The sequence below is a fragment of the Pseudorca crassidens genome, chromosome 5 (genome assembly GCF_039906515.1).
Source record: "Pseudorca crassidens isolate mPseCra1 chromosome 5, mPseCra1.hap1, whole genome shotgun sequence".
Classification (NCBI taxonomy): Eukaryota; Metazoa; Chordata; class Mammalia; order Artiodactyla; family Delphinidae; genus Pseudorca; species Pseudorca crassidens.
The window spans coordinates 21015435-21550144 of NC_090300.1; the positions used below are offsets into that span (position 1 = coordinate 21015435).

Here is a 534710-nt window from a genome sequence, read left to right on the forward strand (position 1 = left end):
ATGTCTGGTTCCTAGGAAGGCAGAATGGCCCAATCTCCATGCACTCCATTGGCTGAGGTTGACATTGGCCAGACTGTGGAAGTCTTCTTTGGCCAAGGTTATTGGGATCTTCAGAAGTGAAGTCTGGTTGGTCTTCCTATTATTTTTGTTGTTGTTGTTTGCCTTTGGGAGGAAGGTCTAGCTGAGGGGGGTCCTACTTGGTGCACAGTCTGGCATGCTGACGCTCAGTGCACTCATAATGGTATTAGAAGTGGGGTCCTAGAATCAGGTGCATGTGGAACCACCACAGCATCTGGGTCCTGGGACGTAGGTGCAGTTGCTGTAACTGCAGCACTGGTGTCTAGGGTGTGGCGATGCACAGATATCCCATGGAACTAATAATACCTGGGTCTCAGGGGCTCACTGCTGTGACTCCAGCTGACAGGTGGTGGAGAGAGGCAGGAGAGCAGCAGTGGCACAGGTCCTGAGATGAAAAGGTGCAGCAGTGACTCAGGCCCAGCAGATAGGGTGTGATAGTAGCACAGCTTAGGGATGGTGGGTCAGGGTCTCAACTCTGGCCCCTGGGGGCAGTCACAGGATGCAGTCACAGCAGCAGCATGACTCTGCTGGTGGTCTATTAATGCCATGTGTTGGGACCTGGGGAACTGGGCTCAGAGCAGTGGAAGCACAGCCCTGGCAATGACTGGTCGGAGATGTGAGCTGGGGTCTGGGCAGTGGGGTTCAGGGCAGTGGCAGCACAGTCTCAGCACTCATGGTCAGGGATATGACCTTCATCTAGGGGCAGGGATCAGGGCAGCAGCAGTCTAGTCATAGCATTGCTGGGTCAGAGCCATGACCTAGAAGAACCCAGGAGGTAGCATGTAGGGCAGCAACAGATCAGTCTCAGAAATGATGGTTCAGAGTCTTGACCTAGGATAGGGGGATGGGCCTCAGGGCAGTATCAGTGCCTCTGGAATTGGCTATTCAGAGCTGCAACCTGGAACTCAGTGAGTGGGACTAAGGGGGAGGCAACACCATCAGATAATGACAGCCAAAGAGAGACTTCGGGCCCTGGGGGCATGGCTCAGGGCAGGGGAGGTTGGTAATGGTGGGACAAAACCCTAACCTGGGGTCAGGGGTGGGGGCACAGAGCAGTGGCAGCTCCACCCCTGTATATGGTAAGGTGCTATGGTACCTTAACCATGAGAGCAGAGCACAGCAGCAACTGGGGCCCCTGAGGGCAAGTCTCACCTCAGCAACAGCTCCAGCCTCTGGGAGTGGAAGCACAGGGGGACACTCCTGGCTGTTCTGTTATCTAGGATCAGCATCCATGATGACTGTGGGAGACCTCTGTAGCAAAACCTGCAAACATCCACAGTGGTGAAGCTTGCTGGGGTTCTCCCACTCTCCTTCTCTCCACGTGGTGAAATTCCTCTGAGGGGATTCCTCCTAGTGTCCAGCAGCTCCAGACTGGGGCATGGAGTAATGCAGGCAAAACACTTCCTGTACTTTTTTATGTGGCCATCCTTAATTTTTGAGCTCTGCAGGGTTTTTGTTGCTACTTCTTTATAGTCTAAAATTCTCCCTGAGCTGTTTTCTTCAGTTTTTAGTTGTTTATTCATTCTTGTTCTTTTGTGAGTGAGATAAGTGTTGACACCTTCTAGCCCTCCATCCTGCTGACGTTCAGACACTATCTCTTCAAATATTACATTTGCTTTATTCTCTCTCTGGAACTTCTGGAATTAATTATGTTAGACCTTCTCATTCCCAACTCCATGTCACAGATTCTCTTTTCTGTTTCTTTCCATCTTTATGCTGCATTCTGTATAATTTCTTCCAATCTCCCAGTATACTAATTCTTTGTGTCCAATCTAGTCACTGAATTCTTAATTTTTATTATATATTCATTTCCAGAAATTCTATTTGGATCAATTTCAAATCTATGTCACTTTGTATTGCTTGTTGTTCCTGCAAATATCTTTAAGTTTGCATTTTATTGCTTTAAAGATAATAATCAATAATAATTGTAATTTGTTTATTGTCTGTGACTGTTTTTTTTAACATCTGAAGCTCCTGTGGGTCTGCTGCTATTGATTCTGCTTGGTTTTTTTGTTTTTGTCTCGGGAAAAGGATATTATTTTATTACTACTTTCCCAATTAAACATGTAGAATTATATTTTAGACTTTTAAAATATTAATCTGAAGATATATTTTTATGTTGTAAAATAATGTCAAGACTAAATAAAGAGAAATAATACATAGTAATATCTGGAAAGGAAACAGTTTAAACCTCATAACATCTATATGTTTCAATTCTGTAAACAAGAATTTTATTATGAATTCAGTTTAGTAAAATATTTCCAAATAAGTATTCCATAGTTGAACTACATTGTAGACAATGAATTCTAGCTTATAGATACCACAGCAGACAAAAAAAAAAAAGCATATTTGAATAGTATATTTAGGTAATAAAAGGTACTACAGCAAAGCAATTGCCTTATTAGCTGTGTATTCACATCCACTGTGCCTAATTCCTGGTCTTAATCTGATTCTTGAAATAATGTTACAACTTGGAAGGAAGCTGAGAGGTTATCTAGTTCAACCTGTCACTCAGTGACTCTTTGACAATGGTAACTTGAATTTCCAGTATCTTCTTAATAGTGATATTTTCAGTGCAAGTAGATTCACTGCCTGGAAATGTGTCCAGTCTGCTTTTTAAGAATTCCAATTAATGCGTTCATTTTATTGGATCAAAAGTGGCCTCTCCCTGACTTCCTTCCAGAAGTCATATATCTACTTGAATCACAAAGAATACATTTTATCTGTCTTCCATTTATGATCCCTTTAAATAGCTAGGGCAGCTGTTTACATAAGCTGTTCTGCTTGTTTTCACTCCTGCTATGTTAGTTACTTCCTACTGAGCCTGATAATCTTTGTATATTGTTCATTGTCCTTGAACATTTATTTAAGGATTATTTTGGGGCTTAAGAGAAAGTTTATTTCTCCAGAGAGGATTTGACTTTGCTTTGAAACTATCAGTTGGGACCCCTTATTTCATGTTCAGGGCTTGAAATTCATTCCTTTGTAATATCTCAGGCTGCAAGGGCATGTGAGGGCTCTTCTACTCTGATACTCTGAGTGATGCTGGAGTCCCAGCTTATTTTGGAGAGAGTCTGCAGTTAGATTCCCATTTCAATCAGACATGGGCATTTAATTTCTATTACTCTCACTGAAGAGGCTTTCAAAATGAAAGTTCAAATTTGCTAAAGTCACAAAAGCCTTCAGGAGGAAAGCAGCTCCCCGGTTTCCTTATCTCTCTAAGGTCCTGTTTTCCTTTCAGTTTTTGGTTGGTACTTCCTTCCTGTATTGTCAGCTCTTCATGTTTTTTAAGAAGGATTGTTTCCAATAATTTATTTGAGCTTGGTAGCTCTTTTCAGTAAGAGGGTTGGTCCAAATAACCAAGCCTGCCAATACTGGAAACTGAAGTCTTCTCATTTCAAGTCTCAAAATTTAAAGCAATTCGAAAGGTAATGATAATATATAATAACTTTATAATATCGCTATTAAAATGGAGAATTGGGGCATTACATAAAACTAGGTTGAAATAAATACGCTGTGCTCTGGCTTTTTCTCTACTAAGGTTTAGCTGAAAACAGGAGGTAGGGGGACTTCCCTGGTGGTCCAGTGGTTAAGACTCCGCGCTTCCACTGTTCGATCCCTGGTTGGGGAACTAAGATCCCACATCCCACATGCCACACAGCATGGGGAAAAAAAAAAAAAAAAGATGTGGGTGTAGCAAAATCTATAGAGACTGCTTTTGTTTATTTGTTTTTTAGTAGAGTTGAGGTCCTGTGAATACCATGCCAGAATATCAGGCAAAGAGTGACTGAAATACATGTTATCCGTAGATTCTTCTCCCTACCCACCTTCCCTTATACCTGAATCCATGCCTTTCTCTAAACTCCTAGATAATTCATATTTTTAGATAAAGAAGGGTTTACTTACAGAATGTTAAATTTTCTCCTGAGTTCATTTTTGTTGAAAACAAAAAACCTTCTGGCCAAGTCATCAATTCTACATACTCACACAATGAAAAAAGAAAAAAAAACTGACAAAACTTGTTGTTTGATACTTTACAGATAAAAAAAATTCCTGAACTTTTGGCTCCATGAGACATGGCTGTGGAGTGTCATAAGTGTCATATGAACACTTAGACAAGGCAAACAGCCACACGTGCAGGCATGTGGCTGGATACATGGGGTGCAGAGGAGAACCTGTTAAAGAATTTCCCATTATCTTAGCAGTGTGTGGATTCATCACTCTATACAGATCTAATCTGGGACTCTGATTTAAAGTAGAGAAGAACTAAAGAGAAATATGTTGAGGAATAAATGCTGAGCTGTTGTTATCATTTTTTGTGTAACTTTACTGGCAAGAGCAAAAGGGCTCTTTGGCTAATTTTTCCCCAAAATAATGTTAAAATTATATTTAAAAATATATGTGAAAAGTTCAAGGAAACAGAAGTTTGTGAACCTGTACTTTTCAGACTTTTTTACCTACACAAACACTCAATGTTCCTATGAGGGCTTGGTTGACCGTTGCTGAGACACAGATCTATTGATTATCATTTTGTGTTTATTCTTCTAAAATTCCATCTATCTACCTGCATTCTACACAGTTTGATCAAACCAATAACTCAACATTTCTTAAAGGGGTCTGCGGACGTATTGTTGTGACATTCTTAGATTTCAAACTTGAGGAATATTCCATTTCCTGATGATTGGTTGACAGTAGTTGCTTGTACCATTATTGTGTACCATTCTTTAAAATGCCTTCTGCATACCAAGCATTATACAAAGTGCATTATTTTCAATATCTCTAATCCTGGAATGTAGGTATTATGATGATCCCTATTTTACAGATGAAAAAAAAGATCAGAGAAGCTAATAACTTGTTTCAGCTCATAAATGAGCTGGAATTCAAATCCTAGTCTACATAACAGAAGTGCAGAAGACAGGAAGCTTGAGGCAAAGTTAAAAAGAAAAGAAAAGGCAAAAATGCCTCAAACTGCCTCATAGTTCATCTCCATGGCTGTAATCAGCCCTTGCACTTCTGGACAGGGATCTTTTTATTTTGCTATTAGCAGGCGTGTGATCAGATCAGCTTTTGCTACTATGGTGGTAGATTGTATTCTTGTTCAAAATATCCATTCCCCCTTTTAAGGTGCCCCTCTCCATGGGAAGATTATACATCTGTGCTTCCTTGAAATCAGCTTGGCCACATGACTTGTCTTGAGCAGTGATATATGAACAACAGTGACAGAACATTTAAGAGGCAACTCAAGATCTGCTTTGATGTTTTTAATCACTGTCATGAGTCTGGCAACAACCATGACAGGGGCTGCTGCTTAAGGCTGAGTACCAGGGTACAGACGATAGGGAGTATACCTGCAAACATGTGATGGACAACTAATGTTGGTGAGAGAGAATTCTTTGTTGAAACCACAAAGACTTTGAGTCACTTATTATCATTGCTTTTGCTTTTTTGAGTCTTGATTTCTTCATCTGTTAAGTGGTATGAGAATACCCATTTGTAGATATTGTGAACATTGGGAGAATTATTTAAGAAAATGGAGTTAAAGAACTAGACACATTGACATATGCAATACCTGGTAGTTATTATTCCCCACTCTAGAGTTGAATACTGTATTTTTCTAAACAAGTAATCAGGTATATCTGAGCTTTCTTATTTCTGGGATAGATTGCCCCCTAACAAAATGAAGACATCATCCCCATGTAAAATTTGGTAGCAAAAAAATTTCTTTGCAAGTCAAAATAATAAGAGCAAAATACGCTAGTTCATTCCCCAAATATTAATAACTATATGCCATGTATCAGGCACTGTGTTGAGTACTTAGGCGATACACATGCATACACACACACACACACACACACACACAGATTCAGGTTTTTTCCCTAAAGGGCAGATAATCTAGTGAATTTATTAAACTTTGGTAGTGAGTTAAAGCTTTACAGATGGAGGGATAAACTAGGAGTTGGGATTACATGTCTTATTTTAATACAGGTATATTACCTTCTAGAAGAATAAGTCAAACCATCAAGGTAGTGTGCCTAAACAGATACCTGATTGGGTCTGCTACAATGGATAAACAATTTATTAGTGCTTAATAACAGCACTAACATTAAATAATATTTTTAAATAACCATTTTCAAAAAGATGATCTAGTTCACATTTTACTTACAGTACACATGTCATCCATTCAAAATAAGGTTAAACTTCAGTCCAGTCCAAATCTAAGGACACCAAGTTCCTCACCATTAAATTAGGAATTGATTATAACTTGCTGTTATATATAACATGGCAGTGAGCACATTTATCAGGCCTTTAGAAGTACATTTCTTTGCCTGCAGGTTTCATGTTTTATTTGTTGGTTTTCACAGCTCAGTCACGTGACAAAGTGCATTTCCGTCCCATCAGAAGCCATAGACTTGGAGTGAATGAGGTACTCGAACTGTGTGAGCTGAACCACTTGGGTGCAATGTGCAGAGGTAAGAGCATCACCAGGTGAGACTTGGTAGCCCAGGTATAGCATCCCATCTCTATGGCTCTCAAGGGACCAAAAATTATTAAAATAAAAACATTAATTAGGCATTTACTATGAACACAACACCCTGGTTTGTAGAGAGCTTATACAGAGTACCACAGATATTGAAAGCACATTGTCTGACCTCACAGATCTCAGCCAAGTTCAATAGCAAAAACTATATTGTAATCCTTGATTGTTATTACTGAGAATTGGGTGAGAAGAAGTGAAATCAGTTCTCTGGATCCTTGGAAATATTTACTGTGTATAGCCACATTTTTTTTTTTTGTTTTGTTGTTTTGTTTTGTTTTGTTTTTGCGGTACGTGGGCCTCTCACTGTTGTGACCTCTCCCGTTGCGGAGCACAGGCTCCAGACGCGCAGGCTCAGCGGCCATGGCTCACGGGCCCAGCCGCTCCGCGGCATGTGGGATCTTCCCAGACTGGGGCACGAACCCGTGTCCCCTGCATTGGCAGGTTGGACTCTCAACCACTGCTCCATCAGGGAAGCCCACCACATGTTTTTTTATGGCAGAAAACAATACAGTTCCCTGCCAGTGGCAAACTGACATCATTTAATTAAGTATTCTAAATGTATGCTTTCACTCAATTCTCTGTCAGCATTACCTTTTAGTAAAAGATCTACTGCGAGCACTGGCAAGGTTTTTTTAAGTCAAATAAAATGAAAGAATTGTTTTGGGTATAATGCTCTTGCTGCCAGACTCTCTCAACAAGATTAATAATTCAAGTGAAATACATCGCCAAAGGAACTGTATGCTTTCTCTCATTTGAACAAATGTTTAACTAATTATCTGCAGATGTGCTGAAAAGCCTGTACAAAAGTAAAATGTATCACTTGCTACCACTTTCAATGTAAATGCATCCTGTGGTTCCCTTCTGCATATTAAGGAATTTTAAAAGTAAACATTTGAGTGAAACATCTTTCCAAATAAAACCTTACTAAAAACAAATACAATGTGAGCAAGGTGTCCATTTTAGTAGCCCATTGCTGAACCAATATTAGCCTCTATTGAGGGAAACTGAGCTGTTGGAATTGAAATAATCAGGATGTTCAGGTCTAAGTAGACTCTCTGAAAATACACAAAGCATTTGGTCCATTGTGGGGAAAAATTCCACCTCATTTCCCCCTGCCATGACCTGCTTATTCCATTTATGAACCGACTACCTGCTTTTTAGTTCATTTCCCATCAAAACCTAAAATGTGTCTGAATTTAAAATTTTGATGCTTACTCTTACAGCTTCATGTCCTAAACATTGCGTAGCTCATAGTACTTGACTTGAGAACTGCTGATGAGCTATGTGGCCTTCCAGTAATAGCTACCATGCATACAAGCCAACAAGGAATTTGTCCTGTCTTTCAGGGTCAAGGATGGCTTCTATAAGGGCCATATATTCAAAGTATTACATAAGTTCTTTACTATTATGTCATCATAGAGATTTTGACACATGCATCATACTAAAACTTAATCATAGGCCAATACTGGCCAGTGGTATTGTAGATGTAAGCAAATATAGTAATACTCCATCAACTCTCAACACAAAGAACCTTTAAGCTCAGAAGTACAAGATGAAACTGTGGTCCTACTCAGCCTAGTGTAGATGTGGCAGGAAGTGGGAATATATAAATATACACATACATACATGTACACACACAATAAAAAGTGTCTAGAAACAGTTCATCAATTTCCAGAAAATTATATTATTTGGTGGTTAAGTAACCAATTTGTGAGCAATCCACAACCCTTGGCTTGTGTCCCCCTTCTTTTCTGGCTGGATGCCTTTTGGCCATTTCACTCCTCGGGAATATTTCCAGCTATGAGTAGTCAGGGGGAATAAAAATGGTGAATATCAAATTAGTCATTTGGCCTGCTTGTCATTAGCTCTTAGGAAGGTTTGATGGAGAAAACAATGAAAATTAGATTTGTGGGCTGTCAGCCTCAATAATTTCTTCATTTTTACCTCTGATTTTTCATGGATAATGTAGAATTGGTATTACTGCTCAAATGTCACAATTTCCAAGCTTGGCTTGTTTTTAATTAAGTCATGAATATTCATCAATATTCATAGTAGATCATATTCTTAGTCATTAGTCACAGATTTCATTCCCAAGGTCCCTGTTTAGTTTTTACATAATTCTATTTGTGTAAATGACCTTCTGTGTTATACAAGAATATATTTAGGATTTGGTACTTTGAGCACAGAAATTTTTCCATTTCAATCATAACTTCTAAATTGCAGAGATAGCAATTTTAGAGTAACCTGTACTAAATCTGTTATGCTCGGAGAATAAGTTTCACTTAAAAGAAAGAAGAAGAAGTTATGTATGTCTTAAATTGTGATGCAAAGTATGATGTCATTTCTATTTTCCAAGTAAACTTCAGCATATGCATTGGTGTTTTTCCTTCATGTGATAGTGAGTAGCCAGACCGGGAGAATGTTCTTCCTCACCATGCGTACACTGAGTGTGCTCTCAAATAATTGTTTCTATGCTTCTCAAAAACCCCAATATTGAATTACAAAAGTACTAAGCCCTTCCCAGAAAGCTGCTGAGAAACATGAGGAATATTTTACCCTGAAATGTGGTTGTGATTTAATGGTACTGCATTAAAGAAAATACAGTTGTTAGACAAACCCTGCTAATTATCTAGTTTTGCCAGCAAATACTGGCACATGTGTTTTACAGAGGTGTAATATAATTCATTACCATTAAGAGGCACAAAAGTTGTCATTAATGTAAGCTGTGCTTTGGGCAGAATCTGTGAGCAAAACGTAAACTTTCCAGTATTTCTAATATTAAAGGATAATTATCTTGTGAGTACAATCAAATGTAGTTATAATCAAAAGTTGATTATTAAGTACTGAACCAAAGTAAAAAGAATTGTATTTCTGAATTATATTTGTTATTTGCTCATAAAATCATTCCTAATTTTCCATAAACAAAAGCCATCACTAAACAATACAGAGGGGGGGAAAAGTGCAAGTTTTGGGTTACTTGAATTAGTAAGACTGCCTTTATGATTATTTTTTGTGCAGTTAGTGGGTTTGTTGTTGTTGTTTTTGTTGTTTTGGCTGTGCGGCATGTGGGATCTTAGTTCCCCAACCAGGGATGGAACCCGTGGCCTCTGCATTGGAAGTGCAGAGTCTTAACCACTGGACCACCAGGGAAGTCCAGTAGTTAGTGTTTTAATAGGAATTTGAAGACTTCTCATTCAAGATTTGCCTAAGCTTTTTGTACATATCCACTTCCCCTCCACCCACCCATCTTCCTCCCTAACTAGATAGAAAATTCTAGGTAAATCATTATTTCTTCTTCCTCTTTTTTCTTTATTTCATAGAAAACAGCATTTTAGAGTTAAAGTCAAACTAGTGTTTACATCAGCCAAAATATACTTTTGAGAACCTGGAATTCTGTATCTTTTTCCAAGGAATAAAACTTTATAAGGTACTTTGGAGAAGGTGAGTTTATAGTTGTGGTAAATTAAAGCTACTCAATTAGAAAATTCTCAGTGTTTTTCTCTTTTTTTTCATGAAGCATTTATTAAACATGAGTAATAACTTAGGCTCAGAGCTACAATATAAGTTCTGGGTTTTGTCTCTCTTCTTTGTAATGCTCCCTTAGGCGTACTATGCTCTAGTCCTCTATTGCTGTGTAACAAATTACCTCCCAAAATGTAGTGGCTTAAAACAACACGCATTTATCATCTCAGAGTTTCTGTGAATCAGCAGTTTGGAAGCCATGTAGCTGGGAGACTCTGACTCAGTGTCCCCCACCGGGTTGCAATGAAGATGCTGGACGGAGCTGCATCATCTTAAGGGAAGCAGGATCTGACTGGGGTTGGAGGACTTGCTCCCAAATTCATTCTATGGCTGTTCACAAGAGATTTTAGTTGCCAGACACTGCAGTTCCCCACGATGTGAGTCGCTGCAAAGTGTTACTTTTTTTTTTACTTTTTGTTAGTTTCTGCTTTATAACAAAGTGAATCAGTTATACATATACATATGTTCCCATATCTCTTCCCTCTTGCGTCTCCCTCCCTCCCACCCTCCCTATCCCACCCCTCCAGGCAGTCACAAAGCACCAAGCTGATCTCCCTGTGCTATGGGGCGGCTTCCCACTAGCTATCTATTTTACATTTGGTAGTATCTATAAGTCCATGCCTCTCTCTCGCTTTGTCACAGCTTACCCTTCCCCCTCCCCATATCCTCAAGTCCATTCTCTAGTAGGTCTGTGTCTTTATTCCTGTCTTACCCCTAGGTTCTTCATGACATTATTTTTTCTTAAATTACATATATGTGTGTTAGCATACGGTATTTGTATTTCACTTTCTGACTTACTTCACTCTGTATGACAGACTCTAGGTCTACCCACCTCATTACAAATAGCTCAATTTCATTTTTTTACTGACTGAGTAATATTGCATTGTATATATGTGCCACATCTTCTTTATCCATTCATCCGATGATGGAAACTTAGGTTGTTTCCATCTCTGGGCTATGGTAAATAGAGCTGCAATGAACATTTTGGTACATGACTCTTTTTGAATTATGGTTTTCTCAGGGTATATGCCCAGTTGTGGGATTGCTGGGTCATATGGTAGTCCTATTTGTAGTTTCTTAAGGAACCTCCATACTGTTCTCCATAGTGGCTGTTCCAATTCACATTCCCACCAGCAGTGCAAGAGTGCTCCCTGTTCTCCACACCCTCTCCAGCATTTATTGTTTCTAGATTTTTTGATGATGGCCATTCTGACTGGTCTGAGATGATATCTCATTGTAGTTTTGATTTGTAATTCTCTAATGATTAAAGAAGTTGAGCATTCGTTCATGTGTTTGTTGGCACTCTGTATATCTTCTTTGGAGAAATGTCTATTTAGGTCTTCTGCCCATTTTTGGATTGGGTTGTTTGTTATTTTCTTATTGAGCTGCATGAGCTGCTTATAAATTTTGGAAATTAATCCTTTGTCGTTGCTTCATTTGCAAATATTTTCTTCCATTCTGAGGGTTGTCTTTTGGTCTTGTTTATGGTTTCCTTTGCTGTGCAAAAGCTTTGAAGTTTCATTAGGTCCCATTTGTTTATTTTTGTTTTTATTTCCATTTCTCTAGGAGGTGGGTCAAAAAGGACCTTGCTGTGCTTTATGTCATAGAGTGTTCTGCCTATGTTTTCCTCTAAGAGTTTGATAGTTACTGGCCTTTTATATTTAGGTCTTTAATCCATTTTGAGCTTATTTTTGTGTATGGTGTTAAGGAGTGATCTAATCTCATACTTTTACATGCACCTGTCCAGTTTTCCCAGCACCACTTATTGAAGAGGCTGTCCTTTCTCCACTGTACATGCCTGCATACTTTATCAAAGATAAGGTGGCCATATGTGCGTGGGTTGATCTCTGGGCTTTCTATCCTGTTCCATTGATCTATCTTTCTGTTTTTGTGCCAGTACCATACTGTCTTGATTACTGTAGCTTTGTAGTATAGTCTGAAGTCAGGGAGCCTGATTCCTCCAGGTACGTTTTTCGTTCTCAAGATTGCTTTGGCTTTTCGGGGTGTTTTGTGTTTCCATACAAATTGTGAAATTTTTTGTTCTAGTTCTGTGAAAAATACCGGTGGTAGTTTGATAGGGATTGCATTGAATCTGTAGATTGCTTTGGGTAGTAGAGTCATTTTCACAATGTTGATTCTTCCAATCCAAGAACATGGTATATCTCTCCATCTATTTGTATCATCTTTAATTTCTTTCATCAGTGTCTTATAATTTTCTGCATACAGGTCTTTTGTCTCCTTAGGTAGGTTTATTCCTAGATATTTTATTCTTTTTGTTGCAGTGGTAAATGGGAGTGTTTTCTTGATTTCACTTTCAGATTTTTCATCCTTAGTGTATAGGAATGCCAGAGATTTCTGTGCATTAATTTTGTATCCTGCTACTTTGCCAAATTCATTGATTAGCTCTAGTAGTTTTCTGGTAGCATCTTTAGGATTCTCTATGTATAGTATCATGTCATCTGCAAACAGTGACAGCTTTACTTCTTCTTTTCTGATTTGGATTCCTTTTATTTCCTTTTCTTCTCTGATGGCTGTGGCTAAAACTTCCAAAACTATGTTGAATAAGAGTGGTGAGAGTGCGCAACCTTGTCTTGTTCCTGATCTTAGTGTTAATGCTTTCAGTTTTTCACCATTGAGGATGATGTTTGCTGTGGGCTTGTCATATATGGCCTTTATTATGTTAAAGAAAGTTCCCTCTATGCCTACTTTCTGCAGGGTTTTTATCATAAATGGGTGTTGAATTTTGTCAAAAGCTTTCTCTGCATCTATTGAGATGATCATATGGTTTTTCTCCTTCAATTTGTTAATATGGTGTATCACGTTGATTGATTTGCATATATTGAAGAATCCTTGCATACCTGAAATAAACCCCACTTGATCATGGTGTATGATCCGTTTAATGTGCTGTTGGATTCTGTTTGCTAGTATTTTGTTGAGGATCTTTGCATCTATGTTCATCAGTGATATTGGCCTGTAGTTTTCTTTCTTTGTGACATCCTTGTCTGCTTTTGGTATCAGGGTGACGGTGGCCTTGTAGAATGAGTTGGGGAGTGTTCCTCCCTCTGCTATATTTTGGAAGAGTCTGAGAAGGATAGGTGATAGCTCTTCTCTAAATGTTTGATAGAATTTGCCTGTGAAGCCATCTGGTCCTGGGCTTTTGCTTGTTGGAAGATTTTTAATCACAGTTTCAATTTCAGTGCTTGTGATTGGTCTGTTCATATTTTCTATTTCTTCCTGATTCAGTCTTGGCAGGTTGTGCCTTTCTAAGAATGTGTCCATTTCTTCCAGGTTGTCCATTTTATTGCCATAGAGTTGCTTGTAGTAATCTCTCATGATCTTTTGTATTTCTGCATTGTCAGTTGTTACTTCTTTTTTCTCATTTCTAATTCTATTGATTTGAGTCTTCTCCAATTTTTTCTTGATGAGTCTGGCTAATGGTTTATCAATTTTGTTTATCCTTTCAAAGAACCACCTTTTAGTTTTATTGATCTTTGCTATCGTTTCCTTCATTTCTTTTTCATTTATTTCTGATCTGATTTTTATGATTTCTTTCCTTCTGCTAACTTTGGGGTTTTTTTGTTCTTCTTTCTCTAATTGCTTTAGGTGCAAGGTTAGGTTGTTTATTCGAGATGTTTCCTGTTTCTTAAGGTAGGATTGTATTGCTATAAACTTCCCTCTTAGAACTGCTTTTGCTGCATCCCATAGATTTTGAGTCGTCGTGTCTCAATTGTCATTTATTTCTAGGTATGTTTTTATTTCCTCTTTGATTTCTTCAGTGATCACTTTGTTATTAAGTAGTGTATTGTTTAGCCTCCATGGGTTTGTATTTTTTACAGATCTTTTCCTGTAATTGATATCGAGTCTCATAGCGTTGTGGTCGGAAAAGATACTTCATACAATTTCAATTTTCTTAAATTTACCAAGGCTTGATTTGTGACCCAAGATATGATCTTCCTGGAGAATGTTCCATGAGCACTTGAGAAAAATGTGTATTCTGTTGTTTTTGGATGGAATGTCCCATAAATATCAATTGAGTCCATCTCGTATAATGTATCATTTAAAGCTTGTGTTTCCTTATTTATTTTCATTTTGGATGATCTGTCCATGGGTGAAAGTGGGGTGTTAAAGTCCCCTACTATGAATGTGTTACTGTCGATTTCCCCTTTTATGGCTGTCAGTATTTGCCTTATGTATTGAGGTGCTCCTATGTTGGGTGCATAAATATTTACAATTGTTATATCTTCTTCTTGGGTTGATCCCTTGATCATTATGTAGTGTCCTTCTTTGTCTCTTCTAATAGTCTTTGTTTTAAAGTCTATTTTGTCTGATATGAGAATTGCTACTCCAGCTTTTCTTTTGGTTTCCATTTGCATGAAATACCTTTTTCCATCCCCTTACTTTCAGTCTGTATGTGTCTCTAGGTCTGAAGTGCGTCTCTTGTAGACAGCAAATATATGCATCTTGTTTTTGTATCCATTCAGCCAATCTGTGTCTTTTGGTGGGAGCATTTAGTCCATTTACATTTAAGGTAATTATCGAGATGTGTGTTTCCATTCCCATTTTCTTAATTGTTTTGGGTTCGTTATTGTAGGTCTTTTCCTTCTTTTGTGTTTTTTGCCTAGAGAAGTTCCTTTAGCATTTGTTGTAGAGCTGGTTTGGTGGTGCTGAACTCTCTCAGCTTTTGCTTGTCGTTGAAGGTTTTAATTTCTCCATCAAATCTGAATGAGATCCTTGCTGGCTAGAGTAATCTTGGTTGCAGGTTTTTCTCCTTCAACACTTTCAATATGTCCTGCCACTTCCTTCTGGCTTGCAGAGTTTCTGCTGAAAGATCAGCTGTTAACCTTATGGGGATTCCCTTGTGTGTTATTGGTTGTTTTTCCCTTGCTGCTTTTAATATGTTTTCTTTGTACTTAATTTTTGACAGTTTGATTAATATGTGTCTTGGCATATTTCTCCTTGTATTTATCCTGTATGGGACTCTCTGTGCTTCCTGGACTTGATTAACTATTTCCTTTCCCATATTAGGTTTTCAACTATAATCTCTTCAAATATTTTCTCAGTCCCTTTCTTTTTCTCTTCTTCTTCTGGAACCCCTATAATTCAAATTTTGGTGCATTTAATGTTGTCCCAGAGGTCTCTGAGACTGTCCTCAGTTCTTTTCATTCTTTTTTCTTTATTCTGCTCTGCAGTAGTTATTTCCACTATTTTATCTTCCAGGTCACTTATCCGTTCTTCTGCCTCAGTTATTCTGCTATTGATCCCATCTAGAGTATTTTTCATTTCATTTATTGTATTGTTCATCATTGTTTGTTTCATCTTTACTTCTTCTAGGTCCTTGTTAACTGATTCTTGCATTTTGTCTATTCTATTTCCAAGATTTTGTATCATCTTTACTATCATTATTCTGAATTCTTTTTCAGGTAGACTGCCTATTTCCTCTTCATTTGTTAGGTCTGGTCGGTTTTTATCTTGCTCCTTCATCTGCTGTGTGTTTTTCTGTCTTTTCATTTTGCTTATCTTACTGTGTTTGGGGTCTCCTTTTTGCAGGCTGAAGGTTCATAGTTCCTCTTGTTTTTTGTGTCTGTCCCCAGTGGCTAAGGTTGGTTCAGTGGGTTGTGTAGGCTTCCTGGTGGAGGGTACTAGTGCGTGTGTTCTGGTGGATGAGGCTGGATCTTGTCTTTCTGGTGGGCAGGTCCACGTCTGGTGTTTTGGGGTGTCTGTAGATTTATTATGATTTTGGGCAGCCTCTCTGCTAATGGGTGGCGTTGTGTTCCTGTCTTGCTAGTTGTTTGGCATAGGATGTCCAGCACTGTAGCTTGCTGGTCGTTGAGTGAAGCTGGGTGCTGGCGTTGAGATGGAGATCTCTGGGAGATTTTCACTGTTTGATATTATGTGGAGCTGGGAGGCCTCTTGTGGACCAGTGCCCTGAAGTTGGCTCTCCCACCTCAGAGGCACAGCACTGACTCCTGGCTGCAGCACCAAGAGCCTTTCATCCACAAGGCTCCTTAATTTGGGATGATTCGTTGTCTATTCATGTATTCCACAGATGCAGGGTACATCAAGTTGATTGTGGAGCTTTAATCCACTGCTTCTGAGGCTGCTGGGAGAGATTTCCCTTTCTCTTCTTTGTTCTCACAGTTCCCAGGGGCTCAGCTTTGGATTTGGCCCCGCCTGTGCGTGTAGGTCTCCGGAGGGCGTCTCTTCTTTGCTCAGACAGGACGGGGTTAAAGGAGCCGCTGATTCGGAGGCTCTGGCTCACTCAGGCCGGGGGGTAGGGAGGGTCACGGAGTGTGGGGCGGGCCTGCGGCGCCAGAGGCCGGTGTGACGTTGCTAGCCTGAGGCGCGCCGTGCGTTCTCCCGGGGGAGTTGTCCCTGGATCCCGGGACCCTGGCACTGGCGGGCTGCACAGGCTCCCCGGAAGGGGGTGTGGATAGTGACCTGTGTTCGCACACAGGCTTCTTGGTGGCGGCAGCAGCGGCCTTAGCATCTCATGTCTGTCTCTGGGGTCCGCACTTTTAGCCGCGGCTCGCTCCCGTCTCTGGAGCTCTCTTAAGCAGCGCTGTTAATCCCCTCTCCTCGTGCACCAGGAAACAAAGAGGGAAGAAAAAGTCTCTTGCCTCTTCGGCAGGTCCAGACTTTTCCCCGGACTCCCTCCCAGCTAGCCGCGGTGCACTAACGCCCTGCAGGCTGTATTCACGCCGCCAACCTCAGTCCTCTCCCGGCGCTCCGACAGAAGCCGGAGCCTCAGCTCCCAGCCCCGCCCGCCCCGGCGGGCGAGGAGACAAGCCTCTCGGCTGGTGAGTGCTGGTCGGCCCGATCCTCTGGGCTGGAATCTCTCCGCTTTGTCCACCGCACCCTGTTGCTGCGCTGTCCTCCGCGGCTCCCAAGCTCCCCCACTCAGCCACCCGAAGTCTCCGCCCGCGAAGGGGCTTCCTAGTGTGTGGACACTTTTCCTCCTTCACAGCTCCCTCCCACTGGTGCAGGTCCCGTCCCTATCCTTTTGTCTCTGTTTAGTTTTTTCTTTTGCCCTAACCAGGTACGTGGGGGGTTCCTTGCCTTTTGCGAGGTCTGAGGTCTTCTGCCAGCATTCAGTAGGTGCTCCGTAGGAGTTGTTCCACGCGTAGATGTATTTCTGGTGTATCTGTGGGGAGGAAGGTGATCTCCGCGTCTTACTCTTCCGCCATATTCCCGGAAGTCCAATGCCAGAGATTTCTGTGCATTAATTTTGTATCCTGCTACTTTACCAAATTCATTGATTAGCTCTAGTAGTTTTCTGGTAGCATCTTTAGGATTCTCTATGTATAGTGTCATGTCATCTCCAAAGAGTGACGGCTTTACTTCTTCTTTTCCGATTTGGATTCCTTTTATTTCCTTTTCTTGTCTGATTGCCGTGGCTAACACTTCCAAAATTATGTTGAATAAGAGTGGTGAGAGTGGGCAACCTTGTCTTGTTCCTGATCTTAGTGGAAATGCTTTCAGTTTTTTACCATTGAGGATGATGTTGGCTGTGGGTTTGTCATATATGGCCTTTATTATGTTGAGGAAAGTTCCCTCTATGCCTACTTTCTGCAGGGTTTTTATCATAAATCGGTGTTGAATTTTGTCAAAAGCTTTCTCTGCATCTATTGAGATGATCATGTGGTTTTTCTCCTTCAGTTTGTTAATATGGTTTATCACACTGATTGATTTGCGTATATTGAAGAATCCTTGCATTCCTAGAATAAACCCCACTTGATCATGGTGTATGATCCGTTTAATGTGCTGTTGGATTCTGTTTGCTAGTATTTTGTTGAGGATTTATGCATCTATGTTCATCAGTGATATTGGCCTGTAGTTTTCTTTCTTTGTGACATGCTTGTCTGGTTTTGGTATCAAGGTGACGGTGGCCTCGTAGAATGAGTTTGGGAGTGTTCCTCCCTCTGCTGTATTTTGGAGGAGTTTGAGAAGGATAGGTGTTAGCTCTTCTCTAAATGTTTGATAGAATTCGCCTGTGAAGCCATCTGGTCCTGGGCTTTTACTTGTTGGAAAACTTTTAATCACAGTTTCAATTTCAGTGCTTGTGATTGGTCTGTTCATTTTTTTATTTCTTCCTGATTCAGTCTTGGCAAGCTGTGCATTTCTCAGAATTTGTCCATTTCTTCCAGGTTGTCCATTTTATTGGCACAGAGTTGCTTGTAGTAATCTCTCATGATCTTTTGTATTTCTGCATTGTCAGTTGTTACTTCTTTTTTCTCATTTCTAATTCTATTGATTTGAGTCTTCTCCAATTTTTTCTTGATGAGTCTGGCTAATGGCTTATCAATTTTGTTTATCTTCTCAAAGAACCAGCCTTTAGTTTTATTGACCTTTGCTATCATTTCCTTCATTTCTTTTTCATTTATTTCTGATCTGATTTTTATGATTTCTTTCCTTCTGCTAACTCTGGTGTTTTTTTGTTCTTCTTTCTCTAATTGCTTTAGGTGCAAGGTTAGGTTGTTTATTTGAGTTGTTTCCTGTTTCCTAAGGTGGGCTTGTATTGCTATAAACTTCCCTCTTAGAACTGCTTTTGCTGCATCCCATAGATTTTGGGTCGTCATGTCTCCATTGTCATTTGTTTCTAGGTATTTTTTGATTTCCTCTTTGATTTCTTCAGTGATCACTTCGTTATTAAGTAGTGTATTGTTTAGCCTCCAAGGGTTTGTATTTTTTACAGATCTTTTCCTCTAATTGATATCTAATCTCATAGCTTTGTGGTTGGAAAAGTTACTTGAAACAATTTCAATTTTCTTAAACTTACCAAGGCTTGACTTGTGACCCAAGATATGATCTATCCTGGAGAATGTTCCATTAGCACTTGAGAAAAATGTGTATTCTGTTTTTTTTGAATGGAATGTTCTAAAAATATCAGTTAAGTCCATCTTGTTTAATGTATCATTTAAAGCTTGTGTTTCCTTATTTATTTTCATTTTGGATTATCTGTCCATTGGTGAAAGTGGGGTGTTAAAGTCCCCTACTATGAATGTGTTACTGTCGATTTCCCTTTTTATGCCTGTTAGTTTTTACCTTATGTATTGAGGTGCTCCTATGTTGGGTGCATAAATATTTACAATTGTTATATCTTCTTCTTGGGTTGATCCCTTGATCATTATGTAGTGTCCTTCTTTGTCTCTTCTAATTGTCTTTATTTTAAAGTCTATTTTGTCTGATATGAGAATTGCTACTCCAGCTTTCTTTTGGTTTCCATTTGCATGGAATATCTTTTTCCATCCCCTTACTTTCAGTCTGTATGTGTCTCTAGGTCTGAAGTGGGTCTTTTGTAGACACCATATATATGGGTCTTGTTTTTGTATCCATTCAACCAATCTGTGTCTTTTGGTGGGAGCATTTAGTCCATTTACATTTAAGGTAATTATCGGGATGTATGTTCCTATTCCCATTTTCTTAATTGTTTTCAGTTCGTTATTGTAGGTCTTTTCCTTCTCTTGTGTTTCTTGCCTAGAGAAGTTCCTTTAGCATTTGTTGTAAAGCTGGTTTGGTGGTATTGAACTCTGTGAGCTTTTGCTTGTCTGTTTTTAATTTCTCCATCAAATCTGGATGAGATCCTTGCTGGCTAGAGTAATCTTGGTTGCAGGTTTTTCTCCTTCATCACTTTAAATATGTCCTGCCAGTCCCTTCTGGCTTGCAGAGTTTCTGCTGAAAGATCAGCTGTTAACCTCATGGGGATTCCCTTGTGTGTTATTGGTTGTTTTTCCCTTGCTGCTTTTAATATGTTTTCTCTGTATTTAATTTTTGACAGTTTGATTCATACGTGTCTTGGCATATTTCTCCTTGGATTTGTCCTGTATGGGACTCTCTGTGCATCCTGGACTTGATTAACTATTTCCTTTCCCATATTAGGGAAGTTTTCAACTATAATCTCTTCAAATATTTTCTCAGTCCCTTTCTTTTTCTCTTCTTCTTCTGGGACCCCTATAATTCGAATGTTGGTGCATTTAATGTTGTCCCAGAGGTCTCTGAGACTGTCCTCAGTTCTTTTCATTCTTTTTTCTTTATTCTGCTCTGCAGTATTTTCCATTTTATCTTCCAGGTCACTTATCCGTTCTTCTGCCTCAGTTATTCTGCTATTGATCCCATCTAGAGTATTTTTCATTTCATTTATTGTGTTGTTCATCAGTTCTTATTTCATCTTACTTCTTCGAGGTCCTTGTTAAATGTTTCTTGCATTTTGTCTATTCTGTTTCCAAGATTTTGGATCATCTTTACTATCATTATTCTGAATTCTTTTTCAGGTAGACTGCCTATTTCCTCTTCATTTGTTAGGTCTGGTCGGTTTTTATCTTGCTCCGTCATGTGCTGTGTGTTTTTTGTCTTCTCATTTTGCTTATCTTACTGTGTTTGGGGTCTCCTTTTTGCAGGCTGCAGGTTCGTAGTTCCCGTTGTTTTTTATGTCTGTCCCCAGTGGCTAAGTTTGGTTCAGTGGGTTGTTTAGGCTTCCTGGTGACGGGGACTATTGCCTGTGTTCTGGTGGAGGAGGCTGGATCTTGTCTTTCTGGTGGGCAGGTCCATGTCTGGTGGTGTGTTTTGGGGTGTCTGTGGACTTATCATAATTTTAGGCAGCCTCTGCTAATGGGTGGGGTTGTGTTCCTGTCTTGCTAGTTGCTTGGCATAGGATGTCCAGCATGTAGCTTGCTGGTCGTTGAGTGAAGCTGGGTGCTGGTGTTGAGATGGAGATCTCTGGGAGATTTTTGCCGTTTGATATTATGTGGAGCTGGGAGGTCTCTTGTAGACCAGTGTCCTGAAGTTGGCTCTCCCACCTCAGAGGCACAGCACTGATTGCTGGCTGCAGCACCAAGAGCCTTTTATCCACACAGCTCAGAATAAAAGGGAGAAAAAGTAGAAGGAAAGAAAGAGGATAAAAGAAAATAAAGTTATTAAAATAAAAAATAATTATTAAGAAAAAAAATTTTTTTAAAGAAAAAACAAAAAACGGATGGATAGAACCCTAGGACAAATGGTGAAAGCAAAGCTATACAGACAAAATATCACACAGAAGCGTACACATACACACTCACAAAAAGAGGAAAAGGGGAAAAATTCATAAGTCTTGCTCTCAAAGTCCACCTCCTCAATTTGGGATGATCCGTTGTCTATTCATGTATTCCACAGATGCAGGGTACATCAAGTTGATTGTGGAGCTTTAATCCGCTGCTTCTGAGGCTGCTGGGAGCGATTTCCCTTTCTCTTCTTTGTTCGCACAGCTCCCGGGGCTCGGCTTTGGATTTGGCCATGCCTCTGCGTGTAGGTCGCCAGAGGGCGTCTCTTCTTCGCTCAGACAGGACGGGGTTGAAGGAGCCGCTGATTCGGGGACTCTGGCTCACTCAGGCCAGGGGTGGGAGGGGCAAGGATGCGGGGCGAGCCTGCGGTGGCAGAAGCCGGCGTGACGTTGCACCAGCCTGAAGCGTGCCGTGCGTTCTTCCGGGGAAGTTGTCCTTGGATCCCAGGACCCTGGCAGTGGTGGGCTGCACAGGCTTCCCGGAAGGGGGGTGTGGACAGTGACCTGTGCTCACACACAGGCTTCTTAGTGGCGGCAGCAGCAGCCTTAGTGTCTCATGCAAGTCTTTGGGGTCCGCGCTGTTAGCCGCGGCTCGTGCCCGTCTCTGGAGCTCTTTTTTTTTTTTTGGAGCTCCTTTAAGCAGTGCTCTTAATCCCCTCTCCTCGCGCACCAGGAAACAAAGAGGGAAGAAAAAGTCTCTTGCTTCTTCGGCAGGTCCAGGCTTTTCCCCTGACTCCCTCCCTGCTAGCCGTGGTGAACTAACCCCCTGCAAGCTGTTTTCACGCTGCCAACCCCAGTCCTCTCCCTGGGATCCGACCGAAGCCCAAGCCTCAGGTCCCAGCCCCGCCCACCCCAGCGGGTGAACAGACAAGCCTCTTGGGCTGGTGAGCGCTCTTCGGCCCTGATCCTCTGTGTGGGAATCTCTCCGCTTTGTCTGCGCACTCCTGTTGCTGTGCTCTTCTCCGCGGCCCCGAAGCTTTCCCCCTCCGCCACCCACAGTCTCCGCCCGTGAAGGGGCTTCCTAGTGTGTGGAAACCTTTCCTCCTTCACAGCTCCGTCCCACCGGTACAGGTCCCGTCCCTATTCTTTGGTCTCTGTTTTTTCTTTTTTCTTTTGCCCTACCGAGGTACGTGGAGGAGTTTCTTGCGTTTTGGGAGGTCTGAGGTCTTCTGCCAGCATTCAGTAGGTGTTCTGTAGGAGTTGTTCCACGTGTAGATGTATTTCTGGTGTATCTGTGGGGAGGAAGGTGATCTCCGCATCTTACCCTTCCGCCATCTTCCCGGAACCCTATCGCAAAATGTTACTTGAATGTCCTTCTGATGTGGCAGATGGCCTCCCAGAGAGGGAATCAAGGATATCCCACTTCTTTTTTTTTGTTGTCTCTTTTCCTTTTCTAGTTCAGCCAACAGGTGAACCCCAGACAGTGAGTTGCACTGCCATACCAAAAGGGATGGCACAGACACCTAAAGCCCTTTGAGAGAATATGTCCCTCTAGTCAGAGCATCCATGCAAGGGACTCCTGTGGTAAGATGATTGTGGGGGGGCATCCTGTTAGTTTGTTTTTCCTTCTAATTCACTGCTTTTCCCTGATGGCAGCCCAAATCTCATAGAATTATATGACAGTGGGAGGAGCCTAAAGCTGTGGGAGAAAGTCTTTTTCTTTTCAGAGAAATGGGGCCTAGAAAGTGAAGGAAAATCCATGAGAAGAGAGAGCTAGAGAAACAGGTCCCATAATTCTGTGTATGAACTGATACAAGTCCCTGACTTAACCCTATGAGTTGGTTACATGAGTGGAACAGACACAAAAGAAGCATAGCAAATGTTTTGAGAACTCTTGTTGTCGCATAAACTGCACCACGTCCCAGACTAACCCCTGAGTGAAAGACCCAAACATTGCAACAAAGAGTTTAAAAAACTGAATTCACATTGGAACCAACACCCACAGAAAGTGATGAAGAACTTGCAGTCAAACCTACATGGCTAGATTTTCTGTTAATCAAAACAATCAACATTCTCCTGAGGATTTTAATGGGGCTTAGAATCTCACATTTACAGTGTGCATAACAACATTCAAAATTATTTGACATAAAAAGTTTACAAACAGAATATATGACCAATTCTCAATGGAAAAAACAGTCAACAGACACAAACTCTGAGATTCCTCAAATGTTGGAAGTATCAGATAGACTTTAAAGTACCATGAGGTAAATCTGTACACTCTTGAAGTAAATGGAAATATAAAACTTATAGACATAGAGATAGAAATAGAATAAATATTTGAAAAATCTTAACTGAAAATATGACACTGAAATAAAAACTTCCATGGATATCTTAAATGGCAGAAAGGAGATGACAAAAGAAAAGGTCACTGGACTTGAAAAATAGTAAAATAAAAATTATCCACTCTGGGGAACATAGAGAAAAAAGATTGAAAAAAATTTACAGAGTTTTAGGGACTTGTGGGAGAATGACAGAATGTCTAAAATTTGTGTCATTGGAGTCCTGGAAGAGAGAAAACATGAATTGGTGTAGGAAAAGAATAGCTGAAAACTTCCCAAGTTTGGTAAAAGACATAAATTTTCAGATTGAAGAAACTCACCAAATTCTAAACATAATAAACTTAAAACAATGCTCAGAAATATCTTAATAAAACTGCTGAAGACTGAAGAGAAAATATCATGAAAGCGGCCAAAGAAAAACAACACATTACTTGTAAGGGAACAAGATTTCTCAATCAGAAAGCATGGAAGCTAGATGACAGTAGGAAAACATCACTAAATTGTTGGAAAAAGACTGTCAACAGTTTTACATCAACTTCTATACCAAGAGAAAATACTCAAGAATAAAGACATTCTAGAGGAAGGAAAACTAAGAATTATTTTCCAACAGATTTTCTCTAAAAGAAATACTACAGAAAGTTCCTCAAGCTGAAGGAAAATGGTAAAAGAAGAAACTTGGAACTTCAAGAATGAAAGAAAAACAGAAATGATAAATATCAGGGTAAATAAAGTAGACTATATTTTCTCCTCTTTTTTTAATATGAATGACAAAAGCAAAAGCTATAATGTTTGCTGGTGGGGTTTTCAGTGTATGTAGATGAAAACGTATAGCAACTATAACATAAGGAGTAGAAAGTAGAGACATAAATGATTGTGATGCTTTTCCATTTTATTTGAAATTGAAAAATTATAACTTTAAGAAGGCTGTAAGGGGTAAGATATATATATATATATACGTTATATAACATATATATGCTATAATCCCTAGATAGGCTACTAAAAACATAATGGAAAAGATAGATAAAAATCCAATAGATAAATTTAAATGGAAGTAAAAAGTAAAGTAATCCAACAGGAGGCATGAAAGTAGAAAGAGAAACAAAAAACAAAGGAGAAAAACAGAAAGCAAACAATAAAATGGTGAATCTAATTATACCAATAATCACATTAAATGTAAATAAACATACTAAGTGAAAAACAAAATTGTCAGGTTGGCTATATTTAATGTATTTACTTTAAATTTAATGATACAGGTAAGTTAAAAGCATGGAAATGATATACCATGCAATCACTAATCAAAAGAAATCTGTGGTGGCTATATTAATACCAGACAAAGATTTCAGGGCAAAGAAAATTACCAGAGGTAGAGTGGAACATTAGATAGTGTTAAAAGGGTCAATTCACCAAGAAGACATAACAGTTCTAAATTTGCACATACCTACCACCAAGGTAGTGGTGGGCAGAATTCCAGGATGACCCTCCCTGGCATCCCCAATCTGGTGTACACAACTGTATAATCCCTTCCTTCAAAGTATGGGCAGGACCTGCAACTACATTATGATATCACTCGTGGAATTACGTTATACTGCCTGGCAAAGATGAACGGATTTGGCAGATGTAATTAGGGTTCCCAAGTCAGTTTTTTTTGTTGTTTTTTGTTTTTTGCGGTACGGGGGCCTCGCACTGTTGTGGCCTCTCCCGTTGCAGAGCACAGGCTCCAGACGCGCAGGCTCAGCAGCCATGGCTCACAGGCCCAGCCACTCCGCGACGTGAGGGAATCTTCCCAGACCAGGGCACGAACTCGTGTCCCCTGCATCAGCCAGCGGACTCCCAACCACTGCACCACCAGGGAAGCCCCCCAAGTCAGTTTTGACTTTAAGTTAATCAAAGGAAGATTTTCCTTTGTGGGTCTAATTTAGTCAGGAAAAACTTGTTAAAGGGGTAATTGGTCTCTTCATGAAGAAAGAAATTTGCGTGCTGGCTTTGAAAGAGGTATGCTACCGTATTACAAGAGGATCTGTGAAAGTGCTACATGGAAGGAACTGTAGGAGCTTCTAGAAGTTGAGAGTAATGCCCAGTCAGTTGCCAGCATGAAAACTGGGACCTCAGATATACAAAATTGAGGAATTAAATTATGCCAATAACCTAAGTGACCTTGGAAGAGGACCTTGAGTCTCAGGTGCCAACAATGACTTGGCTAACATGTTGATTTCAGCCTTATGGGACCATGAACAGAAGACACACCTAAACTGTGCCTGGACTCCTGACCCACAGAAACAGGGAAACAATAAATGAGTGTTATTTTAAGCTGTTAATTTTGTGGTAATTTGTTGCATAACAATAGAAAACTAATACAAGAGCTTCCAAATACACAAATGAAAAGCTTATAGAACTGGAAGGAGGAAGAGCAAATCCAAAATTACTGTGGGAGATTTCAATACTCCTTTCTCAATAAACAATAAAAAGAAGACAGAATATCAGCAAGGACATAGAGGACCTGAATACCATCAACCAAATGAAACTAAGTTACATTTATAGAAGAATACTCCTCCCAACAATAGCAGAATATACATTCTTTTCAATTGCACATGAAACATTTACAAAAAAATATTCTGGACCATAAAAACCAATCTTAATACACTTAAAAGACTTGTAATCAAACAAAATATGTTCCATGACCATAACGGAATTAAACTAGAAATCAAAAAGAGTTATCTTAAAAATCCCCAAATATTTGAAAATGAACAACACTTATAAATAACTCATGGATCAAAGGGGTTCTCAAGGCAAATTATAAAATAGGTTTAACAAAATGAAAATACAACTTATTAAAATTTCTGGGATATAGCTAAAGCAGTGTTTACAGGTAAATTTCTAGCAGTAAAGGCTTATACTAGACAAAAAGTCTCAAATCAATAACCTAAGCTTTTAAGTAACTAGAAAATGAAGAGCAAATTAAGCCCAAAGTAAGTAGAAAGAAGGAAGTAATAAAGAGCAGAAATCAATAAAATGCAATACAGGAAGATAATACAGAAAACTGGTGAAACCAAAAGCTAGTTCTTTGAAAAGATCAATACAACTGATAAAACTTTACCCAAACTGACCAAGAAAAAAAAGAAATTACAAAAATCTAAAATGTAAGAGACATCACTGCAGGTTTATAGACATTTAAAAAGCAATGAGAAAATACTATGAACAATCTTTGCCCATAAATTTAATAATTTAGATGAAATGGACAAATTCCTTAAGGTAAAAATATTATCCATTCTATCCAACCTCTTCCAGAAAATAGAATAGAAGGATAAACTTCCTGACTCATTTTATGAAACCAGCATAACCCTGATACCAGAATCAAAGACAACAAAAAAAAGCTCCAAATCAATATACCACATGAATATTGACACAAAAATTCTGAAACCAATATGAGTTAGTTAAATACAGCAATAATTATAAAATGATAAAGCATCATGACCAATTCAGATTTACGAAGTGAATGAAAATCTGGTTCAACATTTGAAAATCGACTCTAACTGACTGAAAAAGAAAACGCACAAGATTATATCAATAAATACAGAAAATGCATTTGACAAAGTTCAACAGTCATTCATGATAAAAAAAAAACAACCTCTCAGCAAACTAGGAATAGAAAAACTTTCCTAACATGATAAAGGGCAGCTATCAAAAAAAAAGAAGGAAAAAGAAATCCTGCAGCTGACTTCATATTTAATCATGAAAGACTGAATTCTGTATAAGATCTGGAACAAGCAAGGATGCCTACTCTCTCCCTTCCTCTTCAATATTGAATTATAAGCCTAAACCAGTGGAGTAATGCAAAAGAAAAAATATAATAAGATGCCTACAGATAGGAAAAGAAAATATCTTTAATCACAAATGACATGTATGTCTATATAGAAAAATCCCAAGAAATCTACAAAAATCTCAGGCATCATTTCGTTTCATGCGTGCATATTTCACAGTATCTCTGAGATACTCTTTTTAAAAAACTCCGCTTTTCTTTAAAAAAATAAGACAGTATTAAGAAAATGAAAAGTCAAGCTTTTTATTTGTAAAATACATATCTTTCCAAAAGCTTATATCCAGCATATATAAAGTAGTCCCAAGACTTGAGAATAAGAAAACAACTCAATTTTTTTAATGGACAAAATACCGAATGGATGTTTCATCGGAAGATATATATGGAAGGCAAATAAGCACATTAAAGATGCTCAACCTCATTAGTAATTAGGGAAATGCAAAATAAAACAATGAGATTTCACTACTTAATAAGATTTCATTTATTAGAATAGCTAAATTCAAGAAAATAACACTACAAGTGCTAATGAAGAGGCAGAGCAACTAGAACTCTCAGATTTGCTGCTGAGAATGCAAAATGGTACAGCCACGTTGGAGAACATTTTAGAAGTTTCTTATAAAGTTAAAAACATAGTTATCATAAGATCCAGCTATGGAACTCCTAGTATTCATCCAAGAAAAATTAAAAAATTTGTTTTCACAAAAACCTGTTTATAGCAGCTTTATTCAAAATTTACAGAAATAAAAACAACAAAAATATGCTTCAACTGGAGAATAACTAAGCTCATCACACAATGGTTCATTATTCAACAATAAGAGGAACAAACTCTTGATGTAATCAACAGCATGGATAAATCTTGAATTCATTGTGCTGAGTGAAAGAAGCCAAACTAGAGTATCATTTAATTTGAATTGACTTTTTTGTAGTGTTAGGTAGAGGTTAAATTTTATACTTTTTTCTAAGCAGTTGTCCTAGCCAGTTTATTGAAAAGTCTATCAATGGCACATATGTCATAATTCAAGTTTCCATATTGCTTGAGTCTGTTACGGGAACCCTGTTAATTTCTACTAATTGTTCCTGAACAATACTGCACTGTCCTACTTAATATTTACTATCTTTCTATTTATCTATATTTTATTTAATATAGCTGAATTGTTTCATACGTCTCTCTAAAGTTTTATACATCTTTGTTAAAATTGTTCTTACATATATATTTCATGCATTACTTTTTAAAAATTACATTTTTAATGTTTAATTACATAAAGCAAACATATTTTCATATGTTAATTTTGTGTCTAGCAAACTTGCTAGATAATTTATTAATACTAATAATTTATTTGGAATCTCTTTGAATTTTTGAGGTAGACAATTTTATTACCAGAGATTAATGAAGGTTTTGTTTTCTCTCTTGCAAACCCTACCCCCCCACACACATATATACACATATATACAAATATATATAAATTTGCTTTGCTGCACTAGCTAGAGATTGAACAAAAGTGAGGATAATGAATGTGATTGTTTTGTTCCTGATTTTAAAGTGATGGTTTCAACACTTCAGAAGTTCTGAAGTAATGGGATTTACTTCAACACCACCAAGTAAGATGTTTGCTATAGTTTTTTATAGAATTCTTTATCGAGGTAAAGAAGTTTCCTTTTATTCCTAGTTTGCTAATTTGTTGGTTTTTTTGAGTCATGACTGATTGTTGAATGTTTTCAAACATTTTTTTGCTCCTGTATTGAGATGATTGGATTGCTTTTCTCCTTTAATACATTAATATTTTAGTGTGATTATTGACTTAATTTTCTAATGTTAAATTCAAATTGAATTTGTAGGATAAATCCAACTCAATCCTGATGTATCAACTTTTAATTTTATACATAACTTGATCCTGGTATTTATTTAATTTTGCATCATTTTTCATGAGAGATAATTTTCTTATACTATTCTTGTTGAGTTTGATGTCAAAGTTACATTAATTTTATAAAATAGTGGAATTTTTTCTCTCTTTTTCTATACTCTGTAATAATTTATTTATAGTTGGAACGTCTTTTCCTGGTGAAACCATCATGGTCTGATGTTTTCTTTGTGAGAAGATTGTTACAGTCAATTGTATTTTTTAAATTGTTACATTATTTAGGCTTTCTATTTTAATTTGACTCCATTTTGATGAAGTATATATTTTCTCTATATAACTTTATATGTATAGTAGATTTCTATCTGTATTTGCAACATATAAAATTATTAATGTCAAGACATTCGGCAACTACTATTTTTTTGTTTTAAAATTTCATTTTAACTTTTATGTAAAAAAATTGACTTTTTATGTTATACAGTTTTATATTTTGACAAATAGAGTTGTGTAACCACCACCACAATCTAGCTGCAGAACAGTTCTACTACCCCTCAAAATTCCTTTATGCTGCCCCATTGCAGTCAACTCCTCCCCCAGCCCTTACCACAAGCAACCACTACTCTGTTCTTCATCACTACATTTTTGCCTTTTCCAGAATGTCATAAAAATTAAATCATACATGACTTTGACTTTGGCTTCTTTTACTGAGCATTTGAGATTCACCCATGTTGTTGTGTGTGTCAATAGTTCATTCCTTTGTATTACCGAGGAGTCTTCCACTGTATGGATGTTCCATGGTTTATCCACCCACCAGTTGAAGGATTTTTGTTTCTAGTTTATTTTTTACACAATTCAGATTCTTGTTTTTAGCTTTTTATTTTTTATATCATTTTAGGATTAGAGAGTTGCAAAGATACTACAGAGAGTTCTCATATCCTTTACTCAGCTTTTCCTATATAACTATGGGACACCCATCAACACTAAGAATTGATCAATAATACTATAAATTAAACTACAGACATTATTCAGATTTTCTGTTAATGGCATTTTTCTGTTCCAAGTTCCCATCCAGGATACCAGGTTTCCTTTAGTGATCACGTCTCCTTAATCTTCTCTAATCTGTGGTCGTTTCTCAGTCTTTCCGTGTCTCTCGTGACCTAAGCACTTTTGAAGAGTACTCATCAGATATTTTGCAGAATGTCCGTCAGTTTGGATTTGTCTGGTGTTTTCTCATTATTAGACTGAAGTAATGGATCTTTGAGAAGAACATCACAGAAGGAAAGGACCTTTCATTGTATCATATCAGGGAGTACATGCTATCAACGTGGCATCACTGGTGATGTTAACATTGATCATTTGATTATGGTAGTGTCTGCAGGTTTCTCCACTGTAAAGTTATTAATTTTCTCTTTCTATTCTCTGTTCATTAGAAGTGAGTCCTTAAATCCAGCCTACACTCAAGGGGAGAGGGATTAATTTCACCTCATGGAAACAGGAAAATCAAGGAATTTATGGAAAATATGATAAAACCACTAGAGTAATTAAAAAATATTTTCAGGAAAGTTACTGGAGGCTATGCAAATATCCTGTTCCTCTTTAAAATTTTCATCCACTAATTTTAGAATTCGTCAATGGAATTTGTCTGTGGCCATTATTACCATGGTATTCTAATGGGGATTTTCTTTCATTTTCTTTCATTCTTTCTACATTTATTAATTGAATTTCTTCTCTAAGAAAGGTTTGTCCCCTCTCCAACATTTATTGATATTAGCATGAATTCATGGACATTCATTTTATTCTTTGGGTTATAATATAATGCTGTAATTATTTATTTTGTTGCTCAAATTGTTCCAACTCTGACCATTAAGTGTTGTGTCGCTTTGACTCCTAAGTCCTTTTGACATGCCTCCATTTTTTAAAAGTACTTTCTTACTTTCTGACACAAGATCATTCAGATTAATTTTCCTGTTCAAGCCCTGAAATCAGCCATTTCTCCAAGGAGCTTTGGTTCTTTTTATTGGAAAGTGGTATTTAGAACCTAAGATCTGAGCACTTTTGCTGGTGTGTCACTTCTTTTAGGCCCTGTCAATGAACATAAAAAATTATACATTCTGTTATCTCATTAATATAAAGTTCAAAAGCAAGAAAAATTATTCATAGAGTAGAAATTGTTATTGGTTACCTTTGAAGAACAGAGAAAGTGTAATAGCAGACAATATGAGGAAGACTTCTGGGATGCTGGTAATGTTCTTGGTTTGGATGGCAGTATCATAGAGACTTTCACTTCATTGAGTTGTACACTTACAAATTTTTGCTATTTTGTTTTTCATTTCTTAATATAAAAGTTTGTATATATTTTTAAATGTATATGAGATGCATTTACACTCCCAGCAGAATAGCTAAAGTTTAAAATGGGGAAAATAAGCCTGAAAGTAAAAGACTAAGAATACCAAATCCTGAGGAGGATATGAAGCATCAGGAACCCTCACACACTGCTGGAGGGAATGTAAATCAGTACAACAGCATTGTTTGGCATTATCTACTAAAGTTGAACATATGCAAACCCTATAACCCAGCACTTACACCTGAGAATAAATAGGAAGAAAAGAAGGAAGAAAGCAAGAAAGATGTGTACATATGAACAGTGCTGTTCATAGCAGCATTGTTTATGATGACCTAAAGTTGGAAACAACCCAAATGCCCCCTCCATAGTACAATGGATAAATAAATTATGGTCTAGCCATGCAATAGAATAATATTCTGTAATGAAAATGAACAAACTGTAGTTAATCACAGCAACATGGATAAAGCTTACAATATAATACTAAGGAGGAAAAAAACGTACAACAGGTAAGTGTGAATTATTTAAAGTTCAAAACAGGCATAAATAAACTATGGTTGTAGAAATCAGTGTAGTGGTTACATTTAGGGGGGATGGAAAAAGTTGTAAGAAGAATAAGAGGACATTTATAGGATGTTAGCCATCTTTCTTGAATTAGATGGCAGTTACAAATATTAGCTTTTTTGATAATCCATTGAATAGCACACATCGGTCTGTACATGTATTCATTGCCGGGGGCTGCTACATAAATTTATTCTTACAGTTCTACAGGTTAAAAATCTGAAATCAACATGCTGGCAGGTCTTCACTTCCTCCAGAGACTAGAACGGAATCCATTCTTTGTCTCTTCCAGGTGCTGGTGGCTGCCAGCACTCCTTGACTTAAGGCTACATCAGTCCAATCTCTGCCTTCATCTTCACATCACCTTCTCCTCTGTATGTTCTAACCTTTCTCTGCCTCTCTCTTATAAAGATGCTTGTGATGGCATTTAAGGCGCGCCTGTATGATCCAGTATAGTCTCATCTCAGAATCCATAAAATTTAATCATATATGCAAAGACACTTTTTCCAAATAAGATGACTTTCAGAGGTTCTAGGTATTTGGATGTGGACATATCCTTAGGAAGCATTAGCAGGTTACCCCAGTGTACTTTTCAGTTTGTGTGTCCTATTTTAATTAAAATTTTAAGGTAAAATAATGAAAGATACTTAGTGAACTAGAAATAAAGGAGAATGTTTTTTCTTCCAGTTTTATTGAGATATAATTGACATACAGCACTATATAAATTTAAGGTGTATGTCATAATGGTTTTGCTTATATATATCATGAAATAATTACCACAATAAATTTAGTGAATATCCATCATCTCATATAGATACAACATTAAAGAGATAGAAAAATATACAAATCTGGTCTCTTTTTCTATGAGTGCTTTTGTTTGTTTGGTTCATTGGTTGGTTTTGAAGTATAATTGACCTACAACAGAATACTAGTTCCTGCTATACAACATAGTGATTTGATATTTCTATACATTTTGAAATGACCACCACAATCAGTCTAGTATGATCTATCACCATACAAAAAGATGTTACCTAATTATTGACTATAATCCTCACACTGTACATTTCATAGCCATGACCCATTTACTTTGCTACTGGAAGTCTGTACTTAATCTGTCTCATCCCCCACCCCTTTGGCAACCACCTGTTTGTTCTCTGTACCTGTGACTTTGTTTCTCTTTTGTTATGTTTGTTCATTTATTTTTTTTTTTGGATTCCACATGTAAGTGAAATCATACAGTATTTGTCTTTCTCTGTCTGACTTATTTCACTTATCGTAATAATCTCTAGGTCCATCCATGTTGTTGCAAATGGCAAGATTTCATTCTTTTTTATGGCTGAGTACTATTCCATTCTGTATATATATATATATATATATATATATATATATATATATATATATATATATATATACCATTTCTCTATCAATTCATCTATTGTTGGCTACTTATGTTGAGTCCATATCTTGGCTATTGTAAATAATGCCACAATGAACATAGGGTGCCTATATCTTTTCTAATTAGTGTTTTCATTTTCTTCAGATAAATACTCAGGACTAGAATTGATGGATCATATGGAAGTTCTATTTTTAATTTTTTGAAGAATCTCCATACTGTTTTCCATAGTGGTTGTACCAATTTACATCTCCACCAACAGTGCACGAGAGTTCCCTTTTCTCCATATCCTTGCCAATATTTATTAGTTTCATGTTTTTCTGATAATAGACATTTTGACAGGTATAGGGTGATATCTCATTGTGTTTTTCATTTGCATTTTCCTGTAGTGATGTTGAGCACCTTTTCATGTGCCTGTTAGCCATCTGTATCTTTTCCTTATAAAAATGTCTATTCAGATCCTCTGCCCATTTTTAAATTGGATTGCTTGGTTCTCTGATGTTGAGTTATATGAGTTATTTGTATATTTTGGATATTAACCCTTTACTGGATATATTGTATGCAAATATCTTCTCCCATTCAGTAGGTGGCCTTTTCATTTTGTTGATAGTTTCCTTCACTGTGAAAAAGCTTTCTGGTTTGATGTGGTCTCTTTATTTTTGCATTTTTCCCTTGCTTGAGGAGACATATCCACAAAATATTACTAAGACCAATGTCAAAGAACACACTACTTATGTTTTCTTCTAGAAGTTTTATGATTTGAGGTTTTACATTTAAGTTTTTAATCCATTTTGAATTTACTTTTGTGCATGGTGTGAGAAGGTAGTCCAGTTTTATTCTTTTGCATGTAACTATCCAGTTTTCCCAACACCATTTATTGAAGAGGCTGTCTTTTCTCCATTGTATATCTTGCCTCCTTTGTCATAGATTAATTGCCCATATAAATGTAGGTTTATTTCTGGGATCTATATTCTGTTCCATTGTTGTATGTGTCTGTTTTTGTGCTAGTACCATACTGTTTTGATTACTGTAGCTTTGTAGCATAGTTTGAAATCAGGGAGCATGATACCTCCAGCTTTGTTCTTCTTTCTTAAGGTTGCTTTGGCTATTTGGGGTCTTTTGTGTTTCCATACAAATTATAGAATTATTTGTCATAGGTCTGTGAAAAATACCATTGGTATTTTGATGGGATTGCATTGAATCTGTAGATTGCCTTGAGTATAATAGTCATTTTAACAATATTAGTTATTCCAATTCATGAGCACAGTATATCCTTCCATCTGTTCGTGTCATCAATTTCATTCATCAGTGTCTTATAGTTTTCTGAATACAGGTCTTTTACCTCCTTAGATTTACTCCTAGGTGTTTTATTCCTTTTGATGTGATTGTAAATGAGGTTGTTTCCTTAATTCTCTTTCTGATATAGCATTGTTAGTGTATAGAAATACAACATACTTCTGTATATTAACTTTTTATTCCACAACTTTACTGAATTCATTAATGAATTCTAATAGTTTTTTGGTGGCATCTTTAGGATTTTCTGTGTATAGTACGATGTCATCTGCAAACAGTGGTGGTTTTACTTCTTCCTTCCAATTTGGATTCCTTTTATTTATCTTTTTCTTGTCTGATTGCTGTGGCTAGGACTTCCAATACTATGTTGAGTAAAAGTGGCAAAACTGGACATCCTTGTCTGTTCCTGATCTTAGAGGAAAAGCTTTCAGTATGATGAGTATGGGGGTAGCTATAGGCTTGTCATATATGGCCTTAATTATATTGAGGTATATTCCCTCTATACCCACTTTGTTGAAAGTTTTTGACATAAATGGCTGTTTAATTTTGTCAAAAGTTTTTTATGCATCTATTGAGATGATCATATGGTTTTTATTCTTAATTTTGTAAATGTGGTATATCACATTGATTGAACTGCAGATATTGAAACAGCCTTGCATTCCTGGGATAAATTCCACTTGATCATGGTATATGATCCTTTTAATGTATTGTTGAATTTGGTGTGCTAATATTTTGTTGAGGATTTTTACTTATATGTTCATGAGTGACATTGCCCTGTAATTGTGTGTGTGTGTGATATCTTTGTCTGGTTCTGGCATAAGGTGATGCTGTCCTCGTAGAATGAGTTCAGAAGCTTTCTATTCTCTGCAATTTTTTGGAATAGTTTGAGAAGGATATATGTTAACTCTTCTCTAAAAGTTTGGTAAAACGCACCTGTGTAGCCATCAGATCCTAGACTTTTGTTTTGGGGGATTTAAAAAATATTACTGATTCAGTTTCATTACTGGTAATTGAGATGTTCATATTTTATATCTCTTCCTGGATTGGTCTTGGGATATTGTACATTTATAGGAATTTGTCCATTTCTTCTTGGTTGTCATTTTTATTGATGTGTGATTGTTCATAGTAACATTTTATGATCCTCTGTTTTTCTGTGGTGTTGGTTATAACTTCTTTTCCATTTCTGATTTTGTTTTGGGCCCTCTTTTTGTCTTGATGCGTCCGGCTAAAGTTTTATCAATATTGTTTATCTTTTCAGAGGACCAGCTCTTAGTTTCATTCTTTCATTTTCCTTTTCTTTTTTTTTTTTTTTTTTTTTGTGGTACATGGGCCTCTCACTGTTGTGGCCTCTCCTGTTGCGGAGCATGGGCTCCGGATGCGCAGGCTCAGTGGCCATGGCTCATGGGCCCAGCAACTCCATGGCATGTGGGATCTTCCTGGACCGGGGCACGAACCTGTGTCCCCTGCCTCGGCAGGCAGACTCTCAACAACTAAGCCACCAGGGAAGCCCCCTCCTTTGCTTTTTGTGTAGTAAAATTGTCTCTATTTTATTTATTTCTTCTCTGTTCTTTATTATTTCTTTCTAGTAACTTTCAGTTTGTTTGTTATTCTTTTTCTAGTTCCTTTAGATATAGGGTTAGGTTGTTTATTTGAAATTTTTCTTGTTTCCTGTGGTAGGCTTCTATTGCTCTAAACTTCCCTCTTAGAACTGCTTTTGTGCATCCCATAGACTTTGAATTGTGTTTTTTTTTCATTTGTCTCCAGATGTTTTTTGATTTCTTCAGTGATCCATAGTTGTTTAATAGCATATTGTGTAGCCTCCACATGTTTGTGTGTTTTGCAGTTTTTTTCTTGTAGTTGACTTCTAGTCTCATAGCCTTGTGGTCAGAAAAAAAGTTTGATATGATTTCAATCTTCTTAAATTTACTGAGACTTGTCTTGTGACCTAGCATGAGATCTATCCTGGAGAATTTTCCATGTGAACCTGAAAGGAATATGTATTCTGCTGCTTTTGGATGGAATGCTCTATATATATTAAGTACATTCGATCTGATGTGTCATTTAAAGCCCATGTTTCCTTATTGATTTTCTGTCTGGATTATCTGTCCATTGATGTAAGTGGAGTGTTGATGTCCCCTACTATTATTGTGTTGTTGTGAATTTCTCTCCTTGTGTCTGTTAATAATTACTTTATGTATTTAGGTGCTCCTGTGTTGGGTGCATATGTTTACAATTGTTATATCTTCTTCTTGGTTGCTCCCTTGAACATTATGTAATGTCCTTCTTTGTCTTTTGTTATAGTCTTCTTTTAAATTTGATTTTGTCTGATATAAATATTGTGTACCCAAGCATTCTTTTCATTTCTATTTGCATGGAATAACTTTTTCCATTCTCTCACTTTCAGTCTGTGTACGTCTTTAGATCTGAAATGAGTCTCTTGTAGGCAACATAAATATGAGTCTTGTTTTTGTGTCCATTCAGCCACTCTATGTCTTTTGATTGGAGCATTTAGTTCATTTATATTTAAAGTAATTATTGATAAGTATTATTGCCATTTGGTTAATTGTTTTGGAGTTGTTTTTACAGTTCTTTTTTGTTCTTTTCTTCTTCTTTTGCTCCCTTGTGATTTGATAGCCATCTTTACATTATGTTTAGATTCTTTCTCTTTTTTGTATGTTGTATATATTATAGATTTTTGGCTTGTGGTTACCATGAGGTTTATATATAGCAATCTATATGTATACATGATTATTTCAAGCTGCTTATCCCTTAAGTTCAAACATATTTTAACAACCCTGCATTTTTACTCCCCCCAACCAGCGTTTACTATTTTTAACCTCATATTTTGTATGTTTTTGTTTTGTTTCTCCCTTAACTACTTATTGTGGATACAGACGATTTTACTACTTTTTTCTTTTAACCTTCCTACTAGCTTTATAGTGGTTGATTTACTTCCTTTACTGTATATTTGCCTTTACCAATGAGATTTTTCCTTTTATAAGTTTTATATTCCTAGTTGTGGCCTTTTCTTTTCTACTTAGAAAAGTCCCTTTAACATTTCTTGTAAAGCTGGATTCATGATGCTGAACTCTTTTAGCTTTTGGTTGTCTGTAGAACTTTTGATCTCTCCTTCAAATCTGAAGGAAAGCCTTGCCAGGTAGATTATTCTTAGTTGTAGGTTTTCCTCTTTCATCACTGTAAATATATCATGCCATTCCCTTCTGACCCGCAGAGTTTCTGCTGACAAGTCAGCTGATTGCCTTATGGGCGTTCCTTTGTATGTAACTTGTTGCTTTTCCCTTGCTGCTTTTAATGTTCTCTCTTTATCTGTAATTTTTGCCATCTTAATTACAATGTGCTTGGCATGGTCCTCTTTAGCTTGACCCTGTTTGTTACTCTCTGTGCTGCTTGGACCAGAATGTCTGTTTCCTTGCCCAGAATAGGGAAGCTTTCTGCTAGTATGTCTTCAAATAATTTCTCTGCCCCTTTATCTCTCTCTTCTATAATACAAATGATAGTATGTTTGATGTAATTTCAGAGGTCTCTTTTCTTTTTACATTAATCCTCTACATATGGATGAGTTCCATCCTGAGAGCACATTTGTAAGTCCAATTTGTAAGCCCAACAAAGTTAGCCTAGGCACCCAATTAACACAGTCATATATATAATACTGTACTGTAATAGGTTTATAATAGTTTTCACACAAATAATACATAAAAAACAAACACAAAAAAGAAAGGAAACATTTTTAATCTTACAGTACAGTACCATGAAAAGTACAGTAGTACCAGCTACATCACCACTGCTTTTACACTTGCTTCCGGACATCCTGGCCTTGAAATAAAGATACTATACTACTGTATTCTATACAGTACTGTACAGTAAAGTACACAAAAGCACAACCACTTGTAGAGGATGCACGCAGGTGACAATGTATGCCAGGCATGTGAAATAACTTACATGATTGAACATGCAAATGCATGTTTGCCTCTTTGAAAGTTTGCAACTTGAAGCTTCATACGTAGGGGACTTACTGTATTCTTTTTTTCTTTTTTCTGTTCAGTTTCAGTGATTTCCACTGAAATTCTGTTCTTTAGTTTGCTTACCCATTCCTCTTTGTCATCTAAACTACTGTTGATTCCTTCTAGTGTGTTTTTAATTTCAGTTATTATATTCTTCAGCTCTGCTTGTCCTTTATGTTTTCTAACTCTTTGTACAATTCTCCCTGTGTTCACTCATTCTTCTCCTGAGGCCTTTGAGCATCTTTATGATTATTACCTTGAACTCTTTGTTGGGTAGATTTCTTATCTCTACTTCACTTAGTTCTTCTTCTAAGGTTTTATCTTAGAAGATAGAAACATAACATTATAGATAGATAAAGCTAGAAACATATTCTTCGTTAGAAACATATTCTTCTATTTATTCATTTTGCCTAATTCACTGTTTTTATTTCTATGTAGTTGGTAGGTTGGTTACATTTTCTAGTTTGGGAGAACTCTCCTTTTGTAGGAGACATCTTATGTGTCACAGCGGTGTACTCCCCTCTAGTCACCAGAACTGTATGTTCTAGGGGTACCCCCTTGGTGGGCTGCATGGGTCTTTCTGTTATAGGTGGCTGACTACTGTGGGAAGTCCAGTTGGCATGGCTGCCCCCCGTCTGGTTGGTTGTCAGACCCTGCCTTGTGTGGAAGCTACTGGCCGCTGGTGGGTGGAGCTCTGTCACAGAGCAGCTGGTTCAGAGCCCCTGAGGGCCCAGGGTTGGTGCTGGCTCACTGGTTGGCAGAGCCAGGTCCTAGGGTTTGTGTTTGTGGATCCAGGGGTCCTGCATCTTCTATCTGCCTGCTGATGGGCAGGGCAGGTTCCTGACATGGCTGGCTGCAGGGTCAGAGGGTGTCCCAAAGCTGGTGTAGACTGGCTGGTGAGTGGGGCTGGATCCTGGAGTGGCTGGCTGATGATCCTAAGTTGTCTCAAAGCTGGTGTCAGCCTGATAGTGGGTGAGGTTAGGTCCTGGGTATAGTACTGGTCCTCTGGTGGGTGGAGCTTGGTCCTGGGGTCTTTGGTGTTTGGGCCCAGGGGTCTGGAGCTGGTGTTTATCCACTGGTGGGTGGGCCTGGGGACCCTCTGGGTGGCTCAGGGTTGGGTGGAGCCAGGTCCCAGTGTCTCTAGCTGCTGGGCCCTAGGGGTCTCGGAGATTGTGCCTGTCCTCTGGTGGATGAGGCTTGTCCCAGTACTAGTGTCAGCCCAGTAGTGGATGGAGCTGTGTCCCAGGGTTTCTGGCTGCAGGACCCTGGGGATACTGAGGCTAGTGCTGGCCCACTATTGCGTGGAGCTGACTTCTGTGGTATTTGGATACAGGCCCCTGGTGCTCCAGAGTTGGCTTTGGCCAACTAGTTAGCGGGGTCAAGTCCCAGGTGGTCCCTGGGCTAGTGCCAGTTCACTAGTGAATGGAGCTGTATCTTGTGGTCTCTGGCTACAGGGCCCTGGAGGTCCTGTAGCTGGTTTGGCCTGCTGGTGAGCAGGCTGGTTCCTGACATGACTGGCTGCAAGGCCTAGGGTATCCCGAAGCTGGTGTCAGCCTGCTGGTGGGTAGGGTCAGATCCTCAGGCAATGGCTGAGGCCCAAGGTGTCCCAGAGCTGATGTTTGCCCACTGTTGGGTGATGTTGCCCACTGTTGGGTGGGACCAGGGCCCCGGTGGTCCTGGGGCCAGTGCTGGTGCGTTGTTGGGCACGGCTGGGTCCTGGGCCCTCTGTAGATGGGTCACATCCTGGTGGCAGCTAGGGGCTCAGGGAGTCCTAGTGCAGCTGGCCTGCTGGTGGGTGGGGCTGTGTCCCTGCCCAGCTAGCTGCTGACCTTAGGCAACCAAGTACTTGTTCTGACACCAGGTGGGGTCAGGTCCCGGTGCTAATAAGCTCAAGGGAAAACTCCAAAATGGCACTTGCAAGCACCATTGCCTTCATGGTAGAATGGGCTCCTCACAATGGCTGCTGTCAGCAGCCATGTCCACCAAAGTGAGCTCCAGTTGCCTCCTGCCTCTCTGGGAGACTCTCCAAGATGAGCAAATGGGTCTAACTCAGGCTTCTTTCAAACTATTGCTTCTTCCCTGGGTTTCAGAGTGAGGGAGATTTTGTGTGTGCCCTTTAAGACTGGAGTTTCTGTTTCTTACAGCCCTCTGGCTCTCCCCAAAATAAGCCCTGCTGGCCTTCAAAGCCAAATGTTCTGGTGCTTATCTTCCCAGGGCAGGAAACCCCAAAGTGGGGAGACCAGTGTGGGGCTTGGACCCCTCATTCCTTGAGGAGCACCTCTGCAATTATAATTATCCTCCCATTTGTGCATCCACCCACCTGGAGGTATGAGTTTTGACTATACTGCCTCTCTGCAGTCTTCCTACCCATCTTGTTATTGTTTCTTCTTTACATCTTTAATTGTAGAAGATCTTTTCTGCTAGTGTTTAGGTCTTTCTCATCAATAATTGCTCTGTAAATAGTTGTAATTTTGCTGTGCCTATGGAAGGAGGTGAGCTCAGGGTCTTCCTACCCTACCATCTTGGCTACTTCCCTGAATAGGTATTATTTTTAAAAACCAAAGCAACAATAAACATATGGCCACCTTCACACATGGCCATTTATGTATGTACTCCTCTATAGGTAACTGTGATAAAGGTGATGATTGACCATTTATCTTGTTCTCTTCATTAGATTATTAACTCCTCAAAGCAAAGACTGTGCTTCTTCATGATGTAACTCTTTCTGTAGAGTGCATGGTGCATCGTGCATCGCTGATGCAGGTAATGATGGCATTGAAGAGGAGGATTCAAGTTACATTCCATATAATAATTTATAGGTAAATGGACCTCTTTCCAAACTCTGAAGTCACTCCATAGATGTGTTTTCTGTATTCCCTGACATTGTTAAATTAAAAAAAAAATTTTTTTAATTTTATTTATTTTATTTTTGGCTGCATTGGGTCTCGTTGCCGTATGCGGGCTTTTCTTGAGTTGTGGAGAGGGGGGGCTACTCTTTGTTGCAGTGCACGGGCTTCTCATTGTGGTGGCTTCTCTTGTTGTGGAGCACAGACTCTAGGCACGCAGGCTTTGGTAGTTGTGGCACACGGACTCAGTAGTTGTGGCTCATGGGCTCTAGAGTGCAGGCTCAGTAGATGTGGTACACGGGCTTAGTTGCTCTGTGGCATGTGGGATCTTCCCTGACTAGGGCTCGAACCAGTGTCCCCTGCATTGGCAGGCGGATTCTTAACCATTGTGCTTCCCTGGTGGCGCAGTGGTTGAGAGTCCGCCTGCTGATGCAGGGGACACGGGTTCGTGCCCCGGTCCGGGAGGATCCCACATGCCGCGGAGCGGCTGGGCCCGTGAGCCATGGCCGCTGAGCCTACGTGTCCGGAGCCTGTGCTCCACAACGGGAGAGGCCACGGCAGTGAGAGGCCCGCGTACTGCAAAAAACAAAACAAACAAAAAACCCCAAAAACTCTTGGTCCTAACAAGGAAAGGTCTGTTCTATGCTTTTACTTTAGCAGAGGACATGTTTAAACACTGTGCTAACTGGTGAACTGTTCTGTGTTAGCCAGGAGTTTCTTATACTATATTATATCTATTAAGTGGAGGTTTTAACTTTAAATAGTGAGTAGTAAGTAGACAACTCAGTTATATTCCTTTGAGGGACAGGGCTAAAACTATAAAAGAGTAGAAAATAAAAATTAATTAAGACATTTAAACTTTGTTTTCACATTAACCAGACAGAACAACTGGTTTAAATATATGCAGGAGCCACCCAGTTTCTAGCTATTTTCCCCATCAAGACTTGCAGTGAATCTATCCAAGCTTATGAGTGACCAACATCCTACTTTGCTTCCAGCATTGTATTTAATTTTTATATAGGAAAAGAAAAGTTCATCTATGTGAACTCTTTCAGCTTCAGCTCTTTCAACTCTTAGAACTGCTGCAACTAGGATTTCTTTGTTCTGGAGTACATGATGTGGAAATGTCTTGCTGCTCTATATTTGCAGACATGACTTTACTAACTTAAATCAGATTTAGCACAAAAATAAGACATATTAAATTGTAAAGAGTATTTGCCTGAGAGCTCAGGTGTTAGGAGATTATAGCAAATTAAATACCGCTTTTTGAATATTTGATTAGTCTTTCCCTTGATATTTTTGGTTTAGGCTAATGTTTCCTGAGTGTATATCAATTTAATTTAATATGAAAGGGCTTTATTTTATGTCATCCAAAGCTGACTCTATGACTTCATTCTATTACTTAAACTTTTCCTCCCATATCACAGTCTTCTGAAGTCCCTAAGGATGGGCCTTGGCTGTCCTTTTATTTTTTAGGATTTGTCCTTCTTTTCAAATGCAAAATGGTTTCTTCTTATGGGGCACTGGAATTTGATTAAGTTTTCTTGTAATGGTCAGAAGTAAATTCTCCCTTTCCTAAATATAGAATTCCAAGAAGAAAAGGGGCATTTACTTGTGAACTGCAGAGTTTTAAATTATCTGTTTAGTTAGGCCTCATTTAAGCACTAGGTCAAAATCTTGACAATGCTGGCATATGTCACTGCTGTATTCTGGCAATATTATCACAGAACCTTGCATGAAGAAACTCCAAATTACAAAAGAGTTATGAGCCATCCAGAAAGTGACTTTTGACTGCTGAAGAGAAATCTCTTAAAGCATGTTTGGCCATTCAATCCTAGATTTCCTAGACTTTGAAGTGAAAGAAAACCCTCAAACCCTTCCCTTTTGTATTTGATATGTTAGATCACATGTGACACTGAATGCCGGTGTTCAGATCACGTCTCCACCACAAAGGACCCAGTGGGAATGCTTAGCTCTAAAGCAGAAGTAGGCAAACTATGGTCAGATCCAGTCTCCTGCCTTTTTTTGTATGGTGTGCAAGTTAGGAATTCTTTTTTTATAGTTGTAAATGATCGAAACAAAATCAAAATAATAATATTCTGATATATTATTTCTTTTACATCTTTATTAGAGTATAATTGCTTTACAATGGTGTGTTAGTTTCTGCTTTATAACAAAGTGAATCAGTTATATATATACATATGTTCCCATACCTCTTCCCTCTTGCGTCTCCCTCCCTCCCACCCTCCCTATCCCACCCCTCCAGCGGTCACATAGCACCGAGCTGATCTCCCTGTGCTATGCAGCTGCTTCCCACTAGCTATCTACCTTACGTTTGGTAGTGTATATATGTCCATGCCTCTCTCGCGCTTTGGCACAGCTTACCCTTCCGGTTCCCCACAGCCTCAAGTCCATTCTCTAGTAGGTCTGTGTCTTTATTCCTGTCTTACCCCTAGGTTCTTCATGACATTTATTCTTTTTTTTGTTAAACTCCATATATATGTGTTTCTCTTTCTGACTTACTACACTCTGTATGACAGACTCTAGGTCTATCCACCTCATTACAAATAGCTCAATTTCGTTTCTTTTTATGGCTCAGTAATATTCCATTGTATATATGTGCCACATCTTTATCCATTCATCCGACGATGGACATTTAGGTTGTTTCCATCTCTGGGCTATTGTAAATAGAGCTGCAATGAACATTTTGGTACATGACTCTTTTTGAATTTTGGTTTTCTCAGGGTATATGCCCAGTAGTGGGATTGCTGGGTCATATGGTAGTTCTATTTGTAGTTTTTTAACGAACCTCCATACTGTTCTCCATAGTGGCTGTACCAATTCACATTCCCACCAGCAGGGCAAGAGTGTTCCCTTTTCTGCACACCCTCTCCAGCATTTATTGTTTCTAGATTTTTTGATGATGGCCATTCTGACTGGTGTGAGGTGATAGCTCATTATAGTTTTGATTTGCAATTCTCTAATGATTAATGAAGCTGAGCATTCTTTCATGTGTTTGCTGACAGTCTATATCTTCTTTGGAGAAATGTCTATTTAGGTCTTCTGCCCATTTTTGGATTGGGTTCTTTGTTTTTTGTTATGGAGCTGCATGAGCTGCTTATAAATTTTGGAGATTCATCCTTTGTCAGTTGCTTCATTTGCAAATATTTTCTCCCATTCTGAGGGTTGTCTTCTGGTCTTGTTTATGGTTTCCTTTGCTGTGCAAAAGCTTTGAAGTTTCACTAGGTCCCATTTGTTTACTTTTGTTTTTATTTCCATTTCTCTAGGAGGTGGGTCAAAAAGGATCTTGTTGTGATTTATGTCATAGAATGTTCTGCCTATTTTTTCCTCTAAGAGTTTGATAGTTTCTGGCTTTACATTTAGGTCTTTAACCCATTTTGAGCTTCTTTTTGTGTATGGTGTTAGGGAGTGATCCAATCTCATACTTTTACATGTACCTGTCCAGTTTACACAGCGCCACTTACTGAAGAGGCTGTCCTTTCTCCACTGTACATTCCTGCCTCCTTTATCAAAGATTAGGTGACCATATGTGCCTGGGTTTATCTCTGGGCTCTCTATCCTGTTCCATTGATCTATCTTTCTGTTTTTGTGCCAGTACCATACTGTCTTAATTACTGTAGCTTTGTAGTGTAGTCTGAAGTCAGGGAGCCTGATTCCTCCAGGTCCGTTTTTCGTTCTCAAGATTGCTTTGGCTTTTCGGGGTGTTTTGTGTTTCCATACAAATTGTGAAATTTTTTTTCTAGTTCTGTGAAAAATACCAGTGGTAGTTTGATAGGGATTGCATTGAATCTGTAGATTGCTTTGGGTAGTAGAGTCATTTTCACAATGTTGATTCTTCCAATCCAAGAACATGGTATATCTCTCCATCTATTTGTATCATCTTTAATTTCTTTCATCAGTGTCTTATAATATTCTACATACAGGTCTTTTTTCTCCTTAGGTAGGTTCATTCCTAGATATTGTATTCTTTTTGTTGCCATGGTAAATGGGAGTGTTTTCTTGATTTCACTTTCAGATTTTTCATCATTAGTGTATAGGAATGCCAGAGATTTCTGTGCATTAATTTTGTATCCTGCTACTTTGCCAAATTCATTGATTAGCTCTAGTAGTTTTCTGGTAGCATCTTTAGGATTCTCTATGTATAGTATCATGTCATCTGCAAACAGTGACAGCTTTACTTCTTCTTTTCCGGTTTGGATTCCTTTTATTTCCTTTTCTTCTCTGATTGCTGTGGCTAAAACTTCCAAAATTGTGTTGAATAAGAGTGGTGAGAGTGGGCAACCTTGTCTTGTTCTTGATCTTAGTGTTAATGCTTTCAGTTTTTCACCATTGAGGACGATGTTGGCTGTGGGTTTGTCATATATGGCCTTTATTATGTTGAGGAAAGTTCCCTCTATGCCTACTTTCTGCAGGGTTTTTATCATAAATCGGTGTTGAATTTTGTCGAAAGCTTTCTCTGCATCTATTGAGATGATCATATGGTTTTTCTCCTTCACTTTGTTAATATGGTTTATCACATTGATTGATTTGCATATACTGAAGAATCCTTGCATTCCTGGAATAAACCCCACTTGATCATGGTGTATGATCCTTTTACTGTGCTGTTGGATTCTGTCTGCTAGTATTTTGTTGAGGATTTTTGCATCTATGTTCATCAGTGATATTGGCCTGTAGTTTTCTTTCTTTGTGACATCCTTGCCTGGTTTTGGCATCAGGGTGATGGTGGCCTTGTAGAATGAGTTTGGGAGTGCTCCTCCCTCCGCTATATTTTGGAAGAGTTTGAGAAGGATAGGTGTTAGCTCTTCTCTAAATGTTTGATAGAATTCGCCTGTGAAGCCATCTGGTCCTGGGCTTTTGTTTGTTGGAAGATTTTTTTTTTTTTTTTTTTTTTTTTTTGCGTTATGTGGGCCTCTCACTGTCGTGGCCTCTCTCGTTGCGGAGCACAGGCTCCGGATTTGCTGGCCCAGCGGCCATGGCTCACGGGCCCAGCTGCTCCGCGGCATGTGGGATCTTCCCGGACCGGGGCACGAACCCGTGTCCCCTGCATCGGCAGGTGGACTCTCAACCACTGCGCCACCAGGGAAGCCCTTGTTGGAAGATTTTTAATCACAGTTTCAATTTCAGTGCTTGTGATTGGTCTGTTCATATTTTCTATTTCTTCCTGATTCAGTCTTGGCAGGTGGTGCATTTCTAAGAATTTGTCCATTTCTTCTAGGTTGTCCATTTTATCGGCACAGAGTTGCTTGTAGTAATCTCTCATGATCTTTTGTATTTCTGCATTGTGAGTTGTTACTTCTCCTTTTTCATTTCTAATTCTATTGATTTGAGTCTTCTCCCTTTTTTTTCTTGATGAGTCTGGCTAATGGTTTATCAATTTTGTTTATCTTCTAAAAGAATCAGCTTTTAGTTTTATTGATCTTTGCTATTGTTTCCTTCATTTCTTTTTCATTTATTTCTGATCTGATGTTTATGATTTCTTTCCTTCAGCTAACTCTGTGGTTTTTTTGTTCTTCTTTCTCTAAGTGTTTTAGGTGCAAGTTTAGGTTGTTTATTCGAGATGTTTCCTATTTCTTAAGGTAGGATTGTACTGCTATAAACTTCCCTCTCAGAACTGCTCTTGCTGCATCCCGTTGGTTTTGGGTCATCGTGTCTCCATTGTCATTTGTTTCTAGGTATGTTTTTATTTCCTCTTTGATTTCTTCAGTGATCACTTCATTATTAAGTAGTGTATTGTTTAGCCTCCATGTGTTTGTATTTTTTACAGATCTTTTCCTGTAATTGATATCTAGTCTCATAGCATTGTGGTCGGAAAAGATACTTGATAGAATTTTAGTTTTCTGAAATTTACCAAGGCTTGATTTGTGACCCAAGATATGATCTATCCTGGAGAATGTTCCATGAGCACTTGAGAAAAATGTGTATTCTGTTGTTTTTGGATGGAACGTCCTATGAATATCAATTAAGTCCATCTTGTTTAATGTATCATTTAAAGCTTGTGTTTCTTTATTTATTTTCATTTTGGATTATCTGTCCATTGGTGAAAGTGGGATGTTAAAGTCCCCTACTATGAATGTTTTACTCTTTTATGTAAAAAGTTCCCCTTTTATGGCTGTTAGTATTTGCCTTATGTATTGAGATGCTTCTATGTTGGGTGCATAAATATTTACTATTGTTATATCTTCTTCTTGGATTGATCCCTTGATCATTATGTAGTGTCCTTCTTTGTCTCTTGTAATAGTCTTTATTTTAAAGTCTATTTTGTCTGATATGAGCATTGCTACTCCAGCTTTCTTTTGGTTTCCATTTACATGGAATATCTTTTTCCATCCCCTTACTTTCAGTCTGTATGTGTCTCTAGGTCTGAAGTGGGTCTCTTGTAGACACCATATATATGGGTCTTGTTTTTGTATCCATTCAGCCAATCTGTGTCTTTTGGTTGGAGCATTTAGTCCATTTACATTTAAGGTAATTATCGAGATGTATGTTCCTATTCCCATTTTCTTAATTGTTTTGGGTTCATTATTGTAGGTCTTTTCCTTCTCTTGTGTTTCTTGCCTAGAGATGTACTTTTAGCATTTGTTGTAAAGCTGGTTTGGTGGTGCTGAACTCTCTCAGCTTTTGCTTGTCATTAAAGGTTTTAATTTCTCCATCAAATCTGAATGAGATCCTTGCTGGCTAGGGTAATCTTGGTTGCAGGTTTTTCTCCTTCATCACTTTAAATATGTCCTGCCATTCCCTTCTGGCTTGCAGAGTTTCTGCTGAAAGATCAGCTGTTAACCTTATGGGAATTCCCTTGTGTGTTATTGGTTGTTTTTCCCTTGCTGCTTTTAATATGCTTTCTTTGTATTTAATTTTTGACAGTTTGATTAATATGTGTTTTGGCATATTTCTCCTTGGATTTATCCTGTATGGGACTCTCTGTGCATCCTGGACTTGATTAACTATTTCCTTTCCCATATTAGGGAAGTTTTCAACTATAATCTCTTCAAATATTTTCTCAATCCCTTTCTTTTTCTCTTCTTCTTTTGGGATCCCTATAATTCGAATGTTGGTGCATTTAATGTTGTCCCAGAAGTCTCTGAGACTGTCCTCAGTTCTTTTCATTCTTCTTTCTTTATTCTGCTCTGCAGTAGTTATTTCCACTATTTTATCTTCCAGGTCACTTATCCGTTCTTCTGCCTCAGTTATTCTGCTATTGATCCCTTCTAGAGTATTTTTAATTTCATTTATTGTGTTGTTCATCATTGTTTGTTTCATCTTTAGTTCTTCTAGGTCCTTGTTAAATGTTTCTTGCATTTTGTTTGTTCTATTTCCAAGATTTTGTATCATCTTTACTATCATTATTCTGAATTCTTTTTCAGGTAGACTGCCTATTTCCTCTTCATTTGTTAGGTCTGGTGGGTGTTTATCTTGGTCCTTCATCTGCTGTGTGTTTTTCTGTCTTCTCATTTTGCTTATCTTACTGTGTTTGGGGTCTCCTTTTTGCAGGCTTCACGTTCATAGTTCCCGTTATTTTTGTTGTCTGCCCCCAGTGGGTGAGGTTGGTTCAGTGGCCTGTGTAGGCTTCCTGGTGGAGGGGACTGATGCCTGTGTTCTGGTGGGTGGGGCTGTATCTTGTCCTTCTGGTGTGCAGGGCCCTGTCCAGTGCTGTGTTTTGGAGTGTCTGTGAGCTTAGCATGACTTTAGGCTGCCTCTCTGCTAATGGGTGGGGTTGTGTTCCTGTCTCGCTAGTTGTTTGGCATAGGATGTCGAGCACTGTAGCTTGCTGGTCGTTGAGTGAAGCTGGGTGCTGGTGTTGAGATGGAGATGTCTGGGAGATTTTCGCCGTTTGATATTATGTGGAGCTGTGAGGTCTCTTGTGGACCAGTGTCCTGAAGTTGGCTCTCCCACCTCAGAGGCACAGCACTGACTGCTCGCTGCAGCACCAAGAGCCTTTCATGCACACAGCTCAGAAGAAAAGAGAGAAAGTTGAAAGAAAGAATTAGTAGAAGAAGAAAGAGAAAGAACAAAAGCAAGAAAGAAAGGAGGGAGGGAGGCAGGGAGGGAGGAAGGAAGGAGGGAAGGAAGGAAAAAAAGAAAGAAAATAAAGTAAAATAAAGTAAGATAAAATATAATAAACTTATTAAAATAAAAAATAATTATTAAGAAAAAAAATTAAAATCAAAACAACAACAACAAAAAAGGATGGATAGAACCCTAGGACAAATGGTGGAAGCAAAGCTATACAGACAAAATCTCACACAGAAGCATACACATACACACTCACAAAAAGAGGAAAAGGGGAAAAAATAATATATCTTGCTTCCAAAGTCCACCTCCTCAATTTGGGATGATTCGTTGTCTATTCAGGTATTCCACAGATGGAGGGTACATCAAGTTGATTGTGGAGCTTTAATCCGCTGCTCCTGAGGCTGCTGGGAGAGATTTCCCTTTCTCTTCTTTGTTCTCACAGCTCCCGGGGCTCAGCTTTGGATTTGGCCCCGCCTCTGCGTGTAGGTCGCCGGAGGGCGTCTGTTCTTCGCTCAGACAGGACGGGGTTAAAGGAGCTGCTGATTCGGGGGCTCTGGCTCACTCAGGCTGGGGGGAGGGAGGGCCACGGAGTGCGGGGCGGGCCTGCGGCGGCCGAGGGCAGCATGATGTTGCGCCAGCCTGAGCCGCGCCATGCGTTCTCCCGGGGGAGCTGTCCCTGGATCCCGGGACCCTGGCAGTGGCAGGCTGCACAGGCTCCCCGGAAGGGGGGTGTGGATAGTGACCTGTGCTCGCACACAGGCTTCCTAGAGGCGGCAGCAGCAGCCTTAGCGTCTCATGCGCGTCTCTGGGGTCCGTGCTTTTAGCCGCAGCTCACGCCCGTCTCTGGCGCTCCTTTAAGCAGTGCTCTTAATCCCCTCTCCTTGCACACCAGGAAACAAAGAGGTAAGAAAAAGTCTCTTGCCTCTTCGGCAGGTCCAGACTTTTCCCTGACTCCGTTCCGGCTTGGCGTGGCGCACTATCCCCTTCAGGCTGTGTTCACGCCGCCAACCCCAGTCCTCTCCTTGGGATCTGACCGAAGCCCGAGCGTCAGGTCCCAGCCCCGCCCGCCCTGGCCGGTGAGCAGACAAGCCTCTCGGGCTGGTGAGTGTCGGTCGGCCCTGACCCTCTGTGCGGGAATCTCTCCGCTTTGCCATCCGCACCCCTGTGGCTGCGCTCTCCCCCTCCGCCACCCGCAGTCTCCGCCCGCGAAGGGGCTCCTAGTGTGTGGAAACCTTTCCTCCTTCACAGCTCCCTCCCAGTGGTGCAGGTCCCATCCCTATTTTTTGAACTCTGCTTTTTCTTTTTTCTTTTGCCCTACCCAGGTATGTGGGGACTTTCTTGCCTTTTGGGAGGTCTGAGGTCTTTTGCCAGCGTTCAGTAGGTGTTCTGTAGGAGTTGTTCCACATGTAGATGTATTTCTGGTGTATTTCAGTTATCTGTGGGCTTCTTCAGGTCGTCCAGGTAACCATTCCTCATACTATATAAGTCAATTGCAGGGGAACTGTACATCTCCAAACTCCGGAACTCCGCACTCCGGAGGTGCCCCTTTCCACGTGCTGCCTCTCCCCTTCTGCACAGGTCCTAAGCCAATATATTATTATATATATTAAAATTATATGAAATTTAAATTTCAGTGGTTATAAATAAAATTTTATTGGAACACAGCCATGCTCATTCATTTATATATTGTCTGTGGTTGCTTTCACTACAATGATAGGATTGAGTAGTTGTGATAGAAATCCTATAACCCATAAAACCTAACATATTCACTACTTGCCCTTTGCAGATAAAGTTTTCTGACCCTGCTCTAAAACCATAGACTTTCCTCTGCATTGTTCCATGGCTGTTCTCAGAGTGTGTTAATTACAACCTCTATTAGGAGAAGTGAAAAAACAGAGTAATTTCTCTGTGATGATTGTGGTCTTTGGAATCTTTATTGAATCTTTCCACATAACTCTTTGTTCTTTCATAATGTCCTAACATGTCTCTAGCTTATTCCAAGAGAATGTCTAATATATTTTACAACTATGTTCAGTGACTTAAAATAACAATGAAGAATAAAACGGAAAACTTCTATTTTTTTGTGATTATGATATATGTAAAACAAATCCTAATATTCTAAGACACTGCACTGCTAAGAAACTCCACTTATCCTATCTATGTTTAATGCTGTAAAGTACTTGAAAATGCAGCCGTGTGTGTGTGTGTGTGTGTGTGTGTGTGTGTGTGTATACACACGCATATGGCTTTATTACTTTTCCCTATCATCAAAGAGACTGGATCTGGAAAATATTGCATTTGTTATCTGTGAAGAAAGGGCAAGTTTCTAATAAAACAGAATTAAGTCAAGGACTCAAACTGAGCTAAGAGAACAGTAGAAGGGAGAGATAAGAATGTAAGTAGTGTAATTTACAAAATAGCCAGGACATGGAACCAACCTAAATGTCCATCGACAGATGAATGGATAGAGAAGATGTGGCACATATATACAATGGAATATTACTCAGCCATAAAAAGAAACGAAACTGAGTTATTTGGAGTGAGGTGGATGGACCTAGAGTCTGTCATACAGAGTGAAGTAAGTCAGAAAGAGAAAAACAAATACCGTATGCTAACACATATATATGGAATCTAAAAAAAAAATGGTCATGAAGAACCTAGTTGCAGGGCAGGAATAAAGATGTAGACATAGAGAATGGACTTGAGGACACAGGGTGAGAGGGGGAAGCTGGGGTGAAGTGAGAGTAGCATCGACATATATACACTACGGAATGTAAAATGACTAGTGGGAAGCAGCAGCATGGCACAGGGAGATAAAAGCTCGGTGTTTTGTGATGACCTAGAGGGGTGGGATAGGGAGGGTGGGAGGGAAACAGACGCAAGAGGGAGGGGATATGGGGACATATGTATGCATATGGCTGATTGACTTTGGTGTACAATAGAAACTAACACAGTATTGTGAAGCAATTATACTCCAATAAAGTTCTATTTAAAGAAAAAAACCAAGAATGTAAGTAGTGTAGTTGTTGGCTTAAAAAAAATAATTTTTCAAGGCATCATCTGACAAGGATGTGATTCTCTAGAACTCACCCCTTCCAAAATTCCTACCATGTGTGTCAGGACAACAAAAGGATCCCTACTCCAAAACTCAGAATACCTCAGTGTTATGGAAAGCTTCATACAGTGGCCAACAGCTTAACCAGACATTGTGTATGATCTACCCCTAATTATAGTTTTGGATTCCTCACTCCTCGTTCCAGTGGCTGACCTCAGAAACCACCTCGAAGTTGTTCCTCCTCGAAAATCAACTTCTAGGGTTGTTAGTGTGGTTGACTATAGTGCCCTTGAGTTTTCCCTATGTACCAGCTCACACTCTGTTTGCTCTTAGAAAATGCTCATGAAATTCTACCAACATTGTACGACTACCACATTGTACCATCCCCTTTTCACGCATAGGACATTCACCTTCGGACAACCTCTGAGATTTCATCTCATAGATCTGAGAATCCTTAGATGTATCTCCTGCCCGTGCTTAAGAAATCATGACGAATTCCGTACATATCCACCAATGATGGCCTTTGATACAGCACCTGTTAGAAAAGCAACATGTAGCGTTTACAGGGACCAGTGTACAGTGTTACAGTCAGCAAGGGTGCCCTCTAGACATCTCGCAGTCTTGACAGCTGTGGATGCTTGGTTATTATAGGGCTGCTTCTGCCTTGATCTTTTCTCAGGTCTGCATCTATGTGGACTTCTCACTTTTATCTGCTTCCGCCCTATTTTTCCCAGGATCCTTGGAAGTCATTGACGAGAAACGTTAAGATTCATGCATCATTTCTCTTTTATTTCTCCTTGATTCCCCAAATACATTTTTAACAATTCTGGTTCCTACATGCCTCTTCTACCTAACATCTTTCTTTACTCTCCCAACCACCAACTTAGCTTGTCATTTTGAGGCTGTACTGTTACAATTGCCTCCTAAGTAGTTTGTCTATTTCCTATAATCTGGAGCCTATGAACCCATAGGAGAACTATGCATCGGCTTCAAAATGGCTCTAAATCTTCCAAAGTTGTACCTATACATAGCATTCTGAATGACTGAAGGATTAAGAGTGTGGAATATTAATTGTTCATTGAAAAATAAGTGCCTTAGGGTCTGCAGCTTGACTTCCGTGGGCTGAGATGCAATTCTATTGGATCAGGGCTGATACTGACTGATTTTGATACCCTTTTTCTGCACTATTTCTCTTCATGGCACTTATCACTTGCGCCAGTAGGCTGTAACTTCAAAAACAAAAAAAAGTGGCCAGGATTTTAGGTCTACTTCACTGCTGTTGTATTCACTAAGCAGGTGACTTGATTGTTTGGTTAATCAATTAATAAGAAAATTGTGGGGCTGGGAGCTAGTAATGATCGGTCCTGATGAATAGATATGTAACGATTTTAGCATTTGTTTATCGTTGATATGCATATGAATGAGTTTCAAAATACATGAGGTCAGCAGTTCACTTGGTGGCCTAATGGTTAGGATTCCAGACTTTCACTGCCATGGCCTGGGGTTCAATCCCTGGTCGGGGAACTGAGATCTTGCGAGCCACAGGGAGTGGCCAAAAAACAACAAAAACGAAACCTGAGTTGTTATGATTGTCAGGTGATGTATGATGTAAAATCTTAGACTGGATTTATCGGTGTTTATTGCTCTGACTTAGGAGTGAAATGAACACCAAAAAGGGTAACGAGCCATGTCAATGACAGAGATGGGGGAGATGTAAATTCCCAGGTGTGATGTAAAGGGTAAAAAAGATGTGTGTGTGTATATATATATATATATATATATATTTTTTTTTTTTTTTTTTTTTTTTTTTTGCGGTACGCAGGCCTCTCACTGTTGTGGCCTCTCCCGTTGCGGAGCACAGGCTCCGGACGCGCAGGCTCAGCGGCCATGGCTCACGGGCCCAGCCGCTCCACGGCATGTGGGATCTTCCCGGACCGGGGCACGAACCCGCGTCCCCTGCATCGGCAGGCGGACTCTCAACCACTGCGCCACCAGGGAAGCCCAAAAAGATGTATATTTATTGTCATGTTTACTAGAAAAAAAATATCAAACCTGTGAATTTACTGATATTGTTTAGGGAAAGACTTAGAAAAAAGAAGGGAGGAGTGATTTAAAGAAAAATATTAGGTAAACTATAGTGAGAGGTAATTAAAATGGCAAACCGTCCTGAAGGCGTAGGTGAAACACAGTTTATAGTCCAGGAAGCACAGGGTTAGGAGTTCAGGTTAACTCCAGATGTGAGTTTGGCAATTCATATACATAGTCAACCTCAGCTTCTCCTATAAAATAGAATTATTATCATTGAGTTTTACTTATTTCTTGTAAACATTAAATGAAGCCATATTCAAACATGAAAGTGATTTGTACACTGTAAGAATCTATAGAAACAAATTGCATTATTAAGTATGGTTAGAAAGGAGACTGGTCAAACTTTAATCCTTGATATGCTGTGGAGCCTCCAAATTTTACAACAGTGTAAATGTAAACAGAAGTGGAGGAGGCTGGGAAAGGTAGGGCTTAAGAACAGGGGCCTTAGAGGTTTAAAATTAACTCAGTATTGTATTCTGGCTCTTAATTATTTCAGAGTATCACCTGAAAAATGGGTATAATTTTAGTGCCTACCTCATAAGGATATGTCCGAGAATTAAGCAACACATATAACGCTTCTGGCACATATATGCTCTGACTACAATACAGTGATTATTATTACTATTATTATTATTAAATAGGGAAAGTTGAACTAGAATTAGTCCCAACATGCCTTTCGAGTTTCTAATAATTCTGGCAGATTAAATAAAAAGTGGAAAATACAGAGAGAACTCTGACACAAAGCAGTTCTAGAAATATCTCTCATTAAAACCCTTAAAACAAGCAAACATTCCTAACAGGAGTTCTTTTTGAAACTGACAGCAAAAAAAATGACCCCATGTAACCATCCTGGGGAAAAAAAAGGAGCATAACATGCTACGGTCATCTTTCTGTGATTCATCCTAGCAAGGGTCTGGGAGTCCAGACCTTGGTTAGAAATTGACAAGAGTATGAAGCCATGAGGTTGATCACCAAGGAGCTTTGGAAGAAAAACTGTGGATGTGAAGAATCCACAAATATGCCGTGTTTCCCAAGCAAGCTTCTAAGTCTAGAGATCCCATGTGAATTTTTAACTAAAAGAACCATGTCAGCTCTGCAGAACTAAAGACGTGTTCTCATCACACATACTTCTAGAGTTACTTCTGGGTCCCTGATTCTAGAATTCGACCATGGTCACTGACCCACTTATTACTAACTATAAATCACTTGAATGTTTAGCTACTGGATATGGGACATTCCTGATGTTTGGCTGAGCGAGGCAGCTGCAGCTTTGTGGCGAAACATTCAGGCTGGAGAGCCAGGTGCCTGGGTTTGAATCAACTTCGGTTTCTCTGCTTACAAGCTGGCAATGACCTGTGGTGAGTCACTTACCTTTATGTGCCTAACCTGTAAAATGAAAATGACACAAACATTTTCCTTTTAGGTTTTTTGGTGTTTTGGGTGAGGTTTAAATGAGTCAATATTCGTAAAATGCTTAGAGTAGTATTGCCACAGGGTAAACCCCATTGTCATTATAAGAAGTTATTTCCTTAAACCAGCAATCCTCAAAATTTGCTGCATGGGAATCATCTGGAAGACTTGTTAACACGCAGACGCCAGGCCTCATCCCTGCAGTTTCTGATTCTGTGGGTCTGGGATGGAGCCTGAGAATTTGTGTTTTTTAACAAGGTCCAGTGTAATGCCGACGCTGCTGAGCCCAGAACCACAGCCTGAGAATCACTGCTCAAAAACGTTCACATCAAACTTTCATCAAAAGTTTAAACGCAGTGTAACTAAAGTGAAAAGGGTCATTTTAGTTATACTAAGTGTTTATGAGTCAAGATATTGGGGGCCCTGTCTCCAGTGCAGGCACTCTTAAATGAGGTCTGAGTTGCTAGGGGCGATTCTGGAGGCTATCTTCATGGATGGCGGGGGTGGAGGTGAGAGAGGGGGATGCAACTCAAACAGAAAAAATAAGAAAAAAAAAAGTATTTAAACCCAGTGCTCTGGTAATCCCGGAGAGATTTCTCCAGTTGGGTCAAACAGAAAATTCAAACTGCAGGTATCATAGGTTATCATGGCTACCTCTCAGCCTTCAGACAGAACTTTGATGAACCTCAGAACTGAGAACAGCTCGTGGTGATTCAAGCAAGTCCTTAAACCAAAAGATTTACCCATCACCTGTCAACAGGTGGAGGAGGTAAACGTGGGAGTAAAGGCCCCGCGGCTGAAACTGACCTGCCCACCAGCCAGAACGCGCCTGAGAAATACAGGGAATCGGAGAAAGAGGAGGAAATAAGACAGAAGGCGAGCAGACATCCGCGCGTTCTGCAAAATGAAGAGGAGTCTAGTGGTCGTTTATAATCCGCGTGCGATGGAGCCTCGGCGCAGTCCCCAGACACATAAATCAACGTCGCCCCGCCTCGCCTTCCCTCCCTCAGCTCTGGGCGGTCCCTGCGCCCCGGGCAGCTGAGCCCAGCACACGCCGGCGGCGGGAGCCCATTGGTCACCTGCGCTGAGAGGTGAGCGGCTCTGGCAGTCCTTCCCGGGGAAGGGGACAGGACCCATGCCCGGGCCAGGGGCAGCGGAGAGGGGGCTTGGCGTGGGAATGCAGCTAGTCCTGGGGCCCGAGCCAGGGCAGGGCCAACAGAGCACGCGCCGAAGAGGGGGAAGGATTACAGCAAAAATGAGAAGGTCGCTTCTTCGGTGACTGATGCCAAGCAAAAGACAAACTCTGAGCAAAGATTCACCAGTAGGTGGAGACCCTTATTGTGGGCACTTCTGACAGATTTGCCCAAAAAGGATAAGGGAGGAGAAGCTCCTGGGACTTGGGGGCAAAAGGGAGTGATATTAATACATATATTTAAATGACAACTTCAGGGGGAATTTACGCACACCGTTGAGGGAGGAGAAAGGACATTTTAAAACCTCCACTTTGCTTTCTGTTTCCGTAGCAACAGTTATAAAGGCACGCTGCTGATTCATGTGAGCTCCGGTTATCTAGCTGCGGCTCGGGGGGTGCCTCCAGGTCTCTCTCCAGAGTAATACCCCTGAGCTGCAAGCCAGAAAGACCAAGCCACTGGCTTCACTTTGGAGCAGAGAATTTTTCCTTACTCAGGTTTGGATATGATCTTCCATTTCTTGGGAAGATTTTCAGTCTCTGCCTATGTCAGGAGAGGATTTAGGACCAGGACAGAAGAGCTCAGGTATTGTCAATTTCTATCTATTTCATTATACACATTTTCAGGTTTAAGTTTGTGGGAATCCACTATCCACGTGTTCTTTTAGACTTTTGATTCTCTTTTCAGTAACTCTCAAGTGGGCATACCCGTAACTTCTATTTTTCTAGCTGGATGAGAGAACTACCTGCATCCTATTGTTTCTTTCTTTGCTTACCTAATGATAAGAAGGTGGAAATGCTGTCTCCAATCATACGACATTTATTTAAAATGTTTGTAACCAGATGGTTACAATGACAAAATTTGTCATGTGATTAATCCTATAGTAAATTTTAATTTGGCTATATTCTAATAATTCCATTATCTTTCTATCTATATGGAGATACAAGCGATTCAGCATTCATGTTATTTTAAATGTGGTTTATAGCTAAAGGATGGTTGCTGGTAGAATCTAAAAGAAACCATTCTATGAAGGTCACTTTTCTTAGAGAAGCATAATAAAGATGTTATTACAATCTTTGTATATTCTGAATTTCAGGCAAAAACTAGGTTTGGATCCTTGGGCTTCACCCCCATGTGGGTAACAGATACCATTTTTCCAACAAGCTGAGCATATTTCTTCCCTGGTTATGCTCCCCCACCCCCATGGCAGACGTGAGGACGAGGAGAAGGGACCAAGAAAAGAGGCAGAGGGATGTTCTAAGTAGAGCAAAAGCAGACAGCATAATGCCTGCGAGGGGTCAGTGTGGCGCAGGTGCAAGGCTCAAGCCCTCTCAGCCGGTCAGTTACAATTACTTACGGTCATCGTTTGGCAGTGACATGTACAATGTGTCTTTTTTGTCAAGGACTTGAGGACATGTTAGAAAGAGATTTATTCGTCCTTTCAGTGGATTATTACGGCTCTTAAAAATGTTTTTGAAGAAGGTTTGATAAAATGATAAAACAAACATATGTTCAATGATAAAAATGTGTTATGAAATTTCATTTGATCATATATATGCAGTAACATCCAACCCAATATGTAAAAGGCTGGAAGGAGTACGGCAAAATGTCATTGATTATATCTGGGTGGTGGGAAGTATGAGTGATTTTATTTTCTTTTTTCTTCTTATTTACAGCTTCTAAATTTTCTGTTGCACATGTATTAGTTTTATAATCAGTTTTTTTAAAGTCTAAAAAACTAAAGCATAAACAGGAAACTAAGCCTTATGTACTTCAGTTGTCACAATATCTCCATTATGGTTTCCACTTTCCTTTTCTAATGAATCTCTAAGTAATAGGGATTGCCGCTTTTCGTTAAGAAGTGAAAAGCTGTAAAGGAATTTCACAACCATAAATATCCTGCTTGATCACAAGGATCTATATGAGGCCAGCATACACTATGGCTTTGTGAAGAGTAAGCTTTACCATAAAAGTTGTGAATGAAATTGGCCCCTTACGACCTTTTAGGAAGGTCTCCCAGATTACCAGTTACTGTGTGTGGTCTACTGGAACTTTGCTCAAACCATATTTATAACTCCGAGGTATGATGTTTTTTCAGGATGAAGGTGAAAAGCAGGGGAAGCACCAGCTTACTGGTCTCCTTCGCTGCAGTCTGCCTGGTGGTCTTCCCCGGGGGCAGGGCCTGTCCTCGCCGCTGTGCCTGTTACGTGCCTACAGAGGTGCACTGCACGTTTCGGTACCTGACCTCCATCCCACACAGCATCCCGCCCAACGTGGAACGTATCAATCTAGGGTGCGCAGGGGCCCTTGTCTTTTTTCCTTCTCAAGGAGGGATTGATGACACTGCTGATTTGTCCTCAAAACACTTGTGACTTTGGGAGATTAACCACAATTCTTTTAACAATATTTCTCTTCTGAAATGAATACATGAGGATCTTAAGCTTGCTGGGGCAATAAAAAATTTTTTTCTGTTAAACTTTTACTAAGAGAAAGTTCTTCTAGAACCCATAGTCCCTCATGGTAGGCTGAGAGGCCCATGATTATAGAAAAGCTGCATTCTGGCTACATTTTTGCTGGATAATAATATAGCTCTTGTTAAGAATTAGTGTTATGATATATCAGTAAGAGGTAACAGGACAACTGGAAGCGTCCTCTTACACATAAAAGATATATATGAAAACTCAACTAGATCTTTTTTTAAGGCCCTTGGATTTTTTCTCCATAGAAACCGACTTATTTAAAAGGCTTTAAAAATGTGTAAATTAAATCTGCTAAAAGGCAACTGTATTTTAAAAGTTGATGAAAAACTGTGTGTGTGAATGCACATACAAGCAGACTTAACATCATTTATTGGACATTAGTGGGCGCCTACTGTGGGCCAAACACAATGATGGTACCAGGGATACAATGATGAACAAGATATATTATTCATTTCTAGAAACCATAGTTAAAGGGAGAAGACAGTTGTATAATTAGTACAATTTAATAAGAACTATAATAGAGCATACAAAGTGCCTTGGGACACAATCACTAACACTGTGTCCTGGCATTGAGCTAAGCACTCTTCATGTACGCATTCATTTAATCCTCATAACCCGTTTGAAGTAGGTTCTATTATTTGCATTTTATAGACAAGGAAACTGAGGCACAGAAAGGTTACTGATTTAACCCAGGGTCAGCCCTACTCCCAGGTACCTGAGTTTATACTCATACCCAAAACATTTGGCTTCAGAGCCCAGGTTTCTTAACCATTACTTCATAATGATGAATTACACCTGGGAGAACAAGGGGGCCATGTTATTAGAGAATGGGCTGGGTCTTAACAGTGTTCACAAATAGGGCTAGAGTCAAAGGCATTCCAGCATGCAGGAACAGCATATGTACAAAGGTTTGAAAATGAGAAGGGATGTGGCATTTTCCAGGAATCTGAGTAGGATAATTGTAACTGAGACTGCAAGGGCTGGGTTGGAGGGGCTGACCTTCTGTGGCGTCTGATGAATTTCAACAATATTTCAAGCATTGGATTATCTCCTTAGAGCACAAGAAATAAAAAGGGGGCGGGGAGTGAAATTCAGTTCTATGTGTGTGTTTGTTGGGTTTTGCTTTGACATTTGAACTTTAGTTGACTTAGCTTATGCCTAGAATGATGTTTTTATTTCAGGTACAACAGTTTGGTGAGATTGACAGAAACGGATTTTTCTGGCCTAAACAAGTTGGAGTTACTAATGCTACACAGCAATGGCATTCACACAATCCCTCCTAAGACCTTCTCAGATTTGCAGGCCTTGCAGGTGAGACTGATGTGGGGAAGGGGCAGGTTAATGCGGTGAGATGTGCCTCCAAAAGCTACCTGTTCCTAGAGAACCCCCCAAATCGACACTCTGTAAATTAGATGTAGACATAAAGGGAAAAGGTCAAATAACTGATTTCTTTTTAAAGGCAACTGTATGTGGAAATTAGAATAAGAAAATTCTGATTTTCTCATACCTCAGGCTCATAGAAAGAAAAAAATTATCAATGCCCAAGGATTACTAAACCTTTAAAATTTAATCCTAAAAGGCCACTTCTAGTCATGTTCATCTGGGAATTGAATAGTTTCTAAAAATAATTGCAGTCTTTACATAGAAGTTAGCTTCACTTTACTTATGCACTGCCTTATTCAAAAACTTTTTTACAGTTACGGGGACTTCCAAGAATGCATCGAATATTGTAAGAATTACCACCCCAGTAGGAAAGAAAGCAAAAGGTAGAAGAAATCTTAGGAACAAGAACAAAGGGAATGCGGGGAACTGCAGGCATAAAGATCAGTATCTCTGCTGTAAGTAGGACTTGAGGCTTTTGAGAAGCTAACTCAATTTTTCAGTAAATTAAAAAATAAAACTACTGTTCAGGAAAAGTACAACCACATCTGATTTTAAATTACAAAATAAAAATGTTTCCCAAAGCTCCTCATAGAAGAGATACAGTGCAATAAAATAAAGTCAGTTCTATCCTTAGAAAAGATAAAATGCCAGTGGGCAGTGTGAGCCTTTTTACATCACACTAAGCCTCTGTAAAACCATAGATTTAAGTCTAGGTATGTGATTCTGTTGGTTTGGCTTAATCAGGCTTTATTTGGAATATATATCTTCAGAGGATTAGATGGAATACATTTCATTCATGGAATTCACACGTATTTGTTTTCTTGACCAGGTTTTCCATAGATATTGATGAACATTGAGTTTGATAATATTTGGGGCAAAGCCGTTCCATGTTGTCAATTTCAATTTTCTTTGCTTATTAGGGAACTTGGCATTCCAGAAAAACATTCTCAACAGAGATGACAGATTAGGTCAAGTTAGGATAATATGATGATAAATCATTGTTTTTGCTAGCATTTCTTTTTCTTTTCTTTTTGGGAGAAGGAGCGTGTTCACTTGGTAACTGGAGAAGGAATTGGAGAATACCCACACACTACTGAAATATTGAAAAACTTTTAATTTCAATTCAAAATCAATTCAAAATCATATTACTCATAATAGCTAAAAAATAAAAAGCACCCAAATGTCCATTGACTCATAAATGGATAAACAAAATATATTACATGTATACAGTGGAATACAACTCAGTAATAAGAAGGCATGAAGGACCGATATGTGCTACAACAGGGGTGGGTCTTGGAAATATTATGCTAATTGGAAAAAGCCAGACACAAAAGACCACATATTGTATCATCCATTATTTAAAATGTTGACAATAGGCAAATCCACAGAAACAAAGTAAATTAGTGGTTTTCTAGGGCTAGGAGGAGGGGGAGAATGCCTGCTAATGGGTATCAGTTTTTATTTTGGGGTGATGAAAATGTTCTAAAATTAGATAGCGGAGATGGCTGCACAACCTTGTGAGTATACTAAAAGCCACTGAACTGTACGGTTTAAAAAGGTGGATCTGGGGGACTTCCCTGGCGGTCCAGTGGTTAAGACTTGACCTTGCAATGCAGGGGGTGGTGCGGGTTTGATCCCTGGTCAGGGAGCTAAGAGCCCACATGCCTTGTGGCCAAAAAACCAAGACAAAAAACAGAAGCAATATTGTAACAAATTCAATGAAGACTTTAAAAATGGTCCACATAAAAAAAATCCTTTAAAAAAATAAAAAGGTGGATTTTTATGGCATGTGAATTATATCTCAGTAAAGCCATTTTATTTATTTATTTTTAAATTTATTTATTTATTTATTTTTGGCTGCGTTGGGTCTTTGTTGCAGTGCACAGGCTTCTCATCGTGGTGGCTTCTCTTACTGCGGAGCATGGGCTCTAGGTGCATGGGCTTCAGTAGTTGTGGCTCGTGGGCTCTAGAGCGCAGGCTCTGTGGTTGTGGCTCACGGGCTTAGTTGCTCCACAGCATGTGGGATCTTCCCGGACCAGGAATCGAACCCATGTCCCCTGCATTGGCAGGCGGATTCTTAACCACTGTGCCACCGGGGAAGTCCAAAGGCGTTTTAAATGTGAAAGATAAAATCATATTTCTTATGAAAAATTCAGGTTCAAGAAATCTTAAGTTTACTTGAAATGTCAAGATACTTTTGTATATGGTTGAAAATTTCCATAATACGTTTTTTAAAAAGTATACCATATACAAAAATAGAATAATATAATGATCCCCAATGCAGCATCACCCAGCTTCAGTAGTTATCAACACATAACAGATCTTGTTTCACCTGTACCTCCACCCACTACTTTTCTACTTCATTGCACTGTTTTGAAACAAATCTGAGATATCGTAATGTTTCATCTATAAGTACTTCAATACATATGTCAAAGTTATGGAATCTTTTAAAATGAACCATAATATCAGTATTATACCTTAAAATTATAGCAGTAATTCCTCAATATCATAAACTGTTCATGAATATTCTAATTACCCTGATGTTCTCATACTTGATTTGCAACTGGTTTGTTTGAATTAGGATCCAAACAAGGTACACACACTGCATTGGATTAATCTCAACGTATGTTTTACTATGGATATGATTTTCCTTTTTGTGATAATTCCTTTGACAAAATAAGTGTGTTCTTTTTACTCTTAGGTCTTAAAAATGAGCTATAACAAAGTTCGAAAACTTCAGAAGGACACTTTCTATGGTCTCAGGAGCTTGACACGGTTGCATATGGACCACAACAATATCGAGTTTATAAACCCAGAGGTTTTTTATGGACTCACCTCTCTCCGACTGGTGCACTTGGAAGGGAACCAGCTCACTAAGCTTCATCCAGATACATTTGTCTCCTTGTGCTACCTCCGGATATTTAAAACATCTTTCATTAAGTACCTATACTTGTCTGATAACTTTCTGAGCTCCATCCCTCAAGAGATGGTCACCTATATGCCTGATCTGGAAAGCCTTTATCTTCATGGGAATCCCTGGACCTGTGATTGTCATTTGAAATGGTTGTCTGACTGGATACGGGAGAAGCCAGGTACCTGGACTGTTTCTTTCTTTTTTTTTCTTTATTGGAGTATAATTGCTTTACAATGGTATGTTAGTTTCTGTTTTATAACAAAATGAATCAGTTATACATATACATATGTTCCCATATCTCTTTCCTCTTGCGTCTCCCTCCCTCCCACCCTCCCTATCCCACCCCTCTAGGTGGTCACAAAGCACTGAGCTAATCTCCCTGTGCTATGCGGCTGCTTCCCACTAGCTATCTATTTTACGTTTGGTAGTGTATATATGTCCATGCCACTCTCTCACTTTGCCATAGCTTACCCTTCCCCCTCCCCATATCCTCAAGTCCGTTCTCTAGTAGGTCTGTGTCTTTATTCCTGTCTTACCCCTAGGTTCTTCATGACATTTTTTTTTCTTAAATTCCATATATATGTGTTAGCATACGGTATTTGTCTTTCTCTTTCTGACTTACTTCACTCTGTATGACAGACTCTAGGTCTATCCACCTCATTACAAATAGCTTCGTTTCTTTTTATGGCTGAGTAATATTCCATTGTATATATGTGCCACATCTTCTTTATCCATTCATCTGATGATGGACACTTAGGTTGTTTCCATCTGTGGGCTATTGTAAATAGAGCTGCAATGAACATTTTGGTACATGACTCTTTTTGAATTATGGTTTTCTCAGGGTATATGCCCAGTAGTGGGATTGCTGGGTCATATGGTAGTTCTATTTGTAGTTTTTTAAGGAACCTCCATACTGTTCTCCGCAGTGGCTGTATCAATTTACATTCCCACCAACAGTGCAAGAGTGTTCCCTTTTCTCCACACCCTCTCCAGCATTTATTGTTTCTAGATTTTTTGATGATGGCCATTCTGACTGGTGTGAGATGGTATCTAATCTGCCTGGAGGTGTTTCCCCAGTAAGTAGGGAGTGCCAAGGTAATTTAGCTGGAAAGAAAATGAAAGCTCAATAATAATTCAATGAGAATGAACTCTCTTAATTCATTAATGAATAATCTTTCATTAATTCAGGCCAACTATCCAATCATCACTCTTGGCTTTTAGCAAGATTGGGAAATAAGAATGTATTGTGTGTTACTCTCTTCCCTACTTACCACAAGGCATAAAAGCCCTTCCCTCTTCTTATCTTCCCTTCAGTCATTCGATCAATACATATGTTTTGGAGTTCTATTCAAGGCCCTGTGCTCAGTGATGCAACTACCAAGAGCACTGTCTCTGCTCTAACTACACTGCTGGTGGGATACAGATAAGCAGACAATCAGAGTGTAAAACATGCTTTGATGGGGAAAGTAGAATTTACCAAGAAGAGGGCAAGATCCATTCAGTCCCTTAGTTATTGTAAACTTATTATGTACAAGAGGCCAGAGACAACATAGGGATCCCAAAGTGAACAGAACTGATGAAGGTCCCTGCCTTCATGGAGCTTACATTCTTGTTGGGGAAAATGGACAGACAACTAATTGCACTATCGTTAAAATCTGATGAATCATTTCAGTTAATCAGGTCCTTAGGTAGTGACTGAAAGGAGTCCATTGATTTTGGCATCAAAGGGGTGGCTGGTTACTTTGGAAAGATCGATGAGAGCTGGATTGCTGTGCAGGGGGGAGGGGGAGGCAGGGCCACAGTTGACTCTGGAGAGGTTTGGCTTGAGGTGAGGGAGGAATGGTGGCCGCCAGCTGGAAATGTGCCATCGTTCAGGACTCCGAGCATCAGAGAGACCTGAGCATGTTTAAGGTGAGACGAGATTGTTGAGCAGGAGAAGGCAGCAACATTGCAGAAGGAGCAGATCATCAATGGAGCAAGTCCCCCGAGATGACTGGAGGGCAAGAGACCCAGCCATAGGGGAGGGATTTTCCGTAGGAGGTAGGAGGGAAAGGACTAGATTGGCACAGAGGCGAGTTCCTGGGTGTAGTGGAAGAGAGTAAGAAAGTTCTTATCTGATGGCTTTTCCTCCTTCGTGACGTTGTAGGAGAGGTGACTGAGGAGGGTGCTAGGAAGGGGTCAAGGTCGGAAGCTTGAGAAAAGTGGGAAAATTTGAAGTGGCTGTGGTAAAATATATATATATAGTGTGTGTGTATATATATAGTGTGTATATATAGATACACAATCGTATGTATATATGTATGTATATATATGTAGTCAGTCAATATAATTAGTCAAAAAGTGAACTACTTTAGGCCAGTAGACACCACCTTTGCTCTTCAAGAGTTTGCAGTCTTGTAGGTAAGTATGATGAACACATAAAAAGATAATAAGGCTATGGGTGAAAAACATCAAAATGTTTATATTGAAGATTTAGTTCTATAGGAGCCAGAGTCAGTAAGTTACTTCTGCCTTGACTAAAATGGAGGAAAACTGTGCTGGGGCACAAAAGATATACCGAAAGGACAGGAAGGAATAATAGGGAGCGAGCAGAAAGGCAACATATACTCAGTTTGTGTTTGACATTGTGCTCGATGCTTTCTATTTAATCCTCACAAGAATCCTCAATTTACAGATGAAGAAACTGAGGCTTAGAAAAGCTGGGTATCTTGAGCTAGTCATTTAGACTGTTTTATGCATCAGTTTTCTCACCTGTAACATAGGGATGATAATAATTGGAAAAAATAATTAAAATAATACATATAAAGTGCTTAGCACAACATATGACACAAAGTAAGCACTCAACACACGTGAAGTATTATCATGATTTTCATGGCCACCCAGCTCACACAGCTAGAAAGCAGAAAAGTAGAAACTGAAAAGTCCAGACCTTTTTCTATAATGTATTTGGGATGGAGAAACTGCTTTGTACATAAAACTAGATAGGATAAGTCTCATGAAGAGGGCAGTGAACAGCCCAATTTGCCAGGCATGGAGTCAGTAGAGACTGGCAAGGTATTCTGGTTTTTTTAAATTGAAGTAGAGTTGATTTGAATTGTTGTGTTAGTTTCTGGTGTACAGCAAAGTGATTCAGATTTTATATATATATATATCCTTTTTCATATTCTTTTCTATTAGAGTTTATTACAAGATATTGAATATTATTCCCTGTGCTATACGGTAGGACATTGTTGTTTATTTTATATGTAGTATTGTATCTGTTAATCCCAAACACCTAATTTATATACCCCCTTTCCCCTTTGGTAACCATAAGTTTTCTAAGTCTGTGGGTCTGCTTCTGTTTTGTAAATAAGTTCATTTGTGTCATATTTTAGATTATCCACATATAAGTGATATCATATGGTATTTGTCTTTCTCTGAGTTACTTTGCTTAGTATGATCTCTAGGTCCATCCATGTTGTTGCAAATGGCATTATTTCATTCTTATGGCTGAATAATATTCCATTGTGTATATATATTTACCACATCTTCTTTATCCATTCATCTGTCAACGGACATGTCTTGGCTATTGTAAGAAGTGCTGCTATGAACATTGGGATGCACATACCTTTTTGAATTAAGAGTTTTCTCCAGATATATGCTCAGGAGTGGGATTGCTGTATCATATGGTAACTGTTTTAAGTTTTTTTAAGGAATCTCCAGTTTGTTTTCCATACTGGCTGCACCAATTACAACAGTGTAGGAGGGTTCCCTTTTCTCTTCACCCTCTCTAGCATTTATTATTTATAGATGGTTTTGAACCCAACTGTGGGGAGTGCTGAATGCCAGACTAAATTTTTAAATTTTATCCTATCGACAAAAGGGAGATTTTACAGTGGAAGATTTGAACGCAGGGTTTCCCAATGAAATGCTTTTTAGGGATGGCCAATCTGTGAGCAGTGGAGAGGATGGACCTGGGGAAGGGGGTGAAGTGGGAACCCAACTAGGAAGTGCTCATGGTGTTTCATGTCTGGGGAATGAGAAATTGAATTATGAGGTGACCACACCTGAAAGTAGCTTCACAGATACCTAACAGGCAGTAGGGACTGAGCGGGGTTTTCCCAATACTTTCTAATGCTATGGAGAAATAAAGGAGAATGGGGAATGAGAAAGAACTGCTGGATTTTCATGCAGTTGCTAGCTGGACTACAGGGAGAGAATGGTGAGCAAATGGGGAAACTCATCTGAGAAAGGTAGAAGTGAAAGAAGAAATAAGATTTTGCCCATAGGGAGAAGTGATTCTGTGCTCAGTTCCTACAAAGTGTTAAACCTACTTGCCATTTTGCTAGTTACATGCTCTGGTAGTAAAATCAGGCTAATATATATGGTTAGCAGCTAACATTTCATCAGGTGGAGTATGCCACTGACTGTTAGATATCCAGTTATTTTACATACTAAAGAATTTTTTAAATGACCTAACAGAGCCCGGGAATTGCCAAACTAGAGCCCACAGGCCAATTCCAGCCCTGTACAAGCTTTCGTAAGTAGAGTTTTATTGGAACACAGTCATGCCCAGTTCTTTACATATCATCTACGGCTGCCTTGGTGCTATGGCGGCATAGTCGAGCCATTTTGTCAGAGACCTCTGGTCCGCAAAACATAAAATCTTCGCTGTCTGGCCCTTTACATAAAAAGTTTGCTGACCCTGGCCTAGAGAACAAAGCCCAAGCTCGTTGGCCCATCATGCCAGGTCTTCCCAGCACGCTCCTTGCTGGGTCTCAGCCTCATCTCCTTCCTTCCAGCTCTCATCCCAGACACACCGCACACTGTTTTACCACCTCATACCTGCTCCTTCCCTGTCTGGAGCACTTTTCTGCCTGATGGGCTCCCAGCCACAAACTGCTCAGCACTCATCCCTACTAGGAAGGGGTGTTGCCTTTCCTATGTCCCTTAGAAAGTGCTTAGAACATAGTACTCAGTTTTTGTTAAGATTTTATCAATTAAATAGCCATTTGGCTGGTGAATACAAATGAGTCCACCAGCCACCTATGGTCTTTTTTTAAATTGGGCTATAGTTGTTTTACAATGTTGTGTTAGTTTCAAGTGTACAGCAAAGTGATTCAGTTATATGTATACATATACCTATTCTTTTTCAAATGCTTTTCCCATTTAGGTTATTACAGAATATTCAGCATAGTTCCCTGTGCTACACAGTAGGTCCTTGTTGGTTATGTAGTTTATGTACAGTAGTATGTATATGTCAATCCCAATCTCCCAATTTATCTCTCCACCCCACCTTTCAGCTTTGGTAACCATAAGTTTGTTTTCTATGTCTGTGAATCTGTTTCTGTTTTGTAAATAAGTTCATTTGTATCATTTTTTAAGATTCTGCATATAAATGATAACATGATGTTTGTCTTTCTCTGTCTGACTTACTTCACTTAGTATTATACTCTCCATGTACATCCATCTTGCTGCAAATGGCATTATTTCATTCTTTTCAATGGCTGAGTAATATTGCACTGTATATATGTACCACATATTCTTTATCCATTCATCTGTCAGTGGATATTTAGGTTGCTTCCATGTCTTGCCTATTGTAATGAACATTGGGATGCATGTATCCTTTCTAACCATAGTTTTCTCTGGATATATGCCCGGGAGTGGGATTGCTGGATCATATGGTAGCTCTATTTTTAGTTTTTTAAGGAACCTCCATACTGTTTTCCATAGTGACTACCAATTTATATTCCCACCAACAATGTAGGAGTGTTCCCTTTTCTCCACACCCTCTCCGGCATTTATTGTTTGTAGACTTTTTGATGATGGCCATTCTGACTAGTGTGAGGTAGTTTTGTAGTTTCAAGTGTACAGCACTCTCATTGTAGTTTTGATTTGCATTTCTCTAATAATTAGCGATATTGAGCATCTTTTCACGTGCCTCTTGGCCATCTATATGTCTTCTTTGGGGAAATGTCTATTTAGGTCTTCTGCCCATTTTTTGTTTTATTGGGTTTGTTTTTTTGATATTGAGCTACATGAGCTGTTTGTAAATTTTGTAAAGATTAACCCCTTATCAGTCTCATCATTTGCAAATATTTTCTCTCATTCTGTGGGTTGTTTTTTTGTTTATGGTTTCCTTTGCTGTGCAAAAGCTTTTGAGTGTAATTAGGCCCCATTTTTACATTTTTGTTTTTATTTTCATTACTCTAGGAGATGGATCCAAAAAGATATTGCTGCGATTTATGTCAAAGAGTGTTCTGCCTATGTTTTCCTCTATTGAGTGTTATAGTACCCAGTCTTATGTTTAGGTCTTTAATCCACTTCATTTTTGTGTATGGTGTTAGAGAGTGTTCTAATTTCATTCTTTTACATGTACTTGTCCAGTTTTTCCAGAACCATTTATTGAAGAGACTGTCTTTTCTCCATTGTATAGTCTTGCCTCCTTTGTCATAGATTAATTGACCACAGGTGCATGGGTTTATTTCTGGGCTTTCTATCCTGTTCCATTGATGTATATTTTTATGTTCTGTGTCAGTACCATACTGTTTTGATGACTGTGGCTTTGCAGTGTAGTCTGAAGTCAGGGATCCTAGTTCCTCCAGCTGTTTTTCTTCCTCAAGATTGCTTTGGCTATTTGGAGTCTTTTGTGTCTCCATACAAACTTTAAACTTTTTTTGTTCTAGTTCTGTGAAAAATGCCATTGGTAATTTAATAGGGATTGTAATTTAATAGGGATTGCATTGAATCCATAGATTGGCTTGGGTAGTATAGTCATTTTGACAATACAGTAAGTCCCCTACATACGAACTTTCAAGTTGTAAACTTTCAAAGATTCGAACGTGCATTGAAGGCCTGATGGAATTGGAGGACCAGAGAAAGGATGAAGAGAGACAAGAGGAAGAAGAAGGAACTGAAGAACCAAAGAGATTCACAGTGCAGGAGATGGCAAGGGGATTTTATTTATTTGAGGAGGCACTGTTAGTTTTTGAGACACAGGATCTGAATGTAGAATGGTACACGAAGGTTGCAGCAGCCATTCAGGATGTAATCCAGTGCTACCGTTATCATCTATGATGAGAAAAAAAGAGCTACTACCCAGACATCACTGGATCGTTTTTTTCAATAGGGTAGATAGAATTGAATCCAGCAAGGAACCAGAACCTGTGCCATCAATGTCAAGCATGAGTGAAATTGCAGCTTGCCCTCTATACTATTGCTGATGATCCTTCAGCTCTCCCGTCTCCCACCTTCTCTTCCTCCTCCAGTCAGTAACTCTTCTTGCCTATTCACTCAATGCCAGCCCCTGTATGCCAGCTGTTGTACTATACTATTGTGCTTTTCAAGGTACTGTACTGTAAGGTTAAAAATGTTTTATTTTTTGTGTTTGTTTTTTATGTATTATTTGTGTGAAAAGTATTATAAACCTATTACAGTACAGTACTATATAGATAATTGTGTCAGTTGGGTACCTAGACTAACTTCGTTGGACTTACAAACTGGATTTATGAACACGCTCTTGGAATGGAACTCATTCGTGTGTAGGGGAACTACTGTATTGATTCTTCCAATCCAAGAACACGGTGTACTTTTCCAACTGTTTGTGCCATCTTCCATTTGTTTCATCAGCATCTTATAGTTTTTGGAGTACGGTTCTTTTGCCTCCTTAGGTAGGTTTATCCCTAGGTATTTTATTCTTCTTGATGCGATCGTAAATCGGATTGTTTCTTTAATTTTTCTTTCTGATTTTTCATTGTTAGTGTATAGAAGTGCAACAGGTTTCTGAGTATTAATTTTGTATCCTGCAACTTTACTGAATTCATTGATGAGCTCTAGTGTTTTCTGGTATCACCTTTAGGATTTTCTATGTATAGTATCAAGTCATCAGCACACAGTGACAGTTTTAACTTTTCCAATTTGAATTCCTTTTATTTATTTTTCTTCTCTGATTGCCGCGGCTAGGACTTCCAAAACTATGTTGAATAAAAGTGGCGAGAGTGGACATCCTTGTCTTGTTCCTGATCTTAGAGAAAATGCTTTCAGCTTTTCACCATTGAGTATGATGTTGGCTGTAGGTCTGTTATATATGGCCTTTATTATGTTGAGGTATGTTCCCTCTATGCCCACTTTCTAAAGAGTTCTCCCCCATAAATCAGTGTTCAATTTTGTCAAAAGCTTTTTCTGAATCTATTGAGATGATCATATGGTTTTTATTCTTCAATTTGTTAATGTGATGTATCACACTGATTGATTTGCAGATATTTAAAAAAATCCTTGCATCCCTGGGATATATCCCAGTTGATCGTGGTGTATGATCCTTTTAATGTATTGTAGGATTCAGTTTGCTAATATTTTGTTGAGGATTTTTCCATCTATGCTCATCAATGATACTGGTCTGTAATTTTCTTTCTTTTCTTTTTTTTTTGTGGTATCCTTGTATGATTCAGGGTGATGGGGGCCTCATAGAATGAGTTTGGGAGTTCCGATCCTATGTGATTTTTTGGAAGAGTTTGAAAAGGATAGGTGTTAACTCTTCTCTAAATGTTAGATAGAATTTGCCTGTGAAGCCATCTGGTCATGGACTTCTGTTTGTTGGGAATTTTAAAATTACAGTTTCAATTTTAGTACTTGTGATTGGTCTGTTCATATTTTCTATTTCTTCCTGGTCAGTCTTGGGAGATTGTATCCTTCTAAGAATTTGTCCATTTCTTCTATGTTGTCCATTTTATTGGCATATAGTTGCTTGTATTGATAGTAGTCTGTTAGGAGCCTTTGCATTTCTGTGGTGTCCATTGTAACTTCTCGCTTTTCATTTCTAATTTTATTAATTTGAGTCCTCTCCCTTTTTTTCTTGATGAGTCTGGCTAAAGGTTTATCAATTTTGTCTATCTTTTCAAAGAACTGAATTTGTTCCATTGATCTTTTCTATTTTCTTCATCTCTATTTCATTTATTTCTGCTCTGATCTTTTTTATTTAAAATTTACTAGTGTTGGGTTTTTTTTTGAATTTTATTTTTTTTTATACAGCAGGTTCTTATTAGTCATCCATTTTATACACATCAGTGTATACATGTCAATCCCAATCTCCCAATTCATCACACCACCACCACCCACCCCTTTCCCCCCTTGGTGTCTATACGTTTGTTCTCTACATCTCTGTCTCAATTTCTGCCCTGCAAACTGGTTCATCTGTACTATTTTTCTAGGTTCCACATATATGTGTTAATGTACGATATTTGTTTTTCTCTTTCTGACTTACTTCACTCTGTATGACAGTCTCTAGGTCCATCCACGTCTGTACAAATGACCCAATTTCATTCCTTTTTATGGCTGAGTAATATTCCATTGTATATATGTACCACATCTTCTTTATCCATTCATCTGTCGATGGGCATTTAGGTTGCTTTCATGACCTGGCTATTGTAAATAGTGCTGGAATGAACATTGGGGTGCATGTGTCTTTTTGAATTATGGTTTTCTCTGGGTATATGCCCAGTAGTGGGATTGCTGGGTCATATGGTAATTATATTTTTAGTTTTTTAAGGAATCTCCATACTGTTCTCCATAATGGCTGTATCAGTTTACATTCCCACCAACAGTGCAAGAGGGTTCCCTTTTCTCCACACCCTCTCCAGCATTTGCTGTTTGTAGATTTTCTGATGACGCCCATTCTAACTGGTGTGAGGTGATAGTCCAGCCATGGCTAGGACTTCCAAAACTACATTGAATAATAGTTGTGAGAGTGGACATCCTTGTCTTGTTCCTGATCTTAGAGGAAATGCTTTCAGTTTTTCACCATTGAGAATGATGTTTGCTGTGCGTTTGTCGTATATGGCCTTTATTATGTTGAGGTAGGACCCTCTATGCCCACTTTCTGGAGAGTTTTTTTTTATCATAAATGGGTGTTGAATTTTGTCAAAAGATTTTTCTGCATCTTTTGAGATGATCATACGGTTTTTATTCTTCAGTTTGTTAATATGGTGTATCACATCGATTGATTTGCATATATTGAAGAATCCTTGCATCCCTGGGATGAATCCCACTTGATCATGGTGTATGATCCTTTTAATGTGTTGTTGGATTCTGTTTGCTAGTATTTTGTTAAGGATTTTTGCATCTATATTCATCATTGATTTTGGTCTGTAATTTACTTTTTTTGTAGTATCTTTATCTGGTTTTGGTATTAGGGTGATGGTGGCCTCATAGAATGAATTTGGGAGTGTTCCTTCCTCTGCAATTTTTTGGAAGAGTTTGAGAAGGATGGGTGTTAGCTCTTCTCTAAATGTTTGATAGAATTCACCTGTGAAGCCATCTGGTCCTGACCTTTTGTTTGTTGGGAGATTTTTAATCACAGTTTCAACTTCATTACTTGTGCTTGGTCTGTTCATATTTTCTATTTCTTCCTGGTTCAGTCTTGGAAGGTAATATGTTTCTAAGAATTTGTCCATTTCTTCCAGGTTGTCCATTTTATTGGCATAGAGTTGCTTGTAGTAGTCTCTTAGGATGCTTTGTATTTCTGCAGTGTCTGTTGTAACTTTTCCTTTTTCATTTCTAATTTTATTGATTTCAGTCCTCTCTCTCTTGATGAGTCTGGTTAATGGTTTATCAATTTTGTTTATCTTCTCAAAGAACCAGCTTTTAGTTTTACTGATCTTTGCTTTTGTATTCTTTGTTTCCATTTCATTTATTTCTGCTCTGATTTTTATGATTTCTTTCCTTCTGCTAACTATGGCTTGTGTTTGTTCTTCTTTTTCTAGTTCCTTTAGGTTTAAGGTTAGATTGTTTGAGATTTTTCTTGTTTCTTGAGGTAGGCTTGTATAGCTATAAACTTCCCTCTTAGAACTGCTTTTGCTGCATCCCATAGGTTTTGGATAGTTGTGTTTTCATTGTCATTTGTCTCTAGGTACTTTTTGATTTCCTCTTTGATTTCTTCAGTGATCTCTTGGTTATTTAGTAACATATTGTTAGGTTCCATGTGTTTGTGTTTTTTATGTTTTTTTTCCCCTGAAATTGATTTCTAATCTTATAGCGTTGTGGTCAGAAAAGATGCTTGATATGATTTCAGTTTTCTTAAATTAACTGAGGCTAGACTTGTGACCCAAGATATGATCTGTCCTGGAGAATGTTCCATGCGCACTTGAGAGGAAAGTGTAATCTGCTGTTTTTGGATGGAATGTCTTATCAATTAAATCTGTCTCATCTATTGTGACATTTAAAGCTGTGTTTCTTTATTAATTTTCTATTTGGATAATCTGTTGATTGGTGTAAGTGAGGTGTTAAAGTCCCCCACTATTATTGTTTTACTGTTGATTTCCTCTTTTAGAGCTGTTAGCAATTGCCTTATGTATTGAGGTGCTCCTGTGTTGGGTGCATATATATTTATAATTGTTATATCTTCTTCTTGGATTGATCCCTTGATCATTATGTACTGTCCTTCCTTGTCTCTTGTAACATTCTTTATTTTAAAGTCTGTGTTATCTGATATGAGTATTGCTACTCCAGCTTTCTTTTGATTTCCATTTTCATGGAATATCTTTTTCCATTCCCTCACTTTCAGTCTGTATGTGTCCCTAGGTATGAAGTGGGTCTCTTGTAGACAGCATATATATGGGTCTTGTTTTTGTATCCATTCAGCAAGCCTGTGTCTTTTGGTTGGAGCATTTAATCCATTCACCTTTAAGGTAATTAGTGATATGTATGTTCCTATTACCATTTTCTTAATTGTTTTGGGTTTGTTTTTGTAGGTTCTTTTCTTCTCTTGTGTTTCCCACTTAGAGAAGTTCCTTTAGCATTTGTTGTAGAGCTGGTTTGGTGGTGCTGAATTCCCTTAGCTTTTGCTTGTCTGTAAAGCTTTTGATTTCTCCATCGAATCTCAATGAGATCATTGCTGGGTAGAGTAATCTTGGCTGTAGGTACTTCTCTTTCATCACTTTAAGTATATCATGCCACTCCCTTCTGGCTTGTAGAGTTTCTGCTGAAAAACCAGCTGTTAACCTTATGGGAGTTCCCTTGTATATTATTTGTCATTTTTCCCTTGCTGCTTTCAGTAATTTTTCTTTGTCTTTAATTTTTGCCAAATTGATTACTATGTTTCTTGGCCTGTTTCTCCTTGGGTTTATCCTGTATGGGACTCTCTGCACTTCCTGGACTTGGGTGGCTATTTCCTATGTTAGGGAAGTTTTCGACTATAATCTCTTCAAATATTTTCTCAGGTCCTTTCTCTCTCTCTCCTCCTTCTGGGACCCCTATAATGTGAATGTTGTTGCATTTAATGTTGTCCCGGGGTCTCTTAGGCTGTCTTCATTTCTTTTCATTCTTTTTTCTTTATTCTGTTTCGTGGCAGTGATTTTCACCATTCTGTCTTCCAGGTCACTTATCCGTTCTTCTGCCTCAGTTATTCTGCTATTGATTCCTTCTAGTGTTTTTTTCATTTCAGTTACTGTATTGTTCATCTCTGTTTGTTTGTTCTTTAATTCTTCTAGACCTTTGTTAAACATTTCTTGCATCTTCTCGATCTTTGCCTCTGTTCTTTATCCGAGGTCCTGGATCATCTTCACTATCATTCTGAATTCTTTTTCTGGAAGGTGGCCTATCTCCACTTCATTTAGTTGTTTTTCTGGGGTTTTATTTTGTTCTCTGGTACATAGCCCTCTGCCTTTTCATCTTGTCTGTCTTTCTGTGAATGTGGTTTTTTCCCACAGGCTGCAGGATTGTAGTTCTTCTTGCTTCTGCTGTCTGCCCTCTCTGCTCTGCTCTTTATGATTTCTTTCCTTCTACTAACTTTGGGTTTTGTTTGTTCTTCTTTCTCTAGTTGCTTTAGGTGTAAGGTTAGGTTTTTTATTTGGGATTTTTCTTGTTTCCTAAGATTGTATTGCTATAAACGTCCCTCTTAGAACTGCTTTTTCTGCATCCTATAGATTTTGGATCGTTGTACTTTTGTTTTCATTTGTCTCTAGGTATTTCTGATTTCCTCTTTGATTTCTTCAGTGATCCATTGGTTGTTTAGTAGCATATTGTTCAGCCTCCAGCTGTTTGTGTTTTTTACAGTTTTTTCTTGTCATCAATCTGTAATCTCATAGTGTTGTAGGTGGAAAAGATACTTGATACTGTTTCAATTTTCTTAAATGTACCAAGGCTTGCTTTGTGGCCCAGCACGTGATCAGTCCTGGAGAATGTTCCGTGTGCACTTGAGTGGAATGTGTATACTGCCGTTTTTGGATGGAATGCTCTGTAAATATCAGTTAAGTCCATTTGGTCTAATGTGTCATTTAAGGCCTGTGTTTCCTTACTGATTCTGTCTGAATGATCTGTCCATTGATGAAAGTGGGGTGTTAAATTCCCCCACTATTATTATGTTATATATATTCATTCATTATATATAATTAGCCAAACCCATTAGTGCTAACATTTCTTGGTCGTGTCTAAACAATCAAGTGTTCTCCTTTGACTGAGATGCCTTAATGATCATTCTGTGAGACTCATGAATCAGTCACATCAACTTCTGCTTTGACCTTTTTTCCATCTATTCTAAGAGACCGACAGTTTCTCATACCTTCAGTTGCCTCACTTGGCAGTCCTTTTGCACATATCTCAGTAGTTAAATGTAACACAGCTTCATCTATTTTTGGGTATCCTCCATTCTTAGGTTCCAAAAAGCTCTAGGTGTTGCTTTTCTATGAAATATGGGTTTGTGGCCATTTCTCTGACTAACACTTATTTCACAAATATTAAAGTTATGTCCTGCTTCTGTTTCCAGGCCTTTCTATACGCATAATAACTTCTTATTGTAATGCAAAGCATATTGTTATCTTAATAGAAACATTTTAAGTGGCAAACAATATATGTAATACCAACAGTGCATGTAACTCAATTGAAGAGAAAACAATATATGTAAATATCAACAGCTGTAATAGTATTTGTGTGTGTGCAAGCAGTGGTAGCTATATCAAGACTGCCAGCTGGTCAGCCGCTACTGTAAAGCACCTTCAGTTGTAAGACACATCTCAATTTATAAGCTAAAATGTGGAAGAAATGTGGTCTTAGAATTAGGCTGCCCTTCCTTACTTCCTGTAATCTTTCCTGACCGTCCCTTTGCCAGGGTTGGGACACACAGATCAACAAGTAATGGGCTTACAGTCTTGTGGGAAGACAGACAACTAGACAAGTCTTTCTACTAGTGGGCAATAAGGGCTATGATAGGAGAAGTGGAAGGTACCAGGAGAACGAAAAGAAGAGAGCCCACCCAGAAGTAGCACTCTTCTGGCTGGGTAATGAAGGAGGTAAGTAGTTAGGCAGTGATGGAAGAGGGCCTGTCAGACGGCAAGTGTACTGGAAGGTAGGAGGAACAACATATGCCTGAGCTTGATCAGGCATGGCAGAGTTGAGGAATGGAAAGTGTTTCTGTGTGAATAGAACTGAGTGTGGTGGAGAGAATGTAAATGACATGATCAGATTTGCAACTGAGGTAAAATACCTGATGTCCAGGGCTGAGCAATAATCAAACCAAGATGGGATCATAATTCTGTGATGAGGTTTAATTAAGCCAGAAGTCTCCCATGTTTTTTTGCTATAGCAGGGTTTGAGCCCAGGGTACTGGGAAGTAGGTAAAAGGTCACAGCTGTTGGTAAGTGGGTGGTTGAGAAGAGCCTCTTATGAGTGCTCAAAGAGGTTTGCAGGCTTGCCAGCTACCTCCTCTGTGTAAGTTGGGACTTTAAATTTTGCTGAAGAATGCTGAGTAGCCAGATATATGTGGCATTGCCTGTAACATTGAAGTACACACTGAAGGGTTTGGAGTCATTGGTCAAAGAGATTTTCTCAAGCCTTTGAGAGGAATCATGCACACATGGGAAGGTGATTTGACCCTGTCTGGCCACTCTGTCACGTGATATCTTCTAAGAAGTACAATGCTTCTTTTAAATGCTGTGTCTAATGCATGATATGGAACAGCATGGAAGTCCCTGGCTGTATTTTGTAGGAGGTAAAACTCCATACCTCTTATCAAGTATTGCAGTGACCAGCCATTTTAAATAGGCTCACCAGAGCTGTATTTTTAAATGACCACGTACGTGATATCTGAATACCTGAAAGAAGAGATTTCTATGATTCGCAAAGGCTTAGGGTGGTCTAAGAGCTATAAGATTTTTCAGGCTTCTGACTTCACCAAAGTGTCAGTCCTTTAATGGGCTGCTCCGTTGCTTGGGCACAATGTTCCTCTTTCCCCATTAAACTTGATCTTCCTCCATTGAGTCTACCTCAGTTACCAAAGTCATACTGTGTCTTCCTTCACTCTTCTTAATCACCCTCTCTGTTCAACCACATCCTCACCTCTTATTGATTGGTTCTACCGACTTCATTATCTCCTGCAACCATCTTTCTGTCTCCATTCCTACTGTGGCCAAGCTAGACCACACCAAGTTACCTTGTAATTCACTCATTGTTCTTTTTGGTAATGGACAGAAACTTGGGTTCTTAATGATATCCAAGGGCTCATAAATGGTAATTTATCAAACAGGTTATCATTTAAAAGACAGTGAAGGTCTCTGAGTCTTAAAACATTAAAATGGGGAAACAGAACTAAATAATACACAAGTTAATAAAAAGCGACAAACATAAGCATAGCATTTTGTTTCCCTAGATAAGGAAACTATTTATTCAACTAATATTTATGGAGTACCAAATATATATATCAGGTACTTTATAGGCATGGGAAATATAGCAGTGAACAAGACAGACAAAATCCTTGTGCCTATAGATATGATATTGTGGCAGGGTATATAGACAATTTGTTTTCAGAAATCAATCCAAAGACAAAAAAAAAAAAAAAGGACGAGACACTAAAATTTCTAAATTGTTGTTTTAAATTCTAGCAAAAGCTACTTATTCAAAATGTTTAAATGTTAATTCATAAAGAAGCCACAACTGGCAATAATTCAATTGTCATTTTTTCTAGATATAATAAAATGCAAAAGAGACAGAAGTCCCTCCAGTCCTCAGCAATGTCCACGTTGCATGAACCCCAGGACCGCTAAAGGCAGGCCCTTAGTTATGGTCCCAGCTGCAGCTTTCCTGTGTGCCAAGCCAACCATTGACCCCTCCCTGAAATTGAAGAGCCTGACTATTCTGGAAGATAGTGTTTCTGTGTCCATCTCTCCCCAAGATTTCATGGCACCCTTCGGCTCCCTGACTTTGAATATGACAGACCAGTCTGGAAATGAAGCTAACATGATCTGCAGTATCCAAAAGCCCTCAACAACGTCATCCACTGCATTCACTGCAGAAAATGACTATATCATGCTAAACGCATCATTTTCAACATCTCTGGTGTGTAACATAGATTACAGTCACATTCAGCCAGTGTGGAAAGTGCTGGCTTTGTACAGTGACTCTCCTCTGATCCTAGAAAGGAGCCACTTGCTCACTGAAACACCACAACTCTGCTACAAATATAAACAGGTGGTACTGAAGCCTGAAGACATCTTTACCAACGTTGCGGCTGATCTCAGAGCAGATCCCTCTTGGTTGATGCAAGACCAAATTTCCTTGCAGCTAAACAGAACTGCCACCACACTCAGTACACTGCAGATCCAGTACTCCAGCGATGCCCAAGTCACTTTACCAAGGGCAGAGAAGAAGCCAGAGAAACACAAATGGACCATGATTTCCAGGGATAACAATACTAAGCGGGAACGCACTGTTTTGGTCGGTGGGACCATTGACCTAGATTGCCCCAGCCAAGGAGACCCTCCCCCACAACTGGAGTGGCTTCTAGCTGATGGAAGTAAAGTGAGAGCCCCTTACGTTAGTGAGGATGGACGAATCCTGATAGACAAAAGTGGAAAACTGGAACTCCAGATGGCTGATAGTTTTGACACAGGCATATACCACTGCATAAGCACCAATTACGATGACGCAGATATTCTCACCTATAGGATTACGGTGGTAGAGCCCTACATAGAAGCTTATCAGGAAAATGGAGCTCGTCATATAGTTTCCATTGGTGAAACACTTGACCTTCCATGCCATTCTACGGGTATCCCAGATGCCTCTGTCAGCTGGGTTCTTCCAGGAAACACTGTGCTCTATCAGTCCTCAAGAGATAAGCAAATTCTTAACAATGGCACATTAAGAATATTACAGGCGACTCAAAAAGACCAGGGTCATTATCGTTGTGTAGCAGCCAACCCATCAGGGATCGATTTGTTAATTAACAAAGTTTCAGTCAAAATAAAAGGGCAACAGCCAGTGGAGCATAATGTAGAAACAGATGGATCTGGGTTTGATGAGCCCAATGCCATTGCTCAGCGTAAGGACCCACCAGCTGCACAGCTCCCCACATCTGCTCCAGTGAGGGCTGAGGCTGGAAAACAAGTCTCAATCACAAGTAAGAATCCTAAGCATGGGGTGCTAATAGCCCAGCGGCGTGGAGATGCAACCAACCGACGTTTCGGAGAGCACAGGAGGCAGTTCCCTCCCTCTGCCCGGAGAATTGACCCACAACACTGGGCAGCACTACTGGAGAAAGCTAAAAAGAACATTGTGCCTGAGAAGCGAGAAAATACCATAACAAAGCCACCTCTACCAGTCACCCAACTCCTGGAAATACCTGGTGAGGAAGTAGACTCATCAGGCATGCTCCCTCCAGATGAGGAATTTATGGTCCTGGTGACTAAAGCTCCCAGTGTTCTGGCAAGGACAGTGACTGCTGAGTCCAGAAAATCATCTGATAGCCCTGTGACAAGTATAACTGCTGGCACCCAAGTCTCCCCAATTGTGAGTCCACAGATACTACTGCCTGAAAAACCAAGAGGTTTCAAACCATCTACTACTATTAAAACTAAAGCCATGTCAAAGAATATGAACATAACCACATCAAGCAAAATGCAAGGCACAACCAACCGAAATTTATCTACTATCTTTCCTCTACTACCTGAAGCAAGTCAATTTCAGGATACTGATGACATGGAGAGAAAAAGAGAGCATTTGCAAAGTGCATCCCCAGTAACAGTGGGGGCTACTACAATCAAAGATGTCCGTATCAAAATTCTGGGCAGTGCTAACAGTAAAGCTGATGTATTTTTAGGATCAGTAAATGCCACAAAGAGTCATCAGATGTCTGTAATAGGAGTCAGCGAACCCTGGAGCCATCATTCCCATTCTCACGTTACTCAAAAACCTAACACCTCTGAGCTCCCTTCAGACCCATACACTGGTGCTCATTCTCAGTTACACATTCCTAGAAATAGTACAATTAACACTCCACTGTCCAGGCACTTTGGAAGACGGAGGAAAATCTGGAGCAGGGGGCGAACTCCAATTTTCCGACAGCATGGATACAACTTTGTGGGGCCAACACGCAGAGGTTCTTCTGTAGAAAGAACCACTGCATTTTTAGCCACAGAGCACAATGTGGAGTGCCCATCCTGTTCTCCCAGAGAAAGACTCACCACTGCTGCAGCAGCATTGCCTTTTCCAAGGACTTCCCCCATCACCCTCCCTGAAGCTAAAATTGCCAGAGTCATAGCAGAAGAATCTACAACTCTAGTCCACAATCCATCATTACTATTTGAGAAAAAACCAAATGTAGATGTTGAGAAAACAACACAGACAATAAAATATTTCAGTGCTGAAAGTACCCAAGCGACTCCAACTTGTGCAGTTATGACTCATGCAACAGATATTAGTTACCCAAGCATGTCTAAAGCCAGTGAAGCTAAAAGAGATTCAGTGATCGTATCGCCACTTCCAGGTCCCACCATCAAGCCACCTATGCCTACTACTATAGCCATTACAAGACTTTCAAGAAGGAAAGTTCCCTGGCATCATATCTTTGTAAATAACCATATCCAAAAAGAAAAGCTAAAGAATCAGCAAAAATTTGGTTCACAAAAAAGCACAGACTTGGTTCTTCCTAAAATATCTCCTGCTTTACCCACAGATAAAGTTTCCCCCTTCCATTTCACAACACTCTCAGCAAGTGTGATGCAAATGCCATCCGTAACATCAGCTACAACTCACCACAGTACCACTAGAACACACAGTCGTATAAGTCTCCCAACAGTGAAGGAGCTGCCCTTCCCACCTGTTTACCCTACATCTCCTAGTAGCTCAAGCAAAGAATCAAGTACAGATTTCGTATCACTGCAAACAGCCATGCTGACAACTACTCCTACTGCCCCTGCATCTATCATTATCAACAAAGCCCAAATAGCCAGACCCAGGGCACGAAAAGTACAAAGAATAAAGGAGCCTCAAAAGAATAGGAATGACCCAAATAACTCTCCCAGCCAGATTTCTGGCTTCATTACACCCACCACTGTGACACTTCCTGTTCTAACAGCAGCTGAAACTTCAACCAAACCCAGTGTGTCTGCTCTCACTCATTCTCTTCTAGAAAACATAAAAGAAATTTCAAGCACAGCTGGTCTTCATCCAAGAACCTTTCATCTGACAGATGTGCTTGAAGAACCACCCCAGAAGAGTAGTCAGACTTTGAAGAGAACAGCTGCTTCTGAAACCACCTTGTCCAGCAAACGACACCGGAGTACCACCACTAGGAATAAAATCCTTAGACGCTCAACTGTGCCACCCTTCCTGAGCGCCAGTGCCACTCCAATGCCAATTCCCACCTCCCCTCCCTTGAGTAACCAAAATGCAGTTGCTGACAATATGGCAACTCCCATTTTCAGGACGATGACAAGTACAATGGTGAAGTCACATGAATCCTCAAAGCACAATGCTCATCCACAGCAATTAGCAGTAACATCTCCCCAAACTCACCCAAATGCCAAGTTCACAATTGGAATCACCCACTTTATCTACTCCAATCTGTTACGTTCTACTTCTATGCCAGCACTAATAACAGCTAAATCACAGAATTCTAAGTTGACTCCCTCTCCCTGGTCAGAAAACCATTTTTGGCACAAGTCACACCCAGAAATGGCTGAAAAGGTCAAAAAGCCAGTAGTGAGCATATTGCCCACTCCAGATCTGCCAGAGGACACCACTCATGCTTCAAATTGGGATATACAGAAGAATGCAAAGAAAAGTAGCTTCGATAAGACACCAATTCAAAAAATAACAACTTCCAAATTCCTTCCCTTTGATTCTTTATCTAGGAATATATTGGAAAGGCCCAGAATAGTTGGAGGAAGAGCGGCAAGTTTTACTGTTCCAGCTAACTCAGATGCCTTTCTTCCTTGTGAAGCTGTTGGGAATCCCATGCCCACTATCCACTGGACCAGAGTCTCATCAGGTATTTGAAACTGTTTCTTTACGCTTCATCTTCTTTAGTTACAAAACAAGGAAAACACTGTGTTATGTTTTGGGGTTATGTAGCCAAATAATCAACATCAACCTCAGATTTCTCCAAGACTGAAACAATTAATATCCTTATTTGATATATGCATGGCTTTTTGCTCATTAGAAGGTTTTAAAACATATGTTAAGACCATTTTTTTGAAATGCTTTGAAAGCAGATCCAAAGAAATTGTGAGTGGTCACTGTGTTGAAGCATCTGGCTTTTACATTAAAATTAGTTTTATTTTAAAAAAAAAATCCAGAAATAACTTTACTAACCTGAAGACTAGGTGTCTTAATTTTAAATATATTTTTTTCCCAGTAGCCTAATAAAAAGATAGCGTTCCTCTTGAGACTTCCATGTGAGCAATTTATGTTTATTACCTAAACTTTGATGACCTATGGCTATAAATTTCTTTCTTCTTATCAGGACTTGATTTGTCTAAAAGGAAACAGAATAGCAGGTTCCAGGTGCTCCCCAATGGCACCCTGTCCATACAGAGGGTGGACCTTCAGGACCGTGGACAGTACCTGTGCTCAGCATCCAATCCATTTGGCACAGACCGCCTTCATGTCACCTTGTCCGTGGTTTCCTATCCCCCCAGGATCCTGGAGAGACATACTAAGGAGATCACAGTCCATTCCGGAAGCACAGTGGAACTGAAGTGCAGAGCTGAAGGCAGGCCCAGCCCTACAATTTCCTGGATTCTTGCAAACCAAACAGTGGTCTCTGAATCATCCGAGGGGAACAGGCAGGCCCTGGTGACATCTGACGGGACGCTGGTCATCCACAATCTCAGCGTTTATGACAGGGGCTTTTACAAATGCGTGGCCAGCAACCCAGCGGGCCAGGACGCACTGCTGGTTAAAATACAAGTTATTGCGGCGCCACCTGTTATTCTAGAACAAAAGAGGCAAGTTATTGCAGGGACTTGGGGTGAAAGTTTGAAACTGCCCTGTACTGCCAAAGGAACTCCTCAGCCCGGTGTTCACTGGGTCCTCTCTGATGGCAGCGAAGTGAAACCATTACAGTTCGTCAATTCCAAGTTCTTATCTTCAAATGGAACTCTGTTTATAAGAAACATAGCCTCTTCAGACCGGGGCACTTATGAATGCATTGCTACCAGCTCCACTGGCTCAGAGAGAAGGGTGGTAATTCTTACAGTGGAAGAACGAGAGACGATCCCCAGGATAGAATTTGCATCCCAGAAATGGACGGAGGTGAATCTGGGGGACAAACTACTACTGAACTGCTCAGCCACTGGGGAGCCGAAACCGAAAATAATCTGGAGGCTACCATCCAAGGCTGTCGTCGACCAGCGGCACAGGTAAACCATACCTTTCTGTTGAGATTATCTTATTTAGCCGTACAACTTCGGAAGTGGTCAAAGGGGTAGAGCGAGAGTAGCAGCAGTGTTAGAGAGCACACAGACTCTACACAGAAAAGTAACTCGCTCTAAAGAAAACCTAATCATTTTGAGACTAATACAAAATAATACAAATTATATAAAAACCAAGTTTCTTACATGCCATACTCTAAGGGCCAGCTTCTTCCTGAGTTTATATAGTTAAAAAGGATAAAAAATCTCATTTGCTTCCATACTTGTGACAGTTTTAAAATGGTACCTGTGTAAATGTATTTATAATTTTTCTATCCAAAAATAAGAGGGAATGTTGTAAAGCAATCAAGTTCTGGAGAGATGCACTTCATTATTTCACTCTTCAGAATCTCCTAGTAAAGCATTTTCAATTTTAGTGCAATCTATACTTAATTTATGCTACCCTAAAACTGCAAAGCACTTTATGAAAGTCACAACATTAAGGCCTTCACAAAGTGAAATGTATTCAGGACCTCCAATCACTCTGACGGTGTCGGACACATATGTACACATACACACTTTCTCTAATATCTCCTGTTACAGGCATATTAATAGTGATTTTTAACTGTTTTCTATACAGATTAAATCTCTTTGAAGAATAAGTTTGAGTATTAATTTTTGCCATTTACATGACTTCATACAATGATGTTTCATAATATGACAGAAAAGATGGGGATGAACATTTCCCTTTTATATGTTTGTTTGTTTATTTATTTTTAATACATCCTTATTGGAGTATAACTGCTTCACAATACTGTGTTAGTTTCTGTTGCACAACAAGGCGAATGAGCCACATGCATACACATGTCCCCTCCCTCTTGAGCCTCCCTCCCACCCTCCCTATCCCACCCCTCTAGGCATCACAAAGCACCCAGCCGATCGCCCTGTGCTATGCTGCTGCTTCCCACCAGCCAACTATTTTAGGTTCGGTAGTGAATATATGTTAATGTTGCTCTCACTTCGCCCCAGCTTCACGCTCCCACCCCATGTCCTCAAGTCCACTTTCTATGTCTGTCTCTTTATTCTTGCCCTGCAACTAGGTTCATCAGTACCATTTTTTTTTTATTCCATATATATGTGTTAGCATACGGTATTTGTTTTTCTCCTCCTGACTTACTTCACTCTGTATGACAGACTCTAGGTCCATCCACCTCACTCCAAATAACTCAGTTTTGTTTCTTTTTATGGCTGAGTAATATTCCATTGTATATATTTGTCACATCTTCTTTATCCATTCATCTGTCGATAGACATTGAGGTTGGTTCCATGTCCTGGCTATTGTAAATAGTGCTGCAATGAACATTGTGGTACTGTCTCTTTTTGAATTATGGTTTTCTCAGGGTATATGCCCAGTAGTGGGATTGCTGGGTCGTATGGTAGTTCTATTTTTAGTTTTTTAAGGAACCTCCATACTGTTTTCCATAGTGGTTTTATCAATTTATATTCCCACCAACAGCACAGGAGGGTCCCCTTTTCACCACACCCTTTCCAGCATTTCTTGTTTGTACATTTTTTTGATGACGGCCATTCTGACTGGTGTGAGGTGATACCTCCTTGTAGTTTTGATTTGCATTTCTCTAATAATTAGTGATGTTGAGCATCTTTTCACGTGCCTCTTGGCCATCTGTATGTCTTCCTTGGTGAAATGTCTATTTAGGTCTTCTGCCCATTTTTTAACTGGATTTTTTTGATATTGAGCTCCATGAGCTGTTTGTGTATTTTGGAGATTAAGTCTTTGTTTATTGTTTCATTTGCAAATATTTTCTCCCATTCTCAGGGTTGTCTTTTTGTCTTGTTTATGGTTTCCTTTGCTGTGCAAAAGCTTTTAAGTTTAATTAAGTCCCATTTGTTTATTTTTGTTATTTCTGTTACTCTAGCAGGTGGGTCAAAAAAGATCTTGCCATGGTTTATGTCAAAGAGTGTTTTTCCTGTTTTCCTCTAAGAGTTTTATAGTGTCTGGTCTTACATTTAAGTCTTTAATCCATTTGGGGTTTATTTTTGTGTATGGTGTTAGGTAGTATTCTAATTTCATTCTTTTACATGTAGCTGTCCACTTTCCCCGGAACCATGTATCAAAGAGGCTGTCTTTTCTCCATTGTATATTCTTGCCTCCTTTGTCATAGATTAGGGGTCTATAGGTGCGTGGGTTTACCTCTGGACTTTCTATCCTGTTCCATTGACCTATATTTATGTTTTTGTGCTAGCACCATACTGTCTTGATTACCGTAGCTTTTTGGTATAGTTTGAAGTCAGGGAGCCTGATTCCTCCCACTCCGTTTTTCTTTCTAAAGATTGCTTTGGCTATTCAGGGTCTTTTGTATTTCCATACAAATTGTAAATTTTTTTGTTCTAATTCTGTGAAGAATGCCATTGGTAGTTTGATAGGGGTTGCACTGCATCTGTAGATTGCTTTGGGTAGTATACTCATTTTCACAATATCAATTCTTCCAATCCAAGAACGTGGTATATTTCTCCATCTGTTTATATCGTCTTTGATTTCTTTCATCAGTGTTTTACAGTTTTCTGAGTACAAGTCTTTTGCCTCCTTAGGCAGGTTTATTCCTAGGTATTTTATCCTTTGTGTTGCAGTGGTAAATGGGAGTGTTTGCTGAATTTCTCTTTCTGATTTTTCGTTGTTGTTGTATAGGAATGCCAGAGATTTCTGTGCATTAATTTTGTACCCTGTTACTTTTACCAAATTCATTGATTAGCTCTGGTAGTTTTCTGGTGGCATCTTTAGGATTTTCTATGTATAGTATCATGTCATCAGAAAACAGTGACAGATTTACTTCTTTTCCGATTTGGATTCCTTTTATTTCTTTTTCTTCTCTGATCGCTGCGGCCAGGACTTCCAAAACTATGTTGAATAAGAGTGGCGAGAGTGGACATCCTTGTTTTGTTCCTGATCCTAGTGGAAATGCTTTCAGTTTTTCACTGTTGAGTATGATGCTTGCTGTGGGTTTGTCATAAATGGCCTTTATTATGTTGAGGTAGTTTCCCTCTATGCCCATTTTCCGGAGAGTTTTTATGATAAATGGGTCTTGAATTTTGTCAAAAGCTTTTTCTGCATCTATTAAGATGATCATATGGTTTTTATCCCTTAATTGGTTAATGTGGTGTATCACATTGATTAATTTGCATATATTGAAGAATCCTTGCATCCCTGGGATAAATCCCACTTGATCATGGGGTATGATCCTTTTAATGTGCTGTTGGATTCTGTTTGCTAGCATTTTGTTCAGGATTTTTGCACCTATGTTCATCAGTGATATTGGCCTGTAGTCTTCTTTTTTTGTGATATCTTTTTCTGATTTTGGTGTCAAGGTGATGGTGGCTTTGTAGAATGAATTTGCGAGTGTTTCTCCCTCTGCAATTTTTTGGAAGAGTTTGCGAAGGATCGGTGTTAGCTCTTCTCTAAATGTTTGATAGAATTGGCCTGTGAAGGCAACTGGTCCTGGACTTTTGTTTGTTGGAAGATTTGAAATTACAGTTTCAATTTCATTACTTGTGATAGGTCTGTTTATAGTTTCTAATTCTTCCTGGTTCAGTCTTGGAAAATTGTACCTTTCCAAGAATTTGTCCATTTCTTCGTGGTTGTCCATTTTATTGGTATATCGTTGTTTGTAGTAGTCACTTATAATGCTTTGTATTTCTGCAGTGTCAGTTGTGATTTCTCCTTTTTTCATTTCTAATTCTATTGATTTGAGTTTTCTCCCTTTTTTTCTTGATGAGTCTGGCTAAAGGTTTATCAATTTTGTTTATCTTCTCAAAGAACCAGCTTTTAGTTTTACTGATCTTTGCTTTTGTATTCTTTGTTTCCATTTCATTTATTTCTGCTCTGATCTTTATGATTTCTTTCCTTCTGCTAACTCTGGGTTTTGTTTGTTCTTCTTTCTGTAGTTCCTTTAGGCGTAAGGTTAGATTTAGTTGAGATTTTTCTTGTTTCTTGAGGTAGGCTTGTATAGCTATAAACTTCTCTCTTAAAACTGCTTTTGCTGCACCCCATAGGTTTTGGATTGTGTTTTCCTTGTCATTTGTCTCTAGGTATTTTTTAATTTCCTCTTTGATTTCTTCAGTGATCTCTTGGTTACTTAGTAACGTATTGTTTAGCCTCCATGTGTTTGTGTTTTTTATGTTTTTTTCCTGTAATTGATTTCCAATCTCATAGCATTGTGGTCAGAAAAGATGCTTGATACGATTTCAATTTTCTTAAATTTTCCAAGGCTTGATATGTGACCCAAGATGTGATCTGTCCTGGAGAATGTTCCACGTGCACTTGAGAAGAAAGTGTATTCTGCCACTTTTGGGTGGAATGTTCTATAAATATCAATTAGACCTATCTGGTCTCTTGTGTCATTTTTTTTTCTTTCCAGTACGTGGGCCTCTCACCGCTGTGGCCTCTTCCGCTGTGGAGCACAGGCTCCAGAAGCACAGGCCCAGCGGCCACAGCCCACGGGCCCAGCCACTCTGCGGCATGCGGGATCCTCCTGGACCGGCGCACGAACCCGCGTCCGCTGCATTGGCAGGCGGACTCTCAACCACTGCACCACCAGGGGAGCCCTCTTGTGTCATTTAAAGCTTGTGTTTCCTTATTTATTTTCTGTTTGGATGATCTGTCCATTGGTGTAAATGGGGTGTTAAAGTTCCCTACTATTATTGTGTTACTGTCGATTTCCCCTTTTATGGCTGTTAGCATTTTCCTTATGTATTGAGGTGCTCCTATGTTGGGTGCATAAACATTTATAATTGTTATATCTTCTTCTTGGAGTTATCCTTTGATCATTATGTAGTGTCCCTCCTTATCTCTTGTAACAGTCTTTATTTTAAAGTCTATTTTATCTGATACAAGTATTGCTGCTCCAGCTTTCTTTTGATTTCCATTTGCATGGAATATCTTATTCCATCCCTTCACTTTCAGTCTGTACATGTCCCTGAAGTGGTCTGACTTGTGTCTCTTATAGACAGCATATAGGTGGGTCTTGTTTTTGTATCCATTCAGCCAGTTTGTGTCTTTTGGTTGGGGCATTTAATCCATTTACATTCAAGGTTATTATTGATATATATGTTCCTATTACCATTTGCTTAATTGTTTTGGGTTTGTTTTTGTGGGTCTTTTTCTTGTCTTGTGTCTCCTGCTTAAAGAAGTTTCTATAGCATTTGTTGTAAAGCTGGTTTGGTGGTGCTGAATTCTCTTAGCTGTTGCTTGTCTGAAAAGCTTTTGAGTTCTCCATCGAATCTGAATGAGATCCTTGCTGGGTAGAGTAATCTTGGTTGTAGGTTTTTCTTTCATCACTTTAAGTACGTCCTGCTACTCCCTTCTGGCCTGCAGAGTTTCCACTGAAAAATCAGCTGATAACCTTATAGGGATTCCTTTGTATGTTATGTTTGGTTTTTCCCTTGCTGTTTTCAATATTTTTTCTTTTAATTTTTGTTAGTTTGATTAATATGTGTCTTGGTGTGTTTTTCCTAGGGTTTATCCTGTATGGGATTCTCTGTGCTTCCTGGACTTGGGTGACTATTTCCTTTCCCATGTTAGGGAAGTTTTCAACTATAATCTCTTCAAGTGTTTTCTCAGACTCTTTCTTTTCCTCTTCTTCTTCTGGGACCCCCTATAATGAGAATGTTGGTGCATTTTGTGTTGTCCCAGAAGTCTCTGAGATTGTCTTCAATTCTTTTCATTCTTTTTTTCTTTATTCTGCTCCTCAGCTATTATTTCCACTATTTTGTTTTCCAGCTCACTTATTCGTTCTTCTGCTTCAGTTATTCTGTTATTGATTCCTTCTAGTGTATTTTTCGTTTCAGTTATTACATTGTTCACCTCTGTTTATTTGTTCTTTAGTTCTTCTAGATCTTTGTTAAACATTTCTTGTATTTTCTCAATCTGTGCCTCCATTCTATTTCTGAGATTCTGGATCATCTTTACTATCATTACTCTGAATTCTTTTTCAGGTAGATTGCCTATTTCCTCTTCATTTATTTGGTCTTGTAGGTTTTTGCCTTGCTCCTTCATCTGTGACATATTTTTTTGCCATCTCATTTTTTTTTTTTTATGAGTGGGATTGTATTCCTCTCTTACTGGTTGTTTGGCCTGAGGCTTCCAACACTGGGCTTTGTAGGCTACTGTGTAGAGCTGGGTCTTGGTGCTGAGATGAAGAACTCTGTAGGAACTCACTCCACTGAATATTCCCTGGGGTCTGAGGTTCTCTGTTAGTCCAGTGGTTCGGACTCACAGCTCCCACTGCAGGAGCTTTGGCCCACTCCTAGGCTCGTGAACCAAGATCCTGTAAGCCACCTGGGGTGGCAAAAAAAAGAAAAATACCCCACAATAACAAAGTAAAAAATTAGACTAGGAAACTAACAGATATGTTAGGAATATAAAAATAAAAATATAGATCTATCAACAACCAGAAGGTACACCAGTACCACAATAGTGAAAAAGAGGAGGAGGGGAAAAAAAAAAAAGGCTGGAAATAGGCCTTGGCTGTGGAGGGCAGGGTCTAAGCAAGGGTGAGGTTTGGGTGGTGGGTGGGGCCAATGGTCAGGACCATGACAGGGCTGGAAAAGGCCTTGGGGGCTCTTGGAGGGGGTGGGACTTAGGCTCAAGGAACAGAAGGGGCCCAGGCATGCCCCACACCCCTGCTCTCAGAGGGCAGGGGACCTCACCTGGGAGCCCAGCAGGCCTTCTGGGCTCAAACGCCCTCTGCTCCTCTCCCACTCCTCCCAGAGGGACCCTCCCGCCTGCCTCTCCTGATCTCCCCAGCCTCAGGGTCACTGATCCTGTCTGGCCTCCACTTCACCTCCCCCTCTTAGTCCCCCTATGTCCTACCGGTTCACTTTGGGGTTCCTCCCGTCTCCTTGGGTGTCAGAGTCCCCTACCAGGGGCCAGTTGGTACCATAGTTGTGGGGAAACGCTAACTCTGCATCTTCCCATGCTGCCATCTTGACTCTGCCTCCATGTTTATTAATAGAAAATATCCATGCAAGAGAAATTATACATGAGTTTATGCTTAAAAGAATAGATTTTTTTCTAGTGTCAAACTATAAGTTGGTAACGGATATAGTTAAGGAAGTTAATTTGTGATCTTTAACTCCAAAGTAAATGTTAATTTTCAAATAAGTCATGAAAATTACCTAAATTTTAAATTGAAATTTAGATTTAAAATTTAAAAATGCTGGGTTACGAAATGTAAACTTCACAACTCACATGTTTATGCTTGTTATCTACTATATGTATACCCATTTGTAGCATCAAATATTTTCAGTAGTTTACCAGTTTTTGTATATAATAATATTGGTATGTCTGTTTAATCACCCTGCAGCACATGAGGGTGAGTCTCATTTACCCAGAGACTGCTCATTATTCTGCGTAATTCTGAATACAATTTTACTACCCATGCAGAAACCAATGCAAGAAGTGTAGAAGGCATTATACTTGTGATGGGAATAACAGATAAATTTCTAATTTTAGGTTGTAAAAACAATGTCTAAAATGTTTACTGGGCATTAGGTCAATTTTTAAGAATGGAAGAGGTGTGAAAAAATGTAAGGGAATGTCTTAAAAAGGTAATCCAAAGGAATGTCTAAAACACATTAAGCATCTTAGAATAAATCTCGACCAATAAATCTCGCCCTAGGTAGTCCAACAAATCTTTCAGAGTTTGATAGCAAAGATATTAGGTAGGCTGTTTATATTTTGTTTTGGGAAAGCACTTACAAAACACAGAAAGATTGTTCATATTTTGGAAGAGGCAACAGAGGGTGTAAGATCAGAGATGCTATCACAGGCCCACTAGAGGTACTGTCATTCTTTTCTTTCATAATGAACTACAACTTGTTTGCTAACTGAACACTTCAGTGATTATTCTGCAACTAACCCACTCAGAAAGGCAAGAATACTCTTTACTTAGATGCTTTAGATGTCAAGAGAAATTAAAAGGGCACTTCTGCTGGAAAAAAAAAAAAAGTCCTTCCTGTTGCCACTTCTTGGCTCTGTAAGTCTGAATTTATTTTAGATTCTAAAAATTAAAATTTTCATCATAACTATGCTCATCCAAGTCTATTCCACCATCAACAAAATAAGCAAAACGTTTTACTTTTTTAAAGCCTAGTTGTCAGGTGAACGTTGCCTTTTCTGAATTTTTTTTTTAACCATCTCAGACTTAACAGCACCACTGGTCTACCTCCATGACTTTAAATATGACTTACGTGACCTATGTTTCAGGACAGAATTGTGTTTCCTCTTCTTTGGAACCTTGCTTCTCATGACCTGGGGGCTTGTTACAAGAACAGAAACTCAGGCCCCATCCCAGATGGGCAGAATCAGAATCTGCATTTTAAAAAGATCCCCAGGTGAATCACATGCGCAATAAGGTCCAAGAAACACTGCTCTAAAAGACTGCAGATGCTTGCCTGTGCATTAATTTTCATAAAGAATTCCCTTTCTTTTACTCAGGGAAAACTTCCACTTTCAAAAGTAAATTTTCCCTTAAAAATATCAGTTTATAAAAGGAAACAGTTACAGTTCTCTTTTTATATATTACAACTTCCAGATGCATCAGATTTGGGAGTGAGGAAAGGTCATTTTGAGTCATTGGTTTTCAAAGGGTTGTCCTCCTACCAAGAGCGTTAGCATCGCCTGAGAACTTGAGTCCGATTCTGTGTTTTGACATGCAATCTGTGTCCTTAAAAGCTGTCCAGATGATTACAGCGCACACTCAAATTTGAGACTGTTTCGCAAACTTTAATGTTCATAAAGTCACCCGGGAAGTTTGTCAAACACTGGGTTCCCGGATCCCTGGCTAGATCTATTGGATCAGAATCTCTGAACAGTGAAACCAGGAAATATGCATCTTAAATTAGACCCCATGTAATTCCAATGCAGGTAATGAGGGAACTGCATTAAATACAAAGATTTAGAGCAGTGGTTCTTAGACTTTGCTGCACATGAGAGTCATTTGGAAAACTGAGTCCTGAGGCCAAGGTCACATTCCACACCAATTAAGTCAGAAATTCTGGAGGTGGGACCCAGGCAACAGCACTATTTTATACAAATGATTTTAATGTGCACCCGAGTTTGAGAAACAGAGCTCTTAGAAAGCATTAGGAAAGAATGATAGCAGGTGGCAGTGTAGCATGGTGAAAAGGGCAAGTTACTACGTCTGTCTAAGTATCTTTTTTTTTTTTTTGGCTGTATAGTGGGGAACTACCTAAAGATTAAAAAATGAATGCAAAGACCCTTGTAGTTTCCATTCCTTTTTCTAAGTGCATCCATTATGATGACCTTCCTTTGGTTTATATTCAAGACAAGTTCTTTCCAGGCTTGAGGGAAAAAAAAAAAAAAAAGAATATCAGCACTTGTAAGTTGTCCTACAACAAATACTCTTCCTACTTATGGTATGTTTTCTTGAAGGTAAAAAATGACTTGAGGCTGTTTGACTGGCTTAGCAGTTATGCTATGAAAGGCCATCCACGCTTTTCTCTCTCGTTTCTCCCACCTGCTTAGCTCATGTTGCCAAAGAACTTGGAAGAAAAACTTGTACGGAGATTTCCACCTATGGGTGTTTTTGATTGCGTTTTTAGCAGTTACTCAGTTTCCACTGGTCTTTTTGAAAAACTAGATTTGGTTTTACCAGGAAAGATCTGCCACCTGATGGTTCAGTGTGGTAATAGCAGGCTGTGTAGTGGCTTCAGAGAGAAAAATGGTCTTCACGGAGTTCAACATAATGCAGAGAGAGACCAGAGTCACGGTACAGCTGCCTGCAGAGACGGATGCTTTAGTAAGCTTCTAATGTGTCTTACCTTGGCATTTTCTCTCTTTATAAAAAAAAGTAAAACTCATTTTCTAACCAAATAACTGATTACTAATATCTCTTTAAAAAGGAAAACCTGGTATCTTTTCTGAGCAAGTAAATTTGTATGAAAGTTGTTCTTTACTGACGTATATCACAAAATGATCATTTGATGTGTAAAGTGGTCAAGACCGTCATGGGTCTAGGAAACTGGTATTTCTAATATTCTCGTCACCATGAAAATTCTTGTTAATTGAAATGCAGAGGAGATTCATTTGAAGTCCATCTAAGACATAGTGCTTGTCTGCACTAAATCATATCTGTGCAGCTAATTTCATCTTTCAGAATAGCTTAAAAGACAGTGATTTTAATTCCATTGCAACAGTTTAAGAAAATGTCCATAAAGCTAATCCTGTGTAAGTAAGTCAGTCTTCCACCCCTTGTTAGTACCTGCATACTCAATCCGTCTCTTCTTTCCTCAGAATGGGCAGCCGCATCCAAGTCTACCCAAATGGATCCCTGTTTATTGGATCAGTGACAGAAAAAGACGGTGGAGACTACTTGTGTGTGGCGAGAAACAAGATGGGGGACGATCTGACCCTGATGCACGTCAGCCTAAGACGGAAACCTGCCAAAATTGACCACAAGCAACATTTTAAAAGGCAGGTTTTTCACGGGAAAGACTTCCAAGTCGATTGCATGGCTTCCGGCTCACCAGTGCCCGAGATATCCTGGAGTCTGCCTGATGGGACGATGATAAATAACGCCATGCAGGCCGACGACAGTGGCCACGGCACCAGGAGGTTCACCCTCTTCGACAATGGAACCTTATACTTCAACAGAGTCGGGACGGCAGAGGAAGGAGATTACACTTGCCATGCCCAGAACACTCTAGGGAAGGATGAAATGAAAGTCCACCTAACAGTCATAACAGCCGCCCCACGGATCCGGCAGGGTTACAAGACCAACGCGAGAGTCAAGGCTGGAGACACAGCTGTGCTTGACTGTGAGGTCACTGGGGAACCCAAGCCAAAAGTATTTTGGTTGCTGCCTTCCAACGACATGGTTTCATTCTCTAAGGACAGGTACGCATTTCATGCCAACGGGTCTTTGTCTATCAACAGAGTGAAACTGCTCGATTCCGGAGAGTACGTATGTGTGGCACGAAATCCCAGTGGGGATGACACCAAAATGTACAAACTGGACGTTGTCTCCAAACCTCCATTAATCAATGGTCTGTATGCAGATAAAAGCACCATTAAAGCCACGGCGGTGAGGCATTCCAAAAAACACTTCGACTGCAGAGCCGCAGGGACGCCGTCTCCTCACATCATGTGGATCATGCCAGACAATATTTTCCTCACAGTTCCGTACTACGGAAGCAGAATCACAGTCTATAAAAATGGAACCCTGGAAATCAGGAATGTGAGGCTTTCAGATGCAGCCAATTTTACCTGTGTGGCTCGGAATGAAGGAGGAGAGAGTGTGCTGGTGGTACAGTTAGAAGTCCTGGAAATGCTGAGAAGACCGACATTCAGAAATCCACATAATGAAAAAACCATTGCCCAGCTTGGAAAGTCCACAGCATTGAATTGCTCTGTTGATGGAAACCCACCACCTGAAATAATCTGGATTTTACCAAATGGCACACAATTTCCCAATGGACAAAACAATTCTCAGTATCTAATAGCAAGTAACGGCTCTTTTATCATTTCTAAAATGACCCGGGACGATACAGGAAAATATCGGTGTGCAGCAAGAAATAAAGTTGGCTATATTGAGAAATTAATTGTATTAGAAATTGGCCAAAAGCCAGTGATTGTCACTTATGCGCGAGGAACAGTTTACAGTATCAGTGGAGACACTCTATCGTTGCACTGTGTCTCTGATGGAAGCCCTAAGCCACGTATCAAATGGACTGTGCCAAGTGGTTACGTAATAGACGGGCCTCAGATCAGTGGAAAATACATACTGCATGAAAACGGCACCTTGGTCATCAAAGAGGCAACAGCTTACGACAGAGGAAGCTACGTTTGTAAGGCTCAAAACAGTATTGGCCATGCACTGATTACTGTTCCAGTAATGGTTGTGGCCTACCCTCCCCGAATTACAAATCGCCTACCCAGGAACGTCCTCGCAAGGACAGGCGTGGCTGTTCAGCTCCGCTGTGTGGCCCTGGGAGTCCCCAAGCCAGAAATCACATGGGAGATGCCTGACCACTCCCTGTTCTCAGGGGCACACGAAGGGAGGACACGTGGAATTCAACGTTTTCACCCACAAGGTACCCTAGTCATTCAGAATCCTCAAACCTCAGATTCTGGGATATACAGATGCACAGCAAAGAATCCACTTGGAAGTGATTACGCAACAACTTACATCCAAGTAATCTGACAGAAAATAAAACTACCTGAACAAAGTCAACATCTGGACAGAATTTACTTTTTGGAAGAAGTTTAATCAAAGGCAGCCATAGGCATGTAAATGAATTTGAATACACTTACAATATTAAATTTATAATAGACATGCAAAAAAAAGGACTTGTAAATAAATGCATTATGAACTGATACTGATTTTTTTTATAATGGATCTCAAAACAAACTTTTAACTTAAGGCACTTTTATTTTGCCAACAAATAACAATGAACATTAAGAGAAAACGATCGACCATAAAATAACAAGTGGATAATGTACCTGAATTCTTCATTAAAGAATGGACTTTTTTCCTTTCATTACCATTTGCCTAGTGTCCACCTTCTATTAATCAATGTTACAAGCATGGCGCTGAGGACAGACACAATGGAAAAGATGATTAAATTTGCGGTCGATGTAAATTTGCCATCCTGATGTATAAATACTGTGGTCAGTTTATAAATATTTTACTAAAACCCACAGAAAATAAGCGCTGAACTGTTTTATGATTCACCATTTTGTGCACTGAAAATTTTCACTGATGGGGAATAGAAAAAAAAGTTTTAATAACTGCATTTAAAAATAAATGCAGGCTGAATTTCCACTTGTAAGAAAGCAACTTAACACCTGCACATCATAAAACGTGAAAAGGGGGTTGATTACATCTATCCCAAATAAAACCATTAAAAAGTTTTTAAAATACACAAACTTCTTTATAACTTCAAAATCTAGCTCAGGCACCCCTGGTTTGGAACTGTTTGTTTATAAGGAAAAATTTTCTTAGGAGGAATCATTGCTCTATGAGCGTCTATTCTATAAGGTAATAATCCTTCGTGACAGGGAAATGTTTGGGAAAATCTAGACCGAATACATATAATGGAGTTTCACTGTAGTTAAAATTTGATCAACCCTATACAAAATGTTGCTTTTTGTAATTCACTGAATTTATTTATATTACATGCTTAATTCAACCTGAATTAATTTAAGGGACAATATGATTCAGCTTTTCTAACTCTAGAGGCTAGGATTTTCCAGTGTAATTTCTCCAGCATCTATTCAAATACTTGCTTATTATTTAAGAAGACTTATAGGAGACTTAATAAATGAAAAAGAAGAAAATGCCATAGGTCTTGCTCAGATAGCTCAGCACACAAAACCGAGAACTACATTTTTCCCTGTCAATCAGTTGAGATGGGGGTGGGGGGGGGACTCACTTCATTTTGTTTTCATCACACCAACTTTCAGCTTGCCCCACCTAAAGAGGTGACCTGATTCCTACGTTCTTTGATGTTGGTATCCTGTGGCCATAAGCGGTCAAGGGCTACTCGTTCTAACAGTGATCTCATTCTACTTCCGGACCAAGAGGAATTAAAAAAAAGAGGACAAATGTAACCCTACTAGGAAGAAGCCTACTATGTAAACAGGCATATCTAAGGGCTTCTTATGTCCAACTCCATTCTATTTCAAAGTCTTTAAGGGGAACTGGGGTCTCCATCTTATCCTAAGATAATTTCCTCTTTGTCTCACCAAGCAAATTACCAGGTTCTGCCGAAGGACAGGGCTTTCCTTTGTGATCATTTCAAGACAAATCAATGCATATTCTAAAAAAGAAAAAGAAAACTCTCAGGAGAGAGGATTAAATGGGAGGAAATATGATAAGAATAGATTGAAAATTCCAGTTTCTCTCTGTATAGGACACAGGGGAAAACCAGTTCTAGGTTTTTCCTCAACTCTCTGTAGAATCGTCGAATTATAGGGCCTTACCATATCTTAGCTTTCCCACCGGAAAAAAAAAGGAGACGACAGCAACAAAAAGCTATGTCCCACAGCTTTCAAGTGCAAAATGATTAATAATTTCACTAACTTCTGCAAAATATAAAGTGCATACAAATGCTATGCAATTATAACACTCATTCTTGAAACAGTCTTACTTCTGTTTGCAATACTGAGCTACAAATATATATGGTTCAAACTGAAAAGTGGCATTTTAAACACCCGTAATTCTTGAGAAGAAGTAAAACAACAATCAGGACAGAACATGACTGGTACACACTAGGCATGACATTCACATTTCAGTTGTTTTGCCAAGGCAGTCATTATATGACAGATTACTTTGAAGAAAAAATAACTTCATGAGCTCTAAGTATGACTCTCAAGAGGGAAAAAAACCAAAAACCAAAAGAAAAACCCTGATATACAAAACCAGCTGAAATGTCAAGATTCATCTTCTGAAAGCAGATAGAACATGTTAATTTAGTGAAAAGAATGGTCTTTAATGTTTTGGCAAAGTCTTTTCCAGCCCAGAGTAAACATGAAATGAGCGGGCTGGAGCGAAATCGTTTCACAGTGTACAAAGCAGTTCACATGGATGCTGCCACAGCAAAGTAAGCGGACACGTATTTGAGGTCATTTGCATGAGTCAAATTTTGCAATGAGTAACTCACCTGGGAAGATATAAATTATTTATATAATGATTTGCAAAGGAAATGATCTACTAAAGTTGTACCAGCTACATTTAAAAAAAGTACTTCTACATGGTTTGCTCATTATAGACGAATCTATTCACAGTATGCTCGACTATGTTACATGTAAATTCACATGGCAAAAGAAAGTGAATTAACACAGAACATGGGAAAATATCCCCCACATGTGTTAAAATGCCCTGCAATTTTCACATTCAAAATTTTATGCATCTAAATCTAAAAAAATATTATATGGAATACTCTTAAGTTACACAAACTGATAATAATTTACTGTATTTTTCACTCTAATAGGAGCAAATTACCACATACTTGAACAAAGTTAAAATAGTTACTATTTCTTTATAATAAATTTGATGTATAATTTACTTTACTTGTGCTTTTTGCACCAATTTATAAATACAGTATATGCAATACACAACCAAGACAGACACCAACATTAATAGTTAAATTCAAAATAGCAAATACTTACCATACAAAATAAACAGCAAATACATCTCTTAGGAAAACCAGAGCCCCCCTCGACTTGGGGGCCAGATTCTCTGGAAACCATGTCAAGTTTGAGCACTGTGGAATCTCAGGCCAGCTGCGAGATTTTTTTCTCAAGTTGGCATAAGGTTCAGGAGAACCAAAACTGGACAGAGTCATTTTTGCCAAATCTGGCAAATAATTGGAACAATTCCACTGTGGTTCGTTCCGGCCTTTAGAATTTACATGTTGTACCTTCACAAAGACTCTGGTCAATGATCTCGCCACTGAAAACAAATTTAGTAGTACAGCTACTTCTAACAGGCTTCCACGTACCTTAGGGTGGCTCTCACAGAAGCCTTGGTTTAAGTTCTTGGTCTAAGAAGTTTAAGTACTAAGCAACAATCTGTTTCAGCACCTTTTGACCACAACAAAAGCAAAGAAAAATCCTACATAAATAAGAACAAAGTTCATAAAGTGCTTAAGAAATTACAAACATTTCAAATTAGAGCGATGCAAATAAATGTCCATTTTGCCACCAAAGGTGAATGCAGAATAAATGGGTCGCTTTCCTGTCAAGATCTGACATGCCTTTCAAATCAGTAGTTTGGTCCGGCACAGTGTGCAAAAAAAAAACCCAAAACAAAAAAAAAACCCCAAAAACCAAACTTCATCATTAATGAGTACATAAATATTTAAAATCCACCATAATCCATTCTTTCTATAACTACGAGATTCAATAAAAGCACCAATTTCAAAAGGTCTGCTACCAAACTCTTCCTGGCGTAGGCCCACATGATCCACATTTTTAAACCTACTTTCTAATTGAATGAAACAAACCCAAACCACACCTTTTCCTTTACATTTTGTTTAAACGCCTTTGTATGAAATGTAGCGTAAAATATAGGAAAACGCCAAAGAAATGAAAGAACAAAGGGACATTTCTAAAGGTGACTAATGCATTAAATGTGATTTTCTATTTTTCAGTGCAAACAAAAAACTTCATGTCTTTGTCCTCTTCCAGACTCAGAAGTGGGAAGGATGCCCGTAGGGCGTCACTCCTTGCTGTGGCTGGTTACCTAATGAGAAAAAGAAAATCCAATAAAATTGCAGACGCAAAATTATGCCACAGATCGGTGGCACGCTCTTGTCACTGTTCCTCTATTCCTGAGGCTGGCACTGAAAGCAGACTGACTGGTCAGGAAGTATAACACTAGCCCAGACACCTGTGCGGCCAAGGTCTTAATACCACTGCTCGATTCATTCTGCAGAGGGGCCACCTCTACATCAGAGTCCCACAACGGCCAGCAAGAGGTCTTGGGAAGGTCATTGGCCCGTCAAAAGTCTGTATCCCTGAGCTAACAAACATCTCAATACTAACAGAAAAAAGGACTGTAAGTATCATAAAACATGAAAAGATCTGGAAACTTCATAAAAGCACATCAGAGATTCTACTTTAACACTGATGTTATAATAGGTGAGAGGGAAGTAGCTTGAAAGGGGCAATTTTCTGCAAATGGCCATGGATAGATACATCAGAGAGAACCGTGCAAGAGTGTATGCATGGGAGAGAGAGGCTGTGTGTGTGACGCGAGGGTGTGCCTGTGCACGTGTGTCTATGTGCACACCTGGACAAATAAAGAACAGTGAGTAGGTTCAAAACAATGACACAGGCTTAGAAATAGCTACTGCCTGCACAACTCTGGTGGGACTATTCAAATCCAAAGGCCCCATTCACACGGATTATGGCAGAAATGCAGCCGGCTGGAGCTGTGCAGTGGGCAGCTCAGCTTAGTTGCCCTTATTCAACAAAGGAGGCCGGCATCACTGCTCATGTCAGGCATCAGACTATATGTTGTGGTTAAGAGGTGGGCTCTGGAAGGAGACAGTCTGAGTTTTAGTCCCAGCTGCTAGCCGAGTAACCTTGGGCAAACGGGAAAATGTCCCTGTTCTTAGTTGTTTCCTCATCTGTAACACGGGAAGAGCAATAATACCTCGGCCCACGAGGTGGTTTAGGAAATCAAGTGAATACATGTAAAGTCATGGGTCCAAGAAAGTGCTCCAGAAATGCTGGCCAAAAATTCACTGGTCCAAGAAAGTGCTCCAGAAATGATGGCAACCCCCGCCCCCCGCAAAAAAAAACAACAACAAAAAAACCTGCATTCTGTGAGCCCTTGGAAATAGGAACCAAGAGTATGCTCCCCAGATAGGCGCTACTCCATAAAAATCGTAGGTACATACCTCCAATCACTAGAAAAAAAAATTAAAATATAACATGTTGTCTCTACCTTAAAATTATATTCTCTCTTTAGCCATGCAAAAATATGAACTCTGGGGACTTCCCTGGTGGCACAGTGGTTAAGAATCCGCCTGCCAGTGCAGGGAACACGGGTTTGAGCCCCGGTCCGGGAAGATCCCACATGCCGCGGAGCAACTAAGCCCGTGCGCCACAACTACTGAAGCCTGCGCGCCTAGAGCCCGTGCACCACAACGAAGAGTAGCCCCCGCTCGCCGCAGCTAGAGAAGCCCCGCGTGCAGCAGTGAAGGCCCAGTGCAGCCAAATATAAAAAAATTAAAAATGTGAACTCTGAAGCTGATGAAACACAGTGAAATTTTAACCACACGTGTGTTTAACAGACCACACCGACTGAACAGTTCTTGGAAAAGACTGACGTGACTTAACTGAGGGAAATATTTTTAAAGGAAAACAACAACAAGGACAACAACAACAGACCTTGGTTATGCCCTCGGAGAGACACAGGGCATAAGAGAGGTGTTCCCTCTGCCCAGGAAAACACACGGACAGCAGCAGGCAGGAGATTAAGACTAGAGCCAAGCTGCCCCTCCCTCTCAGTCATAAACTGACCCTGTTCCCTACCATCTTCCACCAGAGCCACACCACTGCCTTCAGAACTCGCTGCTCATCGCTCTGTACCTCAGAAGCACAGAATCGAGAAATTGCTAGTCTCCCTGCTTGCTGTATGGACGAAACACTGCGTGACCCAGATAACGGTGACAGAGTCGGCAGCAGAATTCAGGTCTCCTGACTTCCAGGCCAATATTCTCTGCATCACAGGGGCCTCGCTCCCACTTCTAAAAGAGTTTGCCCACCCCGTGACTCCAGCGCAGGGCGACTGGATTCATGGGAGCAGGCTGCTGGCACTGGGATGAGGTCCGATGAAATGGGCTGTCGGCATGCGCTCTAGAAAGGTAGCACGCCAGCACGGCAGCAAGATGAACTGGGGAGAAACACTGTCCTGCGATGCCGCCTGCCACGTTCCAGGTCTGGATTTCTCTTAGCCGCTATCAGGAAGGGCAGGGTGGTGCCGTGGTAAGAGCAGCCACGGCCCTAGTGACCAGGGGACAGGTCTGGTGCTGGCCTCTCCATATCCGAGTCTTGGGGGCAGGGGGGCACCTATCCCGTCCCATCGTACACTGGAGGGTATCAGCCGAGTTGCTCTCTGGGCCATCTAGCTTTATCAGAAAAGCACCTGCCGTCCCACCGGGCCCCCAGCTGGAAAGAAATATTCCCAGATTCGAAGAGAAGCAACAGGAAAACATCCTCGCTGAACTCAAGGAAAAGACTGGGGCTTTCCCGGAAAAGAAGCATTCAGACCAACACCAACAAAATGAGAACGGCCTGGACTTAAAATGAACACGAGAACAGCACCAAGGAAGACAGTTTTTGAGGAGCTGCCACCTGTGTTTTGCTCACTGGCTTGTTTTTCACGTCCTGGGGGCCATCTGTTCCTGACGGAGGGTACTTACTGGAAAGCTGCTTCTGGAGCTGCCGCACCAGAGCGGCCGTCTGCTGCTGTTGCTGGGTCTGCTGCAAGCCTTGCCTGGGAAACTGTAATCCAGAGAAAGGAGGGAACTCAGCGCTCAGCACAGACGGGAGCAGAAGGTCTGCAGCGCGCTTTGAAGCCCTGCGCAGGACCACGCCCAGTGCGCCGACACTGATCTTCAGCCAACCCTGGTCGACACCTGGGCGTAACCTGAAAGTGCCCCATCCATTCCAGAACCCATCTCCGGGGGGTGACCTAGCCTTTGCTGAGAAAGCCCTGACGAAGGAGCCCAGCCGCGCCCAGTGGTTCACACATTCTTGTTACCTCAGCCTTCACCAGCTGGCTAGTTAGTATCGCCATGTTACAAACCATTTGCATCAGCAAACTGAAAGCTGTCTGGTGGGAGGATTGGGCCAAGCACCACAGGCCTGGCCCTGGGCGAATGGAGACAAGAGCGTGGTGAGCAGCGCAGGGGCCTGGACTCATCTGGGACTGTGCCCTCCTGCCTGATGGAGGATGAAGGTCGGGCGGGGGCGAGCCCAGGGAGGCAGCAAGGACCACACGTTAAGGCGGTGCTGCCTTCCAGGGTCGTACACGTGCCGGCATAATATGAGGGCCCAAGGGCCCTGGTTCTAGCCATTAAGTTGATACAGGAAATCGAGGTGGTTACTCCAAAGAGCGGAAAAAGAACCTATTTGGCGGAAACAAAATTACCTTTGATTAAAATCATTCATGGTGCTGATTCACCTTTTCCTTGACCTTCAAATTGCAGACTGTCACTCTGTTCTTCCTTTTCGTTTTTCCTTTCTGTCCCTCCCCACCTTCTTTCCCCCTGGCTTATCACTGTCGTAGCAAAGGATGTGTTCTGATGCAAGGGTATCTTAATCAGATACACATCGGAATGAATTAACTTACCTCCATAGGCCCATCCCCTACCCACCTGGGTATGGAGTGCCGGCCCCCTGGCCTCCTGGCCTCTAGTGAGGGCAGGGGCACTCCCAAGATTGCAGGACAGGAGCAGAGTGAAGTCGGGAGGGAGCAGAATAAAGTTTTGGGTTTGTTTTTTTTTTGCCAATTTCCTTCCTACTGGGTCTGCGCTGGTGGAACGCATCTCACCCTGGGATGGCCATGGTGCCTGTCAGCGGCCCTCTCTGTTTCTTTCCTTCTTGCCCCTCTGGGACCTGGGGGTAGTAACTGCTTCCAGCCCCGGCTGTTTCGTCCTCCTTAGTGTCCTTTAACCCTGCCCATACCTCTATAAATAGTCTTTTAAAAACTCAATTACCCAATATGAGTGCAATATCTATTTCCTACTCAGAGCTTGCCAATATGGTTGAAAATAGCCCAGGACCGTAGTTAGGGTTGCCAGATTTAGCAAATGAAAATACAGAGTGTCCTTAAATGTGAATTTCAGATAAACGATAAATAATTTTTTGGTTCTAAGTGTGTCCCAAATACTGCGTAGGACAAACACTGCATCTGGTGTAGGTATGTCCCGTGCAATATTTGGTACATAATTCTACTAAAGAGTTAATCGTTGTTCACCTGCACCTCAAACTAATTGTGAGTCCTGTATTTTATTTGGCAATCCTAAATTAGAAGGCATTGCCGGGTTAATTCTTTTAAAACCGAGTATTTGGCATGACCACTGGCTCTCAACTATTTATCTCCCATTAGACTATGGGTGACTGCGGACAGACTTGGGCTTATTCCCTTATGTAGCCCTAGTATCCAGCTTTCCAGGCACATAGTAGGTGCTCAATAAAAATGAAAAGAATCACAAATTCTAAAGTGCCTTCAATTTCCAAATAACAAGGAATGTACACTGCCACCAAAGTTACTATTTTCCCTGATACAAAGCAGGAAAATAGCACTTTTCTTTTTTTTTTCCTATTGCCCAACTCAAGAGGAAAAAAGAAAACAAAAACTCATCTTTCATTGATGTGGAAATGTTAGTAAAATAAGAAGAGCTTTCTTTCCTATTCAGGGGTTTCCACACTTATTTGGAAATATCACCCTATTTTTTTTTAACATCTTTATTGTAGTATAATTGCTTTACAATGGTGTGTTAGTGTCTGCTTTATAACAAAGTTAATCAGCTATACATATACATATATCCCCATATCTCCTCCCTCTTGCGTCTCCCTCCCACCCCTCTAGGCGGTCACAAAGCACCGAGCTGATCTCCCTGTGCTATGCGGCTACTTCCCACTAGCTATATCTATTTTACATTTGGTAGTGAATATATAAGTCCATGCCACTCTCTCACTTCGTCTGAGCTTACCCTTCCCCCTCCCCACGTCCTCAAGTCCATTCTCTACATCTGTCTCTTTATTCCTGTCCTGCCCCTAGGTTCTTCATACCCATTTTTTTTCTTTTTTTTAGATTCCATATATATGTGTGTTAGCATACAGTATTTGTTTTTCTCTTTCTGACTTACTTCACTCTGTATGACAGACTCTGGGTCCATCCACCTCATTACAAATAGCTCAGTTTTGTTTCTTTTTATGGCTGAGTAATATTCCATTGTATATATCTTTATGTATATATCTATATATATATCTTTATGTATATATCTATATATATATCTTTATCGATTCATCCTATGACGGACGCTTAGGTTGTTTCCATCTCCGGGCTATTGTAAATAGAGCTGCAGTGAACATTTTGGTACATGACTCTTTTTGAATTATGGTTTTCTCAGGGTATATGCCCAGTAGTGGGATTGCTGGGTCATATGGTAGTTCAATTTGTAGTTTTTTAAGGAACCTCCATACTTTTCTCCATAGCGGCTGAACCAATTCACATTCCCACCAGCAGGGCAAGAGTGTTCCCTTTTCTCCACACACTCTCCAGCATTTATTGTTTCTAGATTTTTTGATGATGGCCATTCTGACTGGTGTGAGGTGATAGCTCATTATAGTTTTGATTTGCATTTCTCTAATGATTAGTGATGTCGAGCATTCTTTCATGGGTTTGTTGGCAGTCTGTATGGAAATATCACCTTACTTATTTAACAAAACCTAATACGGTGCTAGGTACTAGGCAATGTTCTAGACATTATAGGTATACATTAGCCCATTTAATCCTGACGTGGTAAGACCCATCCTAAGTCTCTCATCTGAAGTCCTTGGGGCAGATGTGTTTTGGAATTCAGTGCCTATCTGACTTAACTATGAAACATTCATAATACACAGACTAATCAAGGTCTACAAAGTACTCCATAATCAAATATACTAATTTCTGCAGGAAAATACACAAATAGTCCGATCAGGTAAAACAAATGAAGAGAGCTTCAAGTACATTCAGGTGAGCTTTTCCTACCAAAGGAATTCAGGTCAGGTTTGCCTGTTCAGTGAAATTTCAAAGAAAATTTCCATTTTTAGAGGTGTCTGAATTTCGGAAATAAATATAAGGGATCGTGAACCTTTACTGCTGTTATTCTCACTTTCTGATGAAGAAACTGAGGCTCTGAGGGCTTCTGTCACTTGCCCATGATCCCTGTTTTAAGTACTGGGGCTGGAATTCAGACAGCTTTCTGGAGTCAGAGCTCAATAACCATGATCCAGTGCTATCCTTAGTTAGAACTTTTAGCTTCCAAATATTAATTTATTTGAAAATAATCAGATTTTCTAAATGGTTGGCTGCAAAGGCATCTAATCTTATCAGCTGATTAAAGGTACACAGTACATAAATATTTAACATTTATTTATTCAACAAATACTTAGCTGCCTTCTTTATGTTCATTTAAAGTCTGCTTCAAACAGAGTAATTTATAGAACAGGACACTGTAGTGATCTTGTCAGATTCCTTATTTTGAGGAGTCAAGGTGGTAGCTAGGTGTCCGGGGAAGCTTGTGTGTGTGTGTGATGGGGGGTGGCGAGGGGAGTGATGGGTGGTCTGCTGGATGGCCTTAAGACATAGTGTGCCTGGGGGACCCCAAGAGTCTACTGGGGTATCTGCAAGGTCAAAACCATTTTCACAGTAATATTAAGGCAGTATTTACTTTTTTCACTTTCATTCTCTCGGTTGTATACAATGCAGTTTTCCAGCTGCTACACAGTGTGTGACGTTGCAACAAACTGAATGTCTTCTATTAACTCAGATGTCAAAGAAAGCTTCGAAAATGTAAAACAATGTCATTCTTCTAAGTTTTCATTTTGATAAATAGGCCTACTTTTCATAAAAATTTTATTTCTGGTAATATGTAATGAGTGGCTAAGGAATCATAAAGCCACCAGGGGAAATGTTAAGAGTCATCCTCCTAGGGTCCTCCAAGGCTGCTCCAGCACATTTGCCCCTGAATTAGAATTTCTGGGGCAAATGTGCTGGGAACCTGTATTTTTAAATGGTTCCCCCCCCACTGGTCTGATGCTTGGCTAGATTCTGGAATCATCCCTGTTGTTGCAGTTGAAACTTTTAATTTACCAAAACAGGTCAATAAATAGGTCAACTGAGGTTTACTAGAGGCCCGAAAAAACACAATCTGTGTATACTGAACCTTCGCCGCGTAAGTGTGATAAATGAAGAGGGAACGAGTTTTCTGGACCCCCTCCATATAGGAGATGGTCCCAGTTTCTCTTACCCCTGCACCTTTGCAGATGTTAATCCCTCCTCCTAGAATACTGTTCCTTCCCCTTAATCCTACCCTACCCACTCCTAAAAATCTTACTCCTTCAAAGATCAGCTTAAGCACTCAGTGACTCCCTCAGGCATCTGAAGAGTGAATCACTGCACCCTCAGCACTGTGTAGATGCCTTTCTTGTGAACTATGGCATAACAGGACAATTGCCTCTCTCTCTCTAGGGTTCTGTGTTTTGAGCTTCTCGGAGGCAGGAGCTGTCCCGGGCTTCAGCTGCAAGCACAAAACACAGAGCTCAGTAACGTCAGTCACACACCAGCCAAGGTGGCACAGTCGCTCTCCAGCCAACCATTCTCTGCTGAACTGAAAAAGTAATTTAAAAATGTATTTGATGTATTTTGACCAGTCCCTGTTGTGACAACACATTTATTCAAGAACACTTAACTTTTCTACTCAATCATTACTAAGGTAAAAATGCATCACTAACGGATAATTTCTATTTAAATAAATGTCACTGAATCTTTTTTGTCTCCGAATAGCTGACTTACGGGGGCTCATCCGTTTCAGCAGCAGAAGCAGACGCTGACTAATCATGACCAGCAGCAGCAGGGCTGATTCAGTTAGTGATGGACGTTTAGCTGCCTCAGAGCCCCTGTAGACATCTCACCCTCTGAACTGTGTTTTCCTTTGCATATGGATAATGGGTGGGGTTTTCTTCCTTCACTGCCGTGACATCCAACAAACGAGTTATCCAAATCCAGGTACTTTTCCGGATTCCAGGGACACCAAAGTGAGTAAACACAGTCCTTGCCTCCTGCCGCTGTGTCCTGACACCTGTGACTGCACCATCAGTAAGCAAAGGAACAAAGTACCAAGGCAACGTTTAGTTTAAACCCGCACTGCCGACTGACAGGATCCACAGACAGATCCGCCTTCCTCTGATGGACAGAACACAAATCTTCATCCATATCGGCTTTAGCACAATAGACTGTAGCACTGCCCAGGCCCCTCCACTGGGGGCCTGGACAGAAGGACACGTGCTCCGGAGGGCACACTCAGAGGGGACCAGCAGCTGGTGCATTTCAGAGTATTTAGTATGCATTCATTTGCAAGTTAACTAGCAACTTCAACTGAGCCTTTTTTGATCTGCACATGGTATTTAGTGGGGGGAAAAAAAAAATTGAAAGTATCTGGCCTGTTACCACAAATCTCCCAAGAACGTCTTCCCCAACCTCCTTCCATAAATACTATGTCTCTTTTCTCTTCAAAAAAGAAAAAAAAAAATTCCAAATTCATGCAAAGGAAGGCAACCTGGCTCGATAAAGTTCTATGGACCGAATTTCTTCCATTTGCAAAGGAGAATAAGATTTTCTGGCTAATTCTGAATTCCAGAGGCATCCTGAAAAATTTCTCAATTTCTCTGACTGGAACATATGAATTCCTTGAGGAAGATTATATGACAATTCTACCCCACCTTTGACTAAAAGTTAATGCAATTATTTAAGTAACTACTGCTGCTAATTATGCAAATTTTTAAAAGTATATGTTCAATATAATATGATACTGACACAAGGATCAGTCAATTTAAAGAGCCAACTTTCTAAAGCTTTCTGTTAGCATGTTTTCCAGGTCACCCAACTAGGGCACCCTAAGTTTACGATGAAAAGATATGACAGAGCAGGATGGTGTAAACATTATTTTCTTAAAAGCTGGAAGCAGCTTTAAAGAAAAAATCGTGGCCTGCTAACATAGTTGAGTCAATTTAATCATAACAACTCATGAGCTTTAAAAGTATTTTTCAAGTCAAGAACCATAATTTAGACCAAAGCTAAAGCTAGAGATGTCAAATATAATTCTCCAGCAAGGGCACCCATTCTCTTTCCAGATGCTCTTCCTTCACAGAAGATAAGTGACTTAAGTAAGCAAATGACAACTCCAGATTTAATTTGGAAGCACGGGCTTTTCTTACACTTCCTTTTTCTTCACAGAAAAGTTCTGTTTTCTTGATGACCCTTTCTGAAAAAGCACTAGCTTCTGTTCTAAGTTAGTTTTGTCACTTAGGATCACACTTTTCATAGCAGTGACCAACCTGCCTATAGGGGTGTTGATGACCACTGTCCCACAAGGCCCAGCTGCTGTTGTCAACAAGGAAACAGACTGACAAGGGACTAGTCAAAAAGCAGTGAATCAACTGCAAATGGCTTTCGAGGTCCCCTGCATTCAACCTCCTCCTCCAAAGCTTCCCAAACTTCTCATATTTCTCTTGACCTCTGTTACGTGTTAAATTATGTCCCCCCCTCAAAAAAAAAAAAAAAGATATGTTGGTGTCCTAACTGTCAGTACCTCAGAAAGTGACTTTATTTGGAGATAGTCTGTACAGAGATAGTCAACTTAAAGTGAGGTCACTAGGGTGAGACCTGATGACTGGTGTGCTCATAAAAAAAGGGAAATTTGGACACAAACACATATACAGCGAGAATGTCAGGAGAGGATGATAGGAAAGATCCGGTGGTGTGTCTACGAGCTGAGGAGTGCCAGAGATTGCCAGTAGACCACCAGAAGCTAGGGGAGAGGTATGGCTCAGGGCTCTCAGAAGAAAGCAGCTCTGCTGACACCCAGATCTTGGACTTCCAGCCTCCACAACTGTGAGACCATACATTTCTGATTGTTTAAGCCACACACTTTGTGGGACCTCGTTACGGCAGCCCTGGCAAACAAATACAACCTCACTAATGCTTCTACTACTTTCCATCTGACAGCTTCCGATGATTCTAAGCCATCTGGTGGCAGGAAGCAAGCCTGGCATGTCATCGCTGTGCTCCATGACCTTGGGCAGAGGGCCAGCCTCCACTGTACATACTGAGTAAGCACTTGTCAACTTGTGGATGTCGCCAGATAGCAGGAGGGCAAGTCATGAGGAAGGTGGTGGCTGTGTTAGCACCATCCCTCCTCCCTTGAGACTTCAAGAAGGGCAGCTGTGAATGAATCAGAACTGGCATCTCTTCAACAGCTGGCTCACCACTCCAGTCTCCAGCAAAGAAACAAACAGAGAAGGAAGAACACTGGCCAGTAACAAAAACTGGATCTGCTGGAGATGTTTATAATAAATATATTTATAACATCTATAATAAATCTTAGAACTAATAAGAAAAGGAACGGTACCTAATGATAAAAAGAAATATAATATTTTTGTTAATATTGCTGAGGCTCTGTGGTATTGCTCTTCTGAAGATATACAATTAGAACTTTTTTCTTATACTTCTATTTTCTTTTATTGTGAGAAGACAGAAAAAAAAAGAGCAACAGAATACATATCAAAATATCCCCAGCAGCACTATTTTTGCAACTGGAAACAATCTAAATGTTCAACAGTAGGTGGTGTGGTTAAACAAGTAATGGCAGAGCAAAAGAGAATGGACTGACTTCACAGCTGTTCAAAATTACAAACATGTGGACTAAAAGGATATATAAATAAGTATGCTGTAATAAAAGTATGCACAAAAAAGAATTATGATAATACAAAAATCCAAGATCACTGACCATCCCTATAACTTCTAATTCTGAAATTACCTGAAATCTATTACTCTAAGTGATAAATTAGCCCATCTTAAGACTTACGGCATACAACATGCCTGCCTTTGTACAAATAGCTGCTGCCTAGATTATAATATATTGCTCTAATACAATCCTACCTTAAGAAACAGGAAACATCTCGAATAAACAACCTAACCTTGCACCTAAAGCAATTAGAGAAAGAAGAACAAAAAATCCCCAAAGTTAGCAGAAGAAAAGAAATCATAAAAATCAGATCAGAAATAAATGAAAAAGAAATGAAGGAAACGATAGCAAAGATCAATAAAACTAAAAGGTGGTTCTTTGAGAAGATAAACAAAATTGATAAACCATTAGCCAGACTCATAAAGACAAAAAGGGAGAAGACTCAAATTAATAGAATTAGAAATGAAAAAGGAGAAGTAACAACTGACACTGCAGAAATACAAAGGATCATGAGAGATTACTACGAGCAACTCTATGCCAATAAAATGGACAATCTGGAAGAAATGGACAAATTCTTAGAAATGCACAACCTGCCAAGACTGAATCAGGAAGAAATAGAAAATATGAACAGACCAATCACAAGCACTGAAATTGAAACTGTGATTAAAAGTTTTCCAACAAACAAAAGCCCAGGACCAGATGGCTTCACAGGCGAATTCTATCAAACATTTAGAGAAGAGGTAACACCTATCCTTCTCAAACTCTTCCAAAATATAGCAGAGGGAGGAACATTCCCAAACTCATTCTACGAGGCCACCATCACCCTGATACCAAAACCAGACAAGGATGTCACAAAGAAAGAAAACTACAGGCCAATATCACTGATGAACATAGATGCAAAAATCCTCAACAAAACACTAGCAAACAGAATCCAACAGCACATTAAACGGATCATACACCATGATCAAGTGGGGTTTATTCCAGGAATGCAAGGATTCTTCAATATACGCAAATCTATCAATGTGATAAACCATATTAACAAACTGAAGGAGAAAAACCATATGATCATCTCAACAGATGCAGAGAAAGCTTTCGACAAAATTCAACACCCATTTATGATAAAAACTCTGCAGAAAGTAGGCATAGAGGGAAGTTTCCTCAACATAATAAAGGCCATATATGACAAACCCACAGCCAACATCGTCCTCAATGGTAAAAAGCTGAAAGCATTTCCACTAAGATCAGGAACAAGACAAGGTTGCCCACTCTCACCACTCTTATTCAACATAATTTTGGAAGTTTTAGCCACAGCCATCAGAGAAGAAAAGGAAATAAAAGGAATCCAAATCGGAAAAGAAGAACTAAAGCCGTCACTCTCTGCAGATGACATGATACTATACATAGAGAATCCTAAAGGTGCTACCAGAAAACTACCAGAGCTAATCAATGAATTTGGTAAAGTAGCAGGATACAAAACTCATGCACAGAAATCTCTGGCATTCCTATACACTAATGATGAAAAATCTGAAAGTGAAATCAAGAAAACACTCCCATTTACCATTGCAACAAAAAGAATAAAATATCTAGCAATAAACCTACCTAAGGAGACAAAAGACCTCTATGCAGAAAATTATAAGACACTGATGAAAGAAATTAAAGAAGATACAAATAGATGGAGAGATATACCATGTTCTTGGATTGGAAGAATCAAGATTGTGAAAATGACTCTATTACCCAAAGCAATCTACAGATTCAATGCAATCCCTATCAAACTACCACTGGCATTTTTCACAGAAATAGAACAAAATATTTCACAATTTGTATGGAAACACAAAAGACCCCGAATAGCCAAAGCAATCTTGAGAATGAAAAACGGAGCTGGAGGAATCAGGCTCCCTGACTTCAGACTATACTACAAAGCTACAGTAATCAAGACAGTATGGTACTGGCACAAAAACAGAAAGATAGATCACTGGAACAGGATAGAAAGCCCAGAGAAAAACCCACGCATATATGGTCACCTTATCTCTGATAAAGGAGGCAGGAATGTACAGTGGAGAAAGGACAGCCTCTTCAATAAGTGGTGCTGGGAAAACTGGACAGGTACATGTCAAAGTATGAGATTAGATCACTCCCTAACACCATACACAAAAATAAGCTCAAAATGGATTAAAGACCAAAATGGATTAAAGACCTAAATGTAAGGCCAGAAACTCTTATCAAACTCTTAGAGGAAAACATAGGCAGGACACTCTATGACATAAATCACAGCAAGATCCTTTTTAACCCACCTCCTAGAGAAATGGAAATAAAAACAAAAATAAACAAATGGGACCTAATGAAACTTCAAAGCTTTTGTACAGCAAAGGAAACCATAAACAAGACCAAAAGACAACCCTCAGAATGGGAGAAAATATTTGCAAATGAAGCAACTGACAAAGGATTAATCTCCAAAATTTATAAGCAGCTCATGCAGCTTAATAACAAAAAACAAACAACCCAATCCAAAAATGGGCAGAAGACCTAAATAGTCATTTCTCCAAATAAGATATACAGACTGCCAACAAACTCATGAAAGAATGCTCAACATCACTAATCATTAGAGAAATACAAATTAAAACTACAATGAGATATCATCTCACACCAGTCAGAATGGCCATCATCAAAAAATCTAGAAACAATAAATGCTGGAGAGGGTGTGGAGAAAAGGGAACCCTCTTGCACTGTTGGTGGGAATGTAAATTGATACAGCCACTGTGGAGAACAGTATGGAGGTTCCTTAAAAAACTACAAATTGAACTACCATATGACCCAGCAATCCCACTACTGGGCATATATCCTGAGAAAACCATAATTCAAAAAGAGTCATGTAACACGATGTTCATTGCAGCTTTATTTACAACAGCCAGGACATGGAAGCAACCTAAGTGTCCATTATCGGATAAATGGATAATGAAGATGTGGCACATATACACAATGGAATATTACTCAGCCATAAAAAGAAACGAAATTGAGCTATTGTAATGAGGTGGACAGACCCAGAGTCTGTCATACAGAGTGAAGTAAGTCAGAAAGAGAGAGACAAATACCGTATGCTAACACATACATTTGGAATTTAAGGAAAAAAAAATGTCATGGAGAACCTAGGGGTAAGACAGGAATAAAGACACAGACCTACTAGAGAACGGACTTGAGGATATGGGGAGGGGGAAGGGTAAGCTATGGCAAAGTGAGAGAGAGGCATGGACATATATACACTACCAAACGTAAGGTAGATAGCTAGTGGGAAGCAGCCACATAGCACAGGGAGATCAGCTCGGTGCTTTGTGACCGCCTGGAGGGGAGGGATAAGGAGGGTGGGAGGGAGGGAGACGGAAGAGGGAAGAGATATGGGAACATGTGTATATATATAACTGATACATTTTGTTGTAAAGCAGAAACTAACACACCATTGTAAAGCAATTATACTCCAATAAAGATGTTAAAAAATTAAAAAAATATATACATATGCTCTAAATATCAAAATAAGACACTATGCTTCTCAAGGCAGCTTTTTAAAAATTTCTGCTTAAAAGAAATTAAAAAGCCATAAAAAGCCTAGTGTGCATTTTACTATCCATGACGATTACCGTGGATGAAGGTCTTTGTTTCTCTGGAACTACTTTCCTATGAATACACTGGGAAACAATCGTGAGCCTGACCTCACTGACCCACTCAGCCCCTGGGATGGAAGTGTCTTAAGCCAATGAGGGAAATACAACCTAGTGCATTAAAACATGTCAATACTGTCTTAGAAGTCAAAACTGAATGTGCGATATATGCTCGCTACACACCAAAAATTATGAAATATTTATGACACTATTAGGAGAGTAGAAAGGTACTAAATTCTGCTGTATGAGACATGCTTAATTCCAGTGGAGCACGGGGACAGGGTCTCCCCTCAGTTCTGCATAAGCTGATCCTCTGCTTCCAATCATAACAAAGAAGCCTGAAGGCGACTTCTACCCTAGTCCTGTAAATTTAACTTCGTGACGGAATCAAATGTTAATTTTTTTATCCTACCCAAAATAACGATTACATTTCATGATAAGGAAGAATTTCCTTAAAAATGAAGATCAAAATGGCCAAGGCAGAGGCTTATAAAATATCCTCAAGGTGTCCTATTCCAGTCCTTTTTGGGCATTCTCAGCCCTTTACCACCTAACTCTACTCTATCCCTGCTAATATACTATAGCCCGGGCCATACTGTTCCTTCTTTACTACAAACTGAAAAACCATCTATCTTTCAAATCCTGTCCTGGAAAGAGTCTACGTCAGTATTTTCCAAAGTGTGAGACACATGCAGTAACACAGCTCGTCTTAGGGGTGGTACTCACTCAACTCATGTTGCTGAGCTCCCTGCAGAGTCAGTATTTATTTTTACAGATATTTCCAATGTGTGACAAGGGATGTGACCACTACCGCTGAGAGTAGTGATCAAATGCTTCTTTTTAGAAAACATTTGTTTAAGGAAATAGGAAAAGAGGCAACTTAAACACAAGTAGCAGGTAAGTAATAAAGAAGGGATATGGCACTAGCAGAAGTAAGAAGTACTGAGGCTTGGACCACGTTGACTGGCGCTATGCATATAACATTTCGAAATTTGACTTACAAAGCTGCAGAAGCAAATGATAAGATTACATGAAAATTTCATGAAATTATATGAAATGAATTACATGAAAATTCTTGCAGCAAATGCTAACTGGCTAGACTCGGAGTTTCTTTTACATCAGTAAAGTAATATGTTAGAAAGTACTCTCATGCTCCTTTGGGATTATAGTGAAAACTCAAAGCCAAGTTAAGATAATCTTCTAAACATATCCATACTAAGTTATCATTCTAACACTGTTTAGAATAAAACTTGGTTTCTCAATATAAATATTTAGTCCACGGAACGGAAAAGTCCGAAGAAATTTAAAGAGGAAAAATTACATAACCTACTGAACCCCAAATATTTATTTATACCTTCTAGGAAAACAAATATACTGACTACAACAGTAACACAACCCTACTCTGATGAAGTGCTGTGGAGAAACGGCTAGGGTATATTTAGGCTTTTTCAGTTCTTAACAATCTCACGGGACATGAAACATGCAATCTGCCTTTAAAGAACACCAAAAAAAACCCAAAAAACAAAAGGGAAGAAGGAAGAAGAAACCCGCATGTTTGGTTTCAGAACACCAGGCCTTACCAGAGGCTGCTGGGGCTGCATGGTTTGGAGACCGAGGGTCTGACCCTGGGGCTGCGAGGACTGCTGAGGCTGCTGCATCTGGAAAGAAAGAAGAAGAATTATACATGTGAAAATAGGAGGTTGACGTCGTCATTCCAGTTCCCTCCCCCCATATGCCTTTGATCCAATCAGTCTGCTCCAACAAGGATGACGCACACCTGCCTCCTCCGTCTTTGTCTTCCCAAATATATCGTTCCTCCTTCAAGGGCAAGACCTAAATCTCCTCCGTGTGCTTCCAGACTACTGCAACCCCAGGGATCTCTTCTTTGCTAGTCACAGTGTTCACAGTCTAAACCACCCTACACTGTCCAGGGACATGCTTTGTACTCACTGTCTTAATTCATTTCATGCCATTTGCCCTTCCACATATTTCATTCCACCTTACGCTCTCAAGTGAGACAAGGACTGCTCGCTAGTTATCTTTTCGTTCCCTATGGTACCCAGAGGAACTCATGAATTTAGATTTTTTTTTTTAAAGGAAGATGTAGATGTGAGAAGTTCTGGCCTAAATTACCAGCATAAAATCATAAATTGTGTCCGTGAACGCTGGCTCAAATACATGGCTCTTGGAAAACACTTGCAAGTCACAAAAGAAACACAGACTAGACGTCCACCAGGGGGAACATCACAGAGGAGAGGAAAATATTAACAGGTGGTTTGTCTCAATGACCTTTAAAGTCTCCTCCACCCTAACGCTTCATCTCGAGGATGACAGCACCAGACTGCTTTTCAGCCTCTGCATTTTTCCAACTTGGTTTGCATACTGTCCCTCAAATTCTTTGTCTTCTTTAGGGCAAGGTAATCAATAGTTATTGCCAGAAGGCATTTTTCATTAAGTGACAAGGGTCATGGATTTGGAATCCTAGCTGAGGTGTGGGCAGGCCACTGCCAACATGGACCAGAAACACAGCGACTGCAATAGGAAGCCAATTCTCCATTGGGCTCTCTGTGAACCCTTTCAGGAAAAGTCACCCCAACTTTGTAATTATTAATCTGTTCCTTTATGGAGGTAGTCAGTCACCAAAAAAGGAATAAGTATAATTCGGATGCAGAAGCAAATCATTTTTCCTTATCTCCCAGGAATGTGTTGGTAATGCAAAAATTATCAGAAGGACACACCATGTTAATTGGGATAAAAAGTACACATTAACCAATAAGGAAGGTTTTCAAAATTTGTAGCTTGAAAACAATGCTAGTGTAAGAAAGGAAGTGGTAAATAAAAAAATAATGTAATAACTTTCCTCGGTGATCTGGAAATGAGAAATTTTAAAACAGAGAGAAATATAAATATCAGTCCTAAAAAGCTCTGAAACATATACTTAGCACTTGGGAAAAAAATTACTTTAAGAAAATATCACTATGAGTATTAACAGTCATAATAATGGTAATATTACCAAATGGCTGCTTCACTTGCATTTTCATATTTAATTTTCACTACACATTTAAGAGGTGGGCACTATAATTAGTTCCATCTTATTCATGACAAAATTAAGGACTAGAGGGTTTTTGACCACGCTGGAGATTTTATATATGCAATGTGTGGGATTGGCCATCTATAGGCCACACTCCCTCCCAAACCAATTACCATATGTTGTTCAATTTTGTGATACAGTTCTTTCCACATTTTAACAGGCAAAAACTGGGATGCAATTCATGGCATCTTATAACTGTGAAGCCCAGTTTTGTTGAAGATTTGTGGTGGCTTTGGTCTGTCGAAGTGTTGGCACTGCCAACTAGAATTTTTTGGGTCACACTGAATTCAGACCTCAAACCCACTTGAGCTAACGGTTCAAATATTTTCTTCCCACCACCAGTGTCAAGGTTGAGACATGCAAGTTCCTTTGCTGTCCCTTTCTGCATGACAGGTTTATTTCTCATTGACCTCATACAAAGAGTATGGCCCTTGGGCACCCCAGTTCTACTAGAGTTCCCATTCTCAGTGCTGCTTTCTTTTCCTTTCTTAGAAATACACAAAAGGACAGTGCATCTCAAGTTGGACTGTTGATGAGATTAGAGTCCACTGTACAGACTCATCAGGCAGTTTCCAACCCAACAACACAGGATAAGCTTGCTAATAATAAAGGCAAATGGAACAGATAAACCTAACAGCCTATATTCCCTAAACAAGGGAGGGAGAAGCGGAATGTGTTAAGGGGAGGAGCCCTTTATCTAGGAGACTCAAATATTTATGACAAATAAGTGAAGGACAGCTCTCTGGATTCTACCAGAGACAGGATGAAATATCCCTTTGAAGTACCCTACCTACATAACTCCAACTTCACAGCCCAATCAGACTAGAGGTGTTAAACAGAAAATTTTTTGGATTACAGACCCCTCTAGAAATCTGAACAAAAACTCTGGACGGCTTGACTGTTTCCAAAAAATACACATGTAAGAAATTTTGAACTCAAATTGCATGGCCTCTAGTCAAACAGTGACTGGGGAAGCTGAGGCTTACACTCTTAAGATAAAGGCATCCAGCTACCCTCCCGAACCTTTGTGAAAGGGCAAGGATGGTCTGCAAAATGTACTCTTCTGTCCACGACCTGGCAGATGCACAGAGAAAGGAAGACCCCTGCCGAACTGGAACTAAATTACCCCAGTTAGGTCCCAGCAATTAAAGTCTGAAGTGTCTGTTATTTCTTATGACCGCTGAGGACCCCACACACATTGCACTCACTCCCAGCTCCATACCTGGAGGAGCCTCTGCTGCTGTCGCACCTGTGGCTGTCTGGGCCTCACTGGGTCCTGAGACAGGGACACCGAGGGAAGGTTTGGATGCACGGAAGTCAGCACCGCATCCAGTCCTCCACCCACCAGAGGGCTCTGCTGAAGCGACTGATGATTCAGTCTGGTCAAGAATAAAGAACTTGTTTTCAGGCCCAAGCATACTGTCAAATGTTTATCATCAGTGCCACTGGCACACTGCACACACTCACAAAGAAACCATCATGTTCAGTAATCACTGTGTACAATTCAAATGCAATAAAGACCAGTGGTTAAGGTAACCTAGATTCCCAGGGACACATGGTATCATAGGTATTCAGACAGCAAATGGCACAGGTGGGATTTAAACCCAGAACTTCGGGGCTCTGAAGTTCAAGTTCTTAGGCAACATGCTATGCTGCCACTTATTAGACAAATAATAAACATGGTGCATGTTTTCCAAATTCATTTATTTTCCCAAATGTGTTACCAACGACCCTGCCAACTTTCCAAACAGTGATTACTAGAGTTGACCTGCAATCTTTGATGGTAACACACGGGAGTCCAGCTGCCGTCCACTGTAGTGCAGCAATCTGCATGAAACTGAGTTTTCCTAGACCCACGCCATCCAACAGAACTTCCTACGGTGACCGAAACGCCTCCACCTGTGCTGTCCAATGAGATAGCCACTGGCCACCAGGACCAGCTGTATCATTTCTGGGTCTCAGTGCAAAACAAGAATGCAGGGCTCTCTGATCAAAAATCAGTAAGAATTTCAAGCGGGTGACAATAGAGCATTACAATCAACCATGCGGGTCTTCTAAACACAGCGCCCTATGGGACTGCGCAGGTCACACACCTTCGAAGCTGGCCCTGCTGGCCACATGTGGTTCATGAACACTTGACATGTGACTAGCGTGACAGAGAACTGAGGAGCTTTAACTTAACTTTAATTAGTCTAAATTTAAATAGCCCACGTGGCTGGCAGCTGCTATAATGGACAGTGCGGTTATACGCTATGTACTACATCGACAAGATCCAATTAAAGCAAAAACGGAGTAAGAGTCTTTTCATGATCCGGTTTTGCCAGCCATTCCTGAGGTGGAAAAGGTAGAAACTAAGATATGTGACAAAAGTGTTATGGGCACCGTGCACAACGAGTATTGCAGATCAACATATTCTAGTAAGGCACTGCTAAGGATAATCAACAATTTTTAATCTTAGATATTTATTGCCAAAAAACCTTTTTAAAAGAGGAGGAAAAAAAGAACATTGGAGCTAACATGGTGGTATCATTGAAAAATATTACACAAATACTATGGGAGATGTGAGTCAAACAATAAGGGACTTGAAAGGAATAAACGAGATGGGGCACTGCTTCTTTTGAACCACAATCTGGATGCTGCTGAAGATGAGATGACGATGAAAATTATATGCAAATAGGCAAGCTCATAGGAACAATTATGAAGCACCATGTCCTAGAAGAAGCACGGTAAAGGCGAGAATTTGAGTGTCCACCACTGCCATCATTATTTCCACATGCATCACCTCTGAGAGCCACTCAGGGGCTGCAGGTACGGCGACGCCTGCTGCTGAACGTAGCCACTCGGCGGCTGCTGCTGCATCTGTCTGAGTCTTTCCATTAGCGCCGGGTTGGAATGCGCAGCCGGATAGGTTCTGGAATTATAGGTAGGAGACAGGACCACGCTGCCAGCCTGCTGCTGAGGGGTCTGCTGCAAAGGCATCTGCGTTCCGTACATCGTATAGCCCTGGGGCATGGTCTGCAGGCAGGCACAAGGAAGGAAGTCAATGTTTTGATTTGCCCCCAGCTTTCCTATCGCTAAGATATCGAGGGCAAAAACAAAGCCAGGAGGAGCCCCCTGAAATTCGCCGTTCTCAAAGACTCTTTTTAACTCAAAATACGAGGAAGAGCACTCTGGAGGCAGAGAGAGGAGCCCGAAAGTTATACAATGAACTGTTTGTATAATGATTCACCAGAAATTTCAATTAAAGAGCAAAAGGAATCCTCACTTGGTTAAGAGATCAGTTTTAAGCTCAGTTGCTTATTTTGAGGAAAGGAAGGGCAGGTTTCTGCACAGAAATAATCAGGCAAGCATCTCTGCCTTTAGTGCACAGATGGCATCAATGTTCAACAGATCCCAAGCATCATTAATGTTGTTTCCAAAATTAACCAGAAGAGTTACTCATGCTCAATGTAGATTAAAATCATGGAGTACACTTTCCTTGTATGTAACTACACTTCCTCGGATTTAATGAATATCTCTGTAATGACCAACCAGTTAACAAGAACAACAACAACAAAAACAATCAATTACCTTAACCAGAGAATAAGGGTGTCATTGGTGACTATTCAATAATCTCTAGTTCTGGTTGGACTGCAGCCTGTTTCAGCACTCTACCAATAATCGTTAATATATGAGTGGCTGATTCTCCAAATCTTGACACCCAATGTAAATGAAAAGCTTCAGGTTCTGCTGCGTCACTATCTACAATTTACAGAACACAGTGCTGATTAAAATAGAAGAGGACTGCTCTTCAGGTCCTCAAAGTACCACATTTTAAGGTAGTTGAATGGCTCTGACTTGGAAGACAGAGTGAGGGACGATGACCTTCCTGCAGGCAGCGTGCAGGGATACAGGCTGTGTGGCTCGGTGCCTGTGAAGGCCAACCTTGGCCCTCCTTTCAGCTGCGGACACAGTATGAACCGCTGGCCTAACTAGAGGCCTTGCCAACATCCCTGGCCTCCTGATTATCCCTCCCTGAGAGGGATAGAGTACAAGGATATGGAAGCAGAAATGACAAAACTATTAGAAAAAATAGCTCAAGATTTGCATCATATTAAGGCAAATCTATCATTTGCTGAATAACTGCTGTGTATCTATCTGGTGCTTTGCTAGTTCCATAGGTTGTCTTAAATCCCCACAATGTTCATCTCTATTTTACAGAGAAGGAAACCAAGACTCAGAGTAACTCGCACAATGTTACACAGCTTGTAGGTTGTCAGGAATTTTGTCAAGGTCTGATGCCAAGGCCAATTATCTTCTTATTCTACCATGATTCCTCTTCGAAGCTATCTTTGAATATCATAAATTCAATCATGAATTACATCATTATACATTATAACATAAGTACCCTGGCTGGGACTGTTCATCATTTCAATATCTACCATCATCATTAATAGAAAGGTATGAACTGATATTTCTGATTCAAGAATTTCCTAAAATGTTTCATGCTCTTTAATCAATCCTGAGACTTGTTTAATAATCACTGGTAAAGCTTTGTTTTTGAAATGTCAATTATAATCTATAAGCAGAAGTGACTAAGTTCTATACCCCATGAGGGAATTGATACCCTACTTACCTAGTTCCCCCCTTCAAATAAAGAGCATTAAAAATCCCAGCAGCACCTACAAAGCAAACATGGGTACCTGTGCTTGCTGCAGACCTGGATACTGGGGGAGCTGAGGGGAGGGCCGTGCTTGAGCAGCAAAGAGAGCAGCCTGGTCCCCCGGCTGGCCCTGGAAGACAAAGCCAAGGCGGCTCTTCATCATAACAGCAAGGGCATGATCCGAGCTCCTGGTTAATTACCCCCAAAACCCCTGACACCATGCCCTATGTGAGAACAACACTTGCAGATTCCAACCTGCATTGAATACTATTTCTCATCAATTTCCTATTAACAGTAGAGATTGCTGCACTTATTATTTCTTCCAAAGACGACTACAGATGTCCCCAGTGATCACACATACATAAACACAAGCCCAAATAATCAATGGTCTGCTCATCAGAGAGGCTCTGAGTCAGCTTTCCTGTACACTCCAGGGTACAAATGTCCCTCTAGAGTAAAAGGCATGAGTCTCTAAGTGTGAAATCTGAAACCACAGAGTTGCCTCATCCTGTGCCCATAAGTAAGAGAACACGTGGTACACGCAGATGGCATATACTACCTTCATGACTTTTTAATGATGTTTCTTCAGAGGGACCTAAAAATTGCCTATTTAGCCATGTATGCAAGGGATGAATTTGGGATCTCTTATGACTCTAATAATCAATGAAAATGTATAATAAGTTAATATCAAATACAGTTCTAACCAACTACAATGTAAAATAAAACCAATTAACATCTGTTCACCAGTCTTAATTTAATACATGTTTTGGCCTGAGGAAAAATAAATATGTTCCTAAGAGCAGCTGTATGTATTTTACATTTTGGCGGCAGAACCTATTTCATGGAAGCTTGCGGTATTAATCACAGAAGGAGGCCAAGCTTCCGACCACCCCTTGGTTTTTTCAGGACTTACTAATGACAAAGAAATGGGGTTTATTCTAGGATATTTCACCACTGTTTTATATCACAGATGTCCTCATTTTTTTTAAGTGCTAAAATACAGTTATATTAAAAACGAATTTTAATGTTCTGGGAAAGTAGTGCAGCTATTTCTGGCAGGGAGAAAGGTATAAACATTTAGCTTAAGAGGGAGAACACCAACAATTATTAAGCATCTATTATGTGCCAGGGACTGGGCTTCTTGTTCTTATTCCCATTCTCTCACAGGAACTCTGCAGGGAGGGGACATCATCCCCAATTTCTTCAGGTAGGAAAAGCCAGGCTCAAAGAGCCTAGGTAGCTTAGCGAACTCACCCAGCTAGACCTGGCTAAGCCATGAGCGCTCAGGTAAGTCTGCCTCCAAAGCCTAGGGTTTCTTCCATTATGATGAGATGCCTCCATATGTGATATCAAGGATGGAAATATTTAAAATTTCATTTAGTGCTTATTCTTAAGGGACATAGAGCCTTGTAAACTCACCCCAATAAGAAACCAAAAGGAGACTCTTTATTAAGACTTGTTAATGAGATTTTGAAATGAAACGTATACATCAGACGGTGAAGCCTTTTCTCTGATCCCCACATAAAATCACTCGAGGGCAGTTAAGAAACTTCGGCCTCTCCGAAGGTGGCTCTCCACCCATACGCGGACCAAACACAAACTTCTGGGAGCATCTGCCATGGTATCTACATGTAACAGCTTCAACAAGAATCTAACTTTCCAGTGTAGGGTACCATGAAGATACTCTGAGCCTTTAGCTGATTAATCTAAGTGCAATTATATCCCTATTTGCTTAAGTCTAAGAAAAAGAGCCCAAACTCCCTCTAGGAGAGCTCATGCCACGGGAGTGTGGCTATCTGGAGCCTACAAGTATTGCCCCAAAGTATCCAAATGGCCCTTGATCCTCCAAACACTAAGCCAGGGAGTCATTAAATCAACCAGATCTTTACATGCCGCTCCTCGACTTGGTGCTCCCCAACAGCATTGTCCAAGGTCCCTGAAACATATACTGCTGTGCCTCTTGGTGGGGATAAATATATGTATATTATCATTTTTACAGAAGAAAAGAAAAATGAATTATTTCTGTGAGTTAGAATCTTGAGATCCCTAAGTAGTCTAAAACACCCAGGCCCTTTTTTGCCTTGGAGGGAAACAAGATGCGATGTGCCTGTGACAGAGGCATGCGGATACATAAAACAGATGTTTTTTAACTCTTTACTCTTCCTTTGCTTGTTGAAGAACCTTAGGAAACAAACTATGACTTATATGTAGTGGTGGATCTGAGTTACTGGGCAACACTCTTTTTTTTTTGTTTTTGTTTTTTGTTTTTTGTTTTTTGCGGTACGCGGGCCTCTCACTGTTGTGGCCTCTCCCGTTGCGGAGTACAGGCTCTGGACGCGCAGGTTCAGTGACCATGGCTCACGGGCCCAGCCGCTCCGTGGCATGTGGGATCTTCCCGGACTGGGGCACGAACCCATGTCCCCTGCATCAGCAGGCGGACTCTCAGCCACTAGCGCCACCAGGGAAGCCCAACACTCTTTTATTGACAAAGAACAGTTGAGATTTTGGAAATTTAAGAAATACGAATTAAAAAACATCTACATTTTTAAAAATCACAAAATTAACATTCAAGGAAAAACACTATAACTTTGAAAAAAAAGCAAGAAGAAAGGGGTGAAAAATTTCAAATCAGTTTTACACTCTAAAATTCATGTACTCTTCAGTGAACCCTCTTTAGTCTAAAGGTAAACTATTTATTTGTAAATAGACTATATTCCCTCCCATCCCCATTCCCCCCCCCCCAACTCGCTACTTAAGTACAGTAGGTAAGGGTTCTAACATTCGATACCCTCCCTGAGGAAATCACAAACACCTCACGTTGGCCAGCAGCGCTCGCCAAGGGCTTTTATCGTCATATTTGCCCTCAATGAAAGATACCCATCTCTTCTCCCAAACGGAAATGACCTCCTCCTGCTCTCTGGTTTTCCCAGAATAATGACAGGAACAAATTATTTCAATTTGTAGAAATAGTTCAATCTGTTGAGTAAGGAATGAATGACCAAGAAGTTCTTTAGTAACTTGAAAGATTTTACAGATGCTAAACGAGGACCATAATGCGGGAATAGGTAAGAAAACTAAATATAGTAAGAGTCTTAAAATGTTAGTAGGGATGGTTTTGCTGCATTCAGGAAGGGACTATATAAGGTATCATCTGAACTGGGACAGGCCAGGAGAATGGGGGCAAAGTGAGACCATGCCTGGCAAATTGTGACTTACGGTCACCTGCGTCGTACATAACCTACTTATCTGTTATTTTCTGAAAACTATCTAAGTTTTATTTGACTTTTTTTTTTTTTAAATCAGTTCCTAGCACTGTGTCTGGCATATAGTAAGTGCTCTATAAATATCTATTGAGGAAACCTAAGATCTAAGATTTAACTTAGTTTATCTGTGAAACAAGAGTTCCAGAGGTAAACTGAGATTTATATTTCAGGATAAATTAGTTTACCAAGTGCTTTCCAATTGCCCCATATTTTTAAGTACCATCTTTCGTTTTGAAAACTCACTTTTTAATTTAATTTTTAGCACCTGTCATTCTAATGATTTCTTCTTTCTGCCTTCATTAATACCTGGAGAGTAGCTCAATTGCCCCTCTTGATTTATTCTGCTTAACTGCAACAATCAGAGGCAACATTAAGTTCACACTTTTGTGGTTGTAAAGGAGGCTGGTTTCTGAGGGAATATCTGTGTCTAGCCAGGGGCCACATTGTGCTCCGGCTCCAGCTCCCCTGGCTCAGGTACCCAACGTACACGTGCTAAGAGAGTGAGCCACAGTTAACTGGGAAATTCTGATAGCTACATGAACCCATCTCTGCATTGCTACCCAGGGTAAATTCCTACATGTGGTCTCTCTCGTCTGTTTTTATACATTTTGCTTTAGGCTTGCCTCTGGGTAAGAAACAGAAATCTATTGTATTTTCTAAAATTTCCACTTCCTAAAAACTTTTAAAAAAGCTGTGCTGTTCAATACTGACTCATCTTGCTGGTCTTCATAAGAACAATTCTCTCTCTTACTGCTTTATTTTTAATTAGACAAGAGAAGCATCTGAGCTCAGAGAGATGTAGACTCAAAACCTCTTGCATAATTTGAAATGAATACATCCAGTAAGTTAAAAAAATTTTTGATAAATCATCCTCAAAGATAATTTTCAATCTTCTGGGTCTTGTTCTCTTCATTAGTTCACTCTCTCAGTCAACTGAGAAAATGTGAGGGTCTCTTTCTAAAGGAGAATTGGTTATAGCTCCAATTAGCAGACAGTTACAATCAGCAGCATTTCAGAATCAGGGATCTTCTATCCACTCAATTCACTAGTAATGAGTTTTTTTCAAATCCTTATTTAGTAACTTTCCAATAGTGTTTAAGGGTTGCAAGTAGAGAGACAAGTTGTGCCTGAAAAACCACAGCCAGATGTTGTGACTCTGTTTCTGAAAATGCTGATTTAGGAATAATAATAAAAGTCACCCAACGAAAACCAGTGGGTAATGTTTCACGAGTCAACTAGCAAAAAGGGTTTTACTTGTGATGACTGGTTTGGAAGGTACTGGGTAATGGTGCCCAAGGTTAAACAACAAGTGGCGTGAACCCCAAGTTTTGGTCGTCACATTATACGGGTGTATTTTGATTGCAGGCAATAGATACACAGAAAATTCTATCATTAAAAGAGGTCCTGTTGACCAGTTATGCTTAATTCTTTTATAAAGCTTCCCATCAAATATAACTTGGTTGGCAATCGATTAACAGTAACATTAACTGCTGGAACCACCTGATTCATTTTGAAATAAACACATGTCATACAATAATGAACTTTTACAATATATTCTGTTAACATGCCCATAAAGGAGGAATATAACATATTGATTGATTGAGTATACATACACATTCATTAAATTCCTGATATTGGAGAATATTAAAGAAAAATAAGAATGGTGAAAAGGACAGCAAAGATATATATACACATTTCCATTTATTTGAATGAATATATAGATCATATAACCTTTTGACTTTAAATATCTGATGAACAAAATATTGTGTCTATTTTTTTAAAAAGTAAAATCAATGGTAGATGCAAATTGTATTCTGTTCAAATTACATTATCATCTGAACAATAAATGCCCTACAGCAAACATAAGCTACCTGAAAGATATTTTTAAATTTGATCGTTTAATTCAAGTTTTTTTAAAAACAAAAACCTTGCCTGCTCTCTGTACAAGTGTCAAGAAAAATTGATAGAAAAATTGACTGCTTTCAGAAAAGTCTCCAAACTTTCCTTTGTTGAAAGAACTATTAAAGAAATTGCCTATATGACAGTATTTCATAACTGAGATATTTTCAAAGCTTGTATATGCCATTAAGGATATTTTCACCAATGTATAGAAAATGTTACCCATTAAATTGGCAGTAAAACGAGTTGACTTACATTCACATCTGAGATGTGTGCTCTTTTTTATTCTAATGCTTCTTGGGTTTATGTTGTGGGTTGGCTAGCTGATACAGAAACCTATAAGTAATTTAATGCAAAACATGCATTCTTCGCTAGCCCAGGCAAAGCAGTAGAGATGAAGTCTTATGACATGCATGCACAAGACCTATGCTCAAAAAAAACACCTTCTCCATACCGGAAAGAAAATAGAGATGATGCGTTCTGTTGAGAATTTAGGAAGAACCAGTGAGTGGGATGTGATGAGAAGGGCATGTTTCATAACGACAGTTTTCATTATCTTGCATTGGCCTGTGAGTCAGCATGCCATGCGTTCCTCTACTAATGAGGTGAGTTATCGCAGAGAGAAGCGAGAGCTCGGGAACAGATGGGTTCAGAACTGGGACTGAGATGAAGGTACACGAACTGGCCTATGTTCCCAAGCCCAGGCCACGAACGTCCACTGGTTTCGATACCATACACGTATATGATGAAAATCATGAGGCAATCAAAGGGGACAACTTTCAGAAATAAATTCTGTTAAAGTGAACATGGTCAATGCATTCATGATTCTGTGTTACAGTCTCAAACATAAACCAAGTGAGTAACAGTGAAATGAAGACTATAATAATTACCAGCTAGAGGGGAATAACCTGCTTCTCATTCTGATGTTCAAAGAATAATGCTATAAAAGTTTACTTAAAGAAAAAAAAAAAAAAAAAGAAAGTAAAAGGAATGACAGACAGCAGGGGTGTTACCATTATGTTGTCAAAGTCTTCCAGAAGGGAGACAGCAGAGTTACAGAAGTCCTACAGAAAGGGGACAGCAAGAAAACGGCAGACAATACAGATAAGATTGTTTAGCCTAATGATGTGGGTAGCCAAAATACATAAGAATTAGTTCATTTTAAAACAATGTTTCAGGGAGTCAAGACTTAAAAAACCCAGGCCCTAAGAGTTCATATTAATTTATATGCCAAACAATATCACCATAGGCTGGGACACAGATAAATAATACGGCAATAGTCATATAATGGAATAGCACATCCTGGAGGTTGAACAGGGACATACAAGAAGTAGGGGGGCTATCAGACCCAGATAACTTCCCGAAGCTAAGGGATGCTCGCACCTCGGTGTAAGCAAAAGAGCGCCCAAGTCCTTCTCAGCCCAGAGCCGGGGGAGAAGCGCTCAGGACATTTGGGTCACATGAAACACACAAGACATTAAGTGAACAAGTCATATATTATTGGAGGATGTCATTAGATAGCTCCATCCCCAGTAAATGCAAATGAAAACAGAGCATCAGTTTAACCACACATTCAATCAAGCAACATAGACAACAAATATTCATAGTGCCACTAGTGTTTACATGCTAATAGGGAGTCTAATTTAGAAAAAGGGAACCATATGCTGGGGAAAAATATTCCTGTTTCTCAGGTCAATGATCCCCTTGCTTAATCATCTTTATGAATGAATTCTAAGTGACACTTAGTCTGAGACATTAAAATTTTTCTGTTCACTGAATTTCAGAAATAGAGATGAGGCAAAAAATTCATAACCCTAATGGAAAAAAAGAAAAGTCTTTTACTATACTAAGAACGAGAAATCATAGGAGGAATTTCCCAACAAATAATATCTGTTCTCACCATTTTAGGGGTAGGTACATAATTCATTGCATCTATTCATTTGTCTTTATATCCAACTACCACCTTTGTATTAGTGGTTCATTCTCTCAGCCCTCTACCCCTATCTTCTCCCCGTTCATAAACATCAAGCTGTGTACACCATCTACGAGATCACGACAGTTGCACAATCATAATGTCAGCAAACGACATGGGTGCCTTCCTTATCCTTCAAGTAAATAGCGAAATACCAGATATTAAGTAATAAGCAGAGCATCTACTTTCCTGGACATGGTTTCCACCCAAGGAACAAAATGACAGGGTTTAGGACATATTTACTAGCTCAGTGTTTTTTGTCCTCCTAAGTTCATTTTGTCACTGAGATGTATGAAAGTTGTACTTCTCTGAGTCAATGCATTAAAGATTCTTGTCAAAACTCAAGATTTGTTTCAACAAGTCTATTTTGTACACCTTTACCAACTAAGAACCAAATTAGTTTGAAAATATGCTCAAATTATAGAATCAGGAAAATTACAGAAGGGAAAACTTAAATTGCTGGTAAAGTTATAAAACATGCCTAAACTCACAGGTAATAAGAAAATGCAAGTTAAAATGATGTAACGCAACACGATTTTGCCTGCTCTGAATGAGGAAATTAAGGTCTGACAATATCAAGGCTTAGTGGAGGATGTGGAGGAAAGAAAACGCTCATTTATAACCGACAGGAAGCACCACCACTTTGGAAATTAAATCCACATTTCCACTTCCACGTACGTACCCTACAACTCAGCACGTGCAGAAGACACGGACAAAAATGTCTACCGTAGCACGGTTAACAGTAACAAACAATTGGAAATAACTGAAATGATCATCAACAGAATGGATAAATGTTAATACTCATAATGGACGAGTATCCAACCAGGACAAGCAAATACATAAAACCAAGTATAACAAGGTAGATATAATTAAAAATCAGTCAAAACAAAAAAGTTACAAAACAGTACAAAAATACCTGTGTGAGACTATCATAATGTAAAGTTTCAAATCTGAAAGTAATACTATATAATGTTTATGTCCATGGATGCAAAAATATGTAGTAAAAATATAAAAGACATTCATAAGAAAGAAAAACATGAAATTCACGGTAGTGATTACCTCTTTTTCTTTATGAGACAAGGGGCCCCATCCACGTCTGTAAAGTTTTATGTAATAAAAGAATGATCTAGAGCAAATGTGGCCGAACATTATTATTTAATAAAGCTAGGTGGTAAGTACATTAGTGTTTGCTATATTATTGTCTCTTCTTGTACGTTTGAAAAACACTGCTAAAAAGAGTGAGTAGGAGGTAAAGAGCAAAAGGAAGGAAACAGATATTCCAAGGTGATACCATATCCAGAAGGTAGATCAATTACCAGACCAAAAAGGATGGCTGCTCAACTGAAATGAGCTTCGTCAATCCAAGAGGCATGCTTTCAGGATGTTACAGAGACACTTTTGCCAAGGAGCTGACAACTCTGGAAGGCTCTGACTCAGTCAGTGTTCTTTCATTAAATTACTTAATTCCTTTATTTGGATACACAGTGACGGCACCTGCTCCATGGTTAGATAACCAAGTGTTCTTACCAGTAACCACCAGCTATAACTGAGCACATCATTTATATCTGTCAGAAATCTTCCTCTTTAATATAATGAAAATCCTTATGATTCATTATCTGTAGCCAACAATCAATTGCTTTCTTCCAAATGTGTCTCAATCAAATTAAGCTAAACGTACCTTTTATCTTTCACTGGTCTCTCAGAATAAACTGTCTAGCAGTGATTATTACAAAGAACACAAGACGATTTTGTGTGTTGAAAGGGAGAAGTCAGGATAAAGTGATATCATAAATCAAGGCACAAAATTAAGTTCTCTTCCTGTATCAAAACTTAAGATTCCCTTCAAAAGCCCCTTCTCTAGAATACTGATAAGGTGGCGGGGGGGGGGGGGGGGGCGGGGAAGGGGAAGAAATTACCTTGTGTCAGAAGAAAAATATTAGATATAAGAAAAAGGTGACTGAAAAACAATTTAAGCAGCATTTGGCATTATTATAACCAACATTCTATATTTTATGATAGGTCTCATGGGATATGTGGAAAATAAAATATTACAGTGATATTTTTATAACAGTGAAATTGGAATCAGTCCCTCTAAAGTTTGTATCACAGAATTTAGATGGTAAAAACATACTGCTCTAAGAAACCAAAATGGCTATTAGGAAAACTAAACAATCTTCAACATTCCTTTTTCTTGGTCTCTTCTACTGGTGGCCACCTAACACCAATCATATATAGGGACAATTAATGTAATTATACAAGTAAAGCACATACTATAAGCCAGCCACCGTTCCAAGGGCTGTTACAGACGTTAAATCATTAATTTCACAAGAACCCTGTGGAGTAAATGTTGCATTAGCTCCATTTTATAGACGAGCCTCTGAGGCACAGAAAGGTGACAAAATCACTATACTGGGTCCCATTTAAGTAAGGGACACTGAGTAAGGAATGGAGGGGGGGAGAATTTCTACTTCCTTGGATGAAGACTACAACTGAGAAAAATGACAAGTTTCCTCACCTAACATCTTTGTGCATGTTAATATGCACTAAAGCTGTAAGAAAATACACCTGATTATAATAACAGTCACTACATCAAATAACTTGGTTAACAATACCCAACAATATCCATGCTATTTAGCACCTGTTTTCTAGACACTATTGGTACATTCCTAAGGAAGTGTAAGACGGTTCATAACAGAAAATTTCATGACCAACTGAAGCTGGTATTCAGTCTCTGTAGCAGAATCAGAATTATTCTATAATGGTTCTCTAGTTTTCACTGTGCACCATCTAAGGCTAGATCTTCCTACACACATCAACTCTGTCCATTACATGTAAAGAGGCTAAGGGGACTCTGCAAGGTCTGAGATGTATCCAGAATTCAGGAATTTGTGCCCTCTCTGCCCCATCTAGGTTTTCAAAACAACCATAGCAGAGGTTGCTGTTGGGAGAAGTTTCTGGAAGCACTCAGAGGAAGAGGTACGAGATGAGTCTGTGGATAAAAATCAGGTTGCTAAGGATCAAGGCTACTAAGAAACTCCAGCGTTCTGGAAATAGCTGCTCAAAACATGAATTCATTCAATAAACATCTCATAGATTTCTATCCTCTGCTCAGTAGGTGGAAAGATGATACAAAGTATTGTAAGACCCAATGCCTGACCTAAGAAGAGGGGGCCAGCCGGGGGTCACCGTACAACCAGCCTGAGAAGCTAGAGTCACATCCAAGGCTTGGAGCAACCGGTCAGTCTTTAAAAGCAGCTGCTACAATTCCAAGATAAGTTTTGAAGGTTAAGTAATTTGAAATTCTCCAACATGTTTGTTACATTTAAGAAAATGGATTCTGTAATTAGAAAATTTGTAGGATAAGGAGGAAAATGATACCTATTTCATCTTCTCTATAAGAAGCCAAAAACTGAAAGAAAAAAAAAACCCCACAAGTTTGTATGTAGCTAGAGAGAATCACATTCTGTGTATGCGTTTAATCCGAGAAAATGCTATTGCCAAAATCTGAATCAACATTTCTTACTATGAAGGATATGGGTCAGTGCTTACTAGAAAAACAACGAATTGCATCCAGAATCATATATGAAAACACTGTTATCAATATCCCTTATATTCCATGTAATTCTGCCTTTATTCTAGATTTTTAAAGATTACCATGAGGAGAATTTTTTTGTGCCACGATACCATAGTTAGCTAGATTCTAGGTATACTAATCCATGATCTACTGGGAGAGAGGAAAGGGGCTAACGTTTCCCTCAGAACCTCCTCGGTGCAGGCACTCTAGCAGATGCTACATACAAGTCTCATCTACTCTATGGAGGACCACTCCATCCTGTGACTGCACCCCGTATGCATTTCTCTTCCTTTACAGAATTCTATTTTTCTCAATTATCCAACACTTCAAGAATGGTGAGGGAGAAAAAAACATGTCTGCTTCTGAAAGCCCTTCAGAAACTCCAAAGCAAGTTTCAACAGTTAAAGAAAGAACATGGGGGAGAAGGAGAGGTGACTGTTATACAGGCACACCTTGGAGGTACTGCGGATTTGGTTCCAGGCCACCGCAATAAAGCGAATGCCTCGATAAAGAGAGTCACTTGAAGTTTTTGGTTTCCCAGTGCATATAAAGGCTATGTTTAAATTATACTGTAGTCTAGTAAGTGTGCAATAGTATGATGTCTTTTAAAAAGTACATTTTAATTTAAAAAAATACTTCATTGCTAAAAAATGCTAACCATCATCTGATCCTCCAGTGAGTCATAGTAATAACGTCAAAGATCACTGATCACAGATCACCATAACAAATATAATAACAAAAAAGTCTGAAATATTGCAAGTACTACCAAAATGTAACACAGAGACACAAAGTCAGCAAATACTGTTGGAAAAACAGTGCCGAGACTTGCTCAATGCAGGGTTACCACAACCCTTCAGTTTGCAAGAAGTGTAATATCTGTGGAGTGCCACAAAGCGAAAGCACAGTAAAACAAGGTATGCCAGTACAATCACTGTTACGAAGCTGAGCTTTTATTACTTGAAGAAAGAACTCCTGACTTCTCAAAAGGAAAAAAAAAAAAAAAAAAAGCAAGATAAAAGGAAAGAAAAGAAAAATCCAACATGTGACAGAGTTGCTACAAAAGAATCAGTTAAAAAAAAGAAGGCATTATCAGTTAATTCGTATTGGTACCAGCAGTACAACCCTAGATGGTATGAAAGAATAGAGTCAGGTATTTTTGAGTGTTGTGAGTAATGGGGTCCTACAGTGACGTTTTAGGTCGTAAGTCTACCTTCTCCAAACATGCAAGGATATTTCTGAATACGTGAAGATTATTCTATTGAATCCCCTTTAAAAAATTTTTTTTTTGCTTTAGGGGAAATAGCTTGTCATGGCTTGTGTCAGGAAGTGAACTTCTGAGGACAGGTGTTTCACCTATAAATGACACAGTGAGCTCCTGCCCAATTAGAGACATTCAAAACTGAATCCAGCAGTAATAGATTGAAAGTGGGCTATTAATAAGTCAAATTCTACCTTGTGATAAAAAGGTAGATAGGAAAAAATAAACATTTCTTATTGGAAGGTAAATTTTACTTAGGCTTAAATTACTTTAAAAGCGAACTGAATTCATTCTAGTAGAATAATTATTCGACTTCCAGTAAACTTTTTCTTGATAAGGATTTGAAACAGTGATGTAACTTATTTTCATTCATCCCCAAGAAGAGCTAAAATCCCACTGAGGTTTTAAATGACTCCAAACATGCTGCTTATTTAGAGAAAAATCAAGGCTTCTTAGGGATTTTAATCAAATCTTCATCACTTCTGTGTAAGAAGTAACTTAGGCCCGTGTTTCCTGACACCCAGGGAGTTTGAGTGATCAAAAATCTCTGAGAGCTCAGGGGGAGACAAGCATGTAGTGACTGTTGTTTGTATTCTCATGTGGTTCAAACTACATTCCCCTCTCCTGTCCTTCTTATAACACAGGTTAGAACAAATAATAAATTAAAAAAAGGAAAAGAACCATTTTTAAGACGGCATAACTAGCCCTACCACTCCCATCCCCCAAATCACTAAGTGGACTTCATGCAGAAATGCCACAAGTTGTACAATGGAGACGCGTCTAGAAAGTTACTCAGAACACAAAGAATATTTTTAAAAGCGTTAGAATTCCTTGCTAATTTGAAAATCTGTGGTTGTTCTTAGAGCAGGAGACACCTGTAGACTGGCTACTTCCTTTGAGGATCATAAAGTACCTCACTCAAGGGTTGCTGTGAGATCTAAGACAAGCAACACATTAAAGTTCTCAAAAAAGTAAGTGCTCTCATCGTGTTAGCGGCTACCGTCAGCATCACCCTAGTGCAATTGTTCTAAGAAAAACCGGAAAACACAAAAAGTGTACAGAAACTGGAAGAAAAAGTCACATTCTCACCTCCCTCTTTTCACTTTAACATATTTGTACAGATTGGTGGGTTATTTATGAGTCTATACTAAGTTTCGTGTGACTTCCACCAATGTTAAACAATCACTATCATTTTAAAATTTATAGAAGATGGGGTTATAGGGCATAAAAATAGAAATAATATAAATCAAGAGTTAAAGATATCCATATGCTGACTGTCACTTGTAGTGTATGTATTCTTTGCCTACTGTAGATCTTGTGAAGTATATACTAAAAACAGAGTCTGTGCAGTACAGGGCACTGTAGGAGAAAACCTAGGAAACATCAGGGCTTCAGAGCTACAACCTCAAAGTAATACATCAAATAATAATACGTGAAAGTAGAGCTAAAAGGAGTACGGAATATGGTGATAACGATAATAGGGAATGAGTGCTCAGAGAAGGTCACTTCAAGGATGAAAGTCCTGCAGCTTCCAAGTGACTAGAAAATCATTAGCTCTCCTTTTTGTTTTGAGGCATACTTTGAATGAACCTAAGACATTTCAAGTCCTTATCTGATCCATGATAATAGTAAAATACAAGGGGGGGAGAAGCATGTATCAACCTGTACGAGGGAGATCCACGTGCACTCGCTCGCACAGGTAAACAGGCGTGCATGTGCAGCAAGAATCTGTCACATCCCCACTCTCATCCCTAGTTAGAGGAACTAATGAAACGTGGAGGAGGACACTGCTGATCGGGACAAACCTGTTGGAAAGGTCGCGTCTGGGCTTGCCTGAGAAGCCGCTGTTGCTGCTGCTGCTGCAGAAGCTTCATCTGTATCAACTGCTGCTGCGACGTGATGGCGTGAAGGGAGGGCGGCTGCATCACGGCCCCCGAGCGCCGCTGCAGCATGTTGGACAGAGCTTGCTTGGTATTGGTGGGGACAAAGGAGCCCGCGGGGTCCAACCTGGAGCCACCTACAAAAGCAACCGGAAGCAAGGGCTTTCTGCGCATGTTAATGCAATAGGTCTTCCTTACTTTATTAAAACACAGAAGTCTCACCCCCCGAGCCTCACCTGAGGAGCTCAGTGGGAAGTAGGGCACTGCCCCACCCTCTACAAATATCAAAGATCCCTAAGGGTTGCATAAATTCCAAACGATGGGGAAGGTGACGTCTAGTGAATGATAATATCTGAATGACTTCACAGAGGGCCCACTTTGGTTGGTAAAGTGAAACGCCCCGAGATGCAGAGTCACTGGCACAATTTCAGAATCATGTGGGTTCTAAATTATGCGAGGCGCCCCGGGGACACGTCACTTGCACAAAATGTATTGCCTTCGTGGGGTATTTTATCAAGTGTGCTAAGCCAGGCATAGAGACCCTTTTGTAACTTTAAACCCTTTTGAAGTTCATGGTATTTAAGTTTCTTTACCACAGCAAAATAAAAATGCCTGTTTTTCGGTAGAGAAGCATGACAAAACTTTAAAAACCTGAAATGCTCGGAAGCTTCAAATACCATGATTCTAAAGACAAAACACATTGTTTTTGAAGGGTAGACGTCAAATAAACAAGAAACATTAATTATAGCTTAAAAAAACAAATGGAAACCTTAACATATTTGCATATATAATCTGCCAAATGCCTTTAAGAGGAAAAAAAATTTCAACATTTACTGGCTTCAAGTAGGTGCCAATCCTTCACTCACCAGATAGTTTATATTCTTGAATGTATGTGAATAAGAAAACTTCTACATAAATACCTTACAAATGTTATATTTTTTCTTTAAACCAACTTGTATGATGGAAACAAACATTTCAACACTGATCACTGAAAAAGCCCACATTCTTTTAAAGACTCAGCGTCACAATCAGCAATATGATTTATGAAGTCATTCAGCAGCATTTGAAGAACATTTGGAAAAAAAGTGGGAGGTCAATTTGAGTAACATGACAAGGTAACTTTTGTTGAAGAATTGGAAATATACTAATACAACTTTATTGACTCATTTTATAATTAAGAGACATTCTTTTTAAAGATTAGGCTATGATCTACTTCTAATTTCCCTCATTTTTCTATAATCTCATACCTCTGAGTCAGCTAAAGAAATAAGATATAATAAATACACTGACGCCCTCTGTATAGTCTCACCGAATTAATTTCCTCCCCATCTCTCACCAAATGCTCTTTATTATTCACATGCATTTCCTTATAACTTTACCATCTTGGAGTGTATACATGAGAGAGAGAGAGATTGCTAAAGATGTGTGTGTGTGTGTGTGTGTGTGTGTGTGTGTGTGTGTGTGTGTGTGTGTGTGTGTTGGGGGGGAAGGGCACTGTTTTGCATTTTTAAGAATGCATGAATGCAAGCAGATGGTACATACTCTTCCTCAACTCCATAGGATTTAAAACTTTATGAAAATCTATTAATTCACACATGTAAAATCCTCATAATTAATTGTTTTCTTCAATTCTTTTTCTTACATGTCATGATACCTAAGACTTACCTAATACCTAAAGTTCCTCAACTTATAAACACCTTTTACAGTATTCTAGGGGGAAAAGGGTACGTGCCTTTTAAAATACTTAGCCTTCAATTTATAGACAGTCCTTGTGTTTGATTTCAATATCTAAAAAGTTTAAAAATGCTTAAATTCACAAGGACTTTGGAATTAAAGAGAGAAAGTCAAAAGAGAGGATGAGCCCTTATTATTTTCCACATTTACCACTGCCTAGTCTGTTCTTTCTTTTGTCGTCTACATCCTATTCACTCAATAACCTATTTTTAAGACCCCACTACAAGCCAGACGCTGCTCTAAGTTCTGGGCATACTATAGTGAGCCATGAGAAAAAATACCTGCCCTCATGGAGCTTACATTCTGGAGAAGGCAGATAATAAACCAGGAAGTAAGTAAAATATAGACAGAGTCTATAAACAAGTGCCGGTGCTAGAAAGAAACTGAAGGAAGTGGAGGGGAACAGAGGGGCCAGGGAAAGGGTGTGGTTTACAGTTTAAAACAGGGTGGTCAGTGCAGGCCTCAACCCAAAGGAAGCAGGCAGTGAGCATGCAGATATCTGAGGGAGCCCACTCCAGGCAGGGGCCAGCATGTGCAAAAGCCCTGAGGTAGGATATGTTAAGATCACTCACTGAACCTGTCTGTTGTGTCAGGCTATCTTCTAAATGCTGTATTTTTAAAAACTCACTGTAAATTATATATGTGTGTTTGTCTGTGTATGTAATATAAAACTTATTTCATCCTTCAAAGAAAGAATGAGCATTTTCATCCATTCTGCTTACTGCAATACCCTAACAACTAAAACTGTATCTGGCACACGATGAACGAAGCTCAGTACATGTTGTTGAATGGATAATTGAATCACCCACACTGTGAGGGTATATGTTAGCACGTCCACTTTACAGATGTTCAGACTGAGGCACAGAGAAGCTAAGACATGGTGGAGATGATACAGTAAGAGGGTGGTAGAGCCAGAGTTGAAGCAGAACTGTAACTCCCAGACCAGCTCTCTTAACCACAGATTCAGAGGGCAAAATATGGATTCTCCCCTACCGTAAGCCAAGAATCAAAATGTCATCCTCCAATTACAATAAAAATCACAATATAATACAGAACACAGTAAGGAAAAATTATTATTTGTTAGAATGTCACATCCTAACAAAATGCAGGTTGAGATCTCAAAATAAACTGTTTCACAGAAACAGGCAAACTTTCATTTAGAAAGAAAAAATTAAATTCATTTCTAATTAAGAGACTTCTTTATTCAGAAAAATCTTTATTCTAGATATAAAATCTACTTGGGCTTGAATCAAAGCAATACTAACATTTACTGTGAATACGGTAGGATTTCTTACTGATATCTATTTGCTGCACCAAACTTCTGAGATCCTTCGTGGTATAAACAATTTAAAAGTTATAACATGAGGAAACAATAAAAGACACTAAAATAGTGTCTAATAATTCAAAATGCTGATAAGAATTATATCTGATAAAAGCACACGCAAATTTCACAACACAAAACTTTATCAACTTTTTATCTTATAGCTGAGATGTGCATCAGGGGCTAATCTCCTTCTGACATTGGATGAAAATTCCAAAAGCGACACATGAACTAGTCACTGAAACTGAAATCTTAGAAGAAGGAAAAAACACCTTGAGTGGAGGGAAATTCCAGACATGTCCACTGAGCGCTCACTTCTGGAAATGTGCAAGTTGTGTGGAGGTTTCAGTTTAAAAGCAAAGAGAATCCCAAGCTATTTCTCACCTCGGAGTCCCCTGGCTACGCTCCATCTTCACATACCTGGAGTGAGAGCTTGGCTCTGAAGGAAAAGGCCGGGCTGCTGGGGCTGACCCATGAGGTTGTAGCCCCACAAGGTGGACTGTGGGTGATGCATCATCTGGGAGGAGACGGGTGAGTAGTTGGGAGGCACTCGGTACATGTTGCTCTGTGGATACTCCTTCAACACGGGGTTAAAGAAAAAAACAGTTACTTAACTCCACACGCCACAAAGATAATTAACGCAAATTCCTCCTATCACATTACTTGAGAGAGCTCCTATCCCAGCAGTCGGCATATTCTCTGCAAAACACTCATTTAAATTAAAACTCTCCCTTGACTTAAAATGTACATGGCTACAGCAGGGGAAGTTGGAAAAGGATCTCTTCTGCACTCTGTGTTTAAAATACTAAAAGCACATTTGGAACACCACCCACGGCCGAGAAAGTGTCTTTAGGGGCTGAATCTCCCGCTCACTGCATCTTACAAGGCTTTCCTGATACCTTGTACCTGGATGAGAATTAGCCAGAAAGGCCCACAGTACTTCAGAACCAGTCTCCAGCCTAGACAGTGTCTTAGTTCCAACTTTCAGTACAGCACTCTGAAGAAGGAGATTCCCCTTCCATCTTGTCCCCTTCCGCCCCTCACCACACTTCTTGCCCAGGGCTTTCTCTTCCTTGGAGCAACTGCAAAGCCTCTAAGGATCACACCTGAATGCCTCAATTCCTCCTTCTCCAGCCCTGAAGGATGAAAGGAAAACTAAAGGCTCAGTTCCCTGCAATATACCCGATTGAAAAGAGGCAGCTTCAGGAAAAGTATGGGAGAAAGGGACATGACCAGGATGCACCTGGGGAATGAGATGAGTCTGAGGTCTTTTAAAGCATCTGAAAGGAACAGAAATGCATCCATGTGGATAGACAGGCTAGGAGACCCAGACTTGGGGGAGTGGCAGTCTGAACCTTATTAAAACAGTCTGGACCTTTTTCAAAACAAAAGGATATTGGTAGGAAGGCTACACGAGAAGAGGGCACTGACATTCAAGTGGCACCCAAAAGCAATGGTGGTCATTTCTAGAATAATATTAATCACCAAGCTATCAGCTAGGAAAAAATGTTTTGGTTTTGACATAGGTGAACAATACCAATAATTAGTCATGATGACTGAACGACAACTTGTGAATATTTCTTCCACTGGACAACAAGAACACTCTCGAATTTTATAGAAAAATGTCACAAGTTCCCTCTCAAATATTTTCCGGTGAGTTTAAATGGAAAGCTATTTTACATGTTAATTCTATAAAATTATTTCTAAGTTACCATCTCATAGATTTCTCTTTTTTTCAGAAAAGGTTGCTCTAGGTAGGGAAGGCTAACAGGGAAACAAGAGGTAAAACTGTTTCAAATTATGTTTATTTTACTTCTTATAAAGTCTGAAAATATGGTAAAAAGTAGAATATAGAGGACAGTAAGATGGAAATGGTAAACTAGGAAATCTCAGAATCATCCTATTAGATAGATCAGATGGGGTTTTATCTAGGGAAAACAAAGAGTTTTCTATGTTAATTTACTACAGATATCAACTGCCCAAAATACAAAAAATATTTTAGACACCTCATAATAAAAATATGTACGAGGATGAGATTTTGTAGGTCAAAAAATTCAAGTTTCAAATTTGAGAAATTGTGAGACAGTGAAATATTCATATTATTCACAATTGAAGCCTAAAATTAAACAAAGTTATGAAAAGTAGAGGAGGTTCTGTTGATGACATCTGAGCCGTCAGGACAGCTTACAAATAGGCTTATACTGCGCCTAGGAATGTTTCTTAGGGATATAATTCAGGAACTAGTAAATCTGCTAGGAGACGCTAACGTGCCCAAGACCTCTCTCTACTTCCCGTACTCACATCAACTCTCGAGCTGGATTTCGTCTTGCGCTTCCTTCCCTTTGTCTTCTTCTCTTCATCTGTTGTGGTTTTTCCTTGATCTGACAGCTCAGCTGATTTCCTCTCCGGTTCCTGAGAAATGGGAGATGTAGGCCCTTCCTCTTCCTCCTCAGGGGGCAGGGGCAGCGGCTCGAGGTAGTAACTTCGGGGCTTGGGCATGGGGTGTGTGTGATACAGGAGGAGGTGATGCTGTTCCTCGTACTTGATGACCTTCCGGTCCACTCGGACAGTCCCAAACCAGGCCCAGGACAGAGGAGCTGGGTTCTTCTGACCCTCAAACAAATCCCACGGGGACACCTTCTGCTTCGTGGAGACCTGGAGACCCTGTGGTGAAATAATGCGCTATGACCACATGCTCAGATCTTTGCCTGATTCGGAGGCCAGGCTTGCTTGGGACATGGATTCAGAGAACATTCTGCCTCGTGGGGGCCTTAGAGAACTCTAGCACAAGGCAGATGGGCTAAGTGATGAGTCCAGGCTGACACTAGATCACTGAGAGCGGCGGCTACAATCCAGACCTTTAACTCCAGTTCTACGGTCCTTTATACGACACTGTTCAGGCTGTGACACCAGACAGTACAGTAGATTTTACTGTAAATGGCATTTTTTTCCATTTAGTTTTTTTTTTTTCGCCAAAAAAAAAAAAAATTTTAAAAAAACACTGCAAAGTTGATCTTACTATACTGAACTGTAAACCTTTGGAATCTATTGCTTTTAAGATAAAACAAAACTTAGGAGTCAAGTTATAGTCAACCTCTAATTGGGTTGGACTTGATGCAATACAGGCACCTTTCAGGTACTTACTTGGGCAGTCTCTGAATAGTTAAGTAATATTATTACAGAATTAACTTGCACCAACAGGTACAAATAAAGACCTTCAATTCAAGCTTATCTCTACTGAGTGTAGAAGAAGAAATGTTATTCTGTTTCTGAAAATAAAAGTTTCTTATTTTTAACATTAATTGGCACTGTCCCTTGGTCCTTTCCCTGGCATACCAATCTGAAAAAATTTTTCTTCCAAGTGACCCTGAAAATAACTGCTCAAGTTACTTTCAATAACTTATGAATGCTCCCGTTGCAAAGCTACACACACTCTTCCACGGTGGCTTCATCCAAAACCAAGGCTCACTTACCATCTGTATTTTGACTGTTTCCTAATATCTGTCTTGACATTAGACCTCTTTCCTGGGTGCCAAGACCATGTATCCAAATGTGTCACCACTGGAGAGCCCACCAGCACTGTGAACTCAACCTGCCCCTGACTCTAGCCTTGCCTCTCTCCACAACCGTGTGGGTACCAGCACTCAGGGCGCTCTGATTTACTGCAGCGCTGCATCTTGCCTACAAGCGACAGTCTCTCATGCCTTTGCGCAAACACTTCCCTGTGCCTGTACCACACTCTGCCTTAACTCCTGGGCTGACTCTTAATCCTCCAAAATGATTCAAGCGTCAATTTTCCTAAGGATCCTGTTCTGACTACCTACCCCACATCTGAATGTGTTGGCCCCTTGTCAGCTTCCCCTAGCACTCCGTACCAGGACACACAAATCTCACCACACCGTAATCATCTACTTCCTCTTAAGGGTAGGAACTCTGTCTTTCATCCCTGTGATCTCAGAAATCTGTGGCCGCTCAGTGTTCATTGAAAGAGTAACTGACCACTCTTCTCATATTTTAGAGAACCACGTTTAATATCTTATATATATATCAAGTGTTCATTAAATATTGTTCAGTTGATAAGGAAATAAAGTGCCCTCACTTTAAAAAAAATCTGTTTACTCAAAACAGTCACTACATGAAGACTTTACCAATAAAAACTTTCTCATCTATTAAACGTATTCTGTTTCCAATTCTGCAGTAAAATCAAACCCCATCTTTGCTTTTTTTTTTACATTAAGGTTTTACTTACTTTTCCCTTGGTGGGCTTCAGAAATTCACTTAAATTCAGGAACAGTTTTAAATGAAGATCTTCAAAGATCATTATCTGTATGATAATGCCAATAACCGTTGCATTTAAATGACAAGGATATGTTTTAAAAAATCAAGAAACAATAAAGTTAAGATGTTTTACATGCCCTATAGGAAGACAAGAAAATGCATTTTGTCTTTGTAAGTTCATGCATTTTTATATATAAGAAACAAACATTTACTCTTGCCTGTTTTTTGTCTATAGAGTCGAATCCAGCAATTTTGTTTCCTTTTGTGTCAATCAAGGAGCCCATAGGTTCACAAGTGATGACATCACATGTCTGTTTTGGCAAAGGTAGCAACTGTCGAACTTTGTCAATACTTTCTGACCGCTTGTCTCCCAGCTCTTTCTAAAAAAAAAAGGGAGAGAGAAGTAAGACAGAAATTACAATAAAGGCAAAAGTTAACAAGAAGGAAGTTCCATTTCCTTTTTTATAGCTGGAATGTTCTTTAACCTTGAAGACGGTCTATGGGGCAGCTTTCATTGAGAGTGGTGAGGATGTTTCATTTCTTCTATTTAAGTAGAAAATAGAACACATATAAGGACACCCTTGTTACACAACACACATCAGAGTGCTGAAATGACAAAAATCCAGAGTAGCATTTGCAACCAGAAGGCAGGAGCTGCAGCACGGAACACATTCCCCAATCCAGGGTCAGACCTCAAGGTAACCATCGGTTATTTTATTAGTAAGGTCATCGGGTATGTTAATTTTTTTCCCTGCATTGTTTGTTTGCACTTTATTTCAAAGACTGTGTTAGTGGCTGGTCAAATGAATCGAATTTAGAAATATCAATGCAAATGTTTATTTTTCAACTGCATGCTGCCAGTCGAAGGCCAAATTATCCTAAATCTAACGTTGGCATTTTGGTTATACATTTGATAAGGGATTTCTAAAGTTCCTTAAGAAATTAAATGTTTTATGAATATAATTATTTTAAGAAAAATCTCCAAGTTATATATACTTATAACTTTTGGGTACTGGGAAGCTGAGGTAAAGCAAATAGCAAAATAATCACATTACATTAAGTTGAATGCAATAAATAGTATCTAATTTAAGGAGTGACAAGATAACATGCACTAAATAACAAATCCATAAACAATGAGAACCCACAATATAAGCAGGTCACAAACTTACTTTCAGTTTCTTTACTAAGTTCATGTATGCGCGTTTGTTCTCTTCAGATCCCCCTGGGGATGCATTTGATAGGTCAGAGGCCAATGTTCCATTGATTAAAACACCCAGCATGTCAAGAACTGTTGTGAATAATTCACTAGGAGGAGAAAGAAAGCATTTGCACCTTAAAGCAAAACCAAGACACTCTTAAATAACTGAGCATTTTTATTTAAGGCACAGAATTATTAGTGGTACCGAAGAATATACGATGTGATAGAATTTGTAGTCAGTATATCAAAGCCTTCACTACACACGCATGCAGCAAAATCAGTGTGAAATGAATAAGAACATACTTGTTAGTGTGCATGTCGACGGTTCCAGAAGTAATGATCTGAAGGAGAAGAAGGGCCCAATCTGTCGTCCACTGGGTGCTTCTCTGCACTGTGTCAAACATTCCTCCCACCTTGCACATAAAAAATACAATGAAAAAATATGCACGGTGTTACAGAGAAAATACCACCCTCACCACTTTATGCAACCAAATTTTGATTGGTTTAAAAATTTTTTTAAAAGGTGCTCTAGTTTATGGATTATCTTGTCTTCTCTCTCACCTAGCTATATATTTGCTACTCTTTTTGGTTCCATTAGAACAGGAACTGGTCATTCCAAAAAAAAAAAAAAAGAAAGGGGTACTCTAGTGTAGACATGTCATCAACATGAATTACATACTAGTATAATTAGCTTTCTTTTGTCCCTAAATTTCATGATATCCAGTTTCATGACGTAATTTTCATCTAATTAAAGCTGAATAGATCAAAACCGCGGGACTCAATTATCTACAACTTTGTGTTGTCAGTTACTATTGAATCTAAGCCTGTTGTCACAATAACACTTGGAAATACCCAGTAACAGAGAAGTAAAGACAAGCGCCCAGGGCTGCTTGTTCACGCGCGGGAATTAATAGCAAATATCAGGCAAGCCATCTTCCAGAGTAGCTTTTATCTGGGCTGTACACTGAGAAAAGGAAAAGTCAGAGGATTGTGCAGTGGGCAAGGAATTTTAAACTTCTATAAAACCTCCCTGTGGGGATTTGTCTTTATGACCAATTTGATGGAAAGTTTGATAAAATTTTGCCTTAAAGGACGTTTTAATACAGTTTTTAAGCAAGTACGGTAAAAGCTAACACATCTCAAATTAGTTCTCTAAGACCTACTCTTGGCACAAATGGAAAAGAGAGAGAGATTCACTGCGGGTGAGGCGCAGAGGGCAACCCAATGCCTAAAATACCTACTGCTGTCCAGAAGCCAGACCAGACAGGAAGGACAGTGGCCAGGACGACAGAAGGTTTGAGAGACAAGGAAGTAGTAGAGAGAGCAAGCAGCAGGCCTCACCTTGGAATGGAAACTGTGGCCACAGCAGGAGTGGAAAGCTGGAGCTATTTTCACATTTAGATAAGTGTAATGAAGGGAGAACACTAGAAGCGTCTCTTACCAAATTCAGGCGGAGCTGCAATGCCTCGTGCATCATCTGTCGTGCTTTTATGTCATCTTGGTACCGTTCTTCTCTCCAATTACTTAAAATCTAAATCAGAAGATGAATGAAAACAACCCCCAAAACTTGTTTTCCCTGTTAAATTTGATTTTTCTCATATTTAAAGTTAAATTGAGCTTTTTTACTGACAGTCAAAAACAACTTCTTAGTTTAATAAATTAAAAACCAAGGGGAAAATAAAATTTTGCTTTCCTCCCCTTCCTCCACGCAGACAGAAATCTGACTATTTCTTTGTTTGGTATCTAATTACATACCCTGTTAAGAAAAATCTTATCTAATTACAGATCCTGTTACTAAGTCTTAGAAAATGCTGTAGAGGGTCATCAAGTTAAGCATTAACAAAAATAAAGATTATTTTTAAAATGCATCATTAAACTGGTCTTATAAAGATAAGTATAAAGACAGATAGAATTACATTTTATATCAGTCTTGTCCTGTATTTCTAGGGACATGCTGTGAATCCTAGCAAAAGTATTATTCTGATGTTTCATTGAAGGCTTGCTAGTTTATAAACTTGTCTTCCTTGATAAAGATATTGTAACCTATTTTGAAAAATATGACCTATTGGACATCAGTGGCATATCAATTTATTAAGTAACTGCTTCCTCACTGATTCAGACAAATGTTGGGAAGGGAAGGGTTGCTTAGCGAAGGCAAACCACAAGTGGGGAACACCCAGAATCAGATATAAGCAAAAAAATCCCAAACAAACCCATACTGCCATGCTCTGAAATAGGGCACCAAATGAGAATCATCTCAAAAGAGCTGAAATGAGTCGTATGCAGAAGTAACTGAGCCCAAGAGATGACTTGTAAGTACACCTCATGGTAAAAGGAGAGCACTTCCCAAATATCATCAAAAGATACGGATGAACCTTCCCCAAGGCAGGTGAAGGGTACAAGGCAGTTAACAAAACACACACGCTGTCATGGAGCTGACATTCTGATAGCGGGACAAATAAAAATAAGTGGAACAAGTGGTATGAAACCAGGGCAAGGGGATAGAGAATGACTGTGGTCCTACTTTTAGAGAGTGATTGGCGGGGGGATGTGGGGGGAGGACTAAGGAGGTGACATCTGAGCAGAGACCTGAGGAAGTGAGGGACCGGCCATGTTAATAACTTCCAGGGAAGGGGAGAAAACACGCAACGGCTCTGCAATCAGAATTTGCTTGGCAAGTTCAAAGAACAGTAACATGGTCTCTGTGTACAGAGTGGAGTGAGCGAGGCCATGCCGGGCAGGAAACAAGGTAGAGGTGGGAGCCAGTGCCCAGTCGTGGAGGGCCATGTAAGCCTAGACCCGGAAGTTTTATTCTAGGTATAGTAAGAAACACTGCAGCATTTTGGGCACTGGAAAAATATGTGGTTTACACTTAAAAAGGATCACTCTGGCTGCTGTCTAGAGAATAAGTCTCACATATCCAAAAGGGAGCAGATGACGAGAGGACCAAATGAGTTAAGTGTCTTGCTCATGTTCATCTAGTACCGTACCAGAAGACACGGTGTCACAGAATCACAGCCCCACGGGAGGTCTCCATCAGATGCTACCGCAGGATAAAACATCCCATATAACCAAGTCTACCCGCTCTGCTCCACTCTATACTTTCTAATTCCACTTTGATCACTCAGTTTCCTTGCGGTACACAGAATATAAGTGCTCTGAATAGTGACCAGGAGAACTGTGATTGGTGGAAAGGCAAAGTCCAAAGTCTTTGTAAGTGAACCAAAATGCCTTCTGATTTATAAATGAGTATCTTGTGCACTTGGCCAGCATCAGTCTGGCTCTCGCAGTAAAACTGAGTTTCTGAACCTACATAGCTCAAGCTGAGACCCTGCCTGCTACATGGAAGCCCAGCAGAGGAAGTGGAGAGAGGTCCCTTTTGTCGTACTGCCATGTCCCCTGCGACACAGATTGCTCCAGGACCTCTCCCATGAGGCAGGGTCAGGAGAGGAGCAGATATGACAAAATTATGTGCAATCTGCAAAACGTTACTTTTATAGTCTACAGACATTCACCCAACACGTAATTAATATTATACTATCGTTAATCTCATGGTGACTAGAATGCCAGGTAGGAGAACGGGGCATGGACGGTGTTTTCCTGCTTCTAATCAAAACATGTTGTGCCCTTATTTTAAGGGCAGTATTTGAGTTTAAGCTCAGTATTTGAAAGGAAAACAAATGAATGCCATTAGGAAAATACCTGCCTGGCTCCATATTCTACTGTACTTTACCTGGTTAACTTGATTCTGCAGAGAGGTTAGGAGGCCTTCTCGTTGTTCATCTTGTCCCTTAAGGCAGGTAAGGACCAGGGAGAGGAATGGTTGTTGACTCAAAAGAGACATACTACAAAGGAAGTAATAACAGCAGATCTAGTTAGAAAGAAAGGATTACTTCATGTGCCACATTGATGTCTTGCCCTCGGGTTACTGGCTCTTATTTATTTTACTGTTACAAAAGGGAGGGGAGTAGTAAATAGCCAGGATTACTTGAAAAGTTAAATCATATCTCTAACTAATATGGTTAAAAGTCACTGCAATACTTCTAAATAATTTAATATGTTCTCTTGCCCTCGAAAGAATTCGCAAACTAGCATTTATTCGTACTGCATACGAGTGTGCTGGGGGGTGCAGGGAGAAGAGAAGGAGTAGTTTCCATCAGTAAACTGAATTTAAAGGTACACATCAGGAGGAATATCACTTTATACACAGAATAAAATGAAGAAATTGTAAACTTCTCTTTCACAACATTCGTATTTTAGGGTCCAGGAAACAGGCCTATACGATTGTTCTGCCTGCTTTGTTTTTCAGCACATTTCTCAAGACCAAACAGCTGGGTATGGGTAGAGCTAAGTAAGATGCGCACTGAGGTCTGAGGACTCCAAAACCAGAATGCTTGCTAGTGAGCTAGGGCACAGCTCTGCCACATCCCCCAGGCTTGACTTGTAAAGTGGTTTTAAGACGTCTGATAAAAAACCCATTTTAAATTGTCATTTTAGTACCATTTCTTCCATGACCAGGAACAACTGACAAAGCATACTGACAAACTAACTCTGCCACACCGGAAAGGAAAATTTCTTAAGATGAGATCGAGGTCAAAATATTTCAATCTGCTTCATCTTACACCGGCAGAGCTGAGAGAGGCTCACTTGGGAAGAGGCCAGCTTCAGACTCTGACACACCATCTCTGCTCCCCGTGGGAAGTGTGGCAATGCACATGCCATCACCCATTAGCAAATCGACTTTGAGAATTAAAACTGAGTCATCTGGTTGACTAATAAATACTGGCAAAGATGACAAAACAACCCAACAGCATACACGCAAAGCGAGGTCAACACCAAAAGGTATCAATACTTCAGTTAAGAAAGGAGAGCGCAGACTCAGAGGCCAGACCACCTGGGTTTCAACCCCAGCTTTACACCTCCTTAGCGGTGTGTCTTTGAGAAATTTACTTCACCTTTCAGTGCCTCTGTTTCTTCATCTTTTAAAAAGGATATGATGAGAGCACCTATCACATATGATTGCTGTGAGATGTTCACGTATGTGTATAATGAGTTTTATACAGAGGCTGGCATTTCATATGGGCTCAGTAAATGGCAGCTACTAAAAAATAATACTGATTAGGGGGCAAGAAACCTGTATGTTCATGTTTTTCAATGTTAGGAATTTCCTTTTACTCCCGGGGCACTAAATTCATCACGGTTTCACATCAGAGTGTGCTCATGTTCCTTCTCAGTAACATGGTCAGTTTTCCAATAAAATTACTTGAAACCTTTTCTAGGGCATAAAATTTTAAAAACATTCAACTTGGAGGCTTATAAGTTAATATCTAGTCTAGAACAAGAGTCCTAAATGTTAAAAAGATTAGTAACTATTTCAGGGTCCAGCATGACAGAATCATAAATTATTCTATGAAATTGAAGCATAAGTACCTAAATAACAAGAAAAACAACAACAACAAAAGAACTGTTGAATACAGGGACCAAGTGGATATCCAGATTTGATTCAGCAGGTCTGAAGTCAGTATTTTTAATAGTGTAGCAGTGATTGGGGTACACAGGCAGAATTGAGAGCTAGTGTACTACATATTATAATCTGGGATCTTTGAGGAACAGGGATTTGCCTAACAGAATGTTCTCAGTTCCATATAAAGATGAAATTTCAATGGACTCTGAGTACAATGAGCCTGTGCATCTGTAGAATATTGGATTTTCTCGACTGCCCTTTAAATTCTCACATAGAAACACATCTTCCAGACGTACCTTTTCTGTTTTTGTCTGTCTCTTTCCTTTTTTGAAGAAGAACCCAAGTGCTGTCCCTTCTCCAGCTCCTCCCCAGCAGCTTTCAACACTCTTCCCTGCACAGAAGTCGGCAGCCTAGCAATTAGGGGGGCTACCAGCCACACGCCCCTGCGTTCAGAGGAACTAAAATCAGAAAAAGATGTTATACCCAAAGAGGCATCCTTTTTCTCTGCTCTCACGGTTCTAACAGAAACTCCAGAGCATCACTTTCATGCGCAGGACACAGATGATTCTAACATTCCCCCTTTTGCTCCCACACTCTCTTTCCTCTTGCCCAATACCAGACAGTTGCACACGCTCTTCAGCCATGCTTATGGAAAGCAATAAAAGGTGGGGTTCTGAGGGGATACGATAACTAAACTTTTTTTTAATTCTAGAAAAGTGTTTTTCTATGATTCTGGCTTTCTGAGCAGTAACAGTCCTTTTGTCTAACAAGCGATATACTTTTCTGTCATGGTTAAAATATGAAATGTTCCGATTATGTTTAAGTCTGTAAATAACCAATTTTTAAAGGTTCAAAATTCACTAGTTATACTTTACACCTAAATGATGAAATACAGGTCTATCTGCCTTTTGTGATTATCATTTGAGCAAAACTGCCGATTAATAAAGATGGCAGAAAGAGTGTTTATTAGGAATAAACATATTAGGAATACCACGGAATAGAGCAGCCTCAGGGCACACTAGAGAAATTCTTCTGTCCTGAATGTCATCTGTGGTTCCAAGGAGTCGGGGTCTGCTCAACCTAATATTTAGAACACTAAGATATCACCCACCCCAGCAGCATGGCCCTTTAACATATTAAATAATGATAATGGACACTTACAAGTAATTGTTTTCTTCACAATCCTGCAGCTTTATGAAAAAAATAACTGCATTATGAGAATAAAATGTACGGTTACGTGTGAAAAATTAATGATAGCCTCATAAAACTACAGAAAAAAATACCTTAGAAATGTCTTTATTCCATTCTGTCTTGTGCTACTCGTATCGGTACTTCCAATCCCGTTTGGGTTGAAGAGGCCCATACCCGAATTAGAAGAGTTATTGTTCAGGTCGGCCGACTGCTGGAATACCTCTATTGTTGCCTTGGCAATATTGTCCAGTAGGTTGTTCATTTCAGCCACCGAACCAGAGCCCTGGAGTTAGACGTGAGAAAACCAGCACACGTGTGTTTTACTTTATCCTCAAACACCAACGTGGTTTTGCTTTTCATAAAATTTTGTACACATACACGCTTTCAATATACACTCACAGGGTCCTTCAAGCACTGTTTGATCATTAACTGAAGTTCCAGCCAGGACTGCCTCAGGGTCCACTGCTCAAGATTCTGGGGAAAATGGAGTGAACACATTAGAATATTGAACGTGTTTTAAAACGTAATAATTCCTTGCACTATTCTCTTTCTCAAGAAACAGAGGAATGATCATACACAATAAAGGGATTTATATGAATCAGAAGGCTTCCAAGTCTATTACATATGCTCATTATAAACACAAAGAAATAAATAGGAACTTTAAAATAATGTGCCTTACTCTGCTAGGCACTGTAAATGAATAAGACAAACATTTCTTCTCCCAAAATCTATCTAACCAACCACCTAAAAAAATGATATCGATATTTTTTTAATAATATACTTAAGACAGTCCCTCTACAAAGCTTGTTTCTCACGTAAACACAGTACTGACTTAACACATCAATATTTATATAATGGTTATACACAGTTTGCAGTATCTGTACTACCCAGCAATAAAGTGTGGCAATTACACGAAACAGAAAATTGGGGGAATAAAAATCCCAATTTTTCAAATCCCAAAAATAGAATTAATTGAAGTTAAGAATTACTTAGCAATGACAAAAAAAAAAAAAAAAAAGAGGCACAGTAACTCTTGCTATAAACACAAAGAATGTGTCAAATAACAAAACCACAATCTTTATACTATTATCACTCACCTGAAGAATGCGTTTAATGTGCTGTCTTTGTAGGTTGTCCCCCTCTGTACATTCTTTAATGCCATGAGGATAACAGATCAGCTGCAATAATTTCTGTGCTTGCATATTTGAGAGCACAGGGTCCAAAATAAGTTCTTTGTCTGTGCATAATCTTTCAGGTTCTTTTAAGCAATGCTCTCCTACCCATTCCTAAAAATAATGCAGCAGTTATATTGACAGGCAGAGACTTTCATCAATATGTATACGTAATATGTACTAAACTCATGGTGCACAACAGAAAGCGGACAGGAATCTTCCAATTTAAAAAATATTAGATGGAAAAAGTGGGAGGGAAAAGGCTTACAAGCAAATTTTCTAGTATTTTGACTCCTTAAAAATACAAAGTAGAATCTTGGTTATAGAAAATTTTTAAAAAGGAATGCAAAAAAAGAAATAGGCAAAAAATACAGCAGGGGCAGAAAAAGCTAAATAAAGAAAATACTGGTATGTGTTTTCAGTCAGAGAATGAGGCCTTGCTCTAAGTAATGTTTTGTAATCATTTTTTTTAACTTCCTATATAACAGTAGTGATTCTATATTATAATATGTATTCTTCATTTTTATGGAATGCACTATAATATATTCCACTGAATAGATAGGACATAGTATAACATTGAGAAAATTGTCTTCCTTTTTTGATATCATTATGAATAATGTTACCACTGTAAATAAATATTTGTGCACATGTATTCTCTGTACGATTATTTTCTTAGGATAATTTCATGGAAGTGCAATTGCTGGGTCAAGGGGGATAGCAAACATTTAAGGCTATTGATGCATATGGCTAATGGACCTCTGGGGAGTTTCCACCAAATTAAAATTCTTTTAAACAGCTTTTCTTCATCATTTTTTCAAAGGCAAGTTCTTGTACTAGATGGGGTAAGAAATCATCAGAAGTACTAGAGCCAAACTTGAACCCAGATATGTTTCTGAGGAAACCTGTTTCTTAACCACCTCATCAGTGGCTCAAGGCTGGCTGTCCATTAAAATCACCTGGGGAGTTTGTTAAACTTCCAAACCCAGGCCCCATATCAGAGCAATGAAATCAATCTCAGGTAATGCTACCCAGGCATCAGCAATTTGTTAAGCATCAAAATATTTTTTAAACTCTCCAGGTGACTCCAATGTGTACCCACACTTAGAAACCAACGCACAGCTCGGTACCCTCTCAACATCTATATGACTAATAGCTAACTTTTACCATGGTTACAGTATACCTTAAGGAAAACATGACCCTGTCAACATTATATCTATAGCAAAGTGAAAAAGAGTATATATGGTAGGCCTTTTTATAGAAGGAAGGAGAATTTAATGCAAAATGGAAAGAAAAACCAGAAATAATGAAATTGATCACCTAGGGCAGGGAGGAACCCAGGGTAGGAAAGATGAGGGAGGGAGATGTACATCTCTCTGAATACACACTATTGCTCCTTGACCTTTGGAAGTATGTTACTCTAAAGACAGAGCTAGGGTAGAAAAAGAAATCTAAACTGAACACAAACAAAACCAAATGAAATCAACTCTATTTCAAGTGAATAACATATCCACACTGAAAGAGAAAGGTCAAATAACTTTTTAACATAATACTGTAAACGCTTAGGGAAAAAAGAGCTACAAACAAATCCTCAGCTCCTTTTAGTAGGCTGGTTTTTCACAGTGGTATAGTGGTAGTAATTCTGAACCTACTTCAGGTGTTTTGTAGAATTCAACCAATGAGTAAATGGTTGATGTTATTGGTAGCCAGGGTTCTTACTGTGGAAGAAGGCGGTATTAATATGGAATGAGGGAATGCAAACAAAAATTTGTGCAGTTTGATTGGAATTGGAGGTATCGGTATAAACTCATGATTATACACACACACATTTATGTACATGGATGTTCTTTTCCCCCTAGATCTGTCTGCTGAAAGGGCCTAGAAGCAATGAACACACATTGTGCATAGCAACAAGCACACGTAGTGCTCGGATCTTGGTTTCTAAATACCGTCCTCTACTAAATGGAACCAGGGTTCCATGAAGGAATGAGTAATTCCAGGTCTGGGGCAGGGAAGTATAAGATAGGCCAGAAAGTAAGAAAATACTTGTTATTTAAAAAAAAAAAAAGAGAGAGAGACGTGTCAAAATAACACAAGAGTCAGCATGAAAAGATTGATTCACACTGGACAAATGTGGGATAATTTGAACATGAAAATAACTGAGGACAGTATATTATAACATATATGAAAAAAAATGAATGAGTGGAAGGAAGGGAGGGAGGGAGGAAAAGGGTAGGCTCTTCCTAGAGTAGAAAGCAAACTGATAAATGTGGAGGGAGTGGAAGAGTTGGGAAAAGCCATTTTGCAACCATTGTAGTAAAGACTGGTGTGGACAAGAATCAGAATGGATGCTATATGTGAGGTGGGGAAGAATGATGAGGAACAGAAAACTCGCACTGTCTCAGAGTGTCTCCCCAAAACTGTTTATTAATTGCAAGGGAAAAAATAATAACTATACAATAGAAAAATCAGAAAACCATACAATGGAGACAACTTGATCAAAATTAACGTCTCCGGTGAGGTGCAAATGAACCTCATGTGCCTTCAGATGTGATTACCTGAGAGGAAAGAACATAACATACTTCTACAGTATCCTGGCCAGCAAAGCATAATCTGAAGCTAATCTACAGGAAACTTCAGACAAAGCCAATACTGGGACAACTGACAAAACTGGAATGTGGCCTATAGGTGAGAAAAAATTACCATGCCAATGCTACATCTCCTTACTTTTGATAACTGTAGTTTGGTTATGTTAATAAATGCTGTAATATTAAAAAGTAAAGAAGAATAATGCATGCCATCTACTCTCAAATGGCTCAGTAAAAAGAAAAACATTAAAAAGTATATGAGGCCACATTCACACACACATAGAATTAGGAAGCAAATGTGGCAGAATGTAAAAAATGACTGAATCCGTATAAAGGGCATACTAGAGTTCTTTATAATTATTACAACTTTTCAGCAAATTTGAAATTGTTTCAAAATAAAGTTAGCAGGAAAAAGAGGACCACATATGTACAAGTTTCCTACAATATTGGGCATTTCTCTCCAAAGAACAGTTACATACTCAAAGTTAAAGGCCAATTAAATCTGAAGAATACCTGTTGACAGATAGTCCTCAGTACATATCTAGCATATTCTCTTAAATTGGCAGTTTCTATGGAAATGCTTTTCCCACAGGATTTTGAATTTTGTGAGGCAGTCCAGATATCATCAGCATTTCCATCACGTCGTAAACCCCTCATGGTGAAGTCGTCATTCTTTAAAGAGCTGACATTGTTACTGCCAATTTTGGCATCTCCTAAATAACAGAATCACAAAAGCAAAATCACAGACGTTCAAAATATTGCCAAATATTTGGGAAATAAATGAGGCAAGCATTCAGGGATTTAAAATATATGAATGGGATCATCATTGCATAGTCAGTTGTTCAGCAATAGAGAGAAGGGATTGAGAGAGTAAATGCTAGAACCCTGAGAAGTTTCATCAGACATGGGAAAAAAACCAACCAAACAAACAAAACAAAACACGTTCAAGACTCATTCTTTATTTCGTTTACAGAATTAAGTATGCTTTCACCAAACTTGGAAAGGCCATTATGAATCACACTTAATCATCACAGAACATTGATTTCACCAATATTTCAAGCATGAACGGTATTCAAATTCATTTGACTTATAGACAAGGAAAAAATGGGTTACTCACCCTTCTAGATGTCCCTTTTCCATTTCTTCTCTTACAATGACTTATTTTCTATCCATAGGTCAAGAGAAAAGTTTTGCCTTAGCCCACCTTACTAGCAACTTCTTGACAAGAGAGATTTATTTCCCTGGGAATGGAAAAGGGCAATGCATACTAAGGAAGCCCTGGAAAACAGGGCATTCATTGAATAACCCATGTCTTTCACTTTCCTCTCTGTAAACATCCAAATTAGAAAACCTCACCTGATCAACCTCTAATACACTCAATAAAACGAAGCTCAGGAAAGTGTTTTCCTCATTACAAGGTTCTGGGGCCGGGGAGGGGAACTGAGCAGAATGGTTGAATAGCTGGAAATAAGAAATCTTCTCTAGCCATGAAAGACGAGTAATTGTCATATTTTAAAAGTGAGAAATTAATATAATTTGGTGATAAAGATTGCCAAATGACAACAGAGCCTCCAAACTCTTGCCTGTTTACCCACAGGATCGTAAGCGTTGAACAGGAAAAATTCCTGGAACCAACAAATGAGTTTAGATGAGGCCCTCACGGCTTCACTGTAAGTGAAACCAAGGCCGGGTCAGTGCAAAAAGCCTTTTAAAACCCACAGGTCAACCAAGAAAAAGTTTTGACTCTGCTAAAAAAAATTTCAGAAAATCAGAATTGCTTAGTGAATATTTGCTTATAAAATCATAAGAGGAGGGGAGGAATAAATAATACATTTCAACTCATCAATATCTTATTACGTATTATACATTTCTCATTCAAATACTCATACAAAAAAGTACCAAGTTCACTCCACTCACAGACGTTTGTTTAATTCAACAGAGCTCTTCAGGAGCTGAAACAAAGACCAAATTCTACATGTACCAACATTTAGCATGTTTTTTCCAACCTTAGGTGTATAAACAACTATTTCCGCACCTTGAGGTAAACTACTACAGAAATTAGAAAACAAATTCTATAAAACAACCCTATCTCCCTAACTCGGAATAGATCCTAGTGGATAGGACTTGAGAGAACATTGAGAACGACATGGTGAGGTAGATAAAACTGCAAAAACAAAACAAAGAAACAAACACCTCTGCCAGTCCTAGTCTAGGAGATCCTCATTCAGTTTAGATGTTAGGATGACAGAGAAGGTCTGGAAGGCTGTGCCAGAACCTTCTGTAATGGTAGAGACAATAGAACAAACACAGTGTTCAGGGACTGCATGGTCCAAGGGTCTGCTGACATTCAACTAGCCTGATCCTGACTTCTCAGACCTGAAGAACTCTCCATGGCTTAGGAAGCTGTAAAATCTATCAAGAACTGGGGCCAATTAAAAAGGTCAAGGAAAGGCAATCAAAGAAAATAAACAGGTGATTATGCACTGAGATTAAAATATGGTTATCTGGATAGTTAAAGAGGTTGGCAAATCGTACTTGGGATTAGACTAGTCCTGCAGATCAAGGGGATAATGTCTAGATGGGATGCGTCTTGGTTTCTGCCATTAAAATGTCTATCACTTATGCATTCACACTTCCAACATTAGTGTACGAAAAACCTACTCTTTAGTTTCTCTCATGGGCATTAGAGATACCACAGCAAAAATGTGAGTCCCTGACTTCATGGTACGTACATATATTTATTAAATAGAACTGACCAGCCAGCTTTCCTTTCAAACGTAGTCAGAGTAGAGCAATATGACTGACATGAGCATTTAATGTTGGCTGTACAATATTACAAGCTCAGAGGAGAGGGTGTGGCCTCCCGTGTGGCTCTACCTTTCCCTTTCTACTACAAAACCCACGGGCACTGCAAGAGGAGTGTGTGTGTGTGTGTGTGTGTGTGTGTGTGTGTGTGTGTGTGTGTGTGTTGAGGCGAACTTTTAGTAGTTTGTTTTATGAAAACCCTGTTATGCTTCCTCATCATCACCGAATAACACTTCTCAAGCAGGAGTATAAAGGGACAGGGTATATTCTAAAACATGTTTAAGACTCATCTAAAACAATTCCTATCCACTCAGTAAATTTAGTTCCAGTCAAAGGACGCTCCCTTGGAACGTTAGAGACAACTTTTGTTTAGTCAAGAACATAAGAGGGTGCCCAAAGTTGAAATTAGGCAGTGTGAATTCAAGACTTCCTAATCTTTCAAATCCTAAATGATTTATAGGATAAAAATGTCTTAAGGTATTGCACTGTAAATGAAAAGACAATACTACTACTCCTGGAGAATATATATCAATAAAGATATAAGGATGTCTTGGACGTTACAAAGTAAATGAAAACAAAAGTGTGATATCCAATATTGATTTATCAATAGTATCAATATCATTGCAATTATCACCTCATTCATGAAAAAACTAAGGCAGATGACATAAACTTGTCTAGGGTCACAGTGGAAGCAGAATAACTAAGATTAAAACCCAGATTTTCTGGTTGTTCTAGTCCTAGAATATAATATGAAATTTAAACCTTTAGATAGATTACCAAATCAACTGTGTCCATCACAAAGTGTGACTTCTGCCAACAAATGAAGTCAAAACAACCCTGTGGGTCTAAGGATCTACAGTACATCAGAATGAAACATCCTGCAGTTAAAATGCCACAAAAAAAGTATTATATTTAAATTCCCCCAAAATTGTAGATAAGGGACAGACTCCTCCGAGGCCAACTGAACGTGAACTTGGAAAATGCCAACTAATTTTTCCAGGAGAACAAACAAACAAAAATATGTTTCTAATAATATTAATTAGAGTTAAACCTGAACACAAATTATTTTGTCTCAGTTTCTGGTGATTAACCAAGCTGAGTGCCAGGATAGTCTTACCAAGCATCATAATTGCTTTCAAGACAGCAAACACCGCTCCCACTTCAATGCTGTTGTGAGCAGCGGCTAAGAGGTGTCTATCACAGGACGATCTTATTCCGGGGAAAGGTTTGCCTAGGAGGAAAACAACAAACCTTTAATAGTCTCATCACCATCATTAACCATCTTTTGTAACCATTTACAGTCAGCAGAGCCTTTCATTGTCAGACTGTGGGCACTTAATTGCTATTAGCTAGCTTTAATTGATGCTTCAGGGATTCACTAAGAAACACTGACAGTATTCCTTACTTAACCTTTTCTTTTTAAATATTAAGACAATGGTGTTGCTCTTTAGAGAGATGTATCCAAAAAATCAGGAGGACTTTTATCCACTTCTGCTGTCTCACACACACACACGCGCGCGCGCGCGCGTGCGGAAATGATCTTTAGGAACAGAATGCAGTAACACCCCTAGAATTCTTACCTTATGCCTTTCACCTTAGTAAAAGAATACATGCATCACCATTGCCCTAAGCTGCTACGGTGTGTTTCATTAGCAACACACACAGTATGTTGGAGGATCATGCTGCCCACCAGCTTGGCCTGGCTAAGGAGAAGAGGTGTTTTTATTGTTTATTAACTCTTGATGTGAGTTCCTCAATACATCCTGATATTACCTCCATGAAAGGTGCTGACAGCCCTCTCAATGGCCATACCCCATGCCTTCATCACCTCAAAGCAAGCCCACCAAAATCAGGAAGGAAACTACAGAATGGACAGCCTACTTGGTCAATTTAAGCATATGCCTTCCAAATGAAAGCGTCATCAGAGGTATTTCAGCTGTCAGCTCACCGGTTGCTTGAGGTAATAGGCAGGCCTGGGGAGCTCGGAAGAGATGAAGTAGGAGTCGGCATGTCATTCTCGCCCCAGGCTCTGCGTCTGCATCGCCACAAGCTAGGAGAGAGGGATTTTAAAAGCAAGTTTTCTAACATATTCAAGAACACGTCTTCCACATTTCTATTCTGCTAAATTTTCTGGAATAATCTAAATAAATGCTCCTTACAGTAAAAAGTAAGACACTTCTATACTTTTCAGAGAAACCGGAATCCTTCCTTAAAAACAAGTACTGAAAGTGTCGTTTCCAACCTCTTCCGTTGGGATCCATGTGACTTTGTTTGGAATAACTGTTATAAAGTCTACCATCTCTACCCTGATGCCATATCACTGCCCAGTGCAGGTTCCCTTAAATTCTACTTTGTCACTGCCTTTTAATAGTTAGAAACCACTGCACCAAGACAACAATGAAATAACGAGCGCCGTTCTTGCATGCAGCCTTACCTGCGGCTAGGAGAGAGGGAAGAGCGACGTGCTGCACGACGTCCTCCAGGGAGAAACACTGTCGTGCTATCAGAATAGCAATGAAAGTAGCTAATGAATCATGGAATGAAAGGTCACTCACCTTCAAGAAAAACATTGACACGTTTTAATACCTAACACCCTTTTAAGTAACATCTAAGATTACTATCTAAGAGAATGTAGGCAATACGAATAAGATCTCAAATCCCAAATTGAACCGGTAGAGTGAAATGATTTATAATTATTACCCTCTAGGCCTCCTTCTACTTTAGAAGACAAAGAATGAGGTCTACCCACACGCCCAATGCTTTAAGAAGATACTAAGCTTTAGCTTGAGTACATGTAACTGAAAAACAAAACAATAAAACAGCAAAATCAAGAAATCCCTAAAAGATGCAGCATAAATAAGCCTTTTTAGCAGAATGCAGTATAATCTAGTGTTGCAGGGTAAGACCATTAGGAAGCAACAGAAAACAAGGAGGTTCCCCTAATTGAAAAACAAGCCTTATTAATGTTTTAGAGTCCCTTTTGGGAATAACCAATAACGATTCTGTAATATAATTAAATCAGTTTTAAAAACAACTTTGAAAATTCTCACCCGACTCCTAAATTTAAAGAAGAAAGAGTGAAGGTGAGTGAGACAGAGAATGAAAGAGGAGAAAGGGGAGGAAAATTAATTCATTCAGGGTGGAAACCTCTACCCTTTACAGATCTCACAAGACTTTGACAGAAAATAATAAGAAAAACAGCTGTAACAGCAGCCTCCACATTAAGTTGTCCTATATGCCAGTGACTATGGTTAGAGACTTACAAAGATCACCTCATTTAAGGGCACCCCACTGTGAGGTTCATACTATTATTAATTCCAACTTTACAAATGAGGGAACAAGCAGAGGTAAAGTGAAACAAAAAACAACCGAGACATTAAGGAACTACGTTAAAGATAAAAATTTGGGTCTTTTTCTGTCTGGAAGAGCAGGTCACAGATATGAGTTTTACATCTTAGGTGCCCACAGAATGGAGCAGGATTATCCACCTGGTCTTCAGATACCAGAACTAGGAAATAAACCTTCAACGGGGAGTCAGTTTTTAAAATGTATAAAGTTCTTCTATACATGAGATATACTAATATGCAACACAAATTACTGCAAGAAGTGATGGAAGTGATAGGCAGAAATAAAGAATCCAGATGGATTTTTAAGAAATTCACACACCATGGATGCAACATGCTCTCTGAGGATATCCGTGATCCATAAAGGATATCTCTTCATAAGCTTCCTAACACCACTACTAAGAAAGACTGGACACCCCTCTGAATCTGAGCCTGGATGTCCTGATCCCACACAACAGAACCTATACTCTCAGATGTTTTTTTTTTCATTCTAAGAAAACAAACTGGTGGTCTTCAGAATGTAAACTGCTTTAGTTAAATTATGTCCTATGCCATGAGGAACCCAAGGCACTTGGTAAAAACTATGAACAAACCACTCTGAGGAGACTATACAGAAGAAATCTCAGCTAACAACAAGGAAACTCTTGGCATCTCCACTCTAGATTAGGCTATTTTATTTTGATTTTTTTCCCTTTATTTATTGTTGGCAACCACATTCTGGTTTATTGCTTTCAGGGAGAGAAAGACAAAATAATTTACAATATTTCAGTTAATAGTTGAGTCAACTAAAAAAAATTACTAGCTAAATATTTAACTGCATAGTTGAGTTTTTAAATGAAAAAGAAAACTTACATCTACAGTGCAAAGTACATCATTAAACCCCCAGACGTGGTTTGAAGAACAACAAAGAGCCTTCAGGACTCCCAGCCATTCTGAACTGAGAACAGTGCAGCAGGCCGTCAGCTCGGAGGAGAAATTGGCTATGTCATTAATCCTAGAAAGAAGAAAAAGAATATAGAAGAAAGTAACAAAAGAGAAATACTCACATACGATAAACTTAATGAACACATAATTTCAATATCATCAAACATGGCGTTCATTTCTTAGATTCAAGGATATAATAAAAATCCACTTGTCAAATAACCTAGTAGAACCTGGAGCAGAAGGGAAAGAAAATGTCTCCAAATGGTTTCTATTGGCTTGGCCAAAAAGTTCATTCAGTTAATGAATACATTGTTCAATAAAGTTCTGGGAGAAAACGAAAAATGTATCTTTTATCTTTACTTAAAACCGAACGAACGTTTCGAGCAAGCCAATATTTAATGCTGTTGAGCAACAAACAATAACCAGTATAGATGTCAATTAACATATTTTTAGTTCTGTGAACAAATCTGACCTGTAAATTCACATTTGTAAGGGCATCAAAGAAATTAAAAGGTCAGTCTAAATCCAGTGTTTTCAAAATCTGTCTTTTTCATTTGTATTTTTGTTATGCTTTTGAAAACATACCAGATAACTTACAGATTATATCTAGAGCATCTCACACCAGATCAATAAACCAGGTTAAGAAAATCATGGAATAGAGAAGTAAATGCAGGAATACAATAAGATTTTAAAACAAACAAACAAAAGCCAAATGTCTGCTTAGGCAATTATTAAAGCCCTTAATTTCAAAGGAGCAGCCATGCAACAACTGTGTGGTTAATCGTGAATCCCAGCTCACCTTCCAGCATCCTGATGGCCCATACATACATTCATGAGTGTGTTGCAGACGAAGCTGTAGCGATTGGCCGCATTGTCACTAAGGATCTTGCCCAGCATTGAGTAGTTGATGCTACGGGCTGAGGGATTCTCAATAAAATCCATCATGAAGTCTGGATCCCATCGCAAGTTAGAATTTGCAGGAATCACATTATTATATATGGTTTGCTTTACTTTTGAACAGGCACTACTGAGGTTACAAGAAGAAGAGTTAAAAGACAAAACAAAACTAAAATAACTAGAAAGGTATTTCATTTAAGGACAGATTAAATGGCAGCTGTAATGTATTCCTAGAGAAGGTTCGCATTATGGGTTCTTCCTAATAATCGGCACCGGACACAGTGCTTGGAATATGCTAGTTCAATAGTTACTGAATGGGTGGAAGAACAAAACAAGAATAAGACATCTGGGTACTAATCTTGATTATTTCCTAAGTCTTTTCTACATTTTACATGCTTTAAAAAAGAATCTACTATGGCTTCCAACAACTGTCTCTGAACAGTGGTTGGAAAGTGCTATTACTTAAGAATAATAAAAATGGATTGGATTACACATCAGGAACAACTTGGTGTTTTAGTCCTAATCATTCATCCTGTAAAGCGATTCCTCTCGGTACAAAGTATACGGGGGGTTCATGTGCCATGGCTACTCTGGGCACCACGGCACAGCTGAGAAAGAGAGGCTCACTCCCTGCCTTCAAGGAGCTTAAATTCTAGTAGGGGGATATGGGGAATACATACATTCTATGAGAGTACAGAAACTATTATATTGTTCCTAAAACTTTATCACACTGTACTTCTCAGCAGTATCTAGAGTTTTTTAAGAGGCTGGTCTACCACATTCAGAGTTACATCTGAAGAAAATGCAGAATATTATAAATTTATAAAGGGAATTAGAAAGCATCCCCTCTAACCCTGCTCTGCAGATGAGGCTGAGGGATGACCTGATTTCAAAGCTCAGATTCCATGTACACTTTGCTATTCTAGCCCAGTTGCTGTGGATAACAAATCCATAAGCCGCAATTCACCTTCTCTATTCAAGAGCTCTTTTAAGCAGCAAAGACTCTTTTCCTTTTAGATTAAGTTTTGGCTGCAAATTTATTTGTGATCAAGGCGACACACGTCTTAGTCTTATGCGCCTACATAAACAGTAGCCAGGAATGATTTCCTCAAAAATGAAAAGACATATAGATTCTTCACCCTAAGCTGTTAACATTGACAACTGCTTTAAGAAAATTGAGATTGTTCCGTTCAGTGTTTACCAAAAAGTGACTTTAGACATCCTCCTTCAGAATCACCTCTGGGGCATCTGTTAAAAATAAAAGACTCCTGGGCCTCACTGCAGGTGTACTGAATCTGTATGCTTAAAAAGCAGTCCCAGGACTTCCCCGGTGGCACAGTGGTTGAGAGTCCGCCTGCCGATGTAGGGGACATGGGTTCGTGCCCCGGTCCGGGAAGATCCCACATGCCGCGGAGCGGCTGGGCCCGTGAGCCATGGCCGCTGAGCCTGCGTGTCCGGAGCCTGTGCTCCGCAACGGGAGAGGCCGCAACAGTGAGAGGTCCGCGTACCGCAAAAAAAAAAAAAAAAAAAAAAAAAAAGCAGTCCCAGGTAAAACTAAGTACCAAATATGCGTGGAAGCACTGGGCCAAGAGAGAGGACTGAAGCCACCCACTAAGTGGCAGCAAGTACAATCTTCTACACCCTTTTTCTTCGCCTACAACTTATATAAAAACTTGTCAGGGGTTGCTGAAGGATACAAGTTTGCAATCTGAAGTCACAGCCTATTCAAAATGACAGAATTATACAGTCCCCAGTGTTTTTAAGAATCTCCCTTTTCCCTGTCTTAACCCTGCCAGGCTGCATATATTCTCACTTGGCAATAGTTCTTAATTTGTTTCATTTTCCCACTAAAAATGAAACAAAAACAAATTTTGCTCTCTGCCGGTTCCCTCCCTAATACCACGTCCCTGGTTTCCTCTACCACCCAATACTCGGAGTCTTTAAGGAAACAGAGTTCTGCAAATAGCAAAGCAGCATCTCTTGTTATTCAACTTTCCATTTAATTCTAACAATCTACCCCTGTCTGTCTTTGGAAACCAGAAGAATTCTGCTTTTCTTTCCTAATTTTTATAAAAGTCAGCCTCACTTTTCGATTAGTATAGAGACTTCTCTCAAGTTGATGCCCTCCTACCTCCTCTGGCAGTTCTTCTGAACTCTGTGGTTCATGGTGAAGTCTCGTGTCCCTTCATTTCTAGGCTTCATATTTCACTTATTACACTCTTTCCAGATGAGCTCTAGGTTTTAGTGAAATGTTAGCTGCCATCTAGGTCACTCTCAAATTCTTAGCACTCTCTGTTGCAGGCGTATATGGAGTTTAAAAAACCCCAAACCAAAACCAAACAAACAAAAACTCAACATTTTCCTTCTGAAACTTGCATGTATAAGAAAAAACTGATAGAGTAATGAAAGCAACACCACCTTGAGGCCAAAATGACTTATGTTCAAATCCAGGCTTTATCATTTATTAACTTATAATGAGGAACAGTCATTTGTTGATAGGAAAAATCATTTCTACTTCCTGGGGTTGTTGGGAGGATTAAAGATCTTGATGGAAATAACCCGCCATAGTGCCTGGCACAAAGCAGCAGCTCAGACGTGACTAATCAGAAGCAGACGTGACTAATGCTCTACTTCCTCCAAATATGATTCTTACACAACTTTATAGATGATGTTTCTGATCTAATCATTAAAACTGGTCTATTAGTATACAAACAGAAGTCTCTGCATATCTAGCTTTTGTTTGACCATTTTTCGTAATCCCAAGCTACAAGTAATGCCTGACTTGAAGGTTTCCTGAGAGAAACGCAGTTCTCTTCCATGGCTTAGTCCAGGAAATTTTAGACGGGTAACCCCTTGTGAAGCCCCATGGTGCTGATGCTAAGTAGCCCCTCAGTTCATGGCTGGTCTCCTGAATCTCCACACAGCCAGTGCGCGTTACTTGAATTAACTCATTTAACATGCTTCACCACGCCGCAGGAGCATTAGAGGTCAAATACACCCAACTGTGGCTTCCTTGGGAAATTCACACGGCTGTCGCAAGAACCGAATCTTGTATGAGAAAGCTCTTTGAAAACTGTAAACTGAAACTGAAAGCGCTCTGTAAAGTAATAGAAGAATACGGGGTGGGGGGGGGGCCTTCCCTGGTGGCACAGTGGTTGGGGGTCCGCCTGCCGATGCGGGGGGCGCAGGTTTGTGCCCCGGTCCGGGAGGATCCCGCGTGCCACGGAGCGGCTGGGCCCATGAGCCATGGCCGCTGAGCCTGCGCGGCCGGAGCCTGTGCTCCGCAACAGGAGAGGCCACGACAGTGAGAGGCTCGCGTACCGCAAAAAAAAAAAAAAAAAAAATATGGGGTATTATTATTACAACATTTCTGTGGAAAGATGGTTCCTAAGACCCACTCAGACATTCCATAAGGGATTATTTTGAAACCTAATTCATTTCATAAAGAACATACTTTCACATTTTTCCCTATCAATACCATTAAAAATATCATGGTTTTTGATTTGCTATATATCATTCTTTAAGCAGATTTTTTTTTTTTGGCAGTGCCTACTATGAGCCAGACACTCTTCAAGGTGCTGGGATAGAGCAATGAAGAAACTAGAGAAAGTTTCTGCTCTCCTGAAGCTTACATTCTAGAAAGGAGCCAGACCATAAATAAATACATAATGTATGAAATGGGGAGGGGCAAAGTGCTAAGGTTCAGAGAATGACGGAGACCGGGGGGAGGGGCTATTTCCAGTGCGGTGGTCAGGGAGATAGAGCCCCAAACGAACTGTGTGAGGGAGCATCACGAGAGAGGTGACAGCAAGTGCAAAGGCCCCAAGGTGGGAGCGTGCTTAGAGTGTTGGGAGACCAATACGGACGTCCATGTGATTAGAATGGACAGAGAGAAAGTGGTGGAAGACAGGACTGGATCCAGTAGATCCTAAAGGCTAGGTAAGGACTTTGAATTCTATTCTGAGTAGATATGAGAAGCCACTGGAAAACTTCAAGTTATTCTTGGTTCAAAAGGATAACTTCTGAAGACATGTTGAGAATACACTTAAGAGAGTCAAGGGTGCAAGCAGAAAAACGAGTTAGAAGGACACTACGATGGTCCAACCAAGAGAGGAGCACGGTGGTAGTTGCCAACCAATGAAGAGTGGTCAGATTCTAGATGTACCTGGGAGGCAGAGTTCATAGGATTTACGAACAAGCTGGATGCAAGATACAACGGAGCAAAGGAAACTGTAACTGACTATTCTTTCCTTGCCTGCTTCCAGATTCCAAATTTATTCTGCCAGCTATTACTGCCCCCTTCCCTCCCCCAACTTACAGTTAATCATCTAAATTTCCTCCAACACCATTACGGAAGTACAGACTCTCCAGCACCTGTCTACCTGTCGCGGGTACAAGTGCTAAGGTGCAGAGAATGACAGGGAGTCAGAGATGCTCTGCGAAGTAGGAAGTTCAAGGAATCAGAGAAGCAAACGCAGGGAGAAAGTAGGTATGCAAACAGTGGGGAGACAATGTTCCAAGAGAGGTAACAGCAACTGCAAAACACAGAACGTTTTCTCTTATATCAAAACTGCATTCAGAGCTAAACATGCATAGTGATTTGGAATAGGAGGTTAGAGCTACAATGAAAGATAATTCAATAGGAAATCTGGCAGATATAATTAGGATTAACTTTCATTATTCAAACAGATGACAATTCGGTACACAAACAAATACAGGCACAATCCTATTCCTATTCTTTTGACTTTCTTCTACCCACCTGAAGAGGTCTCCGAATTTACTTCTGAGGTGGCTACATGACACATAGAGATCATAGAGGTAGGCTAAGATGCATCTTTCTGGGGAAGAACATTCTGAGGGGTTCACCACATGCTTTACCACACCACACAATCTGAGGAGAAAAATATAGGAAGAAATGAGACACTTTGCTAATATACGTGTTAGCGCTTGGATCTTTTAGAGTGAGAATGTGTCCATGTATTACTCAAGGTAAAAAAAGATACCAGATTGTTAACAGTAATCATTATACCAAGTAAATAACTGCATAAAATCAGTTTTCTAGTATGATATTGAAACACTGAATATTTTTTTAAAACTTCAGAAATGCCATTAACATTAAGAAATGAAAGAAATTCCTCCGTACAGAAGATATGTAGGGAGGAATCCACCAATAAAGCTGCTGTGACTAGGACACAAAAGTTGTAGGAGAGAATCTCTCATCAGTAAGAAGACTGACAAATTCTGGAAGTTTGCAAAGGGCGCCATGTCCACTATGTAAAAGGGCAATCTCTTCATATCAGTAAGTCTGGGAAATCTATTTTCAAGACCGTGAGCTGGTTCTGGCATGAACTTGAAGAATTCATGGTTTGAGGTCACATTCTCTTTGTTTTTCCAAACTAGAAACAAATTTATTTTAGTTTATCTTAATAAGAATTTAAGACCCCTTCTTTTTAGTGACATTCTCCGTAAGACTTGTGGTTCAGAAATACCACTATTACTCCAATTCCCCAGATCAGAAAGATGGCCTTTTGGGCCACAATTCATACAGAACAAAAGTTCATACGACACAGAAGTAAACACTAGCGGTCCATCCACCTATCTATGAGTCTGATTCCACTGTCATCCTGCATTCTGTTACAGGGCTCGGTACTACTACGACAGTGTCACAGATGACTCAGATTATTAAAGCTGAAAAGGGCTTTAGAAATCATCTGATTCACCTTCCTCATTTCACAAAGAGGGCTCTGAGGCTCAGAAAGGTGATGTATCTTGCCCACAAGGCAAAGAGCTACTTCACAGCAGATCCAAAAGGAGAACTTAGGTCTCCAGAACCCCAGTCTGGAGCCCTCTCCACTGTTTAGGGGACGGGAGGGAGGCTAGCATGTCAAGGCTGAGAAGGACCCTGGAGTCACAAACATCAGAGGTGGGACCTAGGAAACTATGCAAAGAAATAGCCACGTAGCATCCCAAGCCCTGTGAACTGACATCAGCAGAGGCAGGCAACTGATAAAGGCTGTCAATTATAGCAAAACTGTCCCACAGTAAAGGAGAAAAGTAGATGATTCAATCAGCTGTTACCTATATAAACCAAAAAATTCCAGGTATACCCTGAAAAGCAAAGAATTATTTTGTGATTAAAATAAACAAACATTTATTGAAAGTTTGCTAGGCATTTACTGTATCGCAGTAAATATTGAGTGTTTGTTTCCTCAATAATTTTGTCACTTACTCGAGGTAAGAAAAACATTTTACATTGAGATCCAATATGCTTATTCATATAAGTGCAAAAAAAAAAAGAAAAAGAAAAAAACCCCAAATAATAGTTTTGGGGAAAATACTTATCCTTACTCTACATGATAAAGAACAAATATAATAAACTGAATATCAAATATGATTTTATGAACATTTAATAGAACACAAATTTAAAATGTCAAAATAAATGATAATGAAATAAATTCCAAAATAACAAACAAACAAACAAAATACTCGTGAAAACCTATTATATTCATTTCGTGACCAACTAGAGATGGTTCCATACACGGTTTTAAAAAGTATGGTATAAATCAAACAGCATGAATGAGCTCCTAGTTAGAAAGACTTTTAGCAATCTGGGAGATTTATTAGCTATCTGATGTTGGGTACATCACTTCACCTACCACTCCATTTAACAGGCCCGAGTTTCCATTTCTTGACTTATAAAATGGTACTAATCATTCAACCCTACAGGGTAGTGGAGGGCTATAAAATAGTTCTATATTTCCTGGGTTCTAAGATGGTCATTTCCTTACATTTAAAAATATCAGGGATGTTTCAGATGTCACTTAGTAATAATCTAAGTGTACATTATCTGTGGCTATGCTCTCATACGAAGAGAAAGCTTACGGTCCACAAAAGCTAAAATATTTACTATCTGGCTCTATACAGAAAAAAGTTTGCTAACTTCTGATCTCAGAGAAGAAAATTGAAGAAAGAACCAAGAATAGGAGAGACAAGGTAGAAGGAAAGATTAGGAAAATATTAACTGAGGTGCCTTCAAGTGGTAAGATAATATTTGTTAGGTGAGGAAGCGTGTAAGTAGAGAAGAGGCCCAGAAATAATAAACTTAAATCAAGCTCAATGTTAGCAAAAGTTTAAGGGCATAAATGCTACTTAAGGCTAAAAGCGGAAGTCAAGAATGTATTTCTCTATGGCCCAGCAATCCCACTACTGGGCATATACCCTGAGAAAACCATAATTCAAAAAGAGACATGTACCACAATGTTCACTGCAGCTCTATTTACAAGAGCCAGGACATGGAAGCAACCTGAGTGTCCATCGACAGATGAATGGATAAAGAAGATGTGGCACATATATACAATGGAATATTAGCCATAAAAAGAAACGAAACTGAGTTATTTGTAGTGAGGTGGATGGACCCAGAGTCTGTCATACAGAGTGAAGTAAGTCAGAAAGAGAAAAACAAATACCGTATGCTAACACATATATATGGAATCTAAAAAAAAAAAAAAAAAAAAAGGTTCTGATGAACCTAGGGGCAGGACAGGAATAAAGATGCAGATGTAGAGAATGGACTAGAGGACACAGGGAGGGGGAAGGGTAAGCTGGGACGAAGTGAGAGAGTGGCATGGACATATATACACTACCAAATGTAAAATAGACAGCTAGTGGGAAGCAGCTGCATCACACTGGGAGATCAGCTCGGTGCTGTGTGACCACCTAGAGGGGTGGGATAGGGAGGGTGGGAGGGAGATGCAAGAGGGAGGGGATATGGGGATACATGTATACGTACAGCTGATGCACTTTGTTATACAGCAGAAACTAACTCAACATTGTAAAGCAATTATACTCCAATAAAGATGTTAAAAAATTTTTTTTAATAAAAAGAAGAAGAATGTATTTCTCCCCCAAGATTACAAAGTAAAAATGTTTCATCTTAGGAACTGCAGTTAAAGAAAAGCACATATAATTAAGAGACAGCCTCTTTTACAAACTGAATGTAACAATAATTGGATTTAATTTGGTTATGGTTATTGATTTACATGTTTATTACAGAAACATCTTTGAGACCATAAAGAATATTATAAAAAAATATTCAAATTAAAAAAAATAAATCTATGTGTGTAGAATTAACGTGGAAGCTCTTCCTCTTCTCCTAAAAAGCTGCTGTTAAATGGATGACACTCTAGAATAGAGTACATGTTGATTACATGCGCTAGATTACCAAAAAAAGGCACTGTGAACCCCATGTTTCTTTTGAGCCCAGGAGGGTTGCTTTTCTTTTAAGTATATAAAGCTCTGGAGAAAGGAGTCTGCAGTGGACAAAAAGGAGCTCAGAATAGGTTTTCTGACAGCTCATTATACTTCTCTGGTGCCAGTAGCCTCGGCCTCATTTAATGGGGGTGATGTAATTACTTCGCCCAACTCCCTAACAGTAGTAGAGAAAACCTCAGCCTACAATTCACACAAACCGAAAAAAGACTAAGAATCAAAAAAGTCATTTATTCTAGATTAACCCTTGTCAAAAATTTCCTTTAATTTATAAAAGAAATAAAATTGAAAAGGTAAATCTATAAGATGATGTATGTGCAAAGCTTATTTGGCGTTGGATTCTCCAAACAGAAACTGAAATGACATAAGCGAAGAAGCAGTCACTTATTCACCATCCATAATAAGGATGCTGGGTAGCAGAAATGACAGCAACTAGGGGGAGCGAAGTAGCCACCAGGCAGGCAGGCGGACTTTTCATGCTTTTATCTCCTTTCCGATAAACGTTTCCTGGCACAAGCATTCTTTAACTGTGTTATACCTTTCTATGAAACAAACAGTACTATTTTTGTCTTAAAACCACTATCCTATTTCATCACAAATTACACATTCTAGGGTATACCAACCCTTCAAACACCTGGGCCGTCTGATCGGGATTCAGGATCAGACAACTGTGGTATCTCCTGAGAACGGCCACAATGCAGACACACAGTCCCGTTGTGTAACTTCCTGCCAGGCTGGAGGATTTCAGGAGCAGTTCGGCTTCCACAACACTCAGTTCATTCAGGAGCTACAATGGGAGAAAAGATCGAAGAAAAATGTAGCTGCCAAAACAAATAGGAAAGACGTTTATTTTTACAAACCACGGATATATTGAGTCATTCTAAAGCTACTTGATCTCCTTCCTTGTCCCGCCCCAGGAACATGCACATAAACAACGACAGTCTCAGCACCCCAATGAATTAACTGGTTTTTATTTTTAATACTTTATCAAATTATAGAGTTTTCCTTCTGTCTGGGCATCACGGTCAATGCAATCGAGAGGTACCCAATACTGAAACAGTTATCAAAATTTTACGGTGGTCCAAAGTTCTGGACTGGATAATTTCAGAGAAGAACATCCCCACCTCTGACTTTTTGTCCACTTGCCCCTCCTTTTCAGTAAATGGAAGTTATTTATCATCATTTTCTTATTATTAACAAAGCTAACACCTCCAATAGAATAAGTAAAAGAAACCAAGTTTTATGTCTACTCACTAGTGACATAACAAATGAACTCAAGTATGTGTATAAGAAAAATAGTGGAACAAATTAATAATGTTTCATATTTTTTGCTCTTCCCTAAAATATACTTTACTATAAATAGCAAACAAACTTTCACCTTTCCCTAAGCAAAAAACAAAAGACAAACAAGAAATACCCTCAAAGCTCTCACGTTTTAAAGTGACTATTACTATATTTTAGCACAAATTATAATTATTTAGTTGAAAATTATGAACACAGATGCCATTAAAATGCTAGTTGAAAATGCTAGCTGAGTACTGTTGACTCAGAATGTTTCAACTATTCAAAAATGCACTGGGTGGCTCATTTTAAACTGTACAATGCCTAGTAGGTTTGCCTTCTGCAAAAAGAGAGAAGCAGGATCCCTTTGACACCTGTATTGCAAAGTCAATGAGGCCATTGATATTCAGTGCTGGCTCCATGAGATCAAAGATGAGCTGAATATGGTGAGCCAATGGGAGATGGTACGATGTTCCTGATGCAAAGCTTGTGATTTGTTCCAGCACATTGTTAGAGATCTGTGCCAAAAAAAAAAAAAAGTGAAAGTAATCATAAGACCGACAGTCCAAATAACTTTTATTTATTAAATTACTTCAATTGTGTAGGTAAGAAACGTGAATTTATACGTGATTCTATTTAGAAGTTGAAACATACTTCTACAGAAGACAAAACCATGTACAAATGCAATAATATCCTTAAAACAACTATAATTTGAAGAAATAAGCTGAGTTGTCATTCAGATCTACACCCAACTCTCCTAAAGGCAGAACAACAATAAATGCTAATTAATTTCCAGATGACATCTATTTGACTATCAATGGATTTGTAAAACAAAAGAGATTTGGTTTCTTCTCAATGGCATAGTAATTTTTCTTCAGTCATCAACAGATTTCTCCCTTATCGATAGCAATGTAGGACTAAAATGTAATAAGTACTACATTATAGCTTATTTTATATAGTGTTGATTATTATCATATGGTAAAAATATTTCCATGATAAAAATTAATTCCTCTGAAGAAGGCAACCTGACACTTAAAACTGAACTGCTTGATAGTTTAAGACGCTTCCAAATATGTTTAAAAAATGTATTTATAATTTTTTAAATTATATTAAAGTATAGCCAAAAACATATATTGCATGAAAAAGATTTTTAAGGAAATATCCCAAATGCATAATAAAACAGCTTTAATGGCTACCTGAGATGTCACTTGATGTTGATCAAAATATGAAAGGAGTTGAAGTTTTGTGAACACAGTCTCCAGTGTTGGAAATGCCTCCTGTTTGCTCTTCCTGGCTTTCTGTCCTTCATCTCCAACTAAATAAACACACAGTAGGTACATTATTTTCCATTTAATTGAAGCTCTTGACTTTAATGGATACTTTTTATTGAAGTATAACATACGAATGGAAAATTGTACAAACTTACTGAATTTCTACAAAATAAATTTATGTAATGAAACTCAAATCACAAAATCACGTACCAAAGCTCCAGAAGCCCCCTCAGGTTCCCTCCAGTCACTTCTCCCTCCTCAGAGAACCAAGATCCTGACCTCTGATGGCTTGGATTAGTACTGCTCACTTTGGAACTTTATACAAATGGAATCGTATGATACGTACTTTTTACATCTGGCATCTTTCACTCAAAATTATGCTTCTGAGATTGATTCATGCTGTTGAGGTAATTTTATTTTTTTTCTAAAAATTAACAATTCTTGGGACTTCCCTGGTGGCGCAGTGGTTAAGAATCCGCCTGCCAATGCAGGGGACGCAGGTTCGATCCCTGGTCCAGGAAGATCCCACATGCCACGGAGCAACTAAGCCCGTGCACCACAACTACTGAGCTCAAAGAGTAGCCCCACTTGGCGCAACTAGAGAAAGCCCACGCACAGCAACGAAGACCCAACGCAGCCATACGTACATAAAATTATAAAAAAAAAAAACCAAAGAACAATTCTCACTTATGTACTATATCTAAACTTTTGGCTATTAATGAGAAGTCCCTCTATAAACGTTTCTTACCCACTGACTTTTAAAATACGATATCAACAATGAATGGGGGAAAAAAAATCACCGAGGCTCACATTGATATAATAGGAAAAACTTCACTGGCATTTTCTTAGGAGATTCCCAAACAGTTTAGTATGTAAAAAAGGAAATTTACACAATTCCTAACTTTTTTAGGGATAGAAAGGAATTAAATGTCTCCACCTTAATGGAAAAGCGCTACCTTTACCAATTTAGTATAAAGAAGTTTGAAGAAAATATCAATAAGAAATACTATAAACATTGCTTATTCCAGAGGGACTCTTGCTCTTAACAGCTCTAAGGATAAGATCCAGAAATAATTAGGTCCTATTTTAAAATATTTTTAATATATGTATTTACGAACACAAATCTAAAAACAAAAAGGAAATGTTGGATTATACGATCTCCACGAAAGATCAGATCATTTCCAACACTATGATTCTAAGCAGTCAAAGGCTACTGAGAAAAAAGCCCTCTTACTCACATCATCTTATTTGGGAAAGTTTAATTTGGGGAACAGAGCTCACTTTACTGATTTTTCTATTAAAGATTCAAGAAGGATTTCACTAAACTCAAAAGGCTTTGCTAATGGCAAATGGAATGGATTTAGAAAATAACAAGAAAGGAGACTTCTCTTTCAACAATAAGCAATTGTGGTTTATAGATAGGCAAAAGACAAGCAAAAAACCCAGGCTGTTGTTTCCTAAGACAAACAAACTTAGAATTAAAAGGTGCTGAGTAACATAAGGTACAAGATTGTGTGTCACTTTTGTCAAATATCACCAAATGTAACACAAATAATAAGAAAGGAGTTCATGAAACCTACTTGTTTTTCAGCATCTATTCTCAAAGGTACAAGTGGCATTTTGCCTTCAATACAGCTGTTTGCATGTCATGAGCATGTGTAAAATATCCAAGTTTTGAATTTTTCATTTACTAACATCATTAGTCCAAGGCTGAAAACTTACACCAATAGTCTTGGGTACCATGAGCTTTGGAAGTGAAGATAATATATTTATTCAGTCCTGCCTGGGACCAAAACCAAGTCTGTTACCAAGAAAAGTAACAGACTGGAGGACGTGGACCCAGCACAAGAACTCACAAATATCTCTTTTTTTGGTTTGTCTATATTAATAGGCTCTGTTTACTTACACATAGCTAACTTCTCAAGACCTCTTATAAAAAAAGATGCAATTGACTCTTGGCAATTTACATTCACTTTGAGAGAAAAATTTAAGAAATTAGTGGTGGTTCTCAAAGGAATATTTTAATGACATTTACACAGATAACAGTATAGTCATAATTCATAGATTTTCATCTGTTTTATGTCAATTTGCTTTCATAATATATATTATTGCTCTCTTGTTGCTTAATTTTGATTTTCCTTTTTTTCTTTTTTTTTTTTAAATCTCTAATCCTGGAAGTTCTGACTTTTATTGGTATGGTAAAACTTCATTAATGTTTTGAAAATTTACACCCAAAGGTGACTAGTCAATGTAAATGTAAAATGAGATTTGAACATGTTCAACTGGAAATGTCATTTCCGCTTTAGATTATAAATCTCCCCCCGCCCCCAGGCAAGGTCCGGTTGCTCTGAGAGCACTCCTAATGAGTTCCTCAAAATCATGTTTTTATGTGTAGCCAGAAATCAAATACATGCTAAGACAACTTCTGTTTTCCTGCCTCACCAGCCTCTTTATCAGAAGGCAGCTCACCACATCCCAAATTAACAAACGTATTTCTGGTTGAGGAGTTTTATCTAAAACGTGGGAAAGACAAAAATCCCCACAGAAGATGACCCTCTCCTCAGGGGTACATCTAGTACTGTACCGGATGCCTCAAAAATTAGCGTGGAACAACAATGATTTTCTCCTGGTGAGTTCACGAGCAAGAACTGCCTATTTAAGAGACTGGTACAAAGATAGGACAGACAATAGTCTAGCATTTTAAAAAACTTCATAAAGGAAGGAAGTAGACTCAGCAGAAAAGGATACCGTGTTGCTTCCTTCCCCGTCCCACCCCTCTCAGCGTCCCCAAACCAAACATTCCACAGGACCTGAAAAGACTCTCTAAAAGTAATTTAGGCAAAAGCCCATATTACTGACCCTTCTAAAGGACACAGTGTCCATCCCATTCCCAAATATACAAAAAGTAGCTTCAAATATACTTTGCTAGCTAGTTGCAGGGCTTTGGGATTCAGCCCATTTCCTCTTTTCTCTAACAGAGAAAACAGCAAAACAACAGATCAACAGTTTTTTTAGAGCAGTTCTTTACCCCTCCCCAATCTCAATAATGACAACAGTGTTTCATTTCCCTTCCACAACCTCATGGCGCCTGTGTAGCACTAACTCTTTAAGAGGCCACAGAAGTGAGTTAGGGAATGTGATGCAAATAACACGAAGGTAGCCTTCCCACTGTGTTCTAAGACATCAGGCACCCAAAACACACATTCAGACTAAAAACACTTCGCCCTGCCCTCGTACCTTGTTTCTGCACCTGCACCCTTACTGATGGAGAGGAAAGAGAGCTATTTGCAATAGTTATATCTGTCCTTTTCTGTGGGAAAGATCTAGTGTGGGCAAGCTCTAGTAATTCATCCAGTTAAAGTCCTAAAGACTGGTCCCCTGTGGAGAGGTTCGTAAAACAGTATTTATTTTGTACTGAACAAGACAGCAGGGTTCCTAGAGGTGGTTTATGCCCTGTGTAGGAAGCGTGCTGTTCGCACAGGGAAAATCCAAACTTTTTTTCCCCATTATATTATTTAAGTAACAGAGAGATAAATACCAGTGGTGGTAGTGGAGTATACATAATGATAGCATACTTTAAATCGTATGACTGTCTAATAAAATAAAGAAACTTTGAAGAGTAATTAGGCAAACGTGACGTGGATAATTACAAAGTTCCAATTATGTTATATGGTGACATAATACAAAGGCATAACTTCACTGTAAGAGCTATGTAAAAAGCTTGGTGACAGAGCATCCCAAGTAAAGGCATTATGGAGTAAAGACCCAGTTTTCTTTTTACTTGAAATCGTTTGGAGACGTGGGTAGCCTCCCCTACCTACTGCAATTATTCTTCTGAATAACGTAAGAAAAGATCGGCCACTACTATGCCATGATTTTTAATCATCATGTAAATATGAGTACCCAGAGCCAACTATAAGCTTGAAAAAGGATGGAACTGGGGGAATGGACCTCTTCCAGCCTAAGCGTTTTCCAACTCATTCTTCAATACTTTATGTATGACTGCTGTGGAAAATTTGGGAAATACGAAAAGAAGAGGAGCAAATGAAATCACCTCTATCTATCTAGAGAAGGTGCTATTTTCATGCAAGCATTACTATAAATGGGACCAAGGCCTTAAAATTTCAATGTGCTTATTCATATTTCAACGTGACAGTCATTCGGGGGAGGAAACCCTCTGCTGACAGTGCCATGTACGACTGTGATAAAGACCGTGCTGAGGGGAAGACAAACGACAGCACAATGGGGGCAAACGCATTAGGGCTCTTTACCCCCGGTCTCTGTGGTGCTCTTCTTATTTAGGATTTTCAAAATATCTTTGGTAATTTTCTTCAACTGATGCCTCGCTTCTTCACGCTCTTTGCCCACTCCATAAAGAAGGATTGTGCGCTGGTTATACTCATGACTTGAAGATTCATCCTGAAAAACAGAAAATGCATTCTGAAACCCCTGTTTAAAGGATGGGGTTCGTGGACATGATATGCGCTGACCACAGCAGCTCCATGCTGGCTCGTGCGGTGGTGGCATCCCGCCCACCTTTCAATTCACCTCAACCTCCACTGGCAACACCCTTGTTTTTCCAGTTTGGAACTTGCTAAAGTTAAAAAAAAAAAAAAAGTGCCAACTGACCTGAAGTCTTAATAGAAGCAGTTGATGTGGGCGTACCTTACAGAGTAAGTTTTGACTCTTGATTGTTTAAAATTTAACATGGTATTAATTTCACATCCTATTACATACTATCTAGTTTAAATTTTTCCTTATGGAAAATGTTATTTCTTAGCAAGCTCAGTTTTCTACATGCATTAAACATCATTAAACATTTTATATTTAGAAAAAAGAGGATCCTCAAGTACTTTTATTACAAAAAAAATTCCATTTACTTCCAATATGACTGTGTAAGACACATGTGTATTTCTTTCCAAATGGAAAACGACAGACAGCATGGGTCTCATTAGGTGTGAGGAAAATAGCTGGAAATGCAAACACGTTCTGACACTACCTTCCTCTTCTGGACCACCTTCCCACACCTGCCCCACAGACACAGTGAATTCAAGCACTATTTTTCTCACAAGGGAAAGGAAATTACTTAGTCACACCATCACAAAAACAAACACACCGCTAAACACATTCTTTAGCCAGAGTTAAAGAGTCCAGGATGTATCCTCTCTTATGCCTGGTTTTGAATTTTTCTATCTAAATTTCTCTCTTGGATCCTATACTCTTCCATTTTCTTAGTGAAATTCCTAGCTCTACGTTTCAGTTCATCTCCTTTTCTTACCATTTGTACATGTTTGCCCATGCGAGGTACTTACTCTCCCTAACAGTATCTATCCCTAAGGAGCTCACGTGCGAAAAGTTTTGTTCCAGGGAAAACAAACTGCACTGTGTGCACGTAAATTAGTAATGGCTGCAAAACAGAGCAAAGTCCTTGTGACCTGGAGAACGACAATGTTCAATTTGGAGTACTCCACGTGTGTACTCTGCACAAAGTAGCATTTTGCTTCTTTAGCCTTGAAGTAAGAGCCTGTTTCTTCTCAGTTTCTGTCACTGTTCTCTCAGTCTCTTTTTGTCATGCTGTCTTTCTCTCTCCTGCCCGCATTCAAAGCACCACTTCTTGCACCGGTTCCTTTTTTTAATAACATTCTATCAGAAATATACATTTGCATACTCTGCCAATCTATCTTGCTACCAAGTCCCCCGATAATTAATATTTCAGGTTGTTCAAACCGAGTAAGTCTTTTCCAGAAGCTGTTATTTAATAACTTGATTTTCAAAATCTCCTCCGAAGTTTCAAAAGGCAGACCTAACCACAGGACAAAGTTGACATAGGCAGTGATTGCTATATCTCAGTGACCTGAGCTACTTTGTCAATCTCCAATTTTTGTTGTCATCACACAGTATTACTGATATACTTCCTGGTGGGGTGTGTACATATAGGCAAGCCCTATAAAGGGGACAGAAGGGCGATGAGGAAACTGCACAAAACTCAGATGTCAGTCATGTGCCCTGTCATGTCATGTGACATGTGATTGTTTTCAGTTAAGGCACCTGTCAAGTGGTTCTAATGTAAACCTGTTGGGTGAGGGGTGATGGAAAGATGTTAGCAACAGCTGTTTATAGAGTACCTACCTACAGCAAGACAAGATGCTAAGAACTCTGAGAAAATGCAAGGATGAATGTTCCCTGATTTAAGGAGTACAGCTTCAGTATCATAGAGATAGCACCTGCAGCGTTCGAACCCCAAACAGGGATGGTGACGGAAGGTATCCTGGAAAGACCCATGTGTTCTATGAACACGGGGTACTGTGGCTTCATATTGGCCCAATAACAACCCGAGCTCAGGGTAAGAGAGAGCTGTGCCTGCGTCCAGGGTGTGTCACCTGCCAACGCCATGGCCCAAGATAATGAGCCTTTTTGAGCCTCAGATTCTTCCTCTGAAAAACAGTTAACACTACATACCTTATAAGGTTTTGGTGAGAGTGGGGATCTGTCTGTAAAATGCTTAGTGGCATATCAGACACAGCACCCCCTGCTGTCCATTGATACTACTGCACCTCCACGCCTGCCCTGCAGGCACCCCACAGCCACGCTGTGCTGCATTGCTCAACATTTCCCGAAGGTGCCGGGCACTTCCTTCCTTTGCTGGTCTCCTCCCGCCACCTGAAATACTCTCAACAGCCTCAAGTGCACGTGTGGAAATGCTATGCATGATGACAGCGTCAGGTCCCTCCCTCTGTCAACTCACTTTAGCGAAAGCCCTCACTGCAGAGGGAGGCGTGCGGACAAGCGACTTTGGAGCATTTATCGCTGTGTAATTCACCTATTTTCTAGGTATCTGTTTAATGTCTGTCTTCCTCACTAGACCATTCACATTTATATTTTCCTTAATGGCACTGACTAGGCACTTAATATTTGTTGAATGCATGAAATAATGAGTAAACAAGTGGATTAATGAAGAAACATGTGACTAAAAGAATAGGGCAGGGATGAAGAAAAAAAAAAAACTAGTTTAGTAGGAAACTTAACCTGATAACTAAGTGTTTAAAAAAACTGAAGAGGAAAAATGAAAGGCAGAGAGAAGTTTAGACCAAAAAAGTCTGTAGGGTGTAAACTAGGTCTTAGTGGTGGGAATAAAAAATAAGAAGCAAAATCAAGAGGTATCTGAGGAAGTTAGGAAAGGATCAGGCATCTGAGTGAATGTGCATCTCACTGGATTTCAAGACGGACTCACTAGATACAATTTGTTGGGGTCCGGGCGGGGACGGGGAAGGAGTAGGTTATAAGGGGGGAGCTCATAAATTCACCGTTAGGTGAGAGGAATTCAAGGGGTAGGTGGAAATGTATTACAAATGTCTAGTAGGTGGTTTGACGGCAGGTCTAATGCAGAAGTGACAGCTTACGGATAAGAGCACTATGTAACTGGAAGGCATTCAAAACCTCCATGTTCTCTTTGGGCAGGGGTTGGGAGGGAAAACAGCTGCAATAGTGAAGGGGATAAATAAACCATCAAATGATGGACACACACTCTCCATAGTTAATAAATAAGCAGACAAGTCAAGGTCACAAAAGCGAGGGAAGGGACAGTTAGCAACAGGGGTCATCAACAGTGTTGAATACAGTTAAGAAATCACAATGGGGCTTCCCTGGTGGCGCAGTGGTTGAGAGTCCGCCTGCCGATGCAGGGGACACGGGTTCGTGTCCCGGTCCGGGAAGATCCCACATGCCGCGGAGCGGCTGGGCCCGTGAGCCATGGCCGCTGAGCCTGCACGTCCGGAGCCTGTGCTCCGCAACGGGAGAGGCCACAACAGTGAGAGGCTCGTGTACCGCAAAAACAAAAAACAAAAAAACCCAAACAAACAAAAAAAGAAAACCACATGTGTGAACCTCAAAAGAGAAGTTTCTCTAGAGTGGTAGGGGCAGAAGGTAGGAAACAGGAGGTTTAAGTAAGAGCAGATGGTGAAATGGTGAAGGTGTGGGAAGTAAACCACACTTACTAGTAGTTGGGTATAAAGAACAATGGCTTGAGAGAAAAGTGATCATTGTATTAGGATAACCAATGACAAACTGGTTTCAAAGCTATGCTTCAAATGAGTCTCCATAAAGGAAATCCGGACTGGAGGGCAGATAACTGACAAAGGAGATGGGTAACAGTGACCTCTTGTCTGGATTAACTTCAAAAGACCAGGACATCTTTCCACTTAACCACAGACAAAAAAGAAAATTGGTGAAAATACAGGGAAATCTGGAGGTGAAGAAGTGAGGAACTTGAAGATGCTTGTATTAGTTCATTGGCTCTGTTATGTTCAGGGAATTGGGCCAGAAGCAAAGCAAAGCCATGAGGTGAGAGTAAGGGGATGGAATTAAAAAGCAAGAGAAGCCTGCAGTTAGCTGGGCGGGGTGGTGGGGGGAACCACCGGTCAACCTCCATATGGGGCATGACGACTGTGTTTCTGACAGTTAACATTTTTCAGGGAAACCGTGAGAGCCGTTACTCGTCTTCAAAGAGGAAAGGCAAACACGTTTTTCAAAGCAACTCTTTTTCAATAGCCTACAAGATTGGTTTACATCAATTTTTTGTGCATGTAGAAAATGCACAAGTCTTTAAATAGCAACTTATACATGAGAATAAGGTCAATCTCAGAAAATGGACCAAATGTATCCAAAGGTATCAATGAGTTCTCCTCTTTAAACTAGGTATTAAAACACCCTCAAGTTGCATAGTTGTAAAGATCAGTACCAAAGAATTATTCTCTTGTTGATACCCTGAAGGACACGTTTGTGGGGTGGAGAAAGAATCCATAGGAGAGTCCGTGGAAGTCTAGCTAACACCTTTCACGCTAGCCCCCTGCTGTCCTTGGGTTAAACAGGTCACCCCCCCCCCCGAGTTCTGAACATCTCATCCTCCAGATCAATCACTTTCTTTCTTCAGATAATATCTCACACTCACACTTAATCGATCTTTTAAAAACTTAGGAGGATGCACATCCAAAAACTCTGGAAGGATTGTTGTACCACAGAAATTAAAAGATGTCTCTTGAGCCAGATGTCCTGAAAAGGGAAAACTTGGAGTTAACTGAAGGCTGATATTAGTCATCTTCATTTCTTTAAAATGAGTGATTAGAAATGTTGCCAAAACGTGTGTGTGTGTTCACAAGGATGCCATAATGGTGGTGAGATTATCAGAGCCATGTACTCTCCTTTCCCCTCCAATCATTATTTCTTTCAGCTGAAGCTTTCAATGTACCACGTTATTCTGTTTAGAATAAAATAAATTCAAATCAGTGTTACAGCAGTAATAAGCCTTGGGCTGGTGGGGGGCGGGGGGAGATGGGCGTGCACACTGTGGAGAGGCTGTGTGAAAGGAACAAGGAGATCAGTAGCTTCTCAGTATAAATACACCTGGTCTGGAGTAACTCTTTCTAATTCAAGAAAATTGGAGACTCCTTTACTTAGATTTGTGAAGGAAAGCTTTGTTCAAAAATAGCTTATAGTCCCCAGTGTGGCCAAAATGAGGCCTTTATCCAACGAACTCAGAGCATCCTAGGAGCGTAACGGCCGTCAAGCAGTTTAACGGTATATACTAGTCCTCTACTTTCAAGCGGAACACTCAAGACAAGGCTGACAAATAACTGCATCACCAGAGGTAGTATTCTTTTCTTGCTAAATACCACAATGCCCAAGACTCCTTGCTTTTGGAATTTATCTTATATCTAACCTGAATTTGTACGCGCTAACAGGTAAAGCCAAGCTAGATGACGTATGAAGTGCCTTAGAATGCATGTGCTCCATCCAAATCTTCACTAATGTCAAAATGACTGCATCTCAAAACTGTAAGATGTTGGAACTAAAACAGCCTAAGAGCTCATCCAGTGGCTTAATTACCTCTCCATCCTTCTGTCCCAACCCGGTTTCACAAGGACCACAGGGTCCTTCCATTTCAGGGCATGGCCCTCTCTGTTCACAGTAATCCTATTTGAAGCAAATACATATTTTCAGATAAACAGACTTGATAAAATAAAGAAACCAATTAAACCACTTGCATGTAAAAATTCTAGGGTATATAGAATTACTTCACTTTTCCAGTCATCCTCCACTGAGTAAATACTATTAGAGAAGGTTTACAGATAGGTGTGGTTGTGAGTTAAAATCAGAGGAAAGAGAAAGTTAATTTAGATCAAGAACTGGAGCCTTTCATTTACCCCTCAAATCCCTAGTCATAGCCCTTTAGGAATCTGGAAATATAAATTCTCCATAAAGTAGCATGAATTAGTGTTCCTTTAGCATGGCATATTAATTTGCTGAAAATAGTCATGATTTTTCTTTTTTTTTTCCCAAAAGCCTTGTTTCATCCAAAGGTCTTAGAAACACTTCACAAACTTCCTTTAAAGTTGACAATCTGGTGTGAAGGCAAGCATGACTCCTATCTTCTTAAAAGTGTAGCCATTCCATTCATGGCATTGACCTCTTACCGTTGGGCCTCAATGTAGGGGTGGGGCATGTAGGGAGGGGTTGTGGAGACAGTGAGATGGGGAAGATTTTTGTACACAGTGGTCACAGATGCAGGCTCTGGAATCAGACAGTATGAGTTGAACAGGATCTCTAACTTCGCTGCTCTGCTCCTTAGTTTCCATCATCCAGAGAATAGAAACAAGATGATTATCTACTTCACAGAACAGTTGAGATCATAAAATGTTAGTTAATTCGTGACAACATAAGAAATCAAAAGTTGGCTGTTACTATTCTGAAGTGTATGTAGCATAAAAGGTTTTTCAGAAAGTATGCTGTCTCTCTAAACCAACAAATAAGTTAATCTTCTAAAAGTACAGCATCAAAGTGACACCTCTAGATGACCAACAGATGGGGATCATCACGTGACTGACATTTCCAACTGAAATTACCCAAATTCATAGCTTGATTTCAAATCCATAATGCCAACAAAATTCTCAGGTAGTTTAAGTCAGTGGTCTTCAACCTTGAGTGTGTATGAGCACCACTTGGAAGGCTCATGTGAAACCACAGGTGAGGGGTGCATTCCTGAGTTTCTGATCCACTGGGGCTAGGTTGGTGCCCAAGAAAGTGCATTTCTCCTGATTCCCCAGGTGACGCTGAGCTGCTGTTCTGTACTTTGAAAACCATCCTTGAAGATTATCTAACCTACACAGAGACAGACACACTCAAAACTCAGAAGAAAGAAATAACCAAAACATATGTTCACAGCAAAGACACCTACCCAAGTGGATCTGCTGGTAACAGAAGGACACTACAGTTTGAAATATCGTACGAGTGTGTACACATGCGTGAGTGCCCAAAATATTTACATAAAGGTAGTAGTGATTCCACAGTCCCTTCATTTAATGATATATTTCCCCAAAAAAACAAAAGCAAAGTCAAAAGAAAAGTAATAATAATTTGTTTATATTTAAATTCTACTCGAGAAAAGCATGAAAGACACTATATAATAAGCCTGGCAATGGATACAACTGTTTCGCTTTCTTAATGTAATTTTAGAATCTTAAAATTTATAATGGGGGGAAACTGTGTCGCCTACAAAGAGTTGCTCAAACACAGATTTAAAATACTGACATTATTAACCAGGAAAAAAACAAAGAGCAAGAAACCTAACATCCCTAACAAGCACACATTAAGAGTTAAAATGTGATTACTTGTTAAAAGGCAATATATCACCCAGTGTTGAGCACATGTGTTTCCAGGTAAATGAACATCTGAGAAAGCAAGTTTGCAACCTTCTCCAGGAAGCAGACGTTGACAGGCTTGATCTCCACTTGGATTTATCATTTTCATGGGAAATAACCCAAAGAACTCACAAAGCATCAACTCTATGGCAGGTTTCAGTAAAAAGCCACAAGATTTTAAATTGCTTTTTAAAAGATGACTTCTCACCCACGCTGCCCCATATTTCCCAAGGAAATAAAAGCAGAAGTCCTAAAAGCAGCCAGACAGAAACACAGCGTCTGCATAGCTTTGAGTCCACGGTGTCTGAAGGTAATTTCTGATTGTGAAGTCCTCTTCCTCTCTCCCTCTATTTCTCTCCAGAACACTCCAGACCTTACTGATGAAAGCTCAGAAGACTGTCTATCATAAAGAGTGTAAACAGCTAAACTAAGACATTAAAAGGAAAATAACCAGATGCCACTCTGCAGGTTTTATTAACTACCACATACTGGATACATTCAAATCCTTCAGAATCAACAGAGTAACCAGGTAACTTTATCTCTAGAAGTATTTGACAAGTATATGTATTTGCACTATGATGTGTGTGTGTTTTTTCAAGTTTTCTTAAAGTTGGAAAACTTTAATAGCAATATCATTGCAGGTACTTATATGGAATATAAATTAAAATACAAGCTGCATTAACGATGTTAGAGATAACCATTAACTTCTTCACTAAAAAAAAAAAAAATTTACACAGAACATGGAAATAAAATTCAAATGGTCTTACTTATTTTACCTTGAGTGTAAAATGAAATTTAATATAGATAGAGGGAGCCGAAATTCTCAATACCAAGAATACTTATTAAATAAGTTACAGTCTACGCCAAATGAGCATTCCCAAAGTAGAATTTCCAAAACCATCAGGGCATAAACAAAGGCAAGTAGCAGTAGCAAGGAAGGTTAAATCAGTGATCTTGTGTCAAATACTAGGGTTTATTTAGGTTTGTTTGTTTGTTTGATTTTTTAAGTTAAACAGGTGAGGAGGTATTGAAAATTGAAGCCATATTGTGACATGAATCTTCACTTGTTCTACTTTCAGTAATTAAAGGATGGAAAAAAGAATTCCACTGACATTTGGGGGAACTTAGCGCTGCCTTTGCTATATTTAAATCTTTTAAATGGAAGGATTTTTTTTAATTTAGATATTTGTACTTTAACATTACCATGTCATATTTAGGAATAACACTTTACACAGAATCAATTCCATTTGTTTTTGATGAATTAAAATTTTACAAATTTCATTTTAAATTTCAAAACTTAGATGCCAAATAATGTATTCAAGTCAAGTGTTAATTTCCTTTATAGCTGCCTGTTGTGGTATAACAACCTATGGAACCAGACAAGGACATGATTTTGGTATTTTATTTTAATCATATACACTCTATAAATCTAGAAAGTATGCCCAGGCTGTTTTGAGGAATGCCATCTGATGACTACATACAGAAGCCATTTCCTTATTTTTTTAGCATTTAAAAATTTGCACTGAATGATATTCAAGAAAACATATGTAAAACCTTAAAATTTACTGAGCAAAGTTGGAAAAGAGATTCACATGGGTTAAAATATTTGGAGCTAAAGAATAGTCTCTATGAGGCTGATTTTCGAACGGATGACTGAGCAATAGAGAAGCAGAAATACCTTCCAATTATAAAAGAAAAAAAATGTTTTCTGCTTTTTATTTATTTAACAACAATTTTTCCACAAGTGATGTTATACCAATTTCTTTTCACTTTTTACTTTTAAAATTCTACTCAGCAATTATCGGTCATTTCTCCTTAGAACCCTTTGAAGGTACTAGAGGAAAATGAAGTCCAGGAACAAGGATGGTGTAGGAAAAGTGACTGTGAATAGAAACAAAAAAGTTAGAAGGCGTGGAAATGAAGCTGCAGAAGAACAAAGCACAGCCCGAGTATTTCTCTTCTAGTTTTTATGTATGTGCACTTTTGCCTAAGATCAATAAATGTCCTATAAGAGGCAAAAATTCAAAAAACAAGAAACACAAAGTAGCCACACCTTCACACAATGTTCTTCAGGCTATTTTATTTTGCTACAGATAAAATATTTGTCACCATGAAATATTTTGAGATTTAATTTTCTGTGTTCTTCCTGTCCCAGTGAGGCTCAGACACCTCAATTTTTCTGTTCTTACTAACTCCGACCCAGTGAGGACCAGACACCTCAATTTTTCTGTGTTCTTACTAACTCCAACCCAGTGAGGCTCAGACACCTCAATTTTTGTCCAAAAATGTTACCCCCCGAGAAGAGAGTGAAATCAAATATCTGGGACTGAAAATAATCACGCCTTCTGTCCCCCTCTAGGTAGCCAAGGAGAAACACAAGCCATGGACAACCTCACCACTGCGGCTGGGAATGGCAGCCTGTGCACCCGAGATTACAAAATCACCCAGGTCCTCTTCCCGCTCTTCTATACCGTGCTGTTTTTCGTTGGACTCATCACAAACAGCCTGGCAATGAGGATTTTCTTTCAAATCCACAGTAAATCCAACTTTATTATTTTCCTTAAGAACACAGTCATTTCTGATCTTCTCATGATTCTGACTTTTCCATTCAAAATCCTCAGCGATGCCAAACTGGGAACAGGACCGCTGAGAGCCTTCGTGTGCCAAGTGACCTCCGTTGTATTTTATTTCACGATGTATATCAGTATCTCATTCCTAGGACTGATAACTATCGATCGCTACCAGAAGACCACCAGGCCATTTAAAACATCCAACCCCAACAATCTCCTGGGGGCTAAGATTCTCTCTGTCGTCATCTGGGCATTCATGTTCTTACTCTCCTTGCCTAACATGATTCTGACCAACAGGAGGCCCAGTGACAAGAATGTGAAGAAATGCTCATTCCTGAAATCAGAGTTTGGTCTGGTCTGGCATGAAATAGTCAATTACATCTGTCAAGTCATTTTCTGGATTAATTTTCTAATTGTCATTGTATGCTACACGCTCATTACAAAAGAACTGTACAAGTCATACGTGAGAACAAGGGGCGTCGGCAAAGTCCCCAAGAAAAAGGTAAACATCAAAGTTTTCATTATCATTGCTGTATTTTTTATTTGTTTCGTTCCTTTCCATTTTGCCCGAATTCCCTACACCCTGAGTCAAACCCGGGATGTCTTTGACTGCTCTGCTGAGAATACTCTGTTCTACGTCAAAGAGAGCACTCTCTGGTTAACTTCCTTAAACGCGTGCCTGGATCCATTCATCTACTTTTTCCTTTGCAAATCCTTCAAAAATTCCTTGATGAGTATGCTGAGATGCTCCAATTCTGCATCCCATAAAAACAGGAAAAAAGGACAGGATGGTGGTGACCCAAGTGAAGAGACCCCAATGTAAACAAACTGAGGTAGTACTTCAGTCTATTAGTGTTTGGAACTCCAAACAGGCAAGCACTATGTGAAAATATTAATACTGACTAAGAAGTAGCTGAGTTAGTCATGATGACTCTTGAAACAAGTAACAGAAGGTGACAAAAGCAATTTTCTTTTACTTGTCCGGTACTGAAAGCAATCTTAAAATGCAGAAAAGTAACTGAACATGTAGCTGTGTAGCAAAACAAACTGCACCCAGTCACCATGCCACATGCAAAACTACACAGAAGTCAGACATGTAGAGTTTTGGCAAAATGGGTAAACATATAATAACATTTACGGTAATTTTTAAAATATATTACTGATCACAATGCTATTATCAACTTATTGTAATCAACTAAGAATGATAGATCTGATAAAATCTTCTGACCAAATATTATACTTATATACTTATATATGTATATATACTTAAACGTACTTACATATGTATATATATCCCGGTCCCTTAACCAAATGCTGACCTATTGTGATACTCATAAGTAACTGGGACATGCAAAGAACAGTAACTACTAACTTTTAATTATAAGTAAAAACTTAAGGGATTTAAACTAATTGAAATGGTAATTGATGAGACTAAATTTTTTTTCATTAAGTAGAGGTTTTAAAACTACCTTCTCAAGAAAAAGAGCAAAAATAGGAAAGCTATTAAAATAGTTGCCTTATGACATTCTAATACCAAAAACTTATGAATATATCCTTAACACCAGAGAAACCAGTTTGCTACTACTTTGACAACTTCAGTAAATACAATACCATCATCGATACTTATCCTTATTAACTAGCTTCTAGAAACTGCCTGCGAGTTGGGTTAATGAACACTTCCCTTATGAGAAAAACAAGTTAAACATGATTATGCAGTTGAACAGTGTAACTATTAGCAGGAAAGTGATGAAAATGTCTGGAATTACCTGTTTGTGTAGACAATAAAAAAAATTACATTAAACTCTAAAACATACTTTGTGGGAATTTCTTTGTTCAAAGACACTAGATACTATGACTCATCTTTCATATACGCCTACATCAAACCCCTTTAAGAAAAGACAGCTGCCAACACAATCCGTTTTATTACACACTGTTGGGCAAAATCTCTTCTGAAGGTGACGTCTCGCATCCATTAGTTCATATGTAAATGAAAAAATAGGTCAAACTTATAATGTAGTCTGATTCCCCACAAGCCATATTATTTTTTATTATAAAAAAAGTACATAACACACTTGGAAGTGGACACGATTCATCTCAATTATTTAGGCTCCTCAGAGGTGATTCCCAAATACAAGGCATAGAAACCGATATCTAAATATAATGTGAGAAGAAATAAAAATGGTGAGTTGTAGGAAAAGGAAGTTCACTGAACTCCAATAATAATCTATTTTATTCTGCTGAGTTAAATTTCAGTACATAGTTGAACTCATTTAACTCCCTAGATGGTAGCTATTCTCCAGCGGCCACATTTCCTTCTCTGGCACTTCTGCAAGCAAGCACTGGATGTCAGTGGAGATGCATATTCGACCTGCGGCTGGGGCAAAGGCAGTAGCCATTTCTGCCAGGTAAACCAATGCAATTCACTCTCATGTCACATGAGTAAGCACATTCTGTAAGAATACCAGGATATTTGAGCTGGAAGAGAAACTAAGGATCAACTAACCGGACCATCTTACTTTGTATATGGGAAAAGTGAAGGGCAGGTTTACTCCTCAATCCAGTCAAGTCAGGGGTAGAGAGTGGATGAAAGCTGGCCACCTCACGGTGCCAGGATCACATGAGGTGTCGGGAAACTACAGGATGGGCAGAGATTTCCTGAACAATCTTTCATTTTGGATTAAACTCATTCACTGAGATGACAATTTCCACAAGAGAAAGAAAAAAAAAAGCAAAACAGAAAAGCTAATGGTATTACAGTACTTTTGTGGAAAAGAAATGGTAAAATGTTTGGAATTATCTATGTTTTTATATATAACATGAAACATTTACATTAAACTCTAAATCACACTTTGTTGATACTTCTATATCAAACATCAAACTGATCCCATTCAAGACAGACTGAGAGATCAGTATTTATGGAGCACTCATTATACACAGAAAATGTCACTATCTCTAGCTTTAATAACTTTAATATACACAATACATGTCACATTTCACAATAACTTCAAGAGACAGAAAGAGAGAGAGAGAGAGAGAGAGAGAGAGAGAGAGAGAGAGAGGGAGGGAGGGACGGAGAGAGGGAGATGCCAAATTTTGTAGACTCAGGTTCAGAAGATGAGACAAACAAAGTGTAGTCTTGCCCATGGCCTTAGTGGCTAACAAGTCCTAAGGATGCTGGTTATTGAAAGTTTCTCTCAGTGGTTTCTTATATAAACAGTCATAGGCAGCCGTGACAAACTCTAGCCTACAAGCCAAATCTAGCCTAGCACCTGTTTTGTACAGCCTGTGACTTAAGAATGGTTTTTACATTTTCATATGTTTTCAGGAGGAAGAATAAAACTTTACGTTGCATTAAAGTATGAAATTCAAGTTTTTGTGTCCATAAGGTTTTATTAGCACACAGGCCACACCCACTCAGGTTTTATCTATGGCTGGTTTCCTGCTACAACAACAGGGTTGAATAGTTGTGACAGGCTGCAGGGGTCACAAAACCTAAATATTTACTAACTGGCTATTTAGAAGATTGACAACCCCTGGACTAGAACTCTAAAAACAGGGAGAAAAGCCCTATGTAGAGAAAGAACCCCCTCTTCATGCCTCTCGATGTTTCAGCAGTTTTGCACTGAAAACACCTACAGGTTCCTACGGCTGACCTAGATGATACGGTAACACCCAAAGTGGGAACTGGGATTACAATGAGGCTGGTGGGAACTAAATATATGCAAGTATACTTGCAAGCTGATAAGTAAAGAGAAACAGCCTGACTTTTTTTTAGAAAATGGGAAAAGGGCAAGAAAAAAATCAATTTCCAGGAGAAATACAAATAGGCAATGAAAATATGAAAAGATATATACCCTCACTAATAAATAAATTTATATTTACATGACACGGCTTTTTTCACCTGTAAGTTTAGAACTGATTTAAAAGATTTTTAGTAATAGTGCTGGATAATCCTACTTGGTGAGACTATAAATGGGTACAGTCTTTCTGGAAAGCTTTTTGAAAATATTCAACATTGCAATGCACAGCTTTTGACCCAGTAATCCCACTTCTAGGAAACTTCCTATAAATATATGTTGGAACAAAATACAAAAATACATGGAGAGGTATTTGCTCTACAGCATGTTTTCAACAGAGGAAAAATGGGGAAAAAAGAAAATCTAAACGTCCATCAGTAACAGCTTAACTAAACTATGGTACCTTTATATAGTGTAACTTTTTTAAAAAAAAACTTGTTAGCAAATCTTCATGTACTAACATGGAACGAAACAAAGAGCTAATATGTCAATACATAAATATATACATATATATTTGCACACACACTGGTAGGTATATGTAAAGGGAATTAACTTTCACTTTCTACTACATATGTCTATATTTGAATTCTTTACACTGGTTTTCCTTTTATAATAAAATTATGAAACTGGATATTAATATATGTGTTTCAGATAGTAGTGTGAATTTATTGCCTGTTTCCAGTTCTATGTAGAGATTTTCTAACATTAAATTTATTCATACACAGATCACTACAGTTAATGTTAAACTGCATAATTTATTTTAGATTATTACCACCTTGGGCTAATTCATTGTGGGATTTTAAACACTTTCATATAATCTGAGAAAGTACCGTGGTATCCTTTGATGGGAAGTAAAAGGCTCTTCTATGAGTACAGGAGTTCCCACTTTGCCTTTCATTCCAAATGAAAGCAAATACTTCCACATCTTTTCAATTGTCATTTATATGGTAGTGGTTACATCAACATGAACATTATACTGTTGACTCTGATCCAAAAGACAATCCCTAAGGAGACAGCAAATGCAAAAAGTAGTTTATTCCCATTTGGCAGGCTTCTAATTTCTATGACTTTTCCTTACATATTTGATTCTCTCCTGATCCTACTGCTATGAACCAATTTACGTTTTCAACCTGGCACCTCACTTTGAGACTAAGAGTTTCACAAGTCCCTGAAACTTTATAGTGGATTCTATCTCCTCACTCATCAATCAGTAATACGCAGCTCAAAAACTCCAGAATTTGGTAAACAATTCCACATTCACCCTGTCTCTGGCTTCTGGCAGACAGGAGAGAGAGAGGCTGGTTCCAAGCGGGGGCTCTGAAACCAGACCATGAGGGTTTACAGTGGGCTTTGGTTGCAGGACTTTGGGCAAACTGCTTAACGTCTGCACCTCCATTTTCTCATCTGTAAAATGGGACGGATCTCTGAGACTGCTGTAAGAATTAAATAAGACCAGATAATCCCTTATAAAGTCTAGCTTGTGTGATTTAATTGGTTTTGACTAAATTCCCTTTGAGCTTGATAGGATTTTAAATGTTTAGTTTAGGAGCTTGCCAAATCGGAATAATTTCTAGGACCCTTCATCCGTTATCTTCTGTGATTCACTCCTGTCTTTTGTGCACTATCCCCACAGGTGCACACAGTATTCCATTTTTCTTTTAATTTCGTTTAACAAGAAACTTACTAACACGTACCATTTGACGGACATTATTCAAAGCACCTGACAAATGTTCACTCACTTTATCCCCTCAACAACCCTATAAAGCAAATACTATTACTTATTTTCATTGTGAAGAGGGGGCACTGGTTTCACAGAGAGCATAAGTCACTTGACCAAAGTCACAAGTAAAGGTGGAATAAGGAAATGAACCCAGGCCCTCTGGCTCCTGAGGCGGTGCTCCTGTCCCATCACAGCCTCTAAGGTACGGCATCAAGGGTGAAGGACCCTCCCTCAGGGGGCACCAGCACCACTGCGAACTAAGAGACTGTTGGCTAATACGTTTGAAGCACGTGGACATAAAGGAGTGAGTGATTTGTTGGATACTTACTACAGTCAAACATTGTGAAACCTACTACATTTAAGAGAAGATACTTCTGTAACTCTAGAAATGCCACCGTAAATCAGTTCCTCCTCTTAGGTTTCCCACATTTCGGTTTGAAATTTGACCAAAAAGTGATTTCCAGTTTTCATATTATGAAACTATCTTGTACAGCATTTCCCTTGTTTAAATTGAAACTATTCTGAACCTGCATCTAAATAATGGATTTGGAGCCATTAGGAAATTTATACTTAATTGACATAGATCTAATCCCTCTACTTAAATTTTTTTAAGTTTGCTTTTATTCTCTACTGAAGCAAATAAAAGGATATATGTTTAAATTATGTTCCGTTACATTAATAAAATCCAGAATCTGTATTTCCCAAGGATCAATTTATTTGAATCAAACACCAATTTTTCAGACTGTGCCACCACACTGGGTAGTTCCAACCAGAATTATCAGGCATCCTATTCCCTCATAAAAATGTCTGGTGGGATATGTAATTTTATTCTCAGAATTCCAAGCTAAGTCACCCAAAATGCTCGATCAAGCCAACGCGACGGTCTGGTCAAATTCTGTGGTAAAACTCATAGCAAGAAATATGAAGTGAAACTCACCATGGAGAACTCTACATTCCCTCATAGGATCTTCTGATTTCCTCTTTCCCTTTATCTATCTGGGGAGCAAACATTTCTTCACAGACAACAGCTTTCTCTATACAAAAGCAGCAATCACATACTTCCAAAAGTTTTACAGAACTTGACCCAATGTTGACTGATGAAATTCCTGAAGTTTTCAGCACTTGGCATACAATCACAAATAAAGAAGAGACTTCCAAAAATGGCTTTCTAATAAGTGAAACAGTATATCTCCATTTAAATCTGCAATTCGCTCACCAGAGCAGTGAGTGGCTAACATTTTTTTCATGCTTCATATAGAGTCAGCACTATTCTAGGCACTCATCTCAGCCTCTCAACACTGAGGTATGTACTATTATTAAACCCATTATACAGATGGGGAAAATGAGGCACAGAGCTACTAAATCATTTGTCTATAATCTACTACCCAATAATTGGTGAATCTGGAATTCTAACCCCCCAAAATTTGGGTCTTATAGCCCTTAACTCTTAGACGATACATCCTCTTATCTCTCAGAGATCGAAAGACCAAAAGACTAAGATACATGTCTACAGAAATAATCAGGTCATACCTAATGAACACACATTTCTGAAAAAAGCAGGCTACAAGGATGCAGATGACGGTGCTGTCTGATTTTAGAGTCAACTCTCATTCTCCTACAATTTGGGGCTGTTTTCTGTACATTTCTCCCTATTATTATATACAAAAGGCACTAAAAATTCCATTGAACATGTAGAGAAGATAAACTGCAGGGAAGTTATTATATGAGAAAATATAAAAACAACTGCAACTAAACTGACTTACTCAAACCAGAGTAGATTAACAGTATGTAAGTTTAAAATGAGAGAGCTTCCTTATTAGAAAATCCCCCAAAGGTTTGCATGTGAAGAGGTTCTAATGGATCACACTGCACACGTGAAAATGAGGAAGGAAACTGGGTATAAGAAAGCAGAAGGACATTTGCTTCACATGGCCTTCATGGGCTGAACTAATGACTGCCTCGATCGGAAGACACTGAGCTGAGCATCCTCCCAAACAAAGGTGAATTTCAGCTGTTATTATGAGTGGCTTGCTTATAAATGATGGCATAGGTTCAAGGGGAAAAAAAATGCTTTAAGGTTAACATTCTACAAACCTTAGATTATGAGCCTAGGAAATTACATAATGTACAGCAATCTGACATGAGTAACTTTACCTCTTAGCCAGCTTTGTTTTACTGCCATGCCAAAAGCCGAACTTGTGAATGGGGTAGAACCAGTTATTTGGATTTCATCAGGGTGTGAAAGTAATGGTACTGTTACAAGTACCAAAAATGTACTATGTGCTTTAAAAATTCTGGCCAGAAACAACATGGGACTTCTCAAATGATCTATTAAATGGGATGAAGACATGTAAGGTGCTAACATGCTGCAAACCTAAAGTCTGCTTTTAACAAGTAGTGTTTTGAAATCATGAAATGCTTCTTGTTTTACTGTGTGTGTATGTTTATGTGTAACAGCTGACATTGGAAAGCATGAACGACACAGTGATGAAGGGCTTCAACGGGTCTGAGAGGTGCCCCAGGGACATGCAGGCAGCGCACCTGGTGTTCCCAGCCATCTACACTGTCGTTTTCTTCCTGGGCACCCTGCTGAACACTTTGGCCCTGTGGGTGTTCATTCACATCCCCAGCTCCTCCACCTTCATTGTCTACCTCAAAAATACTCTGGTGGCCGACTTGATCATGACGCTCATGCTTCCGTTTAAAATCCTCTCAGACGCGCACCTCGGACCCTGGCAGCTCAGAGCCTTTGTGTGTCGTTTCTCTGCCGTCGTCTTTTATGAGACCATGTATGTGGGCATCACACTGCTGGGGCTCATAGCCTTTGACAGGTTCCTCAAGATCATCAGACCTTTTGGAAAATTCTTCGTACAAAAACCTGCTTTTGCAAAAGTGGTCTCAACCCTCATCTGGCTCTTTTTGTTCCTCCTCTCCCTGCCAAATATGATCTTAAGCAACAAGGAAGCAACACCGTCATCTGTGAAAAAGTGTGCCTCCTTAAAGGGTCCTCTTGGGCTGAAATGGCATGAAGTGGTGAACTACATTTCCCAGTCCATTTTCTGGACTGTTTTTGTCCTAATGCTTCTATGCTATATGGTGATTGCAAAAAAGGTATACAATTCTTATAGAAAGTCCAAGAGGAAGGGCAGCAAAAACAGCAAAAGGCTTGAAGGTAAAGTATTTGTTGTCGTGGCTGTCTTCTTTGTGTGTTTCGCTCCATTTCATTTCGTCAGAGTCCCATATACTCACAGTCAAACCAACCGTAAGACTGACTGTCGATTGCAAAATCAACTGTTTCTAGCTAAAGAAACCACCCTTTTTTTGGCAGCAACTAACATTTGCATGGATCCCTTAATATATATATTCTTATGTAAAAAATTCACAGAGAGGCTACCATGTATGAAAGGGAGAAAGATTGCAGCATCCACCCAGGAAAATCCTACGAGTCAGTCAGACAATATAACCCTAAGCTGATAACTTTATCATGGTTAACGATTGACTGACAAGACTTCAAAAGACAATTTACTTGGAAATCAAATGTAAGCAGTGAAAGAAAAGATGGCTTCGAGCAAATGCTTTCTTACATTTTACTATCCTCGCGTACAGAAAGGATTATATAAATTTTAATTCCACGTAGATCTATTCATAAGCCGAAATGAAGTATCCGTAAGAGAATGCAACGGGAAGCAAACAGCCACTAGAAGTCACCTTTTCAAGAGTGTTCACTTACACTTTGGAAAAGATTTATCGTGGGGAAATGTATATTCCTAAAAATACATATCTTCTAATTATGAAAAATACATTCCTCCACTCTAAAACACCTCACATTCTTCTGCACATGTAATTCAAACAATGCTACTGCTTTTGTATCCCACCTGCTGATTTAAAAAGAAAAAAACCCGAAAAACCCACCTTGTGAGTCCTTTGGTGAAAACTGTGGCTAGAGGTTGAAAGGGATGCTAGATGTAAAGCGTCTGGGGAATAGGTCAGAAAGCCCAGATACCTGGTGAAGGCGCTTCTTCTTAGAGTTACAAACAGCCTCTTCCCCAGTACGCAGCTACACCATAGGAGGCACGAGCAGCATTACTAAGCCACATAAAACATTGTACTGTAACACTTCGCTTCCATCCTGAGTGTGTACAAATTCAAGGGCAAGAATACTGTATTCTGATTCTTTGGAATCGCCCCTCTGCCCAGCAAATACTCTAACGGTGGTTGAATATTCCACCTACTCAGCAAAGCCTTCCTGGGCCAGCACCTCCATGCTCCTTCCTCATGTCTCTGGGTGAAAATAATTACCTCTTCCACTGCTTGGGTGTGTTAGGGCCCTCAATGCCGAGTTCCTTTTACTAGCTTGCTGTATTCTTTTTTTTTTTTTTAATAGATTTATTTATTTATCTTTGACTGCACTGGGTCTTCGTTGCTGTGAGCGGGCTTTCTCTAGTTACGGCGAGTGGAGGCTACTCTTCGTTGTGGTGCGGGGGCTTCTCACTGCGGTGGCGTCTCGTTGCGGAGCATGGGCTCTAGGCACGCGGGCTTCAGTAGTTGTGGCACGCGGGCTTCAGTAGTCGTGGCTCACGGGCTCAGTAGTTGTGGCCCGCGGGCTCTAGAGCGCAGGCTCAGTAGTTGTGGCGCGTGGGCTTAGTTGCTCCACGGCATGTGGGATCTTCCCAGACCAGGGCTCGAATCCGTGTCCCCTGCATTGGCAGGCAGATTCTTATCTACTGTGCCACCAGGGAAGTCCCTAGCTTGCTGTATTCTTGACTGCAACCTCCAAAGATGGTTAGGATTTTTTAAGAAAGACAACATATTTTGAAGACAGAAAATATGTCATGTTTTTTTGGTATCTCCCACAGTACTTCCCACAGAGGATAAATTACAAATGTCTTAAATAGAATATGTCATCGTCATGCCATTCTTGGTACACATATAGATAGAACTGCTGACCCACGATCAGTAACATCTATACTGGGAAATTTTTAGAGGATGGTGACCTACTTGTACTTATTTACCTCCATATGTTTTCCTGAATCCCTCTGTCGTTCAAAAAAGAGCTGCTAAAGTATGTTTATCTGGAATTGTAGATGCTGATTTGCACCTTCTAGATAAAATGTACAAAGGAGTAGTCATGCTCTGTAGAAGTGCCACTAGTTCCAATACAACCATCAGACTGTGAACTCCAGGCCTCTTTCCATGGCCTCAAAGGCCCTGAAGGCCCTGGATCTTGTCCACCTTTCTGGCCTTTTTTCCTAAGCATTCTTCCATCCTTGGAAATTCATACTCTTGTGTAAGTTTATAATTATCAGAAAATGCCATGCTCCTTTTTTGCCCCCATGTCATTGCACTTGCAAATTTCCCTCTGACTCACCAAGAAAACTCTTATCCATCCGTGGAACCCTAAGTTGCCATCACTTAAACCATGAAATCTCATCTGGCTAAATTCCCACCACCACCTCAAATCCAATCACTCCATCATCTGTGTGTTGTCACACCTCAGTTATTATAATGATCACACTGCTTTGTAACTACTGGCTCATACATGTATCAACTCTTTTCATACCTTATGTGTACTTTTGAGAACAGAAATTGTGTCTCATTGTGCAATCAATAAATATTTGATAAAATGCCAAACTGGCTTTATTTTTACATACTAGAGAAGCAAAAGGGAAGCCAATTTTCACTGATGTTTTTCTTATCAAATGATAATATAAACTTCTTGAAAGCTCAAGCTCTTTTTAGTTGGTCTCCTATACATGTACACAGGGGCCTGGGAAGTGTGGGTGTTCTTGGGTTCACTAGTGAATGACCGGGAAGGAAGCAGGATTATTAAACAGTACACGTATAGCTTGGGGGCTAACGTCTATCATCATTTCAGTTTTAAAGCTATTGACAAAATGCTTTAGCTATGTATTGTCGGTTTTGGTTAAGTAAAATTTGTAACTGTAGCATATTACCATCACCAAAACTCTTAGAAAGTACTTTGACATCTGATTTTCATTTGCTAAAATAAAAGAATTAAGTCATGATAACTATTAGAGATGTCACTAAATCCATGTTACCTTTACTGAGTACATTATACAATCATGAGCAGACTCTAATAATGTATAAGTAACTGCATCTAAGCCACATTTCAAACTATGCTTGGGAATATGACCCATGTATTTCAGCTCTAATAATACTTTCAAAATACACTGAATGGATATAGATAATGAATATAATTTTGGGGAAAGATCTTTCAAGATAAAATTTCAATAGGAAATGTGTCCACCACAAATGCAAATATTTCATTAAATTATAATAATATTACAGTCAAAAGCAGAGTTCCTGACGTGTAAAATGAAATAATCTACCAAGAACTTAGAGAAGAGTCAGCTTAAAATCACATTCACAGAATGAAGAACAACTATTTGAGGAGAGCTTCCCAGACTAGCAATCACAAATACTAAAATCTAGAATACTTACAGAATGGGGAACTATACCATAGCCATTAATGAGACATAGAAGCGAGGGAAAAGTGGAAAAAAACATTAGTAGCTTTGGTAAAGTCTGTAAGCTCAGAGCACAATTAAGGGCTTCTGTCAAAAGCTAAACTGTCATCATTTTGACTGGATAAGGCCTTCCAAATACCCCTGATGCAGGAGAAGTGGGAGAGGATATTGTCCCATGCAGAATTAGTCTTCAGAAACCAAGAGAAATTACTGTAAAAGGGGAAGGAATTCTGCCCATTTTTTGATTGGGTTGTTTGCTGTGATGGTATTAAGCTGCATGAGTTGTTTGTAAATTTTGGAGACTAATCCCTTGTCAGTCACATCATTTGCAAATATTTTCTCCCAATCTGTGGGTTGTCTTTTCATTTTGTTTATGGTTTCCTTCGTTGTGCAAAAGCTTTTGAGTTTAATTAGGTCCCATTTGTTATTTTTATTTCCATTACTCTGGGAGACAAATCAAAAAACATTGCTGTGATTTATGTCAGAGAGTGCTCTGCCTAGGTTTTCCTCTAAGAGTTTTATAGTGTCCAGTCTCACATTTAGGTCTTTAATCCTCTTTGAGTTTATTTTTGTGTATGGTATTAGAGAATATTCTAGTTTCATTCTGTTACATGTAGCTGTCCAGTTTTCCCAGCACCATTTATTGAAGAGACTGTCTTTCCCCCATTGTATAGTCTTGCCTCCCTTGTCATAGATTAATTGACCACAGGTGCATGGGTTTATTTCTGGGCTTTCTATCCTGTTCCATTGATGTATTTTTTATGTTCTGTGCCAGTACCATTACTGTTTTTATGACTGTAGCTTTGTAGAATAGTCTGAAGTCAGGGAGCCTGATTCCTCCAGCTCCTTTTTTCTTTCTCAAGATTCCTTTGGCTATTTGGGGTCTTTTGTGTTTCCATACAAACTGTGAAATTTTTTGTTCTAGTTCTGTGAAAAATGCCATTGGTAATTTGATAGGGATTGCACTGAATCTGTAGATTGCCTTGGGTAGTACAGTTATTTTGACAATATTGATTCTTCCAATCCAAGAACATGGTATATGTCTGTGTGGTCTGTGATTTGTTTCATCAGTGTCTTATAATTTTCAGAGTACAGGTCTTTTGTCTCTTTAGGTAGGTTTATTCCTAGGTATTTTATTCTTTTTGATGAGATCATAAATGGGATCGTTTCTTGAATTTCTCTCTCTGATCATTCACTGTTAGTGTAGAGAAATGCAACGTATAAATAGACATTTCTCCAAAGAAGACATACAGATGGCCAAGAGGCACATGACAAGGTGTTCAACATCGCTGTTAGAGAAATGCAAATCAAAACTACAATAAGATATCACCTCACACCAGTCAAAATAGCTACCAACAAAAAATCCACAAATAATAAATGTTGAAGAGGGTGTGAAGAGAAGGGAACCCTCCTACACTGTTGGTGGGAATGTACATTGGTACAACCACTATGGAGAACAGTATGAGGGTTCCTTAAAAACCTAAAAGTAGAGCTGCCATATGATCCTGCAATCCCACTCCTGGGCATATATCCAGACAAAAACATGGTCTGAAAGGATACATGCACCCCAATGTTCACTGCAGCACTGTTTACAATAGCCAAGACATGGAAGCAACCTAAATGTCCATCGACAGATGACTGGATAAAGAAGATGTGATACATATATACAATGGAATATTACTCAGCCATTAAAAAGAATGAAATAATGCCATTTGCAGCAACATGGATGGACCCTAAAGATTGTCACACTGAGTGAAGTCAGACAGGGAAAGAGAAATAGTGTATGATATCACTTATATGCAGAATCTAAAAAGAAATGATACAAATGAACTTATTTACAAAACAGAAACAGACTCACACAGTTAGAGAACTAACTTATGGTTACCAGGGGTGATGGGTGGGTTGGGGGAGGGATAGACTGGGAGTTTGGGATTGACATGTACACACTGCTATATTTAAAATGGGGAACTCAATATTATGTAACAAGCTAAACGGGAAAAGAATTTGAAAAAGGATAGATACATGTATATGTATAACTGAATCACTTTGCTGTACACCTGAAACTATCACAACATTGTTAATCAACTATACTCCAATATAAAATGAAAAGTTAAAAAAATAAAATAATGAAAAAAAAGGCGGAGGCTGGGGAGGAAGAGGCAGAGAAGCAGTGTGAATTCCCAACTCAAAGAAGTTAGATGGCTGATAAAGCGATCATGACATCAGAATATAAATTATTCAGTCTTATTAATCTCATCACTTCATATATTCCATATGCATTTGAAAGCAGCTCGTTCCATAACTTTCTAAAATCTTCTTTCTAAAAATGCCTGACCATCAACCCAGGTAAACTGTACTCTTCCAGTAAGTTAATAGATCAAAGCTCACATAGATTAGATCTTAACAGAACAAAAGCCCCACAGCAGAGGAACTCGCACCCAGCTGTGTTTAATAGCTAAGGGAGTACACACTGAAAAGACAGCAGCCCTTACAAATCAACTGAAGTGCCTGGAAACACAACTCCACTTTTTAAATTTTACATGGAAACCAAATGTAGGTAATATGAATATAGGACACACGTGTTAAATCAGTAGTTTTCAAACTTTAGCAGGTACCAGAGCCAGCTAGAAGGATTCTTAAAACACAGATTGCAAGGCCCACCTCCAGAGTTTCTGATTCAGTAGGTCTGGGGTGAAGCCTGGGAATAAGTTTCCAGGAGATAAGGATGCTACCGATTTGGGCCACATGTTAAGAACCCCTGTGCTAAAAGTTCCTTGAGGTTCATACATCCGTAAGGACTGATTCACAGCACAGCACTGCACTCCTGGACGTGAGTGCCCAAGGGTGAGATCTGTCAACAGGAGACAAACAACATTGTTACAAAGAGAGCAGGACAGATATAAGGTGACAGGCAGTGGCAGGAACTACAGCTACCTGGAAAGTTCACATCCCACTTAGGGGGGCATCTACTACTCAGTGCCAGCTGTTGGCACGGGAGGGAACTGGGGCCCAGGGTTGCCAGTGGGTAGCCACAGCAGCAGTAAAACCAGCATCAGCAACGACAAAAACAGCACACATTACTTACTATTTACTAGGTACCAGGCAAGCATGCCAAGAGCTTTAAATATACTGGTCCGTTTAATAATCCCTGGGAGCCTATCAGGTGCTATTGTTATTTCCATTTTAGAGATAAAGAAGTTGAGAAACAGAGAAGTTAAGCAACTGGCATGGGGTCACACGACTTATAAGTAGCAGGGCTAGGACTCTTAATTCAGACTCTGGCTTCTGAGCTCATATTCTTTTTTTCTTTTTCTTTTTTTTTTTTTTTTGCGGTACGCGGGCCTCTCGCTGTTGTGGCCTCTCCCGTTGCGGAGCACAGGCTCCGGACGCGCAGGCTCAGCGGCCATGGCTCACGGGCCCAGCCGCTCCGCGGCATGTGGGATCTTCCCGGACCGGGGCACGAACCCGCGTCCCCTGCATCGGCAGGCAGACTCTCAACCACTGTGCCACCAGGGAAGCCCCTCTGAGCTCATGTTCTTAACCACTATATTGACAATCGCAGATCTTCTAATGTTTTCAAGAGAAATCATAAATCCAGTCCACTCCACCATATTTCCTGTTATTTTCAAAGCTTCCGTAGTCACCCCTCACACTCCCTGAATCCCACAAAACAGTACCTTCACGTGTGGACCCTAGTGGTCCGCATGCTGCCAGCTAATCATCCTTGACCTAGAAGCTGACAAGCACCTCCCAGGACCTTACACTCCTTTACTGAATGCTTGCTATGTGCCACGCACCATGTTACGTATGCACCTTACAAGGGTTATCACCTTTCTACTTCTCACTATTACCCCAGGAGACAGATACTACAGGGCTCCCTGTTGGGGAGAAAAAAAAGAAAAGAAAACGGAGGCACCAAGTGAACAGATACCTTGACCCTGGTGCCCACGACCCCACCAGCAAGCAGAGGCAGAGCTGGGACAGACACCCCGGAAGGTGGCCGCAAGACCACACCTCAGTGGCTCTGCTGCACTGCCTCTCTGACAGTCGGGACAAACCTAATTCCTCAAGGGGTGACACCTCAAGCCCCAGCTGTGAGAATGGTGAAGAGGGGGGCTCCTGAAAAGGGAGGTCTCAACACAGGAAAAGTTTCAACAGCTCAGGGGTATGAACAGACCAACCATGGACCTTCTGAGCCCTCTGGGGGCCCCTCTGGTTCTTAAGAGGAGTAACAGCCCAAAGAGTGGGTTGACTCGCTCATTTAGCCCATCACTCCTTCATCGTGTGCTTCGTGCAGGGCCCTTGGCCTCCGTGGAAGCCGCACACACACCATAATGAATCCAAACGTGGTTCGTGGAATAAGAGACATAATTAGCTCACCCAAGAAGCTCGGAGGAAAAGGCCGCTATTGCCAAATGGAGAAACTGAGCAAGGGCTCACAGGAGATGGAAGTGTGAACTGGACCCCGGGGGAAAAACAGAGGCTTCGGAAGGGAACCCCGCGGTGCTCTGAGCAGTTTGGAGGAAGGCTCAGGTGAGGGTGGGCGCTGTGCTACGGCCGAGCGAGAGGGGCCAGGAGGGCCTGAGGCTGCAGCACGTGTGTGGGGAAGACAAGCCTGGGAAGGGAACTGGGACCTCGGTGCACAGCACTTCCGGGTTGCTGGGGTGTTCGGAGCTCTCCGTGAGCCACTGAAGGTGGCTGAAGTGAAGACTACTGTTCTCTATGCCGTGCTTTAGCAAAAGCAACTTGCCGGCAATAGGCAGTTCTGAATTAACGGAGCCACTGAGGCCAAGAGAGCAGTTAAAGAAGTCTTCCATCTATGCAGGCGAGAGCCAAGGGGAAAGAAATCTGACATGGAACTTAGAGACATTTTCAAAAAGAGACAAAGGTCTTGAGTCCAAGATCACTGGAGAGTATGGGTTTACATGTAAAACGTATGTGATTGATACGCAAAATGTATTCTCAATGGGGTCCATAATCCCCATCACACCCCCTCCCAATCAAGATTCATTGCTTTGAAGAAACTTAGCTTGGGTGATGTCCTTGATCGTGACGGGCGTGTTGAATGTGAAGTCCTAGTGAGAGAGCTGGGTCAAGGAGTCCAGCCAGTAGGGGCAAAATATGGATCCAGGGCTCTGAAGACAGGGCTAGATCAGAAGCCAAGGGAATCATCTTTTCTAAGAAAGGGAGAGAACAAGGAATGAGCTAAGCACCTCAGAAGCCATGCTGCACCAGTCTCGTGACAGACGAGATAGAAAGAGAGGAGCGATGCCTGGGATTGTGGGGGCGGGGATTGCCGACAAGGAGCACCAAGACGTTCCTTGGGAAACTGAGGAACAAGAGAAGTTCGAGGAGGAAATGAGAGTCAGCAGAATCCCACAGTCTGGGAAGGTCAAATGTGACAAATCTACAACTGTGAGGTCAGTGGTCACTCTAAGAAGGAGGTGGCGTAGAGCCCCAGTCTGCAATAGGAAGGGCGGGACGACAAGCTACTCTTGTGAACTCAGTTCACAGGAGTTCCAAGGAGGAAATAAGAACAGCTGTTATATTAGCTCGGCCTTTTCCAAGGGTTTCTAAGAATAGGTGGAGTAGTAGCTCCTTGCCATGCTTCCTATGCAGTACAGTGTGAAGATGCTCCATGTGAAATGGCCCACAGAGCAGAGGCGCAAATCACATGGTGAGTGTCACCACACAACCAAGAGAACCAGCTTCAGTCAGAAAATGGGTGTGCCCTGGGCTTCCCTGGTGGCGCAGTGGTTGAGAGTCCGCCTGCCGATGCAGGGGATGCGGGTTCGTGCCCCGGTCCGGGAAGATCCCACATGCCGCGGAGCGGCTGGGCCCGTGAGCCATGGCCGCTGAGCCTGCGCATCCGGAGCCTGTGCTCCGCAATGGGAGAGGCCACAACAGTGAGAGGCCCGCGTACCGCAAAAAACAAAAAACAAACAAAAAAAAAAAAGGGTGTGCCAACACCCATGTGTCAGATAATCAAAATATTATGAACTTAACCTTGACTTTCTAGTTGCAGAATGTTTTAAAATTTTTAATCATTCCAACTTTATATTCATAAAAACACCCCCATTCGTATTCATTTACTTACTCTCCCTCTGATCAAAAAAAAAAAAAAAGCTACTGTTCACTAAGTACCAACCAAGTTTCAAACACTGTAGGAATTATCCTATAGTGTATTATCTCATTTAAACTTTACAATCTTACAAGGTAGCCATTTTTCAGAAGAAGAAATTGAAGCTCAGATATAATAATGATTTGCCCAAAGTAAGAAAGCACCTAAGTGGAGAGGCTGAAATCCACACTGGAAACTATGTGACACCAGTTACTGAGCTCTTATCAAGGCTGACACCGCCCCTCACAAGAAGATTTCCAAAGTGAGGAACTGGCCGGGTATAGAAGAGAGTATCAGTATGAGGGCGGAGGTCAGATGCAGGCACGTCTCCAGAGTCAGTCGCCAAACCATCCCTCCCCTTTAACTGACCATTACACATGAAGTTCTCATACCAGAAAAAGGTAACTGCTTTATTGAAAGCAAACCTAATAGATACAAATCATTTCAAATGACAGATTAAACACAGTAATTCAAGCACAGAGACCTAAAGATACCAATCTCAGCCAGGAAACATTAAAGGGTTTGTAATAATTATACTCAGCACGAATTCTCAGCAACTGGATGGTGAGCCACAGTTAGAGCGATTTTTGTGTACAGAGAGGTGGAACAGGAAGATCTGGAGAGGATTTTACTGCAGCCCTTGTTGTATGTTCTGGCTACATGCAAAGGACATGGGCATCCCAGACAGATCATTTGAGCTATGTGTCAATTAGATCCCTGCTCATTTTTGTCTTGTAATGATGAGTTCATGTACTGTGAAAGACTAAGAGGTCCTTCGTGTGTGCATTTTCCTTTCAGAAAAAATGGATACATCAGAGATTACAGAGACAGAGAAAATTAGACTGCAGTACCAATTCTCTGCCTAGCAGCGTTGGAGGAAGCAACACTGTGCCCAGGTCCAGGCCAATGCAGCGAAGCCAAATAAAGGGAGGAGAGAGCAGGCGGTCATATGCAAGGCAGAAATGACTAGAAGACCAAGGTAAGCCTTAGCAATGCATTTGCCAGTGCCTCACACTAAAAAGGGGGGAGGTAGGAATAGGGTTAAAAAAGTTTATTCTGGGATTTAGGAAGACGTATCAACACCATTACCTATTTTCATTCCTTTAAAGGGATGAAACATTAGAAACCTTCTCTCCTTGAGTGCTTCTGTCTCTTTAAGAATATATTTTGAAAGATTATAGAAATTCTCATCTAAAATTCTGTGATTAAACCAGAACCTTAGTTTTACAGAAAACTGAAGCCGGGAAAAGTTGAATGAGTTTGTCCAGTATCCCAGAGAAAAAGTGAGTTTGGATCCACGAACCAGGTCTCTGTCCAAAACAAGAGTATAGATATCCCCATTTGATTTCAAAGTTCCAAACCCCAAGGTAGACTTCAGGGTAATATATTCAAACTGCCTCAGAAACATTTGAAAGCATCTCCTTACTAAGTGACCCACAGGATGGACCTAGCGAATACAGAGCAAACCAATTTTCAAAAGCCAAGGAGATTTAAAAAAAAAAAAAAGCAGAAAGATTTAGAATAAAAGAGTAAACTAGAAAAACACAACGTGTGACCACTGATTAGTTCTGCCTCAAAAAATTGTAAAGAATGTTACTGGGAAAAAGCAAAATTCAGACTGAATATTGTGAGTAGGCAGGAGAAAATCCCTTTTTTTGTTGGTTTTTTGGGGGCTGTGCTGTGTGGTTTGCAGGATCTTACTTCCCCTACCAGGTACTGAACCCACGCCCTGGGCAGCGAAAACACAGAGTCCTAACCGCTGGACCACCAGGGAATTTCCAGGTAGGAGAATATCCTTGTTTTTAGGAAATACATGCTGAAGCAGTTAGGGGTGGGACATCTGTCACAATGACTGCAACTTCAAACAGGTCTCCCCACAAATATGTGTGTTGAGGGGGAGGGTGGGGGAGGGCGTGAAAAATGTCAATGGGAAAATTTAGATGAAATCTGCTTGAACTATAATCAACTTGTCTGTAGGTTTAACATCTTTAAAAGTAACATTATTATAGAAGGACAAAAATCACCTGTAATAAAAAATGAAACACAAAAATTTTTTTAAACATTGTGGTGGTAGAGAAACACAAACACATAGCCTAGGACATCGTCCTATATTCAAAATAAATTTGGGGTTTGTAATAGCTAAACAATATTATTAAAATAGCTTCCTTGCATTTAATAGGATCTTCCATTGAAGCAGCAAGATAATTACTGTTATAAAGTCTCCTGTGGCTTTTATGAAATGTGAGACTTGTTATAAAAATCGGCAGAAAAAAAATTATGCAGGTTAAACTTTTGGTGATTTGAACAATAATAAAGCTATGGGCTGGTTCTTAGCTGCTCTTTTCATCAAAGCATTACACTCTTCTCTGACTAAACCTGTACTACTTCCCTTTTTGAAGGTTATGTAAGACCAGCTTTAACAAGTCCCAACTTGAGATCGGCATAACGTGCTTTAAGACAAATGCATAAAGGGTGCCTCATGTTAACTTTCTCACTACAAGACTTTGTATGGCCAGCCGAAGAGGATTTTAAATACACAATCCCACTGTGACTAAGGCCAGGAAAAGGCTAGTCCATGCCCAGCCCAGCCCACCCTCAGGAAGAGACAAGGAGGGCCACCTACCGCACTGACACCAGCTCCTTCCCTCCCCCTTGTGGAAATCTTAATACAAAACCAACACATACAAAGTCAAGGTGTGTAACCCTGAATTATCAAAACATTTCCCTTCAAATTCAAAACAGAATAGTATATGAAAAATATTATCAGCAGCGATGTAACAAAGGAAAGGTATTTTCTTTAACATTAAAAAACAAACAAACAAAAAAACCGTATTAAGTTAGTTGACAAGTAATAGGATGAAGTTAACCCAGGTCACAAATGTATTAAAATTTAAGGTAGATAACAGAACTGCCTTTATTCCCTCAACAGGAGCTCGTGAAATATTTGTCCACACAAGCTCCTCCACGTGAATTCACGCCCACCACTGGAACTGTGGGGCGATAATCCTCAGAACTTGCAGAGAAGGTCTTTGCCCAACATACTTTCAAGGAGGCTGAACGGATGTGCTCCTTTGAATTGATGCTTTTAAGGCCGGCAGTTGGTCATTCTGGCAGAGTTCCCGTTTTGAGCAGTACATCATTTACTGTTTATGGATCATAGTGACAAACGGCAAGAAGTGCAACCCCCAAAAAACAAGTCTCTCATCTCAGGCCTGCATGGCATAACTTCCCCCCCCCATCAAGATGCAGGGAACGGGCTTTACATGTTCAAAGTGAAATCCCTGGAGAAGTAGTACGAAATGGCACAAAGCGGAGTTCAACCTGAACGAAGGATGGTTTAGCCACTATTAAGTTGGCTAATTTTTGTTCAGAGACTTTCCCTAGGGCTAGCTACTCATCCACAACATACTTAATCCATCCTAAATAGAATGGAACGGAAAACCATTCAATTTTAGAAACAATTTTAAAAACCATTCAATTTTTAAAACAATTCAATTTTAAATTCAACCATTTAATTTTGTTTGTTTAGGAAAAGGCAACAGAAGAAACAAACTTTTGATATTCAACTACTGGTATTTAAATTAAATACATTTGTTCTTCTGCATAAACACAGGAAAAAAACCCAACTAGTACATACACATTATTTCCTTAAGGCATAAGTAAACACTAAGTAATACCTATTATTTACTAGCTTCAAAAAATGTTCCACCTTAATTATTTTCATTTATCTTTCTCTTCAACCATGATAGTAACAAGTTTTGATTTCATTTGGTGATATTTTCTTCATTTCTTTTACTTGCTTGAATGTTGCATTCAAGAAAATCTTGGAGTCTCTGGGAAATTTTTTGGAAGTTCTAAAATTAATTACAAATAGGAAAAAGTGATTCGATTATATAAATTTATCATTGTGGTAAGGTTTTTTAAAAGAATAAAAGTTGTCTTGTGGAATTCAAGAGATAAGGTAAACTCGCCCCCTAAATAACCTTATTTAAAATATTTTTGTGTAGGTGAAAGCAGGTTATATGGAATTCAGCAGAGTCTTGAATAAGACAACAGGTTTCCCAAGTTATCGATCACCAGTATAAACACATATTAATTTGTCTTTAATATACTGAATAATACCATGAAAGATCTGTCTTTTATAAAAGATATTCTGGTTCCTTTTTATCCAAAATTTAATTAGCAGGAAGGTTTGTAAATGCATATTTTCTGATTAGTAATAGGGAGTTCCCCTCCCACCCCCCCAAAAACCCTAAACACTGGGTCTGCTTTAAGAGGCCCCAACGTGAGGCTTGATGCCTTCCTCCTCCTTAAACAGCCCTCTGGCCCTGTGGGTTCCAGCCCTCTGTGTTCCCTTCTGGTGAATCACCATCTGATTCCTGCAGGTTCAGGAAATGTTCTTCCCCAGTCTACAAATCTCACCTATTCTCAGGTGTGAGTCATTTCTATTAGCAAGAGAGCGAGTTGCTCCAGTTGTCTCCGAGCAGGAGAGTTTGAAAGGGTGCCCCAAAGAACAATCTCAAGGTGGGCAGGGGAGCACCTACCTTCACCGGCAGGGGCAAAAAAAAAAAAAAAGCTTATTTTTTTACGCTTTAACAAAAAAACAACTTCCCTGCCAACCTTAGTTTCAAGGTTTATTCTTAATTAGAGTTGAGAAGCCTGTTTCGACTTGAAGACACCCGTATCAGGTGAATGGAGAGCCAGCTACCGCCATGAAAGGTAAATGAAGTTGTTTTTTTTTTTAATTTTCTTAAAAGCCATGGTTGGTAGGACGCAGCCCTGATTAAGAGTATAATTATACCTCTGCTTAAATCTGAGGTCTGAAGAAAAAGTGGGGGTTAGAATGCTAAGTGGATGAGATCCACAAGCTCTCTTTGGGAGGAACCACTTTCTGAAACGAGAGTCATCGTACTTCATGGAACTTCCCGGTTTCCAGCTCAGGGAGGCAGGTAATGCCAACCGTGCACTGTGCCTTCAAACGTGGAAACGGTATTTTGGAAATCACTTCTACTAAGTGGATTTTTAAATCACATTTGCTGTATTAGTTGAGTAAAATCCAAAGTCCCTTATAATTGTTTCCCAAGACCCCAAACTGAAATTTGTTTCGTTCACTTTTCTTTTAAAAAGAGGTCAAGAGAAAAAAAGATGATTTTCTCTCCTAACTGCCTCATTTTGATAAAAGAATCTCAATCGTTTCGTTGTAACACAAAGAACAGGGCGATCCTCTTTCTGATTCCTTAAGAGATCATGTTAAAACATGTCAGGAAAGTCGCTGAGAAAACTGCCTAACTAGTGACGAACGGCTTAGGGACAGCTTAGGTCTGGTTCACATTCAAAGTCGTGGGGAAGCTTTTACTTCATTGAGAGAATCAAGAAGCCAGCAAGGAGATCTGAACTCTTCTAAGTTATAATAAGGATTCTGAAAGATAGGGGAGCCTAAGGTAGGGTGACTTTTCGATTTACTAGGTTAAGATTTACCTGCTACGGAATTTTCTATTGTATTCTCAAAGTGAATCTTTCAACTTAGGTATATTACCATTTTTTAACAAGGACTTCCTTTCATAATTCTGATTAGAGACTCCGATTTACTAGCAAAATGAACAAGAAAAACTTTGGTTCCATATTGCCAAACAGAGCCAGACACTTTTTATTTTATACTATTATTTATACTGTATTGTTATTTCTGCCAGTTCAAGGTTAACAGCCTTTTCCTCCTTGAAGCTAAGGGATCAAGGGGACGTGTTATTTTAGTCCTTCAGCAAAATCCTATCCTAAGACTACTGTTTCCAACACCTATTCAAAAAGTGTTCCAGGTGTATGTGGGTTAAGAAGAAGGGGCTGGGGGAGCAGTTAGATTGCTGAGTACCGTATACTTAAGGAAGGAGCCTAGAAAAGAAAAAGTGATTAGTCAGAAAATCCTAACTATTTCATGAAGAGACCCAGGCAAAAATTTCCTGGCTAGAGACAGAATGTTGGGAGGGCTTATTACACTCTGGGATATGGGTGGGAGATGGAAAACTAAATGAGAATGGATGTTTTTATTTAGGTTAGTGGTATCTGTGCCCCCCTTCAGAGTCTGTCTACTTTCCTTCCTTCCTTCCTTGGTATCTCAGGGTTTCACTTCCTTTAAGAACAAAAAATGTCACCCATAGCCCTGTCCTCTGAAAAAATGCCACAGAAACTTAAGACAGAAGAGACACGGACGGCCATTTGTTCCCTGTACTCCTATAAGCTGAGGAAAAACTAGGAAAACCCATGAAACGCCCTCAGAGCCCAATAAAAGGAATGGTGGTGAAGGCAGGATAGAAGGGAGGTGAAATTTAGGCGAAATCACCTGGGAGCATCCCACAGTCTCCAGGGGGCTGCTGTGTGCAGGATGGGACAGGACTTTGGTTTAAAGCAGAAAGGCCAGCCGGGGTGTGGGCTTTGACAGCGTCAAAAGTTACGTCCGACTTGAGCCTCTTAACTTCCTCAGGAGCTCACTGATGCCTCTCACAGTAAAATGAGGGGATTAGATCGGATGGTTGTTCGAGGCCCCTTGTATGGCTAGATTCCCACGATCCAGGGGATGTGCTGAGGCACTAGGGTCGGTTAACAAGAACCCAAGGCTTGAACCACATGCAGATGCTGGAGAGGACACTGTAGGGTCAGTGATGAGGAAGAAGACTGGTCCTCCCCTTTTCTGTCCCAGCCAGCTATGTGATGTTAATCAAATCTCAACCTCTTCAGAGGCCCCAGATTCTTCCTCTGCAAGGCAGAGATGAAGACAGTCTGCTCCTGCTTCCTCGGGTGGGAAATTCTGCATTAGTACAAGTGGAAGGGCCAACGGCTGTTCCTAGAGCTGTTGACTATCTGAAGTAGACAGGCGAGAGCAGAGGCAACCCAGACCCTGTGGTTTAAAACTAGATGAGATGAACCACGTGGAAAACATCACGGTGAACAAGAAACGAGAGGCAAACCTTCTGCTTCAGGCCATTGATTAAAGCCAAGTCCCTATCCAACCTGGCAACAATTTCCAAACTTTCTAACCTCCTCATACCTGGGCAGAACAGAACGTTTATTCTTCCTCTTGTGCGTAATTAGCACATCTTAACTTTCATTGACATTCTTATTATCCAAATGTGAAAAAACTTACACTAAAAATGCATTTGAAGGAGAGCGCTGATAGAGTTTCACTTGGTATAAGCCATCACATTAAGTCATACGTATCAGTGATTCTATAATTTCTCTTAGAAGGCAATTTCTAATAATAATTTCCAACATTTTGGAAGAAGGGAACTCCTTAACTGACGTTTTCTAATGTATTAGATAGAACTCGTATGACACAAACTGTCCTTCTAAACCTTATTATTGAAACAGCAATCACTAACGTGCACTGACACCTTAATATAGGTCCAAGACTACTTCACATTTTAACATAGATTATTTTCTTAGAAAACCTCACACAACCTGAAGACATATACTGCTGTTACCTCCGTGTTACAGGTGAGCAAATTGAGGCTTAAGTGGTATGCAAGTAAGCAGCAGAGCTCTGACCTTGAACCCTGTCTGCCTGCAGTCAACCATGCTCTCAGTCACTACTTTTTAGCGTTCTAAGCAAACTCAGTATTTGCTATTTGGGACCTCTTTTTTTTTTTGGTCAGTAACTTAACAGGTAAACTTGTACCGATCTGTGATTTATTTACTGTACTACTTGACTGAGGTAGATAAGTGGCTGTCTTGGGCACATCATGCCCTACAATCACGTTGGAGCTACTTGATTACCTAGTCTGCCCAAAGGAGAGACATCAGATTATAATGAACACATGAACCGCCCCCACCGGGCTGCGCAGAAATAGGAGCAAAAGAGTAGTTAAGAGCCCAGCACTTGGACCGACCTCTGTTCAAATCCAGGTTGTGCCCTCACCAGGTGTGCTAGCCTGGGTGAGCTCCAGCGGCACATGTCTGCTGCAGGAGCCTCTGCAAGTCTCAGTTTCTTCATCTGAAAAATGGGCGTACTATTCTTACTACCACTCAGGAAGCATCTATACGGTGAGTTTTTCCAAGATGCCAAGCTCCAATAAAAGATCTATAAGGCTTGAATGACATAATACTGTGGTAATACCTCATTCAATGCTCAAATCAATCCTATATGAGTGTTTTACAGACGAGGAAACTGAAGCATAGTGGGGTTAGATGACCTGCCTAAGTAAGTGGCAGATCTGCAATTTGATTCCAATGTCTTTTTGATCAATTAAAATTTATCTTAGGGCTTCCCTGGTGGCGCAGTGGTTGAGAGTCCGCCTGCCGATGCGGGGGACATGGGTTCGTGCCCCGGTCCGGGAAGATCCCACATGCCGCGGAGCGGCTGGGCCCGTGAGCCATGGCCGCTGAGCCTGTGCTCCGCAATGGGAGAGGCCACAACAGTGAGAGGCCCGCGTACCGCAAATATATATATTTATCTTAATAATTTAGAACAGTCCTAGGCACAAAATAATATTAGCCAGCATTTGCTGAACCCATACGCTTATTAACTTTGTTGTTGTTGTTGTTATTGTGACTAGCAAGACAGAAACACAGACTTTTCAGCTACCAGAGGAGGGTTTGCCTGTAGTCTGGACATGCTCTCAGGTTAGAGATATTACTGGCTCTCAATCTGTCTTCTGAAACTCCACTTTTCAAGTCCCTGAGTCTAAAGAGAACCCTTTGCTAAAAACATCAAGATTCTGGCTGCTTCCAAAGTGGAAGCCAGTAAAATAGGGGGCTGCAGAAACAAAATATTCTAAGGTCCCCACACTAAAGGAGCTTATGATCTAGTTGAAGAAAGAAAAATCATAACAGAAAAACACTTGGGCTGTCAGCACTGAGCTGTGTGGCTCTCCGGCTGAGAGCTGACAGAAGAGACCCAAGAAAATAATTCATGGGCATGAGTTGCCTCAAGATGGCAGGCATTTTAGGGCCTGCCACACTCCTTTTGGGGTGGAAGACCTGCCTGTCCAAACCTGTTCCTCCTCATAACTGCCAAACTCAAAGGTTAGACATGAAACTGAAAACAAATCATCAATGAGCTTCTCAAAGCTCATTGCAAATTAGATAAACGGACTAAAGGACAAGTTGGAAAAGCTGCAAAATTAATTGTTTACTGGTTGTATTTATAAAGAGGCCGGTCCTTCATATCGTGACTGGGTACCCTGCGGCTACTCACGGCGCACAGTAACATGCAGGCCTCAAATAATAACAGCTACATTCTTTTTTGGTTGTTTCAACCAAGCATGTTAAAAGTCCTGGAAAATGAAAACTTTAAACAAAGTCTCGCACTGTGTCAAAATTGTCCATGTAGAACCCATACGATACATAGCAATGTGACTAAATAAAGAACAGTGGATGCTGTCAGAAAGGTAACTACTATCTCAGTGTATCAGTGATCAATGTAATCATGATCACTGTTCAAAAAATAGTGAGGTTTCATCTCTTCAACATCAATATTCTCTTTTCCTGTTAGCCCGAAACATTCTAATTTCCTGTTGCAAAGACGAAACAAAATATCTATGTATATTTTGTGGTATGAAAAAGAAGTATCCACACGGTGCCTACAGCCACCGGTACAACCATGAAAAGGGGCGACCGCATGTAGATAGCAGCTCAAAGTTCAGTCGAAGCCATCCTACGGAGGCAGATGGTAGAACATACTTTTACCACATTGCTGTTTCTTCATAATTAATCGAGCAGAATCTCTCTGCCCCCTTCTCCCCAGTATACCTGATTCCAGTTACCAAAATTTCCCAAGTGCTAGACATGTTAAGTTAGACCATATGAAAATGCCATCTATAAAAACATTTCCATTTCAGTTCAACCTAATGCATCAGCATCAAGGAAGAAGACACCTTAGAGCTTTTGAGAAAGTATTCATCCCAAAGTGAATACAATGCCATTAAGTTCTAAAATCCTATAATGAACTCTCTCGTCTTACAAGCTCATCAATTTCAGGTGAAAAGGAAAATATTAAGTGAGGGGGAAATTACTAAAAATGAGGGGCAGGTTTGGAGCTGGCACTGGGTAACAAGGGTCTAGGTCCCCCAGGGTACTGGTACAAACCCCATGGAGAGACCTGGGGCAGCCCCACCATGAAGTTAGATGTCACAAACTGTAACCCACAAACCAGCTTTATTTGGTCTGTTTTAATGAAATTAAGCCAGAATTTTTTTAATTTAAATTTTTGAAATTCATGCAATTTTATATAAAAATCCATTTTTTATAGTCTCATGGCAGGTGACCCACACACCTGCATGGCAACAGCCCAGAGCCTGGGAGTGGGGCAACACTCCCCAGTTCACCGCAGCCCCCAGCCTTCCCGATCATTTTTCCTAACACCGAAGCTGTTAGCTGTATTTTACTGGCCTGATGGTGCTGCGATTATTTCTTCTTATACCTGCCTCACTTTTCTCACTGACATTAGATTTGGGGCTCTATCTGAATTTGCAATCCGTCGCTTTAGTCCCCTCACTTCACAGTGAGCTGTTTAGAAACATCAGAGGACAGTGTTGGATCAGCTTCTCTCCTGGTCTTTGGCCATGCCTTACGCGAGATCACCTGCCAATTCCTATTCTCTCTGCCCTTCCTGGGTTGTACTGTTTCACTTCGTTCATAAAGAAAAAAAGATAATTAATGCCAGTGAAGTTGACAGCAGGAACTACTTTAAAGAAAATGTTATATATGTATGTACGTGGGTGTGTATGTATTCACACACACACACACATTATACAAAATAAATTATCTGTGATGCCAGATCTTTTTACTACATTGGGGTGGGGTGGGGTGGGGGATTTATTTATTTATAAATTGAAGTACTGTTGATTTACAATGTTTCAGGTGTACAGCAAAGTGATCTGGTTATAGACAGACATTTTTTTCAGATTCTTTTCCGTTATAGGCTATTATAAGATATTGAATATAGTTCCCTGTGCTACACAGTAGGTCCTTGTTGTTTATCTATTTTATATATAGCAGTGTGTATCTGTTAATCCCAAAAACTCCTATTTCTTGTTTTTATGAGAGGAAAAAATGAGACACGGTGAGGGTTTGATGCCAATGAAAACTGTACAATATCCACTAGCATTCAAGACCTCACTAAAGAATCTTTACCATTGATGGTAGGGGTTGAAACTGAAGGAAGACTTGTCTCTTAAGTACCTGTCTTAATTCATTAATTTAAACAAAAAGCACTGCAGTGTCATTAAACTGTGATGTGAAAAACTAGGGTAGCTAACTTGACACCCAATTCTATTGAGAGTGGCCTTGAGGACACCTGCCCACTCATCCACAACCCAGATAACCACAGTGATGACCTCATTAAAATGGTGACCATGGCAACCACCATCATCACCGTGAAGAATAATTACGACCCTTTAAGTATAAGTATAATGCTTAAGCCATTAAGTATAATGCTTAAGCCATGGAATGACCCTTCGAAAACAAGGAACAACATCTCCATAAGGCTGAGAAAAGTACTCTCCTTTCTTAATAGGTTGGTAAATGGTAATCAAACAACTGAAGACTTTACCTGGGGTCTTAGATTCTGAGAATGTTTTTTAAGGGACCAGAAGCCACTTGAAATGCATTTGGGTTAGAACAGATTCATTCAAAACCTCTACCCTGGCTATTGGGACTGTAGCCTGTAACCTCTCTGACCAGCTGACTCTGTATTAATAGTCCAGAATTTCACTGTGTATACATTAGACTTTCCCTAAACAGAACACAAAAATATACATTTCAATTAAGGAAACGATAAAAATTTGACTATATGAGTAATAAGATTTTCATTGTTAAGCAGAAAAAAGATTTGCCGGGAATGACATTGCTGCAGCACTTACAATATAAAATGGACTTGCACACAGTACCTCTCCAGATTCTCACAGTGCCTTTGGGAGCCAGGCCAGGTATTTATTATTTTCGTCATTTCACAGACAGGCAAGCTCCAGCTCCGAGAGCTAAACGGCTTTGCCCAGGATCAGAGCCAAAGACTCAGTCAAAAACGTAACACCTGCCGATTGCAGTGAGGTCCAGGGCACCATCCAGGCTGCTTCTGAGGTGCCACTGATCAAGCCAAGCAGCACAGCGGAGAGGCAGCCTGTTCTGGGGCCACAAAACCTGGAGCTCGTCTCCTGGCTTTGCTTCTCACTGTCTGTGTGACGTTGAGCAAGGTGTTGAAGCTCGCCGAGGCTCTCCACCTGCACAATGACCAGGTCTGGGGTAAGGTTATAAGGAAGCATTAGACACAAACCTTGCCTTCAAGGGGTTTACAACCCAGTTCACACCACCCTCCCCCCTCCCCCTCCCCACATCAATCAGTGAGTGAGTGAGTGAGTAACTAAGTAACTAATCAGAGGTCACCTGGAAAAAGAAAAGTTAAATCCAAATGTGAACCAAAACATGCTTAATTGTAAGCTTCAGGTGTCAAGCATAACTTTGCAAAGAGAACTTCAGGGTAGTACCTGAAAAACCAGAATGAAGGCTGTGTGCTTTGCATTCCAACACCTTTGGGTCACTGACACCAAGCCTGCATTAATGAAGTGCCTTATGAATACAGTGACCTGATTCTATCACAGAAAGAAGTCAATATACCCAGTGAGGTAACTTGTTTCTTTCCCAAGGCCTTCAGCAGAGCTGTATCTTAGCAGCATTGGAAGACACACACACACACACACACACACACACACACACACACACTCTCTCTCTCTCTCTCTCTCTCTCTCTCTCTCTCTCTCATTCTCTCTCTCTCAGGCTTAAATTGGGAAAGAGTCTTACGTTACGGGTGATTCCAAAATGCAAGAAAGGCTGCACCTTTCACCAGAAGTTTTGCCTTAGGTGGGTCTTGTGAACATTACATCTCTCCACTGAACTTTAGGGACTACAGCAGTATTCCCATATGCTCTACTGGCTTAGTATAGCTCTTCTACAAGAAAGTGACCCCTCTCCACCCTCCCGCCAAAAAAAACCCCTCAGATCTGAAATTCTTGCAGTTCCAGACGTGAGCTTCTTAAGAACACATTGAAAAGTGGAGGACAAATAAGAGAGAGAATTATACTACAACTCTGTCACTTGAGAACCACCATCACCAAATAATCAGTCCAAAAAATCGTGAGCAGCAAGCTCTATGGAGCTTGCTCTGGGGAGCAAGCATTTAACTGGCATTTATCTTTCAAATCTTGACCAGAAAGGCAATAACGAGGCCCTGGGAAGCCGGGGAGAATTAAGGATCGCATGGCCTGCTGCGCACGCCTGCCGGCTCTGCCTGCTGAGGAGGGAGTTCCCCAGCCCGGCACAGCAGCTGCCCGCCCGTGTGGAGACCTAGCCCGGGAACGGTGAGAACAAAGCTGTGTGCCCATCGCAGCAGGTCCGGAGCCCCGGGTGCTGATGCTCCCCCGGTCTTCCCACTGCCCTTCCAGGCTACAGCGGAGGTTTGCGTATCCAGCGCACCTGGGTTCAGTCAAGCCTCTGCTCCACCGTTAATAAACCTTTCCTTCCTTGAGACACAGAATCTCCATTTTTCCAACCATAAAAGCGGTTTAACAATACGACCAGTTAGGGTTTTCACTTAAAGGCCTCAGAAGAGGGCTGGGCACAGAGAAAAGGTCAACTGTGACAATTAATTAATTCTCGGGTGTGCACTAAACAACAAGATCTCCTGCCACTATTCTTTCTGGGTTGCTAAGCGGTACCAGGAAAGTCATTTTGTTAAGAATGCTAAGTGTTGGTCACCGAAGCGAGAAAAATCAGGAGTTGGTAGAGAGGGAGGAAGAAAGGCATGTTTATCGTCAACGTAGAACATTGGATGATCCATATAGGTCAAATGTCGTCATAGAAGAGTAAACGATAAACACACCGAGAGTTGCAAAATCAAGCGTCTACAGGACCTGGCGAGCAATGCTCCCGAGTGAGGAGGCCCAGGGACGTCAGCAGAGGATGCCGTGAGCCGGTGACCCAGACAGCATATTCTCCAAAGGGAAGAGTCAGCGAACACTGCTGGACCGTTCACGCTCACTGTGGGCAGATCTTCTTTTCCAAGACAGGATCCAAATCTGCATGCTTAAGGGAAATTTCCTGCTGTTTTCCACATGGTTCAGGCCAAGCCAAACTACATCTCCAGTTTAGAAGATCCGCAGTTCCTTCACGAGCTTGACAGGGAAAACAAATCCCACCGCCGCCCTATCCTGGCCCTCCCGTTTCCGGCCCTCCAATACCAACCCCAGAACTGCTCTGCATGTGGACTCCAGGGCAGGATCATGGGGAAAACCGCAGATACGGTTTCAGTCAGATCTGATGGGAATGCTGATCCTACGCATTACTGGCTGTGTGAGTCAGGGCAAGTTAATTAACATGTCTAAACCTCGGATCTTCCCAGCTGGGGAAGAAAATGGGAATAAAACACACCTAGGGCACGGGCTGCTATGAGGGCTGCAGGAGAAATCAAGCACCAAGTTCAAGGCCTAAGATAAAGGAGACACTGAGGACATGTTCATCCTTTTCTACCATTTCATTTCACTCATTTAAAAAGCCAGCTTAGGGCTTCCCTGGTGGCGCAGTGGTTGGGAGTCCGCCTGCCGATGCGGGGGACGTGGGTTCGTGCCCCGGTCCGGGAAGATCCCACATGCTGCAAAGCGGCTGAGCCCGTGAGCCATGGCCGCTGAGCCTGTGCGTCCGGAGCCTGTGATCCGCCACGGGAGAGGCCACAATGGTGAGAGGCCCGCGTATCGCAAAAAAAAAAAAAAAAAAAAAAAGCCAGCTTACAACTAACAACATCGCAACACAGTTAATAGTCAAAGGATCATATCAATGGTTGGCTGGAAAAAACCTAGAAGGTCTCCTCTCAGCCTCGATGCTATCTAACCTCAGGAATGGCTGTGAAACCCAGGACTGCCACAGACATCGCCTTCTTGAGAGGTTTCGTCAGCTCTCAGCTAGGGGAGCAGTAGGTGGCATGACAGGGTTCCTGCCCATCAGTGAGATCCTGGACCCAAGCCCATGACTACAGCTGAAGCAATGCTCATCCCAACACCCTGCAGGCGCTGGGACGCGCAGAGTACGCACAGCGGCTCTGCTGTAAACTGCACGGGGGGCCCGGGAGCTTCGGTGCTGCTGTTGAAGAAGGAGCAGGCAGATGAGGCTCAGAGGCAACCGGTACGAAGCTCTTGGAGCAAAACGATCAAATGACTCCTCACGGGGCGGCTGAAACTACAAACCACGCAACAGTTCTCAGGTGGTGAGAAATGAGTTTCATTCACCCTGTGTCCAACCCATCAATCACTAAATGCATTCTACTGTGTACCTACAACACGCAACAGGGGCTTGTAAGACTTAGCCCATACCCTGCACAGCTGTGCCAGATGCTTCATAAACATTCTCACTTCAACCTCACCCCATAGTGGATACATCATCACAGCCACTGTACACAGGAGGAGACTGAGGGTCAGAAAGCTGAAAGGCAGCAGAGCTGGGGTCGGCACCACACCGCCACCATGTCGGCCAGGGGTAGGAGCAAGGGTTTGTTTGTTTTGTTTTTTTAAGCCAAGTGAAGAAAAATATTTTTAAATGTAAGACATGAAATGAGAAGCTTAGCAGAATCTTCCATTGGTACTATATCTACCTCTACCCCCCACCCTCTCTCTCTTTTTCCTGTGGTAAGCATAGTGTTTTGTTCTTTTTTTTTTTTTTTTTTTTGAAAGAGTTGTCTGAAACCATTCCCCTACTTCCTCACCTCACAAGTATTACCCAACCCTCTGTCATCAGCCCTCTGCTCTGCCCCTACTTCCCCCCGTACCCAGCCCCTGCACTCAGGCAGCACGACATATGCAGCCCCGGCAAAGACCAACAGTGACCTCTCTGTTACTAAATCCCATCCAACGACGCTTCGCTGTCCTAGGTCTCTTGACTTCCCTGCAGGAGAAAACTAGTTACGACTTCTCATTTCGTAAACTCCCATCTCAGTTCACAGGCCATTAATCTTTGCCGGTAATCCTTCCAGTTCTCTGAGCACTCCTTCAGGCACTTCACTTTCCCGAGAACTGCTCCTTAAAAGCTTCGAAGTCAGCCTTCTCCTATTCTCACTCTACTGGGCAGGTTCATCCTGGGCAACCTCAGCCACTCCCATCGCTTTTTCTATCACAGGTCTTCTGTTGATCTTAAACGTACCTCACCAGCCAGGAGCACCTCCTCAGGCTCCAGACCTCTATCTTCAATTCCTTAGTAGACATCTCCACATGGATGCTACGCGGGCATCCTGAAATCAACAAACCTAAACCTGAACTCCACCCATTCTTTCATGTGCCCCTCCTCTCACGGGGCCCTAACATCAGTGAAAGAGACCGACACCCACTGCCAAATCCTGGGAGGACACAACACTCCCCGTCTCATTGCACCAGCATCAGTCAGCCACTCACTGCTCAATATGCCTCGATCTGCCACATCTCTCCACCACTCAAGGCCATCATCGTCTCCCCAGCAGACTACTGCATGTTACGTTGGGCCATGCTCAGCATTTCCATGTGCTCCTTTCCCATCGGACCTTCAGCAAACCTGCCACAAGCCAGGCATCGAAGCTGCCATGGAACCTCCCTGATCCCTGCTTCCCCTCATCAGGGGACACCTCTACCTCTGGATGTCTATAGCATCCCAACCTCTCACTCTGTATTTTGTGGTCTGTTGTACGTCTGGATCCTCCAGCAGATTCTAAATTCCTTGAGGGCAGAAACTTACCCTCCCCTTTACCCTCTTTATAATCCCTGAGCGTGGACCATCAGTAGACTTTGCGAAAATGACCTCATAGAAAAGGTCAGATTCTGACCTTGACACTGAAGGGGAGGCAGAGATTCCCAAGGTAGGGAAACAGGGGGAGAAAGGAGGCCATGCAGGAGCAGGAATGGGTATGAAGAAAAATCGGGGACTGAACACAAGGCACGCCCCTGAGAGGCAACAGTTAGGTTAACGGAGAGAATCCCCGATCAGATGAAAATGATCGTGAATTCCATGTAGGCAAGGATTCGTGGAAATAACACAGGCAAAAGCTACGTTCACAAAGCACATAATTCATAAACATGTATTCTCACTTAACCTCATAATGATTCTACAGAGTAGTTACTATTGTCATCTGATTCAGAGGATTAATTATGGGACAAGAAGATTTCTCCCAAAGTTGAGTGCCAACTTTTAATTATCAGAACCCAGCATCTTTTGGCTTCCACACTCCATGATCTCCAACAGTAAAAAAAAATAATTCCTTATATTTCATTAGTAACTGTTATTCAAGAAGTTCCCTGTCTTATCATACTCAGGGTTAGAGAACACGATGACATGGGTAATTTAGAAAGAAGAATCTAGCAACAAGAAGCAGGACAGCCAGCTTCAAGAGGAGAGAAGCAAGAAGCAGGAAGACCAGAGAGGAGGTCAGTACAGGGCCACATGTGACACCAGGAGGGCCTGGATCTGGAAGATGACTGGGAGGAGCAAGGTGAGGACAGAAACAGAGGAATGATATTGTAACAGAAGAAGCAGAAAGACTAGATAAGTGACTGACTAGATGGGGGCAAGGAAGAGAGAAAGATCCAGTCCAGCACTGAGGTCTTAAACTCTCTCAACTAAGAGATGAACCAAATATTCATACACAGGGATGAAAGGAAAATGATGTGTGCCACAGAAAGGAAAGACAGTTCAAGTTTAGAAATGCTGAGTTTGAGGAACACAGACAGACGACACACTCCAACGTACACAGTGGACTGAAGTCTGGGGAAGGGAAGATTGTAGAAGATGGCCGACCATCCGAGGAGACATGCACGCTCGTGAGGAAAAGAAAATGCAAAAATGAGGAGCCGTGGCCTAAATTAGGGGAGGCATTTCATCTAGAGAAGGTAGTATAAGAGACGAAGGAGGCAAGAGGACACTCTCATAAGCCAGCTGAGGAGAATAAAACATCTCATTTCCCAAACCTGGAAAACAAATTTGACTCCAGAAAAATCCAAATATCATGTCTGAACGAATTAAAACCCAACTCTCTCATATAGTTTCCATAGGAATTAAGAAAATGGGAGTATGGATGCCCCCGAAGTACAAATAATCACCCACAGCCAGGGTCTCTGGATTTTGAACCGAATTCTAAAAGAAGAAACTCATGGGGTTTCCCTGGTGGCGCAGTGGTTGAGAGTCCGCCTGCCGATGCAGGGGACACGGGTTCGTGCCCTGGTCCGGGATGATCCCACGTGCCGTGGAGCGGCTGGGCCCTTGAGCCATGGCCACTGAGCCTTCGCGTCCAGAGCCTGTGCTCTGCAACGGGAGAGGCCACAACAGTGAGAGGCCCGCATACCGCAAAAAAAAAATACATGGTAAAAGAAGAAAACTCATAAATGAATCATCCAGATCGCTAAGCAGTGCCCCTCACCTACGTCAAGGGGTGGAAACTCCTGCTGAACGTATTTTGCATTTCACTATCTTCTTCAAGAGGTGACAGGGAATGTGCTTACTAGGTGCTTTTCCCTGGCCTTGAAAACTCATCCATTATTGCACAGTGAGCCGCTAGCTTGTATCTATTCCTTTCCTCTTCTGTATACTATTTGTTCCTTTTAAACTTCATTCAAATATAATTTACATACCATAATTTTCATCCATTTTAAATGTACAATTCAATGATTTTTAATTAATTTATAGAGCTGTGCAACCACCATCATAATCCAGTTTTTATCACCCTAATAGAACCCCTCATACCCTTACAGTGAGTCTCCACGCCCACCCCTAGCCCTCATCTACTTTCCACCCCTATAGACTTGCCTCTTCTAGACATTTCATCTTAGTGGTATTTTGCATCTGGCTTCTTTCCCTAGCAAAACGTTTTTGAATCCATCCATATTATAGGTGTATTTCGCTCCTTTTTATTGCTGAGTAGTATTCCATTATGTGACTTTGCTACCTTTGGTTTATCCATTCATCAGTTGACATTTGGGGTGATTCAACTCTTAGCTATTATGAATAATGCTACTAAAAACGTATATGCTACCTGCATATAAGTCTTTGCATAGGTCTATGTTTCCATTTCTCTTGAGTAGACACCTATAAGTGGAACTGTTGGGTCAGAAGATAAATTTAGGTGAAACTTTTTAAAAAACTACCAAACTGTTTTCAAAGTGGCCGTATGATTTTAAATTCCCACCAGCGGTGTACAAGGGTTCCTACCTCTCCATATCCTCGGTGACATTTCTAATTGTCTTTTTTATTTATAGCCATTCTGGTTGATGTGAAATAGTATCTCACTGTGTTTTTTATTTGAATTCCCCCAATGACTAATGATATTGAGCATTTTTTCATGTGCTTTTGGTAAAATGTCTATACAAATCTTTAGACCACTTTTTAGTTGGGCTGTTTTTTTCTTATTAGGAAGTTGTAGAAGTTCTCTGTATGTTCTGAATTTAATCCTTCATCAGAAACATGATATGCAAATATTTTCTCCCAGACTCTCTTCCGTGTCCTCCTTAATGGCTGTCTGCTACCTCTTAGTGCTGCTGTGGCTCACCCACTTCTAGACACTGCTTCTCCTCCAGTGTGGAGAAGCCATACTGGATTTCCTGTTACCAAGTAAGGTATAAGTGAAGCCAAAAAGATGGAAAACCACATAACTTGCCACAGAGGAACAGAAAGTTAGAGATGTCTTTCATGTAAACTCCTTGAAATGTTTCCATGAGAACTTGGATTCAAGAAAATAAGGTTTGCTGAAATCCAAAGGTCATTATTATGAAGTTTAGAAAACTGCCTCAATCCCAGTAAACTTTTATGAGTGGGGGGAAAAAAAGTAGGGTTTTACCTCCTTGCCTTACTTTAAAAACACGGCAACACCGACACTCAAAAAGGCGGGAGTCTAAGAGCCCTAATCATTGTCTATGATCCATTAACCAATGGATACCTTTTGACCACCCACTATATACCACCTACGCTAGCGATTCAAGGTGAGAGGCATGGACAGGGCTTCTAAACTCTCAAAAGAGATGATTGGTGGAGGGGAGGAAATCACTGAAAATTCGGACACCACTTTTTTTTTTTTTTTTTTTGCGGTATGCGGGCCTCTCACTTTGTGGCCTCTCCCATTGCGGAGCACAGGCTCCGGACGCGCAGGCTCAGCGGCCATGGCTCAGGGGCCCAGCTGCTCCGCGGCATGTGGGATCTTCCCGGACCGGGGCACGAACCCGTGTCCCCTGCACCGGCAGGCGGACTTTCAACCACCGTGTCACCAGGGAAGCCCGGACACCACTTTTTCCATCTACTACCAAATCCAGCCCCTGAACTTCACGTGTTACTAGGGAGCAGAAGAGAAGGACAAAGTAACAGAGAAAGAAACATGTGCCTCTCCACTTGCGGCCCAATTCTTAAATATACTTTTGCCTCCGAAGTGCTCTCTCCCTGCTGACTCAGCAGATGCAACTGCTGATGCAATCGGAAGATTGCCTTGTACTTGGAGGGGACGAGCTTACTTGGGGGCTCTCTGCAGCTGTGTGGTATAGAAGCAATATCAGTGAGGGGACACGAAGGCCTCACATGGTTTCATTTCATGAGAAACAGTGCAACTTCCCTACAGTGAACTGTTCCCGAAACACATCTGGCTTCAGCAGCACACTTATGACAACAGTTCCCAGGATTTCTTCTCTCTTGGATCGACACCTGAGGAAAGTCAGAAAACAGGGACTAGACACAGAGAAGGCTGCTCAAGGGGAACTGGGGGGGCTGTCCTAGAGCGTTCAAAGCAACGTCACGTGCACATATGGTCTCAGGTAATCCTGATAAAAAGGTTGTGAGGAATCTGAAGCTCAGAAAAGTTAGGGTACTTAGCCCAAAATCACACACCAGTCACTCAAAGCTAATTTAATGATTCACTCCTAGCCAAACTCTGAGGTTGGATGGAATCCAGTTAGCACAGAGAAATACAGGGACTTACGAGACAAACGTTCAAAGGGTAATAAATTCTTAATGGGAACCTATCTTTGAGGAAAACGTAGAAGCCCACATAAATCTGGGTCCTGATAGGGATTTTTTTTAGGGCCTTCAGTCCGAAATTCCAAAAAGGTCGGGTGACGATGAAGGTCACACAGCTGGTTAGTGTAAAGCCCAAACTAGAACCCTAGAGATTACAGGAATGATTGGATGCTGAATATATCTGAGCTTATAAACCACTCTTTACATATACCAGCGCTAGATCTCTTAATTTACATACAATTGGAGATTGTTAAAACGTCTCATCATACATGTATGTAAGAACATGTGCTGAGGTTAGGGGCTGGGGCGTGTAGAGTGAGGCAGAAGCAGGATGGCAAGGCATAGGCTAATATGTCCTGAGCACATTCTTTGACCTAGGTTCTGACAGGTGCCTTATGGACTATGTCACATAATCCTTATCACAATCCTGTTGTATGGTTGCTATTATTCTCATTTCAGAGATGAGGACACTCAGTCACAGAGACGTTAAGTAACTTTCCCAGGGCCACACAGTGGCATTCAGATGGAGAGAGCGTACACAGAAACGGTCCATGCTTCCTGGCACACTGAAAGAGCACAGAAAAACAGACAATTCTTATGTGGCACAGTCGTTCCTATCCAAAGAATAAGCCTTTTCTGAATCGTGGGGATATCTTTTTTTTCTTCTTTTTTTAAAAGTAAAGATCGAAATACTGTGTGTTCAAATTCCTGCCTAACTGTTTCTCTCCCCCCCCACCCCGGCCCCCAGAAATCAAACCAGGAATAACCTATGCTGAGCCCTTGCGTCAATCGTCCCCGAGTGTTTCCTGACACGTATTTTTGCTTACAGTCCCTCAGAACTAAAGAATGGGACTCAACGTGACATTTGCAAAATTACCAGGTAAGCGGTAGGGAAAAATGCAAAGAAAATCTTACTTGATCAATAACTGTTATTTACACTATGTGGCCATTTAGGGGTTTTAGCGGTCACCAACCAAGTAACAAAATAAACCAGCATTTATCCTTGCCTTTCATTAAATGTAAAACAGCAAACATGCAGGGTGGCATCACTGAGAGAAATTTAACTTGCCGTCACTTTGTTTTTAAGCTTTGTTTCATCTAGAGACCATCTCTAAAAGAACAAGAAAGATTAAACTAATAATTGGGGAAGTTTTTCATACCCAAACTAAAGTACATATTACTTTTCAGGTGTGACAGTCTAGATCAAGGTTCACTGAGATTCCCCAAGAGGTCAAGACAACATCTACCTACACTACTGGGTAGCTAGAAAATGGTCATGCAAGGGCAGCTGTGCCAGGGGAGTGACACTCTGCAATTTGCGTGACTTTGGTATTTCATTCCCACCTGGCAGGTAGAGCAGTGATATATCGTTGATACTTTCACACTTTGTGCCTAAGTGTGACATGCCCCAACGAGCAACAATGCAGCTTCACCAAAAGCAAAAGGACCAAGATTCTTCAACACATATCGTTCAGAATGTGACTGCTATTAATGACACAAAAGTCAGAGAGTGAACATCTACTGAGTACTAGACACTGTGCTTGAAACGTATGCAGAGCATTTAACTCTCAGAAGATCCAGCAAAGTGGCCGCTATTTATTCCATCTCACAAAGTCATGAAGTGACTGAACCAGCATTGTCAAAGAGGACTGCCTGCAATGCCCTCTATCTGCCCTGTCCAATACAGGAGCCACATGTGGCTAAAGCAGTATCTGGCTACAAAGCCCACGCGTTTCTCCAGCACACACAGGTGAACACACGATCCCCCTTACACACAAACACAGGCAGCCACAGCCGCAACACACACATCCCACAAAACCACTCTCACAAACCCACTGGCACAAAATGATGATTTACTGTGGAACCAGTGTTCGTATGTCATTGCCTCTGCTAATTCAGTTTAAAAGGAGTTGGAAGAGGGGGAGCAGAGGGGAGAATAAGAAAGGGATTTTTACCCTCAATTATCACCCTGTAATCAAGCTCTGCACTAAACAAACAGGGAATAACATCTTGGGAGATAAGGAGTGTGTGAGCTGTGAGAAAACAGCCTTTACACTGTCAAAACAGCTTCTAGTTTTTCTTAATTGAATCACCAAACTACTTGTCATTAAAAATGTTCCCTAACCTGGCCAAGCTCTTTACTGACAGCAAAGAACAACATGATAAAACCTCCTGGGGAAAGAAAGCCACTCACTTTTAACGGTCTTTGTTCCTGAGTGGGAACATTGCAGAGAAACGCTTCTGGGCATAGCCACAGGCTTTGGAAAAACTGGGGCAATGATACAGAAGAGAAGAAAGGCTGGCAGGAAAGAATATACCACAGACTTAATTCTAAAAAAAAAAAAAAAAAAAAACTATGTCACACAGAACTCTCTATATTAAGTTCTGAACCTTCCAGAGCAACCCACAGATGGTTATTCCTGCTTCGCAGGAACCATTTTTCTCTCCACTACCATATTTATTGCATAGGATAACCCGTAACAGGCTTTAACCACTAATTTGTTTCAGCTGCCTCATAAATGTAGAATTTGTAAATGAAGTAATAAACAAGCCCAAGCCTATTCCACTGAATTAAGAAATCCTATATTCTAGAGCGTTAATCCCGTACATAAACTAAAGAAGCAAAACTGTGAGGTGACATGCTCAGCAGACTGTCTCAAAGCCACGGAACGGTTCAATAATCACTGTGGAACAAGGTTACTCATACCTGATGTTATTTATCACTCAGAATATCTTTAAGGACTATTTCTGACATGCTGATTTAAGACTGTGTTTGATGATAAATATAACTGATCAGTAAATCGTCATTTAGTAAGAGTGCTTGTTCATACAATTAAAACTTTAAAGTATATAATAAACAGATACAAAATCCCTACCCAACCCTGAGAAGTATGGGTCCTTCCATTCCACAACGGAAAAGCACAGCAGATCCAGGGAGCCGACACTAAGGGTGGAAATACTCCATGCCTATTACGCTATGGTTCGCGAACCATTCTACTTGCATTTACAATGGTTTTGAAAATCATTCGTTAGGAATTGTTACAAGGTACAACCAGTGTTTCAGGAGATGATGTAGCTGCCCCTTTTCAGGCTGGGTCCCTCAGCTAGACCACTTATCCTGTTTAAAAGTTACTTGTCCTCTCTCTACTTCCCTTAGGGTTCTGTTCTGGGTTAGATGAAAGTAACTGTTAATAGTTTCATTGGGGAAATTAAGTCAAGCAGGTATCTTAACCCAGGTAAAGCTGCACATCTTAAGAAGCTTCTCAGGGCATGGATGCTGATGTAGATCTGATGGAGCAGAAGCGGCCAAGACTGAGACACTAATGAAGTTAAAGACAGGCTTGAACGATCCTGTTCCAACACAACATTTGAAACTGGCAACAGGAGTACAGCTGGCAGCTGAATCAGGCATTTTAAACTTGTAACGCTTAATAATACTGTGGGTCTCATCGTAACAGGCTAGTCCAGGTATAAATTACCAGCCTGTGTAAGGACGTTTAAGCCAGGAATACCAGTTTTTAAAAACACTTGTAGCAGAGAATAAAAGGGAAAGAATCAGCAAGGGGACAAGGTTACTCGGGAAGAGCCTACACTTAAATTTCAGGCAGCAATTTAAGAACCTGTTTTTGGATGATAATCATCAAAACTATCTTCCTGGGTTCGCTTCTTCAAAGAAGGGAAACAAAATATATACTTCGCCGCCTGTCATGTAGGGAAATGAGGGCTAAATTCATGCTGTTAGCTCTAAAACAAAATCATTCCAAAACATAATTGTAACTATAGTAAACATTATTAGTGAGACGTGAAAATTCAGAAATGACCTTCCTTGTCAACTTACATCCACACAGTTCATTTGTGAATTGCTAGCTCCAGTTTAAAAAAAAAAAAAAGACAAAATGTAACTGGATGGTCAAGAGATTTATGGGGGTGATTGCCCAGAGGGACTGCTGACAGCTGTGCAGGTCTGACCTCTGTGGAAGAGAGAGGGGAGCAAGGAGGCAGAGGAGGAAGATTCAGACTTCAGTGTAGTTTGAAGAAAGTTTTTTTTTTTTTTTTTTTTTGCGGTACGCGGGCCTCTCACTGTTGCGGCCTCTCCCGTGGCGGAGCACAGGCTCCGGACGCGCAGGCTCAGCGGCCCTGGCTCACAGGCCCAGCCGCTCCGCGGCATGTGGGATCTTCCCGGACAGGGACATGAACCCGTGTCCCCTGCACTGGCAGGCGGACTCTCAACCACTGCGCCACCAGGGAAGCCCTGAAGAAAGTTTTGACCAGACTGATGAGAAGTTCTCCAGCCAAAGTCACTCGTCAGAGAAACCCCTACTGTCCCAGGAACAGGCTTGTCTTAGTATCATGTGCTCAGTTACTGGCTGGGAGCAGTCCATGCGAAGCATGGCATCAGCAAGAAAACAGTGCTGGGTTCAGAACACTGAGCTGGAGTTGCCCATCAATTACACTCCCTGCAGTAGGAGATCTGAGAGGCCCGTCCTCATGGCTGTCAGGCAAATCCAATGTTCATAAACCATTTCATTGATTATAAGATACAGTGGTATGGTGCAGGTCTTCAACAACACGAACTCAAAATTCCAAAATAGCAAGAGGTTTAAAATTTTCATATTCTCAGCACAATACATATAATCTAGACTTGTAAATTGAAATAGGTACCAGACTGCAATTATTTTTAATAACTGTCCTCCTTGAGAATGAATTTAAATATTAATGACAATTGTTCCTTTTTATTTCTCTTCCTAACGATGGCCCCTAAAGTTTCTTAAGTATTATAAAAAAAAAAAAAGTCACGGACAAAAAATTCAAAATGACCTGCTAGTTTTACTCTTTCCCAATTCTTGATGATTAAATAGCTTAAAACTAAGAGAGAGAAAAAGATATTTCAAAGAGCGCCTGCCAAAGACTGCACTAAAAGAATAACCACATGCTACCATTCTGTTATATAAAATTCTAATTTTCTGCTCCCAAATTTTGTTGATTCTATTTGTAAGGATATCAAACACTGAATTAAAAATCTAATCAAGGTAATTTTCACTGGTATATTTACTTTCATTTTCAAACAGTTAGCACAGAGAGCCAGAAATTCACATTTTACTCATGGGACTTGGGGGTGGGGGATTTAGGGGTGAGGTCACCAGTTCTTTTTTCTTTTAATGTTTTTTCATCTGTTTATTAAAGTATAGTTGATTTACAATGTTGTGTTAGTTTCTGGTGTATAGCAAAGTGATTCAGTTCTATATATACATACACACACACACACACACACATTCTTTTTCATGTTCCTTTCAATTATGGTTTATTACAGGAAATTGAGTACAGTTCCCTGCACCATACAGTAGGACCTCGTTGTGTGAGGCCACCAATTCTTTAGGCACTCAAAGTATTCACAGTGCAATAAACTGAGTCTTTAAATTACTAAAGACATCTTTTAACTAGCCCGAAACGGCAATAGTTCAGCCTGTGAGGAAGCCCAGCACTCTGTAGGGCATGCATCAAAGCACTGAAGTGACATCTCCCCGCTTCTCCTACAGATAATGAGCTGCACGGTCCAGGGAATCACACCCCAAGTAACACAAGCGATGGACCCGGAAAGAACACCACCATTAACAACGAATTTGACACTGTCGTCTTGCCTGGGCTTTACCTCGTCATCTTTGTGGCAAGCATCTTGCTGAATGGTCTAGCTGTGTGGATCTTCTTCCACATTAGGAATAAAACCAGCTTCATATTTTATCTCAAGAACATAGTGGTTGCTGACCTCATAATGACGCTGACGTTTCCATTTCGAATAGTCCACGATGCAGGATTTGGACCTTGGGACTTCAAGTTTATCCTCTGCCGATACACTTCGGTTTTATTTTACGCCAACATGTATACTTCCATCGTGTTTCTCGGGCTGATAAGCATTGATCGCTACCTGAAGGTGGTAAAGCCGTTTGGCGACTCTCGCATGTACAGCATAACCTTTACAAAGATTTTGTCTATTGGTGTCTGGGTGCTCATGGCTATCCTGTCCTTGCCAAACATCATTCTAACAAACGGTCAACCAACTAGGGAAAATATTCATGAGTGCATGAAACTTAAGAGTCCCTTGGGAGTGAAATGGCATAAGGCCATCATTTATGTCAACAGCTGCTTGTTTGTGGTTGTGCTGGCGATGCTGATAGGATGTTACATAGCCATATCCAGGTACATCCACAAATCCAGCAGGCAGTTCGTGAGCCAGTCCAGCCGAAAGCGAAGACATAACCAGAGCATTAGGGTGGTCGTGGCCGTGTTTTTCACCTGTTTCCTACCCTATCACTTGTGCAGGATTCCTTTCACTTTTAGCCACCTGGACAGACTCTTAGATGAATCGGCACACGAAATCCTATATTACTGCAAAGAAATGACGCTTTTCTTGTCTGCGTGCAACGTGTGCCTGGATCCGATAATTTACTTTTTTATGTGTCGCTCATTCTCAAGAAGGCTGTTCAAGAAATCAAATATCAGAACGAGGAGTGAGAGCATCCGATCACTGCAAAGTGTCAGAAGATCAGAGGTCCGCATATACTATGATTATACTGATGTGTAGGAGTTAAAGGCCACCAGGCCTTCTCTTGCTTGTCGAAGTCAATGTGTACAAAGTGTAAATAAATTTGCCTTTTGATTACCCTCGCTTGAGCCCATCGAAATATGGATGAAAAGAGAACTGAGATGATATGAAGTTGGGGTATAATTTGGAACTGAGAAAAACATTAAGGCATACCCAAAAAGTGAAATTAACAAGAGGCGGTGTGTCGCTGAGTGGCAGGGATCATGGCTCAAGGTTGAAGGAGCAGGTTACAGGTGCAGAAAAGGCCACAGCAATGCCAGCACACTGCAGGAAATGCTTCCAGGAAATGCTGGTGCTCTGAAGCCACTTCTGAAAGAAGAGGAAGTGGAGGGAACTCTATCTAACCTGGATCCCTAAGATTTGGGAAAGAAAATGCTGTTTTCAACACAGCTCATACACTGCAGATGTAACTGAGTAAATATGGATTGCTAGGTCTTTCTGTCATTGTATCTGTGGCCCATACACAACCTTTAGCCATTATCCCCTGTCTGTGTTTATTTATGTCTTATGCATATGAGAAAAACTTGCACAGTGCGGGGTGGGGGGTAGGCAAGAAAGTCCACCTGTGTTTTTTTAAGCAACGCATTTGAAAGACTTAAGTCAATTAACTGATTTTAAACTTAGATCATTTCAGAGAAAAAAAAAAAGTGTGACCAAAAAAAAAAAAAAAGTATTAAGACAAGTAGATTTTGGATAAAACACTCTGAACTTATGTTTGACATTCTTATACCCTATGCTGCATTTGAATCCTCCTGTACTAAGGGTAGAGAAGAGAATGTGAAGGCTTGGTTAATAATCAAGTATATGTAGTTTATTCAAAAGCCACTTAATAGTCCTTATTTTAGAAAAACTAGAGTTTTAAAATAGTCTTCCTTTTGAGCTGTATCCCATCATTAACAGGGATATCATTAGTTTAAAAGTAACACCTTCAGGTGAAGAACAGAGCTCAATAAATCAAGTCAAAAAAGAACTATCTTAGAATAGTTTCTGCTTCGATATAAACCTTTGAGCCTTCATTCTTTTTCAAAGCCTTCAGCTGCTTGACCACTGACTAGATGCCCGATTTGTTCCTAACACTCAACAAGAAACCAGGGGAGCATTAAAAGAACAGGAGTGAAGGCATGTTTGCTGAGGAAAAGGGAACATTACCGGTTAACGGAGACAAAGCAGACATACACATGCAAAACAGTGCGATATTTTATTTAGACTCTTGTAAACGATCTGCCTGCGAAATTCTAAAAAGCTAAAGTGAGCAAAAAAGAAGTCAAATATCCCACTCATAAGTGATACTACCCACTTCCCTCTGTGTGTGTGTGTGTGTGTGTGTATTCTGTTAAAGGCATGTTCACCTCAGAACCTAAAAACTAAGAACCTACCATCTTTAATAGCATCAATGGCTCCATTTGGTGCTCTGAAATTCACCAAACCCCAGACTTCATTTAATCCTCTAAAATTCAGGCCTCAGTCTAAGAGGTCCTTAAAATATTTCAATCCCACTTGCATGTTTCTAAAATTGGATTGCTGTAGAGTTAGTGGGTACATTTTATGTAAGGGTGGATTTATTCTCTGAAATGACATGATTAAATCAATGGGACATCTTAAAACACTGACTTAGGAAAAAAATAGAAAGGATTATCCCTATTTTTTAAAGCTGTATTACCAAAACATCAGAATCATCCTGCTTGTTTTTTATACCAACGCTCACATTGTGGTCACAAAAATTACTTATCCAGGCCAACCAAGAATGAATCATTTATATAACTAACATAATATCAACAGGAATAGCATAAAATATTGTGCTGGTGTCATAAGTTAATACAAACTACTGCATTAATGCTGAAGAAAATAAGCATTCTATTTGACTGGTTTTTAATTAATTGATAATTGGGAAACAATCTTAAACTTGAAATCTAAAATCTCTTACATGGAGCCTTTGGATTATAGTCAATGTTTCAGGACCCTCTTAAGGCAGCAATAAATAACAAAGTTATTCTTTATTTTATGCAAATGAGAAACATATTCAGATACTTTCAAAAAGAAATTTTTCTATTACTTATAAAACTTACATGCAGAGAAACTGACTAATAGAAAATCTTCAGTGGATTACTAACTCTGTTATATTCATTATACCGTTCATACCATTTTCTTCTCATTTCCAAACAGTATAGCATAATTTTTTCTCAACTAAAGCTTCAAGGGAATGGTAACAAGGAAAATTCATAAATTTAGGTAAACAGCTAAGCCAAAATTGTGCATAGACAGTACAACCTAAACCACACATTTTATGATCATTTTGGAGAAATGTGATATATACGAGAAAAATAAACAAAAAAACAACAAGGGCAAAATAAAGCTTGGGGGTCACTTAAATCTCATAAATAGAGAGTTTTCTCCCAGACAGAACACCGCAAGAAGACAGCTATCAAATCAATAAATACTTACTAGGCACATACCATGTAAAAAAAAAAATGTCTAACATTATATTTACAATAATCTTTGGCTATATCTAAGTAAATTATAAAAGTAAATATTTCTTAAGCTCAAACATTTTCAAATTTCAACATAAACATCTGGTAGATGCTGACTTAGCTCCCGTCCCCAGCCCTGTATCACCATCTAGTGGTAAAATTCATGAAACACCTGAAGAAAACGACTCCTGTCCTATTTACTGCTTGCGACTGACTACACAATAACATGGCCTAACCCTTCCCTCCTCCCCCGAGTATTCCTTCAGTCATCTCTAATGCTAATGTACACCAAAAACAGTCCTGGAGCTGCCCAGACAAATGTATGCTGGAAATGTTTAAAAAAATAATTGATACCTATAAGAAATTATCTTACAGATGTTAAAAAAACTAAAAAGGCTGCAACATACATGGATTTCACAGGGAAAATGGAACAAATACTGGCTGCTCTTCCTTGAAATACAAAAAAATTTTAATTAAATATAAAATGATTTATTAGAGTTTATTTATTAGAGTTGAAGAAGGAGGAATAAGATTGTCAGTGTTAAAATTTTTAATGTATCAAGAAATGCATGGGATTCAAATGGCAACTTTTATTTTGAATATTCTAAAGTTTTTCTTATAAGCTACAATAACAAGAAATCATCTAAAATGATTTTTATAATGGTGTAATGTGGCTATCAGACCACCTATCTTTTCTTCTCCTCATTTGAAAACGCAAGATATGGAACTAAACTGGAAATTCCTTTCTTTCAAACAGCTTCATTGGCAAGCGTTCTTGATAAAGTGGCCAATTTCTCTTTGAATAATGCCAGAGAATATCCACTGGTTGCAGCAGTTCTCAGAAATGAGCCACACATCTGATTAAATCAGCCTAGCTTATGAACAAGAAGCTAGAATTAGTCACCAGACCGCCCAAAGCTTCCAAGTCTAAGTTTAGGTTTAAATGTTATAAACAAGACTTTCCAACAACACTCTAGACATGTTTCTCTGGACACACATATAAACACACAGCATGTATAACGAGGGCTAATAGATTTAGTATAACAAACATGACTCAGCTCCTTAACCTATGGTAGTTTTCAAATAGCCCTTAGAAACAGACCTTAAACATCCCATCCCATGCTTGTTACTACTAGCCCAAACCAAAATACTTTCAGTAACAGTGAAGCCATCTGTCAAGTATCAAAAATAAATATCTCTATGTTTCCTCAAAAAGCCTGAACCATATCACCAGTGTCTTTAGATTTTTATGTGCTGTTTTATGCAGCTAGAGAAATGCCACCATTAAACACAATAGAAAAATGAATAAGTATATAAGGATGTGAATACTGGGCAGAACACTTACATGATATAAATTTGGAATCATCTAGATCAGGGCTTCTCAACCCCATCAAACCCAATGCACTCTTTCTGTGGGATATATTTCAACCTATTTTTAGTACAGTGATATGAAAGCCAGACATAATATAACCTATCTGCACACACAGACCTCACTTTGCCTGGTATTGTGGGACCATAACAATATGGACTGCATCGCTTTCTCCACCTCATCCAAGGGGGCTCCTTAACCCTTGAACTTGATTAACAGCATCACCATCCACCCAGGCACCTGAACTGGAAATTCTGAGTCATCCTATGACCCCTCTTGCCCTCACCCCTATTAGCAGCCCTGCACCAAATCTTGCAGATTTGCCCTCAGATACAGTGGGCAAGCTAGGCCTCCACCCGGCCTGGCCCTGCATCGGGCTTGCCTCGGGCCGGGGGAGGCTGTGTCGTCTCATGGACCAGCAAGGACCTGGGAGCACAGCAAACCTGGCTCCCACCTCCCACCGTACACCCAGCTGAGAGGAGAAAACGAACCAACTGCACCGCGATTCTAAACTGCCGGCACTGCTGCTAGAGGCCTCAGGTTCTCCCTTCCGTCCCAGGCCCTCACATACTCTTCTCGCCTAGTACTTTTAACACTCAATGGTTATTTTCTAATGAAATAAAAATAGCTAACTTTTATTGGGCACTCCCTACACAGCAGGCATCGTTCTCAGCACCTGACCTGCATCAACTACCTTCATGCCCTTGATAAACCCCTGAGGAAGCACCAGCATTACCCTAACGTTCTCAAGGTCACGCAGGTCAGAAAAGCCGTTGCTGGGATCCAGACTCAAGCCACCTGGCTCCAGAAGTTCTGGCTTTAACCACGGCTCAATACTGAAATGAAACGCACGCCTCAAGGTACTAATGACATGACCAAAAGCCTTGCCAATTATTTATGTTACCGAATGCTAGGAGCACAAACTATTTCACCACTGCAGATAAAGCTGGGGTTGAAGTTGAGAAGCACCCTTAAGCAAAGCCTCAATAATTTCTTTACTAAATATGAAAGATTATACTCACTATTAAGAGAACGTTAAGCCTACCAATCACACATATTTGATCATTTTATTCCCTTATAATTCAGATGAGCATATAGTTCAGGATCAAAACCTAGATAACTCTTGAAAGTGTCACGTACTGAGCTGGCACGGGTGTAAGCTGAGACAGTGCGGGCAAACCCGTGGGCAGAGCGCATCTGAAGATTCGCGTCTACGTTAGGATTGCGTTACCCAGTTAAACAAGCAGCTTAGGACAAGGAAAGAGGGCTCAGGGAATCCAGCCATTTCATTAGCGAGAGGCCCCACAGGGAAGCTTCTTCCATCCAGTTTACTAACACAAACTGGGAAGCCCTGGATGCTGGATGAGCAGGTATTCAACAAAAGTCTCTAACGGAGGTTTCCTGGGTGGGTGGATAACGGTTTCTAGGTTAGTGGTCGCTGCTAGCGGCTCTGTTCAACGCCACAGGAAAGAACCCAGCTCACCCAAGTTGAGTATTTTTATTTGCCTTGGCTTCCTGAAGGAACACATAAGCTAAATTCTAGTTTAAATTCTCCCTCTCCTCTACAGCAAAACCATCACAAATCTTTTGTCCCACTATTAACAACTAAGTACGAAATTTATGATTGGTGTGACTTCAACAGGATTTTAGAGAGGGAGGCTGCATTTGTCCTTCCAACACACAGGCCTCTGTGGAGACAACTAAACAAACAGGCTGGTCAGGAGGCTGGGCCACTGAGGGCACTGATGTCACCAACGAACTACAACTCGGGTTAGATAAACACCCCCTACAGGAAGCCTGCCAGGCTCCCGAAGGAGGAGTAGAACATGGGATCCGAACGAGCCTTCCGGTCATGATGGAGTCACACAAGTGGAACCACACGTCCTCATTCAACCCACCCCGTGATCCCTGGGAATAAGACAAGGGCAACACGCACCGCTGCTCCCTGAACAGCTCACTTGAGGACTAAACACAGAAACTTGGCCTCACTGATTCTACATTCTGATGACGCCAACTGGTCCATGCAGAACAGCCTAAGAATCACTGCTGTGCTCCAAATAGGAACTAGACAGGTACGTAGCTCTCTACAGCATTAATGGCCTAAAACCACAGAAAAATGTCTCGGTCACACTGCCAAGGAAACTAAATTGCCAAAGAGGACCACACAACACTCGCACAAAGCAGAAGCACACACAAGTGTGCTTTAGCTAGCAGCAGTTTGCTGGACAGAGGAGAAGACTGAGTCTACAAATTTCAGGGGTGCTTAGTCTTGGGGGGGTGGTGACAACAACGACAGAAACCTGCATGAGCTCACCCACAGCATTCAGTTAACCTCAGGCAAGTTCGCTGAAGTCTCCCCACCACAAAACCTTCCCCTCAACATGCTAGCGCCTGCTCTTCGCACATCACGCAGCCCGAACAGGCGACATCTATTTGTCGGAACAACTCCGGGAAAGTGTATCTAACTGATAAAAGGTTTATCTAACTGATATCGAGGCACGGGGAAGTCATTCCGCCCTATACGTGAGTTGACTTGAATTTCGTGCTAACAGAACAGCCTGTTTGTGGCCTATCGAACATACACTGTACATCTGCTTTAATTATTAAAGAAAAGGGTGCACAGACCAGAAGTAAAGGCCCTTGTTAAAAATAGGGATTAAATTCTTCCCTTCCTGGGGTGCCAGTGTTGGTCCTCCTCCCATGACAAGACAGACGCCCATCCCAGGGGCCAAGGCCACACTGACTCACTGTGTACGTGCCAATCTTTTTTTGGAAACCATGAAGGAATGTATCCCTGACTTGTTTTATGTGCTCTGTTTTGAGAAGACATAAAACTGTGCTGAAAACCATGTTTCTCCAGAGCAGTTCCTCAAGTATCTGAGAGGCTGTCTCCCGGGCTTTAGTCCTCAGTTTGGCTCAAATCAAACATTTTTCTATTCCTATTACAGATTGTTTATTATTTTCATCGACATAATAAAAATGAAGTATTCATTCTCTATGAGTCTCCTTCCGGCCGAAGCTTCTCTCAGTGACTTCTGAGGCTCATTTTCCTAACTTGTTCTAACGATTCACTAAAAAAGCTGAGCCGTCAGAGTGCCAAGTAAATAAACCGTCTTATAAAGCAGCGCGCAATCCTCTAAGGGACCCATCCTAGGATGAATCATTATGCAGGTCGGGGGTCCAGAAACCTACGGAAGGAACTCAAAAGTGGGCAGATACAAATGAGTAGATGATTTGATGCCACTGGGTTAACAGTATTTAAAAATATCCGCAGTCCTTGTTTTCAGATGAATTCCATCGTCTCTCTTATCTTTACCTACAGGACCAGAGCATACAGTTGCGGGATATTCCCTGTCTCTCCCCGGTGTGTTTTGGTAACACACATTCACTCAACAAACATTTCTGAGAGCCTGCTATAGGAGCGGGCACTGGTGAGACCAAAACAAGCCAACCAAGGCAGCCACTGCCCACTCCAGCTGAGATTGATATAAAAACATAGGCCATGTGGGAAGTATATGAACAATGCCAAGATGTCAGGGACACGCCCAGGGATAGTGACAGGTGAACTGAGCCTTTTTTTTTTTTTTTTTAATTTTTTTAACATCTTTATTGGGGTATAATTACTTTACAATGGTGTGTTAGTTTCTGCTTTATAACAAAGTGAATCAGTTATACATATACATATGTTCCCATATCTCTTCCCTCTTGCGTCTCCCTCCCTCCCACCCTCCCTATCCCACCCCTCCAGGCTGTCACAAAGCACCGAGCCAATATCCCTGTGCCATGCGGCTGCTTCCCACTAGCTATCTACCTTACTACGTTTGTTAGTGTGTATATGTCCATGACTCTCTCTCGCCCCGTCACAGCTCACCCTTCCCCCTCCCCATAACCTCAAGTCCGTTCTCTAGGAGGTCTGCGTCTTTATTCCTGCCTTACCCCTAGGTTCTTCATGACATTTTTTTTTCTTAAATTCCATATATATGTGTTAGCATACTGTATTTGTCTTTTTCTTTCTGACTTACTTCACTCTGTATGACAGACTCTAGGTCTATCCACCTCATTACAAATAGCTCAATTTCGTTTCTTTTTATGGCTGAGTAATATTCCATTGTATATATGTGCCACATCTTCTTTATCCATTCATCCGATGATGGGCACTTAGGTTGTTTCCATCTCCGGGCTATTGTAAATAGAGCTGCGATGAACATTTTGGTACATGACTCTTTTTGAATTTCGGTTTTCTCAGGGTATATGCCCAGTAGTGGGATTGCTGGGTCATATGGTAGTTCTATTTGTAGTTTTTTAAGGAACCTCCATACTGTTCTCCATAGTGGCTGAACCAATTCACATTCCCACCAGCAGTGCAAGAGGGTTCCCTTTTCTCCACACCCTCTCCAGCATTTATTGTTTGTAGATTTTTTGATGATGGCCATTCTGACTGGTGTGAGATGATATCTCATTGTAGTTTTGATTTGCATTTCTCTAATGATTAGTGATGTTGAGCATTCTTTCATGTGTTTGTTGGCAGTCTGTATATCTTCTTTGGAGAAATGTCTATTTAGGTCTTCTGCCCATTTTTGGATTGGGTTGTTTGTTTTTTTGTTGTTGAGCTGCATGAGCTGCTTGTAAATTTTGGAGATTAATCCTTTGTCGGTTGCTTCATTTGCAAATATTTTCTCCCATTCTGAGGGTTGCCTTTTGGTCTTGTTTATGGTTTCCTTTGCTGTGCAAAAGCTTTGAAGTTTCATTAGGTCCCATTTGTTTATTTTTGTTTTTATTTGCTGAACTGAGTCTTAAGAGCAGTATGGAAATAATGAGAAAGGATACATTTTGGAGACTCCGAGGGATAAAAGAAAATGCCCTCTGGCTTTATGAGCACTTTTCCAAAAATCCATACACAGAAGAGGAAATACATGCACTGAGATTTTGTTTTTGTGACTACGAGTTCTCAATTTTGACTCTTTGTGAATATCATCAACTGAAATTCATTCTTTCTGATTCTTAAGGTTAAACCCAATCTAATATTAGCAACACAGAAAACCTGTTTGAGCAATTCAACTAATTGAGACTAGGTATTCAACTCATGACTCAACGTCAGTGCCTATGTCAAAGTGAGGTTTTTGTTAGCTGTCCACAAAATATGTAAATATTGCACATATCAGTTCTTTTTATGAACTGTTACTGGTGCCAACCTTCCAGAAGGTGGCGCTATCGTACCAGACATTTGTTTCTCCAATAACTCTCAGATAAAGGTAAGCACACAACTGCCAACGAATTTCCATGCCTGTCGCTCATTTCAAGAGGTTAAAACAAACCAAAAAGCACTGTTTTCCAGTATAGTGACTAATTATGTTCTAAAGACATACTTTCTGCCACGCCCTTCCACTACCCTAAGTCAACGCACTGACTTTGGCAGGATTTGATGCCTCACATAGAGAAACACACAAAGGCACGTCTGCATTCCATGTTTTTCTACCAGATCACACTTTCTAAAAGCACGTCTTCAATTACTGTATCACAAAGCTCGAAAGCGTCACGGTACAGTGAATTATGAACGCCTCACCATGACGATCAAGATATCCTCACATTATGCCCCACCCGCCTCGGCTGACTTTCCTTCCCTGATGCCTTAGCTTACACCGTTCTTTTCCTCCCAGATTGACTTTCACCCTATTCTAGGCATAAAAGAGCCATCATTTCAGACACCAGCTCCTTCACAGATCCTTTTCGAGGGCAACTTCCAAACTCACTTCTTCAGTGGAAGCGTCGAGTCCTAACCACTGGACTTCCCTAAATTCATTTCCTTTAAATTTCTCTGCACTTTCCTATAATGTTTCTATTGAGCCTTGTACTAAAATCCTCTGTATCCTTAACCCAGTATATCTCTCAATGTCCAGTGGAGTCCTGTCTGCAAACATAACCCCCTCTCCACACACACACACACACACACACACACACACACACACACACACCCCACTCTAAATCACTTGTCAGCAAAGCTTTAACTTTTTAAAAACAATGTAACCCAGTAAAGAGCTCCTGCAGTTAAAATAGATTCATTGAAAATGTCCATATCTATCTAAATGTCCATCAATAGGGACTGACTAAATAAATTATGGGATACTACAAAGCTATGCAGAAAAAATGGCATAATTATATAGGGCTAACATGAGTAAGTCCCCAAGACAGCAAGTGGGAAAAAGCAAATTGCTCTAGTGTGGCTAACCGTCCAGTGAAGCAAGTGGGAAAAATTGGGGATAAGGCAGTAACAATAAAGTTGTTTTTGTACCTAAAGAAAAGATTTTGGAGTAAGGAACAAAATAAGACATTTATAGAAGTAAGTAAACCAGCTTTTAAGGCAGCTGTTGCCAGGCTGGATGGAAACTGACTGGAAACGATAACAGACCTTGGAGGATTCCCCGTATTAGACTCACTCTATTTGTACACAAATACACAAGAGATGTTTATATATAACCAGTCTCGTAACTGACAAGGCAGAGTCCCGCCTGGAAGCAATGCTGGGGAAAGGAAATGTGTGCGTGTGTGAGCATATGGGATGGGCTGGGGGTGGCGGTCATACCCGGTTATGTGGAGGGTTCTGAGATCAATCAGGATGAAGCCCCGTGGTATTTTAATCCTAGGGTTCCACAAAGGGAAATGGAAATAAATTGAGGGAACACAGAACTATTCGGCATAAATCAAAGCATCAGAGACAAAAGGAAAACAAAACATCGATTATGTTGTCTTTTTTCCTTTTTGGAATCCTGGAAGCAGGAAATATGCCCTCTACATGTTATTATTACTACTACTACTATTATTATTACCATCATCGTTATTATTTTATTTATTTTGTATTGAAACTGGTGTCTAGTGTTGAATAAAGCCACGTTATTTGCGTCGTTAATCATCAGAACAAAATACCTATTTTTTAAAATACACAAAATAGGATCAATAGTTTGTCAAGATAAAATATTTTTGCAAACATTAATAAGATACTTATTTCCATTTCTAATAGAGAAAAAATGTATACAAGCTAATCTTTACATTTAGGCATATGCACAAAATGCCCAGCATAAATCTCAAGGAAATACAAAAAATTTTACATCCTGCATTGAAATATGTCCAAGTCTTTCACAAATATGCCCAGGTTTCCACAAGCTCCACACTCTGGGACACCTGAGGCCAGTTTTCAAAATCTGGGTGACAGGGTGAGTGAGGTGCATAAAGAAAGGAAGACTTCACTCCTAAAACCTCCCGGCTAAAAAGAAGGAGTAACAACAGACAGCGTAAGGACAGATTTGTATCATTCACTGACATCCAATAGGGAAAAAAAAAATGATCAGAGAAGACAGGCTGAAATATAAAACTCAAGGCCCCAGGAGAAGTCAGACATTCTTGTTTTTGCTACATAAGTCCCTGATGATATTCTTACTTCCTCCTTGGGTTTCACCTAATCTGTGGATGTTCTAGCCCTAGTCTCTGTCTCAAGGTCTCCCTATGAATCTCTCCTCTCACTAATACCACCCAACTAGTCCTCTGATCATCACAATTTCTGCTCTCAGGGCACAGGGTCTGCACGGGCGTCCAAAGCTATGGCGGTAACTGATGAGGGCCAGGCAGCTGGAGGGAGCTAGACAAAACAGGAGGCAGGACATCTGCCCGGAGGATGAAAGTTCCTCCAAGGGCTGTAAGATCAGAGGCTCCGAAACAGCAAGGCAGGGAGGCTCACACGTGGCCACATTTCTGACTTACCCAGACACTTTTGGAAATATAGAATTCTGAGCCAGAAACAAGGGTTCTGACTGGTTCATTTGAAGTAGGGTCTTGGAATCTGCATCATTACAGCTCCCCGGCTGGTGTCAATGACCAGTCAAGTATATAAACAACGACCTTAAAAGAGTCAGAACTGCTTCAGAGTCCCCAGGTGAGCAGAGAGCAAGGAGGACCGCCCAGGGGCCCAGGGGTGAAGAGGTGGTAGCCCCAGGCTTTTCTTAAAAGCCTCCCAAACATGTGAAGAGAAACGACAGGACGTGCCCTTGCGCTGCTGGCAGTAAGCTCCTATAGCCAAAAACTCTCCTAAGGCAGACACTCTGTCTTGAAACATGCAATCCTGAGAAGACAAGATGAACAGACAACTCACCAAGTTCCTCCTGGACCCTTATGTTTTCATCTTCCCCAGTTCCAAGGCAAGCACAGCCTTAACCACTAACTCTACCACTCGCCTTGGTATCCATCATCATGATTACCCTCACCACTTATCTGCTGCCATCACTCTCTTTACCTCAGATTAAAAAATGTCACACCTGCGTACAACCAGCATTTCCTGATGAGAAAATACACTTTTTCTGTGCTCCCAACAAGGCCTGTCCTGCCTAGAGGAGCCGGCTCTCAGATGCTTGATGAATTAACGAACCAGCGTTCACTGTTCACGTGGCTGTGGAAAAGAGCCGCTGAACTGGGGAAGGAATCCTGAACTCTGAATCTGAACTCTGGCTGCAAAGTCCAGCCCAGCTACCTCCCCGCCTGAGCAACTTCGTTACACTCTCCCAAGTTCTACTCTCTCATCTGTAAAAATATAAGCAGCTGTCCCTCACATGGTTCCTGTGTAAACCGGCTGTGACAGGATCTAATACAAAGAAAGCGCCCCTCAGTCAAGTGTGGGAAAGGATGTGTATCTGTGCTTCGATCCAGTCCTCGCAGACAAGTGTTCATCTGAGTCCCCCGGCGACCTGCCGATACGACTGCTATAAAGCAAAGGCCACGAACCGGCTTCCCACGAGCCAGTCAGTCAGTCAGGTTCCGTTTCGCCCCACAAGACATCAGGCCTACACGATTTGAAAAGTGTCTGACTTAGACGGCACGTGAAACCAGAAGAGACATAAAAGTGCAGTTGAGAGCACGAGCTCCAGGAGCGGCTCTGCCAGGGTCCAAATCCCAACTCTAGGGGCTGTGGGACATCTCTGTGCCTCAGTTTCCTCATCTATTAAGAAAGAGGTGGAACCCACCCAGCTCATGGAGCTGTTGTGAGAACCCAACGAGTTAAAACACAGAAACACAAAAAAGTGTTTAAAACAGGGCAATCACCACTTGAGGTTCTGACAACACTGGCCCATCCACAGAGGAGGCAACATTGGACCCTGACAAGGTCTAGCTGAGCAGCTGCCCCACCCCCACCCCTGGGTGGGCCATGAGCTCTCCACTTCTCCACCATTCCTCAGTCCCCAAGGGTCTTACACCTGGTCTGCTTCACTTATCTGGACTACCTGTCATCAGGTGACCACCTGTAGGGCGCTCCCTTTGGCCTTGGACTTTGCAACTCCTGGTATCAAGAGGAAAACAAGCAGATCCAGTGAATTTAATTTAATGGTAACGTCCACCTGAGTCGTGCTGCATACAAACATGGGGCACCCCGTGGAGAAGGCAAGAAACACAAGAGAGCACGGGGACAAATAATGGGTGTTTCTGAGACCGTCAGAATAAACAGAGCCTCCTGCAATAAGTCAGGGAAGTCTTGAGAGCCGCAGTTCAGAGACTGCTAGTGCTAAGTCATCCATTTCATCAGCATAATGTTTACATCTGAAGGACTCTGCAATGTGCCCTGGCAATCGTCCTTGTCTCTTTGTCCTTACATGTATTTGCCCACCAGATCTCCTTGCAAGCGGAAGCTAGCAAGCCTCTGTAGGCAAACGGGTGCTCTGAGCCCCAGGGGTCAAAGCAGCAGCCAGGACTCTATGGGCACCGGGGAGGGAGGGAGAAGGGGTGCACCCAGGCACAGCCAAGTGGGAAGCTTCCCTAAACCAGCCCTGCGCCCCTTGGGGCCTCCGCCGAGTCTATTAAGGATCAGTAGTGACTACTGGGTTTGTATGTAAGACTCAAAATAAGCAAATATGCTTCATGAGGGAAGGGACCTGGGTCTGACTTAGTCACTACTTCATCCCCAGTGCCTGGAACACAGCCCATTACACAGTAGGTGCACGTTAAGTACCTAGAACAGCACCTGGCATATCATAAGCACAGAAATAAGTACTACTGACTATTGTGACTGCAAATGTACTTTATGTTTTTAAGTCAAATTGAACTTGACACGTTAAACTGTGAGCCCACAATCCGGCCGTGGAACCACCTGAGAGAACACACCTGCAATGTAGCAGCCTAATAAAGAGCTTCCAGGGCAGAATTTCTTATCTGGTTCTGCGTCACACACTCTGATGAGGGATTCGCAGCCCAATTCTGAGTACTTCCATCTCTAACTGCACACGATTTTTCAGTGGGCATGACACTGGAGCGCTCCTTGGAACATTACGAATTATATTATACAACCTGGAAGAAACCCCAAATACAGAGATTTCCTGCCTCTCACTTTCAAAACAGTAACCTTAGCAGCACACACTTAGCAAAAGATTAACGCATGATGAGTTTATCTGAAGTCCTACTCGGGACCTGTTGGGTTGCCCAAAGAGTTCGTTTGGGTTCTTCCATAACATCTTACAGAAAAATCGAAACGAAATTTTTGGCCAACCCAAGATTTGTCAGTAATGCTTAAATATGGAAAAAATTAATGTGGGGAAAAAAATAACAATAACAGCACCTCTTATCTAACAGATGGGGTCATGGATGCCAGAATGCTTCTTTACTCAAATACTAATTCCACATTTGGGGGGAGCCCCGCTCACCACCTGTTTGTCACACCATGTGGCCGCTGACAAGAAACGGGGAGCAAAACCTGCCCCCCCCCACAAAATGTGTCTCTTAGGCCTGCTAATTATTTTGAGCTGGAAACAATCCAGGCACCAAAGACTCAGGAACCTTTGACCTACCCCCCTAACTGCCTAAAAGAATTTAGGTAGAGGACCTGTTCCAGGGAGGGAGCTACCACTACAGATACCTACAGTATAATATGAATTAGGTGTGTAGACAGGGAGGAACCTAGCAGAATTTGTTTGTTAAAATGCCTCTCGGGGTCCCACTGTCTCTGTACAGGGTACGGCAAATGTTTGTTTACCAAACACTGGCTCTTCTTTCATCTTCCTGTGAATTGCCTTCCCCCGCTTTGAATTCCCAGACCACTAACCTCAACATCTTCTCTTGTCTTTGGTTGAAGACGGAGTTTGAGGTGGTGGCTTCTGCCATTTTGGTGAGTTACTCAGTTTTCCTGGGTCTCTCCCATGTACACATGTTATTAGACTTTTTAGTCGGTCTCAGGTCAACGTAATTCTGAGGCCAGCCCCAGGAACCTAGAAGGGTAGAGGGCAGTTTTTGCCTCCCCCATGAGCTTCCTCTTAGGAGGGTGTGGTAGCTACAGCCATGTCTTCCCACCTCAGTGACCCCACCAGCTCTCCACCTTTTACCACATGTTGAATTTGGCAATGGCGAAGTTTACAAAGAAAACCTGCTGAGGTTGTTGCCCAGCTGTTCATTTGCCGGATGACGTGGCGATGTCGGGGAGAAAAAAAAAAAAAAAGTAGAAGAAAGTTCAAGAAGAAAAAAAAAAAAGGACCACGCTTTTTTAGGGATCACTGAAGGAAAGGAACTAGCACAGAGGCCAGCCCGACACGCACGGAGATCCAAACATCTCTCTTCCTCCTTGTTTCCATTTCCCGACCTTGAGTGAGTTCTAACTGACCAATTCAGCAGAGTGACAGCTGACCTACTATCTCATGGTTTCTGTCAAGTTCCTGATTTTCATCTGTTCCTGAAGACGAGTGAGAACTCTGCGTAGAACAGTCTTAACCTGGAGCGTCCACTGAGACATGTTCTGAAATGAATGCTGTTTGACTCACAGATGAAGGGCTACAAACAGGTAAGGAAACAGCTTTTCCATGAAAGAACATCAGGGTGTGTGAAGGGGCCATGAGAATGGAAGAGGAGAATTCTGGGCTAGGCGGCAGTGGTGCCGAGTACCACTGCACTGTCCCCATTCTCAGTAAGTTCCTTTGGGTTTGAGAACTATAATTGGTTGATGTAGTAATATATTTGCTCGTGCTGGTTTGGGGATCCAAATCTGAAATTTTATCACTGATGATTGTTTAGGATTTCCGACTGTGGCTGTCAAAATACATCTGTGATGAGGCGAAATCAGAGAAAATGCTTGAAAGGTATTCACCCAGGACAAACATTTCAAAAGCTTGTAGATATATATCAAAATTGCCTCTAAAAACTGCAAACTCAATTATGATAATAATACCTATAAGTCAGTGTGAGTATGTTTTGGTTGGCCAGTTCACGTAGGCATAGATATACAGTTAGTATCTATTTGTGCATATACTTATATAGATAAAAGCTTTTGTCTTTGTTGTTATTGGGATAAATTAACCCTATTAATACCTAGTAAAGTATGTATTTACCTTGAAAGTGAATCACAAACATCTCTCCTGTGCATAGCAAAACTTTAAGTTCACATGTTAACTTATCATGGTCTAGGACTAACCAGCTAAATTATTTAAAATACTTTAAACATTATAAATTTACAGGACACACAGGGGAATTAGGGCAGATCCACACTGTCAGCACAGTGAACCAATCAGAAATTTTTTTTTCAAGCAAGGATGCCTAATTCTATGGGGAAAGTGAACCAAAGGTCACGCTGGTAAAACAGAAAATCCTCTATAGCTTGCATATTTAGCTTCCTAAAACGTACAGACTTGAAACAGCTTTGGCACTAAAAAAAAAACCTAGATAAGTTTAAAAAAATAAATAAATAAAACAATGTACTCACTCTAAAATATCAAAATAACCTTTTATGATCTGTGAACATAACAAATAAATTTTAGACTTCAATAAAATCTATAAATACACACATAAAAGTATGCACATCTATACACATTACACACTGGTAATAATACACATAAACTGTAGATTGTCGTGTCTGTTACAGCTTAGTAAGGAAGAAATGAGGGGACACCAAGATACTCAAAGCGTGAAGACCCAGGAAGGGAGAGTGGGCAGGGCGTGGGGAAAAAAACTACTGTTTGCTGAGATGTGAAAGTGCCCATTTCACACTTGAGGAAGTAGGCAGACAGGAGGTAACCACCCTGACCAAGGTTACCCAGCTGATATCACAGTGAGCCTGAGCCCCTGGGCACAAGGAAGGTATCTGCACCCCACAGGGTTTCAGTCAGCCCAGCCTTCCCACTGCTACACCCCTCCCGGCCCTGCCACACTGTCCCACCAATCGCCAATGGGCATGTCCTTCAATCCTCTTCAACTGCTTTCATCCTCAATCATGCATTTGTAGGAGAGTATTTCTAATTCCCTGGTGCGAAGAGTGTTCAATCTAGTGTCACACACATATACTGGGGAGAAAAATTACTCTAAAAACATAAAATTATAATTATCCTTGACATATTTAAACAGGATACAAAAGGGGGAAGGAGACAGGAGTAGAAAAAGACAGTCTCTCAAAATCAGGAGAATTTTGGGGGGTGGGGGGGTGGGGGGGAGACACATTAAAACAGCTAATGGGTACACCAGGCAGCAAAATACTAAGAAACCACCCTCTAAGAGGCCTGTCTACCAAGCTCCTGAGTCCCATTCCCCTATTTGTAAAACAGTGATGATATTAGCACAAGACTACTGTGAAATTAAATGAGATATTATTTGTAAAATCTTTAACATAGTAATGTAGAAAGTGTTCAGTAAATGTTGGCTAACATCATCATTGCTTTCACTATTATTACAAAGACTCATTTAATCGAAGCAGATGTGTATGAAATTACATATCAGACCACTGGAAAGCATAATTTAGACATTTCAATACCTCTGTAGACCAAAACAGACAGATAAGATATAACGTAAAGCCGTTTACAACAGTGCCTGTCAAACTTTGCTACACGTCAGAATTACCTGGGGGGCTTGTTGAAACGCTTATCCCTGGGCCCTACTCCCCAAAGTTTCTGATTCAGTAAGTTGGGGCCAGAGAATCTGCATTTCTAACAAAGTCCCAGGTGATAGTAATGCTGCTGATCTGGGGGTCCACCCTTTAAAAACCACTCATCTACGGTGAATCCCACATTCACATCTGCCTGACTAATAAATCTATCCATGTGTTTCTCATTCAGTCTAAGTCAGTTAACGAGAGGGCAAAATAATGAATAAATGCTTAAAAAGCAAAAGCACCCCCCATTAGTTTTGATTTAAAAAGAAAGGGAAACAAACAGATATTTCCCATTAGATCTACGATGTTTCTGAAGTCAACTGCTGAACTGAGAAATATTGGAGGTTTGGGGGGTTTTTTTTCCAACGTACGAAGAGCTAGCATTGTTTCTGCAGTTAGGCAGGAGTCCTGCATGACGCAATTCTAGCAAGTTCACTTAGTCCGATGTGACAAAGCCTGCCGAGTACTGACGGCACACAGTGAAGCTGTGTTTCCGGGTCAGACTGTGCCAGTTTGAACAGTTGCACCAAGAGCAAGAACCCCAGCCACATTTTCTCAGATGGCTCCAGCAGAGCCGCTGGTGACCCACCTTGCTTTTTCAGATGCAAAAGAAAAGGGTGGAGGAACACTGTTGCCCGTAACAATGTTCATTCTATAAAATGTCCCTAGAGTGAATTTAGGTGCTGCGGCTTCCCCAAGCCAAAGTCTGTATGGTAAGAAACCAGAAGTCATGTTTCTTCCATTTGGTTTCAACATTTCTTTGAAGGTTAGGTTGGTACCAGGGAGCTGTCTCTGGAATGCCAAGAACAGACCAGTCCACAGAGACACAGGTCGAAGCCAATGCAAGTTTTTTCTGCCGTCTCCTTCATGGGTATCCTCATTTGCAGAGGGCTGTCTAGCGGAGGAGGACTGAACACTAAGGAGAGTTTCTTTCAACTGAAAATTACATCGTCGGCATAAGAGTGCCACACCTGTCTAGGCAGAGCGGTAGTTCTCAAAGTGCAGTCCCCAGACAGGCTGCTGCACCAGCATCACCAGCGAACTTGTCAGACATGCAAATTTTTGATCCCAAACCTACCGAACATGAAACTGTGGGAGTGGAGCCCAGCAGTCTGTGTTTTAATAGGCTTCCAGGTAATTGTGTTGCACGTTCAAGTTTCAATTCCATTGGGTAAAGTGTCACTAAGTCCTGAGACAACTCTAGTTTTCACCCGCTTTCTGGCATAATGGTAAATGGTTCCCCCTTTCTACCTCAGAAGTGTCCTGGTTTGGACAATAAATTACATGGTCATCCTTACCCTTCAGATCGGATGCTACAAAGGGGTTTCATTGGTTGGATCCTGTTTACTGCTTGGGATTTCAAATTAAGTGCATGTCTGCTACTACATCCTGGTACTAAACCCATCGCTGCCCTGAATGCTGAAAGATGCACTGCCTCCTAAAAGTCTAGGGATCATGGCTACAGAAATCCATTTCAGAAGAAGTATCCTATCTTTACCAAAAAAGTACCCACCATCAAACTATATAAAGTCTGGTTTAAATTTCTAGCGTGTGGGATCAAGTCTCCTCCATCAGGTCTTTAAAATCCTTTTTACTAAATCTTCTGGTTCCTCTACAGGGAGTTTTCTTTTCCCAACTAGCAACCGAGAAAAGTACAAACTTAGTAGGAAATTTACTACTCGTCTTATCTTTGTGGTAATAACTTGGAAATATTAATTCACAGAAAAACCAAGTTTGCCACAAAGTTTCTCAAGCCACCTGTTCTTTTAAAGGCAAAGTGAAATATTGCTCATATGCTTTTGGATCTGATACATTTTCCATTCCTTTGAAATCTTTTGTCTTCACTCAGCCTAAATTAAATTGCTGGCTTTTTATTCTTCACTGAAGTCTTCCATCTGCTGTTTCTGAAAAGCATCAAAGGCCTCAGATATCATGTTCTGACCCTTTATCTTTCAGATAAAAGTCAGAGAGGGATCGGTGGCTTCTGTTCAATTATGTAACATCTGCTATTGAGGCTAAAATCTTAAAGAAAAACGAGAAAGATCAGCTATTTGGCTTCTCAGACTTGGCCCAAAGGAGACTGTACACTTTGGTGTGAACACTGGGAAAAAGAGTCTGATTCTCAGTCTTCTAGGATCACACACTTACTTTTATCACGTGATTGGACGATAGGTACAATTTACACCAAGCCGACCTGAAGTGTGTTAACCTTTCTTTTATTGTGGGGGAGATACCTGGCTGGAAAGCAGGGCCCACCTGCTGCTTACAGGCACTTCCAGCCCTAAGGTCAAAGGCTGGTAAATGAGCTCACAGGAGGCTTCATCTAATGAATGTTACCATCCTGCTGCAGAGGATAAGCAAAATCTCCTTCTCATTCTAGAGCTATTTCAGTCATTCATTCATTCAACAAACACTGATTCCTTACTGTGTGGCAGCCACGATTCTAGATACTGGAGATACTCTGCTTCCAAGAGTCCCTCGCCTCAGGGAGCTTACGTTCTAATAGGCACAAAGACAACCTTTCCATCGGCAATCTTTCTCCTCTAGGAAGTGGTACTTCTTCAGTATGACAACAATCTCTGGGCCTATTTTAACTTATTAGGTTACATTTTTATTTTCTTTAGAGAGGTTTGGAAGGGATCCTAATCTCATCAGAAGCCAACCAACATGTACTGACTTGATCCAAATCTCAGACCTAACCCTGGTAGGAGCTGATAGCCCTGAACGCACTGTGATGAAAATGGAATACGGGAAACAATACTAAACTCAATTAAATATCCTAGGAGGTGGCCCGGAGTGTTTCATATTCTCTCTTTCCTGGCCCCTGAAACTGCCAACTATGTTTCTGCACAAGGATCTCACCGCTTCCTTCCCTACTATAAATATCTCCGCAAGCACCATCTTTATAGAAGTGAAAAAAGGAAGGGAAAGAATATGCTCTGCGATGAAAAGAAAACCTAAAATGTAAGATTAGCTGCCTCTGTATCCCTGAGCCTATGAAGAATGTGAAATCGGTAGTCCTTGTCGCCAGGGCCACTCAGGCAGGCAGCCGGCTAACCAAGAAACAAGACTAAGTAGGAATCACTTTTAGGAAAGGATAAATACTTCCTTTAAATACATTACCGTAACTTACAATGCACCTTTATTGCCTAATCTTTTGGTGTTGTGGCGAGATTCTTCTTCTTGGGTATGGCTCCGCTGATGACAGTTCTGGAACTACTTGTCCCTCGTAAATTATAACTGTAGCACATTGCCAGTCACGTCCAGTTTCTTAGTTTAGTTCAAGTAGTATGAGAATTTTTAAAGACTTGAGCAGCCACAAGAGTTTACCACAAAAGCAAACCCAGACCTAGACTCTTAAGCCCTCAAAGAATGGAACCTGTCTTAGCCGAGTAAGGAAAAGACACAGTAGAGCTTCCCTGGTGGCGCAGTGGTTGAGAGTCCGCCTGCCGATGCAGGGGACACGGGTTCATGCCCCGGTCCGGGAGGATCCCACGTGCCGCGGAGCGGCAGGGCCCATGAGCCATGGCCGCTGAGCCTGCGCGTCCGGAGCCTGTGCTCCGCAGCGGGAGAGGCCACAGCAGTGAGAGGCCCGCGTACCGCAAAAAAAAAAAAAAGGCACAGTAAAATTTCTCCACAACTTCTCATGGATGGTTGGCAATAAGGAGCATCTTATTTTAACAAACTGAATATGTCATGGAAAGAACATCCTGCCTCACTAGTTTTTATCTAATAAATCCATTCCTATCCCTACCCCACCTCAGGAGAAGTGCGTGCCTTGTTCTCGCTAAGGGAGACGCCAGTCCTCATGCTCGCAAAGCCAAGTAGCAGAGCACGGTAATCAAGAGCAAAGACCGTGTATTCTGGGATCAGACTAGTTCAAATCTTTTTTTTTTTTTTTTTTTTTTTTTTTTTTTGCAGTACGCGGGCCTCTCACTGTTGTGGCCTCTCCCGTCGCGGAGCACAGGCTCCGGACGCGCAGGCTCAGCGGCCATGGCTCACGGGCCCAGCCGCTCCGCGGCATGTGGGATCTTCCCGGACCGGGGCACGAACCCGTGTCCCCTGCATCGGCAGGCGGACTCTCAACCACTGCGCCACCAGGGAAGCCCACTAGTTCCAATCTTGACTCCACACTGCTTACTCTGACATGACCCTGATAAAGTTACTTAATGACCCTATGAATAATTTCCCTCACTTGTCATGGAAGTTAAATGAATTAATATGTATACAGTGCCCAAAGAGTGACTGACGTGACATAAGAGTACAAGCAATGTTTACTGTTGTCATCACTGTCATCACCTTATTTCTCAGGAACACAAATACAGTGGTTTGATGACTACAAGAATGGTGGAAGCCAAAGAGATATATTCGAACTCCAGTGTGCCATTTAACCTCTGCCTGCGCAGTTTACTCATCTGTAAAGACAGAATAAAAATACCTACCTAGGAAGAACTATCGTGATAGTTATCATAATGCCTGGTACACAGTCAACAGTCAAAAAATTACAGCTATTAACACTCTTATATGTAAAAACCTACAGCATACACTTAATGTAGTAAACCTACATTCCAACAGGTGTCCTCTCCTGCACATCTATCAAACCTCCATCCAAAGAACCTTAACTAGCATTTGATGATGGACTCAGCATTTCACTTGGAGCAGTGAAGGACAAACCACCTTCCCCCAGAAAACATGTTCTGAGAAAGTACACACTCGACGTGTAGGGTATAACCTGGGAAAATTTAAGCGCTATGCTGTGGAGTTAAAATAGGAGCTGAGAAATAGGAAAGAACACCGTGTGCTGGAGCATCTAGTGGACAGAAGGAACAGAATTAGGCCAAGTCCTGAAAGAGGAAAGTGATACAGCTGTAGAGGGCTGGGAAATGATAAACTGAATAGGGAAACAACTTCAGTTAACATGCTTATTGACCTCAAAACATGTCTTCTTTTATTCTTATCTTGACCCCTTGGCCTGAGACCCTGACCCTGTTTGGAGTATTTTCTCTCCAATCCTAATCTCTAACATTTATCCATTTCTGTCTTCAGAACACAACACAAACCATCTCTTGCCCAGAGAACGTTTCCCATCTGACATGCTTTTTTCTCAGCGTTCACGGGGTACATACTTCCTGCCATCTCTGCCATCGTTCTAACAACCTATGTACCATTTACATGTGGTTTACAACATGCATGATGTCTGCTCAATATGCTTACTGCTCCAAGAGCAAGTTTTACAGCTTTGACTTTTTCCCCCACTGAATTTGGGCTGGGTATAAACTGCACGCAATAAAATGGAAAACATTTTAAATGTAAATTCAATGAGTTTGACACCGCGTAATCACCACCCCAATTACTACAATACAGTATTTTCCATCACAAAAGTTCCCTTGTGCTCCTTTCCAGTCACAGGTGTCCACATTCCTGATTTCTGTCCCCAGAGCTTAGTTTTACCTGCAGTAGAACTGCATTTAAACAGATTCACACAGTACGTACCCCACTGTGTCTGACTGCTTTGGCTCAACATACTGGTTTGAGATTTACCCATGTTATTGGCAGGTATGATTCCTTTTGATCCCTAAATGGTATTCTATAAGTGTACCACGATTTGTTTACTTATTTTAATCTGTCAACGAACATTTGGGTCATTCCCAATTTGGGGCTATTATGAATAGAGCTGCTATGAACGTTCCAGTAAAAGTCTTTTCGTGGATATATGTTTTCACGTCTCTTAGGTAAACACCTAGGAGTTAAATTACTAGCTCATAGGTAGTTATATGTTTAACTTGATAAAAGGCTACCAAACTGTTTTCCAAAGTGTATTTTCTAGTTTACACTCGAATCAAAAATGCATGAAACTATTTATTGCTCCATTTCCTTGTCGACAGTTGACATCATCAGCTTTCTGGTATTTGTTTTATTTTTCTGCCATGGGTATGAAGTAGTATCTCATCATTTTAATTTGCATTTCCCTGTTGACCAATGATGGGAAGCATCTTTTCATTTGTTCCTTGGTCAAACATCTTCGTATGTGATTTGTTCATTTAAGTCTTTTGGTCTTTTTTTTGAGTCCTTTGTCTTTTTTATTACAGACTTATGAGAGTTCTTTAGATAGCCTGAATCCTTTAACAGAGTTACAAATTGTGAATATTTCCTCCCAATCTATGGCTTGCCTTTCATTTTCTTAATAGTGTCCAAAGAAAAATGAAAGTTTTAATTTTTTTTTTTTTTTTTTTTTTTTTGCGGTACGCGGGCCTCTCACTGTTGTGGCCTCTCCCGTTGCGGAGCGCAGGATCCGGACGCACAGGCTCAGCGGCCATGGCTCACGGGCCCAGCCGCTCCGCGGCATGTGGGATCTTCCCAGACTGGGGCACGAACCCGTGTCCCCTGCATCAGTAGGCGGACTCTCAACCACTGCGCCACCAGGGAAGCCCGAAAGTTTTAAATTTTGATAAAGTCCAATTTATTAATTTTTTATTTTATGGTTTAGTGCTTTTTATATCCTAAGAAATCCTTGCCTGTCCAGCATTGGGAACACATTCTATTTTCCTCTGTTAGCTTTATGGTTTCAAATTTTACACTGAGGTGTATGATCCATCCTGAATTGCTTCTTCAACTCCTCCACTTCATCTGGTAATAGATCTCTGCAGAGAACAGGTGCTCTGTAAACACTGCTGATTCATTTATAAATGCCCCACAGGTTAAGAGAAATGTATTTTTAAAGCCTGTTGGAGGGGCACGTGCTCAGCCTCAGGAGCATCTTGGATAGATGTTCAAGAATAAAGTCATGAATGTGACCCAAAGGAGCAAACCGGAAGCATCTGTTTAGAACTGTTATAATAATAGCCTTGCCTTATGATAAGCTTTTGACTAGGACAGGGATAATCCAAAGTTTCTATTTCTGCACAAATAACAGCTTTAAGCCAGCATCAAAAAAAAAAAAAGTCGAACACTTTGCTCACACTATTTTCTTCTTCTTTGTGTATACATTAGAACAATTGCAATGTCATTAGTGTAGACTGAATTCTCTTTAATGAATTAGGCTCCATAAAAACAGTCAGTGATTCACAGCAGTTCTACTGAAAACTTACTTTAAAGTGAGTAATAAATGTTAAAAACATTACTCTCAGGGGACATATTTTCTATAACCCAAAACATTCACATTATTTTATAGGATTTAGATGACTTTTAAAAACGTTTTACTAATATTTCATCTGGAAAACATGTCAACTCAAAAAATAAAGAGAAGTATTCCTGCTATTCAGATAAAGTCTACTAGCCATGCATCTTAAAACAGAGCATTTCGAGCTATTTCCTTGAGATTTTACTAAGAAAACATAGGACTGAGAAGAGTAAAAATACTCTTTCCCATTTAATTGAGGCTTGGAGAAATTAATAAATTAACTAGGAGCACAGAGCATCTCATAAATACTAAGTAATACAGCTGATAATTCTAAAGAGCTATATTATGACAGCTGCTTCCTTAATAGTTTTGAGCCAAAAACACACTCATTGCTTAGCAAGGCTCACTTATTACTCTGCCTTAGCTTAAGTTTCCACACTACAGTTGAGGAACTGCCATAGGAAAACTCTTTACATCTAAACAAAAACCTAGGCACTCATTTGTAGCTTGCAAGTACTCTGTTTTTAATGATTACCCAGTTTCACAAGCTAACAGCTCTTAGAAATAACCAACAGTAGCTGCTTATAATTTAGGTCGAAAAGAAGAGAAAGTACCATATAAATCTGGTATTGTTTCTTTTTATTATTATTTTTAAATTTATTTATTTATTCATTTATTTAATTTTTGGCTGCACTGGGTCTTCACTGCTGCACGTGGGTTTTTCTCTAGTTGCTGAGAGCGGGGGCTACTCTTCGTTGCGGTGCGCAGGCTTCTCATTGCGGTGGCTTCTCTTTCTGTGGCTCGCGGGCTCTAGAGCGCAGGCTCAGTAGTTGTGGCGCACGGGCTTAGTTGCTCCGCGGCATGTGGGATCGTCCCCGACCAGAGCTCGAACCCGTGTCCCCTGCATTGGCAGGCAGATTCTTAACCACTGCACCACCAGGGAAGCCCCCATGGTATTGTTTCTTCTTAAAGAGAAAAGAGGGTGTTGTGTCTAGCTACTTGAATTTGGTTAAGTTGCGCATTTAAATGCCTTTTCTCATCAAGTATTTCAATTATCACCATTTCCTTCATAGCACTCCATTATTTTTATGCCTTCCTAAATGTACAATCCTTTCTATAGCCGAAGGTCAAAAAGAATAAAAGTAGCAAAAAACTCCCAGTAAGAAATATTGTCTTAAGCCAAACATTCCATGAAGTGTTTAAGGGTTCCAATAATAGTCAAAATAAACTTTTCATTTAAAGAATGTGAGAAACTGTATCATGCAAGAAATACGCTCTAGAATGAGCTGCCCAGACACTACTTAATTAGAAAAGTTCTCTTGTACTTTACAGCATCGATACAATTCACCAATGTCAGCTGTGAAGTAAATCTTAGTTTTCCCTAAAATCCCTTCTAAATGACTCTGAAAGCACCCCATGAGTGGCTAGATTGATTTCCAGGGAGGAGGGAGTTTATAAAAACGACAGAACCCTCTGGCATGCTGGACATGAGAATACCACTGCTTGCCTAGGAGAGGTCACTTTTTCTTCACACATGTCACATCTACAGCAAATTTGTGTTCTGACTCGACTTTCTCCTTACCAGACACCCGAATGCCCCTGTGTGCATACTTTGTTTTTCCCTGTGCCGAGCCACCAAGTCCCAAAGCTTTTCTCCTACAGCTGGAGTTCCCTTCTACGGATCTGTTCATGTCACTTACTCATTCACTCCTTCATTTACTTAAAAATCTTCGAAGTGCTAGAACAACAAAAGAATATTCAAGGAAAATGACACGCAGCACCCCTCCCCCATCTCATACAGCTAAGATTAACGTGGAAGTCAAAAATGCACCCCCTCCCCGCAAAAAAAGGGGATTATACTCTCATACAACAAGCACTTTTATGCAGATACAGTTTGTATTGATGCCTAGAGTCTAGGCACCCTGCGTTTACGTAAGTTCATTCACTCAACAACAAACTGCTTTCCATTTCCATGAATAGGAGTCCAAAGTTTCTTCGGTTTGGGATTTCCAGATACAGTCAATGATAAGATTAGAATACTTCACAAGTCTGTTTACATTTCGACTTTGATGAGTCTGTGTTCTCATTTTAATGGAGAATTTTAAATGCCTTGGAAATTGAGGATAGGAAGGGAAATCGAATTATTTAACAGAAATCAGATGAGCCTTCCCCAAACGCACAGTGCCAGGAGCAGCCATTAGCATAAAGTTTCCATAGCAATGTTGTACCACAAACAGAAACACTCGGGAGAAAGGAGCAACTGAAAAAAGACAAGGTAAGGTGGCAGCAAAGCCAAGGGCACCTGTGTACACCCCCCGGTAAAACCTAGGCCAGTGGCTCACGAGCTCCTGTAATTCAGTTCAAGGCACAGACATCAATCAAACGCCTCCTTGGGTCAGAACTAGTCAGACTCATCCAGAACAGGCTGCCCTTGCCTTTGTCTGCCACCTTCAATTCTCAGGGATACAAGGCCCTGTTGCAAGCCCTCTCATTATTCCCTGAAAAGGGAAGAGACCCCTCTAAATCACAAGTGTTCCGATACTGTGTTATTCATGAGGCGAATCTTACTCAGAATCTTACAGGGAATGCTGATACACCAGACAGACAGACACAGAAATGCTCCTGATGGGGCTGAGGCCAAAACTCCATCAGCCTCCCTGGAAGCTGCCCTGGAAAGCCCTGGGGCCCAGCCCAGAGGCCCAGAAACTTCTAGAAACCACAGCTCAGAGCCCTCTGTAGAGAGAGGGATGACCTTGGATGAGCCGGCCATATACTTCCTGAGTCCCTAGAGAGAAGGCACCCTGAATATACTGTAAGACTGTCATCACTAGTGCGACGGGGGTGAGCAGTCTGCAAGTGCGCGTTTGAGAAGATGAGAATAAAGACTCAAAAGCGCTTTCATGATATAAGACATAAACACAAGAGTAAAATCAAAAAGCAGAAGAGAATGATCAAAGATGAGCAATCAATCCACGGCACTTCTGCTTTCTGAAAATTTCTCAGAAGCTACATGTCTCTGCTCTGAAAAACAAACTGAAAGACGGACAGTTTTTCTGAACTGTTTCATTTTTCAATGTTAGAAGCTCTTCTCTTAGGTTGCCATCAATATTGAGACTAAAGCCTCAAAACACAGCATCAAACATTAAATTCTATAGGTATCTCCACTTCCTTGATTCCTTCATTAATCCAACAAGAGTTCAGAACTGAGTACCTCCATCGTGCCAGCAGGTGCTGGAGACATGGCGGTGAATGGGACAAAGCGCCTAACCTCGGGAGCTTATAATCCTGGGGAAGAAACCGCTAAGCAGAATGGGGGTAGGACATAATGGGGCGTCCCCCGCGGAGGAGGTGACCAGGAGCAGTCACAGTGAAGATGAGGGATCAGAACAGGAGACCTGAGTGAAATGAGGAAGACAGAGGGAAGGGAAGCGCACATGCAAAGGCCCCAAGATGGGACTGACTCGTTGAAGCGGGGAGGATGGGGAGAGGCGGCAGCAGCAGCAATGGCAAGAAGACGACTCCTTCTGGCACCAGAAGGGGTGAGGCCAAGAGCACAGGAAATGCAGTGAGGGAACCGGGCAGAGGCCGGCCAGGTCATCCAGGGCTTCGCAGGGCAGGATCCAAATGTGGATCAAAATCTCCCCGGGGTGGGTTACGACCGAGATTATGACCCAGAGAAGTTTTGTTTTGTTTTGTTTTTTTGCTGTACGCGGGCCTCTCACTGCTGTGGCCTCTCCCGTTGCGGAGCACAGGCTCCGGACACACAGGCTCAGCGGCCATGGCTCACGGGCCCAGCAGCTCCGCGGCATGCGGGATCTTCCCAGACCGGGGCACAAACCCACGTCCCCTGCATCGGCAGGCGGACTCTCAACTACTGCACCACCAGGGAAGCCCGAGAAGATTTTATATACACAAATTAAACTACAATTTGAGGAGGAACAATTTCAGGGAAAGGGCGCCCCGTCGAATATAAATGAGAAAACTCTCCATGCTGGGTTTTCACAATTACATGCTAGCTAATGAGCTTCGGTTTGATCTTCTGAGAGACGGGCCATAAGAAGTTTTCAGTAAAGGCTCTCAGGCAGTTTCCTCTTTCTTATCTGGTAAACCTCACTCCTACTGCCCTAAGTTCTTCAACTGATAGGACAGGATGGCCAATAATTATTTAGTTTTAGGCTAAGTGAGCACAAACCCTCCCTGATACCCCATCAAACAGGTGTTTACAATACAATGGAAATAATTACAGCAGTGGTACTGAGACCAACCTCAAAACACGGCCTTCAAAGTTTCGAGGGGAATGTTGCAGGGGGCAGGGAAATAAGAGTATGAGATATTTATAATGATGAGGAAAATACAAAATCATCCGAACAACCATTAATGATTCTTTCCTTCAACGGGATGGTGTGCAACTATTCCAAAGAGAAATGAGGAGCTTTAAGAACTGACGTGGAAAATTCATGGAGACACACTGCGAAGTGGGTGGGGGTGAGGAACGGCGGTAAGAGACCCCAACCTCTGTCCACAGTTATCTGCTCTTCCAGGATTTAATAACTGCTAACGTTTACTGAGGGTTTTCCACACTTTAGACATTGCACCCGTGCTTTGTGAGTAATGAATACCATCCCACTGAATTCTTACAGCAATCCTATGGTATACAGAGAGTTCTTCCCATTGAACTGATGCGTTAAGTATTTTAGTCAGACTCAAATCGCTGCTGAGGGAGGCAGGATTTGAATCCAGGAATTTCCACCCTGTAGCCCCGTCCTTAGCCTCTCCATTACTCAGCTCTCAGAGACAAGTCCTTATTCACTGAGTGTATTAAATCAATTCGCTCTTGGATTCTTTCTTTAAAATAACATTACAGGAAAAAATGTCCACTTAGTGTTCTGGGAAATAATTTTAGGGAAAATTGAATTAATGATGAAACATGCAAAGCTCGTGACATTTTGGAAAGTCGATATGACCAAATTGGCATTACTCTCAAGATCAAAATACAAGACCACTTTACACACAAATATAATTTAAAGGCTCAGTGACCTATAACAATTCTGTCAGCCCTCACTCTATTCGTAAACTGTGAACACCACACATTTGTACATTTCCTTCTGAGTCCAGCTGTTTGCGAATGTTCAGCACAGGGAACGTCATGGTACCCAGTTTAAAACTGAACAGGTGCCCACCATTCTAAGGTGGGTTGGGAAGGTTCCAATCAGCAGACATTCTTTCAGCTGTTCTACATGCTGATAACAAAGGAAGGAGAGATATTTCAAGGTGAGACTGATGATTAGCCTAATTACTAAAGGGTCCAAAAAGCATAGGGCCTGTGCACACTCCTGAGTCCTTGCTCCATCTCTGCAGCCACCTGACCCATGGAGAAATGTCACCGTCCTCATCTCCCAACCCCAAAGCGTTCATGCAGGAGTCTCTTCTCCTCCACCATCACCTCCACCACCACCCAACAGTAATTCATAGCAGTGTTTCTTATCATCCTAGAAGACCAGAAGAGGATACACGTCTGAGACCGAGATGGCATCTCCCTGCCTCAACTCAAATCCTTATCGGCTGTGTGACCTCGGGCAAGATGCTTAACCACTCTGAGCCTTACTGTTAGTGTTAAATTGGGGTACATTAGCAGCACTTACTTGTACACCAGCTATCAGGTTTTAATGAGTTAATATAAACAGGGAATTTAAACACAACAGTATCTGGCATGTTATAAAACTTCAATAAATGTTAGGTATTATTAATAATGCTAATGTTATTACCCTAGTGCATAGCTAGGAGGCATAAACTCCCCTCCAGTGTCAGTCACCAAGTGACTCTTCTTTTGCTTCTTATTTTGCCGTTTACAATAATTGGTTACCCAAGGAGAAATTTTCCAATAATCTTTTTTCTTCCTTTCACTTATCTCTATTTCTAATTTGCCCATGCATTCCTTAGGAATTTTTAAAAATTGAGTTGTTTAAAGTAAATGTAATTCACTAAAAATTAAAGCAAATTAATACAAAAATTCAGTTGTTTAAAGAAAAGTAAAAGGGAATTCACTAAAGTCCCCTCCCGCCCTTCTGGCTGGGTGGGGTGGCCCACCAGAAGCCTCCGCCACATCAAGTGTGTGGCTGGTGAGAACGTGGCAGGACCACCCCAGCAGGTACCATGCTGACATTCACTACAGGGCCTAGATTAATGCCTGGAGAAATCTCAGGGCATGAGCTCCTGATGAAAAAAAAAAGTTGGGGACAAACCACAGGCCAAGGTTACTGAAGATAAATAATCATCAAATTCTCAGATCACTGGTGTGTGACTTCCTCTAATAATTCTAATAGGATTTAGTCTGAAAATTAAAGTGCTTAGTTTATATCAGAGTACTGAAGCAGCGGTTCCCAAATACCCCATTATTGTGTAAAATATGTTTGTGCATTTTTCTAGCTTTCTGGCTTTCATCAAATTCTGAAAGGTCTTCACAACCTAAAGCTGCTACAAATTGTCGATGTAACAGTGATTCTCAAACTTGTGAAAGTGTGTTCAAGTTTGAGAATCACTATTAAATGATTAATAACAATCAGCCCTATCCAGCCATACAGTGAGGACCCACTGTATCCCCGGCAGTGAGCTGTATGCTACAGTTGACAAAAAACTAGAAAACGCCCTGAGCTCCCCCCCTTTAGAGTGCTTACAAATCTGAAATATTTATCACATAACAAAAAAGGGATTTTGTTCCAAATAACTTAGAATTAAAATACTGGCACAGAGACATCATAAAGGAATAAGAATTAGAACAGAGAATAAACAGAGCAGAAAAAGAATTCATTGGGGATAAACTGTAAGCCAGGACTCCTGAAACTTTTGTTTGGAAAAGCACTGTGTGCTTTTAAGTGGTTGATGAAAGAATCCTCCTAAAGCCTAGCACAGAGTATTTATACATAGTAGATGCTCAATAAATGGACTCACAGTAGATGCCAACCCTATACCATAGCAGCATTCACTACAAAGAGAGACAAGGTAGCACCAGTCTGTCTTGAGGCTCATTTTAAGGTTTTCCATAATTCTGGGCTTGCAAATGATTTGGAAATTTTTTTGGAATATTATCAAATGATAACTAGAATTTATCATTTCTATTCTGATTCTCCAGAGTGTACCTACTGTGGGGTGAATATATGTCCCATATGCCCAGGACAGACCCAGTTCACTCCTGCAGTCCCGGTCTAATTATAATTAATGCCCCTTGTTGCTTTCAAAAGTGCCCCAGTTTGAATAATAAATTATAAGATCACCCTATTCCAACCTGCTTTGGTTAAGCCTTTGGTAAGTGAGATCTCTTCAAAAGTATTTCCTGGGGCTTCCCTGGTGGCACAGTGGTTGAGAGTCCGCCTGCTGATGCAGGGGACACGGGTTCGTGCCCCAGTCCGGGAAGGTCCCACATGCCGCGGAGCGGCTGGCCCCGTGAGCCGTGGCCGCTGAGCCTGCGTGTCCGGAGCCTGTGCTCCGCAACGGGAGAGGCCACAACAGTGAGAGGCCCGCGTACCGCAAAAAAAAAAAAAAAAAAAAAAAAAAAGTATTTCCTGGAGCAAGGTACCTCAGATCAAAAAGTTTCTCCTTAATCTTAAAGCCGAGATGAGAAATACTCTGCCTATTTCTGCAGGAAAGGACTGCCTATTTCTGCAGGAAAGCCAGAAAGTCATAGCACATCACAGAGAACGTTGTTCGCAAAGCGAGCTATGTGGTCACAGTCCTACAGCACCGAAATCAAACGCAAACAGAAAGAGCTCAGCACCTCAGGCGAACCACATCATTCCATTCTAAAGCATTACCATCCGATGATGGACACTTAGGTTGTTTCCATGTCCTGGCTATTGTAAATAGAGCTGCAGTGAACATCGTGGTACATGACTCTTTTTGAATTATAGTTTCCTCAGGGTATATGCCCAGTAGTGGGGTTGCTGGGTCGTATGGTAGTTCTATTTTTAGTTTTCTAAGGAACCTCCATACTGTTCTCCAGAGTGGCTGTATCAAATTACATTCCCACCAACAGTTCAAGAGTGTTCCCTTTTCCCCACACCCTCTCCAGCATTTACTATTTCTAGATTTTTTGATGATGGCCATTCTGACTGGTGTGAGATGATATCTCATTGTAGTTTTGATTTGCATTTCTCTAATGATTAGTGATGTTGAGCATCCTTTCATGTGTTTGTTGGCAGTCTGTATATCTTCTTTGGAGAAATGTCTGTTTAGGTCTTCTGCCCATTTTTGGATTGGGTTGTTTGTTTTTTTGATATTGAGCTGCATGAGTTGTCTGTATATTTTGGAGGTTAATCCTTTGTCAGTTGCTTCATTTGCAAATATTTTCTCCCATTCTGAGGGTTGTCTTTTGGTCTTGTTTATGGTTTCCTTTGCTGTGCAAAAGCTTTGAAGTTTCATTAGGTCCCATTTGCTTATTCTTGTTTTTATTTCCATTTCTCTAGGAGGTATATATATAACTGATTCACTTTGTTATAAAGCAGAAACTAACACACCATTGTAAAGCAATTACACTCCAATAAAGATGTAAAAATAAAAATAAAAAAATAAAGCATTACCAAATGCTTTTTCGCGGGGGGAAGGGGGGTAAATTGGATTAGTAATAATAAATATATATAATTATGTATTTAATATACACATAAGTGCCTATATCAGAGTTAGGGAAATGAGTTATCTTCAGCAAAACAATTTAACTCATTTAATAAAGAACATACACGTGCACACGCCAAATAAAACCATAAAATAGGAAGGCACTGTCATTCAAAGAAAAGGCAAATATTTTGGTGGCGACGTTACTGTTGACTCTGTGGGGCTCCCTAGCCCACATACGTCCCTGCAGGCTGGATAACGGGCCTGGCCCGATGGCCCTCTCTGTGCTCCAGGCCCATCTCGGAAATGCCTGAAGTGCATAATTGGTACTGCAACTACCACAAAAGGGGGACACGTTCAAATATGGCACTGAATGTGAAGATACTAGACAGTCTAGATTTTACGGAGGTTGTCTCCGTCTTAAACACTCTAGCCTCCAAAGCCATCTGACCCAGAGAGTACCTCACATTGTCCCAGGAAGGGCCGAGGAGCTTGGGGTAAAGAGGTAAACGCCTACCTCCGGTCCAGTGCGCAACACCCAGACCCGCTGGCCTCATACCAACAAACCAGGGTTGGTAAAGGAGGCCCGTAAAGCCAGAAAGGAAACCCAGGTTTGAGTTAACTGGTTATCTCACTGGAGTTCTGCATGTCCTGGTATTGTAACTTCCCAAAGGGACCATATCCAATCAGCATCAATCTCCTTGTTACCTTTATTCTCCGTCTCAACTTCTAAATGTCAATTCAGTGGTTTTGAATTACTAAAATATCTATGAAGCCCACGGCTGCGCCTTGTGGGATAAGCTTATTCAAGAACAAAAGTATTCTAGAAGGACACAGTTTTCAAACTGTATTCCTTAGCCATAGGGAATCATAGACATACGTTGGGGGCAACCAGGTAGGGACTGAGCAGGCAGGCCAGCTCTCCCCTGCATCCCCATCTGCATTCGAAGGTACACTTTCATCTGTTTTATCCACTAGGGTTCTATTTAAGGTTTGAACAGAAAAAAAAAAAAAAATGGGTTCTACGTCTCTGCCCCTCAAAACAAAAGAGAACACACACACAGTTTTACAACATGTTAACTAGAACCAGCGACTGAACAAACACTTTAGAGAGACACCACAAGAACTGCCAAAAAAGTCTGAAAACTTTGAGGAAAGGATCTTAGATAATCTTTCATACAATTCACTCATTAAAATTGAGGAATTCAGTGAGCCCTTGAGCATATAAGTAAAAAGCATATCCTCACAATATCATCTCCATCCCCACTTCCTGCCCACTTTTTGTCCACAACTTTCCCCAAAGTCCCCCAAACCTTACCACTGACCCGAAGTGTTCAGATCCTATTTGCACAGCTTCTAAGAGATGGTGCATCTATAGCCCACAGGCGGATGTTCCAGGAATCAAAATGCTAGAGTCTGTTTCTAAGATACGCCTACTAAGCGGGGTGGGGGGAGAAGCAGAATACAATTAAATTATCTTAACTTGGAGAAATCAATAGAAATAACACTAATATTTACTAGCTCTACTTGCGGCCACAAACTGCACGCATGCCATGTGCGCTGTTTCACCTAATGCACACAGCAACCCCGTCAGGGAGGCACCATCATCAGCACCATTTCCCAGGTGACAAAGGCGAAGCCTAGAGATGAACACCTGACTCCAGAGCTCCTGTCACACCTTCCCCACCCTGCAGCAGGCAGAGACAGAGACCTGCCCTCAGGACTCGGAAACGGCCCAAGCACATTAGCTTTTGATGCTAAATTTAAAGCGAACGAAGGTACAAATAAAAACTTCCCACGTTCCTCGGGATGCGTCACAACTCAGGCAATTCAACCGTGACTCTACAAACAGCTTAGAGAATGAAGATTCTCATTCTCCTGCCGCCAGGGGTACCTTGGAACTTAACCCAGGGCCAATCCCGGACTACACTTCATCAATCAACCTTCGTTTCTTCCTCCTTCAAAGAAGACACTAAGAAAATGTCTTCACCAGGTTTGTATGTGGCGCTCATACTGGAGCATACTAAAATTTTTTATGTCAGCAACAAGCCAACAAACAGAATTAAAGAGGTAGTGAAATTATATAAGAAATAATAATTGTGAGGGTCTGGAGTATTTGATGATGCCTCTGAGCTAGTTCCAGGTAGCTTCCAGATCTTTCTAATCCATGACAAGTAAGTAGTATACGAACTCGATGTTGTGCCTCTGAATGAAAATGAATCCCAAAAGTTGGCCTGGAGATGTCTCAGTGCCACAAGGACCCACAGATTGGAAAAGTATGGATATCGAGTCTGCACCTTCACTATCTTATTTTATAAAAAATAGAGCTTCACGCCAGAAAAATTGAACTTCAGATTCTTAATGTTGTCTACATACAAAATGCCTAAAGCAAGTTAGAAAAAATGGTGGGAAAGGAAGCAGTAAGTAGGAATGACCGTTAAAATGCTGTCCTATGCGGAGGAAACCTGTAATATAAAAATGTGTGTGAATCTCATCTACACCAAATGATCCAGAGACACTTAGAAGACTGTCTGAACACGGGCCAGAGGAAAATTATAATAAAATACGGTTCCGTAAATACTATATTTAAGCTCCACTTCAAAATCATGTTTTCTCCAAGCCATCATTACCTTTGATAGATAGTAAGACACCCCTACAATGCAAGTCTCCTTGAAGTCTTTTTTTAGTTCCCCATTAGGAAATAATACTTATGACAGGCAACATTAACTCTGCTCTTCTATAGCACTCACACGGTATCCTGAGTTAAATATTACCACTGCTTTCGTAGGGATCAGCCCCAGGAAGAGACTGCGGAGGCGCAGAGCGGTTACGTAATGTGCTTAAGGATTCACAGCTAGCATGAGCCCGAGCCAGCCTTCTAACTACAACAATCTACTCCAGAGACACACTGCTCTCACATCCTCTCAACCACGCATTAAGAAATATTACAAATGCCTGAAAGATAAACATGCAGCGGTAAGATCCTATAAATATTTAGACTAACTGCAACACGCCAATTGGCATTCGGTAAAAAGAGGATTAAACTGAAGTTGTAAAAAACAGCTACAGAGAAAAGACTCTGCATCAAGATGCCTTCCAGGCAAGATCACTTAGAAACCATTCCAAATGGTGGTGAGAAAACTTTACAGGTCGAAAACGTCGACAAGCTCTCATAATTGTTTCCTTTTTAAAACCACACCATCTCTCATATATTTCAGAAGCAGCTGTATGATGTGCTGCTTTTTTGAAACTAAGTGCTTCCAACAGAGTGGTAATAAGCATCTGAACTTCAGGGAGATAGCATATACTTCATACGTGGAGTTGATAAGAGGTATTTGGTTTGGCAAATGGCAAGAGATTATTTAGCAAACTCAAACATTATTTTCTTCCTATGGGCCATTAAAAAAAAAAAAAGAGCCTCTGTCATTTCCCACAAAACACCAGAATAGATTAATAACCAGTCAGCTGAACTAACAAAATACACACAAAATATTCTGCTTGTATGAGCTTTTGTTCTCCCTACCTGGGGAAAAGTAAACATTTCCTGCCTTTACTATTATGTGGCTTCATCTCCCGGCCTTTAATGAGAGAGATTCATCTAGACATGGCTAAATAATGCCATTAGCATAATAAGCTTTAGTCTTTCCTGAAGGGCAGCAGGCTGATGTGATTTCTGGCAATGGAGAGGTACTTCTGGACCACACGGTTTGTCTACATTAGGAAAAAAGAGCAGAACCCTAACAACTTCTCGAGTTGGCTACAGTGAAGAAAGAGGACGCATGCTCCTCCATCCACACTCCCTGTGGAGACGGAGTGGAAGGAAAGGGGATGGCTACCCGGCTTCCTCACCAAGGGGTCCAGGGAAGTGAAAGCACTGAAATACTCCATCAGATGCACCATCTTCAAAGGTTCCCAGGCTACCGCATACTGCTCGTTTCCTCTTGAAATTATGTTTACAGTTTGGAAAGACTTCTCCCAGCGTTAAGGATGGCTAAGTTATAAAAGAGCTTTCCCACAACCATGGTTACTGAGCCAAAGACCTGCTCCAATTTGGATCCTTCCATAAAAGTCAACATTTATTAAAACTGCAAAGCATAGCACTCTCTATCTTCCGTATAGTCAATGATAACACAACTTCAAGAAAATTATGAAGCAACGATTAGCCGATAATCATATTAATAAGAGCCCCTCCCATTCACTGACCACCTACTTTGGCTGCGCATGGCAGTAAGAAAATATACATTACTTCATTTAAACTTTCCAACAACGTTAATGAGGTAGGTGATACTAGACCCTTTTTACAGATGGGGAAACAAAGCAATGTAGAGAGATTACATAACTAGCCTACAATCCCCAGGCTGATAAGAGGCAGAGCTTGCTTTTGTACCCAAAGTTAACTCTGACTACGGTATGTGGGATTAACTCTCAAGAAACACAGATTAATCTAATCCTGACTGTCTCCACGCTACAGCAGACAAGCTTGCCGGGGTTTTTTGTTTGTTTTTCTCCCCCTTCATTCTGTCCTGGATGAAACTCTAGCCAAAGATGACCAAAGCCTTCATCTCAGGGGCAGGCTCTGACAGATTGCTCGAGATCCCCTAGAGAAGGACTGAAAGGCTACAGGAAGATGGGCTGTGATTAGTCACATCACAGATGTCTGCAAAAGGCACATGGCAGCACAGATGCGCAGCCACTGCTTACACCCCACATCCTTGAGCTCAGCAATACTTAACTGCCATGGACTTTCTCTCTCCTGGAGGCTCATTATCTAGAGACCCTCCCCTTTTGAACTGTGACGAAAGTGTAGGCAGATATTTAAGTCACACTCTCACACTCTGAGGGTTACCAATTAGCAGGAATCCTCAATGTAGGATTTTTACAAGCTAGTGGACGTCATTGAGCTCCTCCCACATCTGCCGTTATTTAGCGGGTAGCTCTCTTCTCAGATTGCTTACTCTTACGTGAAACTGGTCTCCCAACAGCCTCATCAACTCCAGAAATCAAGCCCCAGCCTGCCTATTTAGGACTCAGGAGCTTTTATCTTGTGACTGTCTGTATTTTTAAATGAATAAAATCAAGGGCCTTGCTTATCAGGTATAATATAATATAAGGCATCTGGGAAAACTACAAAAGAGAGCAGCAAAGCAAAGTTTCAGGATTTGATTTAGGCTTTTGGTAGCAGGTAAGTTTCAACTAGGAAGAATCGAAAACACAGTCCTGGAAGTGTGTATGCATCGCGGATAGGACTTTTCCAAGACAGCAATAACTGCAAGCTGCCCAAAGCGAGATGCCTGGAGCGGATTCAGCTGGAAGGCCTCTTCAGTGAGATATAACAGAAAACTATTAATAACAAGGATTCGTCAACACATTTCCTCTGCCTGTTGAGGTACAATGCTAAGAAGTATCTATCCAGCAAAAGTTGTATTACGTAAAAATATGCCTGGACTTTATGTATTTTCTCTAAATGCAGCTGCTGGCAAAAGTACTTTTAAGCTTATTCATACGCATATATAGTTAAGAACTGGACTAAATGAGGTTTGGCTCAAATTAGAATACTGACGTGATAACAAGAGCTAACATTTATATAGCTTGTTTACATATCTTAACTAACTGTAAGTGGGAAAATGGGCAGCCTGGACTCAGGGGGAAGCCTGCCGTCATTAGACCCAAAGGGCACAGTTTCTCCTGGTCACTAGAGGCAGCTGGGGAATTGCGATCCCTTTCAGTGCAAGTGAAGAGCCTCGGTTACAAATAATATTGACATGGTTCTAACTATTTGAATAGAGGATACTGAGTTAGCAAAAAATTATAGACATAATTACCTAGGTGAAGAGAAGTACGGAGAATAAGCAAACTAAATCTTCATCTTCCACACAAAGTCGTCAACAGACACTAGTGGAAGACGAGAACTGTCAGTTACGTTAGAAATACAGGGATTGACACCCCAAAAGTGAACAAGGTCCCCACTGGGGCAAAAGGGCAGGACTTTTTTCATTATAAGTTTTATAAAATTATTTGATTTTTTTAAAGTACATAAATGCATGACTTTGGTAAAAAAAATTTAAATTAGTTTAATTTGAATTACCAACAAAAAGAAATCAAAATTAAAAGGATGTTTAGATTTCTCGGACTAGGAAAAGAAAGAAGGGAACATAGTGGAGTTCCTCATTCGTTAAATACAACCACATGCTTGTCTCTGTAAGATCTTCCTTTCTCACTGAGCTGGAGTCTTAGGAGAGAGGGTGCCCATGGATTTCAAACGGGTAACATGCTAAGCCCAGGAAGCAAACCTGGCGATATGGGGTGACAGAGGCTACAGAAAAACCACCTGCCCTCCAGCCCAGCAGGCCAGATGACTGCATGAATAACAGATGCAGGGAGTATCAGCAAAAGACCCGCCTTTCCCCAAAACCAGGAGAGAGGCCATTACCATCAGCGATACAGTACAAGGTCTGAGGAGTGATTATTCCTAATCAGAGCTCAAATTAAGCATCACAGGAGTTTAGAGAGGGGCTAACCATTCATTCATTCTTAGTGGGAAGATAAGGAAAAGCTCCTTATCTGGCCTGGGTTTTAAGGAATGCACAAGAGATCAACAGGTAGAGATGGAAGAAAGGGGCCATTCCGGCAAGCAACCTGAACAAGGCCAGCGGTGAGAGAAGAGATGGTGTGTTTGGAAAAGGGACATGGTCAAAGCCACATCCAAATGCACATCTCCTGCTGCTGTTGCCCCACTTCAACTCAGGAGAGTGTGGGGAGGGGTGAGCATCTCCTGGGACAGACAGACAGTTCAGTGGTTAATGGGTCAGTGCAAAACTACAGACATGATCAACTAAAATACACTAAGAGGGAGTGTACCTCTTAAACTACCTAGTTTATAGAAATACATCTTCCTTGGTTAAACTGGCCTGTTTCGTGTTGGACACTCATAAATCCCAGACACTGACATTTATCTCATTATTCAGCGATCCTGTCATACCCCCAGGTTTCCCCGAGTCCTTGGCTTTGTGCTAGTGGATTCTGTCAATAATTTTTCCTTATAATTCCCCAGGAGTACAGAGCTCATAAGACTTAGAGATTTGAGTTTCAGGTACCTTCAGATAGCCCTTCAGCTTACAAAATAGAATACCATTATAAAGGTACAAGTTCCTTTAAAAAAGAAAATTTCCCCCCTTTGGCATTCTCATGTAGCACTTGTTACTTTCAACATTGCAATCATTATTTAATCCCATAAAATGGAACCACGTTTGATCCGTACAGCCCCAATTACCAGTTTTAGTATTAAAAATATACGCATCTGACTCAAGGTTTCTTTGAGCCAATTAGAGCAGTTACTGGATTACAGACAAACAAACCCACTCCTGCAGGTCAAACTGAATATTTATAAAAGGCAGTTTATTTTTATGTCATGGATCACAAGCCTTCAAAAGTAAAAGTGAGCCCATTAATGTTTACTCTGGCCTTTATCGTTGTTTAAAAGTCTCCTTTATGAAAACATACCAAGCACTGTAAGTAAAACTTGGAAGAAAGGACAGCTTCCCAGGGGAAGGGTATGCTGAACAGTGTCTGAAAGCAGAGTTCCCACAGGTTTGAGAAATCCTCAAGAGAATCGAATTCAGACAAGTTTATTCCACAGTTACTTAGTTATTTTGATTAAAAGACTAAATACATAAAATCTATCATTTCAAAGTCTTTTTTACTTAGAATAAAGCTAAACACCTAATTTTTAAGGCAACTCCATGTAAACAAAAATCAGATATAATAAACAGAGCAGATGGTATATGGGTATAATAAAAATTAAGACACAAGTATCACCCCTGCTTTTCAAGTTCGCTTTACACCACTTCGCTTTTATGAAAGATCGACTTAGTACCTGTTTTCAATAACCGAAAGAAATCCAGAGGCTTTTTGCTTTTATGAAAAAAGGCGAAAAGCGTTCAGCGTTTGTTTTGCAGGCAGTCATTATAAAGGCAGCATGCAGCCCCACGTAGTGAGAGCCGAACCCCCAGCTCCTCCTCCAGAACTATTCTCAGCTGCTCAGCATCAAGCCACAACAGCTTTGAACTGTGTCTGTGAGCATCTGTGCTTTACTTCAACTTATGTGCATCCATTAGCAAGATAGGCCCTAAGGTAATGGCTTCTTCACTTTATGACATTCCGGCTTACGAAAGACTCCCCAGGAATGCTCTGCCTTCGGGTAGCGGGGAAAACTGTACAAGAATGGCTGAAACTTTAGAAACACAATTCAAATTCAGGATGAAACAGGTGAAAGGAGAAGAGAATTATTCCAGAAAGTTATTCCAGGCAGAAGGAAAGGCCCAAGGACCATCATTAGTTGCAGGAAGTTCAAAGAGGTCAGGGCTGCTATGACATAAAGTTCAAGGCAAGCAGTGGCAGCGGAGGAGGGGTGTCAAGCCTGACTTGATTAAATAGCATAACCTTGTAAGTGATAAGGACCCACGAAAAGGTCACGGACAGGCTTAGATTTTAGAGGGACTCCACTCATGGGTGACCGGAGGGCAGACACTGTGGGTGGGGAATAGACTGGAGGAAGTGAATACAGACAACACATGACCTTGAGTTTGGTGGGAATCATAGACAAGAGATATTTAGGTGTTTAAAAAGAACCATCAGGTTTTCGTGATTGGATAGGTATGAGACAGTAAAGCAGAATTTAATGGTTTATAGCTTGGGTGACCCCTGGAGGTAGCACCAAATAAAAGGGACTTAAGGTCAATCGGAGTTTTGAGGGGTTTCGTTTCATTTTGATACTGATAAGAAGCATGACTGATAATAAGCATGCTATCTTAGGACAAAGGGAAAGAAACTGGTAAAAGGAGTAAAGTTGATGACATCAGTCCACAACTGGATGAGTCTAAACTAGACAGAGTTAGGAGCTTCAAGATGGCACAAGAGTAAAACGTGGAGATCACCTTCCTCCCCAGAAATACATAAGAAATATATCTACACGTGGAACAACTCCTACAGAACACCTACTGAACGCTGGCAGAAGGCCTCAGACTTCCCAATAAGGCAAGAAACTCCCCACGTTCCTGAGTAGGGCAAAAGAAAAAAGAATAAACAGAGACAAAAGAATAGGGACGGGAGCTGCACCAGTGGGAGGGAGCTGTGAAGGAGGAAAGGTTCCCACACACTAGGAAGCCCCTTCGCGGGCGGACACTGCAGGTGGCGGCGGGGGGAAGCATCAGATCCTCAGAGGAGAGCACAGCAACAGGGGTGCGGAGGGCAAAGCAGAGAGATTCCCGCACAGAGGATTGGTGCCGACCGGCACTCACCAGCCCGAGAGGCTTGTCTGCTCACCCTCCGGGGCGGGCGGGGCTGAGAGCTGAGGCTTGGGCTTCTGAGGTCGGATCCCAGGGAGAGGACTGTGATTGGCTGCGTGAACACAGCCTGCAGGGGGCTAGTGCGCCACAGCTAGCCGGGAGGGAGTCCGGGGAAAAAGTCTGGAGCTGCCGAAGAGACAAGAGACTTTTTCTTGCCTCTTTGTTTCCTGGTGCGCCAGGAGAGGGGATTAAGAGCGCTGCTTAAAGGAGCTCCAGAGACGGGCGCGAACCGCTGCTAAAAGCACGGACCCCAGAGACGGGCATGAGACGCTAAGGCTGCTGCTGCCGCCACCAAGAAGCCTGTGTGCGAGCACAGGTCACTATCCACACCCCCCTTCCGGGGAGCCTGTGCAGCCCGCCACTGCCAGGGTCCCGGGATCCAGGAACAACTTCCCCGGGAGAACGCACGGCGCGCCTCAGGCTGCTGCAACGTCACGCTGGCCTCTGCCGCCGCAGGCCCGCCCCGCACTCCTTGCCCCGCCCTCCCCCCAAGCCTGAGCGAGCCAGAGCCCCCGAATCAGCTGCTCCTTTAACCCCGACCTGTCTGAGTGAAGAACAGACGCCCTCAGGAGACCTACACGCAGAGGCGGGGCCAAATCCAAAGCTGAGCCCCGGGAGCTGTGAGAACAAAGAAGAGAAAAGGGAAATCTCTCCCAGCAGCCTCAGGAGCAGCGGATTAAATCTCCACAATCAACTTGATGTACCTGCATCTGTGGAATACATGAATAGGCAATGAATCATCCCAAATTGAGGAGGTGGACTTTGGGAGCAACTATATATATATGTTTTCCCTTTTTCTGAGTGTGTATGTCTGTGCTTCTCTGAGCGATTCGGTCTGTATAGCTTTGCTTTTACCATTTGTCCTAGGGTTCTGTCTGTCCGTTTTTGTTTTGTTTTGTTTTGTTCTTTTTAAGTATAGTTTTTAGTGCTTGTTATCATTGGTGGATTTGGTTTTGGTTTGGTTGCTCTCTTCTTTCTTTATTTATTTTTTTAAATTACTTAAAAAAAATTTTTAATACTTATTTCTTCTTTTAATAACTTTATTTTAGTTTATTTTATCTTCTTCCTTCCTTCCTTCCTACTTCTATTAATTCTTTCTCTCTACTTTTTCTCCCTTTTATTCTGAGCCATGTGGATGACAGGCTCTTGGTGCTCCAGCCAGGTGTCAGGGCTGTGCCACTCAGGTGGGAGATCCAAGTTCAGGACACTGGTCCACAAGAGACCTCCCACCTCTACATAATATCAAACAGCGAAAATCTCCCAGAGATCTCCATCTCAACACCAGCACCCAGCTCCACTCAACGACCAGCAAGCTACAGTGCTGGACACCTTATGCCAAAAAACTAGCAAGACAAGAACACAACCCCACCCATTAGCACAGAGGCTGCCTAAAATCATAATAAGGCCACAGACACCCCAAAACACACAAACAGACGTGGACCTGCCTACCAGAAAGACAAAATCCAGCCTCATCCACCAGAACACAGGCACTAGTCCCCTCCACCAGGAAGCCTACACAACCCACTGAACCACCCTTAGACACTGGGGACAGACACCAAAAACAACGGGCACTACGAACCTGCAGCCTGTGGAAAGGGGACCCCAAATACAGTAAGTTAACCAAAATGAGAAGACAGAGAAAGACACAGCAGATGAAGGAGCAAGGTAAAAACCCACCGACCTAACAAATGAAGAGGAAATAGGCAGTCTACTGGAAAAAGAATTCAGAATAATGAGAGTAAAGATGATCCAAAATCTTGAAAACAGAATGGAGAAAATACAAAAAATGTTTAACAAGGACCTAGAAGAACTAAAGACCAAACAGTGATGAATAACACAATAAATGAAATTAAAAATTCTCCAGAAGGGATCAATAGCAGAATAACTGAGGCAGAAGAATGGATAAGTGACCTGGAAGATAAAATAGTGGAAATAATTACTGCAGAGCAGAATAAAGAAAAAAGAATAAAAGAATTGAGGACAGTCTCAGAGACCTCTGGGACAACATTAACTCACCAACATTTGAATTATAGGGGTCCCAGAAGAAGAAGAGAAAAAGAAAGGGACTGAGAAAATATCGGAAGAGATTATAGTTGAAAATTTCCCTAACATGGGAAAGGAAACAGTTAATCAAGTCGAAGAAGCACAGAGAGTCCCATACAGGATAAATCCAAGGAGAAACAAGCCAAGACACATATTAATCAAACTATCAAAAAATAAATACAAAAAAAAAAATATTAAAAGCAGCAAGGGAAAAACAACAAATAACACACAAGGGAATCCCTATAAGGTTAACAGGTGATTTTTCAGCAGAAACTCTGCAAGCCAGAAGGGCAGGACATATTTAAAGTGATGAAGGGGAAAAACCTAAAACCAAGATTACTCTACCCAGCAAGGATCTCATTCAGATTTGATGGAGAAATTAAAACCTTTACAGACAAGCAGAAGCTAAGAGAATTCAGCACCACCAAACCAGCTTTACAACAAATGCTAAAGGAACTTCTCTAGGCAGGAAACACAAGAGAAGGAAAAGACCTACAAATAACAAACAATTAAGAAAATGGTAACAGGAACATACATATCGATAAATACCGTAAATGTAAATGGATGAAATGCTCCAACCAAAAGACAAAGACTGGCTGAATGGATACAAAAACAACACCCGTATATATGCTGTCTACAAGAGACTCACTTCAGACATAGGGACACATACAAACTAAAGGTGAGGGGATGGAAAAAGATACTCCATGCTAATGGAAAGCAAAAGAAAGCTGGAGTAGCAATTCACGTATCAGAAAAAACGGACTTTAAAACAAAGACTATTACAAGACACAAAGAAGGACACTACATAATGATCAAGGGATCGATCCAAGAAGAAGATATAACAATTGTAAATATTTATGCACCCAACATAGGAACACCTCAATACATAAGGCAAATACCAACAGCCATAAAAGGGGAAATTGACAGTAACACAGTCATACTAGGGGACTTTAACACCCCACTTTCACCAATGGACAGATCATCCAAAATGAAAATAAATAAGGAAACACAAGCTTTAAATGATACATTAAACAAGATGGACTTAATTGATATTTATAGGACATTCCATCCAAAAACAACAGAATACACTTTCTTCTCAAGTGCTCATGGAACATTCTCCAGGATAGATCATATCTTGGGTCACAAATCAAGCCTTGGTAAATTTAAGAAAATTGAAATTGTATCAAGTATCTTTTCCGACCACAATGCCATGAGACTAGATATCAATTACAGGAAAAGATCTGTAAAAAATACAAACACATGGAGGCTAAACAATACACTACTTAATAACGAAGTGATCACTGAAGAAATCAAAGAGGAAATTAAAAAATACCTAGAAACAAATGACAAGGGAGACACGATGACCCAAAACCTATGGGATGCAGCAAAAGCAGTTCCAAGAGGGAAGTTTATAGCAATACAAGCCCACCTTAAGAAACAGGAAACATCTCGAATAAACAACCTAACCTTGCACCTAAAGCAATTAGAGAAAGAAGAACAAAAAAACCCCAAAGTTAGCAGAAGGAAAGAAATCATAAAAATCAGATCAGAAATAAATGAAAAAGAAATGAAGGAAACGATAGCAAAAATCAATAAAACTAAAAGCTGGTTCTTTGAGAAGATAAACAAAATTGATAAACCATTAGCCAGACTTATCAAGAATAAAAGGGAGAAGACTCAAATCAATAGAATTAGAAATGAAAAAGAAGTAACAACTGACACTGCAGAAATACAAAAGATCATGAGAGATTACTACAAGTAACTCTATGCCAATAAAATGGACAACCTGGAAGAAATGGACAAATTCTTAGAAAGGCACAACCTGCCAAGACTGAATCAGGAAGAAATAGAAAATACGAACAGACCAAACACAAGCACTGAAATTGAAAGTGTGATTAAAAATCTTCCAACAAACAAAAGCCCAGGACCAGATGGCTTCATAGGCGAATTCTATCAAACAATTAGAGAAGAGCTAACACCTATCCTTCTCAAACTCTTCCAAAATATAGGAGAGAGAGGAACACTCCCAAATTCATTCTACAAGGCCACCATCACCTTGACACCAAAAGCAGACAAGGATGTCACAAAGAAAGAAAACTACAGGCCAATATCACTGATGAACATAGATGCAAAAATCCTCAACAAAATACTAGCAAACAGAATCCAACAGCACATTAAAAGGATCATACAATATCATCAAGTGGGGTTTATTCCAGGAATGCAAGGATTCTTCAATATACGCAAATCAATCAATGTGATACACCGTATTAACAAATTTAAGGAGAAAAACCATATGGTCATCTCAAAAGATGCAGAGAAAGCTTTCAACAAAATTCAACACCCATTTTTGATAAAAACCCTCCAGAAAGTAGGCATACAGGGAATTTACCTCCACATAATAAAGGCCATATATGACAAACCCACAGCCAACATTGTTCTCAAAGGTGAGAAATTGAAACCATTTCCACTAAGATAAGGAACAAGACAAGGTTGCCCACTCTCACCACTATTATTCAACATAGTTTTGGAAGTTTTAGCCACAGCAATCAGAGAAGAAAAAGAAATAAAAGGAATCCAAATCGGAAAAGAAGAAGTAAAGCTGTCACTCTTTGCAGACGACATGATACTATACATAGAGAATCCTAAAGATGCTACCAGAAAACTACTAGAGCTAATCAATGAATTTGGTAAAGTAGCAGGATACAAAATTAATGCACAGAAATCTCCTGCATTCCTATACACTAATGATGAAAAATCTGAAAGAGAAATTAAGGAAACACTCCCATTTACCACTGCAAGAAAAAGAATAAAATACTTAGGAATAAACCTACCTAAGGAGACAAAAAGACCTCTATGCAGAAAATTATAAGACACTGATGAAAGAAATTAGAGATGATACAAACAGATGGAGAGATATACCATGTGTTGGATTGGAAGAATCAACATTGTGAAAATGACTCTACTACCCAAAGCAATCTACAGATTCAATGCAATCAAACTACCACTGGCATTTTTCACAGAACTAGAACAAAAAATTTCACAATTTGTATGGAAACACAAAAGACCCCGAATAGCCAAAGCAATCTTGAGAACAAAAAACGGAGCTGGAGGAATCAGGCTCCCTGACTTCAGACTACACTACAAATCTACAGTAATCAAGACAGTATGGTACTGGCACAAAAACAGAAATATAGATCAGTGGAACAGGATAGAAAGCCCAGAGATAAACCCATGCACATATGGTCACCTTATCTTTGATAAAGGAGGCAAGAATATACAGTGGAGAAAAGACAAGCCTCTTCAATAAGTGGTGCTGGGAAAACTGTATAGCTGCATGTAAAAGAATGAAATTAGAACACTCCCTAACACCATACACAAAAACAAACTCAAAATGGATTAAAGACCTAAATGTAAGGCCAGACACTATCAAACTGTTAGAGGAAAACGTAGGCAGAACACTCTATGACATAAATCACAGCAAGATCCTTTTTGACCCACCTCCTACAGAAATGGAAATAAAAACAAAAATAAACAAATGGGACCTAATGAAACTTCAGAGCTTTTGCACAGCAAAGGAAGCCATAAACAATACGAAAAGACAACCCTCAGAATGGGAGAAAATATTTGCAAATGAAGCAACTGACAAAGGATTAATCTCCAAAGTTTACAAGCAGCTCATGCAGCTCAATATCAAAAAAACAAACAACCCAATCCAAAAATGGGCAGAAGACCTCAATAGACATTTCTCCAAAGAAGATATACAGATTGCCAACAAACACATGAAAGAATGCTCAACATCACTAATCATTAGAGAAATGCAAATCAAAACTACAATGAGATATTATCTCACACTGGTCAGAATGGCCATCATCAAAAATCTACAAACAATAAATTCTGGAGAGGGTGTGGAGAAAAGGGAACCCTCTTGAACTGATGGTGGGAATGTAAGTTGATACAGCCACTCTGGAGAACAGTATGGAGGTTCCTTAAAAAACTAAAAATAGAACTACCATACGACCCAGCAACCCCACTACTGGGCGTATACCCTGAGGAAACTATAATTCAAAAAGAGTCATGTACCACGATGTTCACTGCAGCTCTATTTACAATAGCCAGGACATGGAAGCAACCTAAGTGTCCATTACAGATGAATGGCTAAAGCAGATGTGGCACACATATACAATGGAATATTACTCAGCCATAAAAGGAAACGAAATTGAGTCATTTGTAGTGAGGTGGCTGGACCTAGAATCTGTCATACTGAGTGAAGTTGGAAAGAGAAAAACAAATACCTTATGCTAACTCATATATATGGAATCTAAAAATAGAAAAAAAGAATTGTCAGAAGAACCTAAGGGCAAGATGGGAATAAAGACGCAGACCTACTAGAGAATGGACTTGAGGATACGGGGAAGGGGAAGGGTAAGCTGGGACAAAGTGAGAGAGTGGCATGGACATATATACACTACCAAACGTAAAATGGATCGCTAGTGGGAAGCAGCCGCATAGCACAGGGAGATCAGCTCGGTGCTTTGTGACCGCCTGGAGGGGTGGGATAGGGAGGGTGGGAGGGAGGGATACGCAAGAGGGAAGAGATATGGGAACATATGTATACGTATAACTGATTCACTTTGTTATAAAGCAGAAACTAACACACCATTGTAAAGCAATTATACTCCAATGAAAAAAAATTATCCAAACATGCCCCCCAAAATAAATAAATAAATAAAGTAGACAGAGTATGGGAGACTTGGGCTCTTCCTCCAAGAGATGCATTGTGACTGCATTAATCCAGAGAACTATGTAAGAAAAGTAAAGGATCCCAGCAACAATTTGTTAAATAAGCAAACAATCCAGAAATTAGGGTCAAACAGGGCGCTCCAAAACCAAATTTAAGAGGAGAGGGAAACCTGAAGAAAGATTAGGAGACCCAACAGCACGAAATCCAGGTTGGGAATATGTGAGGATAACACCTGGAGTAGGCCGGGCACCAGCAGGCATCACGTGTCTGTCCTCCCCCCACACCCAGAACAGGGTGAGGCTAGAGAGGAAAATCACCCAAGTCCAAATGAGAGAGCTTTGGGGTCCTTTCAATCTCTCATCTCATTTGATAATGATCTTGCCCTCTGCTGGTCAAGACACTCCGGTGAACATGTTACTTACACAGCCTCCCCACTCCTTCCCCTGAAAGTGAGAAATGTTCTGGTCTGGTTGACTCTCAACTATTTTTTCTGGTTTTCCAACGGTTTTCAAGGAGTTGGTGAAGCCGTGTGAATTACAACTTGAAAATACTTCCCAATAAATACAGAAGCTATTCTTACAACAGTGTCACAGGCAGAGGTCATGGCCAGGCATGGGAAAGATCCAGCCTCCTGCTGGCTGGAGCTCTCGCTTACCGGGTCGCTCTCTCCTCTCTCTTGGTACCCAGTTTCATACCAGCTACTATTTGGTCAAGGCTGGATCATTTGTCACCCTAAGCACAAATCAGATTCAATTCACAGAAGCACAGAGTACAGCTGGGCTCCAAAGAGGACTGGACATCTGTGGTACTTGACATTCAAGCCTTTGGCGAGATGTCAACATTTCATAGAGCACTTTAAATGTTTTGGTTTGAGAGCTAATGCAGCATTTCCCACTGGTCAACACCAGCAGTCTAGGCAGAAAGCAAAGTAGATTTCCCTCAACATCAGATGTTACGCTCAGTTGCTGATCCAGTCTTGCCTTCAGAGACCATAAGAGACTGGATAAATTGGTAAGTAAGAAAAGCCCATCCAATGCAGGGTTTATTTAAAGATTTAAATATTTGTGATTCCACTGTAAAACGGCTTGTTGTGCTCGTAGTGTCCTAAATTCTTTTTCTGAATGAACAGAGTGACAGATTTGCAGGTGAGATGTGACTTTTCCAGGTTCAAAGACTAAACTAAGTCCAATTACCTTTTCTCTGTAAATGTTCTTTTTAATTTCATGAAGCACAATTTTCTTTCATGAGTTCATGCATAGGCTTTCGGAAATTCCTATTTTAAACAATTTGTAATCGTACTGCTTGTAGAATATAAGACAGTGTTGTGTGTATGTGGATAGTGAGTTAAAATCAGTTTGGGATATGGTAAAGGGCATAAATACAGCTGGGTTATGATGTAATCCTCAGAGCTGAGGGAGTCCAATTAAGAACTAAAATGCTGGAGGGAAAAACAGAAGGTTTGGTTTAACGGCACAAAAGGACACAACCTCACTAAAAACTGAAACCAAAGTGAAACACTTCATGAGAGGAAGCATTTTAAATCTTCTCTGAAACGGTAAATGCCTGGGCTACCGGTGTGGATTTAACGGTGAGTCACAATTGATTTTCAAAGGAAAAAACAGGAATTAAATAAGCCTTATAGGTGCTGTTCTAGCTTTTATTAATGTCTTATAAGTTTTGATTTTCATGTTCTTGATTCTTAACTTCTGATGTCTTCCTCTGAGATTTCATGTAACACTTAAATGTCAATCATTGGTAGCATTTTTAGTTTAATTTGTGGATGGCAGGGACAAGGGAGGTAACCTGTGGAACTTCTATTGCTTGTTTTTCTAGAAATTTGAGTAGTAAATTCCATAGAACCTAAACTAAGAGATAATTTTAAAACCTAATTTGTGCTAAACTAATAGATAATTGTAAAACTTAATTTGTGCTTAGAATCCATTCCAGTTTATTTCCCAGCCAATCTTTTCCCAGCCAAGTTTATTTCCCAGCCAATCCCACCTATCTTTCTTTAAAGAGCCTCATTTACTGGAGAAATTGTAAGAATTTACAACTGAAAGCAACTGAAAGCAGGCGGAGATTTAGAACACAATTGACCAACGACAAACAGCTCCCTCCCTCTGCCAACGAAAATTTTAAAAATCACTAAATTTAGTATTTGTTATAAGTTGTGACGTCCTTCTTAATAAATTACTCTCTAAATGGAGAAACAGCAACCTCTTAAGTCTTCTCTCATTCATTTTTATACCTACCACCTCCCTGCCAGTTCTCCCCGCTTAAAGAAAGCATTCACAGGAGAAAATCTATCTATTTATACACAGTGTAGACATTTAGACATATAGGTAGATCTCACACTTAACATAATTAAAATGAAGAGACTGGCATTTGCAACTAACTCCTGTTTCCTCCATTCGGGCCAACTCTCGGTATCAGACCCACCCATTCTGGGGAAGATGCTTCACGGCCTTCAGTGCTTCTTCAACACAAAACGTTTCACTGGCTACTAGGGATTCACACGTGCCATCAGATAGCGTGAGAAAGAAAAATCCAGAGTAAAACTTTGGTTTGTAAAACATAACCAAGATCTAAGCCTTCTTTACTTTTTGCCCTGTGCCCTCTGGTACAATAGATTTTATTTTGACTGTTCATGTGTAGTTTTACTAAAAACTATTTAAAATGTATCAGCATTAACCTAACCGTATGAAATGGACATTTTCTGCAGATAAAAAATAGTCAAATATCAGCAATTTTATGACTCATCCTAATAAAAAGGAAAACAGTCTTAAAAGGTAGCCCCAGAAGTCGAAGGGCAAGGGAAACATCAATAATAATAATTTACATAATTTTTATATGCTAGTGAGACCTAGTACGTCTAATTATCCCCATAGGTACTCCTCTGCTTTTAAAGGCTTTGCACAGATTCTGTTATCAAAACTGGGTGTTTCCAGCAGCCAAATTACACTGGGAAAGAACTTCTGTCATTTCCTCTGTTTTACTGATTAGGAAACTGGGGTCCAGAGAGGTTCAGTGACGCAAATAGGATAACACAGCTAATAAAGACCAAGGATTGAACTTAAAGGAAAAAGTCATCTGGCCTCAAATCCAATGCCCTTTCACCTACCCCATCTTGTCTCTGACCTAAGGAGATAAATGTGTCCAATAAAAATTATGACTTATACACAAATAAAAGCTGAAGATGCAAGAGTGTGCAGGACTGCTCTGCCCCTTAACTAGGCACTCACACAATAATGGCAGTAATCACATTGTATGAAACAGTCAATATTATCGGGACGCAAGTTTTTAGAGAGGCAATTTTACCTCGTCGAAAAAGCAGGCACTTTGCAGACAAGCAGCTGAATTTGAATCTACCGTGAGCTTGAGCTACCTTTTGTTTTTTAGCTCCTTTGCCTCTTTGATCTACCTCTGTTCCATCTGTCACCCCAAAGAGCTACTAAGATATTAACTGGGCTTCCCTGGTGGCGCAGTGGTTGAGAGTCCGCCTGCCGATGCGGGGGACATGGGTTCGTGACCCGGTCCGGGAAGATCCCACATGCCGCGGAGCGGCTGGGCCCGTAAGCCATGGCCGCTGAGCCTGCGCGTCCGGAGCCTGTGCTCCGCAACGGGAGAGGCCCGCGTACCGCAAAAAAAAAAAAAAAAAAAAAAAAAAAAAGATATTAACTGAGACATGCTAATACCCGGCACCTTAAGAGTTACTCAGTAAAAATGGAATTCCTCACTCTTCCTTGCCAGTAACTTATTAACTTAGAGGTAGTACCGGCAAGAGTAAAATCCCATAGGAAGTTTCTTGAGTTGATTTTGACACACATGGAGCCAAAGAACTCACAAAATAAGGGGAAATGAATACTTCTCCCAATTTACCTCCTGTCATTCCAACAGAAAACCGGGCACCATGTCAGTACCCAAGTAGTGAGTACCTGTCAACATGTCTACTGAGTGCCAACTAACTAACCATCAGTGACCACTGTAAACAAAGAGGCCGGTCCCTCCAGGCCAGAACAGTAGGCCTGACAACTAGGAAGCGTGGAGATCTGGGTCAGGGCCCGTGAGCCCCACAGGTCGTGGTCCCATACAGAAAGGGGTGGGAGGAAGACATGAGAGGTATTATTTGCTTAATTCATATGTTTGGTGGATGGATGGATAACCAAATAGACAACCTTACCAAAAACTTAAAAAAAAATAAAGAAAGATATCTGATGTGTAGGAGTTACAATGAGAGATGGAAGTTATACACATTTTTCATTTCATCACTCTTCATAAAGGTCTGGTGTCTTTTTTTTTTTTTTTTTTTTTTGGTATTTACAGACAGGCCACATATTGGACGGATTAAGAGCTGACATATTAAAATAAGCAAACTAACCCCCAAAAAACCTTATTAGAAAATAGAGCAAAATATATTTTAGCCAAGAATTGTCAAACTTCTGGTCTCATGATCCCTTGAACACTACTGAGAAGCCCAAAGAGCTTTCATGTTGTTATACCTAGCAATCTTTACTATATTAGAAATTTAAATTCTGAAATTCAAAAAATATTTAATTCGCTTTAAAAATAGCATCAAATGTTAACATGAATAATACACTTCTATGAAAAATAATTATATTTCCCTCCAAAAGTTTTAGTTAGAAAAGTGGCATTATCCTACTTTTTTTTTTTCCTTTTGCGGTACGCGAGCCTCTCACTGTTGTGGCCTCTCCCGTTGCGGAGTACAGGCTCCGGACACACAGGCTCAGCGGCCATGGCTCACGGGCCCAGCCGCTCCGCGGCATGCGGGATCTTCCCTGACCGGGGCACGAACCCGTGTCCCCTTCATCGACAGGCGGACTCTCAACCACTGCGCCACCAGGGAAGCCCCTATCCTACATTTTTGCTTATCTCTTTAACATCTGGCCTAAGACAGTTAAATTCTCATATCCACTTCTGCATTGGATCAGTTTCAAAATGTACTTTTAGTTAAAGTAAACAGAAGAAAATCTAGTTTCACACAGATATATAACAGGACAAGGAAGAAGTATTTTCATAGCCTTCTGGATTTTCTTCTTTGGTACCACACCAAAACTCAAAAAGTGGCAGTTTCTTAAAGGCTGTTTGCACAGTAGAAACTAAACTCATATCAATGAATATTTCTGTTATATTAAAATCCTTTAGCGTAACTTGGTCTTGGAATAAATCTTTTACCCCTGCTAGATTTTATATCATATAATCCTTGGTCATTTGAAGAGGTACCAAAATTCATCCAGAATTTTGACGTATAGATACTTTTCATTATGTAGTGTCAAAAATAGTATTGATAGTGGCACTGATTTCATTGTAAGTACTGGAAAGTAATGCTATTTGTCTTCCTTGACTTGAAGGCTCAGTGCATTCAATTTTGAGAAAATGTCTGCCAAATACTCAAGTATGAACTGCTATAGTTTACGTGCATTCCATGAAGAAAGCATCTAATTCAGCTCGCAACTTACTCAAGTGTTGTTCCTCTAGACAACCATCATATACAGAAGTGCTTTGTGAGCCATTCCTATAATGTCACGTGAAATATTTAAGACACACACTTTAATCAAATGGACAATATGTATTACTTCAACACAGTCACTGTAAAGTTAACTTAGTTTTTTATTTTTTGTGTTGTTTTTTTGTTTGTTTACTAAGATTGCATGGATGTAAGGTAGGCAATGACTACAGGACAGACAGTTGGGTACATGGCCTTCATTTGTGCTGAAGTACCAGCAGGTTTGTTTTACACATTGTGGCTTTTGCACCAATACTACAGATGTCAGCACAGTGAGTGAAAAAGGCAAACAACATGTTAGTATTCTTCTGAAAATGGGCTGACCTCATGGTCCCCCTGAAAGAGTGTCAAGGACTCCATGGTTCCACAGACCATATTGTAAGAACCGTTATCTTAAAAGTGGTCCTGGGGCTTCCCTGGTGGCGCAGTGGTTGAGAGTCCGCCTGCCGACGCAGGGGACGCGGGTTCGTGCCCCGGTTCGGGAAGATCCCACATGCCGTGGAGCGGCTGGGCCCGTGAGCCATGGCCGCCAAGCCTGTGCGTCCAGAGCCTGTGCTCCGCAACGGGAGAGGCCACAGCAGTGAGAGGCCCGCGTACCGCAAAAAAAAAAAAAAAAAAGTGGTCCTGAAGAACCTAGGGGCAGGACAGGAATAAAGACACAGATGTAGAGAACGGACTTGAGGACACAGGGAAGGGGAAGGGTAAGCTGGGATGAAGCGACAGAGTGGCATGGACATATATACACTACCAAATTTAAATGGATAGCTAGTGGGAAGCAGCTGCATAGCACAGGGAGATCAGCTTGGTGCTTTGTGACCACCTAGAGGGGTGGGATAGGGAGGGTGTGAGGGAGACGCAAGAGGGAGGGCATATGGGGATATATGTATATGTATAGCTGATTCACTTTGTTATACAGCAGAAACTAACACAATAATGTAAGGGAATTATACTCCAATAAAGATGTTAAAAAATAAAAAAGAAAGGCAAAGTTGGAGCCACTACCTGAATGCTGTTTCTAGCACGGGCAGGATGCAGGTCTGTTGAGCAAAATTTGCATTTAGCTATTTTATAGTTCTGTTATATTTAAAGCCAAACCCTGTTACAGGGTCCTTTCTTCAGTGTCTCCAATATAACCAGAAGCCACCTCAGTTGAGACTTTGACATAGGAAAATTTTCTTTTGATACAAAAAAGCACTAATTCGGGGGGAAAAAATTGATAATTTGAATATACTAAAATTAATAACTTGTTTATCAAAATATACTTTTAAAGGAAAACGGACAAGTTACAATCTGGGAGATGCTATTCACCATACATATACCCAACAAAGCAGGTATCAACAATATTTGAAGGATTTCTACAAATCAATAATAGTACAAACAACCCAAAAGAACAATGAGCAATAGATATGACTAGACATTTATTTCATGGAAATAACCAATTAGCATATGAAGAGATGCCCATATCACTGTGATCATGGAAATGTAAATCAGGACCACAATGTAGTAACATTTCATAAGCAAAAAATTTTATATCCGAGAATAGGAAACGTTGAAGAAGATGTGTACCCACAGAGGATTTGCAACCACTCTGGAAAATAGTTTGGCATTATTTCCTATAGTTTAACATTCATATACCTATGATCCAGCAATTTAAATCCTCTATTTATACACACAAGACACTCTTTCACATGTTCATCAAGAGACGTCAAGGATATGTACCTTGGCATGGTTCAGAAGGGCAAAAACCTGGAAACATCCCAAACACAGGAAACTGAATGAATGAACCATGGCATGGTCAGACGATGGAATGTTTACAGTCACCAAAACACATGAATTACGGCAACAATGCTCACCAGCACGGGCAACATGTGGGATCTAAATCTAAATGATCTAAATCACTAAATGATTACATACGTTTCTTCTAAAATCACAATTTCATACACACACAGACATACAACAACATACTTTTAGGAATACATACAGATGTAACAAAACAACCTAAAACCGCGAGAGAATGAAAAAAATGGGGTTCAGGGTGCATGGTGGCCAGAGAGACGGCATGTGGGAAGAAAGAGAATTCAGTTACATGCAGCTCATAATTGTCAAAGTCTTGGCTTTTGTTTTGGTTATTGAGTTTGAGGGAGATTATTAACGTAATTAAGAATAACAAAATAGGGGCCTCCCTGGTGGCACAGTGGTTGGGGGTCCGCCTGCCGATGCAGGGGACACGGGTTCGTGCCCCTGTCTGGGAGGATCCCACATGCCGCGGAGCGGCTGGGCCCGTGAGCCATGGCCGCTGAGCCTGCGCGTCCGGAGCCTGTGCTCCGCAGCGGGAGAGGCCACAACAGTGAGAGGCCCGCGTACCGCAAAAAAAAAAAAAAAAAAAAAAAAAAAAAAGAATAACAAAATAAAAATTTTAGAGTCAACCTTGCATGAACCTTGCGTGCTAAGAATACGCCATATGGTTATATAAGACTGTGGTGAATCCAACTTTATGCACCAACAAATTTAAAAGATATCTATACATTTTAACCTATTACGCACATAGAAACTGTGAAACTCTGAGGTCCTGAACAGACTCATCATTTGACAGTTAAGTAAATCAAATCCTTAATTTGACCAAAGCTGTACAGATAGATTCATTCATAAATTCAGTAAATATCTATTGAACATCTACTATATGCCAGGCACTAATTTAACAGTGAACAAGAGAAATAGGTTCTGTTCTCATGAAGGTTACCTTCACGGCGTAGTAGGAATGGGGGGGGGGGGGGGGCGGGGTGGAGGGATGATGGAGGAAATAAATTGAAAAATAAACACTACTTTAAATAACGAAGACCACTCTGAAGAAAACAAAACATGGTGAGAGGGTGTAGAGCGCTGCCTACGCTCCTGGCTGTGTCAGGTGTCGTAAACTGGGAAGGCCTCCCTGAGAAGGTGACGCTTGAACAGAGACCAATATGAGGCAGCCACAGTAAGATGCTAGAGACAGACAACGCCACAGACAGAGGCCAGGCCTCCGAGCACCTCTGCCCCAGTGAGGTTCACCTTTCTAGAAGTGGGTGTCAACATGACCGTGGTGACAGTGTGAAAGCAAATTCACCTGGGTATTCCTACTACTCCTACGCACTGCTTGACAAAACCTGGTTGTGGTCGTGTCTGTAGACCCTTGCCAAGAGCCCCCGCCAGTTTACAAAGGAACAGAAGCCTTTCACGATTTATCTGGGACAGAGAAAAAGAATGTACCTGCTCAGAGCTTTGTCCAGCGCTGGATGGCAGGCAAGGAAAAGCTCAAGGGGGTAGCTAGGCAGTTAAGTTTTGCTTTTCTTTTCAATTTTTGTTTCACTGGGCCAAAAAACTAAGCAGCACAATAATGTTTCGTGACACGTACTGGCTTACTTGCCAAAGGGGACAAATATCTGCTACTTTGCCTTCTCTACACCCCTACCCCATACACACAAACATACCTGCACTTCCCCACAGGCTGACCAAGTCAGGGACATTCGAGAGACAGAAGAAAGCTTGCTGGCGCTTTTGCTGCTGCGGGCTGGGCGGATTCATATTATAGGCAAAAAAGCCACACAGCTGATGAGAGGCCTCTGTTGTCCACCAGGAGAGCGACTGTGGCCCCTGGATAAGGAACGTGGGATAGTAATAATCCAAGTTATGCTGACATTATATCTGCCAGGCCTCTCCTAGCCACCTACTAGGGGGAGGCATGTAACCAAGGTAAGAACATACGGGTAAGATGCTACAGCCACTGGGGGCTTGAAAAGAGGTGGGTTTCAATTGTAGGTGCTCTGGTTACCATCTCAGAACTTGTTCACGCCACTAAGCTCCCTTACACAGCTTTCTTCCTAGGTAAAATAACAATGTTTTAGGTCATTCATGAGAAATTCATGCAACTTCTACTATGAACTATTTGCTGAGCTAGATGAAAATACAAAGCTCTCTCTCCATGCAGTAGAACAGACAAGCTAATAAAAATACGACTTGTCAACAGGAAACAATATTCCCTCGTAGTTAAGGCTTTAGAATGACACTGACCTGGACCCACGTCTCAGTTCTACAATACACTAGTTCTTTCACCTTGGACAAGTTACTCAAGCTGTCTAGATTTCAGTTTCCTTCACTATAATATGAGATTACTTCTGTCTTATGAGGTCTACTGGAGGATTTAAAAGTGCATAGCTGTAGTTCGTTCATTTTCAGTGCCGCACAAAAGTTCACTAAATTTTTTTAACCCTTTTTCCTGTTAATAATCAGTTGAGCTATTTCTACGTTTTTGCCATTACAGTGTTTCTATGAGCATCCTTGTACGTGGATATTCTCATACATACTTGGTATGCTTCTGGAAGAGAGACTTCTAGGGCATATACTGAGGAATTAAAATGCTCAGCTATAGGGTGAATGAACCTTCATCTTTTCCAACTATTTCCAATTCCTTTTCCAAACTTTCCAATTCCTTTAGAAACATAATACTGAGCTGGAGATAAAAACAAAAAAAAAAGTCCTGGAACACTACATACACCATGAACCATGAACAATTTTTATAATGGAATCTATGTTCATATAGATTTAAAACCATTTATGTTTAAAGGCAGGAAATAAGAAATACAAAATTCAGGTCAGGATTCCCTCTCAGTGGAGGAAGGTACAGCCCAGGGAGGAGGGAGGAGGGAGGAGGGAGAAGCTGGAGCACTGGTGAGGCTCCGGCTCTCAAGTCAGCACTGTGGTCTTTTTGTTGTGCTTTAGTTTCTTTGCATAAATTCTTTTCAAAGTATCAAGCAGTCCATTAAAAAGCAAAGGTATTTTTAAGAGCAATTACCACTGCCTGTGTCTGGTACCAGGGAAAGTTCCCCACGGATGGCAGTTACTGCTGTACAATGTGATGAGAGTGAAAGAGATGACAAGACAACAGCGGGAGCTCTGGAGGTGCCGCAGCCAGGCTCCGCAGCGTCCGGGACTGTGGGAGACGCAGAACCGCAGGAAACGGAGGTGCCCAGTGCGGATGGGAGAGGAGGCTGCTCAGAGGCCAGAACCACCAGACTCTGGGCCCTAAAAGGGCAGGATTCCCAACACCAAGAACACTATCCTGATAACAGGAGCCAAAGGCATAAGTGATAGATGAAAGGAAAAGTGTGTCTTATAGATGACAGTTTTAAGCAATGTTCTTAACAAACATGATTTTGGCTTAGAAGAATGGGGAGAATGAGAAAAGAAGATGGCCAGGAACAGAGTAAGAAACACCAATTTAAGGACAGGCAGAGAAACTCCCAGAGGTGAATGAGAAGCAAAGGTAAGGAGGGTAGCAGAGAAGTCTGAGGAACTGTTATGCATTTGCTATGTGTCAGGCACTGAGCCAGGGACGCTTCCCTCAAAACTAATACACATACATACGATACATACATATACGTATGCATATATATACACCTGTATACATATATAGTTACATATACCAGCAGAAAAGTACATGTATACACACATATATACACACATTTCTTTTACTAAATTTTCTACTACATTTCTTTTACTAAACCATTTTGACTATAAGTTGCACAAAATCATGTCCCTTCCCTCCTAAATACTTCAATATGCATCTCTGAAGATTAAGAATATTCTCCTAGTTAACCATGCCATTACCATACCTAGAAAAATTAAGACAATTCAATAACACCATCTAATATACAGTCTGCATTCAGATTCACACAAGTGCCCTAAAATAATTTCTATAGTGCTACCCTCTACCGCCCCCAGCCACCAATCAGTTCACACAGCACATTATTCCTCTTTGGCCTCTTTTGATCTAGAACTGCTCCCGCCCACCCCATCATGTTTGTTTCCTTTTCATGATATTGATTTATTTACAGAGTCTGGGCTGTTGTTTTATAGAATGATCCATGTTCTGAATTTGTCCAATTGTTTATCCACGATTAGCTTTTTGACAAGGTAGGTTGTGTACATCTAACTGAGTCATATTGAGAGGCAAAATATCGAATTATCCCATTTTTGGTAAGTTCAATCATTCAGTGACTGCCAGATGAAAAGGTACCATTTTTTTCTTTGTTATTCTAAATGATCTGTGAGTGATGCTTTTAGATTGGAACATCCTGTTCTCCTACAACCTTTCGCCAAGAGACTTTTCACAAACACTGAAGACTGCTGCCTGAATCAATTATTACACTGAGGTTGAAAACTGTTGACTTTCTAATTCTATCATTCCTTCCACCTTTTCTAGCTGACATTCTTCTACAAAGAAGAGCTTGTCCCTGTCTTCATCCTCCCTTTGTCGTCTGTATTTTTAATATCACTATCAACTCTTGAATGTGGTTTGTTTTTAAAAGTATTTTCATCTATTACTGTCCTTCTTATTGATATCCAAACTGTTGAATTTAGAAGTACCACCAAGTCAGCTCCCATGTCCTTTTTTTTTCTCCCCCCCCCCTTAACACTTCCTCATTGGTCTGAGCACTTCCTTGCTTTTTGCCTGCAAGGTATCAACTCACCTTTCCCTGTGCCTGATTTGAAATCAGTCACTTCCGCAAGGAGCCTTGGTCCCTGTTAGTGGGTAGTGATACTTAGAGACAAGATAATCTCATTGATAATGGAGACTGCTACGTTTCCACCTACAGAGGATTTTTTACTTTTGTTATTTAAAGTTGGAAATGGCTTGAGCAAGTTTATAGCTATTAGGGTATCAGGACTTCAAGACCTACAAATTTTATTGAGAACTTGTGGAGGTTTATACCTTGAAGGAAAGTAGCCTCTAGAGTGAGAGAGAGCCTGAAAATACAAAAGAGGAAGGCAACAATGTATAAAGAACGATTAGAAAGGAAGTCAGTGTAGGCTGCAATTAAAAAAAAAAAAAAAAAAACCCACCATGGAGTAAAATGAAGCTGGTCCTGGTCCATGCAGGTCATGAGCATGAAACTCAATTCATGGCACAGATAGGAAGGAGCACTTCTTATCATCAGATTCCGTCCATTCGGACACCACCTCTGAGGCAACAGTGAAATGGCATCTAATAGCTCCCATAGGGCATGGCAAGATGTAAGATAGCATCCTCAAAACACATATGAGCAACTCATATTGAAATCCATATGAAAAGTGAAACAATCACAAATGTATTGATCTAAAGAGGACACTTACATTCAACAATGGATCCCATTGGGATGGGCCTCGGACTCATAAAAAGCAAAGGTCTTTCTTTCCATGTGTACTCTGAGCACCATCTATAAGCTGCATAAAAATGCATCTTTCACATTTAAGTCCTACTCATTTTGAAATGAAGGTAGTTGCTTCATTGTCATATGCTGTGTTTAATAAAATACAAATTCATTTAAAGCATTTCCCAATTCATAGGTTAGTGTAACAATATATTTTATTGCATCAAAGGTTACTGATTCCTCCAACAGGTAGGAAGTACATAAATTTTAGGCTTTAAAGTGTATGAGAATCACTTCTCTGTAGTGTTTCCACTCCCATCTAAAGTTCTGGATATTTCTATTCTTTTCCTTTGGGATATGCAAGCCTCAATCTTGAACAAACATACACCTGGTTGATATTTAGCTAAGTAAAGTTGTTGGTTCCTCACAAATGAAAATCTGTTCCCCAGCCCCCTGGCAAAGGGATATGCGTTAAGGCCCTAAAAGCCCCAAGATCTGAGGAACTGAGTACTGCACGCCTGATTGAGAAACGCAAACACCATCTCAGTAAAGCAAAAAGAGGTCAGAGGTTCATTTCCTTGCCTCACCCCAGGGAATAGAACCACATATTCCAAAACAATGCTGCAGAAGAACAGGCTGGAAAAAATTAAGTCAGGAATCCTAACAGCTCAATCTAAGTCCAGATAGAGAAAGGAATCAGTTCCCCAAACTCTAAAGACAGGAGTTTCACAGCTTTACATCACTCACATCAAAAATGCAGACCCGTGTGGACTGCCAAGTAAGTGCATGAAACGCTCTGGACTTCACTCATACTCCCTGCTGCTGAGTGCCGCTTCCTGTGACGAGAACCCAGGGACCATAAGATGAATGGCCTTCCCCCAGCTTCCCCGAGGCAAGCACTGCTGGGCCAGACTCCCGAGGAGGTTTGGAGCACACTGCAGCCCTGCGTTTCAGTGCAGAAGAACATCAACCTCAAATAAACGTGGGGAAGTAGGGCACACCGTGGGAGCCTGACCCAGGGGAATTCCTGGCCGGCTGAGAGTCCCAGGGACCTCCAATTCGTCTATTGTCAGCTGAGTCACTCCCTGAACCCCCAACGTTTCCTCTGAGTCATACACTGCCAGGCACCAGGTATTTGATTCTTACAGGAATAGAAACCCTATGAGGTAGCAACTACTACCCTCTCACTTTAGAGATGTAAAGACAGAAACATGGAGGCACTCTGTAACTATTCCAATATCACAGCTACTAAGAAATTGAGCCATATTTCTAACCAAGGTCCACTACATCCAACATGCATGCTTTTAACCATTATACTGCACTGTCTGCCCATTATTCCAACAGAGCTGTAAAGAAAGCCCACTTCACATTCCAAGACCTAAGCATGTGAATTACTTAATCGCTGCTGAGTTACTCAACATACAGTTCAGGTTTAGCACCAATGAGAGAGCTGACAAAATTCTATTCCTGTATCAAAATGACACCAAATACAACTACCATTAAGGGGCTATTTCAGTAGTTCTCAACTTGGGAACATCTTAAGAAATGTCTGGAGACATTTTTCCTTGTCTTAAGTCATGGGTGCTGCTGGCACCTAGTGGATAGGGCCAGGGATGCAGCTAAACATCTTACGATGCACCAGACCACTCACCCACAAAGAACTGGAACTCAAAAACATGTCAGTAGTGCCAAGGGTGAGAACCCCTGGGCTATACCGAAGATTGTAGGTGGAAAATCCCTCAAAGTCCATCCTGACGATCCAGATGCAGCTCCTGGTACGAGGCTAGGATGGGTAGCCATTTCCACGGCCCCAGAAGTTTGGCATCTGTGCCACACCTCGCCCTCTCCCCCGGCTCCCGTGATCTGCTTGCATCACCACAAGATGTGAAGACTGACCCGGGATCGAGGAGGCGCCAGCCTTGCACTTTGCTAAGAGTTCTGCTAAAAGTATTTTAAGGGAAGTGGTTGGAATTAAAAGTAAAAAACTAGGTTTGGGCATCATTATCAGCTTACCATCACACTAACTCACCATCCGTTATGGAGTTTCTGTATGCAGTGGTACCCAGAGACTAACTGGAGAGACTGAAGGCATCCACACCTTGCAGACCTTTAACACCTAGATCAAAAAGGACATACTCACAAACTCACACGCACATGTCCACCTTCTCTCAAAAACAATACTGGATAAGTGATTCCTAAAAACAATACTCTAGAAAAATGCTGAAGGGCCTGCAATACATGCACATACTCATGAACACAAACAAAACATGCTTGCCCCGAGTTCCCTCAGGAGTAGAGGAGACCTGGCTTGGAGATGAAGAGACATAAATTTGAATACTGTCTGGCCACATATTAGCTGCCCAATTCGCCTTTGATGAGTTACTTAACCACTCTCAGCATCAGTTTCCTCATTTGCAAAATGGTGATAACAGTAACTGATTGGCAAGGCTCTATCATGTTACTCAAGAGCTTGGGCAATCCGTGTCCCCCCTGCTGTGCTGTCCTCTCATGTGTCTTGGTGCATGTGCCCGATAGCTCTCTCTGCCCAACACTCCCTCCCTCCCCTCTGACCCCCTTCTATGAAATAAACTGGCATGCTTAAAGTGACTTCTCCTGGAACAGGTCTATGACCTAGAAGCAGAGGACTCTGTTGACCCACTCCTAAGGAGTCACAATGTTGGGGAAAAAGAGGCAGGACCTAGAGTGAGGATGCAAGAAATTCTAAAATATTCAACCGACCATAGAATAAGAAAGGCCAGAAGCCTGATGACAGACTTAAGAATTAATTAATACTATTCAATAGTATAAAATATTTTTAAAATATAAAGTATGTTATAAAGTATTGAATAACATAAAATGTTACAAAATATGACTACAAGACTGAATAAGTAGCCCATATATAAATTCTCCTTCTATTCAACCCTTATGACTGTTCTGGAAACCATCTAGGATATCACATATTGGCACCACAAAGAGGGGAAAAAAAAGTCACACATTACAGCAAGGGAGATAAAAGCAGCAATAATAAGAAAATGGCTTTAGTAAGTTTAGAAAGGTACACAATGATTACACACATCTATACTACTTTCTATTGTTAGAAGAATCATCTAGAAACAAATATTTATCTCATATGAAAAGATCTTGGGGCACCTCGGATCAAAGTTTTTGATGTTTGGACTGTAAGGACAGAGAAGGAATTGTCAGACTGTCGTTAGATAAGAACTGAACAAAGAACAGGAAGGAAAATGCTCATCATAGGTGGGTACTGATTAAAGAGTGATTTGAAAGCAATTCATTTTCCAAATACATTTTCTTTATTGAATTTTTTTTTTATAAATTTATTTAATTATTTTTGGCTGTGTTGGGTCTTCACTGCTGCGCACCGGCTTTCTCTAGCTGCAGCGAGTCAGGGACTACTCTTTCTTCTTTTGGTTTTTTTTTTTTTGCGGTACGCGGGCCTCTCACTGCTGTGGCCTCTCCCGTTGCGGAGCACAGGCTCCGGACGCGCAGGCCCCGCAGCCATGGCTCACGGGCCCAGCCGCTCCGCGGCACGTGGGATCCTCCCGGACCGGGGCACGAACCCGCGTCCCCTGCATCAGCAGGCGGACTCCCAACCACTGCGCCACCAGGAAAGCCCAGGGACTACTCTTCGTTGCGGTGCACAAGCTTCTTATTGCGGTGGCTTCCCTTGTTGCAGAGCACGGGCTCTAGGTATGCGGGCTTCAGTAGTTATGGCTCACGGGCTCTAGAGCACAGGCTCAGTAGTTGTGGCGCATGGGCTTAGTTGCTCTGCAGCATGTGGGATCTTCCCGGCCCAGGGCTCGAACCTGTGTCCCCTGCATTGGCAGGTGGATTCTTTAACCACTGCGCCACCAGGGAAGTCCCTCCATATACATTTTTGTTTTCTAATTATGAACTATTTCAAGTACACAAAAGTACAGAAACTAATGTTGGTTAACACCAATACACTTAATCGCCCCGTGTTAATTGATAGTAATATTGAGGCATCATTGTTTCAGAATTTAAGAGGTGAAATACCGCAATTACAACTAAAGTCCAACCACCCTATGGCATCCCTTGCCCCTCCTTCCTTCTCCGGGAGTAAGCAGTTTCCTGAAGTTAGAAGATATCATTCCTGACCAAAACATGCTCAGTACTGACCTGGATCAAATATAATATTCCACCACAGAGAACTAAATCTCTTTGTTTTGTTTCTAAAGAGAACTTCATGACCTCTTAGGGCTATTCTAGGTAAATATGCTTTTTTTTACCACTGGTTCTCCATAAAATATCTATTTATATTTACAGACTAGAAGGATGAGATTATTATTATGAAATTTATAATGAGTAAACGCTAAGAAAAATCTTAGATTTCAGGCTCCTTTTAATGTAATTTTTTCCTACCTCAAGTCCCAACTACAGCAAAGAAAAATAAGGTTGATTTTTTACCCTCCTCACCAAATATTTATTAAAGTCCCCTACGTACAGTCTTTTAAAAAAAACAAAAAACAAAAAAACTTGCTCTTCAAGGAGTACTCGTTGGGTTAGCAGCATCAACATTATACCCAGCTCCAGACCTATGGAATCTTGAGTCTTCATTTTAGCAGGAAATATGGGAAATATGTATGCGCATTAAAGTGTGAGAAGGGTTGCCTTGAAGAATTTAGAAAGGTGACAACCTAGACCGAGGCAGAACCAAATCCAACCACCATTCTGCCAAACCTATCCTCTTCCTATCATACAATATAGCTTTCAGATGTTATCTTGGCAAAGTCCATGCATAAGTAGACCAGTGGTTATCAACCAGGGGCAATCGGGCCTCCCAGAGGACATTTTGTTCACAACTTAGGGAGATGATACTATTGGCCCCTAATAGAAGCCAAGAATGCTGCTGAACATCCTACAATGCAGAGGACAGTCCTCATGACAAATAATTATCTAACCCAGAATGTCAATGGTACAAAGGTTTAAAAGAAAAAAACACCAGAAAACAAAAAAAGCCTGCCTATGATTTCCTAGCTAAAAGGGTCAATTGTTAACTTCAGTAATTTAAATGAGCTGATTTGAGCAACCAAACCCATAAAGTGTGTGGGGGGTGGGGAGAAAGAAACCAATAACTAAAAACACTTCATATGCAATCCTCTCAAGGAAAGGGTTTACAGGGTTTACATCACATCAGTCATCGTCAATAGTGACAACCAAAACGAAGTTCAGTAAAGCAACAACAAAAACGCATGTTGAAATACTGCACAATTATACAAGCTGTATTTAAAAGGCAAGTGCACAGCTACGACACATACTTCTTCAATGAAAACATTCTGGCATTTATTTAACTTAATTAAATCTTCGTTTTTCTCCTACAATACAGGATCATTAGCGAAGAAGCACCTTGGCCACTTCAAGATGACAAGCGCCCACTAGGCTAAATTACTTCACTGAAAGGAAACCTCATATCAGACAAAAATTTTAAAACGTAAGTGAACAGATCCTTTACCGTTATCAAGAGCTTTGTTAATTTCATCAAAATATTACGAAGGAATAACTTCCCTTCTTCAGAGAAAGTAGAATTACAGAACAGTGGAAGGTGGTCCATTTTAAGAGAAAAATGGGTCACCGTGTGTAATTACACAGAGGATGAGTAATGAACTCAGCATGTTTTTACTAAGATGATTGTATTTCCGGAGCGAGCATCGCCTTGTCTGGTCCTGTATCAACTAAGTTCTGCCCAAAGAGAGAGCCCTGAGGTTATATGCAATACTCTACAACCTGAAAATACGAATGCAGCCCAATCCTGAGACCTAACATTTCACTAGGAACAACAGCGCTCACTATCTGGATTAAAATGAAACTTTGCCATTGATATTCTAGCTGTGCAAAAAAAAGATGAGAGAAAGCAATTCATAGGCTCTTATTACACATTAACGGCTGTCTTTTGGTCTCATAGATCCACTCCACCATTACGTGACCAAAGATCCAAAGTGACGGTTCATATAGACTAAAACGTTTCAAGTCATTTCATTCTCCTTTACCTGGATTTGTGGAACAAGGAAGATTTCCACCTAAGAGAAGCTGAAGCCTTATAATATTTTTTTCTAATTGAAGTATAGCTGATTTACAATGTTGTGTTAATTACTGCTATACCGCAAAGTGATTCAGCTGTATATATATATATATATATATATATATATATATATATATATATATACATATACACACACACACACACACATTCTTCTTTTATGTGTGTGTGTATATATATATGTATATATATGTGTATATATATATATATATTTCTTTCCCCCCCATTACAGTTTATCTTGAAATCCTTCTTAAATGAAGTCTCAAGAATTCAGGGAGCTGTGCTTATGTTACCTGAAGCCTCAAGGTTAACATAATGACCACTTTCACTATAGAAATTCAGAGGTAATCTCAGAAGTAACGTCCATGGGCAGGGCTGGCTACACTTCCACAAACTGGCTCCACAGAATGTCCCTTATTTCGGTTGATCATCCAGAGGTGCTTTTCCTCTTTCTTTCTCCCCCTTTGCCTGTCTCTTGTCTTTGATGGGCTGGGACAACCTGCTTAGAAATAGTAAATCAGCTGAGAGCCTGGGGCAGGGAATGGAGGGTTGCTGGGCCACATCAAGACATTCTTTCTTTCTGATTTATTTGGTTCTTTTTATTTTTACGTTACCGTATAAAATCAGCATCCGTATGTTACTATTTCCTCCATCTGTGAAATGATTTGAAGTTTTAGTAGGTGTCTATCGGGATGTTAAATCATCTCTATACTAAAGACAAGGAGAGGAGACTGGACAGGTGTTACAAGGTCAAAGGAATACATGTCTTTTATCAGCTTGTCCTATTTTTCATCTAATGTGTATTCCTGTCTTTTGGTCTCAATATATAACTGGCCTCACTTGCCGCAGATACCTTAAGATAGCCCCTTTTCCACACATCTCTTGATCCATCACTGTAGAAAAGGCTGCCACACTCTGAGTCACCAGGACCAAATATGATAAATTATGTACCTGGAGGTCACAGTGCCCTGCCATCAACACTACTGCTCAAGAAAAACAGACTTAAGAGCATATTACCACTAAAATTGTCTTGGATTTACCATTACCTCATTACCTACGTAGAATGAGCCTTTAATTTGCCTCTGCTGTATCCATCCAGACAGCAGCACGAGCAGCAGTGATGCCCTGCTTCTTCCCCCAGTCAACACGTCTCAAACGGAGACTCTGATCTGCCGTTGCTTAAAAACAGCCCAAAATAGCAAGAAAACGTTTGGAGGGAAAGACCCAAGCAAGCCTTGAGTACTCATTTCATTTCAGAAGGCACTCCGGCTCTAGAAGTTTACCTGGGTCAGCTAGCCCCTTCCATCAACCTCAAAGTGAGGAAAGGAGGAGGCATGAGGTGCATGGCAAAGCATATATGCTCAGATTCTTGACCCTCTGAGGAACCAGAGAGCAGAGTTGTGGACCCATGGCATCAGGCTACATTCAGACATATTGCAGTGCGAAAGGACAAAAGTCACGAGATTCTGAGAAAATGTCTTTATACAGGTTTCTAGAAGGAAAGGAAAGAAATGGTGGCTCTCACTAAATCATTTCTGGGAAATTCTTCACTATTACTATATACAGTGGCTTCTATAATTTTTCTATAAAGAGAGAAATTTGGTACTCATTAAATCATTTCTGGAAATTCTTCACTATTTCAGTATTTAGTTGTATATTATATAGCTAATATTTCTCTCTACTTTAAAATGTACTCACATCTGCTTTTTTAAAAATTTTATATTTTAAACTCCAGTGAATCCAACAATTACTGAATACATATCATGATCCCTGCACCACACTGACCGAAGGGCTTGTGTCCCCAGCACCGGGACCCCTGGGAGCATTCTCTTGAGCTCTGTGAGACTGGCTCTTAGACGAAGCTGCACCTTACTATCAGGGGACAAGACCAATTATTTACTAAATATAGACTCTCTGCCACAGTGGACAGTTAAAAATAGAAAACATGGCCCCTTCACTTACCATCTAATATATGAAACAGGCCACAGAGGACCTACAAACAAACCCATTATGATCAGAGCCAAGTGGGCAGGGGATTGGATTTCCTTTCAAAGGAAGTCCAAGGACGGGCAAAATCAATTGCTAGAAATGTAACTAGTTTTGCCATATGCTTGCAGGAAGAGTACACAGAAGCAACATATTCTTTTGGGGGAAACAGCACACAAAGTTTGCATGTGTGATTTTTTTTTTTTTTTTTTTTTTGCCATGTGACTGAATCTCATATGCCACATTCCCAAATTCTACTTTCTCACACTTCCTTAATTTTACTGACACAGCCCTTCACTCACTGTGTATAAAGCACCATGCTTGGCACCAGAAATACAAAGATAAACAAGATACATTCTCTGTCCTCAAGGAACCCACTGTTCTCCACAATGCTTCTTTCCCATGACCCCTGACTAGATGTAAATTTCTTAAGAGCAGGGACTCATGTCTTATATTCCCAGATTGCATTTCATTATTTCACAAATATTTTAAATATCTAATGTTCTAAATGTAATGCTAGGAATACAATGGTAAAAAAAAAAAAATGACATGGTCTCTCTCCTCTGAAGGAGCTTACAGTAGTAGAGGAAACAAAAAACAAACAGCTAGAGAGACAAGTGCTATGACAGAAGAAAGGCACAGAACTAGGAGCACACATACAAGGGACCTCACACTCAATCCACCCCAACCAAGGCTTGGGAGGGCAAAGCTTCCTAAAGAAAGTGGCATCCAAACTGAGGCCTCAAGGATGAAGAGAAGTTAGCCAACCAAGAAGGTAGCAAAAGAGTCTTCCATACAAATGCAAGTTTGTGCAAAGGTCCAAGGTGAGAGAAATCCTGGAACCCACAAGGTACAAGGGTTCAGAACAGCAGGAACTCATCACTGGAGGTAGAATTAGTAGGGATCAGACCAAGATGGGACTTCTGGTAGCTCAGGGTTAAAGAGTGAGGACTTTATCCGGAGGGCAAGGACCAATGGATGAAGGGTTAAACAGGATGTTGACATTACAGATAAGATGGGCAGTAGACATTTTCTTAGATGTATCAAATAATCTTTCAAAAGAGTGCTAATCTTCCTTGTGCCATAAATCATCATGTCCAACATCACTGAAGACTACACAGGATTCTCTAACAAAAGAAGGTTCTGGGTAATACCTAGGGTAGTGTCGTCCAATAAAAATATGATGCAAGCCGCATAGGTAATTTAAAATTTTCCAGTAGCCATATTCTTAAAAAAGTAAAATTAAGTGAAATTAAGATTAATAATGTATTTTATTTAATGGGATATTCCTAAAATATTTCAACATACTCTCAATATTAAAAATATTGAGATATTTTACATTATTTTCTGCGTACTAAGTCTGCAAAATTCATTGTGCATTTTCCATCACATCTCAATGTGGACTGACCCCATTTCAAGACCTCTACAGCCACATATGGCTAGTGGCTACCATTTGGACAGTACAGATCTAGAATGTACTTTGGGGAGCATTTCTCAGAATGCTTAAGGTCTTTCTATCATTTTTGTTTTCTAATTTATAAAAATAATGCAAATCAGTTTTTAAATGGGGAAAAACCCCACAGAATATCTCAACTTTTAAAGGTACCCATAATCCTATACCAAAAATACCAGTTATAGTTGGACGTGTATGCTTGTAAGACGTAGTCCTATGTCTAAAATATACATAGGGTAGGCTTTCTAAAAAGTAGGGTCTGTGTCAATAGCTCTTAAACCTAATATGTTAAAGAGCTGTGAATAAAATGAAACAGATTCTCTGTTTTTATAGCTTTATTACCTTTGAGACTATATTTAAATGAGTATTCCTGGAACTTTAGAGTTGTACAGCGACCTTTATCATTTTAGGGAAACGCTGGTCTCCATGATTACCTCAGTTCTCAGACTGTCCTGCTTCTCTAATTTTCCTTTCCTGTCATCTGTCTACTCCATTCTTCCCTTTTCAGAAGGAAGGAAGGGAAGGTGAAAGGGAGGAAGAGACAGGCACCTAAGGAATATACAGCAAAAACTTGGTTTCAAGAACTTGCTGGGCATGGCAAGTTCTTGCCCTTCCCTTATTTCTCGGCAAATGACTCGAAGGTCGTGACTGCCCTTTCGGTGACTATTTCACATCACCTTCCAGGCCTCACCTGCAGAAGTTACCCAATGATGAACGCCACCACTGCCCCACCCGCAGAGGGGTCCTGCCCCCGGAACACCCTCATAACCCAGCAAATCATCCCCGTGCTGTACTTCGTGGTCTTCGTGGCCGGGATCCTCCTCAACGGCATGTCCGGGTGGATATTCTTCTACGTGCCCAGCTCCAAGAGTTTCATCGTCTATCTCAAAAACATCGTCGTCAGTGACTTCCTGATGAGCCTGACTTTTCCTTTTAAGATCCTGGGAGACTCGGGCCTCGGGCCCTGGCAGCTGAACGTGTTTGTGTGCCGGGTCTCGGCCGTGCTCTTCTACGTCAACATGTACGTCAGCATCATGTTCTTTGGGCTCATCGGCTTTGACAGATACTATAAAATTGTGAAGCCTCTCTTGACTTCGTTCATCCAGTCCGTGAACTACAGCAAGCTCCTGTCGGTGCTGGTGTGGAGCCTCACGCTGCTGCTTGCCATCCCCAACGTGATCCTGACCAACCGGAGCGTCGGGAAGGCCACACGCATTAAATGCATGGACCTGAAGAACGAACTGGGCCTCAAGTGGCACCGAGCCTCCAACTACATCTTTGTAGCCGTCTTCTGGATTGTGTTTCTCTCCTTAGTCGTGTTCTACACTGCTATCACGAGGAAAATCTTTAAGTCCCACCTGAAGTCCAGAAAGAACTCCATCTCGGTCAAGAAGAAATCTAGCCGCAATATATGCAGCATCATGTGCGTGTTTTTTGTCTGTTTTGTTCCTTACCATGTTGCCAGAATCCCCTACACTCGGAGCCAGACAGAGACCCATTACAGCTGCCAGTCAAAAGAAATCCTGCTCTATGTGAAAGAATTCTCTCTGCTGTTGTCAGCTGCAAACGTATGCCTGGACCCCATTATTTATTTCTTTCTGTGCCATCCATTTAGAGAAGTCTTACGTAAGAAACTGCATATCCCATTAAAAGCTCCGCATGACTCAGAAGCTTCCAAAAAAAGGGGAAATGTAGCACAAGAAAGCACAGATACTGTGTGAATTCCCACCTCCTTTCGAATAAAGTCTGTGCATGCATATTGTAATCTTCAATTACATAATAAAGGCAAATGAAGAAGAAGCATGTCCACGATAATAAGTATCATCTCTAGGCACTACTATTCAACGTAGTACAATAATAAAACTAAAATGTAAGTTTCCATGCTTGTTTTTGTACCATCAAAGAAAAGATAATACATTATTTAATCTTATCCCACCAAAACAGAAGGTTTACGTTTATAATCAATAGTCTGGTCAGTTAATACAGCACGTTAGACAGCAATAAGGAAGACAGGAAGTAATCAAGACAATTCACAGGGGCATCTTCCTCCTTCTAAACACAAGAATTAAGCTGGCATATTACGCAATTCTTTTCAACAGGGTCATTAAAGACCAGCTTAAAAGCAGACACGGTCTGATAAAGGATTAGAGGCCTGTTTGTAGTGAAAAAGTCAAGTCTTCTCCGATTTGAAGAAGGAGGATAAGCAGACACCCAAAAAATTACTTAAGAAATCCCCCACGGATTTATTTCATGGCATTTCAAAGGAAAGCAGATATGAACTCTGTACATCACCGCACAAAGATGTAATCTTTCTCTGATAGCATTTTGAGGATGATGTAAGATACATCTTAAATACGTTTTATGTGAAGATTAGCTAAGCCGCTTAATGAGCCTAGTGTTCTGGTGCTAGAATATGTTTAAGTAAACTCTACAGAGGGAATCTAGATAGTGGCGTAAGTTGCCAGAAACTTCCCCTGTTCCATGGTATGGGAAAAAAATCTAGGATGTCTGAGAAAAGACATATGCACACAAATACCCCCAGCTGGCAACACACTTTATTCCCTAGGAGCAGAGAAAAGCAGTTTTCTTAGAAAGCAACTGGACCTGATAGAAAGAAAATCCAAAATTTGCAATAATGAGTGAGAAATTACACATAAAATGAAAATTTACACATCATGTTTTCTGAAAAACAAATTTCATATGTGCAGATATGGATATGATTGCTGGCTTCTGAGTCATCAAAGCTCAGTTCTTTCTCTGCTATTAACTGGCTGGAAGACATTTAGCCCATCTTTCAAATGCTCTTCTCAAACATTTTTGTAAGTCATGTTTTCATATATATGTGTGTATATATATATATATATGTATGTACTTCAAGCCTTACCATATATGTACTAATAAAAAATAATTTTAATAGTGTCAAGTTTTTTCTTAAGTCAAGATACCAAAAAACACTACCAGATTTACTCATAGTCAAGACATGGGTGGTTTCTTTAGTACACTCGATTACAAATGCTAATAGAATACAAAGAAAGAAGGCATAGGAGTACCCAGGAAGGAGTTGCATAGAGTATTTTTGAAATTCTATTTGCCACTGACTTTTCAAAACAAGTATTTCATATGTTCTTAGGACCTTATCAGATTTTAGGCAAAACTGAGAAAACACCTTTTAAACTGAGGGAGAGCTGAGAAGATTTTCACACTCTGTATCCACCTTCCACCCTCATGAAAACTCTCTGCTCCCAACTCTGGGTCAAATATCCTCTCCCAAAAAGAACAAAATCACAAACCTATGATAAACGTGCCTGGCAAAACTAAGCTTGCTATAGCATTTGTTTGGCTAAGTATATTTGCAAAAGAAAGTGGCTGTGTTTATTCACAGTTTCCATTGGTCAGGACAAATTAGTAAATGCTGGTGTTTTATATGTCCCCTACTGGGCCACAGGAGAAACTGAAATTATAAAAGAAGATGAGAAGCACCAAGTTTTGCCTTTGTAACCACTGTGCCAAAGCAAATCAAAAATATGAAAGGCAATATTTTTCAGGAAACAACATGCAATGCAAATAAGGATATCGTGAAGCAAGAGTTGAATAACAGCTACTGCATATCAGAACTTTTAAGGTAAAAGACCTGTACTTGGAAAACTGTAAGACATTGAAGACAACACACACAAATGGAAAGATGTATGCTGCTCGCAAATTGGAAGAATTAATATTGTTAAAATGACCATACTACCCAAGGTAGTCTACCAAGGGTTCAATGCAATCCCTATCAAAATACCAATGGAATTTTTCACAGAACTAGAACAAATAATTCTAAAGTTTGTATGAAAACACAAAAGACTCCAAAAAGCCAAAATAATCTTGAAAAAGAAGAGCAAAGCTGGAGGTATCACACTCCCTGATTTCAAACTATACAGCAAAGTACAGTAATCTGATTACTACAGTAATCAAAACAGGATGGTACTGGCACAAAAACAGACACATAGATCAGTGCAATAGAATAGAGTGCCCATGCTTACACAATCAATTAATCTACAACAAAGAAGGTAAGAATATACAATGGAGAAAAGACAGCCTCTTTAATCAATGGTGTTGAGAAAACTGGGCAGCTATATGCAAAAGAATGAAACTGGGCTACTTTCTCACACCATATATAAAAATAAACTCAAATGGATAAAACGCTTAAGACCAGAAAGCATAAAACTCCTAGAAGAAAACACAGGCAGTCAGTACAGTCTTTTGACACTGGTTGTAGCAATATCTTTTTGGATGTGTCTCTTTAGGCAAGGGAAACAAAAGGAAAAATAAACAAATGGAACTACAGCAAACTAAACAGCTTTTGTAGAGCAAAGGAAACCAAAAACAAAGCAAAAAGGCCACCTACTGAATGGGAGAAGAGATTTGCAAATGATACATCTGATAAGGTGTTAATGTCCAAAATGTACAAAGAACTCACAGAACTCAACATCAAAAAAGCAAACAACCCTACTGAAAAAATGGGTAGAAGACCTGAACAGACATTTTTCCAAAGACATACAGATGGCCAACAGACACATGAGCAGATGCCCAATATCACGAATCATCAGGAAAATGCAAATCAAAGCCATAATAAGATACCACCTCACACTGGTCAGAACAGTTATCACCAAAAAGAAAAGAAATAAAAGGGCTAGAGCGGATGTGGAGAAAAGGGAACCTTTATGCACTATCGGTGGTAATGTAAATTGGTAAGGCCACTATGGAAAACAGTATGGAGGTTCCTCAAAAAATTAAAAATAGAACTATCAGCAATTCTACCTGGGGGAATTTTCCCCTAAAAAATAAAAAAAAAAACTTATTCGAAAAGATATATGCATCCCTATGTTCATTGTAGCATTATTTACAATAGTCACGACATGGAAGCAACCTAAGCGTCCATCAGTAGATGAATGGATAAAGAAGATGTGAGAGAGATACACACACACACACACACACACACACACACATATACATACATACATATATACATGTACACAGAAAGACAGACAGACATATATGCCGAGAACAAACTGGTGGTTGCCAGAGGGGAGGAGGACAGGGGGATCAGTGAAACAGGTGAGGGAAAGTAAGAGGTAAAACTTTCTTTCATAAAGTACATAAATCATGGGGATGTGATGTACAACATAGAGAATAAAATCAATAATATTGCAATAACTTGGTATGCTGACAGACGCTAACCAGGCTTACCAAGGGGATCACCTTGTACTGCATAAAAGTATTGAATCACTATGTTATACACCTGAAACTAGTAATATTGTAAGTCAATTACCATTCAATTAAAATAAAGAAGAAAAAAGTCAGATCAATACAGACAAATCTTTGGATTTAACTTTGGAAGATCACTTAAGACTTCAGTGAGAGGAATGTCTGTAAGGTATTAGAGTTAGAAGTCAGATCATAAGGAGTTTATTCAAATATTGAAAAGTTAGGTAAATTAAATAAAAAGGAACTTTAAGGTCCAGGGCTACAACAAAAGATAAAATAGTAGGGCAACAGCGAGAGTGGATTAATCCAGAAACATCTCTGAGGTCATCAGTACTATTTTTTTTTCATTATTTTGTGTAATAATGTGTTCTTTTCTGTAGCTAATTTATAAATAAGGTTTGTAATATATATCTGCTACAGCTAAAGTAATACAACATTTAATCACTTTATACAAGCAGTGCTATAAAATAATTAAACATTTTGAAAAGTGGTATATGGGAAAGTAAAGCTACATTTTGTTAAAGTGGTTCTTTTGGGGGGATGTCCTGTCATAAAGTGGTAATCCACATGCCACTGGAATCTTGCAGAGAATCGGTGACCAAAAGGAAGTAGCAGCTTCTACTGTTGAAGACCACACAGTTATCAGGTCACTCCTACCCCAACACGCAAACCCTCACAGCGCTGTTTACCCAAAAGGAAACCCTGTGTCACTTTGGGCAGATGACCTGTTATGTTTATAATTTGTATGATATTATCTTTTGATGTCACGTTCTGTACTAATAAAGTCTTTTTTTTTTCCTTATTCTCCATTGTCAAAGCACATAGGTAGTAGCAATAGGGTTTAAGGACAGAATAGAGAAATAATAGCACATACTTTACTAACATCATCAAACAGAAACAAAGCTTAGTTTAAGGGTGCTTTCTAGAGTCTCTAGATTAATCGTTTAGGTGGTGCCAATGTATCAAGAGTTTCTCATTTGTAAGTGACAAAAGAAAAAAGAAAAGAAAAGAAAAGAAACCTAAAATTCGTCTTGTGCGATAAAAGAGATTTATTGGCTAATAGACCTGAATGTCCAAAGTTGTGGGTATGGCTTCCATTAATGGGCTGATGCAGGGCTGCAGCTGATGTAACCAGGGCTGGGTTTGTACTATTTCTCCAGTCACCTTCCATGGTGTTAGTTTTAACTCATAAAAGGAAGCTGTCAGCTCTCCTTTTGTGGTAGCAAAATAGAAAGGGATAAAATATACAGCAGTCTATGCTATACCAAATGATGAGGTAGCACTAAAAACACACTACACTAATAAACTAAACTTGCCTTTCTACCTGCCAAACCAGATTCCTCTCCTCAGACTGCCCTTCCCAGGACTGAGACCACAGTCTGCTCCCTGCCAGCCCGATGTCTCAGCGATTTCACCTCTGCAGTCGTTCCCAACTACCCATCTCTTCCCGGCCAATTTCAGATCCTCCTTGCCTCTCACCTAAAAAGACTGCAAGCGCCTCCAAACTGACTTCTTGTCTTCCGCTTTCTCCCCCAACCCAACACATCCCAAAGCCCGCAGGTTCACCTGGTACTGCTGAGCTCACGGCTCCTCTCTTCACATAACCTTCCTGAGCTCTCCACCGCATGCTAACTAAAGCATCCAAGACGGACCAGGTGGCACTAAGATGTAGTCTCAGCCTCTTCCTCACACAGGTCCTGCACACATACTCCACGTACCCAGACTGAGTGAGGGTCCCCAAACACCCTCCCTACAGCCCAATCATGTGCATCTTCCCCAAAACCTGCCGCCACTCCCTCACTTCTCAGAAGCAGCTCTTTGCCCACCTTGGTCAGAGGACTGCACTTCCTGGATCCCCACAGGCTCTAACAGCCCAGAGTCTATCTGCATCATCGCAGGTCCTGCGTCCTCCTTATCACCCTTTCTACACTGTGACCTTCTAAAAGCAACAAACACCTTCTCTAGGATGGGAGTTAAGGAGGCAGCCTGCAGTCAAGAAATAATTATGGTTAGAATTTCTTTTAACCACTTGATCAAAAAACAAAGACTCACATGGCAAGGGCAAGGGAGAATTGCGCCAAAACTCTTCTCCTGGAAAGTAACAACAGAGTTCATAAAATGCGTCCTGCGCTTTGAAAACATGTTACTCAAATTTCATAAGAAATAGACCATTGCACTCAAGTGGGGGTGGGGGGGAAGAACTTCAGTGACTAAAAAGAAACAAGATATCCTTTAAGAGCTCCTTTTAAGGGACTTCCCCACTATTAATTATTTTATAACCATGGATCAAATAGCACAGTCACACCTCACAACTGAAAGGTGAGATGGATGTATGTTGACTGATAACACTGTACAGTCAATAAAAAGGCGGAAAACCGAACGGACCGGCCAAGGGAACGACAGGATAGACTCGGCCAGCCCTACAACCAAGTTCACATTCCGAGAATGTACAAAACACATCGACCTTCAACATATTTCCAAATTTTTACACGATGTTTCATTAAAAAGGGAAAACTAGGGCTTCCCTGGTGGCGCAGTGGTGAGAGTCCGCCTGCCGATGCAGGGGACACGGGTTCGTGCCCCGGTCCGGGAGGATCCCACATGCCGCGGAGCGGCTGGGCCCGTGAGCCGTGGCCGCCGAGCCTGCGCGTCCGGAGACTGTGCTCCGCAACGGGAGAGGCCACAACAGTGAGAGGCCCGCGTACCAGAAAAAAAAAAAAAAAGGGAAAACTGAAGCAGAATTCAAATAATGCAGAAACCTTCACCTCTCGAAAGCTCTGCATCTACAGCTCACTTTAAAACTACTCTAATCATGTCCATCACTGTCAGATTTGAAGCTACCAATCTCAGAGTCAGGAAAGAATGTCTTTGGACTAACTCAGGTGGGAAAGGGGATTATGTGCCTTGAAAAACTTTCAAAACAGGAACCTAAAGCACAATGGCTCCAGAGAGAAGGCTGACTCGAAGCCACAGAAGCTGCTGGAGAAATGTTCTGATCAGCATTCATTAACCAGAGAACAGCTCCCTGCCCAAAGATCATAAAAAAACACTTCAGGATGCAAACTGTTTGGAGCTGTGAACATCCCAAGTTGCAAACTCCGTAAGAAAAGTGGGCACAGTGCTGACTGTTCCACTGCCCAGTGGCACTCAAGTTCAAGTTCAAACAGCTGTAAACACTAAATATACGTTGGGGTGGGGGAAGGGGTGGTGGGGATGAACTGACCTGGTGTCCTCCTTTATAACCCCAGTTTCCAACCAACACTTTCATTTGAAGAAGCATAATTAAGTACTGGGACACTGGGGTCTAACAGTGCAGCTTTGGGCAAGGCCTCTATTTCCCCCATGCCTTAGTTTCCCCATCTGTAAAGAGAGGAATCTCCTCCATTTCATGGATTTCTTTAAAGAAAATACATTCTCAGACCTGTGTTCCTGGCCGTGGCAGCGGCTACCTACCCCAACATTCATTTTCTCCTTCCTCATTAGTTCCGAAGGCGACCATGGTACGTTTTAAAAGCAAATTTTAGGAATGTTACACATTTGGGACTTCCCTGGCGGTCCAGTGGTTAAGACTCCGCGCTTCCACTGCAGGGGACACGGGTTCGATCCCTGGTCGGGCAATTAAGATGCCGTGTGCCGCTAGGCGCAGCCAAAGAAAAAAAAGAATGTTACACATTCAAACTGATACTTCTATTGAAATACCGTTGTTTGGTATTTGTGTTCAATAAGAACAAAAGCATGATTTGTGTGGATAAGGGACTGAGGACAAAAAGATTCATGGGGCAATTCAGCTTCAATTTTTAAATATACAAAATACCCATTAAAGTAAATAGTATGTCATTTCTTAAATAAGTATTGCCAGGACCAAGGTAAGGGAAACACAACTTCCCCTCACTTCCGACTTGGGTTTCTGAAATACTGGGTTAGTGACGTTGCGCAATTTCCTAGAACGCTAAGGAAATATCCACTGAAAAACATCTGTCCTTAATGAAACAGAAAGAAGTGACCTATGGAAATTCAAATGGAACTCACGTTAAAAACAAAAACAACAACAGGGACGGTAGCCAAGCATGTTTCTACTGTGAATAAACTTCTGCAAAATGCCAAGGTGCCTCAAGCTCATTCTCAAAAGGAGGAACATGGTTTAGTTTCACTATTAAAAGATTGGTTTCTCACTATTCCAAAAAGGAAATGGAACATCAAGAACTAGGAGACTTTAGCTCTTTTATATTTGGCAATCCAGACACAAAAAGCTGCCTATAGTAGATTTTTAAGAACAGTTGAATGTATTTGATTCTATCTATACCCCAAAGTGAAGGGGGAAGTACACATATAAATATGCCTATCTAAAAAAGAAGAAAGAAACTTTACCAAAAACCTTTGATTCCAGTGTCCCTTCATATCATTTTAAAACCAGTCACCACTCAGCTGGCAGCTAAACTGCACCTCACCAAATTCTTCCCATCTCACCCTCTCCATCCCCCTGTGAGTGTAAACTCTGGTCGTAACTGCTCGCTTCACTTGACTGTCTGCAAGCATGTCTTTTCTGAAGTGGACAGAAGTGAGTTCTATCCAATATGACGCACACAAATCTTAAAAGACAGAGCGTTTCCCAGCACTATTACGATGAAAGTTAACATTGGTTCCTAACGAAAACCAAATACAAAGTTTGAGAAAGATTTGGGTTTCTTCCTCCAATTTTTGAGTGAATATATGTAAAGTTATTCTCTTGCAAAATACAGTAATAACTACCTGAATTCGAAAGAACATCGGAGTATCAGAAACAAATGGACACTGTCATCATAAGCATCTTGACACATTATTGTTTTCAAAAGTTCCCTAGATCCTCCTTAAATTCCCTCCAGCTTGACAGTCCTCATTTAGTCTTTTGAGAGATTTTTTCTTAGCAAAGTGAATACCAAAAGGGAGGCATTTTAGATTCTAGAGAGGTTTCTTCTGACTTTTTTCTTTATTATTTGGAAAACTAAGAATTACTGACAGAAAAAGAGATGAAACCAAAGTACCCTCCAAGACAATGAAGCAATAGAAAAACCCAGACCCTAAGTGATCAGGCAATGGCTTTGCACTTAACAAACCGCCTTTGGACCGGCACACTCACTCCCCCACAGGAAGAATGAACATTTACCCAAACAATTTAAATGTACACTGGAGCTTCCCTTTTCATAGAATCTATTAATTACTAAACACCTGTCTCAATTCATTATGCCGTTGGGGCCAAATTGACAAATGTGCACCCCAGGTTTACTCTCATAACTGAGAAAAACAGATCCAGTATCTTTTTGAATAAAAAGATTACAAACTATAAAACAGTATGCACAACATAATAACATTTTTAAGTGGGTAAACACATAGAAAAATTTTAAAACGTATGTACCTAAAACGTTAACAATGATTATCTCTCTACATAATGATTTTCCTCTTCTCTTTCCAGATTTAACAACATAAACTTGACCATATCGTTTTTGTTTGTTAATAGACGTCTCAGCAGGATCCAAACTGCAACCATTTTTTAAATTATAACTCTGAAAGACTGATGAGTATCAGTATGTATACTGAAGAAATTTTGCTTAAACACCTAATATCTTTAACTCACAACACCATTCAAGGCACAAAAAATTGACATTCTTTAAAATCATTATGACGAAATACACATCTTGGGTGTTTTCAAAACAAAAAATCACACCTAGGTATTACAACAGACGAATAAAAATCTTCCCTCTAAAAGAAGAGACGAATCTGAATTGTTTAAGAAAGCTTACACCAAATTGAAAAGGACTTGAAGAGGCTTCCATACAGTTAAGCTATGTGCAAACCACAGTTTCATCTACGTCAATATGCAGCATTTTAAAACCACATAAAAAGGAAAGGAAATTGTTAGTGCAGCCGGCAGTCCTGCAATGAGGCTGCTACTGCTGTAGCTAGCCAAACAGCTCACGCTTCTCTGCAGACTGGGAGCAAGGCACGCTGAGGCTCAGAGAATATACCCCCAGGTATGTCTTTTTAAATACTTAATATATCCAAATGTCTTTCCATGGAAGGGAAATCTATGATTTTCAGCGCTTAAACCATGTAAGTTGAAAATGCCAGCATGTAATAAGGTTGCTGTGCAAGAAGGCATCAATTATTAAACTCCAAGTAGATCCTCACTGTGCACTACGCTGTAATTTTCTTCTACCTGATGACCTCATCCATCCCTTTCAGAAAGACAGCTTAATTCAGACAAGACTGAATACTGCTTACTTATAGGTAAGCTTAACTATTCAGTAACTCGATTTTATAACTGGATGGAGAAAGGCCATTGTTGTAGGTCTTCACGACAGGGCACAACAGGTCTCTACGAACATTACGATAGGTAATTTCAAGAAAATTCCATTGTGACTTCCGTAAAAAAAATATCTAATGAGTTTCTAAGCAATGGGCACTCTCAAACAAAGGAGACACTTGAAATCTTTTCTTGATTTTGCTGGAATACATCTGGGTACCTCAGATGTCCACAAGCTAATAACTGGTTGAAAAAATACTCATCAAGCACTTAGTTTTCAAATTCATGGTAGAAAACACAGAATGTTATTATAGTACAATTTAACCTCTACTTGATAGGACCAAAATTTTTAAATAAAGAGATCTGTGTTTCATTGAAATCCAGACTGAGGTTCAAGAAAAGCAACGGCGAGGCAGTGCCTGACTCTCAAGCATTATCGAATGAACAGTTATGCTGTAATTATTTTTAAATAAATTACCCATGAGTGGTATAGATGGTCAGTTCCAGTTACATAGTATATTCATTGATCAAAACAAATTATTTTCTAATCCTTCTCTTTACCACATATTCATCTATAAAATGAGACTTTATAATTGTATGAGCAAAAGGGGCACTCCGAGAAACACATAATATGTTAGTTCTCTTATAATGTAGCATTTGCAATACAACAGCATAGGCCAAAATCCTAGCACTTGGTAAAGGAACAGTGAGCAAAGGTGGGAGATGAGGGTCCATCTACACCAACACTAGCTTCTGACCCAGAGAACAAAAAGGACGTTTAGAACGCCCAGGTACTAAATAAATGGTTACTATTAAAAGTCAAGTCATAAGGAATTCAGTAAAGCCTAGAGTAGACTTCAGACCTGAAGAGCTTCCTTCAGGCATTTAGGATAGGCAGGATTGGAGCTGGGAAGAATAAAGGCAGAGAGTCTAGGGAATGATCAACAAGGTCGGATCCTAGCCTGCTCTAACGAGCCGGGAAACCTTGACCAACACCCAAGTGCTAGACCTCAGTCTCCTCAAATCTGGGGATTGGACCAGATGCTATTAATAAAGGTTCCCTCCATCCTTAGAATCCTGTGATCCCCAAATTGTATCACAACGAAAAGTACAAAGGAAGGAAGGAAGGAAGAGCTCCCAGAACAGTAGAGATCCCACCAATCTAAAGTAGAGAGGTGGGAGGAAGAGAGTGCGGATGATACGGAGGGACTAGGTCACAGGAATTTTGAAAGTAAAGGAGGTTTAGGATTAAAAGATAGAAGCTAGGTTTGGTTTTTAAATATATGTACTGTAAAATGAAACATCAAAACACATGGAGCCTAAACATCTTCTAGTAGTATTTAGGAAAAAGAATGAATACTTTATTTCTGCTCTTTTACATGAAAATTGCTTAGACTATAGTTCCTCCCAATAGTAAGCACTTAGTAAAGGTTTGCTACTATAATAATAATAACAAGAAAGACAAATATCATATGATATTGCTTCTATGTGGAATCTAAAAAAAAAAAAAAGGTACCATTGAAACCTATTTACAAAACAGAAATAGAGTCACAGATGTAGAAAACAAACTTATGGTTACCAAGGGGGAAGGGGAGAGAGAGATTTGGAGATTGGGATTGACATATATACACACTACTGTATATAAAATAGATAACTAATAAGAACCTACTCTATAGCACAGGGCACTCTACTCAGTACTCTGTAATGACCTATATGGGAATAGAATTTTTAAATTGTTACTCCAAATAATAATAATAATCAACATCATTATTACTGTTGTTACTATTGAGATAAAGTTTCGAAGTGATTTTGAACATGGCTTCTGAGATCAGACTGTCTGGGTGGGACTCCTGGCTCTGTAACTTACCAGCTATATAACCCTGAGTGTTAGCCTTGTGGTGCCTCAGTTTTCTCATCTGTAAGACAGGGATAATAACATCTACGTGACAGAAATAATGAAAGGTTAAATAAGTACTTGTAAAGTACTTGGCATGGTGCCAGACACAAAGTAAGTGCTTGATTAATTTCATTGAGTTTAGTACAGAATGACATTATTCATGGACCCTCAAGTCCTATCTCAGGTACGGAAAGGCGAAGGACGTATACCCTTTAAATGTCACTTTAACTTAGAAAGTTTTATGTACATCTGCCTTATCCATCCACTTGCATACCGTTTCACCCCAAGAGGTACATAATGGATCATTAAATAATTAGGAGAATTAAGATTCAGAAAGGCTTCTGAAGTTCTTGTTTGTTTTTTAAAAGGACGTTTCAGAGAATGGGCTTGTTTGGCCTTCATAGCCACTATACTTACTATTTGCTATTTTTACAAGCCACATATCAATTTTTTCTTGCCAGAACACAAAAGCGATCTTCTGATTATTAAAACAAAGGAAGAAAGGTGTTTAAGATGCATGAGGAGGGTGTTTATCAGGAAGTAGCACCAGGAAGAATACCTGCGGCCCAAAGAGCATGAGTTTGACTAGATCAGGTCAAAGGGAATAAATGATACCCAGTTTGTTTTAACTTGTGCTATAAATTACCCAATGTTCCAGATTTGAAGGGAACGTGACAAGATTTTGTCACCATCAGTGATGATCACAGCGGTTCTAAGGGCAGGTCTTAAACTTCTAGCCCTGAGTGCTGCAAAACCCACAATGAAAGAAGAAGAAGAAGAAGAAAAAAAAAAAAACCTCAAGTGTTAAAGTTAGATGTCTTCAAACATCTATATACACAACTGAGCTTCTCTTTGAGAACGGTGTAACCAATGATCATACATCCTTACCCTAGAAGCCTTTAAAATACGTTCTTAGTCAAACTTCTCACCAACACTGACATGGAAACATCTATACACGCACTGTTCAAGAGAAATATAAAGCAAACCACAAAGGTACTTTAAAATTATCTCACAGCTACACTTAAAAAAGCAAAAAGAAACAGGCTAATTTTAATAATATATTTAACCTAATATATCAAAAATATCATTTCAAGATGTGCTCAATATAAAAATTAAAGACATATTTTACTAATTGTTGTACTATCTGCATAAAATAGTACAATTTTACTACTTGCACTATTCTTTATAATATTTTACACTAAATCTTTAAAACCCAGTGGGTACTTTGCACCTACAGCACACATCAATTTGTACTGGTCACGTTTCAAGGGCTTAACGGTCACAGGTGGCTGCAGCCTACCAAACTGGATAGCACAGGTCTGCACCATCACGAATCTAGCGCAACAAGGCAAGACCAGAGTCTAATCCTACAACTTTTTCTGCCAAAAAAAGAAAAACGAAATGAAATTCTCACTGTGAAAATATTCTAGTGGGTTACACAATAAAAGGCCTACATTTTAGATAGAATCTTTCAGACTTTAGTACAATTTTCTGTCCTTCCTCACCTCCCCCAGGTTCCAGCCTAGGTTCCGCTAGCATGAAGAGCTGTCAATCTATGAGAACAGAAAGCCAGAAAGCCTCATTGAGAGGCTCTTCAGGCTCAGCCACAACCAAACCCTTTTGTTTCCTCTCTCTATTTCTCAGAATTTCAGTTCACTTATCTCCTCTGCAAACTAACTTCCAACCCAACTGGTAACAAAAGAGCTCTCAGAATGCAAAAGTGTGAAGTCAAAAATATCCTTTCTAGAAGCAACCTACGCGGGATTTCCCAAAATCATAACATCTGACCATGGAAAACCCAGGCTTCCTCATAATCTAAGATGGTCCCACCAGTCCACACAATCTAGTAAGTTCACCAATACAATTCTAAGAGGCAGAGAGACTGTGACCGTGGTTTTGTGAATGCAATTGTGCTATGAAGAAAATAATATCCAATTTGAATTATTAACCTCCCTTCTCTCCCCTTTGTTTTCTGTTTTAACAGATACTTTGGATTTTTTTTTTTGGGGCTGGGGACAGCGTCATCTTGAGGGAAAGTAAGGATGACCAACAGTTCTACCTTCTGCCCAGTTTACAGAGACCTGGAGCCGTTCACATATTTTTTTTATTTAGTTTTCCTTGTTGGAATTATTGGAAGTTGTTTTGCAGCCTGGGCTTTCATACAGAAAAACACAAATCACAGGTGTGTAAGCATATACTTAATTAATTTGCTTACAGCCGACTTCCTGCTTACTCTGGCACTACCAGTAAAAATCACTGTCGACTTGGGCGTGGCCCCCTGGAAGCTGAGGATATTCCACTGCCAAGTAACAGCCTGCCTCATCTACATTAATATGTACTTATCAATTATCTTCCTAGCATTTGTTAGCATTGATCGCTGTCTTCAGTTGACATACAGCTGCAAGATTTATCGAATACAAGAACCTGGATTTGCCAAAATGATATCGACTGTTGTATGGTTGATGGTCCTTCTTATAATGCTGCCGAACATGGTAATTCCCATCAAAGATGTGAAGGAAAAGCCCAACGTGGGTTGCGTGGAATTCAAACAGGAGTTTGGAAGAAACTGGCATTTGATGACAAATTTCATATGCATCGCAATATTCTTCAATTTCTCAGCCATCATCTTAATATCTAACTGCCTTGTCATTCGACAACTCTACAGAAACAAAGACCATGAAAACTATCCAAATGTGAAAAGAGCTCTCATCAATATACTTTTGGTGACTACAGGCTACATCATATGCTTTGTTCCTTATCACATTGTCCGAATCCCATACACCCTCAGCCAGACAGAGGTCATATCTGACTGCTCCACCAGGATTTCACTTTTCAAAGCCAAGGAGGCCACGCTGCTGCTGGCTGTGTCCAACCTGTGTTTTGATCCGATCCTGTACTATCACCTCTCAAAAGCTTTCCGCTTAAAGGTCACGGAGACGTTTGCTTCACGTAAGGAGACCAAGGCTCAGAAAGAAAAATCAAGTGGTGAAAACAATGCATAAAATATGGGATTTTCTCACGCTATCTCTTCCTGCCTTACTGGACAACTGAGTGTACAAAACTGCTGGGAAGGAGGGGAAAAAAGAGCCTCCATGAGTAAAAACACAGGCAGCTAGCGAATGTGGCTTGGTTCACTGAGAAACCCTGTTTCTAAACGCAAGCCAAGCAGTACTCTTGTGGTTGTCGATGCTCCTTAACCCAAACGTTTGTACAAAAAACTAAAACCTCTTGTTGCGCCGACATAAACCCTGCAGTATCCTTGAAATCTAAATGAGCTCTATGACACAGACTGAAGTATTCATGAGGTATTCATTTAAAGGCCTGGAACTGACTTCCTGATAGAAATATGCAAAATAACCTCCATGTCAGTTTCCGGGACGCCCTTCAGCAATACGATTTAAAGTCCTTTAGATCGCTTTAAAAAAAAAAAAAAAAAAAGCCAGCTGATTTGTTACATGAAACCACCTGGGCTGTGCCTGATTTTGTTTTAATCCATCCCTTCGAAAATGGTAACCTTTTAGCTCACTACTCCAATTTTTAATAGCTAATTGTTTCCTACCACAATAGCTTGAAATTCTCTTAAGCTTTTTTTTTAAGCTTAATTTAAAAAGGCTTGGAAATACATGGATAGTTTTTAATGTACTATATATCCTTATATTCTACCTGTAGGCTATAAATAAAGATTTCCTACTGTCAGTAATGACAAATCCAGTGAGTCCTTAGTATTATTTTGTAGCAATATGAAATAGACCCCATAACATTTTCAAGGGGGGTTGTTAAATTATACTAACTGCTAAAACTACTGTTTTGGAACTCACATCAAAGGTATGGAAAAATAGCACCAGTCACATGGTCTTAAGACAGACAGGCCGACACCACATAGCAAGGCCTTGTCAGAAATGCAGCACGTGCTGGGCTGATGGGTGCCAGCCAGGTCCTGAAGATGAGTCTGACCCCATGTAGGGACGGCAGTTTAAAGAATGGGTGACTCTTCTCTCAGGGTCACAACCCGTTGATCAAATTCTCTCAAATGCCAGTAATGCAGAATGGATTCAATAGTTGGTAATAAATAAAATACTTATTTAGGGAAAAGAAGGCTGAAAAGTTTAGACAAGCATACCTAAGGCTTTGTATCTGTTTTTTGTTTCAGTTACAAAAGCCGACATTAAAACAATTGGTAATGCATTTGTATTAGCTGCAATGATTAAGAAATGGTATTCCTCAAACGAAAACAAACACAGAGAACAGAGTGGTGGTTACCAGAGGGGAAGGACTGGGGAGGAGGATGAAATGGGTAAAGGGGATCAACTGTATGGTGACAGAGGGAAACTAAATTTTGGGGGGTGAGCACTCTGTAAGGCAGGGATCCCCAACCCCCAGGCCGAGGACTGTTAGTGGTCCGCAGCCTGTCGGGAACCGCACAGCAGGAGGTGAGGGGCGGGGCCGGCGAGCGAAGCTTCATCCGCCGCTCCCCAGCGCTCGCGTTACCGCCTGAGCAATTCCCCCACCCCATCCGTGGCAAAACTGTCTTCCATGAAACCGGTCCCCGGTGCCAGAAAGGTTGGGGACCGCGGCTGTAGTGGATATAGAAGTAGACATATAACGTTGTACACGTGAAACATACAATGTTATCAATCCACATTACCTCAATAAAAATAAATGATCTCAAAGGATGGGGAAAGAAAAAAAAGAAAGAAAGAAAGAAATGGTGTTCCTGGAAGCTAACAAGTTTGATTCCAGACTCATTTTTTTAGCTGTGCACTGAGAACTATTTTCTGAAGCTTGAACCCTAAAGACGACTCCTATCCACAATTTTATAATACATTCTCTTGAGTTTGAAGAGAACAGTAAAGGAGAAAATGCACTAAAAAGTGCCTCTTACACCTATAACAGGGTAGATACTGGACAAACTCCAGCTAGCTAGTGCTAATGATAGGAACCCCAGTCGGCATCACATATCTAACACGGACAGGGTCTAAGTGACTCACCTGTGGTACAGGCTGGGAGAATGCCTAGACACTAGAACCTGTGCTTGTTGGCAATCTAAGAACATGTTTTTACTGAAGAGCAGATCAAGACATTCATATACGACCATATATGAAACTAGTTTACTTTCCTGAATCTTTTGGTCAAGTCCCCTTTTAGTCTTCTCTCCTTGGCCTTCACTCACTAGAGCCACATTTGAGAGACAAAGGAGAGGAAAAAAAAAAAACTTTTTGTTTTTTTAATCATATTCTTATATTCTCCTCACATGCATGATTGGCTAGTCGAGTTTTCCCTTTTATTAAGGAAGAGAACCAGACTCACTACAGCATTCCTAACGTCACTGTTCTATTAATATATACTTTTATTTCCCCATTTTTGATGGCTTATTCTAAATTTCCCTCCCAGGAAAGGAGCTTCTGGACAATTGGTGAGAGAAGGCTGTTAAAAAATTACACCCTACAACATCAATTTTCTAGCAGTTCTTTTATGATTGCACATTACAGCTGAATTATGTCATAACTCATCGTGAGGCTTATAGTCACATCATTCCTGCTCTTTCCTCTAAGGAAGGGGACAGTCTTGAGAATGCTAAGTGCTGGGAACCACTGTGTCACCAAAGGTCACATGAACAACAGAGGAAAGAAGACCATGCTTGGGCAGCCCCCTGCTCTCACACCCACAGACGGGCGAGGGAGACGTCCAAAGCGCTGCTCACCGAAGAGAAGAGCACAGAACCCTCAACCAATTTGAACTATTTTCAACTTTTTGCCATATTTCCTTTCCTCCATTTCCCCTGTCCATTTTTTTTAATGAAGTTTTTATTTTGGAATAATTTAAAATTTATGGAAAAGGTATAAAGATAGTATAGAGAGTTCCCACATACTCTTCGTCTAGTTTGCCCTAAAGCTAATGCCTTACATACCACAATACATTTGTCAAAACTAGGAAATTAACACCGGTGCGTTATTATTAACTCCAGACTTCAGCATGGAGTCTTTTTGACTCTATTTTAAAACAAATCACAAACATCATGATAGTTCAGCCATGAATTCTTCAGGATACATCTCTAAAATATCAGGCTACTCTTTTTGGCTGCCATAAATAAACAGTGAAGTTATTCCATTATGTGGGAAATGAGTGATGCCTACAGGTAGCAGCTGAAAAATATTGATATATTCAGCCAGTGATGAACAAGAAAAAATTGTAGCTACTTTTGATATAGCCCCGGGCATAGAAAAATTAACAAGGGGTTCTCAATTGTAACAAGAAAAAAATATATGCGTGTAGTGATTTTGAAAGTCATTTCGGAGAGTGTTCAAAAATAACCAAAAAATAAACAAATTTAAGAAAATATTTAGCCTAGAGATCAAAACTCCTCAAAGATATCCAGGAAATAACATAATACGTACCTCACAATTACATTTTTTGTTAAAATAATAATAATAATAGTCTTCAATGAAAAAAAAAAAGACTCACTGAAATTACACTTAAAATAAAATTCCAGGGAAAAAGATAATAGTGAACCTAAGAATTAAAAAAAAAAAAATTTACAAATTTTGGCCCCATTTTCACTACAAATATCAAAAAAACTAATCTTGTTTCCCTTCAGAATAAAGCATATCACTTGTTATGACTCAAAACACTAAATTTCCTGGCAACTGTTTTCCATATGCTATCCAGTTCTTAGAGTCAACAGGTCAAAATCCAAGTCCACCTCATACACAGCCTCTTCTGTGAAGCCATTACCGATTGCTCAACCAGATGCTCTTCCCCTTTCCAATATTTATTCTTTGAGAGTGAAAGAGACGCAGGAATGTCAAACGGTTCTCCTTCCAGTGGACACTTGGGTTTTTACTTAATTACTGCACTTACTTTGGTGCTTGTCATTTTATAGACATTTGTCTCCCTCCTATCTTATTCATCTTTCCTGTGCCCAAAAATTCTTACTCGTCTGTATAATACCAAAAGTACCTACCACAACACAGTGCACACAGAGGCTACTCAGTAAATGAGTTTCAAATTGAAGGAGGAAAACACATTCAGACATCATGTGCAGTGACTCAGATGCTCTTGATAAAAGGACATTGACATAGAAAATTCTGTTAAATCTAGCCAGCCAGTAGTAGTATCACACCACTAACTTGGACTACATGAGCACATAAGCTACATGATGAGAATCAATAACAAAAGAAGTAGTGAAGGCAAAAACTCACCTGCTATCGTACGTAGTACGCAGGCAAGCAGTTGAATAATCAATGGTCAATGACCCTGCAGTGAAATAATCAGGTTGCCAACTGACAAGCTGTGACTTACCAGAGGTATGGGGAAATGGGTTGCATACTGCAGATGTCGTAGGAGGTCATAATTAGATGGAAAAATTAACTCCCTTGGTTTTTCTCTCTTCAACAGCTTCTCACCGTTAACTGACATTCTTCTGCCCAGGGAAGGGTTAGCATTCTCACAGGACTCTCCAGGCACGGGAGAAAAAATCTAAGTCATGTAAAACAAATGTTGGAGATTGTAAATGAAAGAGAGCAAAACTAAAACACAGAACTTCAAACCCACAAGACACTCACACCATATCCTTTCCTTATTTAACCAATGAGCAAAATAATAGACTGTGTTAATTTGCACAAGTTTCACATTCAGATCATTAGCATCACCCCCCAACCTGAAGATGAGACAATGACAACCACACACGTAAGACACGTGCACAGCTACATTTCCTGGAGGACCAGAGAGAAAATCAGACTTATAGGTAAGTGTTCTCCTCATAGGGCTACATTTCCTAGAAAAACATATACACAGAAATAATTCACTAATAAAGCTCATGAACAACAGATCTAAAGGTTTTAGTCTGTACCCCAAGCAACATGTGTTTTCATAAAGAGTTAGTTACACATTGAGATCCCTGAGGAAGAACACGTTGTAATTATACCGAGATAAAGTAGAAGAAGGTATAACAAGTCCAGAGCCAGGAAAGCTGTTATTGAGAAGCTGAACGCACATTCAGCAAATCAACATGGGCTGTCCTGAGGAAACGACATTCATGTATTCCTGAGATAATGATCTCTAAATGAACAAAGGAATCACGGTCAACCAGGAGGATGGGACTGTTAGAATGTACAAAAGGAGGCAAGGCAGCCAAAACTGAGGATGAGCTGAAATGAGATAAACTGCATGAGATGATTAACTGAGGGCTTGGGTGGAATGCGAGAGGATGACATTCACATCACAAGTACATAGTTCATTCCAATGCACAGGGCAAGGGGCAGAAGGACAGAGACAGTTGGGGCAGAGGCAGGGAGGAGTGGTTAATGGTCAATAAGAATTTGAAGGTTGAACCTACTGGAAATTCCGAACCAAAGTCAGTTTTAAAGTCACTCTTGTCTACTTCATCAAAAATATTAGGAGTTCCTGAGTCAATGCCCATATGCGCCATAATAGTCTGTTCCTAATAATTGTCAGAGAAAGAAAGTCACGTTGTACATTTTGTAGTTCATTAAGAAGCTGGAGCTAAAACACGACAGTGACATTTTAAACCATCTTATGCCCCTTTTCCCCCTAGTGTCTTTCGTTCTCAATAAAAAGAAAAGGAAGTTAAGACACCCATTGCTTTACAAAGTCACATTATTTGCCCTCATGAAGAAAAAGATTTAACTTCCGTGATATTTTAAGGGAAAAAGGACACAAACTTCCTGATTAAAAACAAACTGGCCATAATTTCCTTCTTGGGGGTATTCCCAGTCACACACTCACCAACTTGCCTTAGTAAGAAAAATCTAAGAGTATATTTAAGATAATAAGATACCTTGACGTCCAAAAATAGAAAAGAGAAAACAGAAACATAGAAAAGGCATAAACAGGTAAAGTAACTTTATTTTTTACTCTTTTTAACTTCTACTGTGGACAAATTTAGAAACAAAAGTATTTACATTAAAGAAACAATTTTTAAAAATCTTAAGAGTACAAACTACAAATTCAAGTGTGCAATTTTAATTGCAGGTTTTTAAATTATAAGGATAGCCACTATTTTTAAAATATCATCATAGTATACGCTTAAACTCTCTCAGAACCAATGTGAGGCTTTATTTTTAAAAAATGTCACAATCTCTCATCATTTTCTACTATTTCCCATCACCAACTTCATGTATTTTGCCTCGAAAATTTCCGTAAGTATCTGGAACAATGTCCAAAATACAAGAAATTGGCAGAAAATTATAAAGTCATACAGTATAAAGTAATTTGTTAAAAAGAGCAATTCTGCAACATTTGAGATTAAATTTTTAATTGATTGAAATGAAAATACGATGTGTTATGACAAAAACATACGTATAAAAGAGCTATATAAGTAACGAATGATACATTGGAGAAAAGATGCTCCTTAGAATGAAAACAGACAGGATGTTAGGGCCAAAACAAGTCCAATTTCGAGGCTCCACATTAAAGGAAAACTGGAGATTAGAAATACGTAAAATTGGAAGAATATAATTCCAATCCAATGAAAAATGTGATAGCCTGTCAAATCTTTTCATTACTAGTTTTAGCATATCCAAAAGAAAATTCTAGGAGATATAAACTACAGTCCAAATTTTTTGTGTGTGAGTGAGGAGCAGAGATAAATGAGCTTTGAAGCAAGAAGAGTACAACTGGAAACGATCGCCCTTCCACCACCACATAATCCCTCTGACAGCGGTTCCCCAGCAGAGTCTGGTTTCTGGGGGTGGAACACCCCTCCCAGGGCCATACCTCCATCTTCACGTCATGGTCCTTTGCATAGTGCTCATCTGCATGCTCTCCTGCTGGCGACCGGGGCCGAGTGGAGGCGGTGATGGACAGGTCTCCTCGAGAGATGAGGGTGCACATGTAGGCGTCATGGGAGAAGATGTCGTGCCGGATGAACTCACAGAAGAGCAGCACCAGGTTGACAAATTCCACCTTCTCACATTCACTGTTTGGATCCGCTGTCAAGAAACAAATTCAATCAAGAATCAGTTTCCTCAACTGGGTAGGGGAAAAAAAAAACAATGACTAATTTTAACAATATTTTCACTATCTTTTATTTTTCTTTTAACAAAATAAGGGATTTATTGGAAAATTATGAGGCTCTAGCATTTTGCACAGAACTGGCACACCAGGTTTTTTGTTTGTTTTGTTTTAAATTTTTATTGTTTTATTTTTTTTAACATCTTTATTGGAGTATAATCGCTTTACATTGTTGTGTTAGTTGCTGCTGTATAACAAAGAGAATCAGCTATACGTATATATGTATATCCCTATATCCCCTCCCTCTTGAACCTCCCTCCCACCCTCCCTATCCCACCCCTCTAGATGGTCACAAAGCACCGAGCTGATCTTCCTGTGCTATGCGGCTGCTTCCCACTAACATCTATTTTACATTTGGTAGTGTATATATGTCCATGCTACTCTCTCACTTCGTCCCAGCTTACCCTTCCCCCTCCCTGTGTCCTCAAGTCCATTCTCTACGTCTGCATCTTTATTCCTGTCCTGCCCCTAGGTTCTTCAGAACCTTTTTTTTCTTTTTTAAGATTCCATATATATGTGTTAGCATACGGTATTTTTCTTTCTGACTTACTTCACTCTGTATGACAGACTCTAGGTCCATCCACCTCACTACAAATAACTCAATTTCGTTTCTTTTTATGGCTGAGTAATATTCCATTGTATATGTGTGCCACATTTCTTTATCCATTCATCTGTCGATGGACACTTAGGTTGCTTCCATGTCCTGGCTATTGTAAATAGAGCTGCAGTGAACATTGTGGTACATGACTCTTTTTGAATTATGGTTTTCTCAGAGTATATGCCCAGTAGTGGGATTGCTGGGTCATATGGTAGTTCTACTTTTAGTTTTTTAAGGAACCTCCATATTGTTCTCCATAGTGGCTGTATCAATTTACATTCCCACCAACAGTGCAAGAGGGTTGGTTCCCTTTTCTCCACACCCTCTCCAGCATTTATTGTTTGTAGATTTTTTGATGATGGCCATTCTGACCGGAGTGAGGTGATACCTCATTGTGGTTTCGATTTGCATTTGTCTAATGATTAGTGATGTTGAGCATCCTTTCATGTGTTTGTTGGCAATCTATATATCTTCTTTGGAGAAATATCTATTTAGGTCTTCTGCCCATTTTTGGATTGGGTTGTTTCTTTGATATTGAGCTGCATGAGCTGCTTGTATATTTTGGGGATTAATCCTTTGTCAGTTGTTTCGTTTGCAAATATTTTCTCCCATTCTGAGGGCTGTCTTTTCGTCTTGTTTATGGTTTCCTTTGCTGTGGCACGCCAGTTTTGATTGTCCCACTGTAACTGAAAAATATCAATAGTATCCAGTGTTCTGAGCACCATTTCTAGATTAGAGGTAGTGGTCCCTGGCAAATGAACGATGATTTAAGTAATCATGCAAACACACAAAATTTCAAGTAAGAAAAAAAAAAAACAGGGCTAGACTGCTTTCCTCTGGTTTTACTATTATAACTGCTCATGATTCATGACTCATGACTGTTTGTTCTACCTAGAGTGTATCTGTGTTTTGGGGGAGAGTGGTTTGCACTTTTTCAAAGGAGACTTCACAATAGAACCATAATTCAGGTGGTACTGGAAAAAACTCGTGAGTGGGATCCACTGAAAAGAAAAAGGGATAACGGAATAAAAAGGGCCCCAAGATGGAGCTGTGCCATCTTTTTAGATTCATAGCCAGTCTATTTCACTCACATTATGACTTTTAGTATCGCAGCTGTAAAACTCTGTATCTGCACCTTTGAGAGAAGGTTAAAAAAATGACTGAAGTACTGAGACTAAACGTACAAAGCTCAGTCCCTGGTACCATCACATTCACAAACACCAATAAAGACAACAGCTGGATCCAGGGAATACTACACTCAGTGCCCTAAACCTTAAGCCTAAATGTATGCTCTCGCCCATCTCCAAAGCCAATGACGGGCAAGCTCGATTCAGAGAAGCAGAAGAGCTTTCTCTGACAGAGCAGTGAGTGGGATCCAGAGCAAGCAAGGCGTAGGAGGAGGAAGTTCTTCCCCAATTTCTTTGGCAACAGGAATGGGGACACGATGAGCGGAGCGAAGGGCAAATGTCTGTCTCCCCCAGGACACGAGGTAAGTCAGAGCTGCTGACGTCCATCCCTGACAACGTGTTTTCTCCTCTCCGAATCTCTCCTGTCCTTTCGTTTCTCTGCTCCCTTCTCCAGGCTTCATCACTGCTCCCTACATTCCGACCACCAGCTTGGCTGGGGCTCTTGTCCTCCCTCTAGCCTAGAGCAGCCACCAAGTAACTAAAAGAACCTCACCCCCAGGTGTCACTCAACCCTAAAGGAGGCTCTCCTCAGAGGAACAGGAAGCAGTGCTGTTTCTTGCTGCTTTACCTCTTCTCCACAGATGGCTCCCTTCTCTACCTTCCACTCTTTTCTCTCCTATCATTTGTCACTTTTTGCCATTTTTCTGTTTTTCCATCACCATCTGTCCTGAGACCCTCCCTGCTGTCCTTTGTCAGATGAAAACCTCAGAATAAAGGTCAAGCCCACTTAGCTCACACAAATGATTTCTTTAAAGTTTCCACCTACAGTATGAACCCACTGGGTGGTTGTTTATTCCCCAGATCCTCCTCTCCCCACCAACAATGGAATAAAGACACAAAAAGAACATGATAGGACATGAACATCCGAGAGAGTGTAGGCAAGCAGCCAACCAGCTTTACAAACTAGTTCCTGAGACCTGCTTATAAGGTACTTTTGTTTTATGTTTTCCCCCTTTTAATGTCAGAAGTTAGAAAATCAGGAATTTAGAAAACAGTGCAAAAAGAGAAAGTTCATAATCACAATATATATATAATAAACATCACAAGACCTTAGCTCCTCTCTTTTGGTAAGAAAGATCTAGAAAGGGAAAATTAGTCCACCAAACACAAGGGAATGAGCCGACTTATTGTTTTAACTATTAAAACTCTGGAAATTTTTAAGTCTTTCAAGATTGCCTGATTCTAAAATCGCATAAAAGTCTCCACTGAAAATAGGCTACAAAATTTTGCTGGTAAAAGATGCGTTATATTCAGTACAAAGAACTTTTGATAAGATTACAGATAAGGGAGGGGGGAGGGTTTTCTCCCCTTTCTGATCAATTCCAAAAAAGGTCAATCCCCTTAGTTAAGATCTAAAAGCAAAGAGCTTTACTTACACAACGAGGGGGCCTGTGTATCTAAAAACCTTAGCAGAACATTCTGGAAAACAGGCAAACTAGATCCAGCAAGAGAGGCTGAAGAAATGGACTCCTTCTCATCTAAGACCTCTGATTCACCACATCTCTAAGATTAAAAATAAACAGGCAAAGTTAATTATAGAGGACAAGTTTGAAATGTGTTTTTTATTAACATTTATGTTCTTGGATAAAACAGGCAAAATTCATTGAGATTTCTGTATTTATTTGAGGGCCATGCATCATAAGTGAATATAATTTCTAAAAGTTGAGGGAAACTGCCCCCGAACAATTTAAATGATTTCAAAGAACCCCTGTGAAAAACATTATTCATGTGAATGACATACTCTGCATAGCACAGTATGCATATCCGCTGATGTGTAATACAGTACAATAAACTACTCATTACCCCTATGCAAAACTGCTAAAAATAATTTGAGGTTGTCTTCATTTTTAAATAGTTCATGTTTAATGGTATTCCCTCCGAGAAATATTTGGGCATGTATCATTGCGTTTGATTCTTTTGTGTTTGTTTTTGTCAGGCAGTGAATTTATGAGTATGGTGGGGAGGTGTGGTATCAAATGAGAAAACTAACATTATTCTTCTAATAAGATTGTTTCACTCATCACACTTCACCAAGAAGCTCTCTCAGAACCTCCTGGAATCTCCACAGTTCATGAAACACATCTAGAGAAGCTGTTTAACTTCTACATTCTTAAGGTCAGGACTTGTTGGAAGACCGGTAAAGAAACAGTTTAGAAGCAATCAGAACCGCATTCTCTATTCTTTTTGATATTCCTTTGATTCTTCCCATTTTCATTATCTATTTTAATATTAAAATATTATATTTAGATATCATTTATTCAATCCATCCTCTCTTTATAAAGGTCAAATTTTGAAAATTGATTAATAGAAATCAATTATCTTAAACATTTCAGAGAGAATACATTTTTAGCTATGAATACATTTATACCTATTAAAATTACTGTCATCTATATGTGAACCTCTTCTGAGTGTGAGTGTGTGTGCGTGTGCGTGAGTGCGTTAGTGTGTGTGACTATGCGTGTGTGTGTGTGAGTGGTAGGGGTGTGGGTGGTGTTCTGGGATACACAAGCGGGGAGGGGAAGACACAATAAAAACAATCCAGAAGGAGCAATGAAATTTGAGGAATTCAACTTTAGTTACTGAAGTTTCATCATTGCAATTCGCTGTAGAATATATTCTATTCATAAAGACGTAGGAAAAAAGCAATGCAACGCTTTTCCTAATTTGGCCATTGTAAAAGGGGCCATGTGGTTTACACCTTAGCATCAATATCCTTAAGCCCCAATTTCAACGACATGGCCTTTTGTATTTGGGGAACAGTGCTTTCCCAACAGAAGATGTCTAGGAAAATATTCTTCCTATTTCATTTTTTAATACTGTCATAGGAAGCAGGTGTATTATCAGTAACACAACCCTGAACAGGGTGAGCAAGGCCCCTGTTGCCAAACTTACTCTCATAGGCGTTAAATAAGAAGGCAATAAGAGGGCACCAGGCATGAACTGAGAAGCCAATGAGGAAAGTAAAACAGAGCTGCCTGAGAAAGAGGGGCCGAGGGGTGGGTGCCGTTACCTGTACCTAAGGTGGGGATGGAGGAGCTTCCTGAGGAGGTGACACATGTTGAGCCAGGAATGCTAGACAGGAAGCGGCACCTCCGGAAACAGGAACGGCCGTGTAAAGAGCGGAGCACCGAGCGTGCCACCCGGGAGGAACAGCAACAGCAAAGGCCCCGGGCTTCCCGGGTGGCGCAGCGGTTGAGAGTCCGCCTGCCGATGCAGGGGATGCGGGTTCGTGCCCCGGTCCGGGAAGATCCCACATGCCGCGGAGAGGCTAGGCCCATGAGCCATGGCCGCTGAGCCTGCGCGTCCGGAGCCTGTGCTCCGCAACGGGAGAGGCCACAGCAGTGGGAGGCCCGCGTACCGCCAAAAAAAAAAAAAAGAGCAAAGGCCCCAAGAGAAACACGGGCATGGTGCGTGTGAGGACAGTGAAGACCAGAGGAGCTGGGGCTGTGTGCCACCCAGCGGAGGGAGGTCCCGGAGGAGGTGGGAAGGGCAGCTGCGGGGCTCCTGTGAGGCTCTGTGGGTCACGGGAAGGAACCGCTGGGAGTTTCAGGAAGGGGACAATGTGATCTGTGTCCATTTTGAAAAGGCGTCTCTGGCTGCTGGGGGGAGGATGGTGGGGAACACGGAAGGGAGGGAGACACTAGGCAGGAGGCCCTGCGGTCACAGCTGTCCAGGGGAGAGGTGACAAGGCTGGTCAGATCACACACATGCCTTCTCCAGAGCTGCCCCCGCCAGGCCCCACAGGCAGAAAGGAAGGCTCACTTGGAAGCTTTCCTTCAACAAAGCTAATGCTGACGAGGTTAGCTTTGCTTGTTCCCTTCTAATCTACTCCGGAGGCTTTAATTGCTCTCTCCTGGGGCCAGAACACAATCTCAAAAACGAATACAAATTGGCATCTGTAACCTCACAGTCAGGACTGCCTCAAGAAAGTCTTTCTAGATCCACTACCCGTGTGTACATATACACAGATGTATATAATACCCAGTGCACAGACATCTATGTATGTGTGTGTGCCTTAACCTCACAAAGGGAGATTTCCATTGTAAATCAGGTATTGAAGTTTTATTTTAAAGTAGTCCAGAATATAAATTATTGGCTTCATCGACTTAAAGGGATCCTACTATGGAGTCCTTATGTGAATTTGTATATTCTTCCTTTTCCCTTCAAAAGGGGAAAAAAAAAAAAAGCATAATGAGAGTAAGAAACAGAATCCTGCCCAAAGCAGTATTTTTAAACAATGGCATTGACAAGGAGAAGGAAAACCCAACCTACCTCTGCCTCGATCTCCGCTTGCCTCTTCTCCAAGAGCTTTGCCACAGCCATGGCCCTGTGCTTGCCTGATCTCTTACAGCTCACGGCCCATTCGCACAGCAGCGTCACCACAGCTTCATCGCTGGGGGCAGCCTAACGACCAACAGAAATGGGTACCGGCCATGTCACATGAAACAGTCACCTGATGCACGAGACTTAGGCTGCAAGCCACAGAATATCTGAAGTTTGAAGCTTTCTTCTTACGTTGTTTTACATTTGTTTTAGAAATATCCCCAAATCTATTTTAACTGAGGTATAAAGAGTAAAACGTCAGTCATCAGGAAGGAAATCACTTACTTAGAAGAGCTGAACCTGTGACAATTCCAAGAAAATTAAGAGTTTCCTTGTATATGCTTTCACTTACACAGGATCAGAAGCCAGCCCCATGGAGCCTCCAGAGCTCAGTTTCAAAGGAGACAGAAAAGGAGACTGACCACTGAATATCAAGGACAGCTGTTACAAAGCCCAGGTACTTCACTCCACTGCTGAGCCCCTTGGGTCCTCACTCACCGCCTCAGTCAACACATAATCCCAACGAGCCAGGCTAGCGGGTCTCCCAGTCCAAGGAGGAACTGGAAGGAACACACTGGAGGGGAGGCCGGGATGCTGATCAAAACTCACGGCCTTAGAGACAACAAGCATGAAGAGCGACAGCCACGCATAGAAAGGAACAAGAGTTACAAGCAGACCCAGTTAACAGAGGACGGTAGCCTGGATCTGGGGAGGGCTCAGCACTGCCACCAGAACTATCAGCTGTAGCTGGCGTGGTCTAGAGATGGGCACCACAGACTGAGGACCAGAAGAGTCAGACAAAGGTCACAGGGACCCAAGTGACATGAATTGTGGGGGGAGAGGGGGTGTAAGGAAGCAGGGGGGTCGTCCCTCTATACAATCGCCCCTTTCCCCGCAGAGGAGCTGTGCCAAACACTGAACATCAACTGCTCATTTTTAACATCTGCCCAGTTGTATAAACACTATGGCCAAAAGAACCAGACAAGTGCCAGTACTGGCATTTATATGCTATGCGAGACGCTCTTAACTTTTTAGAATCCCCCATGAGCTCAATTAAGGTTGTGATAGCTGGAGCACACTCTCAGGAAAAATACACATATACACACATGCACTTTAGCACAACACTTCGGAAGGTGTGAGGACTCTGAGAAGACATCCAAGAATCCCTGATCAGCTTTTAGATACCAGCAGACAATTCAGATCATGAAAATCAGTCTATTCCAAGATTTTTACCCATCCTGCCCTAAGTTCGGTTAAACACATGCTGACTTAAAGAAATGTTATCTGGGGCAGATATCTCAAAAGGAGCTCTGAGCCTCTTAATTTGAAACCAAGAGAAATAATTCAATTACAATGTATAAAGGTTGAACATAACATTTAAAACAGAAAGCAGGGCTCCCCTGGTGGTGCGGTGGTTGAGAGTTCGCCTGCCGATGCAGGGGACGCAGGTTCGTGCCCCGGTCCGGGAGGATCCCACATGCCGCGGAGCGGCTGGGCCCGTGAGCCATGGCCGTGGAACCTGCGCGTCCGTAGCCTGTGCTCCTCAATGGGAGAGGCCACAGCAGTGAGAGGCCCGCGTACCGCAAAAAAAAAAAAAAAAAAAAAAAAAAATCACTCTATCAGGTACTCATTACATGCACTGCTCTCTGCTCAGTCTTGTAAAATATTTTGGATGATAAAGAAACTAGCCCTGACCAAACGAAATTGTTTCTATTCTGATCAAATATCGATTTTCAGAACAGGTTTTCTGCAATATATATTGCTTATTCTAGTCATTACTAAAGTCTTAGCACTTTTAACTGGCCAAAGCAGACAAAACAAAAAATGGGAAGTATCAATACTTGACCTTAAATGTAAACCTTTCAGTCGCCTCTAATGAAAATTTAAAATAAAAAATAACTTGGTATGGGCTTAATCACTCTCAAAATCACTAACAGAGATAACAATGGCAAATTTTCAGGTGCTAGTAACAAAGAGAATTAACATTTATTATTGTTTAGTCAGTTTACAGTCAGACACTACGATGTGTTTCCAGAATTATTCCTTTTAATCTTCACTACCTATGAGCTAGCTATTATGATTATCCTCATTTTACAAATAAGGAAACCAAGGCATAGAGATGTTAAATAACTTGCCCAAGATCACTCAACTAATTAACGGAACTCTTGCCACAAGATACATCTTGGGAAATGAACTAAATAAGTAGAGCTACGCTGTGTTCAAAGAACCTGTAAGGTGATCTTGACCCTCCCCCAGGGTACACGATGGCCCCGAGCTTCTCTTTGCTCTTCCGCCTCTACTCTGGGTGCTCAGAGCATCAAAGTGTTCTGCTCCCTTGTGCAGTAATATTTATTTCCATGTAATATGCATCTTTCACGACATAGCTTCATGGCTACTGGCTTTAAATATCCATTAGGAAAGGGAAACACACCACTCAACTATTAAAGAAAAGTGCTTCATCTTCCCAAACACCACAAGCCAGAGTTGAAGTCTTCATGGGCAGTAACGGACAGCTTTTCATACTGGTACTTTGACAAATAGTAAGAAGTTGTTGAAAATACACAGCACGCACCCCCCTAGCCTCTAACTACACACAGGCAAATGGATAAACAAGAACAGGAGAGAGACAGAGAGCCATGACACATAAAGTTAAGGTCAGAGAAAAAGCACGAAACTAGGGGGTCAAGAATGTGGGGTCGGGCTTCCCTGGTGGCGCAGTGGTTAAGAATCTGCCTGCCAATGCAGGGGACACGGGTTCGAGCCCTCGTCCGGGAAGATCCCACATGCTGCGGAGCAACTAAGCCTGTGCGCCACAACTACTGAGCCTGCGCTCTACAGCCCATGAGCCACAACTACTGAAGCCCGCGCTCCACAACAAGAGAAGCCACTGCAATGAGAAGCCCACTCACCGCAACGAAGAGTAGCCCCCGCTCGCCACAACTAGAGAAAGCCCACGCGCAGCAACGAAGACCCAACGCAGCCATAAATAAATAAATTTAAAAAAAAGGAATGTGGGGTCTAGCCCTGACAGAAATTAAAATGTAATCATGGCAATAATAATATTAACAACTGTAAATCTTCAACCACAGTGATAGCAGTAGTAATAACCAAAAGTATTTACTGAGCAGATAACTGGGTGTTTTACATACATCATCTCTAATCTCAACAACAAACTTTAAGGAGGTGCTGTGATTCCCATTTTATAGGTGAGAAAACTAAGGTTCAGAAGTTCAGTAAGATGGCCCAGGGCACAGAGGTCAAAAGTAGCAGGACCGGGATACCTAATTTTTTCTGTTGTTCCCATCATGGGTGAATCAAGATCAGTGGAAGCACAAGGAACATCATGATTACATGGAAGTCTCCCAAGGGGCTCACATGCACCCCAGGAAGCCTGCCTCCCAGCCCACTGCAACCAACCACTGCTCCCCGCTGTTCTGGCCCTGACTTGCACCTCTCTAGGGATGACCCAGACCTCTAATCTAATTGACATGCAGAAAATGAAACCACAGGAGTGAATTACCAAAGATTTCATTCCTCCTCTGACACTTGCTAGATCAGATGCTTGTACAAGGCAGGGATCTGCCTTTTCCATGGTTTTATTTTCAGTATCTACCACAGTGCCTGGCACATAGTAGATTCAATAGATATCATTAATCAAAAGCAATAATACAGTGTTACATGAAACCAAAGGTAAAAACAAGGTGGATGGTGGGGGGGTGGGGATGGGATTTACGATTTGTTCCCCTCCACTGACACACACATGCACTTACTTAATATGGAAAAATAGGGGACTTCCCTGGTGGCGCAGTGGTTAAGAATCCACCTGCCAATGCAGGGGACACGGGTTTGAGCCCTGGTCTGGGAAGATCCCACATGCCCACGGAGCAACTAAGCCCGTGCGCCACAACTACTGAACCTGCGCTCTAGAGCCTGTGAGCCACAACTACTGAGCCCGTATGCCACAACTACTGAAGCCCTAGAGCTTCAGTAGAGCCCGTGCTCCACAACAAGAGAAGCCACCGCAATGAGAAGCCTGCGCACCGCAACGAAGAGCAACCCCCGATCACCACAACTAGAGAAAGCCCGCACACAGCAACGAAGACCCAACGCAGCCCAAGATAGATAGATAAATAAATAAACTTATTCATTTAAAAATAGGAAAAATAGGGCTTCCCTGGTGGTGCAGTGGTTGAGAGTCCGCCTGCTGATGCAGGGGACACGGGTTCGTGCCCTGGTCCGGGAAGATCCCACATGCCGCGGAACGGCTGGGCCCGTGAGCCATGGCCGCTGAGCCTGCGCGTCCGGAGCCTGTGCTCCGCAACAGGAGAGGCCACAACAGTAAGAGGGCCGTGTACCGCAAAAAAAACAAAAAACAAAACAACAACAAAAAAAAAGGAAAAATAATTGATTTAATCTAACAGTTGATTAAGTATAAAACACTAGAAACGTTCCCATTCCTAACTTAATGAGTCACGGATGGATGCTGGCCAGAAAACCTTTATTTAGCATCATTCTGAAGGACTGAGCCAGTGGAAAGAAACATAAGTACTTGAATGGATATGGCAAGATTACTACAGTGTGCCTAAAATGATCCTCTCCTCCCAGCAACCCAAAGAATTGAAAAACATCATGACTAGAGGAAAACAGACAACTAAAAAGTGATGAAAATACTAAGCAGTCATGAAAAAAAACAAAAACAAAAAAACCCTGCAGAATATTTTGTAGGAAGCAATCCCATTTATGTCCCCCAACCTAGGTGTTAAGTGTTCACATACAAGTACATAAATGCCCAGGAAAGTATGCAAAGGATATAGACCAAAATGCACTGTGGTTACTGCTTGTGTATACAACAAGTGTCTGTTATACGGTCTGCCCTGCTCTAATGCTTTCACAACAATCCTATGATTGTTGAGCAAACTGAGGCCAAAGGTTAAATAACTGGTTAAATATCGCAAAGATACTAGGTCACAGACCTAAGAGTCAAATCTAAGCTATCTGCCTCCACGGCGGGGACGCATGCCAAAATGCCCCCCCTTCTGGGCAGAGGGGTGGGACAGCGGGTCCAAGTCGCAGGCTGAAAGGGACTTCTTGATATCAAAAATGTATTCATGTACTATGTGCATAGAAATCACACGAAGAGCGCTCGCTTCGGCAGCATGTATATATACATATATATATACACATATACATATACGTATATGTATAGCTGATTCACTTTGTTATACGCAGAAACTAACACACCATTGTAAAGCAATTATACTCCAATAAAGATGTTAAAAAAAAAAAGAAATCACAAGAAGAAATAACTTCTATAATGAAAACAAGTGAGAGAGGATGGATGGGCCCTAAATTCAAAAACCAGTGAGATCCTTCAACTACCAGCACTGTCATCTGGCCTCATGAACGTGGGACCCACCCATAGTGGCAAAATCCTAAAATCATTATTAACTCCGCTGCAAATCATCATCATTAATGGTGCGACCTATATCTATAATAAAGATATTCCAAATGCAAAGCAAGATTCTCATCATAAGGGGGAATCTGTTACATTTTTCTTTCCTAGGAGAGGGCGGGCAGAAACTATTTAAATAGATTAAGTCTAATTCATTTCTTATTCAATCGCTCAGTAACCTAATGATCTCTAGAAACTAACCACGGGTCAATTCTTTAACAAACGAAGAAGGAAAAATAATTGGCAACTACATCTGAGAAGCAGGTTTCCTTCGAAATTCAGAAGGTACTTGGTGAGGTTGTTTGCTATTTTAAAATAAGAAATTTCTTAATACACATTATAAAACAGTACCATAAAAGGGATGGGGAAAAAAATCAATGACTCATTACTGTAAGCAACAGCAAACAAAAAGGACTTGAAATCAGATACTGAATAAAGCTCTTCAATAGCTTTTTAATCTGAGACTAAAAGGACATGTTTACAAATGTAATTAATCACTCTTAGTCAACATTAAACAAAATGGTCATATCTGGACAAAAACATTATTCATATTACAGCACCAATAAATAATATGGGATAATACATAGAGCAGTGATATTAGCAAGTCACACGGTTTGCAACCTGAGGCACATTATGGCGATCTGGATGAATTTCAAGAATTGTGTAAGGAAACAATTGGTCTGAACTGCTAACAGAGCGTAAGCCTGTTGTACACAGTCAGGAACAGTATTTCTAACAGTCAGAATCACCATATAAGGCAATGAGCCTAATAAGATTATTAACCACACACTCAGAAGATTTATTATTTAAATATAAATATGCATTCATGTTTTTAAAATCTTTATACATATGAATGTTTCCATGCGTCCATTTCCAAAAGATATTTGAGACAGCTGATTTTTGAGGAGGGAAAGGGCAGTTTCCTGGTCTCACAACCTTAGAATCAATGTTGCTAGTCTTTAGGTCTTTGTGACATCTGAGAAACAAAACATGCACCATGAAAGCAAAAAAGACTTCCTTTTTCTTTTTCTCTTTAATGCAGCAGTTAAAAATAGTACAAACAACTCCAAGTTCTGAGAAGACAGGAGGAAGATAAGAAAATTAAAACAACTGCTGAGTATTTAAATCAACTGTCATTAATTTGCCCTCAGCCAAAAAATTAATTTGCTATCCCTCAGTTAAATCAATATCTAAATAATAATATGAATAAAAAAATAGTTTTGAGAAATACATAACTGCATAACAGCAGTCATTTATGAGATGAATTAGCGTCATAACGTAAATCCCTCCAAGTCCATAAAAAGTGCCATGTCTCTCAAACTGAAACTAATCAAAACGCTAGACTTAATTTCCAAAAGTCATCACTGTATGGTACAATAAACTTTACTGCTTTCCTCTTGCGACGAATGAAAGAAATATACAGATGAGAAGAAGGGAAACATAAATTTCTAAAACGTGGTGCTAGGTTCAAATCACTTGACATCCAAAGTTGCCCAGCCAAGAACAGAACAACTGGCATTTACTAGGCGTTTACCATATGCCACCACATGCCATATGCCACCATATGAAGTGGATTCTATTAGTGAGAGAGAATGACACTGAGGGAGGTGAGTAACCAGTCTGGGGCCCCATCCAGCTACTCTACAACAAAGCCAGGATCCAAATCCTGGTCTGAACTGGCCTCAAGGCTGTGATATCCTACAAAGGCCAGATTTCTCAACTTGAAGATTTTCTAAGGTAAATACTACATTAAAATTGCCACACTTTTAAAAATCAATTAGAGGTTATTACTGCAAATCAGTATGCCCACATCAATGTGGAACCTGTTCACGGCAATTACAAAGGTTTTTCCCTCCTTTTTCCAAAGTTACATCTGAGACTTGTTTGTTCAGCTACAGGTACCTAAAATAAAATGACTTTTGAAAGAAGCAGCACAAAAAATAGAATGTACTAGTCAAGGATGTTGTTCCGGAACCATTTAGGACTCCAATCCCTACTCGCCCACCAGAGTCGGGTATGAGCTTAGGCGATTTACTCAACCTCTCTAAGCCTTGATTTCCTCATCTGTAAAATAGAAGAATAAAAAACAAAAATTTTTTTTTAAGCATGTGTCTCATCAGCCATGGAAAATTTCTAACAACAGGGCCTAGCGGCAAAGAAGTACTCACGAAAAGGCTGAAGAAGGAAAAACTACACACAAACACACCGAGAGGCCCACCCCATCTAAACGGATTCATTACTGGCCCCCCTCAATAACAGCCCAGTCTAGGTGTCTGGACACACCACTCTCTCCCACAGCTATATTAATACAACTGCCCTCGTGCTAATGGATTTAGTTTAAGAAAGAAGAAAACAGTAACTGCAAAAGATGAGCAACGCTCTTCCTTTGGGTGTCCAGCAGGAAAGCGGGTAGCTTCTGAGGCACAAGAAGCTCCGGCTGGGCCACGATCAAGACTCACGATAACTGTTGTAACACTTCAGCACACGGCACCTTAACGGGGAGCCATACCTGCGTGTTTTCCTAGTTCGCTTGACTTTTGGCCTCATCTGACCCTCCTATCTTGAGTCCCGGTTTTAAAAAGTGACTTTTTCTTAAACAGCATTTAAAAAAAAAAAGGGGGGGGGGGCTTCCCTGGTGGCGCAGTGGCTGAGAGTCCGCCTGCAAATGCAGGGGACACGGGTTCGTGTCCGGTCCGGGAGGATCCCACATAGCGCGGAGCGGCTGGGCCCGTGAGCCATGGCCGCTGGGCCTGCGCGTCCGGAGCCTGTGCTCCACAACGGGAGACGCCACAACAGTGAGAGGCCCGCATATCGCAAAAAAAAAAAAAAAACACAAAAACACCCGAAGCATTGAAACGAGCGCGATCTCTCTGACAACATGGTACTCAGCCACCTCACCAGGGCGAGCCAACCCCACCCAACTGCTTCCCCACTGAGGGCAGAGCCTTCGTGAAAATCCAAGGACGTAAAAAGCCTGATAGATCCAGGCTGTGCTTTATGGATTAAGCAGACTGTGCAACGGGTAGAGTTGTGTGTGTGTGTGTCTGTCTGTGTCTGTGTCTGTGTCTGTGTCTGTGTCTCTCTCTCTCTCTCTCTCTCTCTCTCTCTCTCTCTCTCTCTCGGAAGTCCCAAGGGATCATATTCCTTCCATCTGTCTTTCATGGTCTCCCTAAATCCATCACTCAGGAAGGACAGCAGCTAGTGCTTACAGAGTACCCGTTTACAAGCTATAAATATTGAAATGTTTCATCCATATGGTTTCGTGCCATTTTCCCGTCACCAGCAGACAGAATGCCCAGTTTACGAATGGAGAGACCGAGACTCATCAAGCTAAGTGAACTGTCCATGATGCCACCAGATACACGCACTGACCTGCTGACTCGCCAGCTGAGAGCTCTCCTGTCAGCCGCCCACCCACCTGCAGCTGCGCGGACCTCTTGTGCGTCTGAACCTGAACCACCGGTAAAACCCACAGACTGAACAGACCTCATCACGGCCCTCACCCCAGCCTTCCCAGCCAAATCTTTCAGAGGGGTTGCCGCTTCCTGCCCACAGTCCCAGCAGCCTTTTTACGAGCACCCAAAAACACCAATTAAACATCTCCCGAGGGCTTGCTGGGCCTTGGCGCAGTGCCTGGAGGCTGGTGGCGTGCTGGTGACCAGGAGGAAGCTGCCCTGGGGCTGTGCAGCCCTCGGCTCACAGGAAGAGACACGGAACAAAGCACAGCCATGACAGAAAAGACACGGAGCTTCTGCCTTGTGGGTCGAGTCCTGCAGCCGCACTGCTGCGGAGCCGGCCCGGACCAGAGCTGAAAGAAGGCCTGTTCTGGACCCTCCATTCGAAAACGCCCACGTGAACTCATCACACCTGTCCAGGGAGCTGGATTTAACAGCAGGGGAAGAGCAAATGCATATCTGCCGCTGTTCCGACCAGCTTTGGCCACTGCAGCTGGTTTGGCCTTGTCATTACTCAGGAGAAAGTCTGCTTCCTCGGGCACCACAGAGAGAAGGGAAAAGGCCTCCTTTTGACTCTCCCTTCTATCCATGTCCTCACGGCAGCCCAAGACGCAGCTGCAGCTGCTTCTGCCCCCAAGCCCGACACAAACGAGGGGAGAAGCCGCGCGGAAGGAAGCGGTCTGGGGGCTCTGGAAGTTGAAGGGGGCACCTCCCGACCCTGCCGCCCAGAGGTGAGGTCGGCAACGCCACCCCTGCCTATGGGTCACACATGACAGACTCAGGCAGGGCTTGGAATCAGGAGGTCCTCACGGCCCCAAAGTAACCCCCTCGCGTGGGTATCGGGCTCCTCCACCTCTAGCATGCACAGCACAAGTGGTTCTAAGACACTGAACAGGAAGCTACCTGAGTCAGTGTTGCATAAAACACGTAGCAGGAGCTGGAACGTGACAGGCAGCTGAGCAAACACGGCCCACAAGACATACGGCTTGGCCGGCAGAGTGGTTTAAGATTGGGAGAGTTTACAGACAGATCTCCACATCCAGGTTCTCCCAAAACACGGGGCGATCAGGCAACAGCGGGTCTACAAGACCAAGCAGAAGCCGAGACAGGCTGCCCTGTTCAGAAGGGACAGCCCCTTTCCCGGTCACCTGGGCTCAGCAGCTCACCACACCTCTCGCTATACTGAATGGAAAGCCACGGAGCACTAATCTAGAGTAAGTAAACGTTAGGGATTTGGGTAAAACTCCCACCAGGGAACCATGCCGTCCTGACTCAGCACTAGGGTAGAGAGCTCAGCGATCCAAAAGGACACCTGGAATTTCAGGTGTCCCTGCTGTCCTTCCAGACAGCTCACCTCTAGGCATTAAAAAAAAATCTTAGTACTGTTGAGGCCTTTCAGCTAAGAAAAAGTCTTTATTACAAATAGAGAGACTTTCAGGTCTCTGTCCCAAAAGGACACAGCAACCCTCTCACCTGCCTCAGTAAGCAGAGAATTAGGTAGACTTATCATCAGTGTGCTCTACAGGGATACTGAGGCATCTCTACTGAGACTCACAAGGAGTTAGAAAACACACTCGGTCTGTACCTCACTCTCAACATCCTGACCTCCCACTTGGCATCAACGGTCTCGAACCTTATCTGTGAGATGCAAGGTGCTGACTTACAAATTATTTTAAAAAGAAGAATAGCCTGGAACAAATTCACATCAGGTTCACATGAAGGTAGGATAAGGAAAGGCTTTTGGTGGTTGTTTTATCTCTTCTTTCCACCTATGCATTCTCAAAGGCGAGTATGAAAATCAAAGATATTTATGATCAGTTAGCTATACAGTGTTCCTTCATACGGCACAGGGAAATATAGCCATTATTTTGTAATAACTTTAAATAGAGTATAATGCATAAAAATACTGAATCACTATACTGTATACCTGAGTCTAATATTGTAAATCAACTATACTTCAAACAATTAAGTTAAATTAAGTGTTCCTTCAAGATGGGTACCATGTGTTAAAACTTACCTCTGCATTCCTGATGCCTCCACAACTTGGATATACCATACATGCTTTCCATTGTAAAAGGAAGAGAAAATTTTTATTTCTCCCAAGATAAGGTTGAGAAAACATTACTGAAAATTCTGTCTTAATAGAGCAGTTCAGTAATGAGACACTGCTAGGAAAGCATAAAATAAAAATTGTCTGTGATGCTTAATTTTATGTGTCAACTTGGCTAGGCTATGGTTCCCAGTTTTCTGGTCAAACTCCAGTCTAGATGGTACTGTGAAGGTTTTTTTTTTTTTTTTTTTTTTAATAAAACATGAGTAACGTTTAAATCAGTAAACTCTGAGTAAAGCAGATTATCCTCCATAATGTGGGTGGGCCTCATCTAATCAGTTGAAGGCCTTAAGAGAAAAAAAAAGAAAGAAAAGGTTCCCTGGGTCTCCAGCCTACTGGCCTACCCTGCACATTTCAGACTTATCAACCCCTACAATCACGTGAGCCAATTCCTTAAAATAAATAAACTTCTCCCTTGCTTTTATATAATATATATATATATATATATATATATATAAAAATATAATTTTTCCCCCTATTGGTTCTGTTTCTCTGGAGAATCCCATCTAAATAATTGTCTACAGATTCTTCAAAGACCGTGACCGCAAGGATTCATTCACTGCTGACATGCTAAATATTAGAACACATTCCCCTTAAATTAAAACCAAACCATTATATAAAATCCAATCACTAGATGAAGGATATTCTGCTAAAACTAAAATGATGGGGAGTGGTGATAAAAGGGCTAAGAAAAATCTTTTCAACCAATATACTTAGATAGACCAGCCCAGTGGACAGTTCATCTTAATAATGGTGAGTTATTGTGGTCCAACAATAGAATGATTTCAGGGTGTAGACGCCTTCATAAGATATTACACGTCACAGAAAAGGCTTTGCCAGAATTCAGTGAATAAAAGAGAAGAAAATATGCTAAGAAAATAAAAGGTGACAAGAAGAAAAGAAATATTAACTCTACCTCTTGGTTATCTTTGTTTTGGTTCGCCCAGAAAATCTTATGATAAAGTGTCTCCATTGAATTGCTGGAATCCGTTCGGTCAAAGCAGTGCCGATCCAACACCTCCAACGTGTGCAAAACCCGACTGATGGTCACCCCTAGGTGCAGAAATTAAGCATGCAGTTAAGAAGGGCCAAACAAAGCCAGAGTAGCACAGTACAAAGTCATCGTCAGGTGGGACAAAGGGAATTTTAAGACATTATCATTCTCAGCATAAAAGGATTGCCAACAAAATCAAACCTGACATTCTAGACAGCCAGGATCTAGAGGGCACAGACTGGAGAACGTCCTCAAAATGCACTAGGGGGCTAAGTCCAAGAGCGTCCTTATTCAGAACGAGGACTGATTTTCAAGAATGAGAAACACGGCAAAAAGTCCAGCGTTCCAAAGCGCTCCTTCTTCTGTTGTGTTCTGTACCTGCTGTTGACTCTTGGCACTTGTCAAAAGACCACCGAACTTCCACTGCACGGCCTCTTTGTTTGATCTGCTGTTCTACCTCATAAATCCTGGCCCGAACCTGAAAGATAATCACTTCTAATTAACTTGTGCTTGGAAAGCCCCAATGGCTGTCTAAATCATGTCAGGTTTTTCCACACGAGCAGAACATCCTCCAGTGAGCTACAACCTCGACTGCACTGTAGGAAATTCAGCCTGCTGCCCGAGAAGTGCATTTTAAATTTTACAAGTGCTGATTCAATGCCAGTTTTCGATAATAAATACCCACAAAAATACATGCTTGCCAAAAAAATCTTTACAAGTGAAATATTTTCAGGACATCAAGACAGAAAGGTAAAAGTTCTAAAATACCATCTCTGGGCCATTTTCTGTGTATGAAAGCAACTAGCCACGCTTTATTAATTGAAGAAAACTGCTTGGTTTAAAAAAAAAAAACAAAAAACAAAACAGAGCTCTTGTTTAAATATTTGTCATGGTCCTGTGGTTCAAGTTTCTTCAGTCTTTGAACCAAATAACCCAGCACTAATAAAAACATATAATAGTTACGAAATACCCAGACTCCTAACTCTACAGTGTATGACTATACTAATATACAGACCACTAACTTGGGATGTCGCCGTCATGTACGGTCTCACCACCGTAATTACTGTCCGGGGGGCAGAACTGTCCACAAGAACAGCCCAGCAAGAGGGTGAGAAGAAAAGGAGCAACGTGACAAACTTCTGCAGTTCAGAGAGGCTACTGACTTCCCCGAGGTCCCCTGGAGAGATGGCGGCAGAGCTGGGAACGGCCCCCGAGAACCTGAGTCTGCTGCAATCCAGGCTTAGCCCACTGTGCTGTGATGCCTCCCAAGAATGAAAACACCCAACAAACCACTGGAACAGCAAGTCTACCTGCTGGTTGAAGGCCGTGTTCCCGCCCGGCATGGGGAGGCTGGAGGGGGCCACCTGCAGCAGATCCAGGGGCGAGCCCGGGTTCGCGCTCTTATTGTCATTTGTGGAGTAGTTCCACACCAAGGCACTTGGGCAACAGAGAGTAACAGTCTGGAAATAAAGCAGGAAAATCCAGACGTTTAGAGGAAGGAGAAGAGTATCACAACAGCTTAAGGGTCATAAGCAAATTACAGTTTCCAACCAGTGAGTTTAAAATATGAACGTCTTACCCCATTCTCAACGTTTCAAGGGATGAGACAAAAAACTAAGATAGAATTATTCTTTTGAATAGGAGGAAATACACCTATTGAGAAATTAAGGAATGTTATCATCTACAGCCTGGGAAACTTAATAAAAAATGCAATAATTGTCATTTTAAAACTGTCATTTCAATTTATGTCATGCAATTTAAAAAATGAAATGGAATCAGAATATGTAATTTCTAAGGTTGTAAAAGCTAAAGAGATTTTTTTTTTTTTAAATCTCTCAAATAACGGCCTCTTAAGTGCTGGGCAGGCAGTAAAGCTGGATGGGGGGGCGGGTGGCAAACTTTTTCTATAAAAAGCCAGTTAGTGAATGTTTTAAACCTTCCAGGCTCCCTATAATCCCCGTCACATACTCTTCCCTTTTCAGTAATGCACTGAAATGTAAAACCTATTCTTAGTACACAGGCTGGACTTGGCCTACAGCTTGCAGCTTGCCTACCCCAACCTTGGGCCCCTGTAGACATTTTTCACTCAATCTCGCTTGCGCTTTCTACGACCATCTTACCTATACATCACAACAACCTCACGAGGTAGGAAGTGGTGCTCCCCAACTGGACCAAAGAGGTGTACGAGCCACAGAGGACGTGAGTAGCCGGCCCGAGGCGATTTCAGCACACAGGCCTGGCATCACTATGCTAATCCCGCTGCCTCCTAACTGTGGATTGAATAGTATAGCTCCTATTGAATTAAGCACTCACTCTGTGCTGAACACTGTCCCGGAAACGACAGTGTTAAGAACTGTCTCCATCCGCCATCCACACACGGGAAAACAGAGCCTCGAGGTTAAAGTTACTAAGTGGCAGAGAAGAGGCTAGAATCAGGACTGTAATGATTCTGAAGAAGATGCCTTCACCATGATGCTACCGTGCCACTCAACCACAAACTGCACCCGCCTAGAGAATGAGTGCAATAGTTCTTTTCTAAAATGCAAACTTCATTATTAAAAAACTAGAATCTGAGGCCAAGGAGACATCTTCGTGGAAGCCAGATGGCAGATGTGAATAACGTCAGTCCCTGAACCCCACCAGTGCATCTGTCTCCGCTGGCCCACACCCTGATCTCCTCCGTCCCATCCATGAGGGTGTGGGGTTCTCATCTCCTGTCCACGAGGGAGCCCTTCCCTGTGCTCTTAATTCCGAAGCCGCCAACATCCAGGGCACTGGTCCATCAAACACCCACCCCTCTGCTCCTAATCTTAGACTCGCTCTCTACCAGTTTGCCCTTAGCTTAGGAATACATTCAAGTCTGTCCATCAAAAAACAATTTTTTTAAAAAAATCTCCACTCACCTAGCAGGAACCTCTCTCTCTTCCCTTTATAGGCACGATTCTCAGAAGAAGAGGGATCATTTTTTCTCCTCATTCTCCATCGTTCCTCAACCCACCTGAATATGGTTCCTCACCCACCATTCACTGATCATCAGTGACCACCATGTTGTCAACGACAGTCCCAGCCATCTTCTTATCAGACATCCCCAACCCACTGGCCACTGCCCACTACTCACTCCTTCTGGCAACTTTCTGCAGCACCTAGAGAGGCAGTCTGGCATGGTGGTTAAGAGCGTGGACTCTGGGTCCAGGCTGGGTGTGATTTCCAGCTTCGCCACTTACTTGCTGTGTGACCTATGCCACCATTTCATTATTCCTGTTACAGGAGTAATATTGGCTCCTTTCCCATAGGACGGCTCTGAGAACTAAATGACACAATCTATGCTACAACTCAGAACAGTGCCTAGAACATAATAAACGCTATTAATATCATTACAGTTGAATTACGACAATATTATTCTCATCATCTTTGTTTATAGCAATACTCTCCCCACCGTTCTTCTCTCTCCAGTCTGGCCACACTTTCCTGGTCACCTCTGTGAGCTTCCCCTCTGCTACCTCTTAACCACTTGTGCCGCTCGGGTCCACAGGTCGTCCCTCACTACCAACTCTTTAGGTAATCGCCCCCCTCTTGGGGTCCTGACCAGCCGAGTGGCCCTGAGTGACCCAAATCCACACACCTGGCCCTGTCTGCCCGCGTCTTCAGAATCAGACATGTAACCACCTCTTGACCATAACCACTTGGAGATCACAAGGGATAAGACAGTCCAAAACTGAGCTTACCTCGGATCGTCCTAACTTATTTTTTGCCTTGTCTCTCTCCCCCACCTCCCCACTCCCACAGATCTTCCCTCTACTGTGGCCAAAACAATCTAACCAACCACACAACTGACCATGTCACTCCCCACATAAAACCCTCCAATGACATCCTAATCAGAAGGCACAGGGGGTCTTCTACACCCTGACCCCCAACAGATTTCACACTTCAGGTATTCTGTTAAGACCAACCTGCACACAAGAGGACTGATCAACCCTCTGGGCCTTTTCCCACGCTGTCCTTCTGCCAGGAACACTTTAAACCCATATTATAAGCACTGGTCAGGATCACTTCCTTCAGAAAACCTCCCTGAATTCTAGGTTGGCCTAGAAGTTCCACTTCTCAACTCAGCCCCCTGAACATCCCTCCACCAACCAGTCCCTTGTCACAGAACATGGAAACTGCCCTTGTATGAGCCTGTCTGTTTCCGGACAAAACAGTAAACTCTACCAGAGTAGAGGCCGTGACTCTGTAGCCAGCCCTGTCCCAAAGTCCCTTAGTAAAGAGCAGGACACATTAGGAGCCCGAGGAATGTGACCTGTGTGCTCCTAGAGCTAGGACAAGGCTGCATCTCACACCTGGTGGCAACAGCCCAGCTGCCGACATGCTACTAGATGTTCAAGCAGTGCTGCCTGGCAGCTGAACAGAGCCTGGTCAGCCTTTTGGATCTTAGACTCCCAACTCCGTTGTTTCCTGGACTGAATGTTAACATAAAACAGGAAGGGCCAAGGACTTACCTGCAACATACAACTAAGTCCATAAACCAGGGGGCCATGCTGTGCACAGGAGAGAAAGTCGGAGAAGGCCAGCTGCACGGGGCTCATGCCGGGGCCTGGAGGGCCGGGACTGGGGGCCCCGATGCCCGAGCTGTTTGGTCCTATCATCATGTGGGGCGAGTGGGCGGCAAGGAGGTTGGGGCCATCGCTAAGCAGCAACGCAAGACGCCGGGCACAGAAGTAGGCAAGGCGGCGGGACAGGTAGGCCGACTGGACAAATTCATCTGAATACTGGGGAGCACAAGGACACCAGACTTCAGTCATGTCCTAGGCCACTCGGTGAGACAGCTATCGTAATACAGGCTTTTCTTCATTAAAGACAAACAAACAAACAAACAAACCCCTTCCAAAGTGCTACATAGACTGGCGCTGTCCAACAGAAATATAACGCAAGCCACATATGTAATTTTAAATTAAAATTTTAATGGCTAGTAGCCATTAAAAAAAAAAAAAAATCACAGAATGATGTATTTTATTCAGCCCAATATACCTAAATCGAAAATGCTATCATTTCAACACAGAAAGTATTAGCGAGATATTATATACTCCTTTTTCCATACCAAGTCAGAAGCCTCGTGCGCACTTTAAATCAAGAGCACGTCACAACGTGAACTTGTCACATTGTCAAGGGCTCACGAGCCACGTCTGGCTAGCAGCTACTAGAGTGGACAGCACAGATACGGATGTCTCAGGGAGGACACAGGGCACTAGTACGGTGTGGTCTCTGGGAGGGTACTGGGTGAGAGAGAGAATGACTTCTCAACTCGATACTCTTTCATATTGCTGGAATTGTCAAATGCAAGAAATTTTTTTTTAAATAAATTTCATCCAGATAGCCTAAATTTTAACAGATCTTAGGCCAATCGTGAAAACAGGAAGTTCCCACCCCCAGTGGCTCAAAGAATATCAAAAGAATGTAGAAGATCCTCTGTATCCCTACAAAGAGACGATCTGTTTTGTTTTCACAGAAATCTGTGTGAACAAGGAGACAGTATTTCAAGAGCTGTTTGCTCAGCTCAGGGAAGGGGGGAAATCAATGTGGGTGAGAATACTTGAGAGGAACACGTGGCCCAGCAAATGACTGCTACAACTTACAAGAAGCCTCTTATCACTTCAAGTGTTGGAACATCAAGACCTTTTCTCCTTCCATTTCAAAAAGAAAATTTTTCCTCTTCCACCTCCACTTACCTCATCATTCTCATCAGACTTGTTCCTTGCCCATAAAATCAACTGGCTCATGGTTACATGTACTGTACCTGCAGCATTAGTGGTAATAAGAGTTTAAGAAGATCGTCATCCATTGGTCTGATCTTTTCTAACACATCCAAGATCCATGTCAAATATTCGTGTTTTTCTAGCATTCCTTCCTTAAATGAACAAAGAAAAATCACACTAATAATGTTAAAACAAAACCAACTAAAATTCAAAAAGAGCAGTCTTATCTTTATGCTTAAGTGTAATTTTCCTATTGTTTTTGTGGTTGTAGTAAAACATGGTCCCCTTGATCAAAGTTTAAATTCTAAACAAAGCAGAGAACTGGTGCTATTCTGTATGGCTGATTGGAGGGTTCTTTTGTTGTTGTTGTTGTTCTTTGGGTTTTGTATATCTGCTTCATTCTAAATTGATAAAAATTAATTCCTACAAGAAAGAAAATTCAGAAGCTTTCAGACTCCCAGGGCACGTCAAATACCTGGCTAGATTTCAGGGTTCTATGAACTCATACTCATAGGAGGAAACTTGGCCAACGGTAGCAATTACAAAGAACAAAAACACCCATCGTACTATCGTCTCAAAAAAAGAGGTTGGAAATCCTATCAGATCCAAGGCCCCTTAGTAGCCTCCTTCTCTATCCTAAAGTGAGTTTCAGCTACCATAACCTACCTAAGAAATATAACCTTAAAAGTCAATATAATGGCCTAATCATCTGTAACATAAAGAAATAAAAGGAATTTGTAATAATGTATAAATATTCTGACATAACTACACTAAAAAACAACATACCCATAAATTTCCAAAATGCCTCACAGGGTTGGTGTAGCTCCTCTTAACATAAGCAATGTTAACATTTTCATCTATTGTCTTCCTATGTATGTACATATAAATACACACATTCTTTATGGCATTCCATGCACGCACATATTTAATGTCACATTATAACCTTGTATTATGATTCACATCATAAAAGAATCTTCAAGATAGAAACAAAAAGCTATGTTTTCTGGGAAAGCCACTTAAACTTTTATGGTCATTCTGGTTAACAACCTTAGTAGTTAATATGAAGTCCTACTTTGTTCCCAGCAACTCTGACATATCTACGTATCACCAGTGGTCCACTACCATGGTTATCAATGACTTGTGTAAAAATATACTGCTAAATTATAGTTTCTATATTTAAAACATTACAGCGACACCACATTGACATGATAGCAAAGTGTTCACTTATTGCTAATTTCTCTTTTTTTTAAATGCTTACAGTCAAAATAAAGTTAAAAGGTTAGCCACAGAAAAACTGCAATTTATAATTTTCAGACCAATAAAGTAAACTTTAAGTTAAAGAAATAAATAAAATGGAACCTTGCATGAAGAATTAAGAGATGGTGAAGGCAAGGTTCAAAAGAAAAAGTATCTTCATAAGCATGACTTCCAACGACTACATAATGTCCATCCTCAAGATGCTTTTGTTATGTACCTGTACCCTTATCTCTGCACATGCACACCTGCACATGTACATACTAGAGACAGTTTCATGTTTCAGAATAAGGTGAATTAAAATACGATGAACTTTTAAATTAATGTCCCAGTTAGATTCATCTGTTTAGGACCTACCTAACTGCTTCCAAAAAAGAGATACTGATCTCAGTGTTCCTATTACATAAAGTAATCCTTCCTAAAATACTAAGCATGCTGAGAGACACTTTTTTCAAAGATGCAGACGAAATCCTCAGCTCAAAAAAAGTCATAAAAGCTCAGAGCAGGCACCGAAGTAGTCTTCTGCTAAATGGAACTAGAATTGGTTAAGAGTTGTTTTTACTGATTTAAAACTAACAATGCTACTTCCCAAAGGACCGGCAAAGTTTCCTACTTTGAGCTCTTAGAAAAAGTTGCTTACCACCTGGAAATTGTAATTGAAGTTGTAAGGAGGGAAATTTAGAAACCACACATCCTTTCTACCCCCTTCCTCTTTGATCAAGACAGCAGGTCGTGAACGTCTATGCTGGTAACACAACTCCAGCTGAACACACTCGTCCTTCCTCCACGCCGGGAGTAAAGATCAATCGAGGCAAATAACGGCACAAGCGCCCTCTTCTGGTCAATATGATGTACATCAGCGTGTCAGGATGGGAGTTCAGTCGTTCCTCAATGCCCTTACCCCTCCTCTCAACTGCATTTTAAACTGCAGCTGAACAAAATTAAGATGACCTTTCATTGGAATAACTAAGCTCTAAAGGAGATCTATAAGACGGGAGGCATCAGCACAAAAATTTTTTTGAATTAATGCCTCCAGTTTTTGCAAAGTAAATGGCTTGGGAGGATTACATTTAATAGCGCAATTACAAACCAATTAATGGCATTAAAAGAGCTGGCATCATTGAAAGCTGGCGATCAATATGTATAATAGGAAGCTGTCATCTCAGGGCAAAGGTGTTACCTTTAATATTAATTTAGTGTGAGATATGTCAGATGGCTTTCTTTGAATGTATTAGTTCATATAGTGATATAATTTAACGCCCCCCCTCCAAAAAAAAAAAACTAAACTGTAAGGAATTTGCTCTCCTCTTAAAAGCATGCTAGCAGCCTTTGAGTTTCGTGGGAATGTTACCTGGAACATGTGGAATGCCAACTTTTCGTTGTACTCCCACTGCCTCATTGCTTGTTCCACGTCGGGTGGCACAGGGACAGGGCCATCGCCTGCGCTGGAAGCTAGGTGGTAAAAGTCGGAAATCTTGGCCAACTGCTCTCGAAGATACCTGGTAGATATTTGTGTCCACTCTGCATTTAAAAAAAGAAAAAAAAAATCCACTTCCAGATACGATGACTGTAAGAACTTTTTCTTCCTTTCTGATTATCTTAAGGATATACTTATTAAACAAACATCTGTTACACAAAAATGGCTTTGGAAAACGTATGCAAGCACTGTTCAGAAAGGCACACCCACCCCAAAGCCCTTAAGTAATGCAAACTAGTGTAATGTGCCTGCCCCATCGGCTGGCAAGGACGCCTTGCCGGCCAGCTCTTCCCCTGTCCCTCTGTGACCCCTGACCTAAGAGGAGAGATGCCCACACTCATATAAAAATATATCAGAGGCACAAGCAGGGAATAGAACAGGGGAGGTGAGCACTTTAAGAAATCACAATTCCAGACACAGAGAACAGACTTGTGGTTGCCAAGGGGGAGGAGGGTGGAGGAGGGATGTACTGGGAGTTTAGGATTAGCGGATGCAAACTATTACATATACAGAATAAACAACTAGGTCCTACTGTATATAGCACAGGGAACTATATTCAATCTCCTGTGATAAACCGTAATGGAAAAGAATATGAAAGAGAATGTATATGTGTACATATAACTGAGTCACTTTGCTGTACAGCAGAAATTAACACAACATTGTAAATCAACTATACTTTAATAAAATTAATTAAAAAAAAATAAATTAAAAAAGAAACCACAATTCTACTACTCCAAAAGAATTCAAAATCCCCCCAAATGCAGCTCTCTTAACGGTACATTTTTCCGGCTCCAAGTCAGGGTTCAAACATGCCTAACTAAGGTGTGTTCTGTTTCTGTCAATCTGTAAGAGGACTGACCTTCCCCGCAGGCTGGCCCCAGATAGCGTTCCACCCTGCACTCCCCCACCCCTGCCTGGGACACAAGAGGGGCCGCCTCTTGGACAATCATCTGGACCTTCAGTTATTCTACTCTCCCCAACCAACAAAAGATGCCTCAGAACTCAATCAGAAAGAGTAGTGAGCGACAAAAGGTAGGAAACTGGGGAGGAAACAGAAAATGTAGCATTAAAAAAAAAAAAATCACTAAAATTATTCAAAGTATCCGCCACACGGTCACAAATTCAGTCAACGTGTTGCCTTTGACTGCCATGAAGGATGTGATGCCAACTTTAGCCCATTCTGTGGATAGAAATGTAATAATTGCATGCTCACAGCCAAACTTCCCCAAGGATTAGTGAAACAGCATTTCAGAAGAAATCATTGTACTGAAATATTACCACACAGTGCTGTTTTCTCATTATTTTGGCAGTAGTTTCTCCACCCTTCTTATTTTTAAAGGAACCTATCTTGACAAAAAGAAGAGTAGAAACTAAACATCTATTAGAAATTGAGCGTTTTGATTTTATTTTTTAAGTACTACTAAAATTACTTGACAACAGTACCCAGAGATGATTAATGACTGCTAAGTTTTGGTCTAAACCACTTGTTCTAATTGTGTCTTAGTTAAAACTGAAATTCAAATGCACACGTTAAGCATTGCTCCAGTAATAAGCCACTGCAAAAAGATGAACAGATACTAAGTCAACATTCTGTTCCTGGTATAATCGTTTTTCAGAAAGCACCACCGATAACAGATATTATTGTTAAAATTACTCCCTCGTCATTAAAAACCAAACAATAAATTATCAATGCAATCATTTTCTGGTGCCCCTGTTATGGACTAATCATCTCATGACTCTCACTCGTTCAGCAAAGCAAAATACCAACCATCAGATGAGAGGAGTTTAGCTTAGCTATAATAAGCAGAAACAAAAATAACAAGGATCCAAATCCTAGCTTTTGTGTGCCAAGCCTTGCTATTAACTCACTCTCAGTATGGTACTATTCTCAATGCCCCCTCAGAATATTTTAGCTTCAAGGGCTAAAAATAACACACACATTCACACACACCCCTACTTTGTCTAGGGTGTATTTTCTTTTCAAGATTGTTTTTTTTAAATATAGAAGAAATACGCATTCACTACAGAAAATTTCTAATGCAGATATGACGAGAGAAAAATCTCATAATCATTAAACAGTTTTATATTTTTTGTTTTCTTTTTTCCTTCTTGTGTGCTTGACTGTTTACATAAATATATGTATAACTTTTTAAGGATCTGAATATATCATTCCACAATTTGAATTACTTTTAAAATTCAAGTGGAATTCAAATATAGACCTCTTGGTCATGTATTTTAACTTTAACCGTATTTAACTGACATTAAGTTGTCATATCTATCACACCGATTCAGAGACCTGGGACTGAAGAGAGTCCAGTGTGAACTAATATAAAAATTAGGATGCACACAAAATTTTCATTAGAAACAAAAAATAACAAATAGCCACTAGTACTGCACTCCTTAAAATTATTAGGTTCACGGACACCTCTCATGCTTAGTTAGGACTGATCATTAAAAGGGAGAAATGAGGGCAGCAGCGGCAAGACACACAGCGGTTCTCAGCCCTGAACGCAAATGCCATCACCAGAGGCTTTTACCAAACGCCAGTGTCTTCAGCCCCATCCCACCAGATTCTGATTTAATTGGGCTGGAGTGGGGACCCAGTCCTAAGTGATAAAAAGGAAACAGGAACGGTTAGAGATCTTAGGGAAGGTGGGGGAGCAAGGTAAGGAGGTTCAAAGGTAGAAAGATGCAGAAAGCGATGAAAGAGGCTGCTCTGAAAGTGGACCAGTTCTAAAATCGAGCAACTCAGAGGCTCTGGCTACATCTCTAGTTCACTGATGTCAGGTAGAACTCAAGGTCCACGAAGCCAGATTATTCGAAAGCTTACGAACATGAATGTTACTGACGGTGGGTCAGGGGTCGGCACTGAAAAGAACGACCTGTCCTTTTCACAACACTCTCCCTGGCATCTAAGAATCCTGTAGCCACTGTTCCTCTTTGTGGATGCCTCTCCCCCCAAACAGAAGGGATTTCAGAGGCCACGCGGTTCACCCTACCGTACAATAGATCCAGGCACTGCGGGCGTAACTCAAGGTCACACAGGTACACCAGAAGCACACAAACAGGTGTGAGATGCCCCACTCCAGGACATGAAAGTACATAAATTGATAAATCCACGATAAGTGAGAAGAGAGACTGTCAAGTTACATTAAAAGATGATCTCCCAGGGCCTGGAATACCTACAGTATTAATAAGAGAACTGGGAACTCAGCAGAAGAGGAACGTCCACCCTGGGGGCAAACACAGAGCACCCCAAATGCAGCAACGCTCACGGAGAGGGCGTCCTGGCAGCGCGACACAGCAGAGACGCAATACAGGGCCGCACTGAGCGCTACCGGTAGAATGAACTTAGGGACAGGATGGCCCTGGGTCCAAGTCCTAGCTCTGCCACTGAGTCGTGAGCAAGGCATCTAGCCTCCGCTAAACCTCAATCTCCTAATCGCTGCAACAAGGATCAATAATACATCCAGGTTGGGCCTCCCTGGTGGCGCGGTGATTGAGAGTCCGCCTGCCGATGCAGGGGACACGGGTTCGTGCCCCGGTCCGGGAAGATCCCACACGCCGCGGAGCGGCTGGGCCCGTGAGCCATGGCCGCTGAGCCTGTGTGTGCGGAGCCTGCGCTCCGCAACGGGAGAGGCCACAACAGTGAGAGGCCCGCGTACCGAAAAAAAAAAAAAATAATAATAATAATAATACATCCAGGTCAGTTACTGTAAGGATGAGTTACTTAGCACAGTGCCTGCACTGCAGAAGCGATCATCATTATTATTGGTATGAAAAGTTTTTAGAAAGGAAACTAAAGGTTAGACTTTGACTGCCCCTGATGTTAGACCCTGCTTCTGTCTCAGCTGAGCTGCAATGCCTAACATAATGCTCTGGATACGTGTTTATGGAATCAACCAACGTCAATTTCGTGGTTCCAAAACCTCCGATGGATCTGCAGTCCTTGATGAATTGAGGTCAAACTCCTTAGCTGGGAATTAAAATCATTTCAAATACTATCTGCCATTACATCCTCATACACACTCAAGGTGCTAGCTCAAGGGGTTTTCTCTCTGACTCTTACGCCTATGATGCTCTATCGACAGGACCTCCCATAACCACCTGTGTTCAGGGATGGGAAGATTTCTGGGCCCAATTCAAATGTCACGTCTCTCGTGTAGCCTTCTCTAGTCTCTGGACACCACCCCGCCACCTAGCGGGGATCTCTCTCTCTTCTCTAACTGATGTATTAGAATTTCCTCCGTCTCTTTCATCCCTATAAAACTATTCCTTATGTGCTCAAGATCTAAGTATTGACTTGAGTCAATACACTATAACGTCCTCCCAAAATAAAGCGACTAAATCAGGTTCCTCCGCAATTATTCTGCCTATCAAATCTTCATACAAACATCTTTGCTTTCTAGTTTAAACTCATCACTGCAGACCTAGAAGGTTTCAAACACCACTGTAGGGAAAACGCCAAATTCCCTCTCTAGAGCACTCCGCCTTTGTTACAACCAATGCAACTGGAAGCGCCTGTTCATCAGCGTGCTACAAGAGGCCCACGCAAATACAGAACTTTCTATTCTTTTTAGTAAACTTCCTGTAAATATAAATGTAAACTTGACACACACACACCCTAATATACATATACGCTTTAATTTTATGAAGGCTTATTTTCCTTGCTAAATTCTTTCCTTTTATCAAAACCAGTGGGAACCCACTACATAAAATAGATGCAACAAAGATTGCTTTGTAAAAACTCCAACCAAGTCCAGAGATGAAGGTGCACATCTTTAAAGTGATCCACTTGAATCAGCACTTAAGTCAATTCCAATGACAGGCTCCTCAATGGAAAAACCTATATCCTCAAACATTCCCCCTGAAGCTACACCACTACAATGAAAGGTTCTTGCCTCTCCACAGTGAGAACGGACAGACCGCTTCTCAAAACTGCAGGATGTAGAGGATTTAACCAGCCCGACTTTGCCTTCGGTGCAGACAGATGGGAGGGTGGGGAGGGGGAGAAGGAAAGTTCAGTATATATAAGATGCTGCACCCTCCATCTGTGAGCCCCCAAGAAAATGACTGAAAGATTTTCTCGTTTTCTGTTGTTAAAATGCTTTCTGGATCCAAGGATGCCATCAACAAAGTGAAAAGGCAAACTCACAAAATGGGGAGAAAATATTTGCAAATCATTTATCTGACAGGGGACTTGGAGCTAGAATATATAATGAATGATTACAACGCAATAATAAAGAGGTGAATAATCGATCTATTTTTTAAAATGGGCAAAGGATCCGAATAAACATTTCTCCAAAGAATACAAACAAACGGCCGATAAGCACATGAAAAGGTGCTCAATGTCAACAGCCACCAGGGAAATGCAAATCAAAACCACAAGGTACCACTAGGACAGGTATAAACAAGAAGACGGATAATACCAACTTTTTGGTGAGGATGTTGTGGAAACTAGAGTCCTCATACGTTGCTGGTGGGAATGTAAAATGATGTAGCCACCGTGGAAAACAGTGTGGCAGCTTCTCAAAAGGTTGAACATAGAGTTAACATATAACCCATCAAGTCCACAACTAGTTATACACCCAAGAGAAATGAAAACATACGCCCACGCAAAGATTTGTACACACTTATAGCAGCATGGTTCGTAACAGCCAAGAAGTGGAAGCGATTCAAATGTCCATCAGCTGATGAATGGGTAAATAAAATGTCTGATATGCCTATAATGGGAATACCACTCAGCCATCAGAAGTCATGAACTACTGATACTTACTACAACACGGATGAACCTTGAAAACATTATACTAACTGACAGAAACCTGTTTCAAAGAACCACATATGTTATGATTCCAGTTAGATGAAATGTCCAGAATAGGCCAATCTATAGGGCTGAGGGGGGTTGATGGGAAATGGGGAGTGACTGCCAATGGGTACGAGATTCCCTTCAGGGTGATAAAAATATTCCAAAATGTAGTGATGGTTTCACAACTCTGTAAACACATGAAAAACCTCTAAACTGTATACTTAAAATGAACTGTAAAACAGTATAAATTGTATCTCAATAAAGCTATTACATAATTTTTTAATGTTTTCTTGAAATACCTTACTACCAATAAAAATTCATCCGCGTTTCATGAAGTAAAAAAGACTACTCCGCACGGATGAAAAGTAATCCACGACGAAAGGACGAGACTCTGAGGGGCCCAGGGAGGAGGTGTGGTTAGGGAGGAGAATAAGGGTAGAAGCAGGCGTGGCCAAGAGGGTGAACAGTTAAACCTGGGTGATGCGTAACAGGGACTTTATCACATTCTCCTATATTTGTCTATGTTTGAAATGTCCATAATGAAAGGCTTAAAAAAAGTTAATCAGTTGAATTCTATAAAACGATTCACAGGAAACCGGAAATCCCGTATTCGGCCACTGGTCAAACTTGGGGAGTGACAGGTGGGGCGGGGAACAGAGTGCTGGATGAAGACGAGCCCCAGGGAAAACTGCTGCCTCAGGGCGACGGGAGACCAAAGGAGAGTCACCCCACCGGCTGGAATGTTGGTTCTGCTGAATGGGCGGTTAGTGAGATCAGGCCCTCTGGCTGAAAAGCAGGAAACGTACGTGTGTGTGCAGGTGGTGGGGGGGGGGGGGGGTGCTGGAATGGGTAGATGGGCTGTTGTCACTCCGTGGAAATGCTATGGTGCGATAAATTCCTGAATCTTTTTTATGCTTTAAGTTTTCCTCTCACTTAGAATTAACTGTACAACACTGGGGCTAAATGGCAAATACTGAATATCTGGTTTTGTCTGGATGAGTAATTTTACCATGTTATTTTTAACTGGCTATTTCTCTCTGGTCTTACTTACTGGAAACGACAGTAAGTACCGTCACTTGGGGATCAAGGTGACAACTCAAGAAAAAATAAAAATCATGGGCATTTGGCAGCAAACATTAAATGCCTACGGAGGGCCAGAAGCTCTCCCGGGGTCTGGAGCTACAAAGGTGAGAAGAAAGCAGTGCCCACCTGAGGTGATTCGTCCTTGAGGTAGACACACAGGGACACAGATACTGACAGCGATGAGGTAAGCGCTCTGACATGCCATGGGACACAGGGGATGAAGCAAGGGGATGCTTTAGCCCAGTCTGGAGGGAAGGTACAAAGGAGTTCCACAGGCAGAAAGAGCAGTGTGTAAACATCCCAGGCCATGCGGACAGCAGCAAGGCAGAGGGAGAAAGGGTCACCCGAGAGGCGAGGTAGGTGGCCCAGGCCAGAGGTCCTCAAACGCGATGGCACAGAATGGTCACCAGAGGGCGCCAGTTGGCTAAACATACCGATTTAGCTTTGACTCTGAGATTTCCACCCTGTGAGTCTGGACTGGGGTCCAGAAATCTGCGTTTATAAACAATAGCCCAGGCAGTGACAAGCTATGGAGTTTGATCTTTTGCCACGAATGACTCAAAGCCATGGAAGAATTTTAAGCAAAGGAAAGAGGAGATCAGATATGTAAATTAAGATTCTCTCTCAGAAGTTGCAGGAGGGGGTGGCAGGGAGGGAGACAAATTGAAAGGAGGCTGCAAAGTCCAGTGAAGAGATGGCTGAGGAGGGTGCAAAAAAAGAGGTAGGTAGAATTGTAAGCAACCTGACGGTGGAGAGGGAGAAACAGAGAAGGGTGGGCAGCTTCCAGATCTCCCTGTGGGGTAGCTGAGCAGATCACGGTGCCACAGAACGGGATGTGGAACAGAGAGCCGGGAGGGGGGAGGGTAAGGGGGCTAAATTCAATGCGTTTGTTTTCATGAACGTGTTGTTTTAATTAAACCTTTATTTTGAGATAAGCATAGATTCACATGCACTTGTAAGAAACAATATAGAGAGACCCCACGTACATTTTACTTACTTTTCCCAAATGTTAACATCTTGCAAAACTACAGGACAATATCACAACCGGGATACTGACATGGACACAATCCGCCGATCTTATTATTCAGGTGTCCCAGTTCTGAGTGCAGTTTTGAACACTTGGATTTGAGGTGTCAAAGATATTCATGGGAAGATGTGTCCAGGGGCAGGTGGATACACAGGTCTGACATTCAGAAGGCTCGGGGTGAAGATATGGATGTGGGGAACTCTATCATACGTGGGTTCAATGCCTTAAACGACGGGACTATGACCGCAGAAGTACCCAGCAGACACAGCCCCAGGTGTAGGAAGGCTTATTCTGCAAAGAATACGGCTTGTGCACTAACTAACTCAGCCCTCCCCTGAGCCCTCAGCGTATGTTTACACGCTTGGTGGTGAAGAGCCCAGGTTCTAGCATCAGGTGGCCTGGTTCCTGTCGCAGCTCGAATCACTTAGCAGCTTTGGAGTCCTGGGCGAGTCACTCAGCCTTTGGATGCGTCAGTTACTTGTCTATCAAACAGGCTGATAAGTGTACTTAGCCTATATGGCTATTTTGAGAATTAAGTAAGATATAATGTGCTTAGAACTGTGACACAGTTTGCTGTGTCACAGCACAGTGTGCTTCTGAGAGGAAGCAAACTTGCATGATTTACAGGCCGGGCGGCCAGGAGCCCCCAGATGGGCAGGAAGTAACCTTGGCTGGAAGTAGGAACTCTCTGGCCAAGACAGGAAGACATGTGAGGACTGGCTGCTGCACGTAAGTCCATACAGGTGTGTGTTGGGGTGGAAGTGAACAGGTGGTTGAGGGAGACTGACGGAGTCTGCTCCTCTCTGAAGTCCAAGAGAAGGGTGGTGAGACAGGGGAGGGAGCCTGCAGACAGAGGCGAAGGTCCAACCAGCCAACCGCTCTGAGGAGGGAGGGACAATGCCCCCCCAAAAGATAAGGGCCCTTACAGGGCAACATATAAATAACTGTGCAGTTGTGTGACTGACGCTTAATGCCTAAGGATCTCAGGGTGAAAAAGAGACCACGTGGCCAACCAAGGAGACGGGCGGCAAGGTCTTGGGCGGGGAGAGGAGAGGGGCTGACGAGGAGGGAGCAAAAGAGACTTGAGTCCCAAAGCAGCAGGGAGACTCCTAACCGCCTGCCTGCCTGCCTGTCTTCGAGAAGCCGGGCAGCATCTCATACCTGAGGACAGCCTCTGACCCTTTTCTTGGTCTGCCCCTCTCGCTGTCAGGTCTCCGATTCCTGTTCTCAGGCTAATGCGGACAAATGCTAACTGTGGCATTTAGGGATTTTTTTCCAGTTGTCCTTTTTCTCTGTCAACCCCATAGGTGCATCTGAAGCCAAAGGCAGAATCCAGTTTCAGCCCCTGGAACGAGAACGCCGCATCCCGCCCATCAACCACGGCACGAGCTTCTGGGCAGCACCGCTTCGCGGTTTGCTCCTGACAGAGGGGCACGTGCGAAACGCCTGCCGTGACAGCCTCACCCCTTCTGGGGAGGTGGGCGGGCGTTGGAAATGAATGTTCTAGTTATCAGAGGGTGAGTTCCTCAAATCCCTCCCAACTTCTGAGTGAGCGACGGCCTTGGCCTAGCTGAGATGTTCCTCTCACGGAATAACTGGGATGTTATTTTTCCAAATATTAAACTGGCGCGTTTACTCAACCCCGTAGGACAAGTCCCCACCGCCTTCCACATCTGAGACCAGGCTGAGGACTTCATCGCCCCAGGAGAGGACAGCTAGGGCAAGACAAGAGACTCGAGGAGGAGAACACAAATTTGCCTCCCTGTGAACAGGAGAACATGCCTCTGCGCGTTCCTGCAGCCTCGGGAATAAAGGGGGGGCCCTCCTGAGGATTTGTGGGGAGGTGAAACGCAGGCGCGGTGCTGGTGAAAGACCCGCTGCCGGCCCTGCTGGAGGCGCCTAAGCTACTGAAATTACACTACATCGGACGCTTGGTTACCCTTGCCCCTTCTCCAGCTTCTGCTACAGAGGAGGCAGTAGAAAGCCCCAGTCATTTGTGGAGCAAAAATAAACTACATTTTCTTTTTTTTTTTTTTCCTTTTTGCGCTTTGCATTGGTATTTAATTCCATGACCAGTTGTGCTTTGAGTAAAGTTCCTACAGTAAGAGCAGCACAGTGTTTACTTCTTAGGTCCTAGACGTAGTTGCTGTAAAATTTGTAATTCTGAACAAGAGTCTTCCACTAGGACGCGAATACAAATACTACAGACATCACATCACCAGATAACCGTGCAAAGAAACTCCAGACCAAAAGGCTCTAAAACATAACAACGCTTACACATCATACAGACCACGCAGACCCATCCCCTGTATCCTCTCCTCCAGCACTCACCTGGTTTTATTTTGCTGAAGATTCCAAGACCGTATGATATATTGTACGGTACGATATCATATATCAATACGATATGTTTATTTCCATCTATTCATCTTAGCTGTGTTACTCTCACAAAGGTGTTCCAACTGACCATTTATCGACCCTTAATGTGTTTTCTATCCTGTCAATATATTCTGTATATTACTTGACTCCAAAATCATGGTGAGTTGAAATGGGCAGAAGAGCCACTTTATTGCAGGGATTTCATTTGGAAGATTATATACACTTTGTCTGAAAATGACCCTGAAACTTAGAGTATGTCTTTTTTACCTAAAAAAAAAAAAAAAAAAAGCTTTCTATTCATCATGGAATTAACATTCCCATACAAATTGCAAAAAGAAAAGATCCAGCTTTTATAAGTATTACAAAGTTAGTAGCTTAGAGCCCCTTACAAGAACAAGGCGCTCTGTGTACAGCACAGAGCAAGCACCCATTTTCTGAAAGGAATGTAAAAACATGCACTAAAGATACACATAAAAATGCATTTCACCCTGGTGGCACAGTGGTTGGGAGTCCGCCTGCCGATGCAGGGGACACGGGTTCGTGCCCCGGTCCCGGAAGATCCCACATGCCGCGGAGCGGCTGGGCCCGTGAGCCATGGCTGCTGAGCCTGCGCGTCCGGAGCCGGTGCTCCACAACGGGAGAGGCCCGCGTACCGCAAAAAAAAATACATTTCAGAAGATACACAAGAAACGTTACAACAATTCCTTCTGAAGTGTGTGATGAGGGGCCGCAGGAGGACACAGTGAGGTGAGACTTCACTGCGCCCTTTGGGGTATTTTGTGTTTTTCTACCATGGATATGTGTTACCTACTTTTAAAAAATTTTTAAGTCACACAAGCAGCTGTCTTTTCTCAAAATCCTCCTCTTTATGCTGTAAGCAACAGAGCTACAAGATGCACGACAAATAAAAACACTCACGAAACACTGAGCTTTTTGAGACACCCCTCATACCCCACTCCATCCCAGCCTCACAGTCGCCCCTCTGATATGAGCTGCTTAGAAACTCTGCAAAGCAAACAGGACCCAGAAATGGAAGTCCAGGATGGAATTCTCAGTTCTCCCACTTTCCATGGATCTTCTCACCCTAATTTGTAAAATGGAGATACCTAGCTACCTCCAAGGGATTCTGTGAGGACTGCCCCAACTGACAATATATAAAACCAGGCTGCAAACTACAAAAACTTCCAACAAACAGATATTTTTGCTGTATAATATGTTCCAGGTATAGATGTACATGTACGTATTGATAGCCATAGACAGCAAAAAACTAAACTTTAATGAAATTGGGACTCTGATCACTATTTTATCACAGATTCATTAGTTCAATCAGGAGTCAACATTAAAAGTGACTAGAAAACAGAGAAACTGTTGAGCGGCAATGGGTTCTGAACAGGAAATTCAAGACCAGGTAATTCACCCAAACCAACAAGACCAGAAGAAACGACACTGGTAAAAACCAAAGCAAATACAGTACACATAAAAGAACTATAAATGTAACTCATGTGCTCTCAGTTTGCTGGAGAGGAAGATAACTAGCTAATTTAAGACCAAGAAATACTGTTTAAGACATGAAAACAAAACAAAGCACAAATCTCCCAATTTTTACTTAAAGGCTAGATTTCTTTAGGGCCCAGCTCATATTCAACTCTTACAGAAAACCTCCCCTAATTTTTCCAGCCTCCCAGTCGTTTCCTGTATGATTACTGGTAATCATGTACCGACTGTTGCTCTGTGTTTCATGTATGCATCTTGTTTCCACAAAAATGCCTTTAAGGCAGCCCCCTTGAAGGCAGATAGCACAGCCTCCATTTGGTTAAAAACTTCACAGCATCTACTCCAGTGCGGAGAATCTTAATATACTTTTTTTTAACTAAATCACTCTTTATTCAAATGAAATATATTTAAATATATTTAATATATTTAAATATATTTAAAATATATTTAAGTAAAAATATATATATAAAGTTCTCCGAATGCATTTCTCTAAGAAATTCAAAAAGCAATCATGAGCAGACATTACCTTTAACTGATCATAAACACACACACACACAGACACACGCGCATGCACACACACACGCGCACGCACGCATGCACACACACGCGCGCACACACAACCAACAACCACCACCACTACCACATACTAGCATTCTAACATGGGCCCGGCTATAACATTTTTACTTTAGAAAAAGCTGAAACATGTTTCCATAGGGCAACAATGTGGAATGCAGAGTAACACTGTAGCATATTAAACTTGATGAGAACATTTAAAAGTGTATATAAATCAGGAAAGTACAATGGCGGTTGACAGAGGTGGAGGGAGGGCATAGAGGGGAAAGGAGAGTTTATTTAATGAGTATAGAGCTTCAGTTTTGCAAGATGAAAAAGTTCTGGAGACCTGTTGCACAACAACGTGCAGACAGTTAGACTGTACTGTACATATAAAATGGTTAAGATGATAAATTTGATGGGATTTTTACCTCAATTTTTAAGTCTGTAAATTTTACATATCCAATTAACTGAACAACTACACACCTGGAAAAATATTAAAGTCTTCCAATTTTTGTTAAGGTCCCAAGCAGCAAGCACTTGGCTGAGTGACAAGTAAGCTCTCGTAATACTATCTAAGAAGAACTAAAACTGTAATGCATTCCCTGAGCTTCCTTCAAATCTTTTGCATGAAACACATTTTTTTTTTCAGCAAGGTACCTTCCAGAAAAGGTATCAACAACACAAAAATAGAGAGTAATAATTTGGGACTGAGATTAGGCTTAGCTAACTTTTTATTTATATCAAAGTTACACTTGCACGTGTCTTAGAGTCCAATAGCTCTGTATGACTTATTGTGAAAAACAGCAGTCCACTGTCCACAGACTCCTCCATTTCCCATTCCCCAAATGCAATTATTTTCAATTCTTTCATCCACTGTGTTTCTTTTGTTGACCTCTTTATCTCTAAATAACATACGTGCAGTTGTACTTCCTGATTTTAAGCATTATCTATTGGCTTCCTACTATGGAAGATGATGGAATAGTCAGCTCTCCTTCACCTCCCACCAAGACGTTCTGTACTTAGATATTTCCTTTCTTCCTAACATATAGATTTTAATTCTGAATCTAGTATATGCTTATAGCAGGGTAAGACAGATAAGTAACCATGTCCTTGTTACTGGAAACCATGTCACTGTCCATGTAACAGATATGAAATAAAGGTAAAATCAGAGAAATTAATAAAAATCTTTAATGTTACATGGGAATGTTAGAGATAAACTGGAAATAGGAATATAAACTCCCATAGGAATGCACAACATGTGTACACACACATCTATTCACAGATATATATGTATCCCATGCATCCAGATAGGGCTTAGATGCCATGACATCCTAGTAGCAATGAGCACTTTCAGCATCCAGATCTTGCTTTCTAAATACCATTCCCCACTAGAGAGAAGTAGGGTTCCATAAAGAAGCGGCTGATTGCAGACCTGAGGCAGAAAAAGTACAAGATGAACCTGGGAGGCTTTCTGTGCCAAAAAAGAAGGAGGTGCTCTAAGTCAAATGGTGTCACGTCAAAGGATACAAAAGAGCTTCAAACATCTTCAATGGCCACCTTTGGGACAACTGGAACACTAAAACGAACAACAAGTGTAACAGGTTGCAAAATGCTGAATGAAGGAATATCAGTAAGCCCATAACAATGACCAAAGATACATTTTTGTAAATAAGGACAAAACAAGGAGAAACTCATTTATTAAAGAACTAAATGTGCAATGACAGCAATTCTTACTCTGAAAACTGATACTCAAAGGAAAAGAATTTAGCATTTATTCTGCCTTTTTTTTTTTAGAAAGAATTTTATGATTTATCACAGCTGATGAGGGAAAGCCCATTTTTACAGAAGAATGCCAACATCTAGCCATTCCCAGTGAAATAATGGTTTTGGACTCGGTTCATCAATGGATGCTACAACTTTCAGGTGAAAAGGAATGGAACGGTTGCACGCGCCAAAGTAGTACCCATAGGTCCTGTTCCTTCTATTGGAGAGTGGTTTTTACTGGATATAGCCAGAGTTCCCTCACCAATTAAAACCTATTTTTCACGCCTAGGTGAAGCATGAATTTAAATTATGCTTATGCAAGCACATCTGTCCAGCCTTCAGGGTTATTTTCATAGTAAACAAGGCAGATATCTCCTTTATGACAAATAAGATACAAGGAACACGTGAAAACGTGGAGGCAATCTTGACTTGAAACTCAAAACTCGTCCCTGGAATCAAAAAAAGTATGCACCGTCTTCAAGGACCCAAACTGAATGTAAGCTGGCTGGCTCCGATAAGAAACCAGACTGTCAATTATGTGTTGAGCAGGGCTTATTTTTGCAGTCCAAATGGCTCAATGAATATGTCACAAATTAATTACCCACTGAGCAAGAAAGGGAGCTGTTTCTTCTACGTATTTTGGGGGCGATAAGGACGGTGATTCCAAGAGCACAGTCAACCAAGAAAAGTCTCTCGCCCACCCCAAAGGCCCAACCCAACAAAGCCTCAGGGGTACAGAGGAAACAACTGGGGGTAAACAGAGCAGTTCCCTGGGCAGTTTAACCACAAAGCATTTTAAGCTTCTTCTAATCTGTTTCCCCAAAAAAGCCCTCATGCCCATGATATGACTTGTCACTCTTCACCATATTGAACACCCAACAATTCCTAGCCAGAATTAGAGCTGCTCATCTTGCAAGCAGTTTCACCTGGCTCTCGTCTCTCTGGCCCCCTGGGCTTTGCTATGCTTTGCCTGCTCCCCGTGGCACCCGCGAGCACAGGAGTTCTGGCTCCTCTGATGCTGCCCACAGCCCCCAAGTCCTGCAGCCTGTTCCCTGCCCGCACCTTTCTCCCTAGCGATGCTCCTTGCCTCCCGGGGCCAGACCTACAACATGCACATGCCCCCGTCAACCATCACAGTGGGGAGGAAAGAGCAGACATCTCCTAGTAGGTCCACTCCGTGTGTGCCAGCTAGTGACTTAACTTCTGAGGCTTGGGCCCCGCATACACGGAACGGAACAATAAAACCTACGTTGAAAGCACGTTGTAATGATTCCAAATAATGTCTGTAAAGTTCCCAGCACAATGCCTGCAATCATTAGCGGAGACTGGCTCGTGATGACCGTAGTCCTAGTGCAGTTGTTGCATACTATTTCTTAAAGGTCTATATTTACCGGCCACTTAGTGTGGTGGACACTGTTCTGAACGCTGCAGAGGTACTGACTCACTTCATCCTCAGAAGACACTGTCAGTTACGCCCATGGCACAGACAAGAAGCTGTGGGGGAGTGTGATGACAACAGTCATAGTAGTGAGAAGCCCTTCCAGGGCTCCCCACCATGCGGCTCTAGTGAACACGCCTCCCCACGGCCTTTCCGCACCGCCCCACGGGGACCTGACGCGCCAGACCAAAGTAAACCCTGGTGGTCCCACGTCAGACCGCCTGATGGCCCTACTCCCCCGCAGATGCCATTCCTCTGCCAGAAATGCCCTTCCCTGCACGACAGACCCCGACTCTTTCCTCCTAGGCAACGCTACTTCGTCCAAAACTGCCCTCAGACGGCGCTTCCTCTGCGACCTCCCCAGGCTTCCCAAGCCCCTTGGGGCTCCCTCCGCATTTTACGCGCTTCGCTGTTTGCGCTTCCTTCCTCCTCTAATATCTGCAGTGTTTGGCTGTGTGCCCCCTCCCCCCACTTGTGAACACCACGGGGCAGTGACCACATTCTCCCCTGCGTCCCCACCGACCAGCACAGCGCCCAGCACAGACTCCGGGGCCCGGTCTGGACGCACGAGCTAAGGGGCTCCGTTCCCCACCTGCACATCAGTGTCTTCATCTGTGAACTTCCTCCCAGGGCTCCTGAATGATAAATCAGACAACAGACAGAGAGCTGAGCCAGCGCTCACTAAGAAAGGGGGAAGGCGGTACCACGGCACATCACAGCCACCCTGGTGGCCCTGGGGAGGGCTGTTCTCACACTAGCCCACAGGAAACACCGTCGTAGGGCCCAACGGCAAAAGGAGGAGGTATCCCCAAGGCTGGAAAGCTCATTTTCACAGGACGCGTCAGGAGCTGATTCAATCTAGGGCTGTCGGGTGCGCCAAAATCCCGCCCGCCGCAGTGAAGGTGGGTCCATAACCGCTCAAGGGACAGCCACTGTTCCAGCGTTAGCAAGAATGGCATAACAGTACATACTAGAGGTATATGATGAGCTCACGTAACTCATTAACGGTAAGACTCCTCCTTACCGTTGGGGAAGTTCCTACAAATAAACGTACAGGCTTCTGTGTTATCTACCACAGTCCCATTTACAAATCTGTTCAGAGATTTTAATTATATAACTCTGTGTAGGTTTTACTTTTTTTTTAAGTATTATCTAGCTCATTTTACTGACTGATTGGTTTTTATTTTAAAATTTTTTTTTTTTTTTTTTTTTTTTTTTGGCTGCAACGCACACCTTGCGGGATCTTGGTTCCCCGACCGGGGAGAACCCGGGCCCCAGCAGTGAGAGCACCGAGTCCTAACCACTGGACCACCAGGGAACTCCCTTAGTTAGCCCATTTTAAATGCTCTTCTCTGGTGAGCTCAAAACACTTAAGACAGTTAAATATTCTTGTTCTAAAAACGAAACTTCATTCAATTCCAAAAAATATTGGAAACCAAATATGTATCACGTCTGGTACTCCTTCCCTGAGTCTCTTAACACTCATCTATTAGACGGCATTTTCTAAACATCATGTCCACCTATAACCTCTTATTTTTTTCAGGTCTCATAAAGAGGGAGAATTAAAGTCTCTTCTTCCAAGCTTCCCTAATTCACCTCTGGTTTAAAATCTCTGCCCTGATGTTAGCATTTGTACAAGTCAATTATTTCTTTGCCCCCCCCCACCTTGAAACTACACAGGCAACCTCACCCAGAAACCCAAGGCCCCTCTCGCCCCTCTCACTTTTGGGTACACACTGCACTAGGTATGTGTTTGCCCGCTGCAAGCTCCCCAGGGCAGCAACTCACTTACTCTTCATTTTAGATCTGTAACTCTGCATAATGACAGTGAAGATTTCTGTGTTGCTACATTTAAAGAATGTACACAACAGGCCTGCTTCCTTGTTACTGTTAGCCCACTGAACATTAGGAAAAACTCTCTTCAATAAAATCAAACAGCAGTGCTGTATAGCTCTGTTCCAACACTGAATGTGGAAACTGAAAATAAAACATATGTTTCTATTACAAAGGAATAAAGGCTATTTCTACTGAAAACATTTCACAAATCCTAAGAACGATCATCAAGACAATGGAAGCCATAAAACCAACGCCAGAAGAGGGTGACACTCAATAGTCAATCTTGCCCCAAATGTGCTGAATGGTTTCTAGAACACAGAAACTATTACTGCAAGTTAATCATCTGCAGTGTATGCAATTTAATGCAATTCAACACATATATGTGTGTACTTGCTTGGCTGTACAGCTTGCTTGGAGTGTGAAACTTGCTACATTATGGCCATGTCTACACAGTCAAATGTTTCCAAAGGCACCGTTTAATTTGCTTAAAGAAGCTGAAGAAGCTGCTGAAGACAAAGTAGTAAGTGAGAGATACTCGGTGTAACAGAATGACAGCAAACCAAGATCAGATATTTAAAACTGTGTGCTCTTTTCATACAGTATAAATAGTACACTACATTTGCATTTTTAAAACACATGTAAGAATATAGAAAGAGCAATTGGATATCTACCTAGTTAAATTACCTATTAATCACAAAGGATAAAACAGTAACTCTGCAGTGGAGAAACCTGATAGACACCACCTTACCCAAAAGCTCAAAGTTATCACCACTGGTACTGGGACAATGCCATGGGAGGTACCGAGACACTCACAGCATCACTTCCATGATACTCCCACCAAAAGGGCTTAACAAGAATCTGATGATGAGCAACTGGATAAATACAAACCAAGGGACATTCTACAAAATAACTGGCCTGTACCCCTCAAAAATGTCAAGGTCAAAAAAAGAAAAGCTGAAGACCATGGCAATTAAAGGCCACGTGGACCATGGATTGGATCAGGAGGAGGAGATCCATGTCTGGAGAACTAAGGACTTTGCTTTCAGTCACCCAGACACGTAGCACCAGAGCCAAGACGAGTACAGCCCAAAGCTCTTTCTGAGATGTTAGACCTAAAAGGTTAGGGGTGAGGTTCTAAAATTCACACAATTTTAAAATATTTTTAGCCCTAAGCATTTTTTAGGTCAAAGCTTTTATACCGTACCCTGAGAAAAGGACAGAAGGCAATTGACCTTCATGGATTTAACATTCACACTTTTCTCTTTTCTTCTGCAGTACGTGGGCCTCTCACTGTTGTGGCCTCTCCCGTTGAGAAGCACAGGCTCCGGACGCGCAGGCTCAGTGGCCACGGCTCACGGGCCCAGCTGCTCCGCGGCACGTGGGGTCTTCCCGGACTGGGGCACGAACCCATGTCCCCTGCATCAGCAGGCGGACCCCCAACCACCACGCACCAGGGAAGCCCTAACATTCACACTTTTTAATACTCAAGGATAATCATAGTGAGGGGAAAGACGGCGGAAGAGTAAGATGCGGAGATCACCTTCCTCCCCACAGATACATCAGAAATACATCTACACATGGAACAACTCCTACAGAACACCTACTGAATGCTGGCGGAAGACCTCAGACCTCCCAAAAGGCAAGAAACCCCCTAGGTACCTGGGTAGGGCAAAAAAAAAAAAAAAAGAAAAAATAGAGACAAAAGAATAGGGATGGGACCTGTACCAATGGGAGGAGCCGTGAAGTAGGAAAGGTTTCCACACACTAGGAAACCCCTTCATGGGCGGAGACTGCGGGTGGCGGAGCGGGGGAAGCTTCGGAGCCGCGGAGGAGAGCACAGCCACAGGGGTGCGGAGGGCAAAGCGGACAGATTCCCGCACAGAGGATCGGTGCCGACCAGCACTCACCTGCCCGAGAAGCTTGTCTGCTCACCCGCCAGGGCGGGCGGGGCTGGGAGCTGAGGCTCGGGCTTTGGTCTGAGCGCCAGGAGAGGACTGGGGTTGGCGGCGTGAACACAGCCTGAAGGGGGTTAGTGCGCCACGGCTAGCCAGGAGGGAGTCCGGGAAAAAGTCTGGAGCTGCCGAAGAGGCAAGAGACTTTTTTTTCCCTCTTTGTTTCCTGGTGCACGAGGAGAGGGGATTAACAGCGCTGCTTAAAGGAGCTCCAGAGACGGGCGCGAGCCGCGGCTAAAAGCGCGGACCCCAAAGACGGGCATGAGATGCTAAGGCTGCTGCTGCCGCCACCAAGAAGCCTGTGTGCGAGCACAGGTCACTCTCCACACCCCACTTCTGGGGAGCCTGTGCAGCCCGCCACTGCCAGGTTCCCGTGATCCAGGGACAACTCCCCCAGGGGAACACACGGCGCGCCTCAGGCTGTGCAACGTCACACCGGCCTCTGCCGCCGCAGGCTCGCCCCACACTCCGTGCCCCTCCCTCACCCCCGGCCTGAGTGAGCCAGAGCCCCCGAATCAGCGGCTCCTTTAACCCCGTCCTGTCTGAGCAAAGAACAGACGCCCTCCAGCGACCTACACGCAGAGGCAGGTCCAAATCCAAAGCTGAGCCCCGGGAGCTGTGCGAACAAAGAAGAGAAAGGGAAATCTCTCCCAGCAGCCTCAGGAGCAGCGGATTAAAGCTCCACAATCAACTTGATGTACCTGCATCTGTGGAATACCTGAATAGACAATGAATCATCCCAAATTAAGGAGGTGGACTTTGAGAGCAAGATTTATGATTTTTTCCCCTTTTCCTCTTTTTGTGTGTATGTATATGCTTCTGCGTGAGATTTTTGTCTGTATAGCTTTGCTTCCGCCATTTGTCCTAGGGTTCTATCCATCCATTTTTTGTTGTTGTTGTTTTTTCTTTTTTAAAAAAATTTTTTCTTAATAATTATTTTTTATTTTAATAACTTTATTTTCTTTTATCTTCTTTCTTTCTTTCTTTCTACTTTTTCTCCCTTTTATTCTGAGCCATGTGGATGAAAGGCTCTTGGTGCTGCAGCCAGGAGTCAGTACTGTGCCTCTGAGGTGGGAGAGCCAACTTCAGGACACTGGTCCACAGGAGACCTCCCAGCTCCACGTAATATCAAACAGCGAAAATCTCCCAGAGATCTCAACACTAACACCCAGCTTCACTCAACGACCAGCAAGCTACAGTGCTGGACACCCTATGCCAAACAACTAGCAAGACAGGAACACAACCCCACCCATTAGTGGAGCAGCTGCCTAAAATCACAGTAAGTCCACAGACACCCCGAAACACACCATCAGATGTGGACCTGCCCACCAGAAAGACAAGATCCAGCCTCATCCACCAGAACACAGGCACTAGTCCCCTCCACCAGGAAGCCCACAACCCACTGAACCAACCTTAGCCACTGGGGACAGACACCAAAGACAATGGGAACTGCGAACCTGCGGCCTGCAAAAAGGAGACCCCAAACACAGTAAGATAAGCGCAATGAGAAGACAGAGGAACACACAGCAGATGAAGGAGCAAGATAAAAACCCACAAGACCTAACATATGAAGAGGAAATAGGCAGTCTACCTGAAAAAGAATTCTACCTGAAAAAGAATAATAATAGTAAAGATGATCCAAAATCTTGGAAATGGAATAGAGAAAATGCAAGAAACATTTAACAAGGACCTGGAAGAACTAAAGATGAAACAAGCAACAGTGAAAAACACAATAAATGAAAATAAAAATACTCTAGAAGGGATCAATAGCAGAATAACTGAGGCAAAAGAACGGATAACTGACCTAGAAGATAAAATAGTGGAAATAACTACTGCAGAGCAGAATAAAGAAAAAAGAACGAAAAGAACTAAGGACAGCCTCAGAGACCTCTCGGACAACATTAAACGCACCAACATTCAAATTGTAGGGTTTCCAGAAGAAGAAGAGAAAAAGAAAGGGACAGAAAATATTTGAAGAGATTACAGTTGAAAACTTCCCTAATATGGGAAAGGAAATAGTTAATCAAGTCCAGGAAGCACAGAGAGTCCCATACAGGGTAAGTCCAAGGAGAAACATGCCAAGACATGTATTAATCAAACTATCAAAAATTAAATACAAAGAAAACATATTAAAAGCAGCAAGGGAAAAACAACAAATAACACACAAGTGAATCCCCATAAGGTTAACAGCTGATCTTTCAGCAGAAACTCCGCAAGCCAGAAGGGAGTGGCAGGACATATTTAAAGTGATGAAGGAGAAAAACCTACAACCAAGATTACTCTACCCAGCAAGGATCTCACTCAGATTTGATGGAGAAATTAAAACCTTTACAGACAAGCAAAAGCTGAGAGAGTTCAGCACCACCAAACCAGCTTTACAACAAATGCTGAAGGATCTTCTCTAGGCAAGAAACACAAGAGAAGGAAAAGACCTACAATAACAAACCCAAAACAATTAAGAAAATGGTAATTGGAACATACATATTGATAATTACCTCAATGTAAATGGATGAAATGCTCCAACGAAAAGACACAGACTGGCTGAATGGATACAAAAACAACACCCGTATATATGCTGTCTACAAGAGAACCACTTCAAACCTAGAGACACATACAGACTGAAAGTGAGGGGATGGAAAAAGATATTCCATGCAAATGGAAACTAAAAGAAAGCTGGAGTAGCAATTCTCATATCAGACAAAATAGCCTTTAAAATAAAGACTATTAGAAGAGACAAAGAAGGACACTACATAATGATCAAGGGATCGATCCAAGAAGATATAACAATTGTAAATATTTATGCACCCAACATAGGAGCACCTCAATACATAAGGCAAATACTGACAGCCATAAAAGGGGAAATCGACAGTAACACATCCATAGTAGGGGACTTTAACACCCCACTTTCACCAATGGACGGATCATCCAAAATGAAATTAAATAAGGAAACACAAGCTTTAAATGATACATTAAACAAGATGGACTTAATTGATATTTATAGGACATTCCATCCAAAAACAACAGAATACACATTTTTCTCAAGTGCTCATGGAACATTCTCCAGGATAGATCATATCTTGGGTCACAAATCAAGCCTTGGTAAATTTAAGAAAATTGTAATTGTATCAAGTATCTTTTCTGACCACAACGCTATGAGACTAGATATCAATTACAGGAAAAGATCTGTAAAAAATACAACACATGGAGGCTAAACCATACACTACTTAATACCGAAGTGATCACTGAAGAAATCAAAGAGGAAATTAAAAACTATCTAGAAACAAATGACCATGGAGACATGACAACCCAAAACCTATGGGATGCAGCAAAAGCAGTTTTAAGAGGGGAGTTTATACCAATACAATCCTACCTTAAGAAACAGGAAACATCTCGAATAAACAACCTAACCTTGCACCTAAAGCAATTAGAGAAAGAAGAACAAAAAACCCCAAAGTTAGCAGAAGGAAATCATAAAGAAGAAATCATAAAGATCAGATCAGAAATAATTAAAAAAGAAATGAGGGAAACAATAGCAAAGATCAATAAAACTAAAAGCTGGTTCTTTGAGAAGATAAACAAAATTGATAAACCATTAGCCAGACTCATCAAGAAAAAAAGGGAGAAGACTCAATAGAATTAGAAATGAAAAAGGAAAAGTAACAACTGACACTGCAGAAATACTAAAGATCATGAGAGATTACTACAAGCAACTCTATGCCAATAAAATGGACAACCTGGAAGAAATGGACAAATGCTTAGAAATGCACCACCTGCCAAGACTGAATCAGGAAGAAATAGAAAATACGAACAGACCAATCACAAGCACTGAAATTGAAACTGTGATTAAAAATCTTCCAACAAACAAAAGCCCAGGACCAGATGGCTTCACAGGTGAATTCTATCAAACATTTAGAGAAGAGCTAACACCTATCCTTCTCAAACTCTTCCAAAATATAGTAGAGGGAGGAACACTCCCAAACTCATTCTACAAGGCCACCATCACCCTGATACTAAAACCAGACAAGGATGTCACAAGGAAAGAAAACTACAGGCCAATATCACTGATGAACATAGATGCAAAAATCCTCAACAAAATACTAGCAAACAGAATCCAACAACACATTAAAAGGATCATACAGCATGATCAAGTGGGGTTTATTCCAGGAATGCAAGGATTCTTCAATATACTCAAATCAATCAAGGTGATACACCATATTAACAAACTGAAGGAGAAAAACCATATGGTCATCTCAATAGATGCAGAGAAAGCTTTCGACAAAATTCAACACCCATTTATGATAAAAACCCTGCAGAAAGTAGGCATAGAGGGAACTTTCCTCAACATAATAATGGCCATATATGACAAACCCACAGTAAACACCCTCCTCAATGGTGAAAAACTGAAAGCATTTCCACTAAGATCAGGAACAAGACAAGGTTGCCCACCCTCACCACTATTATTCAACATAGTTTTGGAAGTTTTAGCCCCAGCAATCAGAGAAGAAAAGGAAATAAAAGGAATCCAAATCGGAAAAGAAGAAGTAAAGCTGTCACTGTTTGCAGATGACATGACACTATACATAGAGAATCCTAAAGATGCTACCAGAAAACTACTAGAGCTAATCAATGAATTTGGTAAAGTGGCAGGATACAAAATTAATGCACAGAAATCTCTGGCATTCCTATTCACTAATGATGCAAAATCTGAAAGTGAAATCAAGAAAACACTCCCATTTACCATTGCAACAAAAAGAATAAAATACCTAGGAATAAACCTACCTAAGGAGATAAAAGACCTCTATGCAGAAATTTATAAGACACTGAAAGAAATTAAAGATGATACAAATAGATGAAGAGATATACCATGTTCTTGGATTGGAAGAATCAACATTGTGAAAATGACTCTACTACCAAAGCAATCTACAGATTCAATGCAATCCCTATCAAACTACCACTGGCATTTTTCACGGTAGTAGAACAAAAAATTTCACAATTTGTATGGAAACACAGAAGACCCCGAATAGCCAAAGCAATCTTGAGAACGAAAAACAGAGCTGGAGGAATCAGGCTCCCTGACTTCAGACTATACTACTAAGCTACAGTAATCAAGACAGTATGGTACTGGCACAAAAACAGAAATATAGATCAATGGAACAGAACAGAAAGCCCAGAGATAAACCCATGCACATATGGTCACCTTATCTTTGATAAAGGAGGCAGTAATGTACAGTGGAGAAAGGACAGCCTCTTCAATAAGTGGTGCTGGGAAAACTGGACAGCTACATGTCAAAGTATGAGATTAGATCACTCCCTAACACCATACACAAAAATAAGCTCAAAATGGATTAAAGACCAAAATGTAAGGCCAGAAACTATCAAACTCTTAGAGGAAAACATACGCAGAACACTCTATGACATAAATCACAGCAAGATCCTTTTTGACCCACCTCCAGAGAAATGGAAATAAAAACAAAAATAAACAAATGGGACCTAATGAAACTTCAAAGCTTTTGTACAGCAAAGGAAACCACAAACAAGACCAAAAGACAACCCTCAGAATGGGAGAAAATATTTGCAAATGAAGCAACTGACAAAGGATTAATCTCCAAAATTTACAAGCAGCTCATGCAGCTCAATAACAAAAAAAAACCCAATCCAAAAATGGGCAGAAGACCGAAATAGACATTTCTCCAAAGAAGATATACAGATTGCCAACAAACACATGAAAGAATGCTCAACATCATTAATCATTAGAGAAATGCAAATCAAAACTACAATGAGATATCATCTCACACTGGTCAGAATGGCCATCATCAAAAAACCTAGAAACAATAAATGCTGGAGAGGGTGTGAAGAAAAGGGGACCCTCTTGCACTGTTGGTGGGGATGTAAATTAATACAGCCACTATGGAAAACAGTATGGAGATTCCTTAAAAAACTACAAATAGAACTACCATATGACCCAGCAATCACACTACTGGGCATATACCCTGAGAAAACCAAAATTCAAAAACAGTCATGTACCAAAATGTTCATTGCAGCTCTATTTACAATAGCCCAGAGATGGAAACAACCTAAGTGTCCATCATCGGATGAATGGATAAAGAAGATGTGGCACATATATACAATGGAATATTACTCAGCCATAAAAAGAAATGAAATTGAGTTATTTGTAGTGAGGTGGATGGACCTAGAGTCTGTCATACAGAGTGAAGTAAGTCAGAAAGAGAAAGACAAATACCATATGCTAACACATATATATGGAATCTAAGAAAAAAAAATGTCATGAAGAACCTAGGGGTAAGACAGGAATAAAGACACAGACCTGCTACAGAACGGACTTGAGGATATGGGGAGGGGGAAGGGTAAGCTGTGACAAAGTGCGAGAGTGGCATGGACATATATACACTACCAAACGTAAAACAGATAGCTAGTGGGAAGTAGCCGCACAGCGCAGGCAGATCAGCTAAGTGGTTTGTGACCACCTAGAGGGGTGTGATAGGGAGGGTGGGTGGGAGGGAGACGCAAGAGGGAAGAGATATGGGAACATATGTATAGGTATAACTGATTCACTTTATTATAAAGCAGAAACTAACACACCATTGTAAAGCAATTATACTCCGATAAAGATGTATAAAAAAGAAGAATAATCATAAAGACCATGTAATACTTTGTAAATAAACTGAGCCGAAAAATGGAATCGTGTGTTATGTGGCTTATGAAACAAGAGAAAACACAGCTAGTGGGTGAACCTAATCAACTGTCTGTTGTGGGTGTGCAGATAATAGAAATTTGAGCTTGGGGGGGGGGGGTTAGAAAATAATCCCCTCCCGAAACCAACTGATCACACTGGTAAGGAAATTAACAGCAAAAGTAATGAATCCAACAAGAAGTCCATGATGTTCTGAGCTAGACACTGGAGCTAGGCTTCCCTCCATTTGGTAGAGGAAATCATACAGTCCTGGTGATGCATTCATATCTGGGAGGCCTAAAAACTCTTAACTACGTGTTCTTCACAAACCGTGAGTGTCCATCAGACTTTCATTTGTCCTAAAATTGTTCACATTTCATTTGGCAGAATCATTCCTGCATGATCACCTTTTTTCATGACAGTTAAAATCAGATTAAATGGAATATCAAGGAAAACAGGAACAAGTTACCAAAAAATATGAAGAGCATCTAAGGAATGGAGAGTAGTCTCTCCGTTATAGCTAGCAATGCTGAAGGTTTCAAGAATTACAAATTGGAGCAAATTAGAAAATGAGAAGAAAAAAAAAAGCATGCACACATATGCACAAACATACACACAAACGCTTCAAGCCTAACTGTTCATGTACTTATCGTGAAAACTACTGAGCATCTTTTGTATGCCAGGTACTGTCCTAGGAGATGCAGCACGGAACAAATCTGACAAAATATCTCATGAAGAATCAGTACAGCTCAGGGTCAGTAGAAATAGGTGATCAATAAATTAAAATATAATGAGATGGCATTAAGAGCTATGAAGAAAAATGAAGCAGGACGTGACGAGAAGGCTTTTCTTAGGAAGTGCCCTGTGAGCTACGCCAGCAGTGGGGGAGAGGGCAGGCCAGGGGGATATCCGGGGGCGAGAGGGAGAGTGGCAGCCACGGGTCAATGCCTGAGGTCACGATGTGCATACGGGCTGCTGGTGCTGGCTGAGGCACATGCCCGAGAGAGACAGGCAGCCGCGAGAGGATGCTGCGCACAGGCGTGAACCATGATGTACGTCCTAGCAGAATCACTCTGACCGCAAACTGGGAAGTTGTCATTAGAGGGGCAAGAAGAGAAACAAGGTCCGCTGGAGGCCCTGCAATAAAAAGCACAGGCGAAGGTGGGGTTGCTGGTGCTTTGGGCCACGGTGGCAGCAGCGGGAGCAGGAATACCTTGTTGGATTCTGATTCGATTTTGAAAGTAAAGTTAACAGGATTGCTGAGGGAGTAAATGCAGAGTTTCGAGAGGAAGCGAAAAGCCCAGAATGACAATACGTCTTTTACACTTATTCGCCTGATGGCTATGTATAACATTTACTAAGGAGAAGTCTGAGGAAGGAACAAGTTTCGGGATGGTGAGAAATCAACTTTGATTTGATACACATTAGGTTTCGGATGCCTATTCGTCATCAAAGTAGAGGTGGCTAAGAAGCAACTAGATATCCAGGTTATGGGGAGAATTATTATTAAATGCAATCGATACACGGATAGATATAGACAGGTAGAGAGAACGAGATAAAGAAGAATTGCACATATGTGTCTGTATATGAAGGAAGGAAAGTTCAAGAAGGAAAACATGGACAAGGGAGAAAAGAAATTTATACACTGTATTGTATCTACTTCAGCACCATTTGAAAATACTGTAATGAGAACATAACTACTTTAGTAATAAAAAAGGGACACTTCTTTTGTTTCCCCCAATAAAATAATAAGCTGATGAAAAAATCAGACACGTAGTTAACACAAGACTACCGTGAAAAGAGACTCAGAGACAACCATCGTCAACTTTGTGGATTATTTCCTCCCTTTTTTTTTCTTGACATTTATATACATACACTACACAGTTTTGTTTTTTAAGTACAGTTAATTTTTGCTTGTTATTTTGACACACGAGATAATGCTGAACTCAAAGGTGGCAGCCATAGAATCAGGCCATTTTTTGTTTTGAATCTCTGTGTTCATGCTTTTAGAATGTCCCCACTCTCCGGTTCGTGGAGGCCCCTTTACCACTCCCAAATGCACCACGCCCCGACTCACTCCCCTAGGGTGCCTCCTGGCAGTGGAGGACATTTGTGCTTTCCATCCTGCCCCTCAGAGCTTTGCAGTTGGGGGCCTGCCTTATAAAACCATAAGCACGCTTCCATGTCATAAAGAACTATTTGTAAACCTAATCTTTACATGGACTCTTTATATACAACTCTCTGTGCACAGTTCTAACGTAGCATCCAACCTTTCATCAAGCATGTTTCAGCACCACCTCAAGGAGTCACTGTCTAGTCACCAAAAGAGCAGAAACTCTGACTGAAAGTAGTTTCCCTTCAGTCCATTCAACAAAGACCTACCAGTGCGTGTGTCTGTGCACGTGCGTGTGTGTGTGAGAGACCGAGAGAGAGGATGACGCACACAAAATCTTAAAAGATGATTTCAGACAGAGAAACGTGCTGTGAATAAAATAACAACACATGAGAACACAACTGGGAGGAAGGTGAAAAAGAGAGAGAATGCTATGTAGCTGGGTGGGCAGGCAAAACCTGCTGGGGAAATGACACTGAGCCAAAGCCTCGGTGAAGAGAAGGAGGCTGCAAATAGTCTAGAGAAGAGCAACTCAAGCACAGGGTGAAGAGGAAAGGCAGAGGGGGGCCCAGGAAAGGAAGGAGTACACGTGTTGGAGGGGTGTGTGGCCGGAACATCGCAGAAAGAGGGGGCAGACCACGGAGGGAGCTGCAGGCAAGCATCTGGATCTTTAACGAAACTGAGTTATTTGTAGTGAGGTGCATGGACCTAGAGTCTGTCATACAGAGTGATGTAAGTCAGAAGAGAAAAACAAATACCGTATGTTAACGCATATATACAGAATCTAAAAAAAAGTGGTTCTGAAGAACCTAGGGGCAGGACAGGAATAAAGACGCAGATGTAGAGAATGGACTTGAGGACACAGGGAGGGGGAAGGGTAAGCTGGGACGAACTGAGAGAGTGGCATGGACATATATACACTACCAAATGTAAAACAGACAGCTAGTGGGAAGCAGCCGCACAGCACAGGGAGATCAGCTCGGTGCTTTGTGACCACCTAGAGGGGTGGGATAGGGAGGGTGGGAGGGAGCCGCAGGAGGGAGGGGATATGGGGATATATGTATACATATAGCTGATTCACATTGTTATACAGCAGAAACTAACACATCACTGTAAAGCAATTATACTCCAATAAAGATGTTAAAAAAATAAATAAAAATAAAAAATTTAAACCTCCACCCTCCCCCCCAAAAAAAGAATGTGGATCTTTATTCTAATTGTAATGAGAAACTACTGTAAAGTTATAAACAAGGACACAATACGATCTGATTTAGGCTGAACAATCAGTGTGGCGGTTGTGGAGAGACCAGAACGTTAAGGAACAAAAATATAGGCAGGGAGACCAGTTAGAAGGCTGTCACTGTCACCAGCCGAGAGAGGGGATAGCTTGGAGCAGCATTTCAGGAACTGTGGTGGTGACGTGTTCAGACACAGGACACGTTTTGGAGGTAAGAGCAACAGGACTTGCTGACTCAGGAACGAGGAATCTGTGCCTGGGTGAACAGAACCGGCACTCCATCCACACCTCAAGCGACTTTTACCTTCACTAATGGACCCTCGCGGGACTCACCTCTCTGGGATGGGTATGGAAGGTGCAGGCAACAAGTGTTTACAGGGTAACGTAAAATGTATCATACTGTCTCACTTACCCAAATTGGGATCAGTAGCCTGACGTTTCTTAATTTTCGCTTCAGAAATAGCAGAATAATAGGCACAAGTCATCTTGATCAGCCACGTTGCTCGAACCATTGGCACGGAATACTTAGCTAGATATGCAAAAACATCTTCTTTTTTACTAAGGATGGGAACCTAAAAAGAAATAATACATTTATAACAATCACATATTATGTTCATCGCTAGGCCAACCTAAAGAAAGGGGAAGCAAGAGAAAGAGACTCTAAGTTCCTGCTGGCTATGAAAAACTATATCCTTTTTTTAAATGGCACGTGTCACTTTAAAAAAGAATTTTAAGCGAATTTTAAGAAAAAAGTGTTTGGCACATTGGCAACACAGTTTTATCAGTTGTGCTTTCTTATTTATAAAAACAAATTATTTTCGATCTCTCAGATGCTGAAAGCTACTCGTTGTATCAGCAAAATAGGGGAAATAATCTCATGACAGTCCTCCAAGGAGTTTATATCTCAAAATTGGAAGGGACAGATAAAGTAAAAGCTATCCCCACCCTACATTTTATCAAAGAACATTTCTGTATAAAGCTTTCTGATTGTATCATCTCATAAGCATAACAATTTCCAGAAAGCTTCTAAAAGTGCCTTTAGACCAAGATTTTACATAGAGGCTAGAATGATGGATCAGTGAATCTGCCTAATAAACACTGAGCTAGAAACAGCTGGGTAATTAATTCACGGGTTGAAAGTGGGCACTTGAGGCAGTTAATTATTTCTTCCAGGCCACAAAGGTACTATTTAGCAAATTAGTATCTCAATGTTCTGCTGAATGGCTTGAAAGAGTTAATCCAGTCTTCTAGAATTCCTCATAAATACCCTAGGAATAGCCCATTGATCTATACATAAGCTATCCGATTTACGAATACAGGGTAACGCAGCGGACAGAGAGGATGTTGGCTGCAATGCAGCAGGATGGGAAGAGTGAGATGGAGAAGCAGACCGTGCCCACCCCCGCCCCCAGCAATGAGCACCCCTGTGCTGCAGTCGTGGCCCCAGCCTGTGGTGGTTAAACCCATGACTCCCAGGCTCTTCATTTATGAACGAGATAATACCGACCCTGGCCACCTCACGGTGGCGTGAGAAGGAGAAAGCAAAAGAATTACATGTATCAAAATTATAACAACTTTCATTTTGTTGCCAGTTCCAGTTTCAAGGATTTCTTCACGTCCCCCGATGTGTTCTCAAGCCATGGACCTGACTCTCTCCTAAGAGGATTCTGGAAACCCACAACCATGGACATCACTAGCCCTGGTCTCTATGCCCCGAAGTCTCGCTCGATCTTGTGTTGAAAATCAAAGCTTCAAACCGGCTAACCGATTCATGGAGCATGGCATTTTTCTCTTAGTTAGCCAATGGTTCGGCCGGTGGATTTTTCTGCATTATACATATGTTACAAACCTGACCATTCGCAGTCTTGGAACAAAGTGTGATCCCAGAATTTAAAAGTAAGTGTTTTTTGTTACCCAGCTCTTTAAAACAAGCTATTTCACCTGGTTCTTCCCAAAGAAACATCAAGCGGCTCCGGCGATACAGAAAAGCTGCCTGGCTGGACGCTGAGATGCAGTGTGTCCATATACTGCATTTTACGGGCAATGTAATAGACTTTTGATCGTGTACAGTTCCTACCTTGGTTGCTGACTTTAGAACGTAACCTCCCCCATGACAAAGGCGACTACACGGCACACCACGTAACTATATAAAAGGGAGGTGAAAGCGACACAGGCTAAAGCTATAAAACCTCCTCTCTGTGGATCACGGTGATACATGTTACCTAGAAAACTTCCTGAAAATTTAGCTTACAAGGCACATCTTTCACGGAGCACGAGGCTCTGGGTTTACTGTCGTTTAGGCCAGGGACAAGAAAAGCACCGTCTTATACAGTCAGTTCCAGACCGGAGCTGCTGGTTTTCACTAGAACATACAGTAATGGTATCAGGGAGTTACATTTTAGCTGCCACGGTCAGGTTCCCTCTCAGCCAGACGTACCAGAAGACTATACATAAGATCAAGGCCTAAAAACCAGGCAAATGCAAAAAGTAAAGTTAGCATCTCCAAAGGAACATTACCAATAGCATCTTTATAGAAGCCTAAAAGATTTCTTCTTGAACAGCGTTTGACAAGAAGGCACGGCCGGGGATGGGGGGCGCATTCTGAGCATGTGAAATGTTTACACGAAGCAGCAAACAAAGCTGAGTCTTACAGGAACAGCATAAGGCAAACCTCTAGCTCACTGTCCCTGCTGGCGGAGCCCTAAGAAAAAGGGTTGGCTCAAATCAAGGGCTTTCGCATTCAGAAGAACATATGTGAAGAAAGTTATTTAATTAAGGAAGAAGACACATTTTGATGGTTTTGTCACATTTACAGTTTGGGCCAACTCAGGAAGGAAAATATGTTTACACTGACTGAAGTATGACTTCCTACAGGGATGGATTCCATTTTCAGCCAAGAAACCATCTGACTTCAACTTGTAGCTGAACCCAGGCAATCACTGGGCAGCGGTTTGGTTTCTCAATCAAGGTGGAACCGCATCTAAGTACCAGAAGAAAACGAAGACACCTAGCATGGCCTTCCATCCACCAAAGCGTTGCCCTTGTAACGCTTCTCTCCCTGTATTCTCCTTTCTGTCAGCACCCTCTGTTTGCTAAGCAGTGGTAGAAGCAAATGGAAATTCCAGAGACCACAGTAATCAAAGTCACCAGAAGTGAACACATCATTCTTAGTGAACCGTTCAAGAGCTAAAAGGATATCCCCAGGAGCAAGAAGTCTCCTTTCCCAAATCTAACTACGACCGCGATTGGATTCAAAGGCCTTTCACAGGCCACTGTTGTCCTCTCTGTGGCTCAATACTTGGAGTGCTGTGGAGCTTTATATGAACGGAAGACCAGGTCCAGAAACCTGTCCGTCCCATACAGGAAACTATTTTGAACTCTAGATCAGAGCTGGAAGGTGACTCAGGATCTCAGCAGGAAAAGGAAGGTCTTCTACATCAAGCCATCCCGCAGATAAATACCAGAAATTAAGAGGTATTCAAACTTTCTAATATGAAGGGCACGCAGAGGATGCAATCTTTTACCCAACTCTAAAGACTTTTCGCCACCTCAAGAAGATGAAATGCTGAGGAAGGGATGGGAAGGAATGACTCCTGAAATGCCCAAGAAATGAATACTTCAAAGTATATTCAATGGTTTGACAAAGAAAACATCTTTAACTTTGCAAAGAATTAACGTCAGGGCTTACCTGAGGGACACCTGACTTGGCCAGAGGCAGCTCCTAATAAAGAGAGAAGAACAACGGCTAATACACTGCACCATAATTCATCTCCCTCTTAAAAGATGAGAGACCATTACACCCCTAAAGCAAGGGCATCAATTCCTCATGAGTATTCCCTTTCAGGAAATATCTCCCCCCCCCCCAAAAAAAAAAAACCTGCATTCTAAAAGCTTACAAAAAAGGCAAACCTAAAAGGAAAGATGTCAGGCTGGCTACATAGGAGTTGAAGGTACTAACCAACGTGGAGGGTATGAACTTTTGGTAGAAAGCCATCAAATAGTGAAGGATGGCCTTTGACTTCTGCAGCCTTCAGATACAATTCCCAGGCCACAGTGGGAACACGTGGTAAACGGTCAACAATGGAAAAGAAATGCTATGCGGTCCAGCCCGTGTTGAGACAGAGGCACTACCTGAGTAGCAAGAGAGGGTTCCGCTGATCGTCTGCTTTGCAAGGATTTCGGTTGCCTTTAAGCACTAACATCTATGAAAGGCAACGCAAGGCTCCGACACTAGGGCAAAATAAAGCCCACGGGAGCTACAGGCACTATTTTCAAAGAGGTGCTTTAGAAAACAAAAACATAAATACACGAAGGAGCTCTCCTCTAACCTGGGCCTGCACCAAGCCATTCGTGAAAACTTAAGAATAGAAGATGGGCTCCCCTAAAACTAAAGGGTTTCAGGGGAGATGAGAAAGACCTGGGGATTATTTGAAAGGTGTGTAAGAAGTCAGAGATCAAGACTAAGACGGAAGTTTCTGGCTCTCATCTAAATTTCAAAAGACATTTTGTACTATTGGGACTATAAGATTGTTGAATCTGTGCAGTATTTCCCACGTGAGGAAAATGATCAAAGGCAAAGATTTTTAAAAGAACCCTCCCTTCCCTCCCCCTCCTCAAAAAAGCGGGGAGCTATGAATAAACCTGCCCATTTTGTACTGAAACTTTTTCAAAGACGGTTTTCAAGCACACACGGAATCACTATCTTTTATCTCACTTGTTCGGAAGAAGAGTTAGTTTAAGAATTTGGATGGGTACTTTTCAAGACAAGGAAATAACATTAAAGCAAGGATTTCTATTTAACCCATTTGGACATCCTGACCTAAAAAACTGAAAATGTAACAGAAATAAATGAAGTCTCACTGCCTGTTTTTGATTTTAAAACCCTGTCTACCTAATATCCACATCAACAGCTTCCTGTGTAGAATGTTTAGGTCTCTAGATGTCCTAGGCACCACATGCCATCAAAATGAAGGGGAAACAGCCTATGTGCAGCACACACCTAGTGCAGGATACCTGCCATTGAGACTTGGAGTTTTGGAGAGAATTGGGGAAAAGAAATATATACTTGAACATTGTCTCAAATATTTTCATTTCTATAAGGCCTCAATTAAAACAATGCAAGAAATACTTAATACCTTTTTTGCCAAAATAGCAAGTGGTTTATTTCCTGCTAAGTCAGAGAACCAACTATGAATCGCACTCTGGGATCGAGCAGTAACCAGCCAATAATTATCTTTAGCATTAACTTGTGGTTTCTTCTTTCCGGTGTCCTGGAAAGTGTTAAGCTTTAGTTTCTCAGCTAATATGCTGCTAAAATAAGCTCCAATCTGTGGAAGAGAAAACAGAGTTTAAAGACAATAAGCAAGAATGTTAGTAACGTACGTATCAGTATTTTATTTTTATTGTTTTAACAGAAAATCTTCAAAGAGCCCATTGGAAAATAAAATGGGAATTTAAGTCCTTGAAGCTAAGAGTTGTGATTTCCTTACACTAACATAATGCAGAAACTCCCACAGCACCTTTGTTTCACTACTAACAAGTAGTTCAAGGGAACAAGAAGGGTCTCTGAAAATTCCTATAAAATTCATTATATCCTGAATAAATTTCAAGAGAATGGGTTCTGCTTTCATCTTTAGATGAACCTCTCCTTTTTCACAGTACACACCCATTTGAAGAGAATCTTTTTCCTGAGAGGTGTTGCATACAAGATCAGAACCTGGCAATCACACAGTAATCATTCTTTTTCTTGTTTCATTTTAATAGCACATAAATTTGGAAAGGAAACTCTGTATTTACACTCAGTGTTTTCAAAAAAAAAAAAAGTCTAGAGAAATCTAATTTATTTACATGGAAAATTACAAAAGGTTCGATTAAATTAAATATTCAACATTTTTGATTGGGCTGCCAATTTCATGAGTACAAGTGTTTAGAAAGAGAAAGCTAGTGTGGCTTGCTCTGAATGGAACAAAGTAGCAAAGGGAGCTTCCTGTGAATGACTGGCATTTTCATATTAACCAAATTAAAAGAGGACAAAGGAAAGACAAAGGGACAAGAAGGAAGGGGACTGAGTAATATCTAAAAACTAAATGAATCCACAGAAAACCTCTTGGAATTTCCAAGAAGCCTATCACAGCATCACATTTTGTCCCCTGGAAATTCTCTAATAACAGGATGTGGACAACAATTTCTAACAAATACCTTCAATAAGGTTAGCAGACAGTGGCAACCGTGATTAAAATAAAATACCTACCCTGCTGCACCAAAATAAGAATCACTACCTTAGTTAATGCTCATGACTCAATAAACAATTAGTCTATAGGGTGGAACGCAGTTGGAAGCAATTAGCCAAGTTTATCTACCAGGGCGAAAAGCTGGTAAACATTTTTTTAATGTGAATTGGCATCCCTTGATCCTTGTGATTGAGGTACAGTGAAAAAGTCTGTTTTGTGTTGAGGTAATATGGCAATAAAAATTATAGTAATTAGAAAAAAAGGCTGAACCTTATTTTTTTAAAACAACTTCATAGTATTCTTTTTTAAGCAAAGTTTGCAGAATGTCCAGAGAAGTAAATGCAAAAATTCACCAAAAAAACAGCTATTTGAAAACAAGGAGCCAAGAGTAACAAACTGTTTAATTTTAAATTTCTCAATCAATATTTGGTCTTTGCACCAATGGCACGAAATACCTACCTATGTAGATTGTTTCATATTTAAAAGATCTCTTATTTGCAATCACGTATGAGCATTTTAATCATAATAAACAAAGACATTAAAAAAATTTTTAAACTAGTCTAAGTACTGTCAAAGAAGAATAGCCACGGTGATCTGAAAAGACTATTCAATTAAATCAAGCCAATCACTGATTTTGCAAATCAAGGGATTTGCAAAAATTGTATTTAAAAAAAAAAAAAAAGTCTGGGGGGCTTCCTGGTGGCATAGTGGTTGAGAGTCTGCCTGTTAATGCAGGGGCCACGGGTTCGAGCCCTGGTCTGGGAGGATCCCACATGCCGCGGAGGCAACTAGGCCCGTGAGCCACAACTACTGAGCCTGCGCGTCTGGAGCCTGTGCTCCACAACAGGAGAGGCCCGCGCACCGCGATGAAGAGTGGCCCCCGCTTGCCACAACTAGAGAAAGCCCTCACACAGAAACGAAGACCCAACACAGCAAAAATAAATAAATTAATTAATAAACTCCTACCCCCAACATCTTCTTAAAAAAAAAAAAAATGTCCTGGTGTAGGTAACAGCCAAAAGAATTCAGAACACGGCAAATTAAAAAAAAAAAAAAAAAAAAAGTCTGGGCAATCTCTTTTGCAATTATACTCTTTTCTATGTATTTAATAATAGCAATGGAACATAGTGGCTATATATATGTTTTACTTCCTAAAAATTTTATGAACTGCATAAATGTAAACAAAGTCAAAACTCCCAAGAAAGCAAGAGCAGAGAAAATACACATTAGGACTCAAAAAAAAAAAAGAAAAAAATCAAAACATGATCATACACTTAATTTTATTCTATCAGCAGTATATTCACATTATTCTAAAATCGAGAAAAAGTTAAGAGCCTCATTCCCAAGTCCCAATGCCTAACTCCAAAGAACCACCTTGATTAGTTTCTTATGTGTCTTTCCAGAGTTTCCTCATGTGAATACACATGAACAAACACGAATATATTATTTTTCTCTTATATCTATACCTCGTTATGTACATTGAGTAAGTGTCTGAGAGCCTTCCTTCCATATTTGTCTATGGAGAGCTTCCTCATTCATTTTTACAGACACATAATAATGTACTCTGTGCATGTACCACATTTTATTTAATCAAGTCCCCGTTAATGGACACTTGTTTCAAACTTCTGCGATTACAAATCACATTAAAATGAATAGCCTTTCCTATTTGTTATTTCATACATGTACAGCTATAGCTTTCAGATGAATTTTCAGAATTCAGATTGTATGATTCTGTAATTTTAATCAGCATTGTCAAATTACCCTCCATAATGTTTATACCAATTTGCACTCCCTCAGACAAGGTATGAGAGATAAGGTTTAATTTAAAACTTGTTTTCATCCATCCACAGCTATTTTGAAAGTAATTCATTTGGTAAGAAAATGAAAAAGTTTAGGGGCTATACTATAGGTCATGTATTTCATATTCATTAGATCAAATTCCCCTCAGAAGGTTTGAATCCTTGAGTAAATCTCACAGGAAGGATGAGAGCAGCAGAAGTGGTAACGGGTGCTATTTCCATTTATTCAATTATTTAAAATGACATAAAACTTCATACAACTGGGAACAATTTGGCAGTTCCTATACACAAGGCGTTCATACTTTGTTATGGACAGAATTGTGTATATCCAAAATTCAGTTATTGAAGCTCTAAGCCTCAATGTATTTGGAGATAGAGCCTTTAAAGAGGTAATTAAGGTTAAATGTTCATGGACCGATAAATGGATAAAGAAGATGTGGTACACAGATACAATGGAATATTACTCAGCCATTAGAAAGAATGGAATAATGCCATTTGCAGCAATATGGATGGACCTGGAGATTATCATACTAAGTGAAGTAAGTCAGACAAAGACAAATATCATATGATATCACTTATATGTGGACTCTAAAAAAAAAATGATACAAATGAACTTATTTACAAAACAGAAACAGACTCACAGACTTAGAGAATGAATTTATGGTTACCTGGGGGGAGGAATAGATTGGGAGTTTGGGACTGACATGTACACACTGCTATATTTAAAATAGATAACCAACAAGGATCTACTGTAAAAAACAAAGAAGAAAGAGAGAAAAAAAGTTAAATGAGGTCATAAGGGTGAGGCCTAATCCAATATGACTAGTGCCACTATAAGAAGGAGAACACCAGAGATACCCGCACCCAGAGAAAAGCCCATGTGAGGACACAGTGAGAGGGCAGCAGTATACAAGCCGAGAAGAGAGGCCTCAGGAGAAACCAGACCCGCTGACACCTTGATCCTGGACTTCCAGCCTCCAAAACTGTGAGAAAATAAACTTTCTCAGAAAATCAAATTTCTGTTGTTTAAGCCCCTCAGTTTGTGGTATTTTGTTATGGCAGCCCCAGTAGACTAATGCATCTTCTAACCAAGTAATATGCTGCTGGGAATTTATCCTAAAGAACAAAAGCTATATGTTCAAATATGACTATACCTTCTTTATAAATAACCATAAGAAACAGATAATAGGCTAACTGCTGTACACCAGCAGTTTCAGTTATTACAGCACATAAATGATGAAACGTTATCTATCCATTAATTACTATGAATATGAATACTTCAGCCTCAAGGAAAGGTACACACAAAATGATATTACTTCTTCTTTAAGTACATAAGTTAAGGAAGATGAAAGTTTAGAGACAGATGGTAGTTATATTTGCACAACAGTGTGAGTGTACTTAATGCCAAAGAACTATACACTTACATATGTTAATGGTAAATTTTATGTTATGTAAATTCTACCACAATAAAAAAAAAGTAGAAAACAAATTACAACACATACATAATTGTAGTTGTGATGTTTAAAAGGTATCAAGCAAGATTGGAAAAAGAGTAAAAACACTGTGTTTGGTCAATAGGACAATCTGTAGAAAATAATTGTTTTTTTTCACATCACTTAAATAATACTTCAGTTGCTAGTTTAGCAAATTACATATGTTTGTGTATGCATGTGTGCATATAAAAAGAGATTTGAAATGATACACAAACTTTTAACAATCTCTGGTTAAGAGAAAACAAGAATAGAAATTCATCTGTATGCTTGATTTCTTTTAATCTGTAGGCATGATTTTTTAATTTAAAAAGTATTTTAATATTCGAAAATAGAAATAACTCAAAAAGGATGAAAAACAAACCTTAAAGGATACAAACAGAAAATTCCATCTATATATCTAATTGTTAACATAACCACAAAGGAAAAAGACTTAATTCAAGAAATTTTTAATACAACACTCTGACTACATACTTTTTTAAAAAATAAATTTATTTATTTATTTTTAAATTTTTGGCTGCATTGGGTCTTTGTTGCTGTGCACGGGCTTTCTCTAGTTCCAGCGAGCGGGGGCTACTGTTCACTGCGGTGCACGGCTTCTCACTGAGGTGGCTTCTCTTGTTGTGGAGGACAGGTTTTAGGCGCACGGGCTTCACTAGTTGTGGTTCGCAGGCTCTAGAGCGCAAGCTCAGTAGCTGTGGCGCACGGGCTTAGCTGCTCCGTGGCATGTGGGATCATCCCAGACCAGGGATCGAACCCATGTCCCCTGCATTAGCAGGAAGGTTCTTAACCAATGCACCACCAGGGAAGTCCCTCTGACTACATACTCTTAATGAAAGTTAGTCTAAAGACAAAAAGCATGGTAGAGCAATTGTAAATTTTACATAGCAGTTTTGTTGTTGGAATGACACTGGTATAGTTTATTCTGGAACTTTTTATGTATATTATAAGATAGAGCAAATGAATAAACATGCTAATATTGCTGGGATCCAGGGTTCTCACCTTAAGAGAAAGGAGATACAATGATGGAAAAGGGAAAAGCGTGGGAAAGACCCTGTGGTACTGACTTAGAACAGATGGATGGATGGGAGGGAGGGAGGGAGGGAGGGAGGGAAGAAAAAGAAGAAACCTAAATATTTTTGCCATCTCTGTCCACTGAAAGGGCCTAGAAGTTGTGACACTCAAGTAGCCATGAGCAAGCTGGGCACCCAGATCTGGGACGGGATAGGAAAAGAACAAGATGGCCCTGGACTATGTTATTGTACCTCAAGTGAGGAAGTGCCCAAAGGACTGGGTTGGGGGGTGAGGGGGTTGTCCAAAAGGCCCAAGAACCAGGTTAAAGGTGCCCCCACTGGCCAAATGTGAGACAGTGTGAGCATCAAAAAGAAAACTGAAGGTCATACAACTGATTTTAAGAGTTCAGGGGTTCAAAGTGATACTGAAAAATGGGGTGTCCTTAACAAAAGAATGTCAACTAATAAACATACGAGGAATAATAACTACAAAACCAGCATTTTGCAACCATCAGCAAAATAAATCATTCAGCAGGAATCGACAATTGATGCTAAAATCATAGCATAAAATTTTATTGGACAGGGCTTCCCTGGTGGTGCAGTGGTTGAGAGTCCGCCTGCCGATGCAGGGGACACGGGTTCGTGCCCCGGTCCGGGAAGATCCCACATGCCGCGGAGCGGCTGGGCCCGTGAGCCATGCTGAGCCCGCGCGTCCGGAGCCTGTGCTCCGCAACGGGAGAGGCCACAACAGTGAGAGGCCCGCGTACCGCCAAAAAAAAAAAAAAAAAAAGAAATTTATTGGACAATAGGATGTTCATACCGTCTCAAAGTATCACCCTGTGGAGATTACCACGAGGAAAAGATGACTACTTTTGCAATGTAAAGAGATGGCAGACAGCACCTTAAGTGATCAAACAGTATAAGCAATTCTCAGGCAAACTAACACTGCATGTCTCCTGATGTGCACTGTAGTCTTTGCACCAAAAATATTTAACCTGAAAAAACAAAAAAACCTCACAACAACAACAAAATAAGGGACTCTGGAGAGCGGTACTGCGCTAGATTAAAATAGGATTAGGAGACACGCCAGCCAAAAGCAGTGCGTGACCCCTGATTGGACCCTGCAGCAGGACAGCATAAAGGATATCTGGGGGAACTTTGAATATGGGTTGTGGTTTCAATAACACAAATTTATCAACATTAGCTCCCATGGGTTTCACATACGTATGCTCTTTCGGAAGTTTTGGGAAGCGATGAGCATTACCTTTGACGGGTTAATTACAATATTTCTAGCCGAGCCATGCTCGTCTCCAGTAAAGGCGGGCTGATTGTTGAAGCCTTGCTTTACATTCACAGCGGTAAGTTCATCCTGTGGGTGGAAAGGTACTGATTAGTCCGAAGGATATCAAAGCTCCAACTGAAGCCAACATCCCGTAGCCTCAGGAATGATGAACATTGCTATGCTCTGCAGAAGAGAACTGTTCAACACTCACCAAGGAAAGAAGCAACAGAGGTTTAAAAATCAATATATACATGTGTAGAGAGAGAGAAAGCAAATGTGGCAAAATGTTAACAACCATTGCCTGTAGGTGAAAATTCTTCACGAATAAAATTGGAAAAAGGAAAAAAAAAAAAAAAGCAACCTCCCCCCATAAACGTAAACTCATAGAATGTGCAGACTGGGATTGTTTCTAGAGAGCCCACAGCTTGACCGGCCCTGTGCACGTACCTTGCCAGCCCCTGTGCACGTCTCTATGCTGTGTTCCAGAAAACTGGCTCACTCAACTTACCCAAGACCCCACAGCGAGTTAAAGACAGGAATGAAGGGCTCCTAGGCGCAAGGCATGTGATAACTACACACCACCACAGCCCTGCAGCTGAGGGGAAGTTTAGAGCTTGCCAAGCTGTTCATACACCTCGGCTCACTTCACCTTTACCAATTCTGAGGCAGATGGTAGGCGCGTGTCTTCATGCCTGTCTACAGATGAGAAGAGTGAGGCTCGCTCAGCTAGTACAGTAACTGGACAAAGCCAGCGCTGAAAGACCATCTTCTCACTCCTAGACTAGGAAGAGAAATTTCCATGACACTGTGCACCAGAGTACAAATGCCACAGGAAAATGTGGTCTAAAAATACACAGCCACAATTCGTACCCTCCTTAAAAAAGATCTACTGGATAGATATAGGAAAACTTTCCTTACCAAGGTCACAACACATCAAAAATAGCCCAAGGCATTTAAAAAAAAAAAAAAAAGACCTTCCCCTACCCAGATCACTGAGTTATAGAACTAAATCAGAGTTCCCAAAATACAGACTTGAAAGAATAAAGGGGAAAGGTGTGCGTAAATGAAGCCACCTTCTGCTCCCCTCACTTCAGGCCAAGAAATGGTCTCAGTGACACCTGGGGTAATGGTAGCAACAGCACAAGAATATACACTTATTCTTCACAAGTAATTGCTGTAAGTGTAAAATGAAAAAAAAAATCAACTGATCAAATCACTGCTATGATTAGGCAGAAAGCCTTAGGCCAAAATCGTTAACGACATAGAGCACCTGAAAGGTCACCTTGGCTGAGAACCGGGGTCTCCTGGAGTCATGCCATGTAACTTTACTTAATTGTGTGTGCTCTAGCTAATACCTTGGCTAGGCACAGTTCTGGTGGGCTTTCAAAAAACCCCACTACAGGAAGCTTAGCTCTATGGTAACCAAGTCTCCTCCCAGCACGGAAGGTAGCTGGAATTGTGATCCGCACAGAAAATGAGTTGCATGTATATATCAGAAGACATCTCAAACTGCTCCCGCATTTTCAAATAAATTATTTGGAAATCTAGGGCAAAACTACATAATGCATATTTTAAGTCAAAAAAGTGTCAGTCAACTGAAATAAAGCAGGCGTGCTAATGAAATTTCTGCCATCTCAGAGTCTAAGGAAGAAGGGGGACACGTGGTGTCACGAGGGGAGTGGGACAAGAAAATGGAATTTTTATCTGTGCTTTAGCATCAGAGTAATACAAGAAACACTAATTGAGGAATAGCTTATGTTTTTACTAAAAATACGTCCTGGGTTAATCAAGAGGGAATGTGTGAGGCTTTCAGGACCAGTTAGTTCCATTTAGTACTGCTTCAGTTTCTATTCTAAACTAACCCCTGCTCAGCTAGCTGCCTGTTGTGACTGACTGCTAATAAGCACTGGCCTGGACAGACATGCCACCCGCGCACACACACACACACGCACACACACGCACAAATACACACACAGAATCGCCAGAAGGAAAAGAACATGGGACCATGGTAACAAGTCTGTCAGCCACATCAGATTTTCCTCAAACTAGGATCCACACAGGTACGGCTGGGAGCCTTGAGTGCTGAGAACTTTCCAAACTTGTATTCTCACTTTCATGAAAATGCATCCGGAATCTGAGCGCTTCTCACTACCACCGATGCCTCCCCCAGGTCAAGGCCACCATCACCTCATGCTTGGACACTGCAACAGCTCCTAACTGGTCTCCTTGCTTCTACCTTTGCCCTCTGAAGGCCACATTCAACACAGCAGCCACAGGGAGCTTTGGAAAACTTGAGTGAGATCACGTCACTCCTCAAAGCCTGCGATAACTCCGTACCTCAGAATCCGAGCAGAGGCCCTATGAGGTCCTACAAGTCCCTGAGTGATCTGGCCCCTTATATCTTTCCGACCTCACCCCTGATCACACTCCCCTTGCTCACTCTGCAGCTCCTCAAGTGTCCAGCTGGACGACCTCCAGCCTCAGGGCCTTGCATGGTCTACCCCTTCTGCCTGGATTGCTCTTCCCTGGTTTCCACATGGCCGACTCCCTGGTCACCTTAAGTCATGTCCTCGATGAGAAATCTGATGACCCTATTTGAAACTGGAACTGCTCACCCCATTCCCTTCACCCTAGCACTCCTAATCGTCCAATAATCCATAGCACTGATCACCTAAAACCCCACGTAATTTACTTATGATGTATCCTGTCTGTCTCCCCCACCAGAAGGTAAGGTCTGTGAGAACAGGGGTCTTTATGTTGTTCACAGAAGCGTGCCAAGAACACAGAGCAGTGGCTGGCACAGAGCACACAATATTCAATTCACAAAATATATTCAATAAATATCTGTTGAAAGAGTAAATAAGTGAATGATAACCTGTTTCGAACAATTCACGTAAGTATATTCTGAATCACTACCCCATGACGTTGAGGTCCCTAATTCTGTGCGGATTTATGACTAGAGCCACTTAACCTCTCAGAGCAGTGGCTGTCACCCCCTCAAGCCCGAGGCACCATCCTAAAAGCAAATATTTTTAAATGCCCTTTTTCCAAGTCTGAAATGAAATTCATAGACAATAACTTACCAACATTTTTTTAAAAAATCAATGTAATGCCCTCACTCTAAAAGTTTTTTCAAAATGAAAGTAAGTTGTAACAACATAGGTACTTGAAAAGGAAACCCTCAGGCATACACAACAAGACCTCTACTACCCAAAAAGTGTGGTCCATGGGCCATCAGCGCTGGCTCGTTAAAAATGCAGAATCTCATTTCAATCAGCTTAACAAATTCTCCAGGTAATTCATGGACACATTAACCTTTGAGAAGTGGGGCCCTAGGAGACATCAAGAATTAGTAAATGTTTGTTCCTATACCTAGAATCACCATAAATGCAGACTGATACAGGTGTGCTGTATTGCTATTTCAAATGATCAGAACACCATGATGTGAATCTTCTGTAACGGTGAAAACTCTTAGTAAAATTTTCAAACCGACAAAATAAAATCTTCTCCCAATATATTAAAACGCAATCGTTATATTCCTCAGAGACTCAGTGTATACTGACTGTGTATTAAAATCATGCCAAAAAAATACTTTGAGATCACATGTAAATAGATTCCCACCTGGAACAGAGAGAAAACAGCTTTGAAAGTTTGGTGGCACATATGACAATCCAGTGGGACACAGGACAATTCGCCATTGAGGACATCTAGCACCCCGGCCCCGCCCACTAAAGGGCAGTAGCACCTCAACTGTAGGGACAGCCGACACCTGCTCCCAGAGTGTCACCACACTCCCGTAGAAAACCAAAGTTCACTGAGAGGACTGCCTCTGAAAAGGGGAATCCAGGTTTCAGAAACAGGGAGTGTCACACAGGCTCTGCTCCTGCTGCAACACCATGACGATGGGACGTCCAGCTCCAGCCACGACAGGCCCCTACAGCTCGCAGCTGTGGCTACAGGTGGAGGCCTTGCTGACCCCAGGGTAAGGATGACTAAGCGGAAATGCACACAAGGGGGACAAGAGCCCAGGCTCTGCAATCAGACTGTCTGAATTTGAACCTCCAACTCCACTGAAGAGTGACTCAAAGCAAGCTCTGGAACGGTTCCCGGGCCTCAGTTTCCTCAACTGTGAAACAGGGATAGTAAGAGTTTCTACTACTATTATCTCCATAGCCCGGTTGAGGAAATAAAAAGCAGAGAGGTTAATTAACTTACCCAAGGTCACATAGTGGTAAGGAACTCCAAAGAATCCACGTTCCTAGCCACCACGCTCTATGAACATGGCCAGCAATAATTACTACTGCTGCTGTCTGTGTCGTATTTCTGGTTCAGGAAAGTGATAACCTGAAGCTTCAGTAAGCACTCAGAAACACAAAAGATCTGCTTCAGAAATTAGAAAGACCTTGGCCTTCAGTAGTGGTTCTCAAACTTTTGCATGCATCAGAATCCCCTGATGGGTTTGTTAAAGCACAGCTGCCACTGGGGCCCCTCCCCCAGAGCTTCCAATTCGATAGGTGGGGTGGTACCCAAGAATCTGAATTTCTAACAACTGCCCAGATGAGTGATGCATCCAGGGACCACACTTTGAGAGCCCCTGACATAAAGATTTGGAGTTGGTGGCTTTCTAGAAAACCAGGGCATTCTCATGCCCAGCATCAGGGCTGCACTCACCACCAGGGAGAAACTCGATGCTCCACCTTAGCTCAGGAGCAGGAAGTCCCAAGAAGAAAAGCCTGGTCAGAATTCTCTGCCACACCCCTGTCTCCACTCCAAAGGCGCACACACAAAGCTACACACACACACACACAACACACACACACAACACACACACAACGATCAAGGAAGAAAACAAGTTAGAAAGTTTCTCTTTCACTCCTTTAACTTCTCATAGACCCACGAATAAACGCACCGGGGCCGCAGAGCGCGCAATTAAATCAGGAAGCTCACAGAGCTGAAACGGAAGGCTGGAAGGCGCGTCTGTTGACGTTTACTCACGCAGAACTTTAGGTCAGCTTCCTAGAGAAACCAAGTGAAACGGAGGTAAAAACCAAAGCGTCACAACCAAAACATGCACCCTGACGGTTTTTCTCCTCAAGTTTCTTTAAAGAGTGAAAGTCCACAGCAAGAATCCAAACACTGAGTTAAGAGTAAGATTCAGATTCCAGAGTGTTTACTATTGTTGTTTAGACACAGTGTTTCTCAAACTCCGGTAAGGCACAAACAGACCCCTTTGAAAGGAAAAACATCCTCTCTGACCCCAGGATGCGTGATGAACCCAATTTGGGAAAATGAGATAGGACATGGATACTTAACGGCATTAGGCAGCGCTAAGAGATTCAGAACAAGATGTAACGTGTTATACGAACTCAACTACAAACTTTTATGACACTTTGCTCTGAAGGCCTTTGCCAAATCTAATCAAGCAAATATGTAAGGGAGAGAGTCCAGATTTTAAAACAGCATGCCTCTCAAATCCCCAAGCCAGGGGACACAAATAGCTTCCTCTTGCACTAACCTTGAACCTCTTCAAAGATTTTTCTAAATAAGAGAGGATAACCGCCAAAGTCCTTACCATGGTCCTTACAGAAACTGAAACTTGTTTTGCTACACCTAGTCAACAATTCTCATAAAAACTAGAACCGTCAGCTGCTACTTTGCCTATTTGCAAAGCTGAGACAGCTAAACCCCTCAAAACTTGGGGACACAACCAACCACGAATCACGATCTTAGCACCAAATCCTTTCCAGTAGAAGAACTCCTTTGTTGGAGGTTGAAAATTTTCCCATTGTACAATGTGGGGAATAAAGAAAACTAAAGTGCCAACCATGAACTCAGAGAGTTTTAAATGTTTTTGTTTATCATTAACAGCAGTGGGGACAAAACACTGTACACACATGTGTGAGCCCTAATACCTACTCAGACAAGAGACGACGCTAGCTGAGAACACGCATTCTGCCTGGTGGCCTGGGGCAGCGGTGCACCAGGCCAGGCAGCATATGATTTCAACAGGTTTAAAACGGAATTGGTCCAAAAGTAACCTCAACACAGAGAAAAGAAATCTCAGCCACTTGGTCGTTGGCTTCAACTAAAATGATAAGCCTTAAAGCAATTTTAGGGAGACAGGTACCCAGAGACAAACAGAAAGAAAAGCCTAGAAACTGGCCCATGTTCATATGGAAGGCCAGCATTCACTCTGCATTTTTGTATTTTGTACCGATACAAAAGTCAGACCTTCGATATTCTGGGTGAACTCCAAATGCATCCATAAATCTCGCGCATTTACCTTGAACTTCAGAGAATGATGTTATTTTTTGGATCGCTTTCAAAGCAATCTTTTAATTGCAATAAATGTTTCATCAGGAAAGTGAAACCATTTTGATGCCAGTTTGGAAATTGCTTAAGCTCTTTCTCACTCAAAAGGGGAAAAAAGTCAGTTTAGCACAATTTTCAATGACCATCTCAAAAGCAGATAATAAATACACACACACAAGGTGCACACACACTTAACCTCCTCCAGACTTCTCATCTACCACAAAGAACACACGCAGAGATGCCCGATTTCCTCGGTCACCTACTTGCATCTAACACACTAACTCAATGACTGTCAACAGACTGGACAGAAATGCCCACCAGGCATGACAATGTCACAGCAGTAGCTGTCTCTCTATGCACCAGTTAGGCTGTGTTAGCTAAGGTCTTACCCCAAACAAAATTTTTAAAAACAGCTTTATAACTGTTTTCCCTAGCTTGTCCACCTCTCTCCCAGAAGAGTGTTCTCTGAGACCCCTGAGGATGTCTGCAGATCCCATCTGAGAAGTGAGGCTATGATAACACCCATCATGGATACATTCAATAGTGGGTTTTTTTGTTTTTTTGGCCTTGCCATGCAGCATGCGGGATCTTAGTTCCCTGACCAGGGATCGAAACTGCGCCCCTGCAGTGGAAGCTCAGAGTCCTAACCACTGGACTGCCAGGGAACTCCCAGAATCAATAGTCTTCAGGCAACACTTAGGGTTAGCAGATACAAATGACCCAAGAGATAAGGGAAAAATCTTTCTCGCCTCAGACCTCATCATTAACCAGTTCTATCCATACTTCTCTCAAAACATGTCTCACATCTAGTCCTTCCTCTAAAATAATACGTACAGCCATCTCTCTACCCTGCGGCCACTGTCACAGCAGGCCCACGTTGCTGCTCTTCACACACCTCCCCTCCTCCGTCCTGACCTTTCCTCAACCTAGCCTGCCCACTGGCCCCTGATGAACCTTCCTGAAACAGGTTTTCTTTTCTGCTCTACCCTATTCGAAAGCCTCAGAGGCGTTCCACCCACCCCACCCCACCCCACCCCACCCCCACCCCGCAGGACCGAAAGAGAACAGAAGCATCTAGCACGACACTCTACAGATCCTCAATAACATCTGTGGGCCTTCGCTGCACCTAACTCCAGCCTTGACTCAAAACACGATCACCGGGCTTCCCTGGTGGCACAGTGGTTGAGAATCCGCCCGCCAATGCAGGGGACACGGGTTCGATCCCACATGCCGCAGAGCAACTAAGCCCGTGAGCCACAACCACCGAGCCTGCGCTCTAGAGCCCGCGAGCCACAACTACTGAGCCGATGCGCCTAGAGTCCGTGCTCCGCCACTGCAATGAAAAGCCCGCGCACTGCAATTTAGAATAGCCCCCCGCTCGACGCAACTAGAGAAAGCCCATGTGCAGCAACGAAGACCCAACGCAGCCAAAAATAAAAATTAATTAATTAATTAATTTTTTTAAAAAAAACACAATCACCTAGGATGGGCATTAAACCCCTCGAACAACCAATCTCCACTTCCCAGTCTCACTTCCATTCTGAGTGTCAGAATCACAGAGATCTGAGTTTGAATATAGAGCCTTACCTATCACAGGGAACAACGTAAGTGACCTCTCTGTACCTCAGCTCCTTCAACTGAAGTAAGACAAGAATAACTCACAGGGCTGAGGTTACATAAGATAAAATGTACAAAGTTTAGCACAGTGCCTGGCCCCATATTAAGTGCTCCATAAATGGTGGCTACTGGTATAAAAAAATTAGAGCTTTTTTTTTTTTTTTAACTTACATTTAATCTACTTGACTATTATATTCCTTGCCACATACACTGTGTTTTCAACCTCTAAGCCTTGCCTGATGCCACTCCCATCCCCTGGAGTACAGCATGAAATCTCTTGCCTTCTTCAAACCCCAGCTCAGGGCTTCCCCTCATTTGATCAACAAATAACGAAGTATACATCACGTGTGCTAAGTACTGGGGATTCCATAGTGAGCAAACTGCAAGTGTGATAAATGCCCCAAGGAGAAGTACTACCTGCTCAGAGCACACATGATAGGGGCTTAACCTAATCTGAGAACTCAGAAAAAACTCCCTGAAGAAGTGGTCTTTGAGCCAAACTCTGAGTCTGAAATAGGAGTAAACTAAGTTAAGAGGAGGACCCTTACAATAGCAAGGTTGACATTTTGCGTGAAGTGATATAATACTAACTCTACGAAGGCCACGAAAAGTTAGAGGTGTATACTGTAACTGCTTACGCAATCGCTAATAAAAATAAAATGTAAAGAGGTAAACTAAAATGTCAATAGGTAAGTTTCAATTATTTTTAACATAGTTTAATAATCCAGAAGTAAAATGGTAAATAAATCGAACCACATCAGTAATTGGGTTAAGATTCCAACTAAAAGACAGGGATTGCTAGAATGGATAAGGAAGCAAAACCCAGCTACATGCTGTACTTTAAATACATTAAGACAGATAAGGTGACAGAAAACTGATGGAAAGAGATATATACCATACAAATGATGAACTTAAGAGGGCTGGAGTGGCTATATTAATACTGGACAAAGTCAACTTCAAAAGAAAGAGCATTATCAAAGATAAAGAGGGGCACACCATAATGATGAAAGGGTCAACTCGTCGGGAAGACGTAACAATCACGGGCACTGTGTGCCCAACAAGAGACAGGAAGAGCGTGTGTAAGGTCTGTAGGTCTGGGAAAATGAAAGAAAGAATGCCGTCATGGCAGGAGCAAAGGGACGCAGGTGTGAGGTGAGACTGGGCAGTGGGTGGGGATAGAATACACAGGGTCTTGTGGACCAAGTAAAGGACTTCTATCTTTACAAGAGTAAAGGGTTTTACCCACACACCTATGGTCAGTTAATCTTCGACAAAGGAGGCAAGAATATACAATGGGGAAAAGACAGTCTCTTCAGCAAGTGGTGCTGGGAAAGTTTAACAGTCACATGTAAAAATCAATGAAGTGAGAACACACCCTCACACCATACACAAAAATAAACTCAAAATGGCTTAAATGCTTAAACATAAGACATGACACCACAAAACTCCTAGAAGAGAGCATAGGCAAAACATTCACCAGCATAAATCGTACCAATGTTTTCTTAGGTCAGTCTCCCAAGACAATAGAAATAAGAACAAAAATAAACAAATGGGACCTAATCAAACTTACACGCTTTTGCACAGCAAAGGAAACCATAAACAAAACAAAAAGAGAGCCTATAGAATGGAAGAAAATATTTGCAAACCATGAAACAGACAAGGGCTTCATTTCCAAAATATACAAACAACTCATACAACTCAATAACAAAAAAACAAACAACCCAATCAAAAAATGGGCAGAAGACCTAAATAGACATTTCTCCAAAGAAGACATACAGATGGACAATAGGCACATGAAAAGATGCTCGTCATCACTAATTACTAGAGAAATGCAAATCAAAACTACAATGAGGTACCACCTCACACCAGGCAGAATGGCCATCATTAAAATGTCTACAAATGACAAATGTAGGGTGTGGAGGGTATGGAGAAAAGGGAACCCTCCTACACTGTTGGTGGGAATGTAAATTGGTGCAGCCACTATGGAGAACACTATGGAGGTTCCTTAACAAACTAAAAATGGAGTTGCCGTATGATCCAGCAATCCCACTCCTGGGCATATACACAGACAAAACTATAATTCAAAAAGATACATGCAACTAACACAACATTGTTAATCAACTATGCTCCAATATAAAATAAAAACTAAAAGATAAATTAATTTTTAAAAAAGATACATGCACCCCTACGTTCATAGCACCACTATTCACAATAGCCAAGACAGAAGCAACTTAAATGTCCAATGACAGATGAATAGATAAAGATGTTGTACATATATACAACGGAATATTACTCAGCCATACAAAAGAATGAAATAATGCCATTTGCAGCAACATGGATGAACCTAGAGATTATCATACTAAGTGAAGTAAGTCAGAAAGAGAAAGACAAATACCATAGGACATCACTTATATGTGGAATCTAAAATATGACACAAATGAACTTATCTACAAAACAGACCCACAGACACAGAGAACAGTTGCTAAGCGGGAGGAAGGCCGGGGAAGGGATGGATTGGGAGGTTAGGATTAGCAGATGCAAATTATTATATGTAGATTGGATAAAAAACAAGGTGCTACTGTCTAGCACAGAGAACTGTATTGAATATCCTTTGATAAACCATAATGGAAAGGAATATGAAAAAGAATGTATAGATAGATATGTATAAGTGAATCACTTTGCCGTACAGCAGAAATTAACACAACATTGTAAATCAACTATAATTAAATTTTTTCAAGAAAAGAGTAAAGGGTTTTATGCAGTGGGGTGACATCATCCAAACTGAATAGGTCCACAGTGGAGACAACTGATTGGAGCCGGTCAGACCAAACAGGAGGCCTGGGGGCAAGGGGATTGGGACGGGTTAGAGGCTCTCTTAAGAGCCGAGACGTGAGAAGACGGTAGCTAGGACCAAGACAGAGGCAGAAAGAAGGGGAAGCATGGAGGGATATTTACGGGGCTACTCAACAGGGCTTTTGGTAACATGTTGGATGGAATGACAAAGAGTGAGGTTATCAAGGATGTCCCCGGATTTCTGGGATGGCAAGAGCTCTTAAAACAGCGTATAGCAGTGTTAGGGGAATTTTTGGAGGGAAGAGGAACAGATCACAAGTTCAGTTTTAAATGTTAACTTTGAGGGCTTCCCTGGTGGCGCAGTGGTTTAGAGTCCGCCTGTCGATGCAGGGGACATGGGTTCATGCCCCGGTCCGGGAAGATCCCACATGCCGCGGAGCGGCTGCGCCCGTGAGCCATGGCCGCTGAGCCTGCGCGTCCGGAGCCTGTGCTCCGCAACGGGAGAGGCCACAACGGTGAGAGGCCCGCGTACCGCAAAAATAATAAATAAATAAATAAATGTTAACTTTGAGGTAGCTGGCAAAACAAGATGTTTCTTACAGACATTTAGAAGTCTAGAGTGCCCAGAAGGTAAGGTCCAGTACCAGACCAACCAGGGACATGCGGAGGAGGGTCTAGAGACAAGCCCTGCAGGCACTGAATTGTGTACCCCGAAAAGATGGGTCAAAGTCCCAACCCCTATACCTGCGACCTTATTTGGAAATAGGGTCTGTACAGCAATCATCAAGTTAAGATCATGCTGAAATCGGGTGGGTCCTAATCCAACAGCACATGGCTGGTGTCCTTATCAAAGAAGACACAGAAGGAAGACGGAGGCAGAGGCTGGAATTATGCTGCCACAAACGAAGGAAAGCCTGGGGCTCCCAGAAGCTGGACGAGGAAAGGAAGGATCCTCCTCTAGAGGTGTGGCCCTGCCTCCGGAGCTGTGGGAGAATTTCCATTGTTTTAAGCCACCCAATTTATGGTATTTTGTTTAGGCAGCCCTAGGAAAGTAAAAAAAATCCATGCAGGAGAGGAAGAGGGGAAGCTCTGCCCTATCCCTCAAAGCAAGACTACCCTCTAAAACCAGGATCCAGGCCATGTGGCAGCAGCAAGGGTCTACAACGCAGAGTCTACGGCTGAGAAAAGCAGCAGCGCTTGGCTCTGTAGAAGGGGACACCCCGGCGCCCTGCATCACAACAACAGGCACTGATTTCTGCTTGGATCTCTTCTAATTGACAGGTCACTTAACAGCTGTTTGAGAACTTTAGGAAAAAAAAAGGCAGGGTAGTGGGCTGTTTCCCCAACACAGCCAAAATGCTTGTAAGAAAAGGCACTGCCACCAGCCTCCTGAAGAGAGAGCCAAGGGAAGGGGCCAGACTGACTCAGGGGAGGCAGGACTCCCCTAAAAGGCCACCTAGCATTTCCCCTACCCCCACCAACATCTCTAACATCAGGGCCACATTTGCATCGAGGCCACATCTGAAACTCAGGTCTTTACACATCCACCCTTGTCTACACGGCTATTAATATTCACCCCCATCCAAACCACACCTGCAGGCCATCAATCACTAACGGTGGGGACTCAGACGAACCCCAAAGGATATGAGCTCAACACAAAACAGCAAGTCCTATCTTGCACACCTGTACCGAGCAGCAGGCAAAAGAGAAGAAAAGAAAACCATGGTTATAGTAATACTACTCGACTCTCTGGCCTTTACGCAGCATACTCACGCCCGTCTTCCTAAAAGCCAAATGGCTCTGGCAGGATGGGCGCCCGTTTACAGGCTGAGAAACTGAGGCTGAAGGTGGGGGGGCGGGGCAGTGAAATGGTTAAGCGGCCACGTGAGAATCAAGCCTCCAGGAGGCCCAATGTGCTCTCCAAGAAGTTGAGATCTTGGAGGAGATCAGTAGGATTCCAATCAACCTCAACTAGAATCCTGGCTCCCTCCTTTCCTGTGAAATGGAGATCCACCTACCTTCCGTTGTAAAGGATAAGAGGAAATCGTATGTGAGGCACTCAGCGCTTTAAAAATGGGCTCATGGGAGTTCCCTTGTGGTCCAGTGGTCAGGACTCTGCACTTTCACTGCCAAGGGCCCGTGTTCAATCCCTGGTCGGGGCACTGAGATCCCACAAGCCACCCGCCGCGGCCAAAAAAAAAAAAAAATGCTCATCACGGTCATTATAACTGTGATTTTTCACCAGGCAGCACATCCAGGCCCACACCACGCACCACACGTCCGGGGATTCAGCCACTCTCCAAAAAGCGAACGGGAATGTCCACCGAGTAGGATGTGCTGAACACAAGAGACTCTGGGGCCCAACTCCCCAGGAGAACCTCCCTCATCCTTAACCATGAGACAGGCAGGCCCTCCCCCTCCACTGAAAGTGGGAGAGACTTTGATTCAAATTACCTCCACATACACTTAGCATTTATTCCACTCGTATCTAAATAATTGTAGCCTATTAATTCATATTCAAATCACCTTCAAATGCATGTCACCCTCTGATATCAAACACCTGGATGTGGCTCTCAGGAAAATTGTAGGAAAACTGCCAGAGAAAACTACTTGAACTTTTAGATTTGCAGACGCATAAAGCAGGAAAGGGGACTTGAGGTGTCCAGGGTTGATTCTGCCCAGAACTGTATTTAAGGCAGCCTCAGGAGACAATTTTCTCTTTGGATCCCTCATTGCTCAGGTAAGTCACCGTCCCACACAACTCATGCATTGCAGTCACATCTTAATGTAAGCTCTTCCTGTAAATCATATTTTTCACTTAGTGCTGAATCTGCCTCCCACTGGGCTAGGTGATCTGAGGGCAGAAAAAACAAACTCAAGCCATGGTTTCTGTCCTCTGAAGTTAACTGCCCGGTGGACTGACTCACGGTGCCCCTTACCTGGGTCCTCCTGTTCACTTCTACCCTACGCCTAACTGCATCCCTCATGCCACGTGCCTGTAGGAAGGCGTGTTGTGCGATTTCCACCAAATGAACTGCAAATTCACAAAGAGGAAAACTTCTTGGGTGATAGGGATGGAACGGGTGCCGGAAAAATCTAGTAAAACTGCAGAACACCCTTCTTCCTGCCTGGGAGGGAAAACAGAGATTGGGAATGTCTTTTTTTTGCTGGTGGTGGTGGTGACGTTGTTCATTTGTTTACCCGGAAACAGAGAGGCTAAACCTACAGTTTTGAACCAAGAAAGCAAATGTCCGTGAGTCCACCTCCGAAAATGTAGTCCTAAAGTCAACCTCTGTTAACACCTCTCAGCCTCCACCCTTTTTATTTTCGGGAGGCTTGCTCATTCCCACCTCTTCCGTGGAGCTTAGCCAACCTTCCAAGCAGTCTGGCGGTTCACCGCCACCAAAGCCGCCGGTGGAGGGCTGAATAACAGGTATTGAAGGCGAGGTTTAAAGCATGGGACAATAAACCAAAAGCCCTTTGAGTCATCAGACCTTCAACTAAACGTTTCGTGCCGCAGGGTGAGTGAGGTGAGTGGGGAGGGGTGGGAGGGGAGGGGAGTCCGAATATTCATTCCAATCTAGCCATCAGGTAATTCTAGATACCTGCCATATCTCTAAAGACTGAGCACAAAAAGGTGTCACTCTGAGATGCTCAAGCAACAGGACCTACTACCACCCCAGGTGAACGGTGTCCAAGAACTCGAAGCATTTTCCGCACTCCCCTCGCCTTCATTTCCTTTGACCAATTCGTCACCGACCACCAGTTCCTCTTCTCCAGTCCTATTTAAAGCCCAGATCTGTCGGGCTCTTTTTACTTCATGCTTTGGTTACTACAGCTGCCTCCCTCGCAGCCTCCCCGACTCCACTCTCTCCCCATCCGGATTTATTAGGCATGAGCTAGTGAGATAAATCTGACAGCGGGACCTCGTGAACTCGTCACCACCACCCCGCAACCGCAACCCGCCAGGACTCCAGGACTCCAAGCCCCATCTGCAGAGACACTGCCTTTTCCCCTCCATGCCTCGCTCATCCTACCTTCAGCTCTTTCTTAGGAAAGAAAGGGTACAACCTGCCCCGGCTCACTCGGGTCCTGCCCCTCACACCTACATCCTCCAGGGAGACCTCCACGTATTCCAACCCTCTCTTTCCTGAACTCACGCAGCATTTTTAGCCGCACTATACAGAGGGCAGAATGGTTACAGCACGGGCTCAGGAGTCCAATTCCAACTCCATCACTATGCAGCTAAAGGACCTTGGGCAAGTGAAGTGACCCCTGTGACCGCTCTCCTGTGCCTGTTTCTTCGTCTGTAAAAAGGAGGTAAGAGTACCCACCTGAGAGGTGTTTGTGAGCCTGACATAAAACCAAACATGTAAAGCACTCAGAATAACCAACACAATCAACGCTGTCTATCGTGATGGAACGCAGCACTTTATACCCCATACTGAATGTATACGCTATTCCTCAATTTTAAAATAAACAAAAACCAATGCATTAGTCATTTTTAAAACCGTTTTATGTGCGTCAGTGAGCCAGATGTTAATTTCTAGAGCTGTGCTACTCAGAGTGTGGTCTGAAACTGCTACCGGCCCTCAAGAATAATATGCAAACATTGAGAGTCAGGGCTTGGAAACTTTCATAGCAACTTGACATTGCCACTATATTCAAGCAGCATTTCATTTTTCTAGTAATTCATTTTTATCATACATTTATATCAGTCTGCAACAGATTGAAAATTAATTTTAAAGAAACTTGTCCTTCACCATAGATATTTTGAGAAGCGCTGTTCTAGAGGGGACAGAAGCAGACTTCTATTTCTTTCCTACACACCCACATCGCTGAGTGCTGTAGGAGGCACATATCAAGTACTAAGTAAATGGAAGTATAACTTCACAAACATTTTCGATTACTTAATAATGACTTAAAAGCAGATCTCATGTGAGTAGTCGAAATGTAAATAGTGTCTCCAGTTCACGATCCTTTTTTTTCCCAAGGAGTTGACATTTAGTCTAAAATTGACCAAAGAGTGAAAACAGCTCTGACCCCAAAAATACTTTCCATACTGTCTACTAGCAGCACTGTGTAGAGCTTTAAAAAAGAAAGAAAGAAAGAAAAAACGCTAAGCAATGTCAATATCAACCTTCCTCACAGAACTCAGGAGAAATATAAATTATTTCGCACTGTCTTGGACATACCTTTGATAGAGCCTCTCTCTATACCTTTACGTAAACCGGCATCTTAGCAAAAAATTCCAATGACGCTTCAGACCAAATACATTTTCCTTAGTTCTTCCCTGCTGCCAATGCCTTAAAATGGTCCTAATCTCAACAACCTCATTAGATTAATCCATGAATGAAATGGCTGGAAAAGGAAAGCAGCAAATTCCACCAAATTTGAGTTGACAACAAGGTGGCATTTGCGTAGCTGAGCTGTGGCACATTGGATGTGGGTTGAAGGCTGAGTTAATTCTTGCCGAGGAAAATCTTTGCACATTCAAACTAACTCTGGAAATGCTTGCAGAAAATGAAAGGTAAACAGGGAGTCCTGTATACGTCCTGCATCCCATCCTTTCTCAGAGGCAGCAATGCGTCACACTACATATAAGGTGCCGCTCCCAGTAGGACCTCAGTCCCCTGGTCCCTGGACCAGGTCAGCCTTGCTCCAGCGGACAGCCCTCTCTCTCCAGCAGATTTAATCTCTTCCTCTCTCTAACTGTCCCCAAAATCTATAGATATGTTCAAGTTGAGGATGCAATACGCTCTTGCTTTACTGAACTACTTGCAATTCCTCCAAAGACTGTGTCCCGTTTCCCATCTCGGTGCCTTTGCTCATACCCTCTGCCCAGAAGACCTTGTCATCTGAAAAACACCCACATTTCTGAAGACTTTTCTCATCCTCAAGAGAGATGACCCCTCCCTCATTGGTTTCTGCCACCGCACTGAATGACCTCAGGGCTCTGCACACAGGACTGTCATCTCTCCACGCAAAGCTCCTCAACAGTAGAAACCATGTCTTACATTTCCTGGCATCACGGTGCCCTGTACACGGCTTCTGAGAACCATTTGCTAATAATGACTGCCCCGTTACCAGGTCCAGTCAACAAATATTTCTTTAACCCCTACGGTACCCCAGACCCCCTCCATGCCGCTGGTCATCAGTGGGGGGGGGGGGAGGACATCGCCCTTGCTTCATGAAACCTACACTGGTTGGAGGACAGAGCACAGAAGAAAAGCACAAACGGTGCTGAGGAGCAAATCATCACACTGCAGTGACAAAGAGAAGGCAACCAGGCGGCAGGAAGCACACGTGCAAAGGCCCTGAAGGGGGAACTGCCAAACTAAGAGGAGGCCAAGGAGACGCTAGCTCTGCCCTTGGACCAGTGCTCACCCCCACACCCGTCTCCCTAACAACTCCCCTCCTCGGAGGTCCTGCTGCCAAGTGTCTAGAGTCTGCCTCCTCCTCCCTCCCTCTGCACATGCTCAACAGGTAATCACAGCCATGACTTCAACTAGCCATGCACAAATGACACCCAAATCCAGGTCTGTTCTACTGCTCTACAGTTCAACCTGGATTCCCCAGAGGCATCTCAAATTGGAAATATTTTTTTTAAAAATGAACTCATTCTCTCCACTCTCCTCCCCTACCTTCCCACCCTTGGAAAAAAAAAAAAGTTAACAAGTTCTTTCGTTCCCTATGGCATGTTAGTTGAGGGGTACTATCAATCATCTACCTACCCAGCTGTGTAAGCCAGTGCTCTCCATTTCAAAGACCTCTGAGGTTCCCAAGAACTTTCCAGCTACATATCCGTGAGACCAAATTTTCTTCATATCCTTCAATCGAAACAACATACTCTAATAGACTAAATGGAGAACTAGATATGAGAATCCAGACACTAAAGAGATTAGATTTGCAGAAATGTAAAACAATGCCACTCTTTCCACAATTTTTTTTTGATTTGGAAAAATAGTTCTTGTTCGTAAAATACATGTGAAACATGAAATTGGTTTATTATTTTTTTAAATGAATTAATACATATTTCTAAAATTTCTCAGGTCTAATTTCTAATATGGTAAATACTGAGATATAACTTACATGAAAGCTCTATGGCATCCTAAATAAGGTTTATTATAAAGGGGTCCTAAGATCAGAGAGTTTGGGAACCACTGGCCTAAGCTAAAAATGTTGGTATAGCCTTGTACTCGTTCATCCCTCTCACCAAACACATCCATTTTGCCAGTTCTGCCGCCCCAATAACCTTTCTCCTAAATTCTCTCCTACTCTTTCTTCCCAAGCCCAGGAGGCCAAAAGGACCCACAAGAGACATCCCAATCAAATCCTGGAACCTGTGAGAGTGTTACTTATTCGGAAAAAGGGTCTTTATATATACACTACTATGTATTAATATAAAGTAAATAACTAATGAGAACCTACTGTATAGCACAGGGAACTCTACTCAATGCTCTGTGGTGACCTAAATGGGAAGGAAATCCAAAAGAGGGGATATATGTATACGTATAGCTGATTCACTTTGCTGTACAGCAGAAACTAACACAACACTTTAAAGCAAATATACTCCAAAAAAAAATTAATTGCAAAAAAGAAAAAGGAAAAAGTGTCTTTGCAGATGTAATTAAGTTAAAGATCTTGAGATGAGATCATCCTGTGTTATCCAAGTGGGCCCTAAATCCAATAACAAGTGTCCTTATCAGGCACACCCAGAGAACAGACACACAGAGAAGGCCACGTGAAGACGGAAGTGGAAGTGAGACAGATGTGGTCACAAAGAGGCCAAGGGATGCCTGGAGCCGCCAGAGGCTGGGTGCAGAAAGGAAACGCTCTCCCCTAGAGCTCCAGAGGAGTATAAGCCCATCAACGCCCCCTTCAGACAGCCGGCCTCCAGAGCTGCGAGAGAATCAATTTCCATCGTTCCGGGGCACCTGATTTGTGGTACCTTGTTATGGCAGCCACGAAAACCTAATCCACCACCCCCACCCCCGAGGCCTGGAACGTCAGTGACCACCTAGCTCGTCAGTCTTTCTGCCTCAGTGTGACCCTCAGAAGCACCATCCCTTCAAACTGAGACCCTCAGTCATCTGAAATCTCACTCCCCTAACACCCTTGAACGGCCACCTCGTGGCCTCCACACAGCACACAAAGGACCCCATAACTTGACCTTTCCTTCCCACTCTGACCCGGGTGCCCCTTGCACGCCCCATACCACACCTCAGGCTCACAGCACAGCCCACGTTCCTCCTGGCCCGTGACCCTTCACACCACACCCTCAGCCCCTGCCACTGCTACGCACCCTCCAAGTCCAAGGCTCAAAATCTCCTCCTCTACCAGGTCCTGTCAAAAAGCGGGTCACTGGGCTTCCCTGGTGGCGCAGTGGTTGAGAGTCCACCTGCCGATGCAGGGGACGCGGGTTCGTGCCCCGGTCTGGGAAGATCCCACATGCCGCGGAGCGGCTGGGCCCGTGAGCCATGGCCGCTGAGCCTGCACGTCCGGAGCCTGTGCTCCACAACGGGAGAGGCCACAACAGTGAGAGGCCCGCGTACCGCAAAAAACAAAAAAAAACAAACAAAAAAAGCAGGTCACTGCCGCTTGTCTCCACAGCACTTCGTACATTCCCCTCGAATAACATGTGAAACACTGTATCCCGTATTTACAGGTCTGTCACTCCCTCCAGACCAGGGTTTCTCAACCTGGGAACTACTGACGTTTGAGTCCAGATAAGCCTTTGTTGTGAGGACTGTCTGAAGTACTGGAGAGTGTTAGCGACGTCCCCTGACTTCTGCCTACCAGATGCCAGTAGCAGTTAACACACGTGTGCATGCACGCACACACATGCACGCACACAGGCACCCATAACTGGAACAACCCAAAATGTCTTCAAACACTGCCAGTGTCCATAGGGGGCCACCCCAGATGAAAACCGCTGCTCTGTATTGAAACCTTTGGGGGCCCAGGACCATACCCAATGCTCTCAGCATTTATTTACACTTTCATTCGTAAAAGACATTTTGAGTCCGAGGTTTGGTCCAGGCACTGTGCTCAAAGCCAGAGACAGAGGAGGAAATACAAGTCTTAGGCCCTGTCCTCATGAAGCCACGGCTGGCAAAATGCCTACAAGGTGCTCAATAATAGTGACTGGATGACAGAATCCGTTTGGCATGCACACATATAGTCATGCTTCCTTCAGAACATGGCAAATAAAACCCAGGGGCTAAAATTTTTCTCCTCTTCTCATGCCCGAGCATTTCATAACTAAGGGGGATCCCTTTGTACACAGAATGCCATGTATAAGTGTCACTCCCTGGAAGTGGGCAACTGGTGCAGCTTGTGTGTTTGTATCTCCAAGAGAGCTACCCATAAATAAAGGAGAATCTCAACCAAGAAAATGAAAACTAGACAGGCTCAATCCCCAACACAGCCCACAAAGGCCAGTGCCAGAGCCATCTGCACCAGAGGCCATGGACGGGGCTGAGAACCTCCCACCAAAAAACGGGACGACAAGAGCGCCTGAGCTGAGGAGACACCACCCAAGGTTCTGGCAGGCTCCGAGAAGATCAAGTAAATGGCTAGCTGAACAGTCCCCAGCTCTCAAAGAGGCACTGGGTACCCTGAAATGCAGAGTAGTTCTCATTGCCAGGGCAACACAAGGGTGTTTACCAGAAGCGGAGGCCGTGTACAGAGGGGAGGCCAAGTAAAGCCGCAAGGACAAATCAGGGCACACGAGTGCCTGGCCAAGATCTGCCTTCACGAGTCACCTTAACCTCTCTGGGACTCAACTTCCACTTGTACTGAATGAGGAAAGTGAGAGCGACCTATCTCTAAGCTCCCTTCTAGCTCTAAACACATCTGGTTCCCCCCCAGAATGATACAGACCCACAGAATCTCCCTCTCCAAACAAAACCCAATAGGGATCTCCCTCCCTTCCCACCAAAACTCTTTCTGCCAGAAATGGAAACAAATGAAGGAGCCGTTTCCACATCCCCTCAGCTTCTGAGAGGCGCTCTGCAGAATTAAGCACCGAACAGACAAGGTGCAGGTGATCTTTGTCTCTTGCTGTACTTAGGAAGCCGGACAGTAGGAGAGTTCTGGGAATGTATATTCTCTGGGAGAAGAGGCTCATGCTGTGACGGTTTGAGGGGGACAAAATAGAAATGGGAAGTACTATGACAACCTTCGAATGCTTTCAGACACAAGAAATTGACAACTGGCCCACCAATGGTTTAAACCATGTGGACACCTCTTGTTTACTTAACAAGGAGTCCAGGGAGAGGTGGTCAAGGTCAGTTCAGTAGCTTAACAATTTCATAAAGCCACTGAACCACCTCCACTCTTCATCCATAGGCTCACTGCCTCATGGTAACAAGACAGGTGCCCTAGCTCCAACCATCATATCCTCTTATTAATTTTCCAAAGATAGGAAGCTAAGGAGCTATCAGGGCATTAAGAGAAGGCACTCTCTCCCTTGCCTGTACTTTTTTCAGCAAGGAAAAATATTCTTCTCCAAAAAGTCACAAAGCAGATTTCTATTAAATCTCTTTAGCCAGAATTCAGTTATATGCTCACCCCAAGCTGCAAGAGAGGCTAAGAAAGTGGGGATCTGGCTTTAAATTTTTTTTTTTTTTTTTTTTTTTTTGTGGGAAGCAAGTAGGGGAAACAGGGATAAGAATGATGGTAAAGTAGCCAACAAGACATCTGGCACATACAACCATACCCAGCACTGTGTGGGGAAACGCTTAACAACCAGCTTTCAAAAGAACTAAAACAAAACAAAAACCCCTAATGCGTAGCATTTGCCAATTTCCTTGGTGTAAATACTCCCTTGATGCCAAATTTCAAGTCACCAGCATGATATTAACCAGCTCACAAAATTCCTGAAATTTTAATAATCAGCTGGTACCACTGAATGGATATCTCAACATTTGGTAAAAATTAAGTTTACAATACTCTTTCCACATTCAAAACACTCTAGATGACTAGGTATTATTCTCTCCAGCTCATAGGTGAGGAAAATGACACAGCACCCCAAATCACACAGCTTAAGTGGCAGGGTTGGAATGTTGACCTAACAGCCCTAACCCAGCCTCATCACAGCTTTGACACGTCACAAGTGCCTATACCTACACCCTCAAGATCCCTCTGCCTAAACCTCAGCTAAAGGGGCTCTAACTTGGTTTGGAACCAACAACAAAGATGCACTCCAGTAAAGCCAATCAAAGTTACCTAATAATTATTAAGTTACTTCCTCCAGTGACACCAGTAGTGCACATTTATTGTTAACAGTGGAGAATACAGATTAGTACAAAAAGGAAAATAAAAATCACCCCTACACCCATCCTTAAAAGAGAGCAATTGTCTACGTGTGGGTGATAATCCTTCCAGATTACGTAGACATATATTTTTAAAGTAGAAATCATGCTATTGGGTAACATAATGACACTCTTCTTTTTAATGTAAATTTTCCAAAACAGAGAAATAGAGAGGACTGTACCATGAACTCCCTTGTTGTCATCACCCAACTTCAGAAATCCTCTAAAAACAACGAGAAGTCCAAGCGTTTCCATGTTCCCTTCTCAGAGTGGAATGTGTAGGAGGTAGGCGCCTCCCTCCACACTTCCCTTGGATTTCTCTCCTGCCTGGCCTTCCCCACTCAGACTCTGAGGTCAGCCCTTCTCCAGGCTTAGGCCACCAGCTCCTTTCATCGCTGCTCAGAGAACGCTGGGGAAGGGAACTTGGAATCATGCTCACTCTTCTTATGGATCCCTCTACCTTCTCTAATTCCTGCCTAGTCTGTCAAGAAGCCTCACAGCTGGGGTTCAGAACCTCATTAAAGGAGAGTTTCAGAAGAAATACATCACAATTCTTTGGAATTTCCAACTTCCACTTACTCCGTTCTCCCACCTCTGTTTTATTTTCACCTGGATGGATACACACCCCTGAGAGGCACTGCTAACCGGTTCAGCTGAAATCCTAGGGCTCTGCTCATCCTCATTTTCTCCCACTCAGCGCCCAGCCAAGGCAGTCTGCCTTCCAGACCTCACTTCCTGGTCCTCCTTCTTCCTAAGGAATCACACTTTACCTCTACAGGTGCCAGACTAAGTGAAATACCCAACAGGCTAAAGGATGGTGGCTGTACCCCAAATTAACAGCTTTACATGAGTCCCCAAAGAGCCTAGTTGAAAGCCCAGCCCCAAAGTCAAATACAAATTCTGTAGCCCCCAGTAAGTTCAAAGAACATGCTCATGGGACAAAGCAAGAACGGCTCCCCTGAGCCCCAAGTTGAGCCCAGTGCACACAGAAGGGAGCTGTGGCTATTTCAAGCCCAAGGCATGGAATTCTAGTCTGCCATAAACCATGTACGGCTGACAGAAAACAAGCCTACGCTGGGAATCATGGGTCTCAGAACAGAACTTCAGGGGGGACAGTAGTTAAATGCATTTGCACTATACTAACACTCTGAACAGTGCATTTGTCTGAAGACCCCGACACATCAAACAGTGGGGAGCAGGCAGGAATAAGGGGGGAGTCTGGCTCACAACGGTCTCTACAGGTAAAGACACAAACTAAAGCAGTGGCTTTCAAAACTTCGTGTGTTTGGGAATCACCTAGAGAACAGCGTTTAAAATGCAAATTCCGCAACCTCCTTCCCAGAAATTCTGAGTCAGCAGGTCTGGGGTGGAGGCGGGCGCATTATGGCGGCATTTTTAAGGAGCATCTTTGACAACGCTGCTGCAGGTGTTGGCAGTCCCTGAGAAATGACAGCCACTTGTGTTCCTCCGCCACAAAGTTTTTGTGGCAACACTCCTGTGAGCAGTGGAAGAAACAGGGCCTCTCACCCAGTGCTTTTTACACTGCTTCTGGCCTAAGAGTCTCAGGAGGAATAAGTTAAATACACAGAGGCCCCTCCCAAACACTGCTATTCAGGGAGGTCTGTGATGGGGACCTGGGGCCAGCCAGTTCATCTCAGGGGGAAGCTTTCTCCCTCAACATCTCCACCTTTTGGTGCCCCAGGCAACTGGTCAACCTGTCCTCTCATCCCGGGCAACTTCATCAACATCCTCCCTCTCAGAGGTTATTAAGAAACAAATTTTCACCGCCCCTCCCCCCAACCTCCCCAGCTGTCACTAAAACAAGCATTTAATGTTTTAAGGGTTTTAGATGCTAACAAGAAAACAGGCGTTACCAAAATAAAACAAGCACTGGGACAGTTAAGAGTTATAAATACTCATAACTGCTCGTTAAGAGCTCTGTCTGCATTTTATTCATTTCTTCGAGAACTATTTACTGAGCACCCAGTCTCATCCCAGGCACTAGGCAGTTCACAAGTGTGGACGCCACAGACAAGCCCCTGCTGTCCTGCAGCTTACATCCTAGTGTGGAAGGAAGACCAGGGAGAGGATAAGGATTCTAATAAGGGAATTTCTGACAGTGACAAGCACCACAAAACATATGAACACAAAATAATGAACTAACAAGGATAAGAGAAGATGGGTTACAAAGAAGGTCTCCTTGCCAGCTAGGCTCTATAAGTAAATGACAGGAGACATGACCGCAGGGGCAGCAAGGGACAAGAACCTAAACACTAAGGAGCTGGGCCTGCTAGGAGACAGGTGGCCAGTGGTCCCACCACACAGCCAGGAGGCGGCTAAGCAAATCAGGAAGGGCCAGATCTCCAAGGGGCAGGGTCTTGGGGATGTGACAGGTATAATGAAGCCCCGGGATCATTTAACAAGGGAGGGGTTATACTAAGAGTAGCTGACCTGTACTAAGCACCGTTTGTGTGCCAGGCACCATTCAAATCTCATTTTATCTTCCCAGCAACCCCGTGAAGTAGGAACAAATAAGTAGGAACACCCCACCCCACCGCCGTTCCACAGGTCGTATCTGAGTCAAAACAGGCAGTAGGGGGCTTCCTTGGTGGCGCAGTGGTTGAGAGTCCGCCTGCCGATGCAGGGGACGCGGGTTCGTGCCCCGTCCGCGAGGATCCCACGTGCCGCGGAGCAGCTGGGCCCGTGAGCCGTGGCCGCTGAGCCTGCACATCCGGAGCCTGTGCTCCGCAACGGGAGAGGCCACAGCAGCGAGAGGCCCGCGTACCCCAAAAAAAAAAAAAAGAAAAACAGGCAGTAAGTGATGGAGCCAGACCGCAAAGCCAGGTGGTCTGGCTACAGGCAGTGGTTGTGGAAGTGACCAAGGGGCAGACGGGCGGGGCCTCGAAGGCCTAATTCAGTAGGGAATTTGAGTTTTATTCCAAGTGTGATGGAAAGCCATTGGAGGGGGGCTGAGACTTTCTGACTCGTTCCCTTAGATCTAGAGGGGGAACAACTTCTGGGGAAAGCCCACCGCACCCTGGCTGAGCTGGCTGCTAGACCAAACTACCGCGACTTCGGCCACAGAGATGTCTAACCCTGCCCTGCCTGGGTTGGAAGAGCTCTCCAGCCCCTGCAGAATCGGATGCCACCTTCACTCTAGGTTAGTATCTCAGAGTGGAGCCCCGGACCAGCAGCATTAAATCACCAGGATCTTGTTAGAAATGCAAATTACGGGGTCCCACCTCAGCCCTACTGAATCTGAAAAACTCGGGCCATCTGTTTTTAACAAGCCCTACAGGTGTGTCGAGTGTGACACATTATCCATTTGGAGCCATCCCCACCCCCATACCCTCCCAAATCACGCTCTGCTGGTCCTCGGGCAGCCTCTGCACTGCGCACCAAGCCATCCTCCCCTCTGGACCCTATTGGTCCTCGGGCAGCCTCTGCACTGCACACCAAGCCATCCTCCCCTCTGGACCCTGCTGGTCCTCGGGCAGCCTCTGCACTGCACACCAAGCCATCCTCCCCTCTGGACCCTGCTGGTCCTCGGGCAGCCTCTGCACTGCACACCAAGCCATCCTCCCCTCTGGACCCTGCTGGTCCTCGGGCAGGCTCTGCACTGCGCACCAAGCCATCCTCCCCTCTGGACCCTATTGATCCTCGGGCAGCCTCTGCACTGCACACCAAGCCATCCTCCCCTCTGGACCCTATTGGTCCTCGGGCAGTCTCTGCACTGCACACCAAGCCATCCTCCCCTCTGGACCCTATTGGTCCTCGGGCAGCCTCTGCACTGCACACCAAGCCATCCTCCCCTCTGGACCCTGCTGGTCCTCGGGCAGCCTCTGCACTGCGCACCAAGCCATCCCCCTCTCTGGACCCTGCTGGCGGGATTCTATGGCTCCTGATGCCTAGAAATCTCACCATTGCCCCAACCTACTTTTCTAACTAATTTGATTTCCTAGAAACATTGACTGTTCAGCTATTTAGGCCTCTTCTACCCTGGAAGTAAAACTTCTCTTCCTTTCTACTTCTAGAGTTTAATTCTGCTTTCAGCCTTGTAGCCTCTGAAGTAGACAGCAAGGATAATTTCTGCCTTAACCCAGACTCTCCCTAACACCCCTCAGTCGCCAGATTTCTCTTGATTCATTCATTCCCACTCTCATCTATAAATTCCTACATGTGTCCGTGCCCTCAGCTAGGAACTAACCGCACTAGGTGCCGGGTACTTCAGGGATTCCTAAACAGCTCTCATCCCTGCCCTCGTTTCTGACCCCTTAGTGGGGGGCTGGGGGCAACATGCAAATAAATACAGAATTACAAATTGTCTACGTATACTAGAAAGGCCTCTGAGGAGGCCGCTGGGCTGAGACCTGAATGATGAAGAAGCAGGCCTGACGGTAGTTTAAAACAGCAAATATTTGCGTGTTGAATCCATGCCATACTCTGGTCTAAGTGTTTTATGTTTACTATCCATATAGTCTTCCAACAGCCCTAAGGAGCAGGTAGTATTCTCATCCCGACTCTACAAGAGGGGATATTGAGGCACAGGGAGAATAAGGAGTATATGTAAACAGCAGAGCCAGGATTCAAAACCAAGCACACTGGCTCCAGAGCCCACCTACCCTCCTAACCACAGGATTCGGTGATGAGAGCAGGGTGGAATGGTGCGGGTGCGGGTGGAAAGGCAGACAGGGGTCCAGGCAGGCAGAGTAGCACGTGTAAGAGCCCCGGGGCAGAGAAAAGTCAGACTGAAGCAGAAAGGAAGTGGAAACTGGTGAGTGGTGAGGTGAAACTGGGGAGCGGCAGAGGGACTGGAAATATATTTGGGAAATGGACGGGACAAGACGTGCTGACAGGTGTATAATGGGGTGTAAGGAAGAAGGAGGAAACAAGGAGAACTCACAGTTTCCTGGTGCCCTATTTTCGAGGCTTGAGGACAGAGGGTAAAGTGTTATAACACAAGATATACTAAAGTCCCGCAGAGCGCTGAGGCACAGCAAGCTCTCAAATGAACAGACTCCATCGACCAAGCAGGTTAAAGCTTCCAGTCCCCCCCACCCCACCCCCACCTCTCTACAGGAGGTCTTCATTCAAGGGTCCCATCCTGTCCCCCGGGAGCTAGTTTCCAGAACACTATTAGCCCTGGTTAACAGCAGTAAAAGCTGCAGCTCCAGTAATAAGAATAGCTTTACCAGGAGGAGGGTTTTTCTCACAAAAATGTAATGCGTTTGGAACCAGGGTTCTCAAGTTTTTCTCAACAGCACAATGATGCTAATCTACAAATGAGAAGTGATGCGGCTTGCCCGAGGCCACACAAATGCAAAGAGGCTGAACCAGAATCCAATTCCAGGTCTGCCTAACTTGGAAGCCCACACTTCCTCCATTAAATCAGCATTTCCCATAGCGTGGGACAGGTCTCTCTGATGGAATAACCAGTGGTTTTAGATGAACTTTTTAAAGTTTTAATCCTTATGGTCTTGTTTCAATATGAATAATCATATGTGTGTGTATATAACATGAAATAAATAAAAATTTTAAATGAGATATATACATGATTTGATATGAATTTATATATATATATATATATCACATCAAATCCATGACTTCTTGTGTATTACTGCCTAAGAAACAGAAAAGGTTTCCTAAAAGTTAAACATTAGAATAAAACTACAGGTGATAGAGGGATAGAAGAGAAATGTTGAGGTGACGCATAAATAACTGAAGCTTGTGAAACACTGCTCACCACAGCACCGCCCAAGAACAGCCAAGCACCTGTTCCATGTTGTATTCAAATCTGGCTACAGCCACACATAACTCTGACTCTGCTCCAGAGGGATAAAATGTTGGTTGCCTCTGGGGAAAGGGAATAATATCAGAACACCACAATTTAGCATAAATCATCCTTAGCACAGTACTGGTCTTGACATAAGATACTGTTTTGGTCATCCAACTCCTCTCTGCTGATTCACCACACACCTTAAGTCAGGTAAGCTTTCCTGGGCCTCAGTTTCACTTTGTGCAAAGGAAGTTACAAAAAGCAGGCTCTAAGGTCACTTTCAGTTTTAGAGTTCCATAAAATGTCATAAATACCCTAAAATCCAAAAGTATTTTTTTCCAGAATCATAGAGGCCCCAACCCTGAGTGAGTGTCGACCTGAGGTATAAATGTTAAATAACCCCACAAGGCATCCCAGGCCCCCATCCCTTAACTGGGGAGATGCTATCAATTATGCTGCCCTCTGGAAAGATGTGACAAAAGACATTAATTACAAGATGATATGTCCCTGGCCCCACCAAAACTTTAAGAATTTTCTGCCACAAATGTTTAAGTTATTAACTTTCTCTATACTTGGTTGTTAGTGTTTGTTATTTCGTCTGTAACAATTAACTTTATTCTGGGTGGCAGTAGCAGGGAGAGAAATGGGTAGGGAAGAAATCTGCAAAATCTCATCAAACTCCTATCCTCGTATTAAGCCTCCGCTGAGAAACACCTGTAAAACCTTCCAAGCTTCGATGTGAATTACTCCACGGATGTTCGAACACGTTTAATATGCTAAACCTCTAAAAGGAGTCCTCACTCCTTATCTTTCAGAAACATTATTAACAAAACAGTTTAACCAGAACAAGCATTCTTCCTTTATTATTGAAATAGATACATTCATCAAAAGGGAAGTCTTAAGGACCCTCCTGGCCTTCTTTACAAAGCCCCTTCTGCGACGTCAGTAGGCCTGTAAACTTTTAATAGAAGGTTTTTAGGTTCCCAGAAAGAGAAGTTTTGAAATGTGCTCACTTCATGTTTAGCTGAAGACAACAGAGGATGGGTGGGCTGCAGCTGGCAAACTCAGAAAGCACAGCTGGGTAGCAGGTGATCTTAAAAAAAAAAAAAGCAAATCCCAGGGCAAATTGCGTAGCCAGGGGTGATCATTATAACTGGAGAGTTGTTACATAATTACTTGTTAACTACTAACAAACATATACAAGGCTTCAGAATGCCATGGTTACTCTAGCCATCGAAGCTAGTGTAGCTCGTGAAAGAGTCCAGGTTCCTCCAATTAATTTCATTCAAAGAAACAAGCAATCCCAGGACCTATTCCCTTCCAAGGTAACCTGACTGCCTTTACATATACAAAACAGCCTCCAGCAATTAAGCCAATCGCCTCTAGGGATGAAAATCAGTGTTTCCCTTTCATATTGATTTTTAAAGGGGAGAGGGGAGACAGAAGTACGTTACAAGAGCTAAATATTCATCACCTCGACAAAAACGACTTCCACTCCAAACTGGAAAATTTGAACAGAAAAGGTCTTCCGCCACCCCACCCACAGCCGCCCCTGCTCGGCTGGCGCAAAACCCAAGACCTGTGTCGGATGCACTGCATTCCAACATTTTTCAAAAAGTTTACGAGGCTTTACCGAAGCGGCGGGGAGAAAAATAAAGCAGGCAAAAGCCAGGGAGAGGGAGCTGGAGGGTTTCCGTAGGGAAGAACCGGGTGAAGCGCCCGGCTGCGCCGTGCAAGGCCCGGTAACGGGGAAGCGACCCGGCACCCGGAGAGCGAGCGCCCCCGTGGCGCGCGGGGACTGACAGCCGCTCGGTCTCCACCGCCGGGGGTCCCCCAGCCCCCCAGCCCGGCCCCCGCCGCCAGTCCCCCTGCCCACCCTTCCCCCGCAGCGCCGGCGATGCCCGCTGGGCCAACTTGGCCCCGGGTCAGCGCTGCGGAGCGCGGCCCCGGTTGCCGGGGAGGCCGCCGGCGCCCTTACCTCCTTCTGCTTGGGGTCCTGCGGGTAGACGTCCGGCGGCCCGAGCCGGGGGCGTTTCAGCGGTCTCTGCTCATAGCTGAGAAGCCCGAAGGCGGCCATGATCTCTCATGTTAACCGGCGAAATGAATGAGAGTTGGAGCTGGAGCAGCCGCCTCTGAGCACCAGGGAGCAGCACTTTGCAGACAGACTCCCTCTCCCCCTCCTCGCTCGTGTGGCGCTGCAGGCAGGAATAAAGCAGGTTGGATGCTGCCGCTGCCCGGCACGCAGACACGCACTAATGGGGGCAGCCTTCGGCGGGCACCCTGCTGCGCTGGAGCCCCGGGACGCACCGCCAACGGAGGGGCTGGAGGTCCACCTGGATCCTCCGAGGCGCCTGCCTCCTGTTCCCCACCACCCTGTCCCCAGGGGGAGGAGCAGCTGATGGGAACGTGTGACTTTTTTCACCAATGGACCTAAACCCACCCCAGCTGAGCGCAGGGTGGGGGTGGGGGAGGGGCACGGGGCGGGGGGAAAAAAACTTTTCTTGGCGCCCCAGGCAGGTGGCTCGAGTGCTTGCCCTAGGCGCGGGTGGCCCGCCTACCCGAGGAAGAGACTGCGGAGCGGCCCGCCCCCGCCCCCTCTTCTACAGCAGGGACCCTTCCCCCGCCGCCACGCGCCCCGCAAACCCCGCCACCTGGGCGCGGACCCGGTTGGGAAGGAGGGGGACAGGCCTGGAGGGGGTGGAGGAGACAGGGATGCGGGCGGTGGGGAAGCGGCCGGTGCCTCCTAGACGCCCGCCGGGCTCCGGTGGCGCATCCGCGGCTCCGGTCCCCTCGGCGGCTCCGGGCAGACGCCGAGGCGCGCTGCTAGCGGTCGCAGCGGGTGGAGGGGGCCGTGCTCACGGTGGCTCGGGGCCGACTTAACCCTTTGCTGCCCCTCCAGGGGCTGGGGAAGTGGGGGTGGTGAGGAGGGTTGGCAGCGAGTGCCGACGGGGGTAGCTAGCCCGCGGGCATCTCGGGCTCCTCCAACCCCCCGCCCACCCCCGGCCGCCCTCCTTCCCCCTCCCCCCGCCCCCAACAGTTTACCTGTTGGTCCCCGGCTAGTGGTCAGGGGCCGCCAGCCGCGGCGGCACTTTGGCGGCCGCAGCCTCCACGATTCGGGTTGGGATGGGGCGGGAGGGGGGGACGGGGGGAGGCAACTGGATTTGATCTGATTTGTAAGGTATCAGTCTCGGCCGGGCGAGCTCCGGGGACGCCGCGAAGTTTGCCACTGTCTGGAGGCAGCGGGCGACGCCGGCTCGCCGCCGCCGGCGTTCTCGCCCCCAAGGCCGGGGAGCGCGAGCTTCCGAGTTGGCGGACGGCGGCCGCACTGAGCATGCCCAGCTCGGCGGCCGGACCGCGGAGGAGTTTGCTGCGAGTGCGCTCCGATCCGCCTCTCCGGGTTTTCGCAGCTGCAGAGCGCGCAGCCCGCGGGCCCGGGCGCCGAGGCTGGCCCTGGGGTGTATCTGGGCGAGGGAGGGGGCGTCCCCTGGACCCCTCTCCCGGCCGCGGGCTGCGCTGTCCGCCTCGACCTCTGTTAAGGTCGCTGTCCCCGTGGCCTGAGCCGGAAACCTCACCTGCGCCGGGCGTGGGGGGGGGGGGGGCGTGGGGGGGGCGGGGCGGGGGAGAATCCTCCAGGGGAGACCTCGGTGCTCCAATCCTCCCGCGCTCCCCGCTCGCTTTGGGGCGTGGGCACCCTGATGCTGGGCCACCTGCCGCGAGCCCTGCGAGACCGGAGCCGCGGAGGCGGGCCCGGTCTGTCCCGAGGGACCCCGCGGGAGGATGCGCCCGCGCTTGGCCAAGAATGATGGCTGCCATCTATGGAGCCCTCGCTTCATGCCAGGATCTTGACAGTAAAGGTCTCTGGTCCTTTAAAAAAACAAAACAAAACTTACAAGGTTTTACTGTACCCTTTTTATAGCTAGAGAAATCGAGTCAGCTTAGGAAGGCCCGGTGACTTGCCCAAAGTCGCGAAGCAAACTCTGCCTGATCCCATGTTTCTGATTTATTCTCCACGACTTGGAATTGGAAGAAGTGGGTTCCTGAACTGCCCTTGCCTGGTAGGGTCAGGTTCCCCATACCTTGAGGAACTCTCTGACTCCTATTCCATCCTCCATAAGATGGTGCTAGCAGAATCTAACCCAAAGCCTTTGTGTAGCGCCAGGCACATAGTAGGTGCTCAGGTGATGCTGGCTAAATCTGATTATCTACTTGCCTCTGCTGACTTTAAGCAAGGGGGGCAGGGGGGTAGATAAGCCATCGCAATGTGATAGGCTAGTTCTTAACTCTTGACTCTGACCTATTAGCACTTCCCAAAGCAGCTGAGGCCAAGTCAGGCCCGTAGTTTTTGGATTCTTTACTCAATCTGAGCAAGTACTTGTAGAGAACAGTTACTTCCACCAAGAGGCATTTCCTGACCACCCTCTGCACCCTCCCCCACGGACTTCTCTTCCACTAATACCTTGGGTGTAACTTCAAGGCTGAACTTGCCCTTGGGATATAGGTATCTGTCAAATCTAGCTTCCTTGCTTGAGAAACAGGACAGTTGTCTAACTTCGTTAGGAAAATTGTCAAACATACCAAAATGCAGAAGAAATGGCATAATGAACCCGCAAGTACTCATCTCCCATAGAAAAGTTTTGCCATTCTTGTTTAATCTCCCCCGCCCCTAACACAATGACATACACTGGAAAGGACAGTGTTGTTCACTGTTGCAACTTAGGTACACGGCATGGAACCTGGCATATGGTGGGCGCTCAAAAAATATTTGTTGGCTGGTGGGACCGGCGACTGGGTGTGTGAGTGGGTGAGTAGGTGCGTGGCTGGGTAGATCACTGGTGGTACTATACTTTGGGGATCCTTGTGCTGACACGCTAGTCTGGTTGGGAGATGTAACCTAAATTCTTCCCTTGGAGTATCTAGGTGACAGCCTCCAACTGGCTTCCACAAAGGAAAAACTTTTGAAGCACTCAAAATTGTATCTAACCGTAAAGATTTTAAAATCAAAATGAATTCATAATGTGTCCCTAGTGCTTGGGTAAAAGGGAAAGGAAGAGTTCTCTCCCTGTTGGTCTCCCTTCTTAGTTTCTTCCCTTGTTGTGAGACGGTCTGGCATGGATGCTTTGGGCCTCAACATTTAAAAAAAGAAAACAGAGAGTGACAGCTTCAGTTTGCTGAGACACTTCCTCAAAAATCATCTTCGGGCTTCCCTGGTGGCGCAGTGGTTGAGAGTCCGCCTGCCGATGCAGGGGACACAGGTTCGTGCCCTTGTCTGGGAAGATCCCACATGCCACGGAGCGGCTGGGCCCGTGAGCCATGGCCGCTGAACCTGCGCGTCCGGAGCCTGTGCTCCGCAACGGGAGAGGCCACAACAGTGAGAGGCCCGCGTACAGCCAAAAAAAAAAAAAAAAAATCATCTTTTCACTACATGGATTTCCCAACGGTGTTTGGTCCCCTCAGCCTGACATTTGCACTCTTCACAATCTACTGCCATCTACCAATCCAACGTTTTCTCCTTAATCCCTCGCCCCGGTTAGCTCTCACTCCTATTTCCAGTATGAAATTCCCAGACCCTTCGTTTTCTGATAGCCACCTAAGGACAGTCCTTAGAGTCTGGACTCCTGTATGAAGCCCACCCCAAACTCTTGACGCACAAAATCATCCTTTGGTTCTTTCAGTACCCTAAGCACTTATTTTATTTCTTTTTCACCAGGTTTATTGAAAAATAATTGACATCCGTCACTGTGCAAGTTTAAGGCATACAGCATGATGCTTCAACTTACATATATTGTGAAATGATTACTGCAATAGGTTCAGCTAGCATCCATCTTTTCATACAGATACAATAAAAAGGAAAGAAAAGAGGAAAAAAATTCTTTTTGTGATGAGAACTCTGAGGATTTACTCTCTTAACAACTTTCCTATGTATAATAGAGCAGCGTTAACTATAGCGTCACGTGGTACATTACATCCCTAGTACTTATTTTTCTTATAACTAGAGGTTTGCATATTTTGGCCACCTTCCTCCATTCCCCCATCCCCCATCCTCTGTTTCTGGTAATCACAAGTCCGATCTCTTTTTCTATGAGTTTGATTTTGTTTAGATTTTGTTTCTAGATTCCACATATAAGTGAGATCATACAGTATTTGTCTTTTTCTGTCTGATTTATCTCACTTAGCGTAGTGCCTTCAAGGTCCCTCCATATTGTCACAAATGGTAGGATTTCCTCATTTTTTAATGGCTGAATAATATTCCACAACAGCGTTATCCATTCGTCCATTAATGAACACTTAGGCTGTTACCATGTCTTGGATACTGTAAATAGTGCTGCCACGAACATGGGGGTACAGATATCTTTTCAAGTCAGTGTTTTCATTTCCTTTGGATATATTCCCAGAAGTGGTCATTCTCTTCTTTTAATACCTCATCATTTATTGGCATGCTTTCAAACTTGCCACACAGAAGTCTTCTTCCCATCCCCACCATAACCTCTTACTCTCCTTCCATTCCAGAGCTAAGCTCACTAAGGCCAGTTAACACGGCTTAACGTAAAGCCACAGGGTCTCTGCCGTGCTTGAATTTCCTTCACAGTGCCGGTTAACACAGCAGATAGGCACAGATTCTTGTCGAATAATGTGTCTCATTTGCTACTGTTCCTATAAGGGACATCTTATCTTTACCTGTCTAATGACTCTCCCCTCCCTGGGCCTGGGAAAAGTTTGCATAGAACATGAATTGATCAGAGAACACCAGAGGCTCCCCAGAGAGGCCCCAGCCTAGCAAGAAGAGATGAGTTCAGGTACCTGAGGAAGTTTAGGACAGCTGGTGAGGGAAAGGGACTGAAATGTGGCCAGAGAAGGAGGAATTACAGACCATTTACAGCATAGAGGACTTTATCCCCCAAGTATGAAGCTAAATCTCTAGGGCTGCTTTGGTGGGTTATAAAAAGGGGTGTGACCCTTTTTCTTGCATCACATCCAAGGACTCCTCAAAGATCCCTCAGCAACAGGAACCTCCCTAGCTGCTTCTGTTCCTTCTGCAAGCCCTGGTTTTCAAAATTCTACAAGAAGTCCCTCATAGTTGGGACCTCTTTTGTGCTCTTGGACAAAGTCCCTTTAAGACAGCTCACGGCTGGCTTTCTCTCACTACGTTTGGTCTGAGGAAATACACAGATGTCCTTTGCCTGTACATACTCTAGGGCAGGCATCTTCTCACCAGCCTTCTCTCCTTGCCCCCATGGACACATTCTGAAAGCTACAGTTCTTTTCCTTGAAAGATCTCAAGTCTGGGTCAGAGAACACTTCCTCAGGTTCTCGCAAACTGCAGCAGACAGATGTTAAATGCCCAGGCCAGAGGTCCCCTCAAAGCTCTTTTCATGAGGCTTGAGGTGAGGAATAACATTTCTTGGGTGAAAGACAGAGACACAATCATATTTGCCGAGCGGATTTCAGAAAATGAGAGTAGAGAATGGCTAGGAGCAGAAGCAGGGTGTTGACCCTTCAGAAGCAATGGTCCTATTATCCCTATTTTACAGATTAGCACTTGAGGCTCCGGAGGTGAAGTAACTGGCACAAGGCCATTGAGTTAGCAAGTGGCAAAGCCAGGATGAAACCTAGATCCCTCTGACTCTCCAACCTACGCCCATTATTGTCAGTGTGCTACATGTATTAATTATCATTTACATAACACCTATAAAAGTGAACCTCGGAAGACAGTTCTGGTATAAGATAAGCAAAACTCCCGCCAGCTCACTCTGGCATAGCGCATGCTTCCACTCAAGTGGAAAGAAACAATTCTCAGTGTAGTGCCTATAGGTGAAGTAATTAAAGTGGCTGGTTTTCCCCACGGGACTGATGCTTGTCCAGGTGTATGTATTACTGTGTTTTGTTAACAGATTGTCTAGAGGCAGTCTTGCCTATTTTCAGTTTTTCTTATAGCCCCATTACATTTGAGTCTATTTGTCCTGTGACTGCTTCTGAATCAAAAAAGAAAAGAATCCGCCCTTTCTGTCAGCCTCTTAAAAAAAAAAAAAAAAGGAAAAGTGAGAATGACTTGAGAAGGAATAAGAATATAGAAAAGAAACATGGAGGATTCATTTGGGGACATTCCAACCAAAGGGAGTTTCTAATATAGTCTTTAGGCTCCTTAGAGAAATATAAATAACGCAGACATTAAGACTTCCTAAAGGAGCATTGACAATAGAATTATATTGCTAGCTAAATACGTACTTTTACATTTTCTAGTAGCCACATTAAAAAAAAAAGAAATAGATGAAATTAATTTTAGTAATACTTTTGTTTAACCCAATATAACCAAAATATTGCATTTCAACATGTGGCCAATCTCTTTAAATGTATTAATGAGATATTTTACACTCTTATTTTTTCTACTAAGTCAGAAATCTGGTGTGCAATTCATACTTACAGCACATCTCGTTTCAGACCAGCCATGTTTCATGTGTTCAGCTGCCACATATGGCTAGCGACTACCATATTGGTCAGCCCAGCTCTAAAGGGATGTTTCAGTCCTAGTGAACCTGTAACATGTGGGATCTTAATAAAATCACTGAGGAAGCAGGGGAGTTTCCAAATTTAAAGAACAAAAAGTAATGGAAAGGGCTTTCCTGGTGGCGCAGTGGTTGAGAGTCTGCCTGCCGATGCAGGGGACACGGGTTCGTGCCCCGGTCCAGGGAGATCCCACATGCCGCGAAGCGGCTGGGCCCGTGAGCCATGGCTGCTGAGCCTGCGCGTCCGGAGCCTGTGCTCCGCAACGGGAGAGGCCACAACAGTGAGAGGCCCGCGTACCGCAAAAAAAAAAAAAAAAAAAAAAAATGGAAAGAATAAAACAGGAGAAAGGTGAAGAAGTAAAGAAGAAAAGTAAAGGCAATTTGGGAAGACAGTAGATACCCAAAAAGCACTTAGTAGCTCAACAGACAGAAGTGTCAGGGAGGCAAGGACATGGAAAGAAAACTCTGGGGACTGAAAATCAAAGGATGAGATAAGAGAGTTTTGAATTACGAAGCTGAGCCAATGACAAGTCTAAAGATTTAACCTCATTCACCAGCAAAATGGTGTCTGCCACATTTACAAAAAGAAGGACGGCTGGTGGATTTCTGGAGAGGGACCGTGGCACACAAATGCAGGGCACTGTCTGGGTCACACAGTCAGCTTTTCAGCACCAGGATCTTATTTTGTTCACTCACCCAGAGCTGTTCAAAGCTCCACAAGGCAGACGAATGCTAAACAGACTCAAGAAAGAGTGCAGCGGAGAGTCAGAATGCTGGTTTATTGACACACAGGAATAGCCCTTTCCAGGGACTGAAATAGGTATAGCGCCTTATTCAGATCACCCGCTGGCTAGTTTTCAAGTTTGTTGTAAAACCGAATCCGTAAGCAGGTTTTTTTTGGTAAGCATAAAATTAAAGCAAGGAGAATTGGGTAATCTCTGAAGAATGTTCACAGAGTGCCTTACAGTAGAACTCACCTCCCTTGTGACACGAATGGGAAACATGCCACACCTCGGCCCAGTGGTGCCTTTGGTGGCTTGTTACTGACCAATGCCTGTATTATTTACTATATAGCAGAGGTTCCTGGTGGTCCACAAACACAGTTTTGTGGTTTTTTTCAGGTTTGTTTGTTTTGTGTTGGGCTTACAGTGACTCCTGGACTCTAGAAAAACCTGCCTGAACTGGGTCCACATTCTCAAGTGACACCAATCTGTTGGCGCTGAGGCCGACCTGCCCATTTGAGCGTGGCCTGTTGTCATAGCCCAAACAGACCAGCTCCCCTCTGAAGGTGGCTTACCTGCCTGGCTCCTGTAGCTCGTGAGAGCGAGATCCCTATTCTATGGGGACGTCTACTAACCAGGCCTAAATTCAGACTTTCCTGTTGAGAGAGACACACAGAGAGGCACATACAGAAAGAGAGATTCATTTTCAGTGACGTGATCCTTCGGTTACTGCTTTCTTATTGTTCATTAGTCAAAGTTCCAGTCTTCATCATCTCTTAGTTTCAGATTACAACTCATCTGTTAGGATGGTTAACATCTGATGAAAGTGGATCTTACAAACCTATATTTATTAATGATGAAATATTTCAGTTCTCCGAGAATTATTTCTTTTCCCAGTTCTAGGGACATCCTCCTGTACTTCCTTATATACCTGCTGCAGTCACACAGAGCAAGACAACATGGAAAATGTATTCAGTGGCAGAATCTGTATATTACACCGGATATCTTGACACATTGAAATGATGAACTAAATGAACAGGATCAAATCTGATATAAGAATAAACTCTTCCTCCATCTACTGGATGTATTAAAGACAGTTTGGTACCTACTATTCCAAAGTTTAAATTCTAAGCAATAAAAATAAATGCTGCCAACTCTTTGGTCTCATTTGGGGAATAGTAGTACACAGATCAATTACATGAATCCTTTATATAATAGCATTTTTTAATTAATATTGCTAAACCATTGCCCAACATTCTCACCACTGTGCCTCTTTCCAAAGCTGTTAACAAATAGTAAAATTTAGCAATTTGATTTTCATCTTCCTTCATTTCTTCTGCTCACCCTCTGACAGAGCTGCTGTCAGTCAGCCAAAAATGTCAGCGAGAAGATGGAAGAAAAGAAGCAGAATTCCTGCTGAGACTTCAAACCGGAAAACAAGGGCTTGACTAATCTAGAAGTAACCACAAATGATTAGGTAAAGTCAATGGCTCAGGCTGCTCCTCCTGCCTCCCCAGTGTACTTAAACTTGGTCCTCAGCAATTCTCCTTCTCTCCTCTCATCCGTACTTGCTAGTCTCTACTCTCGTCTTCCAGTGGTCTGGGCCAGTTCATCCCTAAACCTGTACGGAGACCTTCCTGGATCTGGATCCGGAGCCTAGAGCATTCGTGAGTCCTGAATAAGCAGGTGGAATTAAATTACATACTGGCTCAGTGATCCCCACTAGGCCAAGCCAGTAGATCTTTGGCTGCATCCATTTGGGAAGAGTTATGATCAAGAAACTCCATTTGCTTAACACATGTTTATTGAGTAACTATTATGTACCATGTACCCTATAAATGCTGGGGATACAACAATGATATGACTGAGTAGATTACACTTCCAGAACATAGAAGAGACAGATAAGGAAACAACCACACAAACTAGTATAAAATTGCAACTGTGACAAGATCTTCAAGGAGAAGGACATGAGTTCTGAGGTTCTGGAAGGGGGATTTCCCATGGAAGAAATGCTTGTGTTGAGATCTAAAAATTAAATAGGCGTTAATTGGGCAAAAAGGAGGGAAGAATGTTTTAAGTAGGAACAGCATATGCAAAGACCCTGTGGCTAGTAGGGCTGAAAGAAGGCCAGTATGCCTGGACAGGGGAAAGAGAGGAGAGTCTGGTGTGAAGTGAGGCTGGGAGGTGGAGAGGACCACAAAGAACAGTGTAAGTTATTGAGGAGTTCTGTCTTTCTCCAATAGGAAATGGGAAGCTATTTAATGGTTTTAAGCAGAATTGTGTCACAATCAGATTTATATGGTGAAGAGATCACTTTGTCTGCAACATAGAACCTGTATTGGAAGGGAAGTGGTCAGAGTAGAAGGGGGTGGACCAGTTAGTAGATGATTGCAAGCTCCAGGAGGAAATGATGGTTGTTTCCATCAGGCTGACAGTGGTAGTGGTGGAGATAAGTGAGCAGATTTGAGTGATATTTGAGAAATAAACTGAAAGAATTTAGTTATGATCACATATGGAGTGTGAGATTGAAGAGATAGTCCAGAATGATTCCTAGGTTTCTGGGTTGCTGAACAGGATTGATGGAGGTGTCAGTCACTGAGAAAGAGAAACTGGGAGGAGAGCCCTGTTTCTGGTGCTGGGGATAGGGTGGTAGGTACAGCAAGAGTTTAATTTTGGACACGATGAATATGAGGTCACATGGTAGGCAACCTCTGAAATGACTCCCAATGATACCTGACTCTTGGTATTCACATCCTTATATAATCCCTTTCTCATGTGTGGCTAGACCTGGTGGTTTGCTTCTAAAGAACAGAATAAGGCAAAAGTGATGGGATATCACTTCTGAAATTAAGTTACAAAGAGACCGTGACTGCTATCTTCCCCTCCCTCTCCCTCTCCTCCCTCTCTCTCTCTGAATCCTCACTCTGGGGAAAGCCAGCTGTCATAACTATAAGCAGCCTTATGAAGAGGCCCCAGGGTAAGGGAGTGATGTCTGTGAGCAACAGCCAGTGTGGATCTGAGACCCACCAACAGCCACATGAGTGGGCTTAGAAGTGGGTCCTCCCCTATTTGAGCCATGAGCTGACCGCATCCCTGGCCAACACCTTGATTTCAGCCACCTGAGAGACTCTGAGACAGAGGATCTCACTAGCCTACACCTGGATTCCTGACCCACAAAAACTGTGAGATAATAAACATGTGTGGTTTTAAGTGGTTTGTGGTTTAGGGATAATTTGTTACACAGCAATAGATATTTAATACAAATGACTTAAACAGATAAGTACTTTATATAAAAAAATATGTTAAGTTGTGGGATTTCCCTGGTGGTCCAGTGGTTAAGAATCTGCGTTTCCACTGCAGGGGGCACAGGTTCGATCCCTGGTTGGGGAACTAGGATCCCGCATGCCACATGGTGTGGCCAAAAAAAGGAAAAAAATACGTTAAGTTGAAAATTAGTTGCTATAGGTCAGGAGCACAGAAAACTCTGGACTAAAGATATAAACTTGATATTCATGCACACTGAGAGAAAGTATGAAATGAAGGAGGAGAGATTATTGAAACAAGTCTTGAGGCTCTCCATAATGTACTGGCAAGTAGAGATAGATGAGCTTGCAAAGGAAATAGAAAAGGAACAGCTGCAGAGGTGGGAAGACAGCCAGGAGAAAGTTGAATCATGTAAGTCAGTAGCAGACATTGTTCCCCCAAAGTAGGGAATGGTCAAGTAAGAGAAATACTGAAACACTGTTTTTAGTATGAAAGTAGTTCACAATTCCAGCAAAAGCTTATGGTAGGACCGGAAGACAGAATGGTAGGGATTGAGGTTGGGTGATACAGAAATGGAGATAGAAAATTCTCTACAGAATTTGACCTCTGAAGGTGAGAAGGGAGATCAATTAGCAGCTGGAAGTGGATTAGGATTGTTATTTTGTTTTTAAATGAGAAGACGTATAAAGAAAATAGGGAAGATTCAGGCCAGAGAAAAGGGAAAATACAGGAAAGAAAAAAGAAATAGATAGTGTAAGCTTCCTAGAAGGCAGAAGGGGCTTCTCCTCAGATGGGAGGTGAAATAGCTCTGCTATTAGAACAGGTGAGAAGGACCCACAGGACAGCTACAGAAATACTCAGGATTGAGAAAGTTTCTATGTGAGAGCTCCTACTTTCTCTCTAATATAGTACGAGGAGGTCATCTGCTCAGGGAAGAAAAGAAGGAAGGTTGGAGGCTTCAGGAAAGGAGAAAGGTTTGAGACAGTCACTGTGGAAAACAGGAAAAAGATAGATCTATAGTAAGTTTTTTGCGTAGTGTGAGGACTTGTTAGAAGTGAATGACCTTGAACTTATAGTAGAATCAATCTGCCTCACTGGGTGATGCTCAGCTGCTTGGATGCAGGCACAGAGAAACAGACAGTTGGGTTCAGAAGTGTAGAGACAAATAGAGGCAACAGAGGGACAAGGAAGTCTGGGGAGTAGAGATGTAGGGCAGAGATGGGAGTCTAGAAATATTGTTCATGAACTCCCATCATAAGGGAAGTAAAGAAAGAGGAATGTTGATGAATTGAGAGACAGCAGAGGACAGACAGTGCCAATGATGCTAAAGAAGGGCTGGTGTGAGAGCAGTAGAATAAACACTGAGAAGCGGGGGAGGTTATAGTCAAGTCGAGTGCTCAGATTGATAATTTTGGAGGAGTAGCATTACAGGTAATGATAATACCCAGGGACTTTCCATGGGAGTGGGTGGCCAAAGTGGAGAGGAAATCACTGGAGGTGAAAGGAAGGTGAGCACCTGAGAGACCACAGTGTTGGATAGGCCACCCACCTGGACCCTGTTGTCATGCAGACTGATCAAGGCTTGGGGGTAGGGAAAAGCAACTGGTTTGTCCCATGGAGCGGTGGGCTTTTTGCCCATTGCCAAGGTAGAGAATGAATGAGAGAACCCACCCCCACCCCCACAGTGGATAACAGCAACAGCAGTGGTTGAAGCAGAAAATCTAAATGGCATGAGTGCAAAGAAGCAGGGTTTTAACAAGAGAGTGGAAATACAATATTGGGGAGTAAGAGAGAAACTGTGGAAGACACTGCTTGTTCTCTGCCTGATATCTTTATCCCTTTTCTTCCTTGCTAACAGAGTCCTGATTTTTTCTGGTGTGCAATATGCCAGCAAATATAGATTCCCTTCCTAGATTCCCTTGTATCAAACAGTGGCCACGTGGCACACTTCTAGCCAGTGAGACCTAAACTTAATTTCACTAGGGAATCTGTGCATGTTTTTGCTTTCCTGATGCAGGCACCATCCCTTAGCTCCTTCTCTCTTCATGCATGGAATTCAAACGTGATGGCTGGGCTGCAGCAGCCATATTGTGTCCAAGAGGTTATAAATATGCGGAAAAGGCAAAGATAATCACAGAGCTGTAAGCCCAGGTTTTGACTGGCCACCAAACTAATACCAGCATCCACCTACATCCAGATTTCTTATATTATGAAGGAAGATGAACCCTATTTCATTAAGCCAGTGTTAGTTGAGTTTCTATTATTTGTAATAAATTACGGAAGAAAACAGTAACCACATGAGAGGGCTCTCAGGGATGAGGACAGCTTCAGCCAAAGAAGAGCCAGGAGGTGAGGGAGTGTTATAAAAGAAATTGTGCAGGTACGGTAATTTGTTAGTTATGGAGAAAGGATTCAAGAGGCCAAGGTGGAAGAGAATGAGAAAGAGGGGAGGACTGCAAGCCTGGGACAGAAGGATGTACAAAGGTTCGTGAGAATGATGGTGGAAGTGGATCAATTAACCATGTAGGCATGTAGGTGGATGTTGCACTTTGGACCTTGACCTATGAAGACAGAAATGAAAAGTCATAATGGATTTGATCTCCTAGACCCTTTGAGGGCAAAAACCTGTATTACCTTCCTGGAGGGATCACCAGGTGTGTGAGTGGGGCTGTCATCTTTCCGCATCCTGAGTTAAGCAAGAAAAGAGACGTGTCATCCTTTTGGCCTCTCTAGAGAATCCACATGCAGATTCAAAGCTGCATAATGAAACCTGGCAATTTCTCTGGATTCCCTCCGAATCTCCCTGGGGGCAGGGACAGAAGCAGCCCTGGGGAGGGGGAGGGAGTGTGGTCCACGGGGCCTGCCAGGGCTGGGTGAGGGAGGCATTCTGCCCTCTCCTCTGGTAATTGGCCCACAAAGGTGGTTATCTCCCTCAGGAGGGTGGTGTTCCCCTTGCCGAGCTCTCAGAGTCCCAAAGCAGAGTGACAGCACGTGCCTGGTGGACCATCCACGTTGCTATAGCAGCAGGCTTGCCCCTGGAGCCACGGGTTCATGGCAAAATGATCAGGCCTCTCTTAAAGGTTTCTGATGTGGGTTTGACCAGGCTGCAGGCCAGGTGGGCAGACATGAAAGCCTGGAGTCAAGAATAATCAGGGTAGGAACTTTACCCCAAACAGTCAAAAGCCTAAAGAGTCTGAGAATGAGTATAAGCTAAATGCAACAGGGACCCAGGGGTCAAACAGAAGAAGCATAATCCAGTCACCAAGACTAAGGGACATTCCTGTGATGGATTTGAGGGGAGACAGGGCTGGTGTGAAAGGGAAGAACCCAAAGCAAAAGGGGCTGAGTGTGTGTGATTCCTCTTCACTGGCTGCTGGCTGCAGGGTGTGATGGCTGAATTGCACTAATATTCAGGGACTCTGGGAGGACAGGGACCCCCAACCCTGGTCAGCCATGGACAGCTTGCCTTCCAGATTCTCTGCAGATTATACCCGATTCTTGCTCTGAGTTAATGAAAACTGATTCCGATGGTGTTAGGACCGCATCCTCACCTCCTGCCGCGATTCTTTTATCTAGACGGAGTTCTCAGCATCTCTCTGTGGCACCATACAACTGCAGCTACTACCCAGGATATCTGGCCAGTCTCTACCACCAGACTTGGTTCATAATTTACAACATCGTTCTCAGTTAGGACTAGAATCTACAGCTCTCTAGGCTGAGACCTAGTGGGATATAAGCTCCATTAGGAAAGGGTCTTTGAGAGTTTATCACTGTATTCCTAACACGTAGCACAGAGCCTGTCATACAATAGGAGCTTAATAAATATTCATTGAATCATGGGTCACTGACAACCTTTCCAGCCCTTGCCTACATTCCAGGCTACTGGACGCTCCCGTGGGTGCCTGCCATTGGCACGGTCCTGCTTCTTCCAGGATGGACCCTCGTAGAACCGAGACCTTTCGCCCCCTTGTCACTGAGAGCACCTGTGACCAGAGATTCTCGGTGTTATCCACCTGCAAAGACTTTTGGACACCAGTGCCAGCCTGGACTAGTACAAGATTTCAAATGTCCCTTTAGCCATTGCAGTAGCAGCAACTGTATCCCTTCCTTGGTGATGACAGCATTAGTCCCCTGGCCTAGACCTGCTCCGACCCAGCCTACTTCCCCCTCTCCATCAGCTGAGGACTTGTCATCCTTCACAGTCAAGGCCTGTGGAGTCTGTGAGAGTTTTGGCAATACTACAGATGACCTTGAAGATCTCCCAGCTACAAAAGCCTAGGGGTAAAAATTAGGATTACAGTAATGTAATTTTACTCTGATTCACAATTGAAGAAATATAGTCTCTCACCTAATACACTATCTAAAATCATATAGTAAATAGGAAATAGTGTATGTATATATGTTTTTACACTATTTGAAATTATATATTTGTTAACCTATTTATATATTTGTCAAATTTTTTTTTTTTTTTTTTTTTTTGCCAGTATCTCCCATTGGAATATAAACTCCATCATGTCAGGAACTCTGTTCATTTTGTTTAATACCTAACTAGTAGGTGTTCAGTAACTATTAAAATAGATGAGTAAATTACTTCCAGATGTTCTCAGAACCCAGTTCTCTGGCTGCCTGTGGAACGCCCATTTTCCTCTTCACCTTCTCCATCTTCCCCTTGGCATGTGTGTGTAGACGTCACCTCTGCCCTCCACCACCACCGTCAAGGCAGGGGTGCCTCATTTGCTATCAAAACGCCCAGTGCCACCTCCCACTCATATCTGCCCAAACCACACTGCACCAGGTTTGTTCATCTGGGCCCAAGCCTGCCCTACCAATGAGCCCGATAACACACCAGTGCAAAGATGCCTGGCTGAGCCTCCCACTGGGGAGGAGACAGTCCCTTTCCCCACCCTTTATGTCACCCACATCCCAAACAAGGCTGCCTTGAGCTTCCAGATGTTTTGTAAAAATAACTTTTTTTGTTTTTTTTTGCGGTACGCGGGCCTCTCACTGCTGTGGCCTCTCCCGTCGCAGAGCACAGGCTCCGGACACGCAGGCTCAGCGGCCATGGCTCACGGGCCCAGCCGCTCCGCGGCATGTGGGATCTTCCCGGACCGGGGCACGAACCCGTGTCCCCTGCATCGGCAGGCGGACTCTCAACCACTGCGCCACCAGGGAAGCCCCAAATAACTCTTTTGATCTTTGCAGCCAGCCCCCTGGCCTGGAAATCTGGCCTAAGCCCATCTCATGACAAGCTTAGTACTGTACCGAGGTGTTGGTATTGGACCAAGCTGGCATGCGTTGTTTTTTTTCCACTGTCTGACTTTTATCCACTCAGGTCCCTCAATGTCTCTTCTTATAGTCCTTAGCGCCAAGGGCTCTGTCCCACTAGCATGACCGCCACCTGTTCCCCTAGCATGACCTACGATCCTCCTGTAGGCACAGTTAGAGCAGCAGCTAGACTGGCCACAACACAAGGCATTGGGATTTTATCCTGTGGGTGATGAAGAGCAAGGGAAGACTTTGGAATTGGAGGTTATCTTGAAGAACCAGTACCTTAGAGATAGACATTTATTGTCATGTACAGAATGAGACATGAGGGAAGACTCTAGGATATCTTTGGTCATTGTAATTCATTCCCCAAAGATCCTGATTGAACGAATTCTACTTCCCTGCCACATCCCTATGGGAGCCAGTGGTTCCTTCTGAATATTTCTGGCTTTCTGAGCACCTGGTATGATATCAGTTTATGGTCCTCTGTGGTTAGGTGGCATCATACGACCAGTTGTGGCCAATGAATTGTAGTGAGAGGTGACAAGTAATTGCAGATGTGAGACCCTTCAGTACTCTTTACTTCTGGGGTGATGATTGAACGTGGGAGGAAACAACACAACCGTGAGGAAGTAGTGGTGGGTGGCAGGTGGGCTGATCCCACTGGGGCCGTTGCTATAACCATCACCACATCCGGCAACCCCGAGATGGTGGCTACTCACTCCATCAGCCTGGACTCTTGAGAGACCTCGAGGAGCAGAGCCCTCCCCAGTGTCTTGTGAAGGACAAGGAGATTGAATGAGATAGAAATCTAGTTTTAGGCCACTGAATTTGGGGGTTCTCGCCAGAGCTCAGCCTAACATATCCTGACCAGTACATCTCTTTCCCTCCTTTCTTCTCTGTTTTTCTTAACCAGTAATTGATAACTTCCAGGCGGCCTTAAAACCTTCCTTCCTGGCCAGGAGCCTTTGGGGGTTCCAGGGCCAGGAAAAATGCTAAGAAGTATCACAAGGGCAACCCTTCAAATCAGACACAGTCATAGGGGCTACATCTTCACCAGTGTAACAACTGGACATTAGAATCAGGCAACCATCCATTTAAACAGTACTAATTTCCTGTAAAGCACAAAAACCCTCTAGAAATGCTATGTTCCAGCATGACACAGAAGAACACAGCATCCTTCTCTCTCCTCAGCAGTACAGCTTATTAGCTCCTCTTCCAGGGGAGGAACCAGTGATCTAGTCAGCATTCCAGGGCATTCCTGGGCCACGTTATAAAGGCATATGCACAGATTTCCCTTCACTTTGGCTTGCCTTTCTTAACTTCTTTTCTCAGTGTGTTAAGCAGAGCTGGACAAGGCCTGGCCCTTACGGCAGCTGAGTGGTCCATGGACTTGAGGCCTCTCCTACTCCCTCTTTTTCTCTGTCTCTATCTTCTTCTTCCTCTAAGGTTCCTAGGATTTCGATTCAGAGGTACATGATGGAGAGACAGAAAGAAAGCCCACTTAAGCCACCAGCTTTCTACGCGAGCGCAAACATGTTGGCAACAAGTGTGGCGATTTGGATTGTGTCAACTTAGCTAAACTGGAACTGTGATGCCCAGATTCCCCCATGTACTTCCGCGTCTACGTGGACCTAAAGAGGCACTCTGTGCAAGATTTAGAAGGTGGAAGTGAAGCATCTATGCATCCTCAGAACATCAGTGCAGGAGCCCCGGGCACCTTGTGGGCGTCTTGCCCACCCAGAGCAACTCCAGCTGCCCCTTCTGCTTCTCTGACTCCTGAGTCAGAGCTTGTTTGGCTCTGTGACAGGCATCAGCTGCTCCTACAGCTGTCATCAAAGCTGGACACCTAGGGGCATCGGGGAACAACCCGGGCTCCAGCTCATCCTCGCTTCCCCCGCTTCACATCCAACTTCCCTTCCCGACTGCCTGCCCTGCAGAGTCTGTGTCCCAGCACGAGAACCAGAGCCAACAGCCTGATCCCCAGCTCCCACTGCTGGGTCCGGTCAAGCCCCTTCAGTCAGTCCCTTACTAGGTAGCACTCTTCACGCTTCTGCTTCTCTGATCCAACCCTGACCAATGCACACAGATGCTGCTAAAAGGGCTCGTTGATTTTTCTCTCCCAGTTTTCCCAGCTTCCTCAGGAATCACAGCACGGGGGATGGGGATAATTAGCAAGCCGGCCAGGCATTCCTGGGCTCTCTCGCTATAACCTCATCCACATTTCTTCAAGTACCCCTCGCACATCAATAAAAATAGAAATACGGAAGCCCTTAAAATGACCAAAATAGCTCATGTTAACTCAATAACCACGGGATACGCAAGGTCCAAAACACTGTATGAAAACTTAATGAAACAAGATCAGTGAGGAGCACACAGGCTAATCCAAGGGATGAGAAGACCACCTTCCCTGCACATGTGCTTTATCCCTCATTTATTAAATACTTAATATGTGTTAGGAAGCCAGCTGTTAAATGAGGTAATAAAACTAGCTGACATTTGAGGGTTTCTTTTATATGATGCAGTTTTCTAAGGTCAAAGCACTTACAACAATACCTGGTTTAAGCATTCAATACACATTACCTGTTCTTCTTGTTCCAAGTGCTTTATGTGTAACATCATGTTTAACCCTTACCATGACCTGGTGAGGTGGTGACTGTCGTAGTTGCTGTTGGTAACCCCATCCCTTTGAACAGGTGGGCACACCCACCTCCCAGCTGCTGTGGAGGAGGGCTGCTAAAGGTTTGCAGCTCTCCCTTCTCTCCAGAGACTTGCCTTCCCATCTAACAGGAGCTGCCCTAGGAGGTTACCTCGCAAACCAACCCTGGGTGACTTTCGGCAGCCAATGACTGAGGGACACAGGGCACAAAAACCTAGTCCCTTGCCTTAGGGTGGAACTAACTTTGTGGTCCAATTCATTAGCTCCCTGTGGATCAGACTGAAGCTAGACCCCCACTGAGACCACACCTTGGCTTGGCCCTCCCCTAGCCCACTGTTCCCTTTCTGTCTGTTCAGAGTACTCCTTCAATAAGCCATGTGCCCCCGAAAACTTTTTTTCAATTCTGCTGCAAGGGAAGCTAACCAGGAGTGTGCTATAGATGTGCCCATTTCCAATGAGGAAATAGAAGCCAGGGAGGCCAAGGAACTTCCCCAGGAACTGTCTCAGACCTCACAGTAAGCTGTGCAAGCAGGATTTGAACCCAGGTAGTCTGAGCCTATGCTCGTTGCCACTGCTCTTCATATGGAAAGAACTTGTATGTGCCAATAAAAGTTATGTCTCAGTAAACATTAGTTCTAGCCTCTTTGCTCAGATGCTGAGAATTGAAAGGCAATCAGACATGATCCTTGTACTTCTAGGAGGTTTTTAGCTCATGGAAGAGACAAACAGTCACCAGTAGGAGGCAGCGGTTATAGGAATATACACACACACACACACAGAGCCATGTGCATACACAAGCACACACAGATATAAGCCTCCTACTGAAGCCAGGTACTGAAGGGTTAAACTGAAGTGAGAGGCTCCAAAGTAACTTCTTAAAAGTTGTGTTTGTGAGTCAAAGGGTAAATAAATATTTTGGTAGATTTTGATGCATTTTTTTCCATAGGGGTTTATCATTCTGCATTTCCACCAACAATATATGAGAGTCCCCCGTTATTATCTTAAAACCTCTACAGCAAAGTGTGTTGCCAAGCTTTTCACTTTTTGTCAATATGATAATTGTGACATCTTACCTCATTGCTATTTTAATTTGAATTTATTTTATTAGCAGTGAAGTTGAACATCTTTTTATATGTTGAGTCATTTTTATCTTTTTTCGTGGGGGTAAATTGTTTATGTCTTTTGTCCATTTTTCTGTTAGGTTATAAAATAAGTTCTTAAGTAACTCAGAGCAGGGGAAAAAAACCCAGGTTAGCTACAACTGCAAATTACTTGTGAAGAAACAGTTTTGTAGGGCTTTTTGTTGTTGTTGTTTACTCTTATGTGAGAGACCAAAGTTCAAATCTAAGTTTAGTTTATATCAATATTTACTGAGTCTTCCCTGTGGACCAGGCACCAGAGTCAGAGTAAGAAACAGTTCTTGCTGTTAAGTAGCTTACATCTTAGTGGGAAAATGGACTGTGAAATAATCTGGGAGACAGTAGAAGACAGTGATTCAAATATGGATTTGGAGTTATGTGGGCTCAAGTTCAAATTCTGACATTGCCATTTCAACAATGAGCTGTGTAACATTGGGTGGGTCACTCATCTTTCTGCCTAAGTTTCTTAAGATGAAAATAATAATAAGCACCTCATAGAGTTATTATAGAACTACATTAGTTATTACATGAAAACCACTAACGTACTGCCTGGTAAACAGTAAACATACAATAAACAGTAGCTAATAATACGAATAAACAAAAATGATTATAATGATAGTAACAAAAGTGACAGAGGAATTTACAGAGTGCCGTTGTACCGTATATATGCTCATTAAATTTTAGTTGAATTTAAATGTATTATGACTAAGTTATCAAAAATGTTTAAACCATATGCAGTATATTGATGAAATAAAAGTAAATGTTTAAGAAATAATAAAATCACAGATATAGAAACAACAACTCTGGTATTCTGAATTGTTAATTGTATAAATAAATACTAGTATAAAATGCAAAACAGTAGAATTCACACATTATTGTCATCCATTGATGCTTTTAAAGACAATTCAGGGAATTACACTTCAATTGATTGATTCATTTACTAATTTTCTTTCTGTTTATCACCTAATATATACTGCTTAATAAAAGATGAATTCAAAGCTCATGTGTAATTTAAAATATAAAAATATAAGATTTAAACATAATCAATAAAGATGCTCAATTCATTATGATACAATATGATCTACCTCCTCTAGTTCAAAAAAGTTAGCAAAAGTGTCCTAGGAACTATGACCTGGAATGCAGCTCTGTACAAAGCTGTAAGGAAACACATTTGTTTTATTTTACCTGATTACAAACGTCCCAGCTATACCTTGAGGGAAATTCATAGAATACAGAAAAGCAAAAAAGGAGAAAAGTCACATGTTATCCTACCACCCTGGAGATAAATTGTATTTGGGTTGTATCATACTCAAAAAAATTCAACAGATGTTTAGGGACCACCAACTATGTGCCAGGTCTAGCTTTTTCTTGTTGCCGTTGTTGTTGTTTGTTTTTGGCCGCACCGCGCAGCATGTGGGATCTTAGTTCCCCAACCAGAGATGGAACCCGCACGCCCTGCAGTGGAAGTGTGGAGTCTTAACCACTGGACCGTCAGGGAATTCCCAAGCCAGGTCTAGTTTTAAGCACTGGGACTGCTTGTACCCCAGGGAGGTGGGAAGCATCTTTGCGGTGTAGTCTCCGTCCTCCTGAATGGGCAATAGCTTCTGTTCCCTGGGATCAAGACATGGCCTGAAAAATCTACTCCCATTCCAGGGACCTAGATGACCGTGCACAGCACTATTTAAAACACAGACTGTACATCCTAAGAACACACATGTGAATATCACTTTTTCCAAAGGCTTTCATCTTTGCTTGAGCAAGGGAGGCTAAAGGCCAGGAAAAATTTGACAGGACTTAAAGCCCAGCCTTGCTTTAAAGAAACCTGAAGTACAAAGCCGAACCCTCAAAACATGAATTATCAGGTGATTATTCTTGTTTAAAAAGTGATCTTCTTTACTAAAGGATTTGCTGCAAACTTTTCAATTTTACTGCATTAACCTGAACAGAAGCTACTAGGAATTCTTTTCATTTGAGTCCCAGGGTGTATTTAAATTTTCAACTTAATTTACCAGAAGTTTATTCCAAGTATGAATTTTTGAGAACATGTTAACTGTATACACCTCTAAATATGGCAAATTTTGTCTCTTGCTGGGGACTGTGGAGGAACCCAGCTCAGTGGCTTAGCCGTGTGTTGTTTCTGCTAACATTAGTTCCATTAGAATGCACTCAATAGATGGGGCTTCAAAACTTTGCTAAAATTGCATTGGTTTGCAGAATAGCTATGTTGTGTTAAGATTCATATCTTCCATAAAAGCTTCTAATATTAATCTTTAAAGATCCTAAATTGAGTTAGATTTCTTGATAGGTTCTTAGGTGGGTCTTTTCCTTGTCATCCTTTCTCCTGTGGCCCCATGTCATTACTGGTATCAAAATCATCTCAGAGACTTCTTCGAAAATCAAAATACAAGAATATACAAGTCTAAAATGTGTCTGTCACCTTGCAGGCTCATCTTTCAAGGACATTTTCTTCTGGTATAAATTTAATTAAATAAAAGGCATAGTGCCCAGCCATTGCCATTTTGACACATTCTAGTTAAGGATCGACTGCATTTTCTAACATTTGTGAATGATACTACTATCCGAAAAAAGAATCACAAGGGAGCATCTGGAGTTGGACAGAAAGCAAGTGTTCAACGAATGACTCTCAGAAAAACCGCCCAATGGTTTTACATGTTGCTGCTGAGAGTGTAATTGGTAGAACCTTTCTGGAAAGCAATTTTGCGTTCCATAACTTGATTTACTAATTCCATCTGGGAACTTATCATAAGGAAATAATAAGAGATATAAAGATGTTTGTGCAAAGATGTTTACTGTGGCAATTGGTATAATGGTGAAAACTAGAAAAACTACTAAATATTCCTCTATAGGAAATTGGTTAAATAAAATATTACACCATATGATGCTGTGGCAGAGATAGCTTAGCTGCCCAATTTCCATCCTCCTCTTTGTTATTAACAAGACCCTCTATTATTGTGGCCAGCAATGTGCTTAGTTAAAAATACTACATTTCACAGACTTCCTTGCAGACAAGGGGGCCAATAAGATATAAGTAGAAGTCCTTACATGAGACTTCCAAGCGGCTGGATTGCTGCCGAGACCCAGCTGTCTTGATCACTGAGATGATCGCTCAAGCTCCACCAGCCATTTGGGGAGCACGCGGTAAAAGCCAGGAGAATTCTAGTGACTGCAACTCTGACACCCTTGAACCACTGTAATAAAGCCAGTGACTGGCTCCTTCCAGATGTCTCATTATATGACAAAAAATAAACCATTATATGTTTATGCTAGTCAAACCCTGTTCATGGCAGCCAAACACAATTCCTTACTGATACAGATGAAACATTCTGCAACCAGTTAAAATTATCTTTCTGAAAAGTGAAATATAATATTAAAGGAGAAAGGCAGAATATAAAACCCTATATGTGGTATGCCCTATTTTATTCTTAAATTATACATATATATTATATATGAGTGAACAAACTATAAAATATATTAAAATATTAATGGATGTCTCAGGATTGCGGGTTGTTTGTTATTGTTATGATTTACTTTCCCATGCTTCCTAAATTTTCAACATTGAGAATTTTAAAAGTGTTTTTAAGATTGCTTAATACACACACATGGGTGGTGAATGTATCCATTGATTACATCTACTCTTTGTGGAAAGCTGTGGGTCAAGATGGATCAAAAGCTTTTAGAGTTTTCATACTTTTTAACTCTATTTCCACTTGACTTATATTGATAAAATAATATGAGACCCAGACAAAGAACTATGCACAATGATGTTTGCTATAACATTATCTTTGATACTGAAAGAATGGAAACAAACTAAACGTCCAACATCAGAAAAGTTTATAATTAAATAAATTATGGTATATCCATCCTATATTATGAGCACTTACGAATCACAATTAAAAGTAAGAGAAAGAACATTTTGGAACTTGTTTTAGAGCTATTTCCATATCCCTAAATCCCCCCACCCACTGGTGCAATGATGGGCATCAGTGAAACACGGAGGCACCCTCGATCTAGAAGACATTTCTGCCTCAATTGAAATTAGATTTTTATCTGAGTCCACAGCAAGAAATTAGCTTTGTTGAGAAAGACAGAAGATTTTTCTAAATGATGTTTACGTGCCAAGAGCCAAGCCTGGAGGAGTTCATTCTTCAGGTTCTGCCTGTCTGCCATGGCAGCAAGACCGTGAGATTGGCGGCCCAGGTAAGAGGAAGAATGATGTACTGGGTGGAGAAGCCTGAAGTTTCCCCCTCTCCAATCGAGGAAGCAGCAGCTGCTCTTCTGTGCTCTGCATCCCATGCTCCTGGTTCACTCATGTTTCAGTGGAGGCTGTGAGGAAGCTTCTACGCATGATGTTAGCCCCCCATCCAGGTACCCACCTTTTGTCTCTCCATTTTTCTGCAGTCAGGTGGGGAAGTAGGTTGGACACCCTCAACCAACAAAGATAAACGTTCCAGCCTCCCACCCTCTGGAGGAAGCATTCTGACGGCTTTCTTTCCATTCCTCAGGGGTTCTCCAGTGGGTTGAGCCCCAGTTGCCCATGGCAGCAGCTTAGCTCCATAACATACCTTGATTCAACCTATCCTTCTTCTCACTTCCGTTTCCTGATATCACCTTCCAAATAAATAACCCACGTCCCATTCCAATCTTTACCTCAAGCTCTACTTCTAGGGAAGAACCAAGCAAGGCAGATGGAGTATGGGAGGAAAGAAGAGGAAGAGAAGTAACAGCTCTGATTTATCCAACTTTGGGAATCCAAGAACATTAAGCATAGTAACCCATTTCCCCTGGTATATTTGACCAACAATTTTGGAAAAACAAAAACAAAAACATTAAATAGAAAAGAATGTATCAGAGTACATAGCATGTAGTAGGGGTAAGTACTGTTTCATGAGACTTCTGTTTCAGGGGTGTGTGTGTAAGTACTGGGTCACAGTGTATAACATATTTCTTTGGTGGACTGTGGTCCAAAAAGCTGGAAAGCCATTGGTCAAGAGGGTACCATATGAGCCCAAGGAATCCCTGCTCTGCTGCAGCAAAATTGTCTAAACATTTATGAAAAAATTTTAATGACATGGAAAACTACTTTTATTTGGGACTGGGAGTGATGGGGGAAAAAATGACAAAATGTTGGATACAGTATAACTACAGCTATGTAAGAGAAAAACTATGAAGTAAAAGACAAGAGCCATTTATCTATTTCCAAGTTTATCCAATGGGTGTATATTCCTAAAACACCATTAGTAATGAAAAGGCACTTAATTTAAAACAAGTGTTTTCAAGGACTTCCCTGGTGGTCCAGTGGTTAAAACTATGCCTTCCAGCGCCAGGGGTGCGGGTTTGATCCCTGGTTGGGGAGCTGAGATCCCACATGCCTCACGGCCAAAAAACCAAAACATAAAACAGAAGCAATATTGTAACAAACTCAATAAAGACTTTTTAAAAAATGGTCCACACTCAAAAAAACTTTAAAACAAGTGTTTTCATATAAAATAAGGGAAAAGCAGGAGACACAGGGCAGGGATTCCGTGGGTCTTGTTCCAAGTTCCCAAAATCATGTTTGCTACCCAGAAGCTAAGAACTACTTGTGGGATGAAAGAGTGAAAATTAAGGGGGCCCATATTCAAAGACCCTAATCTTAGAAGTACACTGTCTAGCCCCAGGGAAGAGGGGGAAGCTGTGTGATGACACTGACCACGTGGCTATAACAGCTGTAAACCTTCCAGCATTTGCTGTGGCCTCCCAGAGTTTCAGATATTGCAGTTGTCACAGATCCTGCTGTTACCACCCATTTGGGAGACAATTCTGTACGTTGGTTTTGAAAAAGGTTTTAATTTTTTCAGTGTTTTATTGAAAAAGCAGTGTAAATGAATTGTTAATAAATTGAGTGGAAGGCATATTTGACAAAACATTAATCATGGTTTCTTCTGGATAATGGGGTTATAAGAGGCACCAAGATTAGTGAGGATTTAAGGACCAAGCCCTGTGGCAAACTCTGTATCTACTAGACCTGTATTTTGTTTTCACAGCCATGCGATGAAACAGGTACTGTTACCCTTATATGACAGAAAAGGAAAATGCTTAATATTAATAACAGCTAATAGTTACTGAGCAATAACTGTGTACCAAAAATAATGCTGAAAGCTTTACGTGTATAGTATCGTTTAATTCTCACAATGATCCTATGAACCCTATGAATTTATTTTCCCATTTTACAGATGAGGAAAAGAGAGGATTTAGAGAGGGGTGAGGAAAGAGTGAAACAGCAGGTATAACTGCTTACTCCTTACTGTCTCCAAGGGAGCCGTGATTGACCCTTGGTCAATCCCTGGGAATGTGGCCCTCAGAGAGCTCTTCATATTAGTGATGAATGATTTTGTTATGTACACCTGGAGCAGTGGACCATGTCCTACTGGCTTGTCGGGTTGCTTTTGCAATAACATCAGACTGATGATATGTACTTGGTTTCATTTTTGGGTCCCGATTTTTGATTGCCATGGCAGATGGTACAGCAGGAAATACCTATGCTACCAGCCCCCGCATAAGAGCCTTGGATCCAGAGACTCAAAGGGTCCTCCCTGGGCAGAGAGAGACATTCCAGACATGTCCCTATGCATCTCTGCTAGACAGAAAGCACATCCTGTGTGGCCTCTGATGAGGAAGAGCTTTGGAAGTCTTTGCCTGATCTCTCTGGACTTAGAAGATGTACATCTTTTTCCCTGTTGCTTTTTCTCTGTATCCTTTGCTACCAAAAATCCTACTCAAATTGCTATTGGATCTTGTACGTTTTCCCTGAGTGAAACACTACCCAAGACCATGCAACCAGAAAGGTGGTAGAAATAGAATTCAAGCTTAGGAAGCCTGACTTCCAGGCTTGATCACTTAATCATCATGTCTTACCACCCTATAGCTGGCATATATGTGAGGCACTGCACTTGAAATTGGTGCTATTATTATGATGATTACTGCACTTCCTTTGTTTTCTAAATCTTCTTTAATGAACATGCACTGTTTGATCATCAAAGGGAGAAAAATTTGGAAATGTCCACGATTAAGAGGCAGGAAGAAGAGAAGTCAGAAAGGAAATAGACTCCAAGGAAATGTTAGGATGGTACAAATCACCACGTGGAGGAGTAGCAAGGTTAAATACAAGGCAGGTGTTTTTTTTTTTTTCTGCGGTACGCGGGTCTCTCACTGTTGCGGCCTCTCCCATTGCGGAGCACAGGCTCCGGACGTGCAGGCTCAGCGGCCATGGCTCACGGGCCCAGCCGCTCCACGGCATGTGGGATCCTCCCGGACCGGGGCACGAACCCGTGTCCCCTGCATCGACAGGCAGACTCTCAACCACTGTGCCACCAGGGAAGCCCTACAAGGCAGTTTTATTATTATATAGGAGAAAACCTCCTCAGTCTTGGAGTAGGCAAAGATTTATTAGATAGAACACACAAAATACAAATCATAAAAGGAAAAAGTGATAAATTGGGCCCCATCAATATTAAACATTTCTACTATGTTAAGACATTGTTAAGTAAGTGAAAAGGTAACTCATGCATTGGAAGCAAATATTTGTTATAGATATATCTGACAAAGGACTGGTATCCCGAATATACAAAGAATTCTCACAACTTAAGTATATATTAGACGTGGGTTAAGTATCTGAATAGATACTTCACAAAAGAAGATGTAGGAATGGAAAATAAGCACAGAAAAAGACCGTCAATATGATGAATCATTAGAGAAATGCAAATGAGAATCACAAAGAGATATGACTGCACACCCATCAGAATGGCTAAAATTAAAGACTGACAACACATAACAACTAGAATTCTTTTACTTTGCTCTTAGGAATGCAACCGGTTTGGAAAAACAGTTTGGCAGTTCTTTAAATGTGTACTTACCAGATAGAGGAGTATTTCTAAATATTTACTCCCCTCAAATAATATATGTCCACCCAAATATTTGTATATTAATGTTCATAGCAGTTTTATTCATGAAAGCTAAAACCTGAAAACAAACTCAAATGTCTGTCAGCAGATGAATGGATAAAGAAATTGTGGATCCTCAATTCAATGCAAAACGAACTAGTTAGCAATGAAAGAGAACACACTTGATACATACAGCAACATGGATGAATCTCAAGAACATCATGTTAAGCAAAAGAAGTTGACACAAAAGAATGCCTAGTATATGATTATATTTATATGAAATTCCTGTGGTTGTCTTGGGATCTTTTGGAATGATGAAAGTGTTCTTTATCTTTTTTTTTTTTGCGGTACGCGGGCCTCTCACTGTTGTGGCCTCTCCCGTTGCGGAGCACAGGCTCCGGACGCGCAGGCTCAGTGGCCATGGCTCACGGGCCCAGCCGCTACGCGGCATGTGGGATCTTCCCGGACCAGGGCACGAATCCGTGTCCCCTGCATCGGCAGGCGGACTCTCAACCACTGCGCCACCAGGGAAGCCCGTTCTCTATCTTAATTGTGGTGGTGGTTATATAAGTATATACATTTGTAAAAATCCAAGAAATGACACACTAAAAATGGGTGAATTTATTGAATATAAGTTATACCTCAATACTGTTCACTTAAAAATATATAAGGCAAAAATATATATATATATATATATATATATGGCAGTTTTCATTTGCAGCAACATGGATGGACCTAGAGATTATCATACTAAGTGAAGTAAGTCAGAAAGACAAATACCATATGAGATCACTTTTATGTGGAATCTAACATATGACACAAATGAACCTATCTACGAAAAAGAAATGGACTCACAGACATAGAGAACAGACTTGTGGTTGCCAAGGGGGAGGGAGTTGGGGGAGGGATGTTGTGGTAGGTTGGGGTTAGCAGATGTAAACTAATATATATATAGGATGGATAAACAACAAGGTGCTACTGTATAGTACAGGGAACTATATTCAATATCCTGTGATAAACCATAATAGAAAAGAATATGAAAAAGAATGTATAGGGCTTCCCTGGTGGCGCAGTGGTTAAGAATCCACCTGCCAGTGCAGGGGACACAGGTTCGAGCCCTGGTCCGGGAAGATCCCACATGCTGCGGAACAACTAAGCCCATGCACCACAAATACTGAGCCTGCACTCTAGAGCCTGTGAACCACAACTACTGAAGCCCATGCGCCTAGAGCCCATGCTCCACAGCAAGAGAAGCCACCGCAATGAGAAGCCCACGCACCACAACGAAGAGTATCCCTGCTCGCTGCAACTAGAGAAAGCCAGCGCACAGCAACGAAGACCCAACGCAGCCAAAAATTTTTTTTAATTTTTGAAAAAAATGTATATATATGTATATCTGAATCACTTTGCTGTGCAGCAGAAATGAACTCAACCTTATAAATCAACTATACTTCAATAAATAAGTATATATATAGGCAGTTTTATTGAACGGGGACTGGTCAATACTTTCAAATGTTGCAGGAAGGCAAGGAGAAGGTAAATGGGAAAAAGCCATTAGATCTGTCCAATTGGGCATGACTCGGAGTTTCAAGATTACAAATTCAATAGACTCGGGGGTCAGAAACCTAACTGTTGGGATGTGAGAAGGGTACACTTGACATGTAGAACAACTTGGATGCACAGAGCACCAGATGCTGTCTCACACATGACATATGCCAACCATAGAGCAATAGCTCCCAACCTGCTGAAATCCCAAACCCAGACATCTAATCAAGTACCCAGTTATACTGTTTATTAAAGATATTTTGTAACCTCAAGTAGAGAAATGTAATGATCATCTTCATCACTATAAGAGGTTTTTTTTAAAGAGTAAAACATGAATTTTTCAGCCTTCTCTGCGTTCTCCTATCCGTTCTCAGCAGGAGGTTCCCCTCCTTCTGAACTTAGAAGACTTCCTCTTACATCGGCATAAGTTTCTCCATCTATCTTCTCATCATCCACAGCCCCTCTCCTCTGTGCCAGGAAGATGTCTCCTCCCCCAATTAAGGACTCTCCCCTACCTGTACTGCGAATTCTACCACCACCCTCTTAAGTACTGGAAAGGTTCCTCTTCAGTAAGCATATCCCATCACTCCCTTACCTCTGCCTTCCCTTTGCCTTGACCAGGGGCTCCTAACCCCCAAAGCATTTCTCCCACCTCTTTTCAACACCACAGCTGTCAAACTTCTCAAGCAAGACAAACCCTTCAGTCACTATTTCCTGATCATATTTCTCACAATCGGGCTTCTCTTTTGCCACAAGAAGCTCTCTCATGCCAAAACCAGTTGGATTCTACAGACATACCCTCCCTAATCCTTCTATAATATTTAACCTGAGGGTCCAGCCCTTTCCTTATTCAATGTCCCTTTTCGGCTTCTGAGAAATGTTTTCTCCCACTTACCAAGCTAGTTCCATTCATTCCTTCCTCCACTAAATCTTCCTACCAAAGAGTTTGGACATTCCCTCAGAATTTCTGCAACATTCCCTCCACCTCCCCGCCCCACCTCAGGGCAACACTTCTCAAACTCGAATGTGCATGTGACTCCCCTGGGAATCCTGTTAAAAGGCAGATTCTGATTTAGCAGGGTTGGAGTGGGGCCTGAGATTTTGCATATCTAACCAGCTCCCGGGAGAGGCTGATGCTGCCAGCTCCGTCCAGGGCAACGCTGAGTAGTAAGATCTCAGAGAACAGCCTGCAGCCAGATTGAAACAGGTTCCACCCCAACGACTCTAAATGTGTCCAACACGAGATGCTCGTGAGTCACAATTTAAGAGCCACACAGTTGAACATTCAGTGAGGATCACCCGTAACTTTAATTCTTTAAGGGAAAGCAGTTTCCCTCAATATATTAGAGATGGATAGGAAGCACAACCCCAGATGTTGCAAAAACACAGAGTCAGTTTTTCATTAGCAGCAGCTGGAATAAGAAGGTGACATTATGTGAGAGAGAGGGTTCTGCTGCATCCTCAGGCTGGAAGGCACCTGAAACATAAGAGTTTTTCCTAGAATATGTATTGAACGCCTAGTGACAAGAAGATTCAGTCACTCTCAATTCTGAATAAACCAAACTTCCATCCCCTCACATATGATTGTCCAATTGCACGCACTGCCTTTCTCCATAGATTGTGCCCTTCAACCGGCATTTGATTTTAGATTCATCCTCCCAGACCTATTCAGCTAAGCCAGTAATTCAGCCTTGATGGGATGTCAATGATCCCCCAGGAAGATAACAGTCCCGGTCCTCCTGTGGCACGAAGCTTTGAAAGGCTGGTTTCTTTCATCTCCTTTCCTCCCGTGTATTAGAAAGATTTCTCCCGCAGTTGGAGAATGCATTCAATAGCGTGATTTGGGCCTGACGATTATGAGGTGTCTCAGCTGCACTTTGTTATTTAATCACCTACCAAAAAAAGGGGCCATTTATTGTTCCTGGTACTTCAGCGGCAGACAGACTTCGGATTTCAAATCTTCTATGAGTTCACTAAAACTCCGCTCTGAAGAAAATAAGGTGGCATCAGAACACAGAACATTTGAGAGCAATTTCCTGATGAAAGGCTCCACCTACCGAGGATATTATTTCAGGCAAACAGAAAATAAAGACTGAATTATAAAGCAATTTGTGTCAAGATGCAAGTAATAACTACGAAGAGCAAATGAATGTTATATTATCACTGCTACTGAAATGAGTCAAAATTAATTCACGGTGAACCATTTTTCTAAAGATGGAAAGAATTCGTGGGTTTACTATCATGAACACCCAACAGTAGATGTTAGCATTTGTCAAATACTAAATGCAAATATTCAGATAATTAAATAAGGTCAGAAGAGGATGGGGAACAGAAATGTTGCTTTTGAGTTCACTGAGCAAAATCTGTTATCTGATTGACAATAATTAATTAAAGACAGAAATGAAGTCAGACCCGATCTTACAGTCCCTGCACAGACAGGACACTTCACTTCCTGTCCCTGAATTCTGAGCAATTCATCCTAGGAGAGTTTCCAGGCTTGGGAGAGACACTGTTTAAAGCACACGATGAGAAGAAGTATATATCTCTTTTCATCACTAAATCTCTGCTTGATTCACAACATGACAGGTCTGCTTTTTCGTATTTCAGTGACCCAAGGGTATGAGCTGCAAACGGTCTGGTGTTATCCTGTCCACGCTTCCTGTCACCACCAATGAATCTCCAAGGGAGACACCATGGCATAGTGGGAGGCATGGGAATTGGAGTAAAACACGCCAGGGTGCAAGTCTTGCCTAGGCTGTTTGCTAACTGTGTGATCCTAAATAATTCCCTTAGCCTCTTAGAGAGTCAGTTAACGCAGATGGAATTAATATTACCTAATCCTTAGAATGATGAGGATTAAACAAGTTAACACACACAAAGGACTTAGTCCAGTCAATAAAGGGCTGCTGCTATTGTCCTCAGGGTCACTTCAACACTTCATAATTACCATGCTGAAAATCTGTCATGTTTCTCCATTCCATGCTGGAGAAAGTCCAGTGTAGACTGACAAACAACAACCACCTCCTGATTAGTCCCACTTCCAGCCCAGACTAGTTAATTCGCTAACCCCTGAGTATCGTTTGGGCTTTCCTATTTGTTTATTCACTCATTCAATCTTTCATTAATTTATCAAGTATATACTGAGTACCCATGATGAGTGTACTGGGATAAGTTCTGGGGTTCCAAAGAAAAGTAAGACACAGCCTCTACGCTCAAAGTGGGTCTAAAAGAAGACACAGCTATCTATATCAGTATTTATAATGCAATGGGAAATCTGCTGTAAAAGACAGAAAGTGCTACGAGAGCACCAAGAAGGAAGCATTTAATTCAGACCTTGTTTTCCTCCTTCAATGTCTTCCTCCATCTCTATTATATAAAGTATATTCATCTGTCAAAACTAAACAATTCTAAGCATTGACCCTTTCAATAGGCATTTATCGTGTGCTCGCTTAATGCTCGGCCTCATAGTTAGTGCTGACCAACCATTAAAAGGGCATTTTCCAGTATGGTTGTTCCTCAAAAAACTAAAAATAGAGTTGCCATACGACCCAGCAATCCCACTCCTGGGCATATACCCAGACAAAACTAGAATTCAAAAAGATACATGCACCTCTATGTTCATAGCGGCACTATTCACAATAGCCAGGACATGGGAACAACCTAAGTGTCCACTGACAGATGAATGGATAAAGTAGATGGGGTACATATACACAATGGAATATTGCTCAGCCATAAAAAAGAATGAAATAATGTCATTTTCAGCAACATGGGTGGACCTAGAGATTGTCACACTAAGTGAAGTAAGTCAGAAAGAGGAAGACAAATACCATATGATATAACTTATATGTGGAATCTAAAAATATGACACAGATGAAACTATCTACAAAACAGAAACAGACTCACAGAATATAGAGAACAGACAAGTGGTTGCCAAGGGGGAGTGCAGGTGGGGGAGGGATGAAGTGGGAGTTTGAGATTAGCAGAAGCAAACTGGTATCCATAGGATGGATAAACAACAAGGTCCTACTGTATAGCACAGGAAACTATATTCAATATCCTGTGATAAACCATAATGGAAAAGAATGTATATATATGTATAACTGAGTCACTCTGATGTACAGCAGAAATTAACACAACCTTGTACATCAACTATACTTCAATAAAAAAGGGCGTTTTCACAACTCAGTTGCTGTTCATTTATCATCTATCATATATTCTCTTGTATTCCCAACGATGCCATTGTGTGTCTCTATTCTCCAATTTGCTTTTGAGTTCCTTGAAATCAAGGATTGGGTCTTCCTGGATGGATGCCCACAGCTGCTAACACAGCAGAAGCAGATAGTAGATGATCAATAAGTGTTTGTTTATTGCTTCTAAGTCTAAATGCCAAGCTGAGTTTGAGATTCAAAGTAATTTCTACAGAATGTTTATAAGAACTAAATGGATTTAAAATGATGTATAACATAGGCTATTGGCAGCGGATATCTGAACAAAAAGAGGGCAATGGATTCTGAGTAGATAACCAACAAGCTCAGCCGTATCTCCGCCATGATATTTTTAATACAGGATGATTGGCTTCCACTATTTGACACTGAGAATGTTTTGTCTCCGAATATCTGAATAAGATATTGTCATCAGAATGACATTCACATGAATGAATTTTCATCTTGAAAGGACTAGTACACATTTTCCAAGGCAAATGCCATTATGCTAATTTAAATTCTTGATCAATTTTCTATACATTACAGTGAAAACATTTCCATTTTTGTATTATACTCCCACTTTTACTTTACTGAAATTATTGATATTTTCATTGGGATCAGTTCTCCTTAGGTAAAATTTTCCAACAGAGGTTTGATGTACCATTCAAGTTTTTGTCCACATCAAACTTTACTGATTATATTTTTGCCACCTTATGTTTTCTTTTGTTGCCCTCATTTTTACTAATTCCAATTTTATCTCGGTCAAATTAGACAAACCTAAATGTTATTAAGAAGGTCTCACTCCTGGAGTTTGAATTTTGTGTTGATAATTTCTGAGTCTAATTTTCCACATCAAATTTTAGTTTTCAGTATCACTTAGATGATCTCATTCCACAGCCAGGTTTGTGCTTTTCTAATAAATGTTGTTTGTGAACAGCATTAGCCACTGTCAGTTGGTTATTTCTCCCAAGTCTAGTGTTTGTAGTGATCTGGTCAAATTGTCCTTGGGGTCAAAACAGCAGAGTCCAAATGGTCCTGTCAATGGAGAAGGATCACAGTTTTCCGCTTCAGAAGACACACGTTAGAGATGCAATCGTTTTCCTTTCTACTCTTATAATACAAACACCCTCTGGAAGAATAAGACTTTAAAATATCAATTGGTGAGAAGCAAGTAATTGAGAATATACACTCTACAGAACTGTCAGGGTTCATACCTCACCTCTACCATTTACTACCTGTGTGACTTTTACAGGTTTCGTACTAAATTGTGCCTCAGTTTCCTCACTTTAAAATAGGACTGTTTTGAAGATTAAATGAGTTAATCAGCCCAGAACAATCATTGGTACATAATGACCTCTCAATAAAAGTTAGGTTCCACTAAATGTCCATAAAGAGATGAATGGATAAAGAAGATGTGGTACATATATACAATGGAATATTACTCAGCCATAAAAAAGAATGAAATAATGTCATTTGTAGCTACATGGATAGACCTAGAAGTGATCATACTAAGTGAAGTAAGTCAGACAAAAACAAATATCATATGATATTGCCTGTATGTGGAATCTAAAAAACAGTACAAATGAAGTTATTTACAGAACAGAAATAGACTCACAGCCATAGAAAACAAACTTATGGTTACCAAAGGGGAAAGGGAGGAGGGGTAAATTGAGAGTATGGGATTAACAGATGCACACTACTATGTATAAAATATTATAGATAACAAGAATTTATTGTATAGCACAGGGAACTACGTTCAGTATCTTATAAAAACTATAATGGAAAATGACTGAAAAAAAAAGAATATAGATATATACACATATGTATAACCAAATCACTTTGCTGTACACCTGAAACTAACACAGTATTGTAAATCAGCTATGCTTCAATAAAAAAACAATAAACAAACAAACTGGATGGAACAAAAACAAAGTTAGTTTCCATTATTACTATTAGCCAGAACAATTCCATCAATGTTCTTCAAATATATTGTTTTACATCTTTGTTCAACTGTGCCGTGCCTCAGTTTTCTCTTCTGAAAAATGGGGCTGTTAACAGTACCTACCTCATGGGGTGGTTGTGCCATTTGAATGTGTAATACAGTGCTTAGAATGATGTGTGGTACAAGGTTAAGTGTGGTTCAAGTGCTGTGTTAGCTGCTATTATTTTTTCACATTAGAGTGAGTGAGTTTACTGCATCCTAAGAGCTAGTTTCCATACAGAATATTGTAGAGGCAACACATGGAGCCTAGGGCCCTGAGGCCAAAGGGTGCCACTAATGAGTATGAAAATACATCGAAAGCAAAAGGGAATCATGCAGGTATGTGAAATGATAATTCATAATAATGTAAGCTCCATGATAGACATTTTTGCCTTTTTGTTCTCTGTTATATACCCAGCACCTGGAACAGTGCCTGGAACATCTTAGGCAGTCAATAAATATTTGTTGAATGAATGCATAAATGAATGAATGAATGTAAAGATTGTGTGGCAATATTGAAAATGCTTCTTATATAGTATTAAGTAAATAAAGCAAGGTATAAATTTACAGTAAGTCCCCTACATACAAACCTTCAAGTTGCGAACTTTCAAAGATGCAAACGTGCATTTGCACGTCCAATCATGTTAGTTAGTTCATGTGTCTGGCATACATTGTCACGTGCGTGCATCCTGTACAAGTGGTTGTGCTTTTGTGTACTTTACTGTACAGTACTGTATAGAATACAGTCGTACAGTATCTTTGTTTCAGGCCCAGGATGTCTGGAAGCAAGTGTAAAAAGCAATGGTGGGCTTCCCTGGTGGCGCAGTGGTTGAGAGTCCACCTGCCGATGCAGGGGACACGGGTTCGTGCCCCGGTCCGGGAAGATCCCACATGCCGCGGAGCGGCTGGGCCCATGAGCCATCGCCACTGAGCCTGCGCGTCCGGAGCCTTGCTCCGCAATGGGAGAGGCCACAACAGTGAGAGGCCCGCGTACGGCAAAAAAAAAAAAAAAAGAAAAAAAGAAAAAAATATATATATAAACAATGGTGATGTAGCTGGTACTACTAAGAAGCGCCAAGAGATAACAATGGAAACTAAAGTGAAAATAATTGAGAGAGTGGAGCGAGGTGAAAAGGTGGTAGGTGTAACTCGTTCTTATAAGTATTATAAACCTATTACAGTACAGTACTATATAGCCAATTGTGTTAGCGGGGTACCTAGGCTAACTGTGTTGAGCTTATGAACAAATTGGACTTACGAATGCACTCTTGGAACTGAACGAATTCGTGTGTAGGGGACTTACTTGTATATTACACTATGATCACAACTTTGTGGACATATACATGCAAATGATGAAGACCAGAAAGTAATGTGTAGAACTGAAAATAATTGTACTGCTATGCTGTCTGTAATATTGTTATATTGTCTTTTTATACAGCAAAACAAAGAAGGTGAAGGTAAAAAGTCTCTAGAGAAAAATTAAAGCCATGTCATAACTTTATATAACGTGGGACACTGCACCCATATCCTTTTCAAGTTAGTCCTGAGAAATCAAATTACAATCATACAGAAAAAAAATTTGACTTAAATCAAATAACTGGGACACTTGATTAGTGGGATTAATTTTTATTTCTGATTTCAAGAGGAAAGCACAAAGGTACACAGACATAAATGGAATACATGTGATATGTAACATACACACACACACACACACACACACACACACTTCCTTTCAGGTCATATCTTGAGCTGATTATCCATTCAACACAATCTCCTCGACTGGCTCCATCAATCATAGAATACAATGAGTATTTACGTTCATAATGATCTTTCTGGGGCACTGCAAGGACTTCAATCATCAAACAAAGATTCCATTACGTTTACCACCCTATACTTCCTAAGGCATTAAAGGGGCTAATGCATTTTAGAAAGATTTTTCTATGAAAAGATTTGAACAAAGGGTGTCAGGTTAATTTTTAGTTAACCAGAAAATTTAATTAACCAGAATGACTCGTCCCCTGAACTTTCCCATTAAATGAGGTTTGATTGTACTTTGGTTTCTGAAATCCTTGTCTAGCCTCTTCCTATTAATAGGGCCTGGTGGAAAAGACATAGTCCTGGAGTCACCTGCTTAGGGAAGACTAGGCTGTTTTCAGTCTTGAAAACAAAAAGACAACAAGTGAAAAAAATACATATCCTCTTTTTTGAATGCTTCTGACTAGGTTTGCCTTTGACCCTTAGATATGCTGCATGAATCAGCCCAGTTAGAAAACACGAGTTCAAGGTCTTATGGTTTCTATTTAAAACTCTATTAATGTGGTAAGTCTCATTTTGAGAAAATATACATTAGCCATTAAAAATTAATTTATTTTTATTTGTTTTCCAGATTAGTGGTCTTTCTAAAACAGAAAATTAAGGACTTAGTTATTTCATTGGCAGAAGCTAATTGAAGCACATATTTGTGAAATTAGACATGGAGAAGTGAAGCACCACCACTCACTCAACCACAGTGAGAATCATTTTTAACTTATGAGACAGAATAAAAGAAGAGAAATTAATATGCGTGTGATAAGTCCTCCATCTTCCTTCTCATCCTGCTGTGTCTATTAAGGAGGAGTCTGGGTCTTTTGTGATGATAATGGCGACAAGGGCAGAGTTGAAAATCTCAGGGAGTTGGGAGGCAGATGAAAGGAGAGGTCCCGGGCACTGGATTTTGTGCTTTTTAAAATATTAAGTCTTAAATTTATCAATGTTTCCGTGAGAACAGAATAAAAGGACAGTTATTTCTAAAGAGTTGATAATCAACCTGTAGCCCCTCAGGTCTCCCCCCATCCTTCCAGCAGCAGGCTTCCTCACAGGGTGTCAGCAGCATTTCAACAAGGCAAACCCCAAAGCACAAGGTCTCATCAAGTCTGTGCTTTGTACCACATGTGCTGGTTTCTCGTTGGCCAAGTCAAGTCACGTGGCCAAGCCCACTGCCAATGTGTGAGGGGAACTACCCAGGGCACAAATAGGGAGAGGTGTCATTCAGTTAGCATAATAATCTCCAACACATGTTGAAACAATATGACTGTCTCTTCTTGGTAATAATGTCCATCCTCCTAACTCAAAGATGAAATTCACAGATCTGAGTATTTTTTTAAATTAATTTAATTAATTTATTTATTTTTGGCTGCATTGCGTCTTCGTTGCTGCGCATGGGCTTTCTCTAGTTGTGGCAAGCAGGGGTTACTCTTCCGTGCGGAGCGTGGGCTTCTCATTGCAGTGGCTTCTCTTGTTGCGGAGCACAGGCTCTAGGCGCATGGGCTTCAGTAGTTGTGGCACGTGGGCTCAGTAGTTGTGGCTCACGGGCTCTAGAGCACAGTCTCAGTAGTTGTGGCGCATGGGCTTAGTTGCTCCGTGGCATGTGGGATCTTCCCGGACTAGGGCTCGAACCCGTGTCCCCTGCATTGGCAGGTGGATTCTTAACCACTGCACCACCAGGGAAGCCCAGAGCTGAGTATTTTTATGGCTCATTCCACATTAAGTGAAGCCTTCCCAGGAATACCCAAGTGGTTCTCTGTTCACAATATACAGCAAATGTTCCTAGTGTCCACTCTTCCCATCTTTCCTTCTGCCTCTTTCACGGGCACTGCAGCAATCTCCCTGTATTTGTTTTCTGTTGTTTCCGTAACAAATGACCATAAAACTAGCGACTTTTTAAAGTCACCACTTCTTATCTGAAAGCCCAAAGTCCAGCAGGCTTGACTGGGTATTCTGTTGGGAACCAGGCTGAAATCAAGGTGTCAGCTGGCCTGGATCTTATCAGGAAGCTCTGGGGCAGAATCTGCTTCCAGGTTCATTCAGGTTGTTCGCAGCATTCTGTGCCAGAGCTATCAGAGGGAGGTCCCTGTTTCCTTGTTGTCTGTTGACATGGGGTTGTTCTCAGCTTCTAGAGGCCGATCGCATTCCTTGACTCCTGGACTGCTATGTCTCAAAGCCAACGGTTGAGCACCGAGTCCTTCTCAAGCTTCATATCTCTCTGATCTCTCCTTCTGTTTCATCTCTCCTTCTTCTCTCCTGCCACGTCTCTCTGACTCCTTTGACATCAAGGGCTCAGGGGATTACATTGGGCCCATCTAGAAGATCCAGGATAATCTCCTTATCAGTAGCCTTAATTCCATTTGCAAGATTCCTTCACAGCAATCCTTAGATTAGTGTTTGATTGAGTGAACAGAGAACAAGAACCTTGGGAGGACATCTTTGGAATTCTACCTGCCATACCCCAAAGTCTCTTTCTTATCTTATACCTCTCACAAAAACGTCTCTAAAATTCAGTTCTAGGTGGTGGTATAAAGATGTTTCACCCCACTTTCCTCTTTAAAATTACTCCCAAACTACAAGAAGAAGAATAAACTGAAACGCCAACTCCATCTTTTATTAAACTAGAAAACATCTTTCCTACCACAATATACAGGTGGAGAAAGTAGATGGAGGAATTATAAATGACTTAACAGAGAGGGGGAAATTCAAACTTAGTGCTTGTGAGAAACAAGCCAATTTGCCTCATGGAAGTCCCAGAAAATCTCAGGAATTCAAGATAACTGAGGGTGAAAAACACTACAGTTACTGATATTTAGGGTTCTCCAATAAAAATTCCAGCTCACCTCCTGACGCATCTATAGGAAGTTCACCAGTGGTCATGCCCCACTCATGCACAAGAGGTTCTAGTCAGCTTTCTACTGTTTGACTCTTTAATGTAAAACAGAAAGCCATGGATCATCAGACATTTGTACAGACAAAGACCGAAACAAACAAAGCAAAAAAAAAAAAAAGAACCTAAAGGAAACTCAAATGAGAAGAAAACTCAAAAGTAAATATAATTAACATTCTCAGAGAGATACAAGGAACACTTGCTTCCATAAAATAAGAAGAGTATGATATAAAAAGAAGTAACCAGAAAATAAGAACCTTTTATAAGTTAAAGACATATTAATAGAAATGAAAAAATTAACATATGGTTTGAAAGATGGAGTCTAGGAAATCTCTCAGAAAATATTTTAAAAGAATGGTGCAATACAAAAGAGAAGGTAAGAGCATTCAAAGATCATTATAAGACAGGGCTTCCCTGGTGGTGCAGTGGTTGGGAATCTGCCTGCCAATGCAGGGGACATGGGTTCGAGCCCTGGTCTGGGAAGATCCCACATGCCGTGGAGCAACTAAGCCTGTGCGCCACAACTACTGAGGCCGCGTGCCACAACTACTGAAGCCCACGTGCCTAGAGCCCGTGCTCCGCAACAAGAGAAGCCACCACAATGAGAAGTCTGTGCACCGCAATGAAGAGTTGCCCCTGCTCGCCGCAACTAGAGAAAGCCTGCGCACAGCAACGAAGACCCAACGCAGACAAAAATAAAAGTAAATAAATAAATTTATTTTAAAAATATTATAAGGCGTTGAATATCTGAATAATAGGAGTTCCAGAAAAAGAGAAAAGGAAGGTGAGGATATTATCAAAAGAAGAGTACAAGTTTTTTGGACTTAAGGACTAGAAGAGCCCCACCCATGTGCCCAGTACAACAAATGGGAAAAAGACCTGTACTAATGCATGTTACTGGGAAATTTCAGAAACCAGAATTAAAAAAGGATCCTGGTAAAAATAGCCCACATTCAAAGGGTCAGGAATCAGGGCATTATTGTTTCTCTCAAGTGTAAGAGCAGAAAGCTCTCAAAGAGTAGAGCAATGGCTTTAAATTACTGAGGCAAAAACAATTTCCAACCTGGAAGTCTGCACCCAGACAATCAAATAGAAGGATGGAATAAAAACATTTTACGATTTACAGTTTCCAAACCAAAAATCTCTTGTTTACCTTTCCTCAGAGTGTTATTGGGGTATATCTCCACTCCACCCCCAGCTCCCCACAGACACCTCTGTGCCATGAGGAAATAAGCAAGAAGGAGGGACCCAGGAGGCAGGAAATGCAACAAAGAAGCATAGGAAATTCCCAAAACACTGGCAAGGGAGGTTCCTGGACTACAGCTGGGCAACAGACCCAAAGGTCAATCAGTCCAACCTAGAGCAGATCAGAGGGCTTTTGGAAGAAGTTCTTCAATAAAAACCAAAGCAAAATAGGGGAGGAAGAATGAGAAATTTTCTGACAGATTTGACTGTGTAGAAAACGGTTACTAAAGGGGTATTTTATCAAGTGGTTACAGAATGTAGGAAGACATCAACTATGTAAAAAAAAAAAAAAAAAAAAAAACCTAATTTAAAAATAAGATAATTTTTATATTTTAGAGAAAAAAGTAAAGAAAGGAAGTACAATCAGTAAAATACTTGGCTCAAGAGCTAACAATACAAATAAAAACTCTATACGTGGCTTTAATAAAAAAACAGAGGTATGATTATGAGGGTGGTGGTGAGCATGTTCAGAACTGTGGGGAACCACAAGACAAGGCTAACAGTTGAAAGTAGTTGCCTCCGGGGAGCTGGATGGCTGCTGGGGAAAGGAGGGACTGAGGGGCTATAGGGTTATTATAAACTTGTTAGAAATAATTATCTTCTAAAATCTATGTGCATGTACACATTGATAAACTTAAAATTAATACTTTAAAAAGCATAAAATCCAGTCCACAGGGTCTGTCCTTTCATCGACCTCCTAGCTCCCTGGGATTTTCTCTTCCTTTTCCCCCCTGAGATTTTTCAACTTCTGCCATGGAGAAGAGAACTAGCCATCCCAGGTGAGCACAGCCCCAGCTGACCCTCCAGCTGAATGCAGCCTCATGAATAGCCCAGGTGAAACACAGAAATGCCCAGCCAACCCAAGAACCGTGAGCTATTGTAGATACTTGTTGTTTTGAGCCACCCAGTTTTGCGGTGGTTTGTTACACAGCAATAGATGAGTGATACAACATGTAACTAAAACCAATGGATTTCTCCTCCACGTGTACACGCCATTGAGAAACACACTGCAGACTGATTAAGTGTGTAGATTAGCCATTTTCTACATGTGAGACCCCCGGTGGATTATTTATCTCTCATTTTTCTCATCTGTAGAACGGGGATAATAATAATGAACTACCTTATAGGGTTGTTGTGAAGATTAAATGAGTTGATAGATGCAAAGCGACTCAGAAGCGTTCTGAAGTCCATGTGCATTCTCAGTGTTAGCTATTATTTCATCATTCTTCTTCTTTTTTTTTTACATCTTTATTGGAGTGTAATTGCTTTACAATGGTGTGTTAGTTTCTGCTGTGTAACAAGTAGATAAAAATGCTTGAAATCTAAATACGTTACTTCTAAATCTCGGTAGCTGTTAGTTCCTAGGAATAAGATGAGACTCCAGTCCTGACTTTCAGACCAACTGCTTGATCAGCAGGTTTTGTCTGTTTGTTTAACATTTTGTAGTGGACAGTTTTAAACATACACAAAAGTAGAGAAAGTTTGATAAACTCCCATGTACTCAGCTTCAGCAGTTATCAACTTAGGGTCAAACTTGTTTCATCTAAATTTCACCTTCTTGTCTCCCACGGGACTATTTGAAGCAAATGCCAGATATCATGTCATTTCATCTTTAAATATTTTGAAGAGACGAGACTCTTCCTTGTAAACATAACCCAATATCCATATCACTCCCAAAAGTTTAATATCCTTTTAGTACCATCAAATATTAGAGTCAAACTGCCCTGATTTTTTCTTTATACTTTGCTCAAATCAGGATCTAAACAAGACCTATATATTGCAACTGGTTCATAGATATGCCTGAGGTGTGGTTTATATAGTAAAAGCAGGATAAATGCCTGATTCTTTCTGCTTATTTACCACTTTTCAGCATAAGATTTGGAATCCCAGATCCTCCAAAGTGGAGCAATCTCTTCATCCTCTCTGGTCCTCGTGTAAAATCAGAGGGTGGGATCAGGTAATATCTAAGCTCCTTCCACCTCTATGATTCTAGTATTTTGTCTCCATTATCCCTCAGAATTGTGCAAGCTTGCACATTGAAGTGGCCTTTTCTTGAACCACTTTCTCCCCTCTGAGTGCACTTTCTCCTCTCCGTTGCCTAGTCAACTCCTATTCATCCTGTAAAGCCCAGCTAGGATGTCACCTTATGCAAGATACATTTCATGGAACAAATGTTAATTGGGTGCTCATTCCACCTGCTGCCTCTCTACTCACACCACTCTCTTCTGTCTACTCTCCTTCCATAGCACTCTTCACTCACCTCTCTTGGAGTCCTTATTATGGTGCATCTTAATTATTCAACCACATATCTGTTTCCTATGATCATATGTGGATTCCCTGGGTCAGTGAGATCACAAATAAAATGTAGGTCTTATTGGAGTGACCCAATACTGTCTTCATGCTTCAGAGATAATCATGAATTTCCAGAACTGACCAAGTTGGTGAACTCTCAAAGGCCTCTTGACCTTCTGTTATCTCCATTCAACTTCCTATATACAGGATACTAAATGTGCCTAGGTTCACTTTTGAATTGCCTGTAGAGATGGTCTTTATCTGAGTCTGCATCCTAGAGTATATGGTAGCCAGCATCTCCTAGGAGTTCTCATCAGCCTCTAAAAGAGGTGCAGCTTAAAATACAGCACTGGGATACGACTGCTAACACAACATTCTGGGGTATTCAACAACAGTGAACCCAAGAGAAGAAGTCCGATTAGTTTTCCTCCTCTGTGTGTTTGTGTGCGTGTGTTTGTGTGTGTGTGCACTTTTGTCATTTGCCCTCAGCTCATTTGATTTCAGAGCACAGGCTGCCAAATAACAAGAATAAGAATGAATTGATAGCTAATCTTGTAAACACACTTTGAATAGGGTTGCAGGGTGGGAACCACAAAGGATGGGTTCCAAACTCTCCTAATAGAATGAAGCTGGTCCTCTTGGACTGCTGGTTTGCTGTATGGAAAAACAACGACAAGGGCGCAAAATGGCTTGGTCAGAATGTGATGTTTTAAGCAGATATGTGGTTCTGCGCAAAAAATACAGTGAAATATGGAGCCAGTATGCCTTTTGAAGTGTTTCTTAAAATCTTGGAAAATATCTTAGAAATTATTTTGGCAATGATTTGAAACACTACCATTCCTGTGACCCGTGGAGAGTTTGATACTTTAGGTGCTATAATTCTACAATATAAGGATGCTCAGGAAAAACATATGCTTATTAACCATGCAGAGAGGTCTTGTTCTTTACTCTCTATCTTTGCATATATTCCCTAATGGTTTAAAGAGAGGGATGACCCAAAAATGACATCACTGTTGAGGTGAGGTTGAGGTTTCTTGTTGTCAGAAGCCACATAAACATCATGATTCAATGAGCATTTTTGCCAAGTATCCTTAAATCTGTTCTAGGCCTTTTGGAAAGTTATTTCCAACTCCAAAGGTTGCTCCCCAGGACCAGTGGAAAGTAGGCAGAGACAGCAGGCACTTAAGCATGGTGTTAGGACTCAGGGGCTACTGAAGTACTTCTCTGCTCTCTATCTCCTCTCCCAAAAAACAAAACAAAACAATACAACTACACCAAGTATACTTCCTTTAAACCAATGCTTTAAAAATGCATTAGCGATGACTTAAAATTTATGAAACACACTGATATAAATTCTGTCTTGTTCCCCCATCCCCATCTCTCCCCCAAAGGACATTTTAGCATAGGGTGAGGGGTCTAGTTGCTCCACATCCCACCCACTAAAATTACTTTAGGTATAAAGTACACTTTGCAAACACAGTCTTATTTATTCCTTTCAATAGCAAGCAGTATAGTTATCTCCATCCAGAGGTGGTGAAGGCTTTGGAGTTAGATTCACGTTGCCTAAATTCCCGAGCGACACACACACACACACACACACACACACACACACCAGATAGCCAATTTGTTAATCTGAGAATTTGTTAATTTGAGATACTTGTTAATCTGAGAACTAAAACTACCAGGAGGCTGAACTGGTCAGGACATCCTCTCCCTTTTGAATCAAAGCCCCTGGGGAAAGCCAGGGCACTCATAGAAGGCTAGGTGGTGTAATCACAGCCACCTAGCCTTCCTGGGGAGAGTCAGGAAGGCTCTTCCTGGGGAGAGTCAGGAAGCTAGGGAGCCAGGTGTACACAGCCCAACAGGCTTGTGAACAGAGGTTGCCCACCCTCCAACATGCTCACACTTTCGATACTCCTATTCTAGAATCAGCTCATTCAACTGAAATATTAACTGATGACAAGTACTGTTTTAGATCCTGGGAAGAGAAGCTAACCCAAGTCGTCTAGCAACTTCTGCTCAGTAGGGGAGCATGAGTGTGAACAACCACCATTTGGGAAAGCTATCAAATCAGTCCATCAGTTACAGAAGTGTTACTGAAAAGGGAATCCATGGGTGCATTCTCTGGGATGGGACCTTTCTCTTGAAAATTTTTTCATGTGTGTTTTCATTTCAATGATAATCTAATAAAAACCATGGAATGTGAGCATATGCTATTTCATCTGAGTGGCCACCTTATAAGTGACATTGTGGAAGAACTGAATCATATACAGGGTAGGAAAGGCAGGCCAAACACCAAGGCTTCTCTGCAGCAGCAGTAAGACAGTCACACGGTGAAAAGCAATTTCGTTTCAGCCACCACTTCGAATTAATGCTATTAACTTGAATTTTATTGGTTTTGCAATTTTGTTTGTATTTTTATTTGTTTGTTTTGTTTTATAATAATATAAGCTCTATAAGTATAAGGCATTTATATATAGTTTTACACATATTCAAGAAACATAATAAAGGGCTTCCCTGGTGGCGCAGTGGTTGAGAGTCCGCCTGCCGATGCAGGGGACACGGGTTCGTGCCCTGGTCGGGGAAGATGCCACATGCCGCGGAGCGGCTGGGCCCGTGAGCCATGGCCACTGAGCCTGCGCGTCCGGAGCCTGTGCTCCGCAACGGGAGAGGCCGCAGCGGTGAGAGGCCCGCGTACCACCAAAAAAAAAAAAGAAACATAATAAAAACTATATAAATCAACCCTGGGGTCCATCAGAAAGTTTTTATTTTTTAAAGGGCTCCACATATTCCTCAATTTGACAAACACTGGGTAGAGCTGACTTCAACTGCATTCTAAGCATGATTACCTTGATTCGGTTCTCTACTAGCAACACATTTGGGTTACCTGTGCAGGTAGATAAATTATCCCTTTTGCATTGAATTTTAGCTCTCAGGAAGCTACACCACAAACTCAGTAAACTGCGCTGCAAAAGCCATGTTCATTTCATATATCATTCTCTCTCTTTCTTCCTCCCGTCTTTCTATTAACACACACAGGCACTGCACTTGGATATGTAATAGATACAAATGTATCTATTGTAATAGATGTAATAGATACAAATGTAATAGATGTAATAGATACAATGTATCTATTGTATCTGTAATAGATACATGTAATAGATACAAATGTATGTAGATGTAATAGATACAAATGTATAGATACAAATGTATCTATGTAATATGTAATAGATACAAATGTAATAGATACAAATATGGAAGGGATAGGAACGATCCCTGCCTTCACGGAGCTTATAAGCCTAGCAGTGTTTTCCAAAAGCTCATGACAATCAGCAATACATGGCAGGCATGTTAATACACATTTCTGAGCACCATCGCAAGCTCACTGAACCAGGATCTCCAAACAGGTCCAAGAAGCTGTCAATTTAGCAAGCATCCCAGGTAAGTGTTATCAGGAGAATTTTTATAAATTTTTCTACAGATTTTGCTTCTCTAAGTCTGGAGTGGGGTCTAGGAACTGACTATGGTCCTCAGGGATGGAGGAAGTCAGCAAAGCATTTTACGTGTGGACAGGGGATGACTGTGTTCACATTTGAGATGGCAATCGCTCTACCATGTGGATGATGGATGATTAAGGGGGAAAATGAGAGCCCTAAGGCTAGTTAGAAAGGTGCTGGGCCACTGGGACAGGACATAATGGTGACCGGAGTAGAGCAGTGGCAGTGGGAGCTGAAATAGGTGAACAGACTCAAGAGGAATTTAAGAGGAGAATCTACAGGGCCAACTAATGGATGGACACAGGGGTTGAGGGAGAGAGGAGAGTCAAGGTTGACTCCTGAATTTCTGGGCTCAGCTCCTGAGTTGACGGAGAGACCTTTTTGCTAGGATAGAAGCAGCAGCAGAAGAAGGCTGTGGGGCATGGAAAGGGTAGGTCATGAGTTTAACTTTGGAAAATTTGAGATTAAACTGCCACAGGTACATCAAAGTGGAGACAGATGTTTCACATGAAGTATCTATGTGAACCTGCTATAGACTGAATGTCCCCCCTCCAAACTTTATCTGTTGAAATCCTAACCCCCATTATAATGGTATTGGGAAGTGGGGGCTTTGGGGGGGATTAGGCAGAGCCCTCATGCATGGGATTGGTGCCCTTATAAAAGACTGGAGAGAGCTCCCTTACCTCTTCTGCCGTGTGAGATCACGCAAGAAGATGGCTGTCCATGAGCCAGGAAGAGGGCTCTCAACAGACAGAGTCTGCTGGTGCCTTGACCTTAGACTATAAGCCCCCAGAGCTGTGAGAATAAGTGTGGGTTGTCTAAAAACAACCCAGTCTACGGTATGTTCGTTGTAACAGCCCACATGGATTAAGGCAAATCCCTAGCTCGGGAGAAGAGTTTAGGATGGATATTTTCACTTAGGAACCAACAGATAAAAGATTCCTTGAAGATATAGCAGTGGATAAGATTGCCAAGGGAGTGTACACACAGAGAGACATAAGAATGCTTAAGGCAAAAAAACCTCCGAGGAACATTTAAAGAAAGAAGATGCCAAATGGAGACGTAAAAGGAAAACTAGAAGAGTAAGAAGTCACTGCACCCAAGGGAAAGATTGTTTCAAAGGGGGGAAATGGCCTGCACTGTGGAATGCCGCCAAGGGGTCAGTAAGATAAGAACTGAGACGTGTCCACTGATATGAACAAGTAAGTCACGGGTGATGTCAATCAGAACAATTTCACTGACACAGTGAAGGCAGATCTCAGCCGGCAGAGGAGTGGCAGTCGAGGAAGGGGAGGTGGCAAGGGAGGGCACTCTTTCAGGAAGTTTATCTGAAAGGATAAGGAGAGAGCCATAAAGAACAGGATAGTAAGAGTGAGGGAAGGTGAGCATGTTCAATGCTATCAGGGAGGAACCTACAGAGGAGGAATATTTGTACTACAGAGGAAGGACACTGCAGAGGAATAGGTGTCTGGAAGGCTGGAGGACAGGAAAGACAGCAACAGTGAAGGGACTGGCCCTTGATGGAGGTGGTTCAGCTCTTCCATGGAGGTGCTGGTGAGTGGAAAGCACAAGGACGAGAGGAAGACACCATGTGGTCTTGGTGGTGCACCGCCGGGCTGGGATGGGGCACAGAGTCAGAGGTTTGAGGAGAGCAGAGCACAGGAGAGGTGACTAACAAAACACGGCAGGACTCTGGTGGCGCTGAAGCCTGCTCGGGTTACTGCCCACAAAACAATCCGCATGTGGGGTGACTTTCTTCAGCTGCACCACCCCCTGGGGAGAAAGGCAGAAGAGGTGGGTAACTGGACTCAGACAGGCTAGAGGCTTTTCCAAATGTGTTTAGTGGGGAAAAAAAAGTAAAAGGAGTTGAAGAATATATACTCTACCAAACGTAAGGTAGGTAGCTAGTGGAAGCAGCCGCATAGCACGGGGAGATCAGCTCGGTGCTTTGTGACCACCTAGAGGGGTGGGCTAGGGAGGGTGGGAGGGAGACACAAGAGGGAGGAGATATGGGGATATATGTATACGTATAGCTGATTCACTTTGTTACACAGCAGAAACTAACACACCATTGTAGAGCAATTATACTCCAATAGAGATGTTTAAAAAAAAAAAGGAGTTGAAAATATTGGTAAGAGAGTGGTTGAGGTGAAGGGGGACATTTGTGATTGTGACCATGAGGGTGGGTGGCTAAAGTGGAGGGAAGGTTATCTGAGATGAGGGATATTTTAAGGCAACAGCTAACTGCTGTCACAAACTCCAAAAGCTCATTGGCTTCACACAGCAAGAAGCGTCCTTTTCATTCACATAAGAGGCTGATGTGGGGCTTCCCTGGTGGCGCAGTGGTTGAGAGGCCGCCTGCCGATGCAGGGGACACGGGTTCGTGCCCTGGTCCGGGAAGATCCCACATGCCGCAGAGCGGCTGGGCCTGTGAGCCATGGCCACTGAGCCTGCGCATCTGGAGCCTATGCTCCGCAACGGGAGAGGCCGCAACAGTGAGAGGCCCGCGTACCACAAAAAAAAAAAAAAACCAAAAACAAACAAAGAGGCTGATGTGGATGTTCCTCATTGGGCAACAGTTTTCACTCAAGACCCCATGCTGCTTTCACCCTGTGCCTCTGACATCTTCTACAAGAGGGTCCCAAGGCCATCCTGAGCTTCTCCACTCTCGTCAGCAAGAAGGGGAAGAGGCGTGGGCATAATGGGTGAAAGGTTTTTGCATCCCAAGCCAGAAAGTGGCATATATCACTTATGCCCAAGTCACATAGGGTAAAACTCAGGCACATGGACACACTCATGTACCAGGGAACAGGGAAGTGAGTGCCCGGGAAGAATGGGAAGTAGGCTGGGTGATCAACCAGAAGACTTTGTGACAGAGACCAGAGCGTTAGCCGTCCATTTGGATGTGAAGCCACCCAGGTTGCATAGATGCTGAGAGGTGGAAATAAAACCCTATTTGGGTGAAACATTCTTTAGTGAGGCATAGAGTGGCTGCTAAAGTGGTAAAGTGGGGCCAGAGGGTAAAGGCCAAGAAGCTCAAAGGTATAGCGTGGGCCCATCCTCCCTGGGAGTGGAGGTGAATGGTGTCGAGGCTCTGGGTACTTGGAGGACGGGCAACCTCCACTAGAAGGGCTGCAGCTTGGGGGTAAGTAGCATCCTTTAGAATGAGGCTATCTCAAGGCCAAAGGATGAAGTCTTTATGGAAGCAGCTGAAGACATGGGGCTGGGGGTTGTTAACTGTGGAACAGAGTTGCAGCAGGAGGCAGGAAGGAAGTAGGAGGGAGAAGTCCAGAGCAGGACGGATGGAAGAGAGGTGACCAGAAGGAATTACACCTGAGTAGTCAGCAAGGATTATAGGGGTGTGTGGAAAGGGAGATTCAGCTGGCCCCAAAGTGGCCAAGAGAATTGATGTCTGCTATTCCCTGCGGTCAGGAGCGTTCAAGTGTCCTGGTTACAACCTGGGCATGTTACTCTTCCCACAGAATTCAAGTCTCTGGTGGGTCAGAAGACGTTCATCCCTCTGGGAGGGGTTAGCAGAGATGTGGCTTTGCGTGTGAAGAGACAGAAGACAGGCTCAGTCAGGGCTCAGGGCTGAGGCAACAGGAATGGGGTTTTCCAAGGCAATGGAGGCTCTAACCCTGAGCAGGGAAACGGCTCCCTGTGAATCCCTGGCGCAGAGCAGGCACACTGGTTGACATGAATTCCAATGTAACATCTGATTTTTCAAGATGAATAGAAACTGCCGAGCCATTGCTCTCTGTTAAGTGTTTCAGAGGTGGGAGGGCTCTGAGATTACAGTCTGGATACGGAAACTGCATGCTCCCATCTCGAAAGCTTAGTAGTGAGTATACCACTCTGGCTTGCTGTGTGCGCGATGAGGTAGCTCGGTTTGAGAAAAACATCTTGTTGGTTTTGGAGCCAAAAAAAATCAAAGCTGTAAAGACCATATGATCTGTGGCAGCAGTTTCTCTTCAATGACAGGTTTTATAAGTAATCAGAGTAGGAGGCCCTGTCGGGTAAGGCACGAATCTTTCCAAATGCTGTTAACTGGCACAGAAGGATGCCAAATTCATTCCACTTTAACACTTACTCTGTTACCCTGATATGAACAAAAGAGTTACACTAATGGTTATGATTAGTGGAGTACTTTAAGATACCTACATTCCAATGAAGTATTTCCTTTCCCTCTATTTCACAGAGATATGTTCTGATCTACCCCAGATATTCAGTGGAATGTGTGTGAGCCAGAAGTTACAATAATAGGAAGGTAGAAGGAAGAGCATTAGAGATGCAAGAAGAGAAGAGAGACAGTTTATCAAGACCTGTATTTTACAATATGAATAATGTTACCTCATTTTTTTGTTTTTTTGGAGCAGAGAAAGGTTTATTGCAGGGCCAAGCAAGGGGAATGGGAGGCTCATGTCCCCAAAACCCTGAACTCTTCCAAGGGTTTGAGCAAAGCAATTTTAAAGGCAAGGTGAGGGAGGGGAGTCTCAGGGTAAGTGATCAGCCCGTGCAAAATCCTGATTGTTTGATGTTGAAGTAACAGGGAGGTTAACATTATCAACCCTTAGGCACCAGTAGGTCCAGGGCTACGTGCTCGTGATCATCAAGTAGTTAATTTCCTCCATTTTTTTTTAACAATAGGAAGTACTATATAGTATGATAGTGCATTGAGATGAGCAGAGTATGTTAAGAGATGCCAGTACCTCATGCTTCTATTTCCACAGTGCTAGTATCACTGATAGAGTTTGATCTGCAAGCTGCTTTATTATTTAGCATCTATATACAAACCTCAGGAAGAGGTGTGGATTTTATATATGACCTTGTCTTTACAAACTAAAGAAAAGAAAAAAGAAACTATAGCATACCTCACTACTTTGGAACTACTCTATATAAATAACTACCTGCACTTTATATGAAAGTGGCTTTGACCTTTAGGGAAAGACCTTTTCTACAAGGCAATCGATTTTTGCCTTTCCCTGGAGTGTTTACTTAAGAAAGGCTTTCCTGTGATCAAGCTTCCATGGAAAAGACATTATTTCTAACAAACACCGGTTCCTATATGAAAATTGTATGGTCTAAAATCCATGCTTAGGGTGTGCTGTGATATTCTCTTATGGTACAGAGGCATCATGACTTGAACGGGTTATTTCAGATCAGGCTTCAGAAACTATATGGAGCCGTTGTACTCTAAAAAGGAGTTTTTTCTATCACAAATTGTTTTGACAGTTCTACCATCCATTGCAGACCTCTTGATATTGCAAAAAGGAATTTTTAAAAAAGAACATGGGCCCTTCTTTCTGAATCAATACTAGACTGGAGATATTTTGGGGAAAAGAGACCTTACAAGACTTGGAGGAAGAGCGTCAACAGAATATTTATTATTCTCTCCACTTCCTTTCTTCAAAGTGTTGTGATTGAGGTCATTATAAATCTTTGAAAGTAACACTGCTCTTGTATATGCTATACCCACTACCAGAAGATATTTATAGAGATAAAATAGTATCTCACATCCCTTCAGTAAAGTTCCATGAAGCTGTTTCCAAATAAAAATGAATAAATAATGTTTATCTAGGCCCTGCAGATAATGCTAAAAAGCAAACAATTGATTAGTCCATCAGTTCTGTTATGTGCTGACACTAACACCCTAGAGGTTGGGAGGCTGACTTATTTTAAGAGAAAATGGTTTAGAAGAGACAAGGAAAAAATAAAAGACAAACCCATTAATAGATACTGATTTTGTTGTTAACGTTAATTTGATAACTTTGCAATTGCATTTTAACAGTGGTACATTCTTTGAGTTAGCATGATTTGGTGAAAAAAAAACCCCAACATATATTGGGTTGGCCGAAAAGTTCATTTGGGTGTTTCCATAACATCTTACGGAAAATGAAATTTTTGGCCAACACAATATATATAATATAATATGTATATGTACGTTAAGTTTATCATTTCTATTTCAGGGTCAGAAAAAAGATTTGAGATTTGAAAATAAACTGTAATGATGTTGACATGCATTAGAAATCAATTCTCAACCATGGCAATTCAGACTGCTTATTCATGAGAGCCAACGAATAAGTGTGAATCTTAATCAAGTTGCAAGAATCCCCTTCTCTCCTGCTTTTCAAAGGAGAAGATTCCTCTATATTGAAGGTATATGTTTGAAGTAATAAGGCTCTAATTGTAGTACTTTCTTTAAGTACCTGCATTAAGACATCACATTTAAGCTTAGATTACTCCTAAGATTTCTTTAAGACATACACATATTATAAGCCTAGAAAGCTGCCAACTTATATTTTTTTCAGTTTCTGAGTTTCAAGGAAGCAATCTTACTGCGTTTGTTTTTATATCCCTGATTCCATGCATGATATCAACACACATTGGGTCTTCTATAAATGTCGGTTGGATGAAAGAGTAAATGAATGTCTTAATGAGGCTTTAGGATGAGGGGAAACACTGTAGAAAGTCACTTCCCTTCCATTAAGATTCAACCTGAAGCATTCTGCAGCCTCTTTAATTGGAATCAATGGATTTTCACATTCGTATTCTGGTGTGGATGCAGCCCTGGCCTCTTAAATTTCTTCACCAGGAGGAATATTACCACTCATCACATCATTTTATGGTTTGTTGAATGTGTTTATCTCTCTTAGGAAACTCTGAACTCTATTACCTTTTCCAGTTTTATGCTCCTGGTGCCTAGTACAGCATGTGATACAGGATAGATTTTCAGTAAGTATTCCATGAATGAATTGGAAGACTTTTGGAATTGCATCCTGTCTTCTGTGGCTTCCCCTTGGCCAACTCACTGCACCCCTGTGGGTCACAGTTTCCTCATCCATAGAATGAACGCTTTTTAAAAATCATCCTGTGACTGCTGCTTAACAGACTAGAAAGGAGTACTTGACTGCACAGTGGTATTAAAGATTGGGTAACTCGTGGAAAATGTTCTCCTACACAGAATTTCTTAGAAAGGAGAAGGGGGAAGGAATGCTAGTTTATTTATTACAGTGGACCCTTGGGTTTGATCTGCATGGATCCACTTACATGGGGGTTATTTTCAATAGTAAATATTGCAATACTACACTACTTGCGTTGGTTGAATCCTCAGATGTGGAAGCACAGTATGAGCGAAGCTGGGATAGGGAGGAACCACAGATAAGGAGAAACCATGTATCAGGGCAACTGTAAATTATATGTGGATTTTTGACTGCGTGGAAGGTCAGTGCCCCTAACCTCCCAACACCGCTGCATTGTTCCAGGGTCAGCTCTGTATGACTTAATCAACTTTGCAGCCACCCTGTAAGATAGGATGTTCTTATTCCAACAATAAGAAAAATTAAGAAAAGATAAGAAAAATTAGCTTCAGAAAGGTCCATAATTTGCCTAGGATCACACAGTCAGTCAATGTTCAGGCCAGGATTCAAATCCAGTTCTAATGACTTCAAAGTCTATTTACTTTCTTTTAGGCAAATGATTCCACTTGCTTAAATTCTGATAAAAAAAGAGAACCAGTTTTTAATGAGGGTAGGATATACTCTTTTCATTTTTGCTTCTTCCTTTTACAATTTGAGTCAAGGAAAAATATGGGAGATTCTTGCCAGGAACATACTTCCTAATTCTATTTCATCTGCTTAAGCTCCATGAAGAAAGTGGAAACTGAGGGCATATCAAATAAGGGAAAGAAGCCGTGTATCAAAGCATGAAAAAGGTGGCTCTACCAACTGGATAATATCAATAACATGAGAAGGACTGGTAGAAAAACAAGACAATGACAGGACAGGCCTGATGGGGTGGAGGGAGAGCAAAGAGTGTTTGCCTGATAAGAGCAAAAAGTCCAGGTTATGAGGATCGACATAGGAAATGACAAGTTTGTGGTGGCTTCACAGGAAAAGTCCCATAAGGATCTCTGCACCCTGTGGTGTGTTAGATGATTAGATACCGTAATGGGCACAGGCCACTGCAGTAGATTGTGCATTTCCAAACTAATATCAGACCTATCATAGTTTTAAGGGCTATTCTTTAAATCTTTTGCTGCTTGATTTTGTTTTAACAGGTTAACTTTCATTTTAACAACTTTAGGTGTTATAAGCAGAATAATTCTAGGGATTTGTACATGAATGAGGTCCAACTGCCCCTACACAATCACAGGAGCAATGTGGGATGGATTTGTGTCTGCTCTCAATAGAAAATCTGAAGCAAGTTGATGATATCTTTGACAGGAAATGTAAACGGATTTCTGTAGTGTCCAATGTTCTTCCTGATAACTTAGGTTTTCTCAAAAGTTATACATTGGGCTTCCCTGGTGGTGTACTGTTTGAGAGTCCATCTGCCGATGTAGGGGACACGGGTTCGTGCCCCAGTCTGGGAGGATCCCACATGCCACGGAGCGGCTGAGCCCATGAGCCATGGCCGCTGGGCCTGCGCATCCGGAGCCTGTGCTTCTCAACGGGAGAGGCCACAACAGTGAGAGGGCCGCGTACCACCAAAAAAAAAAAAAAAAAAGTCATACATTAACTCACGATACTCCAGTAAACTTCTAAACTTCTAACGTAAGTTTTCTCCAAATGGAAGCTGTAAGGATCTAAATTTGATGGGAAGAAAGGCAGAGAAAAAGCTCCTATAGAGTGTACACGTGCAGGAAGCCAGGTGCCTGACGGTCAGCCAGTCAACATTGGTTAGGTGGGGGTTGGCTCAGCCTGGGATAAACCAAATTAAGCTGGGGGACTTTTCTTTACACATTAGAAAAGAACATTCATCATCAAGATCTTTGTTTCTAACAGCATTCTCCAATAAAAGAAACCAGGGCTACTGGGAGAAGTGGGTGATTCTAAGACTGGGACAGGAAACATGCAAGATGAGCCTGTAGGCTACCAAAGTACCAGAGAGTAAGGAGGTGACCAAACAAAGAAACAAAGAAAATAAAACCATCGCTGGGAGTATGTCAAAGGAACACAGGAGCCACTGGAAAGAGGTCCCAGTGGGCAAAACTAGAACAATTTGAGCAAATAAATAAAATAGTATTGGATTATAAACCAAAGTACAAAATAAATATCTATGAATCCATACTGATACAAACAAATGATTTAATAGATAAATAAATGGGAGAAAATAGACAAATTTCTTAGGCAGAATAATTCCAAATAACTTATGTAACACTCTCCTCTCTAGGAGGTGGAGCATAACCCCCCTCTCCTTAAGAGTGGGCTGTGCAGAAATAGAACACATAATCCTAAAATTTACATGGAACCTTAAAAGACCCAGAATTGCCAAAGCAATCCTGAAGAAAAAGAACAAAGCAGGAGGCATAACTCTCCCAGACTTTAGACAATACTACAAAGCTATGGTAATCAAAACGGCATGGTATTGGCACAAAAACAAACATATGGATCAATGGAACAGAATAGAGAACACAGAAATAAACCCACACACCTAAGGTCAATTAATCTTCGACAAAGGAGGCAGGAATATACAATGGGAAAAAGTCTCTTCAGCAAGTGGTGTTGGGAACGTTGAACAGCTCCATGTAAATCAATGAAGTTAGAGCACACCCCCACCCCATACACAAAAATAAACTCAAATGGCTTAAAGACTTAAACATAAGACATGACACCATAAAACTCTTAGGAGAGAGCATAGGCAAAACATTTTCTGATATAAATCGTACCAGTGTTTTCTTAGGTCAGTCTCCCAAGGCAATAGAAATAAAAACAAAAGTAGATAAATGGGGCCTAATCAAACTCACAAGCTTTGCACAACAAAGGAAATCATAAACAAAACAAAAAGATAACCTACAGAATGGGAGAAAATATTTCCAAATGATGTGACCGACAAGGTCTTAATTTCCAAAATATACAAACAGCCCATACAACTCAATAACAAAAAAACAAACAACTCAATCGAAACATGGGCAGAACAGCTAAATAGACATTTCTTCAAAGAAGACATACAGATGGCCAACAGGCACGTGAAAATATGCTCAACATTGCTAATTATTAGAGAAATACAAATCAAAACTACAATGAGATATCACCTCATGCCAGTCAGAATGGCCAACATTAAAAAGTCTACAAATAACAAATGCTGGAGAGGGTGTGGAGAAAAGAGAACCCTCTTACACTGTTGCTGTGAATGCTAGTTGGTGAAGCCATTACGGAAAACAGTATGGAGGTTCCTCAGAAAACTAAAAATAGAATTACCATGTGATCCAGCAATCCTACTCCTGGGCATATATCTGGATAAAACTATAATTCAAAAAGATACATGCACCCCAATGTTCATAGCAGCACTATTCACAATAAGCAAGGCATGAAAACAACCTAAATGTCCATCGACAGATGAATGGATAAGAAGGTGTGGTACATATACAATGCAATACTGCTAAGCCATATAAAAGAATGAAACAATGCCATTTGCAGCAACACGGATGCAACTAGAGATTACCATACTAAGTGAAGTAAGTCAGAAAGAAAAATATCGTATGATATCACTTATATGTGGAATCTAAAATATGACACAAACAAACCTATCTACAAAACAGACTCATGGACGTAGAGAACAAACTTGTGGTTGCCAAGGGGGAGGGAGTTGGGTGAGGGATGGAGTGGGAGTTTGGGGTTAGCCAATGTAAGATTTTATATATAGAACGGATAAACGACAAGGTCCTGCTGTGTAGCACAGGGAACTATATTCAATACCCTATGATAAAATATAATGGAAAAAAATATGAAAAAATAATATATATATATTTATAGCTGAATCACTTTGTTGTACAGCAGAAATTAACACAATATTGTAAAACAACTATGCTTCAATTAAAAAAAAAAAAAAAGACTGGGCTGTGCAGAGTGGCTTCTTTCCAGAAAGCACAGTATGGAAAGGGGTGGGAGGAGAATAGTAACTTGACAGGAGGAACCTGACAAGCGCTACCTCAGGCAGGTGATCAAGGTCAACACCAACATCGATCTGTCATGCTTATTACAGGTACCCTTGATGTGACTTAAGGAAAACGGCACTTTACTTCTGTGGTTTTTCTCCCCAAAACCCACACCCAGTATAATCATGAGAAAGACATCAGACAAATCCCAGTACAGAGCTTCTTACAAAATACCTGACTTCTCAAAGCTGTCGAGATCACCAAAAACAAAGAAAGCCTGAGAAACTGTCAGAGTACCAGTTCGATGGGCACTCAGATCTATCTCTGTGTGTGTGTGTGTGTGTGTGTGTGTGTGTATAAAATGTTTTGGACTCCTTGTGTGGTGGCTGCTAAGAATGTTCCTTTCTTCGAGAATGTCTCAAGATACACAGAGATGGGTCTGTGGAATATTCTACAAATTTTCTGCCCTTCTAGGTCATGGCTGATTGATCTAAGAATAGATATCATAAGCCAAGATAATTACATGATCTTCATCCCGTGGAGTATCAGGGAGACTGGGGCTTGGGAGCTGGGCCAGTTCACTGGTAGTGCTCTAAAGAGTTCTGTGTCTTGAGGCCTCGATGTTGCCCTGGTTCTTTCCCACCCCATTCCTGAATCTTGATGGTCCGACATTTGCCATCTATTCCTTAGCTATCTCAACATTCATTCAAAAAAAATTTCATTTTACTTTTGCTGAACTAGCTTTTGCTGCTTACAATCACAAAGCCTAAGTGTATATACATACACATGAAATATTTCTCAAATGGGGTCACAGAATTCATTATATCCTGAAGCATCTTTTTCCCATTGTGCTATGTATCTTTTTTTTTTTTTTTTTTTTTTTGCAGTACGTGGGCCTCTCACTGTTGTGGCCTCTCCCGTCGCGGAGCACAGGCTCCGGACGCGCAGGCTCAGCGGCCATGGCTCACGGGCCCAGCCGCTCCGCGGCATGTGGGATCTTCCCGGACCGGGGCACGAACCCGCGTCCCCTGCATCGGCAGGCAGACTCTCAACCACTGCGCCACCAGGGAAGCCCCTGTGCTATGTATCTTGAACATCATTCTACATACTTCTTTTAGTGACGGTACAGCATTTTACGTATGGATGTACTATAATCTATTTAGCCATCTCCCTTCTGATAGGTTATTTTCAGTATTTTTGCCATAGAAAAACAATGCTGAGTGCAGAGGAGGATTATGAGAAGCTGAAGGAAGAGGACATGGCTCCTTTCTTCTCTGCTCCTAACTCTAACCTGTCTGCCCCTCCTGAGACAAATAGCTTTATGAGGCTCTAGGCTCTGTAAAGGTTCCAACAAAGAACACTTTGTACTTGGTGGACTGGGAAAGCCAGCTGAGGATCCTTTCTGCCCACAGTCCCCAGCCCTGGAAGCCTTTCACAAAGCAAGGAATCCAGTGAAGACCTTGTCTCAGAGATCTGTGGCCCTCAGGGACAATGACCTCAGTCCCACATCAGCGTGCCACATCTCCTTGGCTCTCAGGAGACCTAGAGGAAATTGACCCGCTGGGCGGAGTCCTCTCGCTCCTGAAGCTGGGAGAGCGGAGGACGCTGGGGAACAAGCAAGCTTCCTCCAGGTGACCCAGGAGGGGCCTGGCAGCCTGCTGGCTTCTCTACTGCAGCCTCATGGGAGAAAAGACGGCTCTATCTTCCTCCTGGAGGATGCAGGAATGTCACCCTGAAGACTACTCTAGTAAACAGACACTGCCCCAAGGAGTAACCAAGAGCAAGAGACACACCTCTAAGATAGTCCAGCAGTCAAAGAGAGGAAGACCGTTCAGGTCACACAGAACACATGTCCACTTAAGTCAAGCTTCTGGAACAGACAGATGGAAAATTGATTAAAGAAAGAGAACTTAAGGAGATGCAGGTAATCACACACATACACACTCACACACACAGACTTTCCGGCTCTAAAAACACGATTTCCCATCTATACAATTCAGTTGATAAACTGAAGGAGATTTACCAATGGTCTGGTAAATCAAATTAAAGAGTCATCTCAAAACACAGAGCAAAAATTAAAGAGAGGGAATCATCAGGGAAGAGGGAAGAGACTTGGAGGATGCATCAGGGGTGTGTAACCAGCAAATACTAGGTGTTCCAGAGGAGTTAAAGGAACAGATGGAGAAGACGAAGTCATTAAACAAATTAGAAGAACATTTCCCTGCAGTGAGTGAAAGTCTGAGTTTGCAAATTGAAAGGGCTCACTAAGTCCCAGGAATGACTGATGAGAAAACATACACCTTTAGGCAAACCCTGCTCAAGTCTTGAATTCTAAGGATAAAAAGAATAACGGTACATGTTTCTAGGGCAGAACAAAAAAGTTACCTACAAAAGAAAAAGAGTAAGACTCTCATAGTATTTCTCGCTGGCCTTGTAGACAACTAAGAGAAAAATAAAGCAGCCCAAGAATTCGATCTCACCAAGTTCTCATTCACCTGTCTGGGAGGGCAAAGGTGTTTACGGATACGCCAGAATTCAGAGCGTGCAGATGCCACGTCATCCACCAACCCCCCGCGATGGCAAAGAACAGCAGTTCTCAACTTTACTGTGAAATCAGCTGAGGAGCTTGTTCAAATGCAGATTCCAGTTCAGCAGGTCTTAGATGGAAAGAGGAGATTCTGCATTTCTAACAAGCTCCCAGGTATGGATCACAGGCAAGGACTCCCAGGCGACCTTTGGGGTTTGGATCCTTGGCTCTACCGCTTTCCAGTTGTGTGAACTTGTTCTTTCACTTTTCTCTGCTTCAGTTTCTTCATCTGTAAAGTGAGGATAATCATAGTAACCACCTCACAGAGTTGTAAACATTAACTGAGATCACACGTGTGAACTCCTTAAACTGAGCCTGGCACATAGTAAGTATTCGATAAATACTGACTATCACCATAATGAAAGACTCTCTGGCAAAGTGTGATATGAGTGTTACACTAGAAGTTTTAGAACAGATGTAGATGCTGCGAAGACCATTTTATTATGGTAACTGAAGGTACTGAATGACCTCAGCAAGTCCTGACAGTGGAGAGTACGGAGGCGGGAGTATCATCACTGCCAAGGTTCCATCTGAGAAAGACAGAGGGGAGAGGAGAGAACAAGTGCATTCAGAACCATTTCAGGGTCATCTTGTGGGAAAGATGGCCAGCTTGTTTTCAGATAGTAGAGAAAATGTCTTATCATGAGCACAGGAGTAGAGAAGGTGTCTGTTAACAGGATATAAAAGAATATTAGAATTTCCATGTTAACAGAAGAAAATGAAATGGACTGAACAGAAAATTTATCAAACTAGCAAGAAAAAAAGAATAAACTCAAGTATTACTCTTAAGAATCTTGCAAGAAAATCTAGGAAATTAAAAGTACAATCTAGGGACTTCCCTGGTGGCACAGTGGTTAAGAATCTGCCTGCCAATGCAGCGGACATGGGTTCAAGCCCTGGTCTGGGAAGATACCACATGCCATGGAGCAACTAAGCCCGTGCGCCACAACTACTGAGCCTGCGCTCTGGAGCCCGCATGCCACAACTACTGAAGCCCGTGCACCACAACTACTGAGCCTGCACTCTGGAGCCCACGTGCCACAACTACTGAGTCTGAGAGCCACGACTGCTGAAGGCTGCACACCTAGAGCCCGTGCTCCACAACAAGAGAAGCCACTGCAATGAGAAGCCCGAGCACCGCAATGAAGAGCAGCCTCCGCTCGTCCCAACTAGAGAAAGCCCGCACGCAGCAACGAAGAACCAACACAGCCAAAAATAATAAAATTTGAAAAGATTTTTTTTAAATACAATCTAGTGTCAAGATAGACTTTCTTGACCAATCCTGATAAGCCAGACACTTCGCCGCTGCCACCCCAACAGATCTATCTGACTGTAAAAAATGGCAAATTGGGGAGAATACATATATATAATTAATGAAAGATTGGCTAGCTGTTCACAAAACTGATCCCTTTTCCTCAAGGGATGTACTTTTTCCCCATTATATTTTTACAGCTTATTGAGATACAACTGAGGTACAGTAGCTACGTTTAACATGTACAATAGAATGAGTCTTGCCATATGTATAACACCTGTGAAATCATCACCATAATCAAGGTAAAGAACATTCATCACCCCCAAAAGTTTCTTGGTGCCCCTTTATAATCCGTCCCTCACTCTCCACTCCATCCCCATGGGCTTACACGCAGCCTACATTTCCTAACTTTCCTATAGGGTCATGGCCAAGTGCCTAGGCGCTGGCCAGAGGGATGAGAGTGGGAGCCACAGCGTCCTCCAGGCCTAGTCTCCCACACATGACCATTTCTCTCTTCCCCTAGGTCTCAGCTGTCTGTTGACAGCCAAGGTGACCAAGGAAGCCGCTGTTGAAGATGGCAGAGCACTCGTCAGCCTGGATCTCTGAATGACTGTGGAGCAGAGTACCCATCCCATTGACAATAATAAATCTCTATTGTGTTAAACCATTACTTGGGTGTTTGTTGCAGCAACGAGTATTGCCTTAGCTAATACAATAATATTCACAGAACACTTACAAATTGACAAGAAATGACCAAACAACCCAATGGAAAAAGGTTAACGAGAGTCAGTTCACAGGAGGGCAAATCCAAATTATGAACATATGAAACATATGGAAAGATGTTCATATACTAGTAAGTGTGAATATTCAAATTAAAGGAACATACTGAACTAGTAACCATTAAAGAGACAGTACTATCAGGGATGAAGTGGAAAGGGTACTCAAACACTGGTGGTAAAAATGTGAGTTGTTACAAACATTTTGGAAAATTAATCTGGCAACATATACTAAAATAATAAATACACATATTCTTTGCTTTAGTAGTTCCACTCCTGGGAACACATTTCAGACAATAAAGGCACTAGGATACAAGGATATCTTTGTAAGAGAATGTTTATTGCAGATCGTACATATGACAAAAACAAAAACAATTGAAACATAACTGGAAACAAAAATTATAACTATCAGTAAATGAATGGTTGAATAAATGATAAAATAACCATTCCATGGAAAGTAATGCAGCAAATATGAAAAAATAAATGAGAGCTAAATCAGATAACATGTAGGGATTTCCATGAGGTTTCACTGATTAAGAAAAGAAAAATGCAGAAAAGTGTATATAACACAAACTTATTTTCATTAAACAAAACCTTCCAGTATATGTGTACAAAAATATGTTTATATGTATATATGTGTGTGTGTAAAATTAAAAGAGCATGGAGGGCTTCCCTGGTGGCGCAGTGGTTGAGAGTCCGCCTGCCGATGCAGGGGACACGTGTTCGTGTCCCGGTCTGGGAAGATCCCACATGCCACGGAGCGGCTGGGCCCGTGAGCCATGGCCACTGAGCCTGCACGTCCGGGGCCTGTGCTCCGCAACGGGAGAGACCACAACGGTGAGAGGCCCGCGTACCGCCAAAAAAAAAAGAGCATGGAAAACTATTTAGAGATAACATAGGACATTAAAACACGAATCATAAGTATGGTTGGGGAGGAAGGTATGAGAGGTTAAATAATGGCTCCCCAAGATGTCCATGTTCTAATCCTCAGAACCTGTGAATATTACCTTTTATGGCAAAAGGGACTTCACAGGTGTGATTAAATTAAGAACCTCAAACTGGGGAAATTATCCTAGATAATTTAGGAAATTATCCTAGGAAATTATCCTAGAGTGGGCCCAGTATCACTGCAGGGGTTTTTATAAGAGGGAGGCAGGTGAGGATAGAAAAGAAAGGAGAGAAAGGAAAAGGCAGTGGGACAACATTGGCAGCCACAAGCCAAGGGATGCAGCCACCAAGAGCTGGAAAGCACAGGGAACAAACAGATTCTCCCCTGGAGCCTCTGAAAGGAATCAGCCCTGGCCACACCTTGATTTTAGCCCTGTAAGACTCATTTCAACTTCTGGCCTCTGGAACTATCAGAGAAATAAATGTCTGCTTTAAGCTACTACATATGTGGATACTTGTTACAACAGCAACAGGAAACTAACGCAGGGGTGATATTGGTAAAGGGAGTGGTAAGTGAAAATCTTAGATGAGTCCCTAATGACCTTCATCTGTGTGTCATCTTCTCCTCTCCGGTGTGGGTGGAATCAGTGAATATGATGGGATATCCCTCCTGTGATTAGGTTAGATGGTGAAAGTGAAGGGATTTTTGAAGATGTAATTAGGTTTGACTTTGAATTCATCAAAAACATTGTCCTGGGTGATCCTGATTTAATCAAGTAAACTCTTTAAAAGAGGGCTTAGGCCTTCCCTGAGATCAGAAATGCTGGCTTTGCAGAAGTCGGTCACCACGAGTTCTACGGCCCCAGTGGATGAATTCTGCCAACAACCGCATGAGCTTAGAAGGGGAAGCCGAGCTTCAGATGAAACTGCAACCCCAAAGACACCTTAATGCCGCCTGTGAGACCCTGAGCAGAGGACCCAGCTGAGCCATGCCCAAACTCTTGACCCAAAGAAACGGGGAGATCATAAGTGGGTGTTATTTTAAGCCTTTGAGTTTGGAGTAATTTCTTACACAATAGAAAACTAATACAGAGGGTGAAAATAGAGGACAAAGGAAAGATGAGGTAGAAGAAAGAAATTACTGCACTCAGAAATGATACTGATTATATTTATAATCAATATAAAACCGTAGAGATTTATATAAAGTAAAAATGAATATTTTAAAGGCAAAAAATAAACCTCACAAACATGTGGAAATGTAAAGAACAATTGTTGATTGAATTGAGAAGAATTTGGGGGAATGGTATGTGAGAAAGAGAGAAGGATGAAGGTACCTGTGCTGTTATAAAGTGAGAAATGAGAGAGAGATGGCGGAAAGGACTTGAAGAAGTTTAGCTGTATGTTTTAAGTGGAATTCCCTTTGGTACGCATTGGGGTGTTTTCAGTGGAGTTTTTCACTGTAGTCAACGTGGGGACGTTGATGATATTTCATTTGGCTATAAGGTAATGCGAAGGCTGTCCAGAACGTGGCCCCTCTTTCTATGGTTTATGGTCCCCCAAATTCCCTGTGGCCCCCCATAGCCCTTGGGCGAAAGCCCACGCTTCTTAGCAGGACTCCCGAGCCTCGTATCTTTGGCCCAACCTGTCTATGTACAGAGCTTTCGTTCTTTCCATTTAAATCACAAAGTCACATAGCCCTCCCTTAAAAAAAGTTGCAACAATAAATATTTTTATATACATATGGAGCCATCTTATATGGTTATATCAGTAGGACAGATTCTTACAGTGGAATTGCTGGGTGAAAGGATATGCACATTAAATTATGATTAAATCTTTATGTTTTCAAAATTTGTCTCCATAAGAAACCTGTATCGAGGGGCTTCCCTGGTGGCGCAGTGGTTGAGAGTCCGCCTGCCGATGCAGGGGACACGGGTTCGTGCCCCGGTCAGGGAAGATCCCACATGCCGCGGAGCGGCTGCGCCCGTGAGCCATGGCCGCTGAGTCTGCGCGTCCGGAGCCTGTGCTCCGCAACGGGAGAGGCCGCAACAGTGAGAGGCCCGCGTACCGCAAAAAAAAAAAAAAAAAAACCTGTAACGAGCTATAGCCTCCTCCACATAGGGCATGAGAGGGCCCATTTCCCCATATCTTGCCTGCTGCAATAGTATAAATATTGATAATACCATTTATCAGAAATCTTAAAAATTTTTGCCTATCAGGCAAAAAACGATAAAGCTTGTTTTTCCGATATGCATCAGCCATTTGCATTATTTCTCTGAACTGCCCATTCATAACCTTCCAGTCTGAAATGACTGCTGCCAAATGAAAGGCAAACCACCTTCTGTGGGACACAGTGATAGAAAAACTTCCCCCTTCCAACAACATCACCATGGAGTGGTGAAGGACTGAGCATCTCACCATCTAAGCCATTCTGTTACTCACAAAAAGCTGCTTTGGGAAAACATTCTGGTGAGTAAAACAGTAAAAGTATTCCTGCCTACTAAGGTATGTGATACAACACAAATGAATCATTAAAATCATTGTAAGAATAGCTCTCATTTAAGTATAAAAGTCAGCAGGGAAATTTTTTTCAGGGTTTGCTACAATAATCTACTCTGACTTAATGTCTTCTCTCTTACAAGGTTCTAAAGTGTTGCCAAATTTATCTTGTTCACCTGCTTCGCTCTGCTAACTTTCAAAGGAGCTGGATCTACGTTGTTGAAACTCCATCGGGTAATATTTAGTTACCATTTTACTAAAGATCCCTGGCTGAGTCAACAAGCATAACTCACTTCATTCATTCATCCACTCATTCATTCATTCAAAAAATATTTAACACGGATTACACACTAGGCTTCTGGTAAGACTGAGGAAACGGTGATGAACATAACTGACATATACCCTGTCTTCATGGATGTATAGTTTAGTGGGAGAAGTCAGTTCAATAAACAGAGCATTATTTTATAGTGTGATGATTAAGGAAGTTCAGTAAGCAGTCGTGGCTGGTTTGGGGTGGGCATGGGGAAGAGTGCTCCAAGCAGAGGAAACTGCATGTCTTTTATCAAAAACTATCATCATGATCATGTGATATTCCCTAAGCATGCATGATGTTAGCTAGACATGGAATCAACAACTGTGAAAATTTTAAGAACCTTGATACATCCACTAGAGTCTCTGCCTCTGCCAGGCAGGGAAGGGTCTCCCTAGAGTCGCTGGAACCTCTTGCCTGCTCTACAATCATTCAGCTGACATCTGTGGAGCTTCTTCTCCATGCCGAGCTATGTGTTGGACATTGTGAATACCTAGCTGAATAAGACACCATTGCTAGCCTCAAGGGTCAATAGTCTCATAGGGATGGGAGGAGATAGACAAATAAGTAACTATTACCATAATTCCACATGATAAATACTGTGGAAGAGGAAGTATGGACATTATGAGATGAGAATAAAAGGAAGGAATGAACTTACTCCACCAGGGAGCGGGGAAGGAATCACAGATCTTGATGAGTGGATATTTACCAGAAAGTCAAACGGGGAAAGATGTTTTTTGTCGTTGTTGTTAAACAGAAGGAACACCAAGGCTGAAAAGGAAACATGTACATCCAGATGGTGAAGGCCTTGACTGGTGAGTGAGCAATGATGTCTGGACTGTTAACCCCAGGAGAGGATGGGTGAAGGTGTTATACAGGAAGTGTCATGGCAACCATCCATCTATGCAATGGAGGATTTATTTTCAGAGCCCACTCTGAACAGGAAGTAATCTTTTACACCCCCTAAAATTTAAGCCACTCTTTCCTCACCCTCTGCCATTACAGCTCCAAATAATGCAATCCCATAGGGGTACTGCCTATTCCAGGAAGTCCAGAGACAGATTTGCCTAAGACCAACCATTCCTGTGGCTAATGTTCAGAAGCTGAGAACTACCAGCAAAAGTAATAAAAACCTGAGATAAAAAAGTGAGCATCACCGTACAGGTACCCCAGGAATCAAACAGTGAGAAGCACACAGAGGAATACTGTTAAGGGTTATTACCAGTTTCTTAGGAAAGATCCACTGGAGACAAATGAAACCACCCATTACGTATCCTCTTTATGGTTAGCTGAATATAACTGTGTATGATAAACTTGAGAGTGTTCTCATTTCAGAGTGTGGCTTCAGTCATCATCTTTTGCCGTCTTCATAAATTCCCTAGTTAAAGAACCCTTCTGTATAGGGTTCTGTATGCAGATGTCTGTGCTGAGCAGACAGTCAAGAGTTCAGTGTCCAGGGTGGACAAAACCAGCTAACAAGGCCCCCATTTAGACTGCTGCCTGGACGTGTCACCTGCGACACAGCTTAAGGTGTTTGGACTTCATTCTGTAGGCCAGAAATTCCTAGTGTCTGAGCAGTGAAAGAGCTTTACAGATCCTCTTAGACCTTCGGGTAACCAGGCAGGACCCGAGGCAATCATAGTCCTAAGCTCTTGGCCTTCAGCCACAAATAATCTCTTCCATTTAGCCCAGTGGAAGCCTAAAACTATTACAGTTTCCTATGTGTAGATAAGTGAAAAGACCAGACTGCAAGGGGCAGCTGTAATGAACTGTGGTTATTGTTCTGAAACACGGGCACCTCCAACTCAAAGCTTTGGATGCCTCTCTGGGTGTGCCAAGGAAATAGGCTTGTAGGATAGAAGACCTGGGTAGGACGTCCACACTGGGATAATGAAGGCGAATTAGCAGGAAGGATTGAGAGCAGAGGTAAAGTCATCATTAAATTACCCTTTGAGATGCAATTACACGAAAGATAGTAAACAGCTGCTATCCATCTCTTTCTAGAAATGAGACAGAACTGGGTTTTAACTGCAGCCTGAGGAATTGATGTTAGATAAAAGGATGCAACAGGACCACTTCCATGCTCTCAAGTCACTCGTGTTTATACTACGAGAGCTTTCCTTGTATAAGTATCATAGTCTGCTTTGATATGGAGTCACCAGTGTATTCATCTGCCATGTTCATTCATTTTTATATCCACAATACAGAGTGGGCTTTCAATAAATGTCACATTCCATTAACTTGTCAAGTGATGGTGATCAGGAGAGACAGGATGAAATTACCTGAAATTCATTAAATACAGAACAAATTTCCTCACTTGGAATGTCTTAGGAATCATGGACCATGGAGCCATGATGTATCCTTTTGTTATGCCTTTTTATTTCTCACACCCCTGTCTCCCAAGTTCTAAAGTGAGAAACTCATACTCTCTTCTATGGAGGTAGTTGACTTACTGAATTTTCAAGAGTGAAATGTCATTGGTTATGTTCCTTTGGAACTTAAATCTATGAGATGTTCTTTAGCATAAATACATTCTATAGTTGAAGATTTACTGCTCTGTTCGCCGCATGTTCTGAATTCATTATGTAGTTCCTGATTCTTCAGTTGCCAGTTTTTCACATCCCTGTATTGTCATCTTGCTCCCTCCCTGACTACATGCCCTGCCTGGGGACAGACAAAGAACCAATTAATGTATTGGGTTTTTCCTGCTCTATGAACTCTACTGTCTTGAAACAGGAAGGGGGAATAAAAGGAAAACCTTGTTTTTGCTACTTGTCTGAATTTAAACAATCTCAGAGCTTTACTAAGACTTCTGTAAAAAGGAGTCATCAGGCTTCCCTGTTGGCACAGTGGTTGAGAATCCACCTGCCAATACAGGGGACACGGGTTCAAGCCCCGGTCTGGGAAGATCCCACAGGCTGCAAAGCAACTAAGCCCGTGCGCCACAACTACTGAGCCTGTGCTCTAGAGCCTGCGAGCCACAACTACTGAAGCCCGCGCGCCTAAAGCCCTTGCTCTGCAACAAGAGAAGCCACCGCGATGAGAAGCCCACGCAACGCTTCGAAGAGTAGCCCCCACTCGCCGCAACTAGAGAAAGCCACGCGCAGCAACGAAGACCCATAAGTTAATTAATTTTTTAAAAAATGAATCATTGCAGTGAATAAAACTCCAATCTGCATAAGTCTTAAAATCTACTATAGCAGTCGGGGTCCTGGCAGGGAATAATTGACACACTCAATTACCTCGGGAGTAAATGAGGAGAGTTTAAGAATTATTTCATGAAGATGGGTCAGAGTTAAGGGAACCAACCAGAAATGGTGAAGCACCCAGGAATGAGCCACATTAGGGAGCTATTAACATCCATAGAGTTGGAAGGGCAAAGTGATGGCCCCGGTCATTGCTGAGGCCTGGGAGAGGGCCTGCCTGGCTGGAGCTATGGTCTGAAGTAGAACACAACTGCCAAGTCAAAACCTGGCAGGGAATAAATAACCCATCCTCTCTCCTCCAGCCCTCAGACCTCCTGATGGTGGTTCCCATTGGCCAATCCAACGTGAGGTCTCCAGAGATCTGCCTCTGGAGATACAGAACATGGGGAGAAAGGGTAAGTATTTTGGGGGTGTCAAACAAAGAACATGGAGCTACTCACGGTATCAGTCGGGCTCCAACAGGGACAAATGGTAACCCTTAGTTAGAATAATACATCAAGAGCTCCCCCACAAGGCATCTATTTACAAAAGTGTGGGCAGGACATGGGGGAACCACAGAGGTCCATGCAGTAACCTGGAATTAGTAGCAATGGAGCTATTACCACCTAATGATTCTAATACCAATTCTAACGTGTGAGGTTTTTTTCCCCCATACCACCCAGCAATTCCAACACCAGCTGGGCGTCCTACAATTTAACTCAGTTCTGATGCTGTCCACCTGGAGAAGAAATCAGATCCCACCACTTAAGGGCTCAGCCCCACAAGACTGCCCTCCACTTTGGATGCCAATCAGAAGTCCAGATTTTTATCTGTGCTACTGACCAACTGGCTATAAATTAGAGGTTCCCACGACCCCCTTCTCAGTTAATTTGCTAGAGAAGCTCACAGAACTCAGGATTACTGACTTATTACAAAAGATATTGAAGGATACAGTGCAACAGCCAGATGAAGAGATACATAGGGCAAGATCCTAAACAAAGGAGCTTCTGTCCTCATGGAGTTTGGGGCCTGGCACAGTGGCACATGGAAGTATTCTGGTTCACCAACCTGGAAGCTCTCCAAACCCCATCCTTGTCCGTTTTTATGGAGGCTTCATTACGTAGGCACGACTGATTAAGTCAATGGCCATTGGTGGTTGAATTCACTCTCCAGCCCCTCTCCTCTCCCTGGAGGTCAGGGAGGTGGGACTGACAGTTCCAACCCTCCAATCACATGGTAGTTTCCCCTGGCAACCAGTTTCCATTCTTTGGTTATCTGGGGGCTTTCCAAAGGTTGCCTCATTAACAAAAGACCCGCCCCCCATCATTTAGGGAATTCCAAGGGTTTTAGGAGCTATGTGCCAGGATTGGAGCAAAGACCAAATATATATATATATAGTTTTTATTATAAAGTACAATATTATACCTCCCCAGCCCCAAAGAGGCAAGGGGAGAACACTGATACCAGAACCCGGAAGGAGAGTGTGTGGAGGAGGCTGCCTTGAGAGGAGCAGTGGCGTTTGATGAGGAAACACAAACAGCCTAAGGGAGAGCCAGGGTGTAAATACCCTGACCTCCCCCTTATTCCACCCTCTAGAGTCCCACCAGGGCCTCCTGTTAGCCAAAATGCACTGGAGGCCAAGGCAAATGGACCTCTGGTAATATGCCCATATAGGTCAGCCTCCCGATAGGGAGTAGGGTGGAGAAGAGTGAAAGGTGAACCTAGAGAGCCCAAAGATACCTAGCACACCTGCTTTTAAGTCTCTCTTTTCCTTCCTTCCCTCCTTCTTTCCTTCCTTCTTTCCTTCCTTCCTTCCTTCCTTCCTTCCTTCCTTCCTTCCTTCCTTCCTTCCTTCCTTCCTCCCTCCCTCCCTCCCTTCCACTAAACTTTACTAACCTTGATACCAGTGGTCCCCAACATTTTGGGCACCAGGGACCGTGGAAGACAATTTTTCCACGGACAGGGCGGCGGTGGGGGAAATGGTTCAGGAGGTAATGCAAGCTCTGGGGAGCCACGGGGGAGCGGCGGATGAAGCTTCGCTCGCTCGCTCACCTCCTGCTGTGCAGCACTGTGGTTCTCACACAAATTATTTCATTTAACCCTTAAGATTTCTCTCTAAGGCAGGAAATATTGCTTTTCCCCCCAGCAAGCGTCCTCCACCATGTTGACCTCTCAGCCATTTCAACCTTTTTAATAGAAGAGCTCTTTTTAAAAAATGAAACCTCACTGGAACTCTAATATATGAAACCAGTCAAGGAGTATATATTAATGGAAAGTTTAAAATGTAAATTTACATTTCCTTATAATTAGGTTAACCAAGGAGAAGAGGATTTTTTTTTTTTTTTTTTGCTGCACCTAGAGGCTTGTGGGATCTTAGTTCCCCGACCAGGGATCGAACCCGGGCCCTCAGCAGTGAGAGTGCAGAGTCCTAACCACTGGACCACCAGGGAAGTCCCTGAGAACAGGATTTTTGGTTAATGCAAAAGTTTGACATTGGTTTCACTAGCTTCCATTAACATCAGCAACCGCAAACGTTGATAGACTCCCTGAGACAGAGTTTGATGACCACTGAAATAAGTGACTGTGGAAACAGGAAATTTCAGTTTTTTCGACCTAAAATTTCCCGGCAATGCCTCCCTTTTGTAATCAGAATCTGACTACTAGAACACGTGAGATACAACTGACAGCTACACTTTTCCGGTCACCTGGTCAGGAAATCTCATCCCTCTGAAAACTCATCCTTTATACCTCAGTTATCGAACACTTTGGAGCAGCTTAGCCCAGGAAATGAAGGCTCTTGTTAAAAACACGGAGATTTAGGAAGCCGGGACGTGATTAACCATGTTGGCATTTGGCCAAATGACCAGTTAACAACCAGGGCCAGGAAAATAAGTGCTGATTAGTAATCCCTGGGTTTAGACCCAATCCTAACAATCCACTGTGACAGACCAGAAAATTCCTAACCTATTGTAGCTGCAACCACGCTGCCTTGAACAAAAAAGTATTAGTCTAATCAAAATTTATTCACCAGTGCTCTACTCATAAAGAAAAAAAATCCCGTAAGATTATTTATATTTAAATCTAGCAGACTGGAAATCACCTAGGTGCTCTCCAGAAAACATAAAATTAAACTTTGAACCTACACGTGAGGTTTCTAATGGTCAATGTTTGTTTAAAAAATGTTTGGATGTTGAATTTAGTCTTCATTCATTCATTCATTTAACAAATATTTGAATGCAGGTCATGCTCCAGGAGCTATTCTAAATTCCCCATAAGTCTCAGCGAGCGATATACCAGAAAGAACACTGGTTCCGAAGTCGATTGGAATTGGTGTACTGGTTTTGAATGCATTTTATCAAGTAACAGAATACCAAACTTACACCGGCTCAAACTAACCTTTTACATTTTTGTCCAATTCCTAGAAGTCTGGAGGGAAGCAGCTGCTGCCAGTTGTTCAGAGGCTTGACCACGAGGGGCTGCATCTCTGCAGTGCTGCTGGTCTTTCTCTCATACTCATCCCTCTGTGGTGACCAGATGGCTGTGAGGGAAGGAGGACATGAGGACATGGGTTGGTGATGGCGATCTTGGAGGAGGGTTGTGATGAAGGTAAGTCCCATTAGGGGCATGTTGTCAGGGGACTTGGTGATGCCATGACACTTAGCATATGTGTCCTATAGGCCAGTAGAGATACAGAACTGGATTTGAAGTCAGAGTTGAGGAGGACGTCTAAGGAGGCAAGAAGGCAGGAAGAGTCAAAATCGAGAGGTTAGGGGAAGAGTGAATTCTTAGAACTGAGAGATATACCCCTTCTGTAAACAGGGATTGGTCTGAAAGGGAGGTGAGTGTAGATGGGACAGCTGAAATATGGTAGCCTCAACAAAGAGGGAGGTAATGTCCTCTGAGAGGGGGATTGGGGCCATATTGAGTGATTGGATTGGAAACAGCCAGTGTGGGGATGTGTAAGGGCTGAAGAAAACTGGCTCAGCTGGTAGCATGATAAAACTTGTAGTGATTCAGGTCTGCAGATTTCCAGTTTCCCCAGCAGCAGTTCAGGGCCTAAGAGAGGAAACACAGCCAGAGGACACGAATGACACAAGGATGGTGATGGCCACGGATGATGAGGGCTTCAGGAGTGTCCATGGTGACCAGGTAGAAGAGGCTGACTAGAATCCCAGCTAAGCAAGGAGAGCATTCAGGGAGTCCCCCATCTACGAGGAAGTCCCCTGGCGCCATGTCTCAGGCTCCTTCTCCTGGAGAAGGAAGAACTTTGGGATTCCTTTCCCTACAAGACCAGCTGCAGAGCACCAGTGGTAGATAAGTTTTCCAAGAAAAAACAGAGAAGGGACAACTGGAATCAAACGATGAAGAGGTTAGCCAGGCTCCAGGTTCTAGCAAACTCTGGTGTAATAGAACTTTATCTCCAGATCCCGGATCACTTCTGAGGGGCTAACTCTAAATCCTGCTGAACTGACATACTTTCTCTTATGTTTATACTTTGCTTCTTATCCTTGTATTTTTGAGTGGGGTTCTCCAAACCTCCTTCCCCTATGGAGGGCTTTCTTTTTTTTAAGATTTTTTTGTTGCGGACCATTTTTAAAGTCTTTATTGAATTTATTACAATGTTACTTCTGTTTTCTGTTTTGGTTTTTTGGCCATGAGGCATGCGGATCTTAGCTCCCTGACCAGGGGTTGAACCCGCACCCCCTGCATTGGAAGGCGAAGTCTTAATCACTGGACCGCCAGGTGAAGTGAAGTCCCCTGCTATGGAGGGTTCTAACTCTGAAGGACATGCTGGTATATCCTTTAAGAAGACTCCTCTGTAGCACAGGGAGATCAGCTCCATGCTTTTTGTCCACCTAGAGGGGTGGGATAGGGAGGGCGGGAGGGAGATGAAAGAGGGAGGGGATATGGGGATATATGTATACATATAGCTGATTCAGTTTGTTATATAGCAGAAACTAACACACCATTGTAAAACAATTATGCTCTAATAAAGATGTTAAAAAAAAAAAAAAGACTCCAAGCAAGTTCTGACCAGTAGAGGCACTGATGCAGAATTAGCCACTCTCTCGTCACAGGATGGTCATCTACACTTCTGTGGCCCTCCAGGATCATTCCTGGTTCCTGGGGAAGTTCCTTGTACTCATGTAGCAACACAGGAAGGGGGTGGGTATTAGGCGAATTGGGAGTGATTGAAGGATCTATCGTAGATAGAGCTCCAAGTCTGAGGAAAGTAGAAGGATGTGACTGGAGAGCACCAAGAATGCCAAATGTGAAATCTTTCCAGGGGAAGAAAGAGTACCATGATGGTTTCTGAACTGGTGAAATCAAATGACAGCTCTTGTTTCTCTCCACTTCTTCGCCTCAGAACTGTAACCTTCCCTTTAGGAAAGAAAGATGGTTTCTCTAGTCTCACAGAATTCTAGGCTCTTAGTATTGGGAGATCATCTACTGGTCATCTAGTCCAGGCTACCACCAAAGCAGCAGGCGCTTCTGAAATTGCCTTGGTAGCTGGCTGGTTAGCATTTCCTCAAACCTTCCTGGGGCTGCGAGCTGTTCACTGCTGGTGAAGAAGTCCATTACTTTCTGGAAACTCCTGATTTCTTAGACAACTGTCCCTGACGTGGGATTGTCATTTACAACACTTCCCTGTAGCTCTCATTTATTTGTCCCAGTTTCATCCTCTGGTGCCTCATGAGGTAGAGATTTTCCCTTTCTCAAATGAGGGTCCTTCCAATGTTTCAGTGCTTCTCTCAGGTTGCCACTAATACTTTTTCTTGAGACCAAACACCCCCAGTCCTTTAACTTCCCCTTCAGTGGCATGGCTTTGGGACTCCTCACCACGCTGGTCTTCATCTCTCAGTTGGTCATGCAAGAATGACACACCCAGACCTGGACACCACATTTAGGCTGCAGGCTGACCAGGATGAGGAACAGTGGAACTATTCCCTCCTCTAAACTGAACACTCATGATACAACTACTCTAGCCTAAGATTGCATTCATCTCTTTAGTCTGATGAGGCTATAACCCCATCTTCTGGGATTTCAGTGTACTACCACTTAGCTCTGCTTTCTTCCTGCGGTTTCGGAACCAAAATTATGTACGAAACTTGTCCTGAATCCTCTTTCTCCAAAGTCTTGGGCTAAATTCCACACCTCATTCGGATCCCTGGGAAATATCTCATTACCAAGTGTCATGATTGTTGCTTCCATTTCCCCAACTGAGATGTTACTTCAGTTTAGTTTAGCGATATTTATTGAGTCATTGCCGTGTGCCAGGAATTGTACTGGATGCTAAAGTCGGAGGAGAGGATACAAATGAATCAGGGTATGCTTTCTACCCTAGCACAGCTTGCAACACAAAAACACAACATAATAATGCGATACAGGAAGAATTGTAACATATAAACACAGTGTTTATGGGGGTCCAGATGAGCGACTCTTGGCTCAAAATGGAAATTCAGGGAAGGGTTCCCAGAAAGAGAAGTATCTTGACTGTTGGGTAAGAATTAGAGGGCACTGGGAACTATGTGGGAAGACAGCAAGGACAGAAAGAGTGAAGTCAAGGAGGCAGAAAGCATGCTGGTGTATGTGAGGAGCTACAGGCTCTTTGGAAGTACTAGAGCATCAAGGACCAGAAAAGGAGGGGTGAGGTCACCGAAAACCTTAATCTCCACCTTGGGCTTGACTCAGTAGGCATTGGCGAGCTCTCAAAATGTTTCAAGAAGATGGGAGAGTGATCAAATTTGCCTTTATCACTTTGGTCTCAATATAAAAAATAGATTTCAAGAAGGTTAATCTGGAGGCAGGCAAATGGGTCGGGAGTACTTAAAAGTCTAATGTGATAATTTAAGCAAGAGATGTTGAGGACCTTAATGAAGACAGTGGTAGTAGGATTAGACAGATCAAGCAATATAATGGGTACAATGGACAGGCCTTGGTTTTGGAGAGCTATGAATGACAGAGAATAACAATAACAACAAAAATTCAGATTAACTCCCCAAAATCTGGATTGAATGGCTAGGAGAATGGTGATACAACCAGCTGAGAGGGTAGCGAGATGTCTGGGGAACGATGAGTTCAAGTTTGAACATGTGGAACTTGAATTGCTTATCAAACATGCAATTATAATGTCCAACAAGTAATTGGGTTTATGTACCTGAGTGTCACAGGAGAGACCAGACTTGGAGATGAGGGGCTTCGGTTCCTTGGTGGGAGTTAAAATCATGAGAATAGTTGAGCCAGTATAAGGAGAGTATGTAAAGAGATAGCCATGGGGCCAGAACACAACTGTGAGGTACACCAATATTTAAGGTAGATTTTACAAACAAGTTCAGCATGTTTTCTTTGATTCTGTGGCCAACATTTAACATCAGAAATTTCACCTGAAAATGAGAATTTCCAGATTCTCTTAAAGTCAGGAGCTCTGGACCCCCTGGACTTGCATTTTCACACAGCAACATTCTACCAAAACTGAGCAGCAGCTTCCCATTTTGAATGGGATACATGTTCTCCAACTGTTTACAGCCCCCACCACTCACCGCTGTCTTTCTAACGCCAAGGCTAATGTCAACTCCCATTAATTATTACTATGGTGCTGCTGTTTCATATACTTGCTTCATTTATTTATATTACTTCCCTGGTCCTGGTAGATACTTGAGTTTTTAATTCCCAGCTTAAAAGGTGAGTAAAGGAAGAGGAGCCCCCTAGAGAGATCAAGAAGCACAGTCAGAGAAATGGCAAGGAACCAGGAGATAAATATTCTAGTTGCCAAGAAATTTCAAGAATGAGAAGATCAATAGCGTCAAGTACTACAGAGAGGTCTAATAAGATAAAGATTAAAAGTGACTATTGGTTTTGTCAATATGAAGACCATTCGAAATCTTTGCCAGAGTAGAGATCTTGGCCAGAATCATTTTCAGCAGAAGGATGGGTGAAGGAAGTGAGATCTCAGGGATGTGAGGACTGAACGCAAGGTGAGCAAGTGGAAAAACAAGTGAATTTTCTTCTTTCCAGAAACTTGACTAGAAAGGGAAGCTTGACTAGAAAGATCTGGGCAGCGGCCAGAGGCATTGGAAGGTGGAGAGGGTCAAAAGAGATTGTTTCTTTCCAAAAGAAGTCTTTGAACATATTTACGGATTGTATGCAAAGAGCCAGTAGAAAGGAGAACAACTGGTGATGTGTAGGAGAGATGATAGGCATAGAAGACGATGCCAGAGATGAGAGGAAAAGGATCAAGAATACAGGTGAAGGGGCTGGCTTTGAACTAAAAAGGGAACTCTTTATCCCCATGAATGGTGGAGAGGAGAAAGTTATGGGAAAAGGGAAGTTTGTAAGGTCAAACTGTTTATGGATAATCACTTTCTTGATAAAGTAGAGGGAGGGTCATCTGCTGAATGTGAGAACTATGGGTTGGAAGGGCTGTCAGAATTCCTGGGTGGGAAGGGGAGTAGGGGCTCACTGAGAATCATCACAAGCGTTGTGGAAGGGTCCCAAGGGCCCAGCTGAGGCTGTAGGTCAGTAATTCCCAGTGACGCCAGTGGTTTGAGTGGTTGAGTGATCTTCTCTAGCACCTGAGGGACATGCTCAGCTACGCAGCGTATTTACTACAGCACATGGCAGTACTATCTTTAGGGGTGGCAAATACTATGGCTAAAAATACAGACCTAGTGAAAAAGCATGGATGACTGTCATCTTCAAAGCAGGAACTGTTCAAGAAACCTCAGTTGAACTCTTGGTATCATCTTTGACACATTCCCCAAGTTTCAGCATCAGGAGGAAGGTAATACTTGGCTCAAGAAGGCTCTTACTACAATTGTTTTTTCCAATTTTCAGCTGACTGAAGGTGCTCATTCTCATCCAGGGTAAGTGGACCATGTTTCAGGGAAGTTCAAGACAGAAGACGGAAGCAGAGACCGGAACCTAGCCAAGGGGCGGGTTAAAACTTGAACTGAGAAGACGGTATCAAGAAAGAGCCAGAGAGAAGGCAGTAAAAATTAAGGGACAAAGACTGAGGTGGAGAAGGGTTAGGGACAGGGGGAACAAAAGAAAGTGAGAAAACAAAGAAAGAAGGGGGGAAGGGAGAAGTCTGAAAAGACAGAGAGACGGAGAGGTACTACAAAGAAAAGTGAGGAATGAAGCAAGAAGGAAGAGGCTAACTCCGACTCTGGAACCAAGAAGGCTGCCTGGGAACCAGCCGCTCGCATCCATCTGCCTTGGGATTTGGGTCTGGGGCCTCACCTGCAAAGCTCTCCTGTTGGTACCACAGATGCACACCCCTTCCCACCCATGGCCTCCACCTACTGCTCAAAGTCCAGGCCTTTTTCTTTTAAGGTCTCTGTCAATTAAATGGACAGTGGTGTCCAAGAAGCTACAAGTATATAACTCAGCAGAAATTTCTCCCCATTTTATTTTTTAACCTCCATGTAACCATAATAGGACCCCGCTAAGCCTCAAAACCAGTCTATTTTGCTGACAAAAGTTAAAACAAATTGAGAGTTATAAAACTTCCTTCAGGGCTTCCCTGGTGGCACAGTGGTTGAGATTCCGCCTGCCGATGCAGGGGACACGGGTTCGTGCCCCGGTCCGGGAAGATCCCACATGCCGCGGAGCAGCTGGGCCCGTGAGCCATGGCCGCTGGGCCTGCGTGTCCGGAGCCTGTGCTCCGCAACGGGAGAGGCCACAGCAGTGAGAGGCCCACGTACCACAAAAAAAAAAAAAAAAAAAACTTTCTTCAGCCATTGGCTGGTTAGGTAATCCTGGGTCCTCCACTTAAACTCTGAGTCCCTGTAAACTTTTTTTTAGAAGTCTGTAAATCCATTCATCTCATCAGTCTACAAAATGACCTCTGAGTATGAAGGTACAAAGACCTTGTAACACCCTGTTTTCAAGGAGTTTATTAATCCATAGAGGGTGAACATATGTGTGGCCACAATTTTTTTAGGTTATGTCACCGTCAGGGTGTCTCTTATTCAAGGAGCTGTTAGCTTCCTCTAAATATCCCTTAGGTGTTACTCCAGTTTTTTTAATTGTTATTTTGTATTTGTTTTAAATAACAGCTTTATTGAGACCCACACTAGCTTTTTATGTGGTGTCCTAAGCTACACCACCACCATCTTCCAAATGGTTTGCCTTCTTAATCCCCTTGTTCTAGAAATTCCGGAGTTCCCAACTGTGTCATAGGTCCCCAAGACCACACCCAGTTTTGGTGATTCACTAGGACTCACAGGACTCAGCAAATAATCATATTCATGGCTGCGGTTGATTATGGAGAAAGGATATAAAGCAATCAGCAAAGGGAAGAGGCACATGGGTGGAAATCTGGAGGAAACCAGCATAGACTTCTAAGAGGCCTCTCCCAATGGAGTCACACAGGATGTGCTTAGTTCCTCCCACAATTAATTGTGACATCACAGGCTTCCCAGGTGGCGCAGTGGTTGAGAATCTGCCTGCCAATGCAGGGGACACAGGTTCGAGCCCTGGTCTGGGAAGATCCCACGTGCCACGGAGCAACTAGGCCCATGAGCCACAACTACTGAGCCTGCGCATCTGGAGCCTGTGCTCCGCAACAAGAGAGGCCACGACAATGAGAGGCCTGTGCACCGCGATGAAGAGTGGCCCCCGCTCGCCGCAACCAGAGAAAGCCCTCGCACAGAAACGAAGACCCAACACAGCCAAAAATAAATAAATAAATAAAAATTAAAAAAAAAAATTGTGACATCACATGTGAAATGTTGTTTACCAGGGGAGCTCACTGAAGATTCAGTGCCAGGGTTTTTACTGGGGGCTGGTCACACAGACATCCTCTGCCCAGCACATACCAAAATTCCAGACTCCCAGAAGGAAAGCAGCTGTTCAGACAGTTTAGGCAAGTAAGCCACTCTTACCGCTCGGTTTTCTTCCAGTGTAGAGAACGGTTTACCTTTCAAGTTCCCAGATACCAGCCAAGGACCAACCTGGCAAGCGGCCTTTTTAGGCGTAGCAGCCTCAGCCTTGCTAGTTCATTATTTTCTGCACACCAACATTATTGAGATATTTATTGGTTATAATAAATTCACTCTGCAGTACTACCTTGGAATACCTGTCACTAACTAAAATCATAATATATTGTACATGTTATTCAGTTGCCTACTTGTTTATTTTCTGCCTCCCCTACTAGAACGTAAGCCTTGGGAAGGTAAGGACATTGTCACGTTCACTGCAGTATCTTTCACACCTTGAACAGGGCCTCCCCCGTCATAGGCACTCAACAAATATTGGCTGAAGGAATAAAAGGAGAGATCAACAGTCCAGCCTGGGCCAGATCCAGGTGTGAGCTTCCCGGGAACATCTGGGGAGTAAAACTCCTTCATGGGTGACAATGACCATCAGATGAGACATGGGCCTAAGGAGTACTTTTTTTTTTCTTGCGATATGTGGGCCTCTCACTGTTGTGGCCTCTCCCGTTGCGGAACACAGGCTCCAGACGCGCAGTCTCAACAGCCATGGCTCACGGGCCTAGCCGCTCCGCAGCATGTGGGATCTTCCTAGACCAGGGCACGAACCTGTGTCCCCTGCATCGGCAGGTGGACTCTCAACTACTGCACCACCAGGGAAACCCCTAAGGAGTACTTTTCAAAGGGAGTTTTGTCACAGAGATCCCTGGTCTGGTAGGCATCTAAAGTCAGAGTCTCTGCCATGCAAGCAACGTAAATGTCCATCAACAGATGAATGGATAAAGAAGATGTGGTATATATATACACAATGGAATATTACTCAGCCATTAAAAAGAATGAAATTATGCCATTTGCAGCAATATGGATGGACCTGGAGATTATCATACTAAATGAAGTAAGTCAGACAGAGAAAGACAAATCTCATATGATATCGCTTATATGAGAAATCTAAAAAAAAAAAGACACAAATAATCTTATTTATGAAACAGACTCACAGACATAGAAAACAAACTTATGATTACTGAAGGGGAAAGGTCGGGGGGAGGGATAAATTGGGAGTTTGGGATTGACATATGCACACTACTATACTTAAAATAGAAAACCAACAAGGACCTACTATATAGCACAGGGAACTCTGCTCAGCAATCTGTAATAACCTAAATGGGAAAAGAATTTGAAAAAGAATAGATATTTATGTATATGTATAACTGAATCACTTTGCTGTACATCTGAAACTAACACAACATTTTAAATCAGCTATAGTCCAATATAAAATACAATTTAAAGAAATTAATTAAATTAAAAACATAAAAATAAATAAAGGTCAGGTCGACTGTCAAGAAATAAATAAAGTCAGAGTCTCTGGGATCTCACCTGCAGCTGAGTCAAGAACAAAATATAAGAATGTTCTGTATCTGCTTAGTTCTTTCCCTCTCTCTTACAAAAGATAAACACGGCGCCAGTGAGTTTTTCACGTGTTCCTCCCCACTCTCGGAAACATTTCCAATGCCCAGATTAAGTAGCTCCTGGGGGTAGGAAAAACCATATTCCTTGCAAAAAATGGCAATCTGTGCAGCCTTGGAGAAACCCTCAAGGACTCATGAATGGAAAGGGACCTCCGGACCGAAAATCAGTTCTCACTTAATGTCTCCTCTCGCTGTTGCTCTGACAGTTGAATGGGGTCAGTCTTTCATCTTATGTAATATGATGGGACAATTCAGCTTCCAATGAGTGTAGCAAATTTCCCTAGAGCTACACAGGACGGAGCGAAGCAGTTACATAAACACATATGGAGACTTCGAAATTTTAAAGAGAGGCCAGATACTCGGAGGGACGTGTTGCCCGCGGGGGAAATTAACAGCTGGGTCAACAAGCAGAACCCTCCAAGTTCCACGCGGATCTGGACACCTTTACGACTGCACCTCAAGAAGAGGAAATGGCTTTAGGTACACATTCTTTGCGCTCACTCTGAGAAGAAGAAAATAAACAACAACATTTTATCTCAGGATACCAGGAGGAAGAAAAAGTAATACTGCCAGAAATGACCACCAGGTGAAGGATTTGGGGTCAGAACAATGTATCAGTTGGGGAAACACACACTCAGAAGGACTGGCTGAAAGAATTGAATGAAGGGACTTGTTACAGGGGTGTGGACAGGTTAAGTGAACAAGGAGTGGTCAGGCACCTAGGCACTAACAGCAGCCGGAAGCTTATACTACGTTTAGGCCTGATGAGAGCAAAGGGCAGAAGGGGTGTCATTGGAGCCAGCAAGCTCTGTAGTCCTGGAAGAGGAGCCACCCATTAGAGCTGCAGCTGGACGCCGACAGGGTCGGAACCATAAGAAAATTTGGGGGAGCAGGGAAGGGGGATGATAAGTATCCCAGTCTCTTTTTCCTCCTACTCATCAATCTCCCACTGATGCCTCCCACTGGCCAAAGGCAACGGGAAGCCAGGGGCAAGGAACTCTGTGTGAGACAGAACACAGAGGTCAGCTTCCTTGTGGGCTCAATCAAGTCAGAGAAGTGATGAGCAAGCCGGAGAGGGCATGTGCACAAAAGTCAGCACACGTGAGCTCTCCTACCCTCACCAGCCCTCAGCTGCCAGCAATGGTTGACATCTGTGGAATGGGTTAGGCACTGTCCTGTGTCCTTTACACGGATACTCCTACTGCACACTCGTGAAGTGATTTACCATGAAACGAACCAACTTGAAGCTTCAGGGCCTCTCACTTGCACAGACATCTTTGAAGAATTTTAGAGGGATCCTAAAAATGAGTTCACACAGTCACATTTTTAGAAAGTTTGTAAGCGGAAGATATATTTACCTTGATCAAGATGACGGACCAGGCTTCCCTTCTTGTCAGGGGGCATTAAGTATCTGTGGGAATTTTTTGGATCTGACTAATGAGAAGTTGAGTTGGGATTACACTTCATTTGGATGGAGTGGAATCTTTTGAGGTGGTTTATAATCATCCCAGTGTAGGGATGGCTTCTAGGAATGCTCCTCCTGTCCACTCTGCTGATTCATCATAAAACAAAGCTCAGGACCAGGGATCATATCCTGAGACGAAAGTGACCTACAGCACATGGTAGTGGATATGTGGGTGTGGAAGAGAAGCAAGATTTGAAAGAAACAGAGCCAGAAGCTAGTCTTTGGGAAATTCTTCCAATCATCAGACATGAATTCTCATCGATGCCTAGACAAGATGGAAGTTCTCTCTTGGCAAGAATGGTTCAGTGCATACAGTTGTAACTTCATTGTACTTTTCCCTCCATTTTTGATGGGAATTGTGTGAAATAATAGAATTCCTGTGCCTGTGGGGCATAAACCAATATCACCACCAATTATACGCAAGTTATATAAGTTATTCTGTATCTTACTATGTATTTTGTAAATTATATAAATAAAACTAGAGAAAAATATGTAAATATATTCTAAAATAATGTATAATAATAACAGCTAATATTTACAGAAACTACATGATGCGTCTGGAACTGTATTAAGCACTTGATAGATAATTCATTTAATCGTCACAAGAAATTTTTGAGGTAGGTATTGCCGTTATCCTCTTCCTGGCTTTTATTTTCAAAAGCCGAAACCCATTGTGGAGACCAAAATTAGAGGTGAGAGATGAGTACTTTTCCGAGAAGCACGATCAAAGAAGGACTTTTCTAGAACAAAGCCCCAGGGACTGGACCTCAGTGGCTGGGCCCCAGGCTGTAGCCATGATGTGCTATAAGGATCAGCAAGGCCAAAGTGTGGTACGGAAATAGCTATAAATTAAAACAGGATAACCATTAAAACATTGTACAATGGATAACCATGTTTTATGAATTCAACGAGTACATGGAATATTTTCGTGTCTGTCCTAAAAAGTACTTTAAACACACGTAAGAATACTCAGTGGTCATCAAGGTCAAATGAAATCAGCCACCATCCCATGTAAAATAATAACATTTAGCAAATACTAATATATGTGTGTGTATATCAATATATATGTATATTTTTTATATGAAACATGTATTAGCAAATAACACTAATACTTGCAGACCCTAAGGAAACACTTGGTCTGGAACAATGAGGACTTCAGCAGAAATTAGTCGAACATCTAACAGGACAGAGGCCTGAAATTATGATAAAGTTGCTTTATGAACATTTTAAAAATGAATTTTTTTAGACCTCTGAGTTTGAGGACTAAGATGTATATCTGCTATCTAAGTTTAACGCTGAAAGCTGGGTCGAAAGAATTAAACAGCTTAGCTTCACCTCCTTTAGTATCTGGGTTAACTGACAAAAAGAACATTGGCTTTGAGCCAAAAATAACTAGCTTCAAATCCCAGTTCTGCTATTTATCAGCTAAGTGACCTTGGAAAATTTACAAAGTCTCCCTGAGCCTCAGTTTCCTCAACTGTAAAATGGGCGTCATTGTAGGAAATCACTTAGGTAGTACCTTTAAAACTCCGAGCTAGCTACTATGTAACAGGCACTTAAAGATCGGTTCCCCTTTTAAAAGAAAATAAAATCAACACATTTTCTGGAGGAAAGTGTTACAGAAGCACAAATTACATAGTCCTGTTCCAACACCACCTAGCTAATATGTTTTATGAAGAAACCCAACTGTAATTAAAAGAAATTTTGACTCACCCAACATTTTCCCCCTGCTTTCTAAAACTGGAAACCAAGGAGGTAACGTGTATCCATCTGTGCATCCACACCCTTCTGAATATGAAATTTACATAAAAGCCTTCTCAGTCTGTTTATCCAGGCCTCCTTGGCTTTGAGGCAGATATATCTGCTTCAATTAGAACCTAATCCTGCTCACCTCATACTAAAACCAGTGAGAAAGAAAAACAATAGTCCATTTAATTAAATTATGCTAAAGCCTGAATTCAATCCATCGGTGTATTAAGAAGGAAGATTTTGAATATTGATTACTGTTCCCTGCATAAAAACCCCACTACCTGCTCCCCACTCTCCCCCTAGTAAACAGTGATGTTTCCCCTCCCCCCCACAACCCCGCCCTCTACCCTGGCAGATTTTATTTTATTTAAAAACAAATTAAATAGGTCCAGTTGTAGACAAAAAAAGAATGAGAGCTTCCCCTTCTCCCTTCTTTCAACAGTCTGTTTCTGGTTTCTGGGACTTTCTGTCTGTCCTTATCCCAACCATACGATGCTGGGGGAGGAGGGGCACCGTCCTCCTGGTGCCCACTGTGACTTTTCCTTCCTTGGACAGCACCCTGGCCTACTAGGGTCTCTTTCCTCTCTGCCTGCCCTGTTTGTTCTGCTAACTACCCTTAAAGAGAGGCTTGGCTCTGCTTGGGCCCAGACCCTGAGCTACACCAGGCATCTCCCTTTTTTGTTTGCCTACAAGTTACGCAAACGGTTGTGCATAGAAACCTTGAGTTAACTGATGTCCTGCTTCTCACCTATTTGGGATGATTTGGGGGCTCATACAGAATCTGCACCCCAACCCAGCTCTGAAGGAAGGTGCACAATAAACTTCAGATTCCATACTGCTCTGTGTGAAAGGGGAAGGGGCTCCCCCTTGCAGGAATTGGCTAAGGAGGAAGAATTGCACAAACAGATTGGATTCCGGATTAGAGATTAGGGCAGTTACTTGCAAATCTGATTGTACCATGGAATCATTCTGGGAACTTTTAAATAATATTGAAGTCCTAGCCCCATTTCACCCGATTTAATTCATCTGGTTGGGACTTAGGATGTTATATATATATTTTTTAATTGTGGTAAAAAAAAACTCCACATAACATTTCCACCATAACCATTTTAAAGTGTATACGTTCATTAGTGTTGTGAAAGAGATCACCAGTTCTCTTTTATCTTGCGGCTCTGAACTCTAACCCCACTAAATATCAATTCCTCTTTTCCCCCCCTCTCTCCAGACCCTGGTAACCACCATACCACTTTCTGTCTCTATGAATTTGACTACTTTAGATATTTCATTTAAGTGGACTCATGCAGTATTTGTCCTTTTGTGACTGGCATATTTCACTTAGTATAATGTCCTCAAGTTTCATCCATGTTGTAGCATGTGACTAGTTTCCCCCCTTTTTTTTTAAAGGCTGAATAATATTCCTTTGTATGTTTGCACCATATCTTGTTTATCCATCTGTCTTTTGATGGACATTTGGTTTGCTTCCACCTCTTGGCTATTGTGAATAATGCTGCTTATGAACACGAGTGTGCAAATATCTCTTCAAGACCCTACTTTAGATTCTTTTGGATACACATCCAGAAGTAGGATTGCTGGACCGTATGATAGTTCTATTTTTAAGTTGTTGAGAAACCTCCATACTGTTTTCCATGATGGCTGCACAATTTTACATTCTTATCAATGGTGTACAAGAGTTCTAATCTCTTCACATCCTTGCCCACATTTGCTATCTTGTGGGGTGCTTTTTGGTTTGGTTTGTAATAGCCATCTTAATGGGTGTGAGGAATGATGGTGATATCTCATTGTGATTTTGATATGAATTTCTCTAATTAGTGATATTGAGCATCTTTTGATATGCCTGTTGGCCATTTATATATCACCTTTGGAGAAATATCTATTCAAGTCCTTTAGCCAATTTTTAATCAGGTTATTTAATTTTCTGTTGTTTTCGAGTTGTAGGAGTTCATTATATATTCTGGATATCAGTCCCTTATCAGATATTATGATTTGCAAATATTTTCTTCCATTCCATAGATTGCTTTTTCACTCTGTTGATTGCATGCTTTGATGCACAAAAGTTTTAAGTTTGACGTATTCCCATTCGTCTATTTTTGCTTTTGTTGTCTGTGCTTTTGATGTCGTATCCAAGACACCATTGTCAAATCCAATGTCATTAAGGTTTTCCCCTATGTTTTCTTCTAGGTGGTTTATAGTTTTAATTCTTACATTTAGGTCTTTACTGTATTTAGAGTTGACTTTTATATGTGGTAAGGGTCCAACCTCATTTTTTTTTTTTTTTTTTTTTGCATATGGTTATCCAATTTTCCCAACACCTTTTTTTTTTTTTTGGCTGCGTTGGGTCTTCGTTGCTGTGGGCTTTTCTCTAGTTGTGGCGAGCGGGGGATACTCTTCGTTGAGGTGTACGAGCTTCTCATTGCGGTGGCTTCTCTTGTTGCGGATCACGGGCTCTAGGTGCTCGGGCTTCAGTAGTTGTGGCTCGCGGGCTCTAGAGTGCAGGCTCAGTAGTTGTGGCGCACAGGCTTAGTTGCTCCGCGGCATGTGGGATCTTCCCGGGCCAGGGCTCGAACCCGTGTCCCCTGCATTGGCAGGCGGATTCTCAACCACTGTGCCACCAGGGAAGCCCCCAACACCATTTGTTGAAGAGACTTTCCTTTGTCCATCGAGTGGTCTTTGTACTTTTGTTGAAGATCATGTGACCATATAGGTAAGGGTTTATTTCTCTATTCTATTCCACTGGTCTATATGTCTGCCATTATGCCAGTTTCACATTGTTTGGATCACTGTAGCTTCATAATATGTTTTGAGATCAGGAGTGTGAGTCCTCCAACTTTGTTCTTCTTTTTCAAATTGTTTGGACTATTTGGGATCACTTGAGATTTTATGTAAGGTTTAGGATGAATTTTTCTGTTTCTGAAAAAAACTGCCACTGGGATTTTGATAGGAATTACATTAAATCTGTAGATTATTTTGAGCAGTATGGACATCTTAATAATATTAAGTCTTCCAATCCATGAACACGATGTCTTTCCATTTATTTCTGCTTGTATTTTCCCCAGCCTCAGTAATTTCTTCAGAGATGGGTTCATTGCCCCTTCAGAGCCAATGAGACACAAGGAGAATGTTATTGAGATTTCTGAAACAAAAGCAAGCTCTAGTCCCATGTGCCTTGAACCTGAGGGGATAAAGAGACTAAATATGTTGTTACCATCAAGCCATGAAACCGGAGATGGATGTCAACACAGTAAAAGGCTGCGATAAGAGATGGAGTGATATTGAGACTGGATGATTTCCTCTGAGCCCTGAAGGCATCACTACTCCTGATCTTTTCAGTTATATGAGCCCAAACAGTTCCCTTTCTGCTTAAACAAGTTTTCAGGGAATTCCCTGGTGGTCCAGCGGTTAGGACTCCATGCTCTCACTTCGTAGGGCCCGGGTTCAATCCCTGGTCGGGGAACTAAGATCCCACAAGTCGTGCAGCCAAAAATAAATAAATAAATAAAAATAAAATAGTTTTCGGTTGGCATTTCTGTCACTTGCAACCAAGATCCTCACTGATTTAGAAAACAAGATAGCTGTCAAAGAGTGGGTGACCAGGCAGCCGGAACCCAGGCCAGCAGTCCTGGGCATGAGCTTTCAACGATCAGAATAATGCTGCCCTTGAACAGAACTTGATCACTGGTTGAGGCCAGTCTGCAATTCGAAAAGGTAGCCCAGCTGGCCAACCTTGCAAGAATCTCCAGAGTCCCCAAGCCCATCACATCTGACTGATTCTTGCAGATTGCTCCTCTCTTCCTCCCAGCACTAATCTATTCTGCCCATCAACACTGCTCTCAGGGAAAGATGTCATTAATTCCTTCACACTAAGGCTTACATGACTCATATGTTCCTACCTGTTAGAATATCTACATTTCAAAAGGGGGGAAAATATCCCAGTAACGAATAACATTTCTAGTGATGGAATGTTTTAACATGAGAGTAGTTACTTATTTAAAATTTTAAACTGTCTTGGTTCACTGTACCATCTTTGAAGCACAATTCATTGCAGACAAATGAATTTGTCTATGCCTCTATAGCTCTATACTGATCATATAACTCAGTGATACGGTACTTTATTAATCATTATAGAATACAGCAATTCACAGTAGGCTCAGTTTACTCTCCTCCTATGCAGAAAAGTGTAAAGTACCCTCAAAAACATCAAGGAAACCTCAGCATCATTGATACTTATTGAACACTTATTACACGTTCTGTACGCTAGGCACTGTTCTAAGAACTTTACGTAGGTTACCCGGTCTAATCCTCACTGGCACTCCATGAGGCAACTACCTTACGAATCACATATCGCAGCTGAGGAAATTAAGGCACAGAGATGTTAAGCAACTTGTTCAAAGTGGCACAGTTACTTTTTGAAGAAAACTACAGAGCAAAAAATTAGAGGCTCCAGGGTGGAGATGGCCTCCAGGGTTCCTCTGAGGTCCCCCAGGATTCACAACCTGGAATCTAATGAAACTGTGAACTGAGAAAAATTATTTTAGGATCACAGAAAACAGGAGCGTCCAATGTGCCATTAAAAATACAAGAAAAATGAGATCCAGCCCGAATATCAGAAATAAGACGAGATCACAAAGCTGGTGCTTCCTAGTCTGTGCTCTTTGCATTCATTCATTCACTTATTCATTCCTTCAGCATAAACATCCCACAGAAAATGTTCATTCACTGCACATGGAAAATGTTGGGGGGGCCAAATTTTAAAATGTAAATATATAAGAAAAATAAATAAATAAGCTCTTTGTCCTCAAAGAAATAATAGTGTTGGGGGAAAAGTGTGAAATCATTGCCATAAAGTGTGATGATGCACTGATCAGCGGCTTGGAAAGGGAGAATGAAGCCAAGACAGGGAAGGGCCATCCAGAGAGGGAACCACAGAGGCCAGGAGACAGGGTGGGAGACAGCACGGGAAGTGTTTGGGGAGCTGCAGGGGCCTTGTTGCTGAAAGTGAGGCTGGGAAGATGGGCAGACAGGGTGGTGAGAATTCTTACAGCAGGCTGAGAATTAACTCTTTTGGGGGGGCGATGGGTGTTCTTGGTCACATTTGCAATTGGAAACAGATAAAAGTCTGGGATTAACATATACACACTATTATATATAAAACAGGTGAACAACCAGGATCTACTATATAGCACAGGGAACAATACTCAGTATCTTGTAATGACCTATAATGGAAAAGAATCTGAAAAAGAATCACTTGCTGTACACTTGAAACGAACACAACATTGTAAATTAACTACACTTCGATAAGAAAATTTCTGTGCAGAAGAGGTTAGAGCTGGGTAGGTGTGCTGAGCGGGGGATTTCGAGCATGGAAGTGACCTGGTTAGATTTGTTCTTAGGTTTGGGGTGAGGTGGGGAGGCTTCTGAGGAGCTGGGAAGAAAATGGATGAAGTTACAGGGGGTCGGGTTCAGAGGCTATTGCCTTAATCAGACGAGAGCTCACGAGCTCTCACGAGGGCTGCAGAGATGGGAGTAGGGGTGCACTGAGAGATACACAGGAAGTAAACTCACAGGGCTTGGTTACTGAGCATATCAGGTATGGGGGGCAAAAGGGAAAAAGGCAAGTCTGCCCCTGGTTTCTGAGCTGGGAGATGGAGAAGATGGTAAGGCCTCGGGCTTCTTTTCTGCATTAGTACACGCAGGCTGTAAACAATTCAACCAGGCAGACCTGGAAGAAGCAACAAGTAACAGCTCCCTTCTCTTCTTCCTGCCTCATCTCCAGTGCCACTCGCAAAGGCAGAACCATTGTTAGTGCTATCTTCGTGTATTCCTTCACATGTTTTTCTATGCCCATGCTGAACTCAGATAATTTTTTTGTGTGTGTGATACGCAGGCCTCTCACTGCCGTGGCCTTTCCCGTTGCGGAGCACAGGCTCCGGACGCGCAGGCTCAGCGGCCATGGCCCATGGGTCCAGCCGCTCCACGGCATGTGGGATCCTCGCGGACGGGGCACGAACCCGCGTCCCCTGCATCGGCAGGCGGACTCTCAACCACTGCGCCACCAGGGAAGCCCTGAACTCAGGGCTTTTTTAAACACAAAGAACGATTCTGCTACAAAGACATCTTGCTAAATTGTTGAAGTTTCTGGAGAGAATGTTTGCAATCAACTATGCATATCACAGTGTTGGGCAAAGTTTCAGGAAGGGGGGCAGTGTCAGAGATGACACTTCTGGGAACCACATCGCTGAGAGTTTATTTGGGGCTATGACACAGATTCACCCCGTGTTACAGCACAGTCCTTCAGAGGACTAAAAAACTGTCACACGATGCCCAGGTATAATGCACCAGTAATGCAATTAATAAACCTTCTTTGTTAACAATTCTCCTATAATATAGGTATATTCATCTCCAAAAATTAAATATAAAAATATATCCTCTTTGGTATTCAATGCCCTGGAAATACCAGCAGAATTGTTTGTAGGTACATCAGCTTTCAATTGGAGAATTGGCTTTGGAAATTTTTCTTTCCCCTGTGACCAAGATAATATTACTTCTACAAATTAAAAGTAAGGTAAATGTCATAAGGATGTGAAGAGATGATTTTGATAGCATATGCAACTGCACTTAGGTGGGATCTCTCTCCCTCTGTATCTCTCTCTCTCTCCACACACACACACACACACACACACACACACACACACACTACATAAAAGTTGCTCAAATTTTCAGAGGAAAAACAAAGTCTACCCTTTTTATGGAGCTAAAATAAATCATATTGCACACACTAAATTGTGCATGTTCCTATAGGGAATTCACTGGTTGGGAGCCGCTATCAAGAACTAAAATGGAACAAAATAGCCCCATTTAAGAACTCTAAATCTTTCTAAAATTACGTTTCAGAGAGAAACTGTAACAACAGTTATAGTAGAATGGTAACTAAGAATATTAGGGCATTGGGCAAGAAAAATTTAAGTTTTATGTTTAATATTTTTAACTTGATGTAAAAATAGAAACTAATATGTAGCAAGTGTTAATTCTTGGTCCCTTGGTTTTCTTCAAATGTGCTTATGATTTTAGCTCTTTCCAGTGAGGCATCTCCCCAGTTCAGGAAGTAATTATAATATGTTATAATATAATAATATCTGTTACTATGATAAAGAATAGATAACATTCACTGAGCATTTATTAGGTGCCAGGTACTATTTTAAGGTGTTTGTATCATTATTCTATTCATCCTTGCAATCCATTATTATCCCCCATTTTAGACATATGACCATTCCTGACTTCTAGTATTGGGTAATATAGACTTGAGGGCTGCTTAATCAGGGTATTGTTTTGGGGTGACAAAACATTAAAATGGTTTCAAAAACAGTTGTGCAAGAAACCCTGTCCAAATCAGGTATTTGGGGCTGCTTCACAGGTGAGAGTAAATTGCCCAGGTTGGTAACGGCAATAAAATGGAACTTAAAGCACTTGGTTCCACCCTTGGCACACAGAGTCCAAACTCAGAAACAGTACCCTTTTGCATCTTGGACTACGGGTTGCCAGAATAGGGCATTCAACATGAATCCAGAAGAGAACTGCTTCCAGATCTCAAATTAGGGAGAGGGTGTGTATATCCTGGGAAGTTGCAGTGGGAAGCTGTGGATACGTGCATGGACAGGGTGCATACTTCATCAATGAGGTCCCACCACAGAGTCAGTAAAAGTTTGCTGACTTTGTTGCTGTCAAAACAATCAGACCAACCAACCAAAACAATCATATATATGTTCCCATTAGAATGTTCGCGAAGACATTTTATTAAACGAAAAAGCCAGATGTAGAAGAGTCTGCGTGGTACGTTATCAATTGTTTAGAAAGCAGGTGGTGGAGAGAGGATGTATTTACATCTATGCTAAGATGGTCAGTGAATATAACAGGAAAGTTTCACAAGAAATCACCTCGGGGGAGAGAGCTTGGGAAACTGAAGGTCAAGGATAGAAGAAGACTTAGTTTTCACTGTTTACATTTTTATCATTTTTAAATTTTGTAAACCATGTGTATACATTACTACTTCAGTTAGATGGATAGATAATAGAAGGATGGATGGATGGATGGATGGTGGTTGGTTGGATAGAAAGATAGATATTTATAGTCAGCAAGATTTCTTACATTTCCCCCTTCATATCCATTTCCCCTACATATCAATTTTCCACTCTTCTCCACCATGCCCGATGCCCTGAGAGACTGACTTTAGGTTTCCAGTTAGGTTTGGCCAATGGGAACACCAGTAGCAGATCAGAGGAGAGGAAAAGGAAGTGGCTCTCTCCACACAGCCTTCTTTATCTATAGATTCTGAGAACTGTGCCCTCTCCAGTCCCCTTCACTTCTCATAGAGGATGACATCATCCCTTGTGATTCCTCGAAACTCTGCCCACACCTTTGTAAACTGTCCCTTTATAAACTCTCCTGCTCAGATTACCACGTTTGAGTGAGCCGAAATTTCCAGCTGGGACGCTAAGACAGACAGAGATGGTAGACTGAGATAGATAGATAGATCGAAGGAAGGAAAGGAGAAAGGAAGGAGGGAGGGAGGAACGAGGGAAGGGGAAAGAAAACAAGTTTGAAAGAGGGTGGTTTAGATGTGTTGGTTCACCAGGGCACCCCATTGCAGAGTCAGGCACTCAGCATTTCAGACGCATTAACTTCATTCTGCTAGGGCTCTGAGAATGGTTCTCTTCTTGGGGGTAGACTCCCACTAGCAAAGGTCACAAAAGACTGAAGAATAAATCAGAACACAGGTTCCTTATTTAAGGCACAAACCAGAACTCCCAAAGGGACTGGCTGTTTATCTGCTCTGGACAGCACCTTCCTCCCAGGAGAGGAATCCAAGGGTAAAGCCAGATTACCCTCTGGGAGCAGACAACTAGGGTCAGAGCAGTGGAGCTCAGCGAGTCTCGTGTTTAAAGGATCAGGGTGTCATCATCTTTTTGTGTCCATCTCTGTTGCAGGAACATCTTTGTATCAGGAACACGACATATCAGATTTAAAGGCCAAAACCTCCCTCTTCCAACAACTGAAGGCACATTGCTAACTTTTTCTCTCTCTGACATTCTCTTTTATATTTTCTCTGCTGATTCTTCTGATTGACCTTTTTTTTTGGCTGCATTGGGTCTTCACGGCTGCATGGGCTTTCTCTAGTTGTGGCGAGCTGGGGCTGCTCTTTGTTGCAGCGCGCGGGCTTCTCATTGCGGTGGCTTCTTTTGTTGCGGAGCACGGGGTCTAGGTACGCAGGCTTCAGTAGTTGTGGCATGCTGGCTCAGTAGTTGTGGCTCGCGTGCTCTAGAGCACAGTGTCAGTAGTTGTGGCTCACGGGCTTAGCTGCTCTGCGGCATGTGGGATCTTCCTGGACCAGGGCTTGAACCTGTGTCCCCTGCATTGGCAGGCGGATTCTTAACCACTATGCCACCAGGGAAGTCCCTGATTGGCTCATTTTTCTCTTTAGACATGCTAATACCATTTACTCTGCAAAGATTTTAGACAGGCTATTATTGTCAGATTTTGCTTGTCCTTCCCGCTTCTGATCTGGAGAAACATTTTGCCTACACATGCACCCATTTATTCAGTTAATGGTATTTATTTCGGGTCCTCCCTGTGTCAGAAGATATGTGTTCCATGCCCTGGAGACACAGTGGAGAACAAGAGAATTTCCCTGTCCTCATGGAAATCTTATTTTAATGGGAGAAACAGACAATAGTCAAGTTGACCAACAAACGAATTATATAATAAAATTTTAGGTGGCAATATGAAGAAAATAAAACAGAGCAATGGGACAGAGTGGTTGGCCAAAGGGTGCTTTCAAGGAGGGTGATCCAGGAAAGACCTTCTGAGAAGGCAATGTTTGGGCTGAGATCTGCAATGGAAAGATGGGACCAGCTATTGGGAGGTCTAGGGGATAATCATTCCCAGCACAGGGAAGGACAAGAGCAAAGTCCCTGGGGCCCACACAGCACTGACTGTCCCAGGACGAGAAAGCAGACAGGTGCTGATCCCAAGGAGAGCGGGAAAGAGTGGTAAGAAGAGATTTCATGGGGTAGTTAGGCTGGAGCCCAGAGGAGCTTGTAGGTCCCAGTAGAGTCCAGATTATATTACGAGTGAAATGGGATGTCACCACAAAGCATCCATCAGGTGTGTGATGGGATCCGATTTACATTTATAAAGAATCATTGTGTTGGCCAAATGGAGAATAAATTGTACAAGGGAGAGAACCTAAGAGGTAACTGCAAGAGCCCAGGCCAGAGCCAATGGTGACTAAGACGAGCATGATAACAACACCCAGTCAGTATCAGGATATAATTTGGAGACGGAGATGAAAGAATGTACTGATAGATTGAATGTTGCAGAGTAGAAGGTGGTGGCAAAAATCAAGAACAACTCTGGGGTTTGACCTGAGCTGAGGGGAGACAGGGATGCCATTAACAGTATGGGAAAGGATCAGGATTAGGGAGTGGGGAGGAAGCGTTCTGTTCTGGTTTTGTTAAATGATTCTTCCAATCATTATCATCTGATGGTTCACATCTCAGAGTTCTGGGGGAAGACCTGGCTCACATTCTTACGCTTGGAATTCCTTGCTCCCTCTTTTATCCCCCCATAATACAAGCAAGCAGAAAAGACAAATAACTGGATTTTTCCCCCTTCCTTCTATTTCTATGAAAAAGAAACACATGACAAATAAACCCAAATCGATTTATTTAAAATAGAACTTGCAGAGTGTCATAGGGTCAGCACAGTTTCAGCCTAGTGCTCTGTACCATCTGTAGTCTCTGCTCTGCTTGGTGGGAGCTGATGGTCCAAGTGACCGTGGTGATGATCCCGGGACACTGCAGGGTATGTGTGTCTTCTGAATCGTCACAGAAAGATGAACTTCTGTGCAGCCTCAAGTTAGTGTTAGGTGGACACTGTTTTACCCATATTATGCTCTCAGCCAAATCCCAGAATGAACTAAAAGGCTTCATGGGGATTATTTAATATAATAAATTTTCAAACAAGTAGAGGGTGACTCCCTCAACAAGTTCAGATGTGTGAGAGCTTTTAAAATGTCTCATTACCGGGACATCCCTGGTGGTCCAGTGGGTAAGACTCTGAGCTCCCAATGCAGGGGGCCTGGGTTCGATCCCTGGTCGGGGAACTAGATCCCTCATGCATGCCGCAACTAAGCGTCTGCATGCCGCAACTAAAGATCCCACGCGACACAACTAAGACCCAGCACAGCCTAAATAAATTAATTAAATATTTTTTTAAATGCCTCATCACCCCCAAAGATACTAAAATGACCCCTTGAGGGTTATTTTCTCCCTTGGCTGCTTCCCCTAATCTGTTGGAACCACTATCTGTGATGAAAACCCCCCCCCCAATGACAGTGGATTTTATCTGCTGCTTCTGCATAGGCAGAAAAAAAGTTGAGAACTATGAATCATGTCAAATTTACTAGTGTGAAGTAGGAAAAAATAAAAGCCAAAGAGGAAAATTACTTGTCCATGGTCATTGGATAAGATAGTGTCAAGACCTTTAGTTGAACCCAGGTCTCCTGACTATGCCACTTCTAAAACACCTTGAAGGTTTATAGAACAAATTTTGAAAGAAGTATTTCTTGAATTATAATTCCTTTAGAAGCAATGCTTCCTGTTAAACAAAATATTGAGTTGACGAATATATCTTGTTTTCCTATTCTAAGAAAAAGGTTAATTCATGTTTAACTTTTTTTAAAATTAATTAATTAATTTATTTATTTAGGCTGCATTGGGTCTTCATGGCTGTGCACGGACTTTCTCTCTAGTTGTGGCGAGCGGTGGCTACTCTTCATTGCCGTGCGTGGGCTTCTCACTGCGGTGGCTTCTCTTGTTGCAGAGCATGAGCTCTAGGCACGCGGGCTTCAGTAGCTGTGGCTCTTGGGCTCAGTAGTTGTGGCTTGTGGGCTCTAGAGCGCAGGCTCAGTAGTTGTGGCCCAGGGGCTTAAGTTGCTCCGTGGCATGTGGGATTCTCCTGGACCAGGGCTCGAACCCGTGTCCCCTGCATTGGCAGGCGGATTCTTAACCACTGCGCCACCAGGGATGTCCCATGTTTAACTTCTTGCACGAGGAAATATACGGAGAGCTATATGTCGAGTGGTGGCATTTCAAGATATTTTCATTTTTTTCCCTTTTGGGGGATATAATTTCAATATAGTAGAATTCTCCCTCAAAAGGAGAATTAGGTATGCAGTTCTAGAAATGTTGACAAGTGTTTTCAGGTATGTAACCCCACCACAGTCATCACCCAAATTTCCCTTCTGCCTCTTAATAATCGATACCTGCCAGCCCCAGATTCTGACAATCACTGATGTAATTTTTGTCCCAATAGTTTTGCCCTTTCCAGACATCGTATAAGTGAAATCATACAGTTGAGTCTGACTTCTTTCACTTGGCAAAAAACATTTGAGATTTATCCATTTTGGTGTGTGTGTCGGTAGTTTGTTTCTCTTTGATCCTGCGTGGTATTTCATTGCTTAGATGTACCACAGTTTATCCATTCACAGTTGGTGGACATTTAGGTTGTTTCCATTTGGGGGCAATTATGAATTAAACCACTATAAACATTTGAGTACAGGTTTTTATGTGGCCATATGCTTTCATTTCTCTTTGGTAAATATCTAGAGTAGATTACTGGGTCATATTGAAAGTGTATGTTTAATTTTTCAAGGAACTACTAACCTTTTTCCCAAAGCAGCTGTGTCATTTTGCCTTCCCACCAACATGCGTTAGCGTTCCATTTGCCCTGCATCTTTGCCAGGACTTGGTGTTGTCAGGTTTTTTGTTGTTTGTTTGTATGTTTTATTTTATCTTGTTTTAATTATTTTATAAGTGGATTATAGTATCCCATTGTGGTTTTATTTTGACCAATGATACGGAGCATCTTTTCAAGGGCTCATTTGCCACTCACATCTCTTCTTTGGTGAAATGTCTGTTAAAATATTTTTCCTGCTTTCTCTCCTTAGGATGTTTATTTTCCTATTGTTGAGAGTTCTTTATATATTCTATATACGAGTCCTTTATCACGTACATATTTTTCATATATTTTCTCCCATTCTGTGACTTACCTTTTCATTTTTTTTACAGTGCCTTTCAAAGAGTAGACACTTGTATCAATTTTTTAATTTTATGGTCCATATTCTTTTTGTCTAAGAAATCTTTACCAAACTTAAGGTTACAAATATTTTGTCCTAGAAGCTTTAGATTTTAGGCCTTATATTTAGACCTATCATACATTTCTAATTAATTTTTAATAGGATATGTTCTCCTTTGAAAATATCTTTGTTAAAGGAATCTTTTTCATAATGATAAAACATTTCTTGTGTCATCATTGATATGAAAAAGTCATTGGCTAGCGTAGCTTTCATTCCAACAGAAGTGAAGACACAGAGTGAAGTGTGGTTCTCTTTCATAAGCATCCCAGGTTCACTGAATTTATATCTATTCTCTGTAGTGCCCACGGCTCAGTGCCCAGGGCTTTGACATCATTTAAAGACACAGCATCATGTCTGATCTGACTAGCTGGTCATTTTCAGCACATGACGAGTCAAAGAGTTTTGGCTCCTAAGTATGGTAATTCCATAGGCTCTTCCCAGACCAGCTTGGGTTTCCCAGCACTCACCACCCCTTTATCCATCCATGGGTGCTCATCTTGGAAAGAGCCTTTAAAGATAAGGCATTTGTAGCCTTCTAGGTTGCTTTGTCTACAATTTGCTTTTATTATTTTTTCATATAAGGACTATGCACAGAGAAGTCAGATAATTAATAAAGATCTCATGTCCATTTCGATCTGAATTTCCTGGTAAGGGCCTCTTAACCTAGAAGTTTTGCCTTGCTTTACAAGAGCTTAATGAAGCTGTCTTGGCCACCAGGTTTAAACTGTTCAGTTTTAACACTTTGATGTCCTAGTGACTAGCTTATGTTTTACCATCCAAGAGGACAGTATTGTTTTACAAAGGTGAATAAATCTGCACTTGGGCAAGATCTTCTCACGGGTGAACAAAGTATTTATTTTTCTAATTAAGCTGAGGAAGAGAGGGGTGGAGAGGCGGGGAGAGAATGGTTATGGTAGAAGGAAAGATATGTGAAGATTAATTCAGGTGTGATCCGCCCTGAGGGTGGGCGGAAAAGATCAGATCTGAGTAGGGCATGCCTTGTTGCTTGCAGATTTGCTAAAGGATATTACAGTCTGGGAAGGCAAAGAAGAGGAAGGGACCCAGTATTCAGCAGAGAGTGTAGAGGGAAACTGAGTTTGAGCTAGGGCTGGGCGTGCAGGTCAAGTCCCAGATCGCCATACCTAACTGCACTGTTTTGGGGGGTTTTTTTAGTAACCATTTTTAAAATTTAAGTACAGTTAATTTACAATGTTGTGTTAGTTTCATGTGTACAGCCAAGTGATTCAGATATATAGATATAGATGTATGTACACACACGCATACATATGTTTGTACTCTTTTTCAGATTCTTTTCCATGATAGGTTATTACAAGATATTGAGTAGAGTTCCCTGTGCTGTACAGTAGGTCTTTGTTGTTTATCTATTATATATACAGTAGTGTATATATGTTAACCCCATACTCCTAATTTATCCCCCATCCCCTCTGGTAGGTTTGTTTTCTATGTCTGTGAGCCTATTTCTGTTTTGTAAATAAGTTCATTGTATCATTTTTTTAGATTCCACATATAAGTGATAGCATATGATATTTGTCTTTCTCCGGCTGACCCTAACTGCACTGTTATACAATCCGTCTCAGGACCAGCTAGTGAGGCCCCACGCTGAAGGGCAGCCAGCACACTGCCAGCTACAGAGCCGCAGCAGGGTTGCTTGTGTGTGCCCAGGACTCAGTTCAGCCCTACCTGCGCCCTTCTGTTCTTCTCCATAAAGTTAATCCCAGGAAGGTCAGCAACCCAGGACTCTTGTGGTTCCTCCAGGATTGGAGCGGGGGGTCCTGGACATCTATGGGGGTAGGGACAGCATGAGAGGGAAATGCTCCTGCTTGATGAAGGAGGGACCAACTAAGACCAGCCTGAGCAAAAGTTCCCATGAGCTAAGGCAGGGCGGGACACAGGGCCTTCATGCACTGCACATGGGGTCCAAGGTTGATACCACACACCCTTCACTCAGGTGACCCTCCCAGCCAGTTCCACCTGGTGCAACAAACCAAGTACCAGACTTGGTGGGAAGAGCTGAAATCTGTGCTTCTCAGGAAAACAAACAAACAGATAAAAGACTTAAGAAAACTTGGGCAGGGGAGACCTACATTTGACTTCTGGGAAGAAGGGTGACAGCTGGCAGAAAAACGGAGCAATCAGCTAGAGCAGTAGAGGACACTTCAAGGCCCTCTTTGTGGGGCAAGACTGCTTCCTTCTTTCTGCAGACTGGCCTCCAAAGCTTTGACCTTGTGCCTCTCAATTCACCTCCAAATTTCCAGGAGGCGGACTCTGAGTGATCCAGATGTCTATTCCTAATCAATGTAGGCGAGAAAGGGTGGGTCACACAGTACAAATGTGGTAGCCACAGAGTTGATATCTGTGTGTATTGAAGGAATTTCTCAAAGGAAGTGCTGGGGGCTGGGCAGACACCCCAAAGGCACACGTGTTACACTGCAGTAGCACCTGCAGTAGTCACTTCACACTGTTGGCTCCGCGGGTATCATTGTCTGGTTAATTGTCTTTTCCCGTGAAGCCCTGCCAACCCAGATTTCCCCAGGCAATTAACATTTTCAAACCTGAAGATATCTTGTGGCTTTGGTCCCATCCTTAGAAACTCTTAAGACAATATCGAGTCTCCATTTGGCCATCTACTACTTTTAGCCCTCTCTGCCCATAGTCAGTGCTCAGGTAAATGTTTGATATGAAGCTAACATTTTGAATGACAGACTAGTCTATGTTTTTAAGGAAGTCACTAATAAAAATGTATGTCTATGTACACACTGCTATATTTAAAAGGACCTACTGCATAGTACAGGGAACTCTGCTCAATACTCTGTAATAACCTAAATGGGAAAAGAATTTGAAAAAGTGTAGATGCGTGTATATGTATAGCTGAATCACTTTGCTGCACACCTGAAACTAACACAGCATTGTTAATCAACTCTACTCCAATATAAAATTAAAAAATTTTTAAATGTCTTAAGTTTAGAATTAACACAACATTGTTAATCAACTATACTTCAATAAAAAATAAATATATTTAAAAAGAATATGGTAAATATGTAGAAAATATTAAAAATCACTCATTTTTAATAAGCCACGTTTATTAATTTTGCTTTAAGCAAAATAATATAAATAATAGTGTATTATGGAGTTTATAACAAATGTAGAAATAAAATATACAACAACAACAAAAATAAAATTTAGAGTTAGTCTAAATCTCTCTCTAGCTAGCATAGCTCCATAAGTCAACACTTCTTGTTTCTACAGATTTGACAAGATATAAATCCACCTAATTGTACTATCATTCAATTCTCCAAGTTGAGAATATTTTAGGAGACTTTGTGATCTGCCTGACTGAAGATTAAGCTATCCTACTACTTGGAACATCTTAACCAGAGAAGGGGTAGGAAATCTAATAATTGCCCCAGTGTGTCTGAAAAGAAATGAGTTAATACGTAGAATAACAGCTGAAACAGAGTAAGCCCCGCTATGTATTACATTTTTGTTAATATTTTGTTAATATTATTTTGATGCAAATCATCAAGGAAACTGTCAGGATTTTAAGTGTCACACACCCACACAAAAGAAAACATTTATACAATAATAATAGTTGGTAATGACAGATTCAAACTACTCCAAAGCTTACCATCTCAACACACCTACCCTGGGTTATATCAACGAGGAAAATTATTACTATTTCCCTGTACTAGAAACTGGTTCATCTATTCTTATTAAAGGAGGTACCTCAGACTGTGTCTTCCTTCTGTAATAGCTTGGGCATCCTGCTCGGTTGAGGTTTACGAATCAACCTATCCTTGTAATGAGATACCAACAAGAAACCCAGAAATATCAGGGGTATCACACATCTTATCTGACACAGGCAGCAATCTTCCTCCACTCCCAGCTCTCTGGCTGTTCTGTATAAGAAGCCCAACTCTTATACTTATCCCACAGTCATCACCAACCCTGAAAATCCCACACTGAATCCTCCCTCCAGTCCAAATCCACAGAGGCTTCATCTGTATTCTAAGAGAACTTTGTTTTCTTTTCCTTCCCTTCCCTCAACCCTTTTAATCCTCTAGTTCAAGCAATTAGCTCTACGAATATGAGCCCTCATCAAGGTCTAGCACATGCGGTAATTTTCCCCCTAATAAATCCATCAGTTCTTTCTGTGGAGTGGTTTCTTTTCCCCTTACAGTCATTAGAGAATGACAATGCTACTTCAGGATCCCCGGCAACTTGAATTAGTCGAGGAACGTCAATCAAATTTGCCAGATTTTGCTTTAAAGATGAGAAAAAGGGGATAGATTCACAAAGGCCTCTTGTCTCAGAATAGGAAGCTGGATAAACCCTTGCTGAATCTCTCTGAGAGACGCCTTGGAGTATAATGATCCATTTGGAAGAAAATCGAAATCACTCTTACTTGTGACAAATCAGACAAAACCCAGAAAGGCTCACCAAATAATCTAACAAATAATAATTGGAATAATCAACCATCCGGTGTTTCTCAGCCGTGCAATGTTCTATGATACATAACAGGTTAGTACGGCAGATAAAGAGAGAGAAATAATCTAGCAAATGGACACATTTTAATACTATAACTTGTGAGGAAAATGTTTTGTAGTTAGAAGGGAATTAAACGATCGTGTGGTCCATGCTTATCACACTTTAGGGTTGGGATGGGGGGGGTCTTAGGGAATAAGGAGCGAGGGGGGTGCCCAGTGACAAAGCTCCTGGGTCCCCACCTCTCCCCATATAAAAGCTCGATTTTTATCTCTTATTACACCCAAGAGTTCAGTTGAGGAAACGGTTTCTCCAGTTGAAAATAATTTGAGAATTGCTATACATATAGCCAAGACCACTCTTTTCATAAATGACTAAAACAAATGCCAGAGAAATTAAAGAATTCTTAATTTAGTGAGGGACCTGGAGCCAGACCCTGGAGCACATCTTTCTCCCCAGCTCTCTCTCCACACCCCACCATGCCGTGCTACCTCTTACTCTCAGGGGGCAAATCAGGTGAGAATCTCTATGCCTTTGGATTGGAGCCTTTTTTTTTTTTTTTTTTTGAATGACCATAAGGAAAAACCAATGAAGCCAAATTAGCGTGAGAAGAGACACAAATACTATATTGGAAGTAAAAACATCGACTGCGGTTGTACTCCTTTCTTGATATTGTTTCCAGTCACACTGGGGAATTATATCATCATCCAGCACCGGAAAGGGGTCACTGGGGAGGATGGAAAGACTTAGCTCCCTTTTCTTATGTCACCAAATGTATTGCTATTAAGATTGAGAGAAGTAAAGAATACTTGGTGAAAACTTGCTGACATTAATGACTCACGTTCTCGGAGAGGCTGCAAGGAAAATGGTGTCATCACTGTCATTCAAGACACTTAAGATGAAATTTCAAAAGAAGGCTGTCAGGCATAATGACTGCCGGGTTCTATTATATCATTCTCAGAGGGTGGATCACACACACTACTATGCAGCTTGTGGGTGGTTGATATTGAAGTTTGAAAGGGAGCTGCACAGAGAGGAGGGGAGACAGGCGTAGGACCCGAGGCGGGCCCTTCACAACCGGGAGACATCACCGTTAACGCTCGTGTGGTGACTTGGGGTAAAGCTATGATCCACGATCTGGTCTTTCATCTTGGATAGGCTGAAACTTGACCTCATCAGGACAATTCGACAAGATGATGCTCTTGGTGCTGAACAGAATTCAGGAAAGTCTGAGCTGTAAGTGGTTGTGCCAGTTCATTAATTTATAATGAGAAACTTTCTCTCAAGTGACCAGATGGCCATGCCTGATACATTCCACCGCTGAGATATCTGCAAAGTCCAGTCAGTCATCAGAAGGCAGCCGTTTAGAATGAGGTCTGAACCCTGGCTTCGAACCTTGACTGCACAGTGCAATTACCTGGTGTGATTCGCCATGAAGGCCATACTCGAATATCAAACAAATCTGAATTTCAGGGATTAGAACCCAGACATCAGCAGTTTTTAAAAATCTCCTCAAGTGATTTCAATGAGCAGCTGAGAACCACTGGCTTAGGGCAAAGAGACCAGCCAGGTCACCAGGAGGTTTTAGGCCTCCTTGTTTCCACACGGGGATCCGTAATTTGTATGTCATAGACGAGTAGTTTTTTTTTTAACAGGGAACAGATATAGTTTTGCCAATTTTTTAGCTTGCCAGGTAAGATGTTAAAAATTCAACTACTATTATTCCATTAAAGAAAGGAAATCTTAACAAAAATTAGGAAAGACAAATTTCAGAATGAAAGGTGAACTCACTACGCTGTATTTATTTTTCTCACGTTTCTACAGATCAGGGAAAACTTCGCTATAGACTGATGCAAACTTAAGAACTGACGTGATCTAACTGCTGTCCACACACATAGCCAGGGCTTTTCTTCTTGGACAGCTTTAGGTACATTTGACAGGGCTTTGTTCATGAAACCAACATCCTACGCTAACTACCCCTCTCTTACCGTGTCCTTTCTGTAGAGGTATTCATTGTATTGATTAAGTTGTAGGTGATTTCTGCTTCTAGGCTTGGACATGTTCTGTCTCCTCCAATTACAGAATATGTTGATTTAATTAACTTAGCTCTCCTTAGACATCTTAAAGTTTCTGGAATGGGTGTGGCATATGGACCCTCACATAACGGCTTACTAGGGGCACTGGTGCCCCCTTGTTTTGCTAGTAGACAATCATGGCAATTATTCTAAATCCAGTGGAGAATTCATTGGGAAGCCAAATGAGTCGTTTATTCTGTGTGTCAAGTTACATGAAATAAATAGGCTTACTTATATTGTAAACCTAATTTTGAGTGACTCTTCGGAATCTGGTGCGTGCCCTGTCCTGTGGCCATGGTTTATGTTCCCCCCGCCTCCCCTGAAGGGACATTGGAGTGATTGAATTGGTTCTATACTTAGTTGTCTATCTCCAACAAGACAGCCTCTGGCAACTACTAAAAGAGGGTAGCCGTGCCAAGAAGTCCAAGAGTATACCTTAAAGTCCCCCTCAAAGAGCTATTAACCTAAGACTCATTTATGCTGTCAGTGGTGTGGAATCTTCACAGATTAATTTCTTCTAAGCTGCCATGCTTAAAAGTGCATCAAGAGACTAGAAGCTAGCGTCAACAGGTGCTTCTGACCAACTGGGAAAGTTCTATTTGCAGATGTCTGTGTTTTCCAGGCACCCAAGATGTATAACAGATGATGGGCTACCCTGCCGTTACTCCCAGCCCAACCCAACCCAAACTGAAGAGCCGGCCATCTCTTCAAGGTCAAGGGCTGCTACGAATAGCAAATAAAGCTCAGGAAGCCTGGATTTGAATCCAGTTCCACTACTCTCTTGGGCAAGTTGTTTGCTTGTTCTGAGCCTCAGTTTCCTTATCTGTGAAATGGGGATATCACTGTGATTTTCTTCCTCATCACTTTATACACTAATCGTGAGAATTAGATAATTTAGATAAAATACTTAGCAAGGTGCCAGATGTAATAAGTTCTTACTAAAAGTTCAGTTTGTAGGTCAGAGCCTAGCACAATAATGTGGCATAAATAGACATTCATTAAACACTTACACACACACACAAACAAGTACTATATCTGTTTGCAGAAAGAGGAATCTCACTGGAAATGCGGTTAAAAAGCTGTCACTGAATTCTGAACTTTAGTTTTCAGATCTCGACAATTTAACCAAACTCACTTTGCTATTTAGTATTTCTCACACCTTGGTCTCTTGTCTCTCTGACCAGTTACCTCTGCTGGGACCTGTGCTTTTCAGTGATGAATTCTCAGTGCCTTCCATCTGACTACAATCCATTATTTCCATGACAATGCCTTCGTCTTCTTTCCAGATTCTTGTATTTCTCAGATCCAGAACCACATTCCCTTGCCATTGTCCCAAAGCAGCCAAATGTTTTAAAGGAAAACATTTAGAAATCTAGATATTTGCACCTGCCTCTCCATATTTTTGTGTGCCAGGAAAAAACTGAATCAAACTGTCTATTGACACAC

The 534710-nt window shown here is 41.5% G+C and overlaps 7 protein-coding genes and 1 non-coding gene across 17 annotated transcripts; 6 read left to right on the forward strand and 2 right to left on the reverse strand.

The window, feature by feature from the left end:
- Positions 1 to 57196: 57196 nt before the first annotated feature.
- On the forward strand, positions 57197 to 98456 carry IGSF10 (immunoglobulin superfamily member 10). 2 transcript variants are annotated; one of them, XM_067737487.1, is made up of 7 exons: positions 57197 to 57250; positions 59448 to 59642; positions 61011 to 61140; positions 63914 to 64304; positions 80055 to 84356; positions 84831 to 85728; positions 96050 to 98456. In XM_067737487.1, the coding sequence occupies exons 2-7, from the start codon at positions 59449 to 59451 to the stop codon at positions 97956 to 97958; spliced, it is 7824 nt and encodes a 2607-aa protein (XP_067593588.1). In that variant the 5' UTR covers positions 57197 to 57250; position 59448; the 3' UTR covers positions 97959 to 98456. The 2 variants fall into 2 exon arrangements, with proteins under 2 accessions (XP_067593588.1, XP_067593587.1); XM_067737486.1 differs by lacking the exon at positions 57197 to 57250 and adding an exon at positions 57693 to 57934.
- Positions 98457 to 100227: 1771 nt separating this feature from the next.
- Positions 100228 to 429712, reverse strand: MED12L (mediator complex subunit 12L). Of its 5 annotated transcripts, XM_067737488.1 has the most exons (47): positions 429590 to 429712; positions 428526 to 428742; positions 398714 to 398818; positions 392053 to 392244; positions 390606 to 390638; positions 387330 to 387489; positions 357420 to 357589; positions 354856 to 354966; positions 353561 to 353830; positions 350375 to 350524; positions 349443 to 349542; positions 348987 to 349123; positions 337003 to 337134; positions 334107 to 334233; positions 330649 to 330863; positions 329249 to 329353; positions 328213 to 328389; positions 180019 to 180166; positions 175673 to 175791; positions 174851 to 174994; positions 173819 to 173982; positions 169687 to 169818; positions 164830 to 165057; positions 163959 to 164100; positions 162197 to 162317; positions 161711 to 161812; positions 160880 to 160993; positions 157471 to 157670; positions 154298 to 154486; positions 153600 to 153674; positions 153293 to 153483; positions 152306 to 152467; positions 150279 to 150390; positions 147987 to 148076; positions 146849 to 146958; positions 146517 to 146652; positions 145566 to 145727; positions 143371 to 143733; positions 141490 to 141646; positions 137940 to 138151; positions 130344 to 130394; positions 124209 to 124298; positions 122309 to 122541; positions 120749 to 120905; positions 118016 to 118093; positions 104692 to 104773; positions 100228 to 102002 (listed from the first exon to the last, which is right to left on the reverse strand). In XM_067737488.1, exons 2-47 carry the CDS (start codon positions 428622 to 428624, stop codon positions 101950 to 101952), a joined length of 6600 nt encoding a protein of 2199 aa, XP_067593589.1. In that variant the 5' UTR covers positions 428625 to 428742; positions 429590 to 429712; the 3' UTR covers positions 100228 to 101949. The 5 variants fall into 5 exon arrangements, with proteins under 5 accessions (XP_067593589.1, XP_067593590.1, XP_067593593.1 ...); XM_067737489.1 differs by lacking the exon at positions 390606 to 390638; XM_067737492.1 differs by lacking the exons at positions 329249 to 329353; positions 390606 to 390638.
- P2RY12 (purinergic receptor P2Y12) lies at positions 187340 to 191812 on the forward strand. The gene is made up of 2 exons (XM_067737494.1): positions 187340 to 187750; positions 189800 to 191812. Exons 1-2 carry the CDS (start codon positions 187447 to 187449, stop codon positions 190831 to 190833), a joined length of 1338 nt encoding a protein of 445 aa, XP_067593595.1. The 5' UTR covers positions 187340 to 187446; the 3' UTR covers positions 190834 to 191812.
- P2RY13 (purinergic receptor P2Y13) lies at positions 197467 to 201643 on the forward strand. Its single transcript, XM_067737502.1, has 2 exons — positions 197467 to 197527; positions 197985 to 201643. Exon 2 carries the CDS (start codon positions 198000 to 198002, stop codon positions 198999 to 199001), a length of 1002 nt encoding a protein of 333 aa, XP_067593603.1. The 5' UTR covers positions 197467 to 197527; positions 197985 to 197999; the 3' UTR covers positions 199002 to 201643.
- Positions 229867 to 236170, forward strand: GPR87 (G protein-coupled receptor 87). Its single transcript, XM_067737495.1, has 2 exons — positions 229867 to 229998; positions 234656 to 236170. The coding sequence occupies exons 1-2, from the start codon at positions 229965 to 229967 to the stop codon at positions 235696 to 235698; spliced, it is 1077 nt and encodes a 358-aa protein (XP_067593596.1). The 5' UTR covers positions 229867 to 229964; the 3' UTR covers positions 235699 to 236170.
- On the forward strand, positions 229916 to 310419 carry P2RY14 (purinergic receptor P2Y14). Of its 5 annotated transcripts, none has more exons than XM_067737499.1 (3): positions 229916 to 229998; positions 303340 to 303444; positions 308174 to 310419. In XM_067737499.1, the coding sequence occupies exon 3, from the start codon at positions 308197 to 308199 to the stop codon at positions 309208 to 309210; it is 1014 nt and encodes a 337-aa protein (XP_067593600.1). In that variant the 5' UTR covers positions 229916 to 229998; positions 303340 to 303444; positions 308174 to 308196; the 3' UTR covers positions 309211 to 310419. The 5 variants fall into 5 exon arrangements, with proteins under 5 accessions (XP_067593600.1, XP_067593598.1, XP_067593602.1 ...); XM_067737497.1 differs by lacking the exon at positions 229916 to 229998 and adding an exon at positions 251079 to 251356; XM_067737496.1 differs by lacking the exon at positions 229916 to 229998 and adding an exon at positions 285952 to 286292.
- On the forward strand, positions 322799 to 324570 carry GPR171 (G protein-coupled receptor 171). The gene has a single exon (XM_067737503.1). It carries the CDS (start codon positions 322956 to 322958, stop codon positions 323913 to 323915), a length of 960 nt encoding a protein of 319 aa, XP_067593604.1. The 5' UTR covers positions 322799 to 322955; the 3' UTR covers positions 323916 to 324570.
- A 70527-nt stretch (positions 429713 to 500239) lies between the features above and the next one.
- TRNAE-CUC (transfer RNA glutamic acid (anticodon CUC)) lies at positions 500240 to 500312 on the reverse strand. The gene has a single exon. It is a non-coding gene; the product is annotated as a tRNA-Glu (tRNA).
- Between the last annotated feature and the right edge of the window lie 34398 nt (positions 500313 to 534710).

Coding starts and splice junctions, on each gene's coding strand:
- P2RY14 (XM_067737499.1), top strand. CDS start 308,197: ATGATGAACGCCACCACTGCCCCACCCGCAGAGGGGTCCTGCCCCCGG.
- IGSF10 (XM_067737486.1), top strand. CDS start 57,855: ATGATCTTCCATTTCTTGGGAAGATTTTCAGTCTCTGCCTATGTCAGG. Junction 57,935..59,447: donor ACCAGGACAGAAGAGCTCAG/GTATTGTCAATT, acceptor ATGTTTTTTCAG/GATGAAGGTGAAAAGCAGGG. Junction 59,643..61,010: donor GTGGAACGTATCAATCTAGG/GTGCGCAGGGGC, acceptor TTTTTATTTCAG/GTACAACAGTTTGGTGAGAT.
- GPR87 (XM_067737495.1), top strand. CDS start 229,965: ATGGGACTCAACGTGACATTTGCAAAATTACCAG. Junction 229,999..234,655: donor GACATTTGCAAAATTACCAG/GTAAGCGGTAGG, acceptor CTTCTCCTACAG/ATAATGAGCTGCACGGTCCA.
- MED12L (XM_067737488.1), bottom strand. CDS start 428,624: ATGGCCGCCTTCGGGCTTCTCAGCTATGAGCAGAGACCGCTGAAACGC. Junction 349,124..349,442: donor GTGCCAAGAGTCAACAGCAG/GTACAGAACACA, acceptor TTCTGCACCTAG/GGGTGACCATCAGTCGGGTT. Junction 145,728..146,516: donor ACTTAGTAAAGAAACTGAAA/GTAAGTTTGTGA, acceptor TTTTTTTTTTAG/AAAGAGCTGGGAGACAAGCG.
- GPR171 (XM_067737503.1), top strand. CDS start 322,956: ATGACCAACAGTTCTACCTTCTGCCCAGTTTACAGAGACCTGGAGCCG.
- P2RY12 (XM_067737494.1), top strand. CDS start 187,447: ATGTGTTTCCAGGTAAATGAACATCTGAGAAAGCAAGTTTGCAACCTT. Junction 187,751..189,799: donor TGAGTCCACGGTGTCTGAAG/GTAATTTCTGAT, acceptor GTCCCCCTCTAG/GTAGCCAAGGAGAAACACAA.
- P2RY13 (XM_067737502.1), top strand. CDS start 198,000: ATGAACGACACAGTGATGAAGGGCTTCAACGGGTCTGAGAGGTGCCCC.